Genomic DNA, 498,005 nt, shown 5'->3' with positions numbered 1-498,005 from the left:
CCAATTTTACACCAGAAATTTTCCAAACTAATTTTGCAAAAGAGAATGTCCTTTTTCTTTTTTTTAATGAAAAGCCCCACTTTGAACTTGTTACTCACTCAAACGCTCACATTTAGGAAAAGCACGCCAAGGGTCAGTTTTATAACTTGCACCATTCTGTGCATCAAAGACACTGTATGGTTGTTTCCCTTTGTTGAGTCCAAATCACCTGAGATTAATTCAATTATATTGTGGCCTATGTACAGTTTATGCTGCTACTGTTTCAAGTCCTCTGTGTATATTGTGTGCTATATATGATATCAGGCTGTAGATATGGTGCATTATGCTGTGAATACGAATGTGTTGTATGTTACTGCTCAGTGCCGATGTACGCTAGCATTTCACACGCTTCCCAAACATACCCGTGCCATCCCTCGTCACAAGTGAGTGACCTAAATAAGATGAGCCAGTTCTGCTAGCAGCTAAACAGCACAGGTCCACGCCACTGAGTTTTATAAAGAAAACACTGGAGAAGTGTGTTTCATTACTGCATTTCATCCAACGTTTCTTCAGAAATGAAAGCTATTAATCAGGAGCAAAAGTCTGTACTCTTCTGGGAAGGATTTACACAAGGTTTCTGAATAATACTACGAGGATATGATGGCATACAACTACCTAAATAAATCAGAGCTTGAGTACTGATGTTGGAAGATTAGTGCTGGATCACAAACCCCACTCATCCCAAAGCTACTGAATGGAGCGCTGTCTTCTATATTTCTATATAACTCCTCTCTCTTTCTTTCTCCACTTCTTTCCCTGCTTCTCTCTCTCTCTCTCTCTCTCTCTCTCTCTCTCTCTCTCTCTCTCTCTCTCAATGTGTATGCATTCCAACAGAGTTCCCCAGGAGAAACACACCAGATGTATGTGTGAAATGAGTGTGTGCAGAACATCAATCATCCGTGCGCTCGTCATACACACAGATGCTTGGGTAAACACTTTAACACACATACGCATGAACACACACACACACACATACACACACACACACACGGTGGAGTCAGGATGCATTTCATTGTTTTAATGAAAAGACATCTATTAACAAAGGATCTATAGTATCCCATTAAATGCTAAATGCCACAGCAGAGGGCCTTGGTTTTAGCCAGTCGTCCACTTCTGGGGCCAGATTGTTGTGTCCAGTTACACTGTACAGGGTGGGCCATTTATAAACTACGGATACTGGAAGCCTGTGCTAGCATTTCTCCTGTGGTGTTGCTATCAGTGTGTGAAGAGTGGGAGAAGAGGGTTGCATTGACAATCCAACACAATGGGCAGCACTTTGAACACATTTTATGTGTGTATAAGTGATCAGAAACTTGTAAATAACTCATGAAAGAATTAAGTTATGTTAAAACCAAGCACATGGCTCTTTTTCTTGTGAAATTCCCAATATGTTTGATGTGTCACATGACCCTCTTCCCATTGACAAAACAAGAGTTGGATCCAAAATGGCCGACTTCAAAATGGCTGCCATGGTCACCACCCATCTTGAAAATTTTCTCCACAAACAGGAAGTAAAAAATCACCAACCATTCCCATTTTATTAGGATGTATCCGTATAAATGGCCCACCCTGTATGTCTTACCCCGTTATAATGAGTGCATTCAGCTATTTTAAGTAAAAAACGTACTTACTGAGAACACAGTGTGTATAATCTCCACAGATTACTGCAAAATGAAATGGAGCTCTCTGTATCAGCTAAACATAAGCCTACGTTCACCATTCCCACTTCCACATGTCTCCTAATAAGTCCCACAAGGCCTTGCAGCAGTGGAATTGCATCCATCCAACACCTTTGGGATGAGAACTAATCACCCATCTCCACTTTTATGTGGTTGAATGCAATCAACACCTCACAGCAGTGTTCCATAATCGTGGGTAAACTCATGTGGGAAGAGTGAGAGCTGCAGCAAAGGGAGGACAACCTCATACAGTGGAAATGCTGGATGTAGCAGATTCCTCTGTGTCTCATACAAACCTTAAACCTCTGTTTTTATTGATTTAAAGGCCAAACTGTAAAAGCAGGGGCTCAGAAACCACTACTGAATTCAGGCCTGGAATCAATGCCCAACCATTACATTTCACTGCTTCCTTTAGTCAGAACAGTCCAGACCCAGGGTCTACAAAACAGCAGGGGATGAGCACAGCATTTCTGTGTTTAAGGAAAAAAAAGAGGAGTCAGCTGGTGAGACATGGGTTTGGATCAATACCAGCGCAGATGCTGTAGCCGCACGTCAACCTGACTTTTACTCAGACTTATGTTTGCTTTCCTCTGGTGTTTTATGCATCTGTGAGCTCACACACGCTGTCCGCTGCATTGACTAAAACTGTCCAAATGTGTGTAGACCACTCTTATATTGAGTTGTTTTGTTGAATTGAAGTGCTACTTTAAGGGCATCACAGATGTTTAAATGTCCAAATTTTTATAATCTCTAAACAAACATGAGACGACGTAGAACACCATTCCTCAGCCTCAGATGAAGAGTAGATGATGCTGTGATGATGATTACGTGTACTGTACTACACGTAACAGTTAACACACTTATTTCATTATCTGTAACCCTTATCAAGTTCAGGGTCACGGTGGGTCCAGAGCCTACCTGGAATCATTGGGCGCAAGGTGGGAATACACCCTGGAGGGGGCACCGGTCCTTCACAGGGAGAACACACACATTCACTCACACCCATGGACACTTTTGAGTCGCCAATCCACCTACCAACATTTGTTTTTGGAGGAAACAGGAGCGCCCGGAGGAAACCCACGCCGACACAGGGAGAACACACCACACTTCTCATAGACAGTCACCCGGAGGAAACCCAGACAGACACAGGGAGAACACACCACACTCCTCACAGACAGTCACCTGGAGGAAACCCAAGCAGACACAGGGAGAACACACCACACTTCTCATAGACAGTCACCCGGAGGAAACCCAGACAGACACAGGGAGAACACACCACACTCCTCAGAGACAGTCACCCGGAGGAAACCCACGCCGACACAGGGAGAACACACCACACGCCTCACAGACAGTCACCCGGAGGAAACCCACGCAGACACAGGGAGAACACACCACACTCCTCACAGACAGTGACCCGGAGGAAACCCACACAGACACAGGGAGAACACACCACACTCCTCACAGACAGTCACCCGGAAGAAACCCACGCAGACACATGGAGAACACACCACACTCCTCACAGACCGTCACCCGGAGGGAACCCACGCAGACACAGGAAGAACACACGACACTCCTCACAGACAGTCACCCGGAAGAAACCCACGTGGACACAGAGAGAGAACACACCACACTTCTCATAGACAGTCACCCGGAGGAAACCCAGACAGACACAGGGAGAACACACCACACTCCTCACAGACAGTCACCCGGAGGAAACCCACGCCGACACAGGGAGAACACACCACACGCCTCACAGACAGTCACCCGGAGGAAACCCACGCAGACACAGGGAGAACACACCACACTCCTCACAGACAGTCACCCGGAGGAAACCCACACAGACACAGGGAGAACACACCACACTTCTCATAGACAGTCACCCGGAGGAAACCCAGACAGACACAGGGAGAACACACCACACTCCTCACAGACAGTCACCCGGAGGAAACCCACGCCGACACAGGGAGAACACACCACACTCCTCACAGACCGTCACCCGGAGGAAACCCACGCAGACACAGGAAGAACACACCACACTCCTCACAGACAGTCACCCGGAAGAAACCCACGTGGACACAGAGAGAGAACACACCACACTCCTCACAGACAGTCACCCGGAGTGAGACTCGAACCCACAACCTCCAGGTCCCTGGAGCTGTGACTGTGACACTAACCTGCTGCACCACCATGCCGCCCACTTAAGCATTAATACACATAATTCATTCAGTTAATTATTCTTCAATCCATCTCTGTAACTGCTTCAGGGTCATGGTGGGCCACACACTAGAGGTGGGCGGATCAATCCAAATATCGATAATATCGATACCAACGCTGGTTTTGATATTGAGCAATACTCGTGTAAAAAGATGGATACTCAAGTTTTTATTCTCTCTCTCTCGCGTGCCTGCTCTCACTGACTGCTGCACACGCGGATTCATCAAAGTCTAATCTCTGTGTGTAAGAGTAGCACTTTTTTCAAAGGCAGGGCAGCTACTGAGCGTCAGGTGATGTGCACTGAAACCCAAAAATGTGAACATGACACTGTTCTAAAATAAAAACCTCTAATCCTTTGTTCTCAACAGGGGGAATCCATTCTTTCTTTATTTATACTTTCTTTATTTAATTTTCACTTATTGTTTTTATTTTGTTTAAAGCCAGAAGTGCACTGAAGGGAAGAAATTCCTTATTTTTTATTGTTTTTCCTAAGAAACATTCTATTTGAAAAAAGAAAGAAAGAAAGAAAGAAAGAAAGAAAAAGTCCCGGTATCGCCCACCTCTACCACACACACATATTCACTCACAGCTGTGGACAGTTTCACACACTCTCCCAGTCACACACACACTCACACCTGTGAAAGTTCTACACACTCTCCCAGGCACACACACACTCACACCTGTGAAAAGTTCTACACACTCTCCCAGGCACACACACACTCACACCTGTGAAAAGTTCTACACACTCACCCAGTCACACACACACACTCACACCTGTGAAAAGTTCTACACACTCACCCGGTCACACACACACACACACACACTCACACCTGTGAAAAGTTCTACACACTCACCCGGTCACACACACACACACACACACTCACACCTGTGAAAAGTTCTACACACTCACCCAGTCACACACACACACACACACTCACACCTGTGAAAAGTTCTACACACTCACCCAGTCACACACACACACACACACTCACACCTGTGAAAAGTTCTACACACTCACCCGGTCACACACACACACACACACACACACACACACACACACACACACACACACACTCACACCTGTGAAAAGTTCTACACACTCACCCAGTCACACACACACACACACACACACACTCACACCTGTGAAAAGTTCTACACACTCACCCGGTCTCACACACACACTCACACCTGTGAAAAGTTCTACACACTCACCCAGTCACACACACACACACACACACACACACACACCTGTGAAAAGTTCTGCACACTCACCCAGTCACACACACACACACACACTCACACCTGTGAAAAGTTCTACACACTCACCCAGTCACACACACACACACACACACACCTGTGAAAAGTTCTACACACTCACCCGGTCACACACACACACTCACACCTGTGAAAAGTTCTACACACTCACCCAGTCACACACACTCACACCTGTGAAAAGTTCTACACACTAACCTGGTCTAATACTCTTCATTTTAAATGAGCAGATGTCCATAATATTTTGGCTATTTACGGATGTAGGGCACCCTACACGCTTCTGAAGCTAGATTTGAACCCTGCATCATCATTTCCCACAAAATCCACATTCAACACTGATGAGAGCGCGCCCTCTGGCGGCCTGTTTAATTTTAACCTAATGCACGTTTTTTTTATTATTATTATTATTTTTTTTTATTTTGCTATATCTCAAGCTTTTATAGAATTATAACATTTATGATTCTGTATCAGAACAGTGCCTTGTGTTCAGTATGGACTTGTGCCAACATCCAAGATGTTTATTTTTTAATATTAATGAGTAGCCCTGAGAGCAAGAAGATGGCGGACCACTGTTGTCCCACTGAGGGCAAAGTTGGAGGTCCACTAGTGTTTTACACAGCGTTTTCTGAGCGGACCGCTGCTGATTAAACAGAATTTTAGACAAAATGCCACATTTTAGCACTTTTCCATTCACGGTCCAATTTACATTTTTTTCCCTTCATTGGGGGCTTTTTGTTATTCTTTAAAAATAAGATTAGTAAATCATTTTAATCAGCACAGTGTCAACATTTTTATCATTTAATCATTTTATATCAGGCTCATACCCATTATTATATCTCTCAGAGTTGTTGGTAATATTTGTATTAGTGTGTTTTCCAGAATAAAAGTCTCTGTGAATGTTAAATCTGTGTGAGGAGATTATAAATGAGTTATATCCTGTACAGGACAGTAATCTGAGTGCTCCGAAGGTGGACCAGCAGTGGGCTACAGTCAGCTTTTTTATGCCAGTGGACCGATATGTGCTCGCTGTCCCGGATGTAGCTCCATCACTTCATAGGTGCTTTCATCCGATAGATTTCCTGTGAAACTCAGCTTAGAAAAAAGTGCATGAGAAATGTTCTGTTGGAAAATGAAATGAAATGAAAGAACGAGTCTTCAAGCGGTTCTTTTCATTAGCATTTATTGTCCTCTGTGAACTGACCCCAGTAAAATACATGCAAAATTAGGTTGGAATAAGCTGAGCGTGCAAAACATTCAGGAAACCTGCTTTTTTCCCCCCAGAAGTGTGCAATTTATGACGTGTAATACCTTTAAACCTATTGTACTCTGCTCAGTTCAGACTGAAAATGTGGAAAAGACAATTGACACATGAATATGGAAGTCAGGAAGTGAGACATAAGTATTTAAACAAAGACACACAGAATAGCACCCCTTGTGGCGCAGTTCCAAATTGGGAGAGAAGGCTGGTTTACACTTCTGTGTAGATCCACATAAACATACGGGTAAGCACAGCATGCAAAAGGTTACAAATACAAACATGGTGTACACCTCCAGAACCACAGCTACTTATCGTATGTATTCCCAGATCCCACAGTCATGAACACAAGACTCAAATAATAATCAACCTGTACAAACGGAAGAGATATGGTATAATACAACTAGTGTTGTCCTGCTTCAAATCGTCCATTGACTTTAATCATCCATATAGTTACCACTAGCACGCGCTCACATTACGCTAAAGTATGTTAAAGATTCCGAAGCTCAATTCTGCATGTGAAGCCCACATCACAATGTTAAAAACTTTGCTTAGCTGAAGTGTAAACCAGCCTTGAGTATGTGAGAAATAGCGTCCCTTGTGGAGAAGTTCTTAATTCTGTGTATGTGACGAATAGCGCCCCTTGTGGAGAAGTTCCTAATTCTGTGTATGTGAGAAATATCGCCCCTTATGGGCCAGTTTACAAGCAAGAGTATACGACAAATAGCGTCCCCTGTGGGGCAATCATCGGATGGGTGTTTTCATATGAGATTCAATGATATTAGGTCAATGCCAAAACAGTAACTTTCCTGGAGAATGACAAATTGTTGTGAAAAGAGTTCAAATTATGCACAACAGTGAAAAACTAGGCCAGGGTGTGTTACGTGTTGGATGCTAGTTCACTGGTTAGCATTAAAACTAGCATGTCTCGCTGGGTGACCAGTACTAACTGGTACAAAACAGCTGCTTTAGTGTCTGAAGGCCTGTAATCAGTTTGTGGAGAGTGCTATGCTTTTAGGGCAGACATTTTATTCTTTCATTAAAATGGAGATCGTCAAAAGCCCATGTATTAGAACCACTTTATTGGCTACTGTGCTCGCACACAGAGGACCTTGTTGTCCGCATTTAACCCAATCCGTGCAGTGAAACACACATTTTACACACACTAGTGAACACTAGGCACCCAGGGAGCAGTTGGGGGTTAGGTGCCTTGCTCAAGGGCACTTCAGTAATGACATGCCGACTCTGGGGATCGAGCCAACCACCTTTTGGTTACAGGCGCAGTTCACTAACCACAAGGCCACTGCTGCCCCATGAAGGAGCACCCAGGAATGATTCCAAGAGTGGAAACAAGCAGCTGATTTCTCTCTCTTAGTGAGTTATAAATAATAGGTAATTTATCATCTCCATGATTATTTTTATTTACATATTACTTACTTATTAACCTTAGTTATTGCTAATAATTAAGCTAATTATGGCTGATTAAATAAGGCCCAAAGACAGACAGAGACAGCAGAATAAGCTTCTCAGTTCATTAGCAGTGTAAGAATATCGTTGAGTTAAAGCAAAGCAGTCTTTCTCCCTCCCCATTCATTTCAGTACACTGCTGTACATTTTAATTACACTAGGGGGTGCCCCAGGAGGATCTAATACCTGGCGCCCCCTCCAGGGTGAGTCCCTGCCTTGCTCCCAATAATTTCGGGTAGGCTCCGGACTCACCGCACCGCAACTCTAAATGGGATAAGAGCTTACAGACAATGACTGAACGAATAATGATCTAATATAAACTAATAATAAACTTAGATATACGTTTGAAAATCAATCAGCAACTAATGTATACTATTATTAGCATTAAATACTATGTATTTAAATACCTAAGTACGCAATTACTTAATACCTGTTATGTAAGTGTGCCGTCAAATTAATGAACAATCGATGATGTTAGTGATTAATTAATAACTATTTGTGACCCCTCAGGTAAAGTGTTAAAGGCCAAACCATTGATAACTAAGTCTTGTAGATTCATGACCGAGTTCAGTTCAACACAAACAAAGGAAGGTGTCCCAAATGTTTGACACGCTCAGTGTACGAGATTCTTTACTCTCCCCAAAACACATGCACGAGATATTTACACATCCATATCTGATCATTTACAAGTTCATTCCGAGAGAGGTGCACTAACACGGAGAATACTCAGCAGGATGGAGCAACAACCCGTCACTCTTTTCTGACAATCAATAAATAAATCAATCTGACAGTCAATCAATCAGTCAGTACATAAACAGTGTCTGTAATGCATTTGAGAATTCACTGTAAACTCCAGACCCTGCTATAAACAGAAGAACTACTACAACTGTGCGAGTGCAGTCCAGTGCTAGGCGTTACTTTAGATTTGTTTATTCGTTTGCTTGTTTGTCTGCTTTTTGGGGATTTGCATTCTCATATTTAGCTCTCAAAAAAAGGTGTCCTATGGAAAGACTCATGCTGTGATTGGATTCGGCTGATGACCGTAGTTTTAAATGATGGTCAAGTGCATCGTCTCTGTCGCATCAAACCCTCACCTCTCCAAAGGAGTGATTTTTAGTTTACAATGGATGTCAATGGAACCAGAAGTCATTCTGGAGGATTTCTATTTCTACCGTCAAATGTGAAATTTTAACAGATATTTAAGGGCAGCAAGCATCTGAATTCTGTTAAAAAAAAAACGAACAAGACATTATCGTTGAGAAAGTGACAGTGTTTGATACAAAGCAATGAGTCCAGCTGTAACTTCTCCTTAATTTTAACCCATCTATTTCACAGACAACTTCAGAGACTTTACATTAAAGGCCGATTGGAAACAGAGGATTCAGGAAAAATGATGGAAACACATGCATAGTTTTTGTTTTTGTTTTTCTCGTTTTTTTTTGTTTTTTTTTGTCGTGAAAACTTGCAAAGAGTAAGTACAAATTCCGAGGTCATTCCATTGTGTACTGTGTGCTTTCCTTTAGTATTCACAGGTGTCTGGGCTGTAACTACAGGGTAAAGGCCAAGCGTCGGACGGACGGGTCTAGAGACATAGAGGAGGAGGAGGTCGTTACTCCGAAAGAGGAGCTACTGTGCAAGAGGCGCTGTGGAAATGAAAAATCTCCCCCTAGTGGACAACAGTCAAGACACTGAAACCTAGGAGGGGCCCATCACGCTTTACATGCAAATGTGAGGACACTGCTGTTTTAAAAAATAAATATATAGTATTCCGTACCTTTTTGAGAATATAGTTGTAATAGATTTTGGAGAATAATGTCAGACTATAGACTGAGCAAGAGAAAAATACTCATAATATTTCGATAATAAAGTCAATGTTACAAGAAAAAGCTGTAATTTTTGGAAAATACTGTAAAATTACGAGGGGAATATTCAGAACGTATTCTCATAAATTTACTGCTTACTTTTACCACATTTCTCTCGTAATAATATTGACATAATTCTTAAAATATCACAACTCCATTCTCAACCAATAATTAATTATAAACCATTCTTTTCCAAAAATAAATTCATAAATCAAATGTAGAGTTGTGCACAATACAGAGATGAGAAAGAGCACAAAGACACACAGTGTGAAAGTGTGCACTGAGTAGAAAAGTGGCGATGATAGAAAATGCCGAACTCAATTCTAGCAGCAAAGCTTTGTGAAGAGCTGAAGAAACACATTCTCAGAATCTTAGAAACTCTTTTAGATATGTACAGGACATCCACAGACAGTAAACAGTTACACCCTGAAGATCCACACCATGTGGCTGCAGTAAACAATGTTCAGTCACGTCCATTTAACCAGCAGTACCCGTCCCGGCGGCGTAAACCCAGGGCTTTCCCGGTGGGACCTGTTTTCTAATCTACAGAATTAGATTTGTGTCAGAAACACTGAGTGGAATTTTTAAGGGTCAACGTTGCAAACTGACATCAAAACGTGTGATTAGTTATTTTTCCAGAGAGAACTCTGGATTTGTCTTCTCTGTCACTGTCCGTTTACTTTGTTTCTTATTTATTTTACCATCAAGCTTTTGCTAAACTGTCTCCTCAATTATTAGTCATCATCAATCCCACCCTTCAGTGAGTCTCCCCCAGACACATAGTGCCACCAGCCCTGGGAGGGAAGTGGGTGTACGCCGTGTTCTTCTGAGACACACAATGCCAACCAACTGCTTCTTTTCAAACTGCTTCTAATAGCACACCACAGGACAGGAGAGGAGCTATTCCGGCTGATGGGTGCCCACACTAGCTAGGACTGTGCTGGGTGGACAAGGAGATGGTGGGTCCTCCTACTTAAGAGAGCGAGGCCAGTTCATCTCACTTTAACCAAACTTGGTAGAAATTAAAGTCTCTCTTTGGAGAACTGTCCCACTGAGGACACATCTTTCTGAGACTCCAGCCAAGACTTTGGATTTTAACTGAAAATTCAGTCAGCTTTAACCTTCACATTCATTCACAGCATCCAGCAGGTGCTTTAATCAGAACCACACTTATATTTTAAGCACATTACGGTAATAGGCTGACGTAGTGTTAGGAGTCTTGCCAATGACTCGTATAGGTGCCTAAAGAAACTGATTTGTGTGTGTGATCAGTGCTTCTGACACAAGTTTAATTCTTTACTATTCTATCACTAACAAGAAACAGACACATGTGCTCTATATATTACTTGTGTGTTTGTGTGTGTGTGAGTGTGTGTGTCTGTAAACAGCATGATTACAGGCTTTTGTGGTGTGTATAAGTTGAGGGCTCAAGTGAACAGGTGTGAACTGTGTGTATGACAACGTTGCAGAACCTGGATTTTAAGGAAGAGACTCTGCCAGGCAACGCATACATCATACCTGCCTTGCACGTTTAAAGGTGCAGTGTGTAAGATTGAGGGTGGGGGAGGTCCATTAACCCGAAATGGATTCATAAAAACAACAAACATAACACTAGGTCTGGAGATTTCCTCTCAGTTTTAACAGTGAAGTGGCAGCTTGTAAAGCGAAGGGTGAGGGAGGGGTATTCATTTGTTTGCAATCTACAACTTCACCACTAGGTCCCACTAAACTGTACACACCACACCTTTAAGTAATGAATGTAAAGGCGAAAGCCAGCATCAAGCCTCAGGTGTGTTGCCACAACGGTAAACAGAGACGTACAAATTCGACGCGGAGTGTCCAAGTGTAAACAGTTTTCATTCAGCAGTGACTTCATGAAAAAAAGAGTGCAATAATGCAAAGATGGGCCTTCAGCAACATCCACCATCAAAGCTATAGAAAGGAATCGAGGGAAAAAACTTCCTATGCTACAGCAACTGTGATCATATTGACACTGTTGGAACAAAGCCTTGTATCTCCAGATTTGATTTAGTGGTTTATTTCTCAGTAATAAAAACAAATCTCTGCCATTTAATTATTTGTGAGAATGTCACGCCCTTGTCCTGTCATGTCTGTTTCTGTTCCTGTCTCCACCCTAGTCCCGCCTTTGTTCCTCCTCCTCCTCGTCAGTGTCATTTGTAATCCTGCCCCCTCGTTATCTGTTCCAGGTGTCCCTTGTCTGTGTTATGTATTTAAGCTCCCATGTGTCACTTCCTGTTTGTATCCGTCATTTCCACCGTTGTTGTTTTGCTCTCTCCATTCTCTGTTGTTTGATCCCGTTCCTCGTTTTGTCTTGGTTGGTCCTCTCTCCACTTTCAATGGTCTGTTTGTCTTGTCTGTTCCCCCTTTCAAGTCAGTTTGTGTCTCTTTCGTCTGTTTCCTTTTCCGTGCTCTGTTTGCCTCTGTTTCAGTTTAGCATCTTTAGCTCTTTCTGTCTAGGTCTCTGTTTAGTTCTCTTTGTCTAGGTTTGTTTTAGTTCTCTCCGTGTATTGTCTCTCTGTCTCAGTCTTTTTTTAAGTATTCTGTCTGTTAAACTAGTCTGTCTCTGTTTTGTTATTTATTGTTTAAATAAAAGCTGTGTTACAGCAAATGCGTCCGCCTCAGTCAGTCCGCCCCAAACCTGACAGAACTACAAAAATATCTTCTCCAAATACTCACCATCCTTTATTTTAACCCAAGAAGAGTGCTGCCTGCCTTCTGCAGCTTTGGACAATACACTGCAATATTTATTGGAATCAATGGCACTGTTGTCTCTTAACCTTACCATGTTATTTTTAATATATTGACACCTTTATCTGTTAATAATACAATTAATAACAGAAAATTGTCCTTTGAAAATACTTGTTCTAAATGTTCATTAAAAATAGAATATTATTTTCTATTCCTTTAAATATCTTTGGAAATACAAGCTTTTGCTGTCACAGTGACAACAGAAATCAGTTAACTGTGTGAATCTCAGAAGCCTCACTTCTCCATGTACGGTGTAGTAAACAAGACAAGTCACGAATTAAGGCTTCCACTCAAACAGTGCACTAAATGTTAAAGGAGCAATCAGTCATTCCCCACAGTGACTCTTCTTCACTTTGTGAAATATCTGCTATACTGACACCCAGTGGCCAGGATGTATCAGAGGTTCTGCTATAGTAGCAGCCTCAACATGGGGAAAACCACACTATGAAGCATGAACTAGTTCAGTCAGTTCGTTATGATTCTGATGTCAGGTCACTCACCCCCGAGGACAGCTTCACACACACACCCATACCTGTGGACAATTTCACACACTTACACCTGTTCCACCCAGCCAGTCCACCTACCAACATGTTGATGCATGAACTAATTGAGGAAACCGGAGTACCCGGAGGACACCCACACAGACACAGGGAAAACACACCACACTCCAGACAGTGACCCAAGGAGAGGATCCCACACAGGATCCCGAGACCCTGGAACTGTGTGGCAGTGACACACTCATGGGAGTTGTACTTTACGACGTAAATATTGCTACTTGTTGGTGGTGACTTATTGCTTCTTTAATGTTAACGATAGCCAATCAGAGATCAGATTATAGCCTTCAATATGGTGCCTGACGAATGCTGACTAAGCACACAATGATTCGTTTGACATATAGTGCACTATTTGGGCATAGAACCATGTTCACTACATAGGGAGTTGGGAACAATTTGGGTTTATTCTTTGAATACTCTGTGTGTTTTAAACCCAACATGTTCGTTCAGCTGTTTTAGATGGAAAAAAGCCATCGCTTGGCAGTGCCCATGAAAGACATGAGAGAATATGTAAACTTGAGTTTAGTGGAGGGAGGGAGTGATGGACGGATGGAGGTGGGGTTACAAAAATGACAAAAGGCCGAGAACTAGGATCAGGGTCGTCATCTAAGGCATGCAGAAAGACTCGCCACACGAGCCTTAATCGCTGGACACGTGGTTCTCGTTCAGAAGCGTGTGCCAGCGCTCGATCTTCTTGTCTTTGTTCTTCAGACACTCGTACCAGTGCTTCAGACGCTCCCCTTTGGCACTGATGCCCAGCTGGCATCCCCCTAAAAATGTGGACAAACACATTAGCATTAGCCATCTGCCACCCATTCAATTTCAGTTAGTACTTTACCTTTAACAATGATGAATACTGTCTTTGATTAAGTAAAACGAATAGCGCCACTTGGGGAGCAGTTGCTAAACCTGAGTGAGTATGTAGAGTACCAGTCAAATGTTTGGACACTCCCACTTAGGGAGGGTTTCCTTTGTTTTGGACCATTTTCCACATGTTGTGAATGTACAGCATCAGTCAAAAGTTTGGACACATCTTCTCATTCAATGGTTTTTCTTTATTTTGTATTATTTTTTACGTTGTAAATGAATGTGGAAGACATTAAAACTTTAAAGGAGCACATGAAATTATGTAGTAAACAAATGTGTTAAACAAACCAGAATATGTTTTATAAAACCCCAATTCCAATGACGTTAGCACGTTGGCAAATATTCACTCATTTTAAATTTGAGGCCTGCAACACATTCCAAAAGAGTTGGGACAGGGGCATGTTTACCACTGTGTTACATCACCTTTTCTTTTAACAACACTCAATAAGTGTTTGGGAACTGAGGACACTAATTGTTGAAGCTCTTTAGGTGAAATTCTTCAGTTGCTCAACAGTCCGGGGTCTCCGTTGTCGTATTTTGCGCTTCAAAATGTGCCACACATTTTCAATGGGAGCCAGGTGTGGACTGCAGGCAGGTCAGTCTAGTACCCGCACTCTTTTACTACGAAGGCATGATGATGTAACACATGCAGAATGTGGCTTGGCATTGTCTTGCTGAAATAAGCAGGTAACAATCCAGAGCCCATGTGGTAATATCCGTTACAGAATGATGTCGGTTTTTAATGCAGTGCCGCCTGAGGGATCAAAAGTCACGTGCGTTCAATGTTGGTTTTCGGCTTTGCAGTGATTTCTGCAGATTCTCTTAACCTTTTGATGATATTATGGACTGTAGATGATGAAATCCCTAAATTCCTTGCAATTGTACGTTGAGGAACGTTGTTCTTAAACTGTTGGACGATTTGCTCATGCAGTGTTCACAAAGTGGTGAATCTCTATGGCATCAAAATATGTTCTAAAGTTCTAAGAACCAAAAAACACAATCCAATATTACATGGATTACTGTTGTTGCTACCCTAGGCTCAGCACTGCAGAAACGGTACTATGTAACTTTTGGAGGCAGGCAGGAAACCACAGCTACAAACTTTTGAGCATTGATCAGGGCAACATTGGCTAGAGATGTTCAAATATTAAGTGGGAAGTTGAACACTGCATGGAGCAATGTCAATTCAGAGAATTCCACTGCTTTACAGCCTAATGCTAAGGGTCATGGGCAGCTGCTCCAAAGCATCCCCTTTTGAGTTCAGGCTTTAAGTTATTTCCACAATAGGGTGCACAATTGAATGCACTAATACCAAGCTGTAGCCATGTGATTCTGCCACATGAAAGCAACCTAAACGCCAAGGCCGACCAAGCGACTTGAGAAACAAGAGAGGAACAAGCTCCCGGCAACATTAGAAAAAATACCCCAGCTTTAACACTGGAGCATATTTACAGCACAGGCCTCGTCACTGAACTGTGAGGGTCACAAATACAACAACAACATAATCATTCATTAATTGTAATTGTGGCAAAATGTACAATTAATCGTGATATGGAGTCCAGCACTACTCATTACACATATTTATGCCGTACCTATATAATCATTGCATTTTCCAATATCATAATCCCACACTGAAATGTCCAGGGTCTTCTTTGCCAGTTCTGCATGTTTGATTTCATAACTGAACTCCTGCAAAAAAAAAAAAAAAAACACAGACAAAAATAATTACAGAAAAAAAACAAAGATCTATTAAAAGCATGATTTTGGTGAGACAGAGAGAGAGAGAGAGAGAGAGAGAGAGAGAGAGAGAGAGAGAGACAGAGAAAGAGAGAGAGAGAGAGAGAGACAGAGAGAGAGACAGAGAGAGAGACAGAGAGAGACAGAGAGAGAGACAGAGAGAGAGAGAGAGAGACAGAGAGAGAGAGAGAGAGAGAGGCATTATAATAATAAAAGAAGAGTAAATGCAGATCTGGAGGGTGGTTTTGCTTTGGCTATGATGAGCCTCTCTGTCAGCTCTTACTTCATTAAACTCAGGGTTCAGGGTCTTCTTCTTAATCTGGGTTTTGTTCTTAGCTTTCTTCCCCATATCTGGCTTCAGGACTCTGTAACCATGCACAGGAAATATGGTAAAAAAATCAGTAACATTGTTGGTAGCTTCAGAAACATCCCACCATTTACATCTCACTTAATACTTATTCCAGTTAGTGGAACATCATCCAACACTGTGCATGTAAAAGCACTTATTTAGCCCCTAAACAAGGTCCAGCTGATTGAACAGAGCCAGGACTGATTAGGACCAAAGAAGGAAGGAGAGGGAAGGTAAAGTCCATGACCCCACAATCCATCAAAGTCCTATGCTCTCAGTGTTACTTCCAGCCCTGTTTTAGCCCTTGTCTCTTGCTGTTTCGTTTTGTAGTAATGTCCGAAAACATAGACAACAACGAAAACCATTCTCAGTGCAATCAGACAATCCCACAATGCCCTGCAATAAGTTGTGTATGACCCATGTACACTAATGGATACCCATTGTTTGTTAAAAACCCACATGAGGCTGTGTCTGAAATCATTCACTACCCTCCTGAACTCTGTTCCCTATAATAATGCACTATATAGTGAGTGATGTAGGGAATAGTGAATGGGGAGCCATTTCAGACACAGCATCTGGTTTGCTCTCCTGTTTACCTTTCCAAATCTTCCTGTAGATGTGCTTTTGGTTTTGCTTTGCTCCTTCTTAGAGCTCTTCTGGGAAAGACTGGCATTAGATGCTGGAACATCGCAGTGAGGATTTCATGGCAGTCACAAGGGCATTAGTGAGGTCAGGTACTGACGTTGGGTGATTAGTTCTGGATCAGAAACACCACGGCAACACATCCCACAGGTAATGGATGGTGCTCCATCTCTCCAGAGAGTGTAGGGTCACTGTTCCATGGCTCCAGCGATTGAGGACTTTGTGTACTTTGTTTTTGTTTGATTTTGTATTTTTGACATTAAAATTGTGCTAGAATTTTAGGAAGAATGGACCAATTTGACCATAGAAACATTCCTGCTCCATTAACTCCCATTTAAAGAGGAGCAGTACACACCAGGGAGTAGTTGACCTTCACTCCCACCATCCCCAACTTTCTTGCTGATCATGGGGATTGAACCAACGACCTTTCAGTCGCCGTCTTCTCTAACCATTAGGCTACGGCTGCCCAGCAATGTAAAATAGTATGCATTATGGAATACACCCTAGAAAAACTGTGGCTAAATCAACCTTATATTTCACACACACACACACACACACACACATAAAAACCAAACTGATACACTGCCGAAGCTGTTCAGATTAACTCACAGTTTGACGAAGGGGTCGGAGTAGCCGTTAGCATCCATGGCGGCGAGGTGGACGCAGCGTATCACCCCCACGATCAGACGACTCAGCTGACTGTTATACATTAAAGAGATCAGGATTCGACCTCTCTCTTCCACCTCGGCTCCATCTTTACAAGACTGTACACACACACACACAAACAAAGGGCTACTTTCTTCTTCATACTTATATGATACATCAGTCTGAAGGCGGTCATCCAACTGAATACATTTTAAATGACAATAGAATCATAACTAATATAATAATATTAGTTAGGGCCGGGCCACTCACACACTCACACCTGTGGACAGTTTTACACACTCACCCAGTCACTCACACACTCACATCTGTGGACAGTTTCACACACTCACCCAGTCACTCACACACTCACACCTGTGGACAGTTTCACACACTCACCCAGTCACTCACACACTCACATCTGTGGACAGTTTCACACACTCACCCAGTCACTCTCACACTCACACCTGTGGACAGTTTCACACACTCACCCAGTCACTCACACACTCACATCTGTGGACAGTTTCACACACTCACCCAGTCACTCTCACACTCACACCTGTGGACAGTTTCACACACTCACCCAGTCACTCACACACTCACATCTGTGGACAGTTTCACACACTCACCCAGTCACTCTCACAGACACACACACACGCACACACACACCTGTGGACAGTGTCACACACTCACCCAGTCACTCTCACACACACTCCCACTCACACCTGTGGACAGTTTCATAATTCTGATTTCAATTTAAATCATTTACAAACTGGAATCAGTAAAATTTATAATAATGAATAATAATTAATAATAATATAATTAATAACTGAACTGTTATAAACCCATACCTCATCTTCATAAAGAGAAATTCCTCTCGCTCCTCCAGCTGTGGCTGTTCTCTTTGTCTACAGCAAAGAAAACCCATTATACACATACAGTTATTATACACAATCATCCGAGAGAGAGAGAGAGCGAGAGAGAGAGAGAGAGAGAGAGAGAGAGAGAGAGAGAACAAAGGTCAAGGGAGAAAGGTAGTTGGAAAAAGTGATGAAGACAGAAAGAGAGCAGGAGGCAAAATTGAAAGAACGGGGTGATTGCAAGAGAGAAAGTGAGACCGTGATTGGCAAAGAGAGAGAGAGAGAGAGAGAGAGAGAGAGAGAGAGAGAGAGAGACAGCAAGATGGAGAAGAAAGGGTAGAGGAAAGGCAAGAGGGGGAATGAGAGGGGTGGAAGATGTAGAGAGGAAAAGAAAGTGAGAGGGAGGGACAGAGAGGTAGAGAGTGAGAGATAGAGAGAATGAGAGACAAAGAGAGAGAAGAAAGAGAGACTCACCGGCACCACTCTCTCAAGGCATACATTGAAATTCTTTTTCTGGTTGTTTTTAAGTTTTTTCAGAGCGATTCTGGTTTCCCCGATAAACTCATTGTGTCCAAACTTGTCCTCGTCACAAACAGAGATTCTGCAGATGAACACAACAGAGAAAACATCAACATGTGACACCCCCAGATCTTTTCCAGCTGCCAGTAACACAGTGGTTCTCAATCCGGGTCCTGCACTCTTCATTACCTTAAAGAAAACGAAAACTATATTATATGACGAAAAATATTCAATGGTGTTACTCCAGAAAACTCTGAAATTGTGAGAGTGAACTGAAAGATCACAGAGTTGTGATATAATTCACAGCATCCTTCTTGCTCTCTAGTGTTCTGGGTTTAATAATCCAGAGAGTTCATTAGTGACGTACAGATGAAGCCTCATGAAGCCTTGAAGCTTCCATCCCATTGGTTCAAAAACAGGTTCATTTCTCAAGGATTACATGTGCACACAAACCCCCTGCTGGTCAAAACCTTTATTGTCATTTCTGTCATTTCAGACATTTGTGATGGCCTCTTGCCGCAGTGTCAGCATGGGATTAATCACTGGCAATGACAGAAAAAATAACATTTAAATTTGATTTAGTGAGGATCATTCATTCATTCATTCATTCATTCATCTATTCATTCTTTGTCTGTAAGTGCTTCTCCAGTTCAGTGTCGCGGTGGGTCCGGAGCCTACCTAGAATCACTGGGTGCAAAACAGGAACACACCCTGGTTGGTGCTCCAGTCCTTCGCAGGGCGACACACACTCACACATTCACTCACACACTCACACTCACACCTAGGGACACTTTTGAGTAACCAATCAAATCAAGTCAAATTTATTTGTATAGCGCTTTTTACAACGGATGTTGTCACAAAGCAGCTTCACAGAATATTGGTAGAGACAAAATTTTGACATGAAATGTAAAATTGTAAAGAATGTAAAAATCCCTTGGAGAGCAAGCCAAGGGCGACAGTGGCAAGGAAAAACTCCCTCCAAGCTGAGGAAGAAATCTTGGGAGGAACCAAGGTTCACACAGGGGGATCTATCTTCCTTTTCCACCAACCAAAACCCACGCAGACACAGGGAGAACACAGCACACTTCTCACAGACAGTCACCCAGAGGAAACCCACGCAGACACAAGGAAAACACACCACACTCCTCATAGAAAATCACCCGGAGTGGTTTTTGTTAATTGTCCTGTTCTGTTCAGTTCTGATGTAGTGAGTTGTTATTCAAAATGTCCCTCATGTGGTCACTTTTTACCTTTTTTTTTTTGCTCTTCCATTTGTTATAGCTTTAATGCTATTTGTTTCTAGTCATGTGATTATATCAGGTCAGCTATTTGTTTTGCCAGAAAAGTTTTAGTGTTATTTCCATAGAGGTCTGCTCTCTATTGACTTACCCTTTTCCAACACTGTTTATGCCTTGGACATTATTGCTTGTAAGTGTTTATATCCATTTATATGTATTATGTTTTTTTTCAATTAGAATCTTTAGCTAAAATGTTTGCTAAGTTAATGGTTAGCTCCTGGTGTTGCTGACTCATGCTAATTCATGCTATGTCACACTAAAGGGCTATATCTGCTCGTATTTTATATTTTATCTTTATTGTCATTGTGAAATACCTTAAATTTTACAAATTGTGACTTGAAGAGAACAGACAACAGTCAAAGATCATCATATTACGCCAGCTTCTGCATTTCAAAACCTTTTTACATGGTACTGAGGAGGTAGGGGCGCACAAGTATCCCACAGCTAGCTTATTTAGGGTGCATATATGTATGCAAATTTTGTGGGGATCCATACATTCATTCATTCATTGTCTGTGACCACTTTCCTGCGGTTGCGCTGGGTCCGGAGCCTAACAAATTAACAAACTGACACCAATCCAACACATCCCAAAGTTATTCTATTGAGAGCCATCACTCCAGACAATACACTGATGGAAATAAATCCCTCTGACAGACACTTGGCACAGTGTGTGGTGACAGTGCATCGATCCCGTCTCAAACCTGAGGGTCTTGCGCTGCATGTCATCCTCTGTGAGGCCGTGGTAAACCAGTGTCTCGTTCCAGGATGGATTCCTGGTGTTACGCAGGGTCTTCGTGCGCAACTTTGTTGACTGCAGTCAAAACAGAGACAGGCAAATGCACTTCAGTATCACAATAAAAAGAATGAAACACCATGTAAATTCTTCACATATACACTACCATTCATTCGTTTGTTCATTCATTCATTCATTCATTCATTCATTCATTCATTTATTCATTCAGCTTCTGTACCCGCTTCATCCTGATTAGGGTCACAGTGGATCCAAAGCCTACCTGGAATCATTGGGCTGGGTTTACCACAGTCATCCAGTCGCTCACACACTCACACCTGTGGACAGTTTCACACAGTCATCCAGTCACTCACACACTCAAACATGTGGACAGTTTCACACAGTCCTCCAGTCACCCACACACTCACACCTGTGGACAGTGTCACACACTCACTCAGTCACTCACACACTCAAACATGTGGACAGTTTCACACCCTCACCCAGTCTTGCCACAGTGTCAGCATGGGATTAATCACTGGCAATGACAGAAAAAATAACATTTAAATTTGATTTAGTGAGGATCATTCATTCATTCATTCATCTATTCATTCTTTGTCTGTAAGTGCTTCTCCAGTTCAGTGTCGCGGTGGGTCCGGAGCCTACCTAGAATCACTGGGTGCAAAACAGGAACACACCCTGGTTGGTGCTCCAGTCCTTCGCAGGGCGACACACACTCACACATTCACTCACACACTCACACTCACACCTAGGGACACTTTTGAGTCACCAATCAAATCAAGTCAAATTTATTTGTATAGCGCTTTTTACAACGGATGTTGTCACAAAGCAGCTTCACAGAATATTGGTAGAGACAAAATTTTGACATGAAATGTAAAATTGTAAAGAATGTAAAAATCCCTTGGAGAGCAAGCCAAGGGCGACAGTGGCAAGGAAAAACTTCCTCCAAGCTGAGGAAGAAATCTTGGGAGGAACCAAGGTTCACACAGGGGGATCTATCTTCCTTTTCCACCTACCAAAACCCACGCAGACACAGGGAGACTCACACCCAGTCACTCACACACTCACTCAGTCACTCACACACTCAAACATGTGGACAGTTTCACACAGTCATCTAGTCACTCAGACACTCAAACATGTGGACAGTTTCACACAGTCATCCAGTCACCCACACACTCAAACATGTGGACAGTTTCACACAGTCATCCAGTCACTCACACACTCAAACATGTGGACAGTTTCACACAGTCATCCAGTCACTCAGACACTCAAACATGTGGACAGTTTTACACAGTCCTCCAGTCACCCACACACTCACACCTGTGGACAGTGTCACACACTCACCCAGTCACTCAAACATGTGGACAGTTTCACACCCTCACCCAGTCACTCACACATTCACCCAGTCACTCAGACACTCAAACATGTGGACAGTTTCACACAGTCATCCAGTCACTCAGACACTCAAACATGTGGACAGTTTCACACAGTCATCCAGTCACTCAGACACTCAAACATGTGGACAGTTTCACACAGTCATCCAGTCACTCAGACGCTCAAACATGTGGACAGTTTCACACAGTCATCCAGTCACTCACACACTCAAACATGTGGACAGTTTCACACAGTCATCCAGTCACTCAGACACTCAAACATGTGGACAGTTTCACACAGTCATCCAGTCACTCAGACACTCAAACATGTGGACAGTTTCACACAGTCATCCAGTCACTCAGACACTCAAACATGTGGACAGTTTCACACAGTCATCCAGTCACTCACACACTCAAACATGTGGACAGTTTCACACAGTCATCCAGTCACTCAGACACTCACACCTGTGGACAGTTTCACACAGTCATCCAGTCACCCACACACTCAAACATGTGGACAGTTTCACACCCTCACCCAGTCACTCGCACATTCACCCAGTCACTCACACACTCAAACATGTGGACAGTTTCACACAGTCATCCAATCACTCACACACTTACACCTGTGGACAGTTTCACACACTCACTCAGTCACTCACACACTCACACCTGTGGACAGTTTCAAAAAGCTTATCTACCTATTACCTGAGGACAGGATCAGACCCAGGACCCTGAGACCCTACAGCTGTGTGAAAGTAAAACCACCTGCTGTGACACAGTGCTGCCCCACCCACCTCCAGTAAGAAGTGAACTGTAGCTGACCTTGCTGGCTCCGGGGAGCAGGTGCAGCTTCACATAGGGATCAGCGAGTCCATTAGAATCCATTGGCTTCAAACCCTGGGAAGAAAAATTATACTATTACAGTTTGAGCCTCAGGTCTAATACTTCAGTTCATAAGAAATGTCTAGCAAAGTTTAGTGACTCTGTCAAAGAGTGCACATTATGATATTATTATTGTCTGTTACCCTTATATATTTCAGGCTTGCGGTGGGTCCAGAGCCTACCCAGAATCACTGGCGCAAGGTGGGAACACACCCTGGAGGGGGCGCCAGTCCTTCACAGGGCGACACACACTCACACACTCACTCACATACTCACACCTACGGACACTTTTGAGTCGCCAATCCACCTACCAACATGTGTTTTTGGACCAGAATTACAAAAGCCCTATTTGGACAGGATTAGTTTTACATAGAAAGCTGGGTAACATCATTATACCACAGGATGTATGTAATGTTTATTGTGAATTCGCACTGGATATGAAATCTTGGTGAAAAAAAAAAAAACAGACAGGAGAGGCTTCTCGATCCACGCACTGCCATCACACAGTGGATCATACAGAGCAGGGCTACTGCAGTATTTCAACAGTCAAAACTGTTCTGAGAACATCCCTCTCACCAAATACATTCAGCCCTAAAAGACTTTATTTACTAGCTCTTCATAATAGATCATAGACGAAAAGGTGATAAATACCTTTACTAATCCTTCACACAGTTATTATAACTAATATTACAAATCGTTTAATGGTAACTTAATGAGTTGTACACAGGTTCATAACATGTAGGTTGGTTGCTATTGTGCATAAAACCTACCTACAACTTCCAAAAACATCTCTCTCTCTATGACGTATTATGGGTCTAATTTCCTATTATCACTTTTGCACTAAGACTCACGCTTCACACATTGTAGGTGAAAAGACTCTAGTGTCACTCTTGGTTCCCCGGCTTTTGTGCTGCCGCCCAAACCAACAGAGCTCGCTCTCTCCTGAGTATTTAGCCCAATTTATGCTTCTGTGTTGGACCTATGCCGTAGGCAGCGTGGCCTGATGCGCAGCTCTCCTGAAATGTAGTTTGTCATGTCTACGCAGATTACAACGACTGTGATTAGTCTGCAGTCAGACGAACATGGTTCAAAAGTCCAGAAATATTCATTCTCAAATATTAAGACTAAATATGAACAAAGAAGATGTTTGAAATTCAGTCCTAGTGGTTTGCTGCTGTAATTGCAGAGCATTAACAATGGCATAGGGCACTTGTGCATAACACAGGTTTTTACTCAAACACTAGGTAAGATTTGGTGGATTTTTTTTCTGCTCCTGGGACTTCCCCATAGTGCAATTACCTTTTACAGCACTGTACTGAAATTGGAAGGGAGGGGGAGGGAAGGGGTGGTTTCCTACCCTCCTCCGAAAGGTTCATAGTAAAATTTCTGCAGTCATTAGCCAAGAGTAGCAACAACAGAGGTTCTGTTCTCCCTGTTATAGATCAGTGAAGCATCACAATGATTTTGAAGCTGTAATTTTAAGGTAAAAATATTACAGAGTGTTCCTTTAAACACTCTGTTTTGTCTATATAGATGCAGAGTATAGTTTGAGTTATTTCTGCAATTCTGCGACATCTGTTTTTTAAACAGGCTACGATTTAGATTTTCTGACTTTTTGCCTGATGTGTACTTTTGTCTTTTGGACATGTTCTGTACTGATTTTTGGGTTTTGGAATATTTCTTCTTGTTTTGACCTCACTTCATGTATCGTGTTTATTAAACCTCACACTGACTCTCCCCCTCAGTGAGTGATTTGTAACATCTAGCTACAGATCCTTAAACCATGTTTATGAATGTATAGCAGTTACTGATGATTTAAATAGAGACTGTGTTTGTTTGTCTCTTAGCAACGGTAACAACCCGGAGATCTGTGCGGAGCAGGGAGATATATTCAGACACATAAACCAAAAGGAACGCCAGAATTGCATAATGTAGTGGAGTAAAAAGTAAGATATTTGACTTTGAAATGTAGTTGGTTTACGGTAAATAGTCGCCCAAAATGGAAATACTTCAGTAAAGTACAGATACCCAAAAAAGTACTTAAGTACAGTAACGAATTACATTTACTTTCTTACTGTCCACCTCTGGTAAAAGAAACGGGAGCATGCACTCTGAAAAATAACTGAAATGGTTTATTCAGACATGGTTAAAACCACTGAGATACTTGGGTAATAATTATTTACCCCATGCCCACAGGTAAAAACTAATCCTGTCCAAATTGGGCTCAAGTGTGAGGATCACATACATGTGACATTATCTTAGCTGGCTGCTAAAGTGTTGCTGGGGCTAGGATGGTTAAGGCACTACAAGGCCTTTGCTATGGTGTTCCCAGGTGGTTGCTTGGTGTTGCTTGGCCATTGCCAAGTAAAATAAAGTATTTATTTTATACTATAATGAATGTTGCCATGCTAAAATGACTGTAACACATGATAGGTAGGAACATGTGTATCTGGTGTTTTACCTTAGCTCTCATGATGTTGCAGTGAAGGCTGCTGTTCTCGGGTTCGTAAAGCAAACTGAACTCCAGAGCTCCCAGAGTGGCTGCAAAAAAACAAAAAAATTCAAACTCAGAATTTAACAAAGGTTTGTGGAAATGCTCGTCAAGCACTTGTTGTTCTGCATTTTTGTTACCATGTTCATTCAATAAGCGTCACTATTATTTGGGGAGAGGCTATGCTAGGAAACTGCTGTGAGGATCTGATGGCAGCTACAGAAGCATTAGTGATGTCAGCCATTACGGTACAGGTTTAGCAGTCCAGACCAATTGAATGCATCATATATATATATATATATATATATATATATATATATATATATATATATATATATCACGCACGATGCTAGTAAACCAATAAGAACTGTGCATTATCACAAGTAAATGGTGGGATGACGTTGTCTGGAGTCCTGCCTGGTGTGTGTCATTCGCTCAAGTCACAACTGCTATCATATCTGATTAAAAAGGTTTTTTGGGACACTTCTGGGATGACAGTGTTGTGTGGTAATACTAGAAACTTTATAAGGAAACTTAACATCAGTTGAAATACGAATGGGAGTTCCCCTAACACTCGACAGTCATTAAATTCCTGCCCCTCAGCAAATAGAGCCAATCAGTTTGCTGTTTGTACCACGAGCAGAGGAAGTGAACTGTAACTACAAGACAAGTGATTAGGCACTTTATTTTACTATACACACTTTTTTAAAAGCATTGTTTTATTTTTAATTTGACTTGAAATGGTAAAAGAACAATTTATTTGGTGCATTTGTGATTTATAATTAATTAAATTCCATTTTAAATCTTATAAACATTGTTAAAGTTATAATGAACTGGATCTCTAATGTGATTTGACATTCAGTTGTTATTAACTACAAAAAAAAATGTTGATATAACTACTAGGCTACTTCTGTATTCAGGATAAAGCAAGGCATTATGAAGTTACTGGACCTTAACGCATTTTAAATAAATACCCCTGTTATGTACTATTCAGTTCATAGTCTAAACACTGGAGATGTATATAATTATGTGAATATGTACGTAATAAACAAGTGTAATTGAATTAAAGATTTCATCTGTTCTCTCATAAGTTAAAGGGTCCTTTAAGAGAACAGGGACCGAAGTGAATCTCATTTACCAGCTGCTAACTCATCGGACGAAGGTGTAAATGAATTCCCAAAATATCTCATTGAAATTGGGAAGTAGGGCATTTAAGAAAATAATATTTCAAGTTCAGACAAACTGGAACAACTCTGGATTGGGAGAATGAGTTTGTGGGGATTCCTTGGGGAGGAGTTCCACCTGCTATTTCTAATCAGGCAGGAACTCCGGGGAAATATCTGTTCCCTCTCGAGCCTCTCTCTAGCCTCACACTTCGTAAGACTCGTCCCTCACTGTAAACAATTTGGTAGTGGAAAAAGAAAAAAGAGTGGAGATTTCTAGAGGTGATAATGACTGCGAATGGTTAATAAACATTCTCTTATATGCATTTTTTCAATTGATTGACACCATATATTAGGGCTGGGCAATTAATCAGAAACTAATCGAAATCTAGATTCTGAACTTCATTCTTGAAGTTCATAATCTTGTGTATATTGATTATATACATTTTTTACTGTTTTTTTTTTTAATTCTGTTATGTCCCCAATGTGTGTTCATGTACTGTCATTTTAACTGAACACTACCATGCTGTAGTAGAGTGATTCTGCCACATGGAAGCAACACATAGGAGAGCCTAAACGCAGAGGCCAACCGAGCAACTCAAGCAGCTCATACCAAAGATAAACACAGTGTCTGTGGTTTGGATGTGTTTCGCTTTGACCAGTGCCACCGGACTTGAAACACATGCTTCCCCTGAGCCATGTGAAGCCAGCCCACCGCTTCTTTTCGTACAGCTACTAATGCAGCACAACTGGACAGTTTAACGTGCCGGAGGAAATACCCACTGCCCAATCCTGTCAAACCAACTGACACATGCCCACGGTAGTTAGCACCATCACAGAGAGATTAAGGGAGAGGGGGCCATACTATTCACACAAACAGTGAAGCCAATGTTGCTCTCGAGGACTCCCTGCCTCAGACAGCTCAGGTATCACCGGGGATTGAACTGATGATGGAGCCTTTATGGTGTGTGCTGGTGGAGTGTTGTATTTTTAAACTATTAAGTCAATCTAACAAGGGAAAGAAGAAAACTGTGAGCACTGTAAATTTTGCTTCTGCACCCTGAGGAACAGGACATGATTCATACCCTCAAAAAAACATCAGTGAATACACTGAGGGCATGCTTTATGTTCTATTGAAGATCCCTTTTGCGTTCGCTTGCAGGATATTGATTTCTGGACTTTGGCAGCAGAGAGAGATCATCCATCTCTGAGAGTATTATGGCTCAGGTTTTCTACAGATAACACACACACACACATACACACTCATAAATGTCCCATAAAAAAAGGGTGATGTACAGAAAGGAGGCTAAACAAGATGGCAGCAATGTAAACTGATGTTGTATCTCAATAACTAGGCAGCATCAGGCAGCACTTGGCAGCATCAAATGGCCTCTAATTGTCATTTATTTAATCCATGTTTTACCATATTATCATTATATTAATAGTACGTTATAGGTCCAACCGTCTGTAGACACCCTTTAAAGCTTGGAAACTCAGCTACTTTAAGCCGCAAGAGTAAAGTTGTTCTTACTGGCTTCATCAGAGTCATAGCTGTTGGCCTCATCCTCGTCCTCCTCTGGGGGAGGGGCTGGGTGCCGAGCTGGTGGAAGGTTATATGACATCGGCTGCTTTCTTTCCTCCCTCTCTGCAGGGGGCACTCGGTCCTGGAAGCCAGAGCTCATGTAGGGACCTCTCTCAGCTTCCTGAAGAGCTGGAGGAGGAATTTATTCCAGAAAAGTAGTTCAGCAGAAAGTGATTTTTCCTAGACAACCGTGAGTTCAAACGGTAATCCGTAATCAGTAATCTCACACGTGTGTCCTAGTGGAGATCTCAGTAAAGTCACAGAATGTGCTCAGATTTGCCAGACGAACTAAACCTTACTTTCTCCTTTATTTACTTTATATTCCTCTCATGTTTCTTTTTGTCTCTGTTTTGTCTCATTTTTTTCTCCTAAGGAATTTAAAGAAAGTCATTACAGAGCAACATATGAGCAATAAAACGTTTCTCTTGGATGAACAGAGAGATGGAGGCTCTGAACTTTACCCTGCAACCCCCAGGTGATGTGGACAACTATGTAATTCTTGAGCCCCAACATAATATACACGAGGGGTACATTTGAAGAAATGTTCACACAAGAGTAGCTTAAGATGGAGTTTAGTTCCAAGTCTGAACTCACTTTGCTGAGGTTTAGGGCTAGAGGATGATGGAGGTGGTCTGGAGCTGTGGACAGTTACAGCCTTCTTCATCACGACTGGACCGTCAGCCTCTGAGTAACCGGCACCGCTGATTCCGGCAGGTTTTGGAGCCACAGCGGGTTTTGGAGCAATAGGGGGGCGTCCCACAGGTTCTGGAGCTACAGAGTAAAAGACAATCTGTGTTACATCAGTCTGATTTTCTTTATATAACTCCGTAGAAAGGAGACCCTGGGGCACACAGTGAAATGTGATAACACAAATAAAGCTGATCAGAATCTAATCATGAAACAGGTTTTAATTGTATTCCCCAGTAATGAGACCACCCTAAAGACTCGAATTGTACTCCAGAGACTTCTAGCGCAGCGCAAGCACTGTGCGCAAGCATTAAGCACTGAATTTCCCAGAGAATTGAGACTCACCACTGACTAAAACGTTAACTACTGCCTCTTTCACACATGACCTACAGAGAATTTCGCTGTAGAAACTCTGGAGTATTGGGTCCGGAGCTGTCCCGGAGTGCTCATTCACACAAGCAGAACACAGCGGGAGATTTTCTGTGTCAAGCGATCTCTCGCAGCAGGAGATGGAACACGCGCTCTAGGTGTTGCACAGTGCCTGTGCAGCACATGCTGGGGAAACTCTGGAACATTTCCCATGCCGTTCTCACATGCGCTGACTCAGACTTGAGTCTTTACTAGGGCGGAGTATAACGTCCAGGTAATGTCTGGGACGAATACTGCAGGTGGTCGCGTTCACACATACATCTCCTCCAGGTAAACTTGGGAACATTTCTGGATTGCCATGCATGTGTGAAAGGGGCTCATAACTCACATCTCAGAGACTAAAGACCCCAGAGACATGAAGCTTAACTATAACTCACACTTTAGAGACTCCAGACTCAATGTGCACCACAACCCTAGAGACCTGAGACCTGACTCTGATTCAAACCCCTCAGACTCAGACTCAACTCTATCTTGAACAGCAAAGGCTCATAACCACTCAGACCTGAACCCCACACCCCAACATGAACTTATTTACAGTACTTTAACATTTATCTCTGTCACATCAATCTTACCTGTTGGCTGCATTTCTGGACCAGCGGCCTGGTTCTCCACCAGTTCTGAGCAGAAATAAAAACATAACAATGTGAGTTTTAATAAGGTAGGTGTTGTACACACACTCACACACACATTTATTTCCAACAGAGGGGTCGCAAACTCCCCAAACTTCCCAGAATTACACATTCATTCATTCATTATCTGTAACCGCTAACCAGTTCAGGGTTGCAGTGGGTCCAGAGCCTATCTGGAATCATTGGGCGCTAGGTGGGCATACACCCTGGAGGGGGCGCCAGTTCTTCACAGGGCAACACTCACACATTCACTCACACCTACGGACACTTTTGACTTGCCAATCCACCTACCAACGTGTGTTTTTGGACTGTGGGAGGAAACCGGAGCACCCGGAGGAAACCCACGCAGACACAGGGAGAACACACCACACTTTTCACAGACAATCACCCGGAGAAAACCCACGCAGACACAGGGAGAACACACCACACTCCTCACAGATAGTCACCCGGAGGAAACCCACGCAGACATAGGGAGAATACACCACAATCTTCACAGACAATCACCCGGAGAAAAGCCAAGCAGACACAGGGAGAACACACCACACTCCTCACAGACAGTCACCCGGAGGAACCCCACGCAGACACAAAGAGAACACACCACACTCCTCACAGACAATCACCCGGAGAAAACCCACGCAGACACAGGGAGAAAACACCACACTCCTCACAGATAGTCACCCGGAGGAAACCCACGCAGACCTAGGGAGAATACACCACAATCTTCACAGACAATCACCCGGAGAAAACCCAAGCAGACACAGGGAGAACACACCACACTCCTCACAGACAGTCACCCGGAGGAACCCCACGCAGACACAGAGAGAACACACCACACTCCTCACAGACAGTCACCCGGAGAAAACCCACACAGACACAGAGAGAACACACCACACTCCTCACAGATAGTCACCCGGAGGAAACCCACGCAGACACAGGGAGAACACACCACACTCTTCACAGACAATCACCCGGAGAAAACCCACGCAGACACAGGGAGAACACACCACACTCCTCACAGACAGTCACCCGGAGGAAACCCACGTAGACACAGGGAGAACACACTACACTCCTCACAGACAGTCACCCGGAGGAAACCCACGCAGACACAGGGAGAACACACCACACTCCTCACAGACAGTCACCCGGAGGAAACCCACGTAGACACAGGGAGAACACACCACACTCCTCACAGACAGTCACCCGGAGGAAACCCACGCAGACACAGAGAGAACACACCACACTCCTCACAGACAGTCACCCGGAGGAAACCCAGGTAGACACAGAGAGAACGCACCACACTCCTCACAGACAGTCACCCGGAGAAAACCCATGCAGACACAGAGAGAACACACCACACTCCTCACAGACAGTCACCCGGAGGAAACCCACGCAGACACAGAGAGAACACACCACACTCCTCACAGACAGTCACCCGGAGGAAACCCACGCAGACACAGGGAGAACACACCACACTCCTCACAGACAGTCACCCGGAGGAAACCCACGTAGACACAGGGAGAACACACCACACTCCTCACAGACAGTCACCCGGAGGAAACCCACGCAGACACAGAGAGAACACACCACACTCCTCACAGACAGTCACCCGGAGGAAACCCAGGTAGACACAGAGAGAACGCACCACACTCCTCACAGACAGTCACCCGGAGAAAACCCATGCAGACACAGAGAGAACACACCACACTCCTCACAGACAGTCACCCGGAGGAAACCCACGCAGACACAGAGAGAACACACCACACTCCTCACAGACAGTCACCTGGAGGAAACCCATGCAGACACAGGGAGAACACACCACACTCCTCACATACAATCACCCGGAGCGGGACTCGAACCCACAACCTCGAGGTCTCTGGAACTGAGTGACTGCCACACTCAGAATTACACAGTGAAACTTTAACAAACCATGTTTTCAAAAGGACAGGATGAACGGAAATCTGGGATACCTTTAGTTTGTGCTTGTGGTTTTGCAGCAGATGTCTCAGGTGCTGTCTGGTTTTCTGAAGCCTTCTGGAAGGGAGGCTCTTTGGCTTTGGAAATGGCCATGGGTGAAGGGAGAAACTGCTTAGGGAGGCCTTTAAAGAACCAAGCTCCAGATCGCTTCCATACCTTGGCAAGAAACAGGAAACAGCTCAAATAAGGAAAGGTCTCCACTCACGCTGAAAAGCACAGCAACGATAGCTCCATCTATGCATTCACTTCATAATCAGCTATGACGGTGTTAGCTGAGAGGGTGGAGCTAAGCTGGGGCTTCTTATATATTAACGTTCTCTAAAGAGCGCTCATGTCCTAGACTTGTATATATATATATATATATATATATATATATATATATATATATATATATATATATATATATATATATATATATATATATATATGTCTCTGGTTTTGTATGCGTAGACCAATCATCCATAGCATTAAATACACCTCCTTGTTTCTACATTCATTTTCCATTCTCTCAGCTCCACTGACCATAAAGGAATACTTTGTAGTTCTACAATTACAGACAGCTGTCCAGCCATTGCTCTGCATACATTGTTATACCTCTTTCATCTTGGTCGTCATGGTCATGATCCCCACATAACAGGTATTATTTGGGTGGTGGATCATTCTGAGCGCTGCAGTGACACTGATGTGGTGGTGGTGTGTTAGTGTGTGTTGTGCTGGTGTAGAGTGGATCAGGCACAGCTGTGCTGCTGGAGTTTTTAAACCCCTCAGTGTCACTGCTGGACTTAGAAGAGTCCACCTAGACGACAGCATCCTGTGTCCACCGATGGAGGACTAGAGAATGGCCAACACATAACCGTGAAGCGACAGATGAGCTACTGTCTCTGACTTTACATCTACAAGGTGGACCAACGAGGGAGGAGTGTCTCACAGAGTGGGCAGAGAGTGGACACAGGGTTTAAAAACTCCAGCAGCACTGCTGTGTTTGATACACTCTACACCAGCACAACACACACTAACACACCACCACCACGTCAGTGTCACTGCAGCGCTGAGAATGATCCACCACCACATCACACCTGCTCTGTGGGGGTCCTGAGCGCTGAGGAACAGGGTGAATGATGGTAAATAACATGCAGAGCAACAGATGGATGGTCAGTGGAGCTTTTAATGTTAAGAACTCTTAAACAGGTAAAAAAGGATAATTCCCAGCATTAACGTCTTTATCTCTTACCTCTCGTTGTTCACTACAGATCTTGCAGAGCCACACAGACCGTGGACGGCTGTTATTCTGCACTCCGCACTTGGTGCACATGTTCTGGACAAACACACATTTCACTGAGAAAAATACCTTCCATTTATTACCTCTTTTTACTGGTTGTGCAAAAACGGACTCAATGTTAGAAATCATTAACATAACATTATGTCACTTTTAATTGTCATTAATAATACACAACTAGTACACAAAAATGCTTTACAACTTATTTGTACACCTAATATATTATCTAAACTATCCTACCACAATCGTTTTAATAGTTAGTATCATGTTCATTCATTCATTGTCTGTAACCGCTTATCCAGTTCAGAACACACCTGTAGGGGGCACCAATCTTTCACAGGGTGACACACACCTACAGACACTTTTGAGTCGCCAATCCACCTACCATCGTGGAAACCGGAGCACCCGGAGGAAACCCACGCAGACACAGGGAGAACACACCACACTCTTCACAGACAGTCACCCGGAGGAAACCCACACAGACACAGGGAGAACACACCACACTCCTCACAGACAGTCACCCGGAGGAAACCCATGCAGACACAGAGAGAACACACCACACTCCTCACAAACAGTCACCCAGAGGAAACCCACGCAGACACAGAGAGAACACACCACACTCCTCACAGACAGTCACCCGGAGCAGGGTTCGAACCCACAACCTCCAGGTCCCTGGAGTTGTGTGACTGCGATACTAACCTGCTGCACCACCGTGCCGCCCCTGCCATCATGTTCATTAATGTATTCGCCTCTGCAGATGATTTATGACCATTAGTCATTTCCTTTCCTTAGTCTCTTTGTCCTGGGTGTTTGTCACAGCTGAGTCTCTGTCAGTAAACTCTCTGAACACTGAGGCTTGTAGGAAAGATGCTGTAGAAATAAGGCTTTGATAGATCTGATGATCAGATGAGTAAAGAAAAACTTACCTTTTTACAGTCTTCACAGACCACCGAGTTAACCCCGAGGGTCCCTAACTGCTCTCCACACAGCAAGCAGCGGGACACTCCATCTCCACACACCGTCTTCTTCATGTTGTCCAGACGATTCATCAGACGGCTGTTTTGTGTGGCAGGAAAGGATGCATATGGATTTAAAATTTTAGACTTCAGCGTGATTTTAAAAGGTATTTTGTAAATACTCAATGTTTTATACAGTGTTCGCCACCATTCACAACATCACTGGAGCTGGTGATCACTCTTTTTAGCCAGTTACTGTAGCCCCCCTCTACTCTCTTACCTGATCCTCTCCTGTTCCATGGCCTCCATCTTCTCAGCTCGAGCAATTACACTGTTAATAATCTCCTTCTCCTCATCTGTCAGTTCTGCAGCAGAACCAGAACCTGGACCCGGCTGTTTGTGGATCCCCCTTGAGCCTGTCATTGCGTCCGTCATGATGACCAACCCAGTGGAGTCTCTGAAACAAAGAAATGTGTCTACGGTCAGCTATGCAAACTCCGTAATATCAGGTGTGTACCACCCGGAGGAAACCCACGCAGACACAGGGAGAACACACCACACTCCTCACAGACAGTCACCCGGAGGAAACCCACACAGACACATGGGGCGCGAACCCCCAACCTCCAGGACCCTGAAGCTGTGTCGAATGTGTGACTATGTGACTGCAACACTAACCTGCTGCACCACCGTGCCGCCCTTAGAAACAATTTCTAATTGTGAATTCTAGGAACACCATAGCACAATATAGTGTACTTAAGGTTTAAGCCTAGAGTTAAGTCTAAATTTATGGTTAGATTTAGGGTTCCACCATGTCCCAGCTGAATGTGATGCAAGCCAGCAACAAACAGAGGCGTAAATGTCTTCACCAGTCAGCGCATCAAGGTAGAAACTACATCAACGAATGACCAATAAGAAAACAGCTTGAGGCTTCACATAAAATGGGTGATTATTCTAGATATACAGTTAATCAGATTGGAAGAATGGCATCAAAAAAACAGCATCTAAAGCAACACCTCACATGGCACGCTGACACTGGCAGCTGGTGTAGACAGCTGTATTGATTATAACAGGAGATACATTGTCACTTGCTTGCTTAGCTTGCAGTGAAAACACAATGTTAGGGTTATAGTGCTGAATGATTTCCAGTGGGCTCTGGACCCGCTGCAGCCTGATCACAGTGAAGCAGTTACAGAAGAAGAATGAACGATTCAGAACCCTTTTTTGTAACTCCACACTTGTTAAAACTGGACAGTAATTTTAAAATATAAGACCAGGCTTATATCTCTTTAAATGAGGGTAGACCTTTAAACACCAGTCAAATCTGACAAAATCGCATATCTTTTCTCTGTAAACAGACACTGTGTTTAGTGTAAGGATTATAAACACACGTTGGTAGGTGGATTGTGAGTGTGAGAGTGTGTGTTGCCCTCTGAAGGACTGGCGCCCCCTCCAGGGTGTATGCCCGCCTTGCGCCCAATGATTCCAGGTAGGCTCTGGACCCACCGCGACCCTGAACTGGATAAGGGTTACAGATGATGAATGAATGAGTTCCCATTCAGTTCTCATCCACTGGCCTACCTCCTCCTAACGCCTCTGGATTTGGTTCAAATAAGACATGATGTGGATATAAACCTTGATTTCTTCTGATAATACCCTTCTTCTTCTGTAATAGTATTCAGGTACTGCACTGTATTTGAGGGTTTTGTATTTAAAGTAAGGCAATAGGTTTAGAAAACGGTGTCGATTTTTGGGCCAAAGCACAGCTTTAATCCTTCTTAATTAATTCCTCTCCTTCCCCAATCAGTAAAGTGAAATTTCTGAAGTAGGTCAATGAGATTCTAAAATCAATGTAAGCTCCCATGTTGACTTGGCTTTAATTAATCATTCATTAGCGCCGCATTGGCATTGTGACTGCAGGATGCTGTGGCTTGTTTGTGGAGGGTGCATTATCCCAAAATAACCGAGGCCTGATCAGATACTTGAGTTCACATCGTGTTTTCACTCAGCTCTAACTGATCTCAGGTGTACAGTGAACAATAAAACCGTTACTTGAGTTCACATCGTGTTTTCACTCAGCTCTAACTGATCTCAGGTGTACAGTGAACAATAAAACCGTTACGTTAAAGGCCTGCTTACAGGCTCCAATGAATCCTTCAGAGTCGAAACCTATTGATTCGGTTAACTTTTGACATAACGGCTGCCGCTCCTCAAGAGACTGGGCCACAACAGTCATGTTAAAGTTTTTTTTCATTCATTCATTATCTGTAATCGCTTATCCAATTCAGGGTTGCAGTGGGTCCAGAGCCTACCTGGAATCATTGGGCGCAATGCAGGGAATACACCCTGGAGGGGGCGCCAGTCCTTCACAGAGCAACACAGAAACACACACACATTCACGGACACTTTTGAGTTGCCAATCCACCTACCAACGTGTGTTTTTGGAGCGTGGGAGGAAACCGGAGCACCCGGAGGAAACCCACGCAGACACAGAGAGAACACACCACACTCCTCACAGACAGTCACCCGGAGGAAATCCACGCAGAACCAGGGAGAACACACCAACACCTCACAGACAGTCACCCGGAGGAAACCCACGCAGACACAGGGAGAACACACCACACTCCTCACAGACAGTCACCCGGAGGAAACCCATGCAGACACAGGGAGAACACACCAACTCCTCACAGACAGTCACCCGGAGGAAACCCACGCAGACACTGGGAGAACACACCAACTCCTCACAGTCACCCGGAGGAAACCCACGCGGACACAGGGAGAACACACCACACTCCTCACAGACAGTCACCCAGAGGAATCCCATTCAGACACAGGGGAGGAAACCCATGCAGACACTGGGAGAACACACCACACAGACAGTCACCCGGAGGAAACCCACGCAGACACAGGGAGAACACACCACACTCCTCACAGACAGTCACCCGGAGGAAACCCACGCAGACACAGGGAGAACACACCAATTCCTCAAAGACAGTCACCCGGAGCGGGACTCGAACCCACAACCTCCAGGTCCCTGGAGCTGTGTGACTGCGACACTAACCTACTGTGCCACCATGCCGCCCTCCATGAGAGTTATAACACACTATTCCAACTAATCATCCAGCTTCCTATCCATCCAGCTTTATTTTTAAAAGGGTGTCGCGGTGGTGCATCAGGGAGTGTGACTGTCAAACTCCTGGATCCTGGGGTTGAGGGTTCAAGCCCCATTCTGGGTGACTGTTGTGATGGAAAATGCAAACTACCAATGTAATGAGTAAATGTAAACAAATACTGTGGTCATCTGAAACGATTATGATACACTGTAATCAACATGTGGTGATTACGATGGTACAGAACGTGCTGTGCTTGAAGCATGACCCTTCTTTGCCTTTTAAGAAGTGAAAAGTGCTTTGCAGTACATTTCTTTAGTTAAATTTAGGGAAGTCTAACCGAAATGTAAATGTGCATCCTGTTTGGGACAGGGCAACTTGACCTAACTCTCTGCAGGACATAATGCTGACGGTGGAGAAGAGAGAGAGAAGATGGTAATAGAAAGATGTATGGCCTAATAGTCCATAACGTCTGGGACTTGGGGAAATCTGAGACATGATGTAATTGTAACAGGAAAAGCGTACGTGACAAATGCCCGATAAATACTGCTGTGAATGTCTAAATAAACTAGAGATTGGAGTGAACACTTGACTCCATGTCTTTATTCCTCTGATTTCTCCTGGGGCCTGTGAATCATTTTGGAACTCTATTTTTGTCTTTCCTCTGTTTTGGCTCTATTTTGTCATGTCGCCACTCTGTTCATGTGACACAATTTAACCGCAACTTTGCGGGATTTTCCAGTTTTACGATTTGGAGCAACTCAGATGAGGGGGCGGAATAATCCTAAAATGTCGGCTCTCTTCGTAAGATGCAACACAGTATCCTGTTGTCACGGCTGAGCAGGACAGACGAGGGAGGCGGACGTAAATGCAAGGACTTTTGTTAACAAAGACAGATTTAAATAAAAAGACAATACTAAACAAGACAGGATTAAATAAGAACAGACAGGAAACAACCATGAACCGGGGTAGACATGGGAGACGCAGAGACAGAGGAACACACATCTATGCACACAACAACCAGCAAGGGAACACAGCAAACATAGAGCTATATACAAAGCACTGACAAGGAACACCTGGGACTGATAACGACAGGGCGGGGCTAAGACAGGACTAGGGCAGAGACAAGGACAACAAACAGAGCTATTTGCTAAATGAGCACATGGTGGGGGAAAACAGACAGGACGTGACACCTGTGTTAGACCATGGAAAACAGACTGGATAGTCCTGTTTCACAGTGTGTGGCCTGGTGGGCTCCAGATCTCCAAATGAATGTATAAATGCACTAAAAATTTGATTCTTTCATAATCTATTAAATAAGACCAAATACATATTTTATGGGGGATTTCTTCAGTAACTCCTCGGCTGCCTGCGGCTATTTTCTGTTTCTCTGGGGTATAAATACACGGTTACTCAAATGGCAGATCTCTGTGGGTTTAGTCTGAAGGTTATGAATCATTTGAGTACAGTTCAGAGGAGTTTGGTCCCAATGTTCCTTATGTCTTCAAAGGGAAGTTTTGTTTTTTGAGAGTAAAATGCTGCTGTGATCCAACAAAATTACAGCGGTAAAAAGGTCAATTTTATCCTGGATTGCTGAGGAGAACTACAAGACACACCACACAAATTCACCACAGGCACTTCATTTCCCATAATGCCCCAGTGTCTTTCGAAAGCTTAAGAAGCTAACACTTCAGTCAGAGTAATGGGCATATGCAAATGTTCAAATGTAAATCAGCCACACAACAGACATGGTCATTATAGCTCATGGTGATATATTTAGGTTTTAGTGAATTTATAACAGTATAAACTACTAAAAGATACATTTTACACCACTAAAGCATACACTCTGACATTCCCTGCCCACATAAAACAGCCAAATGTTAAGAGCATGTCACACCACCCAGCGTAACTTCTCATGAGAACGTTCATTTTAAAGACGGCCGTTTATTAACCGTTTAATTCTAGACAATGTCAAATTGAGTTAGGGTGACACTTACTCACACATTCACTCACACACTCACAACTATGGACTTCTGAGCAGTCAATCCACCTACCAATGTGTGTCTTTGGATCGTGGAAGGTAAATAGATGCACGCAGAGGAAAACCACGCAGACTCAGGGAGAACACACCAAACTCCTCACAGACAGTCACCTGGAGGAAACCCACGCAGACACAGGGAGAACACACCACACTCCTCACAGACAGTCACCCGGAGGAAACCCCCGTGGACACAGGGAGAACACACCACATTCCTCATAGACAGTCACCAACAGGAAACCCACGCAGACACAGGGAGAACACACCACACATGAAATGTGAAATCTGCAGTTGTTTTGCTGTCCATTGTACAACATACAACAGAATGTGTCTGCATTTAACACATTCGTGGCAGTGAACACACACACACACTAGTTCACTAGGAGCAGTGAACACAAACCCAGAGCAGCCGGCAGCCATCCCCAGCACCCAGGGCACAGTTGCGGGTTAGGTGCCTTGCTCAAGGGCACTTCGGCCATGGAGGACAGTGCTGTTCCTACACTTACACTTCCCCCCGATTCTCCTGCTGGATGTGGGGATCAAACCAGCAACTTTCTGGTCCCGAATCTTTAGGCCATGGCTGCCCACAAAATATATACTCCTTGTATAGAGTATGTATTAGATAATAAAGTGATAAAAAAGACTACCAGACCTACCAATGTGTGTTTTTGGACTGTGGGAGGAAACCCACACCACACTCCTCACAGACAGTCACCCGGAGGAAACCCACGCAGACACAGGGAGAACACACCACACTCCTCACAGACAGTCACCCGGAGGAAACCCACGCAGACACAGAGAGAACACACCACACTCCTCACAGACAGTCACCCGGAGGAAACCCACGCAGACACCGAGAGAACACACCACACTCCTCACAGACAGTCACCCGGAGGAAACCCACGCAGACACAGGGAGAACACACCACACTCCTCACAGACAGTCACCCGGAAGAAACCCACGCAGACACAGGGAGAACACACCACACTCCTCACAGACAGTCACCCGGAGGAAACCCACGCAGACACAGAGAGAACACACCACACTCCTCACAGACAGTCACCTGGAGGAAACCCACGCAGACAACGAGAGAACACACCACACTCCTCACAGACAGTCACCCGGAGCGGGAATCGAACCCACAACCTCCAGGTCCCTGGAGCTGTGTGACTGGGACACTAACTTACTGCGCCACCATGCCGCCCTCCATGAGAGTTATAACACACTATTCCAACTAATCAGTTCATTCCTATCCATCCAGCTTCCAACTGCTCAGCTCATTACATTTAACAGAGAGATACAGAATCAAAGGAATCAGCAAGAAAATGTTTAAAGTCCACATTTTTGGAACCGGGTCCTGGACTGAATCAGTGTGTCAGAGTGAACCACTCCACTTCCTCCTCCTCACTGCAGATGGAAAACATCACTCAGCACTTTTTAATTATTTATACCCCCTTCGCCTCCATCCCAAAGGGGCCGCGTCACGGCCGGTCCATATGCAGTGGTTCTTTGGCTCTTACTTTAAGTCTTTGAACTGCACTTTGATTATTGGTTCATTTGCCTCAGACCTTGCCATGCATACAAAGCAGATTCAGGAGCTGGCAGAAAAAGAAGCAGGAGGATGAGAACACAAATGATTGATTGGCAGAGCTGGTGTGGCTATGGAGACCAACATCACACAGACCTGGGAGGGGCTTTGCTGCTTAATTACTACAATCAATGCTAATTACTAAGAATGAGCTGCTACTGAGATTAATCCCAAATGAATGCTGACCTTAGCACTGACTGGACCTGCTTGCACTTAAATGACTTGTTTTCCGAGCGTCCTATCAGATGGAGACCAAATAAAGACCCCCCAGATGTATCTGGTGGTCACCTATCCTCCTACAAAAGTTACATAGCGAAGTATCTGCAGTGCTGAGCCCAGAACAGCAATGACAGAGGCTGTTTTCTGCCGACTACAGGTCAGTGAAGCATCACAAATACATAGTGTTGCTTAGAGCAACCTCAAAAAGTGTGTGTATCCCACAATACATGGCATCTAACTGCTGCCTGGACTGAAATGAATAGTTAGCAATATTCCATAAATAAGAGCTCTGCCTGGCTCCGTTAGTACTGCAGAGCAGGCTTTATACATCGGTGAGCCGAAACATTGTGACCACTTGCCTAATAAGCTTTCAGTCCTCTGTGTGCCACCCAAAATAGCTCCAGCAGTGTGTACTCTACAAGACTCTGACGGCTCTCTGTTGTCTCTGGCACCAAGAGGTTTGCAGCGGAAGCTTTAATGGGGAAGTTCACCATTTTTTCACGGTTCAGATTTTCTAAACTTGTGTAGGGTTATTTATAGTCACCTCAGGTATTTAATCACATTGTAGACTCTAGAATTGCCCCAGCTCTCCAGAAGTGGTAGATAAACCACATTTACTCGGTAAATCGCTGGTTCCCAATGTCAAGCAAAATCGTTTTGCAGGATGTGGGGCATGCCCTGACTTAGGAGCAAGGCCAGTTTCATCTCGCCAGATATTCCCATGTTTCCAAGTTTAAGAAGCTCCTCAGAGTCATAATATTATTGTTACATTGGACTCCATTCAACTGCAAAGTTAAAATTACATACAGTGTACACAAAACCCAAGGCTGATGCAGGCACATGTTCCTCGTAATACATTTGTCACCCTTATTGTTCATGAAAAGGCATTTTCATGTGGTGTGTTCTCCCTGTGTCTGCGTGGGTTTCCTCCGGGTGACTGTCTGTGAGGAGTGTGGTGTGTTCTCCCTGTGTCTGTGTGGTTTCCTCCGGGTGTCAAGGAAACACAGAGATCTCACAGAGAACACCATCTCCACGAAGGCCTGGATCTGTTCTGTAAGAATGTGTAAGGAGTTGCTATTTATCAAATTAATGTCCCCAAGGACATTCAGACTTTCAGGAGTTTATCAGCAGAATATCGCCCACACCATCACGTCCCTATTATCCATCACACATCACACCAGTAGTCATAATGTTCTGGCTCATTTTCTGAGGGTGTGCACATTAATCAGGAGGTATTGGCCATAACATTATGACCAACTCAATTTGTCTGCACTCTCTGTCCATTCTCTCAGCACTCAGCAGTCCTACAATTACAGACTGTAGTCCATCTGTTTCTCTGCATACTTTCACATCCCCTTTTCAGCCTCGTATTCTTCAATGCTCTGGACCTCCACAGGACCCACACAGAGCAGGTGTGATGTGGTGGTGGATCATTCTCAGCGCTGCAGTGACACTGACGTGGTGGTGCTGTGTTAGTGTGTGTTGCGTTGCTTCCTGTGGATCAGACACAGCAGTTGCTGCTGGAGTTTTTAAACCCTGTGTCCACTCACTGGTAGCTTATCAGTCGTTGCACAGTGTGTGTCGGTTGTCCTCTAGACCTTCATCAGTGACACAGGACGCTGTCGGCTGGATGCTTTTGGTCAGTCCAGCAGTGACACTGAGGGGTTTAAAAATTCCAGCAGCAACTGCTGTGTCTGATCCACTCTACACCAGCACAACACACACTAACACACCACCACCACGTCAGTGTCACTGCAGCGCTGAGAACTCATACCTGTTCTGCTGGGGTCCTGACCATTGAAGGACATGGTGAAAGGGGGCAAACAATATATGTAGAGTCACAAATGAGCTGCAATCTGTAATTGCTCGTGTGGCCAGTGGAGCTGAGAGAATGCACAGAGTGCAGAAACAAGAAGGTGGTCATAATGTTACAGCTGATATATCATCGAGAACAGCCACATGTCCTGAGGCAAAGTCAGACAATGGACGACGTATGATGCAAACAAACAAAGCGTGATGAATTGACATGAATGCAAAGATATCACACTTTTAAACAAACTCTTGTGAGGATAGGCTACCCTCACTCTTTGTTTTTCTTGCTTTTGGGGACAGGTCTCCAATAAGGTGGACATTTTGTCTGTGATTACTTGCAGCTCCAAATAAATAAATAAAAGGGTGGAGGTCAGTGGAACACTAACAGGTCTCCTTTTAGACACAGAAGACACACTTTACACTGCTCTCCGTGGAAGGATGAGAGCACTGAGAACCATCTGTCCTTCCATCTGTCCAGGACACAGGACCTCCAGTTCCAACTTCCTTTTGAGTCCAGTCCAGATCCCACTGAGAGCAAAAAGTCTACAGCAGCCCAAAACCATGACCAATGATCCTACACGGTATGTCCGAAATTTGCACACACACACACACTCACAATTTGTGTAGCTGCCAAAAAAAAAGACAAAAAAAAGGATGCTTTGGAACAGCCATATATCAAGTTCACTCTGACCTATGCTTGTAATTTGCCAGAGGGTGTAATGTCCCTCATCACTGTGCGGTTATGCAGTGGAGCAGTGGAACTGTGTTCTCTGAAGTGATTTACCTCCATCAAATACCTTTGGGATGAGCTGGAGCAGGGGTTTTGATCCAGAACTAATCCTTCAACATCAGAACCTGACGTCACCAAAGCTCTTGTGGTCAAATGCAGTCAAATTCTCATAAGAATTGCCCAACATATATAAAATAAAGCGCTATGTAAATAAGATTTGATTGATTGACCTCTGGGCGGCGACAGTGGTGATTCCCGCTCCGGGTGACTGTCTGTGAGGAGTGTAGTGTGTTCTCCCTGTGTCTGCGTGGGTTTCCTCCGGGTGACTATCTGTGAGGAGTGTGGTGTGTTCTGCCTGTGTCTGCGTGGGTTTCCTCCATGTGACTGTCTGTGAGGAGTGTGGTGTGTTCTCCCTGTGTCTGCGTGGGTTTCCTCTGGGTGACTGTCTGTGAGGAGTGTGTTGTGTTCTCCCTGTGTCTGCGTGGGTTTCCTCCGGGTGACTGTCTGTGAGGAGTGTGGTGTGTTCTCCCTGTGTCTGCGTGGGTTTCCTCCATGTGACTGTCTGTGAGGAGTGTGGTGTGTTCTCCCTGTGTCTGCATGAGTTTCCTCCATGTGACTGTCTGTGAGGAGTGTGGTGTGTTCTCTCTGTGTCTGTGTGGGTTTCCTCCGGGTGCTCCGGTTTCCTCCCACAGTCCAAAAACACACGTTGGTAGGTGGATTGGCGACTCAAAAGTGTCCGTAGGTGTGAGAGTGTGAGTGAATGTGTGTGTGTGTGTGTCGCCCTGTGATGGACTGGCGCCCCCTCCAGGGTGTATTCCCGCCTTGCGCCCAATGATTCCAGGTAGGCTCTGGACTCACCGCGACCTTGAACTGGATATGCGCTTACAGATAATGAATGAATGAATGATTGACCTCTTGTCTACAGTCTTACCAGAAAGGTAGTGGTTGTTGCTGCGGGGGATTTATTTTTTCAAAGAAATACAGGCTGTGTAAATGTCCAGAAACTCTTTATGTGTTTGTGTGAATTCTCGGGGAGTTATTTTCGTAATGTATCATTTCAGTAAATCTAATATGGCAATGAATCTTACACTGTTCATGCTGAGGAGCTGGAAATGAGGAGTAAAGACTCTGGCACTGAGCAGCAGTGGCACAAGCTTCTATCACTGACTGAGCACTTTACTCTGGTGAAGTAATGACTAAAGTAAAAGTAAGAGCTGCTGAGCAGAAGAAAAAAGAGATTCAATCCAAAATATGAGCTCTTTACACTCCTTAAATCCTGACTGAGTGTGTGGTGGTCATTCAGCATTTTTCAGCACAGGAACCGAAGTGTGTACTAATCTATTACTTTGGATCCTTTTGTCTGCTTTGGGGTCTTTGGGACCATGGCTGATCACAAAGCAGCACTTATAATCTCCACCAACCCTCCAGGGGGTCCTGCTCATCTCCCACTGATCTCCCACAACCTCCCCCCATGCTTTTCCACCAGTTTTGATGGGAACCATGTATACGTCGTCATTGGGGGTGCTGCGAGGGCTCGGTTCCAGCGTCGCTGTGGCTGAATTGGGTAACAGCACCAGAGATAAATGGCTAGAGTCAGGACAGAGTCATGGTTTTTCCACTGTTACAGTGGGGTCAGATCAAAGAGAGATATGATAGAGTTCATTGGTTCCAGAGCCGTCCCGATGAGCTTGTGAACAGTGGAGAAAAGTAGCCTAAAAAAAGTAGCCTGTTCTGACCACAGCCCCAGAAAACACACACAGGCAGCAGTTTCCTGCTTTTATTACATTGTGATTTACTTTTCTAATCAGGAATCAAATAATGGGTCATTTTCCATTTCAGAATAAAAAGTGACCCAGAACTAGGCCATTGTTTCTTCACCCAAAACACCATGAAGGACAATATAACATCATTCAAATGACCTGTCCAGCTCCACTGTGCGTTATCACTTTATTTGAGGCTCTGTGCTCTTTCTAGAGCTTCTTAACTGGACACATACACTGATCAAAGTTCATGCTGAAGAACCTACTACTCTTTGGTTACAGTTGGGAACAGTCTTCTCTGGTTCTGGAGCCTAATCATGTTGGTGGAAATGCACCAAAAGTTTTGAAATTAGGTTTGTGAATTGGAATCAAACCACCCATCATTGGTTCTTCTTCATGCCCTGAGGGGGTTTTTCTTGCCACTATTGTCTCCTTGGTTCTCACTTCTCTTTGGTTTTCATTCATTATCTGTAACCGTTATCCAGTTCAGGGTTGCGGTGGGTCCAGAGCCTACTTGGAATCATTGGCGCAAGCGGGAGTACACCCTGGAGGGGGCGCCAGTCCCTCACAGGGCAACACACATTCACTCACACCTATGGACACTTTTGAGTCGCCAATCCATCTACAAACGTGTTTTTGGAATTTGGGAGGAAACTGGAGCACCTGGAGGAAACCCACGCAGACAGAGAGAACACACCACACTACTCACAGACAGTCACCCGGAAGAAACCCACGCAGACACAGGGAGAACACACCAACTCCTCACAGACAGTCACCCGGAGGAAACCCACACAGACACAGGGAGAACACACCACACTCCTCACAGACAGTCACCCGGAGAAAACCCACGCAGACACAGGGAGAACACACCACACTCCTCACAGACAGTCACCTGGAGGAAACCCACGCAGACACAGGGAGAACACACCACACTCCTCACAGACAGTCACCCGGAGAAAAACCACGCAGACACAGGGAGAACACACCACACTCCTCACAGACAGTCACCCGGAAGAAACCCACGCAGACACAGGGAGAACACACCAACTCCTCACAGACAGTCACCCGGAGGAAACCCACACAGTCACAGGGAGAACACACCACACTCCTCACAGACAGTCACCCGGAGGAAACCCACGCAGACACAGGGAGAACACACCACACTCCTCACAGACAGTCACCCGGAGGAAACCCACGCAGACACAGGGAGAAAACACCACACTCCTCACAGACAGTCACCTGGAGGAAACCCACGCAGACACAGGGAGAACACACCACACTCCTCACAGAAAGTCACCTGGAGGAAACCCACGCAGACACAGGGAGAACACACCACACTCCTCACAGACAGTCACCCGGAGGAAAACCACGCAGACACAGGGAGAACACACCACACTCCTCACAAACAGTCACCCGGAGGAAACCCACGCAGACACAGGGAGAACACACCACACTCCTCACAGTCACCCGGAGAAAAACCACGCAGACACAGGGAGAACACACCACACTCCTCACAGACAGTCACCCGGAGGAAAACCACGCAGACACAGGGAGAACACACCAACTCCTCACAGACAGTCACCCGGAGGAAACCCACACAGACACAGGGAGAACACACCACACTCCTCACAGACAGTCACCCGGAGAAAACCCACGCAGACACAGGGAGAACACACCACACTCCTCACAGACAGTCACCTGGAGGAAACCCACGCAGACACAGGGAGAACACACCACACTCCTCACAGACAGTCACCCGGAGAAAAACCACGCAGACACAGGGAGAACACACCACACTCCTCACAGACAGTCACCCGGAAGAAACCCACGCAGACACAGGGAGAACACACCAACTCCTCACAGACAGTCACCCGGAGGAAACCCACACAGTCACAGGGAGAACACACCACACTCCTCACAGACAGTCACCCGGAGGAAACCCACGCAGACACAGGGAGAACACACCACACTCCTCACAGACAGTCACCCGGAGGAAACCCACGCAGACACAGGGAGAAAACACCACACTCCTCACAGACAGTCACCTGGAGGAAACCCACGCAGACACAGGGAGAACACACCACACTCCTCACAGAAAGTCACCTGGAGGAAACCCACGCAGACACAGGGAGAACACACCACACTCCTCACAGACAGTCACCCGGAGGAAAACCACGCAGACACAGGGAGAACACACCACACTCCTCACAAACAGTCACCCGGAGGAAACCCACGCAGACACAGGGAGAACACACCACACTCCTCACAGTCACCCGGAGAAAAACCACGCAGACACAGGGAGAACACACCACACTCCTCACAGACAGTCACCCGGAGGAAAACCACGCAGACACAGGGAGAACACACCACACTCCTCACAGACAGTCACCCGGAGGAAACCCACGCAGACACAGGGAGAACACACCACACTCCTCACAGACAGTCACCCGGAGGAAACCCACGCAGACACAGGGAGAACACACCACACTCCTCACAGACAGTCACCCGGAGGAAACCCACACAGACACAGGGAGAACACACCACACTCCTCACAGACAGTCACCCGGAGAAAACCCACGCAGACACAGGGAGAACACACCACAGTCCTCACAGACAGTCGCCCGGAGGAAACCCACGCAGACACAGGGAGAACACACCACACTCCTCACAGACAGTCACCCGGAGGAAACCCACGCAGACACAGGGAGAACACACCACACTCCTCACAGACAGTCACCCGGAGGAAACCCACGCAGACACAGGGAGAACACACCACACTCCTCACAGACAGTCACCCGGAGGAAACCCACGCAGACACAGGGAGAACACACCACACTCCTGACAGACAGTCACCCGGAGCTGGGAATCGAACCCACAACCTCCAGGCTCCTGGAGCTGTGTGACTGCGACACTAACCTGCTGCACCACCGTGCCGCCCTGTCTTTGTTTTTTATTATTATTATTATTATTATTATTATTATTATTATTATTATTATTATTATTATTATTATTATTTAAGATCTGAGGTCCAGTAATGATATCTCCCCCCAGACTCCAGCTGAGTTTGCCTCAGGTTCCTGTACAATCATTTCTTCACCTGTTCCCTGTGGGTTTTTATAAAATAGCTCCTGAATTAGGTTTGATCTAGTTTTTGACCAGCTTTTCAGATGTGTTTTTTTTTTCAGGCTTGTGTGCCCAAAATGTCTAAGCCCTTAGCTGTGATGGGAAGCAACTCAGTCTCGCTCCTGTTTGTGATATAGGTACATAAACATGCATTCTGTGACACAGTCCCATATTTGTGTGTTTTATTATGTGACAGTATCATGATTCTCCATTTATGGGAAATTAACACGTAAAAACTTGTATCAGTGCTTTCCCAATGTTGCGGGGAAGTAAAAGACAAAGCACTCTTCATTTTATTTGACAGTATCAATTACTGTCATCTAATATCAATATCTACTTAAATGCTTATTAATTGCTAGAACATTAAGATAATTTATTGTAAATATATTTTCTTGTTAGTGTTATCTAAATGGGGTGGCAGGGTGGTGCAGCAGGTTAGTGTCGCAGTCACACAATTCCAGGGGCCTGAAGGTTGTGGGTTCGATTCCCGCTCCGGGTGACTGTCTGTGAGGAGTGTGGCGTGTTCTCCCTGTGTCTGCGTGGGTTTCCTCCGGGTGACTGTCTGTGAGGAGTGTGGTGTGTTCTTTCTGTGTCTGTGTGGGTTTCCTCCGGGTGCTCCGGTTTACTCCCACAGTCCAAAAAACACACGTTGGTAGGTGGATTGGTGACTCAAAAGTGTTCGTAGGTGTGAGTGAGTGAGTGAATGTGTGTGTGTTGTCCTGTGAAAGACTGGTGCCCCCTCAAGGGTGTGTTCCTGCCTTGCACTCAATGATTCCAGGTAGGCTTTGGACCCTCTGCGTCCCTGAACTGGATAAGCGGTTACAGGTAATGAATGAAAAAAACAAATAAGTGTGAGAGTGTTTGGTAGGTTTCACTTGGTTATTCATTCACTATTCACTATGGTAGTGTCTGAGACAGAAGTTAGCGACCTCGATGCCTGGCTGCCTAAGCTGTCTCATCAGTTAGTTCATGAGACAGCTCATCATGTTACATTTTTTTGGGGATTTGGGGTGACTGTCTGTGAGGAGTGTGGTGTGTTCTCTCTGTGTCTGCGTGGGTTTCCTCCAAGTGCTCCGGTTTCCTCCCACAGTCCAAAACCACATGTGGGTAGGTTGATTGGCGACTCAAAAGTGTCCGTAGGTGTGAGTGTGTGAGTGAATGTGTGTGTGTGTGTGTTGCCCTGTGAAGGACTGGCGCCCCCTCCAAGGTGTATTCCTGCCTTGCGCCCAATGATTCCAGGTAGGCTCTGGACCCACCGCGACCCTGAACTGGATAAGGGTTACAGATAATGAATGAATAAATGAGTATAAACTGTTTGTGTTTTGAAACATATCAGAAAAAATACCCTGAAATATCATGATATAAATTTAGGGCTATATCGCCCACCCAGAACATCCTCTCCTGTACTGCGTGAAGATATGACGAACTTAGGTCCTTCAGCAGCATTTATCTTGAATTAAGTCCTAACTGAAGTTGTCATGGCAACTACACAGATACACTACATGACCATATGTGTGTGGACACCACCACATCCCATATTCCATCTGAACTGAAGGGCACAAATAGGTAATTTGTTCTTCTTTTTTTTTGCAGTAATACATTTGACTCTTCAGTGAAGGCCTTACACTAGATTTTGGGACATTGCTGTGAGGACTGGATGGCATTCAGCTATAAAAGCAACAGGTACTAACGTTAGATTAGAATAGATCTGGATCAAAAATAGTCATATCAGTTCATAGAGCACAGCTCCACTTTTAAATGGCTTAACGCTGTGGGATTATCTATCCCTCTAGCCCCCACTTGGCATTAAATATAGTGACCTTAGTCTCATGTGCAGCTGCTCCAGAATGCCCGCTTTCAATCGATCCTATTCTACTGGCTCCAATAACATAAAACCCATGTGTTTCCTCTTGTTTTGTCTAATGCCCATGTGCATATCTCCACAGCAACGAAGGGTCCTCCCCCCCACACACACACACACACAGATTGGCTCTTTCCCCGTAAACAGATGCCATGTTTTGTGTTACGAGCTTTCCTCATTCATTTTTCAGCTGCTGCCCTGTCTCCTCCTCCTCCGCTGTAATGTCCCTGACAGCATTCTCCTTCATACAAATGAATAGTGGGAGCTGTTATGGTCATCATTGTTCTGAATGGCTTCAGGGGCCTTGTTTCTCCTCCACTTATCAGCAAGAAATAAATGGGAACACATGTCATTCATGGAAATAGCCTCCACCCCCACTGGGTTCTCGGAGCATGGGATTGGCTAACTCACTCCAGTGCTCTTGCTCATTCTTGCACACTCACATTTGGCCTGCGCCTCTCATTCAACACAGTGTTATCATCCCTACAGAGAAAGACAGCAGGCTGTGGAGCAATATATACAATATATGTCCAAATATCTGTGAACTAAGTCACTTTGCAATTCATCTATTGCAAAACACACACACACATCTTGTGTATTCTCTATGGAAAAGCATTAACTTGTAGAGTATAGCCACTCAAACATTTATTTAAACATGCTCATCCGGTATGTCATCTGAAATCAAGCCCACCAACTGTGCATTTGTTCCCCTTTTGCTGCAGTAACCAAGGCCGTTACTAGAGATTAATTATTATGGGGCTAAGCTGTAACCGGGGGGTCTAGGGGTATGCCTCCTAGCAGCTCATTTCTTTGACGAGGTATAGGTAAAGCAAAGCCACAATGTTATTTACAGTAGCAGGTCCCACATACACTCAAATGTGTTCATCTGACAGCAGAAATTATTTCTCATTTAAAATGCTATTTATTTTAATATAAGGACATATTACATTTTCTTTGTTTGCATCAATTTTGTTTAATTGCCCTCTGGGGCAATCCACTATTAACTGATTATATACAGGTATCTGTAAAATACACAATTCAGTCCACCTTAAATACTGCAGGAACATTTTAACTGGCTTCTTCCGCAGGCTTATTTTACCTTCTTCTATAATCAGGTTTCCTCTGCTAGCATAATGCTATTTCAACTAGCGCATCGGTGGCTTTTCAATGTGATTAATTAAAGATTGTAACAGGCATTCAGTTAACGTTTTTTCATTATTTTTTGTCTTGAAATGACACTCGCCGTCAGGAAACACACTACACCTTCTCTCCGCAAATACAGTGTGCGTATTCTGTCAAGAAAGCAATACAGACGGATAGCCAACAGTGCCAAAAGAGTAACAGCAGCAGCTCCCCCTGGTCCTAGTCCCTGCCCAAATTTCAATGCATTTATTAAAATGGAGAGAGAGAAATTCGTTATTGAAAATGAAATAATTTGGCAGGGCAAAATAACATATGGGGGTTAGGGTTAGGGCTACATAGGGTCACCAGATCTGAGATGGTGAAAAAGAGGACAAGTCTCTGGGGGAGGGGGGGCGTGTCCTCCAATAACGGTAGCTCTACAGTCAGACCGTCCAATCAGAAGATTTTAGGCTACTTCACCACGCCCCCTTCTCACTCAAGCGAACCAATCGGAGTAGGGGAGGGCGGGACTAGTTTGTTATTCTATGTAAGCTCTAGAAAAACAAAATCCCGGACACCTAAAAAAGAGGACATGTCCGGGTAAAAGAGGACATCTGGTCACCCTAGGGCTCCTGCACCCCTAAAACTTGACGTCAATGGCAGTAACAGCTTCAAACCTCTTGGAAAGGCTTTACATTACATGTTGGAACATTAATGTGAGGATTTGATGGCAGCCACGTTAGCATTAATGATGACAGGAACAGATACTACCGTTGTATATCAGATCTGAATCACAAAAAACAACCCAGCTCCTGTCTGTGAGGAGTTGGTGTGTTCTCCCCGTGTCCGCGTGGGTTTCCTCCGGGTGCTCCGGTTTCCTCCCACAGTCCAAAAACACACGTTGCAGGTGGATTGGCGACTTGAAAGTGTCCGTAGGTGTGAGTGAATGTGTGTGTCTGTGTTGCCCTGTGAAGGACTGGCGTCCCCTCCAGGGTGTATTCCCGCCTTGCGCCCGATGATTCCAGGTAGGCTCTGGACCCCCCGCGACCCTAAATTGGATAAGTGGTTACAGATAATGGATGGAATATATATGTATATTTTTATATACACTCCTATATATATTTATATATATATATAAATATATATATATATTTATTTTCTTTTTTTTTATATATGGCCAGCTGAATATCAGGAGCCCCATAAGGATTATGAAAAAAAATACAGCAATGCATCTAGTGAAGCGTATACACTCACCTTTACACTCACACTCTATTTTACTGCAGCAGTTTTTTTAATTTAATTTGTTTGCTTGTTTGTAAACAAGTCAGTGTCATTCATTCTCATTTATTACCATTAAGCAATGTGCTTAGGACACGATACACTTGCACTCCATTATACTTTAGAATTACTTTTTTGTATTATTATTATTATTATTTCTTGTTTTTATTATTAATTTCTTAAACATTGAGCCTAGTGGGCTCCATAAAGCTGAGTCAATGGCAGTCATTTATAGTTTAGCCTTGAAGCATTTTGTGAAGCAAATAATCCACTCTATTTTAGGAGTTTTCTTTTTTTTTTTTTTATGGCTCCTGCAGCTCTGGGGCTCCGTAAAGATGAGACAACAACAGCCCAGCACACTCCATCCACATAAACATATATTCACACTTCATTGTTCCACAGAATTGTTGTCATCTTTTTGTTCACTGCACCTCCAGTGCCACGAAGATGTACCTAATAAACTACACTGCACCCTCACAGCGCATTCTACTACATGTTTTGTTATTATTATTGTGCTGGACCCTTTGCCTCTGGGGCACCATAAAGATGAGACAACGGCAGGCAATGAACCTAACACACTCCATTCTTACTCCACCTACTCACACCCCACGGTAAACTCTCAATTCCTTCTGCTGTAAAAAAAAATGCCATTGTCTTTTGTATTTTTCCTGAAAGCTGCGCCTCTGGGGCGCCGTAAAGATGAGACAACGGCAGGCTTTCTTCGGTTGGAGCCACGAAGCAATGCGCCTAGTGCTTGGTCCATTCATGCCCACTACTCCACTCATCCCTCCGCCTGTGCGTTTGAGGATGACTGGCGTTTCTCAGAATTCCTCCCCGTTTTCTTTCGTTTTATAAACGTTATTTGTTGAGGGTAAAAACGGCTAAGGGACCCAGAGAACCCGGAGAACCCAGAGAACCCAGAGATCTAGAAAGCCCGGGATGGAGCCTTTCTCAGCATCTGTCGAAAACATCAGCTCATGTCTCTTCTCTGGACCAAAAAAAACACACAATGGACCACTGGTCACACCACATCGCTCTATGCGCAAATTTGCTGCTGATGTACACGAGAAGAGAGGATGTAGAATGATTTGCGCTTACCTGGTGCTGCCCCTGCCCACTCGCGAGAGATACACAGATAGAGATAGAGAGAGAGAAGGAGGAGAGAACGTCTGCGAAGGATGCGGAGCGACTGAGACTGAGCAGAATCGCAGGCGAGTGGTCGACGCCTGCGCATTTAACGGGGGGCTTTTTAAAGCAGGGCGTTTGGATTCAGAGAGAGAGAGAGAAAAAAAGAAAGCGCAGAACCGAGCGCAGACCTCCTCCTGCCTCTGCGTGGGACACTCCTCAAACTAAAGCCCCCTACTGTACAGCGTGCCCTTGATACTTCGCTTTGGAAACCCCGCCACTCAGAATAAGAGAATGAGAGAGAGAGAGAGAGAGAGAGAGAGAGAGAGAGAATGAATGAACAGAAATGGGATGAAGAAAAAAGCATCTTGACAGGTTTCAGCACTCAGCTGTGGAGCCCTGCTGGGGACACGCCCACAAAATAAACAAAAACGTTTGAATGACTTAATTAAAGAATAAATAAGCTATAATTATTATTAATTAGTTAAACACATTCAGATTCTGGACTGAATGTGTTCTATTGTTGTAGGTGTGTTTTTTTATTTTTAAATAATAATTAAATAAAATATATATTCATTCATTCATTGTCTGTAACCCTTATCCAGTTCAGGGTCGCAGTGGGTCCAGAGCCTACCTGGAATTATTGGGCGCAAGGCAGGAATACACCCTGGAGGGGGCGCCAGTCATTCACAGGGCAACACAGACACACACACACATTCACACCTATGGACACTTTTGAGTCGCCAATCCACCAACCAACGTGTGTTTTTGGACTGTGGGAGAAAACCGGAGCACCCGGAGGAAACCCACGCAGACACAGGGAGAACACACCACACTCCTCACAGACAGTCACCCGGAGGAAACCCACGCAGACACAGGGAGAACACACCACACTCCTCACAGACAGTCACCCGGAACGGGAATCGAACCCACAACCTCCAGGTCCCTGGAGCTGTGTGACTGCAACACTAACCTGCTGCGCCACCGTGCCGCCCATAAAATATATATGATTTTTTTTTTTTTTTTGCTCACATGGAGCTTCCTTCTTTCCAAGACCCAGAAAACTCCAAGCAGACAAACTCAAACCCACGCAGACACAGGGAGAACACACCACACTCCTCACAGACAGTCACCCGGAGTAAACCCACGCAGACACAGGGAGAACACACCGCACTCCTCACAGACAGTCACCCGGAGGAAACCCACGCAGACACAGGAAGAACACACCGCTCTCCTAACAGAAAGTCACCCGGAGGAAACCCACGCAGACACAGGGAAAACACACCACACTCCTCTCAGACAGTCACCCGGAGGATACCCACGCAGATACAGGGAGAACACACCACACTCCTCACAGACAGTCACCCGGAGGAAACCCACGCAGACACAGGAAGAACACACCGCTCTCCTAACAGAAAGTCACCTGGAGGAAACCCACGCAGACACAGGGAGAACACACCACACTCCTCACAGACAGTCACCCGGAGGATACCCACGCAGACACAGGGAGAACACACCACACTCCTCACAGACAGTCACCCGGAGGAGACCCACGCAGACACAGGGAGAACACACCACACTCCTCTCAGACAGTCACCCGGAGGAAACCCACGCAGACACAGGGAGAACACACCACACTCCTCACATACAGTCACCCGAAGGAGACCCACGCAGACACAGGGAGAACACACCACACTCCTCACAGACAGTCAACCGGAGGAAACCCACGCAGACACAGGGAGAACACACCACACTCCTCACAGACAGTCACCCGGAGGAAACCCACGCAGACACAGGGAGAACACACCACACTCCTCACAGACAGTCACCCGGAACGGGAATCGAACCCACAACCTCCAGGTCCCTGGAGCTGTGTGACTGCAACACTAACCTGCTGCGCCACCGTGCCGCCCATAAAATATATATGATTTTTTTTTTTTTTTTTAGCTCACATGGAGCTTCCTTCTTTCCAAGACCCAGAAAACTCCAAGCAGACAAACTCAAACCCACGCAGACACAGGGAAAACACACCACACTCCTCACAGACAGTCACCCGGAGGATACCCACGCAGATACAGGGAGAACACACCACACTCCTCACAGACAGTCACCCGGAGGAAACCCACGCAGACACAGGAAGAACACACCGCTCTCCTAACAGAAAGTCACCTGGAGGAAACCCACGCAGACACAGGGAGAACACACTCCTCACAGACAGTCACCCGGAGGAAACCCACGCAGACACAGGGAGAACACACTGCACTCCTCACAGACAGTCACCCGGAGGAAACCCACGCAGACACAGGGAAAACACACCGCACTCCTCACAGACAGTCACCCGGAGGAAACCCACGCAGACACAGGGAGAACACACCGCACTCCTCACAGACAGTCACCCGGAGGAAACCCATGCAGACACAGGGAGAACACACCACACTCCTCACAGACAGTCACCCGGTGAAAACCCACGCAGACACAGGGAGAACACACCCGACTCCTCACAGACAGTCACCCGGAGGAAACCCACGCAGACACAGGGAGAACACACCGCACTCCTCACAGACAGTCACTATACATAATATATATTATTATATGTATTATAGACATAATACATTCATAATGAGGCCGGCAGGTAAATCTACATTATATTAATATTAATTTATTAATAACTGTATGAATTCTAATGTAACAGTGTTACTTACACAGCATTTGTCTGTGTTTGTATTAAACAGAGTCCTAACACCATTGTACAGGCTGTTGTTTTTTAGCCCTCAAAAATCTCTGAGAACCTGGCCTCAGGGCAAAGACAATGATACCCAAGGCTATGAGGTCAAGGCCTTGGTCTTGGTCTGTGTTGTGAGTTCCCTGTCCTCCAGTCTGTCAGAAACAGTTCACTGTCTATGAGAGCACCCAGAAGGATGTGTGCTTAATATAAATAATATAAAAAATAACCTTTCCATGCTGCTCACATTACGGTGGTACTCTGTTCTCTCGGGTGGGACTAGTCTGCACAGGTCGGCATTCGCAGAAACACTGTAAACACTCGGATTAGTTCTGTGGCTTGTGCTCACACGCACCCAAACTCCACCTTTCCGAGTGTGAGGATGAGGGTGTGTGGGAATGTGCCCAATCCAGTGGGAAGTGTAGAGCATGTCCAGGTTGTTAAAGCGAGTCTACATTTCTGTGAGGTGTTATAACCATGCGTTTGGCTGGTACCTTGGTTAAGTCTTAAGCTTGTAAAGCCAACAGACCAGCCAAATGACCACCAGACTTCCTTGCCTCTTGGCTCTCATGATGATGCTCTGCTCTTCCACAGCTCTGAATCCAGATCATGAGCCTTTCTGTCTTCACACACAGTTCACCCTGGGGAGGACAGAGTGCACTTTTCTTCGTCGGTCAGCAGCAGCAGAATCTCTTCTCCTTTACCGAACCCTGTGGACATCGGACCAGCACGTCCAAGAGTGCTCCGTAAGCGCAGAGGAAGCCTTGATCCAAAACCACATCACGTTATGTCGCAGAGAGAGAACGTGGGATCTGAACAGGACCCACCTCAATCTGAGTCTGCTCTGGGGGGCTGGAGGTTCATGTGCGTTTCAATCATTGCCAGAAGAACCTGGGAGGAACTTGGACAGTGGCCATCAGGTTGGAGACAAAATTCGCAAGAAGCGAGCTTGGATTTTACCCGGGACACTGTGGTGTGGTCAGGGAAGCAGCGCTGGAGAATACGAGCAACTAGGTGAGTGACTTTTGATGAATGCAGGGTAGTACTTTGTTTAAGTTCACACAACGTTAAACTTGCAGCACAATCAAAGCTCTGTAGAAAGCTTCCAATCCAAAAATACCCAAGCACCTAAAAAAACCTTTTTACTTCTAATGTAAGTTAACACAGAGGGACTTTATTCTAAGTCATTTTTGAGAGCTTCTACATATTTTAATGAACATTGTGTGAGGATCATCTGTGTTCAAATGATGGAGATCCATAACGACGCAATCTGGGGGAACATAAGTATCTCCATTTTTTTTGAATTGTAGGTTACCACATCATTTGAACACAGAGGCTGTCCTTCACATTGTGTGAAAATTTCACAATGAATGGACCAATAGAAGTGCTCCAAAATTACTTGGATTTACATTATTTTACATTGACTTCCATTGAAATTTCATTCATTCATTCATTATCTGAAACCCTTATCCAGTTCAGGGTCGCGGTGGGTCCAGAACCTACCTGGAATCATTGGGCGCAAGGCAGGAATACACCCTGGAGGGGGCGCTAGTCCTTCACAGGGCAACACACACACACACACTCACACATTCACTCACACCTACGGACACTTTTCAGTTGCCAATCCACCTACCAACGTGTTTTTTTTTTTGACTGTGGGAGGAAACCGGAGCACCCAGAGGAAACCCACACAGACACAGGGAGAACACACCACACTCCTCACAGACAATCACCCGGAGGTAACCCACACAGACACAGGGAGAACACACCACACTTCTCACAGACAGTCACCCGGAGTCACCCCCATTGAAATTTATGAAGGTTTTTTTTGGAGAAACATGTTTTCACGACACTGACTTAACAGTGAGGTCCAGGTGTACACTCCGACTGGCTCATGCTTTCCATAGTAGCGCTCATGCTAGCAGAAGCACAGTGGGGCGGCTGTAAGTGTTGAAGTTGTCGTTTCAATCCCTGCCTTGGGTCACTGTGTGTTGTGTGTTCTCACAGTCTCTGTGGGGGTTTCGTCCAGGTGCTCTGGTTTCCTCACACGGTCCAAACTCAAACGTGGGCAAGGGGGATTGTCCACAGGTGTGAGTGACTGACTGAGTGAGTATATGAAACTGTTTACATGGTTGTGTGTGTGTGTGTGTGAGTGACTAAGTGAGTGAGTTCCTGCCTTGCACCCAGTGATTCCGGGTTGGCTCCGCATCCACCATGACTGGCGCAGCAGGTTAGTGTTGCAGTCACACAGCTCCAGATATCTGGAGGTTGTGGGTTCGAATCCCGCTCCGGGTGACTGTGTGTGAGGAGTGTGGTGTGTTTTCCCTGTGTCTGTGTGGGTTTCCTCCGGGTGACTGTCTGTGAGGAGTGTGGTGTGTTCTCCCTGTGTCCATGTGGGTTTCCGCCGGGTGACTGTCTGTGAGGAGTGTGGTGTGTTCTCCCTGTGTCCGTGTGGGTTTCCTCCGGGTGACTGTCTGTGAGGAGTGTGGTGCGTTCTCCCTGTGTCTGCGTGGGTTTCCTCCGGGTGACTGTCTGTGAGGAGTGTAGTGTGTTCTCCCTGTGTTTGCGTGGGTTTCCTCCGGGTGACTGTCTGTGAGCAGTGTGGTGTGTTCTCCCTGTGTCCGTGTGGGTTTCCTCCGGGTGACTGTCTGTGAGGAGTGTGGTGTGTTCTCCCTTTGTCTGCGTGGGTTTCCGCCGGGTGACTGTCTGTGAGGAGTGTGGTGTGTTCTCCCTGTGTCTGTGTGGGTTTCCTCCGGGTGACTGTCTGTGAGCAGTGTGGTGTGTTCTCCCTGTGTCCGTGTGGGTTTCCGCCGGGTGACTGTCTGTGAGGAGTGTGGTGTGTTCTCCCTGTGTCTGCGTGGGTTTCCTCCGGATGAATGTCTGTGAGGAGTGTGGTGTGTTCTCCCTGTGTCTGCGTGGGTTTCCTCCAGGTGACTGTCTGTGAGGAGTGTGGTGTGTTCTCCCTGTGTCTGCGTGGGTTTCCTCCGGGTGACTGTCTGTGAGGAGTGTGGTGTGTTCTCCCTGTGTCTGTGTGGGTTTCCTCCGGGTGACTGTCTGTGAGGAGTGTGGTGCGTTCTCCCTGTGTCTGCGTGGGTTTCTTCCGGGTGAATGTCTGTGAGGAGTGTGGTGTGTTCTCCCTGTGTCTGTGTGGGTTTCCTCCGGGTGACTGTCTGTGAGAAGTGTGGTGTGTTCTCCCTGTGTCTGTGTGGATTTACTCCGGGTGCTCCGGTTTCCTCCCACAGTCCAAAAACACACGTTGGTAGGTGGATTGGCGACTCAAAAGTGTCCGTAGGTGTGAGTGTATGAGTGAATGTGTGTGTGTCTGTGTTGCCCTGTGAAGGACTGGTGCCCCCTCCAGGGTGTATTCCCGCCTTGCGCCCAATGATTCCAGGTAGGCTCTGGAGCCACCGCAACCCTGAAGTAGATAAGGGTTACAGATAATGAATGAATGAATAAATGACTGTGTTATTCTCTGGTGTGAAAGTAAAATTGCTGGTGATCTGTTCTGGGGCCAGTGGGTCCGGGGTTCAGACTTCGCACCCTAGGGCCAGCCCCAAGGTTTCATGGGAGGCTTGACTTCACTGATCTCTTGATCTGCTGTGGTGGCCCCTCATGGGAGCAGCTGAAATGGAAGAAAAAAACGTATCCTACATTAGACTCAGACTTCAGCAGTTACATTTAGCACATACAGAAACACATGAGAAAAAGTAGTTCATTTCTGTAAGATAACCTGCAGCATGTTTGGTCACATTATGAAGCAGAGTGCAGACAGCTTGTTGTAGAGTGTAATTATTGTTTGGCAGCTCTGACTGTGGAACACTTATGAATAATACTGAAACTGGGTCTTTAATTGCCATCATTGTTTATCTGAAGTTTCCACAATGCCTTAAATGGTGCAGCAATTAAATTCTGGGGCCTCAGTTCCACATTAATATGTGTGTAGTGCATGTGCACTTTAATTTGTGGATCTGGAGCCAACCAACCCACACACTGTGAACTAGATCGTCCAATCATTGTTTTGTGAGTTGCAGAAAACATGGGATAAAACGAGCCGTTTTGACTCTGCTCAACTACTGATGTCACTTGAAAGGACTTTAGAATAATCTAAAGTAAATCATCGGATCATCAATCTAAAATAATCATCGGAGTCTCTGCAATCATGGTGCTGGACCTGCATTTATGTGAGAGTGCAAAAAAAAAAAGATGTTATATGCAGCAAAACAGATTCAAGCGCAGATAAATAAGGGCACTAAATATAAAAAGAGAAAACGAGAAGGTAGAAGAAAGACAACCGAGTAAAAACGGCTAAACCCAGAGCTGTAGATGCTCGCTCCTCACTGCTGTGCACTCGGGCTGGTTGAACAGTGAGTGGCTCCTTATCATTTAAAGGAACAGGGCTGTTTAGACAGAGGGAGAACACTGCTGTGGTGTTTGATCCTTGTGGTATTTTGTCCAAAGCAGGTCACAGGCTTAGTACTCTTCTCGTGGTTCAATGCCATCAAACATTCACAGCAATATTCCGATATCTAATGCTAACCTCCCGCTGATACCTCTGATTTCAGACTAAACACTGGACGAACGAGGCCAACATTTAAAATCTATATGTTTGTCATCTTTAGGGATGTTTGAGCACGTGGACAGATGTTGCCGAGAGCATGATCACTGCAGTCATGTGATCCGTCCCTTCACCGTGAAATTTGGTGTCTTGAACCCAAGTTTCTTCACCATCTCACACTGCGACTGTGACCAAAGGTGAGCGTCGCTGGGCGGGGACTTGCATACCTTCCATACTACACAACTCCATAGCCTAGAGGAAGACTCCTGCGAGTCGTAATTCATCCTCTTACCACCTGCGTGGTTCTGTCTTTGACGTAGACCATGATGGAGATTGAATGCACTCTAAGCTTCATCCATTTCTGACACTGTGTTGACACAGCTTTAATAATATTCGTAGAAAAGCACTGATCAGGGCTTACCACATACAAGCGCAATGCCAAGAGTCTGCCAGAGGGGCACAAAGCAGTGAAGCTCTTATTCCTGGAGTGACTGAGCTTTGGGATGAGACAAACTAAGCAACAAACATCAGAACAGCAATGTTCCAACATCTAGTGCAAAGCCAGAAAGTGCAATAAATGATCTTATACTCTCTCTCTGTCTCTGTCTCTCCCTCTCTCTCGCTGTCTCTGTCTGTCTCTCTCTCTCTCTCTCTCTCATGCCCCCAGGTTTAAGCAATGTCTTCTCAACAGTAATGACACAGTCTCAAATATGGTGGGCTACACGTTCTTTAATCTCCTCAAGCTCCGCTGCTTTAATCTCGTCCAGAAGAGACACTGCACTCAACTCAACTGGTTTGGAAGGTGGGTGTGTATTAAAACTGTTATTATTATTAATGTACTGTCATGTTATCTTTATACTTAAAACTGGGATCGGCAAAATCTATAGTGAGAAATATTTATTCATTCTTTCATGTTCTTTAATTGCTTCATCCTGATCAGACCCTTTACAGAGCGCCAATCCATTACAGGAAACCACACACTCACCAAGTCACTCTCTCACACACCCACACACACATACATGTGGACAATTTCACATTCATTAATTCATTCATTCATTCATTATCTATAACCCTTATCCAGTTTGGGGTTGGGTGGGTCCGGAGCCTACCTGGAATCATTGGGCGCAAAACGGAAATACACCCTGGAGGGGGCGCCAGTTCTTTACAGGGCAACACACACACACACACACAGTCACTCACACACTCACACCTATGGACACTTACACCAATCCACCTACCAACGTGTGTTTTTGGACTGTGAGAGGAAACCGGAGCACCTGGAGGAAACCCACGCAGACACAGGGAGAACACACCACACTCCTCACAGACAGTCACCTGGAGGAAACCCACGCAGACACAGGGAGAACACACCACACTCCTCACAGACAGTCACCCGGAGGAAACCCACGCAGACACAGGGAGAACACACCACACTCCTCACAGACAGTCACCCGGAGGAAACCCACGCAGACACAGGGAGAACACACCACACTCCTCACAGACAGTCACCCGGATGAAACCCACGCAGACACAGGGAGAACACACCACACTCCTCACAGACAGTCACCCGGAGGAAACCCACGCAGACACAGGGAGAACACACCACACTCCTCACAGACAGTCACCCGGAGGAAACCCACGCAGACACAGGGAGAACACACCACACTCCTCACAGACAGTCACTCGGAGGAAACCCACGCAGACACAGGGAGAACACACCACACTCCTCACAGACAGTCACCCGGAGGAAACCCACGCAGACACAGGGAGAACACACCACACTCCTCACAGACAGTCACCCAGAGGAAACCCATGCGGACACAGGGAGAACACACCACACTCCTCACAGACAGTCACCCGGAGCAGGACTCGAACCCACAACCTCCAGGTCCCTGGAGCTGTGACAGAGACACTACCTGCTGCACAATTTCACACACTCATATAAAAAGATAAGAGAAGATATTTGAGGCTGGGGTGGTCCTTACTAAATGCCTTTGGAGCAAGTGTATACTTTTAGAAAGTGCATAATTGGATTTTCAGTCAATCCACCATTTCCTCTGATCTGAAGCCTGTAATTTCATTTTATAGTACAGTGCTAACCTACAAAGACCCTACATCTTTACAACCACGAGGATGAAGGCTAGTAAAACACTAGCTGAAGCATCTTTACTGAACTGCGTGCATTGACTTGTCTGGCTCTCTTGCCTGTTTTTGCTTGCCTTTAGCAACACAGCTACACTTCCATTCTGCCTCCTTCTCAGTCCTCCCATGCCCCTGCATTGTGATAACGTCGTCTTCCAATGTAGCTTTAAGTATTCTATCTCCTCTTACAGGTGCACGTCAGTTCGAGCCGCACCTTTTGCAATCCTCAGAAACCCCACATCGTATAACGTCTCAAGTCCAAGTTCAGAAAGTATTCGCTTCTCTGATCCACCAGTTCCTCAGGTGCGTCCTTCAGCTAACAGCCAGGAAAAGAGCATCAACCCTCGGCAAAGAGGAAAGCAGTCAAGAAAGAAATTTCCTCAAAGGAAAATTCATCCCGGAGCCATTCCAAGAGGGGACACTTTTTTGCCGAGTAAAAAGACGCAAAAGAGAAAAGTTAAAACCAAGAAAGTGTCACCACTGAGAAGAAATCAGACCACAACTGAACTGAGAACATCATCAGGTCATACATCTGTGACCATCACTCCATCCTCAGTCTCAACACAGATCACTCATGTTCACACAACACTGTCTCCCTCTAAAGGATTCAGTGCTGAAAACCCAGTGGACAATCAGTGGAAAACACTTTCCAAAATCTCCTCAAATATCAGTAAAGCAAAGAATAAAACTATGCAACTTCAAATTTCCAAACGTCTGAAGGCAAAGCAGAGCTACAGAATACCTCCAGGAGGCTATAACTTCCAGTCAACACAACAGAAGACAAAGGACTTTAAGATGCTCAGTGCATCGAACTTGAAATCTGTTCATGCAACGGCATTTTCTTTGTCCAACACATTTCTGACATCCAACAAACTTAAAAAACAGGACAATTCGACTAGCACTAATTCGCCGAATAACAAGACAGTATCAACCAAACTGCCAAGGCCAAAGTCCAGTGCCACCAAGTCTTTCTTAAACACAACAAAGCAAAAAGTCAAAGGGCAATCGAAAAAGACACCAGCAAACATCACCCAAGCCCCTAAAACCAGGAACTCAACTGCAGCTAAACTTACAGCAGCTACAAAATCTAGAGGTTCCCCATGGAAAGACTCCTCAAAGTCACTGAAAAACAGGATTAAGGATCCGCCACCTACAAAACAGGAAAGCGTAACCCCAGCCAAGGGATTCATTTGTGCAAAGAGAAAGTGTAAACCTCCAAAGAGTTCTTCCATCCTTAAAAATGCCTCTGAGATCATGACCTTGACGTCTGGAGATCTAACACCAAAGCAGAAGGCTACATCTGCTCCAGAACTAAAGATGATTTCTTCAACTGAGACAATGGAAACACTCAGTTCTTCTCCTCGGAATGAAACAAACCCTCCTTCTGAGGAAACAACAGGTAATGTCCTCATTCCATTTTCTCTTTGTAACTGTTTTGCTCTGTTTAACCTCTTCTCTGATATAAATGCGGGTCCAGCGCTGTGATTGGAGAGATCCACGAGGGGGCGGGGCATTTCCAAAATCTCTGCAGTTGACGTCAAAATAATAGCAAAATCAAAATGGCTGATTTTATCCAATGACTCAGGCAGCCCACAAAAAACTGACTTGGGTGGTCTTGTTTAACAGTGTGTGGGATGGTGGGCCCCAGATGATAGGTTATAGGCGTAGAAAGACTACCATCTTTGGACTGTGGAGCAGTGGAACTGTGTTCTTTGGGATGAAGAAAGTGGTTTTTCGTATCCAGAGCTAATCTTCAAACATCAGTACCTGACCAAACTAATGCTCTTACATCTGAGTGCTATTAAATCCTCACAGCAATGTATCAACGACTGGTACTGCAGGTTTTGTAATTAAAGAAATATGTTTACTCTGTTAAAGTATGCCCTCTAGTGTAAGTTCTTGTGACATCATTTCAAATTTGCAACATCTGCCACAACAGTGACCTGCAGCTACATTCCTCAGCTCCTGAAAACCTTCAGCATTCCGCAGATGTCACTGAAGCATCAGGGCAATGGGAGGGTGGCCTTAAAGTAACACACAGAACCATAAATTACACGTATATGCCTTTAAAACGCTCCAGGAAATACTTAGACTACATTCTTCTGTGATTAAAGGTTTTAAAGACATCCTCCAATAAAAATAGTGTTTTACCTGGTTAACATGTCCATGAGGTGATTGTGTAAACTGTAGAACAGTGGTTCCCAATCCTCCTAGTTCTTCTAATGTCAACAACCTAAATAACCAATTGTGTCAACTTGTGGGACCAGGCTTGTGACAGGTGGATACTGGACATTTCTGTAAGGGTTTGATGGCATTCTGCCATGAAATGCTATTAACAAAAAAAAACTATTAATTCTCCAGGATCCATGTTGATATGTGACGCCGTTAAACACTTGGATGACTGCGAGTACAAGATCCGACCACTGGAAAAATTATATGGACATTACAACAAGGAATCGACTACAATCTATTACTGTGACTGTATACACAGGTCAGTGTCACAGACAGACATCGATGTACACAGTGTACACACATCGATGTGAGGAGTGTGGTGTGTTCTCCCTGTGTCTGTGTGGGTTTCCTCCGGGTGACTGTCTGTGAGGAGTGTGGTGTGTTCTCCCTGTGTCCGCGTGGGTTTCCTCCGGGTGACTGTCTGTGAGGAGTGTTGTGTGTTCTCCCCCTGTCTGCGTGGGTTTCCTCCGGGTGATTGTCTGTGAGGAGTGTGGTGTGTTCTCCCTGTGTTTGTGTGGGTTTCCTCCGGGTGACTGTCTGTGAGGAGTGTGGTGTGTTCTCCCTGTGTCTGCGTGGGATTCCTCCGGGTGACTGTCTGTGAGGAGTGTGGTGTGTTCTCCCTGTGTCTGTGTGGGTTTCCTCCGGGTGATTGTCTGTGAAGAGTGTGGTGTGTCCTCCCTGTGTCCGCGTGGGTTTCCTCCGGGTGATTGTCTGTGAGGAGCGTGGTGTGTTCTCCCTGTGTCCGCATGGGTTACCTCCGGGTGACTGTCTATGGGGAGTGTGGTGTGTTTTCCCTGTGTCTGCGTGGGTTTCCTCCGGGTGATTGTCTGTGAGGAGTGTGGTGTGTTCTCCCTGTGTTTGTGTGGGTTTCCTCCGGGTGATTGTCTGTGAGGAGTGTGGTGTGTTCCCCCTGTGTCCGCATGGATTTCCTCCAGGTGCTCCGGTTTCCTCCCACGCTCCAAAAACTCAGTCTGTAGGTGTGAGTGTGTGAGTGAATGTGTGTGTCTGTGTTGCCCTGTGAAGGACTGGTGCCCCCTCCAGGGTGTATTCCTGCCTTGCGCCCAATGATTCCAGGTAGGCTCTGGACCCGCCGCGACCCTGAACTGGATAAGGGTTACAGACAATGAATGAATGAATGAATATTTATCATAATTTAAAAGATGAAATACCGACAGTTAAAAATAGGTATTGCAGTCCAAATTCAAAACCCTGGAGCAGGGCTGGCCAATCCTGGTCCTGGAGATGTCAGATCCAACACAGACAGGTCTAATATTCAAATGTCCCTGAAGGAAGCCCTGCACTAGAGAGAGCCCCCCCCCCTCCTCCTCCTCCTCCTGCTCCTCACAAAACACAAACCTCACAAGGGTTGCCAGGTTGAGGAAAAATAAAGCCTCCATGAACAAGGGCAGGACAATTTCAAGAACTTTAGATCACAGCTAAAATTACTGTGTCATAACACACCTATATACACTAAGACGAGTATAAATTATTTCAGGTGAGCATGGGTTTCCTGTATTTACCAACTTCATCTGACTTTCCTATTCCACCTTAAATGTTTCTCGAAGATGACTCTTATTGATTAGTCCCTTCCACCTTTAATGTCATTATAGGAGGCAGATGTTTTGCTTCTAATTCAGAAATTTAGTTCCACCTTAAATGGGTCAGTTTATGAGGCTAATCTTGACGTTTTGCACTGCAGTGACACTGTGTTAGTGCTGGTCACAGTGGATCAGACACAGCAGTGCTGGTGTAGTTTTTAAAGCCCTCTGGGCATTGCCGGACTGAGAATAATCCACCAACCAACAACATTCAGCTGAGAACATCCCGTGTCCACCGAAGAAGGACTAGAGGACGAGCGACACACACTGTGCAGCGACAGATGAGCTACTGTCTCTGACTTTACATCTACAAGGTGGACCAACGAGGGAGGAGTGTCTCACAGAGTGAACAGAGAGTGAACACAGGGTTTAAAAACTCCAGCAGCCACTGCTGTGTCTGTTCCACTCGTACTAGAGCAACACACACTCGCCACGTCAGTGTCGCTACAGCCCTGAGAATAATTAATATTTTCACTGCAAAAAATGTTACTGTTTTACTTGATGAAGATCTTATTTCACCTTCCACTCTTCTATTATCTTGCACTTTTCTCCTATTTACAGATTCACTGATCATTTAAAACAACTTCAGGAAGCCGGTATCCTGGAGCTTCTGCTTGGAAAGTTTGTGTCTCTCTCCTGCATTGAAATGCCAAACAGTCAAGAATGCAACAAAACCACAGGGTCTGTAAAGGAACTATAATGCACAAATATTCTGTCATCGTTCAGAAAGCAAGATCAGCTTATTTTTCAAGTTTCTTGTTAGAAAGTAATGTTTAAATATTGTTTCTGTGCCCATAGCTGTCCTGCCATCATTTCTAAGACCCCACATCGGGAGTCATCACTGAAGAACATGGAAGGAGATCAAGCTATAGCCAAAAGAATCACGCTGCCTATTAAGAAAAAAGGCCCCGGACAACTTTACAAACATTGCCTAAGGATTTTAAAGCCTAAAACCCCAAACCAAGTGAAGAAAAGACTGTCCTGACATGCACAAATAAAGGGTTTTAAAGCAATTGAGTCTGAGTCTGTATACGTACATTTGGGATCCCAAGACTAAGCTTTGATCATTCTCAGCGCTGCAGTGACACTGACGTGGCGGTGGTGTGTTGTGCTGGTGTAGAGTGGATCAGACACAGCAGTGCTGCTGGAGTTTTTAACCCCCTCAGTGTCTGGACTGAGAACAGTCCACCGACCAAAAACATCCAGCCGACAGCGTCCTGTGTCACTGATGAAGGACTAGAGGACGAGCGACACACACTGTGCAGCGACAGATGAGCTGCTGTCTCTGACTTTACATCTACAAGGTGGACCAACGAGGGAGGAGTGTCTCACAGAGTGGACAGAGAGTGGACACAGGGTTTAAAAACTCCAGCAGCACTGCTGTGTCTGATCCACTCTACACCAGCACAACACACACTAACACACCACCACCACGTGAGTGTCACTGGCCATCACACACTCACAGCTGTAGACAATTTCACAGACTCACCAATTCACTCACAATGCGCAGTTTCAAACACATACACAGTTGTGCAACCTGCAGAAAATATCAAACACCCACACACATACACACACCTGTGAACAATTTCTTTTACAAACACACACCTGTGAACACGTTCTCTCTCGCTCTCTCTCTCTCTCTCTCTCTCACACACACACACACACACACACACACACTGACTCACCAAGACAGTCTCACATACTCACACCTGTGGACATATACACACACACACACAGTCACTCACACACAAACACACAGTCACTCACACCTAACCCGTGGACTGTGATGCTCAGTCAGCATGTGTGGTTAGACTGTGGGAGAAAACCTAAGCACCTAGAGGACACTCATGCAGACACTTGGAGAACACATCACAGTGTTATGCCTTCTGATGGACAGGCGCCATGTCAAAGTTTTGTTCCTGCTTTGCGCTCAATGTTTCCAGGTGATGTTTCGTATCCACCATGACCTTGATCGGAATGAAGTGGTGTTAGAAGATGAATGGTGTGTTGCTACATTTATTCATTAGAAAGAGCTGTCTATAAACTTGTGGACATCATCCACGTGGTGGCGCTGACATCCCCACTATCCCATACTGTCCCAATGGAGTCTCTGTCGACTCATTCAGAAATATCTTATGATACTAGAAGCTTAGTGGGAGATTATATTTAACCATAGGGCAAAAATCGCAAACAAATATGCGATCAATTATTATTATGTATATGTTTATATTATCACATATTTAACGATTTTTCATTGGGCGCAGAGTGCTGTGTTTACACAGAAACGCGCTGTGGATGCTGGGAAAACCTTGGCTATGGAGGGTATGGCGTCTTACTGACAGCGCTGCAGCCTGTAATGATCTAAGATCAGCGGTTTCGACCTGTAAACCTGCGCAGGGGAGAGTCGGGGGGCGTTATCTTGGCGTTTGGCGTATATTCGTGCTTTCCTGAAGTGGGAGACGGAGGGATATGAACTGACAACGGCGGGGAAATAAATATTAGGTTTGATTCTGCGTGTCACGCCCACCTCTCCTGCCCGAAATTACGAGGCTGAACCTGGACCGGTGTTGGGAGCAAGGCTAAAAGTGGCTAACGTCTATTCCAGTGTTCTTCTAGGTCTGGCTAGCGTTAGCTTTAGCGTTAGCCTGCTGGCTAAAACGGGCGTTGCTTGCTCGCTCAGCTGACAGCAGTAACGTTACAAGCCTCTGGTCCAGTCTCGTTGACAGTATTTTGTTCTCGTGTAGTAAATAAGCGGAGCGACGTGAACGTTATGTAGGCCACCGGCTTAAGAACTTCGCTCAATTGTTTTTAATGTTCGTCAACGTTTCCCGAGGAGAGAGCGATGGGATCCGGGGCCGTGGATTCGTCCCAGTGGCTTTCCGTGAAAGAAGAGACTATTTTTCTGCACGATGGCCTCATTCGGGTCACGGATCTCGCCGAACTGCCCAGCGAAATTGGAGTCTCGGAGCAAGGCGACGCCGAGCAAGAGGTAGCGTTAATAATAGAGGTGTTAAAATAGCCGTTGGGATTCAAATTCAAATTGTGACGGTTACCACCTGCCTGTACTGTTATTCCTGTTCATATGCCAGTAACCTGTGATATTGGTGCTGACTTAGGAAAGTTGTCTTTGCTTTATGCTTCATACAGACACATTTGAAACATATACACCTCTGGCTCTCTGTTGGCATCGGGGAGCTAAAGTTACATGATTACCGTCTCGATACATTACCGTAACAGCAAATCCTAAAGCCTTCTCTTAAAGCTGCCCAGCCCTAGCCTTTACAGTTAGCTGAAGCTAAGGCCGAATCCCAATTGGACCCGTAAACCCTACCTAGTGCACATTCTTTCAATAAAATGAATGCTTCATCCACTCGAAAACAGTGCAGAGCTTTCTTAAAATGATTAATTCAGGGTTCGCCCGTGTCTAAACTCTAACATTTTTGATGTGCAGTGCACTATAGTGATATGAAGACCAAAGATACGCAACTCAGTGCACTGTATAGGAAGTAAAGAGCTTATAGTAACTGAGCACAAGTTAGCTTCTTAGCCAGCATAGCCAGAGTTTTGCTAGGTGTATGTGAGTTTCATGGCTTATTAAGTTAATTTAAATGTAGTATTCAGTTTAATTTCATATTTACAGGATATTCACACTATGTAGGTTTACCCACATTCGTGAGATTACATCTAAATTGGGAGCATCAAATGGCTTGTTTTTATTCATGTACTTTGTTTACTGTTTGGTCATTGTAGTGGTTGTGCTGACTGTAGACCACTGCTGGTCCACCATCGGACCCCTCAGATTACTGTCCTGTACAGGATATAACTCATTTATAATCTCCTCAAACAGATTTTAAATTCACAGAGACTTTAATTCTGGAAAACAAACTAATACAAATATTACCAACAACTATGAGAGATGTAAGCCTGAAATAAAATGATTATGCTAAAAATGTTGACACTGTGCTAATCTTCATAAAAAATAAAAAAAAACTAATGAGGGATTCTTAATAAAATTATTAAATTGGGCTGTGAATGGAAAAGTGCTAAATTTCTGTTTAATCCTTGGTGGTCCGCCCAGAAAACGTGTTGCGAAACACCAGTGGAACTCCAACTTTGCCCTCAGGGGACCAATTGTGATCCACTGTCTCCTTGCTATCAGGGATATTGGACACACCCAAAATGTCTCTGTTTTTATTGCACAGCAGTATAACAAAATACAGAATTCACATTTAACCCATCTATGATAATAAAACGCACACACAAACACACAAATAGAGAATGCTTTCCATTTCTCAACACTCCCCACTGCTGGGATGTTTATATGACTCTAGCCAATCCTTGGCATTGGGCATTGTGATCTTAAGCTCATGTTACACATGTTCTCCATAGTATGACATTTCTGTAGAGTTTAGTGCAAAGTGTCTATGTTTACAGTTTTACAGTGCACTCCAAAGTAACCAAATTCACTTATTAGTCTGTGTTACCTGGCTACATATTCAACATAATACTTCCCTAGTACTAAAAAATATACCATGAAAGTTGGTTGTGTCAGCTCACTGTTCTTGTTTACCATTTTGTTTAGTGAGGTTGCTCTCTGTAGGAAAGCAATGCATGTAGCAGGACATTATCAGTGTCTCTTAAATTGTCTGGAGAATTTTGCCCAAGATAAATAAGTTATCAGGCCTGTGCACAGATGGGCTACACCAAGAGGGCTACACTTAAATACTTAAGGGAACCGTGTACAGCTACGTGTAACTGAACTGAATGTGATGTAATTGAAACTAGTCTAATTGAAATGCAGAATACACAAACAAAACTCAATATGCAGTTTTAGATTTTCCATGAGGAGGTTTCCTGCAGCTCACTTTAGAGGCCAAAACTGGAATTAAAACAAATAGATGGGCTATTTAAAAGGCTCTGGGTCTCTAAACATTACTAGGGTATTTTTTGAGGTAAATGCCCAGAACATTTTGGAATCCCTGGGCTAGGCGTTACCAAAAATGTGTTTGCTGCTTTGATTTTGTCAGAGCTGTTGTTGTATGGCAAAACATGTAGGTCCCTGCATGTTTCTCCATAAACAGTCAGGAGTACATAACTGTAGTTGGGCTGTTTTTATAGGATAAACCACTGAGTTGGAGGATGTGTTTGTTAGGTAGGAATGTTTACAGACTCTGTGAAAACAAGAGTAGGGGGGTTGTTTTTAGATGTGCCTTATGGATCTGGTCAGAAATGGCTTCACATGGGGCACTATTCAGCGTTATCCATTTATAATACAGCATGTCCTTTTTACATGACATCTTTGACATAATTTTCATAAATAAACCCAAGCAGACTGCTGGATTGTGTAGTAGATCAAGGCCTAAAGCTATGATGAAGGCTAAAGTTTGTGCAGCGTAGCCTTATCCTTCCTTGCGTCTTTTGATGTTCTTCATGTCATCTTCATATTGTGCCTTTGCTTTATTGTTAAGCCAAGCTAAGTGTTTTCCTGGATATAACCTCTCTGCAGTTTTAGCATGGCAACGTCCGCAGTGATTTGCAACCTGAGCCTCCTAAAGACTATGGTAACTTTATCAGAGCCCATCCACAGCATGCTGAAGATAGACGGAAAAGCATGAGGTAGAAGTGGCAGGGTCAAGGAGCTTTAAAAGGAGACGAAAAAAAAAGTGACGTACGGCCTGACATTTTCTTCTGGACCTTTTCAAGTTAAGTGAAGCTTCATGTCTGTGTTGGCATTCTGGATGCATATCATCAGAGTAATGGGTACATTTCTATTAGAAAAGGCAAAAAGACCTAAGTGCAACTGATATATAAAGAATTAATTGTAACACTATCGTAGGCCATCGATCATAAGCGTCCTTGACACCTACATAAGCCTTTTTATGAGAACAGACATGAGTTATTCCAAAATGCATCAGTTCTAAAAGACGTTCTAGAGTCAAATTGACTAGGAAACGTCTATAACAATTGTTGACATAAGCTTTTATACATGCTTCCGTAGTTTCACATCAGTTGGCTTGTAGCCTCATGGACTGTGATGTGGAGTAATATGTTATTACGCAGTTTTATTAATGATTTTGTTAAAATTAATACTTATTCAGATCAAACGTGACATTGTCCTGGTTTGTTGTTAGGGCTAGAGCTGCTAATCTGAATAACCTGATCTCTCTGAAGCCTTTTGCTTACCAAAAGACCCCACGCAGGATCCAACAGTCCCTTTGTCTCAGCTGACAATTGAACCAGCTGTGGGGTCATGGGAAGTTTACAAAATTAGTGACTCATCAAAGAACATCAGCCTAGAATGACTGCAGAGTAACAGAAAACTGTAGAAAGAATTAAAGCTATTACAGTCGTTTCTGGAAACGTCCTTTTTAATGTACACTCTCTGGGTCTGAAGTCCAGATTTAAACCCTACAGAGATGTTTTTTCTCAACTAAAAACAGACTAGTTTGGAAATTAACTGTTAGAAGCCATCAACACTGAGAGAACAATATGGAGTCTTCTGTAAAAGGCTTCAACAATCAAATAAAAATTAAAGAAATATCTCCCCTATGAAGTGGCAGGGCGGAACAGCTGAGCATGGAAGGTAGCCATTCCGGTGGCTTTTCCCAACAGACATGCTTCAATATGGAGGCTGAGGCTGGTTTTCTCATGATGGTTATGTACATGGGCCATTTGACACTGTGCTTTCCAAAGCATGGTCCATAAGACCAACTGCTTCATAAGGTGTAATAGAAACAACTCGCTTCATAATTCTCACCGTGTCTCAGTATACCATGCTGTATACTGACCCTGCATCAGTTTTACCAAGGCTCCTTTTAGCAGTTTATTGATGTTGTCAGCCACTTCTACTAAGTTAATGTCAGCGGACAGCCCAACACGCCGGAGTACAGCACTAACAGATTGATCTGCACCAGTGTAGCCAATCTCTCTTTTAGGACTCCCATCCTTGGGTCGGCTGACATCACATCACTGGGCCCCAAACCTGAAGATGATTGGGACATTGCCTAGACCATTGGGTCCAGTCAAGCTGGTGTTCCTTTTTAGGGAAGCCAGGAGAACCTTTATTTCCTGAGCTATAGTGAACTAGTGATGGACCCTGCTTTTCTGTTTGACGTTCTATAGGCGATATCTGACTCTCTTTGAAGAGAAGGTTGTGTTGCTGGATGTAAAGTCCCATCCAAGCTCCCTCTCTATGTTTCTGTTCTGGAAGACCCCTTTTAAAGATCATTCTGGTTGTGCTAGCACATTTATGTGTGGAATCAATATGAAATGCAGCAGCTAAAAGGCATAATGGATGATATGAGCCTTATGGATGTTCTGTAATCGATAGCGGAGTTTTGATTTGTTTCTTCTCCACCATGGTGCCTTCTGTTTTGATGTATTATTAAAGCAGACACAACAGATTGACGTACAGTAGATCTTTGTTATATGTATTTTGAGGTGCAGAAGTACTCAAATTAAGGATCCAATTGAGGGATCACCTTTTTAGGAATGAAATTGTGGGAGAAATGTACAAATTCTACATTTGTTTATGAATGTATTTGGCAAATACACTGGTGAGTCAGTATAGTCAATTTAACACATGGGCTTCTCCAAGCTTGTTCTCCTCCAAGCTTGTTGAGTTCCAATAAAACTGTTTTAGCAAAGACTTAAAATAGAGAGAAAAATGTTGGTGAAAAGAAATGATTGTAAATAAACATTGACCATGTGAAGAAAATAATTAAAATAACATTTATTCACTTTATGTATTAGATCCTGACTTTCGAGACGAAGAACCCGGCGGAGCTAGCTGAGCGGCTGCGTGCAGTGTGTGGGAACCAGAGCAATGCGTATGCTCGGCTCCTGGAGTACCGGCTCAACGCCCTCCGTGGGCTGTGGGGGGCTCAGCGGCAGCTGGCTCTGGAGGAGCAACAGGAGAGGGAAGGAGCTGCCGCCGCGGCCGGGGCTGGTGCCGGAGGAGCGGACGAAGAGGCTCTGGCTCTCCTGAAACGGCAGGGCCTTATACAGCAGCAGCATCATCTCTCCCACCACCACCACCACCACGGCCCCCTGCCCTCCAGCCAGGACCAGGCCCCTTTCACCTCCCGCGTGGGTCTGCTGCTGGTCTTCCCTCTGCTTCAGTCTCAGACCCGCCATGATCCTGCACTCAGTGGCGTTACGGCCGAAGTCCTACTCTCCTGTCTGAGAGACTGCCAGCCGCTCAGCCTCGGGAAGGAGCCAGCCGACTGTCTCAACGGCCTGGAGGGGCTCCTCTGCACCTGGTTGGATCAAGGGGGTGATAAAGGAGGGGCAGCTGTGGCTCCTGAAAGGCCTCTCTTGACCCAGAGGCAGAGGGAAAATGCAGCAGCAGCACTTGTGGCTTTGGCATGTGCCAGGTGTGTTTTTAAATATAAACATGTAAAGATGTCATATTCGCAATTATGGAAAGCATAAGCAAGCTGAAAGTAATATAGAATCAAGCATGACCAGGTAAATGCGAAGTTTCATATTATACTAGTTAGTCATGACAGCGTTTTTGCTGCAATAAATGGAGGAAATATTTGTAAGCGCTGGAAATGAAGTGTGTTTTCTCAGAGTGTATTCTACTTTTCTGCTGTTACAGTCTTAATTCTTCTGGGAGTACTGCCCTCTAGCTGTTGGAGCATTCAGTAGTGACCTTTATTGTGGTTAGACTTGTGAATAGCCGTCTTAAACTAAGTGTGGTGCTGTGAAACAGCTGCACGTTTGCTTAAGAGGAATCCTACGCAGACACAGGGAGAGCACACCACACTCCTCACAGACAGTCACCCGGAGGAATCCCACGCAGACACAGGGAGAACACACCACACTCCTCACAGACAGTCACCCGGAGGAATCCCACGCAGACACAGGGAGAACACACCACACTCCTCACAGACAGTCACCCGGAGGAATCCCACGCAGACACGGAGAACACCTTAATAGGGCATTTAAACGTTATTCTTGCAAAAAATGACATATCTAAACAATATTTAAGTATCTCTAGAAATGTTGTAATTCTGCGTGTGTAAAACTGCATCCATTTTGCAATGGATATTTCCCTCTGTGTAAAGTTGTTTACCGGTTAGCTTCATTCTCTCTGAGGGGAAAAATCTACCGCCATTGTAATCCTTACGTGTAGAGCACGGATGACAACACAGGACATACGTAATCTCATTGTCAACCACTGAATGTGGTAGCCACTGTCTCGTTTGACTGTCGGTGTTGAAGTCGGTGAGGTGGTCGAGGTTAAGGGGGGGCAGCATTGGCATCTATTTCAACAAAAACGTCTTTATATAAAAACATATTTTCTTTCAAAGTCAAACAAGTCTTGGACATTAATCTACACACACGTAACTCCTGAAAAACGGTTATTTGAGCGAGTAAAGTCCTTCGTTTTATTTACAGTTAGCTAAGATTACTGATGTTTTATTTACAAGCAGCAGAAACTAGGGGTAACAACGTTAACAAACGTGTAACCTGCTTTTTTCCCCACATTTGGTTGTCCAGGGGCTCCCTGAAGACTCTCATTCACACTGTTCACTTGCTGCAGAAGCAGACAGACCTTGGACAGCTTCCTGTGGCAGATGTCCTGTATAGGTAAGACTATGAATGCTGAAATGTTCTTAGATAGTGATGCACTGACATGAAAATTCCTGTCCGAAACCACAACCAAAGGTTCAGTTGGCTAGAAATATAATTAGAGAGAGAGAGAGAGATGGGTATAGAAATGTTGAATCATGCTTGTGACAAGATACATGCTACACCCACCATTTCTCTTTTTATTTTCTTGATCTCTTTCTCCCAGACTACTTCTCCTTGAAGGGGGTCCAGGCTCTCCGTCTTGTTTACTAGGGGGAAAGCACAGTGTCTCTTGGGGGTTTGAGGACATGCTTCCTGCCCCAGACAGCAGTGCTGCAGGAGCAGAGGCTAAAGGTAGGAATTTGCTTGGGTTTGGTACAGTCCAAGATGCATTTCTCTGAAGAGCTTAAAGAAGCCTTCAGTTATTAAATATAGCATTATTGAATTCTGGGGGAGGTTCAGACACGAGGCACAGAGTGGAGGCAGATGATTCAACCAGCCTCTGTTCGGCCGACAAGTTCAACTTATCATTAAATGTTATAGATTGTGTTTAGCCAATCAGATGCGAGTAGGAATCTCTTTACAGAATGCAATAAATAATTCCAAAGAGACAACAGTTCCTGTATTTCATTTCTTTGAAGCCATGCGAGTTTCAGTAATGAAGATATGGTATTTACTCACAGGAAAATACAGAATGGGACCTAAACAGTTATTTACAGTGTGATCGTTTGTGTGGGGGTGGAGACAGAGCAGCTCCTGTGTTGTACTAACAGTGTGTAGGTGACTTCTCTAAGACCCTGACCACACAGATCCGAGTCTTTTTAGAAAGTGAGGTTTTTGTGTTTTGGCCTCCCATTCACATGAAAATGGCGTTTGGTTTTCAAAAAAGCTCTCCGAGGTGAAGATTTTTTTTTTTTGAGTCACCAATCCACCTACCAACATGTGTTTTTGGACCGTGGGAGGAAACCGGAGCACCCAGAGGAAACCCACGCAGACACAGGGAGAACACACCACACTCCTCACAGACAGTCACCCGGAGGAAACCCACGCGGACACAGGAAGAACGCACCACACTCCTCACAGTCAGTCACCCGGAGGAAACCCACACGGACACAGGGAGAGCGCACCACACCCCTCACAGACAGTCACCCGGAGGAAACCCACACGGACACAGGGAGAGCGCACCACACCCCTCACAGACAGTCACCCGGAGGAAACCCACACGGACACAGGGAGAACGCACCACACTCCTCACAGACAGTCACCCGGAGGAAACCCATGCTGACACAGGGAGAACACACCACACTCCTCACAGACAGTCACCCGGAGGAAATCCATGCTGACACAGGGAGAACACACCACACCCCTCACAGGACAGTCACCCAGAGCGGGACTAGAACCCACAACCTACAGGAGCTGTGTGACTGCGACACTAACCTGCTGCACCACCAGGATTTGGGCATTTTCCTGTCATTATGGAAATGAAGAAACCATAACATGAACATCTGGAGGAGTATATAGTGTGATACGTTGTGCTCTGGACTGCAGCGTTGATTAAAGTAATTACATCACTTTTCTATCAGACAGGTCTTTGCAAGATGCTTCAGATATTGAGTGTTCAAGTGAAATATCAACAAGCACTCAAAGCCTCGCTCTCTTTCTCCATCCCCCTCTCTCTTTCTCTCTCTCTCTCTGTCCCTCACTCTACCCTTTTCTCTCAGACACAGATCTGGGACGCTGCTTGGCTACAGATGGCCTATATCTCTACACCACTAACTCCTTTGGGAAAGGTTTGAGCAAGCTGGGCTCAGGCCTTCACGGCACACTGAGGTAATATGAGATGTGTGTATGTATAAAGTGCTATACTAAACACACACACACACACACACACACAGTGTTAGTCACATCCAGCCACCAACTACCCTCTATTTTTGTGACCTTAGGGAAGGACACTTATGTCGCTTGGTATAGAAAGTGTGCCTCTCTCTCTCTCTCTCTCTCTCTCTCTCTCTGTCTCTTTCTTTCACGTTCTCTTACTGTCCTCCATCCCTTTAACTCCTCTACTCTCTCCACTATGTTTGGTCTGTCTTATTGTTGCAGCCCTCACCTTTTCCTCATTGCTCTCATTTATTTGCTGTTTTTATCATCTTTGCACCATCAAAGCTAAGCTCAGCTAAAAAGATATTTTCTAAATAATTACACTTCCTCTAAAATGTATGCACCCCCTCCTATTGAAAGGTGCTACATACATTTATCTTTATTACTTTTTTCTTTTTTTTTCTTCCTCAAAATCTTTAATCCAGGTGTGTTTTTTTTATTAATTGTTTTTTTTTTTCCTGAAATATCTTTGTAGTCACTGAAAGTTATGCTACATGGAGTGGGTCCCCAACACTGTAGTGGCCTTACAAAGAAATTAGTCCACATATAAGGCCATATAAATAAATATATAATGTATATAAAATACCAATATAATCACTGACGCGTCACTAGTTGTCAGTATAGTGTCTGTTGGTTGAATTAATGAAAGCAGATGGAGATGGAAATGTTTAAGTAGATGTACTCATCAAGCTGAAAATGCTTGCAGTCAACACAGCTGCCTGTGAAGGGAATAGGGAACAAGATACTGAGATGTAGCCCTTCTCTCTTTCAGAGGATTTGTGTACTGTAGAAATGAAGAGCTAGAAGCTGGTTGGATTGTACATAGCAGTGGTCGACTACTCCATCGTCCCGCCTCCTTCGATTCTAAACCTCAGCAGCTGTGCCAGGTCATAGACCCTTTCACACTACAGGTAACCTATAAACACACACACACACACACATACATTTGGATAGAGCCTTCTGAGTCTGCACTTCTGTATAATTTTCACATCAAGTCAAGGCCCAATAACTCATCGCTGAAATTATATAAAATTTTAGTTACAGGGGTTGGACAATGAAAGTGAAAATAATTTATTAGTACAGAGCCTCCTTTTGCGGCCGATATAGCGTCAGTTCGTCTTGGGAATGACATATACAAGTCCTGCACAGTGGTCAGAGGGATTTGAAGCCATTCTTCTTGCAGGATAGTGGCCAGGTCTCTACGTGATGCTGGTGGAGGAAATCGTTTCCTGACTCGCTCCTCCAAAACACCCCACAGTGGCTCAATAATATTTAGATCTGGTGACTGTGCAGGCCATGGGAGATGTTACACTTTCATGTTCATCAAACCAATCTTTCACCAGTCTTGCTGTGTGTATTGGTGCGTTGTCGTCCTGATACACGGCACCACCTTCAGGACACAATGTTTGAACCATTGGCTGCACATGGTCTTACTGGTGCAATGTGCAGTTAATGAAGATTGGACACCAGGCTGCTCCAATTTAGCCATGAGACCTCCCACACTACAATGACAGGTGTTTCAGCTTCATTGTCTAACCCCTGTATTTTTCATATTACTTTTCCAAGTGTTTTGTTTTATTTGCGCCCCTAGAGATGGGCCAAAAATAGATGAAGCTGTTTTCTGCGGCTTGCATTAATGCTAATAATTATTAGAGAAGTATTGGCCCTTTGTGGTCCATAACCCAGTGGTTGAGGAACATTGGTGCTTCGCATTCAAGTATTTCAATTTTGTCCACATTTTTAGTGTGGACTTCTTAAGCCTTCAGTTTGTCGTGTTAACAAGCCTTCAGTCAGTCTCTCTCTCTGTCTCTGTCTCTGAAGGTGTGCCAAATTGTGCTCATGCCCGTTCACCACTTCCCAATGGGCAGCAGTTTGACCACACTGCACCTGTGCTCTGATGGTACCTACCTCTACTGGGTGTGGTCACCCGTCAGCCTCAATGAAAAAACACAGAAAGGCCACTCAGTCTTCATGGACGTCTTCCAGTTAGCGGTAAGGACTTGGAATGCCTTTCTGTATTTGTTTGTATTTATGAACATGGTTTCTACGTCTTTAATCCACTTAGTGACCATTAATGACTTTACGTTATTTATTAAAATAAAGATGTCGTAATTTTAAAACCAAAAATTGCAAACTTTTTATGAACGTTATCATTTATTAACTTTATACTTTGTACTCACTGATAGCACTTTTCCAACAAAACAACTGGTTCCCTTCGGTGCTTTTCAAGGAACCAGCCCGTGTTTACACCAGTTTTAGTGGAACCGAGGATACCTCACAGACTACGTCATCATCAAAGGGTGTCGTCACAGTTCGTGCTGAAACTGCGAACAAACTTTTCATGTTTCCTACCGCATTTTTGTTGGGGGAAATGCGCCGAAAAGCTCAAAATTAGTTTCATGAACCGGAACGCAGCCCGTTCCACGTTGGTGGAAAAGCGCAATCAGTGAACTAGTTAATGCTGCATGGAGTGGGCCACCCACAGAACAGAATCACTGACCTGTCCCGTTCACTATGTGTCAGTATAGTTTCATAATGTGAGAAAAAAATCGAAATGACTGATGGCTCCTGTTAATCATTTTTTAAAATTATTTTTGAATGAAATATTTCCCTTTAGACTGAGTCTGGGTTGTGTGTGCTCACACCACTGCGGGAGAGAGTGATCTTGTTGAGGAAAGAGGGCGAGCCGTCCAAGTGTCTAAATGAGCTGCTGATGAGTCGAATGTCTCGCTTTCGCGCCTCACACTCTGCCACACTCGCCGCTCTCACTGGCTCGGCCATCACCAACCCTGTTAAAGAAGAGCAGTCTGGTAAACACACACACACAGACACAGGAAAATCAGTGCTGTTAATAATACATTACACTGATTGTCACAAGCCTGCCGAATACATAAAACGAAGTCCTGAGAAGGATAGACAAAACCAGTTTATTTAAATGTGCTATATCTGCTGTTATTCAGGTGTATGCAATCTGATTGGTTGAGGACTGTCCTGACCATGTTGTTATCGCAAAATACATCCACTGTACCACTCGCCTGAACGTCGTTGCTAAGCAATGACTTTGACCACTGCAGGAGACCTTCAAACCACTGTACTTTATTACCTTGAGCACAAAGAGATAATAGATACATTTAAGATTAAATACGACTAGCGTCACGTTTGGTCAGAATCAGAAGAGGAGACTACAGCAAATTCCAAAACTCTCTTTAACACTAAACAAACGTTTTGGTTGACAGCTGTGTCAGAAGGACAACTTACCAACCTGGAATTAGCCAGAAATGAGCAGAATACAATTCGCCAAACAGAACGGGCTGTAAAATGCTTTAGAGACGGGCTGGAACCAAACCAACATTAATATTAATCTAGCAAAAATTGAAAAAAACAGCTAAATTTGATAGTGCTGCAGTTTTATGGCTCTATCTCAACTGCTGCAAAAGGGGAGGTTTATAGCATCAGCAGTTTTTTTGGACAATAACAATTTAAAACAATGAGATGCCAAGAGAAGAGGCAAAACTACCATTTCATCCTCCTACAGAGTCGTCCAAGGGGCTGCAAAGCAAAGTATATTTTGATAGACTTGGATAGACGTACAGGGGGTCCTCGTCGATCCGTTCCTACGTCACGTCGTAAACCGATTTTCGGTGTAAGTGGGAACATACGTACATACTGTACGTAAATAACATACTGTAAGCACTTATCCTGTCCTAACACCTATCCTCCTCGGTCCCGAGCCACGTAACCGTGTATTCTTCCGCCGCGCCGCGCACACCACACACGTAGTTCACGTTACGACGTTTACGACGCAAAACCACTTACGTCAAAACAAGGCATTATACAGTAAATGGGAGATGTGTCGTAACCACGAAACATCGTAACTCAGGACTGACATAACCCAAGGACCTCCTGTGTATATATATATCTGTGAAAACATGCTTTTTAAATTTTTGATATTTACTTTTCCACATAATTTGAACACAGCAGATGCCTGTTACATTATATGAAATTACAAGACGAACGAAACAATAAAAATGGTGCACAAATGACTAAATCTTACGCTCTCTTATAATAGAAGTAACGTACCTTGTTTTCCTTTAGAAGGTTTTCAGAAATGTGATTGAGATAATACTGCAGCCATGCACTTTTAAGACCAGGGTTCAGCTCCCAGCTTAGGCAGGAACACCTTAATGAGTCCTTGGGCAAGATTAGTGAACTGGGCGTGTAACCGGAAGGTGGCTGGTTCAATCCCCAGAGCTGGCAGGTCATGACGGAAGTGCCCTTGAGCAAGGCACCTGCCCACCTCTCTGGGCATGTGCTCAGTGCCCCCTAGTGTTAATAGTCTGTGTGTAAATGTGTGTTTCACTGCATGGATTGGGTTAAATGCAGAGAACAAATTCCTCTGTGGGCAAGCACAATGGCCAGTAAAGTGATGCTGGTTCTGATTCTCTGACTCCTAATCCTTTTAATTAGTGTTTCTCTGTAACGCGACTAATTTTGTAAATTGATCTGAAGAAGAGCATCTGCCAAAATGTGGCAAATGTAAACGCTGTGAAGGAAATATGTGGGACGTTTTTGGACAGCGAAAATACACACAAAAGCACAGAGATGAGTTGATTTATTGCTGTTGTCTATATGACCACGTTGACAAATGCTGTGCCTTTTTGTTTTCTCTTCTCCAGCTGTAAACGCGAGCTGCGGTCTTCCTCTGAAGACTCTGAGGAAGACGCCCATGTACGTATGTGGGACGTACCTGGTGATGTTGGCCTCTCCTCCTGGTGTAGCCGGTAGTTCTGCCACTCGCTCACTTTTTGGTGGATCCAGTGGCCTTTCCTCTCTTAAGAGTAAGACACTTCAAAAACCAGAGTGTCTGAGTTTTCAGGAGAAGCCAGAAACAAACGTGACCTTGTTCAGACTCTCAGCTCAGATCTGATTCATTTGTCACCCCCGGATTGAATTAGAGCAGACGTCTGAACAGCGTTTAAATGTGGTTTCGGATCTGATGTAAATGCATGCTCTGCGTATATCAAAGTTTGACAGCTTAAGTTAAAATTATTCCAACAGTTTAGTTATTGTTTGTAAAGTAATGAGTATGATCTAATGGAGCAGTACATTTTAACATTGCTTTTTCTATCTTCTTTTTCCCCACATTAGTTCTAGCCTCTAGTCTGGTGTTTAATCTGGCTGATGGTCAGTTTAGCAGTCGTGCAGATCTTATTGATGCTCCTGGAAGCTCTCTGGGTCGTGGGGCTCAGGTAGCAGGACTAGGTACAAACTTTTTATCTGCACTTGTTTTGTTTTGGATAGCAGTGGTTTTGCTACATTGCTATGATATTCATTTGTTTCCTAATAAACACAGTTCTACATTATCCATGCTACAATATAACTGGCAATGATATTCCTAATGCCTCAGGGGCTTGCTACGATGCTCTCAACAACTTGATCTGGACGTGCTCTAGTGACTACATGGACCAGTGGTCTAACCCAGGAAACCAAGCCTTTCATCATGTGTGCCAACGTCTTGGCGTCAGCCATGTTATCAGAGAGCCCAAAGGTAAGGCAGAGTTTAAAAGAACGGTTGCAGCAGTGTTTAAAAAATGCAGTGATATTTCTTTGGAAGAAAAAAGGCCAATGTTTTCAACTTTATCGTGTTGTAAGTCCTAACAGTGTTCAGGCAAAGTTGATCTCCACAGTTGGTGTCTAGTTAGCCATGAGCTAAATTAGCATTAGCTTTTTGTTTCAGATGGGATTCAACATATTTGCTGTCGATTACACCAACACTATTACAGTAACTGTTTAGTGTCAGCTGTGAAACATGAGGGAGGTGATGTTATTGTGAGTTTAGCAGTTGATTAAAGTCTATAAATGGCATAATGAATGCTAGTGTTGATATTTAAAATACTGGATGAAAAATTGACCAACCCTACACTTGCTGAGCTCAAACAACATCACAATAACACATTGCCTCCCCCATGTTTCACTATTGACACTATGCAGCAGGTGACGTATTGATTATGTCCATAGATTATGTCATTAATGTTGATGTTTACACCACAAAAATGAAAAAAATGTTTATTCCCACCCTCAGAACACTTGGCAGGAAAGGAATGTTTGACATGACAATAAACCTAGACACACAACAAAAAGAAGAGCACATCAACATTCCATCCCCTGTCTAAAGTTCCTTTAAATGAAACGCCAGCTCCTTTAATTGATAATGAGCCACTCGCTGTTCACCCTGACCGCGAGTGCACAGCAGTGAGGACTGAGGAGCAGAAGCGCTTTTTTTTTAAATAGCTGTTTTCGCTCGGTTCTATTCTTCCCAGGTTCATTGTCAGGTGCTGCGTATAAGGCATTGTCTCCTGTCAGAACTTTTCTCACAGTTTTGACTCACATTTCATTTTACCCACAGAAGAGATGGTGGAGACAGGCGAGGTGGTTAGCCAGCTGTTGCATCATGTCGGTGCCATGTGTATCCACCAGCTGAACCTGCTGGCCGCTAGCAGTAGCTCTCTGCCTCTGGGATCCTTTCTGGGCAAGCAACAGCCAATGGAGGCTCGCCACTTTAGCTTGATCTGTGACATAATGGAGAAGGCTATGGTGAATTCAGACACCTTTGTCATCCGCTGTATCCTCGTGGTCTTCCAGGTACTGTTTAATATGTGGGGTTCTCGAGCGTAAGCCAGGATTATTCTGCTTGCTTTCCTTGCTCTACACTGTCCTTGAGTGTGTGCTCCCTATCTCAACAATTTAATACAATGTTAGCCATGTGGGAATGTGGAGTTTGAATGTTACATGACACTCTGTGACTTTTGAAACATCTGTTTGGCATCAGGTTGAGAAAATCTAAAATTTTTACTTCTCTTTTCTTGCACTCTCACTCCCCAAATCCCCCGGTTCCCTCCTGCTGCCCGTCTCGTTAGATACTTAGAGAGATGAATTGAAAATCCTCTCTGCTGCAGTGTAAATGCACCATTAGCTTCCCCCCCCCCCCCCCCCCCCCCAGATCCAGGGAATGAAGAACTCTTTTTAGAAAGTGATAGAAATGCCCACAGATGTCTTATCACTCTCCTTTTTTTTCTGTGTTCTCTCAGGTGGTGTTTCGGTTTTTCAACCCCCACTCGGAGCAAAACCAGGAGAGCGTGAGGCGGTCTGGGCTGCTGCTGTGGCAGCTGCTTATGGGTCCTGTGGATCAGATCGGAGCAGAAATCCAAAGAGAAGTCTGTCTGGCCATCAGGTAAAACATTTTATGCAAAGGTCTGCAGAATCCTGGTCAACCTGATCGACGTGGTTTATTGATTTTCTAATTGGAAGCTAGTTAAAATAACTCAGATCATTTTAAAGTAGCTCAGAGTTTCTATGTTCCTGATAAACTGTAGATGGAAAATGCATTCATATTGCATGGAGCTGTAGGAAATGGTATAGTGACAGACACATTATGCTTGGCACGGTGGTGCAGCAGGTTAGTGTCGCAGTCACACATCTCCAGTCTGTGAGCAGTGTGGTGTGTTCTCCCTGTGTCTGCGTGGGTTTCCTCTGGGTGACTGTCTGTGAGGAGTGTGGTGTGTTCTCCCTGTGTCTGTGTGGGTTTCCTCCGGGGTGACTGTCTGTGAGGAGTGTGGTGTGTTCTCTCTGTGTCTGTGTGGGTTTCTTCCGGGTGACTGTCTGTGAGGAGTGTGGTGTGTTCTCCCTGTGTCCGTGTGGGTTTCCTCCTGTGCTCCGGTTTCCACCCATGGTCCAAAAACACACGTTGGTAGATGGATTGGTGACTCAAAAGTGTCCATAAGTGTGTGTGTGTGTCAACCTGTGAAGGACTGGCACCCCCTCAAGGATGTGTTCCCACCTTGCACCCATTGATTCCGGGTAGGCTCCGGACCCACCGCGACCCTGAACTGGATAAGAGCTTACAGACAATGAATGAATATTTTCTGCTTTTCTGTCCTGACTAAATGTGTTAGTTAAATTTTGTTGCAAAGGTGAACTTTATATTTGTTTGTGATGTCACTCTCTCTTCTGATTTTCAGTTCGGGTTTGCAGGTCTTGTATCAGGGCGAGTCAGAATTGAACAGCTTGTTAAAGATGGTTCTGACTGAAGGTAAGATTCAGAGGCTGTTAGAACTTGATGAGACATTTGTGAAGTGTTATCAAATTTGCAGCATGTGTAGAATTTGCTATTAATATCAGATTTCTAAGGACTGTTCTAAACACTTACTGTGATCTGGGTGAATTCCACAAAGCAGGGTTTGAAAGCTAACCAGCTAACTTAAGCCTAAAGTTGAGCACTGTCCAATAGGAATCACCCTCAAGTCTGTTCCTTTTGTCCAGACTTGAGTTTGGGCTTAAGTTATCTGGCTAAACTGAAAATCCTACTTTGTGGAGCATCCCTCTGATCTGTTATTATATGTATTTATAACTTAAGGTGAGAGAAACAGTGGCTTGTCCCAGTTACGAGACGTCATTCTCAACAACCTCGCCAACCAGTTACAGAAGAACCGTTTTGGAAGTGAGGACGATGACCATTACAGGTACCAACTGCAAGTTCTCTCTGTGTGGTTTGTGATCCCGAGCCTAGAATGGGGCTTTAGGGAAGTAGTTTTCTGTCTTTCATCCAGAGATTTCTATCTCAGCTCATGTTTCTTCCCTGCAGACTGAGTGATGAGCTGTTACACTGCATTCTGAAGACAGTGGTGCGAGAATCTTGCCTCCTCATCACGAAATGCCAAACAGTTGCCAAGGATGATTTCCAGAAGCTTCTCTCTACAGTTCCTGTATGTAACAATCTTAACTTAAACCTCACAACCACAAGCCTGCCATCAAGTTCTCATAGTTGTAGGCCGTAGCCCAGTAAACAAGGAACGCCCCTGGACGTTCAAAATAGGTCTAAAAGTAGTCTGTTCGTCAAGGACATATTTTAAACGTCAATGGACGTCCAAATTCCATCTTAATAAGTTAGTTAAGTGGTGACCAATCGATAACGTCAGTGGACGTCCAAAACGCGTTTTATGCAAGTAATTTATTTCGGGACCAATTAATAACGTCAATGGACGTCCAAAATACGTCTAATAGTCGTCTTTTCAATGTCTGTGTTTGGACGTCTTTTCAACTTTCATTTTCAACCTTAAGAGAACGTTGATTAGACGGCAGTCATTACGTTATTTCAACGTTGAATCAACGGCTAAATGTTTACTGGGAGTGTCTACCGTGTGGCTGAAATTTCCTCTAAATTAAAGGTATTAATAGGGAGTTTGGCATACTTACTGTCTCTACTTTTCTAGGATGGCTTTAGACTGGATGTTAAAACATTGCTGTGAGGCTTTAATGACATTTAGCCACAAGGTCATGTTAGTGCTGATGTAGGATCATTAGTTTTGGATCACAAACCCGACTCCAACTCATAACTAATGTATTGAATGGCGCTTCAGCACTGCAGAGAACATAGTTACACAGCTCCACAGCCAGCTGCAGAGGTGGTTTATACCTTTCTAGCCCATGTTTGGAGTTATCAAATGGCTTCCTTTGGCTCATGGGCAGTCCAGAGCAATTTGTTTTATTGATGAATTTTTATGGAGAGTATACCAGCTCATTGTGCACTATTGAGTGTCTGTGTCCTTGATGAGTTTACAAACTTGTGAGTAGCTAGAAACCATTGGGAATGTAGTGTGACTGCTGCAATATTTAAGGTGGAACAGAGACTCTGTAATGTATTCATAATGATGGAACACTTACAGGGTTGGACAATGAAACTGAAACACCTGTCATTTTAGTGTGGGAGGTTTCATGGCTAAATTGGAGCAGCCCGGTGTCCAATCTTCATTAATTGCACATTGCACCAGTAAGAGCAGAGTGTGAAGGTTAATTAGCAGAGGGTAAAAGCACAGTTTTGCTCAAAATATTGTTGGTGCACGTCTTGCTGGCGCATCTGTGACCAAGACAGAGAGTCTTTGTGATGTATCAAGAGCCACGGTATCCAGGGTAATGTCAGCGTACCACCAAGAAGGAGGAAACGCATCCAACAGAATTAACTGTGGACGCAAGAGGACGCTGTCTGAAAGGAATGTTCGGGTGTTGACCCGGATTGTGTCCAAAAAACATAAAACCACGGCAGAATTAAATATACACCTCAACTCTCCTGTTTCCGCCAGAACTGTCCGTTGGGAGCTCCACAGGGTCAATATACACGGCCGGGCTGCTATAGCCACACCTTTGGTCACTCACGCCAACGCCAAACGTCGGTTTCAATGGTGCAAGGAGTGCAAATCTTGGGTTGCCATATCATGGCATTCCCTTGGCCAAATACTTGTGCTAGATGGGTGCGTCCCTGCCAAGGACTACCAAACCATTCTGGAGGACCATGTGCATCCAATGGTTCAAACATTGTGTCCTGAAGGCGGTGCCGTGTATCAGGACGACAATGCACTAATACACACAGCAAGACTGGTGAAAGATTGGTTTGATGAACATGAAAGTGAAGTTGAACATCTCCCATGGCCTGCACAGTCACCAGATCTAAATATTATTGAGACACTTTGGGGTGTTTTGGAGGAGCGGGTCAGGAAACGTTTTCCTCCACCAGCATCACGTAGAGACCTGGCCACTATCCTGCAAGAAGAATGGCTTCAAATCCCTCTGACCACTGTGCAGGACTTGTATATGTCATTCCCAAGACGAACTGACGCTGTATTGGCCGCAAAAGGAGGCCCTACACCGTACTAATAAACTATTGTGGTCTAAAACCAGTTTCACTTTCATTGTCCAACCCCTGTATGTTCATGTAGAGGAAAGACTAGGTTAACTTGAATTTCGCACTCCATAAGCACCCTTCATGTTTGAGTTGGCTAACATTGAAAGTTTTCTGTGTCAGCAGCGACTAATTTAAACATTGTTATTAGTTTTACACCCATTCATTCTACATGTACAGACAGGATCTAAAGGATGAGTATGACCACTGAATTCTGTCGCCCCTCAGGTTGCCTCTCCCAGTTTGCGGTACCTTATGGCCGTACAGAATCACTTGCTTAGTAACATTGTCCTGATCCGTCCGGACGACAGCGAGGACAGTGACAGCTCCCTCCAAGGGGAAACAATGAAGGTACAGGTAAAAACCCCCCTTTTAAATACCCCTACCTCTGCTTGTGCCTTTGTAAATGTGCAGCATTAACCTCGGTTATGAAGCTCTCTGTGTCCAGAAGATATTAATGAACATGTGCTGACATCACTGTTTCTAGTCGCTATCCAAAGGAAAATCACCAAAGTCTTAAATTTCAGTGGAGGTCAGTGTAAAAAGGTATTATTCCAAGTCATTTGTGAGCATTTCTGTTGGTTCATTCATCATGAAATTTACACACAATCTGAAGGACAGCTTCGGTGTTCAAATGATGTAGTAAACTTAAAATCCACACAAATGGAGATACGTGTTTTTTCTTTGGATAACAACAATATACAATTATATTTCTTATAAAAGTAATTCAGGGTCTTTTCTGCAGACAAGTGAGCACAGTGATGTGAAAGGCTGGTGTCAGTGTGTTGGAAACATTAGTGGCAGTCATTCTAAATGTCAAGTTTTTAAGGGGGCAGTCTTGTGATTTTCACCAACAAATGAAATAGCTTAAAAATGCTTGTGTATTTTCTTGACTGTCTGTGAGGAGTGTGGTGTGTTCTCCCTGTGTCTGCGTGGGATTCCTCCGGGTGACTGTCTGTGAGGAGTGTGGTGTGTTCTCTCTGTGTCTGCGTGGGATTCCTCCGGGTGACTGTCCGTGAGGAGTGTGGTGTGTTCTCCCTGTGTCTGCGTGGGTTTCCTCCGGGTGACTGTCTGTGAGGAGTGTGGTGTGTTCTCCCTGTGTTTGCGTGGGTTTCCTCTGGGTGCTCCGGTTTCCTCCCACATCCAAAAAAAAAAAAAAAAAAAACAGGTTGGTAGGTGGGTTGGCAACTCAAAAAAAAGTGTCCGTAGGGGTGTGTGTGTGCGTGTGTGTGTACCCTTCTACTGGTGCCCCCTCCAGGGTGTATTCCTGCCTTGCACCCAATGATTCCAGGTAGGCTCTGGACCCACCGCTGGATAAGGGTTACAGAGAATGAATGAATAGAAGAATTGATAACTTTTATTTATCCCTGAGTGAAGTGGTTTTATTGCAGGAGCACAAAGCACAAAAACATGTTGTCGGAAACTATTCACTTTTAATAACATCCGTGAGGAGAAAATCCATTTTCCCATATTTACTTGCTGAATGTTGATTTCTCAATGTGGGTGCGTTTCTGTGTTTTCTTTCTCAGGAGCTACAGACAAGTATCCTGTCCCTGGCCACTAAAGTGCTGGTGGGTTGTGATGAAGTGCTGGAGACCCTTCAGCAAGTGACCACTGCTCTCATTAACAGTGACATCAGTGACCGCGAGAGCAGGTGAGTCTTTTACGGAGTTATTTTCCTCCGTGTTTTTAACCCCATGAACACGTCTGATTGTGCTGTGCATCTGCTGTTGTTAAATGATCCAAACTTTAGCTGTGCTCTGCTGTGGTAGCGTTTTTTTCATTAAGTTGGTACTTAGTTCAGATGAAAAAGGCTATAAGACTTTATACTAGTGGTGTTTTTAACCATGTTTCATACAGAGAGAAGAACAATCGCTCCATAACTGCAGCAGACAAAGTCTCATGTTTGCTTTCTTAGCTACGACACACACACACACACACACACACACATGCAGGCACACAACTATCTACAATGGGGCAAGTATTGAGACAATAATAAAAATAGGCTTAGTATAAAATCGCTGATACTCTGTGCTGTTTTACAAAGTTCAGTAGAATCATTGGAGACAATGAATCAATTGACTGGGCTTTTTCAGTTTGTGTTTCTCCCTGTGTTTTACACACACTACCATTTCTTTCACTCTCCAGACTGAAGGGCCTGGAGCAGGTGACTAAAGCTACAATGTTGGGCCATTTGCTGCCAGTGCTTCTGACGTCTCTGATGCACCCAAACCTCCAAACCTTGTCTCTCGCTGATGCTCTCATGCCACAACTGGTCCAGCTCGTCCTCTACACCAGTCAGGTGTGTGTACGCGTGTGCATACCTGCATGCAAAAAGGTGTCCAGCTCAAAATGACAAAACATTAAGCATAAAATACACATATACTGTTACAACACAAATACTAGAAAACCACAGACCTGCCTCCCACACTTGAAAAGTTGTGATCAGATTTAAATCCTATTGAGTACTTGGTATTTGTACTTGTTTATATGCATTGATATTGTACACTGACAATCTCTTTCACATTAAATACATTTAGAAGTGTGTGTGTGTGTTTTTATAGACTGCTTTACTCCTGAAGACCCAGTCTGCGATGTTTGTTGAAGGTTCTCCACAAATGAGTGGCCCTTTAAATCATGGCTCCAAACTTCCTAGTATCGATGACAGGTAGGTTCACAGTTATTTCCTAAACCTATCTATATTGTCGTGTTTTTTTTTTTTTTTTTTTTTTTTTTTTTTTTTTTTTTTTTGTCTTGTCTTCACTGAACTATTCAAATATAAATGTTTCTTTAAGAGTTCATACATAACTATTTTCCGAAGCACAACAAATCTTTTGTCATTTATTTTTATAAATATGTTTTATTGTATACCAAAGCTTTTAAAATGCATCCATTCTTGCATGCACATGAAGCAGCTCATGAGCCAATGGTTGTCCGTCCATCCATCCATCCATCCATTATATGTAAGCGCTTATCCAGTTCAGGGTCACGGTGGGTCCAGGGCCTACCTGGAATCATTGGGCGCAAGGCGGGAACACACCCTGGAGGGGGCGCCAGTCCTTCACAGGGCAACACACACACTCACACACTCACTCCTACGGACACTTTTGAGTTGCCAATCCACCTACCAACGTGTGTTTTTGGACTGTGGGAGGAAACCAGAGCACCCGGAGGAAACCCACGCAGACACAGAGAGAACACACCACACTTCTCACAGACAGTCACCCGGAGGAAACCCACACAGACACAGGGAGAACACACCACACTCCTCACAGACAGTCACCCGGAGGAAACCCACGCAGACACAGGGAGAACACACCACACTCCTCACAGACAGTCACCCGGAGGAAACCCACGCAGACACAGGGAGAACACACCACACTCCTCACAGACAGTCACCCGGAGGAAACCCACGCAGACACAGGGAGAACACACCACACTCCTCACAGACAGTCACCCGGAGGAAACCCACGCAGACACAGGGAGAACACACCACACTCCTCACAGACAGTCACCCGGAGGAAACCCACGCAGACACAGGGAGAACACACCACACTTCTCACAGACAGTCACCCGGAGGAAACCCACGCAGACACAGGGAGAACACACCACACTCCTTACAGACAGTCACCCGGAGGAAACCCACGCAGAGACAGGGAGAACACACCACACTCCTCACAGACAGTCACCCGGAGGAAACCCACGCAGACACAGGGAGAACACACCACACTCCTCACAGACAGTCACCCGGAGGAAACCCACGCAGACACAGGGAGAACACACCACACTCCTTACAGACAGTCACCCGGAGGAAACCCACGCAGACACAGGGAGAACACACCACACTCCTCACAGACAGTCACCCGGAGGAAACCCACGCAGACACAGGGAGAACACACCACACTCCTCACAGACAGTCACCCGGAGGAAACCCACGCAGACACAGGGAGAACACACCACACTCCTCACAGACAGTCACCCAATGCGGGAATCAAACCCACATCCTCCAGGTCCCTGGAGCTGTGCGACTGCGACACTAACCCTCTGCACCACTGTGCCGCCCCCAGTTGTTGTCCTCATACTTATTTTGCTGCAAGAAAAGACAAGCAAATTCTCTACATTTTTTTTCTCTCCTCTTGAGTTTAGCTTTGCTTTATCCTCAATCCACATCCTTTTTTGATAATAAGGTTAATAATGTTTGAGAGAGTTTTTACAGAAAAAAAATATTTTCCAACGTTCAAGCTGTGGTCTGGGACAGCCATAGCCTAGAAGGTACAGAAGCAGTCTTGGGACCAGAAGATCACTGGTCCAGTCCCTGGGTCTGGCAGGGAAAATGAGTATGTGGGATAGGGTGGGGGGTGTTTGTAGAGTGAAAGTCAGCACTATATCCTCCCTCAGCATACACAGCTGTGTTGCCCTTGTGCAATGCACCTAACCTTCATCTGCTCTTAAAGCTCTTAGGCTGTGTGTGTTTACAGCTACAGAAGCATTAATCGGAGAGTCATTTCTTCTAATTACTTGACTTCCTCAAATTGCTAATCAAGATTGTAATCAATCAATGAAAATAAGGCTTTACAATTGCTAAATCAGGGCGGCACGGTGGTGCAGCAGGTTAGTGTCGCAGTCACACAGCTCCAAGAACCTGGAGGTCGTGAGTTCGATTCCCGCTCCGGGTGACTGTCTGTGAGGAGTGTGGTGTGTTCTCCCTGTGTCCGCGTGGCTTTCCTCCGGGTGACTGTCTGTGAGGAGTGTGGTGTGTTCTCCCTGTGTCTGCGTGGGTGTCCTCCGGGTGCTCCGGTTTCCTCCCACAGTCCAAAAACACACGTTGGTAGGTGGATTGGCGAATCAAAAGTGTCCGTGAGTGTGTGTGTGTGTTGCCCTGTGAAGGACTGGTGCCCCCTCCAGGGTGTCTTCCCGCCTTGCGCCCAATGATTCCAGGTAGGCTCTGGACCCACCGTGACTTGGATAAGTGGTTACAGACAATGAATGAATGAATTGCTAAATCACAAACGTTTTCCTCAGTTTCCGGATTCTGGATGAAAAGGAGGAACCAGGCTTTCTTACAGGTCTGAAGATCCCTGCCCCTTGGGCTGCTGGGAAAACTGTCGAGACTGTCCATCCGGTCCGAGACAACTACAAATTTAAAGAAACCGTCCACATCCCTGGAGCGCGCTGCCTTTATTTACGCTTCGATCCTCGCTGCTCTTCACAGTACGACTACGATAAGGTACTTATCTCAACTTCTGTTTATGACTTAGACATTCAGGGGTTTCTTCCTGCTAATTATTCACTAACAAAATGCTGTGTTCGTGTCCAGCATTGCACTATTGTCCTGTTAGATGATTGCTAAAGTAAATTATGATGATATGAATTTCGACACTTGGTAAACAACGTGGAAATAAGGCGGACTATTCGGTTTTATGTGGTGAGTTCAATTGCTTAATATTGGATTCCCTTTCTTTTGTCTTTGAAGCTGGTTATCTATGCTGGGCCTAATACCAACAGTCGCAAAGTAGCTGAGTACGGCGGCAACACTCTGGGATACGGCAGCCGCAGTGTCCTAGGCACTGGTTGGCCCAAAGACCTGGTCAAGGTGAGCGGAAATAAACACACACAGATAAATAGGGAAGTCACATGGCAGGGCTGAGATGTAATATGTGAAATCAGTGCAAAATGAATGCTATATAAAAGTACACTCACTGCTTGTTCTGGTTTGTTTTCCTTGTGCAGGTTGAGGGAGACACCGTGACGTTCTCATTTGAGATGAGAAGTGGACGTGAGCACAACACTCCAGACAAAGCCATGTGGGGTTTCTCCTGCACTGTCCGAGCACAGGCGAGCACAGTTTCACAATATACTTGGAATAAACAGGCGTAGTTTGACATCATATACTCATGTAGTTTACATGTACAATGCCCTGATGCACGCAGATGTTCTGGTAGTTAACCAATGAAAGACAAGCATGCAGCTGCTCACCAGCGAATGTTTGTCCTTATAATTCCATCCATCCATCCATCCATTATCTGTACCGCTTATCCAATTTAGGGTCGCGGGGGGTCCAGAGCCTACCTGGAATCATTGGGCGCAAGGCGGGAATACACCCTGGAGGGGACGCCAGTCCTTCACAGGGCAACACAGACACACACACATTCGCTCACACCTACGGACACTTTCGAGTCGCCAACCCACCTGCAACGTGTGTTTTTGGACTGTGGGAGGAAACCGGAGCACCCGGAGGAAACCCACGCAGACACGGGGAGAACACACCTCCTTATAATTCATGATTATAAAAGATAAACAAAATGTGGACTGCCAAATTCTCTCTACTTGTGTTTGTTGTTCACTTTAGCTCTGTTTGCGAACAAGCATCGTCCATTTATTGATGATTAAGCATCATATTTGTTGTTACCCTCTCCTTGATGTTGCATTTCAAAACAGGGTCATGTTGCATTTTATTTACTTCTCTGTTTTGAACGGCACTTTCTGGCAGAAACCTCTAGGGACTGCCTTGACATCATCTACTCTGTGTACATTGAGCATAATAACTACATCAATATGTGGATATTTGGTGAATTTATTTGAAGCAATGCAGGCTTGCTTCTTTTTAACGTTACTGAAATCTTTATATTGTTAACGTTATTGCTTTTTTTTATTGATTATCTGTGTGATGATGTAGGCTGGCCCAACACATCACCATCTCTATAAACAATGTACCAAAGACACTTCCTTTGTAAAGACTCAAAAAGGACAAATTAAATATAGAAAACTGGTACTCACCTGTGTCCTTTTAGGAGTGGCAGCGCGCGGGTCACCCAGCTTTTATAGTCCTAAGTGGACTAGGGTACATAGCTGGTGCAGGGGGATCCATTGAACCTGTAAAGGGGAAGAGCATGTTCCTATATACTCATGTTGGTCTAGTCCAGGATGGGTCTAATGGAGTAGGAAGGGAGGGAAGGAAGGCTTTAGTTTGCTTGGTCTCTACGTGACTAGAGCTTTGTTACGGACTTGAGTAATTATCAAGTGTAACTGGTGGTAAATAGTGTAAATATTTTGGAAATACCAATTCTCTATTTTTGCATGTTTGTTACCGTGGTGCTTCGTTCCTCACAATAAATCATCCACTGGGAGAAACGCTATAACTGACTCTATAGTACCTCTTTCCACCAACTTGACGCTCCCCAAAAAGGTACCTCCAGACCACCCGATCCACAGTACCACAATCTGATTCAATTTGTGTATTATAGGAGTCTTCGGAGGATGTTTCTGGAGGTCTTCCGTTTCTAGCTGACCTGGCTTTGGGTCTGTCAGTGCTGGCCTGCTCCATGTTACGCATCCTTTACAACGGTCCTGATGTCACAAGAGAGGAGGAGGCCTGCAACGACCTGCTCTGCTCCAAACTCCTGCAAAGGTGGGCGGACGCCAGATTTGTTACTTAATTAAGAGAATCTTTACACACCTCGGGTACCGGGGGTTTAGTGTAACCTGGGAGCTATATCTGTATCTCATTTATAAAGGTAAAAGACACCACAATCTTTAAAAAGTTCATTAAAAAGAGTGATGTGTTGTTTTAAGACGGAACTAAAATCGCCACCAGTCATCTGAATGCCCATCAGGTTAGGGCATTAATCCACAGTCAAAAATCTTAACAATGATATCCCGTGCTTGAAGCATTATTTACCTCTCAATCGCAGATGCCAGTGGCAGGTGGAAGCCAATGGTGCCATCTCTCCTGCCCTCACTCCGTCACCCTCTCCCCTCCCTCTCACTATCGACGAGGACCAGGAGTTCAACTACCCCACAGACATACTCATGCCACCTCCAGGTCTCATGCCCGGGGTCTGCTGTGATCTGCCTCGCATCCGCCTTCCCCCGGGGATTATGGGACGTCTGAGGGAGCTCTCTGGAAGAGCCCGGCCTCAGTTCCGCCCAAGCATCAAGTAAGTATAGAGTAAGATGCTTCTTTAAGGGTTTATTTTACTGTTGAGTAAAAGTGTGTGCTGTTTAAAAAAAAAAAGTTGCCAAAACATCATTTTTATTTGCACTGAACCCAAATGTTAAAACCACTCAGGTGAAGTACCAACAGGAGGGTCTCTAGAATTCACAATGACAATAGTATTAGTTCATCGGTGTATTCAGTTGCCATAGTTTTCTGCCTTTTAGTTCTGAACTGCATTCCTCGTTTCCTCTGTCTCTTTCTAGAGAGGTTATCAGGCCTGATGTGATGGAGGAGGTGATAGTGTCTTGTGTGATAAAGCACCTGGGTTTGATAGATGCTCTGCAGTCTCTGGTGAACTTCCAGTACAGAGAAGAACATGGAGAAGAGCATGAGCTTCTGTGTAAAATCATGGCAGAGACCTTCAAGAAGATCAATGCAATGGAGAGACAGCTGCAGGTACACAACGGCTTTGTGTGTGTGTGTGTGTGCACTTGTATCTGAAATGAAGGGTAATAACCACTGATTCGTCCTCCTTCGCTGCAATAACAGCCTTTAATCTTCTGGGAAGACTTAGACTCCTAGATTCTGGAACTTTGTTGTATATATTTCATGGCCTTAGACCACAAGAGCATTAGTGAAGTCAGGCGCTGATATTGAATGATTAGTTTTGATCATAAACACCATTCAGACTAATCCCAAAAATATTGGATGGCTCTTGTTTACGCCAGAAAGCACAGTCTTACTGCTGCACTGCCCATTGCTGTCGAGCTTTATATGCCTCTAGATCACAGTTGGCATTGTGTATGGTAAATTTTTGCCTCCTGCAGCTGATCCAAAGCTTCCCAGTTCATTAAATTGTTTCTATGGAGATGATAAGAATTGAGAACTACTGACCACAACTTAAAGTAGATGAATTCACTAATTGTAAGAGGTGTTTTTAAACCTTATAGTGTCAGTGTGATTTATGTAGCTATTATGTTCCTCTCCTCCGGGTGACTGTCTGTGAGCAGTGTGGTGTGTTCTCCCTGTGTCTGCGTGGGTTTCCTCCGGGTGACTGTCTGTGAGGAGTGTGGTGTGTTCTCCCTGTGTCTGCGTGGGTTTCCTCCGGGTGACTGTCTGTGAGGAGTGTGGTGTGTTCTCCCTGTGTCTGCGTGGGTATCCTCCGGGTGACTGTCTGTGAGGAGTGTGGTGTGTTCTCCCTGTGTCTGCGTGGGTTTCCTCCGGGTGACTGTCTGTGAGGAGTGTGGTGTGTTCTCCCTGTGTCTGTGTGGGTTTCCTCCGGGTGCTCCGGTTTCCTCTCACGGTCCAAAAACACACGTTGGTAGGTGGATTGGCGACTCAATAGTGTCCATAGGTGTGAGTGTATTCCTGCCTTGTGCCCAATGATTCCAGGTAGGCTCTGGACCCACCGCGACCCTGAACTGGATAAGGGTCACAGATAATGAATGAATGAATTATAATTTTTTTTTTTTTTTTTCTAGAGTGTTGCTGAGCTGGAACAAAAATGGCAGAGTGAGGTGGATGAGGCTCAACAGGGAAAACTAGAGAACAACACACCCTTTTTTTATGATTACCACTTTTTTGAGGTAAGTTGAAGGTTGAGGTTTTTTTTGTAAATTTAGGACAGTGCTGAAAGCCATGTAAATATTTTCGTTTTAAAACAGTTCATTTCAGGGCAGCAGCTGGATAAGACTGGATACTTAATTAGGTTTGTGTGTGTGTCCCCAGAGCAAAATGAAGGAGCTTGAACTTCTGTGCTCTCTGAAGGAGGTTCCTCTAGACTGGAGTGATCTAGAGAATGCAGTCGTGGCATTAAGGTAATGTTTTAAATCAAGGTTAAAGAGGATGTTATGAAACAAACTGACACACATTTCTTGTGCATCTGGAACCTACAGACTCTGAAATGATGAAATAAGACCTTCCTCTCTGTTATTTGTTCACTGTCTAAGCCAGAAAACACAGGATTCAGTGAGTTGTTCACAGTTGGCTCCCCATCTGACATCAGTTGACATAAGAATTGTTTCGCTTCCTCATCTGAATATCTCTAATCACAGAAAGAACAAGCACAGGGAAATAAGGGAATCAAGCAGAAATGGCTGTTGTTTTTGCGTTTTGCTTAACAGAGGGGTAGAGGAAGAGCAATGGCTTATTATTGTTTAAAGGAACAAGCACTGAAAACAGCCATTCAGAACAGACCTTTACAGACAGTGGGAGAATGCTGCTGTGGTGTTTGACCCTTGTGGTATTTTGAACAAGGCAGGTCAAACCTTTGATAAAAATGTAGTGTTTTTCTTTCTGCAACATTTCATTTCTGCTTTTAATATGGAGTAATCTGAACATTAGAGACTATTGTTGTGTGTGTGTGTGTTGTAGAGAGAAGTTTTTCCAGGAGGTCAACTCCATGCAGCAGTCTAGAAGTGCTGTCCCTTTAGCCAAAACTAAAGCCTTGGTGAAGAGTTTAATGAATCGTTCCGAGCTGCTTCTGCACGTCACCATCGCACCTCACTGCAGGAGCCTCGCCTCAACACCCACAAGCACACCAGGTAATTAATTACTTATTCTGTACTATAACACACACACATACATTTACATCAATAATGCAGGTTCCCTCTACCTGAAGAGCATCCGTGTGTAGTCTCAGAGAGGAGTAATCTGTGTGTCTTTTGCTCTCAGCTTGTAAATCAGTGTCAGACACAAAGACGATGGTTCCGATGGTGAAGCAGCCGATTTTCCTGCGCAGCATGTCGGCTCCCTCTGACCTGGAGATGATCGCAAACCAGGACCTGGAGTTTGCTCATGGCACACAGAGGTATCATTACTCTGACAGAGAATAGCTGATTACGTTCACAGACCGTGAGGATCGGTTTGTTAACGAGGAGTCGTCTGTTGGTACAAATGATTTGATTTCACAATTTATTCTGTAAAATACCTAATGGATCTATATGCTCCTAGAGTTCCCATTTACCACAGAATAGTCTCTGTTTATGCTCCAGCATGCAGCCTACGGTTTAAATTATTAATTTTATTGATTCATTGGTTTTTATTGTATTTATTCGACCTCTGAGTCCATGTACTATTAGTACCAGTAGAAGTAGTAGCTGTCCTATTTGTGCCCTGGCTCTGTTTGAGCAGCTAAAGAAAGAAAAACAGTGTCTCATGTGGAATCTATTCTATAGGAGACGTCATCACCCAACCAGTCACAGAAGCAGCTCTTTTACACTGCTGCAGTCTCTGGCCATTGAAGACAGCAGAGACAAGCCAACTTACAGTGTCTTGCTGGGCCAGCTCTTTGCCTTTATAGGCACTACACCTGACCAGGCAGTGAGTATACTGGTGTGAGATTATTTCCTACACAGCTGTTATCTTAAGGAATCACTTTGAGGATATGTGAACACTATTTTAGAGATCCACTTGCCCAGTGCTCATAGAGTTGAATACACAGCTTGAAACAGCTGTGCCCTGGTGGTTAGGGAACTGGGCGTGTAACCGGAAGAATGCACGTTCGATCCCCAGAGCCGGCAGGTCATGACTGAAGTGCCCTTGAGCAAGGCACCTAACCCCTAACTGCTCCCCGGGTGCCGTGCCTAGGGCTGCCCACCGCTTCAGGCATGTGTGTGCGCACTGCCTGTGTGTGTGTGTGTGTGTGTGTGTGTGTAAATGTGTGTTTCACGGCACGGATTGTGTTAAACGCGGAGAACAAATTCCTCTGTGTGCGAGCAGAGTGACCAATAAAGTGAATCTAATTCCAAATTTATATATATATATATATATGTGTGTGTGTGTATATATAATGTGTATATATATAAATGTATTTTGGTTCATTCATCACTAAACTAAGTAAAAGTGTTTCAGAGAATTAAAAAACTACTTTTTTATGTGATATTATCTTTGGCAATAAGTTAAGCAGCTTTTATTAAGTGGCTAAACTACCTGCTGCTGACTGATGTCGTTGTTGGGATCGTAGGTATCCAGCAGCAGTTTTCTGGCTGCGGCTCAGACTCGCTGGAGGAGAGGCAGCACCAGGAAGCAGGCTCTGGTCCACATGAGGGAGCTCCTCACTGCTGCTGTCAGAGTCGGGGGAGTGACTCACCTGGTCGGACCGGTCACTATGGTGCTGCAGGGTGGACCCAGGTATGTTTCACTGATGGCCAAACATCATATGTACACATGTGACACACACAACTTGTAGGAATGGAATGGGTTGTTTTGGAGCAGCTGCACATGAACCAAAGCTCACCATTGGTCTACAGGAGTATAATGTCCCTTTGCATTGCTTCATCAAATACATTTCCACTCTTATAACCCAAGAATAACTCAAATCACTCGTTTATATTCAGGTCCTCTATATAACTTGTGTACATATGAACAATATGTTGTTAAAATAGCAGCAAAATGGAGAATATAAGGTTAATTTTTGTTTTTAAATGTCATTTCTTGGTGCTGATTTTCAGGATTGAGGAGCTGACGTGTGGAGGGATGGTGGAGCAGGTTCAGGAAGCTTTTGGAGAGACAATGACGTCTGTGGTTTCTCTTTGCGCTCGATATCCCATCGCATGTGCCAACAGCATTGGGCTTCTCTGCATCATCCCTTACACCAGGCAAGAACACAGAGATATTACAGAAGCGCCTTGGTGTGAATGAATGTATTAATGCGTGCGACAGTGTATATATGAATCAGGTATAATATAGACTTCATATTTCATGTGACGAATTATCATCATGTCGTGGAATAACTGTTTCACTGTTTTAAAGTAGAATTTAAAAACATGATTCCAGAAGAGTTGGGACAGTTATATGCAGTTAAATTTTCTTACCAACCTGCATCACGCCTACAGCATGTTCCAAATAGGTTGGGACTAGGGCTATTTTAGGCTGTTATTGTTGGCAAATGCTGAAATACATCTGCAGGAGGTGATGTGATCATGTTTGGGTTTAAAGGGAACTAACAGGAAAAGTGTAGCCCAGCAGCTTGAGTGCAATCCATAGTTGCAGGGATTTTATCTTTTATATTCATTCATTATCTGTAACCCTTATACAGTTCAGGGCGCAAGGCGGGAATACACCCTGGAGGGGGCGCCAGTCCTTCACAGGGCAACATACACATTCACTCACACCTACGGACACTTTTGAGTTGCCAGTCCACCTACCAATGTGTGTTTTTGGACTGTGGGAGGAAACTGGAGCACCCGGAGGAAACCCAGACAGACACAGGGAGAACACACCACACTTCTCACAGACAGTCACCCGGAGGAAACCCACACAGACACAGGGAGAACACACCACACTCCTCACAGACATTCACCCGGAAGAAACCCACGCAGACACAGGGAGAACGCACCACACTCCTCACAGACAGTCACCCGGAGGAAACCCACACAGACACAGGGAGAACACACCACACTCCTCACAGACAGTCACCCGGAGGAAACCCACGCAGACACAGGGAGAACACACCACACTCCTCACAGACAGTCACCTGGAGGAAACCCACGCAGACACAGGGAGAACACACCACACTCCTCACAGACAGTCACCCGGAGGAAACCCACACAGACACAGGGAGAACACACCACACTCCTCGCAGACAGTCACCCGGAGGAAACCCACGCAGACACAGGGAGAACACACCACACTCCTCACAGACAGTCACCTGGAGGAAACCCACGCAGACACAGGGAGAACACACCACACTCCTCACAGACAGTCACCCAGAGGAAACCCACGCAGACACGGGGAGAACACAACACACTCCTCACAGACAGTCACCCGGAGCTCAAGTTTCAGGAAATCTGGATAAATTTGTTTGTAAAGATCAATGATGAAAATACAAATGAGGCCTAGTACAGTTGTGCACCTAAAATCTTTTATAATTTAAGAAATGGCTTTCAGAACTGGGTCAGTTGGTGTCTTCTGTCCCCAAACGATTACTAAATATGGATAAAAGGGCATGTCATTTTCACTTTCTCTTGTAATCAGGGTAATGTCATGTAAACCCCTGAATTATATGGTTTCCTCTTCAGGAGTGAGGAGCAGTGTCTGGTTCGTAGCGGCCTGGTTCAGCTGATGGATCAGCTCTGTAGTCTGAGCAGTCAAAGAGACTGCAGCTCCAATGAGAAACAGACCAAGAAGCAGAAAGTGGCGACCATGGCCTGGGCTGCCTTCCAGGTGCTTGCCAACCGCTGCATAGAGTGGGAGAAGGTGGAAGGTACTGTGATTTACTGCTGTGTGTATAGTCCTGTAATAAGAGTACAGCTATTTTGGGAATAGCTTGAGTTAGTAAGGCTCGTGGGATCATCGCCCCACAATATCCAGTGATGCTGACATTGGTTATATTTTATACAGTATAATAACTTATGAATGTTGCTAGGTTGAAGCTGGAGTGTTAGATTTAGTTTTTTAAACAAGTAAATTGCAGTAGATTATAATTGGGGTTTAGTTGTGTGTTTTAATACAATACTATGATGAGAACACTGACAAGCGAACAAAGAAGCTTCTTAAAGGCTAAGCAGCAGCGATATGAAAGTGTCAAACAAATAAATACAGTGGAATTTAAGTTTTTAACTTGTGTTTATTGATAGTCAGAAAACATGTTATTTCTTACTAATTCAAGAAATAAGGTTTAAAAGACTGTTGGTTCCCATTTGAGTTTAGCTTATTGCTAGGCTATTGTCATGAATAATGTTGGTTATTTAGCTAGATACTGTCATAACAGTCAGTCATAACTGTGTTTTACTGCGGCGTTGTTCAGCTGTTGTCCACCAGTGACGTCACGGTCGCGTTCAAGAATTTCCGTAGCGAGAATTAACTGCTTTTCCGTCAATTTAATAAAATTGTCAGTTTTAAAGCAAATTAAGCTGCTATTTTCATTTTAATTCATACTTATATATGTCAGTAACTAAAATAATGTGAAATATTCATTCATAAATGTGTCTCAAAGCTGGTTACAGATGTTGAATAACCAGGCTGTAGATATTTCCCTCGGGTTTTTTTGGTAACATTTTTAACAACAATTTATGCTTCAATTTATACCATTTGTACAAGTGTTTTCAAAAACCTTACTTTTTAGATGGTTATGAGGGAGATTTTTTTAGTGCCATCCAATCAGATTTAGAAATGCAGCTTTCAAACTACTGAAATCCCTGAATGTCTCCAGTTTCTTGTTCTAATGACAGTCATAATCTAATCATGTTCACCACATCATCTTCCCCTGTTTACTCTGCTCCAGGCTGCCTGCGTTAACTACACTCCTTATTACTAATAAATATAGCAACAGTGATATTGAGAAAGCCAGTTATTATTCTAGATTTCTACTCTGAATTCAAATGGACATTGAAATGCATTGATTTTTCTCCTGTATTTTGTCTATTTCGTTTATTCATGTAGGTGTTTGTTTGTATGTTTGTTTGTTGTAGGTGGTTCCACAGATGGAGTGCATTCTGGTCTCGCTCGGCAGGTGTCCAGTCTATTGACAAACCACTTGGCGAGAGCTACGGAGTGCTGTGGTAATCAGGCTGCTGGAAACGACGCCCTACAAGACGTGCTCAGTCTACTTAACGACCTGTCCAGGTAAACACGTGTTGACCCGAAGCGGTCTTTCATGGACAGTACATGGTCTTTAAACGAGTATAATGTGTACAGACTGTCTGTATGTTTACATGCATTCGGTTACCCAAGGTTTTCATAAGGATTTAAGCCAGTACAAGTAATGAGCACCTTAATTTGGTGCATTTTTATTAACTCTTTGATTATGTAATTACTATCCATATGTGTACATTTTATTTATCAAACCTGTGTTCTCATAGAGGTGTGTTAATGTGGTTCAGTTCCATACATTTCTCCCTCTCTCTCAGGAGTCACATAGGTAAAGCGATCCTGAGTCAGCCGGCCTGTGTCTCTAAGCTCCTGTCCCTGCTCCTGGACCAGAGGCCTTCTCCGAAACTGGTGCTGATCATTTTACAGCTGTGTCGTGCTGCTCTGCCCCTGATGAGCGTGGAGGATTGTGGGAATGTGGTGCTACCGTCTTGGAGCTACTCCATTAATGCTTTGGACTCGGAGCAGCAGGATGCCAGTGACCCAGCCTCTCGAATCGCAGCTCTTCTCCTGGCAAAACTCGCTGACTATGTGGTACCTGGTGAGAGTTATAAACTCAATCACGGTGTTGCAGTTAACTCTTAAAATGTCTCTTGTACTATCTGCACAATGCCCTGTGTGCAGTGGCTTTTAGTCGGCTGCAGGAGTCTATTTTGAGAAAACACGCATAATTCAACATTTCCAAACACTTTTAGTTTGTCAAATTTAAAAGCAAAACTTAATATGGGGAGGTTTTTTTTTTTTTGTATATTTACAATAGCTGTTTCTGCCACAGGTTGCCAGACCCTGCTTTCCCCTGCCTCCTCTGAGCCAGATACCAGTCTCACGCGAGCCAGCCCCAAGAGCAGCCTCAAGATTGATAAAGATGCCGGAGAAGAAGGAGAAGCTGTGGACGGGAAACTCTCAATCTTCATCCACAAGAGAGAGGACCAGTCCTCACATGAAGTACTTCAGCCATTGCTCAGGTAACATGAGAAAACTAATTGATCTCTCTTTTTAAGACAAAATTTAAATTTCCTTATAAACGCTCTTCATGTCTTCTATTTATTTAATCTCTCTCGCCCCGCAGTAGCTCAGAGGGACGTCCTTTTCGACTTGGTACTGGAGCAAACATGGAGAAGGTGGTCAAAATGGACAGAGATATGACCAAGGTCTGATCTGCCTTTTTATTATCACTGTTTAATTGTGTGATGTCAAATGCATCATCTGCTTAATGTTTGTGGAGGATATTTTATTGTAGTTAAAGGAGCAAGACGTCTGCCCATATATATCATGAATTATTGCAGTCGAAGGAGCCATCAGTGGTTTTATAAAATGATTCTTCTTCACATTTTGAAACAGTCGTTATACTGATGCCTAGTGGCCGCGATGTGTCAGCTTGTAAACTCGGCCACTCCCATTTGGAGTGCCCATTTTATAATAATATACGTACAGGGGGTCCTGGACTTACGACGTTGGTCCGTTCCTACGTCGCGTCGTAAACCAATTTTCGGTGTAAGACGGAACATACGTACACACTGTACGTAAATAACATACTGTAAGCACTTATCCTATCCTCACACCTATCCTCCTCGGTCCCGAGCCGCGTAAACCGTGTATTCTTCCGCCGCGCCACGCACACCACACACGAAGTTCACGTTACGACGTTTACTACGCAAAATCACTTCAAAACGTCAAAACAAGGCTTTATACAGGAGATGTGTCGGTACCACGAAACATCTTAACTCGGGACTGACGTAACCCGAGGACCTCCTGTATATATTATAATGAAGAATCGCTTCTTGTTTTTTGTATTCTATTTTAAAAGTTAACTTTGTACGTCTCCCTCTTTGTTAATAGACGGGCAGCTGCGAAGTGATCACTGAAGAGGCCTCAGCAGCTCTGCGAAAGGCCAGTAAATGGGCTCAGTCTGGACTTATTGTGAGTGTGGGACCTCCAATGGAGACCCTCGTGCAGGAGACATCCGGAGGAGGCAGTACTGGGGACAAGAAGAAAAGTGCCCAGACTGTGGTGTGCAGGGATAGAAACGCTGAACTGGCCAGGTAAGAGAGAAAACAGAGGAAAGCTACTCTTTTGGGTGACGTGTTGTTGGGCGCATCGCTCTCCTGAGGGATTTTTACATTCTTTACGTCTTTACATTTAATGTTAAAACTTTGTCTTACTGGAATTCTGTGAAGCTGTTTTGTGACAACATCAGTTGTAAAAAGCGCTATACAAATAAATTTGATTTGATTATTTGAGCAACTACTGATGATAGTTCACATGTAATTTTTATAATCATACACAAGATAAGATGTAAAATATCCTGTGTCAATCCATTAGAGCTTCACATAGGGCCCACCCCACTCTCTTCCTACCTACAGCCACATAATTACTATTGTTCCAATCCTCCAGCTACACCCTAAGGTTGCTGTGGCCGTTCATGATCCGATCAGCAAGTAGCGCGACCCTTAACATCAACAGTTACTTATTAAACCCATCACATGAGTACCCACACCACCCACTGCATCACTAGCTCTTCACAGGGGTCATCAGGTAGGCACCTCCCCTCGTCAGTGTTTCACTGAATTAAGCTCACAATACCTCCAGAACGTACAACAGTGAAGTCTGGCGTCCCAGACCCACCACCCTCCAAGTCAGCTTCACAGTCCTACCTTACCCTTAAGCGTCAAAAACCGTAAATCCAATCCACACTGGCCTCCCTGGTGACTAAGGCTGTACCTAACCCTACTGGCGCCGTTAATGCATGCTCAGTGCCACCAGGTTCATGTGATCTTTTAAGTGCTACATCATTTAGTCAATTACCTCTTCCTCCTTTCGATCTGTACTTTTTTCTCTCCTTCTGTCTTTTCTCAGGTCTGATCCAGTCCGTCCCTTTATCAGCGGTCATGTAGCGAACAGCATGGCTGCTGAAGTGATCGCTCTCCTTCACAGTCTCCTCACTGCTCCAGAGTCGAACACTGCTCAGATCTGGACCACTACTGCAGAGAAGGTTAGGGCATTTATTTGGGTGTAATTTGAAACATGCCAAATTAAAGTATGAAAAAGTACCGAACATATCCTTATAGTCGGATTGGAATTTCCTGCTCTTAAAAAATTAAAATGTCAGTTATTCATGTTGAATTGTGAAGGATTTATGAGTGAACAGCATTATTCAAATGTGAAAAGCCAAACTTCTTTTAATGGAGGCTTTACATGTTCCTTTTCTGTCCATCAATTTGTGCTATATATATTTCTTAATTTGTTTTCTTCTCCTTTCCTCATGTGTGTCAGGTGTTGTCCCGGGCGCTGATGTACATTCCACAGCTGGGGAAATATGCGGAGAGTATTCTGGAGAATGGCAGCAGCAGCGGCAGGAAGCTGGCAAAGCTGCAGGCGATCAGCAGACAGGCCGTAGCAGCTCTCTGTGCTCTAGGAGGGTTCAAGGAGAACATCAAGATTGGCTCTGAGGTCCAGGTTAGAAATGGCTAGACCAGTGTTCATTTATGGTTGATAGTGAAGCCATGGATATAGGCCATTTTAGTTTGAAAATAGAAGTCAAATGAGACGAGCTGAAAATAAATAAACACATCAGATACATTGTGGCCTTTAAGCTTCTTAATAGAACTGTCTTTTCCATCTTAAGTGAGGCAGCAGATGCATTGTGCTACCTTAGTTTTTGATCAAATTCTGTTCCACATTAAAATATACAGTAGTTACAATTAATAGGTGACTCTGGAGAGACTGAGAAAACTCTCCTCGCAGTCTTTTGGAAGTTTGTGTGATCTCATTTAGTTTATTACAGTCTGTGCCAATTATGGAACTTGTAAAACAATTTTCAGGGCAGCAGTGACATCACAGTTCCAGAGTGTGCTTGGCAGTCTACAGTGGTAGGTTAACGTCACACACAAATAAAATGCAATCTTCTCAACTGCTCTGTACAAAAAAGAGAAAAGTGGACAGTGACAATCACATGTTTAAGAACTCAATCAATCAATCAAAATGTATTTATACAGCGCTTTTTACAACTGACGTTGTCACGAAGCAGCTTTTCAGAATTAGTATCAGAACAGGTGGCAAGGAAAAGCTCCCTCGAGACACCTCAGGAGGAACCAAGACTCACAAGACGGGGGGCCCTTCCTTCTCTGATCAAACTACTGATAGAAATGTGATGGAAGTAATGGGGATAAATGCACTAACAATAATAATGATGATAATGGTGATAGTGGGGCCACAATAATTGGAATCGTCATTTCCAGTTCTCCATCAGTGTAATTGATGACGGCGGGTAATGGTGAGTGGTCCAAGGCTGGCAGCAGTAGATGGAGGTGAGCAGCTGGTGTGGATCGCAGGAGAATCCAGCAAATATTCTTCCATCAATGGGCTGCCGTTTTCTTGGAAAACAGTAAAAAGAGGGATTTAGATTAGTGCAGTAGAGAAGCACATGTAAATATTTAAAGAAGAATTGGTGTGTACCGCTATGATTTACATTTAATTGTCCATGGCCTGGAATATTCCTTTGTAACTTTCAAGGTATTTTGACTGAATTCTTGTGGCAGGAAAGTTACGGCTGATTTTCTGGAGTGTTTCTAATCTTGACTCGCCTGTTTTTGTAGGTGGTGGGTACAGGTGTCCTGGGGAGTGTTGGGGTGGTCATGTCTATTAATGAACAAGAAGAAATCGCCACAGTCAAGTTCCCCTCTTGTGAATATCGCAGAGCGTGTCAGGCCTCTGACATTCTGACCGTTCCCATCTCACGCCTCTGCACACCCCGCTCGGAGGTGAGGTTTCGGTCATTTCACTCCTGTGTTTTGGCTTGTTTTAATACCCATTTTATTGTATTTGTTGCCTGTGTACTCATCTGGTTTTCAGTTATGCATTATTTGTTACTCCCTTATAATTAATGAATTCCGCTAGTTTAAAGTTCACCCATTGTGCACATACCGCTTGTAAAAGCTCTTCAGAAAAAGGTTTATTTTAGGAGGGTATGAAGCCTCCCAGCATTGAGCTGTGGAAATGTGTTCTCTGGAGGGATTGAAACCCGCCCGATACCTATGGGAGAAGTTGGTGCTTGTGATGCACACTGATCTGAAATTGTTGGTTCCCGATTCTGTTCCAGGCCTTGCCCCTCTATAAGCTGTCCATCACTGAGAAGGTGGTGCAGGCGGTCCAGTCGATGCTGCTTCCTCAAGAGGGCAGTCTCTCCATCCACACGTCTCTCCCAGCCTCTGGAGACGGCTCCAGTCCTGTTATGGCTGCTGTTCGTCTGCTGGCTGAGATAAGGACCAGGTCAGAAAGCAGAACTCGTCCAGACATCAGTGGCTGGTTAAATAAAACATATTGAGTTATTCCTTAAGATTACCCTTAAACACTTCTTCTTCTGGTCGTTGGGTTTTCTTAAAGGAGCAATCTGTCATTTTTATCGCTAAAAAAAATTCAAGTGCTTGGTAGTCCCTGAATTAACCTGTCCGAGGGCTCCATAGATCAGCTCCCACTTATGGTCAGTGTGGGGGTGTGTTATTCAGAAAATCTGCGTCCGACGCTTGCTTTAAAACCCGAGTCTGTGCTGTAGCTCCTGCTAACTCACACATACACTGTGTGGCTAATGGCACAGAGTACACGAGTTAACCAGAGCTTTGTGGAAGTGGTCTGGTCTAATTCGAGGTGTAAAGCTGAGAAAGTTAACTGTAGCTTTGCCACGCTTCGTTTTAAGTAGATTGTTGTTGGGTGTTGGGCTGTTTTAGGCTTCATTCTGGACTTTAATGTTGATGAGGCTGAATACGGGTGGAGCCTGGTGTTTTTACACCACTGTAAATCACACCTGAATATAGATGGAGTGGTGGCTTTATCGATAGCCAGACGAGTACCGGAACAGCCGAGTATTTGGGGCTAGCTCTAACATCCAGGCCACAGGGTGTCAGTGTAGTGGCTGTCTTTTAAGAAGAATCATTGCAGAAAATGACAGGGTGCTCCTTCAAATAAAATCCTAATTAAAACAAAACAAAAACGTGATAATGATGACAAAGTCAGCAAGACCCTAGTTACTGTAGTAATCCTCTGTCTTTCCTTAAATATTTTCTATAATGGATTTTTATACAGCTCCCTTTTTGCTTTCTTATCTCTGTGCTTATGTAAATGTAGCTTGTTAGCGTGTCGTCTTAAATGAATGTGTCTGTTAAACTTATCTCCCCTCTCAGAGCATGTTTAGTGATGGCTCAGCTGCTGGAGGACAGTTCGTTCTGTGAAGAGTTCATCCAGCAGTGTCCTGCTGCCGTGGAGGTTCTTAATCTGGTAGCACAGGAGTGCAGTCCAGGTGAGGGCAGGGATTCTGACGTGGGAGCGCCTGGGGATCCCCCACGAGGAGCTAGAGGAATTTGCAGAGCCCAGAGATATTTACATTGACATTTTAAGGCTTATTCTGAGCGACTTTAAAAAAAACAAAGTATTTTATTGGCTGGAATCCATAGGATACTTCAAGCTTAGATGCTGCCATACAAAAGTCAGTATGGACACCTTGATAAATGTTCTGCCTGAATGTCAAATCAAGAAAGACATGATTTCAGTTGTCATACTGTAATAAATATATATAATAAGTGCTAGACGTCTTGACTCATCCTGTTACAAATTTAACTAATTAAATTAGGGTTAATTAATCAATATTCCTTGTTATTTTACTAATATTAAATTAGTAATAATTTGTGAATAACACTATTTTAACTAATAGTAGTAAAGAAAATGAAGGAAATTGGCAATATATTTGAAATAAAATATCTCGATTATGTAAGCAATTGTGGCTAAATTGCCATTTTCTGAACTATTGTTAATATTATCACAGACAATTAGAAGCTAATATTTATTCATTCCTTCATTGTCTGTAACCCTTATCCAGTTCAGGGTCGCGTTGGGTCCAGAGCCTACCTGGAATCATTGGGCACAAGGCGGGAACACACCCTGGAGGGGGCGCCAGTCCTTCACAGGGCAACACACACACATACATTCACTCACACACTCACATCTACTGACACTTTTGAGTCACCAATCCACCAACCAAAGTGTGTTTTTGGACTGTGGGAGGAAACCGGAGCACCTGGAGGAAACCCACGCAGACACAGGGAGAACACACCACACTCCTCACAGACAGTCACTCGGAGGAAACCCACACAGACACAGGGAGAACACACCACACTCCTCAGAGACAGTCACCCGGAGGAAACCCATGCAGACACAGGGAGAACACACCACACTCCTCACAGACAGTCACCCGGAGGAAACACACGCAGACACAGGAAGAACACGCCACACACCTCACAGTCACCCGGAGGAAACCCACGCAGACACAAGGAGAACACACCACACTCCTCAGACAGTCACCCAGAGGAAACCCACGCAGACACAGGGAGAACACACCACACTCCTCACAGACAGTCACCCGGAGTAAACCCACGCAGACACAGGGAGAACACACCACACTCCTCACAGACATTCACCTGGAAGAAACCCACACAGACACAGGGAGAACACACCACACTCCTCACAGACATTCACCCGGAGGAAACCCACACTGACACAGGGAGAACACACCACACTCCTCACAGACAGTCACCCAGAGGAAACCCACGCAGACACAGGGAGAACACACCACACTCCTCACAGACAGTCACCCAGAGGAAACCCACGCAGACACAGGGAGAACACACCACATTCCTCACAGACAGTCACCCAGAGGGACTACAACCCACAACCTCCAGGTCCCTGGAGCTGTGTGCCTGCGCAAATCTAAATTGCAGTCCTGTAACTATTTCTGTTTGGTTTTGTGTGCAGGTGAGCGACTGGGTGTTGTGGAAGCTCAGTGTGAGAGACTGAGGATGTTGTATCGGGACTGTGCTCGTCCTCCTCCTCCTCCTCTCCAGACAGATAGAAGACAGGTGAATGGACCTGTGTATCTTCATGAAGAGAAATGCAACAGTATTTAATATCATATGCAGACCTGCCAGGAGATTATGTTCAGAAGTATTTTAAACACCTGCTCCATGAAGTGCCACTAGCAGAAGCTCTAATTAATTAACAAGGTTTTGTTTTGTGTCTTCTCTCTCAGCCAAAGGAGATCACATGGTGTCCGTCTCGTGTTTTCCCACCTGTCCGTGCCTGCATGTTCTCCTCCCATTTGACCTCTGTGACCTTTCTTGCGGACCCCAGTGCTGGGGGTGGCCTTCCCAGAGGCACTTTCATCTACGCCACATCACCAGTTCCTGTTCAGGTAGCAATTCTGGGGGCAGATATCAAACCATTGTTGGAAACACACCGTTGTTGCGACCTGTATATCTTTTTTGATGCATCAGACAGGCCTAGTCCGTTGGGCTCTGTTGATACTGGACGTTAATACGCATCCCGTATCTTGACGTTGTTTGTATACGTGTTTAAAAGAGAAGTGTAACAGCGTTTGTGATTAAATCTAGCTCCTGATCCTGAGGTGGTTAATTATCAGAGCTATATACAACCTACTTGTTGCTCTTTACAGCTACTGTGTTGAATGACAAAGCTGAATTTGTGTATAAACGCAATGCTGCTTGTCCCCATTTACAATATGATGTCATGTAGCTCCGCCCTGTTGTTCCAACCCTTGCGGCTGTGAAGAGTACAGAGAGCCATGGAGCGCAAGATTTCATTTGAATGGTGCACAGAAAAATGGGATGTGATCAGTATCTCGGTAAATGTCTTGTTTCGATGATGAGCCAGTCACAGGGATCAACTGTTAATGCAGTGTGAAAACACAGCCTGAGAAAGGATTATGACGTCCCTACTGAAAGCTAACTGAACTATTTTAAAATTGAGTGTCACTTCATGGTTTTCTCTTTATTCCCATTGTCAGGCACCGTCCTTTTACTGGGAAATAGAAATCGTGTCCTACGGAGACTCTGAGGATGACAGCGGCCCAATCGTATCTTTTGGTTTTGCCACAGAAGCGGAAAAGAGAGACGGAGCATGGACCAATCCAGTTGGCACCTGTCTCTTTCACAAGTATTGTTTTTATTGTTTTTTATGTCATGCATTTTGGATAGCTCTTCTCTACAAAATATGCCCAAAAGTTTGTTGATGCTTCATCCAACGTTTCTTTTTAAAGCTATTTATTTGGAGTTTGTGATGTTGGGTTAAAACTGCTCCAAAGCTCAATGAGAGGAGTCTTTAAACCCCCTGTTCTGTGCTTTGCACTGGGCACTGTGTCCTTTGCCTCAATTGTAGCTGCTTCAGAAGGTCCCCTTTACATTAATTATTTTTCCAGTAAAATACTCAATGTCCGCATTTTAAAAGGGTGTTTACAAACTTTTGGACATACATTCCTTAGATTTTTCTCTCTCTCATCTAATACTCCATGTCTTCTGACTCACTCCTCTCTCCATCTCTCTCTCCCTCGCTCTCTCTCTCTTGCTTTACCTCTTTCTCCTCCCTCTCTCCCATTTTCTTCCTCAGTAATGGGAGGGCTGTACATTATAATGGCTCCAGTCTGCTCCAGTGGAAGAGTGTAAGACTAGATGTATCTCTGCTTCCTGGTGAGTTGGGGATTATTTTTTTTTATTTTTTTCCTGCTTTCAAGAGTCACTGTGTCTGTCCTTCCACTTTCACTGCGCTCCACTTTTTGTGTAATCAAGTCTGTTAAAGCCCATTTTACACCAGATGTGGTTAATGCGTTGAATTGAGAATTCTGAAAAGTTCTGCACCATTTTTTTGTTTAATCAAATAATAATAAGTAATAGCATCATTACTTTAATAAGAACTAAATGTGTACCGTTTGTTTTGGTGAAACATGTGAAAACGCAATCATCAATGTGGCTTTTGACAAATGTTGCTGAGAGGTTCTGGCGTAAAAGAAATTGAAGACACGCTCTCAAACGTTGACGAATTAAAGGCTAAGCAGCAGCGATATGAAAGTGTCAACAAAATAAATACAGTGGAATTTAAGTTCTTAACTTGTGTTTATTGATAGTCAGAAAACATGTTATTTCTTACTAATTCAAGGAATAAGGTTTAAAAGACTGTTGGTCCCTCCCCACGGTGTTGGGAAACTCTAATAGGCGTCTTGCATGTGACGTAAATGGTGGACAACTCTAGCTGCACTTAATTTAATGCAAAATGACGAAAGGGTGTGTTGTTTGTGGCTGCAATCATTCAATGTACAGTGGGACATCTGTGCACAAATGGCTCATGATCCCAAAATATCCAGAAAATGGACTAAATTTGTCAACTTTAAACGGGCACTTTGGAAAGGACCATCCGCTCACTCCGTTATCTGTAGCTCATTTCACTGGCGCTTTTCCAACAATATGGGCATGTAAGGACACCAACGAAAGGTGTTCAAGAGCCTCTGTAACATGGAGGTAAACAGGGTAAGGACACTCACTTCGCCTGTTTTAGTTGGTGTTAGTTAATGTTAACTTGACTTGCTAAACTCGGTGGCTCAGATTATACTCGGCTACGTAGCTGCATTACGGAGGTTTATAGTGTCGGATGAATTCGAGTTCGACTTCGATCACATTTACAAGAATAACGGTACCTCTAAATTTGAGTTTAGCTTATTGCTAGGCTATTGTCATGAATAGTGTTGGTTATTTAGCTAGATACTGTCATAACAGTCAGTCATAACGGTGTTTTACCGCGGCGTTGTTCAGCTGTTGTCCACCAGTGACGTCACGGCGGCGTTCAAGAATTTCCGTAGAGAGCTCGGGTTTTTCCGTCAATTTAATAAAATTGTCTGTTTTACAGCAAATTAAACTGCTATTTTCATTTTAATTCATACTTATATATGTCAGTAACTACAATAACGTGAAATATTCATGGAGGTCCATTAAGTGGTGCTTAGCCTTTAAGTTTAAATTCAGTAGCAAAAGAAGTAAACGTACTCCTGTCCTGCCAAAAAAGCTGACACACTTGTGATGGACCCAGTGGATCTGTAAGTCCGCTCACTCTTGCTTACCAGGAGAGATAATCATTACACAAAAGACAGACATCCACTGTTTTTGATTAACCAGTTAGTGCCTGTATATTTACCTCTCTCATTGGGCAACATTTCATGTATTTCACTCCGCTGTACATATGAGCATCTGTTTACTTACAGCTTCTCAGGGGCTTGAATGTTCCTCCAACTGTTAAGATGGATTTCCCCAATGTCCAATGAGTTAGTTGGGGATTATAGTTCTATAAATGACAAGCACCATCATTAAGGCTGATTTTTCAAGTTGTTCTCCTCATCCTGGAGTGTCTGAGCTTCGTCTTGTTACATCTCGTGTAAAATGAGTTGAAGCCCTTAGCGCTGAGATCGAATGGCATGAGCACAGCACATGAGTTACATCCGCTCTCCACTGTGGTCTGGTGTTCTCAGGAGATGTAGCTGGGATTGGCTGGGAGCGTTTGGAAGGAACTCCTCCTCCTCCAGGACAGGCTCCTAAAGGCAGGGTCTACTTCACGTACTGTGGTCAACGGCTCAGCCCTTACCTGGAGGACGTTGCTGGAGGCATGTGGCCTGTGGTCCACATTCAGAAGAAGGTGAGCAGTGGATGTTCATATGGAACCAGTTCTCTATAAATGGAAATTATGCTTTGTTAAGTTAGCACTGCTCTAGGGCTCTGTCTTTATGTATGCTGTTTGTCCACTTTGTTTTACATGCACCAACTCCAAAACACATCATCAGACGTATAAGAGGCAGCACATACATAAAGCACGTTATATGTATAACAACATCTGCAGACAATGACAAGCAATATGACAGTTGCAATGTCCTTACACACAGCTTCACATTGTCTTATAGAGTGTGGAATGAAGGAGTTCCTTTACTTATTTTGTCTGTAGTTTGGTACTTTACAACACCTCCCATCATTGGACGCAAGGCAGGAACACACCCTGGAGGGGGCGCCAGTCCTTCACTGTGTGTGTGTGTGTGTGTGTGTGTGTGTGTGCGTGCATAATGCCAAATGTTTGCTAGAGTCGTTGTCGTTTCATTGACTACTGTGAGTTCTACACCTGTTTAAAAGATTAAGGTGAATTACGAACCCAAGGAGCCAAAGCTAACTGTTGTTAATGTGAATTGTTTGTTGATATTTAATGCAAGGAACTTGAATTGACAGCCTATGTACAGTTGTACTCATCAAACACTCTCTCTTGATTTCTAGAACACGAAAATCCGCGCTAACTTTGGATGCCGGTCGTTTGCCTTCGCGGAGGGCCAGGCTCATAGGAACGCAGCCGATCTGTGTATGGACCTGTCTGAGGAGATCAGTGCCAACTTTGAGGCTTTGCCCTTCGCCATGGCTTCAGACAGCGATAACGATGCTGGAGCTAGCGTAGCATCCGACTCTGGGTCTCATGGTCCTCCCTGCCGCATTGCCGCAGTCGCCACTGCTCAGCAACGTGAGGCTTTTCTCTTTACGTTGCCAGAATGAGAATGAACAGTACAGAGTAGTGTGAGAATACTGTTTGTTACATAGCCCTGTCCTGCTGCTGAGATTTCTGACTGTCCAGCAACTGAGTACAGGGAACACATTGTTTAAGATGATAAAGTCAACCTGAAATTGGGATACATCGCCTGTCTTGAAAGATGTTCTTGGTTGAATTAAGTGCAGTTCTTGAAAAGACAAAAAAGAATTTCAGTGTCACTGTACTGACATTTACAACAACTTAATATTAACAAAAATATTATAACTAACACACACACACAGAGTCATCTAGATTTATCTTTATTTGCCTTTTTTATTCCTGCTTTTGCCTCAAACATTTAGGAAAATATAAAGTGATTAATAGCAGGATGCTCACTTAAAACGTACATTTTTTGGAATACACACAGTTCATTCATTCCTACCTAGCCTACCCGGAATCATTGGGCGCAAGGCGGGAATACACCCTGGAGGGGGTGCCAGTCCTTCACAGGGCAACACACACACACACACACACACACATTCACTCACACCTACGGACACTTTTGAGTCGCCAATCCACCTACCAATGTGTGTTTTTGGACTTTGGGAGGAAACCCATGCAGACACAGGGAGAACACCACGCTCCTCACAGACAGTCACCTGGAGGAAACCCACACAGACACAGAGAGAACACACCACACTCCTCACAGACAGTCACCCGGAGGAAACCCACGCAGACACAGGGAGAACACACCACACTCCTCACAGACAGTCACCCGGAGGAAACCCACGCAGACACAGGGAGAACACACCACACTCCTCATAGAGCGGGAATCGAACCCACAACCTCCAGGCTCCTGGAGCTGTGTGACTGCGACACTAACCTGCTGCACCACCGTGCCGCCACACACGGTTCATAATCCAGTTAAATCGTAATGGATGAATTATGCCCTGGCCACTGTTTTCCAGCCCTGAAATTGGTCCCATACAGGAATATGTGCTGATTTCTGTTTCAGGTTTACTTTGTCACCCCAGGTATAATAATAACTTGGGGATATATTTTCATATTCATACAGGAATCTGTTAGGTCTTTATTCATTTCTGTGTAGTGTGCATTTAAAGCAAAACCCTTCTCAATCATTCTACTCTCTTCTGTTGTCTCTGGTTAATAGAGTATAACAGCGATGCCTCCTGCTGCTACAAAGTGAAACTAAGCTACGAGAACCTAGTGACCTCGGGGCCGGACCCCCACCCCCCACCAATCGCTGATGATGAAAGTGACGATGAAGATGATGACGATGTGCCAAGGGTACGTCTAAATGATATCTTTAATATAAAAGAAATATGACAAAAGTAAAGAATAATCATTCTCTTAAATAATGCTCTTTTTTCTGTTGGTAAAATAATTTGTTGCTCTTTCTACTGTGGCCCACCCTATTCTCACCCTTTGTCTGTAGGAGGATCACTATGCCTTGCTGGTGAAAGCCTGGGAGACCAAAGTGTTCCCTACTATCCGCCGCCGCTTCAGGAACGAAGCAGAAAGGAAATCAGGACTGGATCAGATCAAGGGAGCGCTCCAACTCGGTAAGAATTGTTTAGTTTTGGTGAATAACTTTTGATTTGCGCACAGACCTCAGGTCCAAGGAAATTGGCACAGTATGTGAACGGCTAAAACAGGGTGCACTTGATGTCTGGAAATCAGAGTTTTCTGTGTCTGTGCGTTCGTTAGGAATGGTGGACATTGCCCGTCAGACGGTGGAGTTCCTGTACGAAGAGAATGGAGGAATTCCCAGAGACCTTTACCTCCCCACAATAGAGGACATTAAGGACGAAGCCAACAAATTTACCATTGACAAAGTCCGCAAAGGTACCTCCTCACTGACCTACAGTCACACACACATTCCATTTTCAGTCTCTTGCTCTCATCCTCCCCTTATACCTCACTCTCTCTGAAGGATGGAAATGAGTTACAGTTGTTAAGACAACTCTTATTTGTTCTTCATGCTCTCCCTGTTCTCTGTGTATCCCCTCAGGATTGACGGTGGTTATACGGTGTCCTGACAGTAATAACACGGGCAGCAGCACAGGAGGAACAGCTTTGCCCAAATTTGCCATCCGTGGCATGCTCAAAACATTCGGCCTCCATGGAGTGGTGCTGGATGTGGACTCTGTAAGTTCTCTATAAAAGTTTGGTAACACTTTACAGTAGGTGATCATTTATAAAGCTAATAAGCAGCAGCGATATGAAAGTGTCAAACAAATAAATACAGTGGAATTTGAGTTCCTAACTTGTGTTTATTGATAGTCAGAAAACATGTTATTTCTTACTAATTGAAGGAATAAGGTTTAAAAGACCGTTGGTCCCTCCCCACGGTGTTGGGAAACTCTAATAGGCGTCTTGCCTGTGACGTAGACGGTGGACAACAACTCTAGAAGCTGCACTTAATTTAATGCAAAATGACGAAAGGGTGTGTTGTTTTTGGCTGCAATCATTCAATGTACAGTGGGACATCTGTGCACAAATGGCCCAAAGATCACAAAAATATCCAGAAAATGGACTAAATCTGTCCACTTTAAACGGGCACTTTGGAAAGGACCCTCCGCTCACTCCGTTATCTGTAGCTCATTTCACTGGCGCTTTTCCAACAATATGGGCATGTAAGGACACCAACGAAAGGTGTTCAAGAGCCTCTGTAACATGGAGGTAAACAGGGTAAGGACACTCACTTCGCCTGTTTTAGTTGGTGTTAGTTAACGTTAGCTTGACTTGCTAAACTCGGTGGCTCAGATTATACTCGGCTACGTAGTTGCATTACGGAGGTTTATAGTGTCGGATGAATTCGAGTTCGACTTCGATCACATTTACAAGAATAACGGTACCTCTAAATTTGAGTTTAGCTTATTGCTAGGCAATAAGCTAAATTGTCATGAATAATGTTGGTTATTTAGCTAGCTAGATACTGTCATAACAGTCAGTCATAACGGTGTTTTACCGTGGCGTTGTTCAGCTGTTGTCCACCAGTGACGTCACGGTCGCGTTCAAGAATTTCCGTAGCGAGCTCGGGTTTTTCCGTCAATTTAATAAAATTGTCAGTTTTAAAGCAAATTAAGCTGCTATTTTCATTTTAATTCATAGTTATATATGTCAGTCACTAAAATAATGTCAAATATTCATGGAGGTCCATTAAGTGGTGCTTAGCCTTTAAACAGCTGACGTAAACCTACACTCCAACCCGCATAATTTGTCATAGTCCTTTTTAGGATTGTTTAAAGCAGTTTTTATGAAAACAAATATTTTATAGACACCTATGTAGGAAAGATGACCTACAGTAAAGTTTCCTCAAACCTTCTAAACCTTGATGTGTTTTTGGACACTCGTGCTGTGTTGTGTGTGTCCCCAGGTGAACGAGTTGGTCCAGGTGGAGACGTACCTCCGTAGTGAAGGTGTGTTGGTGAGGTATTGGTACCCCATTGAGATGCTGGAGCGCCCTCCAACAGGATCCCGCAGGACTGCAGCCAATGGCCTTGTGTCTCTGGACAGCAGCAACATCCAGATTCACAGGTAGAATTCAGACACAGTCGACGGATGCATTCATCCATCCGTACATTAATGAACGGTGCCAACTTTTTCCTTTGTGTTTAATGTAAAATGGTGCACTTCTCATAGGCTTCCAAAAGGGATGGGATCAGAAAAATAAATATAGAAAACATGGTTCACAGTAAATGGTTATCAGTGGTTTTTTTGTCAGCGGATCAGTGAACTGTGTTGATCTGTGTGTTTCAGGGAGCTCTTGCGCTGCGAGAGTGCTTTGGCACGTCTGTATTGTCGCATGGCTTTGCTCAATATCTTTGCTCCAAAGAGCCCTCACACCTTCACTCGTCTCTTCCACATTCCTGCCGTTCGTGACATCACCCTCGAGCACCTGCAGCTCCTGTCCAATCAGCTGCTGGCTCCGCCCCTGCCAGGTAAGTTAAAACTGTTTAAAATGCAACTAAATTTAAAATCTTTTTATTTAACAAAGATTTTATTGTTGTCCCCTGACAGAAGACAGAACAGAACTCACTCTCTCTCACTCTGTCTCTCTCTCTCTGCCTCTGCCTCTGTCTCTTTTTCTCTCTCTCTCTCTCTCTCTCTCTCTGCCTCTGCCTCTCTGTCTCTTTTTCTCTCTCTCTCTCTCTGTCTCTCTGCCACTCTCTGTCTCTGCCTCTCTCTCTGTCTCTCTCTGCCTCTGTCTCTCTTTTTCTCTCTCTCTGTCTCTCTCTGCCACTCGGTCTCTCTCCCCCACCTGCTGTGTGTGTGTGTACTGCCCCATATAACCTGTGTGTGTGTGTGTGTGTGTTACTGTCATTGATGGGTTACATATTGAGGTCACAGTTTATTGTACAACATTTTAGAAATATTTTTATTTGAAATATTATTAATGTCAGTTATTTATTATTAACTTCCATGCTGACTTTCCTGTCCTCCTTTCTTTTCTAGATGGCTCCATCAGCTCGAGCTCCATCCTTCTGGCTCAGTCAGTCCTTCATAATCTTCAGGGTCAGAGTTGCTCCCCCACTGAGCTCTTCTATCAGGGAAATGCGCAGACCATCCGAGAGTGGCTGACCGTGGCCATAAGCAGAGCCCTGCACCAGGGAGAGGACAGTTTACTGGAGCTCACTAAACAAATCTGCTGCTTCCTGCAGGTATTAAACCTTTCTCTCTCTCTCTATCCTCTGGCATCTGCCAATATCAGTATTATACTGACTCTAAATCAGCTATTAGGTTTATGGATTTGTTTGTTTGGTCTCACCCCTCTCACCCTCTTGTTTGTGGCACATTAGTATATGGGAGGGGGGAAACTTTTCAAGATGGGTGGTGACCATGGTGGCCATTTTGAAGTTGGCCATTTTGGAGCCAACTTTTGTTTTTCAATGGGAAGAGGGTCATGTGACACATCAAACGTATTGGGAATTTCACAAGAAAATCAATGGTGTGCTTGGCTTTAATGTAACTTTCTTGAGTTATTTACAAGTTTCTGACCACTTATAAAATGTGTTCAAAGTGCTGCCCATTGTGTTGGATTGTCAATGCAACCCTCTTCTCCCACTCTTCACACACTGATAGCAACACCGCAGGTGACTGTCTGTGAGGAGTGTGGTGTGTTCTCCCTGTGTCTGCCTGGGTTTCCTCCGGGTGACTGTCTGTGAGGAGTGTAGTGTGTTCTCTCTGTGTCTGCGTGGGGTTCCTCCGGGTGACTGTCTGAGGAGTGTGGTGTGTTCTCCCCGTGTCTGTGTGGGTTTCCTCCGGGTGACTGTCTGTGAGGAGTGTGGTGTGTTCTCCCCGTGTCTGTGTGGGTTTCCTCCGGGTGACTGTCTGTGAGGAGTGTGGTGTGTTCTCCCCGTGTCTGTGTGGGTTTCCTCTGGGTGACTGTCTGGCTGTAGGCTCTGGAACTTGATAAGGGTTACAGATAATGAATGAATGAAATTTAATTGCCATTAACTGCTATTTTTATATATATATATATATATATATATATATATATATATATATATATATATATATATGTATGTATATATATATATATATATATATATATATATATATATATATATATATATATATATATATATATATATGTGTATGTATGTATGTATGTATGTATGTGCATGGATTTATAACAACAGACATGTGATGGTACTGTAATTTTTTATCAATTATTTATAAGTAGATGATAATATATTGGTAGATAATTGTAATTTATCTCATAATTTATAAAAAGACTAAAACAATTTAACAGCGGTAGTGCACAATGCACATCAGTGAAATTAGTGTGACCTTGTCTCTCAGGCTTCTTACTTATATTTTTGTTTTGATGACAATCAAGAACGCTCCAGAGCAGTTCACATCAGAGGAGTTCCCAGTCTCGGAGTCCAAAGTCAGCATGGACGTCAGCTTCCCCGGCGCCACGTTTGTGGTCGTCTCCTGTAAAGAGAGCAAGCTTGGCTGCCGCAAAGAGTGAGTTTGATATTTGTTTTGAAGTTTGAATCATGAACCATAGAACTGTCTACATTTTATATAAATATTAATAAATGAATGTGCTTTTAAAAGTTAATTCATCACTGAATCATATTTATAGTGTATGTTTACACAACATGATGGTCTTCAATATTATTCAGTAGTGTATTGCTGATATTTCCACAGCACCATTTCACACTGTAATATACTTTAAATAGTAATTCATTGTACACTCCTCGGCCTGTGGTCTTGTACACTCAGTATTTACGGTTGCTGCTGCTCAATAGGCTGCTTGACGTGTTCATTGAGTGTGCTCCGGTTGTCAGTCACCAAGAACAATTCCATGTCTGTGTATCGCACGTGGTGAAATAAACTGATTTTGATTCGGCTCTTCGTCCCTCAGCTCTTCTCTGTATAAAGCTCCCTGGGCTCGGGTGATGGTGTACGGTCTCGGACACAAAGTGAGGCGTAACGGTCAGCTGAATCTGATGGAGGCTGTGTGTTATCCTCTGGACGCTTCCCCTTCAAACACCGGACTTACACCTCCTCCTACAACCAACCAGTATCCCAGTGTTATCATCCCCACGGACAAAGTCCACATCAAGTTAGGTATGACACATACAGATGTGCAGAGTCTTGGACGACTGAGTGGGTTTCTTTTTTATTATTATTATTATTGTTGTTGTTATTTTCCAAAAACATCTGACAGTACGAAAATGCAGATTTTTTGCTGGTCTCTCTTCACAGGCGTGTCTCCCCCTCCTGGGGCAGTGTTGGTACTGCACTCTCTGCCTCTGGAGTTTCCTCTGGCCATGGCCTTCGCTGAGCAGTTGCTGACCTGGACTCTGGGAGACAGCAGTGAGCGCTCGGAGGAGGAGCTGGACACTGTTCCCTCCTCTGTGCTTCTGCAGGTTGTGGAGCTGCTGGGTAAGAAGTGGCAGATTTCTGCCCTTTTAGTTTCAGTGTTCTTTGTATTTCTGAAATCCAAAATACTAGCTTGAATATACCTCTAGGCCTTTAACAATGGCTGCTTTTTTTTCTGGGTGATATATTGTTCTAGGAATAATTGCTATAAACTGTAACTGACATAAAGAAAATAAACTAGTGTAATGATGAAAGTATACACCTTAAAAGGGCAATGAACTTTTTACAAAACGTAGTTATTAAAGACAATAGAACTGGAATATAAACATTGTTTACATATTCTAAATTAATTGTGTGTGTGTGTGTGTGTGTGTGTGAGAAAGAGAGGGAGAGAGAGACTGAGTGAGCGAGGGAGGGAGAGGCGGTGAGCGAGTGAGAGAGACAGTGAGTGTGAGTGAGAGAGACAGTGAGTGTGAGTGAGAGAGACAGTGAGTAAGAGTGAGAGAGACAGTGAGTAAGAGTGAGAGAGACAGTGAGTAAGAGTGAGAGAGACAGTGAGTAAGAGTGAGAGAGACAGTGAGTAAGAGTGAGAGAGACAGTGAGTAAGAGTGAGAGAGACAGTGAGTAAGAGTGAGAGTGAGAGAAACTGAGTGAGTGAGAGAGACAGTGAGTGAGAGACACAGACAGACAGTAAGTAAAAGAAACACCAAAAGTTATTAAAATCATTACAGGAGAAGACTTAATCCTGTTTTACATTTAATTTGTGTACAGTACAGACCTTTTATTCCAAGTAACTTTTGGGTTTTTTTTATTAATTAAAGACAGTGACAATGTAATTATCCTGTTATCAAATTACCTTAATCATCCCATATCCATTTTCCAGGTGGACTTTTGTGGACCACTGATCTTGCACCTTGCATTAAAGAGTTGGTCTTCCACCTGCTGGCTGAGCTTTTCCGGAAGATCCATCACCTGGAACAGCGCAAAGGCCCCTCAGGCTTATCCAGCTCCATCGCACTTCTCCTCAACCCGTGTCTGGCAGTGCTCATGGCTCTCCAGACGGAGCTCCGAAAGCTTTACGACCGTGAGACTCAGAGCTGGGGGCTGGCAAGCGGGAGCTCCTGCACTTCGGGGAGCAGCGGCTCTTTGGCTCTCACTTCCGAGCAAAGTCGTTTTTCTACTTACTTCCATTCCCTCATGGAGGTGTGTCTGGCTGTGGCGGAGGTCACATTGCCACTTAACGTGGGCAGTGGAAGTGGAACGACAACCGTGGGCACCCTTTCGTCTTCGAGCGCTCCTAACCTCAGTGATTCCTCCTCCTCGTCCTCTTCTTCGCCTGGGCAGACTCCTCAAAGCCCAAGCTTGTTGTCTAAGAGAAAGAAGGTAAAGCTGAAGCGTGAGAGAGCTGCAGCTTCGGTGACGGCTGTGACTGTAGGTTCGGGAAAACGAGGCTCTGGGAGCGGTGCAAGACTTTCAGAGAGTGATAGTGCTTTGCTGAATGTGGCTGGGGGAAAGCCTGAAGATATGTTGTGGTTCCATCGTGGCTTAACATTGCTCATGATAATAAGGCACCTGACAAATAAGGACCCCCAGGGTCTAGGCGTCACTGGAGATGCTGTAGCTGATGCTTGTCAGGCCCTGGTGGGTCCTACCGCTCATGGACGGCTCTTGGTACTTTCCGGTATTCCCACACACTTGGAGGAATCTGTGGTTCGCAACGCCATCCGAAAGGCTTGCAATGCGCACGGAGGTCTCTTCAAAGACGAAATCTTCATCCCTCTCCAGGAAGAAGACCCCAAGAAGATTAAAGGAGCTGCAGTCAGAACCCCAAGCACTCCCCAGGACACCAAAGCAGAACGGCCTCATCCAAGCACAGTGGAAAGTCCTGATAGTTCTAGCAGTGCAAATCCAGCAGTGAGCATGAGCGCTTCAGCATCAACCAGTCAGACGTCTATCTGCAGCTCTTCTCAGGGGGTCTCCAGGACAGCCAGCGAGCTCTCTGTGGACCAAGAGCTGTTAGCAGGCACTGTCGCCCCTCAGCCACAACCTCAAGGACCCCCAGAGGCTCACGTAGTGTCCAGTCAGGAAAGCCTGGACATTTCCCTCTGCAGCACAGGAAGCCTGGGTAGTCTTGGAAGCCTCGGTGAGCAGTTGGAAAACGGAGAAACCGCCTCAGTGTCAGACGGAGGATCCCTGTACACAGTCACTTCACTTGAAAACAGCGCCAGCATGGCACGCCCCATTAAAGGCTATGCTGTCATAGAGGTAGGGGAACACCTGATATATAGCCTTGAGCAAGGCACTGAATCCCCCAAATGCTCCCCAGGCACTGGGGATGGCTGCCCACCAGTCTGGATGTGTGTTCACAGCCCCTAGTGCACTAGTGTATAAAGACAAATAAAGAGATAATTTGCTTCAAATGAAAAATAATTTCTTAATCATTGCTGTTTTCACTGTTTTTACTGTTGAGACCCTTTCAGGACTGAGGTTTGTGTTTGTCTGACAGAACCTGACTCTTCTGTTTTTTAACAGGTACGAGCCAGAGCCAAATTGGAGAAGATTCGAGCCAGTCTCTTCAACAGCAGTGACCTCATTGGCCTGTCCAGTCTTGAAGGAGAGGAGGAACTGATGGAGATGACCAATGAAGAGATCCTGACGGCCTCCAGCGTTAACCAGAGTTTATTTGACACCCAAGGCAGCTCTGCTCTGGAAGACTACTTCCTTGACAAGTCTATCAGAGGTTGGAGCTCTGGCATTTGCTTTTTGCTTACTTTATTCTAGTCAGAATATACACAAAGGTGTAGAATCAAACAGCTGTAGAGACTTGTAATCCCTCAGACTTGTAATCTTCATTTGATGCTCCTCCAGGGGACAAGCTGGTTCTTGGGGCACGGGATCTGCTCACAGACATATTTAAGAGTTGTGTCCACTCCGAGCAGATGCTAAGCCTCACCCCGACCAAGCCAGTGAAAGCGTCCGATATTTATCTCAGCAAAGAACAGATCAGCTCTCAGACACCTGGCAACCTGCTGCACGTTTTCTTCAACCACATACGACCACCTAAAAAATTGCTGGAGGATCAGCTCACACAGGTCAGTGGTACAGGTTACTATCAAATGTGTGACAAAATTGTAATGTCTGTCAGGCAAAGACCTTATTTCTCCAAAATACTGTTTCAGGACAAAGAAAAAATGGAATGAAATTGTAATGGAAATTAATGTAAAATAAAAAATATATACTCCAGTAGTGAGTAGTACTCAGTTCTGGTGCTGACAATTAAGTGGGTGTGGGGGCAGGGGTAGAGCTACAAAACTCTTCAACATCATCTTATATTGGTCCCTTCATCGTGACGCGTTCACACAGCGTAAAGAACAGAGGACAGTTTTAGATTATGCCTGATGCAGCAGGAATTTAAACCCTCACTGCATAGATCTGCATCTGCCCACACCCCTCCCACCCCACCACCATCTTACTCTGTCAATTTTGAAATGATCAGCACCATGACTGAAAATTACATTTTCTCTCAGGCTTTATTTATTCGGTAATTATCTGTAACCCTTATCAAGTTCAGGGTCGTGTTGGGTCCAGAGCCTACCTGGAGGGGGGCACCAGTCCTTTACAGGGCAACACACACATTCACTCGCACACTCACACCTACAGACACTTTGGAGTCACCAATCCACCTGCCAATGTGTGTTTTTGGACCATGGGAGGAAACCGGAGCACCCGCAACCCACAACCTCCAGGCCTCTGAAGCTGTGTGACTGCGACGTTAACCTGCTGCACCGCCGTGATTTTTTTTTTTTTTTTTTTTTTATTAATTATTAGCATCTCAGTTTTTCATTAAGAAACAATAACAGCGATACTTGTGTATCTACAGATTCTTCGTAAATATGGCACGGTAAAACCCAGCAAATGCAAATACAGCAAGGCAGGCAAGGAGCAGCACCAGGGCAAAGTGGTCAGCACAAAAAGACCCATCACCAAGCCCCCAATAAAAGAGAAGTCTGTACTCAACAGTGTCCGGTGAGTCTTTTTTGCAAATTTTCTAACTTTGAAAGTAAGGGCGTCCATCCTACATATGCTGTTGTAAGTCACTTCTACATCTGCCTTGGGTACAGCTTCTGTACAAACATCTCAGTGTATAGATGGGGAGGGTGTGTTCAGTGTGACGCTCACTCTACTGTTTAAGAATAGTGTGAAGTTTGCAAGTACTCCACACTGTAGCCTGGTGTTACAATATCAAAAGGTTCAAGAAAACCATATATTGATGGCAGGTGTGTATCAGTCCACTCTGTAAAAGTGTATTATCTAATTAAAAATGTGCAGTATATATATTGCATCATCTAGAATTTGCTCTTAAATGAACAGACATCAAACGTCCAATACAATGTATTAATTATATTGACAATTATTTTGACAGTACTGCATTAAGTGAGAAGAAACCAGTCCTGAAGCCCAAGTCTCCAGAGAAAGCCAGACCTGATGAGAAAGACCCTGAGAAGTCACCTTCCAAAAAGCTTGAAGGTTTTCACTTTACATTTTGAGTGCTTAGTGTTTGTTATTGCTCTGTGCAGAGACTATTTCCCATGTGACCCCCCCCCCCCCCCCCCAACCATGTAATGTTTAAATGAATGTAGATTATACAAGGTGTTGAACACTTGTTAGCAGTGGGTGCACCTTACATCACCTATTAGAAGTTGTATGTCTAAAGTGTTGAACGTATAGAGTGTTATAACCCACTGAGAGTGCGTACTCATGTCAGTGTGTGTCATATGAATAACATTCAAAGAGGTCCCAATATTTTTCCTTTTGGGTAATTTCAGCAGTGTGAGACAGTTTTCTCATTGTTGCTCAATGCTGTCTCTCCCCTATTCCAGTTCCAGAAGAGAAGTATCTGACTCTGGAGGGTTTCCACAAGTTCACAGTGGACCGAGCCAAGCAGGACATTCGCAGTGTCTGGAGGGCCATTCTAGCATGTGGTTATGACCTGCATTTCGAAAGGTACCATCACTGTTTGATTAGAACAATGTTCTTTGACATGATATCTTTCTTTCTGTGGGAAGCAGGTACATCATGAACAAATGGGAAGTAGATGTGTAGCATTTATTTGTGACTAAGAGTTCTTAACCCAATGATAGTGAACCTTTTGGTTTTCTAGATCAGGGCTTCTCAACCTCTTCTGCCTCACAGCTCACTTGTTTATAACTGGAAAGCATAACGGCCCAAGGGGCTTAAAACATGTAAAATGGTCTCTTTTTTTTTTGTATTTTCTACCCTCAAGTGCTGACAGCGAAAACATGAGAATTAGAGCCTGAACAATCGCTTAAAATTTATATGTATTGTCCATTTCATTTCAATCACAGAAACTAAAATATGTAAGAAATGTAAAGCAAATAGAAAAGTTGGATGAAACTGATGACGTTAACACTAGAAGCGCTGAGTGGCAGTCATTTGACCGCTGATACATACTACTTCTTTGGGCCCAAGGAATACTAGATGTTGCTTCATGGTTCACTAGTGGTTCACAGTACACAGTTTGCGAAAACCTTGTCTAGATGGAACTTGGAAGGTTGTGAGAGTGGTTTTATGAGAGGTATAGCTAACATCCTTCCAGAAGCAGAAGAAGATGGATATGTTGTTTGATCCGCTTGATTAATCTTCTGTGCAGACCCACCACCCAATCATCATTCCTCACTAATCCAGTATTCATAGAGGTTCCTTGCAGCATCGATATTCAGAAATCAGATTGTATCCTGGTTCCCTGCAGCCACACTAAAGAAACTAAAGAACACTAAAGAAAATATCAGTTTTTCAGATGGTAAGAGGTTATAGCCTACCTCATCAATACAACAATAATGTTGTCTTTAATTTAAATTGTCAGGCAGTTTCACACACAAACACACAGCTTGTTGAATGAATTTGACCAATCGGAAAAGACCAAATGCCCATGTGCCGTGACATCACACACCCCTGTTATCCTCATCCCAAAAATGAAAAATCCCACAATAAAAAAAAACAGGCAAGACTCTTAATTAAAGCCCTAGATAAGTCTTACTGCAACCGTATATTTTTAACTCAACCCAGACATCGAGACCTAGACTCTGCAGATCACTGAGCTATTCACTGCCACGACACGCCAGGTCCAGCTTCTCACTAAGACGATTCATAGTGTTGTGTTTTTAAAATGTCAGTCCCAACCTCTTTCTCTTCAATAGATGCTCATGCATTGATACACGGCACGCCCAGAAAGCCAGCAGGAAGTGGACATTAGAGATGGACATAGCTCTAGTACAGTACATAAATCGTCTCTGCCGCCATCTGGCCATCACTCCTGCCCGCCTCCACCCCCATGAAGTTTACCTGGACCCCACGGATGCAGCAGACCCCCGTGTCTCATGCCTTCTGAGTAAGATTATAAACCTGTTTCAGCTTTTCATTGTTGGTATCTGTACAAAAAACATTTTAGTGAGGATTTAAAAGCATTCAGATGCTGATGTATGATTAGTTCTGGATTACAAAAGCCACTCCATTTTATCCCAGAGGTGCTTCACTCAGCAGCCCAGTGCTGAAAGGCTTTGTAAAGGCTTTGTTAGGCGCCTTGCTGCTCCAGAATGTATCGTTTTGTTTCATGCTGTTACACAGAGATTATACACACTCCACAGATATTAAGATGTTTTTTGTGTAACCTTCCCATTCCCTAAAAGTATTGAAGTTGTTTGTGTTAACAGCTTGATGTTTGACCACTGTATTGAAGCTGTTGTGTTTTGTATCTTCTGTAGACGTGCCTGTGGAAAGTTTGCGTCTGCGCTTCGCTCTCCTGCAGTCGCTCAACAACACGCTAGAGAGTTTCTTCCTGCCACTCGTGGAGCTCAGACAGACACACACATATCAGAACAGTATTGCTGCCCTGCTGTGTGAGGCCAAAGGTGAGGTTCCACATATGATCTCATTGTTAATGTTAATAAACTCTTACTTCTGGTAGGAGCTTGGAGTATAACCGCTGCTCCTTTGTGCTGAGAGGAGCCAGCTGAGGTTGGTATATCAGGCACAGCCAGCTGGGAGGAGGCTAACGTAGACCCAGGGCTCGCTGGGGGGACTATATCTCCCAGCTTGCCAGAGAATAATTGGGGATCCCTCTGGATTAGTTAGAAAAAGCTGTGTGGGGCACAGATACCTGGGCTTCTTTGTTCAACCTATTGCCAACATGAGCCTGAAATGGTCTAAGCAGAAAAGAAGCAGCAGAAGATGAGAAATGAATCGGATTTTTAGAAATCACAACAATCAACTTGATATTTTTTGTCCTATGGATGTGTTCCACTGAATGTCATTGCATCCTATAAAATAAAATAAAATAGCAAAGTGAGGCGGCACGGTGGCGCAGTAGGTTAGTGTCGCAGTCACACAGCTCCAGGGACCTGGAGGTTGTGGGTTCGGGTGACTGTCTGTGAGGAGTGTGGTGTGTTCTCTCTGTGTCTGTGTGGGTTTCCTCCGGGTGACTGTCTGTGAGGAGTGTGGTGTGTTCTCCCTGTGTCTGCGTGGGTTTCCTCCGGGTGACTGTCTGTGAGGAGTGTTGTGTGTTCTCCCTGTGTCTGCATGGGTTCCCTCCGGGTGACTGTCTGTGTGGTGTGTTCTCTCTGTGTCTGTGTGGGTTTCCTCCGGGTGACTGTCTGTGAGGAGTGTGCTGTGTTCTCTCTGTGTCTGTGTGGGTTTCCTCCGGGTGACTGTCTGTGAGGAGTGTTGTGTGTTCTCCCTGTGTCTGCATGGGTTCCCTCCGGGTGACTGTCTGTGTGGAGTGTGGTGTGTTCTCCCTGTGCCTGTGTGGGTTTCCTCCGGGCGACTGTCTGTGAAGAGTGTGGTGTGTTCTCCCTGTGTGTGCGTGGGTTTCCTCCCAAGGTCCAGAAACGCACGTTGGCAGGTGGATTGACAGCTCAAAACTCAAAGCTCCAGACCCAGCGCAACCCTCTACTGGACAAGCGCTTACAGAGAATGAAAGAATGATTAGCAAAGTCTGAACTTACTGAAATTTGTTAGTCTTTACATTTATTAATCTTTGCAAAAAATGTATGTGATTCATTTCCCAGGCCTTATTTTTTACGACACCAAAGTGACTGTTATGAACCGAGTGCTGAATGCAACGGTGCAGCGCACGGCTGACCACGCAGCTCCTGAAATCACACTGGACCCTCTGGAGATTGTGGGAGGTAACGTCAGCGCTTTCACATTTTTAGATTCATTTACATTTTTATGTTTACAGCATTTGGCAGACGCTCTAAACCGAAGCTACTTATAGTCACAGTCATGTTACAGTCGAGAGGCAAGGAGTCTTTGCCAAGGATATGTTGTAGCATAGTGTGTTTATTCAAGCTAGGAATCAAACCGTAGGGTTTTTAGGGTTTAGAGAGCAGCGTTGTTGCCCAATACACAACACCAAATCATATGTTATGTCACATTACTTAACTAAGTAAGGATTATTTACTTGGACTTCCCATGATTACATTTGACAGCGAACTAGTTATTTAACAGCATTTACTGCGATCATACATATATACACCTATGCATGTTCAGTGAAAGATGTGTGTGCGCTCATGTGTGTACAGGGGAGATCCACTCCTCAGAAAACACCTACTTCTGCCAGGCAGCTCGGCAGCTGTCCAGCGTCCACTCGTCTCAGCTGTGTGTGAGGCTCGCGAGCGGAGGGGACCCCACTTACTCCTTCAACATCAGATTCACTGGAGAAGAAGTCCATGGCACCAGTGAGTGTCCAGTACATATTCACTCTGTGGTCGAGTTAAATTCTCAGCTTAACTTATCATTACTGACCAGAACCAAACATAATATCTCCATGATACCAGCTTCACAGAAGGCAGAGATATTTTCCTTTTAATGCATGTTAATGTCACAGACTTTACTTCAAGTAATTCTGGAGCATATCTGTTTGTTCATTCTTCATGAAATTTTCACACCATGTGAGGAACTTCTGCTGTTTTCTAAAGATGTGGAAAGTGGTGTGTTTTTAAAGATGTCTTCTTTTTTTTCCTTCTCAGGCGGATCTTTTCGCCACTTCTTGTGGCAAGTCTGCAAGGAACTGCAAAGCACTGCCCTCTCTCTGCTCCTCCTGTGCCCCAGCGCTGCTGCTAATCGCAACAAGGTGCATAACCTTCAGTGTCCCACTGTACACTCTTTTAACACTTTTTGAACATGGCGCCAAAGCCTGTGGCGTTACAGTCAGACATTTCTGTGCTTTTACACTACAAAGAAAAGGTCTTTAGCTGGCAAAACTAGGGCCATCCTTGTCTCCTAAACATGATGATCTAAAAAACAAAAATATTATATATATACAGTGGAACCTCTACCTACGAACTTGATCTGTTCCGTGACCCGGTTCGTAAGTGGAAAAGTTCGTTTCTCGAATCAGTTTTCCCCATTTAAAATAATGGAAAAGCAATTAATGTTTTCCATTAACAAAAGGAAGTCACCCTTTTTGCACTGATATATGTTTACAACACTCTCAAATTAGTAAAAAATACCTGTAGCGTTACTAAAAATAAAAAAGAAATACAGTGGAAACAGTAATAAAAAAGAAATAATAAGGTTTTAAGTGGTTACACATCGCTACCTTGAAGACGTGACGACTGGCTGGAGCAGTAACACAGGCACTGGCTGTATGACGGGAGGTGTGTGGGGGGAATAACGGAGAGTAGGTGGTGAATGTGGGGAGACGAAGCGTAGATACGGCTTAACTTAGCACGAATTTTGATGTCTGCTATTTACACTAATGCTAAACTGCTAAAGCTACAATGTGCTAATCTTAAAAGCTCACTCAAGTCTGGGCGCCGGGAGACTCGCCGATTGGGGTGAGTGGCCATGGGTTCGTTTCTAGAGTCATGGTTCGTTGGTGGAGGCAAATATTCAAATGCCCGGTTCGTATCCGTTCCACTGTGTGTGTGTGTATATATATATATATATATATATATATATATATATATATATATATATATATATATATATAGAGATAGAGATAGAGATAGAGAGAGAGAGAGAGCGCGCGCGCGCTCTGGTGTTTTCTGTAACGTGAACAGTCCAAGGAAATTTGTCATTTAATAAGTGCAAGTTTTCTGTACTGAGTGTAGTTTGGTGTGTTCTCCCTGTGTCTGTATGGGTTTCCTCCCACGGTCCAAAAACACGTTGGTAGGTGGATTGGCGACTCAAGTGTCCGTAGGTGTGAGTGTTTTACCTTGTAAATGACTGGCGCCCCCTCCAGGGTGTGTTCCCGCCTTGCCCCCAGTGATTCCGGATAGGCTCCAGACCCACCGCGACCCTGAACTGGATAAGGGTTACAGACAATGAAAGTTTTCTGTACTGTGAGAAATGTAAATGTTGCAAATATAAATAAACATAACTTTCTGCTCAAAAAACACATTCTAAGACAAAAAACGCTGTGTATTTTCTGTCAATGAATAAATCAATTAAAATGTATTTATATAGCGCTTCTTACAGCGGAATAATGCTGTGTATAACAGGCTCCTGCACTGCACACAGATGCTGAAAAAGTACGCTCTCTAAGCAGGAAGTAGAATCTATGAATGAAAAAAGTGTTCTGTTTTTACCAACATGTAGATACTGTTCTCAAAGGCCGTGGAGAACATTCGACAGTTCTCTGTAAACAGGTCTAGTCCTGGCTCACTTTGTTGATGAAAAACTGTCTGTCGTTTTTGCTTGAGATAAAGAACTCATTCCTTAGACCATACTAATGCTTGTGTTTGTTTAGGGGAAGTACATCCTTATGCCTTGCCCCATCAGCTACGCTGAAGAGCAGCTGCTGCATTTCTTCGGCCAGTTGCTGGGCATTGCCATTCGTGCAGATGTGCCTTTACCTCTGGATCTCCTGGGCTCCTTCTGGAAGGGTTTAGTGGGTGAGAGTCTGGACCCTGATGCAGATCTGCAGGAAGCTGATGTCCTCACTTACAACTACATCAAGAAGTTTGAAAGTGTATGAGATACTCGCTTGTTAATTTATCGTTTATGTAACATTTTATGAAAGCAGGACTTAATGGATGCCTTTGAATATTTAAAACTCTATACAGCACATTTGCTGATTTCCAAGGAGGGGGTGGTGATGGTGACAGAGTTCACATTAGATTAATAACGACAATAAGTCCTGACCCTCTCCTGCTTCTTTGTAGGTGACCGATGAAGCCGAGTTGGAGGCTCTTTGTGCAGAGATCTCATCTCAGAGTCACTCGGGAGAGAGTCCGGACTCACCCAGCCGTCCCTGCTGCACCTTCACTTACGTCACCATGTCGGGAGAGGAGGTGGAACTGTGCCCAGGAGGACGCAACATTACCGTCAGGTAACTGCTGTTGATTTTTATTTATTTCATTTTTAAAATTCTTTTCCCCTGTGAGTCCTTTCCTCATGGTATTCATCGTCGGTTCCATTAGTTAGTTTTATAAACACTAGTTAGTATTTGAGGCGGCACGGTGGCGCAGCAGGTTAGTGTCGCAGTCACACAGCTCCAGGGACCTGGAGGGTGTGGGTTCGATTCCCGCTCCGGGTGACTGTCTGTGAGGAGTTGGTGTGTTCTCCGTGTCTGCGTGGGTTTCCTCCGGGTGACTGTCTGTGAGGAGTTGGTGTGTTCTCCCTGTGTCCGCGTGGGTTTCCTCCGGGTGCTCAAGTTTCCTCCCACAGTTCAAAAACACACGTCGGTAGGTGCATTGGCGACTCAAAAAGTGTGAGTGTGTTGCCCTGTGAAGGACTGGCGCCCCCTCCAGGGTGTATTCCTGCCTTGCGCCCAATGATTCCAGGTAGGCTCTGGACCCACCGTGACCCAGAACTGGATAAGGGTTACAGATAATGAATGAATGAATGAATAGTTAGTATTTGGTCATTGTGCTCCTGAGCTCCCCCTACTGTTGCATAGTGTAATTCCCTTTTACAGCACAGTCCAGAAATCAAAGTGAAGGGGGGGAAGGAGGGTGTTGTTTCTTACCCTCGTCCTACAGTTACATAGTGTAGTTTCTGTGGTGCTGAGCCAGAATTAGCAACGACAGAGGGCCTTTTTTCCCTATTACAGCTCAGTGGACCTCACAGTGAAACCAAACCTGTGATTTCAAGGTAAAAACTCTACCTAGTGTTCCTTTACATCTCCACCAATCACATAATGCTACCAGGTTTGGAGTTTGAACGCAGCACATGCTTCCTCGTATACATAGTGTCACAACAGCTGAACACGCTTTCAGGAGAACACTAACCGCTCGCAGCCTTGTTTCCCAAAATCATCTTAGTGTTACAATCAACTTAACTGTTAAGATGCTTCATCTACCCTTTATGATCTGTACTCTAAATTTGGGCCCAGTTCTGTTTTATTAGCAAGCAGACATTTGTATTGGCTTCAGCGGAACTGAGTGATAGCAGGAGGCTCGTTCTATGCCTAGAGAAGAGCAAGGACTGTAATGCTATCATGGGTCTTGGCCTGAAATGATTTGCGATACGTCCCATGCTTCCACCGTTTTATTCCCTGCTTTATTTATCCCAGAAACCCACCAAATACCCCTCTCTTTCCTGTGTGTTTACAGTTGGGAGAATAAAGACATGTATGCGAGATCAGTACGAGCTCTTCGTTTGCGAGAGCTGCAGAACATGGAGTGTATGAACGCCGTTCGCGCAGGACTAGGTTCCATTATACCTCTGCAGCTCCTCACCATCCTCAGCCCCTTAGAGTTGGAACTGCGCACCTGTGGCCTCCCCTACATCAACCTCGAGTTCCTTAAGGTAAGTGTGATGTAGCAGACCCTCCCAAGTCCAGTGTCTCTTCTCCAGAAACTTCACTGCATCTCCTGCAAGTCCTTACACCAAGTTACATTATAAATCTTCCAATAACCTGTTTTTTTTGTTTTCCCCCTCAGGCTCACACTATGTACCAGGTGGGTCTGATGGAGACGGATCAGCACATTGAGTTCTTCTGGACTGCTCTGGAGATGTTCACACAGGAGGAGCTCTGTAAGTTTATTAAGTTCGCCTGCAACCAGGAGCGTATCCCCTTCACCTGCCCCTGTAAAGACGGAGGACCAGACACTGCCCACGTGCCGCCCTACCCGATGAAGATCGCCCCACCGGACGGGGCAGTGGGTACGTTCATGACATTATAGGCTGCTTTTTGTGAATGACAAATAATGATAAAGGAATGGTAATTTATTGTAAACAATGTTAGTTTAAGTCAGGGGCATCATGGCAGCTAAACCTGGAGTTTCATTACCACACAGCTCCGGGGTCTCGGGGTCCTGGGACCCATATGTACCTTGGTTCGCTGTCTGTGAGGGGTGTGGCCCTGGTAGGTGAGGTGAGACTGTCCATAGTGTCGGACGGCAAATCAATATCACTATTAATTGAAGAATTCGCCTCGATTACGATTTAATGAACAATTATTTTGGTTATGTTGTTTGCCTCATACTTCACTGACAAATTCATTCATTCATTCATTCATTATCTGTAACCCTTATCCAGTTCAGGGTCGCGGTGGGTCCAGAGTCTACCTGGAATCATTGGGCGCAAGGAGGGAATACACCCTGGAGGGGGCGCCAGTCTTCACAGGGCAACACACACTCACACATTCACTCACACCTATGGACACTTTTGATTCGCCAATCCACCTACCAACGTGTGTTTTTGGACCGTGGGAGGAAACCGGAGCACCCGGAGGAAACCCACGCAGACACAGGGAGAACACGCCACACTCCTCACAGACAGTCACCCGGAGGAAACCCACACAGACACAGGGAGAACACACCACACTCCTCACAGACAGTCACCCGGAGTAAACCCACGCAGACACGGGGAGAACACACTACACTCCTCACAGACAGTCACCCGGAGTAAACCCACGCAGACACGGGGAGAACACACCACACTCCTCACAGACAGTCACCCGGAGTAAACCCACGCAGACACGGGGAGAACACACTACACTCCTCACAGACAGTCACCCAGAGGAAACCCACGCAGACACAGGGAGAACACACCACACTCCTCACAGACAGTCACCCAGAGCAGGACTCGAACCCACAACCTCCAGGTCCCTGGAGCTGTGTGACTGCGACACTAATCTCCTGCACCACCGTGCTGCCCTTCACTGACAAATGTGTACTGTAAATATGCTCAAGTATTAAAGCTGGGCTTTTTCCCCTTAATGTTATTAAGAGAGTGTGTGTGTGTGTTGACCAGGTTCCCCAGACTTGCGTTACATTCGAGTGGAGACCTGCATGTTCATGGTGAAGCTACCCCAGTACTCCTCTCTCGACGTGATGCTGGAGAAGTTGCGCTACGCTATACACTACCGTGAAGACCCCCTGAGTGGATAGAGACGCCAGAACCAAGTACACGCCCAATCCCATCTCCTCTGAGTTCATAGGTTTTTATCATCACAGCTGATACTCACTGGAAGTGAGGACTCCTTCGGCTTTCATCTTGGACCTGGGCGGACTGAAGGATCCCCAGCCCGTTCGCGTTTTTAAAGTCTGGAGGCTGGAGTTGAGTCAGTTCTCGCTTTTTATTGGGATGCAATGGTAATGGCCATTGACCTTTTTTTCATTTTCTCTGTGTGTGCTCTTACTAAAGCTTTTATTTTGAGGCCCTTTTCAACCTTGTCGATGCTTGTTTACACACGTATATCCACCGAGACGCTGCTTGACTTTTTAAAGATGATACACAGAGGTGTAAACTGAAAGTTAAGGAGAGTATAGGGAAGAACTCAAGGAAGGACTACCTCCATCGCTTATTAAAGACTCCTAAAGAGACAGGATGTCTAGTGTTCATATCAAAGAGGAGCTCAATCCTGCATCTCACACTTCTAGCATGTGTTATGGACAAGCGTGTATGACTATGACTCTGTATTGTAAACGGCGGGAAGGACTGCTTTGTGCATTACTTGAGGAATTATCTGCCTATATCGATAAAGGTGCACATATTTTATTTGTAAGACGTGTACAAAGTCGAGCAAAAATAATATATTGAGTTGTGAATTTACTATCTTTTGATTTTAACTCTTTTTTTTGTTCCCCCACACCATCCAGTCGCGGTCATGAGAGAAAGACGATGGTCGTTAGTTTGAGCTCTTTACCAAATGTGATTAAGTCCAGCCTAACTGTGGTCACAACACTGTACCAGAGAGCCCTGCGCGTACGCTATACGTCCAAACGTTTACGGACGACACTCATAAAGAGGGAGTTGGTCCAAGACCTCCACTTTTCTAGAAGACGTTATGAAAATGTTTAATGTGAGGACTTTATGGCAACCACTAGGGCATTCCATCTCATCCCAAATGGAGCTCCAGCGTTCGCCAATGAACGACATGATCCACGGCTGGGGGAACTAACCGGGCCTTGGGCCTGCTGTGGACAGGCTGTTCCGTTGGTGTGCTGTTCTATGGAGCTCAATTCAATACGTGTGTAAGTAACGTTTGGACGTACAGTGTGATGTTCATCGTAACACCACCAGGGGATTTTCAAAGTTCAGAATTATACTAAAGCTACTTCTAGGCCTCCTCCAAAACCAAAATGCTGTAGGTGTGTAACCTTCCTGTGCTCTATGGATAGGCTCTGTCCTCTTCACCTGTCATTTCATCATTTACACTTTGCTCTTCCAGAACATCTACAAAACCCCGAGTCAAAGCCTGGAGCCGGATTTTTTTTTTTAAATGGGGTTCCCAGTGGTCCTTCTCCCTCAGACTCTGAAAGTAGTAGTTATAATGCATTACATACACGTATCGTAACGTGAGTGGACTGCACTGTTCACTCTCATGCTTCTGGTGAACTATTTTGTGCAACTTGAATGGAGCCACTGTATCATAAATGCCACTGAAAGTGTCCCACCATAGACTTGCCCCCGCCCCCCGCTGTTCAAACCCAGACGGTGCGGGGTGCGTTTATGCAGTGCGTTTTGATGTGGTTGCTGCTATAAAAGGATGCTCCCTCTCTCCTCTATCTCTGTCTTTCAGGAGGATGGATGGATCAGTGGGTTATTGTCTAAGGGCATCTGCATAACAGAACAAAGTGAAGATCTGTGCTGTACATTTACTTGATATTTATTATAATTATTTATGGTTGCATTAACTTTTCCTGTCTTACCTCTCGGCACATCTGGAACATAATACAGATGTGTGAATGGATTCTACTGAGGTGATATTGATTTCAAGGTTTGTGTCACGATTAAAGTATAATAAAAATGAATCAGGATGTGTACTGTTTATATTCAGGTGTTTTCGCACCAGTGTTGTGACTGTCTGTGAGGAGTGTGGTGTGTTCTCTCTGTGTCTGCGTGAGTTTCCTCCGAGTGACTGTCTGTGAGGAGTGTGGTGTGTTCTCCATGTGTCTGTGAGGGTTTCCGCCGGGTGACTGTCTGTGAGGAGTGTGGTGTGTTCTCCCTGTGTCTGCGTGGGTTTCCTCCGGTGATTGTGTGGTGTGTTCTCCCTGTGTCTGCTTGGGTTTCCTCCGGGTGCTCCGGTTCCCTCCCACAGTCCAAAAACACACGTTGGTAGGTGGATTGGTGACTCAAAAAGTGGCCGTAGGTGTGAGTGTGTATTCCCGCCTTGCGCCCAATGATTCCTGGTAGGCTCTGGACCCACCGCGACCCTGAACTGGATAAGTGCTTACAGATAACGAATGATTGATTATGTCCCTGCTGCGTGTTGGTGTACTGTCCCTTTAAAACCAGCCTACTAAGCTGTAGTCACATGGAAGCAGCCTAAACTCAGAGGCCGACCACGCGCCAAAGAAAAAGCGTCTGTGGTTGGACGTGTTGTGTTTTGACTATAATTAAGACGACACTGAACAAAAAGATGTCAAATATAAACACAGTGATCAAAGCACAGTCACACACCAAAAATAAACAGGGCTCAAAAAATGAGGAACAAGCTCCCAGCGACATTAGAAACAATATCCCAGCTTTAACACTGGAGCATATTAACAGCAAAAGCCTCGTCAGTGAACTATGAGGGTCACAAATACAACACCAAAATAATCGTTCATTAATCCTGGTACTGATTTGCGCTCATATCGCCCAGCACTACTATATACTTTTTTTTGCCAAATCTCCACCCAAGCATCAGCAGTTCCATCCCACTGGCTGTTAGCTGAACTCTCTCTCACACATTCACTATGCCACCAACACTGGGACGGTAAGGACAAACACGTGCTTCCTTCTGAGACATGATGTCAGCCACAGCTTCTTTTCGAACTGTCACTGACCGACCCCCGTGCGATGAGCGAGTAATGATGCGGACGGCTGGCAAGAAAAACCTAAACCAATTCTGCATCTGCTGTATTTTATTTACAACAGATAAAGGAACATAAAACGAATTTGAAACCAAACAACTGAGAACAATAATACCATTTAAACAATGGCAATCAGCTGAAATGTAGTAGATACAAACTGAGAATAGGGTGAGAAACACTAAGACTCCTTCAGTTTACTCAGATGTCCCTCAGGACCAGAACACTGTTCATCCTCTTCGTGTCAGTCCTCCGTGGTCCGAGGCGCTGTGCTGCTGACGCTGGGGCTGTAGTCCACTCTCTCGAACAGGAGGATGGCCTCACAGTGCATGGTCTGGGGGAAGAGGTCCACTGCCATGGCTCTGACCGGACGGAAGGCACTTCCTCTCACTCTGTTGGAGGGCGCTCTGCACAGACTAGGACACGGCAGAAAGGAAAAGCATGAGGGTGAATTACAGCGGTTTTAAAATGAAAACTGAAAATGGAGTGGTCAGGAATCAGGATCCAGGGCTCACCAAGTAATGTTTGTGGTTCATGGAACAGTGCTGTGTCTAAAACAACACCACCCACATGCATGGGACCTGCTTTATGAGGCATAAACTGGTTTGTTCAGAGACTCCCAAACACAACTGTCACAAGAGATGAGTTGCTATATATAGAAGATAAAAAAACACTCATAAACATTGTGTCGCTGCTTCGTGGGGGTAAAAGATCCTGACTGCATTTTAAGTTCGAAAATGGAGACTAATATATGGCGTCAAAATAGGTTCTAAATTTCTGAGAACCAAAAAAACAATCCATAACCAATAAATGACATTTCGTAATTGAGAAAACAGGTTCGTAACGAGAATATTTCTGTATTGAATCGTCTTTGAGTTTAATATTAAGTTTCTCACTTTTGATGGTGTCAGGATCTAGACAGTCATTGGCTGCTGATGTTAAGCCCCACCCACCCAAACCCGGATTGGAAAATGACTCTAAGCTTCTGTGACTAACTGTGCATTACTAAAAGACGTAAACGTTAAAAATAATTATGTTAGCTGTGTTTGTCGTGCTGTCATTTTCCAGTCAGGGTAAGATTGAATCTGCTGAGTGGGTGGGGCTTAACTTCAGTAGACAATGACTATCTAGCCCCCCCAATCAAAATTCAAAGATGAGAAACTTCAGGAGGTGAAAGCAAGACTCACTGGTCAATCCAGCACACAAGGACACCCAACAGCAATAACGTTAAGATGACCACCTTGTGGGTGGCACGGTGGCGCAGCAGGTAGTGTCGCAGTCACACAGCATCAGGGGCCTGGAGCTGGTATGTTTTCCCCGTGTCCGCGTGGGTTTCCTCCGGGTGACTGTCTGTGAGGTGTGGGGTGTGTTCTCCCCGTGTCTGCGAGGGTTTGCTCCGGGTGACTGTCAGTGAGGAGTGTGGTGTGTTCTCCCCGTGTCTGCGTGGGTTTCCTCCGGGTGACTGTCTGTGAGGAGTGTGGTGTGTTCTCCCCGTGTCTCTGTGGGTTTCCTCCGGGTGACTGTCTGTGAGGAGTGTGGTGTGTTCTCCCCGTGTCTGCGTGGGTTTCCTCCGGGTGACTGTCTGTGAGGAGTGTGGTGTGTTCTCCCCGTGTCTGCGTGGGTTTCCTCCGGGTGACTGTCTGTGAGGAGTGTGGTGTGTTCTCCCTGTGTCTGCGTGGGTTTCCTCCGGGTGACTGTCTGTGAGGAGTGTGGTGTGTTCTCCCTGTGTCTGCGTGGGTTTCCTCCGGGTGACTGTCTGTGAGGAGTGTGGTGTGTTCTCCCTGTGTCTGCGTGGGTTTCCTCCGGGTGACTGTCTGTGAGGAGTGTGGTGTGTTCTCTCTGTGTCTGTGTGGGTTTCCTCCTGGTGCTCCAGTTTCCTCCCACAGGCCAAATACACACGTTGGTAGGTGGATTGGTGACTCAAAAGTGTCCGTAGGTGTGAGTGTGAGAGTGAATGTGTGAGTGTGTGTTGCCCTGTGAAGGACTGGTGCCCCCTCCAGGGTGTATTCCCACCTTGCGCCCAATGATTCCAGGTAGGCTCTGGACCCACCGAGACCCTGAACTGGATAAGGGTTACAGATAATGAATGAATGAATGACCACCTTTTTCTACCCTCATTGTCCACTTTCAGCAGCTCCACTGGCTATAGGTGCATTCTGTAGTTTTACAACTTTATAGACTGAAGAATCTGTTGCTCTGCTCCTTTCACACTGTGCTTCAAATAGTCAGGACCCCCTCAGAGCAGGTATGATTCTGGAAGTGGATCACAGTAGGACTACAGTCTGTAAGTGGAAACCTACAGAGTGTGCCTACGGTTAGAGGAGCTGATAAAATGGACAGTGAGCGCAGAAACTATTTCAATATTTTAGGGCGACTGGTGTTTATAAGTAATATGTATTTATAATAAATAAGTCACTTGCAGGTTCTTGACCAGGGGCATTTCAGGGCAGAGGTTCTCAGTGTTGAGTCCGATGGGTTGAAAAGAGAGGATCAATGCTCTTAGTTTGAAATTATTAATAAAAAAAGACAACATATACTCACTCCACAAAGTTGTTCATAGCCGCTTTAGCGTTGCACGCCACATACACCAGTCTCTTCAGATGCTCCGCCCTCCTGATCGCCAGAATCACTTTGGAATCTAAGAAGAAATGGTACCACTTTAGAAAACAATTAAAGGTTTACGAATGCTTTAAATCTACATTGTTAATTAGCTGAAAAAATGTTTTTAAATGTACAATTTAAGTGTACACACACAAAACAGTCAGATATACTTCTTATTTATGTCTAATACACTGTGTTCACACCCGCTAACATCAAAATTACCATCTTTAAATCGTATAAACCAAAACACACATACTTTTGGACACAAAATTATCCCCAATAACAGAACACATCGATGCACATGTTTTGGGCAGTGACCAATAAATACTTCTCCCTCGCCATTTCCAGTATATTCATTTTGAGTTTGTATTTTGTTGAATGAAATGACAACTGTCGATTGTAACACTATGTATCCATCCATTATCCACTGCTTATCCGAGTCCGGGTCGCGGGGGAAGCAGTCGGAGCAAAGAAACCCAGACCTCTCTCTCCCCAGCCACTGCTTCCAGCTCCTCCGGGGGTATACCGAGGCATTCCCAGGCCAGTCGAGACATGTAGTCTCTCCATCGTGTTCTTGGTCTGCCCCGGTGCCTCCTCCCCGTTGGACATGTCCGGAACACCTCACCAGGAAGGCGTCCAGGAGGCATCCGGACCACCTCAACTGGCTCCTCTCGACGTGGAGGAGCAGCGGCTCCATTCCGAGTCTCTCCCGGACGTCCGAGCTCCTAACCCTGTCTCTAAGGGAGAGTCTAGACGCCCTGCGGAGAAAACTCATTTCAGCCGCTTGTACCCACGATCTCGTTCTTTCGGTCACTACCCAAAGCTCGTGACCATAGGTGAGGGTTGGGACGTAGATTGAACGGTAAATCGAGAGCTTTGCTTTTCTGCTCAGCTCTCTCTTCACCACAACGGACCGGTACAGAGCCCGCATTACTGCTGACGCTGCACCAATCCGCCTGTCAATCTCACGCTCCATCTTTCCCTCACTCGTGAACAAGACCCCGAGGTATTTAAACTCCTCCACTTGAGGCAGGATCTCACTTCCAACCTGGACAGAGCACTCCACCCTTTTCCGACTGAGTACCATGGACTTGGAGGTGCTGATCCTCATCCCTACCCTTCACTCTCGACTGCAAACTGGTCCAGCAAGAGGAGGACTGGGGGTGGAGGACAGGAGGTCCCGGCTCGATGAAGCCAACAAGACCACATCATCCGCATCCACCAAACCGGACACCCTCCGCCACTTGGCTATGCAGAGAAATTCTGTCCCTAAAAATTATGAACAGAACCGGTGACAATGGGCAGCCCTGACCGAGTCCAACTCCGACTGGAAAACAGTCGGACTTACTGCCAGTCATACGAACCAGACTCCTGCTCTGATTATACAGGGACTTGTAGCTTGTAGCAAGGAGCCCAGTACCCCATACTCCCCGAGCTCCCCCCACAGAATATGCCAAGGGACAGGGTCGACTGCCTTTTCCAGATCCACAAAACACAAGTAGACTGGTTGAGCAAACTCCCGCGCACCCTCCAGGATCCTAGCGAGGGTAAAGAGCTGGTCCTGTGTTCCACGACTGGTCACACAATGTAACAGTTACCAAAAAACAACAAAAGACCTTTTGGGCTCTTAACATGCATCCAACAAACCAGATCTGAAACTAACCGTTCAGTGGAGTTCCTGTATTTATTCAAACAGGGAAGCGCAGCCCAGAGTGAAACCCATGATTAAACCTAGACATCTACAAAATCTGTAGCCAAATGTAGTCCATTTTAGCTGCAGTGTCTATGGTAAACACTTGGGGGCACTGTGTGAGATTGGGGACACTCACTGATGTGTAGAAATTCAGTTAAAACGTGTTCTTGGTAGTAGCAGTAGTAACATTACTCACGCAGTCCTGCTCTTGGAGGATCCACGATGGCGGTGACGTGAGGAGACACTACGGCATTGAGGACATTGGGCAGAATGTCCTCCGCTTTGCCACAGTGGAACTCTATGTTGGTCAAACCTAAGAAGACAGAACAGGTCAGTACAGCGGGACAAGTCCACTGTCCATTGGGGTTAATATTTGTGTTTAACTGGATCTAATACCATTAGATTCTGCATTGACTTTAGCATCCTCCACTGCTTCCTGACAGAGTTCAATACCAATCACCTTCTTCACCCTCTGTAATGGGAGAGAAACATACAGTTTTCAATTAAAACAGTGTTTACTACATACAAGCATCTCCATTAATACTGGAATAACCATAGACATACTCTCAAAGTGTACACTATAGTTCTGACATTGCTGTAGAAACAGCGTTCTTAAGTTTATAAACATGTTTTTCACAATATTGTTGTTGCTATTGTTTCATTATTGATGTTAATTATTATTTATTCTTTATCATTTTAGTTTTAACCCAGTTTAGCAGTGAAAATAAGATACCATTGTACCCATCTACCCCCAGTAAGAACCCTAACATTACAGCTACCTTTTTATCAACGTTGTCTGATACTTGAGTTGCTTTGAATAAGTGTCAACCATATGCCGTAAAAGCTTTCGTTCATTTATTGTCTATAAGTGCTTATCCAGTTCAGGGTCGCAGTGGGTCTGGAGCCTACCCGGAATCACCGGGTGCAAGGTAAGAACACAACCTGAAAAAAAACGGGAAAAACCGGTGCATCACAGCACATCACACACTTTACACATATACTAACACTTAATGGACACTTTGAACAGCCAGTCCACCTACCAACATGTGGTTGGACTGCAGGAGGAAACCCACAGACACAGGGAGAACACAACACACTCCTCACAGAGTGTCACCCGGAGAAAACCCACGCAGACACAGGGAGAACACACCACACTCCTCACAGACAGTCACCCAGAGGAAACCCACAGAGACACAGGGAGAACACACCACACTCCTCACAGACAGTCACCCAGAGGAAACCCACAGAGACACAGGGAGAACACACCACACTCCTCACAGAAAGTCACCCAGAGGAAACCCACAGAGACACAGGGAGAACACACCACACTCCTCACAGACAGTCACCCAGAGGAAACCCACAGAGACACAGGGAGAACACACTACACTCCTCACAGACAGTCACCCGGAGGAAACCCACGCAGACACAGAGAGAACACACCACACTCCTCACAGACAGTCACCCGGAGGAAACCCACGCAGACACAGGGAGAACACACCACACTCCTCACAGACAGTCCGGTTTCCTCCCACGCTCCAAAAACACACACTGGTAGGTGGATCGGCGACTGAAATGTGTCTGAAAGTGTGAAGATGTTTTGGTGTGTTTGTGTGTCCAGGATGTGTTCCTGCCTTGGGCCCAGTGATTCCGGACAGGCTCCAGACCCACCATGACCCTGAACTGGATATGGGTTAAAGACAATGAATGAATGATTTAACTGATGTGTGTAGATCAGTATTCATGTACATCGATTAGTTTACCTTGGCGAGAGAGATGCCGATGGTTCCTGTTCCACAGCAGACGTCCAGGACAGTGCTCTGAAGGTCCAGCTGAGCCCACTCTGCCACAGCGGAGTACAGCACCTCAGCAGCCAGAGTGTTTGTCTGCATCAGAGAAAGAATTAAACATCAGAATTAAGCAAAACTAATAAAGCATGGGGGTTATACTGTGTATTAATTACATGGAGAAAGCAGCAGTGTCATGATTAAACTGCTACACAAAACTGAACTGCAGAAATCAGAGAGGAACCTTCATTTTTTAATTCCAGTGAAATTACAAAGTAAAGTTTATTAACATTTCATGAGATTAGATAAAAGGACAGGGAACGTCAAAAAGGCTGAATTATTTTAGCCGTAGGAATAAATAGGACTCATAATTAGACCTGGTAAAACACCAAAACAGTCCGAACTGACTGTCTGAAGAATGTGGTGTGTTCTCTGTGTCTGCGTGGGTTTCCTCCGGGTGTCTGTCTGTGAGGAGTGTGGTGTGTTCTCCCTGTGTCTGCATGGGTTTCCTCCGGGTGTCTGTCTGTGAGGAGTGTGGTGTGTTCTCCCTGTGTCTGCGTGGGTTTCCTCCGGGTGTCTGTCTGTGAGGAGTGTGGTGTGTTCTCCCTGTGTCTGCGTGGGTTTCCTCCGGGTGTCTGTCTGTGAGGAGTGTGGTGTGTTCTCCCTGTGTCTGCGTGGGTTTCCTCCGGGTGTCTGTCTGTGAGGAGTGTGGTGTGTTCTCCCTGTGACTGGTTTCCTCCCACAGTCCAAAACACACGTTTGTAGGTGGATTGGCGACTCAAAGTGTCCGTAGGTGTGAGTGAATCTGTGTGTATGTCACCCTGTGAAGGACTGGCGCCCCCTTCAGGGTGTATTCCCCCTTGCGCCCAATGATTACAGGTAGGCTCCAGACCCACCGTGACCCTGAACTGAATAAGGATTACAGACAATGAATGAACTTTTTATGTGTGAAAAAAGGATCTCAGCTGGATGCAGGTCTCTGGAGAAGCATGTAATAAACAGCCCTTTGGAGGAGAAAACTTTTGTTTGTGTTCATCCTTCTTGTAGGAGTCTGAAAGGATGTATAGTGACTGACGTTTACCTGGAAGAAAGAGTGAGGGGAAATGCGGAATTTAAGGCCAAGTAGCTCTTCGTGGATCCACTCATCTCCGGCCACCAGCTCACACGGCAGATCCTCCGTTCCTGCAGACGTCCTAATTTTCCAAACAAACACATAACTGAAGTAATTGAAAATACCGTGAACTGTATATTTCCAAGCCCTAATCCTTCACATCAAAACCCAAAATGCTCCTGAGTGGCCCGGCTAGTTCACCCCCCGGTGATACCTCAGCCACCTGAGGCTGAGAGGTCTAAGAAAGCAGAAATGCCTTTGCTCTCTCTGAGTGAGTGGCATGGACTGATTCAACCCCTCATTACACAGCACTGTGGCAGGCAGCACGGGCGTCTGTTAGCTCATCTGACCGACTCGGGCATTAGCAGTCTCTCTCACAGGAAGCACATGCTGTTTCTCACCCTCCTAGTGTTGTTAGTATCGTATGTGATGGGAATTCGTACAGAGTACAAGTGCACAGTTGATTGATGATCCCTGCCTCAGTGGGTTATAAACTCTCACCTTTGTCCCATTCTCACAAAGTGCAGAGACGTGATTCCACTCTCTTTCCCCTCTCCTTCTGTGAAATAGTGTCTCAGAGAATCCTTCAGAGCCTGGATCTCCTCGGTTGAGAGTTTCTGAGATAGAAGAATCACAGTCAGGATTATTCACGCTTTCTGACCAAAGATGAGAAGAATCTCTTAAATGGAGGCCATTAATCAGGGGTGTGTTCCTCTCTACAGCGCTAACAGGCAGTCTGTACTCTTCTGGGAAGGTTTTACACTAGATGTGGGAACATTACTTTGAAGAGCAGCCAAATAAACATCAGCAAGGTTAGATTAGTTCTGGATCTCACACAGAAAACACACCAGCTTATTTTAAACCCATGCTGGATGGAGAACACAGTTCCACTGCTCCACGGTGCAATGCCGTGGGCTGAACAACCTTCTAGCTCACGCATGGTGTTTAGTATGGTGATTTTAGGTTCATGTGCAGCTGCTTCAAGGCATCCCATTCCAGACAATGCTTTTTCATAAAGATTATACACACGCTACTCTGCTACACTTTCTGTAGAAGAAAAAAAAGAGAGACATAAACCTGTGGATTGAAGAAGACCATTGCCATGATCTGAGCTGTCCGACTCGTCCGTACTGTCAGCTGCCTCCAGTGGCCTTCATAAGTCTCTGGACTGTACACTGCATAGGGAGTAGTCCTGTCCACAGAAATACAGAACATCAAGCGGTATCATCCATTAGATAAAGCAAGTTGTTTTGGTCACTGCCCAAAGGCAGCACCTGGAGTGGAATTTGTGGGATATTTAAATTTAAATTTGAATCACGTTTTAGACTTTGAGAGTGAAATACGAAATCAGGGAGGATCTGGAACCTAGCACATTATTATTTATAAAGAGGTGAGTCACATCATCACACTTTCATCAAGCTCCTCAGAATGTGATTAACTCTTAGGTGTCTTGCTCAGGGGCATTTCAGCCGTGGATTGAAGTGGCCACCTGATGGTCTGTGAGGAGTGTGGTGTGTTCTCCCTGCGTCTGCGTGGGTTTCCTCCGGGTGACTGTCTGTGAGGAGTGTGGTGTGTTCTCCCTGCGTCTGCGTGGGTTTCCTCCGGGTGACTGTCTGTGAGGAGTGTGGTGTGTTCTCCCTGCGTCTGCGTGGGTTTCCTCCGGGTGACTGTCTGTGAGGAGTGTGGTGTGTTCTCCCTGCGTCTGCGTGGGTTTCCTCCGGGTGACAGTCTGTGAGGAGTGTGGTGTGTTCTCCCTGCGTCTGCGTGGGTTTCCTCCGGGTGACAGTCTGTGAGGAGTGTGGTGTGTTCTCCCTGAGTCTGCGTGGGTTTCCTCCGGGTGACAGTCTGTGAGGAGTGTGGTGTGTTCTCCCTGTGTCTGCGTGGGTTTCCTCCGGGTGACTGTCTGTGAGGAGTGTGGTGTGTTCTCCCTGTGTCTGCGTGGGTTTCCTCCGGGTGACTGTCTGTGAGGAGTGTGGTGTGTTCTCCCTGTGTCTGCGTGGGTTTCCTCCGGGTGACTGTCTGTGAGGAGTGTGGTGTGTTCTCCCTGTGTCTGCGTGGGTTTCCTCCGGGTGACTGTCTGTGAGGAGTGTGGTGTGTTCTCCCTGTGTCTGCGTGGGTTTCCTCCGGGTGACTGTCTGTGAGGAGTGTGGTGTGTTCTCCCTGTGTCTGCGTGGGTTTCCTCCGGGTGACTGTCTGTGAGGAGTGTGGTGTGTTCTCCCTGTGTCTGCGTGGGTTTCCTCCGGGTGACTGTCTGTGAGGAGTGTGGTGTGTTCTCCCTGTGTCTGCATGGGTTTCCTCCGGGTGACTGTCTGTGAGGAGTGTGGTGTGTTCTCCCTGTGTCTGCATGGGTTTCCTCCGGGTGACTGTCTGTGAGGAGTGTGGTGTGTTCTCCCTGTGTCTGCATGGGTTTCCTCCGGGTGACTGTCTGTGAGGAGTGTGGTGTGTTCTCCCTGTGTCTGCGTGTGTCTGTGTCCTCCAGGGTGTGCTCCTGCCTTGCGCCCAATGATTACAGGTAGGCTCTGGACCCACTGCGACCCTGAACTGGATAAGGGTTACAGATAATGAATGAATGAATATTATCATGATTAATATTCCCTCTCTCGTTCTTTTTGGACGCAGTGATGTAACTGTTCAGAAGGAGCTCTGTGTCATCATCACATTTTTTAGGATCTTAGATAAAAATAAATAAAACATATGTATAAAGTGTGTCTTATAAAATGACATATGATTAAAAAATGTATTACCCTCAGGCAGTTTACACAAAATTAAACCCAAATAATAAATCAATAAATAATTCAGAGGCTGCGAGACTAGTCTACAGCGTCCGAGTGTTGTAGATGGTACCTGATGAACTGCTGGAAGAACTGGACGACTCTCTTGGCCTCCTGAGGGATGTGGATTGTGTCCGAGGGGCTGACCACCGCGCACGAGCCTCCTTTATACTTCCCCAGACGAAAGCCCACCGTTTTATCCTCTCCGTCTGCACCCCTCCCCATCACAAACTCACACTTGTTCCGATACTCTGTCTGCGGAGTGAAGCCAGTTCTGTTACAGCAGGAGCTCTGCTCAAGGCAGCGGTCAGGACAAACAAAGCAACACAACACAGCACTGGGGTACAGAGACGCATGGACACTCCACGGGACCGTTCCATAAAGCGGGAATTAGGATTTAGCCAGATAACCTAAGCTCAAATTTAAATACGGATCAACCGAGGCTTAAGGTCACTGAGGGTCAAGTCAGAGGTGTCCAATAGGAATGTTCCTCAACTCTATTCCTACTGCACAGGCTTTACTTTGGGCTTAATTCAACTAATCAACCTAATTCTATTTTATAAAACAGGTTGGAAATGATAAAATAAGAATGTTTGTGAAGCAAAAGTCCTGCGTGGGGCCCCAGGGAGAAAAAGCAACGAGACAAAATATGTGAATTACATTCTGAAGCCATGCAACGTTTACTGAATGCATCTAAATTGCTGTTTTCATGTGGTACCTGCAGTGGTGAAGGTCTAATGGCTTCCAGTGGGCAGCACATGTTCTTGTACTTGTTCTTCTGGACAAACAGCCACGGGAGCATGGCCTTATTATTGTTACCTATTTCCCTGAAAACAGAGAGAGCAGAGAAATCCAACAATGAAAATGAATCAATAGAAGAAGAAACACCTTTTATTGATCCCCTTAGGGAAATTGCTTCTCTGCATTTGACTCATCCGTGATAGTGAACACACAAACACACACTAGTGAGCAATTCTTCACACACACACACACACACACACACGGAGCAGGGGGCTGCCAAGTACCTTGGCGCCCGGGGAGCAGTTTGGGGGTTAGGTGCCTTGCTCAAGGGCACTTCCTGTCCCTGGAATTGAACCCTCCGGCCTCAAGCTTGATTCTCTAACCTCAACACCACAGCTGCCCTGAATACTGTATTTACTATAGTAGAATATATTCACCTGGTTACTCTTTATTGGTTTGATGCTATTAATTATCTGAATTGATTGTTTATATCAGCTCAGTTTAATGATCCCTGAGTGATGGCAGTTAAAATTAATTTTCAAAAAATAATTAAAGCAACACTAAGTATGATTTTACCCTAAATTTTCATCTTTAAAATCATTACGACGCTTCGCAATAAGGAGAATAGGACCTCTGTCGTTTCTACTCTGGGTTCAGCACTTTTCCACTGCACCTCGACTAGGCTCTGTCCAAATCCGGTCCCGGTTTCTGGAACTAGGTATTTTTTTCAGTCTGTGCTTGGTTATGATTCCAAGTGAGTCAAGTAGGTACTAAATCGTGATGTGTAAACCCTACAGAGCGCTGATTGGCCAGTGAGACCTGTCAATCACCACAAAATGCAGAGCTCCAGGCCAAAGCCGCCACTTGTATTATCTCTGAAGTTACGCCAGGTTTCACGTTGTTTTTATCCGACTCAAAACGGCAGCTCGTAAAACTACCCCAAAGTGTTTTGAAGACGTTTAAACGCTCCTTCGGCCGATGGGCAATGAACTGTATGAACTGGGGCATGGAGCTGTTTTCAATCCCAAAAAAACCCCCACAAAAATGATATGTGAATGTGTAAAAATCGCCTGGACTTCTTGTGGCTTTTCAAAGCCTGCAGTTCCCGTTAGAGACAGGGTTTTGAAACAACAACATATTCATTTCACAAGCTAAAAACGAGACGAGCCAAGTCGAGTCGAGCCGACACCACGCAGTGGAAAAGCACCGTATGTAACTTAAGGAGTGGAGTAGGAAACCACCCCCATCCCTCGACCTTCCCTATGATTTCAGACCCGTGCTCTACACGTCTATTATGCTCTTCAACTGTAGAGGGTGCCCAGAAACAACAACAACAAAATCTTACTTAGTGATGCTTTAAAACCAGCCTAATTCTATCCAATAAATATCAGCACTCCTGAGAGATCTGACAACTTTTATTTCCACTCTAACCAATGACAGGGGTTTGTGTGGCATCATGGGATCATTGCAGGTTTGATTCCCAGCTCAGGGAAACACACCACACTGCATCCTACAGTTTCTGGGCAAGAGTCCCAACACTACATTGGCCTACATCTGTAAGACGGATCCATCAATCCTGCATTAATGTTACCTGGTGAGTCTGTGTAGAACAGCCTGCACCTCTAGCTCTTTCCTCCTCAGCTGCTCCTCGTAGGGTACTGTCCACAGCGGGGTCACAGCGTTGTTGATCTGGACACTGAGCGGCTCCTCGTCCCCCGTCCCCTCTCCCTCTGCAGAGCGTTTAGGGGCAGGTTGTCCCTCTGCCTCCTCCTGTTTCCTCTTCCTCAGGATGGGGTCAGCTTTGGGCTTGGCCAAACGCACGCTCAGCACTCTGCCTTTCCATTGGACGCCGTGCACCTGCTTCATGGCCTTGTCTCGCTCTTCCTTCAGGTCAAGAGTCAGGAATCATTTACATGTTTGAATTCGCATTCGAGGTGTAAGAAACAATGAGCAATAATCCAGATAGACCCCTCTCTCACACATGGTAGTAAAATAAGCTCATGAATATTGTGCCATAGACTGTCTTTATTTAATATTAGACGTTCAGGGTGCTCCGGTTTCCTCCCATGCTCCAAAAACACACGTTGGTAGGTGGACTGGCTGTGTGAAGCCATCCACAGGTGCGAGTGACTGGGCGAAGGGGCGTGAAACTGTCCACAGGTGTGAGTGTGCGAGTGACTGGGCGAAGGGGCGTGAAACTGTCCACAGGTGTGAGTGCGCGAGTGACTGGGCGAAGGGGCGTGAAACTGTCCACAGGTGTGAGTGTGCGAGTGACTGGGCGAAGGGGCGTGAAACTGTCCACAGGTGTGAGTGTGCGAGTGACTGGGCGAAGGGGCGTGAAACTGTCCACAGGTGTGAGTGTGCGAGTGACTGGGCGAAGGGGCGTGAAACTGTCCACAGGTGTGAGTGTGCGAGTGACTGGGCGAAGGGGCGTGAAACTGTCCACAGGTGTGAGTGTGCGAGTGACTGGGCGAAGGGGCGTGAAACTGTCCACAGGTGTGAGTGTGCGAGTGACTGGGCGAAGGGGCGTGAAACTGTCCACAGGTGTGAGTGTGCGAGTGACTGGGCGAAGGGGCGTGAAACTGTCCATAGGTGAGAGTGTGAGTGACTGGGTGAAGGGGCGTGAAACTGTCCATAGGTGAGAGTGTGAGTGACTGGGTGAAGGGGCGTGAAACTGTCCATAGGTGAGAGTGTGAGTGACTGGGCGAAGGGGCGTGAAACTGTCCATAGGTGAGAGTGTGAGTGACAGGGTGAAGGGGCGTGAAACTGTCCATAGGTGAGAGTGTGAGTGACTGGGTGAAGGGGCGTGAAACTGTCCATAGGTGAGAGTGTGTGAGTGACTGGGTGAGTGTGTGATGCCCTGTGACGGACTGGTACTGTGTATAAGGTGTGTTTCTATCTTGCGCTCAAGGATTCCAGGGGAGATTGAAGCACGGTACATTATAGTAATGAAAGATATGATTAAAAAAATCTAGGGAATATTTCAGTACATTTTCATATGTAATATAGTACAATGACAGAAATGGTAGTAAAGTTTAAATCAAGAACCAGTCTCTTTGGACTGTGAAAACAAAAGAATCATTATTAATATCAGCTGATGAGTAAATATCAGCACTGAAGAGGAAGCATAATGTCATGTGCAGATGGATCCATTTAAAACAGCTCATCGGTGTGTGTACTGAGATAAAGGAGCTCAAACCTGATTCTTGAAGGTGACGAAAGCAAAGTTCTGCCTCCCCATCAGTTTGATTTTGTGCGGATTGAGGCCATGTTTGTTCAGGAACTTCTTCAGGTCGTTGAAGCCAATGTATTTGGGCAGATTCTGGATCTCCACCTTGAAGATCTCTGAGGTGAACAGATCCTCTTTAATGTAGCGGTAGACGTTGGCTTTTTCGTCTTCTACCTTTTCTTCTCCTGCCTTGCTTTCTAAAGCAGGCTGATCCTCTGGGCTGGGCTCCTCCATCAGCTCTGGTTCAGAGTCTTTCAAAGGGACTGAGTCGTCAGGTTGGTTTGTGTTATCAACAGCAGCTTCTGCCATTCCTGCCTTGATCTGTAAGAAAGAGGCATGTGAGTGTACAAATACAACCAGCATTTCTCCTGAAGCTAAGCGTATTATTCAGGGGGGTTATTCCACAAAGCAGGTGATAACTGAAGCCCAAATTTAAGCTTGTCCAATAGGAAATAACTGTTGGACAAGCCTCACTTCTGGGCTTCAATGATCCGGCTAACTGAGAATTTCTGCTTAGCCGAATACCCCACAGTAGTTTGCTCCATTTTATTTGATGCAGTAACAGCTTTCACACTTGTGTGAAGACATTAAACTAAATGTTGGCCCATTGCTGTGAGGATCTGATGACATTCAACCACAAATATCAGAGAGATCAGGTTCTGACGTTGGAAGATGATCCATAATGATGATGATGATGATGGATATAAACAGATATAAATGAATATAAACGAATGTATACAAACACTCACAGAAACGCAAAAGAAATAAATAAATAATAAAAAAACAAAAACACAGCTACACAGAATACAATACACAAACACAGAGGTATATACAAACAAAAACAAACACACACAAACCAAAACACAAATACACACAAGTAAACAAAAAAAAACACAAGGAAACAGAATCCCTAACCCAGTGTTTCTCAGTAGGGTGCAGTTTGTGTTCCTCTCCCCGCTCCCTCTGCTCTGAGCTCGGTAAAGCAGGCAGATCAGACCCAGAAAATCCGACTAACCTAATCTGACTAACCTGAAGACGTTTTAAACGGTCTAAGTAAAGACAGTAAAGCGGCTCCAGTGAGAGTCTCTGCCACACAACTCATGCAGGATGCCATTCGCCTTCATCCAAACACACGTGTGCAGTTACAAAATAAAAGCACAAATCCAACTTCGGTTTAAGATTTTTAGAAGTATCTGCTTTTTGACTTATTAAATTAATAACCTGTGCATTTATTAAAGAAAAACGAAAAGCCCACCCTTGCTGTCAATAATTTAATTATTCATGAGAATATTTTATATTAAATAAATAAATAAACAAATAAATAAATAATCTGGGAATGTCTGATGTATTAATATTCTTAATAAGTAGTTATAAAAGATAATAAGAGCGTAATAGGATATTTAAAGTCCCTCCAGAGCGTTAAATGCCTTGTTCCCGCTCCGTGTTGTACTTATACGGAGCCCTGTTGGTAACATAATGCAAAAAAAAAAAATGCGTGGGAATAATGTCCTAATGTGTTATATTAACGTTATATTAATTCATGGGAACGAGATAGTTAATTCCAACGCCTTAAATATCTCGTTCCCATGGGTTAATATAACGTGGCCACGCATTATTTTTAAATAACGCAGAGTGACGTCTCAGGGGCTCCGTGTGGATCCGTAGGCTGCGTTCCGTCAGACAAACTTAGAAGCGAAGACTTTTGGGAGACTTTTATTTTGAAAACGCTAGTTAGAGCTAGTTCTCGGGGCAGCTCTAAACTCTGCGCAGTTACTGTAGAGTGTCTGAATTAAAACGGAGTATTTAGTAAAGTAATCTGTTATTGAAATAGCTTGATCTGCTGCTGTTAATGGGGAAGCCGCGGGGTGAACGGTAGACCGTTGGTTTAGGCGCTAATGGCTAGTCAGGGCTGACAGAGCCTTAGCCGAGAGCTAACGCAGAGAAGTCGGACTATTCCTACGGGTCTAATTTGAGTTGAATGTGAGTTCCAGTGTAAAAGCGGAGGAGTTGGACCTGTGATTATCTCGCTCTGTTTCTGAGGCTCTGAAATGCTGTCCAAGGGTTTAACTCTTCGTGTTTGAAAAGCGAGAGAGAGAGAGTAGACAGACACGTCACTGATAAGGACAGACCGCCAGAGCTGTTCATAACATACAAACTTTGTCTGACAGAAATATCTAGGAAATCCAGCGGAATGGGCTCGTTATTCCGAGGAGAAGAGATGTGTCTCTCTCAGTTATTTCTCCAGTCCACCTCCGCCTACGACTGCATCAGTGAACTGGGAGAACTGGGGCTGGTGGAGTTCAGAGATGTAAGTAACTTAGCACTATTCCTTGGACGTTAAAGCTACAGTGTGTCATTGTCAACTCCCGATATTTAGAAGGTCGTGTATTGTTACACGAATTGACGCATAACATTTATTTCTTTCTCCTGAATGATCCCGGTTTATTTTCACATATGTTATGCTCCTTCCATAGTTCTCTGTCAAAATTACGATTCATTATTTTTTATATAATTATTAAAGTGTGAAATGTATGATATTTATTTAGCGTTAAATAAATATGTACATTAACATTATTATAATGATATAGTATAGAAAATAAGCATGCCCTGCTGGTGACAATTTTTCGTAATAAATTAATATGTTCAGATATTTTAATAATGTGTGGGAACGACTTGAAAACGCGTGGGATCAGTTTAATAATGTATGTGGGCAGCTTAATGTAGGAACAATTTTTATGAAGTGTGGCAACAAAATAATGATGCTTTGGCAACGTAATAGTGTGTGGGGAATGACTTAATAATGTGTCGGAATGACTTAATAATGTCAGGGGACCACTTAATAACCTGTGGGAATGACTTAATAATGTGTAGTGACCACTTAATAATTTGTAGGGACCACTTAATGTGTGGGGACGATGTTTTAATATGTGGGAACGGTTAAATAATGTGTGGGAATAACTTAATAATGTGTAGTGACCACTTAATAATGTGTAGTGACCACTTAATAATGTGTGGGGACCACTTAATATGTGGGGATGATGTAATAATATGTGAGAACAGTTAAAAAAGGTGTGGGGATGACTTAATATTGTGTAGTGACCACTTAATAATGTGTGGGGACCACTTAATATGTGGGGATGATGTAATAATATGTGGGAACCGTTTAATAATGTGTGGGGATGACTTGATGCCTTGAATAGATGAAGTAATGTGTGGTAACAGTATAAACCTTCATGGGGACAACTTAACTCATTGGAATAATTTAATAAGTTGTGAGAATGACTTAATACAGTAAATAATAAGTGTAACAAATTTCAGCGTTTGTTATTGATATAATGGAGGCTGGATAACAGTGCTGCACTGAAGTACACACATACGGTAACTTATAACTTAATGGTGCTGAAGTTTCGCGTTGTTCACGCCAAGGAAATGTTATAGTGATATGTTTCCAGTGCGAGTGAGTGTGGGGTGAATTCTGTGTGTTCTCTCACTCATTGTTTCCCCGTTTAGTGTCCTGTGAAGAACAGTCTGTGTAGTCATTAGTGAATGAGTAAAAGAGTTTCTTATTAAACCAGGCCACTTCTTCGTCAGTGTAATGGCTGTTACATAATGTGTAGAATAGCCTCTGGAGAACATGGTCTGTTGTTTAGAAGTTGGGTGTGTTCAACAGAGTCCATAACATATCGATGTTACAGCATTAATACTATGCACTTTAGACTGGAACGACTGCGATGACTCGTCCTTATGTGTGATAATATTGTTAAAATAAGACAGCCTTGTGTCTCTTATTAGTTAAGTACATACTTAAACCTCTCATGTATTACATGTATCTCACGCACTTGATGTAAACAACGAGGGAAAACAATTGTAATCAGGTTATTCTATAGTAGCTGTGACAAGCCAACAGTGCAGGTCGTGTTGGCTTTTCTTTTAGCACAGAGCCCAGGATATGTGGTTTAGTCCATTTTATAAATACTGATTTTAATATGCTCTGACAGTCGTGACATTTATATCAGTATCATCAAGTACTGAACATTTCGTGTGAATTTAATGTGGCGCTTTACCAGTTGCTGACTCAGTGACTCCAACTGGGGTTGTAAAAGATGTCAGTGCATAAATATGTTTATAGTATTCATGCTGTCCACATTTTGAAATTAAGATTAATATCTAAAGATTATCAGCGTCCAAAGGTGATTTACCTACTGTTGAATGAAATTAAATGTTTCTTTCACGTCTTATTTTCTGTTTCAGCTCAACCCAAGTGTAAACGCCTTCCAGCGCAAGTTTGTTAACGAGATTAAGAGATGTGAGGAGATGGAGAGGATCCTGGGTAATTTTCATTCTTTGTCATAAGCTGCTTAGTTAGGGCTCTGGGAAAAGCTGGAATTCCAAATCGGCTCCTTGTGAATACTGGGGGGAAAATAAAGATGCAACTTCAATGAATTACTGAGATATTATAATGATTGTTAACTTAACATTATACAACAAACATCTGCTTAATGGATGAAATCTAAAAACATCACTTTTATAGAGAGATGTTTACATTCAGTATTCACTTATGATTCTCTCTCATAAGTCTTTTACCACTGTGACGTGTTATAAACCTTCTACAGGGTGGGCCATTTATATGGATACACCTTAATAAAATGGGAAAGGTTGGTGATATTAACTTCCTGTTTGTGGCACATTAGTATATGGGAGGGGGGGGGGGGGGGGACTTTTCAAGATGGGTGGTGACCATGGCGGCCATTTTAAAGTCAGCCATTTTGGATCCAACTTCTGTTTTTTCAATGGGAAGAAGGTCGTGTGACGCATCAAACTCATTGGGAAAATAAAAGTTGGATCCAAAATGGCCGACTTCAAAATGGCCGCCATGGTCACCACCCATCTTGAAAAGTTTTCCCCCTCCAATGTGCCACAAACAAGAAGTTAATATCACCAACCATTCCCATTTTGTTAAGGTGTATCCATATAAATGGCCCACTCTGTAGAACAATTTAATTTACAAATTGACAAAGTTTTGTGGTAGTTTTTCTGTCACTGGTGGCAGGGGTCAGCATTTCCTGAGATCCAGTGCCAAAGTTGGTCTGGTAATTAGCTAAAATTAAAAAATGGATAATAATAAAAGTCTCACTGGACCAATTAACCCTTTGTGCTAGACAAACACATTAATCCATGTGTTTATTAACATCTTCACAGTAATAAAGCAGAAAAATATTTTAATACTGCCCTCACTTTAACGAAAGGCTGAAAGTCGGTGTTTTTTTTAAGTACAGATGATCTTCAGTGTGGTCAGGAATGCGCAACATTTATCACAGCAAATGTCATTCCACCCATGAAACGTTCTTGCAGGGGTTTTCTGCACACACACATCAGATCGTCTCACCTAAGGTTTATGTTGCTAACATTTGTTAAAAGGGCGTGTAAAATATCAAACTCTGTTACCTATAGTCTAATTGACTTTTGTAACACAGTAGTATTGCTTTCCAATATGCACTATAGTGGGGTGTTTTGACAAGGTAGGACAAATTTTAAAATTCAGTGGATTGAGGGATGCTTGTGGCTTCTGTGTCATAAGTAAGAAGGCGATTCTTCATGTATTTGGACAGCTGTACTGTGAAAATGATTTTTAACCAAAAAATAGCAACTGTTATCTCATCATTATTTATGTAAATGTTTCACTATTCGTTTTAGTTGAGTTTAGTTGAGTCATCAGCTTAAGATTGTGGTTTGACAGAATTAACTTTGTAGCTTCAGCAGATTGTTGATAGATAAAGATGGGGCCATGATGATTTGACAGATTTTTAGTTGCTTGCAAATGATAGTACACTTTAATTTTTGGCATTTTACTCTAAAGCAATGACTTCTCAGTTTTTAACCAGTATGCACTCATTGTCCACACTGTTAAACCCACCTACCTCATTGGTCAACTTTGGACCAAAGTTGTTGTTCATCATCTTCTAGTTCAGTGGTTCCCAAAATCGTTTCTGCAGTGCTGCCCTTTTGTAGATGCAAATATTTTCAAGCTACACACTAGCAGTGCTCAAACACGCCTCGTTCATTTGCCTTGACACTGCAAAATAGCTGCTCCCACTTTGGGAACCACTGCTGATGCCCTTCATCAATGAACACCTCACACTGTTGGCTGGATATTTTTGGTTGGTGGACTATTCTCAGTTCAGCATTGCCATTGAGGGGTTTATAAACTCCAGCAGCACTACTGTGTCTGATCCACTCGTAACAGTGCAAGGCACACTAACACAGCAACCACCACCACATCAAACAAGCAGGTCAGTTTAATGTTTTGGCCCGTTGGTGTATGCAGACACATTTACAAAGTTACTTTAGTTTACTTTATTTCAGGTACTGAATATTTCATCCAGTACACTCTTAGTAAATTTCTGAGAAAGTTTCCTCACATTTTGATAGCTCTGGAGTCTGGAAAAAGTCAGTTGTTTATACCAGCTCTGGCTCTTCAAACAGGAAACAAACTCAGGGCTTCAAACAGAGAAAAACAATCACGAAAAAAGGCTTCTGAAGTAGCACCCGGGGAGAGGAACGTTTACCTCGGTGCTGAGTTCAAACAGCAGCAGTCGGGCTCCAGAATCATATACAACACATTTAATAGTTCATGATAAATAATTAAGTACAATATGAGTGTAATTAAATGTTTAAAAACTATTACACATTGTCTGTTTTTGTCTTTTTTCAAAAATGGGGCCTCCATGTAAAAGTTTGTGTGTGTGTGCGCTCATCCTATTGCAGTGTATCTTATGAGGGAGATCAAGAGAGCTGACATAGCTCTGCCTGAAGGCGAGGTGAACCCAGTGGCTCCACTACCCAAACACGTGATGGATATAATGGTAAGACCACTGGACTCCATTCATGCACTGCTGGAGGTTAATGAGACTGATTTCCTCTGAGAAAAAAGAGGGAGCTGTAGTATTTGCTTTAAGGTCTAATTGGTCGATAGAAGAAGGACCTTGCCACAACCTTAAAGACAGTTTAATGAGCGTACAGCGAACACATTTACTGTTATGTACACCACTGTTTTGACATGCAGACACAATGAACTAGTACTACATAGAAACTTTTTTAACTGGGCTTTTTTAATATGTTTTTCATAGAATTAACAGTAGTTATTCCAACATAAAGTTATGGCTAGTTGGTTTAAAACTACACTCTTCATTTTATCAGCTATATTTACTGTATAGGTGCATTTTTCCCAGTCTTTAGCTTTGCATGTTTCACTTTCACAAGTGGATCAGACACAGCAGGCAGTGCCTCAAGAGTTTTCAAAACCCTCATTCCCCCTACTGGACTGAGAATAGTCCACCGTACAGAAGCATCCAACCGACAGCGTCCTGTGACCACTGCTGAGGGACTATTCAGTGACTCATTTGAGCAAATCATGAGCTACTCTCTCTAACTTTACATCTGCAAGTGTTTAGTAAATGGGAACGTTGTTATAAGCTCAAACTGCACTGCTGTGTCTGATCCACTCAGAGGTGGTTTTAATGATACGGCTAATGGGTGAATATATATACACAGTCCATGTGTGTTTAAGTCCTCTCTGATTCACTGTAATTTCAGGAGCAGCTTCAGAGGCTGGAGCTGGAGCTGAGTGAGGTCACCAGGAACAAAGAGAAACTGCAGAAGAACCTTCTGGAACTGACCGAGTACACGCACATGTTGCACATCACACGCAACTTTGTACAACGCAACGTAGAGGTGGGTCACTTCTCTCAGAGGATTACAGATAAGCAGTTCCAGTGTTGCTAACACTGGAGATTTACTTCTCTTTAGGTCCTTTGCGTCACAGTTCTAGGATGCTGCTGTTCCAGAAATATTCAGTTTTGTATTTTCTATGCGTCAAAGAAAGAAACTGCCTGAAGTTTTTTGAACACTGTATTGTGGAGTATTTTTCTCTGCCTTTTTTATTTTAGTGTTTAATAGTGATAGCTATGTGTAGCAGGATAGTAGATTATTGCGTGTAATCTTGGACCATATCTATTTTTCCATTCCTGTTTAAACATTAACAAGACCTTAAAGGGGTGCAGCAGGTTAGTGTCGCAGTCACACAGCTCCAGGGGCCTGGAGGTTGTGGGTTCGATTCCCGCTCTGGGTGACTGTCTGTGAGGAGTGTGTCGTGTTCTCTCTGTGTCTGTGTGGGTTTCCTCCGGGTGACTGTCTGTGAGGAGTGTGGTGTGTTCTCCCTGTGTCTGCGTGGGTTTCCTCCGGGTGACTGTCTGTGAGGAGTGTGGTGTGTTCTCCCTGTGTCTGCGTGGGTTTCCTCCGGGTGACTGTCTGTGAGGAGTGTGGTGTTTTCTCCCTGTGTCTGCGTGGGTTTCCTCCAGGTGACTGTCTGTGAGGAGTGTGGTGTTTTCTCCCTGTGTCTGCGTGGGTTTCCTCCGGGTGACTGTCTGTGAGGAGTGTGGTGTGTTCTCCCTGTGTCTGTGTGGATTTCCTCTGGGTGACTGTCTGTGAGGAGTGTGGCGTGTTTTCCCTGTGTCTGCATGGGTTTCCTCCGGGTGCTCCGGCTTCCTCCCACAGTCCAAAAACACACGTTGGTAGGTGGATTGGTGACTCAAAACTGTCCATAGGCGTGAGTGTGTGTGTTGCCCTGTGAAGGACTGGCGCCCCCTCCAGGGTGTATTCCCGCCTTGCACCCAATGATTCCAGGTAGGAATTAAAGAAAACTTTAAAATTAAAATAAAAAAGCAGACAATTATAAAAATACAAGGTTTGTTTGAGTGTCTCTAGTCGGTTTAATTTTCCTTCAACCGTCTTCTCATTTGTTCCTCAATGAACAACTCTTTTCATGAAGAGTAGGGAGATCAAATGACCACATGGAATTTGTGGTCACCTGATTTTGAAGGCAACCAGCCTTTCTTTTCTAACAGTCTTAAGTGTTTCCCACTACCAAAAGTCTTCAGATTAACACAGAATCATCTTGAATAATCCCATTGATGGAAAAAGCCTTTAAAACATCAACCGTCCCAAAATGAGTTTTTAAAAACATGTTTTTAAAATGCTTTTATAGTGTGTGTATATGCAGGATGATATTCTGAGAAATAGGATCCATGACGACATCCTGCGTGTGTTTTGCTTGTTGTGAAAACAGAGGGAATCGGTGAGGCCGCAGTATGAAGAGTTTCCTTTCTTGGAGAAAGACGTCAGGATGGACTACAGCAGCATGCAGAGGCTTGGGGCCAAACTTGGGTGAGAGGCCTGTGTCTTGGGTGCATGTGGTTAACTTATTGTCCCTTTAGGGAAGTGCAGTACAGCAGAATATATATATATATATATATATATATATATATATATATATATATATTGTGAGTTGTTACTGTATGAATAAGGTATCATCTATTTGTACATAGGGTAGTGCTGGAAGCAGAGTACAAAAGAATAAAAGTATAAGTACAAAATAGTGCTGATTTTAAAGTACAGTGATCCCTCGTTTTTCGCGGGGGACGCGTTCCAAGACCATCGGTGAAAAACGAATTTCCAGGAAGTAGAGCAAAGATATTTTTTTATGTATGTAACGAGTATTTGGACTTTTAAACCCCTCCCTGTTACTGTTAACAACCCACCCTGTGCAGTAAACAGTCGTTCTCTAATGTTTTTCAGCTGGAACTACATGTGATTTCCTACCAGTTTCTTTAATAGAGTCATTCCTAAGCTGTGATTTAGCGTCAGTAAATTTCCCCTCGGATGTGGACGTGAACAATACATGTACCGTACGTAAGAAACACTTGTAAATGATATATTTTGTCACCTACAGGCCCAGTCTAATACATGTAAACAATAAAAAAGCCCCCTTGAAAAAACCCGCGAAGTAGAGAAAGATGAACCGTGAAGTTGCGAGGGATTACTGTAACGCTAACTGTTGCAATATCTGCAACAGGCATTACAGAATAGGTACAAAATAAAGTGGAGCCAGCTGCCTAACCAAACCCGTCACTTTAAAATGAAAATGATGCAGGGACATGTGTCCACAAACTGTTGGATATATATTGTAGGTCTTTTCAAGTCTTGTATTTCTACCAAGCTCGTAGTGTGAAGGTAGCACAAGCTTCCTCTGTATTGATCCATGACATTTTTTCAAACATACCCTAAACAAACCCTAACACCTTAACCGTTTCTGTTACAGCTGAGAGAGACAGAGAGAGAGATACAGAGAGCCAGAGAGTGTGAGACAGAGAGAGAGAGAGACTGAGACTGAGAGAGAGAGAGAGAGAGAGAGAGAGAGAGAGAGAGAGAGAGAGAGAGAGAGAGAGAGAGAGAAAGAAAGAGACAGAGAGAGAAAGAGAGAGTGAAGCCCTTTATGCTGTTTGGACTCCTATCCATGCATGCTAACAATTTCATTTAGTTTGTGGAGATTCCTAAACCTCTACTCTAAGTGTGACTGTTTCAGAGTTTGCTGTTTCCTCTGTGTGCAGGTTTATCTCAGGACTGATCCAGAGAGCGAAGATTGAGGCCTTTGAGCGTATGCTGTGGAGAGTGTGTAAAGGATACACCATCCTCAGCTACGCAGAGATCGACGAATGCCTGCAAGATCCATACACTGTAATTTACACGGGATTATGAATACATGGAAATTATTGCATATTTCTGTGGAAAGCTTTTATTATTATATCCATGTACATTAGTTTATTTATTAGAGAAAAGAGACTGATCTCTGACATCTGTCTGACATTGATTTCACTGATGACCGGTTGTTTGATTTTAGTCAGATTTTATTTGAAGTACCGTGCAGCACTTAGCTTTATCTTTGCTGAGTTTAAATATTATTTCAGAATTAGTCTACAGCAGTATCCTATGTGCATTGTTCCTCTTCTGTAGTCTCATATGTTTGTTCTGTGGTCAGTTTTGGGCGATTTCTTACTTGTGGCTGAGTCTTGTTAAATCTGTGGTCAGCTGAGTGTAACTCTGTTTCCTCCTGGTTTGTGTTTCGCAGGGGGAGCCTACGAGAAGTGTTGTGTTCCTCATTTCTTACTGGGGTGATCTGATCGGACAGAAAGTGAAGAAGATCTGTGACTGGTAATGAGCTCCATATGAGTAAAATCAACTTAGCTTTAGTCAGTTCAGCTGCTTATGTTTAATCATTGGCCCCTTTTTCTTTTTCAGCTACCACTGTCACCTGTACCCGTATCCCAACAGTAATGAAGAAAGGGCCGACGTGGTGGAAGGTCTCCGCACGCGCATTCAGGACCTTCACACTGTGAGTGTACACAGGATTCTAACTGCATATGGGCTATCTCTGCATTAATGCACATAATGCAAACCCTCACACCTCGCAATTAAATCTGTGTCCCTTTTAACAGTTTTAAATTATTCGTCAAATCCTTTCTTCCCAAAAATTTGTTGTCGTCAGTGCTACCTATCAGCAGTTCATCACCAGAATAAGGCACAGTGCCACCTGCCTTGGGAGGACTGGGTATACACATGCTTTTCGAACTGCCACTGAACTGCAGAGGATGGTGCATACTGCCCAAATCTGTCACATCACTTAACAGATGCCCATTCTATGTGGGGACAATGTCATCCTACCCACCCAGAGAACAAGGCAATTTCTGCTCTTACTTGAGATCCCTTAACATTTTGATCATGTTACGGATGTAGGCTAATGAAATGTCCAGCGAGTCTCATCTAAGGAGTCTTTATTGGGGTAGCATGGTGTCTCTGCTCAAGCTGGGGAATGATTCTTATAGAACACATGTTTATCACACATTTTGTAACCCTTTAACACACATTCATTCATTCATTCATTGTCTGTAAGCGCTTATCCAGTTCAGGGTCACAGAGCCTACCTGGAATCATTGGGCGCAAGGTGGGAATACACCCTGGAGGAGGTGCCAGTCCTTCACAGGCCAACACAGACACACACACACGCACACACACACATTCACTCACACACTCACACCTACTGACACTTTTTGAGTCGCCAATCCACCTACCAACGTTTGTTTTTGGACTGTTGGAGGAAACCGGAGCACCCGGAGAAAACCACGCAGACACAAGGAGAACACACCACACTCCTCACAGACAGTCACCCGGAGGAAACCCACGCAGACACAGGGAGAACACACCACACTCCTCACAGACAGTCACCTGGAGCGGGAATCAAACCCACAACCTCCAGGTCCCTGGAGCTCTGTGACACTACCTGCTGCGCCACCGTGCCGCTCCCTTTAACACACATGAGGGTGTAATTCAGTCCTACACAAATATTAAAGAGAAATAGGATGGTGTTAAAGTGGCCTGTGATGATATTAGGTGATTTATAATTTACACTGCATTCAACTACATCTACCACATGGTTGAAATGGCAATTCTCTCTGGATAAGGACCATGAATGTAACTGTAAATAAAGTCTTATTGTGTTATATACAGCGGGTCAAAGTGTCAAAATAGTTCTGTATTTTTTCCAGAGAACCATCTCTATCTGAGTCACATGAACAAATTCTTTAACCATTAACCATTTAAGAGCTAACAAAAAAAGAGAAATCTTTAACCATCAAAGTCAGCACACTCAAGGCTGTGTGCAGTAAAGACAGAACACATGCAGGATCGTGTACTGTGCTTCAGTGAATCCAAGAATAATCTTATCTTTAAAATGAAACATACAGTTAAATGAAAGGGGATTTTCGGAAGCAGCTGCAGATGAGCCTAAAATCACTACATCTGATGTAACGCATGGACTAGTGGACTAGATCCAGTTTTGGAGTGCTCGTTATGATTCAGCACTTCCATCAGATCCTCACAGTAATGTTCCAATGTCTAGTATAAAGCTGTCTAGGAGGTGTTGAGGCTATAGATGCAAATAAATTACATACCCCCTATTAACACTTCTTGATTTAAAGAAATGTAAGGTGAGTAAGTGTCCACAAACTTTTGGCTATATGTTCTGTGTTGGTCGACAGAGGGCCGGGTGCAGGTTTTGTCCCATGATGCATCATGTGACATGTCTGGAATCCCTGGAGAGTGATTTTGGCTTAAAAGGAGACAGAAATGACATTAGTTTTCTGCTTCTGCACATGATGACCATGAGGTTTAACCTCTGAGGGCCTTTTCCCACCACATCAGGCTACAGATAAATTTGTGCATTTATTTACATGTTAATGTAAATATTGGCTAACTCAACAACTCGAATCAGTTCATGTTAGGATGGGATATTCTCTCAATTTTATTTGTGTACTTCTCATTCATTCATTCATTATCTGTAAGTGCTTATCCAGTTCAGCGTCACAGTGGGTCCAGAGCCTACCTGGAATTACTGGCCGCAGGGCAGGAATACACACACACACACATTCACTCACACACTCACTCCTACGGACACTTTTTGAGTCACCAATCCACCTACCAACGTGTGTTTTTGGACTGTGGGAAGAAACTGGAGCACCCAGAGGAAACCCACGCAGACACAGGGAGAACACACCACACTCCTCACAGACAGTCACCCGGAGGAAACCCACGCAGACACAGAGAGAACACACCACACTCCTCACAGACAGTCACCCGGAGGAAACCCACGCAGACACAGGGAGAACACACCACACTCCTCACAGACAGTCACCCGGAGCGGGAATCGAACCCACAACCTCCAGGTTCCCGGAGCCGTGTGACAGTAACCTGCTGCACCACCGTGCTGCCCATTTGTGTACTTGTTCTTTCAATGTTATCCCAACTCTATTCCCAGTTATTTATATTATTTGCCTCAACCCCTTCCTGGCTTCTCTTGTGAGCCCTGAATATATTGTGCCAGACTCTCATTTATTTGTGGCTGTTGTGAAGTGCACAGCACTGCCTCTGCTTTGTTCTAACTCAGATTTATTTATTATATACTGACACCTAGTGGCCTGGATGTAGTAGAGATCCTTTACAAAAACTACATTGATCATGGCTGCCCCTTTGTGGCACAACCCACTGTGTGGAGCATAAACTGGTTCATTCTGGCACTAAGCAGGATTATTCTTCATAAGTGGCACACTTTATGAATTCATGTCATGTGTTAAGCTTCACATAATCAGGGTTTTTTTTTTTTACATTGTTTGCTACTATTTGGGTTTCTTTGTTCTTAAATGTGGCTTAGGATTTCACAGATTCCTTTTCATCTGCTGTAGGTTCTTCACCGGACGGAGGACTACTTGAGGCAGGTGTTGAACAAAGCCTCTGAGTCTGTGTTCACCTGGGGGATTCAGGTGAAGAAGATGAAGGCCATCTACCACATCCTCAACCTCTGCAGCTTCGATGTCACCAACAAGTGCCTGATAGCGGAGGTGTGGTGTCCTGTGAACGACCTGCCGGCCTTGAGGAGGGCGCTAGAGGAGGGCTCGGTGAGACTACTGTACTCCATTCTGCCTCTGTGCTGGTAAAAGTCCTGTATAAAGAGGGACTCCGCTTTTCTCAAGTCAGTGGTTGAGATGTAAAGATTGCATTGTGGTGTAGTGTGTTTTCATGGGAAGTTGTTAATTGTAGAGAATAATAACCACTCCTAGTGTATGAATGAAAGGTTTCATCTCAGCTGTTTAACTAAGCAGACGAAGATTTGTAGTCCCGCTTTAATTGTCCAGAGGTCCTGATTTTATGATTATAGAGTAGTTATGACCTTGCCTCTCAGTTGTGTCACTTCCAGTTCTGTCCAGAAGTCCCGTGAGAGTGGATCTCCATTAAACCTTTGCTTTTAAATGCTTTGAAGTTATAGACATTCGGCATTGAAGAGTCAGGAGACTGGAGTTCGGCGTTGACTGGAGTTTATTTGCACATACACAGGATCATGTATGAGTACAGCTGGATGATCTCAGTCTATGTCAGGATGATCTGAAGTTTGGAAACTGGAGGCTCAGAGGTTTCCTTCACGTGCATGCAGAAAAGCATGGGCACAGCTTGGTCATCAGTTTGTCACCAGTTCAGTCTATAGCCAGTTCATTCTACACCCAATCCAGTCTGATCCTAATCCAGTCTGGTCCCGATCCAGTATGACACCAAATATTTAAGAAGGGCTTTATATAGATTGGAGAAATGGGGGAAGGGAATAGGAGGAAGAAGAGGAGTGAGAGGAGAGGTACGTAGAATGAGGGTGATGAAGAATATGGTAATCCTGAGAGGAGTAAGCGGCAGAATAAGAATGAGAGGTGGGGTAAGTGTGAAGAGGAGGTGTGAGGCAGGAAGGAGGGAAAAGGTGAGAGAGCATGGAAATCAGGGGAGGGGTAGGAGAAAGAATAGGAGTGAGAGGAAGGGTAGGTGTGATAAGGGTGATGGTCAAAGAAAGAAGTAAACATAGCACAAAAACTAAGGAAATGTGTTTCCCTTTTAAATGGTGCCACATTTGTAAGGGACATGCATTTGTGGGAGGAGCAGTGGAGCTGAGTGTGTGGGTTGCGTGGGTCCCATTGAACACTGTGGGATCAGCTGGGCGTAGAACTGAAGTGCTGGTTGAAGAAAGGGATGCCATCCCACAGCAGTGTGGGACCAGGCTGGTGACCAGCGTGAGGAGGAGGTGGAGGCTGTTGTGGCTGTGTACGGTTCTTCCACACGCTACTGAGGCTTCTGTTTGTTATAGAAAAATCAAAAAGCTAAATAAGGAAAGAGATTCCTGTCATTGCTTATTTTACCACATCCTTAAGTGCTTTCAAAAACCTGTTTTACTGTACTGTGATTGTTAGTTCTACATGGAAACCTTTAATCATTCTGAGCTCATTACCTGCTTTTGCTGTTTCAGAGAAAAAGTGGAGCGACTGTGCCATCGTTTGTGAACAGAATTCCCAGCACCGACACTCCGCCCACTCTCATACGGACCAACAAGTTCACCTCAGGATTTCAGAATATAGTGGACGCCTATGGAGTCGGCAGCTATAGAGAGGTCAACCCAGGTGAGACGGTGCTTTACTGCGGACGGTTAAAGCTCAGGCCTGGATCTCTGCAGTGAAGCTTAATCTATAAGGGCTTCAGAGTGATAAATATGTCTTTTATATTATGTGTAATTCATAATACAAAAACAACAGAAATACTGAAATAATAAGGAGAAGAACTACAGTGTTCAGCTGATGGCAGAAAGGTGACGCTGTAAGTAGAATTGCTGCCACACACCACAAAGTTCTCAGGGTCACAGGGACTCTCATCAGGAATAGAAAGAAGTGTAAAAAAAACTGTAGGACAAGAAGAGAGGAGAATTATGGGCTGTGAAGGGAATTGTTGTAAGTGGTGGCTTTCAAAATAAGAGCGTAAACGTTCTGTGAATGAGATTCTCTCTCTGTCTCTCTCTCTCTCTCTGTCTCTCTCTCTCTGTCTTTCTCTCTCTCTCTGTCTGTCTTTCTCTTTGTCTCTCTCTGTCTCTCTCTCTCTCTCTCTCTCTCTCTGTCTTTCTCTTTGTCTCTCTCTCTGTCTGTCTTTCTCTCTCTCTCTGTCTCTCTCTCTCTCTCTGTCTCTCTCTCTCTCTCTCTCTCTCTCTCTGTCTCTTTGTTTCTCTCTCTGTCTCTGTCTCTCTCTGTCTCAAACAAAATGACTGTATGCTATTTTCCAGTATCATGAATTACCCAGTATCCAATGATTAAATCACAAATTTTTAACACATTAATTAACATCACACCTCATAACTTTCTCTACCTCATAACAGCTCCATATACCATCATCACATTCCCCTTCCTGTTCGCTGTGATGTTTGGTGACCTCGGACACGGCCTCATTATGGCTTTGTTTGCTCTGTGGATGGTTATCTACGAGAACGACCGCAAGCTGAAAAAATCTAGAGATGAGGTAAGCATGCATTATTTTATTATTATTATCCTTGTCATTTTACAGGAAGGAAATGCGTTTTAACATTCTGTAGAAATTAGTGTAAAATGATTTTTCCTTCATCATCAAACAGGGACACTTCATTCCAGCACCCAGGCAGCAGCTGGGTGTTAGTTGCTTTCCTTATAGGCTAAGCACCACCTAATGGACCTCCATGAATATTTCACGTTATTGTAGTGACTGACATATATAAGTATGAATTAAAATGAAAATAGCAGCTTAATTTGCTTTAAAACTGACAATTTTATTAAATTGACGGAAAAACCAGAGCTCGCTACGGAAATTCTTGAACGCGACCGTGACGTCACTGGTGGACAACAGCTGAACAACGCCGCGGTAAAACACCGTTATGACTGACTGTTATGACAGTATCTAGCTAGCTAAATAACGCTAGTTACGGATGTAACAGTGGTTATGTGAGTAGTGGATGACCGCCAGGGCGGTACATACTGAGTGGATGTTCCTCGCGCGTGCGCGCTCTAGACCGAGAATGTATACCAAATTAGTCAAACATGACCTTGCCTGTGATGTCACCGAAGCTATATTTACCTGTGACTCACAGCAAACTGCCTCAGGAACCCGGATCGCCTCGCTCACGCCGAGTGACCAGGAACCCTGGCGGTCATCCACTACTCACATAACCATAGTTACATCCGTAACTAGCGTTATGTTTCGTATCTCCTGACCGCCAGGGCGGTACTTACTGAGTGGATGACTTATGCCCACGCCGTCACGAGGAGTGCCTCTGTTCTCCATCCGTGATCAGGGACAGTACAGACCGTGCGAGATTGGAAGATGCTGCCACATTAACATTGTAAAAACGGGTAAAAGTACATGGTGATGACCAAGTGGCTGCAGCACAAATGTCTAGAAGGGACACCCCTCTCAAAGCGGCCCACGAGGTAGACACTCCCCTAACAGAATGGCCTGTTGCTAGGTCTGAAAGCGATTGATGAGCAGCTTTATAGGCTAGTTCAATAACCTCCACCAACCAGTGAGAAAGACGCTGCTTAGAGAGTCGACAACCACGTTTAGCATCAGAAAAGCAGACGAACAACCGGTCCGTTTTACGTATGGATGCCGTAGCCAGCACATACTGCTTCAGTGCCCGGACAGGGCACAAGAGAACACACTTAGAATCCGACTGATCAGCGTAAGCTGCCAGACTGATGGACTGATTGACGTATTCAGGATTAAGCACCTTAGGAAGAAAGGCCGGATTTGGTTTTAACACCACTGATGCCTCATCCAATCCCCACCTGAGACACTCAGAACTAACAGAGAGTGCATGCAGTTCACCAATACGCTTTGCAGTGGCCGCAGCCAACAAGAACACAGTCTTCAGAGACAACCACTTGAGACCAGCCCCATCCAGAGGTTCAAATGAGTCACCCCGTAGGAACTCGAGTACTAAAGGCAAATCCCAAGGGGGAGGACGAATCCTACAAGGTCTGAGTCTCCTTGCACCCTTTAGGAAGGCCACAATTAACTTGTGCGAGCCTAGGGACACGCCCCCACTCAAGGTCAGACGGCTCAAGAGAGCAGCCACATAGACCTTCAGCGTCGAAGGAGATCTTCCTTCATCCAATATCATCTGTAGGAAGGAAAGCACAGAACCCACTGAGCACGAGAGTGGATCTTCCTGCTGCTCTGTGCACCAGCGCACAAAAGCTTGCCACTGTCCATTGTACACCGTTTGGGTAGAGGTTGCTCTGGCATTAAGAATAGTGCGTTTCACTCCTAAAGAACATGAAGCAAGGTCCTGGTTGGACCCAAAGGCCATAGCCATAGCCGAAGAAACTCCGGCTGTGGATGCCACACCTGTCCTCCCAACTGGGAGAGAAGATCTTTCCGTGCTGGGAGTTCCCAAGGGACGCCCCTGAGTAATGACATCATTAGAGGAAACCATGGTTGTCTGGGCCAGCGTGGTGCCACCAGAAGGACTATGTGACTTTCTTCTTGTATTCTGACCAGGAGTGAATGAAGAAGGGGAAGAGGAGGGAACGCGTATAGCAATACCCTTGCCCAGTCATGAGCCAGGGCATCTTGACCCAACGGACTGTCCTGGTCGTGTTCCGAGAACCACAGACTGCAATGAGTGGTGTCTGAGGAGGCAAAAAGATCTACCTTTGCCTGCCCGAACCGTTTCCATATTTTCCCAATGATTTCTGGATGGAGTCTCCAGTGGTTGGGACTCAGAGAGTGTCTGGAAAGCACATCTGCTGTCTGATTGGATGTTCCCGCCAAATGCACCGCCTGCAGGGATAGGAACCTCTTGTGAGCCCACATCCACAATTCTTCTGCCAGGTCCAAGAGAAGTTTGGACCTGGTTCCGCCATAATGATTTATGTGGTAGACAGTCGTTAGGTTGTCTGAACGCACTAGCACATGCCTGCCATTCAGATATGGAAGAAAGAACTCCAGTCCTAGCTTTACCGCACGTAACTCACGGACATTGATATGTTCCCGGGCATGGTCCACCGACCAAGTGCCCTGAACCCATCTGTGCCTCCACACCGCACCCCAACCGGTTGCTGAGGCATCCGTTGTCAGGACTTCTCTGCGTGTGGGTAATCAGCACATGCTCACTCCCGACAGGAGAACCCTCCGAGAACACCAAGGCCTCAGTGCTACTAGACACTCTTTTGTGATATGGACCTTCACATGCCTGTGGTGTACAGAGTCCAGTCTGAGGGATATTACCCATACCTGGAAGCACCTTAAATAAAGTTTGCCCAGAGCAACAACTTGAGCTGCAGCAGTGAGGAGACCCATAAGTCGGAGAAGAACCAGATATCGTACTCTCTTTCCTAGTTTCAGAGAGCCGATCAGAGTCACAATAGCTTGAACACGTACTTTGGGCAGTGAGGCCATCATTGTACAGGAATCCTGATGAACTGGATACGCTGAGCTGGAAGGAGGATGCTCTTCTGCCAATTTATAGACAGACCTAGGGCCTGAGAATGGTCCAGCAGTCTCTGAGTGTCTTGAAGTGCTCGTCCTCTGGAGGTGGCGCAAACCAGCCAATCGTCCAGGTACGGAAGAATCTTTAGACCTTGGCCGAGAAGTGGTTCCAAGGCCGCGAGCATGCATTTTGAAAATGTTCTTGGGGCCAGAGACAGCCCGAAAGGCAAGACTTTGAATTGGTACACGTTTCCCTGAAATGCAAAGCGGAGAAAACGTCTGTGTTCTGGAAAGACTGGGATATGAAAATACGCGTCCTGGAGGTCCACCAACGTAAACCACTCCCCTTTTGTGACACTGTGGAGTACAGCAGCACTGTGGAGCATTCGAAAGGGGAGAACCTTCAGATGTGAATTTAGGCGACGAAGGTCTAAAATTGGACGAAACCCTCCGTCCTTTTTTGGAACAACAAAATATGTCGAGTAAAATCCCTCTGAATGAACATGAGGGTCTACAACCTCTATTGCGCCTCTCATGAGGAGGGAGCGAACTTCCTTCAAGAGAATTGAGGCATGAACAATATCTAGAACAACAGTTTCCTTCGGAGAGCAGCTGAGTGGAGGCCGATGACGGAACTGCAGCCTGTAGCCCAGTGACATGGTTCGCAAGACCCATGGGTCTGTGACATGGTTCTTCCAATAGTCCATATGATGAGCCTTCTGCAGTTCCACCATCAGCCGAGACCCGTCAGCGGCGATCAAGGGTGGCAGCTCCCTTGAAGCGGGTGCACTGTGCCCCTGGTCTAGCTCCCTGGGAAGGAAGATTGGTGCAGTGTGATTTCTCTTGGACCTTAAATCGTCGTTTGAAGTCAGTGCTACGCATGACTGGGGACGGCGTCGGACGACTGGGAGCTTTGACTTGGCGAAAGCGGTGAAAACCCCTCGGAGCCTCCAATTTGGAGGCTTCTGAGAGGGCAGAACAGCGGTCCAGAACTTCTTTTACTGCTGGACCAAATACATGGCCAGGGACTATAGGCAATGACCTAATTGTTGCCCTGCAAGTGTCAGAGAGTGAAGACTGCGCCAACCACACTTGCCGTCGCCCGTGGAGCAGGGTCCCCACCAGCCTTCCATGCCCCCGAGCCAGGTAGCCAACTGACTGAAGTGCTGCATTCAGCAGTTCGTCCATTGATCCATCATTCTCAAGGCCTTGAATTGAAGCATGTAAAGCTAACAACAGGAGGGAAAGATAATTCACAATCTTTGCCATTCTGGTCGCAGTATCCTTTGCTTTGGAGAGGATCTCATCCGAGCGTCTACACTATGAACTGGGGCAGTGTGGGTTTGGTCGAAGTGCCTCATCTGGAGACACCACCTTAGAAGCAATGGAAGAATCAACTGCTGGCATGCGATCAAGGCCAAGAGTAGCCGCATTTGTCATGGACGCCAGTGCTAACTCTGCTGCGCTTGCTCTATTTCTCTGGCTACTAGAATGAAAGCCAGCTGCAAATTCAGCTGCAAAATCTTCCCCAGCAGGAACTGAGAACGCATCCATCAGTGCTGCATGCATAAAGAACCTGCTGGTCTTTGGGGCCACTGCAGATGGAGCATCCAGTCCCAGCTTAGCCAACGCTAGCTTCAGAGAACCTTGAATTTGAGTTGCTGGTGTTGCGGTGGCAGAAGGGGCACTGGCCCCTGAATTTACAGAGTGTGAGGTAAGAGGAGACCCCAGAGCAGCTGGGGTGGCAAGCGAAGAGCCGCTCACCTGTGGGAGCTCTTCAGAAAAATCCAAGTTTGAAGCTACAGTCGAAAGCACATCGTCAATACATCCTGATAAGTTCCCCAAGTCCATGGGGTGGTCTGACCTGGAACATGTACTGTTCCCAGCACCAATCTTATCACTTATCTCCACAAACAACGATTTCAACTGCGCTCAGAGAATGAGTTCATGCGGTCCGACAACGGCAGGGATCGTTTCTTCCTTTTCTGAGATCTATCCGGTGCATCTGAAGGTCGCTTGACAGCCTTCTTTTCAGTGCACTGTGGCCCTGGCAGCATAGCCTCACTTCCTGCTCTTAGCATAGCAAGTCGCTCGAGTGGAATAATAGCACAATTCATACATGGGTTCATTATAGCCTCCCGAAGGTGCTCCAGCCCCAGACAAGAGGGACACAAATCATGCCCATCATCCGCTTCTAGCGTGGAGAGGCACTGTGTACAACAGCTTTGAGAAAACATCTTAAAAGTTGGTTCTGAGAGGAAACCCCGATGAGTCCGCGATACAGTCACACGCCTGCCGGAGTAAAAATAATACAGACTTCACTCGCGCCAACACGCTCACGGGAGTGGAGTGTTACTGCGAATTAATCGTCAGCACACCGAGTAAGAACTCCAAGTATGCTTAGTACATGTGTGCTCAGGATTATGACACTGAGTGAAAACTCCAAGTGAAATAAAAACACCGCAAACTCCACTTACACCGAAGTTAGTACCGAGCTAGCACTGAGTAAAAACTCCAAGTGAGCTCAATATATTCACCCGCACTCGTCACGTTCACTGGGGCGCGACTTACAATGTACACCGAGCAAAGGCTCCAAGTGAGTTCAACCTACACCGCGACAATACGTTGTCTTGAGTAAAAACTCCAATCCAGCTCAACATATAAGTGCACTCGGCGCAATTGCCGGAGTGTGAAGTATGCAAGCTAAACACTGAGTAAACTCCAAGTGTGCTGCACACATACACAGAACAGGAGATAAAACCGAACACTGAGTAGACTCCAAGTGAGCGAAAAAATATACCCACGTGATATACTCACATATCTCGTTGCCGGTGAGAAAAGAGGGTATATGAGCTGAACACCGAGTCAAAACTCCAAGGTGATAATCACAAAGCGGTGTAGATCAACGTCCGAAAGATGGAATGTAACAGCTCGAGGAGGACAGTGAAAACAAACTGTAGCTCCGACGAAGTGTCACCGAGCTGATATCGGTCCAAGGCGAGACGAGAAAAGAGGCAGTTTGCTGTGAGTCACAGGTAAATATAGCTTCGGTGACATCACAGGCAAGGTCATGTTTGACTAATTTGGTATACATTCTCGGTCTAGAGCGCGCACAAGCGAGGAACATCCACTCAGTAAGTACCGCCCTGGCGATCAGGAGATACGAAACATAACCAACATTATTCATGACAATAGCCTAGCAATAAGCTAAACTCAAATTTAGAGGTACCGTTATTCTTGTAAATGTGATCGAAGTCAAACTCGAATTCATCCCACACTATAAACCTCCGTAATGCAGCTACGTAGCCGAGTATAATCTGAACCACCTAGTTTAGCAAGTCAAGCTAACGTTAACTAACACCAACTAAAACAGGTGAAGTACGTGTCCTTACCCTGTTTACCTCCATGTTACAAAGGCTCTTGAACACCTTTCGTTGGTGTCCTTACATGCCCATATTGTTGGAAAAGCGCCAGTGAAATGAGCTACAGATAACCGAGTGAGCGGATGGTCCTTTCCAAAGTGCCCGTTTAAAGTGGACAAATGTAGTCCATTTTCTGGATATTTTGGGATCTTTGGGCCATTTGTGCACAGATGTCCCACTGTACATTGAATGATTGCAGCCAAAAACAACACACCTTTTCGTCATTTTGCATTAAATTAAGTGCAGCTTCTAGAGTTGTTGTCCACCATCTACGTCACAGGCAAGACGCCTATTAGAGTTTCCCAACACCGTTGGGGGGGGACCAACGGTCTTTTAAACCTTATTCCTTGAATTAGTAAGAAATAACATGTTTTCTGACTATCAATAAACACAAGTTAGGAACTCAAATTCCACTGTATTTATTTGTTTGACACTTTCATATCGCTGCTGCTTAGCCTTTAATGGCACTTCAGCTCTGGATGCTGAGGGAGGAGAGAGAGCACTGTTCCTGCACTCCCCCCTGCCCCCTTTTTGTTCTTGTTGGTTCAGAGATTGAACAGCCAGGCACTTGGTGTTTTTTAACCCTAGAAGATGTTTCATTAGTGGTAAACAGTCTGTGCCAGGGCTGGAACTGCAACGTTTTGAGGACAGTCTCGGAAACATGGATTCAGACAGCCAGGGTTTATTGCCATCAAACTAAGGAGCAAATCCCATTCGGGACAGAGCATTTGAGTGGTGGAGGCATGGGTGGAGGACTAATTGGCTAATCACAGATCACCTCCATTTTGTGCTCAGGGAAGGTGAACAAATGCATCTAAACCAGTTTTAAGGTTGTTTGTTTGTTTGTTTTCCTCCTCCTTTGGATATAACTTGTCAAACTGGAGAGGAACTTTCAAAAATGTAAAATGAATGTTAGGGTGCTGATGTTTTATGAGCAAAGATCGTTTGGACAAACTGGCATCATATCTTTTTTCTTTTTCAGATCTGGAACACATTTTTTGAAGGACGATACATCATCTTAATGATGGGGATATTCTCAGTGTACACTGGATTCATTTATAACGACTGTTTCTCCAAGTCTTTGAACCTGTTTGGCTCAGGGTGGAGCGTGAAAGCCATGTTCGATCAAGGACAATGGATGTGAGTTACAGTCAATACTCCCCTATCACACACAGTGTTAATAACGCTTTTGAACACTCAGCTGCACTTTTAAAAAATGTAATGAGTTTATATTAATCTAGGCACAGCTACAGGGACCTGGAGGTTGTGGGTTCAAGTCCCGCTCCGGGTGACTGTCTGGGAGGAGTGTGGTGTGTTCTCTGTGTCTGCGTGGGTTTCTTCCGGGTGACTGTCTGTGAGGAGTGTGGTGTGTTCTCCCTGTGTCTGCATGGGTTTCCTCCGGGTGACTGTCTGTGAGGAGTGCGGTGTGTTCTCCCTGTGTCTGCATGGGTTTCCTCCGGGTGACTGTCTGTGAGGAGTGTGGTGTGTTCTCCCTGTGTCTGCATGGGTTTCCTCCGGGTGACTGTCTGTGAGGAGTGTGGTGTGTTCTCTCTGTGTCTGCATGGGTTTCCTCCGGGTGACTGTCTGTGAGGAGTGTTCTCCCTGTGTCTGCGTGGGTTTCCTCCGGGTGACTGTCTGTGAGGAGTGTTCTCCCTGTGTCTGCGTGGGTTTCCTCCGGGTGACTTTCTGTGAGGAGTGTGGTGTGTTCTCCCTGTGTCTGCGTGGGTTTCCTCTGGGTGCTCCAGTTTCCTCCCACAGTCCAAAAACACACGTTGGTAGGTGGATTGGTGACTCAAAAGTGTCTGTGTTCTGTGTATTTACCACCCTTTCATTGCTTTTCCAGAACAAGCACAGTTCACTCAAACAGCTTCCTCACACTCGACCCCAACGTCACAGGGGTCTTCAATGGACCATATCCTCTGGGAATTGACCCAGTAAGTCCACCAGTTTTTATATTGCATTATTACTTTCACTGTTGTCTTTACATTCTTACTCTTAAATCTGTCCCTAAATCTGACTGGACCTGACAAATAAAAAAATAGAGCCCTGTCAGTTCTTTAATCTGCATGATTTGATTATTAGATACAATAAATTTTCATATTGCATAAACAAAATGATCTGACCTTAACTATAGTTCATACAAAATGAATATCGGATTATTTTTTATGAGAATACAAAGTTAATTTGTGGTTTGGTTTTCCTCCATTTAGATCTGGAACTTGGCATCAAACCGGCTCACGTTCCTGAACTCCTATAAGATGAAGATGTCTGTGATCGTGGGAGTAATTCACATGAGCTTTGGAGTTGTTCTTGGGGTCTTCAATCACCTGTAAGTTTCCACTCCACTGTGCTTTGATAAAGTTTATGAACAATTCATTAATTCATTCATTCATTATCTCTAAGCGCTTATCCAGTTCAGGGTCGCGGTGGGTCCAGAGGACGCAAGGCGGGATTACACCCTAGAGGGGGCGCCCGTCCTTCACAGGGCAACACACACACATTCACTCAAACATTCACACCTACGGACACTTTTGATTCGCCAGTCCACCTACCAACATGTGTTTTTAGACTGTGGGAAGAAACCGGAGGAAACCCCCGCAGACACAGGGAGAACACACCACACTCCTCACAGACAGTCACCCAGAAGAAAACCACGCGGACACAGGGAGAACACACCACACTTCTCACAGACAGTCACTCGAAGGAAACCCACGCAGCCACAGGGAGAACACACCACACTCCTCACAGATAGTCACCCGGAGGAAACCCACGCGGACACAGAGAGAACACACCACACTCCTCACAGACAGTCACCCAGAAGAAAACCACGCGGACACAGGGAGAACACACCACACTCCTCACAGACAGTCACCCGGAGAAAACCCACGCAGATACAGAGAGAACACACCACACTCCTCACAGACAGTCACCCGGAGGAAACCCACACAGACACAGGGAGAACACACCACACTCCTCACAGACAGTCACCCGGATGAAACCCACGCAGACACAGGGAGAACACACCACACTCCTCACAGACAGTCACCCGGAGGAAACCCACGCAGACACAGGGAGAACACACCACACTCCTCACAGACAGTCACCCGGAGGAAACCCACGCAGACACAGGGAGAACACACCACACTCCTCACAGACAGTCACCCGGAGGAAACCTACGAAGACACAGGGAGAACACACCACACTCCTCACAGACAGTCACCCGGAGGAAACCCACGCAGACACAGAGAGAACACACCACACTCCTCACAGACAGTCACCCGGAGGAAACCCACGCAGACACAGGGAGAACACACCACACTCCTCACAGACAGTCACCCGGAGAAAACCCACGCAGACACAGAGAGAACACACCACACTCCTCACAGACAGTCACCTGGAGGAAACCCACGCAGACACAGGGAGAACACACCACACTCCTCACAGACAGTCACCCGGAGGAAACCCACGCAGACACAGAGAGAACACACCACACTCCTCACAGACAGTCACCTGGAGGAAACCCACGCAGACACAGGGAGAACACACCACACTCCTCACAGACAGTCACCCGGAGTGGAAATCAAACCCACAACCTAGAGCTGTGTGACTGTGACACTAACCTGCTGCACCACCGTGCTGCCCAATTCATTTTTAATTTCTTCAAATTTATTTTACTTTGGATTAACATTTTCTGTATTTAAATTAAGGCTTGTTTTAGTTTTAACTTGTTTTTTTTTTTTCCTCTCAGACACTTCAGGAGGAAGTACAACCTCTACCTAGTGTTTCTGCCAGAGCTGCTCTTTCTCCTCTGCCTGTTCGGTTACCTGGTGTTTATGATCATCTATAAATGGCTTGCCTTCACACCACCAGACTCTCGGCACGCTCCCAGCATCCTCATCCACTTCATAAACATGTTCCTGATGCAGGGCGACTCTGGGGAGCCTCTGTACCCAGGACAGGTGAGGAGGAGAAACGATCTGAGGATGTACCGGTCACATAAATTTATCCACTTAATTTATAACTTCTTTTGCTGGCTTTGCAGTCATAGACTAAGCCTAGTCCTAGACTACACAGCATTTCAAATGGAATTTCTCTCTGTTGAAAGGAAAAAAGAATTGATCCCTGTCCAGGAGATCAGCCCCTTTAAATATTTCTAATTTTATTTGGGGCAAATTTACTCAGCTACAGAAGCTGAGCTTATGTCCATATCTGAAATTGTAACTTCTCATTGATTCCTAAAGTTTGACATCTGTTACGCGACTTTTAACATCCTTGGAAAACTGGGTGTCACATTTTTCACTGATTTCTGTTGATTCTTTTAGTTTGGTGATTGAAATATTGTGATTGTGGATCACAGGCGGCACGGTGGCGCAGCAGATAGTGTCTCTGTCACAGCTCCAGGGACCTGGAGGTTGTGGGTTCGTGACTGTCTGTGAGGAGTGTGGTGTGTTCTCCCTGTGTCTGCGTGGGTTTCCTCTGGGTGACTGTCTGTGAGGAGTGTGGTGTGTTCTCCCTGTGTCTGCGTGGGTTTCCTCCGGGTGACTGTCTGTGAGGAGCGTGGTGTGTTCTCCCTGTGTCTGTGTGGGTTTCCTCCCACGCTCCAAAAACACACATTGGTAGGTGGATTGGTGACTCCAAAGTGTCTGTAGGGGTGTGTGTGTGTGTGTGTTGCCCCATGAAGGACTGGCGCCCCCTCCAGGGTGTGTTCCTGCCTTGCGCCCAATGATTCCAGGTAGGCTCTGGACCCACCGCGACCCTGAACTGGACAGGCGCTTACAGATAATGAATGAATGATTGTGGATCACACACTACACAAGTTTAATTTATTACTGAATCGAACCAAATTCTTTACTTCAGCTCACACGAACTAAAACTTTCTCCTGTTGCCTAAGAGCTGCACACTAACCAATAAGTGGAACCGGTTTGCCATGAAACACTAAAGAAGCTGCAGGTTAATCAAATGTTGCTGATGTCACTGATGTAAAGATGTGATAAACATTGAGGGTAACTGAATGAACAGTCAGGGCAAATGTTAAAAATTATGAGTCCTAATGACCCCTCCTTTTGTCTCATCTTAAAGAACAATTCCTTTTTTTATATTTTTTTTATTGATGATTTTTGTCCGTTCATTACTGGTCTCTAATTCCACCTCATTGGCTGCGCTGCCTTATCACAAACAATGCCCCCAAAGCTGCGAGGCTGAGGGCCAGCACAGTCTTTCTTTAATAAACGAGATATAAAACACTTTTTTCCTTGTTTAATTTCTCCATCACTGGACCGTTCAGTGCAGTGGAGGAAAAACGCAGGTTGTCTAGGTCTGTCACATCAGACACCCAGTCTGGCTCACACTGTGCCATGTGACAAGAGGAGTGAGGGGAGCATACCTCTGTACCCCCACCCCACCACAGAGGGAGAGTGTGTGGTACAGAACAGACACCAATAAGTGGAGGATGTTTTTCTTCAGGACTGTGGTTAAGAAATCCTCAGTTACAGGGTCCTGTTAACTTCTGTCTGTGTGTGTGTTTTGTTTTTGTATCTCAGACAGGACTACAAGTGTTTTTGGTCCTTGTTGCTGTGCTTAGTGTTCCTGTCTTGCTGCTGGGGAAACCTCTCTACCTCTACTGGCTTCATAAGGGCAGGAATCGCATGGGCATGTATAGGGTAAGTTTTGTGTGTGTGTGTGTGTGTGTGTGTGTGTGTGTGTGTGTGTGAGAGATGGGGAGGGGGATTCCACTGAATTTCCAGCTTTCTAGCGTGGCGTAACACACCCGGTAAAATAAAGTGACAACGTCTCGTATGTTCAGGGATATGAACGAGTGAGGCGCAGCAGTGAGGAGGAGATTTCTCTGATGCGGTCTCATGATTTAGAGGAGGGAAACAGCCTGGACAGTCACTCCAGCTCAGACGGCCAATCAGAAGAGGTAAAGCTCTCCACACTCTCAGGTCATTGGTTGTCAGCTGTTCCTGTAGTTTGAATTGAGGAATGCCAGTCAAATCTGACAGCAGCGAGCGAGCGAGCGAGTGAGCGAGCGAGTGAGTGAGTGAAAGAAACTCAGTAAAATATCATGAATCCCTGCAATGTTACCATGGTATTTTATTTAGAACTGTGTTAAACTCAGATATAATTGAATTGTCCCCTAACGTTTATGTAAAGTTAATGTTTTTTACTGCAAGTGGTTCAGACGTTTTTAAACTCTCTGTCCACTCTATGAGACACTCCTCCCTCGTTGGTCCACCTTGTAGATGTAAAGTCAGAGACAGTAGCTCATCTGTCGCTGCACAGTGTGTGTCGCTCGTCCTCTAGTCCTTCATCAGTGACACAGGACACTGTTGGCTGGATGTTTCTGGTTTGTGGAATGTTTAGGAACTCCAGCAGCACTGCTGTGTCTGATCCACTCCACTCTAAAGACACACTAACAGATGGACTACAGTCTGTGTCAGCTGATAAAATGGACAGTGTAGTGTAGAAACGTGGAGCTCAGGTAAATGTTATGACTGATGAGTGTGTGTAATTGTGTTTTTTGTCATCAGTTTGATTTTGCAGATGTGTTCCTGCATCAGGCCATCCACACAATCGAATACTGTCTGGGCTGCATCTCTAACACAGCGTCCTACCTGAGACTCTGGGCTCTGAGCCTGGCACACGCTCGTGAGTCCTTCTCTGACTTCCCCATGGACATGTTCTTGTTTGCTTCATAAAGTCCTGTAGAATCTGCTTTAAATTTACTGCCACCACACAAAGCTTTGTTAGTAAATTGATGATAGATTTTTCTGTTGTTGGTTTTTCGTTTTCCGTTTTCCCTGGTGTCTTTCTATTATCGCATTAAACTATTAATAACTATCACAGTGTTAGGAAAAACACAGTATGTAGAAAATACAGTTGAATTAATTTAGTGATCCATCCAGTAACTGTGGTGTGTGATTGGACTCTCTGATTGTCCCTGTACTGTCTGGCATTGTCACCATTGACTCTGATTACAAGATGACGTGCTCAGAGAATATTTTAGGAATATTATGTTTGGGTTGTGTGTTTTTGTCATTTCATTGGATTGGTAAAATTGTTCATGGACTCTGATTTCTTAATAGTGAGCTAGAACTGCCCCGTTTGTAGAGACTGAGGGAGTGAGGGACTGCATGAGGGAGTGAAGGACTGACTGAGTGAGGGAGAGAGAGACTGACTGAGTGAGTGAGAGAGAGAGAGAGAGAGAGAGAGAAATTGAGTGAGGAGTGAGAGACTGAGTGAGGAGAGAGATAGACAGAGACTGACTGAGTGAGGGAGAGAGAGAGATAGACAGAGACTGACTGAGTGAGGGAGAGAGAGAGATAGACAGAGACTGACTGAGTGAGGGAGAGAGAGAGACAGAGACTGACTGAGGGAGTGAGAGACATAGACTGACTGAGGGAGTCAGAGACTGAGTGAGGGTAGAGAGACCGAGAGACTGACTGAGAGAGTGAGAAACTGAGTGAGGGGAAGAGAGACTGAGTGAGGTTAGAGAGACCGAGAGACTGAGTGAGGGAGTGAGAGACTGAGTGAGGGAGCGAGAGACAGAGGCTGACTGAGGGAGTGAGAGACAGTGAGGTAGAGACTGAGGGAGTGAGGGACTGCATGAGGGAGAGAGAGACTGAGTGAGTGAGAGAGAAATTGAGTGAGGAGTGAGAGACTGAGTTAGGGAGAGAGAGACAGAGAATGAGTGAGTGAGAGAGAGACTGAGTGATGGTAGAGAGACAGAGAAACTGTGAGGGAGCGAGAGACTGACTGAGGGAGTGAGAGACTGAGTGAGTGAGAGAGAAATTGAGTGAGGAGTGAGAGACTGAGTTAGGGAGAGAGAGACTGAGAGAATGAGTGAGTGAGGGAGAGACAGAGAGAGACTGAGTGATGGTAGAGAGACAGAGAAACTGTGAGGGAGCGAGAGACTGACTGAGGGAGTGAGAGACTGAGAGACTGAGTGAGGTTAGAGAGACCGAGAGACTGACTGAGAGAGTGAGAAACTGAGTGAGGGGAAGAGAGACTGACTGAGTGAGGGAGAGAGAGACTGAGTGAGAAACTGAGTGAGGGAAAGTTACGTTATTGTTCACCAGGCTTCGGGGAGTTCACAAATGAAACACTAACATGAAACTGCGTATTACAGACAATTTTCTTCCCATCATGAAACAAACAGAGGAGCCACCAGAGATTTTGGGCCTCACAGAAATATACAGCAGGGATGTCTCTGTTAATGATCAGAAGAAACACAGCAGAGTCACTCTGGGACTTTAGGTTTTATTTGTTTTTATGTGATGTTTTCATTAAGTTTCACACCTGTCTAACCAGTGCTGACGTGTGTGTACATTTCTTTGCTGATTCATATGACGTGTGTGTGTGTGTGCGCGCAGAGCTGTCGGAGGTGCTGTGGGCGATGGTGATGCGTGTGGGACTGCGTGTGGACACTAGGGTTGGTGTACTCTTCCTGGTTCCCGTCTTCGGTCTCTTTGCTGTCCTCACGGTCTTCATCCTCCTGGTGATGGAGGGACTGTCTGCCTTCCTCCATGCTCTCCGTCTCCACTGGTCAGTTACACACACAAACTCCCTCACAACACACTCCAGCAGAAGAGTCTGATTCCCAAAAATTAAAAAATAACATCCATTTAATTTAATTTTTAATTCCAGTTCAGTATTTAGTATTGTTCCACCTTAAAACCGCAGAGCTTCTGAACGTAAACAAACCAGAGAACTGTGATTCCCCACCAATGTTGACGTCCCCTTTAAGTTCGTGTAAATTTTAAGGTGCGTCCACTCTGCGTCTGATCTTATTGCTCCAGTTAATTCCACAGACTCTGGACTGAGATCCTCTTTAAACAGTTCCTCAGCAGTGTGTAGCTTTATCTGCTGCCATCAGGGATCACCATCCCCAGGACCCTGAGTAACAGGGTATTCCACAGAGCAGGGTCACGTAAGCCCAAAATTAAGCAGAAGGATATTCTCCAGGTCTCACATGGTCCATAAGGATGTATTGGAAGGTGGCTTATAGGTCTCTCACGATAATTACATTATCAACTTATTGTAAAAAAAAAAACAAAAAAACATTTATTTAATGTCAACATGTGTTTTTCAGTTTCTATGTCATAATATTCTTAATTCTTAATATTTTTTTTTGAAAGTGAATTGATCTTGAAAGAGGTGTAATTGCAGTGTAATATCAGTGGCATCGAATGCTCTTTAAAATGACAGTAATATAGTTTATGGCAATTATTTCTGGGGAAATATATCGATCACAGAAAACAGGTATCGTGACAAAGCTAGTGGCATGTGATGCTGAGACCCAGGTTTTCCAGCAGAAAGGTAACCAGAGCCCTACACATCATCTGCCAACAGTGTATTCATTCTCTCCCTCTGTCTGTCTGTCTGTGTGTGTGTCTCTCTCTCTTTCTCTCTCTGTGTTCTGTCTCACTCTCTCTTCTGTCTCACACTGTCTCTCACTCTCTCTTTCTTTGGCTCTCTCTCTCCCTCTGTCTCTCACTTTCTCTCTCTGTTCTGTCTCTCTCTCTCTCACTTTCTCTCTCTGTTCTGTCTCTTTCTCTCTGTCTCACACTGCCTCTCACTCTCGCTTTCTTTTTCTCACTGTCTCACTTTCTCTCTGTTCTGTCTCACACTGTCTCTCACTTTCTCTCTGTTCTCTGTCTCGCACTGTCTCTCTATCTCTCTGTTCTGTCTCACACTGCCTCTCACTCTCGCTTTCTTTTTCTCTCTCTCTCTCTCTCAGGGTGGAGTTTCAGAATAAGTTCTACAGTGGCACTGGCACCAAGTTTTCACCGTTTGCCTTCTCTCTCTTGCACTCCAGTTTTGAGAACGATGGACTACTGTGAGAAGAGCTGTGGCTTCACACACACACACACACACACATATTAGCCCAAAGACTGAAGCACTGCAGAAGTGTTGGAGGTGTCAGTAGAAAACAGATTTGAGCCTCAACACTGTTCCCACTCTCATCTCTTTGCACTGTGATTGCCTTAAGTCCAGTCAAATATGCAGCCACTGAGTTTAATCCTGCTCACCGTTTCATACCAGATCCGAGTCACTGATGGACACTGAGCTGATTTATCGGAGGGATGATGTCATCGCAGCTGCCCAGTGAAGACGATCAACGGCCTTCATCAGTTGTTGGAACACTTGCGTCACATCTGAAACCGTGTTTTGGACTCGGAGGGCACTCCATCAGTTTGTAGATAGTGCTGTGTCCTGAATAATATTTTTGTAAACATTAGAAGTTCATAGAAGTTTTATGATCCACGTGTTGCCTGATGTTTTGAAAACAGGAGAGATGTCCCCATGCTGCACGTTCCATAAGTGGCTTTAAGAGGCCCCGAGTCCTCTAGAGTGTTTTTGTTTTATGAGCCGTGTGTCTTCAGACGTTTGTAGATGAACCTTATCTTCATAGAAAAGCACTGTCAATGCTTTTTGGTCCTCTGGGGCAGCTTACGAGCACGAGCTTAAGCCCAACGTACAACATCAGCACCGGCTGAATTTCCTCAAATCCACGCCGCTCTCCGCCCTCAGTGGCTGTTAGTGGGGAATCACGCTCTGGATGAACACCGTTCCTTCTTTTCCTTCATCAGAAAGGGTTGAATAAGCTTTTATCCACAGACTTTTGGCCGTAGTGTGTTTTGTTGAAGTCAGACTGACATTGCGGATCACACTGAACACGAGGGAGTATCACGAGCCCATTTCTGAGCCCAGATCTAAAGCTGTGATGGGGAAATGTGATTTTGAAAGCTGTTTTTTTGATAAGGAGGCGTACAGATTTAGGAATTTTCTGTTATTCCTGATCTTTATATTTCACTGATATCATCCAAATTCCAGTTTCCTCCAGCAGTCTAAAAACACCTGTTGGTGGATTGGATCTGTGAAATAGTACACAACTGTGTGTGGGTGTGTGTGCTACTGACCGAGTGTATAAAACTGTGTGTTTGTGTGAGAGAGATTGTGTGTTACTGGGTGAGTATAAAACTGTTGTCTGTTGTGTGTGTGTGTGTGTATGTGAGTGTATAAAACTGTTGTGTGTGTGTATTACTGAGCGAGTGTATAAAACTGTGTGTGTTACTGGGTGAGTGTATAAAACTGTTGTCTGTTGTGTGTGTGTGTGTGTATTACTGAGCAAGTGTATAAAACTGTGTGTGTGTTACTGGGTGAGTATAAAACTGTTGTCTGTTGTGTGTGTGTGTGTATGTGAGTGTATAAAACTTGTGTGTGTGTATTACTGAGCGAGTGTATAAAACTGTGTGTGTGTGTTACTGGGTGAGTGTATAAAACTGTTGTCTGTTGTGTGTGTGTATGTATTACTGAGCAAGTGTAAAACTGTGTGTGTGTGTTACTGGGTGAGTGTATAAAACTGTGTGTGTTACTGGGTGAGTGTATAAAACTGTGTGTGTGTGTTACTGGGTGAGTGTATAAAACTGTGTGTGTGTGTATTACTGAGCAAGTGTATAAAACTGTGTGTGTGTGTTACTGGGTGAGTATAAAACTGTTGTCTGTTGTGTGTGTATGTATGTGAGTGTATAAAACTGTTGTGTGTGTGTATTACTGAGCGAGTGTATAAAACTGTGTGTGTGTGTGTGTTACTGGGTGAGTGTATAAAACTGTGTGTGTGTGTGTATTACTGAGCGAGTGTATAAAACTGTGTGTGTGTGTTACTGGGTGAGTATAAAACTGTTGTCTGTTGTGTGTGTATGTATGTGAGTGTATAAAACTGTTGTGTGTGTGTATTACTGAGCGAGTGTATAAAACTGTGTGTGTGTTACTGGGTGAGTGTATAAAACTGTTGTCTGTTGTGTGTGCACATGTGTCATATGTGTGAGATGTTCCACAGGTGTGTGTGTATGTGAGAATGACATGGTGAGTGTGTGGTGCTCTGTCCAGGGCGTGTTCCTGCTCTGTGCCAAATGATTCTGGGTAAGACCTGGAACCACAGAGCAATGAATGAATGATAGATAGATATTGTTTGATCAACGGCAAAAGCTCTAAAACCTTGTTTAAGTTTTCCTTTTCTTCCTAACACCATTTACACGATGGAGAGCCTGTTCCTAATGGCTACTGTAGTCTACGAAATCAGCGTTAGATCGAGGGCTTTCTAAATCAGTTCAAATCAAGGAAGTAGGTTTGTTTGAGAAATGAAGATTGTTCATATTTCTTTCTTTTTTCCCCAGAACTAAACGAACAGTCTTTTTCCTCAGAATTGTTTTAACTCATTCTTCTGTCGTTTCTTGTTTCTTCTTCACGTTAAGATCGCGGGATTCGGGCGTGTGATTTTCAAAGCGCTCTAACCATTCCAGTTTTGGGTTTTAGATGATATTTATTGAACGTAATTGATTAAATCTGTCATCTTTGTGAAGTCTGTGACACTTTTGAAGGCTTTACATTCCACTTTTAATCTTGCATTTCTGTGTTTTTGAATCTGTATCAATGTTTACTATCAATACCAAGCTCATGAGTTAAATTCGTTTTGATTTATTCCTTTAATCTCTGTGTGTTTTTGAATCCTTCAGATGTTCAGGTCTCAGCTTTTCTGTGAGGAACATGTTAGAGTTTTTAAAGAGACCCTCCAGTGAATATCAAGTGTCAATCAAATCTTATAACAACAGCAAACAAAAGCCACTGCCAAAATAACAAACAAAACCCAACACTGACTCCAACCCCAACACTATCCTGGCTACTCAAACAAATCAGTGACAGTGAATATATCTGACACTCTATCTATCAATGAACCAGGAGAAAATAGACAAATTCAAGAGGCGCTTACCCTCTTCCGGCACAGGTGATCAAGAAAATTAATAAACAGAACACAACTAACAAACAACAGGAAACACAGATCTACACGGTTCTCACACAGAGACAAAGCAATCACCGAGCTTCACGCCACATGGCAATCCACAATTGGAAAAAGGGGCGTGACCATCTTCAGCTTCCTGCTTCTTTATAGGCAAACACAGGAAACACCTTCTCAGCACCCAGCAATACCGAGAGCTCCACAGCGCCACCTAATGACAGGGAGGGATAGCAAGAAAAAGAAGAAAAGAAAAAGAAGAACACAGACATACAAGACCCGTAACAGCAAGTTTAATGAGTGAAATGAGCCGTCGACTGCGCGTTTCCGTTTTAAGTTTGTAGGGGTTTAATTAATCAGACGTTTTGTTTTTAACTGCTCAGACATTTGCTTCCATCTTCAGACACAGAGCAGCCAAGTTTTTCTAGAACACTTTCTCAGTGAACCGCGGGCCTGAAATGGAGAAGCGGAGAAGAAAATAATGATGATGATGATGATGTTTCTCAGTGAGATCAGACTGTGGATCTTTGCTATCACCTAGTGTCGAAAATCGTCACTGCAGTTTCTTAACAAAAATATGTTTCCATTTCCTCAGGTGTAATTTCCAGAAAGTTTTTAAACGGATGACAAAGTTATCCTCCTCTCTACATTGCCTTTATATTGAACAATAGAAGTATTCTGGCCTTGATCTGGGCCACATCCAACCATGGGGACCTTTATAATCACCACAGACTGGTGGCTGGTCATTGATCAGACCTGTGATCTGATTAGACCGAGATTAGACTTCTAGGAGATTTATTTAAACTCTTTCTGAATCGGTTCGTTTATCTAAGAGTGCTCCTGGGCTCCCCCTACTGTTGGAGAGTGTCATTTATTATTACAGCATTGTCCTGAGATCAAAAGGGAAGGTGGGTGGTTCCCAGCCCTTCTCCGAAAATGACATAGTGCAGTTTCTGCAGTGCTGAGCCTGGAGTAGCAGTGACAGAGGGTCTATCCTGACTATTACAGGTCTGTGGAGCACGACAGTGATTTTCGAAACTGTAATTTTAAGGTAATACTAAAACCTATTGTTGCTTTTATCCAGAGCATAAAGAGCTGGGTTACTCTACAGTCACCACCACCAAGAACATTAGAACTGTCTTTCCAACTGTGGGAGGAGCTTCAACACACATACACACACACAGGCGATAAGCTGCTCAACTCTGGACTGTCGTTTGCCGTTATTTCACACTGGGGCTATAAACAACATCCTGCTTATTACTCACCACCCCCTATATAGCAGTTTACAGATGACAAAACAATAACGCTGACAGTCAGTATAAATAAACATTGCAGAAAAGAAGAATATCCAATAACAGCACTGTAACTAAGACTAACCATCGCCTACTGAAGGCACCTGCTGCTTATTGCATTATTTAAGAGGCACAAATATATCCCCTCTGCACATTAACCTTGGTGTCTGGAGTTGCCCAACCCACACACGATGAAACAAGACCACCCTGTCCCCAGAGGGCAGCAAACTCGGCAGACAAAGTCCAGGACGAGACTGGTCAAACCTGATCTTCCTCTGTGTCTCTCTAGAGGGTCGGTGTGGCTGCAGGTTGTTGTTCCAACCACCCAGGGGGTCCCATGTTCTGTTGTTGTACTGAGACCAACTAATTATGGGAGTGAGATCAGGTGTGTTCTGATAAGATTGTCTACCCCTGTCACACACTCACACCTACGGACACTCGCCAATCCACCTACCAACGTGTGTTTTTGGACTGTGGGAGGAAACCGGAACACCCGGAGGAAACCCACACAGACACAGGGAGAACACACCACACTCCTCACAGGCAGTCACCCGGAGGAAACCCACGCAGACACAGGGAGAACACACCGCACTCCTCACAGACAGTCATCCGGAGGAAACCCGCGCAGACACAGGGAGAACACACCACACTCCTCACAGACAGTCACCCGGAGGAAACCCACGCAGACACAGAGAGAACACACCACACTCCTCACAGACAATCACTCGGAGGAAACCCACGCAGACACAGGGAGAACACACCACACTCCTCACAGACAGTCACTCGGAGGAAACCCACGCAGACACAGAGAGAACACACCACACTCCTCACAGACAGTCACCCGGAGGAAACCCACGCAGACACAGAGAGAACACACCACGCTCCTCACAGACAGTCACCCGGAAGAAACCCACACAGACACAGGGAGAACACACCACGCTCCTCACAGACAGTCACCCGGAAGAAACCCACACAGACACAGGGAGAACACACCACACTCCTCACAGACAGTCACCCGGAGGAAACCCATGCAGACACAGGGAGAACACACCACACTCCAGGGTGTATTCCCGCCTTGCGCCCAATGATTCCAGGTAGGCTCTGGACCCACCTCGACCCTGAACTGGATAAGGGTTACAGACAATGAATGAATGAGTAAATGCTTATTTGAAAGTAGGGGTCCTGTACAACGACTGTGTGGTGAACCAGTCTCCAGGATGAAATCCAGACACAAATCTATGGGGGTGGACATTCGGAATGAATAAGTATCTTTCCCTTTTTTTAAAAAATGTATTTCCCTTTTTATTCCAAAATAGGATACTTTGGATTGCATTTTTGCTCAAAAGAGTGGAAATTTCTGTCTCTAGAACAAGTGCTGAATCCCTTTGAATCTGAAAAGTAATGAGTCCCTGGAAGGGTGGGGGTTTCACATCAAATTGCAGCCTGTAACACTTGGTAACGGTTGTAAACACCCAGAGATGGACTGTGTATGCACAACAGCCTCCACGTGAACTGCGTGAACCCCCTGGTTTATAAGGGGTCTTTTTAGTGCCCTTGAGTGGGTGAGAAGAAGAACATCTCATGCTTTTTATGTAAAGAAAATTATGCACCCAAACTGCCTGGATGCGATAGAAAAGTCATTGCAGAAAATCTTTGATTGAATGTGTGAACATTTTGTCAACAAACTTATGGGTCTGGGGCATACATCCTCCCCTTCTTAAAAGAAGAGAAGACGCTTAGCTGAGAGAAAGGCAGACCAGGTAGCTCAAAGTGCAGGCTGATTCTCTTCAGAGGATGGGAACAACCACCTAGTAGCCTCACTGCTTTTTGCTATACTTTCAGAAGAAAAAAGTATGATAGATGCAGTAGATGTAGATAGATGTGTGTGTGTACCTAGCCACTGGAATGTGGTCAGGGGTTTAGTGGCACTGAGCGCTCTAGCTGCTAGTGCGGAGGATAATCTTACATCATACACGGAGCTTCATCATACCAATGAGTGTTCCATCTTCGCAGGAAGAGAGACACTAGCTGGGGTCAGTGGATCATCACAATGCTTTTGAAGTTGTAATTTTAAGGGAAATTTATTACCTAGGTTATAGACACATTAATTTTTTGCATGTTCTCTGAAAGGGGGCGGCACGGTGGCGCAGCAGGTAGTGTCGCAGTTGTGGTTCGATTCCTGCTCCGGGTGACTGTGAGGAGTGTGGTGTGTTCTCCCTGTGTCTGCGTGGGTTTCCTCCGGGTGACTGTGTGTGAGGAATGTGGTGTGTTCTCTCTGTGTCTGTGTGGGTTTCCTCCGGGTGACTGTGTGTGAGGAATGTGGTGTGTTCTCTCTGTGTCTGCGTGGGTTTCCTCCGGGTGACTGTGTGAGGAATGGGGTGTGTTCTCTCTGTGTCTGCGTGGGTTTCCTCCGGGTGCTCTGGTTTCCTCCTGCAGTCCAAAAAACACACGTTGGTAGGTGGATTGGCGACTCAAAAGTGTCTGTAGGTGTGAGTGAACTGGATAAGGATTACAGATAATGAATGAATGAACGTTCTCTGGAAGCATATGGATACAGATGAAACAGTCAGTAGTTCAAACAAACACAACTATTGGTACAATAAGTGAAAACAGTTCTCCATCCACATGCTGCATTGTTTTAATTGGCCTCTCAGACCACCTTTTTTTTGTAGTAAGTAACTTTACATTGTCACCACCTCCTCCACCATCGCCATATTTGTTGCTAAAAGAAGCTTGACTCCCTCTAGTGGATGTATTTCTTGACGCCCATGGCAACCTAATGATACATAGAGGTATATGAGCATTGATTTATACGTGTTTGAAAAGGATGTACTCATTTCCACTAACTTTGGCATAACCTTTTAATGGTGTGGTGTGCATTAAATAAATATATTCTTAAATCATTCCTTTTAATTTAAAAATCATTCAGTTATTAAATCAGCTGTCTTTAAGATGTTTTCTTTTTAAATGAAAGCAGTAGTATTAAATACGCCTAATTTTTACCATAACATGAACATGAATGAATATACCCAAGCCTACAGCACACTGCATTTAAGTGTAATAACTTTATTTCCATGATATATGCCCTTTAATACTGTTTACATTTTTCAGTGTAATTGGGTTTAAACGGAATATAAGTGTATTGTTCAAACAAATAAATCATATGGAGCCTACACCGCATTTTGTACAATGTTTACAAAAAAAAAAGTATAACTCGGGGGGGTAACTTTTCCAGGATACGGGCTCTTTATTCCTGTTTATTCTCGTCTATTTAGATTGATTTTAGTGTGAAGACAAAGTCTTTGCAGATACAGTGTCCATAAACACAAACAAACCCTGAATCATTCCCATTTTCCTGTTTGTTTGCGAGCCTCCTCTTCACCTGAGAAAGGCTGGACGATGCCACATCCACATTCAGTGCTGACGCAAGCCGCGGCCGCCATGTTAGATGTTGCCCGGGGCTCGGTGAGGTATTAACGGCTGTCGGGTAGAGATTTCAGCGCCGTGTGTTTGTTCCCTGGAGGTTCTGGCGTTTGGCTCCGATTAGACCAGTGTGGTTCTGTATGTTCGGGGCCAAGTAAAGGAGGCGAGAGCGGGCTCGGAGGTGCTGTTTCGTGTGTGTTTGTTCGCAGCTCGCCATGTCTTCGTTGACCCAGCGGAGCTCAGGCCTGGTGCAGAGGCGAGGCGCCGCGGCGGCCGAGCGGGAGAAGGGCCCGGTCGGGGAGGACGACCACGAGCCCCGCCGTGAAGACCAGGAAGACGACGACGCCGCAGACTCCAAAGAAACGCGGCTTACTCTCATGGAAGAAGTTCTGCTGCTGGGCCTCAAAGACAGAGAGGTTAAACTTAAATATTTATGCCTGTGTTTGTGTTTTGTAAGGTTATACGACGAGTTAACGATAAGATAGCCTCCTGTAGCGTCCCAACATTCCGGTCCACCTTAACTGCAGTAACCGATTCACTCTAGCGCCGTAGGATTTTTGAAGCCAGATTATATGATTTCCTAAAAATAGATTATAAAGTCTGTGCTTTTACGGCATCATGAGTTGTTTTCGGTGTTATTTATGCTGAACCTGACTCCCTATTCTAATGATCCAGTCCACCTTAAATGCAGTCAATGTTAGCCGTTCCAATTTGCCTCCTCGGGATTTTACGGATTAAAGGTTGCGGGTTTATGGTTAGAAAGCCTAAGTCAAAATTTCGTTTTTGTCTATATTAAAGATTTTATATTAGATTGAGATTAGCTTCCTGTGAGGAACGGATTTTTCGTTCCACCTTAAAAGCTACAGTAGCGTCATTCTTGCACTTCAGGATTTTGGCTACGTTTGCTAAAGGAGCTGAAGTCACAGCGGACAGGACTCACTCTGGCTGTAGTACGCTAGCTATATGTTTAACTCGTCAATTTGTATCCATTATTAAGCTTAATCTAATTATCCAGTCCACCTTAAATGCAACAGACTTATCGCTAGGTAGCTCAGTTGGGGATATAAGGCGCAGTTTTGTTTATAGTTGTCAGTTCGTGCAGAAGCCGAAGTTAAGTTGTATTTGAACCGCCGCACTACTTAAGGTGGATTGGGGAATTGCAGCGCTAGGCTAACTCCTTTCCGGCTAACTTTGGCCTAAACAGCAGGTTCTTATGTTGTTGTTTATTTTTTAGTGAAATCCTTAACGGTACCAATTCTACTATCAGCCTCGAGTAGTTTAGTTTGACTGTTTATATTTAAATTAGGGAAAACCATCGATTACGTAAAAATGTATCTGATAAAAAAAAAAAGTCAGCTGTTTCCCGAAACGCCATAATTGTCAGCTGTTTGCCGAGGAACACTCATTTTTAACACTCAAAGTTAAAATAAACCTTTATATTTGATCGGTATTAGTGCATTTGTGTTGGAATAAAGCCAGTCACGTCCTCGTTTTCTGATGAGCCTTTCTCACGTTAGTATTCAGAGTCAACCGTCTCTTGATATGAGCCTAAACTGTTCTGAGTTCAGATGATTTAAGGACACAAGTGCGCTTTAAAAGAGACGTTAACACTTGTGTCCTTAACTTATCTGAACTCAGAACAGTTTAGGCTCATATCAAGAGACATTATTATAGGATACTTTGTGCTTAAAAGTGAATTACACTGTATAAACCTGCACAGTTCATGTATTAATCTGGTCATCGTCTGTATGCCTCATCCTGATCAGGGTCATGGTGGGTCCAGCACTTACTCACAGTCATTGGGGCGCAAGGCAGAAAAACACCCCACATCGGGTTCCAGTCCATCACAATTCAGTTTTTCAGATGAGAACAGAGGCATTCAGACATTAGTTTCTACTGAAACAGCACAATTTATAGAAAGAGTAATGTCTGAGACTTTTTGTGAGACATAAGATCTAGACAAAAAAAAGTTCATGATGTACTACCTTTTAACCAATAATCAGTATTGCTTGTGAAGTTCAGTGGATGTGTATGTTTACTGGTAGTCTAGTTTATATTATAAATAAACTGGCTACAGTTATGTTGTACACGGCCACACTTCTGGTTCCTTTGACCACTACTTTAAAGACATCAGTGAGTTTCTGTACATTTAATTAATCATCGCCACAGTGCTCTTAATGGCTTAATTTACATCTCAACCTTTGACTTATGCAGGTATTCCGAAAAAACAATGACTAACCCTTACAAGGACCCATTGCTCACTTTTAAAACAAGAACAATACACAATAACTATAAGAGGAAGTGCACAGCCAATTATTATTAAATAAACTCAAGTTGGAAATGCATTTTCATATGAGGAATTGTAGGTAAATTAATTGAGTAAATCCAACGTTAATGTAAATTTAGGTTTCACTTTGAGACCGTATACATCTCATTAGTTTGGATGTACTCTTGTAGATTTTGGAATATCACTACATGCCTTTTATCTGTGTAAAGGAATTTGCTGCTTTTGTGGGTTTTATTTATTTTTTTCTTTCCTCTTTCCCTGGCCACTAAACAATTGACTCCAGAGGCTTCAAATATTACATAAGACAATTTGATCCTGTTGGGCGGCACGGTGGCGCAGCAGGTTACTGTCGCAGTCACACAGCTCCAGGGACCTGGAGGTTGTGGGTTGGATTCCCGCTCCGGGTGACTGTCTGTGAGGAGTTGGTGTGTTCTCCCCGTGTCCGCGTGGGTTTCTTCCGGGTGACTGTCTGTGAGGAGTGTGGTGTGTTCTCTCTGTGTCTGCGTGGGTTTCGTCCGGGTGCTCCGGTTTCCTCCCACAGTCCAAAAACACACGTTGGTAGGTGGATTGGCGACTCAAAAGTGTCCGTAGGTGTGAGTGTGTGAGTGAATGTGTGAGTGTGTGTTGCCCTGTGTAGGACTGGCGCCCCTTCCAGGGTGTATTCCTGCCTTGCGCCCAATGATTCTAGGTAGGCTCTGGACCCACTGCGACCCTGAACTGGATAAGGGTAACAGATAATGAATTTGATCCTGTTTATATTTTCTTCTCAGAATTTGCGTTAAAATTCTTATAAAAGCACATTGTTCCTGAGTCTTACACACTTGTTTTTATTCACCCTTTATTCAGTCTTTCCTTACTAAAACCTGAAATGCCAGTTAGGGTCCTTGAGCGCAAATCTGTGCATGTGAGTGTTTTGTACTTTATCAGCAAGTGGCATGGTGTTCAGCTAAACACTGTTAAAAGGTTACACTGGCTGTCAGAAAGCTGGGGTTAAATACTGTACCTGAGAGTAATATCCTGGTTCTGCGAATCGATGCCAGAGAGAGTGATCAAAGTAAGGCATGGTAATCTGAACAGGACAAAGGTTAAATAACCAACCCTTTTCAAACAGAGACCTGCATTTCCCTTTTATTACACTTTGCCTCGCCTTAAACAAGATGGGTTTGACTTGCCTCTTAAACAAGCAACTTCATCTTCCAGAAACTTGCGTGGATTTACACAGAGCGTGTAAGACGATGTTTTCAGTCGAGTTACGTCTGTCGAGCTTTAGTTGTGTTAGTTTAATATAATGATCCACGTAGAAATGGATTGCAGAAATGGTGGTTTCATGTGTAATAACCTATTTAAATTACAGCTATGTTTATTTAGTTTAGTGCGTGTTTACATTTGGGAGGTTTGGTTGGGTTAAAACAGTCGTTTGTTCGCATTTTTTCTTTTGGTGTGGTCTACTTGCCACTGCTGTTCAAACTCATGTTTAAAATACGAACATAGAACTGACCAAAAGACTTCTACAAGGATTATCCACGGATTGAGATGTCTTCTGTGTGTTTGTTTGTTTGTTTGTCTTACACTTCATGAGCTCAAATTCTGTTAATATAGATTGGGTGGTTTTTAGATGGGGAAAGTCAACTGAGACCTATTTAAAGCCGTTACAACATCATTACAATCATGAAGTGTATGGTAATGCCACCCACAGTTGTGTGGGAACAATTTTCTTATTGCTTTGCATAACAGGAAATCTATAGTGACTGTTTGGTAACTTAATTTAAGACAAAATACAGAGGGTTAGTTGAATATGTCCTGTTTATTGTCACTAGTAGAATGTCATAAGGTCAGTGCCATTTTGTTTACATCTTTTGTTTTGGTGTTAAATACATCCATGAATCGTAGGAAATCATTTTTTAAAGCGCAGACTTCAAGCCTCACCACTGTCTTCAGTATCTGTCCTTAATGACGTGTGAGATGTAGATGTTGGACAACAACTCTTCGTTGTGAAGATGGCTACATTTAAAGACATGCTGCGTGTAGTTTATTTTAGTTTGCATGTTTATTTAATCAAAACTTAGGTTAACTTAACAACGGGAATTCCCAGTTCTGACCACTGGGTTGTTCTGCAGTGTTCTCTTGGTGCAATTGCATTTTTATGATCTATAGTCTCCCCTATGGTCACTGCTGATCCACACTCTTCATCTGATTCCCATGTGATCATCGTAATCTTCACAGTGGTCCAGCAGTGATGCAGGAACTTTGTGAAATGTCTGGAGCAACTTTGGGTTTTGTCCGTTAAATTCATGTCTATCAAGTCCTCACGTGAAGTCTTCAGGGCACTCCATTAGGTGGTGCGTAGCCTTTTAAAGGAACACTTACAGCTTCTGATTGTAATGTTTCACAGAGCTGTAATAGGGCGAATAGAGCCTCTGTGGCAGCTACAGTAGGTCCTCTTCTGGTTTACTGCACTAAGCAACTTCTGAATCATGGGGTGGGGGACTCTCGTGAGAAATGGGTAACGTTTTAGCTCATAGCTCCCAGGTGGATGGTTGCAATGCTACAAGAAGTATCTATCTCAGTATTCCTGGTATGGACATGCCACTTTTTCACATTAGACGTTGAATATGGTAAGTGCTTTTTTTTGCCGGTTGCTGTGTGGATTAAATAACTGAAGTTACAACATTATTTTATTCAATTACACACATTCCCCTGGCTCAAAATTAGCCGGCGCTCAGAGCCGTCCTATACTTTTTTTAAACTTCTCTCAATAAGTGAGTGAGAGAGTGAGAGAGGTGTTTGTTTGTGAGAGAGTGCTGGTTGTGTTTAAGTAAGCGAGCGAGGGTGAAACTGTAGCATGAATTACACTCAGCAGCAGGTAGGGGGTGCTCAGAAGATAAAGCTAATTCTTACATTGTATTACTTTAAGGGAAGTGAACTACAAACATAAAGGCATAAAGCCTTTTGTTGGAATAACAACAGAAGTTTTACTCTTCATCCAGTTGTTAACTCCTTTTCAAATTCAAAGTGGATACATGTTTTGTTGAAAGACATTGACACATTGAAGTGGTTGTAACAGCTCATTGAGGTACAACCCATAAGAGGTAGAACTTACAGACCGACTCAATTACAAAATACAGTACAGGAGGTCCTCGGGTTACGTCAGTCCAGAATTACGATGTTTTGTGGTTACGACACATCTCCCATTTACTGTATAAAGCCTTGTTTCGACTTAAGTGGTTTTGCGTCGTAAACGTCGTAACGTGAGCTTCGTGTTTGGTGTGTGCGGCGCGGCGGAGGAATACGCGGCTCGGGACCGAGGAGGATAGGTGTTAGGATAAGATCAGTGCTTACAGTATGATATTTACGTACAGTATGTACGTATGTTCTGACTTACACCGAAAATCGGTTTATGACGCGACGTAGGAACGGATCAACGTTGTAAGTCGAGGACCCCCTGTATAAGTTAAACCTTGACTTTAAATGTTTTACTCGTCCAACAATTCAAAATAGTCCAGCAAAGATTTCATTAAAACCTTTAAAACATTTGGACTTATTAATGGACAAAATAGACCTGATTTAAAAAAAAATTTTAAGATCAAGTGTATGGTGAAACCCACAGCTGTTGTCCTCCGTCCCCATCACCCCTTTCTAAGTCGTGGAGTTCAAGAACTACATTCTGTAGTGATGTATTTAAATGCAGTATTTTAGTTGGAGTGGCTTTTGTGATGAGGTACTTGTCTTCCATCTGCACCTGAGCTCCCTCACATACTTAGGACTGAATGCAATTACTTTCTCACAGAAATGTAAATTCTTCCCAAATTATTAGTAACTGTTACTGTTGCAAAAGGGGTACAAACTCTCAATGTGAATGTTGTGCTTATGAGCGTGTAATCTGTGTAAAAAGATACTGTAAACTGATTCATATTTGTCCTTAAAATCTACTCTCTGCTGATACAGGGTTACATTGAAGATGGAGACAGTCAAAACATGACACACTTCTCCTTGAGCTGTACAATGTATCACAGGGTTATAGTAAAGTTATTTAAACACTGATCCAGGCATTCTCAGGTCAGTCTGGAGATATAGCCCCTTCATCGGGGTCCTAGGTCTGCCTTGGGGCCACCACCTAGTTGGCCGTGCCAGAGGCGTCATTATCAAATGCCTGAACCACTTCACCTGGCTCTTCTCAATGTAAAAGAGCAGTGTTTCTACTGAGTTTCTCACAGATCAGGAAATTGAGCCCAGCAATCCAATGGAAAAAGCTTCTATCAACAGTCTCGCTCTTTCTGTCATTACCCAAAGTGCATGACCATAGGTGAGGGTTTGGACAGGGATCATTAGGTAAACCGAGAGCGTTGTTTTATTGCTCAGCTCCCTCTTCGTCGCTACAGTGTGGTGAAGAAACAGTATTACTGTAGCCACTGTACCTAAGCTAAGGTTGATTGGACAATCCCTGTTACATCACTCGTGAAGGAGACCACAGCGCCCTTTTCACACATGCACGGTAATCCAGAAACGTTCTGGAGTCTACCTGGAGGAGATGTATCTGTGAATGTGACCACACACAACACCCACGCCTAAAGCATGTGTGTTTTTTTCCCTCCACTGCAACAGTGCGCCAGACACAGAAAAGCTCCCACTGCACGTGTAAAAGACCACTCCGGGACATCTATGGACCCGACCTTCCAGAAGTTCTCTAGAAGTTCTAAGGAGTTTGTGTGCGAAAGAGGCACAAGATACATTAACTCCTCCAATTGACATTGTTCTCTCCTCTATTCAGTCCTTATCTGGGCGATTACCATGTCCTCAGATTTGGAGGGGCTAATTTGCATACCGGCTGTTTCACAGTCCATATGAACTGGCCTCTGGATGAAGAAACAAGAAGGACACTTTTACCTTGCAGTGTCCTGACCTCACCCAAAATATAAAAAAAAAATAACAGGCACATGTTTTATTATCCTTTTGCTGTTGAAGTGATGAAGATGATGTATGCATGTTACATTTAGGTGTTTTTTTTTAGTGTAGGGCTAATCTACCTACTAGAGTGAGCATTCAAATTCTTGGTGTAAAATATTCAAATATTGGAGATAACCACAGCCCTATAAGAATATAATTATAATATAATTCCTCTGTGGCATGAAAGAGTTTAAACAATGTCGCTACTCTACTATATCATCATGGCTGATGGTGAGTTCCATGCACAAGCTTAAGGTGGCCTTTTTTAATTTTCATAACTTGCAGTGTGTCCCAGTGGTCTTTTCTGATTTCATTTTATTTTATTTACTTTTGACAAATTTTTTACCATATCTAATTCAGAGGGCAAGTCTAGCTGCTCTGTCTCCTCATACTATTCTAAGAAGAAAAATTAAATGCAACCGTGACGTCACTGGTGGACAACAGCTGAACAACGCCGCGGTAAAACAGCTAGCTAAATAACCAACACTATTCATGACAATAGCCTTGCAATAAGCTAAACTCAAATTTAGAGGTACCGTTATTCTTGTAAATGTGATCGAAGTCGAACTCGAATTCATCCGACACTATAAACCTCCTATAAAGCTATGTAGCCGAGTATAATCTGAGCCACCGAGTTTAGCAAGTCAAGCTAACGTTAACTAACACCAACTAAAACAGGCGAAGTGAGTGTCCTTACCCTGTTTACCTCCATGTTACAGAGGCTCTTGAACACCTTTCGTTGGTGTCCTTACATGCCCATATTGTTGGAAAAGCGCCAGTGAAATGAGCTACAGATAACGGAGTGTGCGGATGGTCCTTTCCAAAGTGCCCGTTTAAAGTGGACCATTGAACAATTTAGTCCATTTTCTGGATATTTTGGGATCTTTGGGCCATTTGTGCACAGATGTCCCACTGTACATTGAATGATTGCAGCCAAAAACAACACACCTTTTCCTGATTTTGCATTAAATTAAGTGCAGCTTCTAGAGTTGTTGTCCACCATCTACGTCACAGGCAAGACGCCTATTAGAGTTTCCCAACACCGTTTGGGGGGGGGGGACCAACGGTCTTTTAAACCTTATTCCTTGAATTAGTAAGAAATAACATGTTTTCTGACGATCAATAAACACAAGTTAGGAACTCAAACTCCACTGTATTTATTTGTTTGACACTTTCATAGAGAAATCCTGATTTGTGCAATACCCCCAGGTCCCTAAATAAACATGCACATGCACTGAGGTTCTGTTTTTAAATGTGTTGTTGTGTTTAGACTTTAACACAAACACCAGGAATGTCATTTCCTCATGTCTAGAAGTCATCAAAATCCAGCTGTTTACTCTGATTTGCCATTAGTCTAATAGCTAATGAATGATAAATAAAACTGTTGTTGACATCTCTTTTTAAACTAAACACATTTTAGAGTGGCATCATGGCCTCGGGAGCAGATAATCCTCTCATTAAAGTGCCCTCCATCTCCTCCTAAAGCTCCACTGTATGTGTGAAGGGTCCGCAGCGGTGCCATGGCCTTGAAAGAAGCTTGTTGTTCCACAGTAGCTTTTTTCTGGAGTAGGTCGCTTGGCCTTCACAAAAGTAGCCTTGTTAAAGAAGACTACCGCACACTAAGCTCGCTGGTAAACATGACATCGCAGTTGTAGCGCTGGAAACCGGTGGCATTAGACATGAAAAAGGGCTTTGGAAACATTATTTCTTCTAATGCTGTTCTGTTTGCAGAACGATTGTAAGTGTAACTGTATTGCTGTGTTCCCAGAGGACAGTTCATTTGCAGCAAAACGCAGAAACAAAAAATGCCCACAAAGAAACAATCATCTGGAAAGAGGGGTTGTTATCTGTTTATGTTCATGTTATGTTTATTATCGCTTCCGTCATAACCCACTTATCTTGTAGATTACTCATTAATGGTTTGGTCCTTTTATAGCCTTAGGGCTTAGGTCTGAATCAGTTCATAAATCTCTTTGAGAATTTTCCCCTTGTTTGGTCGGTTTTCACACAGGAAGCAGTACGCCACAATGCATCACCACAAACTGAGAATGTCCTCCACCGATTGGTCAGATCTGACTGAGGCAGGACCAGGAAAGTGAACACAGGAAGAAACACCTGTGTTCTGGTCTAGTGCATGTTTCTGTGCTAGTTCTATGGTTAGCAGCTAAACTTTAACCAGTTCTCCATGTACCTGCTCTGCTGTGGCCAATACACCGAAGCCGTTTAGCTCAGATCTGCTGCATAAGTTTGGGACTAGACCGAGACCACCTCCTCTCGATGGTCTCAGTACAGTTGTTTTGGAGTGTGATTCCTTTTTTTTCTCGTGCACAAGTCAAGGGTGAAAATGAACCAGGGTTTGGTTTAATAGCACTAAAAGTGCAGGTTTAAAAGGCCCTAATATTAAAATGTTAGAACCCATAAAATCTTAATGAAAATAAAATGGTTTACTGAAATAAAACCGATGCTAATGACCAGTTTAAGTTTAATTCGAGCTTTAGATAAAGGCTGAAAGATCAGCTGTGTTTACTTTGAAAGAGTGCAGTTTTAAAATCATGTGAGCTGCTGGTTTAATTCTAGGCTGCAACATCAAGAACAATGTAATTAGTATTAAATTTGGACATTTAGCTTCTATAAGAGAGAGAGGTTTGTTGTAGGCAACCAGACACTCTGCTGTGTACATGACCTTCACTAAAACACAGTCGGACACCCTACATTTAGCGTTCAAATTTAAAGCCATGTCTGTGTTTCTGTTTGTGAAAACAGGACTGTGCCTTAATTAGAAAATAACTACAATTTTACCCAACTCATTCACCCCATTGCTGATGGCATCGTAATATCAATAAACGTGGCTAGCTTCTTATGACTAAACATGAAGTCCAAGTGACCTATGTTGTGAGATGTGTATGTGTGCCTCACTGTTTCTCTAGTTTTTCTGGCTTGAATAGGAGCCACGTTTATGAAGTAGTCAGTAAAACATTCTCTCTCTCTTTTTATTAGTTTTAAGTACACACTATTACGACAAAAAACATGTATATTAATTATATTAAATGTATGTAAGGTGGCACGGTGCTGCAGCAGGTAGTGTCGCAGTCACACAGCTCCAGGGGCCTGGAGGTTGTTGGTTCGATTCCCGCTTCGGGTGACTGTCTTTGAGAAGCGTGATGTGTTCTCCCTGTGTCTGCGTGGGTTTCCTCTGGGTGACTATCTGTGAGGCGTGTGGTGTGTTCTCCCTGTGTCTGCGTGGGTTTCCTTCGCGTGACTGTCTGTGAGGAGCGTGGTGTGTTCTCTCTGTGTCTGCGTGGGTTTCCTCCAGGTGACTGTCTGTGAGGAGTGTGGTGTGTTCTCCCTGTGTCTGTGTGGGTTTCCTCCGGGTGACTGTCTGTGAGGAGTGTGGTGTGTTCTCCCTGTGTCTGCGTGGGTTTCCTCCGGGTGGCTCTCTGTGAGGAGTGTGGTGTGTTCTCCCTGTGTGTGTTTAAAAATTATGACGACATTATTGCAAACAGTTCGATATGGAACAGCACTAATAAATATATATATAACATATATGTGTGTGTGTGTGTGTGTGTGTTTCTTACACTGTTTTCTGATGTATTTTCTCTGTCTCTCTGCTTAGGGCTACACTTCCTTCTGGAATGACTGCATTTCATCAGGACTGAGAGGTTGCATGCTCATTGAGCTGGCTTTACGGGGGAGGCTGCAGCTGGAGGCCTGTGGCATGAGAAGAAAAAGCCTGCTCGCCAGGAAGGTGGGACTGTGTTTATTGCCAGACAGCCAACTCACTGTAAACATGAAGCAGCTTGTGTCCTCGGCCTGTGTCCAGCACGCTCTAGATGCCTTTCCTTCTCTCGCCTTGTCCTGTTCACTTCTATTCACACCAACCTCACAACTAATGTAGTTCCTGCCATTATCCGTTAAGGGTTGGTTAACAGTACAGTAAGTTCCTGAGATGTTTCTGATTGGAGGTAAAGGGAGTTCTGGTTTAATAGTAGAGTGCTGGAAGGACCTTGGCCTGACATTGTCAGTAAAAGTGTGAGTATAGAACAGATACAAAACTCTGGAAAATTCCCCCTGTGCAGACTCTCATCTGTGAAAGTGGTTTGTCAGCAGATGACCTCTCAAGATGAACGGAGGCATTTCTAGAGTTCAGAGCTCACACAAGGAAATGATTTTATGAAGAAGATGAATATTTGTAATCAGTTGTATATCACACTGGTAGAGTCACTGCCAGACGGTGCCTGCGGCACTGCACGAAACACCTTAAGTTTTCCCCTTAAATATGACACTTAAGGCTTCACTTCTCCATCGCTGAGGGATTTACTTATGGGTGTTGCACAGAGTCCCTTAAAAGATTTCCTTAAGAAAGGAAGTGTGGTAAGGGATTTACTGCACTTCCAGGAAAAATGGAAGAAAAAACAAGACAAATTGGTCAGAGCAGGAAAAGCTAGTACAGTGGAACCTCTACTAACGAACTTTCCAAGATACAAACAAGGCATTTGAATATTTTTTGCCTCCACCAACGAACCATGACTCTAGAAACGAACCCGAGCCGGCGGCTGGAAATGGCCACTGACCCCAATAGGCGAGTCTCCCAGCGCCCAGACTTGAGTGAGCTTTTAAGATTAGCAAATTGTAGCTTTAGCAATTTAGCATTAGTGTAAATAGCAGACATCGAAATTCGTGCTAAGTTAATCCGTATCTACGCTTCGTCTCCCCACATTCACCACCTACTCTTCGTTATTCCACCCCCCCACCCCCACCTCCCGTCATACAGCCAGTGCCTATGTTACTGCTCCAGCCAGTCATCACGTCTTCGATATGTAACCACTTAAAACTTTATTATTTCTTTTTATTACTGTTACCACTGTATTTCTTTATTTTTAGTAACGCTACATGTATTTTTTTACTAATTTGAGATTGTTGTAAACATATATCAGTGCAAAAATTTTTATTGACATGACATACCTCGCCTATTACTGACGAGAAAGGATCCCGTAGCATAAAATCGGAGAGCAATCATTAGCTGCATCGCAGCAGGAAGAGCTCAGCTGAGGAAACTAGCGTGAGGAAACAAATCATGGATTGACTGCCGATCAAATCTGTCATTTAAAATGAACTGTTCATCATTAAGCGTATCCAGTGGGTTCTCCCTGTTTGTTTATCGCCATAAACTCAGACATGTTCAACGAACTTTAAGGCGTTCCTTAAGGGATAAGACAAAGATATGGGGAAAAAAAACTTTAAGGAAAAGGGTTGGGGGGGGGGGGTTTGTGCAACCGATTTTATTTTAAAGAAACTTGGACGTGTTTTGTGCAAGTGGCCCCTGGATCCTGGGGTTGTAGTTTCGATCCCCGACTTGGGTCTGTGTCCCATTGCCTGTGAGGAAATTAGTGTGTTCTTCTTGTGTGGGATTTTCTGTGTGCTCCTGTGTTCTCCCACAGTCCAGACATGTTAGTAGGCCGATTGGATGATTTAGATTGTCCACAGACTCGATGAGTGTGTGATACCCCTGTGATGGACCGGTGTGTTCCTGTCTTGCGCCCAATGTTTCCAGGTGAACTCCTGACCCGATGTGACCCTGATCTTTATGAAGGGATTATAAGGAAGATGAGTGAATGAGACACGTCGAATGAGACATGAGTCATTCAAAGTCAACAGCTTCTACACTTCTGTAAAGGCTCTAAAGTAGATGTTAGAATATTCAACTGTGGAGATTGATTGCACACAACCACAAGAGCATAAGTAATGTCAGCTTCTGAGGTTGGATTATTAGAAACAGCATTTCGGTTCATTCTGAAAATACTAGATGCAGCTCTATCTCTTCGGATGAACAGACCACAGCCCTTCAGCCTTTAGCATTCTCCCTTATTAAACACACCTGATTCAGCATTCTGGGTAGAAGAGGGACCCTCATTTCTACAGGAATTTGGCATTCCAAAATTTGACTACTCTAATAAATGGAATAATTTAGTTCTATGCACTGCTCAGACACAAGAGGGCAATGTTTGATTTTTATGGGCTCATGGGCTTTCCATACAGAGCGTTTATAAAGTACTACGTTCTTTGCTCATTAGGTTATAGTCTATTGAATAAATAAAATTAATATTATGATTATCGTAGTAATATAATGCGTAAGATTTACGTAATGACGTCCTGCAGATACAGGTAATATGGCGTACATTCATTACGTGAGTCATTTAGGCACAGCGACATGTACAGTGGAAATTTGTGTTCAGAATTTCCTCCATGAGAGGAGTGACTTCAGTCATGTTAAATAGCAATGTTCTAAATATTTTTATACAGTGTCAGAATCTTGGAAAGTTACGGTTGCTCATAAAATAAGCAAATGTTTACACATTTATTTGTTGTTATTTCTCCAGTTTGAAATTGTTAGATTTGTACTAAAATAAAATGTAACTAAAAGAAAGAAGAAATTAAGTCTATTATTAATTTAATATAATTCACGTTGCTATAAAATTTTTGTTGTAGTAGTGTGTTCTTGAAATGAATAAAATTATTCTCAGTGTTTTTTTACATATCACCGATAATATAGTGATTGCCTAAGAGACCTGACGTATCATGATATTGTTTTAGGGCCATATCGCCCACACCTAGTCGAGAGTAAAGTTAAATGGTGTTTACAGTTATACCTCAATATCGTTCGTACAATAATTGCCTACGAGAAAAATGCACATGCCATGAACAGGACAAAGCAAATAAGGGTGGGCGTTCTTTTAAGAAGTGAATTATCGTTGTATTTTTATTTTGTTTTTACAGGTCATATGTAAATCTGATGCTCCAACCGGAGACGTGCTGTTGGACGAGGCTTTGAAACACATTAAAGAGACCCAGCCCCCAGAGACTGTACAGAGTTGGATTGAACTCCTTAGTGGTGAGAACGTTATTGTTATCGTCATAACTTGGACTGAGGATTGTTCTCACGACTGTCGGCCTTTTGCACTGAAAAGTGGTTGTAGGTTTTTGGAAGTGGAACCCAATTTTGTTATAGGTTTATTTTAATAATAAATTAAAGATTTACACTTCTTAATAATGTATTGTGAAGCAGAGTTCCACAATATCTAATTTTTCCTTGTTGCACGTACTGTATTAGGGCTGGACAATAATTCAATATCAATATACATCGCAATATAAAATGTTTCAATAACAATAATGGGATTTTATAAACATTTTCAATATTTTAATGCACATTTTTTACAGCATCTGTCACTGACTGATGGTCATTACAAGGAGCTGCTGTCAGCTTTAAAGTTACTTTAAAAATATTATTATTGACAAAGCCCAGAGGGTGTTGTTTGAAGGTGCTTTCAGTTCCTGGCAGTTTTTCTGTGGCTTTTTTTTATTGTTCATATCGATATCGATGAAGGAATATATCGTGATATAAATTTTGCCCGTATCGTCCAGCTCTAGCTTGGTTTTTTTTTTTTTTTTTTTTTTTTTTTTTTTTTTTTTTTTTTAATGCAATGAAGCACATACTCAAAAGCCCTGCCACATCCAGAGTTTATTAATATGTTCACCTTTTTAATCACAACGTGGTATGGGAAGAATTAAGAATGAAGAGCCAGATTCAGACTTGCTCTTATCCAAGCTGCTGATTTAAAGGTCCAGTCCTGGCAGACACAGAGGCTATGAGCTCAGCAGGAAGTTGCTCAGTGTGGGGAGCTAAAGGGTCAGAGACTGAGATCAAAGAGTCTGGGAGAAGGAGCTGCCATCTTTGTTTAAAAAAAAAAGTGTTTTAAAAATCTGCTCAGGATTAGAGCAGAACCCATGAATGGCAGTAAACCCACAGTGTTTTAATCAAAGAAATATCTCTCCTGATGATTTTTTTATTTATTTTTATTCAATAAAATAGTTATAAACAGTTTATATTATTTTAAGTTGTCAAGCAAATTGTATTGGATGTATATCACATGAAAATGGTACCAAACGGTTTGGAAAAGGCTAGTTTCATCTGCTCATACAGCTTTAAAAATATTGAAAAAATCACAGAGTATGTGATATGAAAAAACTCCTACGCACATCAATTTAGGAATCTGGAGCCCACCAACCTACAAACTGTGAAACAAGTCCACCCAGTCTTTCTTTTTAGTGGTCTGAAAACATTAGATAAAACAAGCCAGTCTGATTTTTGTACTGCATCTTACATCGAGTGCAGACATTTTAGAATTGTCCCGCCTCCTCATCTGAGCTTCTCCAATCACGGCGCTGGACCCTCATTTACGTAAGAGTGTGAAGACGAGGTTAAATGAGGTATAACAGATAAAAGGAGCTTGGACAAATAAGAGCACAGCGTAAAAATAGAGTAAACAAGAATGGAGAAGAAAAAAGAAGCGAGCAAAAACGGCTCTTCACTGCTGTGCTCTCGGACAATTATCGTTTGGATGCAAAAACATCCTGTTACGCTGAACCTACCTTTTAGGGCTAATATAAAGCTTCAAACATGTGCATGAATTTTTGGGCTTTATACGCCCCATCCACGTTTAACTGGGCTCTCGATCGTAAATTGTGTTCTTGTGCTTGTTCAGTGTGGACGCCAAATGAACTGATTGTGGTTCTGATTTTCCCAAAGGTGAGACGTGGAACCCGCTGAAGCTCCACTATCAGCTGCGGAACGTGCGTGAGCGTCTGGCAAAGAACTTAGTGGAGAAAGGCGTGCTCACCACAGAGAAACAGAACTTCCTCCTCTTTGACATGACCACGCACCCACTGACCAACAACAACATCAAGCAGCGACTCATCAAGAAGGTGCAGGAGGCCGTTCTGGACAAGTGGGTGAACGACCCTCACCGCATGGATAAACGCCTGCTGGCCCTCATCTTCCTGGCCCACTCTTCGGACGTGCTGGAGAACGCTTTCGCCCCGCTGCTGGACGACCAGTACGACCTGGCCATGAAGAGGGTACGGCAGCTCTTGGACCTGGAGCCCGAGGGCGAGAGCATGAAGGCCAACGCCAACGAGCTGCTCTGGGCCGTGGTGGCCGCCTTCACCAAATGAGGAGAGTAGAGCTGGGAAAGCACTAACAAAAGTGAAATGAAAATAACAACGGAAAACAATGACTTTTTGACTGGTTACTGAAACAAATGCAGAAAGGGTTGTTCCCGTGTATCAGATATAGACGATAACTCTGCAGAACTGTCTCCGTTTCTTTTTCTTTTCCCCCTCCTCCTCCTCCTCGTCCCCCTTCCCTTGCTGATAACTTGCTTCCCTTCTGCGTTCTGTGCAAGACCTGTCATTGCATTGCTCACAGTCTTGGTGGGGGCCAAGGAAGGCGTGTCCCGTTGTTGATTTTTTTTTTTTTTTTCTTTTTTTTTTCTTTTTCTTTTTCTTTTTTTTTAATATATATATATCTCCCTAATTCTTTTTGCTTTCATTTTTATTTGTTCGGTTGAATGCATGGGGCTTCTTCTCAGTCTGAGCTGTCTGTCTGAACATGTACTGCAGGAGCAATCTTTATCCTCTGCGTATCTGGACAAGTGGGCTCTTTGATTTATTTCCTTACTCTTAATGAGAAAAGACTACCCTGAGTGGTGCCATGAGTTGGGTTCTCTTTATATTAGTGCAGAAATGCAGGGAGTGGTAACTAAGATACAGTTCTGCCCATTTTTATTGAAAATGTCGTTTATTATTATTATTGTTTGAATCAACTTCACATCCCCAGAGTTTGAGAATTTGTGTTGTACAACGTCAAGAGAGAGAAACACACCCTCCCTGAGAACTGTTCACCAAGAAAACTGGAGTCTGCGTACGGTGAGACTGTGACGGAGAAGAAAAACTCAAGTGTGTGCGCTGAATGGTTTCAAGATCACTGTTCCATAACCAGTTTTGATGGTCTCAGTTTGGCCCAGCGATGGAGAAAATTGGAGATCCTGTGAAACTGAATACTCCCATTTGGGAACACAGTTTAGCTGCAGTCCTGCAGCTTTATCAGTTTAATGGCAGTAATGGCCCTTTTCAGTTAAAGTCACAGTACTACACTTCCATGTCTTTGCTCACTCATGAAGCATCCATCTGAGAGGCGAAGGGATTTACGTTTTGAAGGAACCAGGCTCGTGGGGTTCTGTCCGAAGGTTAATGAAAATAATAAACCAAGGGAGATGTGGTACAATGTGTCGTCTTCATGAATTGTTCCCAACGATGGACCAGTTCCGACAGAACAGCCTTCTCCCTGAGGTTTTGTTTGTGAACAGTAGCATTACAGGTTTATCTTCTGCTCTCCATGAACACCTCACTAAACACCGTTGAGCTCTACCTCTCAGACCCTTTCACCCTCTTTGCTTTTCAATGGCCTTGAATTGATTTCCCCACTTCACTGCTGTTACTCTACAGCTTCCCTACAGTAAGGTCAAACAGCCCCAGTTCTGTACTTCTATGTGCCTGAAGTTGGTTACAGGACTTGGTAACCTCCAAGTTACAACACGTACTGTAGCTAGTCCTCGATGTGACGGCATGGCGTTCACGAATAATCAAGTGAAGTAAAAACTAAACCTTAATGCTTTGGCGCTTAGAGGTGAACCTTGTTTGATTTACAGCCCTAAGGAGAACGTGAGGGACGTAGGCTTTTCATTTATTTTCCATCCTTTTACTGGCGTTCTGCGAAGAAGGGAATTCTGTTTCACTTTCATGTGCAAATGTTGGTGGTTCCACACGGGAGCGCCCTCCGCACACTGATTACCTTAACAACACTGTCTTCCTTCAGACAGGAGCTCCACCCATCTGTTAAAGTCTGTAGATCTGCGTTACGTTCGTCATGTTTTCAGACTCTAAGGTTTTGTAGGACCTCGGAGAGGAGTCTAAACGGCAGGTGACGAGAATAAGAAGTTGAGTTGATGCATATTTGATTGTGGAAAGAGGTGACCTATATAACATTTTTGCTACTTCTCCCCGAGTTCTTTATGTATTCCTCTGTTGAAATTTGATTAATGAATAATGAAAAATAAAATCTCAAAAGACCGTTTTAATCAAATGTGACTCACGCACAGTTTCCTCGTGTGGTTAACTCTTGTGAATTTGTCTGGTGTTTGTTTTGTGTGTTATTTTTCCGTTGGTTTGGAAGGTGTGAAAGGAGGCGTGGCATTTGGAGAATGCGTTAACATCACATTCCGGCTTTTTCTGTACATAACTTCTTTTATTATTTACACGGCTTCCTTGCTAAGTAGCAAACGTCTGCTTTCATGCTTGCATCGTGTGTGTGAGCGGAGGCAACACTTGGAACGCTTTTTATTTGTGCGATCAGAGTCTACTGAGGATGCATTTGACTAGCCATCACTTTTTCTTTTTTCTTTCAAAGTCCATGTTGCATGACATTTTTAAAAATTCTGTCGTCGATTTATTGGTTTTTACTCATCTTCACGGCATTGATTTGCTTGCTTCTCCATTGTTTCTTTACTTTGATTTGTTGGTTTATGTGTAATGCTTGCCTCGCAGTAGCTAGATCCTCCTGTCCCTGTGCATAGCAAAGGTTTTGGGAAAAGAAAACTGAAATCATGTGTAGCTGTAGACGTCACAATGAAGGGACCCATAATCTGTACACGTTCTTCTTACCAAATAAACTAAGGTATCAGAAGTGCCTCAAAACTCATTCATCTGTCATTTATTTTTGTGTGAGATGTGTTTACGTAAGGCATGCTTTTGCCCTCCCCCTATGTATTTATATCTGGATGGATTTATGTAGACTCCAAAGGTAATAATTCGCCATATCAGTTACCATCACCTTTGTTGTTTTATGGCCGATCTTCAAGCCGAAGCAGCCGGTTTGCTTGTTTTTGTGGTTTGCTTTTTAACACAAATGTAAATGTGCTTTTATTGCCATTACACAGCGTACAACAAATAGGCCCCTCTGCATTTAACTCACCTGTGTTAGTAAACACACCAATACACACACACAGTAGTTCACTAGGGGAAGTGAGCACACACCCAAAGCAGCTGGCAGCCATCCCAGTACTCGGGGTAGTTGGAAAGTAGGCGCCTTGATCAGTGCTGTTCCTTCACTTCCCCCGCCCCCAACTTTCCTGTTGCAACAAGTGACCCTTCAGTTCCAAGCATGCCCTCTAAGCATTAGGCCACGGCAAAATGGAAACGTAATATATGTTATAGTTATATATAGCTGCAGGTTAGTGTCACAGTCGCACAGCTCCAGCGTCCTGGAGGTTGTGGGTTCGAGTCCCGCTCTGGTGACTGTCAGTGAGTGTGGTGTGTTCTCTCTGTGTCTGCGTGGGTTTCCTCCGGGTGACTGTGAGGAGTGTGGTGTGTTCTCTCTGTGTCTGCGTGGGTTTCCTCCAGGTGACTGTCTGTAAGGAGTGTGGTGTGTTCTCCCTCTGTCTGCGTGGGTTTGCTCCTGGGGACTGTCTGTGAGGAGTGTGGTGTGTTCTCCCTGTGTCTGTGTGGGTTTCCTCCGGGGGACTGTCTGTGAGGAGTGTGGTGTGTTCTCTCTGTGTCTGCGTGGGTTTGCTCCTGGGGACTGTCTGTGAGGAGTGTGGTGTGTTCTCCCAGTGTCTGCGTGGGTTTCCTCCGGGGGACTGTCTGTAAGGAGTGTGGTGTGTTCTCCCTCTGTCTGTGTGGGTTTCCTCCAGGTGACTGTCTGTGAGGAGAGTGGTGTGTTCAGCCTGTGTCTGCGTGGATTTCCTCCGGGTGACTGTGAGGAGTGTGGTGTGTTCTCTCTGTGTCTGCGTGGGTTTCCTCCAGGTGACTGTCTGTGAGGAGTGTGGTGTGTTCTCCCCATCTCTGTGTGGGTTTCCTCCAGATGACTGTCTGTGAGGAGTGTGGTGTGTTCTCCCTCTGTCTGTCTTAGGTTCAGCAATTTCATATCTACATTTACTGTGACTCCATGTGTTGTATTTTGTAATCAGTTCTTTAACAGGGGTTGTGTAAGCAAAGTTCACCCCTTAACGGAAGTCTCACGTTATTGGGAAATCACTTCAGCAATTCCTTGTAGTTTTAAATTACCTCAGAGTCAGGACCTCGGATTTACATCTAATCTGAAGGACAGCACCAACTGTTCAGTGTAGTGTCCCTGTCAGTGCACCCAGGCATTGGGATCCACACAGACCACAGGGAGAGTGCCCATCAGCAACACTTCCAGCAGTCACCTAAGCTTTCCTTGGAGGTCTCCCGTCCAAGCACTGGCCCGAACCTGCTTACCATCAGTGGATTTGCATATTGTGGTGTTCAGACGTTGGCTCGCTGTGTAGTCCTCCTTGTCAAAATCAACTGAACATTGTGTCAGTAATTTGCCGGCAGTTTTGTCCCTGTGCCCTGGCTGCGTCTGGGCTCTGTGGGCACTAGCTGCAGCCGGTTGTGAAAGTGTGCTGCCAGCCAATGCTTTCTTCTGCATGGAGCTCTGCCACACACCTGGAAGTTGTTAGTGTTGAATGAACTGACCCACGTGGCTGTCTCACTGATCCACTCTCCCCGCCACTGCCTGGCTGCGGTTAGGCCTGAGGCACAAGGCAGAGAGGCAAAGATTACCAGAAAGCCAAGAGAAATCTGATCTTACACTGCGTCCCAACGTGTGTAGACACTATTTATGAGCAGTGAATATGGCGAATAGAGACCCCCCTCCCTATTTATTTTAGTAGAGTGCTGTACATTTTAATTACACTAGGGGGTGCCCCAGGAGCAAAAAAAAAAAAAGAAAAATTAGTAGTGTTCTTGTAATAGATCGATGTTGGTGCTGTATGTCTGCATTACATCATCATCATCATCATTGACAAGTCTCTCGGGCCAGTCAGCGCTCTGCAAGGTTTACACGCCATGTTTAGTCCCTATTTGGCTCACTTGGAACCAGTAGTGAGCAGGTACCACAACCAAATTTACCCAATGGAAAGGCAAAAAAGGGCTCAGTAGAGCCGAGTAGAAACCATGAAGTGGAAATTGCCATATGTAACTTATAGAGGAAGTTACACCCCTCTCCTTATTGATTGTAGGTCTGCGCTGTAAATGTGAATTACACTCTGGAACTGTAGGGGGAGCCCACAAACAAAAATATTAAATTTTATTTTTTGCTTTAATGACAAACATGGGCTAGGGGGCGGTATAAAAATTCTTAGCATATGTCTATGGAGCAAACCTGCACCGAGAGAGTGATAGAGCTCCATCTAGCACCTCTGGGAAAGTCCTAACCTCACTAATGTTTGTGTCTGAATGCAATCAAATCTTCACAGCAGTGTTCCAGTGTTACGTGAATAGGGGCTGTCAGTGTAGCCTATTAATACCCTGTTAATACATTTGGTTTCAGAAGAAATGTCCACAGATTGATGACCATGACAGATGCCTACCCAATCAGAGGCTGTGGCCAGATGGAGAGGTTCTGTACCAGGCCCAGTTAAGGTCCTCTGCAGATTACAGAACATCACCTGGTTCCTGGCTCCGGAGATTTCTCAGAATCCCTCATAAGAACAGGAGGAGTTCTTTCAATTTTTATTCCCGCGCTGTTCTGACAGGTCGAACATGACCCGCTCGACATCTGCTCAGCAGATGGCTCACAGATACACGTCTGCATCCAAGTGAAATGGAAACACAAAGAAGTGTGAAGTTTACCTCTGCGCTAAGCCAAAGGATGAGCACAGTGTTCACAGATGACTCACACTTCTATTTATTGCATGAATGAAAAATAAGCAGAAAAATGATAGCAGAACTGCCGTTCATATACAGAGCAGCCCAAGCATTAATATGACCCCTGTGTTTCTACAATCCATTTCTCAGCTCCACTAATGCGCTTTGCAGTTCTACAATTACACACTCTCGTCCATCTGTTACTCCACAAGGGTTTTTTTTTTAGCTCACTTTCAACCTCACCTTAAATTTTCAGGGACCCAGAAGACCACTACAGAGCAGGTCATTGTGGATCATTGTGCAGTGGATCATTTTCTGCACCGTGAGGACGAGCTACTGTCTCTGACTTTACATCTACAAGGTGGACACACGGACTACAGTCTGTAACATTAGAACTACATAGTGCTTCTGAAGAGTCAGTGGAGCTGATGGACTGTTTTAATGTTATGGCTAATCTGAAACCCACGCAGACAGAGAGAACACACCACACTCCTCACAGACAGTCACCCAGAGGAAACCCACGCAGACACAGGGAGGACACACCACACTCCTCACAGACAGTCACCTGGAGGAATCCCACACAGACACAGGAAGAACACACCACACTCCTCACAGACAGTCACCCGAAGGAAACCCACGCAGACACAGGGAGGACACACCACACTCCTCACAGACAGTCACCCGGAGGAAACCCACACAGACACAGGAAGAACACACCACACTCCTCACAGACAGTCACCCGAAGGAATCCCACACAGACACAGGAAGAACACACCACACTCCTCACAGACAGTCACCCGGAGGAAACCCACACAGACACAGGGAGGACACACCACACTCCTCACAGACAGTCACCTGGAGGAAACCCACGCAGACACAGGGAAAACACACCACACTCCTCACAGACAGTCACCCAGAGGAAACCCACGCAGACACAGGGAGGACACACCACACTCCTCACAGACAGTCACCTGGAGGAAACCCACGCGGACACAGGGAAAACACACCACACTCCTCACAGACAGTCACCCGAAGGAATCCCACACAGACACAGGAAGAACACACCACACTCCTCACAGACAGTCACCCGGAGGAAACCCACACAGACACAGGGAGGACACACCACACTCCTCACAGACAGTCACCTGGAGGAAACCCACGCAGACACAGGGAGGACACACCACACTCCTCACAGACAGTCACCCGGAGGAAACCCACGCAGACACAGAGAGAACACACCACGCTCCTCACAGACAGTCACCCGGAGCGGGACTCAAACCCACAACCTCCAGGTCCCTGGAGCTGTGTGACTGTACCACTAACCTGCAGCACCACCGTGCCGCCAAGATACTGACCCTTTAACTTTTATTATTTATTATTAGAAGACATGTGGGATTTAGACAATCAATGAATGACTGAATGAATGAAAGAATACGGGACCCTTATCAGTGAGAGAAGACTCTCGGAATGACTTCTAATTCTTTCTCATCTGGTAACATACTGTATTATCCTTTTTTAGAGATAAATGAGTCTCAGTGAAAAACTTTAAGTCTCATATAGATATAGATAGTGATAGTATCCGTATAAAGCCTCAGCCCTGCACTGACAAAAGATGTACAAGCACCTAGGACCCTGTCTAATCCGTGTGGTCTGTGATTGGCTGCGAAATGTTCCCTGAGGGTTTTTCAAGACTAAGCCATGTGCAGACATTTGTGGATGGTTTTGGAATTTTATCACTGGTATTAAACTTCTAATATTAACTTCTAATACTGCAGTAGCCAATGGAACCAGTTCCAGTGATTCCCTATCACATCTACAGTGAATATTCTGAGCTTGAACATATCAAGTTCATGAATGGCGGGTGTTCTGTGTTTTCAAATGTACCTTTCACTCAGCTCCATCATGTCCAGGCAGATCGAGATGCAGGGGATTCCCAGGGAAATGCTTTTCCAATGTTTAATGTGTACAAGAGTGAAACATGTCAAGGACTGTATTCTCCATCACAATTAAAGCCTTGTGCTTGTGTTCATTTTATTTACCCACACACTATCCGTTGAAATGTATGGAGAAACCCCTCATAATTATCTACTTTATGGTTCACTGACTGTAGACACAGATGTTCAGGTGTGCACACACTGTTTGAATCATCTTTGTAATAAAGCAAAAGTTGAAATGGGAAGCTCTGGAGCAGTTACACATGAGCCTAAGGTCATAGCACCAAGTGCCTCATGTGGGACAGAGGGGTATTACCACCACCCAGCAGTGGGCTGCGGTTCAATGGCGCAGTGTTCAGTGGAGTGATAGAACTCGATTAAAAATACCTGTCATTCAGAACTAATCGTCCAACATCAGCTCCTGACTAAACTCATGTTTATGTGGCTGAGTGCAATCAAATATTCACAGAACTGTTACGAAATATAATCAGCCCTTTCCAAAAGGCCAGAGGTGGTAGCTGCACAAGGTCACATTTCAGAAGGAACACGCCTCACGTGTACTACATCTTAGATATGAGATGCAAAGTGCTACTACATTTTAAATATAAGATACACAGTGTAAAATAAGCAGGTGTTAACTATGAAAAAGTAAGTGTTAATGATACAATACTATGTTAAATATGAGATACTGATAATACAAGATACTAAATGTTAAATATAATATCAAATATTAAATATGATTTACGAAAACAGTGTTATTATGACATGCTAAGTCTGATTTTGTTACTATTAAATATGAGATAATAAGTGTTAATGAGAACCCATGTCTTAAATATGAATTATAAAGTGATAATGAGATCCTATATCTTAAATATGGTATACTAGGTTTTATTATGAGATACTCAGTGTTAAATATGAATTTAAAAGTTATAATGAGATACTAAGTGCTAATATGAGAAGCCCCGTTTGAAAAAAAAGGTGTTAATATGAGATACTAATTTAATTTAGATCCTGCTATGATTTAGCATGTGTTAGTATGAGATACTACGTCTTAAATATGAGATACTAAGTGTTATTAGGAGAGGATAAATCATATATACATGTCTTTGTTGAGACGTCACTAAATGGCTGTTTACTGTCATTTCACGGGCTTATGTCGAGTTTACATCCAGGCTCGCTTCTGATTGGAACAGGGCAGTGACGTCATTGGAGCAGACGAGCTCCTCCCTCCACTGGCCACCAAATGGCACACACTGTGTGTAAACGTGTGTGTGTGTGTGAGAGAGAGTGAGCTGGAGCTCCGCTTCTGCATCCTCTCACTGAAGAGAGAAGTTGGGCTCTTTGTGGAAGAGTAGGGTATGTTTACAGAGAGAAGACCGGAGAAGAGAAAGAGACTCTGCGGGAATGGAGAGAAGAGTCTGAGAAGAGAAATGACTGCCCTGTGACTTAAAGGAACTTTCAGAAAAAAAGAAAAACACGGCGTTTGGCTCAAAACCCCTTCGCCCTCACTTCTGTGAGTGGATTAACGGCGTTCCTCGGAGACCACCTCTGTCTCGGTTTGTTTGGGCTCAGTGGACACTACGTGGACAGAAACACACAGGTGAGTCTTCGGTCGCTTCTCTCTCAGCTCTGAGCGGATTTCAACTTTAACCTTTGGCTTTTGTGTTTGAAATAAAGCAAAGACTCTCTGATTGGAACTGTTACTTTTGACTGTGCCGCTGCCTTTGTGTTTTCCTCCACACTCCACTCACTCAGGTCTGGTAGAAACAGCTTACTGATCCACAAAACTACAGAGAACCAGGCATAAATAGGAGGCAACAGCAAGCTGGTGCTCCTTATTAAGTCACTCATACGCTATATTAATTCGTTCGTACGCGTTACTAATTCGTTCCCACGTCTTAATTTTTTATTATGACGGGATGTGCCCAGGCTTTGTACTTTCTCTTCTGAGCAGTTAAACATATGTTTACTTCTCGTCACTTCCATGAAAAAGCTATCTATCAACAATTCTGTTCTTGTAAAAAATAGCTTGAAAAATTCATATTTATTAGTATTTAAAGCAACACTACATTTTACTCCACGGCTCTGAAGTGTGATTCACTTTTACAGCACTGTTCTAAAATCAAGGGGCAGGGCCGGGCTGATTCCTACCCTCCTCCAAAAATTACATAGTGCAGTTTCGGCAGTGCTGAGCTCAAAGTAGCAGCCACAGAGGCTCTGTTCTCCTTATTATAGCTCAGTGAAGCATCACAATGATTTTGAAGCTGTTGTTTTAAAGTAAAAAAACGACTTAGTGTTGCTTTAACTTACATTTCAAGCTAAAAGCATTGGTCTTTATGGATGACTCAGCACAGTGACTGATCATTTCTGTGCCAGCCAGGTTTTCTGACGTCATAAACCCAAGGCACCAATCCCTTCAATCCAGACAAAGGCCATCAATTCCTTACAGAAATGTTCCAACACGTGGTGTAAAGTTTTCCTGGTAGTTTAGAAGGACCCTCTGTCGTTTAAAACCCTGGATTTCACAAGAGGTGTTGAAGGAACATGCTGTATTCAAGTTTAATGCAGATGTGATTCGTATGACAGTAATAAGGGGATACTAGCAACAGCCCTCTGTCACATCTCTATAATGGTTTGTAGGAGGAGATGATGAACATCTTGCTACTTGGAGAGTTAGCTTTTTGGCCTCTGTGTTCTCTCTCTGTCTCTGTCTGTCTCGTGTATATAAACCCTGTAAACTGTACAAGATTTGTAGCTCTGTAGCCAGGTTTTTACAGCGTATGGAGAGCTACAGGCCAAACCTCTTACGTCCAAACCAGAATCTTACAGTAAACAGACTTCTGTAAACTTTATTTTATCTTGACAGTCTCATTCTCCATTTAAATATTTGCAAACAGCTTTCCAACATTCCCAATGCGTCCGGCCACACTCTAAGGCAGAAGGTTTGTAGACGTCCCTTAAATTGAACGAATTCAGGCATCCCACCACGGCACAGCTTGTTTTAGATTATCTCCATAGAAAAGCATTCACCAGTCAGATGGGATACTCTGGGGTGATGGCACGTGGGTCGCGTGCTCCGTGCCAAATGTCATCTAGAGCGGTGTAAAGCCACCTATCACTGAGCTCTGGGGTCGTGAAGGTGGTGTTCTTTGAATTGATGAAGGTTCACCTAATACCTTTGGGATGAGTCGGAGTGGTGTGCTACACTAATGGGGCTCATCCCCTGCATGGTACCTACTCAGCTCTACTGGCTTCTTGAATCCTGGTACTTTTTCCAGTACCACAGCTCCCTACTGAAATGAGAGGAACAGCAGGCTACGAAAACCATAGCAACGGCAGACGTACCATTTAGAGTTTTTCCTTTCTTGTTGTTGGGCAGCCATGGCCTGGTGGTTAAAGAACTAGGCGTGTAGCCGGAAGGTGGCCAGTTCGATTCCCAGAGCCGGCAGGTCATGACTGAAGTGCCCTTGAGCAAAGCACTTAACCCCCAACTGCTCCCCGGGCGCCGTGGCCACTGCTCTAGGCATGTGTGTGATCACTGCCCCCTAGTGTTCATTGGTGTGTGTTTAAATGTGTTTCACTGCACAAATTGGGTTAAATGCATATAACACACTCTGTGTGTGAGTGCAGTGGCCAATAAAGTGATTCAAATTCACTGTCCAAGGGGTGTTTGAACCTCTTCAAAAGACCACGGCATGCGTGCGTCAGATACAAACAAATGTGATGGCTAATGTCGTCATGACTGACAGGTCTCTCTGGCCAATCAGCACTCTGCAAGGTTAACACCTCAGTTTACTCCCTACTCAGCTCGCTTGGCACTGCAAGCTGGGCAGGTACTTAAAAATGTACCCAGTTCAAGGCGTCAGGTACAAAATGCAAAAAAGCTGAGTAGAGCTGAGCTGAGTAGGGGTCATGCAGAGGAAAAGCACCATAATGCTCCAGAGCTGACCAAATCCAACCTTCAAAGACTTCTCAGGTCTGTGAAATTAGCAGGAGGAACAACAGTTAACGGGGCTTTAATTCTGTAAATACTGGAAAGAAAATCCACAAAACAAACAAAAAAAGCGTTATTTTGAGTAACATAGTTAATTCATTCATTCATTATCTGTAACCCTTATCCAATTCAGGGTCACGGTGGGTCCAGAGCCTACCTGGAATCATTGGGCACAAGGAACACACCACACTCCTCACAGACAGTCACCCGGAGGAAACCCACGCAGACACAGGAAGAACACACCACACTCCTCACAGACAGTCACCCGGAGGAAACCCACACAGACACAGGGAGAACACACCACACTCCTCACAGACAGTCAGCCGGAGGAAACCCACACAAACACAGGGAGAACACACCACACTCCTCACAGACAGTCACCCGGAGGAAACCCATGCAGACACAGAGAGAACACACCACACTCCTCACAGACAGCCACCTGGAGGAAACCCACGCAGACACAGGGAGAACACACCACACTCCTCACAGACAGTCACCCGGGGTGGGACTCGAACCCACAACCTCCAGGTCCCTGGAGCTGTGACTGCGACACTAACCTGCTGTGCCACTGTGCCGCCCCGAGTGACATTATTATATTTCAAAATTCAAACATTCTCTTGCTCTTTTGTCATGTTCTGGTAGCTGTAGTGTAGTATTAAAAGGACAGTTGTTGTTTCATTCAGCCAGAAATAACCTCAATATTAAGTAGCCTGATAATAGCAAGTGAGACGAATTTATTGATCACTGCTTTGGTTCTGAGCTCCATCAGGAAAAAGCAGTGGGAGGGGGAAATATTTGGGTAAAACCATTTTTAGTAACTGATTGGACAGAAATGATCATGAATCAGGTGAATGGGAATCAACTTTCAGTTACTAAATGTAACTGTAGCCTCAGAAGTCACAGGAGCTCAGACCCTGTGATCAGACACGGCTGCATGGGTCAGTTTCTCTGTAGGAGCTTTGCACTTCTGTACTCAGTGTCTCAATGCTATTCTTTCTTCCCATATTTACCTCAGCACCTTGTTTACACAGTGATTGTGTTTTTTGGAAATTCTGAATACCATCACTATGCACTTTCCTAAGTAACTTTTTCCTGCTCTGCGTAAATAAATTAATGACCACGCTGTCACGCCCACGCTCACGGCCAGTCACTTTCCAGCTGCTTGGAGAAAGACGCAGATGGTAGGTTTACTGTAGAAAGAAACTGCAGGATAATTGTAAACGTCTGAAAAACAACAGGACTCTTCTTTTGGCGTTTTCTGCCTCAGTGACTAGTTTTTTTTGCTTGTTACATGCTTCATCACAGCTCTCCTGTAACCACCTGTGAGAAGAGAAAAACTAATGTTTTTAAAAGTACATGAAATGTTTAGAGGTGGCACATTGGGGCGACAGGAAATGACACGGTCACTCGTCTTCAGAGTCCTAGGCTCCTGAGTTTAATCTAAACCTCAGGCCTGTGAAGAATTTAGTGTGTTCTCTCTGCGCCCTCTCACAGTGTGTGTGTGTGTGTGTGTGTGTGCCATCACATGTACAGAGTGTGTTCCAGCCTTGTGCCCAATGATTGCAGGTACGCCCTGGACCCACCGTGACCCTGATCAGGACAAAGAGTTTATGGAAACCGAATCAACGAATGAAATGTTCATAACAAGGATATAAAGAATAAAGAGTCATGTCCGAAGAGGAGCTCCCTCTATAAAAGAGTCTTTGACACCACTGGACAATCCTGAAAATGCCACAATGCATTTTATATAGCGTTTATTTCCAAAAATGCATTTGCTGGCGGAAATCGGAGATGAGTCAGCGTGCTGTGGACCCAGACGCATGGTCTAGAATTAATCTTGTTTCCAGATCTGTTAAAAAAAGAAAGAGGATGCTTCCGTGGTGGAAAAACCAGAGGTGGAGGCTTCAAGAAATTCACCCACAGTGAAGATTTGACTGAAGCTTTTCTGTCACCTGTTGTTTTCAGACTTGAAGGGCTTCCACTCGTTGTTTAAAAGTTGTAGACACCACCTTTAATGAGTTTAAATTGCTGCTTAAAGCTGCACTCAGTGTGGACCGTGTATGTGCTCGCTCCAGAAAAGCGTGAGATGTAACTGGTTACTCTGGAGCTGCTGATCGAGGGCCTTGCTTAATGTGAAGCTGTGAAACATGGGAACTGAAGGTTTCCTACCCTCCTCTAAAAGTTACACAGTGCAGTTTCTGCAGTGCTGAGCCCAGATTAGTAAATACAGAAGCTCTGTTCTTCCTGTTACAGCTCGGTGGAGCATCACAATGATTTTGAAGCTGTAATATTAAGGTTAAAAAACGACCTAGTGTTCCTTTAAGCAAGGTCACATTTTATTTTGACGTGTGTTTGGCTCTTTGACCTACACAGTAATGACCAGACTTCCAGCAAACGGATGTTTCTGTGAAAAACCCAGCTGATGTTATGAATAGACGTCTCGCCTGGTGCCCTGCTCTGCATGTGGTGAGCACTGCAATCATATCACATTATCCATTATCATTATCCCAGTCTTCCCACACACTCCCCGCTTGAGAAGTATATGTTCTCAAGGGGAAGTCCAACACATCTCAGCGTTATTTGTTTTCTTTCAGGATCTTTTGTAAGAATTGTTCTATTTCTGTAAGAATTGTGTCCCATGTGGCGGAGCAGAGCATCATTTCAAAACAATGGAGGCCATTGTTTTCATTACGGCTTAAGAGGAAATCCCCATCGGGAGGCTGTTTTTATGATTTATAAATAAAAGTGCACCTTTTTTTTATGATGATCACTGGTCTCATTGGATTGAGCCTGGGTCATCACTCCTGAGAACACAGCCCCGCGTTCCACAGCACAACATTGGGTGGTCCTGATGGTGACATGGTGACTCGACTGGCCGATAGGTCTGTGCTTCTCTACGACTCTGAACTCTATCTCTTACTACTCATATTTCTTTTAATATCCTCATTAATGCAGAGAGTAACGTAAGCGCAGTCCTGAAATCAAGGGGAGGGAGCAGGATGTGGTTACCTACCATCATTCAAAAGTTACATAGTGCAGTTTCTGGAGTGCTCAGCCTGGATTAGTAATGGTAGAGGCGCTCTTCTCCTTACTACAGCTCATGTAAGCTTTACAATGATTTTTAAAGATTAAAAATTCCACATATTGCTGCTTTAACTGTGTTTTATCCCTGTAACCGCCGTAAAGGGTCTTTTTTGTGGCACGTGTTTTAACATGCCGTTTACTAAAAGAAGTTATTTTTGCTGTTGTGCCACAATGAAGACACTGGATCCTGCTCTTTTATTTTGTTAGAATGTAACACAACCACTGTGCTCTGAGCTGTTTCTAATGTGTGTGTTGGAAGAGAGCAGTGGGAGCCATGAGATCTCTGCGGCTAACAGACGGGCTAATGGAAATGTTGCAAATTAGAATCCGGATCACTATTTGGCATCTACCCCATGGGCTCCAAGGCAGGGACTGCAACAAAGTACGTAGAGCAACAGTTTTGTTGGAACCTGTTAGAAAAGACCCCCCAAACACACATCTACAACTGTAAATGTGAAGGAAAACAAAAGAACAGTTCCTAAATGACCAGCTTGTGCTGTTGTATAAGGAAATAGCTCCAGTTTGTTGGATAAGAACGATGTTACTGAATTATTGACAGTGATAAATCCACTCTGAAGAGGCTCGTTGTGTCTCTCATGGCTACAACTGTAGTTACGATTGATCACAATGTGATGGGATTAATAGGAATTATTATTGTAAAGAGTTTGGCAGCTTTAATATTTATAATTCTTTCTTGAAAACACCGTACTGCTCTGGGAAATGTATCATAAAACAACAAATAAAATTAAAATCAGGGCTTGCTCAGGGTTGGACAAAAGGGCCGTGATTTAGTGCCCCTTGTAGATTACTTTTATGACCACAGTGGCAGCTTCTGTGCATTGTGCCCCTAATGGGGGCATGATTACCATATGAGAGCCCAGGGTAAGTGCCCTGCTTTGTTTTCATTGAGGACTCTTCTGAATTAGGGCTTTTTTTTTCTCGTCTTTCCTCCAACAGTGGCTCACCTCTGACATGTGAGTCCCCCGCTCTTATACCCCCCCCTCCCCACAGCTGCCCCCCGCAGACCTTGATATTCAACTGGAAATGACCGCTCTTTGCTTTGCTCAGTCCTCACACAGGAAACCTCTCCTCAGGGAGTTTTAAGTCATCTATGCTCTTTTTTTATTACTTTATTTTAAACATCAATCTTTTCTGTTTCATTGAGGGTCTGAATGTGAAGAAATTGTCTCTTTAAATCAAGATCCACACACACACACACACACACACACACACACATATGCCACAAACCGTTTTCACAGTTTTTTAAACTGAGTTTGCTCAGTGGATCATTCCCCAGGGATGTATTCACACCACGCTGAGTGCCATATGCTCCATCTCCAGCAGACGCTGCACTGCTGATGTTGATAATTTAACTAATAATTCTGGGTTGGATTTTATTATTATTATTCATTTTGTAATTATGTTTAACAGTTGCATTACTGACGAGGTGCAGCAGGTTAGTGTCGCAGTCACACAGCTCTAGGGACCTGGAGGTTGTGGGTTTGTGTCTGCGTGGGTTTCCTCCGGGTGACTGTATGTGAGGAGTGTGGTGTGTTCTCCCTGTGTCTGCGTGGGTTTCCTCTGGGTGACTGTCTGTGAGGAGTGTGGTGTGTTCTCCATGTGTCTGCGTGGGTTTCCTCCGGGTGACTGTCTGTGAGGAGTGTGGTGTGTTCTCCCTGTGTCTGCGTGGGTTTCCTCCGGGTGACTGTCTGTGAGGAGTGTGGTGTGTTCTCCCTGTGTCTGCGTGGGTTTCCTCCGGGTGACTGTCTGTGAGGCGTGTGGTGTGTTCTCCCTGTGTCTGCGTGGGTTTCCTCCGGGTGACTGTCTGTGAGGAGTGTGGTGTGTTCTTCCTGTGTCTGCGTGGGTTTCCTCCGGGTGACTGTCTGTGAGGAGTGTGGTGTGTTATCCCTGTGTGCTCGTGGGTTTTCTCCGGGTGACTGTCTGTGAGGAGTGTGGTGTGTTTTCCCTGTGTCCGTGTGGGTTTCCTCTGGGTGATCCGGTTTCCTTCCACAGTCCAAAAACACTGTTGGTAGGCGGATTGGCGAAGATTGTTCATAGGTGTGAGTGTGTGTACCTAGCCACTGGAATGTATTGCGTTGTAGCGCCAGTCCCAAAGCCCAGATGAATATGGAGGGTTGGGTCAGGAAGGGCATCTGGTGTAAAAACTGTGCCAGATCAACGGTGCGGCTCGTGGTTGATCTACTGTGGCAACCCCTGATGGGAGGGAGCAGCCGAAAGTAGAAGAAGAAGTGGGTTAAGTATAGTTTGCGAAGTGCTAGGTGGCTGCAAGCTTTAATTTTCTGTTGGAATCACAAGCCTCATAACTTCAGTGCAAAATCAGACCTTTTTTTCCGATTTGTTTTTGCATCTTTGCGTTTCAACTGCTTTTGAATGGGCAGCAGCCTTGGCCTGTTTTTGTTGCCCTCCCAACTTTTGCGAATAGTGATCATGGAGACAGGCGTTGAACCTCCAAGTTGATTTACAGGTTAGTGTTCATGTTTTAAACCAATCAGTCCTACAATGTAAATATGGGCTGAGAAATTGAATGTAGAACTAAAGGGCTTGTGTTCACTGAACATTTGTTGTGCCAGTTTCCCATCATTTCCCTAAAAAAAAAGTTAGTAAAGCTCTGCATTACATAAAACTGGTGATGGTTTACACAGAAAGAAAGCACAGAGAAACCATGTGGAGTTTACTTGGAGTTTGAAATGACCCTCTTTGATGTACGCTCCATCCGTTTATCCGTCTGCTCTATTGCTTCAGCAATTAGCATCAAGGCCTATTCGCTAATTTGCCTGCTTTCATGAACCCATGAAGTGTTGTATAAGCGTCTAACTTTTGCCAGGCTCTTGCGTGAAGGACCATTATAACCTTACATTCCCATCCTCAGAAAGAGTAGTCTGGACAATGTGGTGCAGTGGTAGCACGCCTTGCTATGCAGCATTTAGGAATATCTGAAATGGGGGGCTTGAGTAATCTTAGGCCATATGGCCCCCCTAGAGGAGGGAGGGGCATGTAGGCCACTGTGGAGGGGGAAACAAAGGGCCAAACACACTCCCTGCTTCCAGGCGGACATGAGGATGCAACCCTTTCAGATTTCATGCCTGATACACTGATCTGATCTGCTGCTTAATCAGACTCCTGGATGGTCACTGGCTCACGGCTAGAAACGGAAAATCACATTGATCTGCAGTTTCAGTTAGTGTTTCAGTATAAGGTTGCTTTTAGGGTATTTATAGGTAGTTTGCTTCAGCAGCGCTTTTGACTTTTCTGCAAAGACTTTAGAACATTTCTGAAAGAATATACATCACTTAAAGCCGTTATATATGAGGTGTATGATTATGTTTTAAAGCTTTTTTGTGTGTGTAATGTAAATGTAATTCCGAATTCAGATATTCTCCATTATCTTTTGTCATTAAATGGTAACTACATAGTGTTGTCATTTTATTCAACAAAAAGTTACGTAGTTTGAAAACGGTGAGTGAAGAATGTATTGGGTGCTGCACTCGTTATGAGCTCAATCAGTAAAAAAAAAAGGCATGAGATGGATTAGATCTGTTCTTGAGGATAATATTGTATCCTAAAGTACGTATGAGTTTTGGTTCAAACGTTTGGTTTCGAAGTTGGCGAATCATGAAATTGACAATTGTCACGTTTTAATACTATGCCACAGTCGCCATAAAACACCCAAAAGTGCAGAACGATGTTTGACTTTTGAATTAAAACTATAGGGTGCACAAAAACACTATTAAAATGTAATCGATCACTTAATACAGTGGGGGTGATTAGTTCTTGATCACAAACAACTCTTCGTAATGTATCGAGAAGAGCTTCTCAACAACACAGTTTCACTACTCCATGGTCTAAAGCTGGCGAGTTCATGTCCCTCTAGCCAACACTCGGCATTCATCAGGGCAAACTTACGCTCAGCAACTGTGTTAAGTTGTGTTTAACATTGTCTTTTCTTATGATGATCATACAAACTTAGTACCTGAACTCAGTCATTTAAAAGGGGTGCCTAAGAACGTTCGGAGCTATAACGTAAAAATATTATGATGTTAAGTAGCATCAACACCAGCATTGGCATCTAAACATGTAAATTATGCTTTCTGCACTTATACATTAGCCCTGAATGCCAGTAATAACATGTTTCTGCTTTGAGTTGTAGCCACTGACACGGTACTGAGAAACAGTTCTGGCTTAGATACGGTGATCGTTTTTCAACAGTGAATATCTCATCACCGAGTCATGACCACCCACATCCGACACAGTGAACTCAAAAACTCTAGCTCTGGGCACGGACCACTGGCTTCATCGCTCTGATTCTAACACACATTTCTGATTTAACGCACCACTTCACATGTAGGGAAATCACTCTGTAGAAGCAACCACAAGGTTTCAGACACGAAGGAGGACTTTTGCATAGTGAACTGCTTCTTTAGATCGATGGAGAATCCTATGCTGTACATTATCAGGTACAGATTTGTTCACTAAAGATATAAAGAGAGTATAAAAGTCCCTTTAAAGATACAGCAGTGCTCTTAGCGTACGACTGTATTCCCTGAAGGTAGGTTAAATTCTGTTCTCTAGAAGAAAAGGAAGATATTTCTAACTTTTCATAATAAAACTGTTTTAAATTCATTCATTCATTATCTGTAACCCTTATCCAGTTCAGGGTTGCGGTGGGTCCAGAGCCTACCTGGAATCATTGAGCGCAAGGTGGGAACACACCCTGGAGGGGGCGCCAGTCCTTCACAGGGCAACACACACACTGTGACACATTGAGTCGCCAATCCACCTACCAACGTGTGTTTTTCGAGTGTCTGTTTTAAATAAAAAACAAAATGAAAGGCCTGGAGTAGAAATGAGATTTATGAATGTAATGAAACAATTAATACCTTATTTGGTTCATTTTGTGTTTCCAAATGAATGGCACTTTTCCACTGCATGATACTTAGTCTAGTACTTGACTCTACTCTTTTTTCTTTTTTATTACATTAGGCAAAATTGGTTCCTCGTCTCCTGTTCTCTCGTGGTTCCAAGAAAGCAGAGTAGGGAATAAATGTGAAGAGTAAACTGTTAGCGAGTTAGTGTTTGGTCTAGGAAAACAGTCATGTATCAAGTCCATAGAGGTGAGTAAAGTGGGTACTATCCAGTGGAGAAGTGCTATAAAGGTATGAATATGTGCCACTGAGGGTACCACTTCAGTGAGAGTGTATAGCACAGAAAAATGTCGTTCTGTTTTCACAATCTCTAGTATTGCATTGTTGATCTGAATCTGAACTACTTCACCATGCAGACTTACATACAGAGGAGATGCAATAGAACTGTGGTCTTTGTTAAAAGCACTGGAAGGACCCTTTGTTTTATGACGTACATTTTGCCTGCTTCTCAGTGCTGTTAAAAAAAAAAACCCAAATAATGAAAAACAAACCTTCCTTGGTTGATGTAGTGTGCACAGGCTAAATTTAAGCTTCGAAAAACAGGTAATTTCAAGTTTGTTTGAGATGTCACAACACAGCATGACTGCGTATTTACTCCTGTTCCGTCTACAGAGTTTTGGCCTGTCCCTGTACATGTTAAAATGTATAGAGACATGTTTTACCTGAAGGAGCTGTACCCAGACTTTATCCTGCCAGCCCCCTATTACAAAGTCTGGGCAATCTACTGGAGGTGCTGTTCTCCTGCGCACTCCAAGCTGGCACCGCCACGTGCCTGACCCACAGGGAACAGTTCCAGCTCTGACACAGAGCATCTCCGTCTGTCTGCTACATGTGTGAAAGGGTAACTCTCCCACTATGTAGAGTTCATACGTGAAAACGGCTTGGGAGAGCTAGCACAGGCTTCTGTCAGCTGATGTCTCAGATCTGTGCAGTTTGCAATACCCTCTGATGCCTTAAGCTGATCCGTGGCAGTTTGAAAAGAACTGTTGTGTTGGCGCTGTGTCACCCGCGCCCTCCTGAGGCTGGTGTCACTCTGTGGGGTCTGGGGAGATGGGGTGAAATTGGAGATGACGAACAACTGAGGAGGAAGTTCAGCAAAAACTCTGTAATACACACATTTGCTGCTTCTTTTCTTTGTGGTGGAAACGTCCACCTGCCCCCAGTGTCTGAGACCGAGGAATCCTGGTGGTCCCCACCCTGTGCCCAACTGTGGCAGGGATTAGAGCTCCATGCCCTAAACAGATTGCCCTCAGTCTGTGCCAGAGCCATCTGCAGTCCTAGTATTAACAGCTAGCTCTAGGGCTTTCCTCTGACCCAGCCCCGCTGCCCTCACTGCCCTCAGTGTAGTGACTTTAAAGTGATTTTTAGGTCAACAAAGCCCCTCTCACACGCCGTCCAGAGCTCTCTCCCCGGACCTGTTCAGTCTAACGATGCAGGGATCACTCCAATCTAATCAGAAGCTGCCAGTCCATGACCCAGTTTTTGATTCGTTATGAAACCACAGTTTGATGCTCTATTAAGTATTTTGTTAGAGATCCCTGTGATGGATCGTGTGAACTAGGTCACATTCGCACCAACTAGACTGTTTCCTGGTCTTCGTTTAAAGTCGCCAAACTGACCTAATGCGTAAGATAATGTGGACTTGTGCACATCCTGTATTTCCTCTGAAACTAAGCGTATTTGTAGCGAGTTTGTCCTACTTTTTGTGCAGAAACAACTGCTTATGTCCTAACAATGCTTTAGATGCCCCTCGCTGCCGTTGTATTCTTAGCTGAACCTATGTGTGCTTTTAGGTCCTTTACACCTTTATTTTCTACACAAAACATGGGAATTTCTTTTTAATTCATCCGAGAACTTACATTTACGTTTCAGCATAGCTGCTCGAGATGAGGGTAGGTACATGAGCTTTGCCTGACGTAAACAAGGACTACTGACGTGCAGACTGAACAATTAAATGTTTACAGAGAAGGGTATCGACCAATAACGGTAGCTCTACAGTCAGACCGTCCAATCAGGAGATTTTAGGCTACTTCCCCACGCCCCCTTCTCACTCAAGTGAACCAATCGGAGTAGGGGAGGGCGGGACTAGTTTGTGAACGAAACTTCTCGAAGTTCTATGTAAGCTCTAGAAAAACAAAATCCCCGACGTTTGTGAAATTCCGCCTGGACATTTTTTTAAGTCTAAAAAAGAGAACATGTCCGGGTAAAAGAGGACGTCTGGTCACCCTAAACACAGCAGCTGTCCACACTGTGAAATTTTCCTGAATAATGGTCCATTAGAAATGCTCCAAAATCTCTTTTTGTTTTGACTTCCACTGAGAGTTAAGTTTTTGTCCTTCTCCTGTGACATTGCTATTTTGGAGATACATGTTTTTGACACTCACTGTCCATTCTCTTAGCTCCACTGTCCACAGGAGCACTTTGTAGTTCTATAACTACAGACTGTAGTCCACCGGTTGCTCTGCATACTTTGTTTACTCTCAGGACCCCCACAGAGCAGGTGTGATGTGGTGGTGGATCATTCTCAGTGCTGCAGTGACACTGACATGGTGGTGGTGTGTTAGTGTGTGTTGTGCTGGTGTAGAGTGGATCAGACACAGCAGTGCTGCTGGAGTTTTTAAACCCTGTGTCCACTCTGTGAGACACTCCTGGACGTCTGATTAAAAAAACATGTATCTCCATTTTTCTTGATCTTTGGAAACCAGCTGATGTCCTTCACGCTGTGTGAAGAATTCGTGATAAATGAACCAATAGAAATGCTCCAAAATTACTTTGGAATCAAACCTTCTTTACGTTGAATTCCATTGAAAGTTACGTTTTTTTTTCCTTCTCCTGTAAAGTTACTGATTTGGGAGACAAATGTGTTTAATCGGACAGCGACGATATTTAATGAAGGCAGGGCTCCACTCCACCAGTATGTGGAGGTGCTTTCAGAACCCCCTGACTCCACCCGTATCGTCAACATATGCCTAGTGATGTGACCGAAGGACGTGGATCCTGAACAAAACAAAAACCCACCCTTGCATTCAGCCATTTACATCAAAGTCCTGGAGTTGTACTCTTGATCAAAAACCACAACTTGAATTCATCCCAAAGGTATTGGAACAAGGCCTATCATTACAGAAGACACAGTTCCATGGCTCCACAGCCCAAGGCTGGAGGGGCTTTTTAATAATGGAGGAGTCTACAAAGGCATTTATAGTGAACTTGAGCAGCTCCGTTAACAATGAAACCTATTACTTATGTAATTAGGACCTACATATGCCGGATCAAAAGGGAGATGAAATCAAGGCTCGAGCCAAGCCGTAATGACACGGTGTAGATGATGTAGTGGTGACAAGTTGACTCAAGGGCAGAGCCCCTTGTGGTGGTGGACGGGAGGCCTCCTCAGAGCTCGTCTCCCTGTGATTAGGAGGGGGAACCAGAAGTCTGCTTTAGAAAACTCAAAGTAAACTCTCGCTCCCACAGCTGGCGTCCAAGTTTATCATTTGTTCACCAGCCGCAGCGCCGATTTACATAGTACGCCTCTCCTGTCCAAAACTGCCAACAGCGAGGAGTACAAACAGCACGCAGAAAAAACAATCAGTCGCTCCTGAACCAATGGTTGTCCTCACAGGCGGAGTTTGGAGTTCAGGGGTGAGCATGCATCAGCTAGCAAGGAGCATAAACGACAAACAAGGAGAAGCTCTGGCTCCTGGGAAGGGTGATAATATTCATTCATTCATGTTACACTCACCTAATCACTCTCTCATTCACACACTCACCCAGTCAGGCACACAGACCTGTGGACAGTTTCACACACCCACTGAAACTCTTAAACCTGGGGACAACCGTTGTCTAATGAACTGCTGAGTAGCACTCATTGGCTCTTTCATTATTTATAAAAATATTTTCAATAAATGAACATGTGTCTTTGCTTAGAAAACTATCAGCAGTGAGGAGGAGGAGGAGGAGAATGGCACCAAGGACAGGGCAGTAGCTCCAGTAAATGGGAGGAATATTGGAAATCTTCAGTGGAAAAAGCAAAGTGATTGTGAAGGACCACCCTCTCAGTGTGACAGAGTGCTCTTGGATCGATCGCTGCTGGAGTCGTTTCCTCTTTGAAGCCCAGTGATGCATGAGTTTTATTTTTAACTTCCATTACCTCAGTGTTTGGACTGAAGCAATGGCAGGAGCAAAGGTGTACTTTCTCTTTCGCTCTCTCTGTCTCTCTCTCTTGCTCTCTCTCTCTGTCTGTCTCTCACTGGCTCTCTCTCTTAATCTCTCACTCTGTCTCTTACTCTCTCTCACTGGCTCTCTCTTTCTCTCTCTCTCTCTTTCTCTCTTGCTCTCTGTCTGTTTCTCTCTCTTACACTCTTTTTTCTTTCAAGCTGTCTGTCTTTCTCTCTTGCTCTCTCTGTCTCTCTCTCTTTTTTTTCTCTCTTGCTCTGTCTGTCTCTCGCTCTCTTCTCTCTCTCTCTTGCTATCTGTCTCTCTCTTGCTCTGTCTGTCTCTCTCTCTTTTCTCTCTTGCTATCTGTCTCTCTCTTGCTCTGTCTGTCTCTCTCTCTTTTCTCTCGCTATCTGTCTCTCTCTTTCTCTTTTTTCTCTCTCTCTCTCTTTCTCTTACTCTTTGTTCTCTCTCTCTTACACTCTTCTCTCTCTCTTTCTCTCTCTTGCTCTGTCTCTCTCTCACACACACAGTCTCTCTCTCTCGCCTTGTCTCTCTATCGCTCCCTTTCTCTCTCTCTCCTTCCTTTTTTCCCCCTGAAACATAATCCTTCTGCAGAAGGAACAGCCATATCACTGTTTTTTGTCAAGTACACAGAACAAAAGTTAATATCCTGAGCAGAGCGCCATGACTCAGGCCTCCGCTCACTGTCTCTCTCTCTCCTTCTTTTTATTGGTATTTTTTAGATGCAGGGCACTTCACTGAACTGGATTCTCACTCACTCAGTCACAGTTAGGAACAAAGAGATTGTAGGAAGTCATCGCTGCATAGGACCCTTTTTTTTTTGGCAGAGATAGAAATCTTCAAATTAAGTGGTTTTCCTCAATGGTGTCATGCAAAGCCCCCGTTGTTTTTAAAAGTGGTGGGACGACACCGCCACACGCCACGGGTGCTTAGACCTTTGTGTCTGTGCGGAGGATAATCCTGAGTAGACATGGTCCTGCAGTGTGTATGAGTGAGTAAAACCCTGCCGAAATGTCCTCTTCAGCCTTTAATCCCTGTTTATGGGCTCTATGTGGGTCACTTCAATGAAAAGAAGTAGCCAGCTTTAATCGGGAAGAGGATGAAGCGGATGTTGTAATTAGCAGGAGCTCCCCTCAGTGTCATCGCTAGTCTCTGGGTGTTTGTAAACAATTTAGACTAATGAACGACAACCATTTAGACCTAATATACACTTCAGGATGGAAGCATTTCTCAGACCTCTTCTTCTGTGGGTCCAGAGCAGATGGGAGTAGCCGTTGTGGACCTGTGGTCTCTGGTGTGTCCCTCCTCAGAGCCCTGTCAGTGTTTGCTCTTCTACTTCGCTCTTTAGGCGCGTTCTTTTACACTAATGAAGATCCCAGACCTAAGAGGGGATAAAACGAGACGTTCTGATTTTGTGCTCCTGCTGTGGGGTTTGATCCTTGTGGTATTTGGACCAAAGCATTTTACATATTACCTATTGGAAGAAGCATGTACCTTTTTAAAAAGAATTAAACATGGTTTTAAAATGACTTTAAATGTTTGTTGAATACACATCAAGTAAAAAAAAACTGTTTATTACATGGAAATGAAAGGCTCCATTGTACAGTTCTTATTTGATTGATGAATAAGGGGCATATCTGTGGAAATAGCTCTATAAAGTCCAGTGAAGACACAGAGACTGAGCTAATGTAGGCCAAGTGCACCATCAGGGCATGTCATATGAGGGAGAGAGGGGGTGGGGGTCATTGTGTTTTTAAGTGACAGGAGGGAGGGGCGGCGCTAATCCTATTAGGGCACGTTATTTTCTGAGACTCTGGGGTCCACAGACCCTCTGTCAGAGGGAAATCTACAGCACGAGACTGTGGCTACGCTCCTGAATGGAAATAGAGAGGGAAAACCAGAGTGGGTAATGTATGCTATAAAATATAAGATTAAATAATTTGAAAAGGGGCAGCGTGGTGGTGCAGCAGGTTAGTGTTGCAGTCACACAGCTCCAGGGACCTAGAGGTTGTGGGTTCAATTCCCGCTCCGGGTGACTGTCTGTGAGGAGTGTGGTGTGTTCTCCCTGTGTCTGCGTGGGTGTCCTCCGGGTGACTGTCTGTGAGGAGTGTGGTGTGTTCTCCCTGTGTCTGCGTGGGTGTCCTCCGGGTTACTGTCTGTGAGGAGTGTGGTGTGTTCTCCCTGTGTCTGCGTGGGTGTCCTCCGGGTGACTGTCTGTGAGGAGTGTGGTGTGTTCTCCCTGTGTCTGCGTGGGTGTCCTCCGGGTGACTGTCTGTGAGGAGTTGATGTGTTCTCCCTGTGTCTGCGTGGGTGTCCTCCGGGTGACTGTCTGTGAGGAGTGTGGTGTGTTCTCCCTTTGTCTGCGTGGGTTTCCTCCGGGTGCTCCGGTTTCCTCCCACGGTCCAAAAACACATGTTGGTAGGATTGGCGACTCAAGTGTCCCCTGTGAAGGACTGGCGCCCCCTCCAGGGTGTATTCCCGCCTTGCGCCCAATGATTCCAGGTAGGCTCTGGACCCACTGCAACCCTGAACTGGATAAGGGCTACAGATAATGTATGATTTGAAAAGGAGACATGTATGAGTATGTTGTACAAATGTGTAGTTAGATATGTTTCATTTCCAAATCTGACATGGAATATTACACAATTATTAATTGAAGCTTGTGAATATTGCGTTCAAACACTTTGTTGTGACAGAGCTTGTATAATACAGAAATGCATGAAATGAAGCCATCAAGAGCAGCTGTACATGAGCTTAAGATCACCAAGACCAATGCCAAATGTTGGCTACAGGGCTTTAAAGCACCCCCCCCCCTTGTCTGTGCAGATGTAGAGCTAGGTTCTTTGGAGAGAAGGAGCTTAAAGGGACACCAAGTAGGATTTTTACCTTAAAATTACAACATCACAAAATCATCGTGAAGCTCCACTGAGCTGTAATAAGGAGAAAAGAGGCTCTGTCATAGCACTGCAGAAACTGAACTATGTAACTTTTTGAGCAGGGTAGGAAACCAAACCCTTCCCTCCCCACGTCACCTTGATTTTGAGACAGTGCTGTAAAAAGCACAAAAGCAAATATATTCAAACCTAGTGTTGCTTTAATGAGGGGTGCCAGAAATAATCACAGAACAACACCTCATTAATGCTCTTGTGGCTGAATGCAATCACATCCTCACAGCAAAGTTGAATAAACTAATGTAAAGAAATGCCAGATGAGTAGAAGCTGTTATTGCAACAGAGAAACACAAACTCCTTACTACATACAACCCCTCATTCACAACGAATGTTAAATGAGAAAGTGTCCACAGACTTTTGGTCACATTTATATTGAAATAAAACACATTGTGACAAAGGCATTGTGTTTAAATTCTTTGCATCTCTTTCAGACACTCACCCTTCTGCAAGTCACCTCCATTAAAACAAACACACACACACACAGGATCAAAACATCTAGCCCCAAGCAAAGCACGTGTGTGAGCTCGCACTGTATACATAGCTTAGCATCACCACAAGGGAGTGTTATTTTGAGACAGACCTAGAGTAGCAATTTGATTGTGGTCGCAGCCAAGAGCGTATACTTAAATATGTCAGAAATGTGGTTTTTTGCGAGGCTGTCGAGGCTAAAAAAGAGCTTCAGTTGCACCATAGTAACATCTGGCCAGCGGTTTGCCCATTTATTGTCAGGTTAACATCCACAAAGTTCAGCTGAAGAAGATATTACAATAGTAGACGTGTCATAAAATAAGTAATTGCATGCTTTTGTTCGTTAATTTGGAGACCCGGAGCCTACCAACACACAAACTGAAATAAAACGACAAGCCTTTTTTCTGTAGGCTGCCTACGTTTGGATAAACCGAGTGTGTCCAATCACGGCGCTGGATTTATGTGAGAGTGCAAAGATGAGGTTAAACTTAACAAAATATCATTCATTCATTATCTGTAACCCTTATCCAGTTCAGGGTCGCGGTGGGTCCAGAGCCTACCTGGAATCATTGGGCGCAAGGTGGGAATACACCCTGGAGGGGTCGCCAGTCCTTCACAGGGCAACACAGACACACACACACACACACACACACACACACACACATTCACACACTCACACCTACGGACACTTTTGAGTCGCCAATCCACATACCACGTGTGTTTTTGGACTGTGGGAGGAAACCGGAGCACCCGGAGGAAACCCACGCAGACACAGGGAGAACACACCACGCTCCTCACAGACAGTCACCCGGAGGAAACCCCCATAGACACAGAGAGAACACGCCACACTCCTCACAGACAATCACCCAGAGGAAACCCTCACAGACACATGGAGAACACACCACGCTCCTCAAAGACAGTCACCCGGAGGAAACCCACGCAGACACAGGGAGAACACACCACACTCCTCACAGTCACCCGGAGGAAACCCACGCAGACACAGGGAGAACACACCACACTCCTCACAGACAGTCACCCGGAGGAAACCCACGCAGACACAGGGAGAACACACCACACTCCTCACAGACAGTCACCCGGAGGAAACCCCCGCAGACACAGGGAGAACACACCACACTCCTCACAGACAGTCACCCGGAGCAGGAATCGAACCCACAACCTCCTGGAGCTGTGTGACTGTGACACTAACCTGCTGCGCCACCGTGCATAAATATATATATACTTTAATAATTGATGTAAAACACAATTATTTTGTTGTTTCAGGTGAGTTACTTGTCAGTGTCTGTGTAATGTTTCTGTCTGAGAGTCACTTTTGCAGTTTCAGTGTCCTTCACTTTTTTTAGAAAGTGTGCAGTTTCAGTTGTCCTTGGGCGCTGGGATGAGTGCCCGTGTGTGTGTGTGTGTGTGTGTGTGTGTGTGTGTGTGCGCTATGCCACAGCTGGGTTAAATGCAGCTCGGCTGCAGCTCGGCTTGAGTGGAGTTCTCCATCGCTGTGCACTGACCTCTTTCAGCTACAGTACACCTTCCTCTGTCACACTGGAGAGTAGTGGTTTGTATTAGAGGAGGATATGAGGGTCAGATGTAGAGATGTGTGGGTAAAACACAGAATACAATTAAGAAACTCAATTAAAGCTACTCCTTTTGTCATTCTGTGAGTAAACCATGTCCTCTTTGAAAATCTAGATGCTTGTCTGATTACGTTGCACCTTCCTGTGGATTCTGTTACTAGGATCGGACCCGCCATTTTACCATATATTTCCCCCCAGATTAGCATCTAAACAGTCAAACTGAAGCTAAATGCCTGTCTGATTATGCCGTGTCTCTCACTGTGTTCTAACATCTGCTCCATCTTCTCTTTTGTAGGTGATTGTGGCGTCTGGAAGAGAGGATCTAAGCCTCTAACCTCTCCAGCAGTTTGCACTTTTTACGCCGCTGGAAATTGGATTTGGAGCGAGCGGAGCGGACTGGCTAATGGCACACATTCTCTGGTTACCCCTCATCGCGTAGAAAACCTTGCCCTGCCTCTTCTCCAGGGTCTTTGTTTTTCTGGATGACATCATGGCCCCATGTAGGCCAAGCGTAACATTGGAGGATGTCTATTGCAGAGGTCTGGAGTTTGAGGGGCTCTACGGCTTTCTAGCGAGTCTGGCCAAGCTGGAGGAGAGCCAGATTTTCCGTGTCTGAGTCGGCCCCACAGAACCAGGGGGAAGAAGCTTGGCCCACCATGCAGCTAGGATGCCGATCACCCAAGAGAATGCCTTGAGCCACTTGGCCTTGCTGGAGAACTGGCTTAGTGCTCGTGCTGGGGACCAGGAGGAGAAGTATGGGAAGAAAGTGTCCCTGTGCCAGGCAGCTATCCAGAAGCTGGTGGAGTACATCCAGTTGAACTTTACTGAGTGTGAGGGCCTTCCATGCAATGGAACTCTGCTAAAGGAGGATCTGGACGCTGAGGTGAGGGCCGTCGCTCTCAGCAAGGGCGAGGGAGATGGCCTGGAGTTTGGCCTCAGCTTTGGTAACATCCCCATCTTTGGGGATCCTGAGGGGAAGAAGAAGAGCCGGCGGAGGCGCAGGAAAGGGGATAAGGGGCCTGTCCTGGATGTAGGCTGTATCTGGGTGACGGAGGTGAAGAAGAAAAGCCCAGCAGCTCTCTGTGGAGATATTAAGCTCAGGGATGAGCTGCTGTCACTCAATGGGCAGCTGATGGTTGGTGTGGACGTCACTGGAGCCAGGTAAGAACACCAGAGCAGCTCTGATCTTTGACCGTTTGGCCAGAGGCGCCCTACATTACAGACGGACTGGTCAGTGCTTTGTCGATCAGTCTTTGCTGATTGTGAACTGGCAGAGTGTGAATCTGATTCAGGGAAAAGGACGAAGGCAGCATGGCTCTAATTTTTGTGGTCGAAAATCCTAAAAAATTAATCATAATATAAAACCACAAATTTTCTCATGAATCAACGTTACAGCTCCAAAATGGAGAGCGAGGGGCTAAAAATACAGGGGACATTCCTTTTTATGTAAAGAAACACACCAGTAAACACAATGGGCGATACTGAGGTCAGCAACTACATATTGAGTAAAATATCCAAGAATTTAAGTCCATAACATGGTTATTGTGACCGGTCCAGCACCAATCAGGGTTGAAATGAGTTAATAACCATCTGAAATAGACGGAGACTTTTTGGCCAGACTGACATGTTCCTTTTTAGCAGAGCTAGCCGAACCTTGCTAACAGATTTTGTCACTAGCGGACTCTCACAATAAAAACAAATATCATCCAGTTGTCGACTGTGGATTTGGGCGTATTATCATAGGGTTTAACTGATGCCATGCCTTCCCATCCCATACTCATACTCATACTCAAATTCTTTGTGCGCTCCTCCACTCCAGCTGTGTGCTGGTGCTGCTGCTGAATGTTTGAAAGATGGTGAAAAGTCCCAAATATCTCAGTTTGATTTTAAATCAAGCGTGGTTCTGTTTGTGAATGCTGGATTCAGGAGACATAAATACTGAATGCTTTACCGCCTAAACATTGCTAAATTATTTCATCTGTCTGTAAGCGCTTATCCAGTTCAGGGTCGCGGTGGGTCCAGCGCCTACCTGGAATTATTGGGCACAAGGCGGGAATACACCCTGGAGGGGGCGCCAGTCCTTCACAGGGCAACACACACACACACACATTCACTCACACACTCACACCTATGGATACTTTTGAGTCACCAATCCACCTACCAACGTGTGTTTTTGGACTGTGGGACAAAACGGGAGCACCCGGAGGAAACCCATGCAGACACAGGGAGAACACACCACACTCCTCACAGACAGTCACCCGGAGGAAACCCACGCAGACACAGGGAGAACACACCACACTCCTCACAGACAGTCTCCCGGAGGAAACCCACGCAGACACAAAGAGAACACACCACACTCCTCACAGACAGTCACCCGGAGGAAACCCACGCAGACACAGGGAGAACACACCACACCCTTCACAGACAGTCACCCGGAGGAAACCCACGCAGACACAGGGAGAACACACCACACTCCTCACAGACAGTCATCCGGAGGAAACCCACGCAGACACAGGGAGAACACACCACACTCCTCACAGACAGTCTCCCGGAGGAAACCCACGCAGACACAGAGAGAACACACCACACTCCTCACAGACAGTCACCCGGAGGAAACCCACGCAGACACAGGGAGAACACACCACACTCCTCACAGACAGTCACCCAGAGGAAACCCACGCAGACACAGAGAGAACACACCACACTCCTCACAGACAGTCTCCCGGAGGAAACCCACGCAGACACAGAGAGAACACACCACACTCCTCACAGACAGTCACCCGGAGGAAACCCACGTGGACACAGGGAGAACACACCACACCCTTCACAGACAGTCACCCGGAGGAAACCCACGCAGACACAGGGAGAACACACCACACTCCTCACAGACAGTCACCCGGAGGAAACCCACGCAGACACAGGGAGAACACACCACACTCCTCACAGACAGTCTCCAGGAGGAAACCCACGCAGACACAGAGAGAACACACCACACTCCTCACAGACAGTCACCCAGAGGAAACCCACACAGGCTCCAGAGTCCTGGGGCTGTGGGTTTGAGCCCCACCTTGTGTTAATGTCTGTGAGGACCCTCTGTGTATCTCCTTTTTCCACCGACGAAGAACCAGAACAGTTCCAGTTTGCGAACTAAAGTTTTCGGTCGAAATGTGCTTCCTGTGTCTGCAGAGGTGTCCTCTGGGTGTTCCGGTTTCCAGTCAAGCCCAACAGTCCAAACACACATGCTACTAAAGTTGCTATGCTATAGTGTCCATAGCTGTGAGTGTGTTGTGGCTCGTGATGGACTGGGTCTGTTCCTGCCCTGTGTCCAATGGTAACCAAAACCACTGGGGGGCAGAAGAAATCAAGGTCTGTACTCGGTCTTAATCAGTGTTCATTCAGTGTGAACTAAAGGTGTTATGACTAAGATTGCAGTTGCTTTTTTTCCCTACATTTTCCTCGCATAAAAGGAATCAGTGGAAATTCTTCTATTTCTATCCTTCACTGCATGCGATGGAACTGTAAAAACAGGGAAAGTGCTGTTACGCTAAGAGATTTCCACGGATCATCGGGACAAAAATGTATGTGCTTGGAGTAGAATTCTAATTCATATTTCTCATGTTGTATTTTCCTCGTCGGGCTGGTACCACTATGTCCGAACCATGGGGCTGTGAAAAGCTTAAAAACCATGGGAACTGGCACATGGATTCCTTACTGGCATTGAGGCCTCTCCGCTGTGTAAATGCTTGTCTAATTGGCTACTTTCTGGCCCGTGATAGACCCACAGAGACTATTAAATAGCCACTAACGGATCTAGCAGCCAGTGAGTATACGCTGCAGTGTCCTATCTCTCTAGATCTTGAACCAGTGCGAAGAGAGAGTTAGTGTTGCCTTTAGGAGCTCGCTTGCCTCTGAGCTGTTTTAGTCTGTAATTAGGCAGTGTCTGTTTTGCTGATTAACAATAGGAGGTTTTGCTGAGGAGGCACAGATTCTGCCCTCAGACCGGACCATCATCCGTGCAAACGGACAGACGGACGAACTGATGTGGGAAGGGAGGAGGTTCCTGGGAGTGGTGCAAGTTTTTACCAAGACTTATAGTTGTCCTCGCAGCTGTATCATTTTCTCAAGTGGAGGAAAGGCTGCTCCTGGCAAGATATCTCTGTTCCCAAACACAGCTACAGTGTTGTTTCCCTCTCAGACACGCAACGCACAAAGGCAGCAGGAAAACGGCAGGGTCACTGATAGGGAAGTGTTTCATTCTCATCCCAGCACTTCTTCCAAAAATCAAGGATATCTTCCTGCAGTACCATCCTCTTCTCTTCTGGACACGTCTAAGCTTTTCACTCGATTTTGGTACATATCCTGAGGGGATTTGATGGTAGTCAGCCATGAGAATGTTAGTGAGATAAAGTGCTGATGGTGGATGATCAGTTTAGGATCACGAACCCTACTGTAACTCACTTATAGAAGCTTTCTACAGAGTTCTGTTCTGCTACAGAGGCCAGTGCTGAGGGAATTTATAGTCCTCTAACCAACATTTGACTTTGAACGTTGAGGCCTTAGGCTCCAGAGATCCCCATTTCATTTCATCATTTTCTGTGGTGACAAAGGAACACTAGAGAACACAGCTTCAGAAATCATTGTGATGCTTCACAGACTTGTAATAGGGAGGAAACCGAGCCTCTGTCTTTGCTAGTACAGGCTCAGCACTGCAGAAACGACACCATGTTAAACCCCTGCCTGCTCCTCCCCCTTGATGTCAGGACAGTGCTGTAAAAATGGATTACAACTGTAGGGGGAGCCCCGGAGCAAAAACACCAAGTTGTACCTAGAGTTGGTTTAATATCCAGAGCAGCGGACATTAGCGACGCTGAACGGTCGAAAGCCGCCTTGCTCAGGAAACGTAACATTCCACTGTTGTGGCTGAGATAAGTCTTGGTTTAGTCTGGGGTCTCTGAGGCTAAGCTTTAATCCCAAGAGCACAGGTGGCTGAGTGTTGAAATCTTAAAGCTGATTGATGAAGCTACAGTCTTTATGATTTAAGAACACCTTAATACAAGAACTCGCTCGGCTCGGCAAAATGGGAACTCCCTGCGCCAGCAGGAAAACATCAGCTGAGTCGGATTAACCAAATGACCCACAAACAGAAAGCAGATTTATTACATTGTGTAATATTCTCACACGTTTCCACGAATAAACACAGTTCTGGGGTCTTAATTGAATGTCTGTGACCTGCTTTGATAAAAACACCACAGCTGAGTGCCTATTCCTTTAAATGATGAGCCACACGCAGTTCGCCCCGACCCTGATTGCACAGCAGTGAAGAGCAGACGCTCTGGTTTTCAGCTGTTTTTGCTCGCTTGTACTCCATGCTTGTTGTGTCTGGTTGCTTGGTTTAGCCTCATCGGTGCGCTCTCACGTAAACCCAGGTCCAGCGCTGTGATTGAACAGACTCAGTCAAGGGGGCGGGGCAATTCTAAAGCCTTTTGCACTTGACGTCAGAAGCGTAGCAGACTCTGGATTCGAGATTTATCTAATGTTTTTTCTGACTCAGGCAGCCCACACAAAACGCACTGGGCGGTCTTGTTTCACAGTGTGTGTGTTGGTGGGCTCCAGCTCTCCAAAACATGTGATTTTGTTTTTCTTACCTTTCCCCTTTTAAGGCTATTCTCTATGCATTTCTGGTAAGTACATGTATGAACACTTTGGCTGGTTTTAAATAACGTTAGGACTGTAACTTTATATGAGCTCACAGAGCTAATGCAGAAATAGCTGCTGTATTACCTTTCAGCAAATTCTTCTGTCTCAAATTAGATAAGGGCATAATGGGCGTCTAGTTTAGAGACTGAACAAAACGGACCTTTAATAAGAGGGGTAGCTGTGGACTGACGATGGGAAATGTGAGTTTTGTTTTCTTCTTCTCACAGTAGAGCTCTTGAGTTTAAACATAGAGTTGGTCTAGGACCTACTCTCTACAGCCTCTTCACAGAAGTGAATTTTTGGTCCGTTCCTTCCTTCGGTGCTCCCTCAGGCTCGGCTGAAGTGGCGCTAACACTGAGGCTGCTTGTTCCCATAGAAGGTCTGGCGCTGGTGAGCCTTGGGTTGGAGAGCTCTGTGCCAAAAGCAAGGCTGTAAACTCTTTAAAAGCGCTGGATTTGAGCTTCCAAATGCAAAAACGAAAAGAGGAGAGCAACAGCTGATGAAGACTTTATTTTTCTTCAAGTGCTTCTCATGTTAATGGTTTCTGTTACAGAGCTCTGGACCTGAAAAAAAAATCTCCTGGTTTAATGCGCCTTCTTGTAATTCTGGGCTCTCTGAAATTTTTTATTCTCCCAGTTTTACAGCCTGGCTCAGCATCTGTCTGTGGAGAGCATGGAAAAAAGCTCAGTGGCTTTGCTCCAAAAGCCCATGCAAGTGTTTTTCTGCGTGGACAGAGAGAGGGTGAAAGCTTTTTCAGAGCTGCAGTAGCGAAAAGTTACAAAACTAAAGCAGGCATTTGTTGAAACCCTTTGTGGGAGAAATCGTGGAGCTTTTCAGATCCCCCCTGAACCTTCATCATAAATGTCTATGCCCAGCTGGAGGAGGCCAGGAAGCATATTTTGAGCCTATTAATGCTCATTTAGGAGCCATTGAAGAGAATTTTCCAACAGTCCTTGGACGTAGCTTAAAATAAGCCACAAATATCTGACAGGAAACCGTTTAGAACCAAGGTAAAATGAAGTGAAGGATTACGCCACAATGGATCCTCATTTGTCGCTCACACATTTCGCTGTCAGCCGTTGTTTTCACAGACGTGTACGGTGCCAAATCAATGCGCTGGTTTAATCTCATACCATCCATTCATCCGTCTCCTCAAAACCACTGCTATCAAGGCATTACAAATGAGCTTCAGCTCTATGCCCAAGTCTCTCCTCCAGGAGTGTTACAGATCAAAGCTCAGCTATGAGTTAGCACTTGTGTTCTGTGTTTGTTTTGAGCTCTGATACTGTTCCCCTCCGCCTCCTGACTCCATGAGCCAGCTCTCGGCGGTGAGTGCCTTCGCCACTCGGGGATGAGAGCTAAGCCTGCCGCAGTTTCCCTGGCATTAGTGACGTCTGACTTTGCACTTTTCCCATGGCTTCGAGAGGTAGAAACCATAACCCCTCTGAAGTTCAGAGATGGAGATGTTCCCACAGCGGAGGTTAGGCGGATCGTTTAATTAGAGACAGCTGACAGCTCAGACAATGCGAGACACATCGCAGATGAAATGATTTGAATAATAGCTTCTAATTAACATCGCGGTTTGTTTCTTTCTGAACCATGAAAGGGTAATTACTTGTTGGAGGGGGGAAAAATACAGTCTACATGGTGAAGCTAGCAGACACCTCGGGGACACAAAAGCAAACCCACACCCTTTGCTGGAGTAACAGCTTCTTTACGCTAGATGTTGGAACATTGCTCTGAGGTACTGATGGCATTTATACACAAGAACCTTAGTGAAGTCAGGTTCTGATTAGGGGCGGGTGATGGGGCCCTAAAATGTAAATATAACATTCAGTTGAAAAAAATCTGTAAACATTTGGTTATTTTGTAAACAAAAGATTCTGATTTTGTATAAAATGAATAATGTAAGCGGCACGGTGGTGCAGCAGGTTAGTGTCGCAGTCGCACAGCTCCTGGAGGTTGTGGGTTCGAGTCCTGCTCCGGGTGACAAGTGTGGTTTGTTCTCCCTGTATCTGCGTGGGTTTCCTCCGGGTGACTGTCTGTGAGGAGTGTGGTGTGTTCTCTCTGTGTCTGTGTTGGTTTCCTCCGGGTGACTGTCTGTGAGGAGTGTGGCGTGTTCTCACTGTGTCTGTGTGGGTTTCCTCCGGGTGACTGTCTGTGAGGAGTGTGGTGTGTTCTCCCGGTGTCTGTGTGGGTTTCCTCCGGGTGACTGTCTGTGAGGAGTGTGGTGTGTTCTCCCGGTGTCTGTGTGGGTTTCCTCCGGGTGCTCCGGTTTCTTCCCATGCTCCAAAAACACACGTTGGTAGGTGGATTGATAACTGACGCCCCCTTCAGGGTGTGTTGCTTGTTGGTTCCAGACCCACTGCGACCCTGAATTGAATAAGTGGTTACAATCAATGAATGAAAAGTGCAACTGTAATAAATAAATCTGTCAAAAACTAAAGGGCAGACACTGTATTGCATGCCTATAAAGAGCAGATGTAAACAATTATACAAACAAATACCATTAAAACTTCAAAGTAAAGAAAAAAAATACAAATACAAAATAGATGCTGAGTCAGTGCAGTCTCCGCCTGCTTTAGAGCTCATTAGCTGTAGAGTTCCTCGTGGCGTTTCTGACTTTCCTCTTTCTGAAACGGATGCAAGTTCAGTTGTTTTCCTCTTTGTTGTTACAGGCCTCTTACATGTTTTACATATTACCACGGTTTGTAACTAAACCCCCTCCGCACGACTGAAGTCACCCCCCCACCTCCCCCCAGCGATGAGAAACGTTCCGCCACATTGGTACTGTTCCTAAATGACTCACTTAATGAACATATGCTGTGTTACGTATAAGTGCATGACACAGTTATTCCATAAACAAGTCTGAATATCGCTTTAAGAATTAAACTGATGCGATATGCACAGCCCTAGTCCTGATGTTGTGTGACAGAGTTCTGGGTCACAGCTCATTCCAAAGGCCCTGGAACTAGAGCCACCATCCACCAGAGAACACTGTTCCACAGCCCAGGGCCAGGGGTCTGGGGAGTGTCTACAAAATATTTAAGAGTGAACTCCATCTATTTTGCTAACAAAAGAATGTAAATGAATAATAATAATGAAACTACAACACTTCTAATGTCTGTAGCACCTTTCACAGACGTAAGGCTGCTTTCTGTTGAGGAGTAAAAGAACAACCCGAAAGTCCAGGACATGGAGAAAGAAGAACTGTGGACAGTGAAGAGGGGGGTTTTAAGGTTGAACATTAAAGGGAAGAGGGTAAAAGTGTCACAAAGGCATTGAAAGCAAGAGCTTTAAAGTTTAGGAGCAGAACCGGGCCACCTGCCGCCCACTGATGAGGGTCTGGAGCGTGGGACTGAAACCAGTCCAGAGCCAGAAGATCTGAGAGGGGGACAGTGAAGATGAAGGAGCTCAGTGAGGAATGCAGGGACCACCAATAAAGGTCTTTGAAAGTTAGTGGGAGATGTTTCATTTCCACCCACTCTTCAGGTCTCCTTTAGAACCCCAGAGCTACCAGCTGAGAGAGCGGAGACCATCACAGTCTCCTCTGAAGTGTGAACCCGGTTTGAAACATTGTGAACTGTTTATTAAGGCTGTTTAATGAGGGCTTGCTGTATTCATACATTCATTCATTCATTCATCTTCTGTAAACACTTCATTCTGAAGCAAGGAAATTTAACACACTCACCCAGTTACACACACACACACACACACACACACACACACACACCCCTGTGGATAATTTTACACACTCACCCAGTTACACACACACACACACACACCTGTGGACAATTTTACACACTCACCCAGTTACACACACACACACACCTGTGGACAATTTTACACACTCACCCAGTTACACTTACACACACACACACACCTGTGGATAATTTTACACACTCACCCAGTTACACACACACACACACACACACACACACACACCTGTGGACAGTTTCTCTCATATACACACACACACACACACCTGTAGACAGTTTCTCACACACACACACACACACACACACACACCTGTAGACAGTTTCACACACTCACCCATTCATTCACCCATTCACAGCTGTAGGAGAACACACCAAACTCATGACCCGGGGTGAGGATAAAACCTAGGACCCAGAGACTCTGGAGCTCTGTGTGTGTGTGTGTGTCTCTGTGTGTGTGGGTGTGTGACTCTACCTGTTGTGTCAGTGTCGTCTGCTACAGTAACAAAACTGGGGCAAAAACACAGTGTGGATGTGTAATATTGTGAAAACCATGAAATGTGGTTGTGGTTAGTTTCTGTACTCGGTGTAAAGGCTCATCTTCTGTTGTAGTGAGGAACACCCTGAAGCCGTGAAGCAGGCCTGTGGCGCATGGATCACTAAAGGGTGCAGTGCAGGGACACTGAAGAAACAGAGCCAGAAACCTTTATCCTACCTGAAGAAAGCCCCTCCCGCTTTACAGTTACAGTGCACAGCCGGGCAATAAGCAGGAAACCCCCTCAAAGCCCACTGGGCACAGATGGGATGGTGGATTAAGGCAGGGCAAATCCGGATATCCCCGTCTTACTGTCTGGAGGCCAAACACCCCATATTACATTCCCTCGTCTGCTCGTGTGGCGACGGCAAACAAAGGTCACTTCTGAAGAACGTGTAGATGTTTATTTTAGTTTTATATTCATTTTTTGTTTTATTTTACACCCAGATCCAGGGCTAACAGCTACTTTTCACCACATGGGCCATTATATTATCATGTGTGTGTGGGCCCTGTGGTGGAAAAAGTAGCTGTAAGACATTTCTGTGTAAAATAAAACAATTTAAACTTTATTTTTAATGCAGAAATAATAATTAATTCATTCATTTATTCACTATCTGTAACCCTTATCCAGTTCAGGGTCGCGGTGCATCCAGAGCCTACCTGGAATCATTGGGCGCAAGGCAGGAATACACCCTGGAGGGGGCGCCAGTCCTTCTCAGGGCAACACAGACACACTCACACATTAACTCACACACTCACACCTACGGACACTTTTGAGTCGTCAATCCACCTACCAACGTGTGTTTTTGGACTGTGGGAGGAAACCGGAGCAACCGGAGGAAACCCACGCAAACACAGGGAGAACACACCACACTCCTCACAGACAGTCACCCGGAAGAAACCCACGCCGACACAGGGAGAACACACCACACTCCTCACAGACAGTCACCTGGAGGAAACCCACGCCGACACAGGGAGAACACACCACACTCCTCACAGACAGTCACCCGGAAGAAACCCACGCCGACACAGAGAGAACACACCACGCTCCTCACAGACAGTCACCCGGAGGAAACCCACGCAGACACAGGGAGAACACACCACACTCCTCACAGACAGTCACCCGGAGGAAACCCACGCGGACACAGAGAGAACACACCACACTCCTCACAGACAGTCACCCGGAGGAAACCCACGCAGACACAGGGAGAACATACCACACTCCTCACAGACAGTCACCTGGAGGAAGCCCACGCAGACACAGAGAGAACACACCACACTCCTCACAGACAGTCACCCGGAGGAAACCCATGCAGACACAGGGAGAACACACCACACTCCTCACAGAGAAATAATAATAATATTCAAATTTTTGAGATAATGACTTCTGGATTTTCATTGTCTCTAAGCCGTAATCATCATCATTCAAAGAAACAAAGGCTTGAAGTAGGTCACTCTGTAATTAATGTGTATAATGAGTTTCTCTTTTTGAAGTAAATTACTGAAATACATTCACTTTTTGATTATATTCTGATTTATTGAGATGCATCTGTGTATTCACCAACATTAATTCAATCTACAGCGGAGCGCCCCTCAGGTTTGGCCCAAAGACCAGATGGTGATCCCAGGGCTCAGAAGAGGCCCTGTCTTTAAATGTGGTATTTGTCATATCCCAAAATGTAACTTTATTTAATTAAATGAATTAAAAAAGTCACACACTTCTTATATCACTTAGAGCCAGTCGGGTCCAAAACAGAGAGGCTAGTGTGTTTGATCACTTCTGTGTTTTTCAGGTCCTGTTTCTAGCCTCTGGCACAGGAGTGAGCTGTTTATTTCATCAGAATTAGAGCTAAAGTCACAGGAGAGAGGCTCACTTTAGACATTTTAGAGAGAGAGAGAGAGAGACGCTGAGACTGAGAGGGAGAGAGAGACTCTGAGACAGAGAGAGAGAGAGAGAGACTGAGACAGAGAGAGAGAGACTCTGAGACAGAGAGAGAGAGACTCTGAGACAGAGAGAGAGAGACTCTGAGAGAGAGAGACTCTGAGAGAGAGAGACTCTGAGAGAGAGAGAGAGAGACTCTGAGACAGAGAGAGAGAGAGACTCTGAGACAGAGAGAGAGAGAGACTCTGAGACTGAGAAAGACAGACAGACACAGTGAGAGTGAGAGAGGGAGGGAGAGAGAGATCCTGCATGTGAAGAAGTACAGACCAGTGTAAACACACTGTGAAAAAATGACTAATCACTTGCTGTCACTGATAATTTATGTCCAGTAGGTGGCAGCAAAGCAGAAGCACTTTCATAAACATAATGCAACACTGAGAGGCAAAGCTTATGTATAAACCATGAAGCTTTTCTTTCAGTACACAGTATAAATAATAATAATAATAATTTGAAGAGTAAAGCCAGTTGAAAATCGTTGTTGTCGATAGGTGCAACTGTTTGCAAACTGTTGAACAAGTGTGTGTGTGTGTGTTGTCCTCACCTCACGTTCAGTACAGTATTGAAGACTGCAGCTTTGGCATTTTGAAAATGATAAACTGCGATATCAATGAATAAAGCAATCAGAGATGTATTTTAGCTCTGTGGCTGTACAGTGTATTTCTGTACTCTGCGTGTTCATAATCTGGGGTTGGGTTGTGAATGATGTTAGTGTCTTCGGGACAGTTCCCTCCACGACACTCCAGTTATGTAAAGAATGTGACGGCCGCCAGAGACCGGATGTCCTCCGAAATGAAACGAGACTTTGGCAGGAGACAGACAGCCTGTGGAAACTCAGGTGCTGCTCATGGAAGTTCTATCAGCGGAGAGTTGTGACGTTTGTGATGCTTTTTTTTTGTGTAATTTATTCGTGCTGGTGGGGACACTTCCCCCTCGAGCTCTAAAATATACTTAAGGATATTTCCTTCTGTGGAAACGGAGGTTGTTTATTGCAGGGGGAACACGGAGTGGTGAAGCAAACCTGGGTCCCCTGAATGATGTAAAAACATTATAATCTTTCACCTAGACCTGAATCCCAACATGTTTTTCAGCAGTGCAGCTGCATACACAACTTAAGGAAGCATCTCTCAACAAACCTGAATCAGCCCTGCATTGTGTTTTCCCTTTCAGTGACAAACAGAACGTGTTTGTGGTGAACAGTCTGCACAGGATATGGAAACTCTGGACTAGGAAGAACTTGGAAATATACTGAATGTTCAAAAGTTGGGCTACTATCATCAGAAGAGTGGCCTGAATAAGCCGTGAAACCCTTCATCCTGGAACACACCACTCTAATGCTGCAATACAAGCATTTCATAGGTAGATGGCAACACAGGAAGGTCTTTGAGATCTTTGGAATACAGGCACTCTGCCCTGAATTCTTCAGTCATCGTTGTGATTTTTCCAATAATCTCTTTAAAAGTTTTTGTTGTGAACTCACTGCTGCTGGTCACACGCCTGGTTTCATGGGACGTTCGAATTCTTTCTGCTCTGAGAAGGTTGAACGTCATCTTGGTTGTGTGTTAATGTTTATCTCCAAATGACCACTTTTACAAAAGAAGGGGAAAAGAATATTGAAAACATCATTTATTTTTAGCAAATATGCTTTGGTATTTTTTTATTTAATTTGGAAAACAATGTAAAGAGCAGCTGGTGTTTTCAATGAGGGCGGAAAATGTAAAACAGGCAAAAATGGAGATTTTCTTCTGAATGCTTGGGCAATAAAGAGATTATTATCCTCTGTTAACCGTTGTTTTCTAAGCTGGGTCTGTAGCCCATCTGCACAGTTTTGTATTTCAATTTCCTGCAGGCACAGCTAGCAATCTTTTTTATATATTTCTTTTTAATCATCTGCTTATGGTTGGACTCAACTAAATGAAACAAACAAGGCAGAACAGGTGGATTCAGCGATGGCCAACTGTGGCACCATCAATCCAGTGCTCAACAGCCCAGTGTTTGGGGCTTTATAGACCTCTAGCGAGCGCTTTGCATTGGGTATGATGACCTGCTCATGAGTGGGTGTAGCATAGGATCCCGTTTGGTTTCATGTTTTTATATAGTAAACGCTGCTTTTGTATGTCACTGTCATCAGTGACTGTATTCATTTATGTATAAGGGGTATCGCCAAAATAAATGGAAATAGCATTTGCCGTATTTTAACCACTGAGAGCAGATGATTATATGGATCCTCAGCGTTGGTGAAAAAAGGGGTTGAGAAATGACTCAGCCCACTGCTGGAGGAAAGGGGAGGGACGAGGAGCAACATAATCTGGGCTCTGTAGTTCAGATAAGCCCGCTCTTGTTGAGCAAAACCTTAACTTGAAGCAGAAGATGCTGGCGAGGACTGTGAAGTGAAGGGATTTTGCGTTTCTCTCCATTACAGCGGTTTTTTAGCGGAATATATCGAGCTGTGTGGCCAAGGAGAGTGAGGAGAAGGGCCGGCAGCTTTCACAAACTGTGGAAAGAAGAAATATCTTGAGTTTCTAAAAGTGTGAAGCCGTGTGTAAAGGAGCGCGCCAAAAGTCGTTAAAAATCCGTTGGGAAAGTGACGGTTGGCGGTTTAAGCCGCGCGCGCCTCACGGAGCCAAACGGGTGAAGATGACGCTGAGGTGAATTCAACAAAACAACTCGAGGTAGAATCCCAGTTTTTATCAGTTATGTGCTCTAAAGATCAGTTTTAAAAGGCTCTTTCATTTTCCTTTCCTTTTTTTGTGTGTGTGAAAAATCTTGAAATGAGTCATAACTTTATCTTTATATCTCTGTTTAGTCTCACAGAAAGTAGTGGTTAACGGTGGCTTTTATTGTGTCTGGCACACTATAATATTCTTCATCCACTGTCCATTTTATCACGATTTGTGCGCACTCTAATTCTACAATTACAGACTGTACTCTGTCTGTTGCTCTGCATACTTAGCCCACTTTTACCCTGTTCTTAGTCAGGGAGCTGGTATGATTTGGACAGGTACTAGTGGATCAGAAACAACAGGGCTACTGGAGTTTTTATACCTTATGTCCACTCACTGTTTACTCTGTTAAACACACCTGCTTGGTTGGTCCACCTTGTAGATATAAAGTCAGAGACGGTAGCTCATCTGTTGCTGCACAGTTTATGTTGGTTGTCCTTCATCCGTGGACACAGGACTCTGTCGGCTGGACATTTTTGGTTTGTGGACTACAGTCCAGCAGTGACAGAGGGATTTAAAAACAAACACTAACACCCCACCACTGTGTCAGTTTTACTACAGTGTCAGGAACAACACTTCACCCAAATAAAACCTTCTTCTGTTGGGGTCCTGCTCACTGGTAACGTTTATTGCTACTTATTGTTAATTATGTTTTTTTTTCTCAACCAGCAAGGGTTCTAAATTAAGGCAAGATGTAAAAGCTAATAACGTGATCCTTTTTTTCCTCTAAGGCTTGATGAAGGAATGCCAAATTAAGGAAGGCTTTCATAAACTCCTAGCCATGCGTTTCACAGACATATTTAGGCACTTTATAGTCAAACATGCTGTTTGTCAGTGGTTCTTAGGCTGACGATATCCACAGTGTGAATGAAGACTCTTATGGTGCAGTGTGATGTTTTCTGCCTGTACTGGAATTTGATCCGTATCCAATTGAGTTTGCACCTATGGACGGTTACTACCCAGTAAACATGTAGCCGTTGATTCAACGTTGAAATAACGTAATGACTGCCGTCTAATCAGCGTTCTCTTAAGGTTGAAAATGAAAGTTGAAAAGACGTCCAAACACAGACATTGAAAAGACGACTATTAGACGTATTTTGGACGTCCACTGACGTTGTTAATTGGTCCCGAAATAAATTACTTGTATAAAACGCATTTTGGACGTCCACTGACGTTATCGATTGGTCACCACTTAACTAACTTATTAAGATGGAATTTGGACGTCCATTGACGTTTAAAATATGTCCTTGACGGACAGACTACTTTTAGACCTATTTTGAACATCCAGGGACATTCTTTGTTTACTGGGTACCACACTGGATTTTGCAGTTGTTTGGTTCATGATTCCTCTGCCTTTAGATCACAATGAAGTTGCCTTCACTGACACAACATTGTCAGTTTAGATTCAGTTACTGCCAAAAGTAGCCATAAGTAAACTAATGATATAAAAGCTTAACTCTTAATATTGAGAAATGGCTTCTGTTATGGATCTTAATCGTCGTGTAGCTACTTAGGCCAGAGCTTTGTTCGTGGACTTGCATAGGCAATGTGCTGGAAAGTGCCACACTTGTTTTAGAAATGGACATCAGGCTCACTCAAAGGCACAACCTGTTGCTTTCTTTGCTATGAAATGTAGGTCAATCCTCTGTAATAGTCTTGGCCACAGACTGAATCCTCCACGTGTTTCGAGTGAGGGTTTTTTTTAATCATGGGTAATGGTATGTCATTGATGCAGTTAATGTTGAGGATAATTATAATGAGAAAAAAACATATTCCCATTAATTTGCAGTCTTTCTAGGAGTAAATCTGTTCCTTGGTGCCTCACTGTAAATATGACATTGACACCTTAATCAAGAACGATTTTTCACGCTTGAATCAGAATAACTCCGAGCCGTGCTGGGAATATTGGAAGAGCAACACGCTGTGCTGGGAAGTATTCTGTTTCTGTGGGTAAGTGCTGAAGATAAATCTACTTATCTCTGAGTCACGTAAGCTCCCGTGGAGCCGCAGACAAAGAGGGATATCAGCGTCTTGCCTGTGCTTGCACTGAATGCTGACAATCTCATGTCACAGGCTTAAATTTGTGAATGAATTTAAACCGATTTCTCTGTTTCTAAGAGTTCCTAAGAGAGGTCTTGACAAAGTTGTTGATAACTTTGCGATTGGCTGTTCAACTGGCAGGCACATGATTCCGTATGCTAATCCAGGTGTCTTGGTTTCCGTTTGGCATATTAACCATGTTTACGTAACTGATTTAGAGGGTTGCTTTCACAAATATTAAGAATTTTATTTGTGCTAAGCAATCGATTATGAAACTAGTTGGCAATACATTTCTTTACTGAGTAGTTCATTCATTCATTCATTGTCTGTAACTCTTATCCAGTTCAGGGTCGCGGTGGGTCCAGAGCCTACCTGGAATCATTGGGCGCAAGGCAGGGAAAACACCCTGGAGGGGGCGTCAGTCCTTCACAGGGCAACACAGACACACACACACTCACACACACATTCACACCTACGGACACTTTTGAATCGCCAATCCACCTACCAACGTGTGTTTTTGGACTATGGTAGGAAACCGGAGCACCCGGAGGAAACCCACGCAGACACAGGGAGAACACACCACACTCCTCACAGACAGTCACCCGGAGGAAACCCACGCAGACACAAGGAGAACACACCACACTCCTCACAGACAGTCACCCGGAGGAAACCCACACAGACACAGGGAGAACACACCACACTCCTCACAGACAGTCACCCGGAGGAAACCCACGCAGACACAGGGAGAACACACCACACTCCTCACAGACAGTCGCCCGGAGGAAACCCACGCAGACACAGGGAGAACACACCACACTCCTCACAGACAGTCACCTGGAGGAAACCCACGCAGACACAGCGAGAACACACCACACTCCTCACAGACAGTCATATATTGGATTGAAATCAGATCACTCAAACCAGATTTGGAGGTGGTTAGAGATGGGTCTTGTCCACATTTAACACAAGTGTAAACAATGCATTTTCCTCATCTGGATACAGTTACACGAACACTGTGACTGTGATGCATTTTAAGACTGTGGATGCATTTTAACGAACTGTGACAGAATATGGTCGAAATAAATCCTGATACTATCCAGATACAAAAATCATGTTAATGTTAGGTGTAAATATTCCTTAGCGTTTTAATGTTTCTCCCTGAAACAAGCTGCTGGACACTATACATTGCCATGAGTTTACAGAAAATTATAGCCTCTAATGGAAAGTCCTGTAGAGATAGAGAGAGAAAGCAAGTAACGGGAGGTTGGGATCATTCATCTGTTACCTGTGCCACCAATGGAGTTTATACCAGCATAATATTTCAAATATTTAATTTTAAATCAATAAAACAGTGCTTACACACTGTTGGCTTTTGCAAATACTTTGTTTAAGTTATTTTATTATTTATGATAATAAATAAGAGCAGGGTGGCACAGTGCTGTAGCAGGTAGTGTCACAGTTACACAGCTCCAGGGACCTGGAGGTTGTGGGTTCGAGTCCCGCTCCAGTTGACTGTGTGAGGAGTGTGGTGTGTTCTCCCTGTGTCGGCGTGAGTTTCCTCCGGGTGGCTGTATGTGAGGAGTGTGGTGTGTTCTCCCTGTGTCTGCGTGGGTTTCCTCCGGGTGATTGTCCGTGAGGAGTGTGGTGTGTTCTCCCTGTGTCTGCGTGGGTTTCCTCTGGGTGACTGTCCGTGAGGAGTGTGGTGTGTTCTCCCTGTGTCTGTGTGGGTTTCCTCTGGGTGGCTGTATGTGAGGAGTGTGGTGTGTTCTCCCTGTGTCTGTGTGGGTTTCCTCCGGGTGACTGTCTGTGAGGAGTGTGGTGTGTTCTCCCTGTGTCTGCGTGGGTTTCCTCTGGGTGACTGTCTGTGAGGAGTGTGGTGTGTTCTCCCTGCGTCTGTGTGGGTTTCCTCCGGGTGACTGTCTGTGAGGAGTGTGGTGTGTTCTCCCTGTGTCTGCGTGGTGTTCCTCCGGGTGATAATCCAATGTAAAAGACAAAGTAATGTTTTTAAGTTATATTTTGTTCCTGGAGTGATACTGGAAGTGTGTTCAGTGAAATGTTTCAGGTACTTCTGTGTGTTTTTAAAAGCTGCTCAATGGGGTAAAACCACGAGCATAGACCACAAACCACACATACATTCTTTATATTCCTTCAGCAGATCTTCACTGCTGTGAACAAGTCCACCTGCAGAGTTGAGCTTGTGTCCCTCACCACTCCACCACACAATGTGGAGGTCATCTGTCATACTTCAGCTTAAAAGCATGCCTCCACCTTAAGGACATATGCAAAAGTGTGAGACACTCCATTATAGGCTTGGGGGGTAAATTTAGACAAAAGATTCATTTTATATTTATACACACTTCTGCTTAATCCCTGTCTTTTCATTCATTTGATTGTGTATTCCAATGTTTTATAAAACACAAGGATTGGTTTCTGTATCTGCTGCACACCTCCATTATCCAGGCATGGCCATAAATGACATCTTTTTACTGTTATATAGGTTCTATCTTTATAATATTGCCTGACACAGGTTAGAAAGCTTGTACAGTTCAGTGGTTAGAGGTTTAACGCTACTCCATTTTGCTATTTCTTTTATTTTGTCTGCTGTTAAGTATGAAAATATGAAAGGTGTCTTAAACTTAATATCAATAAATAGCATGATTTTAAATAAAAGGTGATAATCTTCGTAGTATAATGAATGAATAATCCAATCACCCAATTTGTAATGTACCAAAACGGAAGCCAATAGGAACCCATACACTGTAGCTATGTTTAAAGCAGAGAGTCATGTTGGAGTCATTGGCAGTGTGGCTGATGTCCTGATGTTTTTGTTTCCGTAGCGCTAACTGCTTTACAGAGGGGAAGGACCATCTGTCACTGTGGTGGCAGTAATCTCAGGGAGGCTGCTCTGGCTCACTCTTCAGCTCCCTGTCTGTTTGTTTGAACTGACTGTGGACTCTGGCTGTAGTGTCATTACAGTTGACGTCTGATTGACCTTGTTTTGTTTACTTCATTGTCTTATATTTGGAACTGCTGTAATTTGCGGTCAGCAACTCTTTGTTTACTGTGTTTGTGTGATTTAACTGAGAATGTTGTAGATATGGATGTGATACTGGTATTTATGATCTAAATGTAGGATTAGCTTTGATAGAACATGTACACCGTTATTAATGTGAAGCAGTGTGTGTTGTTGATGAGGGAGCTATTTTTTTGCAAGGTTAAGCACCACTTAATGGAGCTCCATGAATATTTCACGTTATTGTAGTTACTGACATATATAACTATGAATTAAAATGAAAATAGCAGCTTAATTTGCTTTAAAACTGACAATTTTATTAAACTGACGGAAAAACCCGAGCTCGCTACGGAAATTCTTGAACGCAACCGTGACGTCACTGGTGGACAACAGCTGAACAACGCCGAAGTAAAACACCGTTATGACTGACTGTTATGACAGTATCTAGCTAGCTAAATAACCAACACTATTCATGACAATAGCCGAGCAATAAGCTAAACTCAAATTTAGAGGTACCGTTATTCTTGTAAATGTGATCGAAGTCGAACTCGAATTCATCCGACACTATAAACCTCGGTAATGCAGCTACGTAGCCGAGTATAATCTGAGCCACCGAGTTTAGCAAGTCAAGCTAACGTTAACTAACACCAACTAAAACAGGCGAAGTGAGTGTCCTTACCCTGTTTACCTCCATGTTACAGAGGCTCTTGAACACCTTTCGTTGGTGTCCTTACATGCCCATATTGTTGGAAAAGCGCCAGTGAAATGAGCTACAGATAACGGAGTGAGCGGATGGTCCTTTCCAAAGTGCCCGTTTAAAGTGGACAGATTTAGTCCATTTTCTGGATATTGTGGGATCTTTGGGCCATTTGTGCACAGATGTCCCACTGTACATTGAATGATTGCAGCCAAAAACAACTCACCTTTTCGTCATTTTGCATTAAATTAAGTGCAGCTTCTAGAGTTGTTGTCCACCGTCTACGTCACAGGCAAGACGCCTATTAGAGTTTCCCAACACCATTTGGGGGGGGGGGGGGGCAACAGTCTTTTAAACCTTATTCCTTCAATTAGTAAGAAATAACATGTTTTCTGACTATCAATAAACACAAGTTAGGAACTCAAATTCCACTGTATTTATTTGTTTGACACTTTCATATCACTGCTGCTTAGCCTTTAAGAATATGAGAGAGTTACGGGCCAGTTCCATGCGGTGCTTTGGGTTTAAAAATGTGTGGCAGGAGGAAGAACATTTTGGCATAACATATGATTGGTTACAGAATGATAAACAGCTTGGCGTGTGGTGGTGCTCAGCCTAAATTTCAAGTCAAAATAAGTGTCTTACACTTTTTTCAAGCCTAATTACAATAAACTTACTTAAACTCACTGTGATGAATTGTTTTGTTTTGCAGATGTCTGGAGCATATACATGTTGTATGTATCAAGTTCAGTGTTGTTGAGCTTTTATGGCATTTGGCTGGTGTGTTTTTTATTTTATTTTTTTTACAGGGGTAGTTGAATGCGGTTTTGTGAGTCTTTATATAGGTGTTTTCTGTTTAAAATGTGGAATACACACCTTTGTTGTCAAGCAAAAGCACAGCCTGTGGTTTATTCATTTGGAAACTATCCAAATGAAACGGCCAAGCAATAAATAGATGTATGAATGAATGTGATCTATGTGCCAGAGAGTCAGACCCTGCCTGGGCCATGGGCACATCAGAGTAGCCAATCAGTGTTGAAGTGGAGAAGGGAGACAGTGTTTTGCAGACAGGTACACGAACCATAGAATAAAAGCATATAAACATCTCCAGGCAACATAACACCACATCATTTAAAAAGTATGCATCTCAGAAACTCAGAAATCCCCCAGTTTACGAACCACTGTATACTCTACATGACATTGTTGTTTGTACAACATTTGCTGCAGTCACAGCTTCCACTTCTGGGAAGGCTTTACATATGAGGTTGAAACTCTGAGTGGTTTAGTTACGGGCTTCACTTAATTCCAAAGGTGTAGAGCTACCAGGTACCGATGATGGACGATTAGTTCTGAACCATAAACACTTCACCGAAGGCCATTTATACCCGCCAGCTTTTCGAAGTACAGTAATATGGTTTCTCAGGTTGTGGTCATTTTTTTCAGCCCTCCTGAGTGAATATATAATCTTTTCTAATTTAAAAAGAGGTGGGGGGTCCTTGAGCCAGCAGAAGCCTGTGTGCGCTGACTTGCAGTCTAATAAAGTCCTCTGTGGCGCAAAGGCAAAAGCATCTGTCTTTGTGTTATTCATAGAAACAATGAAACTTCCTGGTACACCAAAAATAGCCAGTTCCAAAGGCTGCATCTCAACATCAGATGTTCCAGATAAAGATTTAAATGGCTTTAAATTGGGCTGTGCATTGATTAACAACCCCCCCCCCCCCCCCCCCCGGAAAATAACATACAACGTTTTCTGCAGTTAATTGTGATTAGTCATTAAGACTGTTTAAATATAAAATAAAAGAAACAATGTAAGATAAATGGAATTACTTTTTATATTCATTCATTCATTCATTATCTGTAACCCTTATCCAGTTCAGGGTCGCGGTGGGTCCAGAGCCTACCTGGAATAATTGGCGCCAGTCCTTCACAGGGCAACACACACACACACTCACACCTACGGACACTTTTGAGTCGCCAATCCACCTACCAACGTGTGTTTTTGGACTGTGGGAGAAAACCGGAGCAACCGGAGGAAACCTAGACACAGGGAGAACACACCACACTCCTCACAGACAGTCACCCGGAGGAAACACAGGCAGACACAGGGAGAACACACCACACTCCTCACAGACAGTCACCCGGAGGAAACCCACGCAGACACAGGGAGAACACACCACACTCCTCACAGACCGTCACCCGGAGGAAACCCACGCAGACACAGGGAGAACACACAACACTCTTCACAGACATTCACTCGGAGGAAACCCACGCAGACACAGGGAGAACACACCACACTCCTCACAGACAGTCACTCGGAGGAAACACACGCGGACACAGGGAGAACAGGGAGCTGTGTGACTGCGACACTAACCTGCTGCACCACCGTGCCGCCCACTTTTATTTTAAAATATAATCACAAAATTGTGTTTGGGAGGGAGATAAATGTGTAGTGTGATATGCAAGTAAGGAAGTTTATGAATGAGTGTTAGTTATGATATTCAATACATATTTCTGCCTTAATAAAATGTAATCTACCTTCTGAACTCAACAGTAGTGATGCTGTGTTACGTGGCCTCTCTAATGCTCTGGATGGCATCAGAACATGGCAGATATGTTCCAAATAAAGTGCAGAAGATTCCGCAATGCTTTACAGTTAGGGTGGCCACCTTGACAATGTCGTCCTATGTTTCTTATCAAGGCTTCTGATGTGCGTGGCTTTCTGCTATGTCCTTGTTTTTGTAAACCGTGATTAATAAATCCATTGTAGAAAACACTTAATAATAAGAGATCTAAGTTCAAAGTTCCAAAGTACTTTCTATGACTTGTTTAATACGTTCCCAATAAACAAGGAACGTCCCTGGACGTTCAAAATAGGTCTAAAAGTAGTCTGTCCGTCAAGGACATATTTTAAACGTCAATGGACGTCCAAAATCCATCGTAATAAGTTAGTTAAGTGGTGACCAATCGATAACGTCAGTGGACGTCCAAAATGCGTTTTATACATGTAGTTTATTTCGGGACCAATTAATAACGTCAATGGACGTCCAAAATACGTCTAATAGTCGTCTTTTCAATGTCTGTGTTTGGACGTCTTTTCAACTTTCATTTTCCACCTTAAGAGAACGTTGATTAAACGGCAGTCATTACGTTATTTCAACGTTAAATCAATGGCTAAATGTTTACTGGGTTATTCCTTAGTTGTCAGTCACCATAACACGTTCTGAAGTATAATCTAGTGTTTAAGGTGAGCTGTGTGTCGTCTCTGAGTTTAACATTTATTTCAGATGTTGCATAACCAAATGTTAATTTTTTTTTCACAAAGCGATGTGAACTTCAAATTCTCAAGCGTGTTTGCAACTTAATTCTGTTCCAGTGTTTATCTGTGAGGAGAGGTCCTCAGCTCCTGTCTGCTGTATGCCTCTGAAGTACACTGTTTGACTTGGGCGAGTATCTTAATAGCGTTCAGATCACCTTATAGTAATGGAAACCATGTGTCGGCTGGCGTTTCAGAGCTACCAGATTGGTCAGCTGTTTTGAAAGCTAGACCCTCCGCTGCCCTCATTCCCCAAAGTAAAACACAAACGCATACACCCAAGTTTGTTTATATAAAGCTCATTTAGCAATCAAAGAGGGAGGGATGTCTTGTTCCCCTTCTGAACATGTTCTGTCTGTACATGGCGGGCTTGTGGTGGGCACCATTTCCTCTCTATAAACTTGTGTCTGTACAAAATGCTGAGTGAGGTCATTCCTTCAGTTCCCCAGCAAATTTAAGAATGTCTCTTCTACAGGATGTAATCGGAGGAGGTATTGTACATTCTCACCATCTTGAAAAGTAAATGTAATCCTTGGTTTGAGTTTGTTCCAGGTATGATCAGTTGAATAAGGAAAACACACCAGTGTGTACACTGTTTTTTTCCCACTTTGAAGTTTAGCTTTCAGTTAATCAGTAAACAAATCAGTCTGCCATGTCTTGAGACAGACTTTGAGGCCAAGACAGTATACTGTAAGAACCCCGAGGCTAACATTTACCAAAAGTGTTTATTCAAGTGTGCTATTAGTATACTTTCAGTTTTCATTTTGCAAACATATCAGTGATATTCCAAACACATTTATACGTAAGTGTACTTGGTTTATACTAACAAGTATACAGAAATATCTAAGTATACTTGGAGTATACTTGTATATTTGATCGAGATACGCTTAAGAACCTTATAAGTTATAGTTAATTGTACCTACATACTTGTTTATTTTTAGCTATAGTTGCAATATAGAATACAACTTAGATGTAAACTAGTTGCTTAAACCCCTAAATATGGTTTACTTAAAGCACAGGGTGAGTCAAACATCACAGGACACCATTTTCATTTCAGAAACGAAAGGAAAAATAACATATCTGAATGCCCCAGGGAGTAATGGGTGAAGGGCCTATCTTTTAGGCTATATTCGGAACATGGCCGCCATCTTGAAAGCTGCCATATTGGATTAAGAGCAAGTTTTCCACTGGGAAGGTGGTCATGTAGCATATCAAAGAAGACCAGAATTGTCTCAGAAATTGATTTCCACAATTAGATTTGCAATAACTCTTGTAGTTCAAAAGTAATCAACCCGGGAATTTCAACACTTGTGTTGTTCATTACAGGCTTGTTACTGAACAAAATGCTCAGTGTTACCTGACAATGCTACAGGAAACAGTGCTCCCATACATTCTGACTGAAGATGGTGCTGAGCATTTAAGGTCTGGTTGAACCTTACGGTTTTGAACTTATATTTCAAATCTGATTACAGTAATCGATTTCTGGGGAAATGTAACGTTTGTTCTATGAAAATCTAGCAGGTTCATCAGGGGACTTTAGAGAGGGCTGTATTGAGTTTCAAGTTTGCACATGCTGCTTTGTGTTCAGATTTACCAGTTCAGCTGCTATGGTTTAAAACTTACAGATGAAGAGATGAAAAGCTTGGGACAGCCAGTTTAGTTTTTATTGAGAGTCTTATAAGACATTAATCACATTTTAATGGAATGAATTGATTATAAAACTTGCTTTTTTCCTGCGCAGAGAATTGCAACATGGCCTCCAACGTCAAACTTTGTGCCATCACAAGGTCCTGACTAAACTTTTGGAGACCATAATGCCTCAACGTTTGCCTTTGCCATGAGTTTAATTTGTGATTAGCAAAGATAGGTTTCTGAACAACGGGGACTTGCATGAATTACAGATTTGTTGCTTGTAAAATCTTTGCTTGAACTAGTTGAAAGCACGGTCCACCTACCTGTGTGGACACTTGATCCGGATGGTACCACCTCTGCCTCAGGCATGACCTTCTGCCTCCAGCTTTTTGAACTGTAGGACCTTGAGCTTCTGCCTGGAGTGAAATCTACCAGTTCAACAGCACTTGAACTCAGGTACTGGGGAATATTTTGAGTTGACGGAACATATTTAATGCAGATAATAAGTAAGTCCTCGGGCATAATGGGAAGTGGAAGTCAGGATGTGTCTCTTCCTCTCCCTGAACTTGGGATCCTAACTCTGGGAATGTAAACACATTTGTTATTAGAGATGAGTGTTTGTGATGCATGCGCATGTGATTGAGCACGTATTCAGGTCATTGCCTTGTGTATGTTACATAAGAACGGATCCAAGGGTGTTACAGGACTGTAGATTTCTGTCAGCAGCCTTTACTTGAAACTGTCAGAGAGGCGAGATTGTTATAAATGGTATTTTAGTCAAGCGCTCAGCCAAACTTGACCCAGAAAGATTTACGTTGAGCTATTTCTTTCTGTCCTTTGCACCTTGAAAATTGCAGTCGTTGGTTTTGTGTGTCTATTATATGTTTGTTGTTGTTGTTTTGAACATATAGTAGCTAAAGGATTTTGTTGTTTTGTTCTGCTTAATTTTATAATTGTTGTAACTGGACATGCTGTGCTTTCATGGCCAGGGATTTATGAACACTATACATCTCTAAGCTTGCAGATACTTCTGTGAATTCAGCTCCTTTGAAGTGCACCAGAGTTATTTCAGAAAGTTTCATTACGTCCAAACATTTGCACCGTGCCACTTTTTCTGTATCAAGTTCAAGTACATTTTTGAAAAATACAACTGTGCTTGCTTGATTTTTATTTTGGTCTCTTCTTAATAAGAAAAAGCTTGGTAAATTGTGGGATATTTATCCCACTTTCTGCTATAAACCTGCACCATTAATACTATAAAACATTACAAATGTTGCAACAGCCGAACACTTGGTGGTTGTTTCTCTGCTGTGTATTTAACCAGCTCAGAGTGACTTGGGTTTGCACTTTCACAATCCAGAGTCAGGCATTCATTTGTGAACTGGTTATTCTTAGGACATTGTGCTGGTTGTTTTTCTCAGATTTAACCTGGGAGTTTTCTGTGAGAGTTAATCTGCTCGATTTTCCAGATTTACGTGTTGTTTGGTGCTGTTCTTTTCATGCAGTTACATTACAAGCAAATCTTAATCCTGTGTTTTAATTTCTAATGTGTTTGCGGCTGAGCATTCACATATTTTCTCTTCAATCATTCACTGAAATCAGTTATTAACAAAAATGTAGCTCACTTCATTTTGTGTCTTGATCCTCCCTGACAGTTCACAAATGGAGGCGGGTAGAATTCCGTTTTTGTGTCTTTACAATGTAGAGTCTTATTTCTTTGGTCTGTGTGCTGAGGCACATGAGCCTTGGGTTTGACAACTACATAACTACTTATCCTTATTTTGGTCATCCATTATTTTATTTTATTTTTTTTAAAGCAGTCCTAAAAGTTTCATCTTTAGTAAAAAAAAAAACATTTTTATCTGTGTTTTTTCCCCTTGAGATCAAAGTATTAGTTGTACAAAAGTTCTAAATTGTTTATTGTGAAACATGACAAAATTCAAAAACATCCTCCTGCTCCTTTGTTATTTTATGTTGACTGTTGTGTAGAATTAAAATTAGTGTTACACAGATACCAATACCGTATCTGTATTGGCAACGATTCTGGCACTTAAACACAGTATCGGTAGCGGCTACAGAGAGCTCAGATACCATAAGTGTGTTGGAAATATGGCCCCCTACTCACTATTCCCTACATGTAGTACACTTGGCACTTTTTGGAATACACGCCATGAAGCAGATACTGACCTGCAGATTATAAACAGACTGGGTATTTCACACTACACTACACGTAGTTTTTTAATGGAGAAAAAATTCACACACAATACACGACTGGGGATAACACACTACACAACCCCAAACTCCGCAACCAAACACACAACTCACTTTTCCTCAGAGACACAGATAAATACGGAAGTACAACTCACTGTGGTTATTGTTTGCGCTGTTATTTGTGTAGATCCACAAAGAAAAATACGTAAAAATGTCTTTGGGTCGTGGACGGGAAAAAAAAAACATAGTCTGCGCGGTCTCTACACACTGCAGCGGGAGCTGGAGATTAGTAGAAAAGCACATAGTTCTGCCTTAAATGGTTCAGAAATATTAGCCGGAGCTGGAATTGAAAAGTAGTATAAAGTTGGAATAAAGGCTGTAACAGTGGGTTTTGTGGCTCATTATGTTCTCCTACAGGTAATACTTGTTATCCGGGGACATGTGCATCCAGCTCTATGCAATATATTGTAGTTTTTCATAGTTTTACTCCATCCTCCACTGTGGAGCTCCACTGCAAGCACCTGTGTTTAATTTCTGTGCTCTGTTCCCATTGGCTGTTGAAGGGACTCGGGGTTGAGTTGGTGGAGAGTTTACACTACGTGACTATGTCCTAAATCAGGTAAAAAAAAAAAATCTAAAGTTTGATATGCTGTGACTGGTCTGAAAAGTGATTTAGAGGCACCCTAAATCCGAGTCACCCGGAGGAACCCCACGCAGACACAGGGAGAACACACCACACTCCTCACAAACCGTCACCCGGAGGAAACCCACGCAGACACAGGGAGAACACACCACACTCCTCACAGACCGTCACCCGGAGGAAACCCACGCAGACACAGGGAGAACACACCACACCCCGCACAGACAGTCACCCGGAGGAACCCCATGCAGACACAGGGAGAACACACCACACTCCTCACAGACAGTCACCCGGAGGAAACCTACGCAGACACAGGGAGAACACACCACACTCCTCACAGACAGTCACCCGGAGGAAACCCACGCAGACACAGAGAGAACACACCACACCCCTCACAGACAGTCACCCGGTGGAAACCCACACAGACACAGGGAGAACACACCACACTCCTCACAGTCACCCGGAGGAAACCCACGCGGACACAGGGAGAACACACCATCTGAGGTCTGAACCAATCCATATTCGCGAGGGATATTGGATGATTTGACCATGTACTGCATGAATCTTCCCTGCTTCTGAGTGGTCACACGTGCTCAGTATATTTACGTTAAAAATCATCTGCCGAGTGTGTTCATGGTTTTCAGCCGCTGGCGAATCAAAGTTCATGTGTGTTAGTACAAATGATCTTAAAGCTGAGTGCCAGAGGTGATACTATTTTTTAGGGAGAGTTTATTCGATAGCATCTGGACTAACGCAGCAGAAACTGCTTTCTCTCGCTCTGCAGCAGCCCAACAGATGTTGCTTTCTGCTGCTTGGCAGGGACCCGAGAGAGTGTCTGCTTTTAAGTCTGTGAAACTTGGCAGGAGCAGAGCCACTGCTCTGGGAGACTTTTCCCCTCCTCTCTGGAGATGATCGTGGCCCGGAGGAATCAGGGGGCACAGGAAAAGTGCGATGCAGTTATGCAAGCAAACGTAATCTTATAGCTCTGCGTGGAATTTCCGTCTGGAGGCTCGGTTGATGGCTGATGGTGAACACCGTCCAAATTTCCTTGCTGTGGTTTGCATTGCTCAACCCTGTTCTCACGAAGATGCGAGATCTTTCTTAGCATATGATAGCCAGGTGCACACATGGGCTTTGAATATGTGCATTTTCTCCCCGTTCTCATGGCACCCAGTCTTGGGAAGAAACATGTCAGAGGTTTCGAATGGAACAAATATCTGAACCAGCCTGAACCCTTATACAGCTTAGCGTTTCTTCTAACACTGAAATTGTGAATGGCAAATGTTTATGTAGTAATGAAAAGCTTTTTTTTTCTTGCTGCACAATTTGATTTGTAAATAATGTAAATATGGCCTTTTCCAATGATAATCAGAAGTCTATAAAATGCAGATGAGCCCTGTAGCCAGTGAGTATGTGGGCACAGCAGGTGGTGCTGGGCGATTTTTGACCGCGAAGCAATTTCGTATTTCACATTCATTCATTGTCTGTAACCCTTATCTAGTTCAGGGTCGCGGTGGGTCCAGAGCCTACCTGGAATCATTGGGCGCAAGGCGGGAATACACCCTGGAGGGGGCGCCAGTCCTTCACAGGGCAACACACACACACACTCACACCTACAGACACTTTTGAGTCACCAATCCACCTACCAACGTGTGTTTTTGGACTGGGAGGAAACCGGAGCACCCGGAGGAAACCCACGCAGACACAGAGAGAACACACCACACTCCTCACAGACAGTCACCCGGAGGAAACCCACGCAGACACAGGGAGAACACACCACACTCCTCACAGACAGTCACCCTGAGGAAACCCACACAGACACAGGGAGAACACACCACACTCCTCACAGACAGTCACCCGGAGGAAACCTACGCAGACACAGGGAGAACACACCACACTCCTCACAGACAGTCACCCGGAGGAAACCCACGCAGACACAGAGAGAACACAACACACTCCTCACAGACAGGCACCCGGAGGAAACCCACACAGACACAGGGAGAACACAACACACTCCTCACAGACAGTCACCCGGAGGAAACCCACACAGACACAGAGAGAACACACCACATTCCTTACAGACAGTCACCTGGAGGAAACCCACACAGACACAGGGAGAACACAACACACTCCTCACAGACAGTCACCCGGAGGAAACCCACGCAGACACAGAGAGAACACAACACACTCCTCACAGACAGTCACCCGGAGGAAACCCACACAGACACAGAGAGAACACACCACATTCCTTACATACAGTCACCTGGAGGAAACCCACACAGACACAGAGAGAACACACCACATTCCTTACAGACAGTCACCTGGAGGAAACCCACACAGACACAGGGAGAACACAACACACTCCTCACAGACAGTCACCCGGAGGAAACCCACGCGGACACAGGGAGAACACACCACACTCCTCACAGACAGTCACCCGGAGGAAACCCACACGGACACGGAGAACACACCACAAACAGTCACCCGGAGGAAACCCACGCAGACACAGGGAGAACACACCACACTCCTAACAGACAGTCACCCGGAGGAAACCCACGCGGACACAGGGAGAACACACCACACTCCTCACAGACAGTCACCCGGAGGAAACCCACACGGACACGGAGAACACACCACAGACAGTCACCCGGAGGAAACCCACGCAGACACAGAGAGAACACACCACACTCCTCACAGACAGTCACCCGGAGGAAACCCACGCAGACACAGAGAGAACACACCACACTCCTCACAAACAGTCACCCGGAGGAAACCCATGCAGACACAGAGAGAACACACCACACTCCTCACAGACAGTCAGGGTGCTCCGGTTTCTCCCACAGTCCAAAAACACACGTTGGTAGGTGGATTGGCGACTCAAAAGTGTCCGTAGGTGTGAGTGAATGTGTGTGTGTGTGTGTCTGTGTTGCCCTGTGAAGGACTGGCGCCCCCTCCAGGGTGTATTCCCGCCTTGCGCCCAATGATTCCAGGTAGGCTCTGGACCCACCGTGACCCTGAACTGGATAAGCACTTTATTCCCAGGATAGTTCCAAGTCTTTATTATTTGTGTATTGTTTAAATTAGTTCTATGTTGACTACATTTAAGGACAGCTTTTATTTTGAAAAAAGATCCAGCTATAAAAACCTGGCTTCATAGTTAAAGGCCGGTCTCATTTCTGGTTCAAGGTCAGGGTTTACACTCCTGAAATGCTGCTACAATTTAAAATATATTTGTTTGTTGACATTTTTTTCAGGCTCAATTGTAGATTGTCTTGTTTCTGTGAAGAAATGGCTATTTTGTAACATACGGCATGCTTCAAAAATAGACACAACATGTATTTTTGTGCTTCACCTGCGTCACCTGCTCTCCCTAAAGTTCTTCTGAAATCGAGGGTTTTTTTTTTTTAAGGAAAAGCAGGAATGGATTCTTAAATTTCAGTGATAACTGTGTGGCATTCATTCATGTGAACACTGAATATTGGGTGTAGTTCGGGACTAGAGACACAACTACACTCACTCACTCACTCACTCACACACACATACTCACACACACACACATACTCACTCACACACATACTCACTCACACACATACACACACATACTCACTCACACAATACTCACCCACACACATACTCACACATACTCACTCACACACATACTCACACATACTCACTCACACACATACTCACACATACTCACTCACACACATACTCACACACATACTCACTCACACACTCACTCACACACTCACTCACACAATACTCACTCACACACATACTCACACACACACAGTCACTCACTCACACATACACACACTCACTCACACACACATACACACACTCACACACACTCACTCACACATACACACACTCACTCACTCACACATACACGCACTCACTCACACATACACACACTCACTCACTCTCACACACACACACACTCTCACTCACACACACACTCACTCACACACACACACACACACACACACACACACACACAACTCCAGCTCCTCCGAAAACATACAGACTGGAGCTCCATCGTTTCAGAGAACGCAGTGTCAGTGCTTCAAAGCCAGATGCTGAGGTTATCTTTACCCCTCTAGCCCATGCTTGACATTGTACATGATGACTTAACGTTCATGTGCAGCTGCTCCAGAACATCTCAGTTCATGCCTGTTTTTCAGTGCAGATTACACAAGCTGTGTATATAAGTAACTGAGTTAACTATTTATAAGAGGTGTCTACACTCTTTACAAAATGGAGTGTAAGTCTCCTGACGTTAAATTTTTAAAAGATAAAAGTTTTGATGACCTCCTTCTATAATTCGTGGCCTTATGGTCAGAGAAGTGGGTTTGGGACTAGAAGGTTGCCAGTTCCATCCTGACGCAAGACAGGAATTTTGTTGGAGGGGGGGGTGAAGGAGCAGCGCTGTCCTCCGCCCTTAATCCACGGCTAAAGTGCCCTTGAGCAAGGCACCTAAGTCTGAACTGTTCACTGGGCCCTGAGAATCCAGGTGTGTGTTCACTGCCACACACTCTACTGCTATAATCCTTATTCCTCTCTGTTCTGGTGAATGTGCTAGTAGTGCTACTATGAATGGCATGTATGGCCAGTTTTTATGCCACGTATTCTGGTTCTTCTGTCATACATTTCTTCCCCAAGAACCCACCGTCTTGCTCTTGGGCGAAACAGAAGCGGCTGTGGAGGGTAAAGATGTTTAGACTTGCATCCGAGAGGATTCCAGAGATCTTTGTCCTGCTGGGAATGTAATCAGCTGAGTTATGAATGCTACTCTGTAAGGGCTGAAGGGACAGTAGACATTCCAGAGCAAGATAAGCCCCTTTATGTAACAGTGCTGGTGAATGTGGCGTAGAGCATCAGCCTGTATGGAGACCTGAAGATGTCTAGAGGCTTGTCAGATCTTTCTCGAGTTGTCTTTATCCTTTACGTCACGAGTTGGTGAAAACCCTCATGAATAACAGATTATTGTTTCCATAGATTTAGTTTGCTTCACTCTGCAGAGCTCCATAAACAGATCCGAATGTGGCAGTGTTTGAGTTTCATTATTTAAACGTTGGCACAATCTGAGTTTCTTGATTTTTCAGCACATTTTGTATCTACACAAAAAAAAAAATCAAAGACTCTTCACACTGGGACAAACGGCTCGGGAAAGAAGTGGGTCATGAAGAGGAAGACCAAGGCGCTCCGTATTTTCTTTCACCCAGAATAAGAGTGCAGAGAAGCCACGAGAGGAGCCGTGTCAAAAGAACTGATTGCATCAAAGTGTTTGGCAGCTGAAGGTTGTCCGGATGCTGCTTGCAAAAACTGTCCGCTGTTTTCTTGCAGCAATATTGGGAAAGAGAATCCCTCCGGGCTCAACATTTACCAACACACATCTGTCTTTGTTGTGTTATTCAACTTTCTAGCATTTAAATACGTGGTGTATTGCAGACGGGACTCCATTTTAATCTCTTTAACTCTAGCGAGCAGATAGTGACCTCATGTGCTTGGTGTTGGTGGAGTATCATTGTCTGAATAATCTCATATTACATGTGTGTAAACATAATCTAAAGCCAAAAGTAGATGCAAATCCAGCATCAGACAGAAATAAACAGATGCTGGGGTAGGGATGTGCAGTATCCACTTTTTTCCTACCGTCTCAACATATTATCTCGGTATACGGTATTATCGTGGGGAGGGGGTGCTCTGTCAGGCTGCACTGAGCCTTATATCCGTGAGCAAAGTCAAGTAAATTTAGCTAAACACAGCCAGACACACGCGTTGACGATTAAAAACATGTTTCTGAGAGAGAAAATTTCATCAACTGGTGCTGAAGGAACAGTAAAGTTCAAAAACAAGCGAAATAAGTCAGTTCTACACTGTTTAAAAGTACCGCTGGTGCTAACATGCGCTTGTGGTGTAGCACAGCACAGCAGATTTTTCAGTGAACTGAGGCTCTAAACACACATAGAGGATAAAGCCATACACATGTGAGCAGCACAAAGTTGAGTGAAGGGTTTTATGAAAATTATATCTGTTTACATCTTTCTTTCTCTCTCTTTTAACCCAAACTTGTGTTAAATGCACACAACAGAAATTTGACACCCCACACACACGTCAAAAATACAGCCCTCATTTTGAGCTGCCGTCCACATTTTTAAATACCGTGGTACACTGTATTATCGTTATACTGCCCAACCCTATGCTGGGGGTAAATCAAAATCAGTTCACCTCTGGTGTTTTTTCGTACCTGAAATTGTCAGTGCATCTGCAGGCTGTGTTTGAGTGACGTTATAGTCAGTGGGGGTTAAAATGGTGGTTGTGTTTGTGTGACTCTCTTTGTTTATCCAATCAGTGATCTAAACTGATTTTAGCTCTGCCCATATGTTCTAGCACAGTCCACTTGGTTCCCCAGAGGGTACCTGTTTTGGTTCTGTTCTCTAGCATGGCACAGGTCCCTTAGCAGTGGGGTATGAATGACAAGTTAACATTGTCATTCATACAAACCTGCAACTTAACAAAACAAAATGAAGTGATAGATCACTTTTACAGTGGATATAATAGCAGTGCATTGTGTGTTCCATTGGCCTTGCTCCACCCACTGCAGTAGCTCTTTAAGCCCTGCTTTGCGAAACACTGAATTAAAAAAGGGTTGTAATAACAGTTGCTAAATGTAGCTTAACTTGCGCATATGACCATATTTGGGGAGAAGAATACTAATTTTAATTGCACCCAAGCATTTTGTTTTCTGTAGTGTTTAGAGTATATTTTGAATGTATTTTTGAATGTTCACACTAGGTAGATGTGTGGGTATTGGCCGAAATGGACAGTTACCTGGCTTGCTGTGTGTACAGCTATTGTGATTAACCCATGAGTGTTTTCCCACAAACAAAGTGCCACAAACCCCAAAGTCCAGTATAAGATTAACGCTTTACCACGTGCCATTTTTCCTTTGTGATTGCCTTGGTTCCACGGTTTGGTTTGATATCAGTTTTTCAGTGTTGACAGTAAGCATCGACGCCTGATCTGTATTTGTTTCTTTCTCAGATGTTGGCACACACTGTTCTTTGGTTACATGTTCGACACTCTCATTGTTTGGCTCACGATCTGCGTTTGTAAGCAATTGCTTTGTTGGAGCATCACATCAGCATTGTCACCACAGAGTCACATTGTAATATGTGGGAAGCCGTCCTCCCCCCCGCTCTTTTGTGGAACTGCAAGCCTGACAAACAGAAGAAGAGCAAGCCCTGCACATAATATTGAGGGTAGAGTAGATCCAGACTCCCATGGGGAGAAAGAGACAGACCAATAAACAGAGACTGTTGATGGATGAACATGAGTTGATTCACCTTCAAGGTGTGTTGCTCTTCCTCTTACATAATTACTCTTGCTCATCTACTAGGTTCAGTTGTTCTGAACAGTGTCTGAAATCCGAGGACTCTTAGGGTGTGTTTATCCTGGTCAGCTCGCTCTGTTGGTGCAGTTCAGTAGGGGCTGTGCCGTAACGTAGCTTATTGATAATTAAGATGAGAGAGATTCTGCCTTGTTTATGTGATGACATCATTCAGTTATGTTTAATGTGGCTTTCATTCATTACAAGAGGCGTTTGAGCACGGCAGCAGTACGGTGGAAAGTGGCTTTGAGGTGGAAGATATTGTTCCAGAAAGGAGAGCAATTTCCGTCTTGTGGACGGGGTTTAGTTACAAAATATCAGCTGTATAACACACCATGGTAATATGTGAAATATGCAGGAAGCCTGTAATCTCCTCAAACAGAAGCACCCTGTTAAGAAAAAGTAAAGTATAAAATGCAGTGAAGGGCTCGGCAGCCAATGAGCTCTAGACCCACAGTGACTCAGTATCTATTCTGTGTTTGTTTTTATTATTGTTTACATTTTCTCTTTTTATGCATGCCCTAAATTTCCAGGACTTAGTTTTGTGGTAGATTTATTTGTTACAATATTATACTAAAAAACTGTAACATTTATTTTATTTCAGTAGTATGTTCTTGATTCTCCCTGTGTCTGCGTGGGTTTCTTCCGGGTGACTGTCTGTGAGGAGTGTGGTGTGTTCTCCCTGTGTCTGCGTGGGTTTCCTCTGGGTGACTGTCTGTGAGGAGTGTGGTGTGTTCTCCCTGTGTCTGCGTGGGTTTCCTCCGGATGACTGTCTGTGAGGAGTGTGGTGTGTTCTCCCTGTGTCTGCGTGGGTTTCCTCCGGGTGACTGTCTGTGAGGAGTGTGGTGTGTTCTCTCTGTGTCTGCGTGGGTTTCCTCCGGGTGACTGTCTGTGAGGAGTGTGGTGTGTTCTCCCTGTGTCTGCATGGGTTTCCTCTGGGTGACTGTGAGGAGTGTGGTGTGTTCTCCCTGTGTCTGCGTGGGTTTCCTCCGGGTGACTGTCTGTGAGGAGTGTGGTGTGTTCTCCCTGTGTCTGCGTGGGCAAAGACCCACCTTCTCTGTTTCTAAATCAATTCTAAATCAAATCCGAACACACAGCGAAGCAGAGGCATCTAAACAAACCAAACACAATATGTGATGTCACCTGATCCCAAACTAAACCTGCCTCAGACGAATAGTGCGTTCAAAATAGCAGCGTGCCTCATTTACTTTGTGCAGTGGAGGAATTTCCGACTCTGTTTTGACTCTTATATCCATTTTACCACTACTTTCTGCTTTTTCAGTTGGTAAAAGTACAACCAGTTAAACACGACTGGATTAGGTGATAAGTGCGGTGATGAGTGCGACCTGCTACTACAGAACACAACTCGTACACCTCTTTATTTTAGTCTGATTTAATAGATATCTGCATGAAAGGATTAAAATGGGTGTCATATTCTTGTTTGGTGCAGACAAAGGGAACTGAAATACACATTTAAACACAGCCTTATACACTGTAAAGTTTCACCTCTTTGCATCATTCTTCAGAATATTCTAAAGCTATCTCTCTTAATTACAACAGTTAACAGGTAGTCTCTCCGTTACCTTAACAACTACCAGTGCGGAGCATTTAGAGATTCTTTTATTGACATCAAAGACTTGGTTATTACTGTAAGAGTTCTTCGGAAACTGACGATGTTGGAACAGAAGTGTTCTGAGTTTTAGATCACATCAGAAAATGGCAGTGATGATACCGATAGTTCATCAGTATAGATTTATTGAGAAGAATATTCTAATTTAATCAGGTGAATGTGACAGCCCTGCATTTTCCCCCTGGCCTCAGGCCTGTAAAACAAGTTACAAATCATTGACTATTGTTCTTTTTAGCAATGTTAGAAAGGTCTTAGTTAATGTGTAGCGACTGTAATCCTTTCGCTGCTGGCCACGGGGGTAGTCAGTCATGTGGGGCTTTTTAGAACGAGGCTTATGGAAATCCCAGTGTTCTGTTATGAGGTTTGTTTGAGGGGAGAAAAACAAACTTTGTGAGAAAAACAGTTGTGATTCTTTTAACCAGAAGTTAGGACACGGACGTAAAGGTTAGTGAACCTACTGTGTTTATCCGTGTTGTCCATTGTGAATGTTTAAATTGTGAACAGCACAGTGCTGCATTGCTGCTTTATTACTGTTGCACTTCCTTTGTTTGTACAGATTTATGATTTGCAAAGAATGCACCTGAAAACTAACCCTTGCCATATTCCTCTGGCCTTGCATCACAGAATGAAAAAGGCACATACACAATTAAAATAGTATTTAATAAGAGAAAAAGAAGATTAAAATGATTTAAACAAAAACTAAAATGGAAAGGAGTAAATTAGAATATAAAATATACAAGTCCCACTACAGAATAAAGAGTGAAGAATGTTTTAGTCTTGATCTGAAAGTGTCTAGATCAGTGTGTCCTTTTTTAACTGGTTCCATTTAAGAGCGGCTGAGTAGCTAAACGCTGCTTCTCTGTATTTAGACTTTACCTTAAACAGGACTAACTTACCAGGTCCTAAACGTCTGATAAATACATCCCTACACCATTTGAAGACAGTAACAGCAGCTGGAAGTCTATTCTGTAACAGAAGAGCTGGACATTAGCAGCACTTTCACAAAATGGTTCTTGTAGATGTTTGTATTGTCAATAATGTAACGTTCTTCCAAATATTTAGAAACCTGTGTGGGTGTGGGTCTGGGTGTGCGGGTGGGGGTGTGAGTGGGTCTGGGTGTGGGTGGGTGTGTGTGTGGGTCTGAGAGTGGGTGGGTGGGTGTGGGTGGGGGTGTGAGTGGGTGTGGGTGTGTGTGGGTCTGAGAGTGGGTAGGTGTGGGTGTGTGTGAGTGGGGGTGGGGGTGAGTGGGTCTGGGGGGTGGGTGTGTGTGAGTGGGTCTAGGTGTGGGTGGGTGTTTGTGTGGGTGTGAGTGGGTCTGGGTGTGGGTGTGAGTGAGTCTGGGTGGGTGGGTGTGAGTGGGTGTGGGTGTGAGTGGGTGGGTGTGAGTGGGTCTGGGTGTGTGTGAGTGGGTCTTGGGGTGGGTGGGTCTGGGTGTAGGTGTGAGTGGGTCTGGGTGTGTGTGGGTGTGAGTGGGTGGGTCTGGGTGTGGGTGGGGGTGTGTGAGTGTGTGTGTGAGTGGGTTTGGGTGTGGTGGTGTGAGTGGGTGTGGGTCTGGGTGTGTGTGAGTGGGTGTGGGTGTGTGTGTGTGTGGGTCTGAGAGTGGGTGGGTGTGTGTGAGTGGGGGTGTGGTTGGGTGGGTGTGGGTGTGTGGGTGTTTGTGTGAGTGAGTCTGGGTGTGTGTGGGTGGGTCTGAGTGTGGGTGTGAGTGGGTCTGGGTGTGTGAGTGGGTCTGGGTTTAGGTGGGTGTGAGTGGGTCTGGGTGGGTGGGTGTGAGTGGGTCTGGGTGGGTGTGAGTGAGTGGGTGTGTGTGGGTGGGTGTGAGTGGGTCTGGGGGTGGGTGGGTCTGGGTATGTGTGGGTGGGTGTGAGTGGGTCTGGGTGTGTGTGAGTGGGTGTGGGTGGCTCTGGGTGTGGGTGGGTGTTTGGGTTGGTGTGGGTGGGTGTGAGTGAGTGTGTGTGTGAGTGGGTCTGGGTATGTGGGTGGGTGTGAGTGAGTGTGTGTGTGGGTGGGTGTGAGTGGGTTTGGGTGTGAGTGGGTGGGTGTTTGTGTGTGGATGGGTGTGAGTGGGTCTGAGTGGGTCTGGGTGTGGGTGAGTGTGAGTGGGTGTGGGTGGGTCTGGGTGTGGTGGTGTGAGTGGGTCTGGGTGTGTGTGGGTGAGTGTGAGTGGGTTTGGGTGTGTGTGAGTGGGTCTGGGTGTGGGTGGGTGGGTGTTTGTGTGTGAGTGGGTCTGGGTGTGGGTGGGTGGGTGTTTGTGTGTGGGTCTGGGGGTGTGTGGGTGGGTGTGAGTGGGTGTGAGTGGGTCTGGGTGTGGGTAGGTGTGAGTGGGTCTGGGTGTGTGTGGGTGAATGTGAGTGGGTCTGGGTGTGTGTGAGTGGGTCTGGGTGTGGGTGGGTGTGAGTGTGTCTGGGTGTGGGTGAGTGTGAGTGGGTGTGGGTGGCTCTGGGTGTGTGTGGGTGTTTGTGTGTGAGTGGGTCTGGGTGTGGGTGGGGGTGAGTGTGAGTGGGTCTGGGTGTGTGTGTGTGGGTGGCTGTGTGTGTGTGTGGGTGAGTGTGTGTGTGTGTGGGGGTGGGTGTGGATGTGTGTGTGGGTGTGTGTGGAGGGGGCAACACAGTGACATAATGAGAAGAGTTGCCTTTCCTAAAGCTCCAGGGCCCTGTGGTTGTGGGTTTCTACTCTGACCTTGAATTTTTTTTCACTCTGTGTATGTGTGAGTGTCCCCCATAGTCCTAAAACACATGTCTGGAGGTGGATCAGCTGTGACACTGTCCACAGTTGTGTGTGTGTGTGACTGACTGGGTGAGTGTATGACATTGTACAAAGATATGCGTGATGGACTGGCGTCCTGCCCAGGGTGTGTTTCTGCCTTGCGCCCAGTGCCTCCAGGTAGGCTCCAGACGCATTGTTACACTGAACTGGATGAAGTGGCTACAGAAGTAACAGGTGTGTGTTTGTGTGACTCACATAACTCCTGGCTGAGAGAGACAGCAGGTAAACTCACATATTTGAATCATGATAATTGACTGTTCTTCCTCTTTTGCCGTGCAGTTATCTGGCGGACCAGTGCTGGAATGGCGGCTGTATCTACCTGATCATGTTGCGGAGGATAAAGCGGAAAGCCCCTCTCCCTCCATGCAATGGCAGCGGCGGAAACTGCACGGAGACACAGAGAGAGCATCGCACCAGCGTGTCCTCAGAGCCGGCCGGGAGCCCCACACACAACGGCAAGAGAACACGCAAATTTGGCGTCATTTCCCGCTCCTCATTCACCCGGGACAGCAAGGACAGCAAAGATTTCGAACAGGAGAATGGCTACAGTTCCATGGAGACCGAGGTCACGCCACCAGATGCCAGTAGCCCACTGGAAACTCCTACTGAGGACAGACCAGTCCTAGGGCTCTCCTCGATGATGATACCCAACCACATGAAGGCCGGGAGCACTGCCACTTTGCCCTGCCGCTCCCACACTCGCCTGTCGGAGAACTACAAGTCTGAGTCTATCAGCAGTGACCCATCTGGCCAGGTAATGCATTTAACACTTTAAAGTATTACCACCTTTTCACACAAGTGAACACAGTTCTGGGTCTTAATGAAACATCTGTGGCCTGCATTGGTCAAAATACCATAAGGATCAAACACTACAGCAGTTCTCCCCCTGTCTAAACAGCCCTGTTCAGAAAGGCTGGTTACAGCACCTATTCCTTTGTATGAATATGAGCTGCTGTTCATTGGGACCCAAGAGGAGCAGAAGCTCTGTTTTTTTAGTCATTTACGCTGTTATCTTTCGTCTTTTTCACTCTTTTACTCAGTGCTCTTATTTTTCTGCGCTCATTGCGTCGGTTTTAACCTCTCCTTTTCTCTCACGTGAATACGAAGAGAATGAACTTCCATTCAATCATTCATTCATTATCTGTAACCCTTATCCAGTTCAGGGTTGCGGTGGGTCCAGGGCCTACCTGGAATCATTGGGCGCAGGGTGGGAATACACCCTGGAGGGAGTGCCAGTCCTTCACAGGGCAACACACACATTCACTCACACACTCGCACCTATGGACACTTTTGAGTCGCCAATCCACCAACCAACATGTGTTTTTTGGACTGTGGGAGGAAACCGGAGCACCCGGAGGAAACCCACGCAGACACAGGGAGAACACACCACACTCCTCACAGACAGTCACCCGGAGGAAACCCACGCAGACACAGGGAGAACACACCACACTCCTCACAGACAGTCACCCGGAGGAAACCCACGCAGACACAGAGAGAACACACCACATTCCTCACAGACAGTCACCCGGAGGAAACCCACGCAGACACGGGGAGAACACGCCACACTCCTCACAGACAGTCACCCGGAGGAAACCCACGCAGACACGGGGAGAACACGCCACACTCTTCACAGACAGTCAGCCGGAGGAAACCCACGCAGACACAGGGAGAACACACCACACTCTTCACAGACAGTCACCCGGAGCGGGAATCGAGCCCACAACCTCCAGGTCCCTGGAGCTGTGTGACTGTGACACTACCTGCTGCGCCACCGTGCCGCCCCAATAAACTTCCAATACGTAAAATTAAAGAACCTTCCTATACAGACACTTTAGTTTATTCTTCAGTACATTTAAACGAGCAAATAGTAATTTACTACAGTGATCCTTCCTTAGTTTTGAAACTAACTATTAATATTGACACCTAGTGTCTTGGATGTGTCAGAGATTCAGTACTAAATCTATTTTTAGGGATGCATCGGTATGGGAGTTCTGGTCCGATATCACACACGTTGGTGTTAAATACAGAAAGAATAGATTTCCCCTGATAAACATTATTGACAATTGTAAAATTACATTTTTATTTAATTATTATTTAATTTCTTTGAAGATACCCAGCTCTAATACATTCAAAGGGGAAAAAGCTTTGAGGCCTCTGCCCAAATTTGCAAATTCCTCTGGAGCCCCACCACAGATACAAGGCTTCTGTTTGAAAAAGATCTGCTGATTATATGTTTCACGGACGGTATATTTATTACTAGTGCTGCAGCTTAAAGGGAAGGACGACAAGGTACACTTACTTCAGGAACAAGCAATCGGTTTCATTTTTAGGGACCTGCAGGCGGTTAAGGGATTGCTTTAAATAAGCCCTTCGACATTTTCATCGGCAAATTAGTGCCTACATTTTATAAGTAGATCTTAAAAAAGGCAGATGGCTTCACTGATAATGTTCATTAATTTGTGGTGGTTTATTGCTGTTTGGAATGAGACACTTCATAATAATAGTTTGGAATTTGAAGGTTAATCATAGTGTTGACATCCAACTTTGTGAAAATGAGCTTTATAAATCTTTCATTCTCAATTTCAGCATCAAGTTAAAACACACTATAGTTACACCATGTTTGTTTTTCTGCATTGGTAAGCAAAGACGTGGAAAGCCAAAAGACTCAAAACGTGTTAGACTTGTCACGTGTCAGTGGTTTTGATATAACAAAGGTCAAAGTTCGTAAGAAATTAAATGAGTTATAAAACAAAAAGGCTACAAGTGTAGAGACATTTTAAAAAGTTTAGTATGTAATAAATGGATATAATGTAAGTGCCATTACGCATAATCTTTAGGGCGGGGCCCAAATATTCAGATATTCATTCGTTGGGTAGTAAATCAGTTTATAATTTTGAGATTCGGATATTATTATTTTTTGGATAAATGTGGCTAACTCCACTCCACATGTATTTAGCGTTGTCAACATAAAAGTCTTGAACGAAACCTAAAACATATACATAAATAATTTTACATTTTAAAACATGTATTTTGGCGCAGCAGTTTAGTGTCGCAGTCACACATCTCCAGGGGCCTGGAGGTTGTGGGTTCGATTCCCGCTCCGGGTGACTGTCTGTGAGGAGTGTGGTGTTTTCTCCCTGTGTCTGCGTGGGTTTCCTCCGGGTGACTGTGTGGAGTGTGGTGTGTTCTCCCTGTGTCTGCGTGGGTTTCCTCCGGGTGACTGTCTGTGAGGGGTGTGGTGTGTTCTCCCTGTTTCTGTGTGGGTTTCCTCCGGGTGACTGTCTGTGAGGAGTGTGGTGTGTTCTCCCTGTGTCTGCGTGGGTTTCCTCCGGGTGACTGTCTGTGAGGGGTGTGGTGTGTTCTCCCTGTGTCTGTGTGGGTTTCCTCTGGGTGACTGTCTGTGAGGGGTGTGGTGTGTTCTCCCTGTGTCTGTGTGGGTTTCCTCTGGGTGACTGTCTGTGAGGAGTGTGGTGTGTTCTCTCTGTGTCTGCGTGGGTTGCCTCCGGGTGCTCCAGTTTCCTCCCACAGTCCAAAAACACACGTTGGTAGGTGGATTGGCGACTCATAAAGTGTCCGTAGGTGTGAGTGTGTGAGTGAATGTGTGAGTGTGTGTGTTGCCCTGTGAAGGACTGGCGCTCCCTCCAGGGTGTGTTCCCGCCTTGCGCCCAACGATTCCAGGTAGGCTCTGGACCCATCGCGACTCTGTACTGGATAAGGGTTACAGATAATGAATGAATGAATGGAAACATGTATTTTAACTGTACTCCCAAAGTTCAGCTTTAGAAGTTGGCTGCATTTTTTTCTTTTTAAAATCCAAGTAACTTCAGTTACAGTTCTTGCTGTTTTCAGATGCCTAGGCTTTTCTTTACCTAGCGCCTTCCCATGAGCAGTATCCTGCAAAAGTATCCTATTCCACTGATCCCGAAAACCAGGATGTGTGGTCTTTAGACGATAGCAGATTTGGTTGCCCTCCTATCAGCAGAATTATTAATAATGCAAAAGTACAGTTTGCAGATAGCAGTTTATGCAGCTCCTCTATCTTCCCTGACAGTCTTAAAGAGCAGTGGGTTGATGCTCATGGTGTAATTATGTCGGACCCCGCAGTGTGGCTAAGTGCATGGGTTTCTTGTCTAATGCACCCCTAAGAGAACCTCTGTGGCAGCCCCAGAGCACACAGGCCTTGTGATGTTTGAAAAAGGCTTGATAGCTCAAAATAACCGCTCTGGCTTCTCAGGAAGACGAGTCCATGTGCTAGCGGTTGTTCATCCAGCTCCAAGGGATTGCTCCAGAAGTTCTAGCAGTTTGATCTTGACGAATCGCATGGGGTTTCAAAGGCAAGAAGGTTTCGGTTCTGTGGAAGTCATGCAGCTGAGGCATTTATTTTTTTTGATAAACCACTCTAGAGAACCAGGCCTAGGGTCTGCGTAATCTTATAAATATCTCCTTTTTATTTAGAATGGACAGAATGAAATACAGGTTTCTCATCCACGCTTAGCAAAAGCCCAGCCACAGGCAAAGCTGTCTGGAAGCTCTTGAGCAGGCTTACTTTTTTTGTGAACCTTCTGTGCCTTGTTCTGCTCAAAAAGTGTTTTTTTTTACTTTATTTAGCACTGTAGCTAACAAAACACTTCCTTCAAAAGTTACATAGTGCAATTTCTACACTGCTGATCCCTGAGTAGCAATGACAGAGGTTCATTTCTTCCTACTACAGCTCTGTGGAGCATCACAATGATTTTAAAACTGTAATTTCAATGGAACAGTGCTACCTAGTGTTGCTTTAACCAAGGGAGCTATACTCAGTGACAAGCTAAGAATGTTAAACAAATGTGCAACAGATGAATGGTGATCTCTCCATCCTATTCCTCACCAATGTTTGAGGCTGAATGCAGTCACATCCTCACAACAATGTTCCAACTTCTACTGTAAAACATTCACAGAAGAGTAGAGGTGCCCAGTTATTACGTTTAAAGGGAACGTCTGCGATTGTGGGGAGACGCAGTTCCCTCAGTTTTGTTACATTCAGAAGCTCTGTGTCTTTTAAGGGGGAGTGATTATGTTTGAGGGGAAAGAAATGACTTGTTAGTACGCAGCTGAAGTGTAACTCATCTGTAGGTTTTTATTCACTGTTTGAATTACCACAGAAACTCATTTGTAACGGGAGCTGTTTAGTTTTGTAGCACTCTCTTGAGTTTGGAGACGCTTCCACCTTCAGTACAAAAGTAAGGCAATATTACTCACCTATGGGAGAAGGAAGGCTTTGCAGAGTCCTCTCTGTTGAGAGAGAGAGAGAGAGAGAGAGAAGGGGGGTGTGAGAGAGAGAGAGAGAGAGACTGTGGGGGTGAGAGAGAGAGACTGTGGGGGTGAGAGAGAGAGACTGTGGGGGTGAGAGAGAGACTGACTGTGGGGGGGAGAGAGAGAGAGAGACTGACTGGGGGGAGAGAGAGAGAGAGACTGACTGGGGGGGAGAGAGAGAGAGAGACTGACTGTGGGGTTGAAAGAGAGAGACTGACTGTGGGGGTGAGAGAGAGACTGACTGTGGGGGTGAGAGAGAGAGACTGGCTGTGGGGGTGAGAGAGAGAGACTGGCTGTGGGGGTGAGAGAGATTTTGAAAGAGAGAGAGAGCACGACTGACTGTGGGGTTGAGAGAGAGAGCGACTGACTGGGATTGAGAGAGAGAGCGACTGACGGGTTGAGAGAGGGAGCGACTGACTGTGGGGGTGAGAGAGAAAGACTGGCTGTGAGGGTGAGAGAGATAGATTTTGAAAGAGAGAGAGAGACTGACTGTGGGGGTGAGAGTGAGAGACTGACTGTGGGGGTGAGAGAGAGACTGGGGTTGAGAGAGAGAGCGACTGACTGGGGTTGAGAGAGAGAGCGACTGACTGTGGGGTTGAGAGAGAGAGCGACTGACTGTGGGGTTGAGAGAGAGAGCGACTGACTGTGGGGTTGAGAGAGAGAGCGACTGACTGTGGGGTTGAGAGAGAGCGCGACTGACTGGGGTTGAGAGAGAGAGCGACTGACGGGTTGAGAGAGAGAGCGACTGACTGTGGGGGTGAGAGAGAGAGAGAGAGAGAGAGAGAGAGAGAGAGAGAGAGAGAGAGAGAGAGAGAGAGATTGACGGATGGTGTGAGAGAGAGATTTTGAAATAGAGAGAGAGACTGACTGTGGGGGTGAGAGACAGAGACTGGCTGTGGGGGTGAGAGAGAGGGATTTTGAAAGAGAGAGAAAGACTGGCTGTGGGGGTGAGAGAGATTTTGAAAGAGAGAGAGAGAGCGCGACTGACTGTGGGGTTGAGAGAGAGAGCGACTGACTGTGGGGTTGAGAGAGAGAGCGACTGACTGGGGTTGAGAGAGGGAGCGACTGACTGTGGGGGTGAGGGAGAGAGATTTTGAAAGAGAGAGAGAGACTGACTGTGGGGGTGAGAGAGAGAGACTGACTGTGGGGTTGAGAGAGAGAGCGACTGACTGGGGTTGAGAGAGAGAGCGACTGACTGTGGGGTTGAGAGAGAGAGCGACTGACTGGGGTTGAGAGAGAGAGCGACTGACTGTGGGGGTGAGAGAGAGATTTTGAAAGAGAGAGAGAGACTGGGGGTGAGAGAGAGAGACTGACTGTGGGGGTGAGAGAGAGAGACTGGCTGTGGGGGTGAGAGAGAGAGATTTTGAAAGAGAGAGAGACTGACTGGGGGTGAGAGAGAGAGAGAGAGAGAGAGAGAGAGAGAGAGACTGACTGGGGGTGAGAGAGAGAGACTGACTGTGGGGGTGAGAGAGAGAGACTGACTGGGGGTGAGAGAGAGAGACTGGCTGTGGGGGTGAGAGAGAGAGATTTTGAAAGAGAGAGAAAGACTGACTGTGGGGGTGAGAGAGAAAGAGAGAGAGAGAGAGAGAGACTGACTGTGGGGGTGAGAGAGAGAGATTTTGAAAGAGAGAGAGAGACTGACTGTGGGGGTGAGAGAGAAAGAGAGAGAGAGAGAGAGAGAGAGAGAGAGACTGACTGTGGGGGTGAGAGAGAGATTTTGAAATAGAGAGAGAGACTGACTGTGGGGGTGAGAGAGAGAGAGAGAGAGAGAGAGAGAGAGAGAGAGAGAGAGAGAGAGAGAGAGAGAGAGAGAGAGACTGACTGTGGGGGTGAGAGAGAGATTTTGAAAGAGAGAGAGAGACTGACTGTGGGGGTGAGAGAGATTTTGAGAGAGAGAGAGAGAGAGAGAGAGAGAGAGACTGACTGTGGGGGTGAGAGAGAGAGAGATTTTGAGAGAGAGAGAGAGAGAGAGAGAGAGAGAGAGAGAGAGAGACTGACTGGGGGTGAGAGAGAGAGATTTTGAGAGAGAGAGAGAGAGAGAGAGAGATTGAGTTCATGAGAACTGTCTGAGGGACATTATAAAATTAGTTAGTGTGTGATAGCCTAGCATACCGGACAGAGAGTTTTTTATTTAATTATTTTGTTTTATTTTATTTTTTATTACTCATTTACAGACACCAGGGCTTTGTAAACACATTAGTCCATTTACAGTGCAAACAGACTGGAGAACAGCAAATGGTGAGGAGATATTTTATTTAAATAAATTGATAGTCAGAAAACATGTTATTTCTTACTAATTGAAGGAATAAGATTTAAAAGAGCGTTGGTCCCCCCCCCAACGGTGTTGGGAAACTCTAATAGGCGTCTTGCCTGTGACGTAGACGGTGGACAACAACTCTAGAAGCTGCACTTAATTTAATGCAAAATAACGAAAGGGTGTGTTGTTTTTGGCTGCAATCATTCAATGTACAGTGGGACATCTGTGCACAAATGGCTCATGATCCCAAAATATCCAGAAAATGGACTAAATCTGTCCACTTTAAACGGGCACTTTGGAAAGGACCATCCGCTCACTCCGTTATCTGTAGCTCATTTCACTGGCGCTTTTCCAACAATATGGGCATGTAAGGACACCAACGAAAGGTGTTCAAGAGCCTCTGTAACATGGAGGTAAACAGGGTAAGGACACTCACTTCGCCTGTTTTAGTTGGTGTTAGTTAACGTTAGCTTGACTTGCTAAACTCGGTGGCTCAGATTATACTCGGCTACGTAGCTGCATTACCGAGGTTTATAGTGTCGGATGAATTCGAGTTCGACTTCGATCACATTTACAAGAATAACGGTACCTCTAAATTTGAGTTTAGCTTATTGCTAGGCTATTGTCATGAATAGTGTTGGTTATTTAGCTAGATACTGTCATAACAGTCAGTCATAACGGTGTTTTACCGCGGCGTTGCGAGAATTAACCGTTTTTCCGTTAATTTAATAAAATTGTCAGTTTTAAAGCAAATTAAGCTGCTATTTTCATTTTAATTCATACTTATATCTGTCAGGAACTACAATAATGTGAAATATTCATGGAGGTCCATTATGTGGTGCTTAGCCTTTAAGGTAATTCATTTTTTCAGCACTGTCCTGATATCAAGTGGGAGGCGGAGGAAAGTGTGGTTTCCTACCATCCTCCAGAAGTTACATAATGCACTTTCTTCAGTGCTGAGCCCAGAGTAGCAAAGACAGATTTTCTATTGTCCTTATAACAGCTCAGTGGAGCTTCACAGTGATTTAGAATGAAAAGTAAATTACTACCTGGTGTTTATTTAATTTCAGAAGAAATCTTGTATCAACAGGTGTCTATGAATATTTGGCCATGTCGCCTACAAATGTGACTGTTCATAATTAGATCTATTTATTCACTGCTGTTTAGTTCTAAGTTCTCATTGGTGAGTGCAAACAGAAAGCAGACGTTAAGCCACGTGCTGAGGAAACATGCCTGTAGTTGTGTTTGGGGCATGTGGAAGAGCCTCGTGGGAATGTGGAGAGCGGGAGGGAAGGAGGGAGGGATCCGGCTGGTTAATTTCAGCACACAGGCTTTTGGTGTCAGTGATTCATCCTCGCCGGCAGCCTTTCATTAACAGTTGCCTGTCTTCCCTCTCAGTTCTATAGAAAAGACTAGTGCCAACATGTGGACTCATGCTGGAGGAGTTGGATTGTTTGCTTTTCTGTCAGCAAGTCTAAGTGCCCTGCTCCATGAGCTCTGGCTTTCTCAGGCTCAGCATGCAAAGCAAGGCTTGACTCCAGTGTTGGTTTAAAGTGATATAAAAACAGGGCTCAGAGTTTAAAACAGAGGCCTGCTACACATTTCTGATCATTAGCATCCTGAATAAATAAAGGACTGCTGTGCTTAAAGTAGCACTTTTTTTTTTTTTTAACGAACAGTTCCCTTGTGGACGACAGCAGTGTTCTCCCCCTCTCTAAACAGCCCTGTTCAGAATGTGTGGTTTCAGCACCTGTTTCTTTAAATGATAACGAGCCACTCACTGTTCACCCCAACCCTGAGTGCACAGCAGTGAGGTGTGTGGCGCAGAATCTCTGGTTTTTAGCCGTTTTCGCTTGGTTCTTCGCTCTGTTTTGCTCTGTTTAACCAACAGTTTTGCAGGTCCAATCTGTGATTGGAGACTCAGACGAGGGGGCGGGACCATTCTGAAATGTCTACATAAGAAGCAGTACAAAATCAGAATGCCTCATTTTATCCTAGGCTTTCCAATTTAGCCAGATCACAAATTAAAGACTGTGGTCTTGTTTCGCAGTGTGTGTAGATGTGGTGTCCCCTTTAAATGTGTCACACCCTTGTCCTGTCGTGTCTGTTTTCCCCACCATGTGCTCTCATAGCACATGGCTCTGTTTGTTATTGTCCGTGTCTCCGCCCTCGTCCTCGTCAGTCTCGTTGGTAATCCGTCCTCCTCGTTATCTGTTCCAGGTGTGTCTTGTCTGTGTCATGTATTTAAGTTCCCTTGTGTCACTTCCTGTTTGTCGGTTATTTGTATTGTTGAGCTTCATGGTTTCCATGGTTTCTTCGTTTCGTTTGGTCCTCGCTTCATTTCCTCTGTCATCATTTAACCCGAAGTTTATCTGTTTCTGCTTTTCCTCGTTTTGTTTTTGCTCAAGTCTCTGTCTTAGTTTCGTTATATTTTGTTAACAAAGTTACTGTGTTTTAACGTGGCCCTGTGAAGGACTGGTGCCCCCTCCAGGGTGTGTTCCCGCCTTGCGCCCAATGATTCCAGGTAGGCTTTGGACTGAATTGGGTAAGAGCTTACAGATAATGAATGAATGAATGTTTTAACGTGCGCGTCCGCCTCCGTCAGTCCGCCCCGCGATTCCTGACAAAACGTGTCCTATCTCAGCCCCTTTAGGACGTGTTAAAAGCATCAGTTTCCGAGTTTAAAAAAAAAACAAGAAGGAAGTTAATATGATCTCAAGAACTTAGCTTTTAGTCGAAACCAAACTAAACCCAATCAAACCAGTTCTAGATAGAGTTCTGAGGATGTTATTTCAGCAAATGACAGTTGTGCATCTATCAGCTAGACAGCTCACTCATGTGCCAGTAAAAGTGAGTACATCACTGAGCTTTCTCAGGCTCTGCTTTATCAAAACAGGGTTTGACGCTAACGTTTTGGCATGCAACAGTTATAAAGAATACACTGAGACGTAAATCAACACAGCGTAGTTGTGCGGATGACATTAGATCTCATCCGCTGGTGGTTAAGCACTGTACTGTGCTGCATGATATCAACAACCTGCTTATTTTTAGACCGATCTCTCCCAATAATTGTGTTTTGAAGATTCACGGGCCTCTATTTTCAGCATTACCATGAGCAAGGCTTTGATCCCGCTCTGCTAAAAATAGACCTGCGGATCATCGTAATCCACAAATTTTACCTGAACGTGCCTCTCTTATGAGAATCTTTTAGGAATAAATGTTCCTTCTTTGAAAAGTTAGCGTACTTTGAAGTAGTCTGAGATATTTATATTTCTTTCTTGATGTTCTGCTGCATATTTATTAAAGATGAATGTTGGATTTTAGCTTAATATTCCAGTGGGTAGTTTAGCGGTTTATTATTGCTGGTCGTGGCCGCCTTATTTCCCTTCGTCTTCTTAGTGTCAGCCGTGAAAAGGAGATGATAAGAGTGGGATTTACAAGGGAGTGTTGAAACCCTCCCCCGTTCTGTCTTGTAACTGAGCATTTTATGAGTAGATTAGCATTCTCCCTTCCTTTCATGTGTCCAGGCCAGGTCACGCCTCCAGATTAATGGGTAAAGGGTGAGGAGCATGATGGAGATTACAGCACAAGTGCACACTGACGCTGTCTACTCTACACACCTAAAGAGGATGATTCTTCAAGGGATCTTTAGTAAAGAATATGGTTCTACATAGAACCCTATTCACGAGAATAACCTTTTGCATGGTTAAATGGTTCTTTGCATTGTGAAGGGGTTCTTCAACTTGATGGTGAATGTGCTATATTTGGTTCTGTATCATTTTTAAGTGTCTAGGCAACAGTGAATATTATTAATGTATTAATATGGATATGGTCTCCTTATGCTGCACTAACAACTCTGTGGATGCTTAAAGGCAATGTTGATGATTCTGGAGGACTAGTCTTCTCACAGCATAAACTCCCCCTTGTGTTTGTTTTCTATTCTTCATGTTTTAAGTGGAACAGTGAGTTTAAGCAGGTAGCTGACGGTATCTTGTTTAACTTGTCTGTAAATTAGCTCTGGGCTTTATATTGGTTCATTCTGTATTCTGTTTATAGTTCGTCCTATGGCCTCTCTCTCTCTGTCTGTCTGTCTCGCTCTCTGTCTGTCTCTCGCTCTGTCTGTCTGTCTCGCTCTCTATCTCTCTGTCTGTCTCGCTCTCTGTCTGTCTGTCTTTCTCTCTCTCTCTCTCTGTACCTCTCTCCATCTGTCTCTCTCTCACTCTCTGTATCTCTCTCTCTGTCTGTCTCTAACTCTCTGTATCTCTCTCACTCTCTCTGTATCTCTTACTCTCTCTCTCTCTCTCTCTCTGTGTACTCCTCTCACACTCTGTATCTCTCTCTGTCTGTCTCTCTCACTCTCTGTATCTCTTTGTATCTCTCTGTCTCACTCTCTTTCTCAAACCTGCGTGTGCCGTTGCCGTGAAAACACACACAGCAACACTCATTTTTTTAAATTACCACAGAAACTCATTCGTAACCCGAGCTGTTTAATTCAGTAGCACTTCATGGAACGTTAGCCGTCTGAGTCAGTTCCACCGTAGGTAATACGCCTGAAACAGCAGAAATAAGTCAATGTTACCCAAATATGGAGCAGGAATAAAGCAACACCCTCAACCCCTTTCATGCTTTTCATCATTTGGAGGTCCTCACGCCTCCAGATTCCATTTATCGGCTTCGGTTCAGCCAGAGATACCCGAGCCATCTCAGACTGAGCCTTTAGTTTTATTTCCCATTCACAGAGCCAGGGCTTTGTATAAACACCAGACATTTTCCATCATGCAAACAGACCGGAGAGCTAGCAAATGAGGTGGAAACATTCTCTGATTGATAAAAAGTGTATTGGATTGAAACGCTTTGATCACTAGATGTTGGAACATTTGCTGTGAGAATTTGTTGGTATTCAGCCACGTAAACATCAGTAAGATCAGTCTGCAATCAGCTCTGTCAGTCATGTGTAGCTACCTCAAGATGTCCTATTTCATCCCAAGCTTATGCATGGGCGTTTATACACGCAGTCCTCACTGGGTGCACCTCAGAATAACTGAATTATTTAATTATAACCAAAGGTTTGGTCATAAAGTATATGAAGAAATGCGGAGTATGCAGGTCTAATAATTTCTCTGTGGAAAACCTTTCCTCGTCTCGAATGTTCCTCTCCTCCCAGTGACAGTAATGGTAGCAGACACTGAGATTAATAAAGCCCTTGGTCTCCAGTATCTGTCAAAGGCAGGTGCTCTCCTAAAACTCTCACTCCTTATTTATAGAGCTCTCCAAAGTGGAAGACGCCTGGATAAAAAACTCCCAGACTCTACCAAGTGGGATGGAAAACACATCAGTTTGCTTTCTTTCCAATCACCTTGAATTTCTCTTTGGCGACGAGGTCTCCTTTTTTTAGGGCGCTGCAGTAGCAGACGAGCTTTCGGCAGACGGCGATGTTTTTGCTGATGAGCGGTAATTGGGGAAGTGGGAGTTTGGTTTCTGTCAGAAATGTTGTTAGTACTTCCTCGCGCATGAGCCATCGCCAGAGCAGAGGAACACTGACAGCCATAATCTAATTGAAGCCCACAAAACAGCTGGTGCTTGGGGGATCTGGGTTTTGGTTTGAGTGTTATGTAATAGTATCTCATCCTGATTATACCTCCCTCAGACAAAGCTTTTGCAATGGGTGATTTCAGCACAGTTTCACATGGAGTTACAACATTGATTTCACTGCATTGCTTTGGAATTGTTGGAGTAGAATTTACACTGTAACTGTTGATGATATTAATAAAAAAAATAAAAAAAAATTCTGAGGATGTTTCCTCATTATTGTGCTGTGTATTGTGCTCTGGAAGCATGTCTGATGAGTTTACAAAGCCCTAGTGTCAATAAACTGTTAAAGGCTAAGCAGCACTTAATGGACCTCCATGAATATTTCACATTTTTGTAGTTCCTGACATATATAAGTATGAATTAAAATGAAAATAGCAGCTTAATTTGCTTTAAAACTGACAATTTTATTAAACTGACGGAAAAACCCGAGCTCGCTACGGAAATTCTTGAACGCAACCATGTAACGGTAAAACACCGTTATGACTGACTGTTATGACAGTATCTCGCTAGCTAAATAACCAACATTATTCATGACAATAACCTAGCAATTAGATAAACTCAAATTTAGAGGTACCGTTATTCTTGTACATGTGATCGAAGTCGAACTCGAATTCATCCGACACTATAAACCTCCGTAAAGCAGCTACGTAGCCGAGTATAATCTGAGCCACCGAGTTTAGCGAGTCAAGCTAACGTTAACTAACACCAACTAAAACAGGTGAAGTAAGTGTCCTTACCCTGTTTACCTCCATGTTACAGAGGCTCTTGAACACCTTTCGTTGGTGTCCTTACATGCCCATATTGTTGGAAAAGCGCCAGTGAAATGAGCTACAGATAACGGAGTGAGCGGATGGTCCTTTCCAAAGTGCCCGTTTAAAGTTGACAAATTTAGTCCATTTTCTGGATATTTTGGGATCTTTGGGCCATTTGTGCACAGATGTCCCACTGTACATTGAATGATTGCAGCCAAAAACAACACACCTTTTCGTCATTTTGCATTAAATTAAGTGCAACTTCTAGAGTTGTTGTCCACCATCTACGTCACAGGCAAGACGCCTATTAGAGTTTCCGAACACCGTTGGGGGGGGACCAACAGTCTTTTAAACCTTATTCCTTGAATTAGTAAGAAATAACATGTTTTCTGACTATCAATAAACACAAGTTAGGAACTCAAATTCCACTGTATTTATTTGTTTGACACTTTCATATCGCTGCTGCTTAGCCTTTAAAAACATAACCCAAAAAACAAAGGGGCTTGGTCCAGTTCTTCTGGAGGTGTTTCAGTGGGACGGCGAGTCTGCCAAAGATTGAAAATCATGAAGAGATAAGGATGTTAGCTTGTTCCTGGTAAATAGGTGGGTAATATTATCTTATTTGGCTGTTTCAGACTACTAAAGTGGAACTGTATCTAAATTCAGGAGAACACTGAATTTAGCGTCATGAAAGTAAACACAGACTGTAAGTGCTACAAATCTAAGCAACTCCAGTTACAAATGAGTTCCTGTGGTAATTCAAACAGTGAATAAAAACTAACAGACGAGTTACATTTCAAACAACATCCTTTTTTTCTTCTTTAAACATTCCACCTTAAAAGACGTTGAGCTGCTGAATGTAAACAAACCTGAGAGAACATAATTTCCCCAGAATCATCAATGCTGCCTTTAACACGGTAAATGACAAGTTCTTACCAAGAACTCTAACATCTCCAAATGCAGTATTTTACTGCCTTATCTACATAGGAATCAGCTTATAGCTAATATTATGGGTATGGGGTAGGCTTTGACTCAGCAAATATGTCCTTCAACTGCACCTGCCTTTGCTCATTTTTGCACAAGATTGAAAAGTGAGAAACTGAAGCACAGTGTAAATATTAAACTTTCTGTATTTTGACCAATTGTCTGTGTTTTTGAATTTTTGAACATTGATGTTAATGTTGTATCTGGTGTTGTAAAGTTAAGCTACTGATTTAGAGAAAGAAGTTGATGTTACTTAAATAAATTAAAGAAATTCCCCTTCGTCTGAAATGGGGAATGATAGAAAAAGTTTGAGAACCACCGGTGTAGAGTGATGTTCCTGCCTGAGCTGGGTCCCACCCTCTCATGCTCTCTCCCTCTCTTTCAGCCGAGGGAGGGCAGTCGTATCTGGAAGATGCACATGGTGAAAGGTCAGGATGGACTAGGGATCCAAATCACCGGTGGCCGAGGCTCTAAACGCTCTCCGCATGGCATCATCGTGGCCCACGTAGAGGAGGGAGGAGCTGCTCAAAGGTAATACCCTGCTCTCCGTACTTAAGTGGCTATCACATGCTGTCGTGGCAACCATGGGCGCCCTGGCGACAAGCTTCATCAGCGTCTCATCCATATGCAGAGCATCGCGGTGACTCGAGCACTCTCCACGCCGCTCATTAATCTTCAAAGCCTCTGTAACATCCACACTTAGGCCAGTTCCAAACGTGCAACAGCATCAGTTCATCAACACTTGCTTAACTGCACTGTTGATTACAGTCCGAGGACAAACTGTTGGAGTGGTATTATTTATTACTGGCTTGTGGAATAATCAGCGTACAGGCTTTTCAGCTGTGTTTAATTCAAGTGTCAGTTCAGGATTTCCAGACAGGCTTCAGTACACAATTTTACACATGTATAGGCTAACTGACCCAAGCCCAGATTCTTCAGGTAGTGGTCAAAGTGATCCCACCACATTGTGGTTCAACTGATTTTTTTTTTTAATGGTGGAAGAATTATACTGTTGTCCTTAAAGGAACACCAGGAAAGATTTAGTGTTTGTTCCTGGGCTTCCCCTAGAGTTGCAGGGTTGAATTCACTTTTCCATAACTGTCGTGGTTTCCGACCCTCCAAAAGTTACATAGTGCATTTTCTGCGGTGCTTTTTTCTGAGGATTACAACGTAGAGGATCATTACAGTGATTTAGAAGATGTGCTTTTAAGGTAAACATACTACGTAGTGTTCCTTTAACTCACATTTAAGGTACATTTCATATACAGTTATTTATATATTTTATTTTATATAAGTTTGGGGACTGTCTGTGAGGAGTGTGGTGTGTTCTCCCTGTGTCTGCGTGGGTTTCCTCCGGGTGACTGTCTGTGAGGAGTGTGGTGTGTTCTCCCTGTGTCTGTGTGGGTTTCCTCCGGGTGACTGTCTATGAGGAGTGTGGTGTGTTCTCCCTGTGTCTGAATGAATGAATGAATCCATTACCTAGTTTTAGTGGTGAATAAATAATGATTTTAAATAATTTGTGTTGTGGATTTTACAAACTCATGCAAATCAAGGAGAATCTGAACAAAACACTGTTCTTCAAACTCACTCTCACCTACTGCTTTATAGAAAAAAAAATCTTATTTCTTATTTGTTTTATATTGTTATTTGTTTGTATTTACTGTGATTATATATAACTTTATACAAACACAGCGCTCACTGAGAAGGCATTAGTTTAAATACATATCATTAGCCCAGGGCTGGAGGAATGACCCTGGGCTTTTTTTTTTAAAGCTTGTTATTTGATTCTTACCAGTTTCTAACAGGGTTCAACTTTTGTACAGTTCAGTGTCGTATCAGATAATAGCAATATTAGATTATCCTGCATTTTTGTACTAACACAAAAATGTCGCACCGCACTAATAGGCAGCAACCAGTGAGAAATATTAAATTGTGGGGAACTCCTGTTTCCCTTGAGTTTCTGTACCCCATATTTTCTCCCTCACTCTGCCAACATCTTGCCGGCTATGCCTCAACACACACTGTGTTTTAAAGCGGTAACACTGTAGGGAATTTGCTGACTTGCTTCTTTCTGCGAATCATTAAACCACACATTGGCAGAAACTTGCAGAAGTACAACAAATGAATGGTAATGAGCCAAGCACTGAGCTAGATTACGATCACTTGTCTCCAAACATTTGAATTTGACACCCCCCCCCCCCCCCCCCCCAGGTGATATTCTTAAGTTAAGGAGGAAAATGAGGGTTTGCGGTTCTTTTCTCAGGATTATTTTACAAGCCTCAGGATTTCTGTTTGCTCAGGGTCTTTCTGAAGACAATATATGCAGCCCCTTCAGAGCCCGCACAGTGAGGGTGGGTCATTTCTACTGAGGTCTTCCAGGACTGACGTGCCCCGGCCTCATTTTTAGAAATGATCATTAAAGTTTGAGATGGATGATTATAGGGAACCACAGCCCAGTGGAAACAATAACAGTACAGGCTTCATCCACCTACATATTTTGTATTGTTTTGGAGGTTTTTAAAGAAAACAGAAACACAAGTCCTATGCGTGCAACTAATCACTGCTGTTTAAATCTGAGCTTGTTCAAGGGCATACATCTTCTTGTAACAGTCCGTGATGTCTGTTCCAGTGAAGGTTTGCGTGGGTTTCCTCCAGGTGACTGTCTGTGAGGAGTGTGGTGTGTTCTCCCTGTGTCTGCGTGGGTTTCCTCTGGGTGACTGTCTGTGAGGAGTGTGGTGTGTTCTCCCTGCGTCTGTGTGGGTTTCCTCCGGGTGCTCCGGATTCCTCCCGCGCTCCAAAAACACATGTTGGTTGGTGGATTGGCGACTCAAAATTGTCCGTAGGTGTGAGTGTGTGAGTGAATGTGTGTCACCCTGTGAAGGACTGGCACCCCCTCCAGGGTGTATTCCTGCCTTGCGCCCAATGACTCCAGGTAGGCTTTGGACCCACCGTGACCCTGAACTGGATAAGTGCTTACAGATGATGAATGAATGAATGACATAAAGGTTGTGTACGTCTGGTATAGTGTTTCATTGTGGGAGTTTACATTGCATTCTCAGTTCTCCACTCATCTTTTACTAGTTTAATTTCAGTAAGTAACACACTGTTAACTTGTTAACAAGCTGTCAGCTACCATAGAATTTTAAAAGCCTGGAATACTGATGTTTATAGCCGTGTAAAAGCTTACACAATTCTTTTTTCACAATTTACTAAACAGAGCAGGGGCTCCTTTGACCCCAGAGTGTTACTAGCCAGTGCGGATGTCTCTTAGCTTGCATCAAACATCTGGAGGGTCCACTTAAGTCATGTTGACCCCTCTAATGGAGCTGTGTGAGCAGCAGTACTAAAATAAGGAGGTGCCTTCACACTCCCAGTTTATTGGCATCATTTATGGCTAATGGGTAGAATTGGGAATGAACAAATTTGAGGAGAAAATTGGAGATAAAAACGCAGAGTGGTGTTCAGGACTTTTCTCTTTATACATCAGATGTTTTATTGCCTTTCTTTCCAAAGGGATGGACGACTGAAGGCAGGTGATGAGCTGCTGATGATAAACGGCCACTCACTGGTGGGTCTCTCTCATCAGGAGGCTGTGGCGGTCCTCCGTTCTACTGCGGGTCTGGTCCAGCTGGTGGTGGCTAGCAGGGTATGGAAAAACATACTAATTAAACTGTGACTATTTATCTATAGGACACCAAGCACCAAGCCATTTTTCCAGCTGTATGTTCCCAGCTTCAATCCACAATCCACTGTCTGTTATTTTTAAGGAGTTTTGCCCATTAAATATTTGTTCCCCTGCAATCCAAGTGTCCTGCTGCCGAGCATAAGCCTGTGAGGCCTCTGAAAAATTGAAGAGGGGGAAACCTTAATGCGCTCGCCGTGTGGCTTTCTTAGATAAAGTTAAAAATAAACGCAGGCTCCTTTTAAACGGCGCTCACTCACTCTGTTTATTTCCTCCCGGCTTGGTGTGTTCTTCACTGTGCCAGGACGAATCTGAGGTGGATTTCCACAAGTACCCATCCACCAGCCTGCCAGACTTGGTGAGCACATGCTCGGACCAGGATGCCCTGCCCTCCCCTGGGGAGGAGAAGGAGAACATGGAGCCGGATGTAGAGGACGTGAGGGGCAGCAGCCTCTCTCTGCCCACCCAGGACTCTGTAAGTACACCAGTCGCTTTATCACCCTCGCTATCTCTCGCTTTCATATCGCCCATCCTCCCTTTACTCTGCCTCTTACTTACAAATGACATTTACAGCTTAGTGGAAACGACTCAGTTGAAGACCGTCTCACATCCTGTTTCGTACAAATAGGTTAGGCTCCAAAATTCAATTGAATTGAGATGTTGCTACTTAGAAAACAAAAATGAAGCATAATACAGAATTAAGTCATAGAATTGGTGCAGATGTTTGTGTTGTCTCTGTGGGATTCTTTATGTAGACGTTTAATCACTGACAGATACTTCTTCAGTAGTCAGCCTCCAATTATTTACATTCAAATAATTAAATAGATATATGCAAAATGGTCATAAATTTGTTTGTACGGTTTTCCTGATCATTCTTCTCAAGATTGTAGCAGGTTTGTACTTTTCTCTACTCTAGGCACAACCTCTAAATTTCGGAGAAGGTTCAGCACTTGTTATTGGAACATTGCTGTGACAATTCGATGACATTTAGCCAAAGGTGAGGTCAGGTACTGGTATTGGATAATGATCAGGTGTCAGGTACTGATTGGATAGTTAGTTCTAGTTTACTAACATCACACCAACTCATCCCAAAGGTATTGTGTTGAGCGCAATCACTCCTTTGCTTCTCATTCTGTTGGAGATTGTACAAGCATTATTCAAAGTTAAACACTGGTATTAGTGGATACACATATGTTCCTCTTAATGTTCGATCACACGGTCTGACATTGACATATGGCATGTGTAAGTGTGGAGAGGGGGTGGTGGTGAATAAATGTGTTACTGGGTTATTTTTATATCGTCGCTGCACATAAGCACTTTTGAGAGTCGATCTGGATAAGAACGCCTTCCAAATGCAGTAAAATGTAAAAATCTTGCCTAAATAAATTTTATCACAAGTGGCAATTATTGGGGTCCAAGCACTGTCCTTTATTATGGAGTAATTAGAACCAAAAAGATGGGCAAATTATTTAGATTAGCTTAGATCTATATGTAATAGATGTGGGATTGGGGCGGCACGGTGGTTTGGTGCTGAGCAGGTTCGCCTCTCAGAGCTGGGTTCTATCTGGGTGGAGTTTCCATGTTCTCCCCGTGTCTGCGTGGGTTTCCTCCAGGGTCTTAGTTTCCTCCCACAGCTGTCCAAAGAAAAACCTGTTTATTCAAAATATTGACTCTACAGGTGCAGGAAAGACCTTCTTTACCTTCAGTGGAGGTCAGTTATATAAAGATTTGATTATGGAGCATGTCTATTGGTCCATTCATCATGAAATCTTCACACAGTGTGAAGGATAGGTGCTGTATTCAAATGATATAGTCTACAGAAATGGAGATAGTCACTTCCCCAAAAAAACGATGTTTTTGAGTAAGTATGTGATCTGGATTACTTGGAATAGATGAGGGCTGTGGAAAGATCTGTCATAGCTAATGGATGGTGCTTTCTAACATAAATGGAAAATATCCTATATTGCTTGTATCTGCCAAGAATAAAGACTTCCATTATTCATCTACACTTTCATCCTCCTCAGCATGTTGTTGCTGAGGCACAGGCGGTCGTTCTAAATAGGCCAGTGAAGTTTTCTGTTTATCGGTTTGCCTCTTTTTCATCTGTGTCCTGGGGGCTCGTTCCTGTTCTTGCGGTTTATTTTGTTGTTTTTCTGCAATGTATTTTTTCGCCGCCGTTTACTGAACATTCAAAGCCAAAGCATTTGCTCAGATGCATCGCAGATAAGAAATAATTCATTTGCTTTGAGCAAGCAGAGACGCATCAGCTGAGTGCTGTCAGATGCTGTTAGAGTTTAACCGAGCCATGGCTTGATGGAGTTGTTCTCGGTTGATGATCGGCAGTGACGCAGCTGAATAGTGAACACTCAAAAATTAGTGGTAAGTAGCTGTAGTTGGTTTCTCGAATTTGAGAAAGGAATGTCAACAGTGCTGTGTTTCAGAGTCTCTTTGGTGTAGAATAAAATGGGTCACCATCTCCCCCCACCCTTTTCTCTAACCACCATCACTACCAGCCACTTCCAACAGTTTCTCACTGTGCATTCTTGCTTGCAGTGGAATAAAAAAATTAAAAAAAATGCGCTCTCCTTTCCCACCATCAAATTACATTAGCATTCCCGAGCTCCTGCTGCCTTCAGTCGTGAATTGGAGCAATTATACTTGACTTAAGCCTGTTACACCAGACTTCTGGTGTACTTCTGACTGGTAGAAAACAGGAAAGTGTAGAGTCTCAACAGAAGAACTGCTTGCGATCCTCTCACTCTGGTAATGGCCCATTTTTAGGTGGTCAGAAATAGTATTTAATTACTCACTAAGCACTTTTGAGAGTCACTCTGGATTAGAACGCCTGCCAAATGCAGTAAATGTAGATGTAAAAATCTTGCCTAAATAAATTATATCACAAGTGGCAATTATTGGGGTCCAAGCACTGTCCTTTAGTATGGAGTAATTAGAACCAAAAAGATGGGCAAATTATTTAGATTGGCCTTAATATGTAATAGATGTGGGATTGGGGCGGCACGGTGGTTTGGTGCTGAGCACGTTCGCCTCTCAGAGCTGGGATCTTGGGTTCAAGTCCTATCTGGGTGGAGTTTCCATGTTCTCCCTGTGTCTGCGTGGGTTTCCTCCCACAGTTCAAAAAAACATGGAGGTTTGGTGAATATGCTTCTGTCCTGTCCTGTCCTGTCCTAATAACTGTCTTGGTGTGTGAGTAAATGAGTGTGTATGTGAATGAATATCTGTATGTATGAGTGAATGTGTGTGAGCACAGATATGGATTGGCGCTCTGTCCTGGGTGAGGCCCTAGTGCGCCATGCAGTGCTCCAGGTGGACGGTCATTCCCGGTTGAGAGTACACTGTGAGCGTTTGGCTGCCGCTTCTCGCCAGTGTGTGTGTGGATTGAGTGTTGAATGGAATGGAGAGGTCTGAACAGTGCTGATCATAAAGCATCATTGGGTAGATACCCAAGATAGAAAGACGCTATATAAGTAAAATGATAACGATTTCAGGAGCAGATTTGGCAATTTTGAAAACTTTTTGCGCCTGTGGATTGTCTTTTGATCAATTGTAGGTTTATTGGCATTGATGAGTGTCTGAGTTTGTGTCCTTGTCAGGTTTCTTTGTAACCAGCAGGTGTACTACCGTGTGAGGGAGGGAAGAAGGGAAGAACAAAAAGAAAAAAACAAGCAGAGAGAGAGAGAGGTTTGGAGGCAGTGCAGAGTTGTGACTGTCACATTCTGTGAGTCCTGCGAGGCGTGGAGGTGTGTGAGGTTTCATCAAAACCCACGAGTCTGTCTGAGACAGAGCTGCTGTAGAGCGCTCATGCAGGAGACAGGCTCATATCTCCAGCAACCGACAACTCCCTGATCGCCCGAATAAAATCCGAAAAACGAGAGCCTCTTCTCTGAATCGTGAGGCGGCAGCCTTTTCCCACGTGTCACTGTTTAAACATGTTAAGGACACGGGCCGCTAGCTCATTGTTACGAGGCATAACTCATCTGTTATGATCCAGATAATGGAGCCAAAAATTTACGCATGATGTTTGGATGTTTACCTGCAACTGACAAAACAAATAGACAGTGCTCAAGTGGTTCGTTGTGGGGATTTTTATATATACGTTTCGACTGTCGACCCAAACAAGCCACTCCTAACAGTTCATCCCTCTGGTCTTACTCATGTACTAGCAGCCAGATAAACATACATCAAAAACTACCAAACAAATACCAAGAACTCCTGACTTCCTACATGACTTTGTTTGGTCCCTCTCCTAAATAAATTAATTAATTCATTCATTGTCTGTAACCGCTTATCCAGTTCAGGTTTGCGGTGGGTCCAGAGCCTACCCGGAATCATTGGGCACAGGGCGGGAATACACCCTGGAGGGGTGCCAGTCCTTCACAGGGAAACACACTCACATCTACTGACACTTTTGAGTCGCCAATCCACCTACCAACGTGTGTTTTTGGACTGTGGGAGGAAACCGGAGCACCCGGAGGAAACCCACGCGGACACAGGGAGAACATACCACACTCCTCACAGACAGTCACCCAGAGGAAACCCACGCAGACACAGGGAGAACACGCCACAATCCTCACAGACAATCACCCGGAGGAAACCCACTAGACACAGGGAGAACACACCACAATCCTCACAGACAATCACCTGGAGGAATCCCACGCAGACACAGGGAGAACACACCACACTTCTCACAGACAGTCGCCCGGAGGAAACCCACACGGACACAGGGAGAACACACCACAATCCTCACAGACAGTGACCTGGAGGAAACCCACGCAGACACAGGGAGAACACACCACACTCCTCACAGACAGTCAGCCGGAGGAAACCCACGCAGACACAGGGAGAACACACCACACTCCTCACAGACAGTCACCCAGAGGAAACCCACGCAGACACAGGGAGAACACACCACACTCCTCACAGACAGTCACCCGGAGCGGGATTCGAACCCACAACCTCCAGGTCCCTGGAGCTGTGACAGAGACACTACCTTACTTCGTCACCGTGCCGCCTCTTAAATAAATTAAATATCCAATTAAAAACATTTTAAATCTAGTCAATGTTTCTAATATTTCTCATTGTGAGAGTGTGAATATGAATTTTATAACATTATCAAACATATTTTCAGACAGTTCTACTTGAGTTAAGTGATTTTATAGAAAAAAACGGGTCTGTTTTAAACATTTATTAAAATAGTAAACACTTTATCATCTGCCAATGCAATAAGAAACTCTATTACTTTAAATCATCCAAAAACTATAAAAACAAAAAAAGTGTATTTACAACATTGTCATAATACATATATGAGAATGAGATGATTTCACTTCTTAAGATATAATTGTTTTGCAGTGCAAGTTTTGAGAAGTTTCTGGAAGACTGTATAACTCTGTATTACGTGAAGTTTGAACGTGTATCGCATGTGAAATTCTTCCACTGTAAAGTAAGGGATTCTTTGAATTCCTCTGGAAATCATTTGCCGTACTAGACAAACAGACTCACTGCGCTTGGAGCTCCTGTGTGGTCTTGTGTGGTCTCTGTTGCTCGCGTGAAATTCACAGCCTCTTCCAGAACTGCTTAATATGTCCAAGCTGTGTCAACAAGAGTATTTTTTTATTATATAACTTCATGTCCCCTCTGCTAAAATAAAGCAGGCATAAAAATCATTGCCATCTTTTAACTGTTCAGATGAAACGTACAGCAAAATATGAAATCACATCTGGAACGAAATGCAGAAACATTTGAGACTATATGGACACATCACCTCCACAAGTCCAAGCTAAAGTGTGTAGGCACCTGCTTATCCCGTGTTTATTCTGTTAACATTCATTCATTCATTGTCTGTAACCGTTTATCCAGTGGGTCCAGAGCCTACCTGGAATCATTGGGCGCAATGCGGGAATACACCCTGGAGGGGGCGCCAGTCCTTCACAGGGCAACACACACAGTCACACATTCACTCACACACATACACCTATGGATACTTTGGTGTCGCCAATCCACCTACCAACGTGTGGTTTTGGACTGTGGGAGGAAACCGGAGCACCCAGAGGAAACCCACGCAGACACAGGGAGAACACACCACACTCCTCACAGACAGTCACCCGGAGGAAACCCACGCAGACAAAGAGAGAACACACCACACTCCTCAGAGACAGTCACCCGGAGGAAACCCACGCAGACACAGGGAGAACACACCAAACTCCTCACAGACAGTCACCCGGAGGAAACCCACGCAGACACAGAGAGAACACACCACACTCCTCACAGACAGTCACCCGGAGGAAACCCACGCAGACACAGAGAGAACACACCACACTCCTCACAGACAGTCACCCGGAGGAAGCCCACGCAGGGACAGGGAGAACACATCACACTCCTCACAGACAGTCACCCGGAGGAAACCCACACAGACTCAGGGAGAACACACCACACTCCTCACAGACAGTCACCCGGAGGAAACCCACGCAGATACAGGGAGAACACACCACACTCCTCACAGACAGTCACCAGGAGCAGGAATCGAACCCACAACCTCCAGGTCTCTGTGTGACTGCGACACTAACCTGCTGCGCCATCGTGCAGCCTTCTCTTAACATGTGTGTGAATAAATATGTTTTCTCCTATTATAGCTCCTACTCTCCTAAGGCTTTAGACTAGATGTTGCAACCTTTGAATTCTGAGAATTAATTCAGAGCCATAGTGAGGTCCGGTACTGCTCAGCAAGTAAATATAGGATTGGGCTCCATCACTCCAGAGAGTAGTTACACTGCTCTAAAGCCCTGTGCTGGGGAGCTATGTACCTCTGGCCCACACACTGGCATTGGGCGTTCATTCATTAGACTCTTATTCTGACGAGATCATTTAAACCATATGCACACAATTGAGATTCCACAGTTCTTTGTGTTTACTTCACTGCTGTGCAGGTTTATTTGAACAACCTTCCAAGGCATGGACATTTCCACACTCTCTCTGTAAGCGGCTGGCCAGGGGTGTTTACCCCCCCCACGTCTGTAGAGACACAAAGTTCACCATCAGGAGTGTGTGCTACATTCTTGAAATACACTGCAAACATTCAGAGAGCCAACTAAGGGCAAGCAAACCTTTCGACTTTTATGGTCTAAGAATGCACCTCATGCATAGAAGATTTCCCCCTTTTTTTTCTGAATGATGCAAAGGCTTTTCTCTGCCGTTCTTGGCTCAAAGGGATGGTTCACTGCAGTGTCACTAATTCCTTCTATCCTCTGCCCTCTATCCTCTATCAGTTCACAGAGCTGGATAAGCTGGATGAGCGTGGCCGAATGGAGGGACCCAAAGGATGCTGCCGCAGCCCCACGCCTATGAAGTTTCGCAGCAGATCCCAAGGTCAGGCAACACCAGGGTGTCATCTTATATCAAGTCAAAGCACAAACAGAGCATGGAGAATTTGTATTGGGTACAGAGTGGATGGATTCTTCCCTGTAGTTCAGATGAGGCCTTGACTTCTCCAGTCATGAATTAACCAGTGAATCAGAGCATGACAATTAAAGATGAATAGGTTTAGTGTTTTTGTGATTAATTATGTTGCAGTGTGTTTTTAAATAGAAATACAGAGGACTAAATGATTATGAACTAAAAGTGAACACAGTGTCAAGGTTCGTAATGAGACATATTTGGCATGCTTTGGTCAAAATGCCACAAGGATCAAACCACTCAGAATTTTTCCTTGCCCTCGTGAGAGAGAATCACGCCTCAGATCCAGATGTTTTAAACCATCTGGAGTTTTTAAAACACGTCCTTGGAACTGTATTAACGTATTCATTTTATAAACAATAGGTCTTTAGAAATAATTTATCACCGTTATTTGTCACGTTTTCTACAGCTTACGCAGTGTTCCTCATGCATTTATTTGTTGTAACCTTGTCATTTACAGGTGGTGGTTCCCGTCTCGAGTCTGTTGGAGAAGACGATGAGCTGATAGTTGAAAACGGTGAATCAGGAACTGAAGTAGTGGAGAAGCCATCACGTGGCGGGCGCAAACACTCCCTCCCACAGCAGCTGGACACGGTGGGAGTCAGACAGGTCGGTTTCATCCTCAGGTTCCTCTTCTAAATTAGTAATTTTTCAAAACAAATATGAGCAGAATGATTAAAAATGGGTAACATTTGCTGTAGGTCGTGTTGGCATATGATTTAAATATGATACTTTTTTTCTGAGGAATGATCACGGTGAGGAAGTGTTTGGAACGTTAGTTGGACTTGTTTTTATCTTCTTTGTATGAACCAGACCTTGAAGAGAAATTATATGTGTATGCAGTTTTCTGGTCAATATTTGTTGGTAGTTTGTCATAACTAGTAAATTAAGGCCCCAATTATTATTATTTCATTTAAAAACAGCCTTTATAAATCTACAGTGACATTTAAAAAAAAGCCTCTATAAATCTTTACTTAGACTTTTTTTAACATAGAGCTGGATGATACAGCCAACATTTATACCACAGTATATTTCTTAATTTTAGTCTATAGGATATAATTCTGATATCGATATGAACAATAAAAAAAGCCACAGTAGCAATATTGGCTTTGTCAATATTCATTCATTCATTCATTATCTGTAAGCGCTTATCCAGTTCAGGGTCGCGGTGGGTCCAGAGCCTACCTGGAATCATTGGGCGCAAGGAGGGAATACACCCTGGAGGGGGCGCCAGTCCTTCACAGGGCAACACAGACACACACTCACACATTCACTCACACACTCACACCTACGGACACTTTTGAGTCGCCAATCCACCTACCAACGTGTGTTTTTGGACTGTGGGAGGAAAATGGAGCACCCGGAGGAAACCCACGCAGACACAGAGAGAACACACCACACTCCTCACAGACAGTCACCCGGAGGAAACCCACGCAGACACAGGGAGAACACACCACACTCCTCAGAGACAGTCACCCGGAGGAAACCCATGCAGACACAGTCACCCGTCGGAAACCCACACAGACACAGAGAGAACACACCACACTCCTCACAGACAGTCACCCAGAGGAAACCCACACAGACACAGGGAGAACACACCACACTCCTCACAGACAGTCACCCGGAGCAGGAATCGATCCCACAACCTCCAGGCCCCTGGAGCTGTGTGACTGCGACACTAACCTGCTGCGCCACCGTGCCGCCCCTTTGTCAATAATGACAAATGACCCTCAGTCATTGACAGATACTGTAAATAATGTATACTGAAATATTGATAATGTGTTTAAAAATCATATCACTGTTATAGAAACATTTTATATTGTGATATATTTAAGCAATAGAGCATGGGAGGGAGTGTGTTACCATGAAATAACAGCACGGCTGTGATGAGGCTCATGCTGTAGTCCATCTCAGCCGTGCTGTTATTTCATGATGACACATGACCTCAAGTGTTCTATTGCTGTTATACAACAGTTCCTGTAATAAATCGTGAAAGATAAGTGGTGTCAAAAATGTTTAGGAAATTAGTAAATCCTTCTGCCAAATTATAGTTCCTCTAGTAGCTTGTTGCTACTTCACAGAAATGAACTCTACTTCACTGCACTCACTGCCCGGACTGGATCAGCCTCAGCTCCCCACTACAGTATCATTAATCTGCCGAGTAAACTACCTGATTTTTATCTGATATTAGTGTTAGTGTTCTGGAGGTGAACTGAAGCTAATGTTCAGAGGACTGATACAGGGTTTGTGAAAAACCCATGCTATTATTGTGAAATAAAGCATGCTTTAGAACACTTCTCAACCAGTCGGAGGGCGTGGCCGGAACTAACTGTTGTATAAATTGATATTGAATTATTGTCCAAGAGCAGCACGGTGGCGCAGCAGGTAGTGTCACAGTCACACAGCTCCAGGGACCTGGAGGTTTTGGGTTCGATTCCCGCTCCGGGTGACTGTCTGTGAGGAGTGTGGTGTGTTCTCCCTGTGTCTGCGTGGGTTTCCTCCAGGTGACTGTCTGTGAGGAGTGTGGTCTCTTCTCCCTGTGTCTGCGTGGGTTTCCTCCGGGTGACTGTCTGTGAGGAGTGTGGTGTGTTCTCTCTCCTCCCACGGTCCAAAAACACACGTTGGTAGGTGGATTGGTGACTCAAAAAGTGTCCGTAGGTGTGAGTGTGTGAGTGAATGTGTGTGTCTGTGTTGCCCTGTGAAGGACTGGCGCCCCCTCCAGGGTGTATTCATTCGCCCAATGATTCCAGGTAGGCTCGCGACCCTGAACTGGATAAGGGTTACAGATAATGAATGAATTATTGTCCAACCCAATTTTAGCACAACATCACTTTTCATGAAAGGCTTATGTGGGACTAGTGTAGTCTTGTGTAAGGACACCTTCCATAGTGTTACTCTGAGATGAATGTCTGCATTACTATTCACACTCTACAGCCCTGTTTGTCATTAAGAACTAACCCTTTGATGCCTGTCCCATGCAGCCTTCTCACCCTTCCGTGTTTTAAAGCCTTCCTCTGAGCATTTGTGTCACTGCTGGTGATACAGAAACACACAGAGCGTTCTTTGATGTCTAATTATCTGGCAGTGGCCCATCAAAGGCCAATCTTATCGACCGGTCTCTTTCTTTAACGCAGAACGTGAGATCCCCATGGATCCACTAATTGCTGCATTTATCAAGAGCTAATTGAGAGATTGAAATGTTTGAGAAGGTGGGAACTGACCTTAGATTAACCTTTACTTAGCCGTGTGACCAGGTTTCACCTTGTTTTAGTGACAGATATGATATTGGATTTGTTATTAGATGAATACATTTTGTCTGAGCCATGTCTATATCCTGAAAGTGTCTCAGAGCCACGAAAATGCATTGTCTTCCCTTCATACTTCGTCAGAGGCTGACGTTATTTATTGGCTGTCAAGTGAGAGTTGGCGTTATATGTGAGGTTTCCCACCATAATTCTGTAAGGCTTCAAGCTTTCTTATTGTCAAAACGAATTAGACAGTAAATAACCACGGCTTGTTTGTTTGGCTTCACTTCCTGCCCTGAAGAAAAGAAGGATGCCTGGTGTAGTGTCAAGCTTTATTCAAATGACATGCTCCCTTTTGTCATCCTCTCCAGGAATATCAAATCGTGAAGAAGTCGGCGCGTTCCCTAAGTACCGTTCAAGTGGAGTCTCCATGGCGACTGGCTCAACCGTCTATTATCTCCAACATTGTCCTGATGAAAGGACAGGGGAAGGTGAGTGGACTCTCCGGACAATAGACACAGCCACCGCTAGCCCTCTCTGTGCTTCCTAATCACAACAGACAGACCTAATGTGCCTTGTACCTTATCCCAGTCATAAATCGTACAAGAGTCATGATTCGTTTCATTAACAGATGCTTGAGGTATGGTTGGGTCTTTGTGGTATTTTCATTTAGTATCTCATTTAATATGGTTTGATGTCAAATGGCTCATTGTTGAGAAACTAGCGCTTTGGGGGGGGGGGGGTACTAATAGGGTAAAGCCAGGCTCTCACACTGAGCAGTATTCAGTCCTTTGGTCTTTTTTTTGCTTCACGTCTAGGGGCTGGGGTTCAGCATTGTTGGAGGCCAGGATTCGGCTCGAGGGAGGATGGGGATATTCGTCAAAACCATTTTCCCCAATGGAGCTGCAGCAGCAGATGGAAGACTCAAAGAGGGTAAGTGCTGCTGGATTTGTGGCCCACTAGATTAGTGCAGACTCAGATAAAGGGCTCTTCTGGAGCGATGCTGCAACAATCTTACAGGGGATGCATATTTAAAGGATCATTCTTGTGAATAATTGGGCATTGTTAAAAATGTAAAGAAGCTCAGTATAAGGTAAAGGTTATGCCATCCTTCTGACAACCGTTGTGTGCAGATTGCTGGCCCCTGCACATAGTTATACACTCTCAATAGAAAACATAGCCAGTAAAATTGGGCACTCGAGAGCAGCTGTACATGAGCTTGAGGTCACCATGTCCAATGCCAGGTGTAGTCTAGAGCTCATGAAATTCTAGCAGTGGAAGCATAATTCTCAGGACTGTTAGACTGGGTGACCTCAGTCATGTTTAAACCTTTGTATGCAATCAAATCCTCATGCCAAGAGGGACAAACTCCCTATTAATACCCATTCATAAAAAACAACATGTGGGTGTCTACACGTTTTAGCCCTGTGGGCTGAATTTGGTCATCTACTGACCTCCTCTGTCGCTTGTCTCCCTCATTCTTTTGTTTTCAGGGGATGAGATTCTGGACGTGAATGGAGAGTCTCTTCAAGGCCTCACACATCAGCAGGCCATTCAGACTTTTAAGGTAAAGCACTGTGTCATCTTTCCTGACAGCTGCAGTCACACAGGAGACCCACAAAGGGAATTATGGTCACGTCCATATCCTTGACGTTAATCCTGTGGCCAGGTCAGCTGAGGTTCAGAAGTCACGAACTCCAAACTGGCAGGAGCTCTTAAAAAATCTGAGGAATTCTGTGAATGTTCCCGAAATGTTTAGCAGATTAGCAGTGGGTGTTTCATTCTTGTGGTGTGTGTCATTTCAGCCAAAAATTATAAACAGGAATGAAAACAAAAAACTGAACATATTTTTCACAGAATGATTTGAAAAATGGGAACAAATCCACTTCCAACTTTTTGAGAGTGAAATTATTTTCAGATGTCGTTAAGCAGTTGATAAAATTAATGCAATGTTTTATTTTATTATTATTATTCGTTTTTTAAATTAGTACATGATTAATTTTCCGCTCATTGTCTAGTGGTCCACATTTATATGAAGTCCGTTAACTAATGGCCAGTCAAACTGTAGTTTTTAAAAATAATTAATCATTTTGGGGCGGCACGGTGGCTCCCTCCCAAACACTAACATTTTATCTTTATTTTTGTGATTATATTTTAAAATAAATAATATAAAAAGTGGGCGGCACGGTGGTGCTGCCGGTTAGTGTCGCAATCGCACAGTTCCAGGGACCTAGAGGTTGTGGGTTCGATTCACGCTCCGAGTGACTGTCTGTGAAGAGTGTGGTGTGTCCTCCCTGTGTCTGCGTGGGTTTCCTCCGGGTGACTGTCTGTGAGGAGTGTGGTGTGTTCTCCCTGTGTCTGCGTGGGTTTCCTCCGGGTGACTGTCTGTGAGGAGTGTGGTGTGTTCTCCCTGTGTCTGCGTGGGTTTCCTCCGGGTGACTGTCTGTGAGGAGTGTGGTGTGTTCTCCCTGTGTCTGTGTGGGTTTCCTCCGGGTGACTGTCTGTGAGGAGTGTGGTGTGTTCTCTCTGTGTCTGCGTGGGTTTCCTCTGGGTGACTGTCTGTGAGGAGTGTGGTGTGTTCTCCCTGTGTCTATATGGGTTTCCTCCGGGTGACTGTCTGTGAGGAGTGTGGTGTGTTCTCCCTGTGTCCGTGTAGGTTTCCTCCGGGTGCTCCGGTTTCCTCCCACAGTCTAAAAACACATGTTCGTAGGTGGATTGGCGACTCAAAGGTGTCCATAGGTGTGAGTGTGTGTGTGTTGCGCTGTGAAGGACTGGTGCCCCCTCCAGGGTGTATTGGAGAATATTTTCTGTGGCATAGATGGAGTATTAAAGCTCTGTTGTCTGTGGGGTTTCTTCGGGGTTTCTAACTCTCAAAAACATTATTTTTAGGCTTTTTCACTAAAAGCAGATCGCTGTACTGTTTTTAAAAAAAAAACTTCATTCATGTTGTTCTTCATTATTTGATGTAATTTAACCATGTGCCATTTCCACTGCATCAAGGTTTTGTGTTGAATGGACAAATAGAGACGGTCCTGAATTGCTTAGTTTATAAATACTTATTTGTCCCTAGTTCTCTGAAGTAAGCATTTTGGAGTTAAAAGCAGTGATTATGAAGAATTAAAGTAGAGTTAACTGACCATTCCATATGCTTTCTCCTCATACAGCAACTGAAAAAGGGTGTGGTTACCTTAACTGTCCGTACTCGTCTGCGGAGTCCCAGCCTGACCCCCTGTCCGACTCCCACCCTGCTCAGCCGATCCAGTTCACCCAACTCCAACACTAGCGGAGGGACCCCCATACCGCCTGGCTTTGAGGAGGGAGACTCCCGCAGGGGACCTGGCCCCAAGGACCGCATTATTATGGAGGTCACACTCAATAAAGGTAGCTGTTATACTGGGTTAAAAGGTGAAAAAATGTCTCCTTTACAGCATACCTTGGAAGATTAGGACTGGGTGATTACAAACTTATGCAGTGCGTGTCCAGAAGTTTGTGAAAACTTGTTTATTCTGATATTTTCATGCAGTTTGATCTCCTTTGCTGCTGTAGCAGCTTCTACAATAGGTGTTTGGGACATTTCTGTGAAGATTTGACAGCATCCTCTCATATAAACATCAGTGAGTTCATGTTGGGTGATCAGTTCTGAATCACAAACGCCACTAAAACTCATCCCACATGTATTGGCTGGAGCTGTCTCGCATCAGTGAATGCATTTCTACTGCTGTGGGAGCTTTACACCCCTCGTGCTATGCTTTGGGCACTGGTTAGTTTGGCTCCTGTGCGAACTTATTGGACATAATGTGTATGTGAACTCACTCATGTTTTCAAATTGTGACTTTTGAAAGTCAAAAGTTCAGAGAGTTGAAGTCTTACCTGCAATGCTTGTGTTGTTTGACGAGGGATGGGCAGTATCCACATTTTTCACACCGTCACAATATATTAGCATGGTATACACAGTATCACTGTAGGGTGGGGGTGGGGGTATGGAAGCAATTCTGTCTCATCAGACTTTGAAATATTACCACTTTTGAATTTGTAGCAATTTTTTTTGCACTGAAATTATGCATCTGAATATAATCGAAATACGAACACAACTTCCACACCGTGGAAAAACTTCACGTTTAGCTTCCTTCCGCGGATATTATCTCTTTATTTTCAGTGTCTCAAAAATCTGAAAGTCTCACTAAAGACACAATATAACAGACTATTGATGTCCTGAAGATGAAGAAATTTTACTGTGGAAATTTTTTGTAATGGCCCTATGTCATATCACATTTTCACTTTGAAAATAAAGAGATAATATCCGTGGAAGGAAGCCAAACGTGTAGTTTTCCACGTATTTCACCATCTAGCAGCGACAGAATGGAACTACTGCACTTTAAGGTGAAAGAGAAAATCCAAATGAATCGATTGCTCATCCTTGGTGTCCCGGATGTGACTCTGAATCTTTTGTAACTCTTATTTTGGTGTCTGAATGTCGTCTACCGAATTTCGTCGAACTTCAAAATATATTGTTTGAATTTTTTGAGCTTGAATTTTTTATCTGAATTTATTAACCTTGAATGATAACAGTGAAAATTCACGAGTCGAATTCAAGAGCAATTATATTCAGATGCTTAATTGCAAAGCAAAACAAATTCAGTGCTACAAATTCAAAAGTGGTAATATTTCAAAGTCTGATGAGACAGATTTGCTTCCACATGGGGCACAAATCTAGTGAAGTATTTTCGTAGTGTTGGCGCTGTGCATGTCAGCTCAGTACGCCTGAGAGTCCACACCGACAGACGTGTTGATCATAAAAACCTGTTTCTGAGAGAGGGCTAATTTCACTGACTAGTGCTGGAGGAACAGAAAAGTTACACTTATTAGAATCACAGCTATAAGGCACTTGTGGTATAGCACACCACAGCAGATTGTTTTCCAGTGAACTGAGGCTCAAAATGTATACAGTGGGTCCTCGACTTACGACGTTGATCCGTTCCTACGTCGCGTTGTAAAGTCGGAATATACGTACATACTGTACGTAAATAACATACTGTAAGCACTTATTCTATCCTAACACCTATCCTCCTCGGTCCCGAGCCGCGTAACCGTGTATTCCTCCGCCGCGCACACCAAACATGAAGTTCACGTTATGACGTTTACGACACAAAACCACTTAAGTCGAAACAAGGCTTCATACAGTAAATGGGAGATGTGTCGTAACCATGAAACATCGTAACTCGTGACTGACGTAACCCGAGGACCTTCTGTATTTAGAGAGAAAACTCTCTTTCAACCCAAACTCGGTGCTAAATTCACAACTGCAGTGGGTTACGGGGCTTGTGTTTTTCCCCCGCACCCGTTTTCAGAATGTAACATCACTAGTCATTGAGCTCACACAGCGCCCCCTCCCTGTGGCTCCCTCAAATGCACGTAAATGAACTTTTTGTCCTTGTACTTAAGTTAGTCAGACACAACAGAAATTTGTAACCCACACATCCTAATTTTGAAATACCGCATTATATAGGGTGTTACCGTTATACCACCCAACCCTAGTTTACACATCACAGCTAAAATGTTTATAATGTCTGTGCTGCATTGATTTAAGAAACCTGAGGCTGGAAGCTGTGTCAGTCTGTGTGTATGTCTCTCTGTCTGTGTGTTAGAACCTGGTGTGGGGCTGGGGATTGGTGCCTGCTGTTTAACCCTGGAGAACAGTGCTCCTGGGATCTACATTCACAGCCTGGCTCCAGGATCCGTGGCCAAGATGGACGGCAGACTCAGGTGTGTTTTTACTCACAAAATAAATTCACTAGCATCTGTTGCGCCTCCTCAGCGTATACTGGCAGCTCACAGCTGTCCTCTGACTGGTCCACACATGCGGACTAGTCTCCAGCGTTAATATGAGCTCAGGTTTGCCCCAAATTGATCTTCATACAACCAAAGACTGTTGGGATCTGAACCAAAACCAAACACCAACTGGGGACAGTGAAAAGACCTTGTTCATAGAGAACATATATAAAGAGTCATATGCAAAATTCAGCATTCAGCAAGGTACTGAATCCCCAAACGCTTCCCGGGGGTTTGGAATGGCTGCCACCACTCTGGGTGTGTGTATGCAGCCCCTAGTGCACTAGTGTTAGTGTGTGTGTTAGTGTTTGTGTGTATTATTGTGTGTTAGTGTGTGTGTGTTTGTGTGTATTATTGTGTGTTAGTGTGTGTGTGTTTGTTTGTGTGTGTGTTTGTTTGTTTGTGTGTGTATTAGTGTGTGTGTTAGTGTATTATTGTGTGTGTGTGTTTGTGTGTGTGTATTAGTGTGTGTTAGTGTATTATTGTGTTTGTGTGTGTTAGTGTGTGTGTGTGTGTATATTAGTGTGTGATAGTGTATTATTGTGTGTGTGTGTATTAGTGTGTGTTAGTGTATTATTGTGTTTGTGTGTGTGTGTGTGTATAAGTGTGTGTTAGTGTATTATTGTGTTTGTGTGTGTTAGTGTGTGTGTTTGTGTGTGAAGGGGTGTGCGTGTGTGTGTTAGTGTGTTTGTGTGTGTGTATTAGTGTGTTTGTGTGTGTGTATTAGTGTGTTTGTGTGTGTGTATTAGTGTGTGTGTGTGTTAGTGTGTGTGTGTGTGTGTATTAGTGTGTGTTAGTGTATTATTGTGTTTGTGTGTGAAGGGGTGTGCGTGTGTGTGTGTTAGTGTGTGTATTAGTGTGTGTGTGTTAGTGTATTATTGTGTTTGTGTGTGTGTGTTTGTGTGTGAAGGGGTGTGTGTTAGTGTGTGTATTAGTGTGTGTTAGTTTGTGTGTGTGTGTGTATTAGTGTGTGTGTTTGTGTGCTTGTGTATTAGTGTGTGTGTGTGTGTTAGTGTATTAGTGTGTAAGGTCTGGGTAAGGTCTGGGGACAATGTTTGCGTTCACATGTACAGTTCCTCTGGGTACTCTCTGGAACATGTCTGGATTACTGCGCGTGTGTGAAAGGGTCATATATTTGTGAGTGCAATTGGCCTTGCCTAAAGATTAGGGAGAAAACTGAGGTAAAAAAAAAACAAAAAAAAAAACAAAGGGGACTGGGCGAACGAAATCATGAATATTCTGATCAGATGCAACCTGAGCCCCACAAATATGTGATGAATGGTGTGTGAGCCTGAGCACATCCAGTGAGAATGGTCTGGTCCCAGTGAGTTCAGACAAATAATTCATGCTCTAGTCTCTAAACCGAGTCCCTGAGGAGACGGCTGTATTTCACGGCATTTCTCTGCTTTGTCAAATAAACTAACACTATTATCTCTAAGGCTTGGGACATGACAAACTAAGTACCTTAAGTGCATAATCTATTAAGTGTTTGTAATTAGCTGATGGATTGAGTGTGTTAGGACATGATAGTGCTGCTCTGCACAAACTAACAGACACTGATTCATTTTGATCCATCAACTGAACTTCTTTTAAATGAAGGAAAGGAGTGGCAGGAATGAGTCCCCATAAGGGAGAACCAGTCAGTGGTGTGTGTTCTCTGCAGAATAGTGATCTCTGAGTGTCACTGAGGCATACCCATGTTGTGTTTCCTGTCTGTTTGAATGAAATAAGCATTAATATATGCCATATTTACCTTTGTGTGTATTGTGTGTCGAGATTTTGTTGACAAAACAGACATTGAATTTCTTGACTATTATAGAACTTTTTTCCCTTTTATATTGGTGCGTGTGTGTGTGTGCATGCAAGTGTGAGTGTGCGTGAGTGTGTGAGAGTGCATGAGCGCACCCATGCATGTCAAGATGAAACATCTGAAAGGCTTGCTTTTCACTTACCAGGAATGTGCAGTGGATGCCAGAAGGCCGTGAATGGGGTCTTTATGGCAGAAGATAGACTGGGGGTTCTGAATGTTGTATCTTGCTGTGAAAGTGTTTGCAGCTGTCTTTGGTGGCGATAAGACTGTAATATACACATTCAGTTGTATTTCTTTTTCCTGCACCAGTCCGAGGAGCATTTTTAAAACCCTGGAAAGCTCCTTTTATCAATGTCAGGCGCTTTGCGCACCTGTGGAGCCCTAAGCTTTTTTTTTCCTTTTTTTATCAGCAAGGAAGATTGGGCTTATGAGGGTGGCCTCTCTAAACGTGTCTCTCTGTCTCTCTCTCTCTCTCTCTGTCTCTCTCTCTCTGTCTGTCTCTCTCTCTCTCTCTCTGTCTCTCTCTCTCTGTCTGTCTGTCTCTCTCTCTCTCTGTCTCTCTCTCTCTGTCTGTCTCTCTCTCTCTCTCTCTCTCTCTCTCTCTCTCTCTCTCTCTGTCTCTCTCTCTCTCTCTCTCTCTCTCTCTCTCTGTGTGTGTGTGTTCAGCCGAGGGGACCAGGTGCTGGAGGTAGATTCTGTAAGCTTGCGGCATGCAGCTCTGAGCGAGGCCTATGCCATTCTGAGTGAATGTGGACCCGGTCCAGTGAGCCTCATCATAAGCAGACACCCCAACCCTAAGGTAAGCATGAGATAAAGTGTGTGTGTGTGAGAGAGAAAGGAGCACGTGTGTGCATTTGTGTCTCCTGGAAAAAAAACAAGCATTTTTTTTTTGTTCTATTGCAGTAACATATTAATAACATTTGAGGATTAATTTTGGAAAAAAAAAAACAACTAAGTGAATGGTGCAGATGTTGTGACAGTATTCTTTCGGTTCAAATGGCCATTCAGTGTTATTCGTGTTCGATGAGACCAGGTTTAATATAATCCACCTGCTTAATGAATGGGAAAAGTAATGGAGAATAAGGACTGTGAGAAAACTCCTCAACACTGTGGGTCTGAAAGAATGTCCACAGCATGGTTCTGCTCTTCTTTGGACCATCTGTGATGAGCATTCACAGTATTGTGAATAATCATTTCACAGTATTGTGTATTCTAGATCTAGAAATGACATTTGCTGACACAAAAATTGGTAAAAAACTGATATTAGTGATCGTTATAATGAAATTCCAGGTAAAAGTGGGGCAGGGGAGGGTTTACTTTCACTTTTGTGCCTCCAGCTTGAGTCAGACTCATGGGAATATGCACCTAACAGCCAATGACAGAGAGTCTGCGTGCGTGAACTTGCACACGGTGAATTAACAGTGGCTGACTGGGTGGGCCATGGTCATCTGAGAATAAAGTCAGAATGTTTCAAGAAATAAAGTCAGAATATTTTGAGAATAATATTCAAAATCTCTCAGCATCTAATAATTCTGCTTGAGAGAGTTAGTGTTTTGTTATCTGCACTTTGAGCACTACCTGCAGAGAGAGACAGCAGTTTTGCTTTGTGAGAGGACACAGTGGACATAGCCATGAATGCATTTGATTCTCAAGCAAATCTGAAAGTAATGGAAGCTCTAAAGAAGGCAGTCTAGGGTTGAGCCGTGACAGAATGAGGTGTGTGTTAGGATTAATGTATGGGAAAGGAATATCTGGAACAGAGATGAGAATGTGGACAAAAATGTGTATGGAAAGGACACAAATGGAAACACAAAATGGATAATGAATAGAAAATATATTATAGATGTGATATTTACAGAGACAAACAACAAGGGAACAAAAGACAATGTCTTACCTCACTCCAAAGGTATACACACAAAACCCACTCCCAAAACAAACAGCAGCCAACTCTACTGTGGTGGAAAATATACACACAGTGTTACAAAAACTTTTACAAACACAGGGTGGGCCATTTATATGGAAACACCTTAATAAAATGTGAATGGTTGGTGATATTAACTTCCTGTTTGTGGCACATTAGTATATGGGAGGGGGGAAACTTTTCAAGATGGGTGGTGACCATGGCGGCCATTTTGAAGTCAGACATTTTGGATCCAACTTTTGTTTTTTCAATGGGAAGAGGGTCATGTGACACATCAAACTTATTGGGAATTTCACAAGAAAAACAGTGGTGTTTTAACGTAACTTTATTATTTTATGAGTTATGAGTTAAGGTGTATACATATAAATGGCTCACCCTGTATAAATCTAGCAGTAAACAAAATGGGCAAAAAGAAAACCTCATGGTCGAAGTGGTAACAGCACAAAATCAAAAACACGGCTCACTAGCAGCGCACACATAGACGTGTTTATGATTCCCGCCGAGATGACGTACAGGGAACGGTGACAGACAGAACACATGGACTGGATTGTGGAACGGACTTCAGATGGATGAACAAACACACAGACTGGAACAGACTGCAGAACCTAGAATTTTACAGGAGAGAGAGAGAGAAAAAACACACGTATACACAGTGCAGCGTAACAGTCAATTTACGTCAGAACTGATCTGACCAGTTTTCTGAAAGTGAAATCGACTATAAGTCATTAAAAAACCTGCAGTTCCACCCAGCTATCTCTAGACAGTGGATGAGCAGCAGCCTGAGTCACACACACACACACACACACTTTCTGCCATATGAGCAACTGTCAAAATCAAAAGAGCCCATCCACCTGCTGGCACTCTAATTATCCCTGAACATGAATCATTGAAGCCTGTCAGAAAGTAAACACCATTCCTCTGGCCTGTGTGGTGTGCTTGGAGCTTGGGTTTTCCTCTGGCTGATGAATGAAGATGGTGGTTGTGTGCGCTGGGAGGGGTTCTGTGGTTGGGATATGCTGACTCTCCACTCATTCCTCTGCTAAAAGAGTGTGTACACTAATGGAGCGTGGGCTTGAGAGTGTGAGGCCTGCCTTAACACTGAAGGTCAAGGCCCTCGCTCTTCTCAGGGGTCTTTCAGTTCTCAGAGCCAGTAGGTAGACTTTAAGAGTTACTGTGGTGATACATTAGTCACGTGAATGTCCCATCAATCTTACATAATAATATGAGACACCTTTCATCATCATTTCTTTTATTGACCTCACAGTTTCCTTGAAGGATCTGGGTGCAGAAGAAGGCTTGAATATAACTGTGCTGTTTATGTTGCATCCTACCGTAGAGGATTTGTTTATTATTTCACAGCATGCTCCTGTTTTATTTTCATTTGTCTCTCTTCTTATTTCATTTTATTCCCTTGAGCACAAGCCTGTAATTGCTTATAATGTTCTTCATACTGTTTATTTGTGTAAAGCGCAGTGAATTGATCGAAGTATGAGGTTCTATACAAATAAACATACCTTGCCTTCGAAGTAGAAATCCACTTTACCCCAGACAGGAAGTGGAGGATTAACTTTACAGTAGGAATGTGTAGTAATGTGTGTTTCCCTGGAGGCAGACAAAGAAACCTCTCAGTCTCCATTATCTGTGACACCTGAAAGCTCCTTGCCCTGCCTTGAAAGTTAAAGAGGTGACACATTATCTGGCAATATCTTTCTGCCAGCTACGAATCGACACATGGCTTGTTTGAACAGGTTTGAAATGGCCCCGACTCTATCCGTGCACCTAAGTTGGAGATCAGAACCTGTTCAAATGAACAAGCACACTGCAAAAATTGAAATCTAAGCATGTAAAATTTACTTAAATCTAGTCTAAATATCTAGTTTTACTCATTTGGAAATTGTTGTAAGAATATAATGAGTATTCAACTTATTTCTAACTTATATTTTTGCTTTTTTTAAGCATCATTTTATGTTTTTTCTTGAAATAAGAAAAAATATCTGCTGATGGAATAAGACACTTTTCTGTTGATAAAATAATTTGAAACAAGTAAAAACATAAAAATACACACAGCTCCAGTGGCCTGGAGGTTGTGGGTTCAGTTCCTGCTCCGGGTGACTGTCTGTGAGGAGTGCGGTGTGTTTTCCCTGTGTGTGCGTGGGTTTCCTCCGGGTGACTGTCTGTGAGGAGTGTGGTGTGTTCTCCCTGTGTCTGCGTGGGTTTCCTCCGGGTGACTGTCTGTGAAGAGTGTGGTGTGTTCTCTCTCTGTCTGCGTGGGTTTCCTCCGGGTGACTGTCTGTGAGGAGTGTGGTGTGTTCTCCCTGTGTCTGCGTGGGTTTCCTCTGGGTGACTGTCTGTGAGGAGTGTGGTGTGTTCTCTCTGTGTCTGCATGGGTTTCCTCCGGGTGACTGTCTGTGAGGAGTGCGGTGTGTTTTCCCTGTGTGTGCGTGGGTTTCCTCCGGGTGACTGTCTGTGAGGAGTGTGGTGTGTTCTCCCTGTGTCTGCGTGGGTTTCCTCTGGGTTACTGTCTGTGAAGAGTGTGGTGTGTTCTCTCTCTGTCTGCGTGGGTTTCCTCCGGGTGACTGTCTGTGAGGAGTGTGGTGTGTTCTCCCTGTGTCTGCGTGGGTTTCCTCTGGGTGACTGTCTGTGAGGAGTGTGGTGTGTTCTCTCTGTGTCTGCATAGGTTTCCTCCGGGTGACTGTCTGTGAGGAGTGTGGTGTGTTCTCTCTGTGTCTGCATGGGTTTCCTCCGGGTGACTGTCTGTGAGGAGTGTGGTGTGTTCTCTCTGTGTCTGCGTGGGTTTCCTCCGGGTGACTGTCTGTGAGGAGTGTGGTGTGTTCTCCCTGTGTCTGCGTGGGTTTCCTCCGGGTGACTGTCTGTGAGGAGTGTGGTGTGTTCTCTCTGTGTCTGCATGGGTTTCCTCCGGGTGACTGTCTGTGAGGAGTGTAGTGTGTTCTCTCTGTGTCTGCGTGGGTTTCCTCCGGGTGACTGTCTGTGAGGAGTGTGGTGTGTTCTCCCTGTGTCTGCGTGGGTTTCCTCCGGGTGACTGTCTGTGAGGATTGTGGTGTGTTCTCTCTGTGTCTGCGTGGGTTTCCTCCGGGTGACTGTCTGTGAGGAGTGTGGAGTGTTCTCCCTGTGTCTGCGTGGGTTAAAAAAGAATGTAGCCTTTTCAGGTAAAGCAGTTGAATAAACACAGGTAGACATTTCCGAAGGTAGAAGGGAAACTGCTTTGTATTAAACCTTTTGTGATTATAAAATATTCTGCAAAAAAATTTCTATATTTCTGCATGAGACACACTGAATCCCGGGTCCGGTTGCTGAAATGTAATGCAGTATTTTATCATTGTGCTGTGCCTATAAATCAATGCTGACAATTTGGAAGAGAAGTTAATTCAAATGGAGTAATTCCACACACCACTGATGCTTGTATCTCCTTTGTTGTTTGTTTTATATGATTGCTCTTTAATGACAAAATAAAGGAAGGAAAAACTTAGGACCTTTCAATGGAAGTCTATGTAAAAAAAATAAATAATAATAAATAAATTTAGCAGGAAAAAAGCAGGAAATGCCATTAGGTGAATGTTTAAAGTTGTAAAATCAAAGCAATAAATGGCGTAGCAAACACCCTCTCCTCCTTTGGTAGAATTCTGTCTGCTCTGCTCCCGTGATTATAATATTCATAATATTTCAATATAATAAACTCCTGAGAGATGAAAGAACAGAGTAGAAACAACCAGAAAAGCTGACTGTCTTAAATTATATGCATGATTTATACTGCCACCTGGTGGCTGCAGTTTCTAGTTTCCAGTTTCTCTCCTGTGATTTTCATGTGATTTCCATTTACTTTGCATTTTCCTTTACAGTGAGATACTTAAAACATATAGGGGCTGCTTTGACTGCACTGTATTTAAATAAAAAAGGGCTCACCTACTTTTGCACAGATTTTTTTTTAATTGCAAACAAGCTAAACGTGAACTAAATGACATAAACAAGTTAAACATTAACAAAATGAAACTGTTTTTCAGGTGTCTGAGCAGGAGATGGATGAGGTGATCACACGCTCCACACACAGAGACAGTCATTCCTCTCACACTCTGGGTGAGCTGTATTTCATCTCCTCGTCCACACACACATCCTTTAACCACAAGGAACCCTGCCACTGCTTAGATAATGGAAATAACGTTTACTGTTTTTATAGAGAAGGTTAACAAAAAATGTGTTTTGTGTCAGTCTTAATGTTCTTAAAAGAGAGCATTAGGAGATGTTTACTCTTAAAGCTTGGGAACTCCTGGCTGAGGCTTTAGCTGAAAATGGTCAGGAATTCAACAGAATAGATCACTTTTTTTTTTCAGATTCCAGCTGTAACAGCACATCACATGGCTGACCTGGAGCTCATTAATCTGTGTGTGTGTGTGTGTGTCCATGTCCTTTTTCTGTCCAGGTCTGCCATCTAAGAGTCCTTCTCCCACTGTGAAGACCCGACAATGTGATGGTAACCAGACACTCAGCTGGACCATGAAGAGGTTCTTAGAGCCGGCCAGTCGGGTAAACACCCAGCTCACGCTCCAGCACCGCAAATACAGCCAGTACAGCTAGTTTAAAACTGGCTGAAATATCTGAGTGTATGAGCCAAATCCGCACTGTTTTTTCACACAAAAATGGGAACACTAGAGGGAAAACAAGAGTAAAATTTAAGGACATTTGATTTTGACTTGAAAAGTCTGACCTCAGATTTGAAGAATGCTTTATGTCCATTAGATTTTAAAAAGGAGTTCAGGGAGTAACATTAGACATTAGGGTTTTAGATTAGAACCTTTTTTATAAACAGACATTTAATTAAAGTGCAATATCTTCGCTTTACTTTCTATTTTAATATCATTCACAGCACAGAAAATCTTTTGTATTTACATGCTGTATTTACAGGAGGTGCATTTATTTTGGTTTGAATGTGTGTGAAAGTTGTGCATGCAGTCTTGTTTTGTGATATGGAAAAAGTGCACGCTTCGTGAGTTCTTGGGCTTAAAAACTAAGACGCAGAAAGAATCTGAAGAGCAGATGTGACCCATTTAAAAAGGATTGTAAATTTCAATTAATTTACAATATTATTTAGTGAAATTACAACATTATTTAGTGAAATTACAACATTATGTAGTGAAGTTACAACATTATTTTGTGAAATTACAACATTATTTTGTGAAGTTACAATATTATTTAGTGAAATTACAATATTATGTAGTGAAATTGCAACATTATTTAGTTAAATTACAACATTAGTGAAATACAATGTTATTTATTGAAATTACAATATTATTTAGTTAAATTACAATGTTAATTAGTGAAATTACAACATTATTTTGTGAAATTACAATATTATGTAGTAAAATTACGACGTTATTTAGTGAAATTACGACGTTATTTAGTGAAATTACAACATTATTTAGTGTAATTACAATATTATTTAGTTAAATTACAACATTATTTAGTTAAATTACAACATTAGTGAAATTACAATATTATTTTGTGAAATTACAATATTATTTTTTGAAATTACAACATTATTTTTTGAAATTACAACATTATTTAGTTAAATTACAATATTATTTAGTGAAATTACAACATTATTTTGTGAAATTACAACATTATTTAGTGAAATTATAACATTATTTAGTTAAATTACAACATTACCGTATTTTCCGCACTATAAGGCGCACCGGATTATAAGGCGCACCTTCATTGAATGACCTATTTTAAAACTTTGTCCATATATAAGGCGCACCGGATTATAAGGCGCATACAATAGATGCTACAGTAGAGGCTGGGGGTTACGTTATGCATCAATTAGATGGAGCTGCGCTAAAGGGAATGTCAACAAAACAGTCAGATAGGTCAGTTCAACTTTATTAATAGATTACAACCCAGCGTAGTTTAAGGTAAAGCATGTAGTGCAATGTTAATATACCCCACATAGTGGGGGGGGGACTTTTCCTCGATTCAGTAATAATAATAATCACAATATAGTAACACTCGAAATAGTGCAAAGCGATAACAATATATCAATAACTCAACGTTGCTCAAACGTTAAAATCACACAGCACACAAAATAAACACGTAAAGCTCACTTTACTAAGTTATTCCTCTATTCCCGTGTTCTTCTGTGTGACTGATCGCCTTGAGTTTAAACTCTGCGTCATATGCGTGTCTCTTAATAGGAGCCATTTTGGGGTCTTTACATAAAAAACAAATGGAAATGAAATATATACCGGTATATATCCAGCATGCACCGCGCGCGGAAGAAAATGAAGTAGGTGGCTGCTTACCGTAGTTGCGAGACCTGGCTCAATATTGGTCCATATATAAGGCGCACCGGATTATAAGGCGCACCGTCGGCTTTTGAGATAATTTGAGTTTTTTAGGTGCGCCTTATAGTGCGGAAAATACGGTATTTAGTTAAATTACAACATTATTTTGTGAAATTACAACATTATTTAGTGAAATTACAATATTATTTAGTGAAATTACAATATTATTTAGTGAAATTACGACATTATTTAGTGAAATTATGACATTATTTAGTGAAATTACAATATTATGTAGTGAAATTATGACATTATTTAGTGAAATTACGACATTATGGAGTGAAATTATGACATTATTTAGTGAAATTACAACATTAGTGAAATTACGACATTATTTAGTGAAATTACAATATTATGTAGAGAAGTTACAACATTATTTAGTTAAATTACAACATTAGGGAAATTACAATGTTATTTATTGAAATTACAACATTATTAAGTTAAATTACAATATTATTTAGTGAAATTACGACATTATTTAGTGAAATTACAATATTTAGTGAAATTACGACATTATTTAGTGAAATTACGGCATTATTTAGTGAAATTACAATATTATTTTGTGAAATTACAACATTATTTAGTGTAATTACAATATTATTTAGTTAAATTACAACATTAGTGAAATTACGACATTATTTAGTGAAATTACGACATTATTTAGTGAAATTACGACATTATTTAGTGAAATTACAACATTATTTTCTGAAATTACAATATTATGTAGTGAAATTACAATATTATGTAGTGAAATTACAATATTATTTTGTGAAATTACATTATTTAGTGTAATTACAATATTATTTAGTGTAATTACAATATTATTTAGTTAAATTACAACATTAGTGAAATTACAATATTATTTTGTGAAATTACAATATTATTTATTGAAATTACAACATTATTTTGTGAAATTACGACATTATTTAGTGAAATTACAATATTATTTAGTTAAATTACAATATTATGTAGTGAAACTACGACATTATTTAGTGAAATTACGACATTATTTGTCTCAGCTCCAGGTGGCGATCATTGTGGGCTGTGTTTTGTCTCCTGTCTCTCTGCAGCAAGGCTCTCTGAGCTCTGAGGCTGAGCTCTCTCAGTATTTCTCTCATGAAGTTCCGAGTCAGTCCTCCCTCTCTGAGACGCTGGCGATGGGCTCCAGTGATGATGACATGCTTCACAACAGCAGGAGCTGTAACACCTCACTGGACGAGTCTGCAGCACCTCATTCACACGGTAGTTACCATCACTTCACTGGCTTTGGACGCTTACAACTACGAGGAACTTGTCAGAAAACAAATAATGTGAATTCAAAAACACACACACACACACACACAATGATCACTGGATTAGGAACACATACTGCTGTGCCTGATCCACTCGTACCAGCACAACACACTAACACACCACCACCATGTCATTGTCACTGAGAATTGAAGAGATGGAGTTTAACAGTTGCCTGTGAAAGTTGAGGTACCCCTTGTCTAATAGTCTTCTTGATTTTCCAAAACACTTTTTAAAGAACCAAATATAAATGAGCAAACTCCTCATATTCCTTTATCATCTCCTTATACCTACAGCCTATAAAGAGCCTGATGCTACCCCCTCATACGGAGATGGCTGTAAACCCTCTGGTGCTGTCAGTCGGGCCTCGGGAGACCCGCCCCAACAGGGCAGCGTGGGCAGCAGCCCCGGCTCTGTTCGCAGCCCTCTGCTCCGGCAACGGAGGGTCATCAGCTACGAGGATGAAGTCAGCGACGAGGAACTGGGTCCAGACGGGGACGTGGGATCTTTCAGACGGTGGCACCGAGGAGTTCCCGACGGAGCCCGGCATCCCCACAATCACCAGGAGGACGACTCTGGCATCGTCATGGCAACCTCATCTGTGGAAGTGGATGATGAGAGCCAGGACAGCAGCGAGGGTCAGAGACACAGCGAGCCACCAACTCCCCTCTATGGCAGCTCTCTGGAGTCTGAGGAAGGAGCCGGAGCAGATTCGCCGTTTATGCCCATCCGCGGCCTCGAGCACAACTCTGCAGGAGCTGGTACCAATCTGGGAGTAAAGAAAGAGCCCTACAGAGAAGGTCAGGAGTCCAAACGCTCACCCAAACTGGAGCACAAAGCTGTGACCAGGGTCAAGAGCATGATGAGCATCGAGTGCCCTGGTCCACCACAGAGGACCAAAGGTGAGGAGACCACAGCAACATCAACAACAACAACAGTTACGACTGCTCCTTCACAGGCGTCACTGATGTGAGTATGTGGGTTTAAATGATTTCTTACATGTGAACTATTTGCTATTCTTTGCTCTTTTTATACATCATATGTGCCTGCAAGAGTGAGCTGCTCTTGTGCATGGATGGTGATAGAAAACAAAAGTTTATTACTGCATTATTATTGTTGTTATTCCTACAGTGGGACACGGACCCCAGGCAGACCACAGTCCCTCTGCAGAAGGGGAGAGCCCAGTGAGCTCGCAGGGATCTGCACGATCGAGACTGTGGTTCTAAAACGCAGTGAGACCGAGTCTTTTGGACTGGACCTGGAGATCAAGTCATCTCCTCTGAAGGTGCTCATTACCGGACTCAGGCCTGGAGGAGCTGCTGAGAGGGTAAGATCTGTCGCTGAAATAAAACTATGCAGTGTTAGACATTCACAATTCATAGTACACAAACGAAGTGGCACAAATCAGACATTGTTGCCTTGTGAGTCAGTTCAGAGCGGAACACAAAAACGTGACCTTTTCAAAGATGTTCATGTGGTCCTGGACCGAATATAAAATGTGGCCATGAGACTGTATGGTTTTTTGACGGTGGTGTGGTGTGTTCTCCCTGTGTCTGCGCGGGTTTCCTCCGGGTGACTGTCTGTGAGGGGTGTGGTGTGTTCTCCCTGTGTCTGTGTGGGTTTCCTCCGGGTGACTGTCTGTGAGGAGTGTGGTGTGTTCTCCCTGTGTCTGTGTGGGTTTCCTCCGGGTGACTGTCTGTGAGGAGTGTGGTGTGTTCTCCCTGTGTCTGTGTGGGTTTCCTCCGGGTGACTGTCTGTGAGGAGTGTGGTGTGTTCTCTCTGTGTCTGTGTGGGTTTCCTCCGGGTGACTGTCTGTGAGGAGTGTGGTGTGTTCTCCCTGTGTCTGTGTGGGTTTCCTCCGGGTGACTGTCTGTGAGGAGTGTGGTGTGTTCTCTCTGTGTCTGCATGGGTTTCCTCCGGGTGACTGTCTGTGAGGAGTGTGGTGTGTTCTCCCTGTGTCTGCGTGGGTTTCCTCCGGTTGGTAGGTGGATTGGCGACTCAAACGTGTCCGTAGGTGTGAGTGAATGTGTGCGTCTGTGTTGCCCTGTGAAGGACTGGCGCCCCCTCCAGGGTGTATTCCCACCTTGTGCCCAATGATTCCAGGTAGGCTCTGGACCCACCGCGACCCTGAACTGGATAAGGGTTACAGATAATGAATGAATCAAAGAGGAGGTTTCCCGGAAAAGCCTAGTCCTGGACTTAATCCTCCTTTCAATGGAAAATTCAAGAATTCAGAATGCTGTTGTAGTTCAGGACTAGGTTTACTCCCTGTCTGGGAAACCACCATTAGTGTTTATTGAAGTGCAGCTTCAATGCTTTGCAGGTAAATTAAGAGAGATCTGAAGGGATATTTTCCCACACTTCCTAGGTTTAACCATAGAAGTTGATTATATTTTCTGCACAAACCCATTCAGCGATGATTAGATCTTGACTCTGGGGCGGCCAATCCATTGTTCTGAGTGGTTTCTTTGTCTGATTGGCAAATGTCTTTCTTTCCTTTCGTTTTCTCAGTAAGGAATTTGTGAGAGCTCAACATTCTTTTAGAATCCTTCTGAAAAGTGATTTTTTTTTCCTGGTTTGAAGCAAAAGGAACTCATTCTCTGGGCTGTATATAGACAGTGTGTTGGTGTTATTTTGTAGGTTTACAAACTACAACATGACGTAAACAAGAGCAAATTTCCTAACACACTTCCAGTTTCCAAATTCTCTCTTGTTTGTATCCAATAGGAAGCCAGAGGGAGAATGAGTGTTGGAGATGAAATCGTGGCCATTGGCGAGACCCCAGTGTGCACTTCATCATATCAGGAGATCTGTGAGCTCATGCACAACCTGCCAGTCACTCTGAAGTTAGAGATTAAAAAACCTGTCTCAGGTGAGTTGCTGACTGGGGAACTGATCGGCTTGTGTCACATGAACCTGGCTGAATGTTCTCTTACATAGAAAGCGATGGACTCCTACCCTTCCACAAGTCCACTTGACTTATTAGCATCCAAACTAACACTAAAACTGACCCGAATCAGATCCAACTCTGGCTCTAACTCAGTGTTTCTCAACCCTTTTCTTCCCAAGGCCAACAGCAAACTCGGATTATGTTTGGGCTCCTACCACTGCAATACACTGCCTCATTATCTTGTCATTAAACATAAACTATCGACAGGTTAGGCTTATAGGAGCTTATTATATACCACAAAAATACCTAATAGTGGCAAATATTAACAATGCATTTCAATGCTGTTTTGCTAACAACAACACGAGAGAAATATCGGGGTGTATTTGGTTTCTAAAAGCAATGAGCTTTGTGTGCATTATTTGTTATTGATACCATTTTATTCAAAGGTGTGTGTATGAGAGAGAGAGAGAGAGAGAGAGTGTGAGAGTGACTGGGTGAGTTTGTGAGTGACTGGGTGAGTGTGTGAAACTGTCCTCAGGTGAGTGTGTGAAACTGTCCTCAGGTGTGAGTGACTGGGTGAGTGTGTGAAACTGTCCTCAGGTGTGTGTGTGTGAGTGACTGGGTGAGTGTGTGAAACTGTCCTCAGGGGTGTGTGTGTGTGAGTGACTGGGTGAGTGTATGAAACTGTCCTCAGGGGTGTGTGTGAGTGACTGGGTGAGTGTGTGAAACTGTCCTCAGGTGTGTGTGTGTGAGAGTGACTGGGTGAGTGTGTGAAACTGTCCACAGGTGTGTGAGGCCCTGTGATGGACTGGCACTCAAGGTGTTCTTACCATGCACCCAATGATTCAGGCTTGGCTCTGGAGTGAAGCAGCTACAGAAGATGAATGAATAATTGAATAATTATAAATCATTGCTCCGCATTAGTATCGGCCTGAAGATGACCAGAGGTTGAGAAACACTGATCTAACTCTTTGAGAAAAGTAATCAGACAAGTAAACGTGCTTAAGGACAAACATTAGTTGATCAGTCAGTGTTTTTTAGTCTCCTGTAGACGGCTAATTGCTCCACTCTTACACAAGATAATGTGGTGCCCCACTGGCTCTTTTACCCAAATTTATTACACCATATCAGTGATATATGACGGTTAAGTCAAAGTCACAGTAGTGACACTAGTAGGCTGCAGTCTGTGTCGGTTCAAATAAAGACCCTAGTCTGTCTCTCCCCTTGCTGCTTTTAAGATGTAGGAGCACATCAGGCTTTTCCTTGCTGGCAGTACCCCTCCCCACCTCAAAGGGAACTGCAAGCAGCTGGCTTTGTATCCATGGTGACTATTGATTAATTTACTACCATAGAGCTCATAGATTAGCTGTAGCAGCCTTAGTGCCTAGCTCTGGAGTAGTATGTAGCTCTGGTGTTGTGGTTAATGGCATGTTTTAAAAATCATCCGTGTTAGTGTTTTGTCCCTTAAACCCTATAACTCCTTGTTTTTTTTTCCCTTCACTCACAGCGACAAAATATCCCTGCTCTAATGCTGATTAGTCTCTGTTTGTAGAGTGGTCCACTGTTTGTATGTATATGTGTATACATACATTGTCCATCAGTACAATAGCTCATGCATGGGTCTTAATGCATGTGGGAACGGAAACACAACAGCTACAATAGCATTCTTGCCATTACAGCATACGCCCTATGACCAAATGTTTGTAGACTCTCTTCTCAGCCCTAGTTCCATGCCCACTGCCACAGGCTGCTTAGAGAGCTACAAAGCTCCCCCAGCACTGGGCTGTGAGGAACTGTGTTCTCCTCAGGGTTTAAGCTCTATCCAGTTACTCTGGGATGAGTTAGAGTGGACATCACTTCTTTAAGCTGAATGCCAACATCTAACTGTAAAAGAGTAGAAGCTGTTACTGCATTAATGGGGAAATACCCTTGATTTCAGAAGTAACATTTCAGATGAGCTGGTGTCTACAAACATCTGGCCATACAGTGTATAAACAGTAAGCGCTGGCCAGAATTATTAGTGCAGTACCGTAGTTGTTGTTGTTTATTTGGTGCTCATTTCTGTAATTATTACTGGAACACTGTTCTTCATTTAATCTGCAGACGTAAGTATCTTATATAAGTAAGTGCACTGGGTATGACTTGACCACCTGTCTTAGAAGATATCACATGTCAGAGTCATGTCATTGCAGCATTTAATTAATAAATAAATAAATTAATTAATTAATGTATTATTATTATTATTGGCATTCTGCATGAAAAATCCATTAAGTGTAAGTGTACTTTCAGATGCTCTCTACACCAAAACAGTGTAAGAATATGTAAATAAATAAATGAAACTATGCACAACTGTGAGGAGTTTGGTGTGCTCTCACAGTGTCCACAAGGGTTTCCTCTGGGTTTCCTCCCACAGTCCAAAAACACATTGGTAGGTGAATTGGCGACTCAATAGTGTCTGTAGATGTGAATGTGAGTGAGTGTGTGTCGCCCTGTAAAGGACTGGCGCCCCCTCCAGGGTGTGCTCCTGCCTTGCACACAATGATTCCAGGTAGGCTCCGAACCCACCGTGACCCTGACCTGGATAAGGGTTACAGACAATGAATGAAATATGTACAAACAGGGAGTGATCATTTTATAACTCCTCATTTGTAAAGATAAATGAGACTTAATGTAGTTGATTTATATATTTTTCCCCATTATGAAGTAAACTGTTCAGTTTTATGGTTGACAGATGCTGTTATCTGTTTCAATTTGTAAATGTCTGTTGTCATGTAAATGTCCCTTTTGACGTCCACGTCTTTGTAAGAGCTTTTTTACCAGCCACCAACAACATATTCAGTAGATATTTATCTTTTTCAGCCAGTGCAGCATTTTCATCAGTGCTTATCTGATCTAATTCCAGTCATCTCTGATGATTGACCTCATAAAGACATTAATAAACCTAATTAAAATATGATGAATGATTGAGTCCTCCCACAGTCCAAAAACACACGTTGGTAGGTGGATTGGCGACTCAAAAGTGTCCGTAGGTGTGAGTGTGTGAGTGAATGTGTGAGTGTGTGTGTGTTGCCCTGTGAAGGACTGGCGCCCCCTCCAGGGTGTATTCCCGCCTTGCGCCCAATGATTCCAGGTAGGCTCTGGACCCACTGCGACCCTGAACTGGATAAGGGTTACAGACAATGAATGAATGAATGATTATGAAACCTAAATATGATATTGTTTATGGGTGGTTGTTCAGAATTAGCATCTGAGTACGTAGAGAATGGTAATGAATTCCCAGCTCAGGCAGGAACACCATAATACACCACTGAAAGCCCTTGGGAAGATACCTAACGCTGCATTAACCTACGAGTGTATCATTAGTCCTACTGCTGTATCAACAATAAAATGAAATGTCACTCTGAATAAGGGTTTGTGTTAAATACCCGCAGTGTAAACTCAGTCAGAAATATGAACAGATATTTAAGGTCTGTGTGTCAGCCCTAAATATAATGTTTATTTTTGTTAATATAAAGATTATTTGTTAACTGTAATATATATGTGAGCAGGCATGGTATTTACTCTCCATGTGCTTTATGATGTAACTCCTGGAAATTACCCTGGAGTATGTCTCAGGAGTTGCGCCCCCTCTGAGACCCACCCCCTGATTTTTGAGCTGGGACTGAAAGATCAGAGAAATACACTGTCAGTGAAGATCTCTGAGAATCTGAAGTGCCTCCAGTATATTTTTTTTGACATATGGAGCGATACAGATGACACTTTAGAGATACTGGCTTTTTCAGGATGCTCCTGATGTAATTGAAGATGGCCAGTTAGGATCGGTCAGGTATTGATGTTGGATATGTAAACATATGGTGAACGCCAACAACACAACAATGATTTTGATAAGCTTTGTTTTGGCTAATCTTACTGGGATTTTAAAACAATATTTGCTCATTTTTTATGCTTCTGTTCATTCTGCAGCTGTAGATCGACTCTCTAGTTTAATGATGTCCTCGGGCTGTGAACACTCTGCAAAGATGGAGGCATCTAGAGCTACTGTGGAGCAGAAAACCTGCATGGACAATACCATGGTTGTAAACGTAGAATATCCTTCTCTGGAAGCAGAGTCAAAAAATGTGGATACAACCACGACTCACGAGGTGCCTGTCACTAATATCGATGACGTCATATCAGAGTTGAACTCACTTGAATCTCACGTGAACTCAGAAACACAGACTGGTCCGGAAGTCACTGAGATCGGTGTGTGTGCAGTAGAGAACGTGGAGGGTACAAACGCCCATCCGCTTCGGCCAAAACTTCTGAATTTCTCTGTCGTAGACTCTGAGAACAAAGGATGTATTTTGCCAGTTGGAAAAACATTTTTGAACAGTTACTCCAGGAACTACAGTCAGCTCCCGAATGATGATGCAGACCTTTCTGTGAAAGGATGTGGAGAGAATCCGAGCATGTACAATATGCTGGATGACAGTGACTCAGAAAGTGACTCTGCCACAGACAGCGCTGTGAAACCTGAGAAGCCAGAGGAACACCGTGAAGGTCCTCAGGACACTGACTCTGATGAGGAGATAGAGCTCTGTTACAGCACGGCTGAGTCAAGTCGAGAAAAGGACAATTCTGTATCTCCTAAACAGGAAATCTCAGGCAGCCAGACAGTTCAAGAAGTTGTTCAGAAAGAATCATCTCTTACTTTGCAAGAAGTAAACTCAGAACCAGTAAACCACTCTACTTCTCTCGGTTCGCCCCAGACTTCACTTCAGTCTTCAGCTTCAGATTCAGTTGTAAATGGGCACACAAACCAAGGCCCTGAAAACGATGTGGCAAACTGTGGGACATTCTCAAGCCCTGAGCCATCCGACTGTAAATGTGATGAGAAATGTGAAAAGGCGTTGGCACCTGTCACAACCTGCCAGGCACTATTAAGTGTCAGCACTCCCCCTGCAGCTTTGATTAACCCCGATGTTACCCCAAGGAGTCAAGAGAGGACATCCAGGATAGACTCATGTTTGAACTCTGATAAACCAAACCCAGTGCAAATGCCACTCAGCCAAACTGTGCCAGAGTCCAAGACTTCAGATTACTCCAGTGGTAAATCAAGTGGGAGGACATCCACCACTGGACATGCACTGACTACAAAAGACAAAGGGAAAGAAAAAACTAATGCTAGCTCTGACTCTAGATCACTACTTTCCCACTCTCAGATTAAATCCACCGCTAACTCTCTTCGACCTTCGGGGCACAAGTCCCCGAATGATAACCCTGTCTCACCTCTGTTAAACAGCAGGCTCAAACAAGAAGAGAAGAAACTGAGCACCTCTGCCAAGCTTAAAGGTTTGAGCATTAAGAGAAATTGCAAAGGACAAGAGCAGCCAGTCTGCAGGGCAGCCAGGGCTGAGAGTCCATTGCCAAAAAAAGCCCATTCCTCCCCCATTCAGTCGCCTAAGCTAGCAGCCAAAAGAATCACCCCTACAAACAGCCCAAAACTGTGTAGATCCCTGGACAAGAGCAGTGCTCCTTCCATTAAATCAAGCCAAGAAAAGAGTGCTTCAAGTGAGCCCACCTTGAAGGCAGTTGGAAGCATTAAAGAAGACCATTCTGAAACTGAGAGTGTCGACTCCTGCTCTGATCAAAAAGAGCTTGTGCCTAAATGTCTCAGCACTAATACAACACAAAGAACTTTCATTGAGGTGCGACTCTCCTCATCTTCATCTCCATCCTCTTGTTCATCCACACCCGTTCTGCCATGCAAGGAAACTTCAAATAGCAATCATCCAAACCAAGCTGAAGTATGCCCTCCTGTTCTTAAAGATAATGTGGCTTTGTTTGAAGAGTCAGCAACTAAACCAGCTTCGGGAGCTTATATCATGCCAACAGACTCTTCCAAATCAGTCCCAGAGCAAAATGATTGTAGTGAAAGCCAGAACAAACTTTCTGAGAATGCTTCAAGCGATACAAACAAGGTAGATAGTAACCTCAGGAACTCAACAACTGTTGAGATGTCTTCTAGTTGTAGTCTTCATCCTGGAAAGACAAAGCTTTATAATGGACTGGGCCGAAGGAGCTACTCCAACGATACCAGTAGAACTCTTGACCCTAACCCCTTTTCTGTCAGGCAAAGAATCAAGTCCTTTGAGAACTTGGCCAGTTTTGACCGTGCGATTGTAAGGAACATAGACATCCAGTCTTATGGTATTAGCTATAAGCCACCTCTTAACAGGAGGCTCTCTGGTTACATGGGCAATGTAAACCCTCAGTCCATTGATAGCCGGTCATTGAGAAGGAGTCTCAGCTCCTGTGTGGACAATTTAAACATGGGCTCTTCTTCCTCCCAGCAGCCACCGAATCCCTCCATTAATGGAGCTCTGAACAACTCTGAACCAACTCCTTCTACTGGTTCCATTGAGCCTCTAGTAGAAGAGCAAACAACTGAGGACGCTCTACCTCAGTCCAGTCTTGTCCCGCATACTCCACCGGTTCTGCGTTCCCGAAATGCCCGCTCTCATGGTGGACTATCACGGACACGACTGAGGGAACTAAGGGCACTTAGCATGCCTGAGCTTGACAAGCTGTGCCCTGAGGACTTCTCCCGAGACCCTGGCAATGTCACATTCAAAACAGAGCTGAAAATCGACCCTATGAGACCAACAGACCCGACATCAGACCATCAGTGCGCTGTGGTGACCAGGGTGAGCATGGTGGATCCTGGAACTCATGGCTTAAATGGCAATGAGGACCACCCTGAAGAGCAAAAGGCACTTTCAGGCTGGTGTGTCAGGTGAGGACAGATGAGTTTCTTGCATTTCGGATTGACAGAGGCTGCCATGGCCTGGTGATTATGGTACGGTGCTTGTAACCGAAAGGTTGCTGGTTCAATCCCCAGAGCCGTCAGGTCATGACTGAAGTGCCCTTGAGCAAGGCACCTAACCCCTAATTGCTCCCCATGCTGCCCACCGCTCGGGGCTTGTGTGCTCACTGCCCCTTAGTGATTTTTGTCACATATATAGAGCAGAAGTAGAGTAAGAATAAGGAGTTTTTATTTTAGATACTGGAGAGAACTCCAGACGTTGAAAAGCATGAACCGAAACGAGGATACTGCTCTATTCCTGCTGCATATGTGGATAATATTGACTTATTTTTGCTGTTTTGGATCACTTAGGGTGGAAATGTCTCTAAATTCTGGGGAAGGCTAACTGCATTACTGACAATGCTACAAAACTAAACCACCTGAGTTACAAATGAGTTTCTTTGGTCATTCAAACACTGAATTAAAACGTAGAGACAAATTAAACTTTCAAACGTTCAAACAATAGTCATTTTTCCCACTCAAACATACTATTCTTCCCTAAAAGATATGGAGCTTCTGAATATAAACAACCAGAGAGAACTGTGTTCCCTGCAATCATAGACATTCCCTTTAAAGGTGTGTGCAAACTGAAAGCGATAAAATCGCTCAGCGACGCCCGTGCAGCTGGCGATGTGTCCCTTGTGGGAGTGTAATTTTGTCATAAGGTAATCAAAAAGTAGCTTTACTTACACATTCAAAGCAAATATTATGTACACTTTCAGTTGTAATAAACAACATAACATACTGCAAACTTAAACTTTTACCAAAGTGAGTGGAGCGGTTCTGCGGGAACGTGAAGGCTGCTTTCTGATTGGTAGCCACTGACATGCATCACTGCTAATTTACATAAAGTAGAGCAGAGCTGAACTTCATCACATTGCTGAATTTTTCCAGTTCGCGTCACTCAACATTGCCCATTTTCATTGAAAATGAATGACTTCTGGTTGCCGTGTCGTATCACGTGATTAAACACAGCGCATAAGTATGACCCTTTAAAGGAGAATGTTTCTAAAGATGCTCATGTTGTGAAGAGCAGCTGGGCATGAGCGATGGGCATGTGTTTTAGATCCTTTCCTTTTAACGAGGATGGAAGTAAACTTTGGTGTGTTATATTTCCTCCTTTGCAGCCTGAAAGATTTGTCATCATCTCCCCTGGAGCAGAAGAAGGTACAGAGCATCCTAAATGCAGTCGCAGCCAAAGTGGACGTGATGACACTGATGGAGGAGTTTAAGAGTGTTTCAGAGGTAATCCAGGATACAGTAGACACTGCAGTATTCCAGCAAGGCCTATCAAGAGCTCAGGAAATAGTGCAGTGCCTCACTACATATCTTTTCATCTCAAATTATACTTTCACTGTCAACATGATCAAAAGCTCCCCTCTGGAAAGCCAGCACTTTGATCTCGAGAGTGGCATGATCACACGCAGCCCATCTTCACAAGCGCTGCTTCCTTTTAGGACGCAGGAAAGATGTGTTTTCAGACACAGGAGCGTTTAAGATACAGGCATCACATTGTTTGTGTAATTCACATAATTTCATGTTGTTTATGCGTGTTTGCCATTCTGTGTTACTGCTGTGTCATCTTTCCACACGTTTTATTCGCAGTAATCCCAACAATATACTCCCAACATAGAAGACATTTTGTTTTTGTAACAGGATTTCTTGTTATAAATCACTGGGGCTCAGGATTGAGAAAGTTGGCAAGTCTCTGCTTTGCTCTGTTTCAAGGTGAAGGAGGATGTGCTTGTTGTAGTCCTGGCGAAAGAAGGCGGCTCAGGATTGGGCTTCAGCATCGCTGGAGGAGTGGACTTGGAGCAGAAGTCGATTACTGTAAACAGTTCTTCTCTTTAATGAGCTAAATAGACCTTTTTTGTAGTAACATTTTGATATATCAGATCCTCAAATGCAGTGCAAGTTAATATCAAGTTTCTCTTGTTAATTTTTCAGTGTAAAGCTTCCACTAGGAGGCAGCTGCTGTTTCTCCAGCATTTTTCTTCGTTCAGGGACATAATGGCCTTGGATTAGCTTCTTTATGTTTTAGAAGGTTTCCATGTTAATTTTTTTTAATCTGAGGACTGCACTTTTTGTTGCCCTCTTGTGATTGACATGAGAATGTATCTCTGAGACTTTCTAAGACTAAATAAAAAGTTGTCCGGAATTCGATCCTGTGAACAAACTTATGCAGCGAACGTATTTAAGAACAGCATTCAGTCTAAATTGTTTTGGACAGGTTCATCGGGTCTTCACCCGAGGGGCTGCTGGAGTGGAGGGTACCATTCGTCGGGGTGATGCTGTTTTGTCCATTAATGGGAACAGTCTACATGGGACTACCCACGGCGAGGCTCTTTCCTGTCTCCATCAGACTCGGCTGCTCCAGAAAGCTTTAGTCGTCATCCAGAGAGGAAAAGACAGTGAGCCCTTGTCCCCCAGATACGAGTTGTCTTCTCGTACAGGAAACGGTCTTTCTCAGACTTACCAGGACCACAGCAGAGAGAACGGGAAAGGTAAACAGCACTCACAGTCATGGGTCCATTTCTGATTGTAGAAAACACTATTTTTTTTAATGTTCAGATACATATTAATAGCACTATTAAAAATGAATACATAACATATTATGGAAAAAATAAAATAGTCAGGGAATCAATGATTACAAAGGGTATTCAATATTGGGTGACTGTCTGTGAGGAGTGTGGTGTGTTCTCCCAGTGTCTGTGTGGGTTTCCTTCGGGTGACTGTCTGTGAGGAGTGTGTTGTGTTCTCCCTGTGTCTGCGTGGCTTTCCTCCGGGTGACTGTTTGTGAGGAGTGTGGTGTGTTCTCCCTGTGTCTGCGTGGCTTTCCTCCAGGTGACTGTTTGTGAGGAGTGTGGTGTGTTCTCCCTGTGTCTGCGTGGGTTTCCTCCGGGTGACTGTCTGTGAGGATTGTGGTGTGTTCTCCCTGTGTCCGCGTGGGTTTCCTCCAGGTGACTGTCTGTGAGGAGTGTGGTGTGTTCTCCCTGTGTCTGCGTGGGTTTCCTCCGGGTGACTGTCTGTGAGGAGTGTGGTGTGTTCTCCCTGTGTCTGCGTGGGTTTCCTCCGGGTGACTGTCTGTGAGGAGTGTGGTGTGTTCTCCCTGTGTCTGCGTGGGTTTCCTCCGGGTGACTGTCTGTGAGGAGTGTGGTGTGTTCTCTCTGTGTCTGCGTGGGTTTCCTCCGGGTGCTCCGATTTCCTCCCACAGTCCAAAAACACACGTTGGTAGGTGGACTGGTGACTCAAAAGTGTCTGTAGGTGTGAGTGAATGTGTGTGTCTGTGTTGCCCTGTGAAGGACTGGTGCCCCCTCCAGGGTGTATTCCTGCCTTGCGCCCAATGACTCCAGGTAGGCTCTGGACCCACTGCAACCCTGAACTGGATAAAGGTTACAGATGAATGAATGAATGTATTCATTATTTTCCCCTTTAATAGTTCATATTTTGTATGCCTTTATTTAACACTTATATTGATTTATTTGGTCACAAAAAGCAGTGAATGATAACACAAAACCCCAATAGTTTATTTTCATTGTTTACTTTGTCTTTTCAGAAGCTCCACTGGTGTTTATAACAGCATTAGCTTTGTGTTAGACAGTAGCTGTTTGTATTATGCGTCTAGTATAGCCTAATTAATATTGTCTATTTTGTGATATTCGATTGTCCCTATATTTGGTCCGATAATGTACAGATAAATAAATAATAATGGGGTATTTACTCATGTCTTTGTAAAAAAGTTATTAAGGAACATTCAGGCTTCAAATGAATGTTGAAATGTTGAACCGTTCTGTTAGTTTCTTTCTGTTTGTGCTTGTTCACCGTATTGTTTTGCCTTGTTATTTTTCCAGCTGTGGAGGTTGGTGCTGATGGAGCTGTAAGTGTGGAGCTACAGAAGACTGCAGCAGGCCTGGGCTTCAGTCTGGAGGGCGGCAAAGCCTCTGCTCAGGGAGATCGACCACTCTACATCAAACGTGTCTTCAGAGGTAGCCCCCCCCCCCCTCGCAACACTTTTAATACCATGGTCCACCAGTAGAGGGAGGCATTGTTATTGTCAACAAGGTTTATACACAGTGCAGAAAGCAGGGAAAACCACTCTGAGGGCTGATATCACTTAGAAAATGCTGAACAGCGGATTCAGAACCGAATTGATCCTGTCTTACTTGATGAAGTGTTGAAGAGGGTTTTTAATGTTTTTAAATGTGTCTAAATATTGTGAACCATGTGAATGCCTTTAAAGGAACACTGTGTAAGATTTGGAGTTACCCTTACAGTTGCAAAGAGTAATTCACTTTTACAGAACTGTCCTGAAGTGGAGGAGGTGGTTTCCAACCCTCCTCCAAAGGTTTCATGGCTCAGTTTCAACAACAGAAGCTCTAATGTCCTTATTATATTCATTCATTCATTCATTCATTTATTATCTGTAAGCACTTATTGAGTTCAGTGTCGCGGTGGGTCCAGAGCCTACCTGGAATCATTGGGCGCAAGGCAGGAATACACCCTGGAGGGGGCGCCAGTCCTTCACAGGACAACACACATTCACTCACACACTTACACCTACGGACACTTTTGAGTCACCAATCCACCTACCAACGTGTGTTTTTGGACTGTGGGAGGAAACCGGAGAACCCGGAGGAAACCCACGCAGACACAGAGAACACACCACACTCCTCACAGACAGTCACCCGGAGGAAACCCACGCAGACACAGGGAGAACACACCACAGTCCTCACAGACAGTCACCCGGAGGAAACCCACGCAGACACAGGGAGAACACACCACACTTCTCACAGACAGTCACCCGGAGGAAACCCACGCAGACACAGGGAGAACACACCACAGTCCTCACAGACAGTCACCCGAAGGAAACCCACGCAGACACAGGGAGAACACACCACACTTCTCACAGACAGTCACCCGGAGGAAACCCATGCCGACACGCAGAACACGGCACACTCCTCAGACAGTCACCCGGAGGAAACCCACGCAGACACAGGGAGAACACACCACACTCCTCACAGACAGTCACCCGGAGGAAACCCACACAGACACAGGGAGAACACACCACAGTCCTCACAGTCATCCGGAGGAAACCCATGCAGACACAGGGAGAACACAGCACACCTCTCACAGACAGTCACCCGGAGGAAACCCACGCAGACACAGGGAAAACACACCACACTTCTCACAGACAGTCACCCGGAGGAAACCCACGCAGACACAAGGAAAACACACCACACTTCTCACAGACAGTCACCCGGAGGAAACCCACGCAGACACAGGGAGAACACACCACACTTCTCACAGACAGTCACCCGGAGGAAACCCACGCAGACACAGGGAGAACACACCACACCCCTCACAGACAGTCACCCGGAGGAAACCCACGCAGACACAGGGAGAACACACCACACTCCTCACAGTCACCCGGAGGAAACCCACGCAGACACAGGGAGAACACACCACACTCCTCACAGACAGTAACCCAAACAATGGTAGAGGCTATCCTCATGGACAGAACATTAAAAATATGACTTAAACGTGTAGAATGTAGTTGTCTTTGAACACCCACAGTTAACACTCTCTACTACGCTTTGAGACTGATTGAGAAACAGTTTCTTTCCCAGGGCCATAATCATTCTGAACTCTGATTCATGATCCCACTCAGACTTCCTTTTCACCGGTAATATATTGCACATTATTGTTATATTTATTACCGCTGCTGCTGCTTCTGTTTTGGACTCTCATCCACTGTGTAATATCTCATCAATGTGCAAAAACCCACCTCTGTGCGATATGCTTTCTATTATATATGCAGGACCCTTATGTTTATATGTGTATTTATACATTTCGTTAAGCTGTACATCTTAGAACTTTTTTATTTTGGAACTTTTTATAGTCGGTCTACATTTGTCTTTCACTAAAAAAAAAAAAGGAGTAGCTCCTCAGTCTCGTTGTACATTCTGTATAATGACTACAAAGATCATCATCATCATCATCCTCATCACTTCTAGTTGTTAAATTAGATGTTTTAATATTCACTGATAGTGGATGTTTAATTTTGTATCACAAACATACAGGGGTTGGACAATGAAAGTGAAACACCTGGTTTTAGACCACAGTAATTTATTAGTGTGGTGTAGGGCCTCCTTTTGCAGCCAATACAGCGTCAGTTCGTCTTGGGAATGACATATACAAGTCCTGCACAGTGGTCAGAGGGATTGTAAGCCATTCTTCTTGCAGGATAGTGGCCAGGTCTCTACGTGATGCTGGTGGAGGAAAACGTTTCCTGACTCGCTCCTCCAAAACACCCCAAAGTGGCTCAATAATATTTAGATCTGGTGACTGTGCAGGCCATGGGAGATGTTCAACTTCACTTTCATGTTCATCAAACCAATCTTTCACCAGTCTTGCTGTGTGTATTGGTGCATTGTCGTCCTGATACACAGCACCGCCTTCAGGACACAATGTTTGATCCATTGGATGCAATGTTCAGTTACTGAAGATTGGCCACCAGGCTGCTCCAATTTAGCCATGAAACCTCCCACACTAAAATGACAGGTGTCTAACCCCTGTATACGATGCTGCATCACTTCAGAGAGTGCAGTTGAACTGGTCTGTATCAGTGTTGGGAGTCTAGCCCACGTTTGGCACTGAGCATGATGAGCTAAAGCTGTCTGTTCTTTCACAATGCTTTAAATTATAGTCTCACGTTGTTGTTGTTGTTGTTTTTTGTTCCTCAGGAGGCGCTGCAGAGCTGTCCCGGGTTATCGACGTGGGAGATGAGGTTCTAGCTATTAACGGCAGGTCCCTGCAGGGTTTAATGCACTACGACGCCTGGAACGTCATCAAAACAGTCTCAGAAGGCCCTGTCCGTTTAGTGATCAGAAAACCCCAGACTTCAGTATGACACACACAAGTCTGACGTCTGTGCTGGACTTCTCCTGTGGAGTGCCAAACTGACCCTGCTGTGCATAGGACTTACACTCCTCCTCTTTTTTATTATACTTTGTTTTTTACAGTGTCCCTGTGATGGTACTTTTTTCGACTGAAGAATCTGATCTTTTGGAATGGGGTGGTGTTTGTAAAACTGAAACAGAAGAAGAAGAAAAGAAGAATCCCTTTAGATTTATTAATCCCCTTAGGGAAATGGCTTCTCTGCATTTCTTTCATCGCTGGCAGTGAATCAGCAATTCTTCACACACACTAGGGGCAGTGAACACACACACCACTGGAGCAGGGGGCTGCCATCCACCTGAGTTTTTTGGAACCAGGCCCGGGACTCTCCCCGGCCTCCAGCTCTCTCTGCCCCAAGGGTTCAGTCTTCATTGTTATTCAAGATCGGTTAAAGCCCTTTCTTTTTTCTTTGGGACTGTGCAATCAGTGTAGTTTTCATATGTACAGTGTACTTAAAAGGATTATGAACTGACCTATATACGGCACAGAGGAATAACACGTCATTATTTGTAAATTTGCTTCACACAGGTTTGTTCACGACAGGATTATATTGTGCTTTTAAGAACATTTATTTCAGAAATGACTCATAGACTGAACTGAAGCTTTTTCTTTCAGAACTCAAACTATATATATATATATATATATAAGTCTCCTTTGCTCCTTCTCTTCTTCCCTTTTTAAATTTACTTCCATCCATCCTCCCAGTGGGAGAGAAGCCCACAGTTGCCGCTTGAAAGACCCTTGTTTTATTCCATCTACTCTGTGAAAAGTGCCGTAATTTAAGAAGTGGGTCAGACAGTCTGTAAAAGAAATACTCCCCGCTTCAACCGGACCTGCTCTCTGTCACAGGAGTTAAAGAAGCACCCGTCTCGACAAAAGCATATTTCTGAATCACAGACCCAACTTTGTATGTCTCCTTTTGACTCTTGCAGGACTTTATTGCGTTCTTCCAGCTGTGAATTCTATTCAATGAGGAAACTCCAGGCCTTTCCCAGTGAGTTTATTATGTTGTATCAACACTGCATCAATGCTGTAGTCATCTTTTACTTGAATTGTCTTTGTGTAAATATCGCGCTCCCCACAAACAATACTTTAACTTAATGTATCTGGTCTTTCAAGCACAAGTTTGTTTATATTGAATCAAAAACCAATCAGATAAGCAGATATGAATATAAATACTTCCGTGTATTGCACTCAGAACCTGCATTTCATGCTGATGCCCTCATGTAAAAACACATTAAACATTTTTCAATGCAGCGATTCTCGTTTTTCTAGAACATTTTTAACTCGCGAAGAAATATGTTTAACTTAAGCTGCCAACAACGGTGTTTTTTTAGCTTTCTTTGTCCCCACAGTCAATTATTATTGTTGTGTTAATGGCTGAAATCTTTCTGAAATCAAGGTGGAGGGGAGAGGTGAACAGTGGTGGTTTCCAGCCGTCTTCCAGCGGTTACATAGTGCAGTTTCTGCAGTGCTGAGACTCGAGTAACAGGGACAGAGCTCAGTGACTTCTATAAAAATACTACCTAGCGTTCCTTTAACTGTTCTACAAGCCATTATTTGCGATTGCACATGCTTCCTATGAGGAACATGAAGTCTGAACCACTGCTTCTTTTCCAACTCCTGTAAACACATCACTGGAGCTCAACACACTTGGAGGAGAATGTTAACTGCCTACAGTTTATTAACGAACAGATCCCACGTTTGCTATAAAATGGCAGTGATATCTTTGGACCTGGTCTTCAGCATCAACAACTGTAGTAGATCCAGGTCTCTGAGCCACTCTGTGTGATGTTTTATGGTATTCCAGGACACTTTGTTCATTGTAGGACAAGCTACAAACAACAACAACGACATACCTTTAACAGACTTTGTGGGATTTGTGCATTTAATGGCTTTTATGACCATATTTTGCATGAAAATACATACACTACAAGTCAGAAGTTGGAAGGCACTCCTAATGTAATAAAAACAAACACAAAAACACAGTTTATCGGAGAGATCAAGTTCTTTTACCGGGTTGTTCTTATGCAATGACATGAATCAGCTGAAACACCAAATGAACAAAAGGTTTTAGATGCTTCATCCACTTCATCCAGCATGTGATTGTAAATTCAAGGCTGTTATTGAGGCTGAATGAGCACTTCTTCTGCACTTCTTTTGTACACTTAATATTGTGTGAGGTGTTTCCCTGGCGCACTGCTTCTAGTCTGTTGACATTACAAGGCGAGGGCGGCCAGGAAGGGGAGCATTGTTTGGTGCTGTGTATTTGTCCAGATGGTAGTGACAGACTCCAGAGACTCCACCATCTCTCTACTTCTGCCACGGCTTCATTAAAACCTGCCAAACAGTGGCCTGCTCCCACCACCACTACTACTGTGTTCGGTAAATAGTTTGGTAAATATGGACCTGTGTCTGGACGCCCCCAGGAACAGGCCCAGGCTAGAGGAGGCAGCACGTGTTTCTGAATCGTCTCATCATCCTAAAAGTCCTGCTGTTCCCCCCCAGCTGAAGCTAATGGAGCTTCTTTTGTTGTCCTTTCTTTCTGGCCCAAAGACGGTGAAATGGTTTGTATCAGTATGCAAGGGGGTGGAAAACAGCGTTGATGTAACAGTTGGAAAACAGGCTATTTTTACACCAAAAAGAAAAAGTGGAAGAGGCAGTAGCTGTGTGGCGGTGACAGCCCTTAGCCTTCCCATGTGGGCAGCTTTGTTTGTGGCTGATTTGAATTGCTTGGAAGCCACAGTAAAACTCCTGCAAACTCACACTGAAGATGGTAACTGGATTTTAAAAGGTACAGAGTGTTTGACTGTGGAGGCAGAGCTATGAATAATATTGTTAATTTGAAGGCTGTCACTTATTTATATTTACATCTTTGTTTAAAATAAAAGTCATTCATTCATTATCTGTGGCGGCACGGTGGCTTGGTGGTTAGCCCGTTCGCCTCCCAGCGCTGGGATCTTGGGTTCAAGTCCCATCTGGGTGGAGTTTCCATGTTCTCCCCGTGTCTGCGTGGGTTTTCTTCCGGGGGCTCCGGTTTCCTCCCACAGTCCAAAAACATGGAGGGTAGGTGAATTGGCTTCTCTAATAACTGTCCTGGTGTGTGAATGAATGTCTGTATGTGTGAGCCCAGATATGGATTGGCGCTCTGTCCTGGGTTAAACCCTAGTGCCCGATGCAGTCCTCCAGGTGGACGGTCGTTTCTGGTTGAGAGTACGCTGTGCGCGTTTGGCTGCCGCTTCTCGCCAGTGTGTGTGAATTAAGCGTTCTGAGCAGTGTAGATTGTAAAGCGTCCTTGGGTGTCTAGAAAGGCGCTATATAAGTGTAATAATAATAATAAAAATAATAATAATAATAATATCTGTAACCCTTATCCAGTTCAGGGTCGCGGTGGGTCCAGAGCCTACCTGGAATCATTGGGCACAAGGCGGGAATACATCCTGGAAGGGGCGCTAGTCCTTCACAGGGCAACACACACACACACACACACTCACATTCACTCACACCTACGGACACTTTTGAGTCACCAATCCACCTACCAACGTGTGTTTTTGGACTGTGGGAGGAAACCCACGCAGACACAGAGAGAACACACCACACTCCTCACAGACAGTCACCCGGAGGAAACCCACGCAGACACAGGGAGAACACACCACACTCCTCACAGACAGTCACCCGGAGGAAAGCCACGCAGACACAGGGAGAACACAACACACTCCTCACAGACAGTCACCCGGAGGAAACCCACGCAGACACAGGGAGAACACACCACACTCCCCACAGACAGTCACCCGGAGGAAACCCACACAGACACGGGGAGAACACACCACGCTCTCCACAGACAGTCACCCAGAGGAAACCCATGCGGACACAGGGAGAACACACCACAGTCACCCGGAGCGAGAATCAAACCCACAACCTCCAGGCCCCTGGAGCTGTGTGACTGCGACACTAACCTGCGACACCACCGTGCCGCCCAAAATAAAAGTAATTTATTTATTAAATGTTCAGCGCATTTGGCATCAGCTAAACTTGTATTTTCTACTTCTCCTTTGTCTTTAAAACAATGTATCACCTGCTAACAGGGACTTAATAATGTCAAAAATAATAAAGGAACACTAGGTAAGAGTTTGTATTTTTGCTCTTAGGCTCCCCCTACAGTTGCAGAGGGTAATTCAGTTTAAAAGCACTTTCCTGAAATCAAGGTGGAGGGGAGTGGTGAACAGTGGTGGTTTCCAACCGTCTTCCAACGGTTACATAGTGCAGTTTCTGCAGTGCTGAGACCCGAGTAACAGGGACAGAGCTCAGTGACTTCTATAAAAATACTACCTAGCGTTCCTTTAACTGTTCTACAAGCCATTATTTGCGATTGCACACGTTTCCTATGAGGAACATGAAGTCTGAACCACTGCTTCTTTTCCAACTCCTGTAAACACATCACTGGAGCTCAACACACTTGGAGGAGAATGTTAACTGCCTACAGTTTATTAACGAACAGATCCCACGTTTGCTATAAAATGGCAGTAATATCTTTGGACCTGGTCTTCAGCATCAACAACTGTAGTAGATCCAGGTCTCTGAGCCACTCTGTGTGTTTTAAAGACACTTGCAGTTCAACCATGTTGTTACGGTGTGATAACACTTCAGTGGTAAATGAGTCAGAAGCTCGGGCCCTGTGTGTGTGGGCAGAGCATTGACACCCTGCAGAACAAAAAAAAAAGGAGAAAGAAAACTAGAAAGTGATAAAGATGTCACAATTCACAAGTTTCAGTTCTCACACACTTCCTCTTTCTCCACCGAACAGTTCGCCGCTTCATTTCTCAAAATGAGCCACATGAGAAGTGAAGGAGAACCTGCAGCAGCCCCTCTGACGTTCCTTCACAGGATCTGAGCCTGGAGACTGAGTGAGACGGTGTACGTCACTGAGCTGAAATGTCATTAAGACCAAAGGTGAAGATCTGTTGAACTTCTGTGGCCATCTCCTCTGACCTTTAAAAGCCTCAGTCTCAGTTAAGGTGGACTGAAAGTGTTGGCTCTAGCAGAAACTGTGAGAACTAAGGAGAAACACTATACGTCCCCCACCCCCCCCCAAAAAAAAGCTTGTGGACACCAGCGTATCCAGTGTTTCTTCTGAAACAAAGGGCATCACTTGAAGGTTGTAGCAGCTTTCACTCTTCACAGAAGGCCTTAGACTAAATATGTGAACATTTCTGTGAGGATATGATTGCATTTGGCCACAAGAACATTAGTCAAAGTAGTGAAGTTGAAGGATTAGTTTTGGATACAATCCTACAGCTACTTTACTGTACGCTACTTGGGTGCGAGACCCAAGGAATGTTCTAATGGTTTTATTTTTAACGATATTTGTTTTGTTATAATCATGTTTTCTGTCTGTTCTCCCAAGTTATCTCTGTATTTTCCCTTTTGTAGAGCACTCAGAAAGACCACACTGTGTGAACGTTGTTATATAAATGAACTAGCTGTGTGTATTTATCAGAAAAGGTATTGAACGGAGTGCCATCAAAACAGAGAACACAGTTCCGCTGCTCCACAGCCCAGTGATGGGTGGAGTTACACCCTTCTAGCCCATGTTTGACATTGTATGGTCACAGTGGACTTGAGAAGGTATTTCCTGGAGACTGCTCCAGGAAATGCCTCTGCTGTTGCTAGTCTGGGCTCAGCACTGCAGAAACCGCACTATGTATCTTTTGGAAGAGGGTAGAAAATAAGTCCACCTCCTCCTTGATTTCATATGTATTCTATTTATTTATTAATAGTTTTGCAGCACCCTCTGACAGTTCTTCGAAGCCAGTCCAACTTTGCTTTTTGACAAATGAAGCGTATGAAAAGTGCGGTGCATTCGCAGCTGACGAGGGAAGATTCTCTCGGTCTTTGAAGTGATCTGCCATGTGAAGTTGACTTTCTCTGCCCTTTGGGAGCTTAATACCTCGTCTGAATCTTCCTTTGTTCCCCTTTCAAAGAGAAACCATTCTTTCCACTCTTCAATTTACCTCGACTTAATATCTCCGGCTAATTCTTAGGGGTTTCTTCCCGGCGTTCGCGGAACCTGAACTGTGGCCATGACCCAGCCTCCCCATCGCCCGGCTCTCGCATTCGGACCCTGTGGTTTGGAAATGAAAGGCTATGCGGCAGTGTCTGTATCTCTCTCTCCAGAGCTAGGAGCGGCGACATCTAATTTCTCACTTTGCTGCCCTCCTTTGAATACTCCGGCCCTCTTTGAGCGATTGCATTCAGAGAGCGTGGAATAGGGGGCTGGATTTTTAAGGATTGGTGTTGAAAAGGGAGATATTCCAGGCTGTTTAAAAATGGAAGACCCGTTGGTGTTAGCGCTGCTTGTTGAGTAAGTGGCATGCATTCTCAAATAACCGCTTCCACCCGAGAGGGCCTCTCTTTCCTTCAGAAACCTCAAAAGCTGTTAATTCATGTCAAGGTTACGTCTCATTCCCAAGACTAGAATCAGCTTGTTTACGAACTATGACAAGAGTCTTGTAATTACAGCACATTAACTGCCTTCATTTGCATAGGATTGGTTCATTTGAATGGGATAGGACTTGTTTGTAATGATTTGTTCTGTGTTCAAAACAAGTCTTCAGTGCTGTCTGTGAAGAGTGTGGTGTGTTCTTCCTGTGTCTGTGTGGGTTTCCTCCGGGTGACTGTCCCACATTCCAAACACATATGTTGGTAGGTGAATGGGTTGTATGACATTGTCCACAGATGCCCTAAGCTTAATGTCTTCCTCAAAGTCCACACTGCGGCAGCGCCATCTAAGTTCAGAGACCTGAAGGGTGCTAGGTTTCATTTCCTGTGCTTTACACCACAGATCTGCTCTACAGATCTCTGGATTCAGACTGCAAACATAAAGGCAAATTACATTAATAAACGAATGCTCTTTCACTTGTATCTGAACATATTCCTCTTAGCCATGTTGGTCAGACTAAACAAAACTGGGGGTTTTGATTGGTCGCCAGTATCTCTATGAATTTTGGATAAGAGGATGCTGCTGTGTTTGCATTTTTGCAGTCCTCACTGAAGGGTGCATAGAAGACTCTAGTAAGGGTCTTTGATTCCTAAAAAGAAAGAAATGGAACACCATCCATCCTCACAGTCCTCGGGGGGTTCTAGGACCGTGAGAGTGCCATTTGGGACTAAGCTTCTATAAGAAATGTTAAGCAATGAGAGTTAATATTAGTGTTTTTATTTCTTGTGAAGACATGTCTGTCTTTAATTTAAATTACCACTCTTTCTGTTGACCCTCCCTCATAGCGGCTCCCACTTTTTCACCCAAACGGCAAGTGCTGTTGACTGCAGCTTCAGTGTGAAAGCAGCTTTAGATGGCAGCATCGTAACATGAAGGTACTTGTAGCCGAGTGGCTCTCCTGGTGGGCCACTGCCCTGTGTGTTGTAGCTTTCTCCTCACTCCGTCACACCCACATCACCTTCAGAAAGAGTTGTTCATTAGCTCTTTAGTTGCGTCAGGTGTGTGTAACAGAGAAATCCTTAAAATGTGCAGGACAGTGTCCCACCAGGACTAAGAGCCACTGACGTCTGTAACCGAGTCAGGTTTAAGACACATTAGGCAGCAGTACTTCATAACATTATCAGTCTTTCCCCTAATTCCGGCCACTGCCGTATATGGTGCATTTCCGCTCTCTCTCTTTGCCAATCGCATTGGGTAAAACAATAAAACATAAGTTCAAGCCCTGGTAGGGCATTTAAACATCAGTCTTGCAAAAAATCACATATCTAAACAATATTTAAGTATCTTTAACAGTGTTGTAATTCTTTGTGTGCAAAACTGCATGTGGAACACAACACATTTCTATTTCGTGACAGATATTTACCTCAGTGTAAAAGTTAGCTTAGCGATTAGCTTCCTTTTCTCTGAGGGACAATCTACCACCATTTTAGTCCTTACATGTAGAGTACGGATACCAACACGGGACAAAAGTAATCTCATTGTGAACCTCTCAAAACCACTGGATGTGGTAGCAACTGTCTCGTTTGACTGTCACAAGCAGGGGAAGTGGCCGAAGTTAGGGGGCACTAATAATCTTAGCAGTATTGGCACCTACTTAAACAAAAGCGCTTTTATCTAAAAACATATTTTCTTTCAGTCAAGCAAGTCTTGGACATTAATCTACACACATATGACTCCTGAAAAATGTTGATTTGAGTGAGTAAAGTACTTCTATTTATTTACAGTTAGCTAAGATTTCCAATATTGTAATTAAAGTGGCCAGAACTAAGGGTCCCTACGCTAGTTAGCCAGCATGATTAAGAATTATAGATATAGGAGATAATGCGAAACATTATAACAGCGAAACATACATTTACACTTCCTTCCAAAAATCAGTGACACAGGAAACTCAGCCAGGAATGTTTTATATAAACACTCGATTCAGACATGACTCCATGCCTTCCTCCCTCAGATCACTGCCTCAGCAGAAAAAAACTCAGGGCCTTTCAGACACCACCTGAGTGTGGTGTTTTACATTTGGCTTAGACTTGACTTTTTTGTTTTAAACCAAAGTGATCCAGACACTCTGATTTCTTGCTTTAACATTAGTTAAGTTTGGTTCCTGCTCCTGGAAGCGGGTTCTTGTTTAGTGGCTGTTCTCTCGTGGTTCAGAGCGAGTCGAGTAGGGACTAAACCGTGGCGTCTAAACCTTGCAGAGAGCTGATTGTCCAGAGAGAGTCGTCACTCTATGCCACGCAACGCAGACGACCAGCACCAACTCTCCATCTGTAAAATCTCCAGCTGCAGCAGAGATCACGTTTGTTTTTATCCGACTCACGACAGCAGCTCGTAAAATTACGCCGTGGTTTTTTGAAGAGGTTCAAACGCTCCTTGGATCGGTGGCCGACGAAAGAATCCAGCGAGAGCTGGACGCTGCAACAAGGAAGGAACAACTCTACTGATCTGTCTGAACTGATGACAGAGCTGTGTTCAGTCCCAAACAACAACAACACGCCAATACACCATGAGTAAACATCAGTTAACGTTACCACCGCTGTTGTTGTGGTTTCCAAAGCCCACGGCTCCTGTTAGAGACGGAGTTCCACAAAGTCACCAGCTGCATTTCGGGTCGAACTGAGGTAATGGAAAATGAACCAGGGATCAGGAACCTGACAACAATTAAGGTTCGAATACTTTAGGTACCATGCAGTGGAAAACCTCTGAAGAGTAGCGTGCTCTACAACATGGCCTCTGTCCACTTGGGAGAAGGTCTGATTTAGTTGAAATGAACTTGAGTCCACTATATTCTGACTGGACTTAAGGTGCTTTAAATGCTGGCATCGTCTCAAGGCCGACCTGCAGGGAGCAAATGACAGGAAGGAAGGAAGGAAGGAGAAATACACAATATGAGGCTCATGAATTAATCCCAGAGATGACAGGCGAGGATGAGCACACATTGCTGCCCCTCGGCTGAGAAATGGCCCACTGCTTGCTGCATAAATCTGTCCTTTGATTTGCCCATCTCAGATATGAAGTCCCAATCAACTTGTTGGTTTTGCAGCAGTGGAGGAGATGGAGGGAGCAGGCCCTCCATTATGTACTCTGTCTGACCGCTGCATTAGCCCTTTTTCCACCATAAGAGCTCTGGTTCTTGAACTGGTTCCGTTCAGGATTTTTAGAACCTTAGTGCTATCCAGCGAACTGACCCGTATTTCCACCAGTTTTTGGGTTTTGACATGTTTGGTTCCAGCATCACTGTAGATGGATTTAGTGCCAGAGGCAGAGATAAACGGATATTCAGTACAGAGTCTTGGTCTATCCACTGTTTACAGCAGGTTCTGGGCCGTTTAAGCCTCAGAAAACACATTGACTCAGCGTCTTCCTGTGTTTATCTCCTTGTATTTCAGCTTTCTTTCCAAACCAGACATCAGCTAACAGGTCATTTCCCAGTTTTCCATTTCAGAACAAAACATCACACAGACCCACCTGGTTCTCTAGTCTTTTACCCAGCACAACAGGCTGGAAATGATCCCGTCCCACACCACTGTGCTTTAACACTTTATTTGAGGCTCTGAGCTCTTTCTGGAGCTTCTTTATCTCAACACGGGCACCATCACAGTTTGCTTCTTTGGTTCCAAGTTGTAACAAAATTTTCTGGTTTGGGAACGAATGTATGTTGAAGGAATCGCACCAAATTGTTCCAAGTGAGGTCCGTCAGTATTTGTCCATGTGATCAAACCATGTGATCAAACATTCTCTTCTGAAATGAAGGGTATTCTGGGGTTTTCTGTGAGGATTTGATGGCTTTCACCCCGAGAACATTACTGAGGTCAGGTTCTGATATTGGACGCTTCTGATGTTCTGGATCATAAACATCACTCCAACCGTCCCAAAGGTAAAGGATGGTGACCCATCAGTGATCCACAGCCCAATGTTGGGGGCTTTGTACTCCGCTAGCTGACAAACTCAGCTCCACTGACCCCACAGGAGCAGGTATGATTTGGGTGGTGGTGATCGTTGTCAGAGCTGCAGTGGCACTGATGTGGATCAGACACAGCAGAGCTGCTAGAGTTTTTAAAGCATGTCTACTCTGTTGATCATCCTCTAATCAGTGTTTCTCAAACTTTTTTTCGATCATGGCACTCTTTAAACGTACGCAGACTTTGGAGCCAACCCTAACATTTAAAAATAATTTTTTTTTTCTTTAAACTCACTGAGAACGTTGAGATGCTGAGAGATAAGGTCAGAATATTCTGACTTTAATTCCAAATATTCTTATTTTATTTCTCGAAATATTCAGACGTTTTTAAAAAGTATTTTGATGTTGTTTTTGGAGGTTTCTGACAAGCCAAGCGCATGTGGAGTGGCCATAGTCTCACGCAGTCAGCTGTGAGTTGGAGCTGGTGTGTGAGTGAGGTGAGGGGAGCCTTTGATTTGAATATTGAATAATGTGATTATTAAACTCATGTGCAGCTGCTGTGTAGCATCCCAGTGTAATTTCAATGGTAATTTTACCCAATTTCCTATACATCAGCTTGCATTTCGACTGATGTTCCTCTACAAACGTGTACGGGTCTGTATCATGTAACTTTCATTTTATGCAAATGAGATATGACGCAATCATGTTTGTCATGTGAACCTGCAGCCCACACTGAAACAGCCCACACTGAGAATGGGAGCATGCACTCATAAACAGCTGAAATGACTCAGGCTCTCGGATGGTGTATCTGATAAATGGACAGGAGCATAAGCTGAGTGGGAGTGCAGGTTTGAAGGTGTGATGACTGAGTGATGGATGAGGAGAATTGCTTTTGGACCATGTTCCAGCACATTTCCACAAATGTTTCCACTCACACGTTATGCTATGAATCGTTAGTGCCTTCATGAGATGTCTTCCGAAGAAGCCATGCACCGGTTCCAGGCGACGTGAGTTTATCGAATGCACACTGCAGTAAAACTCATCAGAAGCAGCAGAGGATGCATTTTCATTTATTTCCACAACAAGGGAGTGGTGTAATAATGAGTGTACTGCCTATACTTAGAGAAAAGGATGTGAAACACATACAAACACAGAATCACGTTTTAACCCGCCATGCATGGCCTCCTGCACACTTATTATTATCTATGTTATACAGAACATGTTTTCCACTGAGAGTGTGTGTGTGTGTGTCAATATTCGTGCACTATTTTTCAGTCCAGCTCTGATACATTCATTCATTCATTATCCAGAGGAAACCCACGCAGACACAGGGAGAACACACCACACTCCTCACAGACAGTCACCCGGAGGAAACCCACGCAGACACAGAGAGAACACACCACACTCCTCACAGACAGTCACCCAGAGGAAACCCACGCAGACACAGGGAGAACACACCACACTCCTCACAGACAGTCACCCGGAGGAAATCCACGCAGACACAGGGAGAACACACCACACTCCTCACAGACAGTCACCCGGAGGAAATCCACGCAGACACAGGGAGAACACACCACACTCCTCACAGACAGTCACCCGGAGGAAACCCACGCAGACACAGAGAGAACACACCACACTCCTCACAGACAGTCACCTGGAGGAAACCCACGCAGACACAGGGAGAACACACCACACTCCTCACAGACAGTCACCCAGAGGAAACCCACACAGACACAGGGAGAACACACCACACTCCTCACAAACAGTCACCCAGAGGAAACCCACACAGACACAGGGAGAACACACCACACTCCTCACAGACAGTCACCCGGAGCGGGACTCAAACCCACAACCTCCATGTCCTTGGAGCTGTGCGACTGCGACGCTAACCTGCCTCAGAAGAACGCCGCCCCAGCTTTTTCCTGATGGAGCTCAGAACCAATGCAGCGCCCAATTAACTCTTCACTCACCGTTTTCAAAGCACTTAATACTTAGGTTATGTGACACAACATTTACAATAAAATGACAAAACAGCAGGAGAATGTTTGAATTCTAATTACGATATTCACTACACAAGAATGCTTTAAAATTATTAGTACATCTAATACATACAATATCTACAAATATTTGGACATGGTGTATCTATAGGAAAAGGAACAGGACATACACATACTTCACTGCTTAATTTACAGTGTAATTAAACATGGAATTAAATAAATGCACTTGAATAGTACACAACTAGTGTCTGAGGCCGGAGGAGAGACGAGGATCAAGCTCAAGCCCAAAAATGCAACATACCTTTACTGAAAGATGCTTGTGGGTGAAGAATTTATTGACACAGTTCTCTAGGAAACACTGGTTGTTAAAACATGCTGACAAGGTTGGGCAAGGAATGAGGAGGTGTGTGTGTGTGTGTGTGTGTGTGAGAGAGAGAGAGAGAGTTCTTCCCACATCATTTGAGTTGACTGCTGGCTGAACCTGCTTCATTAATCCCAATTTCACAGGGAGGCAGACAGTCGGTGTGTGTGTGTGTGTGTGTGTGTGTGTGTGTGTGTACACGCCAAAGAACCACACATATGCACTCCTGCACACTTTATCATCAGTTTTTCATGCTACATAAAGTCCGCTTAAGTGTCTGGAGAGCAGAGATCCAATTTAATAAACACTCCCTTCCTTCCCCTCACCGTGAGGCTGGTCCTGCTGGTGTCTGCCATGTTATTGTTGTTGTTGTTTATTTGTTTATCTGTTTGTGAGCTGTCACGTAACCTCTTCCTCTGGATTCTCTGGACTCAGAGTCATCTTCCCTCCACCAGCTCAGGGATGCTGTTAAAATGAGGCAGTGCAGTTAATGTATTCCCCTTTGTTAGCATGGGCCATTCGCTTTAAGTGAAATTGCTATCATCTCCTCTCTCTCTTTCCATAATCACTGTTCAGAGTGAAATCACTCATCAATAGCTGCACCATAAAGAAGACTGTGGAGTTCACTCTCGTGGATGAATGAGTGGAGTTTAGAAAGTGCAAAGTTACAGCGTACAGATAGTTCTCTCCACTCTCAGCTCCACGGACCGAACTGGAGCGCTACAATTACAAACTAGTCTGTGTTGCTCTGCGTACTTTACAGCACAGACAGTCACCTGGAGGAAACCCACGCAGACACAGGGAGAACACACCACACTCCTCACAGACAGTCACCCAGAGGAAACCCACGCAGACACAGGGAGAACACACCACACTCCTCACAGACAGTCACCCGGAGGAAACCCACGCAGACACAGGGAGAACACACCACACACTTTATTTAGCCCCCCGTTCTTTAGTGGTCAGGACCCCCACAGGACCCTGTCCCCCAGAGTTAATGATTTGTTTGTTGGACTATTCCCAGTCCAGCCCTGATACAGAGGGGTTTAAAACTTGAGCAGCACTGCTGTGTCTGATCCACTCCTACCTCCACCACCACCACTTTTGAGTCAGTGCAGTGCTGAGAAAGGTCCACCACCCAAAACATACCTTCTCTGTGGTGGTCTTTTAGAGGGGCCCTAACCACTGCCCATGGGTTAAATACAAAAACTCATATCTCAGAGGGGATTAATAAACACCACATCTTATTAATAACTCTGTAGTTCCTCTTTATGTCTCTGTAGTGTCTCCTGGATGACACTGAGGTCAGGTAGAGAGATGTTGCCAAGAGCAGCGTGTGTCTCCTGTGGGAACAAGTGCAGAAATAACCCGTCTCTCCTGTTGGGTTTGAGTGGAGGTCTCAGTGGTGTCTCACACTGAGATAATTACGCCTGTTTATCTGCAGCTGAACTAAAGACAGAGCTGCACAGTTTCTCATCAGCTCTCACAACATGCTCCGTTTTGAAGCTGGGCATATCTTTACCATTTTTATCTGGACTCAAGCGTCTTGACAAGACTGTTTCCTTCTGGTCTGATGTTGTTTCTCCTGAAGAGTTTCAGTAAAATCACCATTAAGTCTCGCGAGCCGTCAACCAGAGGCTTTTCGGTGTTAAAATTTTGCTCTGGGGAAGTCTTGTCTCGTACAGCACAGCTGAGTCGGAGTCTCGTTGGAACAGCTCCAATCTAACTATCCATTATCCACTACACTATCCAGCCAAAGCCGGGATAGAGCTGTTAATCAAAGTGTCTCCAACTCTGCCATCCATCCTCGGATCTGAAGGAGAGGCACTGTTCAATCTCTCTCTTACTGCATCCTTCTTTCCGTCTCTGTCTCTTTGCCCCTGTCTATTTATTTCTCTCTCTCTCTCTCTCTCTCTCGCCTCTTTTTGCTACCTCTTGCAGGAGATGGTTAAGAGATCTCATAAATATTTGGTGATGCAATTTTATGATATGACGACATGAAAGTGCCTAGTGCAATTGATCTTATGACTCCCTGATTTCTGTGGGACGCCCCCCAAAGAACACCCTTTCAGGGTTAAAGCTGTTAATAAATTACATAACTGAGCTGAAGCAAAAAAGAATGGACTAAACAGGAAAATATTAAACTTATGCATCTCACACAATAAGCAGATTTAACAAATCCTTACTAGCTGCAGATACACACACACACATATGGACACTTATTGAGTAGCCAATTCACTTATCAATGTTTTCTGGACTGTGAGAGAAAACTGGAAACCCACACAGGCACAGGGAGAACACACCACACTCCTCACAGACAGTCACCTGGAGGAAACCCATGCAGACACAGGGAGAACACACCACACTCCTCACAGACAGTCACCCGGAGGAAATCCACACAGACACAGGGAGAACACACCACACTCCTCACAGACAGTCACCCGGAGGAAACTCATGCAGACACAGGGAGAACACACCACACTCCTCACAGACAGTCACCCGGAGGAAACCCACGCAGACACAGGGAGAACACACCACACTCCTCACAGACAGTCACCCGGAGGAAACCCACGCAGACACAGGGAGAACACACCACACTCCTCACAGACAGTCACCCGGAGGAAACCCACGCAGACACAGGGAGAACACACCACACTCCTCACAGACAGTCACCCGGAGGAAACCCACGCAGACACAGGGAGAACACACCACACTCCTCACAGACAGTCACCCGGAGGAAACCCACGCAGACACAGGGAGAACACACCACACTCCTCACAGACAGTCACCCGGAGGAAACCCACGCAGACACAGGGAGAACACACCACACTCCTCACAGACAGTCACCCGGAGGAAACCCACGCAGACACAGGGAGAACACACCACACTCCTCACAGACAGTCACCCGGAGGAAACCCACGCAGACACAGGGAGAACACACCACACTCCTCACAGACAGTCACCCGGAGGAAACCCACGCAGACACAGGGAGAACACACCACACTCCTCACAGAAGATAGAAATGCTCCAAAAAATCTTTTTACACTGACTTCCACTGAAAGTTAAGAAGGTTTTTCCTTCTCCTATAAACTTACTCTTTTGGAGAGACATGTTTTTCTTTGGATAGGGACACCAGGCTGAAACATAATTGAGTTCTTTCGGTGTCTAAACTTATCTCAGATGACAGTGGAAATATGCTGTGATCAGAGGAGCCCATGTTTCATCTTATTTTTTTTGGAAAAATGGACATTGGGTTCTTTGTGTTAAAGATGAAAGGGACCATCCAGAATGTCAGCAGTGGAAGATGCAGTAGCCAACATCTGTCACTGTGCATCAGTGCCCACGGCATGGGTGACTTGCATATTTATAAATGTATCACTGACATGACGCTGTTAAAAGTTGGACTTTTAGAGAGACGTATGCTGCCATCAGGAATATGGCTATTTCAGCAGGGCTTCGCAGACGCAGGGTGTGTGTGTGTTTGACTCTTCTGCCTGCGTCCAGTTGTCTCCTGTTGGGAAAGTATAGCGCATCATTACGAGGAGAATCAGACACAGGGACAACACTCTGTTGAGCAGCTCAAGTCTTGTTTACAGCAAGAATGGGCAAAATTACCTCTTGCAAAACTGCAACAAATAGTACAATGGCAATTAAAAGAAAAAACTTAAAAGGAAGTGATGTGACCCTGTGGAAAACAAGCCTCCGTCCCATCAGTCTTAAGTGTGTTGATTCTGTAATTTCTGGATTTTTTTTTTTTGTATTTAAAATATAGAATTCTGTTGCTCAAGAATATATTTTGTTTGTCATTTTGTCTGTGAAAAATAACACCAAAAGTGAATGGTGCTGCTTCACTGACCTGTAACAGGGAGAACTGAGCCTCTGTTGTCACTACGTACTCCAGGCTGATGAAGAAGGGAAGGAAACTAGCCCCTCCTTGCTCCCTCCCCCTTGATTTTAAGACAGTGCTGTAAAAGTGAATTATACTCTGCAACTGTAGGGGGAGCCCAGGAGCAAAATACCTAATCTTACCTAGTGTTCCTTTTAAAGGCAATGTCTATGAATGTGGGTAACTGCAGTTCTCTCTGGTTTGTTTATGTTCAGAAGCTCTGTGTCTTTTAAGGTGGAATGGTGGGTTTAAGTAGAAAAAAACATCTGTTGTAAGTGTTTATTCACTGTTTAAATTACCACAGAAACTCAAGTTTGTTGTAACTCGAGTTGTTTAGTTTTGTAGCAATTTCATTCTGTGTTTACTTTCATGCAGTTAGCGCTCTCCTGAATTTAGAGTCAGTTCAATCTACGGCAAAAATAAGTCAATATTACACATCTGTGGAGCTGGAATAGAGCAACATCCTCATTTCGGTTCATGATTTCCATTTTTGGAGGTCCCTTTGCTGAAGAGAAGCCTAGCATGTCTGACTAAGCCACTTTGTTGTTTTTTTTTTTTTTTTTTTGTGTGTGTGTTCTTGTTCACTTTTAAATAAATAAATAAATAAATGGAGAAAGATAGACAGCTATAGAGTCATCAATAATGGATAAGATATAGTCCTCATTAAAGGCTAAGCACCAGCTCTATGAAAGTGTCAAACAAATAAATACAGTGGAGTTTGAGTTCCTAACTTGTGTTTATTGATAGTCAGAAAACATATTTTTATAGTTAATAGTTAATAGTTCAATAGTTATTTCTCACTAATTGAAGGAATAAAGGTTTAAAAGACCATTGGTCCCCCCTCCCTCCCAACGGTGTTCAGAAATTCTAATAGGCGTCTTGCCTGTGACGTAGATGGTGGACAACAACTCTACGTTGTGTTGTTTGTGGCTGCAATCATTCAATGTACAGTGGGACATCTGTGCACAAATGGCCCAAAGATCCCAAAATATCCAGAAAATGGACTAAATTTGTCCACTTTAAACGGGCACTTTGGAAAGGACCATTCGCTCACTCCATTATCTGTAGCTCATTTCACTGGCGCTTTTCCAACAATATGGGCATGTAAGGACACCAACGAAAGGTGTTCAAGAGCCTCTGTATACATCGCTGAGCGTCCAATGGGCGGGACAAAGCCCAGCATTTATCCAAGCACTCGTCTCGTTTCCCTGCACTTCGCTGCTTCGCTATTGAACTCTGTGGACGTTCAGCGTCCTCACTGTTTAAAGCACCGTGAAACTGCGGGAATGATTGAGAGGAAAGCCGCGTCTTTACCAGTGATAAGAATCTGATTCTGAACAAAAGTTGAGCGCATTGTAGTGCATATTTATTCAATGACATATACACACAACAGTATATATTTGATCACTTATTTTTTGACATTTTAGGGGAAACTGAGCTTCCCTTGCAGTCTTAGAGCAATCGCCACTGGTATACATGGAGGTAAACAGGGTAAGGACACTCACTTCGCCTGTTTTAGTTGGTGTTAGTTAACGTTAGCTTGACTTGCTAAACTCGGTGGCTCAGATTATACTCGGCTACGTAGCTGCATTACGGAGGTTTATAGTGTCGGATGAATTCGAGTTCGACTTCGATCACATTTACAAGAATAACGGTACCTCTAAATTTGAGTTTAGCTTATTGCTCGGCTATTGTCATGAATAATGTTGGTTATTTAGCTAGATACTGTCATAACAGTCAGTCATAACGGTGTTTTACCGCGGCGTTGTTCAGCTGTTGTCCACCAGTGACGTCACGGTCGCGTTCAAGAATTTCCGTAGCGAGCTCGGGTTTTTCCGTCATTTTTAAAGCAAACTAAGCTGCTATTTTCATTTTAATTCATACTTATATCTGTCAGTAACTACAATAATGTGAAGTATTCATGGAGGTCCATTAAGTGGTGCTTAGCCTTTAATGGACAGAACTAAGACTATAACATGGGAGAAAAAAAATAAAACCAAATCGATAATAATCTCATCGTATCTTAGTAACAACTATAATGTTCAATATCAAACCCATAAATCAGTAACTCCTCTAAAGTGGTAAATCCTGTGGTGGGGCCCACACACACAAACACATAGTTGGTTTTCATGCATTGCAGGGCCTTTACCTAGACTCCCATGACTTTTGTGGTGACCTATTCTTACTATATTCATTACCCTTACTACTACTATTCTTTCTTAGACTGACATTATCCTAAATGTACCCCGACTAATCCTGACCTCTTACCCCAACTCTAACCCTGACCTTACCCCTTACTTTAGCCCTAGGCTCATCTGAAACTGACGTTGCCCTAACTTTAAAACATATATTCTTAATATGTAAACATTTGTGGAAGATGAGTCCCCACAATGTCAGTGTGTAAACAGCAGTTGGTCCCCACGACGTTATTTATTCCTAAGACACACACACACACACATCTACACACACACACAAAACAGGGTATGACGTATCTGAGCTGCTGCTGAGTTCGACTGAGGATTTCGTAGCTCGCGCTCTCTAACAGCCACATTCGCGAGGCCACCGTCCTTTAGTTTCACTTTAAACGGCCGCTCTCTCTCTCTCTCTCTCTCTCTCTCTCTCTCTCTCTCTCTCTCTCTCTCTCTCTCGCGGGTTCGCCATTGTTGGGTTCGGCAGAGTGAGTGATGAGGAGCGGAGGACGATGTTTCCGTCGTGGTGAGAGTAGCTGTGTTTTCCGTCGACTTGCAGCCGTTGCTGTTGCCCTCCGTTTCCGTTAAACGCACGAGACGAGACGATGAAACGGTGGCGGTCCGAGTGACACACCTGAGGGCGTCGTTACTGGTTTTAAACGGCAGAAGAAAGACGGAGAGAGGGGAGAGAGAGCGTGTGTACGTCGACAGACTGGAGGCTTTGGCTTTGGCTTTGAGGCACGTCGTGTCTGGGAGTCGAGGGAAGAGTGAGGTGAACTGGACGTTTGGTCAGACGTAACAACAACAACAAAAAAACCAACAGCAACAGCTATAAAGGGGCCATTCCAGCGGGGGTTTCTATTTCATGGGGATGTGTTCAAGACAAGAGAGGATTCAAAAAGACGTCGACATCGTGATTCAAAGGTGCAAGGCAGAGAAAGACTGCCTTTTCTCTGGTGAGTGTCCAGAGCCTCATGTTATTGTGGTTGTCGTCGTCAAGTGTTTTCCTTTAACACGACCTGGTTCAGCTTGATTACATCACGAATACGAGCAAAGCACAAACCTGACTGTTCTGTCACCATCGCTCTCTACACCCACAGAATTAAGTCTGAGCTGAGGTGGCTTAGGTGTGGGCAACTGAACCTCCATCTCATGGATGTAGGCTGTGTTTATGAATTGTGTTAACGTTAACAGAGGCCTAGCCAACATGGATCTATCTATACAGTAGCACTCAAGTGGTCCATGAACCTCTCTCCCATGCTACACTGAGCCATCGTGTTTCCTAGAGCCTTCACGGTTCTCCAGGGAACCTCTTTTGTCTCGAACAGATCATACTTTCCAAGGGTGTAGCCCTGTGTGCTCAAATTCCCCACAATACACAGACCATAAAACAAAATACCATGGCTCTGTGATGGTATCTGATGATATTACAATGGTGTTCAATAGTAGCACATATAAATACCTTGGTTTTGTGTACGTTTCTTGGATTGTACCGTGATATTTGGGAACCTACAGTCCAAAGGCCATGGTGGTATGATTAAAATACTATGCTAGGTTTTGACGATATTACTCTGGTGTTCCCTTGTAAGGGTGATAAACCGGTTGTTTCGCTAGTGCCAGGCTCAGGTGTCAAAGCGATGGAACCTCTTCTCAGGGAAATAAAGACGTAGACACTTTTTGGTGAAGCAGGTAAAGCGTCCGAATGGCCGAGACTATGCAGAGTGCCTGTGTAAATATTTATTAGCTATCAGTTTGCTCCCTCCGTATCCAGTGTCAGTGGAAATCCCTCTTGATGTTGCCATGGAGACTACACTTGTTGAGAGGGATTTTTATTTATTTATTTATTTTTTTGTAGCCTACGCTCCTGTCCCTTGCGTGAGCTGTAAGTCCACTCTCCAGTTCGTAGACCCCCTGATGTTATTCTGGCAACCTTTGCCTTCAGTAATTGACTCATGTTGCCAGGCTTTCTTTTGCATCCAATTTGCTCTGTTGTGGACAAGTGAGGGGTTTTATTACTGTAAAATTGTATTATTATTTTTAAATAATATGTATCGTATAAACCGTGAATTTAGCTACTTTACAGCTACCCTTTGTGCTAATACCTGATCACACTCTGGAGAGGCTGCAGTTGAACCTAAGGTCACCTTAGGCGCTGAATAACAAGGTTGGGCTAAAGGGACATAAAGCTTGTGCACATTGATCTGTGAAGCATTGGAGCTCCATCTGATGCCTTTTTTTGAGCTACTCATCCAACATTAGCGCCACATCTCACTGATTCTTTTGGGTGAACGCTGTGAAATCCTGACAGAAATATTACAATATCAAGTCTAAAGCTTTCCCCGAATAGTGGATTCTGATACAGTAACCAAGGAGTTAATTTCAGAATGAATGTTGCATGAGCAAGTGTCCACAGATTTCGGGCCATGGTTTATTTCCATGGTTATAACGTATACACAGCCTATACAGCTCTGCTGCAAATCAAAATGACAGGTTGTTTTCATCTTATGAAATTTTTTAATGATATTTCCACAGCACTCACCTCAGAATTTGGTCGAGAGGCAAGCTGTTGACTCTAAAAAGTCTCTAAAAAAAGTCAAATGCAAAACAAAATCCATTCAGTTTAAAGGCTAAGCACCACTTAATGGACCTCCATGAATATTTCACGTTATTGTAGTTACTGACATATATAAGTATGAATTAAAATGAAAATAGCAGCTTAATTTGCTTTAAAACTCGCTACGGAAATTCTTGAACGCGACCGTGACGTCACTGGTGGACAACAGCTGAACATCGACGCGGTAAAACACCGTTATGACGGACTGTTATGACAGTATCTAGCTAAATAACCAACATTATTCATGACAATAGCCTAGCAATAAGCTAAACTCAAATTTAGAGGTACCGTTATTCTTGTAAATGTGATCGAAGTCGAACACGGAACACTATAAACCGTAAAGCAGCTACGTAGCCGAGTATAATCTGAGCCACCGAGTTTAGCAAGTCAAGCTAACGTTAACTAACACCAACTAAAACAGGCGAAGTGAGTGTCCTTACCCTGTTTACCTCCATGTTACAGAGGCTCTTGAACACCTTTCGTTGGTGTCCTTACATGCCCATATTGTTGGAAAAGCGCCAGTGAAATGAGCTACAGATAACGGAGTGAGCGGATGGTCCTTTCCAAAGTGCCCGTTTAAAGTGGACAGATTTAGTCCATTTTCTGGATATTTTGGGATCTTTGGGCCATTTGTGCACAGATGTCCCACTGTACATTGAATGATTGCAGCCAAAAACAACACACCTTTTCCTGATTTTGCATTAAATTAAGTGCAACTTCTAGAGTTGTTGTCCACCGTCTACGTCACAGGCAAGACGCCTATTAGAGTTTCCCAACACCGTTTGGGGGGGGGACCAACGGTCTTTTAAACCTTTTTCCTTCAATTAGTAAGAAATAACATGTTTTCTCACTCTCAATAAACACAAGTTAGGAACTCAAATTCCACTGTATTTATTTGTTTCACACTTTCATAGAGCTGCTGCTTAGCCTTTAATCTTCCTGAAAAATAATGCTTCAGAAGTGTGACATGAATTTTCTATAAACATTTCATTCTTATTTTGCCCATCTCAACAAGCAAAGTTTAAATATCATTAACAAATCCCAGATACATGTTATTTTTTGTTAAATGTTACAAAATGTCCCAACTTTTCTGATGCAAAAAGCATAGAAATTAATGTCGACTGATGGAGAAGACAAAGTGAGGTCAGTATCCGGCGAGATTGGGGGTTTAACAGTGTCGATGGATGTGAGTTCACTATTTGGCAAACATCTGGTCACTGTTGCCCTTTCTATCTGTGTGTTATAACTGATTATTAATGACTATTAATGTTTAACTATTAATAAAATGATTTTAAACCATTTATAAACCTTCATAAGTGTACAATTATTCTGAAGTGGTACTAGATTGCTAGATTTCAGTGAATATAGGTCTTTCATTATTTACAGTTCATAATGTCATGAAAGGAAAATGCCATGGCTGAAACTGCTGCTGATGTGTGTGACCATCCAGCCCTTTGGTAGTGTTGTTTATTATAGCACCATGGCCTTGGGAGAAAATCAATGTGTGGCTTTGTAGACACAGTGCATGTGTTTGACTGACCTGCGCCCAACATCTGCCTCCTATTGAAAATGTATGGATCATCACGAACAGGAGAATCGGACAATGGTGACTGCAGATTGTTGAGCAGCTCAAGTCTTGTTTACAGCAAGAATGGGCAAAATTTCCACTTGCAAATCTGCAACAAATAATATCTACAGTATCTTCCCCAATGATTAAAACTTAGCATAATTACCTCAATTTTTGGCTACTTTAATTACAATATTGGAAATCTTAGCTAACTGTAAATAAATAGAAGTACTTTACTCACTCAAATCAACATTTTTCAGGAGTCATATGTGTGTAGATTAATGTCCAAGACTTGCTTGACTTTAAAAGAAAATATGTTTTTAGATAAAAGCGCTTTTGTTTAAGTAGGTGCCAATACTGCTAAGATTATTAGTGCCCCCTAACTTCGGCCACCTCCCCTGCTTGTGACAGTCAAAAGAGACAGTTGCTACCACATCCAGTGGTTTTGAGAGGTTCACAATGAGATTACGTTTGTCCTGTGTTGGTATCCGTACTCTACATGTAAGGACTACAAATGGCGGTAGTTTTTCCACTCAGAGAAAAGGAAGCTAACCGCTAAGCTAACTTTTACACTGAGGTAAGTATCTGTCACAAAATGGAAATGTGTTGTGTTCCACATGCACAAAGAATTACAACACTGATAGAGATGCTTAAATATTGTTTAGATATGTGTCTTCTTGCAAGACTGATGTTTAAATGCCCTACTAAGGCTTGAACTTTATTGTTTTACCCAATGCGATTGGCGAAGAGAGATATACGGCAGTGGCCAGAGTTAGGGGACGGCCGGAAATAGGAGGAATACTCATAATCAAAAGAAAACCCAGTTGAAAACCTGGCTCTTAAAAAAATCCTAAATTTGTTTATATTCAACAAATAAAATTAAGTCCATACTTCGAATAAATGAGCACATTACTGATTTCAATAGTTACTATAGAAAGTGTCCCAACGTTTCTGGAAGTGTGGTTTATATCCATCAAATAATGAGCCTTCCATAAAACATTCTCTGTTTTCTTTCTGTGGGTGGATGTGGCCTTCACTTATTGTTTACCTTGGAGAGCTTGGTTGTAGCACAGTCCCATGTGTGGAGGCTGTACTTTAGTCTGGGTAGCTTTCAAATTGAGCTGTTTACATGTTTCAAAATGGCTCTGTATTACTCTGTGACCTACAGGGAGGTTAAAATAATGATGTAATTGTGGAACTTTTTAAGCTGTTATTGAAAAACCTGCTTTAAAATCATCACCTTTACAACAAGAAACCACACAGTTGCGGTCAGCATTCACAGGCGATGTTTCTGTGGACGTATGAGTTGACTATAAAAGATGTCTTACTGGAACCTGTTCAACTTTCAATATTAAAGACATTAAATACTCGCCTTGCATTTTACCGCACTTTGGTTAGTGCCCTGTCCTTCGCTAATGCTCAGAGGTTGTTTTCTGAAAGGTTTTACTGTGAGAATTTGATGGCACTGGGTCACATAAATATTAAGGAGGTCAGACGGGGATGGTAGATGAGTGGCTCCGGATTACACATCACTTCCACTGCTACAGAGCTGAATGCTGGGGCTTTATACACCTCTCACCGACACTTGACATGGAGCATGGTGACCTGAGGCTCACACTGATCTGCTTCCGTTCGATCTGAGGCTTTTCTGTGCGGATCACACAAGCTTTGTAAGCCATTAAACTACAAAAGGTGGTCTGTAAAGTAGCTGTCTACTGGTGAAAAGGGTTGCACAAGTATTGACAAAAATGTAACTTGATGTTCATGTTTCTCTTTCAGATTTTCGATTCACCGACGCCACCTTCACATTCACCTACTCAAAAGGATGTAAAAGGTAAATCCAATAGCAGGCTGTTGTTACTGAAGTAAAGATGGAGGAAGGTGTTGGCCACGTCATTTATTTAAAACAAGTAGCTTGCCATCGTGCCACACTGTGTTTGTGCATGCGTGTGTGTGTCTAGATATGTTTTCATGCATGTGGTGTGTGTAGAGGGTGCACGAACCAGTCTGAAGTGATTGTTTTTCAGCTCTTGCATCTGCACTCGAAATCCACTCAGTTTTACTGTTTTTTAGTTTGTGAAACAAAGCTCAGAGATGAAACGCATGCATTTCCATTGCTCAGTGAAAAAGGTCAGTTTGGTTTGTGCAGAGAAACTCCGCGGCATGCAAATGAGCCGGAGAGAAACGTCTGAATCATACTGTAAACAAACCACACCGAGCACAGATTGTAAAGATAGAATATAGGATCTGACGGAGACAACATTGTGTTGTTATCTTGGACAAATTTGAGTGAATATCTTCATGGGTTGATGTACCATTATTTCTCGGGAAAGCACCTTTTTTTTTTTTGCAGAGAAGCTCCAGGAAACAACCAGGGTTTGGACTGCAGCCAGGTGCTTTCAGCCTCTCTAGATATTTTATGTCTTCCTTGGTGAACAGGAGGATGATATTTTAACTTTTAGGTGACACAATCCTGTGGTTGGAACAGAGAACTGTGAAACGTGTCCTTCACATCACACCTTTTTCTGTTTCAAGCTGTAGTCTTTGTTTAAGCAGACCGTTTAAGAAAACCGTGCATTGTAGTGTTTCATGTAATGGAAATGTGGTCATTTCTGGTGGGCATATGTTTCCTCTAAACGTGCTCAGCAGAGATCTGAACTGACCGACTTGGGGTTTTTTCAGGGTAATAATGCGTATACGACTTAAATGTACAGTTAAGTTCATATATTAGGTTCAAACCAAGAGCACGGAAGTCAGTATATTCACTTATATCTGGCTTGTAGTGCATCAGATGGCAAATTTCTCATGGTTGTGATGCGTTTGGTTGCTTTACAATGGTTGGGATACAATCTCAAACTCACAATGCCTTTAGGTTACTTTTCCCTGCTGATGATAGAATTGGTGATGGTTAAAACATCAGTTTTTGGCTCCAACTGAATGCCAGTTGATGTTTGTACATTTCCCCTGTGGGTTATAACCCCTGCTGGTTTTAACCTCACATCACAGAACTGGAAACCCATTTATAGACATAGTTTTTAATGGCGATTTGTGGTCTCCAGCTACAGGAACCATTACAGTTAGTTCTTCTATTCTGTTCATAGTGTTTGGCTTTGTTTGGGGTTTTTTGGATGAACCTGAAGGCCTCTAAAGCCACAGAGAACAAATGAGCAGTGTTTTAGTTCTTCTGTCCCCATAGTCGTGCAAATTCCTTGATAAATATGCTAATTAAAATGGAGGTGTCCGGCAACACACTTTTTGGCTTACTGGAGCAGCACCAGTGGCGATAAGAATGTCTTGAGGAAAGATTTATGAATGCAGAGTGGGGGTCTCCCATATTTCAATTAATTCCTTTTTAATTAGGGCAGCCCCTGGGCCTAGGCAGAATCCTCTCCTGGCCGACTGAGTGATGGCCTTGTTCAGAATTAAAGCTCCAAATCACTGTCAGCCGTTAAAGTGCTGGTGTATGGAGTGGAATAAGCAGGTATGCTCAATATTCTCCCTGTTTTATATATATATATATAAAATATATATATACATAGTGCTATAGCCTTTACAGCACATGAGGATGTATAAGTTGTGTTTTTATCAGGGGACTAGATATAAAATGGTATGAAAATGTAATATCACGATTATTATGGTGATTAGCAAGATTAGAGAGAGACTAGATAGGAACAAACATGACAATATTTAAGGTGGAAACAGCAGTGACTTTATAATTCTGGGCAGAATTAGGGCTGCGCAATATTTTTGCAATAATGATATTATTGGTGATATGACAAAACAATGAAAAATACTTTTATTAATTTCAATAAATAAAACATTCAACAAAATTAATGTTATATTAATTACATTAAATGAAATATATGTAAGATGTAAACATTAATTAATTCATTCATTCATTCATTGTCTGTAACCCTTATCCAGTTCAGGGTCACGGTGGGTCCAGAGCCTACCTGGAATCATTGGGGCACAAGGCGGGAATACACCCTGGAGGGGGCGCCAGTCCTTCACAGGGCAACACATACACACAGATACACATTCACTCACACTTTTGAGTCACCAATCCACCAACCAATGTGTGTTTTTGGACTGTGGGAGGAAACCGGAGCACCCGGAGGAAACCCACACAGACACAGGGAGAACACACCAGTCAGCCGGAGCGGGAATCGAACCCACAACCTCCAGGCCCCTGGAGCTCTGTGACTGTTACACTACCTGCTGCACCACCGTGCCGCCCCAAGATGTAAACAGTTTTATTTATTTACATTTTTTAATTTTACTACAGAAGAATCTGTAAACTTTGCCTATTTAGTAAACAATAGTAACTTACCAGGATTCTGATTTCGTATAAAAAATAATGTCGAATATAAATCTACCACACAACCTCAGTGCAGGCAATGTGTTTGAATATTCACAGCAAACTTAAACAATTATATAAAAAGTAACCTCAAAGCTTCACAGGAAATAACAAAACAAACAGAATAGTGGCTGTGCTGCATCAGTGGAGGTTATCTGCTGGGGTTAGAGCTCATTGGCATTTTTGATTTTCCTCGTCCTCAACCGGGGGCTTCTGCTCAAGGTGGTGAAACAGATCAGCTGTGTTTCCCCCTTCTGTTGTTATTGGCTTCTTCTAATTCTTAAATAATACCATGGTTTATTCTACGTCTGATATTTTGTAACCACGCCCTTCCACACAATTTAAGTCGCTTCCCTTTTTTGGAGCAAATTCCTCCACCTCAGAGCCACTTTCCAGCGTACATGTATTGTGGGTAACTGTGTGATGTCAAAAAGTCTGAACAGCACTCTTATCACCTTATTGATTTTTGTTTATCATTTTAAAAATTATGACGATATTATTGTGAACGATACAACATGGGAACACAGAAGCTGGAGGTGTCTTGTTTGTTATAAAAATTAAGCAACCAGCACTTTCCTACAGCCATGTATGTGTTTACCAGACCATAAACAGTATCCCATTAGCTTTCTTCTCAGCTTTCACTCACTCCGGTGTGGTTCCCAATCTTACCTCCCCACCCTGAATGATCCTGATTTTCTTGGGAAACTAAGTCAGGATGGTGAGCTGAGATTGGATACTGTCATTGTGCCGTGTTTCTTCTGACACAAAACAAACCCACGTCAGGTGCTGGGCCTGTGGTGCTGCTCAGTTTATAAAAGAAGCCCATGGTCTGTTTTGTGACTTCCACTTTTTCTAACCTTAAAACAGCAAGTGTGATACTGACAGTTAGTCATGGTTGCCATGCCACAGCATGTAGGGGTTTGGTTGCCTTACTCTTCTAAACTCCCACATTCATAACTAGAGAAAGCACTGTTGAACACCACATGGGTTTCACTACATTTCCAGCTACATTTAGCCAACAGTGTTTCATGGTTGTTCCCAGATGTTCACTTTATGAGATCACAGCTGGCCCTGGGAGACCAAGTCACCTTTTCCTTCATTACAGCGTCCATTCTTTTCAAGAGACTTGCTTTCAGCTGTATAATGAAATCAGCATGGGTGTTTAGTCACAGAACATTTTCTGCTTCTCATCCATCTTATCCAAGTAGCTCTTGATACATTCAGGGCAGAGGCGATTGCTCTAAGACTGCAAGGGAAGCTCAGATTCCCCTAAAATGTCAAAAAATAAGTGATCAAATATATACTGGTGTGTGTACATGTCATTGAATGAATATGCACTACAATGCGCTCAACTTTTGTTCAGAATCAGCTTCTTATCACTGGTAAAGACACGGCTTTCCTCTCAATCATTCCCGCAGCTTCACAGTGCTTTAAACAGTGAGGATGCTGAGCGTCCACACAGTTCAATAGCGAAGCAGTGAAGTGCAGCGAAACGGGACGAGTGATTGGATAAATGCTGGGCTTTGTTCCGCCCATCGGATGCTCAGCGTCTCTGGGGGTCTATGGGGCAGTGGGCTGGCCTCGGCTGGCCCGGACGCTCAGCTTCTGCATGATGATTGGATGATCTGTCTGAGGCTGAATCCCTTTTTGAATGACAGCGAAATGAGCAAATCAGCGATCCTTTGGTGTAAAGATCTGTGGGAGCACAGGCGGACACACTTCACATGGGCCAAGGCCGTTTAAGCAGCCTAGCTCTGCTGGACATTGAGAGGACACTAGTCAAGTCCCTGGAAAAGACGCCTTGTTGGTACGACAGGGTCACAGATCATTTTCTTGAAAAGGAACGGAGGTTAGAATTTACGTATAAATAAACCGACACATTTTATGATGTAGGCCGAAATTGAGCTTCCCCTCCTTGAAAGACCAGCATCCGCCACTGATTCAGGGATGTTCATCTTGAGGTCTGGGCTCTGGGGTGGCCAGTCCATTGTTCAGAGATCCACTGCGGCTTATTTTATTTAATTGGCAAATTTTCTTCCTCGTAATTATTAATCGAAATTTTTTACACGATAATTGCCACTTAACATTGTTCCTGCTTGACAACAGGGCGTCGAAATGGTAAGGAAACACCTATATAAAATTGAAAAGGTGTGACAGTCACTGAGCCAATGTTAGGCTAAGCTTTCCTTCAGATTGTAATTGAATCACCATCTTTTATATAGGTGTTTCCCTACATTCCAGTGGTCATACGTTACAGACACCCAGTACATCAGAACACATCAAACAGATGGACAGTGTGGTGTGATACATTCACTAGCAAGGATTTAACCTTATTCCTCACAAAAATGCTGTTTGCACCAGGTGTTTAGTATTTTATTATTCTATTATGCCCCTCTACAAAATTAGGAACATACTCAGCTAGGTTGTAAACTGCACAGCTGCTCAATAAATGTGTTTTTAGCTCAAACTGATGGGGAATTTCAGTATTAGCACTTCAAAAATATAAGATCACTTGTGGAGTACAAAAACATTGACATGGAATCAGTTGCAATCCCCAAAGTTTTAGTAACAGATGTGCTTTGATGATTTTATTTCATTTGTTGTAGAACAAGTTTCACTTCAAACACGCTGCATTGTGAATCTTGAGAGAAAATCTAGACGGGTTGAAGTGCTAACTTCTTCTTAATTCAGTGTTGTATGTTGCACCAAATAATTGAATTGCTTAGTTTCCTTGAATGCTGTTTTGTTGAAAACATACAGCTTTAAAGGGACACGATTATTTACTGCAGCAGGTGAATCTACTTCATACTGGAGCAAATACATTATTGAAGTCTATGATTTATTTACGTTGGTAGAACTGGAATAATCCTAGCTTTCACAGTAATATAATGTTGACGGCTTAATTTAAAGTCCCGGTCCGGTCAGAACTCATATCTTTGCAAATGATCCCCATCTCTGTATTCAACACACATCCACCACTAGCCTGGAGCTCAAAGGCCCTGCTTTGCCTGTTGACTGGATTGGTTTCTTAGTTTGATGACATATGAAACCCTGACTGTCTGAATTTGTGTCTTTGGGACGCTGCAGTGGAAAAGCTCAGCCATGGTATTGACTTCTTATTTCACAAAGGATACATCTTCTAGTGCATAAACAGCAACACACTGATGTGCTAACAAGGTTAGACGTTTGATTTTTACTGGAGGGGGTCTTTAAAACACACAGATTAGGTGTAAATTACTACATTCGGTGCAGTAGTCGAGTCTGCTATCGATTTCACTACTCTATATTAGAACAAAACATGGCCGTAAGATAATGAGCTGTACAGCTCTGTAGCTCAGTGTTTACCAGACTGTTGGGATAAAGGTCCCAAGTAGATGTTAAAAACATTTGTAGTTTTTAATTTTCTAACAAGTGCACGTCTACAGAGAACATACTCTGACACATCTTAATGGACAGTTAGCCCTAATTACTGGCTGAGTTTGACATATTGGAAAAACGAAAAAGCTAGTGTTATCTGGGTCTCTTCTGCTGCAGTAGGATAAACATTTTTATTTTCAGATTTCTGGAAACACACAGTCTGTTCACTATTAGTGTTAAAAATACACGATGCGAGTGTTGGAGTGTTACATTTTAAAAGAGTTAATTTAACACTAATAGTGTTGATTTAACATTTGCTGTGCATGCTTCAGAGATAGTGGAACTCAAGTATCACTTTAGATTTAACTAGGGATGCACCAATACCACTTTTCCCTTCCTATACCGATACGGATATTTCTTGTTGAAGTATCTGCCGATACAGAGTACCGATACCAGCTCTTTTTATCTTAAATACTAGATAAATGCCTATAAATCCAGTTATTTATATTACTACACTTACAGATTTTATTTTGTTAAAGCAGTGTTCTGTATCGCTAATAAAACATTGTAAACTTGAATGAACAACATACACTTTTTTATTAACTGCACCATAAAATGTCTTAATGTTTCAGAGCCAGAGGATATTTGTCATGACTGTGGAATGCACTTTCCAAGGACTGCTGCTGACCTGTGTTAGCGTGTTTCTTTGAGGTTGCTTGAATGTCAGTGTTCTTTATGCTGGGGTTACACTACACGACTTTTTTTTTTTTTTGCCTCGAAATCAGTTTTCAGACCAGTCGCAGCATATTTTTACCTGACTTTGGACATAGTCGCGTAGTGTAAACACTCCACCAACTCAACCCTGAGTCCCTTCAACAGCCAATGAGAACAGAGCACAGAAAGTAAACACAGGTGCTTGCAGTGGAGCTCTACAGTGGAGGAGGGATTAAACGGTAAAACTATGAAAAACTACAATACATTAAATAGAGCTGGATGCACATGTCCCCAGATAACAAGTATTACCTGTAGGAGAACATAATGAGCCACAAAACCCGCTGTTACAGCCTTTATTCCAACTTTATTCTACTTTTCAATTCCAGCTCTGGCTACCGCTAATATTTCTGAACCATTTAAGGCAGAACTATGTGCTTTTCTACTAATCTCCAGCTCCCGTTGCAGTGTGTAGAGACCGCGCTGACTTTTGTTTTCCCGTCCATGACCCAAAGACATTTTTATGTATTTTCTTTTGTGGATCTAAACAAATAGTAGCACAAACATTAGCCGCAGCGAGTACGCCTGTATTTATCTGTGTCTCTAAGGAAACATGAGTTGTGTGTTTGGTTGTGGAGTTTGGGGTTGTGTAGTGTGTGTGAAATGTTTCCAGTCTCCATTAAAATCACAAAAACAGCCCTGTAGTGTGAAATATCCAGTCTGTTTATAATTTGCCCCAACTTTAAATTCGAGCTGCATCTAGCGGCGCGTCAATATCCCAAAAAGTGCAATGTGTACTACATGTAGGGAATAGTGAGTAGGGGGCCATTTCCAACACACCTATGGTATCGGAGATCTCTGTAGCCGCTACCTATACTGTGTTTAAGTGCCAGAATCGGTGCTAATACCTATACAGTATCGGTGCAACACTAGATTAATTCATTCATTATCTGTAACCCTTATACAGTTCAGGGTCGCGGTGGGTCCAGAGCCTACCTGGAATCATTGGGCGCAAGGTGGGAATACACCCTGGAGGGGGCGCCAGTCCTTCACAGGGCGCAACACTAGATTTAACGCTCATATTTCGTGTTAATGCTTAGCTTTGTACGATAGCAGTCCGTATGAATTGTTTGACAGTGTTCCTTCACATATTTCAAAAACAATGATTGTATTTTGAAAAGGGGTCGTGTTGTATTTGACACCATTGTATTCACAGTTACAGCAGGAGTTACAGCTGAAGAGAGATGTGAGTTTTTATGGTTTGGTAAGAGTTGAAACTTTAGAATCATTCTTTCAAGCTTTTCTTTTGTTTCTTGCATCAGTGCTGAATGAAATTAAAAGTAGCTCAGACACTGGCTCCTGATGGAGTCAGATTGTTTTTCGAATGTGCCCTAGAAGCATTTCAGAAGCATTCACTAAAAATTCATGTACGTGTACAATTACACTGTTGGAAAACAGACATCTTTAAAAAACCTGAGGGTGTCTTGAAAATGAGAGTGGATTGAATTAGAAGCTTGTCGTCATGTGTTTGAACGAGGTCTGTAAATGTCACACTTGTTTCAGAGAAGAGTTGCATGGTGTCATGCATTTCAATCAGGAAGCTGATGGAGGGCTGTCTATGAATACTCTGTCACTACAGTGTGTGTGTGTGTGTGTGTGCGTGCATGTGTGAGAGTGAGAGGAAGTAATGAGTTTCCTGTAGTTTTCAGAGTCTTGACTCTGTGGTGCCTGTTAACTGAAGATCAGGGGAACGCACTGTTCGTGAAGGTGACGTAGAGGGAGTTAATTAACTGATTCTCTGCTGTTAACCTCAGCCTCAAAACACCCAACGTTTTACAGGAGCCCAGTCAAAGCTCCTCTGATTATGATCAACCTTCAACTGAGTATGAAGTATCTAAGGGAACATCTAGTGCGCAGGAACAATGACCTACTCTGTCCACTTGTTGTCGTAACCTCGGGACAGTCCAGTAGGAAGGAGAGAATTCCATATAAACTTTGACTGACCCTTTGCTAAATGGGTCTCACCAGTTCACAACGGTCCTTAAGCTGTACTTCTTTTAATGAACAAAGAAAAAAGTAGTTGCTGATCTGGACTGGGTTGCGTGGGTTTTGCGTAAATTTATTCTTAAGTTTGCGCGTAAAGTCTTTACTGAATCCTTAGTTAACTCTAGTTAGTTTCAAACTAGTCTTTAATAAATCGGATTCCGTACACAAATCCGTATACTGTGTCTTAACTAGTATCTACTAACTTAAGCGTACTCAATGACACTTTTTCATGACGACACTTTCAACACTTGCCAAACACACTGTTGCCAGAAGGCAACATGCACAGATTTCTTATATTTTATGGGGGGAAAAATAAACATACAATAATTCATTCATTCATTATCTGTAACCTTTATCCAATTCAGGGTCGCAGTGGGTGCAGAGCCTACCTGGAATCATTCGGCGCAAGGCGGGAATACACCCTGGAGGGGGTGCCAGTCCTTCACAGGGCAACACACACCCGGACACTTTTGAATCACCAATCCACCTACCAACATGTGTTTTTGGACTGTGGGAGGAAACCGGAGCACCCGGAGGAAACCCACGCAGACACAGGGAGAACACACCACACTCCTCACAGACAGTCTCCCGGAGCGGGAATCAAACCCACAACCTCCAGGCCCCTGGAACTGTGTGACTGCGACACTAACCTGCTGCGCCACCGTGCCGCCTAAATTAAACCAAACTATATGTTTATGTTTTCAGAACTGAGTTAAAGAAAATGAAATATTTTTGTGTATATTTGTGTCTTTACGTGTCTTGGTGTTCCCTTACGACTACTGAACACGACGACATACCATTTCAGAATAATGGTCGTCTGGCTCAAGGCGGTCCAAAAGTACCATATTTTGGTTGCTGTCAGTTGCTGTCATGTAACACTGCTTAGGGGTAGGTGAAAATGTAAAGTAGTTTATAGCTCCTACAAACACTAGTTTGGGTGGTAGTTTTTGGTGTAGCAATGTGTAAACCTGAATTTAGTGAAGACTTACAATACAGCTAGCCTACGTTTGAACCTACGCACGGCTGGTGCAAGTAGTAGTAAATGTAGTAAATCAACACCTAGTAGTGAATCAATTTGTCTCAGAAAATTTTGGAGATTCTCATCGTGGTGTTTGTGGTGGTGATGCTGCCAGGGGCCCTGAGATAAAGTTTGACAAACATAGCAACAGTAATTAAAGGGAAATGAAAGTTATCTGTTCTTATCTTGGTTTTGTAATTGCTCTCAGTTTATTAAAAAGAAAACCTGCACCACAGATCTGAGGGGCATTAGGTGTCTTATATTCTGTTGCACAAAATGGGACATGAGCAATAACCAATGACATCCTGTGGTCCTTTTGTTTTATTATGGTATTGTTTTTAAAATCACATCCTTTTTAACAGTGTTTGATCATGTTTGTAACATTGAACCAATACAAATGCTCTAAAATTACTTGGAACAAAATCATTTATTATTATTATTATTATTATTATTATTATTATTATGGGCGACACGGTGGCGCAGCAGGTTAGTGTCGCAGTCACACAGCTCTGTGTCTGCGTGGGTTTCCTCCGGGTGACTGTCTGTGAGGAGTTGGTGTGTTCTCCCTGTGTCTGCGTAGGTTTCCTCCGGGTGACTGTCTGTGAGGAGTGTGGTGTGTTCTCCCTGTGTCTGCGTGGGTTTCCTCCGGGTGACTGTCTGTGAGGAGTGTGGTGTGTTCTCCCTGTGTCTGCGTGGGTTTCCTCCGGGTGTTCCGGTTTCCTCCCACAGTCCAAAAACACACGTTGATAGGTGGATTGGCGACTCAAAAGTGTCCGTAGGTGTGAGTGAATGTGTGAGTGTGTGTTGCCCTGTGAAGGACTGGCGCCCCCTCCAGGGTGTATTCCCGCCTTGCGCCCAATGATTCCAGGTAGGTTCTGGACCCACCGCAACCCTGAACTGGTTAAGGGTTACAGATAATGAATGAATGAATGAATGAATGAATTATTATGATGATTATGAAGTGCCTTGAAGTCGTCTCCACACATCGACCCAGTATTGCAGAACTACTGGCAAACTGTGCAGCTCCAGTTGGGGCAGCCGTGGCCTGGTGGTTATGGAACTGTGGAGTTTGTAACTGGAAGGTTGTCCCTTTGATCCCCAGAGCCTTACTTAAGAGACTTAAGTGCTAATGAGCAAGGCATTTAACCCCCAACTGCTCAGCAGGCGCCATGGCTAGGGCTGTGCACCGCTCCAAGCATGTGTGTTCACTGCCCCCTAGTGCTTACTAGTGTGTGTAAATGTGTCTTTCACTGCATGGATTGGGTTAAATGTGAAGAACAAATTTCCCTATGTTCAAGCACAGCGGCCAATAAAGTGATTCTAGCATAGTGGAGAGAGACTCTGTTTATTTACCATTTACAGACACTGGGGCTTCGTAAACATATTATAGCAGTTTCCAGCACGCAAACCTGAAGACTGAAGAGCAACAAATGGCGAGGAAGCCTCCTCTGAATTTTTAAAAAAAATTATTTTATAAAATTAAAATAAAAAATGGCAGCACGGTGGCGCAGCAGATTAGTGTCGCAGTCACACAGCTCCAGGGGCCTGGAGGTTGTGGGTTCGATTCCCGCTCCGGGTGACTGTCTGTGAGGAGTGTGGTGTGTTCTCCCTGTGTCTGCGTGGGTTTCCTCCAGGTGCTCCGGTTTCCTCCCACAGTCCAAAAACACACGTTGGTAGGTGGATTGGCGACTCAAAAGTGTCCGTAGGTGTGAGTGTTGCCCTGCTAAGGACTGGCGCCCCCTCCAGGGTGTATTCCCTCCGCGACCCTGACCTGGATAAGGGCTACAGATAATGAATGAATGAATAAGTGTCAACAAATATGTGACCAGGAAATGAATGTCATATTTGACACATAGCTAAAAACATTTTAAGTCATGTGTTTGTTTAGGCATGCAGTTTACACAGTGTGAATTAGCTTCCACTAACATTAGCTTTGAAGAAGCAAAGGCTTCATGAATACGTCTTGATTATATTTAAGTAAGTGTCTAAATGAGACCTGTACGAAGGAGATAATTTAAGACACATTTCACCAATGAATATTTTCTCAAAAGCTGAAAGGAAACGGAAGCTGTGATCTGTATTTCTCTGCAGCAGATGAAGCTTCTCACCTGCTCCAGACCTGTGCTAACGAGGCTGTGTGAGTGAAGGCGTTCCAATAGAAATGTGTTTTGCCATCACCTCACATCATACTCAGCAAGTGTTTAAGACCCTGCTCTAAAGCCCGTTTTTAAATCTGCTTTCCGCCTTTCGCACGATCAAGCAAAAAGCCCTATAGCTTTTCTATGGAAGTCATAACGCAGAGCCCTGCAGCGTCCAAAGCTCATAATCGCAACCGGAATTGGACTTGATCAAATTAGAGCTCAGTAAGACCCCATAAAATTCATTGTTGAAATACGTCTCCTAGCTGTCGACAGTTTGCCGGAGCACTGTAGGCAATGGAAGCAAGATAACCACGAAAGCAGATTTGAGCGGTGATTGTTTTACGTGACTTTGTAATAAACGTTCACTCCTACGTGGACAGAATAACATACTATGATTATAGTGTTACAGCTGTGATGTACATTCTAAGACATGCTTGCTTAATGTTTCTTCTGAAAGTAAGTGTATATTAATAAAGAGACTGATCACAATCTGTGCTGTAACAGCCTTTAGTCTTTGGGAATGACTGGAAGATTTCTGTGAGGATTTCATTTTTGATTTTCATTCATTCATTCATTATCTGTAACCCTTATCCAGTTCAGGGTCGCGGTGGGTCCAGAGGCTACCTGGAATCATTGGGCACAAGGCAGGAACACACCCTGGTGGGAGGGGGGGGCAGTCTTTCACAGGGTGACACACACTCACACATTCACTCACACCTATGGACACTTTTGAGTCACCAATCCACCTACCAACGTGTGTTTTTGGACTGTGGGAGGAAACCCACACAGACATGGGGAGAACACACCAAACCTCTCACAGACAGTCACCCGGAGGAAACCCACGCAGACACAGGGAGAATACACCACACTTCTCACAGACAGTCACCCGGAGGAAACCCACGCAGACACAGGGAGAACACACCACACTTCTCACAGACAGTCACCTGGAGGAAACCGGAGCAGCAGGTTAGTGTCGCAGTTACACAGCTCCAGGGACCTGGAGGTTGTGGGTTCGAGTCCTGCTCCGGGTGACTGTCTGTGAGGAGTGTGGTGTTCTCCCTGTGTCTGCGTGGGTTTCCTCCGGGTGACTGTCTGTGAGGAGTGTGGTGTGTTCTCCCCGTGTCTGTGTGGGTTTCCTCCCACAGTCCAAAAACACATGTTGGTAGTGATTGTTGCTTTACACAACCAAGGAAAATGATACAGAAAGACAACAGAATCACTGAATATTTCCAGAGATTCACCTGAAGTTATTGTTCCATTGTTGAATGTCTCAACTTCCAAATATTCAAAAGATATTAAAATAAATCGTAAAGATCAATACATGAAATTTTAAACTTTTATTTCTAAGTGTCTAATAATAAACACTGAAGTATGAATTGTTTATTAGCCACTGTGGTTCGCGCTTAGCCGTAGTGACATAGTGCTCTTAACGCTCTGACCACTTCAACCCTTGCACCCGTTTTGCTCACCCTTTGACAACGTCACCAAACGACATTAAAGAGCACACTTCCAGGAATGCCTTAGAGTTTATTTCAGTTGGGATGTGGTAAGTTACACATTTTAGTCCTGGTTTGGTTCACAAGGGCACATTTACAATCAAACCAAAGCCAAGTCAAAAAGAGACATTTAACACAAGTGTGAGCCAGTCGTCAGAGTCCTCTGCTGGGATTAGTATACTTAACGGGATTGTGTATGTGTTTACTTGGAGGAAGTTTTACCAGATATTCCTCCACTGCTGCATGTGTTTCCCCAGTAAAATACCTAAGCGCTTTCTCTCTAATGTTTATGTAGCATATTTATTTCATGTATGAGCCGTAATCCCCTAATGTGTGGATATCTAGTTTCTGTATGAGGAAATTCACCAGACTGTTTCAGCCCTCGGGTTTTATCTAAATAATTTAAGGCTTATTCATTTACTTAAACCGACATGTTTCAACATCGGGTAATGGTGCCTGTAGTTTTCTCAAATTAATTCTGTATATTAATGCATTTTCAGCTATATTTATCTATGTATTTAGTAGGGCTAGCCCCGAATACTCGGCTGTTCCGGTACTTGTTCATTGGTTATGTATTCAGTTTTTAATTCTGAGAGTACTCGTTTTTTTTTGGGATAAGTCTGGCTATCGATAAAGCCACCACTCCATCTATATTCGGGTGTGATATACAGTGGTGTAAAAACACCGGGCTCCACCCGTATTCAGCCTCATCAACATTAAAGTCCAGAATGAAGCCTAAAACAGCCCAACACCCAACAACAATCTACTTAAAACGAAGCGTGGCAAAGCTACAGTTAACTTTCTCAGCTTTACACCTCGAATTAGACCAGACCACTTCCACAAAGCTCTGGTTAACTCCTGTACTCTGTGCCATTAGCCACACAGTGTATGTGCGAGTTGGGGAGCGAGTTAGTTGGAGCTACAGCACAGATTCTGGTTCTAAAGCAGGCATCGGACGCAGATTTTCGGAATAACACACCCCCCCACAACACACACATACACACAGAATATTTGAATGTTCACTGAATTAGAAGTTTAAGAGTTAACAAGCGCTAATTTTAGCAGAAATGCTATGTCAGTTGTGTGTTTATGTGTGTTCATGTAGCCTGTGTGTCGACTCTGAGGTTTACTAGTAACTTCATTATTGGCCTGAAATGCACCAAAAAATGCTTAGAATTATTTGTTTGTTTTTTTAAGTTTAATTTTTTGACATTTGGTCCATGGCAGCTCTCTCATCAAGCACAATCAATATCATAACCCCATAAAAACATCAAACACCTCTCTCTGAGGTCCCCAGAAAACTGGCCTAATTTGCTTCTGGTCAATTAAGCCAGCCTGTGTTCAATTAGTTCCAACATGAGTTTGGGCTCCTTGGGGTGGCTTGGGTGCAGGGGGCTGTGGTGGTGGGGCAGGGCACGTCGCTGTTTGCTCTTCTCCACTGAAGGAAATTCACAAGCAGCTAGTGATCAAAGAGTGGAGGTGCTAGAGCCATGCAGTCATTCATTTGTGTTTTAGCTCCTTATATCCGGTAGATTTGATTTTAGCAACAGCGACACATATGTTATGTAAGGCCAGTGTGCATTTTTCCAGCCCCGCCCCCTTTTCTGACATTGAGTCTTGCTTGTGTCAGCGGCCTTAAAGATGGAGATTTGGCAGGAGACTTCTGAGGTTTTAAAACCTGTGAAAGTGGGTTCCTGGACATCTGGAGGTCTTAGCTTTGGCTCATGGACCATGGCTGTTCTGCTGTGTGTATTAACCCTGATCAGACAACATGAAGTCTCAAAGCTGTCGTTTGTCAAACAGAAACCTGAAAATGAACAGTGCGAAGAATGACGCAGCACAGAAGTTCTCAGCTCTTCCCAGATGTTGCTTTGAATAACGATAGCTGTGAGTGTCTCCATCCTGTAGAAAACCTCAAGAGCTCTCAGGGGGTTTGAGTTTTAACAGCTGACTTTCTCTTTTATAGTTAGTCATCTAATACCTCAGCCTGCATCTCTCACTTCTCATTTCACACAGATTGATTTATGTTTTCAGGTTCTATGAACTAGAGCATGTTTAGAAAACAAAAGCAAAACACACACCATAAAGAAACATGGAAAATGAAAAATACATCACGTCAAAAATAATATTAATGTGCATTACAATTCTACACTGAAGGGGGAGCACACATCAGTTTGACATCAGTTTCCAGACTTCATCGTATATTAAAGGCATTAAACGTGACGTTTTAAAGACAAGAAAATGCTTGAAGACCTACTTTTCTACACGATAGTCGATGTATTCTTGCAATGACTCTGTCCATTTCAGCGCAAAGCAACACAAGCCGGAACACGTATCCGGGAAGTGCTCCCGACACAGCGGATGAATACATTTGTATGATTCAACTGTGCAAAGGCGGTTAAAAAGAAGAAGAGAAGCAGTGTTACTTTATTAATACCCTTGGGGATATTGATTCTCTGCCTTTAACTCATCTGTGGTTGTGAACAAACAAACACACACAGGGAAGTAATTTTTAGCAGCACACACACACACACACAGCCGGAGCAACGGGTCACCAGACATGACACCTGGGGAACTGTTTGGGGGTTTGGTGCTTAGCTCAATGGCACTTTAGCTGTGACTTATTCCAGTTAGTCCTGGGATTTGAACAGGTGACCCTCCTGTTTCATGCTTTAGCCTCCGCAAATGCCTTTTCATGAACAATAAGAGAGACAAAACCATTATGAAGGACATCTGTGACATTGTGATGCTCCACTGCTCTGTAATGGGCTGAAAAGAGCCTCTGTCATTGCTACTCTGGGTTCCGCATTGCAGAATCTGCACTATGTACATTTTGGGGGAGGGTAGGAAACACCCCTACCCCCCTACCCTCTTTTTTTACTTAAAGAAACACTAATATTTTTTACTTCAAAATCATTGTGATGCTCCAAGGCATTGTAATGGGGAGAAAAGAGCCTTTGTCATTGCTACTCTGGGCTCAGCACTGCGGACACTGCGCTATGTAACTTTTGGAAGAGGGTAGGAAATCAGTCCACCTTGATTTCAGGACAATGATGTAAAAGTTAATTACACTCAGCAACTGTAGGGGGAGCCCAGGAGCAAAAAATACAACAACGTACCTAGTGTTTCTTCAAAGAGGTTTATAAGCATTCTGCCATTTCTAGCTTTTAAAACAAGTAAAAGTACTTTAAAAACCCTTATAATTACAGCTCATGCAGTTGTTTACGAATGAGTAATAGCCTACTTTTTTAGACATTGTAGATGTGCTTTTAAAGAGGATGGTATTTGAAGCATATAATTTATAATTATTAGTGTAGCTGAATCTCTAATAACAAAGGCTGTCTGTAAACATGATAGTGACTTTTATGAATGCTATTTACACCATTTATTCTCATTAGTCATATTAGCCTATAATTATTAACCGGTGAGATTTTTACAATAAATATAAGGAGAGGACTCGTCTTTAATGCTTCTTTTGGAAACTCCCTGCCTTTCCCTTTAACCAGCTCATTATAAGCCTGAATATAAATCCATTTGTTAGTTTCAGCGCCGCTTCTGATACGGCGTTTCCTACCCATCATTCAGACACAATAGAGCTCAGACTGTCTTCTCCAGTTGATGAGTCTATTTGCTCTTCCCAAATTACTGTCTTAAAACATAATGGTTCTTTTCGAAGCACACTGACCTAGGGTAATTATACAAACGTAGACATCCGCTTTTCCAAAACGTTTAGCCTGAGTTATTCACAACAACAGTGGCAGGCTCTTAAAAATCGGAGGGAATCTTAATTAGCGCACCTCTAATAGACCAACCATGGGATTTTACTTCCAAAAATTAGCATTCAGTCGTCGGTGGTGGAAACTCGTCTTTGCCCTAGCGTTTACTCGATCAAACCACTAATGGACACTTAGTTTGATTAGTTTTTTAAAAGCTTTAAAGATGTCTAGAGTGTGCCTTTGAGTGACCCTCTAAGCTCTGGAAGTTTAGTGGTTCTGACATGTTTACATCTCATTTACATGAGCCACTTGTCTGTTTATGTGTAGATTGATATGTTCCACATTTCTGTTTGCGTTTGATTTTTTTGTTTTATGAAAACTGACCCCACCAAGGAGTAATAAGTCACTTTCAGAAACTGTGCAGTCATGCTACAGAAAGGGGAAGTTATTAAAGTCTCATGAAGAAGTTCTTCTTGCTCGTGGTTGTCTTGTTTGTCGCCTCAGGGCCTTTCTTTGCGTGTAGTGTATTGTATTATATAAACTTTAATAGTCTATACAAGGCCCAGTCACATTCCAAACTGTCTGCATCAGGTATTCAGTAATTATTAAAGATTAACTCTTTCTTTAGACTCAAAATAGAGTCAAGTTCAGAACATGTTTTTGTTTCATTGTATATTGTATTTATCAAAACGCTGTTGTCATGTGGACGGAAGAAAACAGATATTTTTGGAAATGCTGACATCACACAGCGTGCCTGACTCTGGCTGAAGCTCAAATACCTCCTCACTCCCTCCGTAGTGAAGTACAGAAGTCATTTAACTACAGTGTAAATGCTGCTAGCACTAGATTTCAGACTCCCACATATAAATAAATATAAATGATGCTGTATTAGAATGATATAATGCACTGTTAAGATCTAGATTCAGTCGTTTCATGACTTGAGTAGTGCACTACGTAGGGAGGATGGAGTAATTTGGGACTAACACCTGTGTGTGTATGTGTGTGTGTGTGTACACAGATTTTTCGTTCTCATATGAATTTGCCTCTTGCACTGTCACTTTTTAGCAGTGACAGTTCGTTCCTAATTATAACACACATTGAAAATATGCAAACTCCTGCTGCCCCGGGTACAAAGGATGAAAGGATGTCTGTTGAGACACTTGGCTGATTTTATTGTCGATGCATTAAAGCAGCGTCAGTGATGACCTGCGCTGTGTCCGGCAGAATCAGTGATGAGTTCATTTTCATTACAATAAAACTACAGAGGTTTATTTGTAAAGTGCCAAAGAACATCTGAATGTATTAAGTTGCATTCATTAATATCATAATGTCGTTATGCTGTGGTTAATAACCTGTTCAGTCAGTGGTTAATGAATAGCTCTGATCTGATTGGCCTTCCTACCTTACGTCAGTTTATGATATCCACAGAACAAAACCTTCTGTCTCCATTGTTGTCATCATTGAAAAATGTTTTTAAAAATACCTGCATGTGTAATTGTTTCTTCTCTCTTTCCTCAGGGTGTCCTACTCTGTGCATGTCTCTGATGATTACCCAGGTGCAGTAAACGTTTCTACTCTACATTTTATTAAGTCACTAATGATGCTCACAGTCTGTTACATTTGCAGTACAGTAAAATGTTCAAGTTTTTAAACCAAGACCAAATTTTAAACAAGATATTTGCTATTTTTTATATTTTTGCGATATTGTAATATTTGAAATGCTGGAAATGAAAGCTGTTGTTTTAATATTGTGAACATGTCTCGTTGTGTGGACAGATAAATAGGTCCAAAATGACTTGGAATAGAAGAATACTCCATTTGCGTGTTGTTGGAATTTTTCCTCCCTTTTTGCACCGTCCAGCTCTCACTGATTTTTTCGTCGACCACCGATTCAAGGTTAATTTGAACCTCTTCAATAAACCGGGGTGTAATTTTACGAGCTGCCGTCGTGAGTCGGATAAAAACAAACGTGATCTCTGCTGCAGCTGGAGATTTTACAGATGGAAAGTTGGTGCTGGATGTCTGCATTTTGTTGTGTAAACAATTCTCTTTGGCCAATCAGCACACAGCAAATTCTCCAGTGTTAAATCAACACTATTAGTGTTAACTTAACACTGTGAGTGTTAAATTATTACACTAACAGTGCTAATTTAACACTGGTGAATTTGTTGTGCACAGGTTTTATGGTTTTACGGTTACGGTTTAGTCCCTACTTGGTTCGCTCGGAACAAAGAGTGAGCAAGGACTCAAAAAACAACAAAAAACAGGGTCCAGGAACCAAATTAACCGAATGGAAAAGCAAAAATCTGAGTAGAGTTAAGTCGAGAAGAATAGTATACGTACCATGTAGTGGAAAAGCATCATTCGTGTATTATACTCCCCTTTGTCATCGTTTATTGATGTGTTAGTCACGATAGATCACGTCCCAGCCTCAGTGATGTGAAAGGAAATGAATGCTACATTAATGATCTGCATTCTGCTCTTCTTTTTGATGTGATACAAGCTAATACAACCTTTATAGATCATAGAAAATGGAACCTATGTGGATGTTTTGCTGACCAGTGTGGCAGGAAGCTGGAGTCATTTATTCAGTGTTTAATGCGCTCAGCCAACTATAATCGTCCTGAGCAGAACTCTGCTGCAGGACATATCCTGTTAAAGGACAGATGACCCACTGCTCCACAATGAGGGAGCACTTTAGAGCTGCTCTTACCAAGAGGCAGTCCAAAATAGTCTTTAATTTACTGCTTAACTCCCCTCCCACCTCTGAGCAAAGTGGAGAACTGTGGATATCTTTATTACAGCTTATATGTGTGGTCGGTTATCTTTATTGCAGCCTGGTGTTGATTGGTTTTACTGAAATGTGCTGTGGCTTACAGTGGGTCATCATTCATAAGGCAACGTGAAACCTACATACAACCTGCATGACTTTTATTTAAAAAATTGTGAGTTGTCATAAAAGTGCTTTAGTCAGCTGCAGCTTAGAAAGTGTTAGAAAGGTGTTAAAAGCCAGTTGAGATGATGATGCAGGCATATGTCAGTCGTCATTAAAGGCTTATGTAGGTGTTGCTTATAATAATAAGCCTGTGGACAGCTGCTCATCCAACATTTTTGCGATGAAAAGTACAAATCCAGAGCCCCATTTGCGGCAACAACAGCATGTACTCTTTTGGATCAAGGTATACACAGTTGGACAATTTCTGTCTGAATTTGAAAGCGTTCAGCCATTGAGGCATTGCTCAAAACTGATGCTGGATGATTAGTTCTGCACCACAAACACCACTCCAGCTCATCTCAGAAGTGTTGAGAGAACACAGTTCCACTGCTCCACAGCCCAATCACTGTATCACATGTATATGGGGTATGATAAAAAAGATTGCCAGCCTTTTGTTGCTCAGTCTCTGCAGCTCTGAGCTCTGAATTTGTAACTCTTTGTATTCCCCGAGACAAACAGTTTGTTTGAGATTTACTTAAAGGGAGCTTCTCTTCCAAAGAAAGATTTAGAAAAGGCTTTAGAGCCGAAGGCCAAAGTGTCTTCGCGGTGTGAGGATGACCCTGATACTCCGATCCACACACATCCGCGAAGAACAAGAGCTTTTTCTCCCAACCACAGGCCACAGGAAGCAGATTCTCACTCAGCCCTGTGAGCTGGGCTTAATCCACAGCCCAGTAGCAGACAGTCAGCTTTGCATAAGAATGTGGACTTTCCTGTCTTGGATTTGGACATTATTCACAAAGTCAGCACAGTGTGCAGATATATGCCTGGAAAAGGGGATTGGTCAGAAACCCATCCTAGAATTGTGTTTACTATCATTTGGCATCTTGATAGTTAGTTCAACAGGAAAATCTCCTTGCGTCAATATGGAACTTTCCTTAAAAGGTTTAATGCCTGTTAATGTCTAGAGATTTTATTCCCACTGCTTTTGGGGGATGATTTTTACTAAGATAACTTTATCTTATGCAGTCAGTGTCATTGATGTAGAGCACTAAACGGCGTGTGACGCTGTGTGAATGTACGAGAGAGTGAGCGAGTTAGAAGCCAGGTTCGTGAAGTGTTTTGCATCCTGAAAGGAGAAAATGTGCCTCACTCAGTTCGTTTTATAGCATTAAGAGCTACAAACCTAAGTCAAGTGTGTTATAGAAAGATAAATTACACTTTTTTACTTGTTTTCAATCCATTAATTTGTGTTTTTCTTTCTTGCAGACAACACCTATGTCTCTAACTCAGAGAACGATGATGAGGTATTAGTCACGAGAGATCCCATTCCAGTGATTTTCCACAGAATAGCAACAGGTAAAGCCTCTGTGTTGTGATAGACTTGAATACATCAGATTCACCCAGATGTTACGCTGGAATTGTAAAACTGACGTTACAATACAAACCCGTGAAAACATAAAGACTGGATTCACATCTATTTACTCAACGTTAAATTTACCCAAATTTAAAATTAACCCAAAAAATTAACCCAAATTAAAATGCACTTGTTAATATGTATTCAAAATATTAAAATCGCTCTGTATATCGCACAATATCTGTGTATTTGCAGAGCTATCACATAGAAATACTGTTTTGCTAATGTTTAGTTCAATAAATATACCCATTACAATGTGCAGAATTGTTTCCCCTGTGGGGGATGCATGTAATTACTTTTTCCAGCATAAAGCGGGTATGATTAAACTGGATCTGGACATCCCCGTGTGCTGTTTAGAGTACATTTTATTTACGTTTATATAACCCCTGTTGGATATTGCAGTATATCAAGTTCACTGATGTCCGTAGTTCCAGCCCGAGGCCTGTTCCAGAGCATCTCATTTCATGCTTTTCTGAGGAGATTATAAAAGTTAGTTGTGTATTTTAGTAACAGTGTATTTTAGGTGATATTTGTACATTGTCTGGCCTTATAGGTAACCCATAGTAGGTCTTGCTGCATGTACAGATTTGTGTGCTTACATAGTATAAATACAAAATTATGCAATAGGCAAATGTACATGCTCACTCGTTTAATGCTGGTTTTCCACCCTTAACACAGCTCCACAGATACAATTAAATTTGACATTTCCCTGCGCTCATGTTTCACAGCTAATGAGCATGTGTCCAGAAATGGCATGGATTGACGGCCTGTCAGTCACCAGCCAGACTTTCCACTTTTGCAGCGTTGACTTCTCTATAAAACAAGAGTTCCACTAGTTCAGAGGCTCAGTTTCATTTTATGTTGTTTGTCAGCATAGCCATTGTCAAGACAAAATATATTCCCTCAGCACTGCCATTTTTACTTGTTGTGATTATAGACTCTGGTTGTGACAAATATAGAGTGGGTGCTAGACTGTGAGAATTATTAGCGGTAGAGCTAGCCAGAGATAGTGGGACAGTGGGAACAGCACAGTAGTTAGATCCCCAGGCTCCAGACAGCCTGAAGCTTCAACTCTCTGTAGGGGTAGTGGGCAAGAAATGAGCCCGTACCTGGAGTTTAGGGAATAAGATGAGGATGAGTTAGCACATAGCCACTGCCTACTGCCTTTGATACAGCCACATAGTCGCTGCTGTTAAAAAAAAAAACAAAAAAAAAAAACTGGAGTGTGGCTAATTGATCACCTTCACGTTTAAGGTGGTAGTAACTTCAGGCTCCTGCAGATGATGGTGCACAAGGATGATTGGGCTATGAATACTTGTGGGGTGTGTGATGGGAATTGAGAAGAGGTGGTACAGTGCAGTGAATGTCTCGTGTGGCATACGGTCATAAGAGTTGCTGCTGTGGCAAAAATCCCAGTCTACAGGAAATTCTCATAGAATTGTGGCCTAAAGGCGAAACTGACGGAAAGGGCCCACTGACTCTTCACTTTCAGGCAAGAACTGCTCCTAGAAGTCAACACAGGTCCTTAACAAACAATATCTGAAAGAACATACCACAGAGAACTGCAAACCATCTGCACATGGAGAATAGTGCAAGCGAGAGACCTCTGCTCACAAAGTTGCCTGGTTACAGTGGGTGACAAGACACAAAATTTGGACTGTTCTTGACTGGAAATGTGTTATCTGCTCAGATTAATTTAGTTTCTGTCTGTGTGTGAAAGATGCTAGACATCGTATTCATTGTAGACCTCATTGAGGACTGTGGGCAAGGTGTGGTCAAGCTGGAGGAGGCTCTGCGATGTCCTGGTGGTGTTATAATTATGCGGAAAATGGGTTTTTGATTGAGGTGACAGTGTATTTGAACCCCAGTCCCTACACTGAGCTGCCGAATCACCAGGTTTCCCTTTTTGTTCATCATCATACAAAGGCTGACCCTGTATTCCAAGATGATAATGCTCAAGTCCAAATGTGACTGATGAGCATGTTGAACATCATCTGGACGGGGTCGCAAAATCCTCCAAATTGTAACTAATTGAAATCAGTTGGACTACCCGAAACAGCGAGTAAATCACCAGGGAAGGCGTCCATGAAATCTGGCCGAACTGCTCAATACTTTAATGCAAGCGAGATGTCCCTTACATCCAGAAACTTGTCCAGTCCAAGCCAAATGGAATCACAGTTGGTATTTGTGCTCATGGTGGTATGACATGCTATTAGTTATGTTTCTTACATTAATAGGGAGTTTGTCCCCATTTGCTGCAGTAACAGCTTTTCATTTTGGAAGGCTTTACACTGATATTACACTGATTAGATTACTTTGGCTTACAGCCATGTAAATATTATGCTTTAACATGTCTCAAATGTGCCATCACTCCAGAGAATGTACTTACAATCCTCCAAAGCTCTTATTACAGTAGGGAACTTTTGAGGGAACCTGGAGGATTTGTTAGTTAGCTGCTCATTAACTTGTCCATACTTCTCCATACTGTGAGTGCTGTCCTTTGTTCTCAGCTGCAATTACTGAAGGAATTGGTTTATAACTGGTTTAAATTTTGCCTCTTCATTTAACCCATCTGTGGCAGCGAACACATACAAAGACACACACACACTAGGGGCAGTATACCCTCACACACCCAGAGCAGCGGGTAGTCATCTCAGCAGCTGGGGAGCAGTTGTGGGTTAGGTGCTTTGATCAAGGCAGCTCAGCTGTGGATGTTGTGGGATGAGACAGTGATATTCTTTCATTGCCCCTATGTTCAATGGGTCAAGTCAAAGGGATCAAACCAGTGACCACCTGGTCCAAGCCTGCTTCTCTAAATGCAGGTTAAAAGATGTGTTTGGGCAAGAGGGCTACAATCACAGGTTCCATTATTTTCAGATACAGCAGAAGCAGTGAACCCAGTGATCCTGGACTGGACTGTTCAAAGGGTCGAATGTGGAAAAGTACCCAGTGTTAATAATGTATCTGGTTAACACGCCTTAACTATGATAGCCCTAGTTTTTACATATTTCTAGACATTTAGCCGTCGCAATACGGCCCATTACAAATGCAAGTCTAATATGTTATCCACATCATGCCGATGCACGCATTCATCAGCCGCAGCGCTCCAAGCCTGTGGAATTTCTTCAATTATGTTTAATGCCGCAATTGCCTGTGACGGGCTGACGGATATGTCAGATATGTGCCAGAGAATATTCCAGCCTAAATTAGATCACCGCCTCATTGTGTTGAGATTATCATCATCGGTTTCTCATTTTCTACAGAGATAAGGATCAATAATGACGCCACCAGCTGTCTTTCCATCAAGTCGAAGCTTCAGATCGACAAAAACCCGGTAAGAGAGATGCAGCAGATTGGAGTCCTTTTTTTATTTCCATTCACATGAATTTCACATGCCTTAATAAATTGTCTGGTGAATAATACAAGTGCAGACAAATGTCCTCGAAATAAAATGACTTTTTATTCATATCTTGCAGTGCCATTATGCCATAGAGGAGGACTCGGAGGGAGATAATGACTCTGAAGAGTTCTACTATGGTGGTCAGGCAAGTGCAGATGAACTTCACTGGGATATTTAGAGTCTAATTGGAAATATGTCTGGAAATGAGATTTTCCAGCACCTAGACTGTTTTCTTCTTAAAGGTCAAGGATGAACCATTAGAGACAAATCCAATGAACCTGGTAGCTCTTGACTGAGAGGGTGAGTGAGAGTCAGGTGAACGAAGACTAATGATAGGTTAGTCGTCCTTGTAACCTGTGGTATGACTTTAAAAATTGTGAACTTTAGCCCATACGAGAGTGCGTATTTATGCAGGAACTTAACAAAGTGAAAGGGAGAATGAATTTCAGAATGCTTTCCTTAGCCAAGGACACTTTGAATTTCATGCTAGATTTCCCTGATGCACTAAACGGCTGGTATAAAAGAACTTGTGGCTTACTATTTCTCGATAAGTCTATTGGCCCATTCATCAGGCGAGGTGAGAGGAGGTTTCAGTCATATGAATGAATGTCTGCTAAGCGACTCCCTCCTAAATGACTCATGCGCCGGCTCATTGGAGAAGATCCATTATGGTAAAGCTGCAAAGAGTGAACTGGATTTGCCCCTAGTGGGCCGGACATGCGGTGGGCTTTTGTGACTTATTAGCAGACTGTCGTTTGGATGGAGATGCGTGCCCTAATGCCCTCAGAGGCTGTGAATGCACACTGGCACTCACTCACAGTAATGTGGCTTCATTTATAGCTCTGACATCCTCTGGGCTTCCGAGGGTGTTCAATCACTGAAGCTGCGTCATCTACAGGCCTCGCTCCAGGGCCTCGGGGGGTGGTGAGGAGAAGGTGCTTTAGGGTGAGACATGGACGTCAACTCATCATGTATACTTTAGGAGATGCGAACCATGTTTGTGTGGGTAAACAAAGAATCAGTGCCAGTCCCTCAGGGTGTGTTGGGACATCTTCACCAAATACCTCAGCTCTATTATTTACACCATCTCCACCAAGTCAGTCAGCTTCAGAAAAAACAGCACGCTACAGCCCCCACTCTGGCTTGGATCACTCTGCTCAGCAGTTGCTGGACTTTAAAAAAAAAAAGTGTCTTTATTGCAGGACAGACACCTGGCAAGGCTTTCTTTATTTTATAAGAGTCTAACGACAGAGTTGACCTGGAGGTCCAGTGATCAGTCCCTCTGGATGCTCCAGGTTCTTCGTTACAGTTTTGAAAAACACGTTGGTAGGTGTGTGTGTGTGTGTGTGAGTGACTGTGTGAGTGTGTGAAACTGTCCACAGGTGTGAGTGTGTGAGTGACTAGGTGACTGTGTGTGAAACTATCCACAGGTGTGAGTGTGTGACTGACTGTGTGAGTGTGTGAATGACTGGGTGAGTGTGTGAAACTGTCAACAGGTGTGAGTGTGTGAATGACTGGGTGAGTGTGTGAAACTGTTCCCAGGGGTGAGTGTGTGAGTGACTGGGTGAATGTGTGAAACTGTCCACAGGTGTGAGTGTGTGAATGACTGGGTGAGTGTGTGAAACTGTCCACAGGTGTGAGTGTGTGAATGACTGGGTGAGTGTGTGAAACTGTCCACAGGTGTGTGAGTGACTGGGTGAGTGTGTGAAACTGTCCACAGGTGTGAGTGTGTGTGTGACTGGGTGAGTGTGTGAAACTGTCCACAGGTGTGAGTGACTGGGTGAGTGTGTGAAACTGTCCACAGGTGTGAGTGTGTGAGTGACTGGGTGAGTGTGTGAAACTGTCCACAGGTGTGTGAGTGACTGGGTGAGTGTGTGAAACTGTCCACAGGTGTGTGAGTGACTGGGTGAGTGTGTGAAACTGTCCACAGGTGTGTGAGTGACTGGGTCAGTGTGTGAAACTGTCCACAGGTGTGAGTGTGTGAGTGACTGGGTGAGTGTGTGAAACTGTCCACAGGTGTGAGTGTGTGACTGACTGTGTGAGTGTGTGAAACTGCACACAAGTGTGAGTGTGTGACTGACTGTGTGAGTGTGTGAAACTGTACACAAGTGTGAGTGACTGGGTGAGTGTGTGAAACTGTCCACAGGTGTGAATGTGTGAGTGACTGGGTGAGTGTGTGAAACTGTCCACAGGTGTGAGTGTGTGAGTGACTGGGTGAGTGTGTGAGGAACAGTGTGACTGGGTGAAATTGTCCACAGTTGTGAATGTGAGAGTTACTGGGTGAAACTATCCACAGGTGTGAGTGTGTGAGTGACTGGGTGAGTGTGTGACACTTTCCACAGGTGTGAGTGTGTGAGGAACAGTGTGACTGGGTGAAATTGTCCACAGGTGTGAGTTACTGGGTGATCATGTAATTAATGTCCACAGTTTTTGACCCTCCATGACCTTGATTAAAATGTAGTGCTAACAGAAATTGGATGAATGAATGAATGGATGGATGGATGAATGAGTTCGGCCCATATGTGTTATTCTGTTAAGGACACTCCCACATTGCTCTCACAAATGTTAGTGCCCTTCTTAAACAAGAAGTCTCTTGTCTTTAACTTGATCTCACCCAGAAAATTTGAGAGAGAGAAAATCTTTCAGAATACAGAGAATATTAGGTTCTTAGTGTTTGTTCCCTATAGCGTCCTCCATGATATTTGTGACATACACACATTTAGCTTCACATGCCCTGTACTCCACAGTTTCCAGTTTATAATCAAACCAGTCAGGTTTGATTAAAGTACAAGTAATCTAAGGTTATTAGTCATTCTAAAAAATTTTAGTCATTTTAAGGTATTTCACCATCTTGAAATAAGTACTTTTTTTACACCGTCCTCCTCATTTCAGGGCACCACACCAGACAAATAGACACCCACCTCCTGAAGCCTGTGTCTGATCTGTTGGACAGAAAACCGAGGACTTTTCTTTACCATATTAAAGATTCTTCTGTCCTCAGCAGTGGAGATGTTTGGCCGTGTTAGTCCCTTAGTGATTAATGAGCTCACCAGTGCTTTCTCTCCTCTTAATAGTATCCCTCACAGTTGATTTTGGTAATCCCAAGGTTTGACTGATGACTCTGAAAGTTTTAATCTTGTTTATTGAGCCTCATAATTGTTTCATTGACTTTCAGTGGCACGATCTTGTCCTCATGTTGAACAATGGCAACTACAGGTTTCAAAAGTGTTTAAAAACTTCTAACCAAGCCTAGGTACCTCACGCCTGCCCTAATGAAGCAATGGAGTAATCATAAACTCTTGTGAAGCCAGATGTCACAAACATTAAGATGCCTTTGAAATCAGGGGCATTGTGGACCGATTGGACCGAATCAAAGAACAGACAAGACAGACAGACAAACATGGACTGAATCAAAGACCTGACAAGATAGACAGGCAAACATGGACCGAATCAAAGACCCAACAAGACAGACAGGCAAACATGGACCGAATCAAAGACCCGACAAGACAGACAGGCAAACATGGACCGAATCAAAGACCCGACAAGACAGACAGGCAAACATGGACCGAATCAAAGACCCGACAAGACAGACAGGCAAACATGGACCGAATCAAAGACCCGACAAGACAGACAGGCAAACGTGGACCGAATCAAAGACCCGACAAGACAGACAGGCAAACATGGACCGAATCAAAGACCCGACAAGACAGACAGGCAAACGTGGACCGAATCAAAGACCCGACAAGACAGACAGGCAAACGTGGACCGAATCAAAGACCCGACAAGACAGACAGGCAAACGTGGACCGAATCAAAGACCCGACAAGACAGACAGGCAAACGTGGACCGAATCAAAGACCCGACAAGACAGACAGGCAAACGTGGACCGAATCAAAGACCCGACAAGACAGACAGGCAAATATGGACCGAATCATAGACCCGACAAGACAGACAGGCAAACATGGACCGAATCAAAGACCCGACAATACAGACAGGCAAACATGGACCGAATCATAGAACCGACAAGACAGACAAGCAAACGTGGACCGAATCTAAGAACCGACAAGACAGACAGGCAAACGTGGACCGAATCAAAGACCCGACAAGACAGACAGGCAAACATGGACCGAATCAAAGACCCAACAAGACAGACAGGCAAACATGGACCGAATCAAAGACCCGACAAGACAGACAGGCAAACATGGACCGAATCAAAGACCCGACAAGACAGACAGGCAAACATGGACCGAATCAAAGACCCGACAAGACAGACAGGCAAACATGGACCGAATCAAAGACCCGACAAGACAGACAGGCAAACGTGGACCGAATCAAAGACCCGACAAGACAGACAGGCAAACGTGGACCGAATCAAAGACCCGACAAGACAGACAGGCAAACGTGGACCGAATCAAAGACCCGACAAGACAGACAGGCAAACGTGGACCGAATCAAAGACCCGACAAGACAGACAGGCAAACGTGGACCGAATCAAAGACCCGACAAGACAGACAGGCAAATATGGACCGAATCATAGACCCGACAAGACAGACAGGCAAACATGGACCGAATCAAAGACCCGACAATACAGACAGGCAAACATGGACCGAATCATAGAACCGACAAGACAGACAAGCAAACGTGGACCGAATCTAAGAACCGACAAGACAGACAGGCAAACATGGACCGAATCATAGACCCGACAAGACAGACAGGCAAACATGGACTGAATCATAGACCCGACAAGACAGACAGGCAAACATGTACCGAATCAAAGAACCGACAAGACAGACAGGCAAACGTGGAATGTCCAACACAAGGAAGAGAGACGAGGGAACAAAGGCAGGACTAGGGCGGAGACATGAACAATAACAAACAGTGAGCACATGGCAGGGACAACAGACAAGACAGAACAAGGGCGTGACAGCTTGGGTTTGAAAATGTGATTTTGTCCCATACATTATGGAGGGCACTTTATATTCCATTCCCCATTCACATTCAGGTGGGCTCGGGGTTGGCCAGTCTATTGCGTACACCGGCAGCTTCTTTGTTTGATTTTTTACTTGTTTTTTTCGTATTTTATTGTATGGTCTGTGTAATTTTTTAGAAAGGGCATCTTGACAGCTTCAAGTTTGGCAGCAATTCACGCATCTCCTCTGAAATCAGTCACAAGATGGACTCCTGAGGGTTAAGTACTGATTGTGTGATGGAGCGGTCTGAGCTGCCAGGTCTTGTAGGGATGTTAGAAGTCCCATAAATGTTTAAAATATGAATCTGAATATATGTCAGTTATCTTTTATTCCTAAGAGTAGGGCTTCTTTTATGAATCAGTTTCATTTTAAAGAAAAATGTTTCTCTTCCTTTTTCATTGGACATTTTAGATGCAACGAATGGTTAGATTTCTATCATACATCCAGTGTAAGACCAAGCTGATAAACAACAAAGACAGGTACTATCTTTTTGCTCATTTTGACCTCAAGTGTCTAAAGAACCTGTTCTCTTTTATCAGGTAGGTATGAATCTGGGCTGTTTTCATCCTGTGATGGCATCTGATGATGACTTCATTTGATAACCGCAGAGAGGTTTGTCTGTGATGAAGACAGACGTAGTTCAGAAGCTAAAGTGTAGCTAAAGAGCTAAGCTCAGTGATTAGTAACTCAAATACATATTAAAGTACTAAACAGGGCCAGATTATTAACTTAAAGGCAAGGTGAGTTTATTTATAGAGCACTTTTCATACACAAAGGCAGCTCAAATTGCTTTACAGATTATTTTTGTGACAGTAGTAAAACAGAAGTTAGATAAAAGTAAAATTCAGAAGAACGTAGAATAAAAACTCAGTTTCTCACTTTCTGTAACTGCTTCATCCAGTTCAGGGCCCTGAGAACAATTTTACACATTCACACAGTCACACACACACATAGTCACTCATCCCCAAGACAACTGTGGACAGTTTCACACTTCTAATCCACCTCTCAACATGTTTGTTTGGACTGTGGGCAGAGAAGAGAGCACCTGGAGGAATGCATGTAGACACAGGAAGGACACAATATAAAAACGATTCAGTGAAATTTGCATAAAACCTTGATTAATGAGCATTGAACTAATAATGAATAAATATTAATATAATAAACTGAAGTATAAAGTAAGGGTGAAAAGTATAGTAAGGTGCTGCTGGGTGCAGTGGCTGAGTGTGTGTGAAATGAGAACAGACATGTGCTTTTAAAAATGGCTACAGTCTGCATATCTATCTGCTTCTGTGTGTTTATTCTGGCTGACCACAATGTAGCAGCTAAAACCTGCCTCACTGCGTTCAGTTCTTTTTCCAGGAACTCTTAACAGGTCATATTGACCGGAGATGGCGACTAGGGCTGTGTTTTTCAACATGTAGGTGACATAATAATGACCTAGACCCTTTATTTATTTGTATAGTAGTGTTTTGAAGTCTATTCTGAGCCAGTGTAAGGACCTGGGTTGTGGAGTGGTGTGCATAGGTCTGATTATCTTGGTTAATATTCTGGCGGCACTGTTGTGAATGAGCTGTAGCTATCTAATCGAATAAAAGGCCGGTACTGGAAAAGGATAGTGACAGATGGGGAAAAGCGAACAAAGTAGTTATGGCATAAAGGTCTGTTTTGATCACGCTTTTTGGGAGAAATGTCTAACTGTGGTTTTTCTAAGCAGTATTGTGACTTTGAATTTGTTTTGTTTTTTCTTTCTGTAAATCTAGATCCAGACCTGTTTTTAGACTGACATCTTCACGAGCACTGAGAGTTTGTTTATGATGCCAGAAGGCCTGTTAGTCATGGTTGTAATCTCAGTGTGTTATCAGGTTAAATTAAATAAATCTACACCTTTATTCTGTATCCTGTGATACAAATTGCAGCTCTTGTGATTTGAAAATTAAGCTGCTATTTTAAACTGCTAAAATAGATCTGTTTTCATGCAATCTGACAAGGTTTAAAGATATAATTCAGGATTTTTCACAGTTAATTCCCAACGTCCCAAATTCTTTTATAGTATTTCTGAAGCTTATGCAGTCAGCTGTTCAATATTGTCTCTGTGCACAGAAAGACCTGCCTCCAGGGTGTGTTTCAGCCTCACGTCCAATGTTTCCGGGTAGGCTCCGGACCCACCGCGACCCTGAACTGGATAAGGGTTACAGACAATTAATGAATGAATGAATAATTAACCTGTTTTTGTTACTGTGCCTTTAAGTCTGATATATGTAAATGATCTGTATTCTGACTGGATCAACTCGATCATTACATTAATATATATTCTGTCTGTGAAGAGTGTGGTGTGTTCTCCCTGTGTCTGTGTGGGTTTCCTCCGGGTGACTGTCGGTGAGGAGTGTGGTGTGTTCTCCCTGTGTCTGCGTGGGTTTCCTCCGGGTGACTGTCTATGAGGAGTGTGGTGTGTTCTCCCTGTGTCTGCATGGGTTTCCTCCGGGTGACTGTCTGTGAGGAGTGTGGTGTGTTCTCCCTGTGTTTGTGTGGGTTTCCTCCGGGTGACTGTCTGTGAGGAGTGTGGTGTGTTCTCCCTGTGTCTGCATGGGTTTCCTCCGGGTGACTGTCTGTGAGGAGTGTGGTGTGTTCTCCCTCTCTCTGTGTGGGTTTCCTCCGGGTGACTGTCTGTGAGGAGTGTGGTGTGTTCTCCCTGTGTCTGTGTGGGTTTCCTCCGGGTGACTGTCTGTGATGAGTGTGGTGTGTTCTTTCTGTGTCTGAGTGGGTTTCCTCCGGGTGACTGTCTGTGAGGAGTGTGGTGTGTTCTCCCTGTGTCTGCGTGGGTTTCCTCCGGATGACTGTCTGTGAGGAGTGTGGCATGTTCTCCCTGTGTCTGCATGGGTTTCCTCTGAGTGACTCTCTATAAGGAGTGTGGTGTGTTCTTTCTGTGTCTGTGTGGGTTTCCTCCGGGTGCTCCTGTTTCCTCCCACAGTCCAAAAACACACGTTGGTAGGTGGATTGGCATTTTAAATGTGACTGTAGGTGTGAGTGTGTGTGTGTGTCACCCTGTGAAGGACTGGCGCCCCCTGCAGGGTGTGTTCCTGCCTTGCGCCCAATGATTCCACTTAGGCTCTAGACCCACCGCGACCCTGAATGAATGAATGTTTTAAAGTACATGTGAATTGACCAGGTTTTGCAAATAAAAATAACATTTCTGCTGAGTGAAAATAGGCAGTCATGACTGGAGAGGGTGAATTTTAATGGTCTAATCACTTGAAGCCCCTTCTTTTCTCACGGCTCTTTGTGAGAATTCACAGAAGAGATAAATCCTCGTTTTTCAAAAAGTACAATAACTGCTGTGGTTTTGGGGCTATTATTTGAGACAGTGTTTAGTATTCATCAGGGGTAAACCTAGTTTTGTATTCTCAGGCCTTTTGAAATTCATATACAGTGCCTACTTTACATTTTTATTCAAGCTGCTGCAGAGAATCAGCTTTTGATCGTACCTTAAATTGAACTGGACACTGGAAAGGAAATAACAGGAATAAAAATAATAAGCACTCTTTTGTAATTCTCTCTATTTTTATTTGTGGAAACGCCTTTTTTTGAGTCATGTTCCAGCTGTTTTTCATGGATTAACTTTCAAAGCTGAACTGTCGAAGCTGTCTCATTACTGTTATTGTGGTTTTTATTGACAATAGACCGTTATGACACCCTGATTTTAAGGCACTGTTAGATGTGCAGTGTCTGCGAGTACAAATATAACAGCTTGCCGTTTGAGGCATTCTCTGAGTAGCTTTGAACTAACACAGAGATTATTCATGTCTCGGGGGAGATTTTTGAGCATGTTCTTTGTTCCTTTCTCCTCAAAACTCCTCAAAAAATCTAAACTAAAAAAACCTTTGCCTTTTTCATCATCTCAGCGAATGTTAAAATACATCCTGGAGACGGCAGGTAAAACGGGAATGAGTTATCTACAGAACTATTTATTGACTAACTTTGTCAGAGCTGGAGACATATTCTCCTTTGGACAATGAGTGTTTTGGCCAATGCTGAGTAAATGCACTGCTGCTGTGGCTTAGTGTCTGCCCCTGACGTTTGTGTGTGTGTGTGTGTGTCTGTCTTGTTTGTCTCTGACAGGTGAATTATGACGGCGAGCTTCACAAACACCCCCAGCTGGAGGCTGACCTGGCAGCCGTGAGGGACTTATACGGCCATCATGCAGTATCGCTCAGGTGTGTGGTCTCTCTTTCACTCCTCCTGGACTCTTTTAATCCAGCTTAAAGCCGTACTCCAGTCACTCCCTCCGGAAAATTGTCTCCCTCATAAGTCATAGCTTGTTGACGGCTGATTCTCCTGAAATTCCTCATGAGAAAGCATCAGATAAAAAGGAAACGTCTGAATAATAATAAAAAAAGATTAAAGTAATTTCCAGTATCAAAACTGAGCCGGTTCTGAGCGCTGGTGAGAAACAGTGGAGTTCAGCTGCAGATAAACAAGAGTGCTATGATCTCAGCGCTGAAACTTTACTGAAATCTCCACTCAGTCTCAAGGGGACACAGGCATGAGACCTGTGTTGTCTAAATGAGACTACACAGATATTAAGGAGGAACTGCACAAATCTTAAGGAGGAACTGCAGAGATGTTAAGGAGGATGTAAGGATAAGAGCTACAGAGATATCATAGAGAAACTACAGAGATATCACAGTGAAACTACAGAGGTATTAAGGAGGATGTAAGGATAAGAGCTACAGAGATATCACAGAGAAACTACAGAGATATCACAGTGAAACTAAAGATATCACAGAGAAACTACAGAGATATTAAGGAGGATGTAAGGATAAGAGCTACAGAGGTATCATAGAGAAACTACAGAGATATCACAGAGAAACTACAGAGATATCACAGAGAAACTACAGAGATATTAAGGAGGATGTAAGGATAAGAGCTACAGAGGTATCATAGAGAAACTACAGAGATATCACAGAGAAACTACAGAGATATCACAGTGAAACTACAGAGATATCACAGAGAAACTACAGAGATATCACAGAGAAACTACAGAGATATTAAGGAGGATGTAAGGATAAGAGCTACAGAGATATCATAGAGAAACTACAGAGATATCACAGTGAAACTACAGAGATATCACAGAGAAACTACAGAGATATTAAGGAGGATGTAAGGATAAGAGCTACAGAGGTATCATAGAGAAACTACAGAGATATCACAGAGAAACTACAGAGATGTCACAGAGAAACTACAGAGATATCACAGTGAAACTACAGAGATATCACAGAGAAACTACAGAGATATCACAGAGAAACTACAGAGATATTAAGGAGGATGTAAGGATAAGAGCTACAGAGATATCATAGAGAAACTACAGAGATATCATAGAGAAACTACAGAGATATCATAGAGAAACTACAGAGATATCACAGTGAAACTACATATATATCACAGTGAAACTACAGAGATATCACAGAGAAACTACAGAGATATCACAGAGAAATGACAGAGATATCACAGAGAAACTACAGAGATATCACAGTGAAACTAAAGAGATATCACAGAGAAACTACAGAGATATCACAGTGAAACTACAGAGATATTAAGGAGGATGTAAGGATAAGAGCTACAGAGATATCATAGAGAAACTACAGGGATATCACAGAGAAACTACAGAGATATCACAGTGAAACTAAAGAGATATCACAGTGAAACTACAGAGATATCACAGAGAAACTACAGAGATATTAAGGAGGATGTAAGGATAAGAGCTACAGAGATATCACAGAGAAACTACAGAGATATCACAGAGAAACTACAGAGATATTAAGGAGGATGTAAGGATAAGAGCTACAGAGATATCACAGAGAAACTATAGAGATATTAAGGAGGATGTAAGGATAAGAGCTACAGAGATATCACAGTGAAACTACAGAGATATCACAGAGAAACTACAGAGATATCACAGAGAAACTACAGAGATATTAAGGAGGATGTAAGGATAAGAGCTACAGAGATATCACAGTGAAACTACTGAGATATCACAGAGAAACTACAGAGATATCACAGTGAAACTACAGAGATATCACAGAGAAACTACAGAGATATTAAGGAGGATGTAAGGATGAGAGCTACAGAGATATCACAGAGAAACTACAGAGATATCACAGTGAAACTACAGAGATATCACAGTGAAACTACAGAGATATCACAGTGAAACTAAAGCGATATCACAGAGAAACTACAGAGATATCACAGTGAAACTACAGAGATATCACAGAGAAACTACAGAGATATTAAGGAGGATGTAAGGATAAGAGCTACAGAGATATCACAGAGAAACTACAGAGATATCACAGTGAAACTACAGAGATATCACAGTGAAACTAAAGAGATATCACAGTGAAACTACAGAGATATCACAGTGAAACTAAAGAGATATCACAGAGAAACTACAGAGATATCACAGTGAAACTAAAGAGATATCACAGAGAAACTACAGAGATATCACAGAGAAACTACAGAGATATCACAGTGAAACTACAGAGATATCACAGAGAAACTACAGAGATATTAAGGAGATCTTTTCCAAATGTGTTCTGAGCCAATGTCAGGTTTAATTCAGCTCTTACATAGGCCTAGTTTTGAATCCCAAATACTAATTGATACAGCGTAGAGCTCCATTAATCCAGAGGACACTGTTTTATTGCTCCATAGTACAATGTTGAGGGGCTTTATAACCCTCTCACTCACGATTGGCTCGGGGCATGGTGAACTTTAGCTGTTGTGAAGCTGAACCAGAGTTTCCCATTTCACTTCATGAATTTTTCATAGTGTTTATGAGACAAAATGATGAATTGAGTAGAAAATGATAATGTTTTTCAGTTCTGCTGCTCTTGGTGTACCTGTAGAGTGGCAACTCAGCACCCGTAATGGACAAAATACCCCTGGTCATACAGTCAGTTGCTCAAAGCAGAAAAGCAGCTGAAGCGAAATTAACTTATAATAGAAAGCAGTGGGCAGGTGCTTCAGTTTCTATTATGAGCAGGTTTCGAGTCGATGTTCTTTGCAGGAACCTGTTAAAACAATGGTGATCAACAGTCTGCTACACCTGCAGGAGAGGGATTAGGTAGAAAAGGGCAGATGCATTCGAAGCTTGTAGGTAAGACATCCCAGTGACATTTATATGTGTCCTATACAAGATATCACAAGTCACTACAGAAAAAAGAACCTTACCTAGAATACGTTCTGGAGTGCTTTGCTCGTTTGAACGAGAGTCTGTATTGTATTTCAAGAAATACTCAACCTCTTCAAAACTGAATAGATTCATATAATGACGTCTGTTCTCACTAGATTTCTGAGACCAAACCTGCTGATAGCTTCTGAGAAATACCTAAAACTCTTTCTCTTATTACATTTATATTTACGACGTTCAGCAGATTCAGAAATTCGGAGGGACTTACAAAAGTGCTTTGTCATCTACTCAGAAAATGGGTTCAATATGTCCTTGAACTAAGATGCTCTCTAAATGTGGAAATTAGTTATTTATAAGTGTTTTATAAATAAAAGTACTCTTATTATTATTATTATTATTATTATTATTATTATTATTATTATTATTATTATTATATTGTATTATTATAATAATATTATTATGAATAATATGAGTGGCACGGTGGCACAGCAGGTTAGTGTCTCAGTCACATAGCTCCAGGGACCTGGGTTTGTGGGTTTGAGCCACTCTCCGGGTGACTGTCTGTGAGGAGTGTGGTGTGTTCTCCATGTGTCTGCGTGGGTTTTCTCCGGGTGACTGTCTGTGAGGAGTGTGGTGTGTTCTCTCTGTGTCTGCATGGGTTTCCTCTGGGTGAACTTATACAAAGTAGTCAGCTTAGAAAGCATATAGTCAATGAGGTCAATTCAAATCAAATCAAATTTATTTGTATAGCGCCTTTTACAACTGACGTTTTCACAAAGCAGCTTCACAGTTTCAAAACAGAACATTTAAATCAAAGCCCAATGCAAGCAAGCCGAAGGCGACAGTGGCAAGGAAAAACTCCCTCGAGGCTGGAGGAAGAACCTTGTGAGGAACCAAGACTCACAAAGGGGACCCATCCTCCTCTGATCAAACTATAGATTGAAATTCAATGAGGAGTGTGGTGTGTTCTCTCTGTGTCTGCGTGGGTTTCCTCCGGGTGACGATCTGTGAGGAGTGTGGTGTGTTCTCCCTGTGTCTGTGTGGGTTTCCTCCGGGTGACTGTCTGTGAGGAGTGTGGTGTGTTCTCTTTGTGTCTGCGTGGGTTTCCTCCGGGTGACTGTCTGTGAGGAGTGTGGTGTGTTCTCCCTGTGTCTGCGTGGGTTTCCTCCGGGTGACTGTCTGTGAGGAGTGTGATGTGTTCTCTCTGTGTCTGCGTGGGTTTCCTCCGGGTGACTGTCTGTGAGGAGTGTGATGTGTTCTCTCTGTGTCTGCGTGGGTTTCCTCCGGGTGACTGTCTGTGAGGAGTGTGATGTGTTCTCTCTGTGTCTGCGTGGGTTTCCTCCGGGTGACGGTCTGTGAAAGAGTGTGGTGTGTTCTCCCTGTGAAGGACTGGCGCCCCCTGCAGGGTGTGTTCCCTCCTTGCTCCCAGTGATTCCGGCTAGGCTCCGAACCCACTGCGACCCTGAACTGGATAATGGTTACAGACAATGAATGAATGAATTAATTAATTTTATAATGAGCATGTAGTGTGAAGTATTCGTCTATACCAGGACACAGAATATATTCTGCATATGAAGTGAAGTTTAGAAGCAGGGGTGGGTAAGGTTTGAATCGGAAATACCTGAATAGAGAAAACAGAACATATCTTAAGTGAATATGCTTTCTAAGCTGACCACGGAGAACAAATTTAGCACAAAATGTGGCACAGAAAATAAGTAAAGGGGAAAGGAAGTAATAGATTTCTGCACTCCATCACTCTTCATAACAAAAGTCTTGTCTTATTGTATTTGAATTGGGTTTGTTTTGTACAAGTATTCACATAAGCACTAACTTGCTTTTACAGTCTTCACTGTGAAAAAGAAACACCTTTCAATTTTTTGTTTAATAAAATAGAGCTGAAGTAGAAAAGAAACTTTAATGATAACGTTTAGAGAAAAGCTCTCTTCAGCCTGAACTTCTGCTTTAATATTCAGATCATGCAAAATGAAAGCCTTGAAACATGTTATTTATCACTAATGCCTTGAGGGATCCGCTCACTCTGAAGCCCATTGTGTTTGTTTAGCTCCGTTAACTCAGTCAGTCTTTCAACACAGTTTCCGCTGTACGCACCATGCTGTTTTGAATGGGGAAGATAGCACCTGCCACAGCTGCCCAGACACTACCACTTGCCCTTGCTGTGTGTCACTAAGATAAATGGGCAGGGCCTGTAGATCCCCCTCATGCATTTCCAGGACTATGCGCCATGAGCTATGATTTATGGGTTATGACATGCCCAAGCTCTGTCCTTCCTGTCTCCCTCTCTGGCAGGGTTACCTCACTAAAGGTCACGCCATAGTGTCACTCTGCTCTCTCAGGTGTCTGTCTGCCAGACTCATCGTTCGGGTTTTGGGTGATTAGATGATGTAATCACCTGGATGTCAGTCCTAACAGTGTTAATTTGGACATACTTGTCATAGTGCTTGCCCTATCATTGAGCAAATGAGAGTCAGATTTCTGGGGTTTACTATTATTATTATTGTTAGGTTATTTTTTTTCTTGGTCTGCTGCTCAGTTGCTTACTCATGTAGCACAAGGTAATTTCTACCACCAACAATTAGAAAGCAGTGCTTATGAAAGTGAATGAAATGAAGAACCGAGTTTTTTTATAAAGTGGGTTCCACAGATGGTCATGTCCGTGTTTAGTAATTAACTCACTAGTTAGCAGTATATTCATTCATTCATTATCTGTAACCCTTATCCAGTTCAGGGTTGCGGTGGGTCCAGAGCTTACCTGGAATCATTGGGTGCAAGGCGGGAATACACCCTGGAGGGGGCGCCAGTCCTTCACAGGGCAACACACACTCACACACTCACACCTACGGATACTTTTGCGTCGCCAATCCACCTACCAACGTGTGTTTTTGGACTGTGGGAGGAAACCGGAGCACCTGGAGGAAACCCACCACACTCCTCACAGACAGTCACCCGGAGGAAACCCACGCAGACACAGGGAGAACACACCACACTCCTCACAGACAGTCACCTGGAGGAAACCCACACAGACACAGGGAGAACACACCACACTCCTCACAGACAGTCACCTGGAGGAAACCCACGCAGACACAGGGAGAACACACCACACTCCTCACAGACAGTCACCCGGAGGAAACCCACGCAGACACAGGGAGAACACACCACACTCCTCACAGACAGTCACCCAGAGGAAACCCACGCAGACACAGGGAGAACACACCACACTCCTCATAGACAGTCACCCAGAGGAAACCCACGCAGACACAGAGAGAACACACCACACTCCTCACAGACAGTCACCCGGAGGAAACCCACACAGACACAGGGAGAACACACCACACTCCTCACAGACAGTCACCTAGAGCTGTGTGACTTAGTTAGCAGTATATTTGTTTTGAAAACATGCAAAAAAATAATCACATGAAAAAGCATGGAGAAAAAGCTGATTGCTCCTTTTATGGTGATTTTAAACGCAGATCAGCAATTTTATATTGTGACCTTGCCTGTCATAAGACTGTGTGGTCTCAGATGAAGGAGGCCAGCTGTCTGAACTCAGGACGTGCTGATTGCTGCCGTGTCCATCTCAGAGAGACTGACACTGAGCGCCTCTTACGTTCCACAATCAGCGTCCGACAAATGTTCCTCCAGTGAGATTATAGGGCTTTCACTTCAGGGCTTCACTCTTATCATCGGTTTGATTGAGAACGTCTCTGAAGTGGCCCTGGCTGTTGGTGAAACATTTCCTAGCAGCATCTGTCTGCAAAATCTTGAGAAAATGCTCGCGGTTGACAACATAAACCAGGAAGGAATCACAGCAAATGCTCCCAAGCTGTTGCTAAAAAAATGATTCATCTGTACAGTCTGGCCCTGTCCTGACTTCATGCTTAGGAAGGCTATTAAAAGCAGGATTCTCTGAATACTGGGCATCTACGCTGTGATTTTAAAGGTTGTAGACATCCTCTATAACTTGAAGTGAATTATTCAGCTATTTTAATGTGCAGTTGTGCACACACAGCTTGTATATTGTCTGTAGAAAAACATGTAATGAGACAGTCTTAAGGTCACTATGTTCAATACCACACGTGGACTATAAATCATAGAGTGCTATAAAGACACCAGGCTCTGGAGCAGTGGAACTGTATTCTCTGGAGTCATTCAGCTCCATTCAATACTTTTGGGATGAGTTGGAGTGGTGTTTACGGTCACAAAACCTTGTCCAGTGTTTGTACCTCATCCCTCTAATGTTCTTATGGCTAAATGTCATCAGATCCTCACAGATTTCATATAAAATGTGCCCAGGAGCTGTTACAGCAGACTTATTAGTCCTAATTTCAGCAGAAGTGTGGGATGAGCTGGTGTCCTCAAACTGTTGGGCTCTCTGTTTTTTTTCTGTTCAGTGGTTGTGTGTTTGACCTTTCCGCTGTGGACCGGTCTCTCCCGTGTTTGGCGTCTGACTGAGAGCATGGAAAGTTAGTGCACTTGTTTCACTCTGTGTCCTCAGCTGACGTGCAGCTGTGTGTGCAGCGGAGTTTCTGTAAAGTTCAGAAGCAGTGTAATGCTAAGTGTGTATCTGTGAAAATAGGAAATATATCCAAGCTCAATTCCCAAAAGATAGTGGGGGAATCTCCTTTGGAGTATGGTGTGTTCTCCCTGTGTCTGCATGGGTTTCCTCTGAGTGACTGTCTGTGAGGAGTGTGGTGTGTTCTCCCTGTGTCTGCGCGGGTTTCCTCCGGGTGACTGTCTGTGAGGAGTGTGGTGTGTTCTCCCTGTGTCTGCGCGGGTTTCCTCCGGGTGACTGTCTGTGAGGAGTGTGGTGTGTTCTCCCTGTGTCTGCGTGGGTTTCCTCCGGGTGACTGTCTGTGAGGAGTGTGGTGTGTTCTCCCTGTGTCTGTGTGGGTTTCCTTCAGGTGACTGTCTGTGAGGAGTGTGGTGTGTTCTCCCTGTGTCTGCATGGGTTTCCTCCCACAGTCCAAAAAACACACGTTGGTAGGTGGATTGGCGACTCAAAAAGTGTCCTTAGGTGTGAGTGTGTGTGTTGCCCTGTGAAGGACTGGCGCCCCCTCCAGGGTGTATTATTGCCTTGCACCCAATGATTCCAGGTAAACTCTGGAGCCACCGCTACCCTGAACTGGATAAGGGTTACAGAAAATGAATGAATGAATGAATGTATTATATTTAGTATATTTTTATTACAGTCAAATTCTTACAAATTATTGTATTGTAATAAAGTATTTTGAGAATTGTCTTTTTTTTCTTATAAAGTTAAGTGCATATTTCAAGTGCATCTTTCAAAGTTATTTATTGAGGAAATGACTACTATCTTGGTATTCTGAGATTCCTGAACTAATCTCGATTGGTGTAGGATTGGTGTCTTTATCGTTTTTGCCATTAGCACCGATGTACATAGCTGGTGGTTTGCATTGTTTTTCAAAAGCATTTTAAAGGATTCCAGAACCACTGGCAATGAACAGTTTATTTTTGGAGCTATGAATATTATGAGATTGAGGATTGAGAACTGTAGAAGCCTGATGACTTTCCAGGCACTCGAGGATCTTTTTACCCATTTCTGTGTAGGTATGAAAGGTTGAGCTTGAGAGTGGTGGAGTATTATCTCCTGACCCCCTGCTTTGCAGATTCTTTGCTTCTCGCTGGCTCATTGGTTGCTGCGTTCCCATGACAATGTCGTGTTCAGAGTGTCACAACAAAGTCATCATGAAGATTTTATGAAAAAATTAATGCATGGCCTAGGATGACTGCCAGAACCTGAATAGAAACATGAACCAAGTTGTTGAAAGAGCGTTCATTCGAAGTGACACACTGTGTATTTCTACTGTGACCAGTCTCACAACAGTGTTTGTCCGGTGGGGTTTAGAAAAATATGACTTTCCTGATGACCACAGACTGAACTCTCATCATCAGGTTTTTGAGATGCCATTTCCACTTATGTGTACGACGGTCCACTGCCCAGTATAATGAACTTAAAGCCAACAGAAAGTGGTGATTCTGTTCCTCCAGATCTCGCTCCAGCTGGAGGGAGCACTGTGTTTTTACTGAACGTAGTCAGAGTGCTTGAATTGTATCTCTGCAAAGTTTTCACTGGGAACAAAACAGCAAAATCTGCCCAACAGGACGATAATCAGAATCCAAGTACTTTCCCATGGTACCTGTATAGATCCAGCCAAGTAAGGCTCCCATTTGTTTGGACAAAAGGCCTAAATGCTTTAAATTAAACAGCAATTTATTAGTTGTACAAAGTGTTATTTGTATAAAGTATAATTGTAATTAGGGCGGCACGGTGGTGCAGCAGGTAGTGTCGCAGTCACACAGCTCCAGGGACCTGGAGGTTGTGGGTTCGATTCCCGCTCCGGGTGACTGTCTGTGAGGAGTGTGGTGTGTTCTCCCTGTGTCTGCGTGGGTTTCCTCCGGGTGACTGTATGTGAGGAGTGTGGTGTGTTCGTGTCCACGTGGGTTTCCTCCGGGTGACTGTCTGTGAGGAGTGTGGTGTGTTCTCCCTGTGTCTGCATAGGTTTCCTCCGGGTGACTGTCTGTGAGGAGTGTGGTGTGTTCTCCCTGTGTCTGCGTGGGTTTCCTCCGGGTGACTGTCTGTGAGGAGTGTGGTGTGTTCTCCCTGTGTCTGCGTGGGTTTCCTCCGGGTGACTGTCTGTGAGGAGTGTGGTGTGTTCTCCCTGTGTCTGCGTGGGTTTCCTCCGGGTGACTGTCTGTGAGGAGTGTGGTGTGTTCTCCTTGTGTCTGCATGGGTTTCCTCCGGGTGCTCCAGTTACCTCCCACACTCCAAAAACACATGTTGATAGTTGGGTTGGCGACTCAAAAGTGTCCGTAGGTGTGTGTGAGTGAATGTGTGAGTGTTGCCCTGTGAAAGACTGGTGCCCCCTCCTTGCGCCCAATGATTCCAGGTAGGCTCTGGCCCCAGCGCGACCCTGAACTGGGTAAGCGCTTAAAGATAACCAACGAATGAATGAATGAATTAATTAATAATTGTAATTAAAAATTCAAACATTCTCCCAATCTTTTGTCATGTTCTGGTAACTTTTGCACAGTTATAAAAATGACAATTGTAATTTAATTAAAAAAAATACAACCAAATATTAAGTGTTTTGAAAATGGCAAGTGACAAAAATGTATTGGTCGCTGTGATCATTATGAGCTCCAGCAGGAAAAAGCACTGCCAAAGTATGTGCATCAATTTGTTCTGTTCTTGGGGAAAAACGTATATCGAAAATGACGTGTGTGTTTTGGTTTAGATGATTATAAGATGGTGATTTTGATGTTAGTCTTCGTGAAGCATTCAGCACTAGTTTAAATACTGATTTGTTTGCAGTATGAGTGTGTTGTGCTTCTGTGGTCGACGCCCTGTTGGCCTGCTGTAGGAAGTTCTCAGCTACATCATTTCTGTCCAGTCTGCCAAGGCTGCTGTTTTTGGATAAATGCCAGTGTACTGAACAGTAGTGTCATCAGTTTGGTGTGTCCTCACATGTCTCTGACGACTGCAGCTGCTGCTGGAAAAAATGAACAGAGCACTCATCTGAAAGCCAGACTTGGTGTAGAATAGGAATAATATTCCTCCAAGATTTTTTTTAATCTCTTACATTTCTGTGTGGACTTGAGGGCATTCACATTTATTTGTGGATTATACAGGGTGGGCCATTTATATGGATACACCTTAATAAAATGGGAATGGTTGGTGATATTAACTTCCTGTTTGTGGCACATTAGTATATGGGAGGGGGGGGGACTTTTCAAGATGGGTGGTGATCATGGCGGCCATTTTGAAGTCGGCCATTTTGGATCCAACTTTTGTTTTTTCAATGGGAAGAGGGTCATGTGACACATCAAACTTATTGGGAATTTCACAATAAAAACAATGGTGTGATTGGTTTTAACATAACTTTATTCTTCCTTGAGTTATTTACAAGTTTCTGACCACTTATAAAATGTGTTCAAAGTGCTGCCCATTGTGTTGGACTGTCAATGCAACCCTCTTCTCCCACTCTTCACACACTGATAGCAACACCGCAGGAGAAATGCTAGCACAGGCTTCCAGTATCCATTGTTTTTCTTGTGAAATTCCCAATACGTTTGATGTGTCACATGACCCTCTTCCCATTGAAAAAACAAAAGTTGGATCCAAAATGGCCAACTTCAAAATGGCCCCCTCCCATATACTAATGTGCCACAAACAGGAAGTTAATATTACCAACCATTCCCATTTTATTAAGGTGTATCCATATAAATGACCCACCCTGTATATTATATATAAGGATGAGCTGTGTATAATGAGGGTATAATTGGATGGAGCTCCTTTAGTCCAAAAACCCTGTTCTGTATGTGCTTAATATTTGCACGTGGGTCTGTGGGTCCCAGCCTCTATCGTTTAACAAATGCATTTTATGTTTCTTTTAGGGAATATGGTGCAATTGATGATGTAGACATTGATCTACACATTGATGTCAGTTTCCTAGATGTAAGTATTAATGTTTACTATTCTGTTAGATAGAAATAACTTGTAAAATGCTTTAATAAACTAAGGATGTGTGTGGTGTGAGAATACATCAATAGGTTGAACTCTTGTCTTCAGGAGGAAATTGCCCTCGCCTGGGACGTGATCAGGACGGAACCTGTCATTGTACGTCTTCACTGCTCCCTCACACAGTATCTCAATGGACCAGGTCAGAAAACACACACACACACACACACACACACACACACATTTTAATGGCCTGTAATGGCATTTCTTACGTGAATAATGTGGCTTTAATCTCTGGTAAATAACAGTGAATTGCAAGTCTATTACATCCCAGTTTTCTGAGAGTGATTCAATTGATGCCTGAATTATTCAAATGTTTATTGCTGAAATATGTATAGCTATGTATTAGAGAAATGCTTGGGTAGATATTTTTCAGTGGAGAATATTGTATCCGCCAGAACCAAACCTCCAAAAATGTAGAGGAGAAGAAAATAACATGCTTGACTTTCACTGTACGCTAATGCAATTTAAGCTAATTACATTTTAGTGAAAATATAAAAGGCAGCTTGTGTTTTCAGATTAAGCAGAAAACATCACTAATAGAGATACAACGTTTTGTTCCGACAGTGACAATGTACTTCTCCGGGAGGACAGACACATCAGAGGATGTTAAAGATCAGATAAAGGTTGATGAAAGACTTATCTAAGGTTGATCGGTTTCCTACGATATTCAGTTAAAAAAACTAAGATCTAATCTTCAGGGCCTTTTCTTTTTGTCATAGAGACTATTTGGAAAATAGAAAATCCCTGGCATGATTTTCAGAGATAATTTTGATCAAATGCAACTTATTTTTAAACATCTTTTGAATTGCTGACGTAATAGCGGCTATTGAGTGGAGTAGTGATACAGGGAGCACACATTTCGCTTTGAGTTAAGCACTGATAGCATATTTCTTGCCCTGCAAAAGATTTGTGCCTCCTCCAGAGTGTGATTCTGGGTTGGCTCCGGACCCACCGTGACCCTGTACTGAATAAGCATATTTCTTTACAACTTAAAAATGATGTGTAAATTAATGGACAAATTAAATAGTGTAAAATAAATTCTTGAATAAAGACATTTCCCGCCCCAAAATACCTGATATACAGGAGGTCCTCAGGTTACGTCAGTCCCGAGTTACAATGTTTCGTGGTTATGACACATCTCCCATTTACTGTATAAAGCCTTGTTTCGACTTAAGTGGATTTGCGTCGTAAACGTCGTAACGTGAACTTCGTGTGTGGTGTGCGTGGCGCGGCGGAAGAATACACGGTTACGCGGCTCGGGACCGAGGAGGATAGGTGTTAGGACAGGATAAGCACTTTAAATTTGAAATAAATTCGTAATTCATAACACTGTCCACATCAATTTCTGTTTGATCCCAGTCTTTCTTTCATTCTGTGTCAGTGATAGCCTTCTGTTTGTTCTTCATCAGAAACAAGGGTCCTGCGATACACACTTGAGCAGATTTGTCACAGTTTGTAACCGTCTCGTCTAAAAAATGAGAGTTTTTTAAAGCGAAGATCAAGAGCTGCAGCTTGAATATATACTGCTCTGAAGTCTCCCACCTCCTGCAAATTTTGCCCTTCAGTGTTTTAATGGCTGCACTGTCATCCTCATGCACTTGCAGATGGTGTCTTCATACTGATGATCACAGGCAAAGTGGCAGTAAAACAAAGCATTTATGTTCTGTGACAGTATCTGAGAGTAACCATGAGCTTCAGGACTGAAACGGTCCTCTGCCGCTCTCCACCGGGCCGTATTTAATCTAGAGGACATTACACAGTAATAAGAAAATGCGAAAAAAAATTGACATCAGAATTATACCCACTTTTTCTCTGCAGAAGTTGGAAAAATGCTACTCAGAGATAAATGTAAATTTCAGTATTGTTATAATATGATTTTAGAGAATGAAAGGTGCTGGGGAGTGGTCCCATGCACGTATTGGGTGAGTTTGTGGTCTGTCGCTCTTTGTAGGAGGTGCCCTTCCTGCTGTGGCTTTAGCCGTGTTTTTGAAAGTACACAAACATGTACATGTTGCAAGGTTTGGGACAGGGAGCACACAGTTATGTCAGTTTGAAACAATCCCTTGTGCACTCATTTGTTTCCCAATTTATCACAAAATAAAAGTGCAGCACTGCCCTCCATGAACTGATTTCTCTTTTTTCTTTTGATGATGCTGAAGCTTTCACACGTATTTGACGTAAACTACCACACAACGTGTAGCTGCTACTGTGCGACAAGCCTGATCCTCCCTAAGGGCCGCTTTAATGCGGAATTGTAATTTGTTCCCTGTACAAAAACCGCTCGCCCAGTTCCCCTGGACGCCGCGCCACTTAACAACCGAGCACAGTCTTGTTTGCCGTGCTGTGATGTACGACAGCCACTTGCTTTCTCCTGGAATGTCCTATGCGTCTGTGACTCTAGTCTCTGAGCAGTGTTTGCTGCATTGTGATGCTCTTCTGTTTCAAAAGCAAACAACTACATTCACCTGTGATCTGTAATAAAGTGGGCAGTCGCTGCTGCATCAGCTTACATTTGCTGTGACCTGGTTTCCTTCGGGGTGACTGTATGTGAGGAGTGTGGGGTGTTCTCCCTGTGTCTGCATGGGTTTCCTCCGGGTGACTGTCTGTGAGGAGTGTGGTGTGTTCTCCCTGTGTCTGCATGGGTTTCCTCCGGGTGACTGTCTGTGAGGAGTGTGGTGTGTTCTCCCTGTGTCTGCATGGGTTTCCTCCGGGTGACTGTCTGTGAGGAGTGTGGTGTGTTCTCCCTGTGTCTGCGTGGGTTTCCTCCGGGTGACTGTGAGGAGTGTGGTGTGTTCTCCCTGTGTCTGCGTGGGTTTCCTCCGGGTGACTGTCTGTGAGGAGTGTGGTGTGTTCTTCCTGTGTCTGCGTGGGTTTCCTCCGGGTGGCTGTCTGTGAGGAGTGTGGTGTGTTCTCCCTGTGTCTGCCTGGGTTTCCTCCGGGTGACTGTCTGTGAGGAGTGTGGTGTGTTCTCCCTGTGTTTGCGTGGGTTTCCTCCGGGTGCTTCGGTTTCCTCCCACAGTCCAAAAACACATGTTGTTAGGTGGATTGGCGACTCAAAAGTGTCCGTAGGTGTGAGTGTGTGTGTTGCCCTGTGTGCCCTCCAGGGTGTGTTCCTGCCTTGCGCCCAATGATTCCAGGTAGGCTCTGGACCCACCGCGACTCTGAACTGGATAAGTGTTACAGATAATGAATGAATGAATGAATGAATGATGAATGAATGAATGATGAATGAATTCACTGTCTACAAACCACTGGGCTTATAGTTTATATGTTAAGAATAAAGGGCTTTAGGAAATACAGTGAAAAACTACAAAACCACCATGAAATTGTTGATTTTTCTTTTCTGCTATTTTTCAGTTCCCACCGTTGATGTATTTCAAGTGTCCACAAAAGACAGGTTTGGCCTGGGACATCAGCTGAAAAAGTATTTCATTTCATATTTTTGTATTATTATTAGAGAATGTCTTTAAAATATTTGACGATTTGTTGTGTTACTTCCTTGTAAAGATGGCCACACTGCTTCTGAGCCTCCTCTAGATGACCTTTTGAATCCGTGTGCTCTCTGTTTTCAGGATAATGCAGACCTTCGTCACACAGCAGTGGAAACATCACACTAAAGACAAACTCAACTGCCCACACAGCAAAAAGCCAACGGACAAGAAGGTGAAGTCTCCTCTGCACATATTCTCCACTCTCCGCAGGTAAGTGCAAAACATTTTGGGGCAGTGCCGATTGCTCTAAGACTGCAAGGGAAGCTCAGCTTCCCCTAAAATGTCAGAAAATAAGTGATCAAATATATACTGTTGTGTGTACATGTCATTGAATAAATATGCACCATAATGCGCTGAACTTTTGTTCAGAATCAGCTTCTTATCACTGGTAAAGACACGGCTTTCCTCTCAATCATTCCCGCAGTTTCACAGTGCTTTAAACAGTGTGGACACTGAACGTCCACAGAGTTCAATAGCGAAGCAGCGAAGTGCAGCGAAACGAGACGAGTCATTGGATAAATGCTGGGCTTTGTCCCGCCCATCGGACGCTCAGCGTCTCTGGGGGTCTATGGGGCAGTGGGCTGGCCTCGGCTGACCCGGACGCTCAGCTTCTGCATGATGATTGAATGATCTGTCTGAGGCTGTATCCCTTTTTGATTGACAGCGAAATGAGCGAATCAGCGATCCTTTGGTGTAAAGATCTGTCGGAGCATTACATTTTCATTCTGTTCTGAGTTGAACCAGACTTTCTTAATCCTCTTAGCGGCATTTTCTTTGTTAAAAACGACTAGTGACAAATCGAGCTTCTTTTTCTGGTGGGTTTTTTGTAGCTGTTTGTGTTTGGAGACTGACTTCTATCACTCTTTCTGACTTCTATCTCAGTTTCTCACCAGCGGGTGCTGCTGAGCCCCTCCACCGTCACAAAGCACTCACAGGCGGACACACTTCACATGGGCCAAGGCCGTTTAAGCAGCCTAGCTCTGCTGGACATTGAGAGGACACTAGTCAAGTCCCTAGAAAAGACGCCTTGTTGGTACGACAGGGTCACAGATCATTTTCTTAAAAAAGAACGGAGGGTAGAATTTACGTATAAATAAACCGACACATGTTAAGATGTAGGCCGAAATTGAGCTTCCCCTCCTTGAAAAACCAGCATCCGCCACTGTTTTGGGGCATATTCTACCCCAAGTGAATACAGCAGTGTTTCTCCCCCTGTTCAGGACGGCCGGTTTCGGCACCTGTTCCTTTAAATGATAATGAGCTACTTGCCGTTCACCCAGACGCTCTGGATTTCTCTTCTCCATTCTTACTCCGTGCTCTTATTTATCTGCTTGTTCTGCTCTGTTTGTTTTGCTCAGTTTAATCTTAATAAATTACACATAAATGTGGGTTCAGACTCAGATGATGGGGCAGGACAATTCTAAAGTCTCATATTTAACAGGGTGTATGTCGGTGGGCTCCAGAACCCTACATTAATGTGTGTATCGACCTGAACTAGTGTGTATTTCATGACATGACCAGTTCTACTCTCAAATCATTCAGGCTCCACCACAGGAGTGTTTCTCCCACAGAACGACAGACTGAAATGAACACTGACACGTGTCTGAATTCTCATTACTGAAAAACCTGGATTTGTATCAGCATTCATATCTTCTGTTATTGTCTTGTATCTTATCACCTCAAACTTTAAAAAAATCTCTTCATCTGTAATTAATCTGAAAATGATCTCCCAGCGAGGACAGCAGAGTTCTCCAAATGGAAAATGTAATTACAATAAAAAGCAGAAGCAGCTTCTGCACACAAGGCTGTGCTTTTCTGTTCTTTATCTCTGTCAAACTGAGCGACAGTCTGGAGTCCGAAGTGTGAACCTTAAAACATTATCTTCTTAAAATGAAAGGTCTCATAGTAACACAGTAATATCCGATTATTATGACCACCTGCTTGTTTCTGCACTCACTGTCCATTCTCTCAGGTAGTTCTACAATTGTTTAATTCTACCATTACTAACTGTAGTCCAGCTGTTGTTCTGCATACTTTGTTTGTCTCACAGTGACATTGACATGATGGTGGTGTGTCAGTGTGTGTTGAATCCGACACATCAGTGGACAAAGGTCATTTTAATTGGTGGAGTATTCTCAGTCCAGATATTGAGGGGTTCATAACCTCCAGCAGCACTGCTGTATCTGATCCACTCGTACCGGAGCAACACACAGTAACACACCACTGCTATGTCAGTGTCACTGAGCAGTGCTGAGTATGATCCACCACCACATCATACCTGCTCTGTGGGGGTCCTGAGCATTGAAGAGCAGGGTGAAATGGGGATAAGAAAGTATGCAGAGAAACAGGTAAACAACAGTCTGTGATTGTAGAACTACAAAGTGCTCCTGTGAGTGTAGAAAAAAGGAGGCAGATATGATATTCTGATATGAGTAACTTCCATTACTGTCTCATGACTACAAAACTTATTAGTTTCATAGTAGGTACCCAGTTATGGATAATAGATGCTGAGTTATATTCAGTACACTTCTTACATTTTAAAGGAACTCCATGTAATATTTTTACCTTTAAATTACAGCTTCAAAATTGTTGTGATGCTTCATTGGTGTGTAATAGGGAGTCTCTGTCATTGCTACTCTGGGCTCAGCACTGTAGAAACTGCACTATGTAATTTTTGGAGGAGGGTAGGACGTGCACAGTATAACACGTTTCTGAACATAACATGAATGAATGTTTTGGAAATCGACTGGGTTTGATGCTGGATGGTCAGTGAAGATTGTCTCAGATGAGCCTAAACTAACTATTTATAGTCAAAAATCACAGGACACCATCCATTATCTGAAACCCTTATCCAGTTCAGGGTCACCGTGGGTCCAGAGCCTACCTGGAGTCATTGGGCGCCAGTCCTTCAAAGGGCAACACACACACATTCACTCACCCACGAACACTTTTGAGTCACCTACCAACGTGTGTTTTTGGACTGTGGGATGAAACTGGAGCACCCGGAGGAAACCCACGCAGACACAGAGAGAACATACCACACTCCTCACAGACAGTCACCCGGAGGAAACCCACGCAGACACAGGGAGAACACACCACACTCCTCACAGACAGTCACCCGGAGGAAACCCAAGCAGACACAGGGAGAACACACCACACTCCTCACAGACAGTCACCCGGAGGAAACCCACGCAGACATAGGGAGAACACACCACACTCCTCACAGACAGTCACCCGGAGGAAACCCACGCAGACACAGGGAGAACACACCACACTCCTCACAGACAGTCACCCGGAGGAAACCCAAGCAGACACAGGGAGAACACACCACACTCCTCACAGACAGTCACCCGGAGGAAACCCACGCAGACACAGGGAGAACACACCACACTCCTCACAGACAGTCACCCAGAGGAAACCCACGCAGACGCAGGGAGAACACACCACACTCCTCACAGACAGTCACCCGAAGGAAACCCACGCAGACACAGGGAGAACACACGACACTCCTCACAGACAGTCACCCGGAGGAAACCCACGCAGACACAGGGAGAACACACCACACTCCTCACAGACAGTCACCCGGAGGAAACCCACGCAGACAAAGGGAGAACACCCCACACTCCTCACAGACAGTCACCCGAAGGAAACCCACGCAGACACAAGGAGAACACACCACACTCCTCACAAACAGTCACCCGAAGGAAACCCACGCAGACACAGGGAGAACACACCACACTCCTCATAGGCAGTCACCTGGAGTGGGACTCAAACCCACAACCTTCAGGTCCCTGGAGCTGTGACTGCAACATTAACCTGCTGCGCCACCATGCTGCCCTCACAGGACACCCTTTCATTTTTTGGGTATGCTACGTAACCACCTTCCCATTGCAAAAACTTGCCCTTGATCCAATATGGTGGCTTTCAATATGGCCGCCATGTTCCAGACTAAAAATCACCCATTACTTGCTGGGGTATTTTTAAATAAAAGGGTGTCCTGTAACTTTTGACTCACCAGGTATAGTCATTGTTTCTGGACCAAGTGGGGTCAGCTGCCATATTTTAATTACCTTTTCTTTTGTTTGGAAGGTCTCCCAGCTACCCTCCTCCCGGGTGTGTGAAGAGCAAGAAGAAGCTGAAGCCAGAGCAGGACGGCTGCGTGTCCAAGTCTCACCGGCTGCTGCGCCGCACCTGCTCCGGAGCCGTTAAGCCGGAGGTGGATGGCTGCGGCGGGAAACCGCACAAGCTGCTGGGCCACTCTTTGTCGGTAGAGCCTCGTCTGGAGCTGCCGGCTGTCTTGAAACCTCAGGCTCATCGCCTGCTGCCTCGAGGCAGTGTGAAGCCAGAGGATTGTGGAGGCGGCGGAGGACTGAGGCCTCACCGACTGCTGCCTCGTTCCGGAGAACCTCGCTGTGACCATGGAGCCGGAGGAGGAGGAGGAAGTGAAGGAGGAGGAGGAGGCAATGATGGCAGTAGTGCTCTGAAGCCTCATCGACTCCTCAGCCGTTCCTGCTCCGGAAACGTCCGCCCCGAGGAGCTGGACGGTCTCAAGCATCACCACCGGCTCCTCAGCAGATCCTACTCCAGCAGCACCAAGATGGGCAAGGGCGAGCTGCCCAAGGAGCACGCCTCAGAGAGCCGCCGCCTCTCCCTTACCTCAGGGCTTATCGGCATCCTGGCCCCGGCTCTCTCCTCCACACCTCCGGTAAGGATTGAGGGAGGGTCCACACCACTGTTAACTATATTCTTATTAATACTCTATGCGTTGTGTGTTTATGTGCCTGATCATTTTCCTCTGCAACCATTTCTTTGGAACTCGAGCCATCCAAGGGTTGCAAACCAGGGTTTGTAAAACCCTGCACTAGGGTTATTATGGTGCACGGTTTCATGGTTAATCACTATGCATATGAATGAACAGTTGTCTTTTCTAAATACAGATTTAAATGCCCTGTCTATTGCAGCCTTCCTATTAATTTCTGCATTTCCAGGTTCCTTAAACCAGTGATTATCCTCCCCTTTGTGTCCTGCGATTCACCAAAATGTAGACTACAGTTCTCTGTCCCCTCTTCTAGACTCCTAAATCATGCCAAGGCAACCTCAATTTGTCTGTGAAGGGGACGCAAACGGCATTGAACAAATCTTTTGGCTGTGTATTCAACAACTGCTGTAAACAAAGTACTTTGCTAAATCTCCTGCCACTCTTAGCAAGTCTGTAACTTTATCTTACACAACTGACAAATACACTGAAGACCATGGGGATTGTGATCATAACAATATTATTATTGTTATTGGCCTAGAGACGTTTGTTGATCCTCTAATTGAACAATTAGTTAACAAACTCGACGCGAGGGACCCTCTGCAGCACAGTTTAAAAGCAACATATTCTCCAACTTTTCACAAGTGAACAGTTCTGTATCTTATTGAAATGTCTGTTTTCATCAAAATACCACAAAGATCAAAGCCCACAGCAGTGTTCTCCCCCTGTCTAAACAACCCCAAATTTGCTGTTCACCCCAAACTGAGCACACAGCAGTGAGGAGTGAGGAGTAGAAGCTCTGGTTTTTAGTTGTTTTTCTTGGTTCTTTCTCCGTTTTTACTCACAGGATTCGTACGGGTGCTTGAAATCCTTGCTAGCCTCCTTGAAAAATGCTAGCCTATTAATGTTGTATTTTCCAGGTTTGAAAATTGCTGGATAAAAAAAAGCTTAAAAAGGCTTGAAATAGGCCTTTACTAGGTTAAAATATAAATGTGCATGTTTAAACATTTTACGCACAAAAGCACAGAGCAAAAAAAACTGTAGACTTATTTTCAATAGCAAGGAAAGTCTACTTAAAAACAGGTGACACGTGGAAATTTTGATTTCTTTTAAAATATGTTTATCCTTCTGCTATTACCAAATACAGTTAAAGGCTAAGCACCACTTAATGGACCTCCATGAATATTTCACGTTATTGTAGTTACTGACATGAAAAAAATGAAAATAGCAGCTTAATTTGCTTTAAAACTGACAATTTTATTAAATTGACGGAAAAACCGGAGCTCGCTACGGAAATTCTTGAACGCGACCGTGACGTCACTGGTGGACAACAGCTGAACAACGCCGTGGTAAAACACCGTTATGACTGACTGTTATGACAGTATCTAGCTAAATAACCAACATTATTCATGACAAAAGCCTAGCAATAAGCTAAACTCCAATTTAGAGGTACCGTTATTCTTGTAAATGTGATCGAAGTCGAACTCGAATTCATCCGACACTATAAACCTCGGTAATGCAGCTACGTAGCCGAGTATAATCTGAGCCACCGAGTTTAGCAAGTCAAGCTAACGTTAACTAACACCAACTAAAACAGGCGAAGTAAGTGTCCTTACCCTGTTTACCTCCATGTTACAGAGGCTCTTGAACACCTTTCGTTGGTGTCCTTACATGCCCATATTGTTGGAAAAGCGCCAGTGAAGTGAGCTACAGATAACGGAGTGAGCGGATGGTCCTTTCCAAAGTGCCCGTTTAAAGTTGACAAATTTAGTCCATTTTCTGGATATTTTGGGATCTTTGGGCCATTTGTTCACAGATGTCCCACTGTACATTGAATGATTGCAGCCAAAAACAACACACCTTTTCCTGATTTTGCATTAAATTAAGTGCAGCTTCTAGAGTTGTTGTCCACCGTCTACGTCACAGGCAAGACGCCTATTAGAGTTTCCCAACACCGTTGGGGGGGCAACTGTCTTTTAAACCTTATTTCTTCAATTAGTAAGAAATAACATGTTTTCTGACTATCAATAAACACAAGATAGGAACTCAAATTCCACTGTATTGATTTGTTTGACACTTTCATATCGCTGCTGCTTAGCCTTTAGGGATTTTTATTATCCCTTTTATAAAAATCATTTTGAATATGTATGTATGTATTTGAATAAATCTGAAATTTACTACAACTGTAAAGTGCTGGAAAACGAACCTAGGAAGTCTTTGAAAAGTGCTTGAATTTGACTTTGGAAAAACTGTCCGAAGCCTGTACTCAATTGTATTGTTTGTGTCTATTTTCCTCTGTTAAACCTTGTCATTGCAGTCTCACATAAATGCAGGTACAGCGCTGAGATTGGAGAAACACAGATATGGGGGTGGGGCACTTCTAAAATCTATGAACTGGAGAAAATCATAATGAATCCCATGGTTTCTGACTAATACAGCGTACAAAAATGATTGGGTGTTTTTGTTTCACAGTGTGTTTGTTGGTGGGCTACAGATCCACATATTAATGTACACATATACTGAAGAAGTACTGAAGAAGTACTAAATATTTCCCCTTTAATGCTCACTTACTGTTTAACAGGTGTACTTAAATATCTGCGTGAATAATGTAATGCTTGGCTATAAGAACTGAGTCTGATAACAGGAGGTGGGGGCTGTTCCTGGTTTGTTCTTTGGTGTTATGTGTGGAGTATAATGTTTGCTATTTTTTGACCAGCCTAACAATGGAGCAAAGTCTATACCAGTGAGAGACCGGGGCTTTCTTGTCCAGGTGAGCAGTCTTTCACTATATCCTTCACAACAGTAATGTAAGTTTTAATGTGTCTGGATGTTGTGTAACATACAACATTGTGTTTTGTGTGTTTGATATTGCTGTCTCAGACGATGGAGTATGCAGAGCAGAGGATCCCGGTCCTGAACGAGTTCTGTGTGGTCTGTGATGAACCTCATGTGTTTCAGAATGGACCAATGCTCAGAGTGAGTGTTCAGAACATGGGATTATATCACAGAGGAACATAGGAATGTATAAATACACAAATAACTACGGAATAAATCGAAAGCTACTTGTCTTTATAGGTTCTAAGCCTCTGTTTATATTCATTCAGAAAAAAAGGAGACACTTAAAACCTACTTGATCAAACCAGACAGTGTTTATTACATAATCATCTAATATCCACCAACTCTCAGAGACACGGTGTACTCTGTATTTCAGTGAGCACGAGGGTTTTATGTGTGTTTTATTTGATCTGTCTTTTGTAGTATAGCCTTGAGTGTGTTAGTGCTTCTATAAAATGTGGTACTTTAATACATTATACAGTTAAAGTGTAGACTGAGTGCTTTAAAACTGACACTACCTGCTCTAGAAGTGCCCACACACTCCTGAAAAAATGTGTTATGAAAGCCTTGCAAATTATTTTTCCCACAGACGTAACTTTTGGAAATGAATGTAAAGCCTGAATTTGGGACGTTTAGATATGTTTGGTCCATTTGGCATCCAACTGCACTGGGATTCCAACAGCAGGGTACAATACGTTCTTCTGACGAACCACACTGCAGTTTTATTTGTATTTAATTTCCTTAAGAGTGAGAACACACTTTTAAACAACCATCATCTTTACCGCCAAAAAAAAGCATATGATATTCATGAAAGTGATTATTTCTTACGTTTACATTTTGATATGTGCACCTCACATGAGCAGAACAGTCAAATTGAGTTTAGTGCATAATCTCTGAGACGTCTACTCCACTAGGTGTCTGTATAATAGCTGGTAAATAATGTGAAACAGGGCGGCACGGTGGCCCAGCAGGTTAGTGTCGCAATCACACAGCTACAGGGGTCTGGAGGTTGTGGGTTCGATTCCCGCTCCGAGTGACTGTCCTTGAGTAGTGTGGTGTTTTCTCCATGTGTCTGCGTGGGTTTCCTCCAGGTGACTGTCCTTGAGTAGTGTGGTGTTTTCTCCCTGTGTCTGCATGGGTTTCTTCCGGGTGACTGTCTGTGAGGAGTGTGGTGTGTTCTCCCTGTGTCTGCGTGGGTTTCCTCCGGGTGACTGTCTGTGAGGAGTGTGGTGTGTTCTCCCTGTGTCTGCGTGGGTTTCCTCCGGGTGACTGTCTGTAAGGAGTGTGGTGTGTTCTCCCTGTGTCTGCGTGGGTTTCCTCCGGGTGACTGTCTGTGAGGAGTGTGGTGTGTTCTCCCTGTGTCTGCGTGGGTTTCCTCCCACAGTCCAAAAACACATGTTGGTAGGTGGATAGGCGACTCAAAAGTGTCCGTAGGTGTGAGTGAATGTGAGTGTGTGTGTTGCCCTGTGAAGGACTGGCGCCCCCTCCAGGGTGTGTTCCCGCCTTGCGCCCAATGATTCCAGGTAGGCTCTGGACCCACCGCGACCCTGAACTGGATAAGGGTTACAGATAATGAATGAATGAATGAATAATGTGAAACAGGCACTGGAGAAGATGACTGATTTCTCTGTACATGGCTGAAGTTTTTCTGCTGCTAATGAAATATGTTTGTGTTTTCACAGCCCACAGTGTGTGAGAGAGAGCTGTGTGTTTTTGCCTTCCAAACGCTAGGAGTCATGAATGAAGCTGCTGATGAGATCGCCACAGGTGCCCAGGTACACACATATAAAAGCACATACACACCACACACACGCACCAACACACACACACACACACACACACACACACACACACACACATACACAGGGCTGCTGATGAGATCACCACAGGTGCCCAGGAACACCTATATAAACATACACACACACACATACACACACACACACAGGATAGCCACATGTACACCCATGTAACACACACATACATAAACACATGAAACTTATGAAGAGATTGCTGCAGGTGCTCAGGTACACGTAAACACACACGCACACAAACACATGCGAACACACAGGTGCCCAGGTAGACACATCATGCAGTACACACAAACACACTGCATTTTTAACTACTGCTTTTCCTTTTCTACCTTGTGTTTTTATGATCTGATTAGTTATTATCAATGTTATAATTATTATTTATAATTATTGATAATGGCAGGTTGTGGACTTGCTGGTCTCCATGTGTCGATCTGCTCTAGAGTCTCCAAGGAAAGTTGTCATTTTTGAGCCTTATCCCTCTGTAGTGGATCCCAATGACTCCCAGACCCTGGCCTTCAATCCAAGGGTACACTTCAGTTTATTACCTAAACACTCACACTGAATACACAACACTTTGTATTGAACGTACAGCTCATGGAGCCGATCCATAGCGTCCTATTTTATTTCATTTATTTCCTGGAGATTATATAAACTGAGAGTGCACAATGTTTTTGAGCGTCTGCGTCTACTGATTTGACTCACTGTAATGGGGTGTCCATAAACTTTTGGACATATTATGTCTGATTTAATACACTGCAACTGTATGATCTTGTGCTCGTTCATACTTTACCAACCCTGTGCTTTTTCTTAGAAAAAGGACTATGATCGAGTAATGAGAGCCCTCGATAGCCTCACATCGATCAGAGAAATGACCCAGGTATCTGAAATGCTTCTTCTGTAAAACTCTGCATTATTTTTTCCAGTAGTTTAGTTATTTATGTCTCAAGCGGTTTCTTCAATTATAGCTGAAACATTTTTGTGGAAGATGGACTTATAAGGTTCAATTTGTGTCAACCAGGCGCCATACCTGGAGATCAAGAAGCAGATGGACAGAATCGATCCACTGGCTCACCCTTTATTACAGTGGTAACAAATCTCTCTATCACTTACTACCTTCTGTATTTATATAATAGTTCATATTAGCTAAGGGCGACAGCAGGTAGGTGTCGCAGTCACATAGCTCCAGGGACCTGGAGGTTGTGGGTTCGAGTCCCGCTCTGGGTGACTGTCTGTGAGGAGTGTGGTGTGTTCTCTCTGTGTCTGCATGGGTTTCCTCCGGGTGACTGTCTGTGAGGAGTTTGCTGTGTTCTCCTCGTGTCTGGGTGGGTTTCCTCCGGGTGACTCTCCCTGAGGAGTGTGGTGTGTTCTCCCCATGTCCGTGTGGGTTTACTCCGGGTGACTGTCTGTGAGGAGTGTGGTGTGTTCTCTCTGTGTCTGCATGGGTTTCCTCCGGGTGACTGTCTGTGAGGAGTTTGCTGTGTTCTCCCCGTGTCTGGGTGGGTTTCCTCCGGGTGACTGTCTGTGAGGAGTGTGGTGTGTTCTCCCTGTGTGCGCGTGGGTTTCCTGCAGATGACTGTCTATGAGGAATGTGGTGTGTTCTCCCTGTGTCTGCGTGGGTTTCCTCTGGGTGCTCCGGCTTCCTACCATGCTCAAAAACACACGTTGGTAGGTGGATTGGAGAAAAAGTGTCCATAGTTGTGAGTGAACGTATGAGTGTGTGTCACCCTGTGAAAGACTGCTCCCCCTACAGGGTGTGGTCTCACCTTGCACCCACTGGTTCCGGGTAGGCTCTGGACCCACCGCGACCCTAAACTGGATAAGTTCTTACAGATAACGAATGAATGAATGAATATTAGTTAGATGAATGTAAAAATATCTGATATATAGATAACACTGATAATAATTGATGATAGATAACAGTGTTTCCAAGGTAACTTTGAAAATATTTTATAGGGAATCAGAGATGTCAATGTTTTTACTATTTATCATTAAAACAAAAGATTCATACAAGACCGTGTGAAACCATTACAGAAGAATACATTACACACTGTTGCTGCTGCCAGTTTTCATACAGTGCCACTTACCATCTGTGGTGAATGCTAAGACTTCCCTGTACATGTCAATCTTAATTGTTTAGTTTAGTTACATATTTGTACCACTCCACAGTAACAACAGAAAGGTCCATAATTTAAACATGTAACATGTCTTAGGAAATCATTTACGGAACATGTATGCAGTCATCAATCATGCAGAAAATAAATAGCTGTAAGTTCAATTGTCAAAATTAGGAGAAATATATGTGGAGCAGTATCATAGGGGGGTGGCCTAGAAGAGTCTTGTGCAACTTTGTCTGTATGAATGAGTTACTTTGTGTGAGGGGCCAGTGGGAAGAAGAGTTCCCCAGGCCCCACATGAATGACTCCCCATCACTGAAATACATGATGTCCACCAAATGTAGGCTTTCATGAATTATACGCTACGGTATTTTTTTAAATGTCCTGAAAAAAAGTTAAGTGATAAATGCAAACAGAATATGAAACAGAAATTGAGCTGAATGGGTGTGGGCCACATGTGCAATGGCTCCCCACAAAAGGAAGGAAGTACAACCACAATTATCACCCGAGCCTACTCACAGCTTAGTTTGCTTTGTTTATTGGTGAGATTAACACAAATGTCTTGAAAAATAATGACTAAAGGTCAGTCTCATTTCACTCTTTGCCCCTACCACTTAGCCCTACTCCTCAGTTGTGCCTAGGGGTAGGGGGTCCCAATTCTTGTTGGGAAAGACGATTACGGTGAAGTGTTCAAACAAAGATTTTTCAGAAGCACACTCCAAACTGAGTGTTATGAATGACTTGTGAATCACAGGAAAGACGGCTTCACAAGGGACAGAAGAAGCCACAAATGTCAGTGTTTTCCATCCATCCATCCATTCATTATCTGTAACCGCTTATCCAGTTCAGGATCACGGTGGGTCCAGAGCCTACCTGGAATCATTGGGCGCAAGGCGGGAATACACCCTGGAGGGGGCACCAGTCCTTCACAGGGCAACACAGACACACACACTCACACACTCACACCTACGGACACTTTTGAGTCGCCAATCCATCTACCAACGTGTGTTTTTGAGCGTAGGAGGAAGCTGGAGAACCCAGAGGAAACCCACGCAGACACAGGGAGAACACACCACACTCCTCACAGACAGTCACCCGGAGGAAACCCACGCAGACACGGAGAACACACCACACTCCTCACAGACAGTCACCCGGAGGAAACCCACGCAGACACAGGGAGAACACACCACACTCCTCACAGACAGTCACCCGGAGGAAACCCACACAGACACAGGGAGAACACACCACACTCCTCACAGACAGTCACCCGGAATGTCAGTTTTTTAGCTAGTAAATAAACCAGTTCCGCCTTAAATAGTGAAGTAATTATATTATGGTGCCTGAGGCTACTGCAACATTTAAGGTGGAGCTGGTAACAGTTGCTGAATAAGAAGAGAGTCAGGAGTGGATGTAAATATAGATTGTGGAACTCTTCTGAACATGATGCCCTAAAGTTAACTTAAGTCCTGCAGTACCCCTCTGATCTCACTGCAGACTGACAGAGCTGCTGGCAAAGATTCTAACCACTACACGTTTTTACTCAGTTCCACGGGGCAAGGTTCCACTTGAAAATGAGGGCTAGGTGTAAAAATGTGAAATGGGATTGGGCCTAAAGCTGAGGTCATTTGGTAAATGAGAGGTCACAAGTTAAATATCACAAATGCTTCTTTAAAAACGTTCAATTATTTGAATAGTTATTGTGTTATTGTTTGTCGCAGGGTCATCTCCAGTAACCGGTCTCACATAGTAAAGCTCCCAGTGACCAGGGTGAGTCTCGTTCACTTCTCCGATCAGCAGTGAGCAGATTAACAATGCTCGTATTTAATGTTATTTTCTCTGTTTAACCCTTTAAAGCCTGACACATGAAATAATAATAATACAATAAAACTGATTTTATTTATAAATCACACATTATGTGGCCCTGTAACTAAAATATAAATGTTGTTAATTGATTATTTTTGGATCCTATACATGTTGAAGGCATCATATTTAGGCATTTACCAATACATTATAGTTTTCTGTAATTGGTCTTTCATTTAGTTCACTGCATCAGTTAAAACTGTTCTTCATTTATTTTTAATTTTGATTCATTTCAATTAAACAATCGATATCAAATGATATTGTCTTCAGAAATTCTGAGGAAAAAGTAACATTGAGCCGAAGAGAAACACTGCTCCGGAGGTCCTTGACCCATGAGCCCTCTGTTCTTCATTCTGACCTTTTTACGTTTCATAAACCGGTGGTAATAAAAACACTAAAAGCACCAAGGCTCTTTTTTGTTGATCTTCACAGCCGTGTTTTCACATTTAGAGAAACTACAGTTGTTTCTGTTACTGTCTAAACCTGGGCCTGAGGTCATTCAACAGACCTCCCACAGTCCTCTGTCTCATCATCTTCTTCCTCCGAGTCTCACACAATCTCTGTCGACAACAGAGCCACACATTTACACACAAAGGCTTGTGGGAAACTAAAAATACATTTTTGTTTCATGTAAAATTGTCTAAATGTGTTTTGCTGCTGTAAAGAGCAGACTGAATATTCTGAATATTTATTATAATTAATGAGCATTTCACAGGTAGAATACACTACAGCTATGAAATGGAACACAAATGTTTAGATTTACTAGAAGTAACATCACACAGATCACACCTGGTATTGCTTCAGTTTAACAAACGCAGCCTTGAGAGTTTCTCCTGTGTTTTCCTGATGATAGCAACAATTCTGTAATGGTTTGGTAAATGCTTCCACTTCATTCACAGTTCAGTGGAGAACTCAGAACACTGCCCCAAAAGGATGGAAATTTGTTTTGGGTTTTCTCTTCATTAAATGATGAAAGAGCCACTTCTAAAAATCATATTTGATACGGTTGGCTTTAAAGGGTTAATATTTGGTTCCTTGCCTGTGGTTGAAGGGAGTGAATCAGCAGGATCATAAATCACAACTCTCAGAGAGTTTGTATTGTTGGACTCATATTTAATTCACATTTAAAATTCACACACACACACACACACACAGAAACACAAACATAGGGTGACCAGACGTCCTCTTTTACCCGGACATGTCCTCTTTTTAGACTTAAAAAACATCCGGGATGTTGTTTTTCTAGAGATTACATAGAATTCCGATTGGTTCCCTTGAGTGAGAAGGGGGCGTGGTGAAGTAGCCTAAAATCTTCTGATTGGACGGTCTGACTGTAGAGCTACCGTTATTGGTCGATAACCCTCTCTGTGAACATTTAATTGGTCAGTCTGCACGTCAGTAGTCGTCCACCCCCCAGAGACGTGTCCTCTTTTTCACCATCTCAGATCTGGTCACCCTAACAAACTCATATTATAGCACTTGTTTATGCTGCATAGGCCAACTTCAGGACTAAGGCTGCCTCATTATGAGTGAAAAAAGAAAGCTTTAGTATCTTTAAACACTTGCATCTTCTCTTTGTCACGACAGCAACTGAAGTTTATGCACACCCCCCACCAGTTCCTCCTGCTCAGCAGTCCACCGGCCAAAGAATCCAACTTCAGAGCTGCCAAAGGCCTCTTTGGAAGTACCTTTGCTTTCCAGTAAGTTCTGGCCATAAACACCAATGCTGTTGTTACTTAAAGGTGCAATTAGTCTTTCTTTTTTACCAAGAAAAGTAGCGAGGTTCCAGAAAAGTAAATAACAACTAAAATCAATAATGTGCAACTCATTTACATTTCAAAACAAATGGGGCAGGGACATGTTTACCACTGTTTTACATCCCTTTTATAAACACCACTTTGTAAACGACTGGAAACAGTAATTGCTGTAGTTTTGAAAGTAAAGTATTGTGCCATTCTTGCCCAGGGGTGGAATGCTTCATAGAGCCCCCCCCCCCCCCCCCCCAATACAGTTCGTGGCATTTTAAATACGCTTAGCACTGTATTTTTGATACTCCATCGGCCACTAGGTGTCAGTGTAAGAGCTGTCTCATAACGTGAAGAAGAGTTCCTCACTGCTCTTTTACATTCTTCAGTGATTAACCTGGATCCTCTGGATCTGCTGCTTTACAGCCATCACTCAAATGTGATATTTACTTTGAGAGAACTGAGATGTTTAGTGCAGATGTAAATGGTCAGACTTGAACTGACATAATAAATAATAAATTGATTTCTCATTCAGCGGATCGCATATAGAGAACTGGCACTCCATTCTGAGGAACGGTTTGGTCGTGGCGTCTAACACAAGACTCCAGGTAAAGGAATTATAAACAAGACTGTTCATGATCATTTTACTACGCAAGCTCATCTCAGATGGTTTTTGCTTGACCGCAGCTCCATGGCGCCATCTATGGGAGTGGAATCTATCTCAGCCCACTGTCGAGCATATCCTTTGGTTACTCAGGTTTGATATTTCTGCTCCTCTTTGAAGTCTTTCAGTTATTTACACTAAAGATAAATGCCGTAAATGTAAATCGTAAATATTTCCCAAAGTTGATTTTCTGTATCTTCTTAAAGGGATGAATAAGAAACAACAGAAAGTTACGACAAAAGACGAGACTGCTACAAACAAGACCAATATACATCTGCAGGTGAAACCAGATGTTGATGCTGTTTCTCACATGCTTCGTTAATGGAAATTGAAGCAGTGCAGTGAAATAGGGAGGAAGTGTGTTCAGTGAGAAAGGCAAATGTTGACGAATACTTTAAGAATAAAAACATAAAAGGAACGAAAGTAAAAATTGGAACGGATTATTATCACTGTAACAAATTAAACGTGTGTTACTGGGTTCCGTTTATTTGTGGCTGTCTGAACACGTAAAACAATGTTTGTCATTGGTCTGTTACATGTTCAACAGTGGAAAAAAAACCCAAAACAAGTCGGTAATTTGGTTAAAGGGTCGTATTCGATTTTCAGAGACTGAAGTCATGATGATGGTTAAGGACAAGTACAGTCAGAGACGTTAGTTTGATCAATTACACTAGAGTGAACGTCTTGTCTGTGTAGGAAATCAACCTAGGCTGTATAAAGGAGCATAAAACCTGTTTCGATTCGATTGCATTCGATTCGATAAAATCTGTTTCGATTGCAGTCACAGAAGAAGGGTCAGCAGCCACAGTTTCTACAGAGTCGCAATCTCAAATGCATCGCCTTATGTGAAGGTACGGTATCTGGACATCGTGGACAACAAAAATGTTATTTGTTCGACTTGTTTGATTAACTGTAACGTCTCGTCTTACAGTTATCACTTCACCGGATCTGCACAAGCACGGAGACATTTGGGTTGTTCCAAACACTGATCACGTCTGTACACGCTTTTTCTTTGTGTAAGTAACTGACACAGGAACGCTTTCAAATGGGGACATGATGTCATTATAAAAGATATTTTGGTTAAATTTGAAAAACCAGGATAATTGTGTTGGGGAAAAAATTGTGTGTAGTTACATATTTCCACAAGAGATGTCCCCAAATCCTTAAAATATCCATAGTACAGCTTTAAAAAGGAGAGCGCCGTTGTTTAATTAAAGTGTTACCAGGTTACTGAGGTCTTGTATTTATTCACCCAATCAGTTACGAGGACGGACAGGTGGGCGATACGAGCATCAACACACAGGACCCCAGCATCCACCGGGAAATTCTACGAGTCATCGGCAACCAGACAGCCACCGGATGAAAGATTACACACGCAATACTGCTGCCTTCACCTGTCCTCCACCTCAAAGCTGGATATTTGAGTGTAGGAGGTTGCACCATAGGTATTTTTGGTATCCACAGAATACAGCGTAGAGAAAAACAGATTTTTTCCGACCTGTAAAATTAGCTACAGTATTTATACCCCACAGAAACCCCTGTGTATTTACACTGGCTAATCAAACTCTTACTGTTTCTAAGTTTATAAATAAATTGTACATTTTCAAAGGGCACGGTACGTCTCTCAGTGAAACTGATGGACAGCCTATTTTTTGTAAAGAGAAAACAAAGGAGTTCTTTGAGTAATATTTTGAGACTTCTACCAGACGTTATTTGGCCTTTTTGGGGTAAGGAGATATTACTTTATGGTAAATACACCATCCTGCATTGTTTACTAAGAACCGTACTTTTAGAAGTATGATACTTTGTGTATAAAGAAGGTGTTGATATGCACTTTATTTTTCTTAATGTGAGATATTAGTTCCAATTTCTTCATCTGAAAATGCCTTTTGAAGATTCTATTTCATAGATTTTGACTCTGTCGACCACAGTTGAGCATTTCCCGAGTCATGTTCATTAAGAGCCGGAAGGTTGTTGTGTTTACAGACCACGTGTTCCCGAGCGTCATTACGGGCTACTTACTGGTAGCTGCTGGTTTACAGTTTCCAAAAGAAGTCACAGTTCTGACTCCGCCGCAACCCTATTCGCGCTCTCATTTCAACCAGACTACTGTGATTTGAGTTGCCATTTTGGTAGAATTGTCAACAAAAAAAAAGGAAAAAAAATAGTATTTTAACATGTATTTGGGTGATGGGAAAAAAATGCATGTGGCTTTCCTTAAAATTTAAGTCGATTTGTGTTCCTGAATATGTTAATAGCATAAAAAGAAAAAGAACTGGCGCCCGGTTGTGAAACGTCTTTCAATCTTTCAGTCTAAATCTTTTTGTAAAGGTGATTTTAAGGCAGAATAAGTGTTTGCAGCTTGTTTATACATTGCCATGTTTTGGGGCTCAGTCCAAATGTGAGTACACCACTTCTACGTTTTTTTTTCTTTGCAGTTGTTAGACATTTCACATGTGTGTGTGTGTGTGTGCACTTTGTTTTAGATCGATGATTTAATATTCTAGTGACAAATGCCCTTAATGAAACCTGATAAAACTTCACCTAAACTCACTCTAAACGGAATCCTCTGCTGATCATTAATGATCACTTCTAACCAACGCTGAGCACTGCACTTTCTCTCGTAATTGGAAACTGATGAAATGAATGGTTTTATTAATCTATAATTAAGGCTTTTATTGGCCTATAATTTAATTACATGTATTAAATTAGGGTTATATTAGCCTTGACTCTGGAGTGGTGTTATTGAATGCGTTGGGTTGCCATGTTACGATTGTTTTTCAGCATTTCCAGATCTATGTTCAGTTGTACTGTGAAACTCCGTAAACACACATCACCACGCTACGATTCTGTTCTTAATGACTGTGTAAAACGTGATTTTATTCTGAATCTGAATTTTGAGTTGATATCAAAGATTTTTTCATATTCCCAAAGTCTCATGATCTTCATCTATGAACTCTAGAGGAAGGATATTTTCTATCGCTAAAAGTCAACCAGCTGGTGCAATTTTAAAGTCCAAAATCTCTTAAAGGGACACTTCAGCAAAGAAGGAAAGCGATAACCATTGCTGCGTCTGTGGTGAACTTGTCTGTTCACGTCCTCCAGTGGTGCTTCACTAGTCTTTTTTCTTAACTTTAATCAGTCACATCAAATGAGGAGGCTACAAGCTAAAAGCTAATGTTAGCAACACAATTTTCTAGATTATACCCGTTTGATTTTCTTTTCCCTAGACACAAGGCTAAAATACTTGTTTCTGGTGTCCATTTATTGTGCGTTTTAGCTTAAACATCCGTGGCTAGCCTAGCAGTCAGTTTTAGTTGACAGCACAGGGGTTCCCAGTGGTCGCGTGATATTATTGTGCCATGCATGCTGGGTATTGTAGTCAAGAGATCGCTGAAAACTTGAAACTATGTTCCGCTGCTCATCAGTGCATAATAATGTCGCTAATCTTCAGTTTAAGGCTGGAGTGCTCCTTTAAGAAAAGTAAGCTCAACCGTTCAGAAACAATTATCCTCACACGACTTACGGATTCCACTGAAGAGTGAAAATGGTATTTACGTTAACTGTGATGAGTGTTAATGTTTGTATGGTTTTGTAAATCGTAGTGACACGTATCATGCTACTTAGCATTTGGTGCCTTACAGGAGGATTATTGGCAAATACACAACAACACTGTACATAGTGTAAATACTGCCAGGACAACACGGAGTCCAAATATTTTCTGTATTCAGTTTTTACTTTTTCCTTTATTTTGCGGGAAAAAAAATTCAAGCTTTTTTGGCTTTTTACAAGTTATGGAAATAGTAGCTTATGTACTTGTTTATGTTCATTAAATCTGAATTTGCCTATAAACCCCAGACATTTGTCAGATCCTTTGTCCTTTAAACTGAACACACTCTTTACAAACTCATCACAAACTTTAAAAAAAAAATCTCCTGTTGTTGAAAGCCTTGGATTACAACACTGTGTTCCACTACGTACAAACAGCTTCTAATCTACAGCCTCCATAAGAAAAATAAAGGAGTACATGCATTCATCTGGCATTGGTCCCATAGCTCAATCTTTATGTGGCTCATTGCAATCAGAGCAGTCTGGGTCTTCAGGGTATCATTGGTAGAAACACTCTCCATCATCGGAACATCCCCCTGGAGCGCTGTGGTAAAGGTAGGAGTGGTAGGTGGTCAAATGTAAACCGGAGAGCTGCAGTTTTACTGAAAACTAGTCCACGGCTTAATCAGAGAGTGTTTAGGGGAGGAGCAAAGTACATAAATAAAGTAGATTCATTAGTCAGGATTCAATATGCGACCTCTAGTGGCTGCAATAATACCACTACCATTTTACCTACTTGTTCGCAGTCTCCCAGTCTCATGAGCACAATTCACAGCCAGTGCCAGCTTTTTTGTTGTTTATTTGTTTTGCCCTGAGTATGAGGAGCTGCAGGGTGCTTCCCACACTCCCAGGCAAGTTTTATTGTCATTTCAACCATATACAGTGTGTACAGTACACAGTGAAATGAAACTTCTTTTCGAGGTGCTACACACCAAACTACAAACTGCATCAGTTCAAATGTGCAACAACGCGAGACACAACCTACAATAAACAATAAAGAAATACTAGAAAGTGCTTTTTTTTAACCAGTCACAGCTCACAGTGGGAGTAATGTAAGGGAACCAGAAATATTACACACAGTACATTAATGTAAACATATTGTACTAGTTTAACAGTAGTGTCTTTCAACAGTCCTTTAGTTAGCGTTAGCAGAAGGCTAAGAGGAATTGGTGTTTTGGCCCCTGGGCTCCCCCTACTGTAGTAGAGCTTACTCACTTTTACAGCACTGAGCAGAAATGTATAAGGAGGTGAAGGGGTGGTCTGCAACTCTCTTATAAAAGCTACACAGTGCTATTTCTGCAGTGCGTAACACAATTTGAGAGAGGGATAAAGAGGTAAAATGACGGTAATTACAGTGATAAACACTTGAACTTTAATTTTTTTTAATTCACCGTGTAATTTTGCAACAGTTAATCACACAACAGTAAGCTAAGAAAACGTATTTCACAAAAAAAAAACCGTTAAAAATATTGTGGGTCTGAGCATGCGCAGCTTTCTGAGGCAGAGTGCCGTTGTGTTGAGGCCGTTGCTAAAATAAATAAATGTAATCAGTTTCTATGTGTTTTAAAGTGTACATTTACCGAAATAAAAGAAATGAAGAGTCTTTAACTTTAAACCTGACTGCTGACAAATCACTTGATTAAAGGTTACAGAGGATCGAGGGTTGGTTGCTGTAAACTTTACCCAGAACCTGAGCAAACAAGGTCCAGACTGAAACGCTAAAATGAGCGCCTCCGCGGTTGGAGAGGCGCGTGTAGTCCAGGTTTTACGGCACCTTCTCTTCCTACTTTACACAAAGCGAAACTGAAAGGCGTGTGTGCGGCTCGCTACGAGAGGTCGGGGTTGTTTTTAACGCTGTTTATAAAAGTAACTTAAGTGTCTCGGTGGAGGACTCCTTTGAGGAGAGGTTATTCCTGCCCTGTGCTGGTGGAGTTTACTGGTGGGAGCTGCTGTAGGGCTCAGAGGCTGTTTGTTATTCTTTGTTTGTTTGTGTTAGTTTGCTTGGCAACGCGATGGCGGGATCACATCTACCAGAGGTTAGGCTGCTCATTCATTTATTGATTTACGTTCATAATAAACACAGTGACCAAAGGTTTATGGATACAGAAATATTGAATTTGACTTCCGTAATGTGCTCCCACTGTGAAGTATTATCTCTATAGGAACTATTAAAGAAATACAGACCAATGCCAAGCGTGAGCTAAAGAAGTAAAAAGCACCCAGCACTGGGCTTTGAAGCAGTTGTACTGTGTTCTCTGGGGTGATGCAGCTCCACCCTGTACCTACAGGATCAGGACTAATCCTCTAGCATGGTGATCCGACCTCACTAAACCTCTCATGGCTTAGATCCTGAAAGCCCTTACAGAAATGTGCCAGCATCCTGTCTGAAGCCTTCCCAGAAGAGCAGGAGCTGTTACTGCCGGAAAAACAAAACAGACTCCAAGTTGATCCCCTTATTTCAGAAGATATTTTGGAACAGCAAGTGTCCACAAACTTCTGGACAAGAGTGTTTCCTCTAGACTAGATATAACCAAGTCATCTCTCTCTCTCTCTTTCTCTCTCTAGTGATCTCTCTCTCTCACTCTAGTCATCTCTCTCCCCTCTCGCTCGTCATCTCTCTCTCTCTCTCTCTCTCTCTCTCACTCTAGTCATCTCTCTCTCTCTCACTCTAGTCATCTCTCAGTTCAGTTCAGTTCAGCAGTGCTTTATTGGCATGAATGTAATACAGTACGCTGTTGCTAAAGCATATTACAGAAAATACATAAACATATAGATACAGATACAGTTACTGAAGAATTAATGTTCTTTTTGGACCGTTCCCAAAGTAATTAAAATTTAGAAAATATCAAAAAGTTCCAAAATAGAACCTTCCTCCTCAGGGAGGCGTGCTCGTTCCGGAAGTTTTACAAAGACCAGTCGAGTGAAGTTCAAAGCAAATCAAAGTATTTATTACAATACTGGATCCAGGAGAACTAATACATAAGAAACGCAAAGTGCCCTTTCCACGCAAAGTTCTGACTCTTCGCATCTGACTCCACAGTTTTATACCTGATATGACGTATACCCTACTGGCAAGGCGTTTCTGGCTGATTAACATATATTAATATGCATAATAAGACATGTTAGTACTCATGTTTCTCGCGTGCAGGTTTCCCATGCACCTGTGACCCCAAAACACTCATCATACCCTTTTGACACTGTAGGTTTTGTTTCCCACACTCCTTTTCTGTCACCAAGATTCAGAGGAGTCACTGAGGTGCCCTAAAGTTCAACTCCCCCTTTTGGCTAACACTTGTAATTTATGTGTTTCCTAAGTGCAGATCTGTTCAATGTTAGAGGTCTAAGAATTTAGAAAGGTGCTAATACTGAGTCAACATGCCAGTTAGTGTGCAGATTCTAAACTGTTTAAATGCATGTCTAGATACTGGTTAATCATTCATATGAGTACATATAAGATACAAGATTTCACACAATGTATATGTAATTATACTTTCTAATTTTAACTAATATTCATTTAAGGATACTTATCCACTAATACAAAGTAATAAAATTGTTTTTTTACAACATTACAACAACAGGAAATGATATTTACAGGATTACTGATAATCAAATAAGAAAAGGAAAATAAGAGCATGGAGACAATATAGATGTTTAATAATCTGTAATAATCAGTAATAATCAGTAATACTCAGTAATAATTAGTTACACTGTTGATTGACCGCACTGGTTGTCCCTCAGGTTGTGGCAGTCTGTCACATATTTGGCTGCGTGTGTGATCAGCTCCTCCTTCTCTCCCAGTACACACTGGAGCTTCTCTGTATCAGTGAGGAGCAGGAACTCAGGACAGACTCGACTCGCTCTCTGGTAGAACCTGCTTCTGACGGACTCATACTTGGGGCATTGGGTCAGGAAGTGCAGCTCTGTCTCCACCACCGAGAGCTCACAGTGAGAGCACAGCCTGTCCTCTCTGGGGACCCAGTTCTGTCTGTGACGGCCGGTCTCCACGGCCAGACTGTGCTCACTGAGTGACCTCTCTCTGATGGTTGTGAGGTATTTGGCCAGTGTGTATTCTCTGTTTAGGGCTGAGCAGCTCTGTAGTTTATGTTGTTGTTGTATGGTGTGGGTCCAGTGTGTGAGATAATTGTTTTGTTGTTGGATGATGATGTGCTGGGGTCTGATTTTCTGAGTGAGTGTGTGGTGAGGATGTTTGGACTTGGTGATGTCATTGGGTTGTAGGTCACCGAGGGTCAGGACCAGCTGGCTGAGGGGACTCCTATCAATGTGGAGCTCCTGATTGGACAGGGCTTTGTAGTGCAGTGACTGGGGGTCACTGGATTTTAGATGCCTCCAGAAGTTCAGAGCTCTTTTCTGAATGGCTATGAGGAGGGGGTACTGCCCTAGTTCGGACCTGCAGCCGTTATTGGGGGCCTTTCTCTACACATGCAGGATACTTTTGCAGAATTCCATGTGCAGGGTTTCAATTGGATGTTTGTCCCAGTTTGTAAAACTGCTCTGTGTAAGGGGTCCCCACACCTCACTGCCATACAGAGCGATGGGTTCTATAACCGATCTGAACAGTTTCAGCCAGATTGGAATTGGTATTTCGAAATTAATGGACTTTTTGATGGAAACAGGGCCCTTCTGGCCTTCTCTCTGAGCTCCTTCACAGCCGAGTCGAAACTTCCCGTGGAGCTGAGCCCCAGATACGTGTGTGTTTTAGTGTGTTCAATGTTGGTGTTGTTTATTGTAAAATTGTAGTTCCCCTGATTTTTAGACCTCTTTTGGAATGTCATTATTTTAGTTTTTCTGTGGTTTACTGTCAGAGCCCAGTTTTGACAGTAGTTCTCCAGGACGTTTAAACTTTCCTGGAGTCCTTCTCTGGTCGGTGACAGCAAAACAAGGTCATCTGCGTAGAGGAGGCACTTGATTTTGGTGTCCCCCAAAGAGAGGCCGGGTACTGAGTCACTCTGGTCCAGTTTATCAGCCAGTTCATTGATGTAGATGTTAAAGAGAGTGGGGCTCAGGCTGCAGCCCTGACGCACTCCTCGAGACTGTGGGAAGAACTCTGTCCTGTGAGAGTACATTGATTTAATGACGTCATAGGTTCTCCCCCCAACACCGCTTTCTAAAAGTTTATAGAATAATCCCGAGTGCCAAATGGAGTCAAACGTTTTTTGAAAATCTACAAAACGTGAAGATTTTGCCTTTATTGTGATGTACATGTTTATCTATCAGCGTGTGGAGGGTGAAGATGTGGTCAGAGGTTCTGTGGTGCGGGAGGAAGCCGATCTGAGCTCTGCTGAGGACGTTATGGTCTGTGAGGAAACCCGTGAGTCGAGTGTTGAGGACGCTACAGAAGACCTCCCCCAGGCTGCTGCTCACACAGATCCCTCTGTAATTGTTTGGGTCGTATTTGTCTCCGGATTTGAATATGGGGGATATGAGACCCTCGCTCCAGACGCTGGGGAAGTGGCCTGTGTTTAAAATAAGGTTAAATAGTTTGAGAATGGCCAATTTGAATTTCGAATCTGTGTGTTTTATCATTTCATTCATGATGCCGTCTGTACCACGGGCTTTTCTGGGCTGGAGGCCTCTGAGCTGTTCCTCTAACTCCGACTCTGTGATGGGGAAGTCCAGTGGGTTCTGATAGTCTTTGATCACTGTGTGGAGTGTTTCTAATTTACTGGATATTTGCTGTTGTTGTGTATTTAATAATTGACGACTGTACAATGATTCAAAATGATCTCTCCACACGTCTCCATAAGTAATCGCTAAATCATCCTGATGTTTTCTGTTTAATGACTTCCAGTTGTCCCAGAATGAATTGGAGTTGATTGAATTCTCCAGGTTGTGTATTTGATGTTGTGTGTATTTGTACTTTTTGGTTCTGAGTGTGTGTTTGTATTCTCTCAGTACCTCATAGTATTCAGTGCGTAACTCTTCGTTTAGTGGTTCCCTGTGTTTCTGATTGGATCATTTTCAGACTTTGTTTCTCTTTATCTTGCAGTCGTGATCGAACCATGCGTCTGATTGGATTTTTCTTGGTTTGTTATTCCTGATTGTGAGATTAGAAAGTCGGACTGCATGATCAAAGATATGATTTAAGTTTTCCACAGCCACATCAACACCTTCTTTATGTTGTTGGTAGGTGTTTGACAGATAGGAGTCGAGACGTGTCTGGATTTCCGGGCTGTTTACGGCATGGAGGTATTGGTCAGTGCTGTCCGGAGTCCACCTGAGTGTGTGTTTGAGTCTGTACAGTGTGCTGGGGTGTTTTCTTGTGGTCAGTTCTAATGATTCTGTTCAGATAGAGTGTGATTTGGCTGTGATCTGAGAGGGGTGTTAGTGGCTTGACCGTGAAGGCTCTGAGGAAGGCCGGGTCCAGATCGGTTATAGCATAGTCTACCGTACTGCTGCCGAGAGCCGAGCCGTGGGTGAGCTGACCGTAGGAGTCCCCTCGTAGTCGACCGTTTACGACGCACAAACCCAGGCTTTGACAGAGCTGTAGCAGGCTCTTCCCATGAGAATTTACAGATTTGTCACAGTTTTCTCTGTAGTGGAACGTTGGGAAGTAGACGTTGTTCCCTGTTATAAAGTGGTCACCGTGAGAGCTGATGAAGTCGGGCTGAGCTCCTGTCCTGGCGGTCAGGTCTCCACAGATAACCACATGTCCTTGTTTTTGGAAATGACTGATCTGTTGTTCTAAATTTGGAAAAGTTTCCTCTTCGAAGTAGGGCGATTCTGCTGGGGGGATGTAGATGGCACAGAGAAATATATTTTGGGGGGTTGAGATTAACTGCTTATTAATTTTGATCCAGAGAAGATTTTCCCCTTGTTTTACTTTTTGAATCGATTCTGATTTAAACCAGAGGAGCATCCCCTGAGTCTCTTCCCTGAGAAACTCCCTTTAATTTAGTGGAGGGCAACACTAACTCCCTGTAACCTGGGGGACAACCAGTGGGCTCGTCTCCTTTACTCCATGTCTCCTGCAAAATTAATACATCTATATTTCTTATTTCTTGTACAAAATCAGGGTTTCTGCTCTTTAAACCGAATAAAGAGGAGTTTAAACCTTGGATATTCCATAGAGAGATAATTGAAAACAACTAACTGATAATTAATATTAATTAAAAAGATCAAATTTCCATTTCTGTGTTAATCACTGTACAGAGAGGAAATAATGTACACTGTGTAAGAATTAATGTCCTTTACCTCTCTGGTAACATGCCTCTTACCACGGGCAGTGTCCCATCAGATGTGTGCAGATGTGGCTGAGCATCTGCTGAATGTCTCTCAGCTCAGAGGCGTTGGTGTTTGCTGCTCTGCCGACCGCCTGGGTGTAGCTCAGTGTTCCTGGTCTGATCTGGAGTTGAGGAGCTGGTGTTGGGCCCTGGTTCAGTGGTGCAGTGTGTGTACCTGTGCTAGGTGATGGAGCTGGTGAGGGAGCAGGGTGTTCATGATGGCTCCTCCTCCTCCTGTCTGGAGGTGGTGGATAATGATGGCCATGTTGCTGAGGTCTCAGACCTCCACTCAGGCTGTGTGTATCGAGGTCCTCGTCCAGTGGTGTGTTGGTGTGTAGTGATGTTCCGGGCCAGTGCCACATTTTTTAGTGTCTTTGCAAACACAGGAACTACCTCTTTGAACAGATGGACGTGGTCGAAGAGGCAGGCTGTGTCCAGAGTCGGGTGGTGGGCGAGGTGGGTGTTGGGTCGGAGGGCACACTCTCTGGAGGTCCTGGCGTTGATTTTCTGGATCGTATCCGGGTGGAAATCTTTGCGGGGCAGCAGGGTGGAGATGATGATTTTGGCATTAGGGAAGGTGTTGCAGGCCTTCTCTATAACTGCTCTCAGGGACACAGCCACTCTCTCTTGCTGAGCTCTCAGGTCGTTTGTTCCTGTGTGGATTATTATGTGGGTGGGTGAGCCCAGATTTGCCTCAGAGAGTAGCTCCAATGCTCTTTTTGTAGTTGGACACCGGAGTTTAGTGACTCTATGTTTAGGGAAGAGTTTTTTCTCATCAATAAACTTCCCATTGGAGTCCATGAGCAGTGCAATGTTCAGATGGTGTATAGTCCTCCTCACATTTAATGTGGTGTTCTGGCCGCTGGGTTCCAGATGTGTTTGGAGGCTGGTGGAGGTTGAGGGAAGAGGCTGTTGTGAGTCAGCCGGGGTTAAAAGAGGAGGTGGTTGTAGAGGCTGCTGTGGGCTGGTGGAGGTTGAATCTTGCGGGTGGGTGAACAGGTCCTGGGTGGGTTTCTCTGCTGTTACAGGAGCCTGTTGCTGATTTAGGGAGTGGAGCTGGTCTCTCAGACTCTGTACGATGTCGTCTCTCTGTCTCAGCTCCTCTCTCAGAGCAGTCATCTCCTTTCTGTGGTTGTCCCTGTCCCTCTCCCTGTCCTTCTGTAGTCCTCTCACCTGTGCTTTAAGTTCAGCCAGCTCTTTTCTGTAGGTCTCTCTGTCTTTTGTCAGCTCTTTGTCTGGTTTCTGTTCCAGGACCATCTCCCGAAGGTGCACTAACTCCACCTCCAGGCAAGTGAAGTGCTCCTTCATCACTGTAATGGGTCTTTCTTTCTCTGCAGTCTCCTTAAGTTCATTAAAGGCCTCCTGAAACTCACCGAGGTTCCCCTGAACCATGAGTGTTCCGTTCTTGTAGATGTTGACTGTGATCAACACCGTCTCTGAGTCGTTGGGGTCTTTGATCTTTACCTTCCACCCGTTACAGATGCCCTCCTTCTTCACAGAGGGGTAGTGGGAGGTCAGAGCTTTGTGCCATGAGCTGGGGTGGTCAGAGTAGAAGATGAGGTTGCTGACTTCCCCGGTCTTATAAAGATCTGCAAACAGAGTCTCTGGCTTCTCCTTCAGCAGCTTGTGTTTGAACTGCTTTCGGGCGACGTCACTCTTCACCTCGGGAGGGTATGTGACTGTGTGGAACTGTGCAGGAGCGCAGAGTGAGGCCTCACTGTCTTCAGGACAGCAGGAGAGGAGCAGGGCTTCTTCTGATTGGCTCATTCCGAGAGCTCGTTCAAATGTCACCGACGGAATGTTTATTCTCAATTGTCAACTGACACTTTAGCTTTAGCCCTTAGCTTAGCTTTAGTTTTGTTCTTAAAATCTATTAAATATCAGCAAAACATTAAATGAATAAACTCTTATTTTTCCTCCACTGTGTGTAAAGGAGGTGTCACTCACAGATTAGCTGCTGGTGATGTGGGTGACGCTGGGGGAGATGAGTTTTCCTCTCTTTCCTCTGACCTCAGTTCTGCTGTTAGCTGCTCTGTCTGGGTGTGTTCTCCTTACAGTTACAATCAGAAAACCTCAAATATCTCACAGATTCTGCTGATTTTAGTCTCGTTTTTTGTAATTCTGATCTTAGTGAATCCTTCTGCAGTGTTTCTTGAGACTATTTCAGAATTTCTCTCATTTAAAACCAGAAAACAACACGAAAAAAGTCTGGGAGCTTACACAGACATGACTGTAGTAGAATGTAGTAGAATCTCTCTCTCTAGTCATCTCTCTCTCTCTCTCTCTAGTCATCTCTCTCTCTCTCTCTCTCTCTAGTCGTCTCTCTCTCTCTCTCTAGTCGTCTCTCTCTCTCTCTCTCTAGTCGTCTCTCTCTCTCTCTCTCTAGTCGTCTCTCTCTCTCTCTCTCTAGTCGTCTCTCTCTCTCTCTCTCTAGTCGTCTCTCTCTCTCTCTCTAGTCGTCTCTCTCTCTCTCTCTAGTCGTCTCTCTCTCTCTCTCTCTAGTCGTCTCTCTCTCTCTCTCTCTAGTCGTCTCTCTCTCTCTCTCTCTAGTCGTCTCTCTCTCTCTCTCTCTCTCTCTAGTCGTCTCTCTCTCTCTCTCTCTCTAGTCATCTCTCTCTCTCTCTCTCTCTCTAGTCATCTCTCTCTCTCTCTCTCTCTCTAGTCATCTCTCTCTCTCTCTCTCTCTAGTCGTCTCTCTCTCTCTCTCTAGTCGTCTCTCTCTCTCTCTCTCTAGTCGTCTCTCTCTCTCTCTCTAGTCGTCTCTCTCTCTCTCTCTCTAGTCGTCTCTCTCTCTCTCTCTCTAGTCGTCTCTCTCTCTCTCTCTAGTCGTCTCTCTCTCTCTCTCTAGTCGTCTCTCTCTCTCTCTCTCTAGTCGTCTCTCTCTCTCTCTCTCTAGTCGTCTCTCTCTCTCTCTCTCTAGTCGTCTCTCTCTCTCTCTCTCTAGTCATCTCTCTCTCTCTCTCTCTCTAGTCGTCTCTCTCTCTCTCTCTAGTCGTCTCTCTCTCTCTCTCTAGTCGTCTCTCTCTCTCTCTCTAGTCGTCTCTCTCTCTCTCTCTCTAGTCGTCTCTCTCTCTCTCTCTAGTCGTCTCTCTCTCTCTCTCTAGTCGTCTCTCTCTCTCTCTCTCTAGTCATCTCTCTCTCTCTCTCTAGTCGTCTCTCTCTCTCTCTCTCTAGTCGTCTCTCTCTCTCTCTCTAGTCGTCTCTCTCTCTCTCTCTCTAGTCGTCTCTCTCTCTCTCTCTCTAGTCGTCTCTCTCTCTCTCTCTCTCTAGTCGTCTCTCTCTCTCTCTCTCTAGTCGTCTCTCTCTCTCTCTCTCTAGTCATCTCTCTCTCTCTCTCTCTAGTCGTCTCTCTCTCTCTCTCTCTAGTCATCTCTCTCTCTCTCTCTAGTCGTCTCTCTCTCTCTCTCTAGTCGTCTCTCTCTCTCTCTCTCTAGTCATCTCTCTCTCTCTCTCTAGTCGTCTCTCTCTCTCTCTCTCTAGTCGTCTCTCTCTCTCTCTCTCTAGTCATCTCTCTCTCTCTAGTCATCTCTCTATCTCTCTCTAGTCATCTCTCTATCTCTCTCTAGTCGTCTCTCTCTCTCTCTCTAGTCATCTCTCTCTCTCTCTCTAGTCGTCTCTCTCTCTCTAGTCGTCTCTCTCTCTCTCTAGTCGTCTCTCTCTCTCTAGTCATCTCTCTCTCTCTCTCTTTCTTTAGTCATCTCTCTCTCTCTCTCTTTCTTTAGTCATCTCTCTCTCTCTCTAGTCGTCTCTCTCTCTCTCTCTCTAGTCGTCTCTCTCTCTCTCTAGTCGTCTCTCTCTCTCTCTAGTCATCTCTCTCTCTCTCTCTCTCTCTCTAGTCATCTCTAGGAGGTCATCTGTAGGGGGAGTGTTCCTTTAACTCTACACAAGCTGAAAGTCCCTGTGAAGAGAATGTGCTAATTATTAACAGTGATACTTCTTTCAATATTTCTGTACGTCATCCGTGAATCTGACCTTGGTTCATTTTTACACAGGGCTCACGGCCACTGTGGATGATGTTGCCCATTTCCAACTTAACTTCTCTCTCATTTCAGATCTTCTCTGATGTGACGCTTAATATTGATCCGCAAACTTTTGTGGAGCCGGAGAAAATGAGAAAAGAGCTGAAAAAGATGGGCGTAAGTGAGCACCAAGCCAGAGACTCCACTGTAGTGGTCAAAGGATCTTTTAAAATGGTTGAGGACGTTTACACAAACTTGTCACGGTTGGAGAGGAGGAAGTCTAAAAGTGGAGGACACAAGGAGAGAATCCATGAGAATCACCGCATCTCCCCAAGGTTACTGTCAGCTCCCGGGTCACCAGTAACTCCAGTGGAACCTGTGGAGATCGATGCTGCTGTGATGCACTTCATTGAAGAGAAACACTCTGCAGAGCTGCAGAAAATACGACAGACCGGGGTTGGTATGAAGCTGTGTGGAAAATACATGACATTTCCTGCAGGCCACACCAACCAGGAGGAGGTCCAGGCTCAGTTCGCCAGAGAGCGCTTTATTACGCTCTACCAGAAGATCGCCACGAGTCTGCGAAGCCAGGACTATCCCTTAACCTCCCGCCAAAAGCAGACGGTGTCCACACACTGCCCAGAGCTGCTGCTAAAGGACGAAGGTAAACGTGCAGTAACACTGACCGGGAGCTACCTTCATCTCCAAAGGTTCGAGCGATTATTTTACAGACCTTCTAAACGATCTTCTCAAAAACAGAACAGTCACATGGACGACGTCCCGGCCGCAGTGTCCAGCCCGGCCTCGTCTCCCCCATCGCGAACTCAGCCGAAGGACAAAGAGGAGATCTGCTGTATTTGTTTGGAAACGCTGGTGAAGTCCAAGAGTAAGACCCTGGAGAAATGTAAGCACTCCTTCTGCAGAGACTGTCTAAAGAGGGCGTTCGAAGTTAAACCCGTGTGTCCCACGTGTGGAGTGTTATATGGCGCTGTGACCGGGACACAACCTGAAGGTGGAACGATGTCGACCGCCAGGGAATCGTTGGGTTTGCCGGGGTATGAGCGCTACGGGACGATCGTTATTCGTTATTACATTCCGAGCGGGACACAGAAGGTGAGAATGCTGTGGTAATACAAAATCCTTTTTAAATTTCAATGGAAGGCAGTGTAAAAAGATTTAATGCCAAGTACATTTTGGAGCATTTATTTTGGTCTGAAATGTTCACACTGTAGTAAACTAAATAGCCACAAAAATGAAGATACATGTTTTTCTTTGGACAGCGACTGTAGCCCCCTGCTATAGTTAGTTAAGTAACTCAGCTGCTGAGAGCTTTACACTGTGGACACACACTATTCAGTTTTATAATATCCATGGAAAAGCATGAGATGAAAGTTGCACATAAGCCTAACAACTCAACAAAAAAATATTTTTCAGAAATTTTGAAAAAGACAGTAGGGCAGCACGGTGGTGCAGCAGGTTAGTGTCACAGTCACACAGCTCCAGGGACCTGGAGGTTGTGGGTTCGAGCCCCGCTCCAGGTGACTGTCTGTGAGGAGTGTGGTGTGTTCTCCCCGTGTCTGCGTGGGTTTCCTCCGGGTGCTCCGGTTTCCTCCCACGGTCCAAAAACACACATTGGTAGGTGGATTGGCGACTCAAAAGTGTCCGTAGGTGTGAGTGTGTGAGTGAATGTGTGTGTGTTGCCCTGTGAAGGACTGGCGCCCCCTCCAGGGTGTATTCCTGCCTTGCGCCCAATGATTCCAGGTAGGCTCTGGACCCACCGTGACCCTGAAATGGATAAGGGTTACAGACAATGAATGAACTAATTAACTTATGAGGTCCGAAAACAATGTCCATCTCGGGCTAAATTTGCACCAGATAAGACCGAGAAGGGGAAGGTCACCAAGAACAATGCAGTGAATCACCAAGCCCCCAGCTTTATGGAACAGCATTTTCTGGAGTAATGGTGCACCATCCAATACCTTTGGGTTTAAATTGGATTGGCTTTGGTGTTGCAGAGCTACTAATCTGTCACCAGCATCAGTACTTGACCTTACTAATGGTCTTGTGGTTGAATGCCATCAGATCCTCACAGCAAGGTTCCAACATCTCCAGCCTAAAAGTAAAAACAAAAACAAATAATTAGTGGTCTTTTATTGCAACAGTGACCCCCACAGTTTGTATTTAATTCTACTACATTTGATTCAGCTCATGAAATGGAGGATCAACATCCTAGAAAGGACCCTACAACGCCTCCAGATTCGTGTAGCCCGTAGATTCAGGTTTTTCAGGAATGTCGTTCCATTTTCCTTGTGCAGGAGGAGCACCCGAGTCCCGGCCAGCCGTATCAGGGGGCGTCTCGCGTGGCTTACCTTCCAGACTCCACCGAGGGGAACAAAGTTCTTAAACTCCTCACACAAGCCTTTGATCAAAGGCTGATCTTCACCATCGGGAGCTCGTCCACCACCGGCCGGAGCAACGTGGTCACCTGGAACGACATCCATCACAAAACATCTCGAAGTGGAGGACCTACTGCGTAAGTGTTTAATGAGAGAGTCACTGTGCTGCTGTCAGAGGTGGGGACAGTAAACTAATCACTGTGCTTCTCTCTCTGGAAATATCTAAATCTGTTCATCTGTTATAAAGGAGGAGACAAGTCACCGCTTAAATAATAAACAGGAAAATGTGTAATGCTCAGCAGGGGCTGTGTCCTAAATGCATTGCTGCCCACGCTGCCCCAAGTCCGTGCCTTAAAAGGCAGTATATCAACATGTACCTCTAACCAAATCACATCACGTACTTGCCATGATAACAACAAGCTAACGTTCAATAGACAGAATGATCGCTGCTTTGGGAAGTAACAGAGCAAAAGATACAAAATAACTCGACTATTTTTGGTCAGAATTAACATAAATCTAACTTTAGACTGTGCTGCTGGCGGTGATGACACACAGGTTTGTAGGAAGCATAAGGCAGTGAAGGACACATCTACCCTGCCTTCAATCATCTGACAAACAGCATTGTATACAAACACTCAAGACATGACTCAGCACCTTCTTCCCTCAGTACACAGGCTTTAATTAGGAAGTATTAATGCGCTAGGTTTATGATCGCTAACATCAACAAGCCCATCTTTAACCCAAACTCACCAGAGCTTCTGGATACGATATTATCCCCAGGAACAGAACAAACCCATCACATGCTTCTGCAGTGTTTTTACTGATGGAGCTCATAACGAAAAGTTCTTCACTCACCGTTTTTTTTTAGGTTATTTTTTGTTGGATAAACCAACAATTTAACAACAGTCACCATAAAACGATAAAAGAGTACAGGAGGTCCTCGGGTTACGTCAGTCCCGAGTTACGATGGCTACGACACATCTCCCATTTACCGTATAAAGCCTTGTTTGGACTTAAGTGGTTTTGCGTTGCAAACGTCGTAACGTGAACTTCGTGTTTGGTGTGCGTGGCGCGGCGGAAGAATACACGGTTACGCGGCTCGGGACCGAGGAGGATAGGTGTTAGGAAAGGATCAGTGCTTACAGTATGTTATTTACGTACAGTACGTATGTATGTTCCGACTTACACCGAAAATCGGTTTATGACGCGACGTAGGAACGGATCAACGTCGTAAGTCGAAGACCCCCTGTATATTATAATTAATTATATATTAATTATTTCTACACCTAACATTACACGTGTTGTTTACATCACTGTCGTTTTTAACAGTGGGTCTTTCTTTATCTTCCTTAGCTACGGTTACCCTGATTCGGACTATCTCAAACGGGTGCAACAGGAGCTGAAGGACAAAGGGATCTACTGACCATCCACAGACCAGTATCTTCTCCAGACTGTAACTGATAGTAACACTCCCAGAAACACTTGTGGGGCTGTTGCCTTGAGTTCTTTTCTTTTATTGTATCATTTTAAGTTGTTTTAATAATTTTTATCATGTTTTCTTTTACTCTTTTTATGTATTTCCTTTTATTGCACTACTTTGTTTTAATAGAAATTTATGATTTTTATACTTGCTTTTAATTTAACTGTTTTGTTCTGTAAAGCACTTTGAACTGCTCTGGTAGGAAAGGTACTCTATAAATAAACGTGTGTTGCCTTGAGAAAGCCTTGTGCAACCATTGCAAGAAATGCAGAATGTCACATAGATCATTCAGTGATGGCACCCAAGCTCTGGAACTCTTTACCACAAAGTCTTTGTCTCTGCCCCTCATTTTCTGCCTTTAAATCCCAGCTAAAGACCTACCTCCCTGTGTCTGCGTGGGTTTCCTCCGGGTGCATCGGTTTCCTCCCACAGTCCAAAAACACACGTTGGTAGGTGGATTGGCAACTCAAAAGTGTCTGTAGGTGTGTGTGTGAGTGAATGTGTGAGTGTGTGTTGCCCTGTGAAGGATTGGCGCCCCCTCCAGGGTCTATTCCCGCCTTGCGCCCAATGATTCCAGGTAGGCTCTGGAACCACCGCGACACTGAACAGGATAAGGGTTACAGACAATGAATGAATGAATGAATATTATTACATAAAGAGCAGGATTTTAAAATAAGTGAAAATATTTGAGGTAAAACTGATGCAAATTCAGTTTGTTGATCCATGGACACTATAAAACAGAGCAGTTAAGGACGCAGCACCTGACTGAAACATGATCTGAGGATGAGTGTGTGATGATTCTAGTGTAGGACTCCTAATTGAAGACACACTGCTCTGAAAAAAAGGTGAGTTCAGAGCCTGGTGCCGTAAGGTAACATAGATGGCGCTAGTGAGCACCCACTGATTTGCAAATTGTGTGTCACTGTCACAGCTCCAGGGCTCTAAGGTTCTGGATCTATCCTCACATCAGGCCACTGTCAGTGTGTTGTCCCTGTGTCTGTGTGGGTTTCCTCCACGTGATACAGTTCCCTCCCACAGTCCAAAAGCGCATGTTGGTGGGTGGAACTATATTCTATGAAGGACTGTCCTCGTGACCACACATATTGCACCCAATGATTCCAGGTAGGCTCTGGACCCACCATGACCCTAAACAGAGTGAAGTGGTTACAGAAATTAATGAACAAATTATTGAAGAGAGGTGCCCTACAGTCTTCACTGGGAGGCACAAATGTGAACATTACTTCATTCATTGTCTGTAACCCTTATCCAGTTCTGAATCACAGTGGGTCCGGAGCCTACCTGGAATCATTGGACACAAGGCAGGAACACACCCTGGAGGGGGCGCCAGTCCTTCACAGAGTGACACACACTCACACACACACACCTACGGACACTTTTGAGTCACCAATCCATCTAGTGTTTTTGGAGCGTGGGAGGAAACCAGAGCACCCGGAGGAAACCCACGCACACACAGAGAGAACACACCACACTCCTCACAGACAGTCACAGAAAACAGGTCCACTGTCAACAGGCCAATGCAGAGGGGCTTTAACCCCTTGGACACTGGGCATGGAAAAGAGGAGAAAAGGTGTGGATGGGGGGAAAGGATACAGAAAATATTTTTAACCCTTCAGTGTCACTGCTGCATTGAGAACAGTCCTGACGACAGCGTCCTGTGTCACTGATGAAGGACTAGAGGACGAGCGACACACACTGTGCAGCGACAGATGAGCTACTGTCTCTGACTCTACATCTACAAGGTGGACCAACGAGGGAGGAGTGTCTCACAGAGTGAACAGAGGGTGGACACAGGGTTTAAAAACTCCAGCAGCACTGCTGTGTCTGATCCACTCTACACCAGCACAACACACACTAACACACCACCACCACGTCAGTGTCACTGCAGCGCTGAGAATGATCCACCACCACATCACACCTGCTCTGTGGGGGTCCTGAGGTGAAAGGGGGTAAACAAGGTATGCAGAGCAACAGATGGACTACAGTCTGTAATTGTGCAACAACAAAGTCGCTGATAAGGACTGTCAGGACTTCAACTTCTTCTGCTGTTGTTTTGCCGTTGCTCCACATGGGGGCAGTAGAGCTCTTCAGGAACAACGACGTTGCCTTTTAAAAGAAATTGTAGACCACTAGATGGCAGCGTGTCCCAGCTCTGAAACCGAGCGCTGCTGATGAAATATTCCTCCTGTACTTAGTCTTATAATTATGTTAGCGCCAGAGTTTCGTTTCAGCAACACGCGCAAATTCAAGCCTAATCGATTTCCCCCTTTCACAACACCTGCTCTTAAAGTTTCAGTTCCGAGGCGCTGGAGGAGACCAGCTTTCTCCCAGCCTCCAGAACCACAGCAGCTCATCATCTAAAACCCAGCAGAACCGAGCCCAACCGTGCCTCTGTCTCTGGGCTCGGGTCCGGTCCGTTTTGTAGCTGGTTTATGGGATCGTACCGGGCTGGGCTTGTTTCTGGGAGCTCTGGACTGAAGAGGACTCTCCACTGACACATGGCTCTCGGACACGCGTACAATCGACCACCTGCGAGTGGAGCGGAACGGAGCCAAGGATCCAGAGCAGGGCTCGGTCCACGGTCAGTACCGACTCGGCTCTTTTATTGATATACGCTCTTATTTTATTTATCCCTCTTCTGTTTATATTCTCTGAGATTTAGGGCTTTATTATACATTGGTATAATAATAAAGAAACAAATAACTGTAAAACAATAACTGTTTACACACATTATATAATAACGTTTTAAATACGTAACACATATATACAGTCCATTTAACTTTACACTGGACCTGCGTCCATTTCCCCACAGCCCTTATTTATGGCGTAATATCGCAACTCTACAATAAATAAATAAACAAACAAATAAATACAGACTGTGCGTTTTCTGATTACAGGGTTACTTTTGAGGCGTTGTACAAAAATCCAAAAAATTGTTCGCCTAAAATTATTGTTATTATTATTATTATTATTATTATGATCAGTAACAGTGGCGGTAGTAATAACAGCATTAGTGTTAGTTCAGTGACAGTGTGTTGGATGTTTGTGTTGAACACACTTTAAAACTAAACCCACGCTGAAAGTAAAAATGAACTTTGCGCGTCGCTAATTTTATAAAATTCTTTTTTTTTTTTTTTTTTTGAAGAGCGCTTCACTCACTGCCCCTCGCTCAGACTGATATTATTATTAATGCTGTAATCATAATAACAACCTTACATTAATAATAACATTCATTAGAAAAGTCATAACAACAACACGTGCTTTTACATCTGTGAAATTAATATTATTACTATTTAACTCTAACAATAACACAGGTAGGCGTTTTTATAAAACATATTAACATCACTATTATTATTATTATTATTATTATTATTATTATTAATGATTAATAATAATCCTAGTATCTGTATTTAATGATTAACTTTATTTGATAAACACCAACAATAATGACAAAAGCATTCAAATGATAGCATTAATGAGTTTTCTATAATTAATACTACACCTAATAATAATAATAATAATAAACATATTTATTGCTGTTATTTATATATTATTATTATTATTTACATATTAAACATAGCCTTATATTATAATATTGTACAAAACATATTGTATTCCAGTTAATGCTGTGACTTCAAAGTGTAAACACACTTTAAATTATTATTATTTATTATAATTATTATTATTATTGTCTGAGTAGCTCTTTGAAGTCGTCCTCTGAAGCCAAAGAAACAGAGAGAACCTAAAGACTCTGAGAACCATTATTTAGATTCCCTTTGACATATTGGCAGATTTATGTACTACCTCCATAACACACACACACACACACACACACACACACACACACACACACACACATTTTCCAGGCCAGTGAAAGCAGTATTACTGCAGATTTCCAGATCTGGACATCTGTCCACCGCAGCCAATGGCAGGTACATTAGTGAATATTGAATGGAGGGAGAGATTAAAGCTGGAATCATAAGCTGATCACTGCTGGATAAAAAAATAAAAAAACAACAACAACAACAACAAAAAAAGACCACCAGGAACACTAGCAGCAGGCCCGGGGCTCGCGGCTGTCCTCGGCCTCAGAGAGCACACCTTAAAACCCGCCTCACTGCAAAGCGATGTGTTAATTAACACACACACACACACACCTGTGTTGCTCATTATAACCCAGCATTTATCAGACTGTGTGTGTGATGCATCACTGGACACAGAGGAGGTGAAGTACAGGACACGTGCTGCTGTGTTCAGTGAAGGACAGTGTGATTTTAAACACCTCTCCTTTAAGAGTGGCACTTTCACCTGTTCTCCGTGCTGTCCCTGTGCACCCAAGTCAGGTCACATGACTTTTTTTTTTTTCGTTGGTTTTATGAGTGAAAATAAATACTTCAACAGAGAACTAGGTTCAGTGCATTATTTCTGTTCATCTGTTTAACAACAACAACAACAAAAAAAACCCTGAATAACGTGAGGAAATAAAGAGTAAAATATAATAAATATATGGTTTTTAAAGATATATTTCACATGATTATTATTCTGTTTTGTGTAATTCAACATACAGTGCAGCTGTGCTTCCAGATGTTTTCTCTGTCGATGATGTGTGTGTTGTTTGTAGGAGTGACGGAACGTTGTGTGCCCAAACTTTTAAAATTGTGTGGTAAAATGGAAAATCACCAGAAGAAGTGACCCCTTTTTCCTCCAAAAGGTGCTCAAAGCTTTGCATACGAACGCATGAATTCACTCAGACCGAGGGATGACTCGGATTCCTAATGTATTTAGCGTCGGATTCCTAAAGCGACAGTGATATCGTGGGCTAGAGGCTTTATTCAAAGGCAGAGTAAGTTGGGCTTAGGTTGTTTATAATGCCTGCGAATATAAACAAATCACCCCCCGAACAAAAGCAGGGGCTGTGGCAGACGCTGGAGCAGCTCTAAGCCAAGCTTAAGGCACAGAAGAAAAAAGGGGTGTCACTGGAGCGAATGGTGGAGCTCCATCACTGAACCAAATATTGGTGTCAGACAATAGAGTGTATAAGAGGGATAGACAGCAGCCAGCGAAGAGCCGCGGCTAATCTGATCTAAATAGGGACCGGGCTGAGAGGAGTGCGGGGAGGAGGGGTCGTTATGTTGTTGTTATGCCTTGTTTGGCTTTTGTTTTCCAAAATATCTTTCTATTGTGGTGAAAAAAATGAACAGAAAATGCTGCAGACAAAGAAGCTATTATAAATATTTATGGATTTTTGGCTTTGATGGAGCGCTGCGTCTGGGCTGTTGTTTTAAGGACCTTGTTTCCTGCCAAACTTCAGGGTCAGTTCCAGGGTCTGATCAATGATCACAAACATAGTTATGTTCAACTAGGGCCTCCTTGTCCAACGTTTCCTTTGAAATCGAGGGTGGCCAGTTTCCTGAAGCTTTACACTGGAGGTTAGAACATTGCTGTATAATTTTGGTGGCATCCCAGAGAGCATAAGTGAGGTCAGGTGGTGATGTTGCGTGATTGGTTCTGGATCACAAACACTACTCCAGCTTTCCCCAAAGGTGTTGGATAGACCCGTATCACCCCAGTGAATGTGGTTCTACTCCTCCACAGGCATCCCATCCAGCCCGTTTAATATTGAGCATGGTGAGCTACAGTCATGTGCGGGCGCTCTAGGCCACTCCCACTGGGTTTCGTGGCTTTCTGTGGAGTTTACACCAGCTGCTATTGAGACACAGGACAACAGTGTCCAACAGGTGAACCTTATTGGAGATGAATACAAGTGGATCTCCAAACCTTTGTCCACACAGTGTACTGCTAATAGGCAATGGATTATTGGCTTGTGCTGGTACCTCGTCTTATTTCATGTCCTAACCATGGCCAGTTTTTCCACAAAAAAATAACCTACGCAATATTTATGACTCGTCACTGTCATCATCAACACTGCTACTGTACATCACACTTCTCCCGTGATTAACGTTGGCTTACATCATACACTGTCTACACCAATCGGCCACAAGATTAAAACCGCTGGCAGGATGACAACCAGCGAACTAACTGGAACCAACTAACTAACTAACGTCAGGGTCATGGGTGCCTGAGGCCATCGGGTCTGACACCAGTGCAGCACGTGTTAATGCTGGCTCTGACAGAAAGAGGTCAGAACACGCAGTGTTCTGCGGCTTGCTGTGCATTGAGCTGTGCAGACGCAGGCCGGTCAGTATTCCTGAACCCTTCTGAGAACTTGTGGAGTGGAATCCATGTACTGATAAGTCAGAGCAAGTACTCAGGCAAGTGCTTTCAATGTTACGGCTGATCGGTATATACAGGAGGTGTAGGGAATATTCATTCATTCATTTATTCATTGTCTGTAACCCTTATCCAGTTCAGGGTCGCGGTGGGTCCAGAGCCTACCTGGAATCATTGGGCACACTCACACACACACACACACACCTACAGACAGTTTTGAGTCACCAATCCACCTACCAACGTGTGTTTTTGGACGGTGGAAGGAAACCAGAGCACCTGGAGGAAACCCACGCAGACACAGGGAGAACACACCACACTCCTCACAGACAGCCACCCAGAACAGGACACGAACCCACAACCTCCAGGACCCTGCAGCTGTGTAACTGCGACACTAACCTGCTGCACCACCGTGCCGCCCTGTAGGGAATATAATAAAGTATTTCATATTATGTCAAGCCTAGCTTTCCTGCACAAACCATGGATATTATCAGTGCTTATGTTGCGTTCAGCGGCTCACAATTAGGAATATTTGGAATCTGACACGGAGCAGACAAAGAGGACCAACAGGAATGATCCAACATGACCCAAGGAGCCGGGTCTGGTTCCATTAAGTCTTATTAAAAGTTGGAAAAGTATTGTCCTTCTACTGTAAAGCTAAGATTGTGGTGACCTTTTCCTGACTGTGACAGTAGTGTGTTGTGAAACTGCCCACTTCTAACATGTAATGCCCAGCTTCTTTAGATGTGCCATATGTTTACGTTCTTTATTAGATCACACGGCACGAGATCTGCTGGACATTTTTAAGCCGGTGAAGGTTACAACTGTTCAGAGCACTTTAAAAGCTGCTTTACAAAGCACTATCAGCAAAACAAGACCAAGCACTGTTGTTTCTACAACCTTGGATCAAGCTCGTTCTCTGAGAGCTAACAGTAAACAAATGGAGCGAGGGTCTGTGGTCAGCTATCAAGAGGATTACCGACGATTTCAGGCAAATCCAGCTTTATGATTGTTACCTTGAGCCTAAGCCTAGATTGAGACGTTGCTTTCCGACAGAAGAAATGTGACAGGGAAGGAATCTCATCATTTCACCTGTCAGGGCTTAACTTTCTCTGTCAGGAGCTGTGCATTGCCGAGCGTTCTGCTGAATAAAGCCTATATAATTTGGCCCTCAATTCGAGACGCCGTGTTCCTCTCTCATTTCGCTACTTTAAACACACAACAAAAGCAACACGTTTATGCGCCGACTTAAGTATCTGCCTGTGACAGTCGCCTCATTGCTTTACTCCGATGTAGGGAACAAAAGATGAGGCGAGGGCCCGTGGGTCTGAATACTCAAAGCCATGCCTGGAGAGAGACTGTGGGAAGGTTCTGCTCTTTACACTCAGAGCCATGATCACTGTCACTGCAGAACGTGGACAGCTGGCTTCTGTGAACTTCTCCTGGACGTCGTTTTGTTTTCATATTTTTGTCATAATACACGTGACCTCTTAAAGAGGTTGAATAGAGGTCTATAACAAACTGATATTTGTGATTTACTGCATGATGCAAGTGTTTACAAATGTCCGGGGATGTAAACGGAGTCTTAAAAAAAAGGCTTTTTGGACTTGGCCCAACGTTTTGAGAGACAGACAGAAGTAGTGAAGCCAGATCACTGTGGGATCTCTTAAACTCAGCAGTTGAGAAAGATCTCCAAAATGCTCTCAGATTAAAGGAATCCCCACTCAGAGTAATACAATCATTCTGTTTTTAAAATAGATCATTTTGATAAATACATATCATTGCTGTTGGAACCAAACTATGTTCATTTTCTGTAACGACTTCATCCTGTACAGAGCTGTGGTGAGGATCTGGCGCCAACACAGAACCCCTCCATTTTTGTACGTTTTCAAAATAACAGTTGTGCTTTCTGTGTTTAGCGTTCATGAACGGAACTAGAAATTAATCAGAAATTCCGGATCAGGGTCTCAGTGTCAGGAGACAACTCAGAATCATTGGACACAATGCATGAGCGCACCTTAAGCAGAGCATCACAGGACATCTCTCTCTCTCACACACACACACACACACACACACACACCTGTGGACTATTTCACACAGCCCATCCACCTAGAAATGCAGTTTCACCACAGCACCTGGAGGAAACCCACGCAGACACAGGGAGAACACACCACACTCCTCACAAACAGTCACTCGGAGGAAACCCACGCAGACACAGGGAGAACACACCACACTCCTCACAGACAGTCACCCGGAGGAAACCCACGCAGACACAGAGAGAACACACCAAACTCCTCACAGACAGTCACCCAGAGGAAACCCACGCAGACACAGAGAGAACACACCACACTCCTCACAGACAGTCACCCGGAGGAAACCCACGCAGACACAGGGAGAACACACCACACCCCTCACAAACAGTCACTCGGAGGAAACCCACGCAGACACAGGGAGAACACACCACACTCCTCACAGTCACCCGAGGACAGTGTTAGCACCTGGAACCCAGGTGTCACCGTGCTGCCCTGGATCAGAAAAGCTTCTACATACACTTCCATTTTGAGTTAAGGATATTTTTACCTTCTGAAAAATCTCCATTAGGAGGAAGGAGGAGGGGAGTGTGTACACTCTGGTGTTGTTCGAAAGCCTGGCCTTTGCTTGTCAAGTGTAGCTGCTCTTTATTGGGCATTACTGACTGCTCCACGGATTAGTGGCTTACAAACGCACCCTTATCTCCTTCTCGTCTAAAAAAAAAATGACGCATCTGTCAGGCGCCACACAGAAGGGATGACGGATAGTGGCTCGGGCTGAATTTATCTGAGGAGACGCAGCATATTTATGAAGACAGACACCAAAGGCCTGAGGGCCGAGTCTGTAAGTGTCAGGAGAGGAGGCTAAGTGTGAGGCTAATGAGTTGACGCCATTGTTATTCATACATGCTAATTGATTGCATTTGAGCCTCAGCCTAAACAAACAGCCTGGGCCTCGTGACTTAGTGTTTACTTTAGAGCAAGGTCAGGTCACCACCGGGAACTTCTCTATTGCTCTGTGGCTTTATAATTAGGATTAATGTTATGACCCTCTCAGAGAACAGAACTGACTGGACGACATCTCAGAGGCCTTCTATTTACTGTTCCCTACTAGTCAGGGAAAACCAATTCATATTAGAACCAAAGAGTCATGAGTTAAAATGATCACAGTCCAGTCGAGGATTAAAAATGGTGTGTGTGTGTGTGTGTGACTCACAAATATAGCATGCTATAAGCATGTTTATATATAATCCTTGACACCAATTAACATTCATAAAAGCACATTTCACTCTTATTAAAGGCACCAGCTATTGGTTTATTATAGAATTACAGAAATGATTAGGAACAAATCTTTTTACATAAACTTGGCCTTAAATGTTAGTTTCTTGTGTTCTATAAAACACCGTCATGTTGGAGATACAGGTTTCTCCACAATAAAGGACTTACGAAGGAAAATAACCATGATTAATGTTGCCCTATGCTCTAGGATGCTTTTTTCATTAATGAATGTATTGAATATTAAAGATATTTGCCAAATAATGCCAGTCTAACACAGATATAATTGAGTGACGTGAATAAACACTGAGGACTGGAGGAGAACTGTGTTGTAGTGTTTACTGACAGTGTCTGCTGTTGCTTTCTTCGCTAATTATGCATGCGCATGTCAATAGGTCTGAATGTGAAATGTCAAATGAGGCTTAGGACGGATGCTTATCTTTGACCCATTTTCTGTACAACTGTGTACACTCAGTCTGTAGCTGTGGCTCAATTGGTACCATTACGAATCATGTGACTGTACGGAGTGAGAGATGGATACTTCCCTGTTAAATGGTTTACAGATTATTCATTTAAAAGTGAGTTACAAAAGCATGTTAACAACATTCAATATATGTTTTTAAAGAGGTGTACGTTATTACAGTAGATTTTATGGCGTTAAGGATCGCAATAACAAAGCTTAAGGTACAGGATGTAGCTACGTGTTCAGCTCATCACTCGTTAAAGTGAAAGGGTTTTGTGTCAGAACTCATGTGTAAGCTCCTTCGTATTTACGTAACCATGTCACAAACACACAGACATTAGCCGTATGTGAACAGCTGGATTTGAGACTGAACCCTTTCTGAACTACAGTCGCTGACCTGACAGTTTTCTTTGGTTACATATTAATGCTAATATATTTATATATTTTTATATAAAGCATGTTTATTTGGGGGCGGCACAGAGGCGCAGCAGGTAGTGAAGCAGTCACACAGCTCCAGGGACCTGGTGTGTTCGACTGTCTGTGAGAAGTGTGGTGTGTTCTCTCTGTGTCTGCGTGGGTTTCCTCCGGGTGACTGTCTGCGAGAAGTGTGGTGTGTTCTCCCTGTGTCTGCGTGGGTTTCCTCCGGGTGACTGTCTGTGAGGAGTGTGGTGTGTTCTCCCTGTGTCTGCGTGGGTTTCCTCCGGGTGACTGTCTGTGAGGAGTGTGGTGTGTTCTCCCTGTGTCTGTGTGAGTTTCCTCCGGGTGACTGTCTGTGAGGAGTGTGGAGTGTTCTCCTTGTGTCTGCGTGGGTTTCCTCTGGGTGCTCCGGTTTCCTCCCACAGTTCAAAAACACATGTTGGTAGGTGGATTGGCGACTCAAAAGTGTCCGTGTGTGTGTGAGTGAATGTGTGTGTGTCTGTGTTGCCCTGTGAAGGACTGGCGCCCCCTCCAGGGTGTATTCCCGCCTTGCGCCCAATGATTCCAGTTAGGCTCTGGACCCACCGCGACCCTGACTTGGATAAGCCGTTACAGATAATGAATGAATGAATGAATGAATGAATGAACGTTTTTTGGGTCTGCTATAATATTTGAACAGTGAAATTAATTTCTCCGTTTATTTCATTATTGATTGATTGAAAACCGATAAAATCTTTAATCTCACAACAAACACGGCCAGTACTTAGGCCCAAAAAACCCCCAAACGTCAGCTTGTTTACTGCTAACTTGTTTTTTGTCAGATTATTTGGGTTATAACCGAGTAGACTCTACGTTTATCAGAGTTTATGCTGAGACCACACCTGACACACTCTCACAGAGTGCTTTTTCTGCTCATGTGCAGCTTGATAAAGACCAGACATCCTACTCTCGGGGATAAAAAAAAAAAAAAAAAGGAGCCATTCGACTTCATGCTAGAAAAACTTGAAGCGATCATTTTGAGGTGCTGAAATGACACGCTGACGAATGCTTTGTTTAGACTAACTGTTAAGACCCAGGCCCAAAGAGGAGCTGAGCACCGAGACCAAAACGAGGAGCTGAATTTACAAATGGACTCAGCGCCGAGGACGGTTTTTAAGTTTAAAGGGTCGTGTTTAAACAAGATAGTCGCTATAGAAACCGTCATAAATTAAACACCCCAAAAAGGATGGAAAAACGACTCGGTCCACTTTTCCCTCCGCCATGAGGACAGCGAGTTTAATGATGGATCGCAGGAAGTAACTTCTTGGGAAACTCCTGACATTTTCTAGTTCAATCATTTGTTATAAAGATGTCGGAAGACAAAATGCTTTGGGGTTGGGAATTAGAGTAAAGAGAGGACAGCAATGTTTATATATTTACTCATTACATTTTATATTATACAGCGCCGTGCATTAGTCAGAGACCACCGTTCTTTTGTTTGTGGTTTTGCACGTGGACAAAGTTGTGTGCACAACTTCAAGAAAACTTTGAATGCAGCAAGAGTCTGTGTCTGAAATGTCTGCAATCATGAGATGAAACATTGTAAAGACCGTTTGAATAGCTTCAGGAAAAAGATGGCGATTTATATGATCTAGGGCTTGGAGGATAAAAAGTAGTTGAGTAGTTTTAAAGAAAAACACAGATCTGAATATTTAATGACGAATGGACCACTAGAAATCCTAATAAATTAATTTAACCACTTTTAAATCCAGGCCTTTTTTTGATTTTCCGTCTGAAGTTACATTCCCAAATCTAGAGGCTATCCCTAAACCCTTCAAATTTGTAAAAGAAACAATTTACAGGTCCTGAAATATATATGAAGTGGTCAAAACTTATGAAAACCACAATAAAAATGTAGGCGCTTGTCTTATTTAAGAAAAAATTTTTTTAGTTACTATAAACTGAAGAGTTCATGAGTCCCATTACCTTTCTTTTTAAAATTGTCTCCCCAGGGGTCTATTTTTACAATCTAAAATTTGAAGATGGACAACCACGCTATTTTGAAGGAGTCCATGCATTTTCGCTCACTTCAGAACGTATTTGCATTTGTTGGTAATTTTTTAAATTTTTTAAAGTTGCATTGACTTGTTTGTGTTTGAATTTGTGAATTCCTTTAAAGTCTTGAGTAGAATGAATCTCTGATGGTTGATGTGGCAATAAATTATTGATTGACCTTGACATTCTCAATTATTTTAGTGTCATATGGGAAAAAAATACTTTTCAATTATATATATTTTTTTATTTTTCCCCCCAGTGTTCTCTACCTTTTTTTGTAAATGCACATTTTAACACACCCCCATTTCCCGCTGTGGCCTGTGCTCAGGATGCAGAGTTCTCTTGGACCGACTTCTCCTTTGGCGTCTATTAACTTTTCTCAGTAAAGGTTTCTTGTCAGATCCACGTTCTTTCAGACCCATGGTGTCCTACCCAGTTTCCACAGTGGAGAGATAAACGTCCTGTTGTCCAGCAGGGTTTGGGTGGTTGTTAGCAGTCCCATGTTCTCGGCATATTTAACCTTTCCTCGTGGAACAGGGATATGTCTTATCTCCTGAAAATGAAGAAATTATGACATAAGTGCTTTAATTGATAAATATATAAGTGTTATTTTCTGATTATAGAGCACATACATATCCCACAGAAAATGACTCAACATTTTTGTATCATATAATTCACATCAATGAAAAATGCAATATGTTGTGCTATGTTCACTGCGTGTAATATTATTATTATTATTATTATTATTATAGTATGGATACAGTGCACATTCTCCAGGGCCTCTTATGATTTTTTTTCCACAGGTTTGAGATGTGATATTTTTCTCTCATGAGAACCAGACCATGGCCGTGAAGTGTGGAGGAAGCAGCTTGACTCTTGGCTCAGCTGCAGTGTCCTTGTCATTGTTACTGTAGCTCATCAGAAACCGAAAAGACCAATGTTACTGCAGTCGCCGCAGACAAAAGCTGAAGAGTTCCACAGGAGAAGCTTTAACTTTATTGTGTAGTTGTGTTTTGAAGTCAGAAAGATCATAATCTACATTAAAAAGCTAAGGTAGTACTTTCATATTATTATTATTATTATTAAATGATTTATTTAACATTTTTACATAAGGTCAATTCATAACATGTTAATATAATGTCCTAATCATGAGATACTGAATGCCTGTGTATTTTTCCTAATGGCACAAGGAGCTCTCTACACATAAACCTCAAGCACATTATTAGATTTGGATAAAAATACACGTTTTCTGATTTTCTAAATGATAAGAAATGAACGTATTTTAAGAGCCCAGCTCCTTTTTATAAAATTAACAAAGTATAAAAAAGGAACTAAACAAGTATAATATTATACCGTTTACGTTTATTGAATAAAATACATATTAAACATCCCGCATTTCTCCACACAGAAGTGTGTGTTAAAGTAAGAAAATAAATAAAGTAAATGGTACGTTGATATCCAGATATACCAGATCTTTTCTTCGGGATCAATAAAGTGTTATCATACCTTATCTCACCTTAAAACCACCTCAGGCCTTTTGTTAGTGCAGTAATGACACTGATTCTCATGTAAATGTTATACCACGTCACTCCTGTAATTTCAGCTTTATTAAAAGACCTTACGTACACTTTTATTAATGTTGCGCATGCGATAATATGTTGTGCTGCTGTAAAACTGCATTTTCTTTTTGGATTAATAAAGCATTATCTATCGGTCCCTCTCTGTGTGGAGCAGTGTTTCTTCTGAACAGAACTGAATTATTTCCACTCAGAAAATCACCAAAAACATCATATGGGGCCCCCAAACTTCTGCACAGGACGAACATTATATACTTATATGATCCTGCTGGCTCTCTAAAAGCACCAACGCCTGGTGCTCAGGCAGCTGCTGGATGCTCAGCATGCTTGAGCACCTTAACACACTCGGAGAAGGAGGCTAAGTGCCCGGCACTTCCACATGACCAAGCAGCGGCTCGATTGGCCACGGAGTTGCCAAGCATCGGGGGAAAAGAGGACTCTACAATCCTTCTCCTCCGTCAAGAACGGTGCCGGTGGTGTTGTGGAGGACCTCCGCCCACTGGGAGCACACACTGGAACAGGTAGGGCACGCAGCTTTTAAAAGGATGACCTCTTTATTGCTACCGTAGGGTTCTCCAGTCCTGAGGGAGCTGCTGGTACACAAACATATTATATTTAAAGCAGCTGTTCCAAGCAGCGTACAATTGTAATCATGTTACAGCCACAGGCTAAAGCAGTGTTAGGAGGCTTGACCAAGGACCATTATTGGCACTGAGTCTTCCTACCTGAGCTGCTCTGCCATTTATGGAGCAGTGGTGTTATATTCATTATGCTACACCAAACTATATCAATTTCACAATACTTAGGCATTGGCATCAGCACTGCTCTGTAATAATATTTCATACTGGATGAATGGCAAATATGATGTTAACACGGGCCACAGTTTTCCCACAGCTGCTCATTCTGGAGTTACTTTACAATATTTCCCAAAAATAAAAAGGCTCAAAAATTACAGTTTAATGTTGTATATTTTTGATTAGTTATATTTTTGACTGGATATATTTTGGACTGGATATATTCTTGACTCGTTATATTTTTGACTCGTTATATTTTTGACTGGATATATTTTTGACTGGATATACTTTTGACTCGCTATATTTTAGACTGGATATATTTTTGACTAGATATATTTTGACTCGTTATATTTTTGACTGGATATATTTCTGACTGGATATATTTTGACTCGTTATACTTTTGACTCGTTATACTTTTGACTCGTTATACTTTTGACTGGATACATTTTTGACTGGATACATTTTGACTCGTTATATTTTTGACTGGTTATATTTTGACTGCATCATTTAGGGTCATTTCAAATACAATGTTGGCGAATACAACTTCAGCTGATCAGAAAATTAATGAGTATTATGTACAAAGTCAGACTTTGCACATAGTGGGTGTTTATGGAGCAGTGTAACATTTTTAAATGGCAGAAGTAATTTAAAGCATGATAGCTATTGTGTCACAGGCTTTGATATTATACCCTCCCAAAAAATTTGGTTCTGTAAAGTTACATTATTGACACAAACAGTTTAAATGCACCTTTTAAAAGGTACAACACTGCTTTTAAAGCCCAGCTATGTTCCCAAAATGTACATTACATCCTCTTCTCCAGAAGGAGAGGTAAATATTTGTAAGCTTTCATTATGGAACTGACTGATCGATTGATAAATAAATAAACGAATAAAGAAAGAAACAAAGAAATTCCTGAAGATGTAACGGTATAATTATGATCCCTAACTAAAAGTACTGAATAGTTTTAGTTTGGGAGTTTTTCTGAGAGTATAAAAGTGTAAGAAAAAAAAGCCGGCTAAGTAGGGTCTTCTTTATTTGGCCGATACCTTTCATCTGGACTGAGGCACTAATGTGCCTTAAGCCTCGTTGTCCAGATGTGTGTTATTTACTGTACAAGACTAACCCTCATGAAGATTACAGCCTTCAAGCTTGAGTTAAAAAGGCTTAGCAGATAAAGAAGCGACGGAAATGCCTAACAAGTAAAGGCCTGGTATATTCTCTGGTGCCGAGAAGAGATATATATAATCGACTTTGTACACGATCAGTTTTGGGAAAGATAAAACAAAGTGCCATGCCGAATAAACTGTGATTGAGTTTTTCACTTGGCAGTGCAAAGTAGTCTCATGTCCTTCATTTAAATTGCAGTCATTTGATTGTAAAATAACATTTTTGAAACCTTCAAATCACCTCTTGACTGGATTTTCTAGTAAAGCTGCAAGGTTAGCCCAGTGTTGGTGCTGTATTAGTGTGATAAATTATTAATGAGCCTTTGTGTCTGTTCTTTTAATGTGACGTCAATACATCAGCCTGGTTTCTCATACATCAAAATATACAGAAATATTCAAAGAATCTGGATTAGAAGACAATGACAATCTCTGACCCATGATCTCTGCACAGGTGGTCGTTTTCGAGCCCCCGACTCCAAAGTCACACACAACTGACTTGAAGCAAATAAAATCATGCTTTTAAACGGCTGGGACAAAAAAGGCATACACCTGTATTTGTGTCCATGAAAAAAAAAATGTTTCCCTTAATTCAAAATCCATTAGCAACCCTGTGGCCCACTACATAATGAACGCGCACATTCACTTTTGCCAGGATCGGATGAAAACACCACTTCAGATCTCTCGGGACTGGAGTAGCCATTTCCAGCCTTCATGAAAGGCAGAGCTCTGTGCATTTGAAATTATTCTTTAATTAAGAGATATTATATTCACCTCACATTCAGATATTTCCATGAGCACCACCGTGGATGGGTTTGGGCCACGCGATGAGTACATTGCAAACACGACTAATGGAAGCAGGAAAGTAGGCTCTGTTGGCAGCTCCTTCCTCATACCGGCAGGGCTTGTGTTCTCTTTTTGGACTCTCTGGCATCTTGTGAAGAGGAGAATCACACTGAAAACGAAAGTGGGCTGTGTTCAAATTCGCTGTTTGGTGCAATGCATCACATTAGCAGAGCGTAGTGTAGGTCGGGCTGAATTATTAATGGAAGATGATCCAACTGCGGTTTATTGGGAAACAATATTATGATGTATATGCAATTGTTTTTCTATAAAGTAAGCGTCAGCCCATTTTCCCTTTTTAAAAAGATCAGCATGTTTATATTTTTCAGACATAAGGCTGGTTCAGGTGCTGTTTGTACTTATAGTAAACACAATATCATTAAAAGGAATGTTGAGTAAGGCATTTAATACTAATTCAATAATTTAATTTAAAAAGGAGTCAACCTTTTACGTTCTTAACTTGATCTAAATTGTTTGTTGCTCAAAATCTGGAACATTGTGGTTATATTTTGACCAAAATAATCCAAAGAGTTCAGAAAGAGTTTGGTAGTCACTTCTCAATTTGGCTTTAGCTTTGTTACTCTCCCTCACACTGCAAGCATTATTTTACCCAACTAACAAGTACATTCACCTGAGTACAGATCTACGTTACTCTACCCATCTATTCACCTTCTGTAACACGTTGGTACTTGGTCTTATACCCAAGCAAAGCCTCTAACACAGACACAAGTGTAGTTTGAAGGTAAGGTACCGTTCGGCGAAGCCCCTGAGGTTCTAATGGACAAGTGTCTTTGCCGCTGCAGCACCTGGAGACCGTGCGATGTTTGTGTGACATGCTGTTGCCCATGGCTGCCTTCCAGCTGTGCTTCTTCAGGGAGAGCCGTGTGTAGAACAGGAGCTGGAACAACCGTCTCTGCAGCGCCAAGCCTGAAACTTTAATGGAGACATGAAGAGAGAGGCGATCCAGATGTGAACAGGGAATACCACTGCGACGCGGACAGTAATCCTAACTCCTGTGTGTGTTGTCGTGAACACGGCAGGAACGCTGGGGGAGGTGCAGGAGCCTGGTAATGAGCGCGGGAGCTAATTTCTGGCATTTGTCCTATTATTGTTTTGCCACATGACAAGTTGGGGAGCGTCTGCTTCCACTCCCCTGTTAATAACAGTGCCCAGACAGCTGAGTGCACACTCAATTATTTAGGACCAAGAGCTGGGGTTAGCGGCTGCTTGTGTCAGAATAAAGGGGCTGTGCCTTTAGAAATAACACACTGAATCACACGCCGCCTTATTAATGTAATCTCCTGTTTGGTGCCATTTCTGCTGTTGAGTATCACCAATATTTAATTTGCACAAAGAAACTGTACTGACTGCCTGTAGCGTACTGTGGGGTGGCGTCCGAAAGCATGTAATGAACATCTTGTCATTGGCCCTCGACAAAATAAAGTCCATTCAGCAACAATCACTGATAGAACCAGTCAAATAAAGGTTGTTGCTGGAAACGTACTGCATCCGATTGGCTCATAAGATTATGGTGATACAGCTCTCTATTTCTAGCAGGTCATTTTCAATGTTGACGTAACAGCATTGGACCGTTTCTAAACTGTGAAGAAAAATACATACATAAGGTGTTAGTGTATAGGTGTGTTTACAAACACTGAACCCTTCCGAGGGCTGATCTACAAAAGCAGGACTTGTGATTTAACCAAGAGTCGAGGACTGTACAGACTCCAGACTGTTCTGGGATTAATGTGGATCAGAACGTGGACCGAACTTAAAGAAAGAAAACGTATTAATGAAAAAAACCCTGCTATCCGTCGCTTTCCAGGGTATTCTCTAAAAACAAACGGCACACAGCTGATGATCAATAGCGGAGCAGATATGTTTCCACCGTGACAAAGCGTAGTCTTAGCTTATTTACTGTTTTCTCTTTCAGGTTCTCTGCCAAGAGAATAACGGCCTCAGCTGCCAAGTTCTTTATTGTATTGCCTCTCGCTGTCATGAATTGTGATCTGAAAACAGCACAGTAAAAGCCAGGACCTTTTGATGTGTTTGTGCTAATTGGATTAACATACTGCACTGTTATGTTTGCATACACTTTGTGATTTCCATCTCATAAAAGCAAACACACACACAGACAAAAAAAGTAGGTTCACACGTTTTGCACAAAAGGACAGTTGTGTACAGCTCTGAATCACAATAATGCAATCCTTATTGAATGGAGCTGAATGGGGAAGCTATCGGATGTTATGACCTGCAACATGATCAGCACAGGTACAGTACATATTCTTATTTTTGTAAGCGCCATCAAAGCAGCAGATTTAAGTGCCGCGTAAAAGATACCCACGTTTTCCTCTTTGAGGTTTTGCAAGGAAAATGATCTGGGTCCATTTGCAAAATGCACAGCTTTTAATAATATTTAGAAAACAAATCCATGGTCAAATATGGTCATATTTCTCATATTTTTCTGTGTGAATAAAAATATCCTTTAAATAAAAGTAGCTTGATTCTTCACAGATCAATTTACAGGTATTTCATGATTTAAACATGATTTAAAAGAAACATTAAAGCAACTTTCAGCAGAACTGACATCTTTAATATTAATGCATTATGGATCTGGGCTTTTCGTCCAGACGTGAGCTCAAACAATGAACTCATTCATTCAGGTATTTTTTTTTTTTTTTTAAATAAATGTTAATACTGAAGTGGAGCTACATTTTTTTTTACCATTTCTATTTTTATAAATTGCACTACTGCTTTACATTGTATAACAATATAATAATGAGAGGATCAACCATCAACATTTAGTTTCCTTATTTTAGATGAATATTAATTAAGATATATATATATTCTCTTTTAAATATTTTTTTGGAGGTACGCCATGTGTTTTCCTGGCTTTTTGGTCCTGGCTAATGATTGTTTTCCTGTGGTAAACACACACACACACACAATTGTAAACACTGATGGACCACAGGTACATTTACATATTCAACACATAACGATGGACTGCTGGAAAATGTCAAACATTCTTATGAGTTTTTATTAATATTTATCACCAGTGAATAGAACAGAACCGAAGTGAATGCTGCGCTGTACTGGGCACTGATGCTTGTCCTTCGCCTGCTGCACTCTCCTTCATTTAATGTGATTTTGTAGAGAAACACTGGTGTGGAATGAGAGTTGCCTAAGAGGCAGAGAGAAGGTGGATGTTACCCGATCCATTTTTAAACACATCTCTCTGTCTATTCCGTCAGCAAAGACTCAAAGCAAACCACAACAACTGTCGCATTGGCTCCAAGAATATTACAATATATTCACCCTCCAAATATTCGCCAAATGAAGAAGACGATGACATGATGGAGGAGGAGTCAATGAAGTTTAATGGACACCACCCTCTTCAAAGTATCATCAAATTACACAGTAGTCCTGTGTCTCACGGTCGTCCACATTTATTTTATTCTCAGAAGTACTGATGACTGATAGCTAATTATTTAAATCGTTTCACTTTTTGAATCTAGTTTTTTTAAAGGCTAAGCACCACTTAATGGACCTCCATGAATATTTCACATTATTGTAGTTACTGACATATATAAGTATGAATTAAAATGAAAATAGCAGCTTATTTTGCTTTAAAACTGACAATTTTATTAAATTGACGGAAAAACCCGAGCTCGCTACGGAAATTCTTGAACGCGACCGTGACGTCACTGGTGGACAACAGCTGAACAACGCCGCGGTAAAGCACCGTTATGACTGACTGTTATGACAGTATCTAGCTAGCTAAATAACCAACATTATTCATGACAATAGCCTAGCAATAAGCTAAACTCAAATTTAGAGGTACCGTTATTCTTGTAAATGTGATCGAAGTCGAACTCGAATTCATCCGACACTATAAACCTCCGTAATGCAGCTACGTAGCCGAGTATAATCTGAGCCACCGAGTTTAGCAAGTCAAGCTAACGTTAACTAACACCAACTAAAACAGGTGAAGTAAGTGTCCTTACCCTGTTTACCTCCATGTTACAGAGGCTCTTAAACACCTTTCGTTGGTGTCCTTACATGCCCATATTGTTGGAAAAGCGCCAGTGAAATGAGCTACAGATAACGGAGTGAGCGGATGGTCCTTTCCAAAGTGCCCGTTTAAAGTGGACAAATTTAGTCCATTTTCTGGATATTTTGGGATCTTTGGGCCATTTGTGCACAGATGTCCCACTGTACATTGAATTATTGCAGCCACAAACAACACACCTTTTCCTTATTTTACATTAAATTAAGTGCAGCTTCTAGAGTTGTTATCCACCATCTATGTCACAGGCAAGACGCCTATTAGAGTTTCCCAACACCGTTTGGGGGGGGGGGACCAACGGTCTTTTAAACCTTATTCCTTGAATTAGTAAGAAATAACATGTTTTCTGACGATCAATAAACACAAGTTAGGAACTCAAACTCCACTGTATTTATTTGTTTGACACTTTCATATCGCTGGTACTTAGCCTTTAAAGCTTTTCAATTGTACATGATTTGTAGGTTTATTCCCATCTACTAATTGTTCTAAAATTACTGAATCATCGTGTTTTGTCCTTTGACTGGATATTTTTATTCCTGTCAAAACTCACTGAGTTCAACCGATGAAACCCACAGCTCAATTTCAAGTAACAAACAAACACTACAAACATCTCAGGCAGTGACCCGAGGTGTGTGATGGACTTTCGCCCCGTCCAGGGTGTGTTCCTGTCTTGCTTCCGGTCATTCCAGCTCAGCTCTGGACCCACCATAAGACAGTTACAGACAATGAATTAATGAATGAATGGATACTCCTCAATGCCCTCTAGGTTTTACAGCAACAGGCAGAAGTTAGACTCATGACATAAATAAAAGTGTGCTGCCATCCTTTTCGTTAGAAGTTACCTGAGCTCAGAAAGTGAGTGACTGTCATGACAGGTGCTGTTTACAACAAAGAGACCAATAGAAATGCTCCAAAACGACTGACGATAAAACCCCGCTTTAGTAACGTACTTAGTAAGCAAAGAAGGGTTTTTTTCCCCCTTCTCCCGCTGTGAACGGTGAAGTTGCTTTTCTGAAGAATTTTTGAGATTTTTCCAACAACATCTACATGCAAATGTGCTTTGGCTGTGAATCTGAACTTGGCAGTTTTAAAGAGCAGTCTAATGGAAGAGAAAATGGTTGTTGATCCTGATGATTCACATCTGACTGATACACAACTTCTGCCAGCTGTACATACAACGCTAATGTACTCCTCACGCTCCGTTACAATCAGTGACAACTGAACCTACACTGCCTCAAAGGCGGTTACGACATTAACAGCCTGGTCCTGACACGTGTTTAGCATGAGAACGCAGGAGTTCAATATCACTTCATCTGTCTTTATGCCAAAACAATTCACAAGTTGCTAGTGCCCCAGTTCCCATTACAAAGCCATGGGCTAACATTAGCAGCTAAGCTCCTCGCCCTGAGACTTGCGATTGGATGAGAGGATCCTCGTATGTGTTTCCTATTCACATGTCCCAGGATGCCACGATGCGGCCAGTATTGTAACAGGATGTGACACGCAGTCTGTTTTGATCAGCGTTTGAGCTGCTGAGGGCAACTCTCCGAAACTGTCGCTCAGTTCCTGACGACTGTGGAAGAGTGTGGGACACCGCCCCCTATATAAATAATATAAAAACATAGAAATAAATACATTTATCAAAATCTCCCCCACATCCAAAACCTGTCACCAACTGGGAAGATAAAGAAAGATAGAATACAATGGAAGGAGTGATCTCTTCATGTTCAATTCAATCAGGAAAACAAGGACCAGAGAGAGAGAAAGAAAGAGAGGGGGATATTGAGAGAAAGAGAGAGAGAGAGAGAGAGGGGGGGGGTATGGAGAGAGAAAGGGAGAGATATGGAAAGAGAGAGAGAGAGAGAGAGAGAACGAGAGGGAGAAAGAAAGAGAGAGGGGGATATGGAGAGAGAGAGAAAGGGAAAGAGGGGGGATATGGAGAGAAAGAGAGAGAGAGAGAGAGAGGGGGGGGTATGGAGAGAGAGAGAGAGAGAAAAAGGGAAAGAGATATGGAAAGAGAGAGAAAGAGAGAGAGAGAGGGGGGGGAGAGCCAGGCCGTCTCTTGTGACCTAAATGAAAGCCACGAGAGAATACCCAGCCCTGCTACTCTGAGCTAAATGCACTCTCATATTAATATTTTAAAATGCCATAATGCGGCTGTAAACCCTCGGAGGACAGATACATCAGTTTGCAGGAGGCTCTGCTTCAGGAAATAGAAACAGGGATAATTTGCCATTAGAAGAAACAGTTTGTGGACGGCTTCTTGAGAAAGACATAAAGCAAGTCCCCTTGCGCACTTGAGCTACAACTGCACACTTTGGAGTGAAAGGAAACATCGGCGAGAGCTTTAATGTCCCCGGGTTATTAGTACAAAGAGCTCTGTTGTGGTATTAAATCTGCAGCATGTTACTGTGATCAATCAACATGAAAGGGGCTTCCCACTTGGACCGAGTCATTGTAAATAAATCATTCAGACCACGAGGTTCAGGCTTTTTTTAGAATGATCATAGCTCTGGCTGCCGAAGCGTGTACAGAGGGATGCTCATCTACAATTATGAACATCGCTGAGAGAATGTAGCTGGTTTTATTCTTCAAAACTGAAAAATGTAGATAGTTCACAAGCGAGAAAAAACAACTATTCGTTACAAAAGGCATTAAGATACTATTTCGTATTATATTTGGTAATTAATTTATATTCACTTTTGTGTCTACCATTGTTTAACCATTATTATTATTATTATTATTATTATTATTAACAGTGATCTTGTTACTATTATTAGAATGCATAGCTAAGTCATGTGTGTGTGCCTCTTAAGCTCCTCCTGTGTTTCTGAGCAATGTATGATAATTAAATTGTATATAAAAAAAAGCAACAGTAAAGTATATTTTAAAAACAGTAAATATTGGAATATAAAAAAAAGACAATCGTCCACAACCAGGCCACGTTCCACGTCCCTCAACTCCTCGGGAAAAATCACTTATTGGTTTTAGCTCTCGCTAAGATTTAATTACAGCCGCTATCACAATTAATCAGTTGTTCTTTGCGATTATGTTTTCAGTATTTATCTCCTTCTCCTGCGTTCATTCAAACTGATTTGCATGCCATTGAGCTTAAACATAATAGCCTAATGAGTCATTAATGAGTCGCACAGTAATTATCATCAATTTCATAATTATATGTAGTGGTGTAGAATAACGCTCGGTTTAATAAGCGCTGGGATAAATGTCCATTCATTGACACCGCTGGAAAAATCCAAAACAAACACAGCCTTAAACACGTCAAGGCTAAGAGCCTGAGGCTGCCTCTGATACAAAAGTGAGTCCCAACAACTGGGAGGACTCTCAGGGGGAAAAAAAACGAATTCATGAAAACCTCAGGATATGACGATGGTACAAACAGCGTAAATGTGTCCCAAAGATACAACAATGGCCTTAAAATTCAAACCAAATCTCTATTCACATAGTTTTACCTTTTTCATACGCAATTAACGTTTTGTAAAATGTACGAATAAAAACGCAAAGACGTATCAAAATAAGGTAATTTTTTGTTTTATAATGACGTCGTACCCATGACAGGCTGGTATCTGTTTTCTGAAAGTGTGTGTTAACATTAATTATAGAATTATTCCACTGTATTAATTGGCATCCTCTTAAACCTATGTATAAAATGTATGCATAATTTTAAACATATGATCAGCGATTTTAATTATACATCTTACATAATAAAGCTCTTAAATACATTTTTCAGATCATATTACACAGAATTAAAGAGTAGGGTGAGTAAATAATATCAATATTCCTGTTTTAAAAATGTAAAACACAGTCAAACAGTTATTTTATATGAATTTGTAGGTTATTATTAATATTTTCTAAATCTGTGCATGTTTTAGGTAAATGTACGTATTATTTTAGTTATTGTTTATAGAAAAGAAATGAGGATTAAATAAAAATGAGGGGATATTACCATTAAATTAAATATTGCATGTGAAACCATAAGGTGATTATTTATGAAGTTGTCCTTAGATCATTTTAAACATCTCAGTGGTTATTGTTATGTTCTCGTTTGGTTTATTTGTCTGCTCTGTGTGTGTGTGTGTGTGTGTAACCAGAGTCAAATAATACAGGTCTCACCTCTCTTTTCTTCTGCACTCAGACCCTAGACCTGTCCATAACATTAAAAACACCACATACACACATCCATTAAAATAATCAAGACTCATCTTAGTCATTTCAAGCTTCACATTAACTCTTAACCTCACCTTTATAAGGTCAGATTAGACGCAGATGACACACGACAGGTGTTCGCTTCTAAATGTGCGACTGTCCAGTGTGACCCTGTCTATAAAAAAAAAGAAAACAAACACAGAGGTCTCTCCAGGGAAAGAGAAAATGCCTTCCCCCAAAACACAATAATGCAGGCGAAGGTAAACAGAGAGACGCACTTTGTGTTTCCCCTCCTCTTTTTCTCGTTTGTCGTTCAGTCACCAGATGGTTCCATTGAGAGAGTGGAGAGAGAGAGAGAAAGAAAAAAATAATCACTTGCATGACTTGACTGTCCGCTCGCTGTATTTGCTAGGAGCTCGGAGCCGGGTGGAGGTGGAGTCTTTAATGGTGATAAAACACCTGCTCAGCAAATCAAACAAACAAAGCAGGAGGGCGAGCTGAAAGGGAAATACCTATGTGATCAGGTTAGAGAGGGTTAGAGAGGGTGAGCTAGCCCCGAGCCCTCGCCATGAGCCAGGAAGCGTCGGCAGATGTCTCACCTTTAGAGGTAAGAGTATTTGACCTCATCGCCATAAAGAGCCGCACAATCAGGACCCTGCCAGATAATGACTAACTGGGTATTTGTTTGAGTCACAGGGCTGGGAAAAAAAAGGGAAATCTGTTCAACAAAGAGACGTGCTGGATGTTTACCAGCTGGAGTTACATGGTCTGGCAACAATACACCAACATAATAGGCCATTTATACACTCTAATACAAGGAAGGTATGGAGGTAGGTGGAGAGGATCTTTATTGTGGTCTCCAATAGAGCAGTGTGACTTCATATGTATAATACACACACACACACACACACACACACACGGGGAATATTTATATGGAAATGACATTAGGGCCAAAGAAATCCAAACAAATTTTTATGCTTTTTCATTCTTCTAAGTACTGACATTATAAAAAATGTGCTCAGAGAAGTGTACTCCCAGCTGTCAGGACAAAATAGATGTTTTTTGGGGGCATAATTTCAGATATACCAGCTTTCCTTCATGTAATTAATATATTGATTCAAACCACACAGTCTCAGAACCACGACAGACTTGGGTGGTTTATGTTGAGTAGAGCTGGACGATACGGCCATAATTTATATCACGATATATTTCTTAATTGTGGTCGATACGATATAATTCCGATATCGATATGAAGTCAGTGACAGATGCTGTAAACAACGTATATTGAAAAAAATCATATCGCTGTTATGGAACCATTTTATATTGCGATATATATCGAATTATCGTCCAGCCCTAATCTTGAGCATTGAGGCAAACCCTGATGTCAGCACTGTGCAGGAATGAGGCAAAGAGCAAAAAAATAAAGCATGCCAGAGAGTTCCAAGCATGGTTGCCAGATTCTTCAACCCCACCCCACCCCCTCCTCAAACTGAGGAGCATGTAATATTCCAGTGCTCCGAGAATACGATCTTAAAAACGGCACTATGGCATTCAAGAGCAAGTTCAGTGCCATCACAGCGTTACGGAGGAGGAGAGCCACGCACATTAATGTTAAATATTTTATTCCCAGCAGTGGATCAAATTCTGTATTCGACGGGTGGGTCAGCAAAGTACATAAGTCCAATGAAAAACGCATCTCCAAAATAACTTTACAGGAGAAGACAAAAAAAAATTTTGGAATGCACTCAGGTCATTTTCTTGTTTTTTTCTCACTCCCTCACTTAGTTATAGCAGCAATCAGCATCACACCCCAAATTATTATTATTTTTTAAATAAGAAACCTATACACACACATTTCAAAGCCCAGACTTTGGAGGACTGGTGAGCACGCCTCATGATTAAAAATCTGCGAGAGGGCCATGAATACATTAACAGGCCAATCATTTGCATGCAAGAAGTGTTTTCCTCCTTGTTTCATTTTTTTTTTTCCCGTAACCGCCATTCCTCTCGTCTTCTACATCTCAATCACGTCCCAGTTCCCGCCCCTTTGTGTTCGCAGACAGAAAGTGATGGACATCCTTTCACTGCCGGCGTGACCTCTGGTAATCCTGTTTCATGGCGCTGCTCCCCCGCTGAAGGGAGCACAATGCCGCGAGCCGTACCTCCTCCCAGTCGATATTCTGACAGACTTGATCGAGCAAATTAGTATGCTTTGGTAAGGGCATGACCAAAGCCCTTTTCAACACCCCTGCGAATCAATACAAAGGCCAATGGATGGCGTGTGTAGTCCCTTTCGCTCGCCCCAGCTCCCTGCGTTCTGCGAGACTTCCACCTCAAGCTCACCTCCCCTGGATTCAAGACTGGGGGAGTGGGGGGTTGAGGGGGCTGGTGTTAAAAAAAAAATGGAAACTGTTGTAGAGGTGAGGAAGACCAGTTGCGAATAACAAAAGATGGCCTGACCATGACTTGTTACTGGAGGGGGGAGTTTTTTTGTCTGAAAATAAAGCCTACCTAAATGGAAATACATAGTTGCTACATATAAAATCAATGATTAAGCAAGTGGAAAGGGGCCTGGTAAAATTATTCACCCCACACTTGCCTCAACATTATTCATGTTCAAATCAGCCAGGCGTGGGATTTGTGCACATCTTGATTCTGAGGAGTGTTTGTAAACGGTTCTATTGGAGGTTCAAACCAGTAGAATTAAAATATTTCTTTTTTTTTTTTTTTTTTGCAAAATTGAAGTGGAATGCCTTTTTATTTGAAAGACTTGAGCACTACATTTGAAGCCGGCGAAAGCCAAAAGAAATAAAATAATCCCCAAACCAATATTTGGAGCTGTACACAGAAAGCTTTAGGAACAGACGCTCCTCAAACTACATTTTTATAAGCAGAACAACCCAAAAATGTAATAACCCACACTAATTGTCACCCCCTCTTTTTAAAATTTCTAACCTCACCCATTTGTGCCATGTACTTGCCAATTCTGCCCCCCCCTTCCCTGTTCTGAGTAACATTAATTACATCACGCAAATGTAACCGACACAACCTTTTCAACATTACTAGCTGGCTGTAATTGTATATTTTTAAGTGTATTGCATGCATAATTTTACTTTGCAAGGTAAATAGCACTCTATCAATTATGCCACAGCTGTGGCTGCAGAGAGAACATTTCAGCGTTAATTAACCCTCATTTAAAGCGCCGCCGCCGCCACACCGACGCCTGCGAAAAAAGTTCCACTGGTGGATTTCACCTGAACCAGAGCCATTTTTATTCGGAAGTAGACTCAGAAAGGACAAAGTGATATTCATTATTCCTGGCATTTATCTTCTCCAACAACTTTTAAGCGTGTTGACTTATCGACTCGATGAGAAATCAGAGTTGAACCAGTTAAAACCTGCCATCAAACCCTCATTCCATTTAAACTCCGACCCAAATCCAATGAAACAGGACAAACTCCAAGCACTGTAGTAGGTCTGTGTTCTTTAAGCACTGACTTAACACGAAGGATATGCTCATGAATGCAAAAACCCCTAAAGAGTCATCCTGATGTCCACTGACTGCTAGTTCCACAAGCGCTGTGTTTTCAGATGACACCCCCCTTTCAAACGGAAAACCACCTTAAATAATGCAGAATATTATTCCACAAGGAAATTGCACTCTTTCAAACTGCATCTTAGGAAAGTGCTCAGTGAATAAACGGCCACCGATGGATCAATAAATCATATGGATGAATATTGAGCAGGAAAATCAAGCAGTGGATAAAATGACCAACACCAGGAGAACTGACAAGCTGTCATTAAACATTGATGGGATGTTCCAGAATGACAATTACATGTAGGCAAAGGTCACTCGTGTTTTATGACACATCGGCCCTCCCCACACTTCGACCATTGTTGTAAAGCAGGGAAAAGGGCTCTTATATCCAATAATCAAGGAGCTGACGTCCAGACGGGCATATGTTCATCACCACATTCCTCTCTCTGCTACAGGGAGGCCACTAGAGGGAAATGAGGACAGAACAGAGTGGACTACACTGCTCCAGATGACACCACACCAAGGCCTCCATGACTTGGCAATATGGCGATATACGTCTTAGAAAGAACCCGTCGTTAAATATTTTAACACACTTTAAACACAATCAAATCCTTCTAACAGATTATTAATAAATTAATTACACAGAATAGAGGAGTTACTCCTTTCTTTTAATTCATAAATCCTCATGACACTGATGCAGTTATATGTTTGATAATTTATATGTAAATAACATTATTTTATTCTCTACCACACTCGTTTTTTTTTCCTACACCGTACATGAAAGATTACAGTGCATTATTTAACAGGGATTTTTCAGTATAGAATAAAACTATTAAAACACCCGTGTGTATGAATCACAACAGTGAAGATTTAAGGGGGGGGCCTTAAAGGCAGAAATCTTCATGCGAAGCCTGAGCGCCACTTTGTCACAACAGATAAATGCCACCTTTTTCTCAAGGATGCTCCCTGAACTGCTCAGTGGCTTAATAAAGAATCAATAGCACTCCAGGCCAATGATGGAGTCCGGACGCCTGCAGGCTCCCCAGGCCCCGCTGGAGAGAGTCTGAGTAAAAGATGTCTCAGTATCATCTCAGCTGACCTGCTTTAGCAAAGCGCTCTTTATGCTCCTGGAGCAAATGGATAACGACTGTCCGCCTGGTCCCGGTCAGGACGATCCAGTGGACAAAGGGTATTTTGAACTTTTATTTATTATTTTTTTCTTGAGCGTTGGAAATATTTTCAGTTACATGTTACATGTCACACTCCTAGAAAAGGCTAGAAAAGGGACATTGTCTGTTATTGAGTCTTTGCAATTCAATATTTTCAGTGCTTAAATATTTATGTTTGGGAATTTCCTACATATATATATTTCCTATATTTTTTGTAAGGTGTGTTACACGTCATACATGTGTGGCTCTTCAAGACAAGATTCTTTTAATGTGTACAATACTCCACAAAATAAAATGACTCACATTCTGGTTCATTCTTTTGCCATCTACTAGAAAATGGGACATTAGAGCTGGATACTGAAATTCAGTATTTTCAGTACCTAAAATAAAATGACCTCAACATTAAGGTTAGTGTTTTGGGTACAGGTATTTGGACAGGAATTGCATTTGTCGTCCACTTGGAAATAGGACTGTGTTTAGCTTGGGGCTGGGTTCTTAAATTCAGTACTTGTCCGTTACTCATTTAAACTACTTACTAATTTTGCGCCTTTCAGCACTAAATTTCAGTATCTAAGCATTCTGATTACGCATTCCTATATTTTTCTATTTGCATTCATTATTCTGGGTTATTCAGTATTATGTTTCAGTACCTAAGCGGCCATTTTTAGCATTCAGTGAACCAGAACCCAATAAACTTTGCAGGACCTTGTTTAGTGTAAACAGGTTACTACTGTCAGCTCTTCTTGTGGAGCTCCTTTGGTTAGTCTCTATCCATCACAGTGAAAAAGAAAATCCACTTCCAGAAGCTTACACGCATTTTCCTTTCTGGTTTAAAAACACATCCACTTCTGGCTGTTGCCCAATACTGTTTATTTGGTGCAACACATAGCACAACATGAGATTTAACTGTTTCCCGTTTTAAGGCAGGCATGTCACAACAAATACATCATCAATAACTCAAAACCTGGCTGACCTCGGGTTGGCCCATTGTGTTTACTGATGTGTTTGTTTACGCAAGAATAAATGTCACCAGTATTTTAGCCACCGTTCTATTCTGGTCTGTTTTTTTTTTTTTTTTGTGGTCTCTTTGTTCTGAGCCCATTGTGTTGATTTGTTTGTGGTTTTATTTTATTTATATTTTGTTTGTACATTCATTCAATTCAGGTTCACGGTTTGTTTGATTTATTTGGTGTATTTACACTTTTTTAATATTACAATTCCAATGTCTGAATAAACGTAATTATTGTTTGCTCAAATTTCACTGCCCTTTAAAGGGTGTAACTGCATTAACCGATTATTTTATTTTAGATAAGTGGCTTTGAGTAATTTTAAAATGACAATATTATTTATTACAATTATATCTGGGACAATAAATCAAACACAACAAATGGCTAATGTGAAATGCTTATTTTAAGGTATGACACAGACTGGAATTTTTGTATTTATTTGTGTTAAACAAACAAACTAATAAAGCTGAGTCCAAGACGAAGGTGTGGGGTAATTTTTGCATTTTTACCGCAATCGTTAAATAGATTAAATGTTTGTTCATTGCTAAATATGCATCAAATTTTATAGCAATGTACCACCATTTTATTCTTGTATTTTGAATCCATTAATATCAACTATAATTCAGAAACTGGTCCTAAAATCATCAACACCAGTAATTCCAGAGTTTATCACCCACACGAACAGAAGTCAGATGTTTGGCAGACACTTCCATCCAGAACAACTTAGTTTTAAAGATGTTACAGGGGTTGTCTAAGGCAGTATTAGTGGTCTTGCTGAAGCCTGTATTAGAACTTTAGAGAGATTACAAGAGGATTTCTGAAATGAAGTGTTTCTTTCAGGGAAGAGAGTCTTCAATCTAAGTCTGAAGACAGCAATTCAACCATTCCAACGTTTGGGAGTTCACTCCACCTTCTGAGCACCTCAGAAAAGTCCCGATGCTCGAGAGGTGTCAGTTCGAGCTTTGACAGGAGTCAGAAGTACATTTAAAATTCAAGCTGCCGGGAACATTTATGAGGCGGAAGAGGTGAGGGGAGTGTTGTTTTGGTCCATAGCAGGCTTTTAGATGAGTCTAAAGGAGCGAATTCAAAGCTCGGTTAAAGATCTTGGTGGAAGTTTGGAGGGTTACAGACTATCTCTTGTAAGACATCTTGTTTGAACCTCGCAGGTCTTGATCTTTTTCTACGCTCCTGTACTCCAATAAAAAAATACTCAGATCCAGCCTCTTCCTCTCGGGGAATGGACGCTACACGCTGACGAGGTTGTCCAATTTGTCATTTCCATTAAAGACAGTGTGAATGTCAAAGCTATTAGAGACATACAGCCCATACCAATGCAAGGCGAGAGCGCTCGTCTCGCCATTGGCCAGCGCTGAGGCGCACGTGCCTCTCTTGTGGATTTAATGGAGGAAGAGGTCCTGCATCATACCTTTGTCGTAGCGCTCTCCTCCCCATGAATAATGTTAAAGGCAGCGGTCCATTGACGAGAGGCACTGGAGTTTTATGTGCGTCTGTGCCAGGGGTCAAGCGTCTATTGTTTACAGAGAGAGCGACTGCATTCACCCCGTACCAGCCGGCTGAATAGCTCTCCCTGCTAGAGGAGGGACCCTGCATTAAAAAAAGAAAAATCCTCCAGGGCTGCAAGCGTGGAGAGGGAGAGAAAAAAAAACAGCCAATTTGGAGTCAAGCAAAGACCCAATAATAAAGTCAATAGGAATAATGTAATAAAATACAGTTGATTTTATAAATAGAAAAAAAACCATGGTGGTGTTAGACTCATTATGCGTCCTGAGAGCATGTTGTGCAAAATGAGAGCAAAATTGCACAAACCACTATTTTGTGCCTGTTAAGATGCTTTCCGCGACATAATGCAGGAACGTTTACTCAGAAATCCGTTATCTGGGATCTGATAAAACCAGCCATTGTGTGCCGTCATTGTCGTAATTAGGAGGAGATCAATACTGATCTATAAGACGAGTTAGCCACCATGTGACACGATTCTCCTTAAACCATTACCAGAGAGCTCATTGTGTTTCCCAGAGTATGCGCGGAGAGGCTGTGATTATAGTGTTTCATTTCCTTGCACAAGTCCGTGCTCAAAACCGAAGGAGTGTTTTGTGTCGGAGAAGAGTGAAGTGATCTGTAGATTAGCGTCCAATGCTAATATGTAGGTTTAGTGTCAAGCATGTGAATATGGCTGCTACAACAGTGGAATGTATGGTACAATGGGAGCGCACACACCTTGTGTAGAAGACTGAGTGGCACGAGCGCCTATCGTGTGCTATTTTTGTTCTCTATAATTTTGCACAAAATGGCACTAAACTGGTGCTAAGATGTTTTTCTGCTTTCTAACAAACCACACACCGCTGGACCCAGAGGCGAGGTGCTCTGCGCAGGTTTCCATATTCCTGTTTTTCTCTCGATTACTCTTTGTTCAGTCACAACAGATCGATACAATATGGCATGTCTTCATTGTGAAGACGCAGCTTGGTTTACAACACCGCAACCTGCAGCCTCCCTGCTGGACAAACACAAACATACGAACTGCTTTCTCACCGTGGAACTCTGATAATAACCTTAAAACACAAAGAAATAAAATCTGCCAGGGGTTATATATGCCATATGTGGTTTTACAAAAATGTATGGGCATGTATTTTCAGATGATATTATTTAGAAATTGTTGTAAAAATAAGTCAAATGTAGTTTTTTTTATGCTAAATGTTGTAAAATAAATTCAAAAATTACAAAATGTAAAATTTTCAAAAATAAGCAGATTTTTGTTTTTTTTGTAGAAGCTGAGTATTTATTAATTTGATATGAGTAGGAATTAATTTTGTCTTTTGACTTAAACATGTATTCGTTTTAGTCTAGTTTTAGACCGTTGAAAAAACAAACAAAAAAAAATAAAGTTGTCCTAACTTTCTTAATGTATTTTTAAGTGTCATTATTTTAGAGGTATGATTTATTACTACATTTACATCAACAATAGCTTCAAGTTTGTTGCATATAAAAACATTAACGTACAAAATGTATTCAAATCCATTTAGCGTTAATTTAATATTGACATTGTAAGTTCAAAGTGCGCTGCAGAAGGCACTCTCAAGAATTACAAGAATTTCAAGTCTATGAATTGTTTACCAACAGTTGGTACAAGGGACTCCCAAACCTTTGAAGAATAGACTCTTCTTCGGGAGTTGACTCATCTTCACAATTCCCCCAGGTTGATTTCTTTGCCTTGACAGCTGCAAACAGAGAGAGCATTTTCCTGTTTTATTTCCTTTATATTTTATTTTACTTCCTATTTTTTGTTTTCAATTCAGAAATCACAGGTCATTTATCAGTCACTCACATTTTAGCTATTTATTGTTGATAAAATGTGCAAACCCTTTCCTCATGGTTCTTGTCTTTATTCCTTGTCTAATTTTTGATTGTGAAAACCTTTTTTTTTTGTTTGTTTGTTTTTTATATCAGAGCTTTCATTAAAGAAATGAACACTGGAAGGGATACTGAAACTTTTACATGTGGCTGTATATTTGGTTTATGACTCTCTTTAAAAACACTCACCCCCACCTCGACCCACCCCTCAAAGCGGGGAAAAAAAAGGAAAGAGAAAATTATCAAAGAGAGGATGGCAACACTCCAGAGCACGAGTCTGAGTTTGGCTTGTGTTTGGAGGGGAGTGGAAATAAAAAGAAATTTAAAAAATAAATAGAAGGAGGAAAGAAAAAACAACAACAACAACAAAAAAAACGCTATGTTGAGTGACCCCTGGTCCACTTTGCGGTCCGTCGGTGAAAGCAGCGGCCCAGCAGGACTCTCTGGCACCTGGTTGGACGGCCCAGCTTCAGCCCCCCTGAGCCATCTGGGGGTAATTACCACTAGGTATTCTTTAAAAGGACCAGATGGGACCACGAGATCGAGAAGGGGTGGAGGGTAAGATGTTGAGGGGGGGTGTATGGGGTGGACGGTGGATTGTGGTGGTGGTTGTGGGGGTTTACAGGGGGATGGGGGGAGTAGAGACAAGAAGGAGGGGGACAAGAGGAGTCCCTACCCCACCCCATCATTTACAACATAATTCCATTCAATGATACACTTAATCCTCCCACCAGTTAGAGGCCTCTTTCAGAGCAGCCATGGCCGCTGCTCCTTTTATGTAAATCCACCCTCCACCTCCTCCTCCTCCTCCACAAAAAGAGAGAAGAACAAGAAATACAGAGACAAGAGGGGGGTCCCTCAGAGACCGGCAGGAATTATTCTCCCCTCCAGTGGTTTCCGCCGCCGCAACATATTTACCTCTTGGTGTCTTTCTCCGTTCCCCCTCTTGAAGAAAGGAGCACTATTTGTTTAGTGGAAGAGACAGAGAGTGGGATAAAGAGACAGAGAGACAGAGAGGGAGGAAGCGAGAGAGAAGAGGGAACACAGAGCTAAGCTTGTTGTGGGCAAGGTCAGTGTCAGAGGGCGAGACTGCACCAGCTGAGGTCGGCCTGGCCACCTGTTAGAAAGAGAGAGATGCACTTTTCTTTTTCTTTTCTCTCCTTGGCTGCGTAATGCTCAGTCGCTGAGCCCCCCACCCCCCAATCCCTTTCTCTTCACAGAACGCACAAATTAAATTAACTTGTAAAATGTTAATCTCAGGGGAATACACAATCAGATTCCCTCAATTCTAACAGGGTTATTTCGGTAAGGGTTGGGGTACGGAAGGAAAGACAGGGTCTGGGGCTGCCATGTGTTTAACACATTAAAACGATTCACTAGAACAAGTCTAGCTTTATATTTTCGTTTCTATTTTTTATATTTGCTCCTTTTATTGTAAATACACCCCGTAATCATGTTCTTTCAAGCTGTGTGTTGTTAGACGTAGCCTTGAATGGTGTTCATCGTTGTACACAGTTCACATCCGATCTATTGTCTGAAGAAATTCCTAGCCGTTGGCCAATTGCAGTAATTTACTGTGGATAATTAAAAAATAAATACATTTTTGACTATTAAAACATGCACCGCATGCTGGCTATTAGGACTTTGCCATTTGAAAACAAACAAATAAATGTCTGAATAATTTTGGTGGCAATTTATTACTATGCATACATTTTGTGGCTAGTAAATTGGTATTATTAAGAGAGAGAAAGGATGGGGGTGGGGCTTGAGAGAGAGAGAGACTTGTGGGGAGAAGTGTGGACCCCTACAGTTGGCTAGCTTGTGCTCTCCACGGATCCTAATTCAATTAGATCCTAACCTTTCCTGTATAATTTAGCGCCCTCTCTCTGTCTGTGCCATTTGTCTTTCGATGATGAATATTTCATTGTTTTCCAAGCTTCCTTCTAAAAAGCAAGCCATAAATGAATATCCACTAACAGCCTTCTCTCTCTCTCTCATCCACTAGCATAATGCCCTGTGTAGCGCGGAGTGCCTTAAAAAAGACTTTTATATGAAAATCAGGCGAGCATGATGAAAGGCACAAAACGTAACAATGTGGCCCCTAAATTGTCTTTTGTTAACGGGAAATTGTTGCATTAAGCAAATTTATGGAAATGCCTTCGGTTCCGGGTCTTTGGTGAACTTCAGGCAGCAATATTAGTCATGAAAACAAGAAGCTCCATGGCATTAATGTGAATCTGAACTCAGGAGGGAATGCTCCTGAGGAAAAGCTGCAAAAATAGCAGTTCGGTACAAATTCGTAAGTACTATTTGCAATCAGTGCCAGCAGTAATTATTAGAAACGTAACGTATGAGGTTTTAATAATAAAGGAAGCCTTCGCTGGCTGTAAGCGCTCAGGAGATCCGATCATGAAATCAAACTTTTCCGAGCTCCATAAATAATCCCTGTTGGCCTCTGGGCTTGTCTTAGTCATAATCTTCCTGAAGAACGTCCCACCGAGAGCTCAGCGGGGGCCTATATCCGCGGACACGGCGATAAATCAGAACACCCGCAGTTCGGCCCAAGACAAAGCAGCCCAAGGTTAAGAGGCAATGGGGCCAGATGGCAACAGTTTGTGCTCGGGGAGCGGTGGGGTCGCTAACAAGGCTGCTAGCATGTCAGAAAGTACACGGGGGATGACAATGAGGGTGGGCTGGCCTAGGCCTTCAGGGCACTTTGGGATGTGGCACGTTATCACTCAGCCTTCTGGACTCCTCTGTCCAGATTGGGAGGTGGAGAATGAGAGCGCTAACATGCTGGACTGTAGGAATAATAAATAATAGATATACGCTAGGCCAAAATCACAATTTCCAACTCGAAAGAGCTTCTCATTTTTATAGTTACCAGCACATCTTTAATGTACAGCCCATAATACAATACGTGAAGTTGTCAAGTCGATTAAAGGATGTTCGGTTTGTGGAACACACCGCACACTAGCTCTAAACGAGTAATCGGTTTTATGTAGACAATATGAATGTGTGAAACTTTAAAATCACAAGAGCTGCCATTTTAATGCTAGCTAAGTTTTAAATGGGACATTTACCTTCATGTTTTATTATATGAAGTTATCTAGGTTGGTTTTACTATATATAACTATAATGAATCAGAGGCAACCAAACATCCTGCTGAAGTTTAACCTGTCGGTACGTTTTTATTCATCGTTTGAATGACCACAGAAGCTCATTTGTAACTTGTGTTGTTTAGTTTTGTAGCACTGTCGCTAATGCAGTTAGCTGTTTCCTGAGTTTGGAGATGCTACCACTTTAAGTGATCTGAAACAGTAAAAACAAGGCGATATTACCCACCTACAGAGCAAGAATAGAGCAATATCCCCATTTTAGTTCGTGCTTTTTAATGTTTTAAGTTCTTGCTGTTGTCTAAAAAGCCTCTAGATGCCTCTGACATGAGCAGAGAGAGAGAGAGAGACAGACACTGGGGCTTCGTAAACACCTAATTTGAGCGCAATCCACCTGTAGAGCTGCAAATGGCAAGGGAAAGAAACATTTTCTAAGTTTTACAAAAAGTGTTTTTTTGATTAAAATAATAGCTGGACTTTAAATTATAGACAAATAAATGTAATTTAATTCATTATGTCAAAATAGATCAGAAACAATGCAATAAGCTAATTTTCCCCTAATTGTTTGGCCCTGCTGTAAATCATTTACACAGTGTTCATATGTACACACACACACACACACACACACACGCACACAGGTCTACAGTATGGAGTTGGAGTGATTTTCTAGAGCCTGCTGAATTTTTCAAACAACCTTTCAGGCCACAGCTCCAACCGTATCAGCTTTGTCCCCCGTCTAACACTGAATCCAGTTCAGAAAGGCCTTGCTGGACCTGATGAGTTTAATCAGCTGTGTTTTTAATGAGGGTAAAGCTGCAGATTGTAGAGGTATGTCCCTTGAACAGATTAAGTCACAGTCTGTCAGTTAAACTATTAATTTCTGATTTCTAATTTCTGACACTGTATATTTTTATAAAAATAAAGTATACGCTACGTTTGGACCACCTTTCTATCAGAGACAGTTTTCTGTGGGATTGGACCGGCTCACCTTTACTCCCCTCCCGCATCAGTGAGGCTTGGACACCACCACTGACCTGCCTTTTTGGAGATGATCTGACCAGAACTATATCACAGTGTTGAGCAACACATCAAACTCAAGAACTGACTGTTCACTAGCTGCCGGATATACCCCCCTTGACATAATCAGTGCTATTCATTCAACCAGATTTAATCTTGTGGATTTTCAGAATGATTCAATACATTTTAATTCATTAATTCCTTCATCTGTAAGTGCTTCATCCTGATGAGGGCTAAAGTGGGTCTGCAGCCCACCCATAATCAAAGGGTACAAAGCAGGAGCTCACTTGTACAAACAAACACAAGACTCTGCGGCTGTGTATCAGTGACACCGCCCTGGCGTTTATTTATCGACTTTAAAACGGCTTTTAATTTTTACATTTCATGTTAAAACTTTACCTTTACTGGAATTCTGTGAAGCTGCTTTGTGACATCATCAGTTATAAAAAGCGCTGTACAAATAAATTTGATTTGAATTGTAAACGTGCGTTTTTCCATCTTGAAATTTCTTATGAAAATGTACAAAAACGCCATTAAAGCCTTTGTTGGGTCTTTACTGTGTTTGCACTTTGATAAACAATAACTATTGCACAGATATGTTTTTTTTTCTTGAAAGTGGTTTACAGTTTCTCTGCCAAGTGCTTTAAATGTATTAAATACTGAATTACTAAATGAAGCGAAGCAATATCTTATGTAAAAGCATAAATTCCTGTTATTTCTTTCCCCTCAATTATAGATTTTATTATTTTTTTAATACTTATTTTTGCAGCAATCAGATTTTTAGGTTTTTGCAGCTTTTTTTAAGTAAATTACAAGAATTAAACAGCAGCAAAATGGCAATTTTTCATTTATTGAATTTGCTGCTACAATTTTGCAAAAGAACGGTCTGAATTTCATGTTTGCGACAAATATTTTCCACAGCAGCTGTTCTAACATTTCATTGACAGGTGCACATCAAGTTTCTGATACATTTTTAATGCTGATTCAGACTTTAGTTGAGTAAAGAAATATAAAATTAAGGTGTTTAAGGTAAGTTCTGAAAGTGTTCAACATCCCCACACATTCTGAGAAAAGGGTTGAGTTTGTTAAAATGCTGTTTTAACACTGGGACAATTTTCTGACACATCATATTGTCTGTTGTTTTAATGATTGTTTTAATGATGAGCATTTTCTGAGAGAGTTTTATGTACCCGACCGCTGAATGATTGGCGCCCCCTCCAGGGTGTGTTCCTCCCTTGCGCCCAATGATTCTGGGTAGACTCTGGACTCACCGCGACCCTGAACTGGATAAGGGTTACAGATAATGAATGAATGAATCAGGGAAAGCAACAAACCAGATTCAGTTTTCATGCCCCAGGGGCTAACAGTGAATCGCACTGAGCATACAGCCACATCACTCGAAACTAAGGGTAACAGATTGTGTGTGTGTGTGTGTGTGTGTGTTGTTTAGATTGTCAAATTCCACATGCTTCCTTCTTTATATCATTGATGTCGAATTAAAAATATGTATCTCCAAAAATAGTACATTTACAGGAGAGAGAAATACGTCCTTGACTTTCAGTGGAAGTGAATGTAAATAGACTTAATTTTGGAGCATCTCTATTAGTCGATTGGAGATAAATGTTTTTAACTGAACATCTGAATTCTGTTTCTATTCCTCCTTTTGATGACTGTGTGTTCACTGTGTCTCTGAAATCACAGCACCGTGTTATACAGGTACCACAGGTTTAAATGTGTGGGGTCAGTTGCGCTTCTCTTTAGCTTGCATGAAAACGTGCAGTTAAACGTACTCTTTTAGCATCCGACTGGTGAACCTCATCTGCTTTACTCCTGCTCCTGCCAAGTACTGCACCTAAGACTACAGGAATCTGTAAAATCATAATAAAGACAATATTCAGTGAGGGTTGGACAATGTTTCAATATCAATATATACACCACAATATAAACGGTTTCAATAACAATATGATCTCAATATACATCATTTACAGCATCCGTCGCTAACTGACATTAATTACAGTTCACTGCGCTCGATTTTAAAAGTTAGTTAAGATAATATTAATATTGACAAAGCCAAGAGGTTTTGCTGTCAATTTTTGTGCCTTTTTAAAAGTTCATATCAATATCAGAATTATATCATATATCGACAGAAACGAAGAAATATATCGCGATATAAATTTTGGCCGTAATCGTCCAGCCCTATTTTTTTTAGTATTGCTTTAATATTTACATAAAGGAGGTTTGTGACAATCCATAAAACCCCCCAAAAACGGCAACAATTTTTTTTCATTAAGGTTCCCTTGGCGTCCCACTTCTGCTGAATTGTAAATGTGTGTAAGTGTATGTGACCTGAAAGGCTCACGGGAGGAGAATGTTTCACTAATTATTCCACTGCATACACAACAGCTCTGGAGAAATATGGCGTCTACACAAACAGACTCTGAGGTAAATAAAAGATGAATGGCAAGAGATCCACACCGTGTTCGGGGCTAAGGCTGGGGATAATGCACTTGACGAGGTGAAATATTTATAGGCTTGATTACTTCCTGCCGGCGTGACACCAGCTTCTGCGAGTATTTCATGATCAGGGTGGGCTTTTACGGCTGATGCTGTAACACAGTAGCGTCTGGGTGTACGTTCAGCGACTGCAGGAAGAGTCTCGTGATGTGCTGGGGTATGAACCACCGCCTTAAACGCAGAAAAGTGAAATGCATTTATGGGAGTGAGGCGGACGTTCTGCTGTGTTGTGTTCTGGAGCTCGGTCTTGAGGCTCTCGGTGTCTGTTGCGCTGCTGGGTGGGCTGCAGCTTGTAGGCAGGCACACGGCTGATAAGACTTAACTCAATTTGGGCCAGAAATATCTGTTGGTTCCCTTCGAGTCAGAGAGTGTCTGAATGTGAGCACTGAAATAACACAGAGACGGCTTTCAGGGAATCAGCCGAATCACAGACATAAATTAGACAATGGACAATTTGGCTTAGCATTTTCAGACAAAGATAACGTTTACTTTAACAGGAATTACCAATGAACTAACCCGAAAACACAGGAATAAATAGCAGAGTTGCCTAATATTATTGTAATATTTTACTCTTCTGGAGCACAGAATGTTTTAAAATATTGGTCAAATCTTTTCACATATCCATTGCCAAGGAATTATGTTTAAGAATTATATAAATATAATGAATCATATGATACTGGTTTCAGAAAATTTTCCAATTTTCAATGAGTAATTATAGATTTATATTTATCTTCCATATTTAGTCCAGAAAGCAGGGTTCATGAAAATCCATGTGAAAGAAAATATAAAAAATTATTTAACCTAATAATCGAATGCTATTTTTTAAAATATAGCACAGAAAAGATGTGCCATTACTGCTACTATTATTATTACTATCATTTTTTTGGAGTTGTACAAAGTCAATAAAAATATATTTAAAAAAGAAAAGCACATAAAAGATAAGGAAGAGTTAAAGAAACCGAAGCCCAGTCGAAAAAAGCATGTAAAATAGAGCATGTAAACACTCTTTAAAAGATTTATGGATAAGGAACACTCGAGCACAATTGATGTTATAACAACCGCTAATCAGCCCGGGTCTCTAAATACCACCATGAGGGGTGTACGGCTAAGTTTCTGTATTCCCTCGAGTGTAAATGCTGGATGTGTTGCCACCTCTCTCTCCTCCCAGGGCAAACGCGATGAATAGAGCCTCGCAATGACAAACAAGCAGCCAGACAAAAGAGGCAGTGAATTATCGCTGTGCACCGCCCTGCTAATTAAAATTTTCGCTTGTAACTTATGTCAGCGTCAGAAGAAACTGGCGATCATCCCCCTCGACATATCCACCCCCCACCACCCCCTCTATAGCACACACACACACACACACACACTTTCACCCCCCCCTGCCTACATCCCTCAGCTTTTCATTTGAGGCGCGTGTGCGTGTGGCGGGCAAATTGCAGGGACAGACCAAGGGGGCAGCGCTTACGAGTCCAAATTGAATAGCAAGCGCACACACACACTTGCTCACCAGGCTGCAACAAACCCACCCGCATGCATGAACACACATACACACACACACACAGTCACCCACACACACACTCCTTGGTAAGCAACGAGATATTGGGCTCATTCCGCTCCCTCAGAAACCCTGATTGATCAACACCCAAGGAGGGTTTGTCAAAACAACAGGGGTCGAGCCCAGTGGGACGTCAATACGCTGCATTTAGTCACCCGCTAAGCCTGGCTGACGCTAAGGGCTATAAGAACAGGGGAGAGGCTGCTATGCTAAACGGGCATGAACCTAAGGTGCAGATTCTCATTCTATGACAAGTGTCGCGCCCTTATTAGGACATTCATATCTGAGGTTTTCTATGAGTGCAATAATATGTTGTTATTGAAAGGTGCCGGTCCAAACCAGGCAAGAGGATCTCCAAGACAAATCCTAAAGGTATTGTCCTAGGTGTATCATCCCCTCCAAGTGTCAATGGATCCTATGAACAACAGGCACCCGGGACCGCGGTAATCATGAGTTTCAGGGCAATGAAATGACATCACGTGAAAGGAAGTTAGTATTAAATCTCAACATTGTTGAGACACTGCACCAACTTAAAGTGTAGTCTATAGCTGCCAATGGAACAATTTGGAACCACAACTAAACTGACTAGTTTATTTGGATGTCCATAGACTTGTGAGAGAGAGAGAGAAAGAAAGATGACTGAAAAGAAAGCCAGCATAGAGAAAATGGAGGAAAAAACAACAGGAAGACAGACTGAGTTTGTGAGAAAGAGTGTGAGAGACAGAGAGAGAAAGAGAGAGAGAGAGACAGAGAAAGAGAGAGAGACAGAGAAAGAGAGAGAGAGAGAGACAAAGAGAGAGAGAGAGACACAGAAAGAGAGAGAGAGAGACACAGAGAAAGAGAGAGAGAGAGAGACACAGAGAAAGAGAGAGAGAGAGAGACACAGAGAAAGAGAGAGAGAGAGAGACACAGAGAAAGAGAGAGAGAGAGAGACACAGAGAAAGAGAGAGAGAGAGAGACACAGAGAAAGAGAGAGAGAGACACAGAGAAAGAAAGATGACTGAAAAGAAAGCCAGCATAGAGAAAATAGAGGAAAAAACTACAGGAAGACAGACTGAGTTTGTGAAAAAGAGTGTGTGAGAGAGAGAGACACACACAGAGAGAGAGAGAGAGAGAGAGACACTAACTGACCTCTGCTCCACAGGCTGAATCAGCAGGCTCAGCTGGGGAAGCTTTTAGCCGCTCGCAGGACAGATGCACTGCCCTGAGCCATAATCTGTATCCCGCTTCAAATGACAAATGGCACGCAGCAGCGCGGGAATATTGCATTATATATTAAGTACCTCCCAGTCAGTAAGTTATAGGACTGCGCCCTGGCTACACAGTCTCTGCCTGCGGCCTACACCCGGACTCTGTTTTACAGCATTCAATTAGATAAGGGCCACAACCCGAGACAAAATTTAAGGTACTTAGCTGCTCGCTGTGGCTTCTCTCTGTCTCCGTCTCCTCTCTTTCCCCCCACCTCACACAGATGGACGTTGACATGGACTCAGGTTCCAACAGGAACAATACACTCCTCTAATATATAATATATTCACTGCTGGAATACAATCAGTGTCATGGTAAATTAATTTTAAAACCTGATACAAAAAATGCACTAATATTAAAGGCCCTTGCAAACTTCAAAATGAAAAATAGCAGATAACCCTTTAGAATAACCCTTGTTACAACCTGAACATGTGCTTCCTCAAAGACATGTGAGGCCAGCCATGTCTGTACTACTGTAACACCACCAGAGAGTTCACAATTGAGGGGAATGCAAACTGCCTACATCTGTCACATCAGCCTCTGAACATCTGCACGGTCTAGCACTGTGAACATGGGAATACGAAGCACATCTAACCTCTCAGGGAGTGACGCCAGTTGTGCTTGGACCCCTTGGCCTTGGATAGCAGTGACAAGGAAAAACTCCCTTGAGGCTGGAGGAAGAAACCTATGGGAGGAACCAAGACTCACTCCTCTGGTCAAACACATCATAAACAATAGAGCTTTCATTTTAAAACTAAGAGTAGAAGCATCCTTGGAGTCTGTTTAGTAAAGGTCTGTGCTTAAAGAGTGCATCAAATATCCAGGAGCTGCTGCATGGGAATGGCATGTGCTCATATTTGACTTGTTCTTCTATAGTAATATAGTGAGGAGTGAGCAATCCAGAGTGTTACAGAGACTCAGCCATTTCATAACAGTAGTTTAAAAACAAAAATGTGTCCCAATTTGAATAAGCCACCACCCGTTTGACCTGGTTCTCTCAGTTTCTCTCTCACACACACACTGCTTTGGCAGAGGTCTAATGGCAGTGAATAAGAGGGATCATCCTCCCCCTGCAGTCATCTGCTTAGAGCCGGCTGGGTGGGAGGGATGGAAGGATGAAAAAAAAAAAAAAAAGGGGGGGGGGGGGGGGGTTAGGGATAGTAAGTTTCTGGGGCTAGGCCTATCTCTCCAGCTTGGAAGGAAAGGGGAGGGAAGAAAAAAAACCTCCATCATTTTTTGACTTTTGACTGCCATATCTGATTAGCAGCCAGCCATATGGGCAAATGTAGAGAGGGGCAAGAGGCTAACCATGGCTAACTGGGACTACCGGGGGAGGGGGTGTTTGGTGAGGGGAGTGGGTGGGAGGTGTACTCCCCCCCCCATCCATGTTGTAAACCATAAAAACATTACAACATACACTTCCTAACATTATGACTATCAAAGCCTGAGCGCATGTTTGCCCACGTTATGACTACTATCACTGCATTAAATTAAAATATATATAGTATATCATTAATAGCTGCATTTAAATGTAATACACTGAGAGCATTTACGCAGCCTGAGGTATGAAGATTAGTGGCGTTACCCACCATGCTTTACCAACCACATGTTTGGGAACAACTTGATAGCTTGCTGCTCTTGGTGTTTATTTTAAAAAAACAAGTTTTTGTTCTCCCTGTGTCTGCGTAGGTTTCCTCCGGGTGACTGTCTGTGAGGAGTGGGGTGTGTTCTCCCTGTGTCTGTGTGGGTTTCCTCCGGGTGACTGTCTGTGAGGAGTGTGGTGTGTTCTCCTTGTGTTTGCGTGGGTTTCCTCCAGGTGACTGTCTGTGAGGAGTGTGGTGTGTTTTCCCTGTGTCTGCGTGGGTTTCCTCCGGGTGACTGTCTGTGAGGAGTGTGCTGTGTTCTCCCTATGTCCACATGGGTTTCCTCCGTGTGACTGTCTGTGAGGAGTGTGCTGTGTTCTCCCTGGAGCACCCGGAGGAAACCCACACAGATACAAGGAGAACACACCACACTCCTCTGACAATGACCTGAGACTGGGATTGACCTGTAGATAT

General features: G+C 43.7%; 9 protein-coding genes across 20 annotated transcripts; 7 read left to right on the top strand and 2 right to left on the bottom strand.

Annotated features, from left to right (window-relative positions):
* Positions 1–12,578: 12,578 nt before the first annotated feature.
* On the bottom strand, positions 12,579–54,183 carry LOC136676497 (rabphilin-3A-like). 2 transcript variants are annotated; one of them, XM_066653575.1, is made up of 17 exons: positions 53,952–54,183; positions 34,496–34,672; positions 34,186–34,315; positions 33,215–33,298; positions 31,977–32,139; positions 29,953–29,997; positions 28,859–29,035; positions 28,214–28,393; positions 25,490–25,569; positions 22,969–23,043; positions 20,727–20,836; positions 18,683–18,809; positions 18,200–18,256; positions 17,316–17,470; positions 15,999–16,080; positions 15,571–15,667; positions 12,579–13,881 (listed from the first exon to the last, which is right to left on the bottom strand). In XM_066653575.1, the coding sequence occupies exons 2-17, from the start codon at positions 34,648–34,650 to the stop codon at positions 13,751–13,753; spliced, it is 1,848 nt and encodes a 615-aa protein (XP_066509672.1). In that variant the 5' UTR covers positions 34,651–34,672; positions 53,952–54,183; the 3' UTR covers positions 12,579–13,750. The 2 variants fall into 2 exon arrangements, with proteins under 2 accessions (XP_066509672.1, XP_066509673.1); XM_066653576.1 differs by lacking the exons at positions 34,186–34,315; positions 34,496–34,672; positions 53,952–54,183 and adding an exon at positions 33,959–34,028.
* A 3,053-nt stretch (positions 54,184–57,236) lies between these two features.
* Positions 57,237–68,212, top strand: LOC136677372 (uncharacterized). The gene is made up of 7 exons (XM_066654896.1): positions 57,237–57,714; positions 61,320–61,452; positions 61,923–62,057; positions 63,589–64,796; positions 65,759–65,888; positions 67,789–67,908; positions 68,026–68,212. Exons 1-7 carry the CDS (start codon positions 57,237–57,239, stop codon positions 68,210–68,212), a joined length of 2,391 nt encoding a protein of 796 aa, XP_066510993.1.
* A 1,398-nt stretch (positions 68,213–69,610) lies between these two features.
* On the top strand, positions 69,611–140,386 carry LOC136676491 (probable E3 ubiquitin-protein ligase HECTD4). Of its 4 annotated transcripts, none has more exons than XM_066653562.1 (76): positions 69,611–70,216; positions 74,980–75,602; positions 76,735–76,824; positions 77,033–77,160; positions 78,528–78,636; positions 79,457–79,595; positions 80,506–80,676; positions 81,302–81,494; positions 83,361–83,522; positions 83,833–83,946; positions 84,092–84,232; positions 85,091–85,326; positions 85,773–85,915; positions 86,703–86,773; positions 87,098–87,203; positions 87,326–87,446; positions 89,645–89,767; positions 90,946–91,070; positions 91,565–91,718; positions 91,981–92,084; positions 94,439–94,643; positions 94,890–95,009; positions 95,147–95,251; positions 96,661–96,824; positions 97,108–97,353; positions 97,616–97,808; positions 98,834–98,938; positions 99,081–99,169; positions 99,726–99,895; positions 100,026–100,161; positions 100,529–100,673; positions 101,317–101,483; positions 101,804–101,950; positions 103,373–103,557; positions 104,765–104,918; positions 105,203–105,483; positions 105,718–105,907; positions 106,012–106,093; positions 106,782–106,984; positions 107,799–107,934; positions 108,216–108,398; positions 109,538–109,702; positions 110,041–110,210; positions 111,119–111,234; positions 112,743–112,846; positions 113,017–113,178; positions 113,791–113,939; positions 114,390–114,469; positions 116,296–116,459; positions 117,083–117,320; positions 118,498–118,634; positions 118,783–118,909; positions 119,055–119,192; positions 119,359–119,495; positions 120,727–120,887; positions 121,110–121,291; positions 121,806–122,011; positions 123,193–123,323; positions 123,727–123,932; positions 124,071–124,250; positions 125,071–126,452; positions 126,720–126,927; positions 127,056–127,279; positions 128,068–128,213; positions 128,611–128,714; positions 129,068–129,191; positions 130,406–130,596; positions 130,970–131,116; positions 132,272–132,391; positions 132,788–132,943; positions 133,235–133,338; positions 134,959–135,180; positions 135,374–135,540; positions 136,766–136,961; positions 137,096–137,318; positions 138,411–140,386. In XM_066653562.1, the coding sequence occupies exons 1-76, from the start codon at positions 70,070–70,072 to the stop codon at positions 138,545–138,547; spliced, it is 13,410 nt and encodes a 4,469-aa protein (XP_066509659.1). In that variant the 5' UTR covers positions 69,611–70,069; the 3' UTR covers positions 138,548–140,386. The 4 variants fall into 4 exon arrangements, with proteins under 4 accessions (XP_066509659.1, XP_066509658.1, XP_066509657.1 ...); XM_066653561.1 differs by having other exon boundaries at positions 89,645–89,773; positions 106,015–106,093; XM_066653560.1 differs by having other exon boundaries at positions 89,645–89,773.
* Positions 140,387–141,507: 1,121 nt separating this feature from the next.
* LOC136676496 (tRNA (uracil-5-)-methyltransferase homolog A-like) lies at positions 141,508–157,572 on the bottom strand. 4 transcript variants are annotated; one of them, XM_066653574.1, is made up of 13 exons: positions 156,300–156,482; positions 155,355–155,705; positions 153,747–154,039; positions 152,133–152,241; positions 151,488–151,669; positions 149,721–149,835; positions 149,145–149,260; positions 148,614–148,725; positions 147,509–147,631; positions 146,145–146,220; positions 145,945–146,061; positions 143,996–144,092; positions 141,508–141,870 (listed from the first exon to the last, which is right to left on the bottom strand). In XM_066653574.1, exons 2-13 carry the CDS (start codon positions 155,691–155,693, stop codon positions 141,699–141,701), a joined length of 1,851 nt encoding a protein of 616 aa, XP_066509671.1. In that variant the 5' UTR covers positions 155,694–155,705; positions 156,300–156,482; the 3' UTR covers positions 141,508–141,698. The 4 variants fall into 4 exon arrangements, with proteins under 4 accessions (XP_066509671.1, XP_066509670.1, XP_066509669.1 ...); XM_066653573.1 differs by lacking the exon at positions 156,300–156,482 and adding an exon at positions 157,551–157,572 and having other exon boundaries at positions 141,509–141,870; XM_066653572.1 differs by lacking the exon at positions 156,300–156,482 and adding an exon at positions 157,537–157,558 and having other exon boundaries at positions 141,509–141,870.
* LOC136676495 (V-type proton ATPase 116 kDa subunit a 2-like) lies at positions 157,070–190,969 on the top strand. Its single transcript, XM_066653569.1, has 20 exons — positions 157,070–157,692; positions 159,636–159,714; positions 162,150–162,247; positions 162,978–163,115; positions 164,509–164,606; positions 165,830–165,956; positions 166,348–166,430; positions 166,518–166,611; positions 169,514–169,726; positions 171,112–171,262; positions 172,006–172,145; positions 179,493–179,650; positions 180,354–180,444; positions 180,721–180,839; positions 182,259–182,469; positions 184,052–184,171; positions 184,315–184,431; positions 185,042–185,159; positions 186,884–187,055; positions 188,251–190,969. Exons 1-20 carry the CDS (start codon positions 157,576–157,578, stop codon positions 188,351–188,353), a joined length of 2,547 nt encoding a protein of 848 aa, XP_066509666.1. The 5' UTR covers positions 157,070–157,575; the 3' UTR covers positions 188,354–190,969.
* A 4,875-nt stretch (positions 190,970–195,844) lies between these two features.
* LOC136676501 (Golgi phosphoprotein 3) lies at positions 195,845–214,846 on the top strand. The gene is made up of 4 exons (XM_066653580.1): positions 195,845–196,438; positions 206,867–206,998; positions 210,028–210,142; positions 211,838–214,846. Exons 1-4 carry the CDS (start codon positions 196,238–196,240, stop codon positions 212,260–212,262), a joined length of 873 nt encoding a protein of 290 aa, XP_066509677.1. The 5' UTR covers positions 195,845–196,237; the 3' UTR covers positions 212,263–214,846.
* Positions 214,847–221,055: 6,209 nt separating this feature from the next.
* LOC136676492 (PDZ domain-containing protein 2-like) lies at positions 221,056–345,659 on the top strand. Of its 3 annotated transcripts, XM_066653564.1 has the most exons (26): positions 221,056–221,352; positions 241,247–242,112; positions 281,176–281,650; positions 296,159–296,304; positions 299,287–299,419; positions 299,760–299,930; positions 306,736–306,835; positions 307,383–307,531; positions 310,539–310,658; positions 310,986–311,100; positions 311,661–311,734; positions 313,332–313,548; positions 315,813–315,930; positions 318,473–318,605; positions 323,747–323,819; positions 324,163–324,266; positions 327,148–327,319; positions 327,664–328,336; positions 328,499–328,694; positions 330,095–330,239; positions 334,221–337,032; positions 338,229–338,346; positions 338,830–338,931; positions 339,332–339,605; positions 340,953–341,087; positions 343,845–345,659. In XM_066653564.1, the coding sequence occupies exons 2-26, from the start codon at positions 241,619–241,621 to the stop codon at positions 344,009–344,011; spliced, it is 7,416 nt and encodes a 2,471-aa protein (XP_066509661.1). In that variant the 5' UTR covers positions 221,056–221,352; positions 241,247–241,618; the 3' UTR covers positions 344,012–345,659. The 3 variants fall into 3 exon arrangements, with proteins under 3 accessions (XP_066509661.1, XP_066509662.1, XP_066509663.1); XM_066653565.1 differs by lacking the exons at positions 221,056–221,352; positions 241,247–242,112 and adding an exon at positions 255,233–255,510; XM_066653566.1 differs by lacking the exons at positions 221,056–221,352; positions 241,247–242,112; positions 281,176–281,650 and adding an exon at positions 295,351–295,392.
* A 17,684-nt stretch (positions 345,660–363,343) lies between these two features.
* On the top strand, positions 363,344–437,556 carry LOC136676494 (protein mono-ADP-ribosyltransferase PARP8-like). 2 transcript variants are annotated; one of them, XM_066653568.1, is made up of 26 exons: positions 363,344–363,844; positions 368,849–368,903; positions 387,430–387,467; positions 390,116–390,205; positions 393,527–393,597; positions 393,740–393,808; positions 402,749–402,843; positions 414,249–414,309; positions 414,427–414,514; positions 417,733–417,799; positions 417,948–418,076; positions 421,956–422,571; positions 425,339–425,392; positions 425,503–425,598; positions 427,140–427,232; positions 427,669–427,794; positions 428,080–428,145; positions 428,287–428,354; positions 431,101–431,149; positions 432,830–432,942; positions 433,523–433,595; positions 433,675–433,744; positions 433,858–433,931; positions 434,433–434,502; positions 434,583–434,667; positions 434,912–437,556. In XM_066653568.1, exons 1-26 carry the CDS (start codon positions 363,754–363,756, stop codon positions 435,012–435,014), a joined length of 2,610 nt encoding a protein of 869 aa, XP_066509665.1. In that variant the 5' UTR covers positions 363,344–363,753; the 3' UTR covers positions 435,015–437,556. The 2 variants fall into 2 exon arrangements, with proteins under 2 accessions (XP_066509665.1, XP_066509664.1); XM_066653567.1 differs by having other exon boundaries at positions 363,345–363,844; positions 414,424–414,514.
* Positions 437,557–439,087: 1,531 nt separating this feature from the next.
* On the top strand, positions 439,088–452,483 carry LOC136676498 (E3 ubiquitin-protein ligase DTX3L-like). Of its 2 annotated transcripts, XM_066653578.1 has the most exons (4): positions 439,088–439,296; positions 448,554–449,573; positions 450,776–450,993; positions 452,210–452,483. In XM_066653578.1, exons 1-4 carry the CDS (start codon positions 439,273–439,275, stop codon positions 452,277–452,279), a joined length of 1,332 nt encoding a protein of 443 aa, XP_066509675.1. In that variant the 5' UTR covers positions 439,088–439,272; the 3' UTR covers positions 452,280–452,483. The 2 variants fall into 2 exon arrangements, with proteins under 2 accessions (XP_066509675.1, XP_066509674.1); XM_066653577.1 differs by lacking the exon at positions 439,088–439,296 and having other exon boundaries at positions 448,373–449,573.
* Positions 452,484–498,005: the final 45,522 nt, after the last annotated feature.

This window comes from Hoplias malabaricus, chromosome X2 (genome assembly GCF_029633855.1).
Source record: "Hoplias malabaricus isolate fHopMal1 chromosome X2, fHopMal1.hap1, whole genome shotgun sequence".
NCBI lineage: Eukaryota > Metazoa > Chordata > Actinopteri > Characiformes > Erythrinidae > Hoplias > Hoplias malabaricus.
Note: the sequence above shows the minus strand (reverse complement) of the source record. Positions and strands in the feature narration are given on the sequence as shown.

Excerpts from the sequence above, each read along its gene's own strand:
- LOC136676497 (XM_066653575.1), bottom strand. The coding sequence starts at position 34,650 with ATGACGGACGCAATGACAGGCTCAAGGGGGATCCACAAACAGCCGGGT. Across the intron at positions 32,140-33,214 it reads TCTGTAGTGAACAACGAGAG|GTATGGAAGCGATCTGGAGC; the intron begins GTAAGAGATAAA and ends TTTCTTGCCAAG. Across the intron at positions 15,668-15,998 it reads TGAACCCTGAGTTTAATGAA|GAGTTCAGTTATGAAATCAA; the intron begins GTAAGAGCTGAC and ends TTTTTTTTGCAG.
- LOC136677372 (XM_066654896.1), top strand. The coding sequence starts at position 57,237 with ATGACCACCAGACTTCCTTGCCTCTTGGCTCTCATGATGATGCTCTGC. Across the intron at positions 61,453-61,922 it reads CACTGCGACTGTGACCAAAG|GTTTAAGCAATGTCTTCTCA; the intron begins GTGAGCGTCGCT and ends TCATGCCCCCAG. Across the intron at positions 65,889-67,788 it reads TACTGTGACTGTATACACAG|ATTCACTGATCATTTAAAAC; the intron begins GTCAGTGTCACA and ends TCCTATTTACAG.
- LOC136676491 (XM_066653560.1), top strand. The coding sequence starts at position 70,070 with ATGGGATCCGGGGCCGTGGATTCGTCCCAGTGGCTTTCCGTGAAAGAA. Across the intron at positions 76,825-77,032 it reads GTGGCAGATGTCCTGTATAG|ACTACTTCTCCTTGAAGGGG; the intron begins GTAAGACTATGA and ends TCTTTCTCCCAG. Across the intron at positions 94,644-94,889 it reads CACAGTACGACTACGATAAG|CTGGTTATCTATGCTGGGCC; the intron begins GTACTTATCTCA and ends TTGTCTTTGAAG.
- LOC136676496 (XM_066653573.1), bottom strand. The coding sequence starts at position 155,693 with ATGGCAGAAGCTGCTGTTGATAACACAAACCAACCTGACGACTCAGTC. Across the intron at positions 151,670-152,132 it reads TTAGACCTTCACCACTGCAG|ACAGAGTATCGGAACAAGTG; the intron begins GTACCACATGAA and ends TTCACTCCGCAG. Across the intron at positions 146,221-147,508 it reads TCGGCATCTCTCTCGCCAAG|AGGGTGAAGAAGGTGATTGG; the intron begins GTAAACTAATCG and ends CTCCCATTACAG.
- LOC136676495 (XM_066653569.1), top strand. The coding sequence starts at position 157,576 with ATGGGCTCGTTATTCCGAGGAGAAGAGATGTGTCTCTCTCAGTTATTT. Across the intron at positions 162,248-162,977 it reads AACACGTGATGGATATAATG|GAGCAGCTTCAGAGGCTGGA; the intron begins GTAAGACCACTG and ends CTGTAATTTCAG. Across the intron at positions 180,840-182,258 it reads CTTGGGGTCTTCAATCACCT|ACACTTCAGGAGGAAGTACA; the intron begins GTAAGTTTCCAC and ends TTTTCCTCTCAG.
- LOC136676501 (XM_066653580.1), top strand. The coding sequence starts at position 196,238 with ATGTCTTCGTTGACCCAGCGGAGCTCAGGCCTGGTGCAGAGGCGAGGC. Across the intron at positions 196,439-206,866 it reads TGGGCCTCAAAGACAGAGAG|GGCTACACTTCCTTCTGGAA; the intron begins GTTAAACTTAAA and ends CTCTCTGCTTAG. Across the intron at positions 206,999-210,027 it reads AAAGCCTGCTCGCCAGGAAG|GTCATATGTAAATCTGATGC; the intron begins GTGGGACTGTGT and ends TTGTTTTTACAG.
- LOC136676492 (XM_066653564.1), top strand. The coding sequence starts at position 241,619 with ATGCCGATCACCCAAGAGAATGCCTTGAGCCACTTGGCCTTGCTGGAG. Across the intron at positions 242,113-281,175 it reads GTGGACGTCACTGGAGCCAG|TTATCTGGCGGACCAGTGCT; the intron begins GTAAGAACACCA and ends TTTGCCGTGCAG. Across the intron at positions 311,101-311,660 it reads AGATGGAAGACTCAAAGAGG|GGGATGAGATTCTGGACGTG; the intron begins GTAAGTGCTGCT and ends TTTTGTTTTCAG.
- LOC136676494 (XM_066653567.1), top strand. The coding sequence starts at position 363,754 with ATGGGGATGTGTTCAAGACAAGAGAGGATTCAAAAAGACGTCGACATC. Across the intron at positions 402,844-414,248 it reads CATCATGCAGTATCGCTCAG|GGAATATGGTGCAATTGATG; the intron begins GTGTGTGGTCTC and ends TGTTTCTTTTAG. Across the intron at positions 433,745-433,857 it reads CATATCCTTTGGTTACTCAG|GGATGAATAAGAAACAACAG; the intron begins GTTTGATATTTC and ends ATCTTCTTAAAG.
- LOC136676498 (XM_066653577.1), top strand. The coding sequence starts at position 448,512 with ATGATGTTGCCCATTTCCAACTTAACTTCTCTCTCATTTCAGATCTTC. Across the intron at positions 449,574-450,775 it reads TTCCGAGCGGGACACAGAAG|GAGGAGCACCCGAGTCCCGG; the intron begins GTGAGAATGCTG and ends TTCCTTGTGCAG. Across the intron at positions 450,994-452,209 it reads CGAAGTGGAGGACCTACTGC|CTACGGTTACCCTGATTCGG; the intron begins GTAAGTGTTTAA and ends TATCTTCCTTAG.